The sequence below is a fragment of the Dendropsophus ebraccatus genome, chromosome 11 (assembly GCF_027789765.1).
Source record: "Dendropsophus ebraccatus isolate aDenEbr1 chromosome 11, aDenEbr1.pat, whole genome shotgun sequence".
NCBI lineage: Eukaryota > Metazoa > Chordata > Amphibia > Anura > Hylidae > Dendropsophus > Dendropsophus ebraccatus.
Genome location: NC_091464.1, coordinates 14,597,738 through 15,174,453, shown reverse-complemented (window position 1 = coordinate 15,174,453; position 576,716 = coordinate 14,597,738). Strand labels below are relative to the sequence as shown.

General features: G+C 44.1%; 6 protein-coding genes, 2 long non-coding RNA genes, 61 other non-coding genes and 61 pseudogenes across 69 annotated transcripts; 4 read left to right on the top strand and 126 right to left on the bottom strand.

Annotated features, from left to right (window-relative positions):
• Positions 1 to 11,633: 11,633 nt before the first annotated feature.
• On the top strand, positions 11,634 to 77,961 carry NDP (norrin cystine knot growth factor NDP). Its single transcript, XM_069945517.1, has 3 exons — positions 11,634 to 12,195; positions 56,656 to 57,006; positions 77,282 to 77,961. The coding sequence occupies exons 2-3, from the start codon at positions 56,833 to 56,835 to the stop codon at positions 77,507 to 77,509; spliced, it is 402 nt and encodes a 133-aa protein (XP_069801618.1). The 5' UTR covers positions 11,634 to 12,195; positions 56,656 to 56,832; the 3' UTR covers positions 77,510 to 77,961.
• LOC138767370 (uncharacterized) lies at positions 39,502 to 44,570 on the bottom strand. The gene is made up of 2 exons (XM_069944868.1): positions 43,757 to 44,570; positions 39,502 to 40,148 (listed from the first exon to the last, which is right to left on the bottom strand). Exons 1-2 carry the CDS (start codon positions 44,568 to 44,570, stop codon positions 39,502 to 39,504), a joined length of 1,461 nt encoding a protein of 486 aa, XP_069800969.1.
• Positions 77,962 to 114,645: 36,684 nt separating the features above from the next.
• Positions 114,646 to 177,135, top strand: LOC138768175 (amine oxidase [flavin-containing]-like). Its single transcript, XM_069946297.1, has 15 exons — positions 114,646 to 114,719; positions 140,005 to 140,099; positions 149,630 to 149,767; positions 153,594 to 153,698; positions 155,198 to 155,289; positions 159,391 to 159,532; positions 160,980 to 161,129; positions 162,177 to 162,336; positions 163,572 to 163,668; positions 164,773 to 164,826; positions 165,828 to 165,885; positions 167,970 to 168,067; positions 168,582 to 168,693; positions 175,479 to 175,541; positions 176,284 to 177,135. Exons 1-15 carry the CDS (start codon positions 114,674 to 114,676, stop codon positions 176,437 to 176,439), a joined length of 1,566 nt encoding a protein of 521 aa, XP_069802398.1. The 5' UTR covers positions 114,646 to 114,673; the 3' UTR covers positions 176,440 to 177,135.
• A 5,353-nt stretch (positions 177,136 to 182,488) lies between these two features.
• LOC138767472 (amine oxidase [flavin-containing] B-like) lies at positions 182,489 to 231,778 on the bottom strand. The gene is made up of 15 exons (XM_069944978.1): positions 231,500 to 231,778; positions 222,088 to 222,182; positions 216,879 to 217,016; positions 216,516 to 216,620; positions 213,705 to 213,796; positions 212,416 to 212,557; positions 207,113 to 207,262; positions 206,338 to 206,497; positions 194,575 to 194,671; positions 191,716 to 191,769; positions 190,594 to 190,651; positions 188,274 to 188,371; positions 186,634 to 186,745; positions 185,309 to 185,371; positions 182,489 to 182,959 (listed from the first exon to the last, which is right to left on the bottom strand). The coding sequence occupies exons 1-15, from the start codon at positions 231,543 to 231,545 to the stop codon at positions 182,780 to 182,782; spliced, it is 1,590 nt and encodes a 529-aa protein (XP_069801079.1). The 5' UTR covers positions 231,546 to 231,778; the 3' UTR covers positions 182,489 to 182,779.
• A 16,239-nt stretch (positions 231,779 to 248,017) lies between these two features.
• LOC138768211 (amine oxidase [flavin-containing] A-like) lies at positions 248,018 to 318,578 on the bottom strand. The gene is made up of 15 exons (XM_069946371.1): positions 318,439 to 318,578; positions 307,287 to 307,381; positions 295,353 to 295,490; positions 288,858 to 288,962; positions 287,601 to 287,692; positions 280,127 to 280,268; positions 279,065 to 279,214; positions 277,162 to 277,321; positions 274,935 to 275,031; positions 271,147 to 271,200; positions 260,250 to 260,307; positions 258,836 to 258,933; positions 258,541 to 258,652; positions 252,977 to 253,039; positions 248,018 to 248,423 (listed from the first exon to the last, which is right to left on the bottom strand). Exons 1-15 carry the CDS (start codon positions 318,482 to 318,484, stop codon positions 248,268 to 248,270), a joined length of 1,566 nt encoding a protein of 521 aa, XP_069802472.1. The 5' UTR covers positions 318,485 to 318,578; the 3' UTR covers positions 248,018 to 248,267.
• On the top strand, positions 316,760 to 356,765 carry LOC138768212 (uncharacterized). Its single transcript, XM_069946372.1, has 4 exons — positions 316,760 to 316,788; positions 349,706 to 349,847; positions 350,867 to 351,008; positions 355,934 to 356,765. The coding sequence occupies exons 2-4, from the start codon at positions 349,844 to 349,846 to the stop codon at positions 356,544 to 356,546; spliced, it is 759 nt and encodes a 252-aa protein (XP_069802473.1). The 5' UTR covers positions 316,760 to 316,788; positions 349,706 to 349,843; the 3' UTR covers positions 356,547 to 356,765.
• Positions 356,766 to 372,493: 15,728 nt separating this feature from the next.
• On the top strand, positions 372,494 to 373,233 carry LOC138767152 (uncharacterized). The gene is made up of 3 exons (XR_011358771.1): positions 372,494 to 372,613; positions 372,848 to 372,994; positions 373,136 to 373,233. It is a non-coding gene; the product is annotated as an uncharacterized lncRNA (long non-coding RNA).
• Positions 373,234 to 383,247: 10,014 nt separating this feature from the next.
• LOC138767510 (uncharacterized) lies at positions 383,248 to 385,414 on the bottom strand. Its single transcript, XR_011358807.1, has 3 exons — positions 385,332 to 385,414; positions 383,458 to 383,599; positions 383,248 to 383,327 (listed from the first exon to the last, which is right to left on the bottom strand). It is a non-coding gene; the product is annotated as an uncharacterized lncRNA (long non-coding RNA).
• A 6,962-nt stretch (positions 385,415 to 392,376) lies between these two features.
• LOC138768314 (small nucleolar RNA U3) lies at positions 392,377 to 392,589 on the bottom strand. Its single transcript, XR_011359029.1, has one exon. It is a non-coding gene; the product is annotated as a small nucleolar RNA U3 (small nucleolar RNA).
• A 429-nt stretch (positions 392,590 to 393,018) lies between these two features.
• Positions 393,019 to 393,224, bottom strand: LOC138768317 (small nucleolar RNA U3; annotated as a pseudogene).
• A 1,187-nt stretch (positions 393,225 to 394,411) lies between these two features.
• On the bottom strand, positions 394,412 to 394,624 carry LOC138768307 (small nucleolar RNA U3). The gene has a single exon (XR_011359022.1). It is a non-coding gene; the product is annotated as a small nucleolar RNA U3 (small nucleolar RNA).
• Positions 394,625 to 395,054: 430 nt separating this feature from the next.
• Positions 395,055 to 395,259, bottom strand: LOC138768315 (small nucleolar RNA U3; annotated as a pseudogene).
• Positions 395,260 to 395,433: 174 nt separating this feature from the next.
• Positions 395,434 to 395,646, bottom strand: LOC138768304 (small nucleolar RNA U3). The gene has a single exon (XR_011359019.1). It is a non-coding gene; the product is annotated as a small nucleolar RNA U3 (small nucleolar RNA).
• A 429-nt stretch (positions 395,647 to 396,075) lies between these two features.
• On the bottom strand, positions 396,076 to 396,272 carry LOC138768362 (small nucleolar RNA U3; annotated as a pseudogene).
• A 182-nt stretch (positions 396,273 to 396,454) lies between these two features.
• Positions 396,455 to 396,667, bottom strand: LOC138768280 (small nucleolar RNA U3). The gene has a single exon (XR_011358995.1). It is a non-coding gene; the product is annotated as a small nucleolar RNA U3 (small nucleolar RNA).
• A 429-nt stretch (positions 396,668 to 397,096) lies between these two features.
• Positions 397,097 to 397,293, bottom strand: LOC138768364 (small nucleolar RNA U3; annotated as a pseudogene).
• A 182-nt stretch (positions 397,294 to 397,475) lies between these two features.
• On the bottom strand, positions 397,476 to 397,688 carry LOC138768284 (small nucleolar RNA U3). Its single transcript, XR_011358999.1, has one exon. It is a non-coding gene; the product is annotated as a small nucleolar RNA U3 (small nucleolar RNA).
• A 429-nt stretch (positions 397,689 to 398,117) lies between these two features.
• On the bottom strand, positions 398,118 to 398,322 carry LOC138768319 (small nucleolar RNA U3; annotated as a pseudogene).
• Positions 398,323 to 398,495: 173 nt separating this feature from the next.
• Positions 398,496 to 398,707, bottom strand: LOC138768309 (small nucleolar RNA U3). Its single transcript, XR_011359024.1, has one exon. It is a non-coding gene; the product is annotated as a small nucleolar RNA U3 (small nucleolar RNA).
• Positions 398,708 to 399,136: 429 nt separating this feature from the next.
• Positions 399,137 to 399,341, bottom strand: LOC138768349 (small nucleolar RNA U3; annotated as a pseudogene).
• A 172-nt stretch (positions 399,342 to 399,513) lies between these two features.
• On the bottom strand, positions 399,514 to 399,726 carry LOC138768295 (small nucleolar RNA U3). The gene has a single exon (XR_011359010.1). It is a non-coding gene; the product is annotated as a small nucleolar RNA U3 (small nucleolar RNA).
• A 429-nt stretch (positions 399,727 to 400,155) lies between these two features.
• Positions 400,156 to 400,360, bottom strand: LOC138768372 (small nucleolar RNA U3; annotated as a pseudogene).
• A 173-nt stretch (positions 400,361 to 400,533) lies between these two features.
• On the bottom strand, positions 400,534 to 400,746 carry LOC138768306 (small nucleolar RNA U3). Its single transcript, XR_011359021.1, has one exon. It is a non-coding gene; the product is annotated as a small nucleolar RNA U3 (small nucleolar RNA).
• A 429-nt stretch (positions 400,747 to 401,175) lies between these two features.
• Positions 401,176 to 401,380, bottom strand: LOC138768348 (small nucleolar RNA U3; annotated as a pseudogene).
• Positions 401,381 to 401,553: 173 nt separating this feature from the next.
• Positions 401,554 to 401,766, bottom strand: LOC138768296 (small nucleolar RNA U3). The gene has a single exon (XR_011359011.1). It is a non-coding gene; the product is annotated as a small nucleolar RNA U3 (small nucleolar RNA).
• A 429-nt stretch (positions 401,767 to 402,195) lies between these two features.
• On the bottom strand, positions 402,196 to 402,400 carry LOC138768347 (small nucleolar RNA U3; annotated as a pseudogene).
• Positions 402,401 to 402,573: 173 nt separating this feature from the next.
• Positions 402,574 to 402,786, bottom strand: LOC138768285 (small nucleolar RNA U3). The gene has a single exon (XR_011359000.1). It is a non-coding gene; the product is annotated as a small nucleolar RNA U3 (small nucleolar RNA).
• A 429-nt stretch (positions 402,787 to 403,215) lies between these two features.
• On the bottom strand, positions 403,216 to 403,420 carry LOC138768357 (small nucleolar RNA U3; annotated as a pseudogene).
• Positions 403,421 to 403,593: 173 nt separating this feature from the next.
• LOC138768313 (small nucleolar RNA U3) lies at positions 403,594 to 403,806 on the bottom strand. Its single transcript, XR_011359028.1, has one exon. It is a non-coding gene; the product is annotated as a small nucleolar RNA U3 (small nucleolar RNA).
• Positions 403,807 to 404,235: 429 nt separating this feature from the next.
• LOC138768346 (small nucleolar RNA U3) lies at positions 404,236 to 404,440 on the bottom strand (annotated as a pseudogene).
• Positions 404,441 to 404,613: 173 nt separating this feature from the next.
• LOC138768305 (small nucleolar RNA U3) lies at positions 404,614 to 404,826 on the bottom strand. Its single transcript, XR_011359020.1, has one exon. It is a non-coding gene; the product is annotated as a small nucleolar RNA U3 (small nucleolar RNA).
• A 429-nt stretch (positions 404,827 to 405,255) lies between these two features.
• On the bottom strand, positions 405,256 to 405,459 carry LOC138768352 (small nucleolar RNA U3; annotated as a pseudogene).
• Positions 405,460 to 405,632: 173 nt separating this feature from the next.
• LOC138768286 (small nucleolar RNA U3) lies at positions 405,633 to 405,845 on the bottom strand. Its single transcript, XR_011359001.1, has one exon. It is a non-coding gene; the product is annotated as a small nucleolar RNA U3 (small nucleolar RNA).
• A 429-nt stretch (positions 405,846 to 406,274) lies between these two features.
• Positions 406,275 to 406,479, bottom strand: LOC138768345 (small nucleolar RNA U3; annotated as a pseudogene).
• A 173-nt stretch (positions 406,480 to 406,652) lies between these two features.
• On the bottom strand, positions 406,653 to 406,865 carry LOC138768294 (small nucleolar RNA U3). Its single transcript, XR_011359009.1, has one exon. It is a non-coding gene; the product is annotated as a small nucleolar RNA U3 (small nucleolar RNA).
• Positions 406,866 to 407,294: 429 nt separating this feature from the next.
• On the bottom strand, positions 407,295 to 407,490 carry LOC138768361 (small nucleolar RNA U3; annotated as a pseudogene).
• Positions 407,491 to 407,672: 182 nt separating this feature from the next.
• On the bottom strand, positions 407,673 to 407,885 carry LOC138768255 (small nucleolar RNA U3). Its single transcript, XR_011358971.1, has one exon. It is a non-coding gene; the product is annotated as a small nucleolar RNA U3 (small nucleolar RNA).
• Positions 407,886 to 408,314: 429 nt separating this feature from the next.
• Positions 408,315 to 408,519, bottom strand: LOC138768344 (small nucleolar RNA U3; annotated as a pseudogene).
• Positions 408,520 to 408,692: 173 nt separating this feature from the next.
• Positions 408,693 to 408,905, bottom strand: LOC138768298 (small nucleolar RNA U3). The gene has a single exon (XR_011359013.1). It is a non-coding gene; the product is annotated as a small nucleolar RNA U3 (small nucleolar RNA).
• Positions 408,906 to 409,334: 429 nt separating this feature from the next.
• Positions 409,335 to 409,539, bottom strand: LOC138768360 (small nucleolar RNA U3; annotated as a pseudogene).
• A 173-nt stretch (positions 409,540 to 409,712) lies between these two features.
• LOC138768258 (small nucleolar RNA U3) lies at positions 409,713 to 409,925 on the bottom strand. The gene has a single exon (XR_011358974.1). It is a non-coding gene; the product is annotated as a small nucleolar RNA U3 (small nucleolar RNA).
• A 429-nt stretch (positions 409,926 to 410,354) lies between these two features.
• LOC138768343 (small nucleolar RNA U3) lies at positions 410,355 to 410,559 on the bottom strand (annotated as a pseudogene).
• A 173-nt stretch (positions 410,560 to 410,732) lies between these two features.
• On the bottom strand, positions 410,733 to 410,945 carry LOC138768264 (small nucleolar RNA U3). The gene has a single exon (XR_011358979.1). It is a non-coding gene; the product is annotated as a small nucleolar RNA U3 (small nucleolar RNA).
• Positions 410,946 to 417,634: 6,689 nt separating this feature from the next.
• Positions 417,635 to 417,839, bottom strand: LOC138768342 (small nucleolar RNA U3; annotated as a pseudogene).
• Positions 417,840 to 418,012: 173 nt separating this feature from the next.
• On the bottom strand, positions 418,013 to 418,225 carry LOC138768254 (small nucleolar RNA U3). The gene has a single exon (XR_011358970.1). It is a non-coding gene; the product is annotated as a small nucleolar RNA U3 (small nucleolar RNA).
• Positions 418,226 to 418,654: 429 nt separating this feature from the next.
• Positions 418,655 to 418,859, bottom strand: LOC138768359 (small nucleolar RNA U3; annotated as a pseudogene).
• A 173-nt stretch (positions 418,860 to 419,032) lies between these two features.
• LOC138768276 (small nucleolar RNA U3) lies at positions 419,033 to 419,245 on the bottom strand. Its single transcript, XR_011358991.1, has one exon. It is a non-coding gene; the product is annotated as a small nucleolar RNA U3 (small nucleolar RNA).
• Positions 419,246 to 419,674: 429 nt separating this feature from the next.
• Positions 419,675 to 419,879, bottom strand: LOC138768318 (small nucleolar RNA U3; annotated as a pseudogene).
• A 172-nt stretch (positions 419,880 to 420,051) lies between these two features.
• On the bottom strand, positions 420,052 to 420,264 carry LOC138768271 (small nucleolar RNA U3). Its single transcript, XR_011358986.1, has one exon. It is a non-coding gene; the product is annotated as a small nucleolar RNA U3 (small nucleolar RNA).
• A 429-nt stretch (positions 420,265 to 420,693) lies between these two features.
• Positions 420,694 to 420,889, bottom strand: LOC138768375 (small nucleolar RNA U3; annotated as a pseudogene).
• A 182-nt stretch (positions 420,890 to 421,071) lies between these two features.
• On the bottom strand, positions 421,072 to 421,284 carry LOC138768269 (small nucleolar RNA U3). The gene has a single exon (XR_011358984.1). It is a non-coding gene; the product is annotated as a small nucleolar RNA U3 (small nucleolar RNA).
• A 429-nt stretch (positions 421,285 to 421,713) lies between these two features.
• On the bottom strand, positions 421,714 to 421,918 carry LOC138768341 (small nucleolar RNA U3; annotated as a pseudogene).
• A 173-nt stretch (positions 421,919 to 422,091) lies between these two features.
• LOC138768312 (small nucleolar RNA U3) lies at positions 422,092 to 422,304 on the bottom strand. The gene has a single exon (XR_011359027.1). It is a non-coding gene; the product is annotated as a small nucleolar RNA U3 (small nucleolar RNA).
• Positions 422,305 to 422,733: 429 nt separating this feature from the next.
• LOC138768340 (small nucleolar RNA U3) lies at positions 422,734 to 422,938 on the bottom strand (annotated as a pseudogene).
• A 173-nt stretch (positions 422,939 to 423,111) lies between these two features.
• On the bottom strand, positions 423,112 to 423,324 carry LOC138768308 (small nucleolar RNA U3). Its single transcript, XR_011359023.1, has one exon. It is a non-coding gene; the product is annotated as a small nucleolar RNA U3 (small nucleolar RNA).
• A 429-nt stretch (positions 423,325 to 423,753) lies between these two features.
• Positions 423,754 to 423,958, bottom strand: LOC138768338 (small nucleolar RNA U3; annotated as a pseudogene).
• Positions 423,959 to 424,131: 173 nt separating this feature from the next.
• On the bottom strand, positions 424,132 to 424,344 carry LOC138768281 (small nucleolar RNA U3). The gene has a single exon (XR_011358996.1). It is a non-coding gene; the product is annotated as a small nucleolar RNA U3 (small nucleolar RNA).
• A 429-nt stretch (positions 424,345 to 424,773) lies between these two features.
• Positions 424,774 to 424,978, bottom strand: LOC138768337 (small nucleolar RNA U3; annotated as a pseudogene).
• Positions 424,979 to 425,151: 173 nt separating this feature from the next.
• Positions 425,152 to 425,364, bottom strand: LOC138768279 (small nucleolar RNA U3). Its single transcript, XR_011358994.1, has one exon. It is a non-coding gene; the product is annotated as a small nucleolar RNA U3 (small nucleolar RNA).
• Positions 425,365 to 425,793: 429 nt separating this feature from the next.
• Positions 425,794 to 425,998, bottom strand: LOC138768336 (small nucleolar RNA U3; annotated as a pseudogene).
• Positions 425,999 to 426,170: 172 nt separating this feature from the next.
• Positions 426,171 to 426,383, bottom strand: LOC138768302 (small nucleolar RNA U3). Its single transcript, XR_011359017.1, has one exon. It is a non-coding gene; the product is annotated as a small nucleolar RNA U3 (small nucleolar RNA).
• Positions 426,384 to 426,812: 429 nt separating this feature from the next.
• On the bottom strand, positions 426,813 to 427,017 carry LOC138768335 (small nucleolar RNA U3; annotated as a pseudogene).
• A 173-nt stretch (positions 427,018 to 427,190) lies between these two features.
• LOC138768311 (small nucleolar RNA U3) lies at positions 427,191 to 427,403 on the bottom strand. The gene has a single exon (XR_011359026.1). It is a non-coding gene; the product is annotated as a small nucleolar RNA U3 (small nucleolar RNA).
• A 429-nt stretch (positions 427,404 to 427,832) lies between these two features.
• LOC138768334 (small nucleolar RNA U3) lies at positions 427,833 to 428,037 on the bottom strand (annotated as a pseudogene).
• A 173-nt stretch (positions 428,038 to 428,210) lies between these two features.
• LOC138768266 (small nucleolar RNA U3) lies at positions 428,211 to 428,422 on the bottom strand. The gene has a single exon (XR_011358981.1). It is a non-coding gene; the product is annotated as a small nucleolar RNA U3 (small nucleolar RNA).
• A 429-nt stretch (positions 428,423 to 428,851) lies between these two features.
• On the bottom strand, positions 428,852 to 429,047 carry LOC138768378 (small nucleolar RNA U3; annotated as a pseudogene).
• A 181-nt stretch (positions 429,048 to 429,228) lies between these two features.
• Positions 429,229 to 429,441, bottom strand: LOC138768292 (small nucleolar RNA U3). The gene has a single exon (XR_011359007.1). It is a non-coding gene; the product is annotated as a small nucleolar RNA U3 (small nucleolar RNA).
• Positions 429,442 to 429,870: 429 nt separating this feature from the next.
• Positions 429,871 to 430,066, bottom strand: LOC138768377 (small nucleolar RNA U3; annotated as a pseudogene).
• A 181-nt stretch (positions 430,067 to 430,247) lies between these two features.
• LOC138768265 (small nucleolar RNA U3) lies at positions 430,248 to 430,460 on the bottom strand. Its single transcript, XR_011358980.1, has one exon. It is a non-coding gene; the product is annotated as a small nucleolar RNA U3 (small nucleolar RNA).
• A 429-nt stretch (positions 430,461 to 430,889) lies between these two features.
• On the bottom strand, positions 430,890 to 431,094 carry LOC138768358 (small nucleolar RNA U3; annotated as a pseudogene).
• A 173-nt stretch (positions 431,095 to 431,267) lies between these two features.
• On the bottom strand, positions 431,268 to 431,480 carry LOC138768277 (small nucleolar RNA U3). Its single transcript, XR_011358992.1, has one exon. It is a non-coding gene; the product is annotated as a small nucleolar RNA U3 (small nucleolar RNA).
• Positions 431,481 to 431,909: 429 nt separating this feature from the next.
• LOC138768322 (small nucleolar RNA U3) lies at positions 431,910 to 432,114 on the bottom strand (annotated as a pseudogene).
• A 173-nt stretch (positions 432,115 to 432,287) lies between these two features.
• On the bottom strand, positions 432,288 to 432,500 carry LOC138768268 (small nucleolar RNA U3). The gene has a single exon (XR_011358983.1). It is a non-coding gene; the product is annotated as a small nucleolar RNA U3 (small nucleolar RNA).
• A 429-nt stretch (positions 432,501 to 432,929) lies between these two features.
• LOC138768333 (small nucleolar RNA U3) lies at positions 432,930 to 433,134 on the bottom strand (annotated as a pseudogene).
• Positions 433,135 to 433,307: 173 nt separating this feature from the next.
• LOC138768267 (small nucleolar RNA U3) lies at positions 433,308 to 433,520 on the bottom strand. The gene has a single exon (XR_011358982.1). It is a non-coding gene; the product is annotated as a small nucleolar RNA U3 (small nucleolar RNA).
• Positions 433,521 to 433,949: 429 nt separating this feature from the next.
• Positions 433,950 to 434,155, bottom strand: LOC138768323 (small nucleolar RNA U3; annotated as a pseudogene).
• Positions 434,156 to 434,328: 173 nt separating this feature from the next.
• Positions 434,329 to 434,541, bottom strand: LOC138768270 (small nucleolar RNA U3). Its single transcript, XR_011358985.1, has one exon. It is a non-coding gene; the product is annotated as a small nucleolar RNA U3 (small nucleolar RNA).
• A 429-nt stretch (positions 434,542 to 434,970) lies between these two features.
• Positions 434,971 to 435,175, bottom strand: LOC138768366 (small nucleolar RNA U3; annotated as a pseudogene).
• A 173-nt stretch (positions 435,176 to 435,348) lies between these two features.
• On the bottom strand, positions 435,349 to 435,561 carry LOC138768253 (small nucleolar RNA U3). Its single transcript, XR_011358969.1, has one exon. It is a non-coding gene; the product is annotated as a small nucleolar RNA U3 (small nucleolar RNA).
• Positions 435,562 to 435,990: 429 nt separating this feature from the next.
• Positions 435,991 to 436,195, bottom strand: LOC138768374 (small nucleolar RNA U3; annotated as a pseudogene).
• Positions 436,196 to 436,368: 173 nt separating this feature from the next.
• Positions 436,369 to 436,581, bottom strand: LOC138768282 (small nucleolar RNA U3). The gene has a single exon (XR_011358997.1). It is a non-coding gene; the product is annotated as a small nucleolar RNA U3 (small nucleolar RNA).
• A 429-nt stretch (positions 436,582 to 437,010) lies between these two features.
• Positions 437,011 to 437,215, bottom strand: LOC138768332 (small nucleolar RNA U3; annotated as a pseudogene).
• A 173-nt stretch (positions 437,216 to 437,388) lies between these two features.
• LOC138768256 (small nucleolar RNA U3) lies at positions 437,389 to 437,601 on the bottom strand. The gene has a single exon (XR_011358972.1). It is a non-coding gene; the product is annotated as a small nucleolar RNA U3 (small nucleolar RNA).
• Positions 437,602 to 438,031: 430 nt separating this feature from the next.
• On the bottom strand, positions 438,032 to 438,236 carry LOC138768331 (small nucleolar RNA U3; annotated as a pseudogene).
• Positions 438,237 to 438,409: 173 nt separating this feature from the next.
• On the bottom strand, positions 438,410 to 438,622 carry LOC138768278 (small nucleolar RNA U3). Its single transcript, XR_011358993.1, has one exon. It is a non-coding gene; the product is annotated as a small nucleolar RNA U3 (small nucleolar RNA).
• A 430-nt stretch (positions 438,623 to 439,052) lies between these two features.
• LOC138768330 (small nucleolar RNA U3) lies at positions 439,053 to 439,257 on the bottom strand (annotated as a pseudogene).
• A 173-nt stretch (positions 439,258 to 439,430) lies between these two features.
• On the bottom strand, positions 439,431 to 439,643 carry LOC138768288 (small nucleolar RNA U3). The gene has a single exon (XR_011359003.1). It is a non-coding gene; the product is annotated as a small nucleolar RNA U3 (small nucleolar RNA).
• Positions 439,644 to 440,071: 428 nt separating this feature from the next.
• LOC138768329 (small nucleolar RNA U3) lies at positions 440,072 to 440,276 on the bottom strand (annotated as a pseudogene).
• Positions 440,277 to 440,449: 173 nt separating this feature from the next.
• On the bottom strand, positions 440,450 to 440,662 carry LOC138768287 (small nucleolar RNA U3). The gene has a single exon (XR_011359002.1). It is a non-coding gene; the product is annotated as a small nucleolar RNA U3 (small nucleolar RNA).
• A 429-nt stretch (positions 440,663 to 441,091) lies between these two features.
• Positions 441,092 to 441,296, bottom strand: LOC138768328 (small nucleolar RNA U3; annotated as a pseudogene).
• A 173-nt stretch (positions 441,297 to 441,469) lies between these two features.
• On the bottom strand, positions 441,470 to 441,683 carry LOC138768260 (small nucleolar RNA U3). The gene has a single exon (XR_011358976.1). It is a non-coding gene; the product is annotated as a small nucleolar RNA U3 (small nucleolar RNA).
• A 429-nt stretch (positions 441,684 to 442,112) lies between these two features.
• LOC138768327 (small nucleolar RNA U3) lies at positions 442,113 to 442,317 on the bottom strand (annotated as a pseudogene).
• A 173-nt stretch (positions 442,318 to 442,490) lies between these two features.
• Positions 442,491 to 442,703, bottom strand: LOC138768273 (small nucleolar RNA U3). The gene has a single exon (XR_011358988.1). It is a non-coding gene; the product is annotated as a small nucleolar RNA U3 (small nucleolar RNA).
• A 429-nt stretch (positions 442,704 to 443,132) lies between these two features.
• LOC138768373 (small nucleolar RNA U3) lies at positions 443,133 to 443,333 on the bottom strand (annotated as a pseudogene).
• Positions 443,334 to 443,510: 177 nt separating this feature from the next.
• LOC138768274 (small nucleolar RNA U3) lies at positions 443,511 to 443,724 on the bottom strand. The gene has a single exon (XR_011358989.1). It is a non-coding gene; the product is annotated as a small nucleolar RNA U3 (small nucleolar RNA).
• A 429-nt stretch (positions 443,725 to 444,153) lies between these two features.
• Positions 444,154 to 444,358, bottom strand: LOC138768326 (small nucleolar RNA U3; annotated as a pseudogene).
• A 173-nt stretch (positions 444,359 to 444,531) lies between these two features.
• On the bottom strand, positions 444,532 to 444,744 carry LOC138768257 (small nucleolar RNA U3). Its single transcript, XR_011358973.1, has one exon. It is a non-coding gene; the product is annotated as a small nucleolar RNA U3 (small nucleolar RNA).
• A 429-nt stretch (positions 444,745 to 445,173) lies between these two features.
• On the bottom strand, positions 445,174 to 445,378 carry LOC138768325 (small nucleolar RNA U3; annotated as a pseudogene).
• A 173-nt stretch (positions 445,379 to 445,551) lies between these two features.
• Positions 445,552 to 445,764, bottom strand: LOC138768272 (small nucleolar RNA U3). Its single transcript, XR_011358987.1, has one exon. It is a non-coding gene; the product is annotated as a small nucleolar RNA U3 (small nucleolar RNA).
• Positions 445,765 to 446,193: 429 nt separating this feature from the next.
• LOC138768351 (small nucleolar RNA U3) lies at positions 446,194 to 446,399 on the bottom strand (annotated as a pseudogene).
• Positions 446,400 to 446,573: 174 nt separating this feature from the next.
• Positions 446,574 to 446,786, bottom strand: LOC138768259 (small nucleolar RNA U3). Its single transcript, XR_011358975.1, has one exon. It is a non-coding gene; the product is annotated as a small nucleolar RNA U3 (small nucleolar RNA).
• Positions 446,787 to 447,215: 429 nt separating this feature from the next.
• Positions 447,216 to 447,420, bottom strand: LOC138768321 (small nucleolar RNA U3; annotated as a pseudogene).
• A 173-nt stretch (positions 447,421 to 447,593) lies between these two features.
• On the bottom strand, positions 447,594 to 447,806 carry LOC138768293 (small nucleolar RNA U3). The gene has a single exon (XR_011359008.1). It is a non-coding gene; the product is annotated as a small nucleolar RNA U3 (small nucleolar RNA).
• A 429-nt stretch (positions 447,807 to 448,235) lies between these two features.
• LOC138768370 (small nucleolar RNA U3) lies at positions 448,236 to 448,440 on the bottom strand (annotated as a pseudogene).
• Positions 448,441 to 448,612: 172 nt separating this feature from the next.
• On the bottom strand, positions 448,613 to 448,825 carry LOC138768262 (small nucleolar RNA U3). Its single transcript, XR_011358978.1, has one exon. It is a non-coding gene; the product is annotated as a small nucleolar RNA U3 (small nucleolar RNA).
• A 429-nt stretch (positions 448,826 to 449,254) lies between these two features.
• On the bottom strand, positions 449,255 to 449,459 carry LOC138768356 (small nucleolar RNA U3; annotated as a pseudogene).
• Positions 449,460 to 449,632: 173 nt separating this feature from the next.
• LOC138768291 (small nucleolar RNA U3) lies at positions 449,633 to 449,845 on the bottom strand. Its single transcript, XR_011359006.1, has one exon. It is a non-coding gene; the product is annotated as a small nucleolar RNA U3 (small nucleolar RNA).
• Positions 449,846 to 450,274: 429 nt separating this feature from the next.
• Positions 450,275 to 450,479, bottom strand: LOC138768363 (small nucleolar RNA U3; annotated as a pseudogene).
• A 173-nt stretch (positions 450,480 to 450,652) lies between these two features.
• LOC138768261 (small nucleolar RNA U3) lies at positions 450,653 to 450,865 on the bottom strand. The gene has a single exon (XR_011358977.1). It is a non-coding gene; the product is annotated as a small nucleolar RNA U3 (small nucleolar RNA).
• A 429-nt stretch (positions 450,866 to 451,294) lies between these two features.
• LOC138768353 (small nucleolar RNA U3) lies at positions 451,295 to 451,500 on the bottom strand (annotated as a pseudogene).
• Positions 451,501 to 451,673: 173 nt separating this feature from the next.
• LOC138768283 (small nucleolar RNA U3) lies at positions 451,674 to 451,886 on the bottom strand. Its single transcript, XR_011358998.1, has one exon. It is a non-coding gene; the product is annotated as a small nucleolar RNA U3 (small nucleolar RNA).
• A 429-nt stretch (positions 451,887 to 452,315) lies between these two features.
• On the bottom strand, positions 452,316 to 452,520 carry LOC138768350 (small nucleolar RNA U3; annotated as a pseudogene).
• Positions 452,521 to 452,692: 172 nt separating this feature from the next.
• On the bottom strand, positions 452,693 to 452,905 carry LOC138768297 (small nucleolar RNA U3). Its single transcript, XR_011359012.1, has one exon. It is a non-coding gene; the product is annotated as a small nucleolar RNA U3 (small nucleolar RNA).
• A 429-nt stretch (positions 452,906 to 453,334) lies between these two features.
• LOC138768316 (small nucleolar RNA U3) lies at positions 453,335 to 453,539 on the bottom strand (annotated as a pseudogene).
• A 173-nt stretch (positions 453,540 to 453,712) lies between these two features.
• Positions 453,713 to 453,925, bottom strand: LOC138768301 (small nucleolar RNA U3). The gene has a single exon (XR_011359016.1). It is a non-coding gene; the product is annotated as a small nucleolar RNA U3 (small nucleolar RNA).
• A 429-nt stretch (positions 453,926 to 454,354) lies between these two features.
• Positions 454,355 to 454,550, bottom strand: LOC138768371 (small nucleolar RNA U3; annotated as a pseudogene).
• Positions 454,551 to 454,731: 181 nt separating this feature from the next.
• On the bottom strand, positions 454,732 to 454,944 carry LOC138768310 (small nucleolar RNA U3). Its single transcript, XR_011359025.1, has one exon. It is a non-coding gene; the product is annotated as a small nucleolar RNA U3 (small nucleolar RNA).
• Positions 454,945 to 455,373: 429 nt separating this feature from the next.
• Positions 455,374 to 455,569, bottom strand: LOC138768367 (small nucleolar RNA U3; annotated as a pseudogene).
• Positions 455,570 to 455,750: 181 nt separating this feature from the next.
• LOC138768300 (small nucleolar RNA U3) lies at positions 455,751 to 455,963 on the bottom strand. The gene has a single exon (XR_011359015.1). It is a non-coding gene; the product is annotated as a small nucleolar RNA U3 (small nucleolar RNA).
• A 429-nt stretch (positions 455,964 to 456,392) lies between these two features.
• On the bottom strand, positions 456,393 to 456,597 carry LOC138768324 (small nucleolar RNA U3; annotated as a pseudogene).
• A 172-nt stretch (positions 456,598 to 456,769) lies between these two features.
• LOC138768275 (small nucleolar RNA U3) lies at positions 456,770 to 456,982 on the bottom strand. The gene has a single exon (XR_011358990.1). It is a non-coding gene; the product is annotated as a small nucleolar RNA U3 (small nucleolar RNA).
• A 429-nt stretch (positions 456,983 to 457,411) lies between these two features.
• On the bottom strand, positions 457,412 to 457,616 carry LOC138768368 (small nucleolar RNA U3; annotated as a pseudogene).
• A 172-nt stretch (positions 457,617 to 457,788) lies between these two features.
• LOC138768303 (small nucleolar RNA U3) lies at positions 457,789 to 458,001 on the bottom strand. The gene has a single exon (XR_011359018.1). It is a non-coding gene; the product is annotated as a small nucleolar RNA U3 (small nucleolar RNA).
• Positions 458,002 to 458,430: 429 nt separating this feature from the next.
• On the bottom strand, positions 458,431 to 458,635 carry LOC138768355 (small nucleolar RNA U3; annotated as a pseudogene).
• A 173-nt stretch (positions 458,636 to 458,808) lies between these two features.
• LOC138768290 (small nucleolar RNA U3) lies at positions 458,809 to 459,021 on the bottom strand. The gene has a single exon (XR_011359005.1). It is a non-coding gene; the product is annotated as a small nucleolar RNA U3 (small nucleolar RNA).
• A 429-nt stretch (positions 459,022 to 459,450) lies between these two features.
• On the bottom strand, positions 459,451 to 459,655 carry LOC138768369 (small nucleolar RNA U3; annotated as a pseudogene).
• A 172-nt stretch (positions 459,656 to 459,827) lies between these two features.
• Positions 459,828 to 460,040, bottom strand: LOC138768299 (small nucleolar RNA U3). The gene has a single exon (XR_011359014.1). It is a non-coding gene; the product is annotated as a small nucleolar RNA U3 (small nucleolar RNA).
• Positions 460,041 to 460,469: 429 nt separating this feature from the next.
• On the bottom strand, positions 460,470 to 460,674 carry LOC138768354 (small nucleolar RNA U3; annotated as a pseudogene).
• A 173-nt stretch (positions 460,675 to 460,847) lies between these two features.
• LOC138768289 (small nucleolar RNA U3) lies at positions 460,848 to 461,059 on the bottom strand. Its single transcript, XR_011359004.1, has one exon. It is a non-coding gene; the product is annotated as a small nucleolar RNA U3 (small nucleolar RNA).
• Positions 461,060 to 461,512: 453 nt separating this feature from the next.
• On the bottom strand, positions 461,513 to 461,717 carry LOC138768320 (small nucleolar RNA U3; annotated as a pseudogene).
• Positions 461,718 to 576,716: the final 114,999 nt, after the last annotated feature.

Here is a 576,716-nt window from a genome sequence, read left to right as displayed (position 1 = left end):
ACTGTCCAGGTTTTCTATGGGGATTTGCTGCTGCTCTGGACAGTTCCTGACATGGACAGAGGTGGCAGCAGAGAGTGCTGTGTCAGACTGGAAAGAATACACCACTTCCTGTAGGACATACAGCAGCTGATAAGTACTACAAGACTTGAAATTTTTAAATAGAAGAAAATTACAAATTTAAGTTTCTGACACCAGTTGATTAAAAAGAAAAACGCTGGAGTACCCCTTTAACCAAACTCTGGTTGGAATCATGTAGCCCAGGTGTTGTATTTTTTAATACATTAAAAAATTCCTGGTGTATTATGTACTAAAGATTGTGATAGTAGTTTGGGATAGAATCAGTAAGTAATTAGAAGTATAGTTTCTTGTACATAATATATACTAGAAAGCGACAGAGGAATATGAAATAATGAAACCGCTTACTTATTTTCTTCATGTGATATTCTTTACATTTGTTGTAATTTCTTTTAAGTTGGTAGTTTTTTTGTATCCTTCATTGTAAAAAGGAAATAGTTAACTGGACTTGGCTTTCTGAATTCTTTTTTTTTTCTTTCAACTGGTGTTACTGGTGTAATTTACTTCTCTTAAAAAAAATTTTAAGTCTTCCAGTACTTATCAGCTGCTGTATGTCCTGCAGAAAGTGGTGTATTTTTTCCAGTCTGATATGGTGCTCTCTGCTGCCACCTGTGTCCATGACTGGAACTGGCCCCATAGACTACCCCCTCTGCTTTGGACAGTTCTTGTCACTAATGTTGCAACACAGTAACCATGGGGCTCTAATATTTTTGCACTACACGTGTTTTTGGGGTATGCTCACCCGTTTCTTTTGTAGTTTTAGATATCGGTATGTTGCTGTTCTTTGAAATACTATTTGTGCCTTTAAATTGTACTTCAAAGAGCAGCATCATACCGATATCTAAAACTACTGAAGAAATGGGTGAGCATACCCCAGAAACACGTCTGGTAAGAGGCAGCCACTGTTTGTATTGGTGCAGAGGCATAATTAGAAATGGCTGGGCCCCATAGCAAACTTTTCATTGGGGCCCCCCTCCTTCCCAACTGACCAGTAAGCTGTCAAGTGTAGTCATAAATGCAAGCGCTTGTCAGGATTGCTTGGGACAATTGCAGAACCCGGGAGGTGCGTTCGGCCACCTGGTGCTGCAAATCATGATAGCTCAGGGGGCCCAGTGTATTGCAGGAAGGTTGGATGCGGTGGGCCCTATAGCAGCCGCTTTGGCAGCTACAGTGGTAGTTATGTCCCTGTATTGGTGTGTTCAACATAAAAGTGGAGAATCAAGAGAAAAGACACAGGGTTACTAATATAACTGAAGCAGCAGCCGCTGGGCTCTATATACAGGACGGAACCATTAACAATATCAACAAGTCACTGGGTGCTGGGTGTGCTTTATAAGAAGTCACTGGGTGCTGGGTGTGCATTATAGGAAGTCACTGGGTGCTGGGTGTGCATTATAGGAAGTCACTGGGTGCTGGGTGTACATTATAGGAAGTCACTGGGTGCTGGGTGTGCATTATAGGAAGTCACTGGGTGCTGGGTGTGCATTATAGGAAGTCCCTGGGTGCTGGGTGTGCATTATAGGAAGTCACTGGGTGCTGGGTGTACATTATAGGAAGTCACTGGGTGCTGGGTGTGCATTATAGGAAGTCACTGGGTGCTGGGTGTGTATTATAGGAAGTCACTGGGTGCTGGGTGTGCATTATAGGAAGTCACTGGGTGCTGGGTGTATATTATAGGAAGTCACTGGGTGCTGGGTGCATTATAGGAAGTCACTGGGTGCTGGGTGTGCATTATAGGAAGTCACTGGGTGCTGGGTCTGTATTATAGGAAGTCACTGGGTGCTGGGTGTGCATTATACCAAGTCACTGGGTGCTGGGTCTGTATTATAGGAAGTCACTGGGTGCTGGGTGTACATTATAGGAAGTCACTGGATGCTGGGTGTGTATTATAGGAAGTCACTGGGAGCTGGGTGTGCATTATACCAAGTCACTGGGTGCTGGGTGTGCATTATAGGAAGTCACTGGGTGCTGGGTGTGCATTATAGGAAGTCACTGGGTGCTGGGTGTGCATTATAGGAAGTCACTGGGTGCTGGGTGTGTATTATAGGAAGTCACTGGGTGCTGGGTGCATTATAGGAAGTCACTGGGTGCTGGGTGCATTATAGGAAGTCACTGGGTGCTGGGTGTGCATTATAGGAAGTCACTGGGTGCTGGGTGTACATTATAGGAAGTCACTGGGTGCTGGGTGTGCATTATAGGAAGTCACTGGGTGCTGGGTGTGCATTATAGGAAGTCACTGGGTGCTGAGTGTGCATTATACCAAGTCACAGTGAACACTGTGCCCATCCTAATACCTCACTAAGTGCTCATTTACCAGTATCCACTATCTCTACCAATATCACAATTTTTTTATCCTATATTTTATTTTAATTAATTTCATGTTGTGTGTACTCGTATTGTATTTTATCCAAGTCATTTTATATGCTTTATATGCTTTAATTATTTACCCACAGCTGATACGAAGTACTATGTATATACAGTACCTGGTACCTAGCTTCTTGAGAGACTACATTTAGACACATTTAACAAAGCTTACAGGCAGCTCCAACCATAGACTTCCCTAGTGGATGGAGTGTAATCATTGCAGACAGAAGTGAAAGATGACTCAGTCCCAGTATACAGATAAGACACCATGTTATAGGAAGAGCTTAGTCTTCCCTTTCCCTGTGCAATGACTTCTGCAAAGAAAAGTCTCCCATACGAGTGAATGGGGTCAGCTCTAGTCTATTGTGCTTTTTACAATATATCTAATTCCAAGCTATTTCTATGAATCCAGATGCACAAAACTTGCTTTAAGCTACAATACATCCATATTGAAATTAACGCTGCCTTTCCTGCCATTGGCTTATGTTTGTTCCAATTCCTAGGCCCTACAGCATCTTGTTCTGTCAGGCTGAGTTACAATGTAATATTGGAGAAGTATTCAGTCAGTTTTGTCATTGAATATAGCAGTATGACATATCGTTTACTTTGGTTTCCGACATCCTGGTACGCCGAGTTATCTCCATTTAATTATATATTTAGCCGTTAAAGTTTAAAATCCAATTATAACAAAATATACAAAGTTAATGCTGTTCTCAAACTCGGATTTCTGAGAGCGGCATTTCTATAGCTGTGAGTGATGTCTCACGGACTCTCTGTAGGACAATGCATACATGCTACCGGTTGTGTACTGATATAATAATTTGCTTTTTGAAACTATGGAACACCTCATTGTTGAAATGTTAGAATATAGACAAAGCATTATAAAGCCCAAAGGGCATGACCAGATATTTAGAATGTCTGCCACAGGTGTTGAAGTGCATTTTCCACTTGTTCCCTATCTTAAAGGGGTTTTCCAGCATTTGGTATTTTTTTATATACTATTGCTGGTGCATACAAAACAATGAACATGTTATCCTTATGTGGTGTCCCACCAAGGGTGTTATTAGTTTATACACCCCTTGCAAAAGCCTTTACTAAAAGTTGACGTGGTAATGAAGTGATACTTAAGTTTTACCACTAGATGTCGCTATTATCAGTATATGCACTTGTATATTGCACAGCTGTAGTGAACAACGGGTTATTGTTTGTTATAATCTGCGCACCAATGAGAGCTCTCTTCCACACCTATCTCTATTCTCCTTTTCTCTTTACACTTTCTTCTCCACCGCTCACAGGGGACATTACAGCTCCTGTAGAAAGTTGTCACATGGAGGGAGGAAGTACACACCCACACTTAGTCATTAGTGTGGTCTAGTCAGGAGTGTGGTAGTGGACGGACGCACATGGGAGACGGAGAGACTTTTTTTTTAGATGCTATCTTTGGTCCAACTATGCAGTGCGAAACTACTCAGGAGAGGACAAGTCAGAGAAAACCCCAACCCCAGCTGTGAACACTTCTAAAAGTGCAGGACAGTATCCTGAAACAAGAGGAACTTATCCGGATAGAGCAAAGTTGCTAGAAGCCTTCGTACTCTATCTCGCAGCGCAGGTGTAACCAGGTAAACTTGGCCACCTTGCTCAACTCAGGTAACAAGGTCTGGGGCTTGTGTCACCCTAATAGGACGGGTCCCCCGACACTGTAGGGCACCAGGTGGTATTGCAACAACAAAGGTCAAAACACGGGCACAAGTATATTTCTACTTTCAAGTTTCCTTTAGTATTTTTCTTTTTCTTTTTCTTTTCTTTCTTCTTTTTTTCCGGCGCAGCACACTTCTACCCTGGGTTGAGACTCTCAGCACAGACTCCTCTCCACCACTGTGAACTTGCAGCACCAACTCCTCTCTGCTGTTCTCAGCTCACTCAAATTCTCAGCACGCAACCGAGTCAGCTCAGCTCTTCTACTCCAAAGGGTAGAATATTCTGTTCTGTCGCATATTCTGTTCTGTCACATATATTGTCGATGATCAGCTATTGTACAAAGTATTCTAACAGTAAAGAATATTTTATTTATGACAATAGGACTCGGTGATCATTGTTCTGGCACCTACAGAGTCACTACTCTATCCTTGTGTCATCTGCCCTTTCTGTGGATGGCGGTACCGATAGTCCGGGTGGGTCACAACTCCACTCTGGACCACCGTGATAAGTATCCAAGGGACCCCCTCACAGACCGGCAGGTCATCGACCACAGGGGAAAGGACATAGCTCGCCACTCTAAACTAAAAGCAGGTGTGCTTCCATACTTGTGTGCCCCACTGGCAATGGCGTCACGACATCTGGCTGAGCTATATTCTGACCAACCACTACATTAATGGCGTCACAAGTTACCATCTAGCAAGTGACCGGTGGTCCACAGCCAGGCACCACACTTACCCGTGCTCTTCCGGTGTCTTCCTCTGGTGTAGCTGGTGTCCCCTGCTGACTGCACAACCTTTATTTCCAAGACAAACTCATCTCAGGAGTGACAGCCCGCTCAGCCAATGACAGGCCACAAGACTGTCCCGTCTCAGTTCATGATTGGCTGAGCCGGCTGTCTCAGGTTAGTCTTGAAAGTGGTGACTCTCTAGTCAGCGGGGGACATCAGCAACACCAGAAGAGGACACTAAGGGAGCGCAGAGAGGTAAGCATAGGTAGGGCCGTATTTACCACTAGCCACCCGTTGTCCGGTGCCTAGGGCAGCACCTTTCAGGGGGGCAGCATCAGGGAGTTTATCTTTTAGTCTCCTACCTCCCGTTCAGACTTGACAGTAAATCTGGTGCCTTTTCGAAGAAGGGGGAGGGGTATAGTGGTATTGGTCAGGTCTGGTATGGTGGTGTTATCCAGTCACAGTATGGTGGTATTGGTCAGGTCTGGTATGGTGGTGTTATACAGTCACAGTATGGTGGTATTGGTCAGGTCTGGTGTTGTTATCCAGTCACAGTATGGTGGTATTGGTCAGGTCTGGTATGGTAGTGTTATCCAGTCTCATTATGGAGGTATTAGTCAGTTCTGGTGTGGCGGTGTTATCTGGTCACAGTATAGAGGGATTGGTCAAGTCTGATGTGGTGGTGTTATCCAGTCACAGTATGGTGGTATTGGTCAGGTCTGGTATGGCGGTGTTATCCAGTCACAGTATGGCGGTATTGGTCAGGTCTGGTATGGCGGTGTTATCCAGTCACAGTGTGGTGGTATTGGTCAGGTCTGGCGGTGGTAAATGTGACGCCTGGAGCTGTTACCTACCAATCTACCAATCCTGTGGTGAGAATTCCCTCAGACAATATGCAGACGGCTCTAATCATTGATTCAATGTGGAAATTTGTTTATGTTTTAAGCAGTTAAAAACCATGAAAAATACCAATGTCCCCCATGCTCCCCAATGGTCCCCAAGATGGGGCCGCAGCAGATGTAATTATAACCCTGAGCATAGGAGGTTTATTGTTTTATATACACCAGCAGCCACATGTTCCCCAGTATGTAGGTAGATGAATGGTGGTTTAATAACAAAATAATCAGCCAACAAGAGTTTGCTTTTTTGTCACATGACATCTGGAGACATGGAGATATTGGCCTATTTGGACAATAATCGCTCCATGTACTATGGTCCTACTCAGTGGATTTATGTGTACACTGACACGTAGCAAAAATATTTCCACATTTCTCTTTTTGTTTATGAACCCTTTAAAGGGGAACTCCAGCATATATATATATATATATATATATATATATATATATATATATATATATATTATTTTTCGAATCAACTGGTACTAGAAAACAATACAGATTTGTGAATTACTTCTGTTGAAAAATCTTCAGTCTTCCAGTACTTATCAGGTACTGTTTGTCCTGCATGAAGTGGTGTATTCTTTTCAGTCTGACACAGTGCTCTCTGCTGCCACCTCTGTCCATGTCAGGAACTGTTAAGAGCAGTAGAGCTTTTCTGTTTGGATGTTACTACTTTTGACAGTTCCTGACATGAACAAAGGTGTCAGCAGAGAGCACTGTGTCAGACTGGAAAGAATACACCACTTCCTGCAGGACATACAGCAGCTGATAAGTACTGGAAGGCTTGGGATTTTTAAATAGAAGTAAATTATAAATCTATATAACTTTCTGAAACCAGTTGATTTCAAAGATTTTTTTTGTCTTTACCTGCTGGAGTACCCCTTTAAGGCCAAGTTCAAAAAACTATTTCCTTTTTACAATTAAGAAAGATAAAAAAAAAAAAATGACAACAAATGTAAAGAAATTATATAAAAAGTAAAAAATTTTTTTTTACAATATAATTGTGGGAGCTGTAATTTTCTTTTATTTTGTAAAGAATATTACATGGCGGAAACAAGGGGGGGGGGGGGGGTCATTATTTAATATTCTTCTATCGCTTTCTAGTATATATTGTATACAGGAAGCCATACTTCTAATTACTTACTGCTTTTATCCCAAACTATCCCCATTGTCAGACATTAGCCGGGGTGATTTATTGGAGCACAGCACTTAGAGCCAGCATTCCTCTGTAGTTTATACCAGCGCACATTATGAGGCTCCTAAACATGTGAATCTAGTTTGTGGTTATTTCAGCAAATTGTGTTTAGTGATTCCCCAGATAAGGAGGCTTCATGTTTCCCTGGTCCTCCCATCTGATTGATATATGACTATAATAGCTCTTGTCCATCTGACATTCACTTTACCCCACTCTTGTCTCTTGTCTTCTGCTCCAACTCCAACTCCAATGTATGGTCTCCAATCCCTGCAAGCCAAGGGGAGGAAGAAGGAGAGAAGTGAGTGACCTGACCAGGGATAGAGATTACAGGGGGGGGGAGGCAAATAGGGAGATAAAGTGAGAAAAGGCAACAGAGGGAGATTAAAAGACAGGAAATTAAGAAGCCAGGGAGGAGGAAGAAGGGCAGAGGGAGGAAAAGGGAAGAGAGAGAAGTGAGAGGGAATTAACGGAAGAAGGATAAGGGGGAAAATATTAAGATAATTTTGGCATGAAGGGACAAGAGTGCTGACAGGAGAGGGGCAGGGGCAGAACAAGAGGGAGGGGGATATACACACTGTATGATATACATATGCAGGTTATGTTAACCCTTAGGTGTCAGGCACAGGGCAAAGCTGGGCTGTGGATTCTTTATAGAAGTGCACAGTGTCCCTGGAGCTCCAATGGAATCTGGCTATAGTAAATGTGTGTGTGTGTGTGTGTTTATCTGTGCATGTATGTGTGTGTGTATCTGTGTATGTATGTGTGTATGTATGTGTGTGTATCTGTGTATGTGTGTGTGTGTGTGTATGTATGTGTGTATGTATGTATGTGTGTGTTTACATCTGCATCACTGCACAAACAGGATATACTGGATGTAGAAACTGGCACAGAAAGTGGCAATAGGTCTACATTACAGACCTGTATCACACTTGATATGTGGCCACATGTGAATACATGTTGAATTTATTTTGTGTGTATACTCACCCGTCTATGTGTGCCTATGGATATATAGTGCTAATAAAATATCCATTGTGTTCATTGCTGACTGCTAACACTAGGCAAAATAAAAATGGGATATACTATAGATGTCTTTATCTATGAAGTTTAGAACAGGCTTGTAGAAGATGAGAAAAGATAGTATATACTGTAGATAGTGGAGAGGGGATAGATATAGATAGAGGAGAAGGAATGACAGTGAAAGCAAGAGGTAAAAGCAACAGTAAAAGACAAGAGGTGTAACACAGGAAAAAGTAGAGGAGTGGGAATTAGATTTTCAGGAGAAGAGTAAGGAACAGTGTGGAGAGAGGGAGCCAGTACAAGGATGGGGACTCACACAGCACATGGGGAGGCTGCCTACATATCAGACACCTGGGCAAGATTTAAAACATCTGTAAATGATGAAGTTGTGTGGGTGCAGTGCTCAGACCCCTCTCCCTCTCCCTGTGCAGAGAGTCCTGTGTGTGGGTGCAGTGCTCAGACCCCTCTCCTTCTCCCTGTGCAGAGAGTCCTGTGTGTGGGTGCAGTGCTCAGACCCCTCTCCCTGTGCAGAGAGTCCTGTGTGTGGGTGCAGTGCTCAGACCCCTCTCCCTGTGCAGAGAGTCCTGTGTGTGGGTGCAGTGCTCAGACCCCTCTCCCTGTGCAGAGAGTCCTGTGTGTGGGTGCAGTGCTCAGACCCCTCAGCCTGTGCAGAGAGTCCTGTGTGTGGGTGCAGTGACCAGAGACCCCTCTCCCTGTGCAGAGAGTCCTGTGTGTGGGTGCAGTGCTCAGACCCCTCAGCCTGTGCAGAGAGTCCTGTGTGTGGGTGCAGTGCTCAGACCCCTCAGCCTGTGCAGAGAGTCCTGTGTGTGGGTGCAGTGACCAGAGACCCCTCTCCTTCTCCCTGTGCAGAGAGTCCTGTGTGTGGGTGCAGTGACCAGAGACCCCTCTCCCTGTGCAGAGAGTCCTGTGTGTGGGTGCAGTGACCAGAGACCCCTCTCCTTCTCCCTGTGCAGAGAGTCCTGTGTGTGGGTGCAGTGACCAGAGACCCCTCTCCCTGTGCAGAGAGTCCTGTGTGTGGGTGCAGTGCTCAGACCCCTCTCCCTGTGCAGAGAGTCCTGTGTGTGGGTGCAGTGCTCAGACCCCTCTCCCTGTGCAGAGAGTCCTGTGTGTGGGTGCAGTGCTCAGACCCCTCTCCCTGTGCAGAGAGTCCTGTGTGTGGGTGCAGTGCTCAGACCCCTCAGCCTGTGCAGAGAGTCCTGTGTGTGGGTGCAGTGACCAGAGACCCCTCTCCCTGTGCAGAGAGTCCTGTGTGTGGGTGCAGTGCTCAGACCCCTCAGCCTGTGCAGAGAGTCCTGTGTGTGGGTGCAGTGCTCAGACCCCTCAGCCTGTGCAGAGAGTCCTGTGTGTGGGTGCAGTGACCAGAGACCCCTCTCCTTCTCCCTGTGCAGAGAGTCCTGTGTGTGGGTGCAGTGACCAGAGACCCCTCTCCCTGTGCAGAGAGTCCTGTGTGTGGGTGCAGTGACCAGAGACCCCTCTCCTTCTCCCTGTGCAGAGAGTCCTGTGTGTGGGTGCAGTGACCAGAGACCCCTCTCCCTGTGCAGAGAGTCCTGTGTGTGGGTGCAGTGCTCAGACCCCTCTCCTTGTGCAGAGAGTCCTGTGTGTGGGTGCAGTGACCAGAGACCCCTCTCCTTCTCCCTGTGCAGAGAGTCCTGTGTGTGGGTGCAGTGCTCAGACCCCTCTCCCTGTGCAGAGAGTCCTGTGTGTGGGTGCAGTGACCAGAGACCCCTCTCCTTCTCCCTGTGCAGAGAGTCCTGTGTGTGGGTGCAGTGACCAGAGACCCCTCTCCCTGTGCAGAGAGTCCTGTGTGTGGGTGCAGTGACCAGAGACCCCTCTCCCTGTGCAGAGTCCTGTGTGTGGGTGCAGTGCTCAGACCCCTCTCCCTGTGCAGAGAGTCCTGTGTGTGGGTGCAGTGACCAGAGACCCCTCTCCCTGTGCAGAGAGTCCTGTGTGTGGGTGCAGTGCTCAGACCCCTCTCCCTGTGCAGAGAGTCCTGTGTGTGGGTGCAGTGCTCAGACCCCTCTCCCTGTGCAGAGAGTCCTGTGTGTGGGTGCAGTGCTCAGACCCCTCTCCCTGTGCAGAGAGTCCTGTGTGTGGGTGCAGTGCTCAGACCCCTCTCCCTGTGCAGAGAGTCCTGTGTGTGGGTGCAGTGCTCAGACCCCTCTCCCTGTGCAGAGAGTCCTGTGTGTGGGTGCAGTGCTCAGACCCCTCTCCCTGTGCAGAGAGTCCTGTGTGTGGGTGCAGTGCTCAGACCCCTCTCCCTGTGCAGAGAGTCCTGTGTGTGGGTGCAGTGCTCAGACCCCTCTCCCTGTGCAGAGAGTCCTGTGTGTGGGTGCAGTGCTCAGACCCCTCTCCCTCTCCCTGTGCAGAGAGTCCTGTGTGTGGGTGCAGTGCTCAGACCCCTCTCCCTCTCCCTGTGCAGAGAGTCCTGTGTGTGGGTGCAGTGACCAGAGACCCCTCTCCCTGTGCAGAGAGTCCTGTGTGTGGGTGCAGTGACCAGAGACCCCTCTCCCTCTCCCTGTGCAGAGAGTCCTGTGTGTGGGTGCAGTGCTCAGACCCCTCTCCCTCTCTCTGTGCAGAGAGTCCTGTGTGTGGGTGCAGTGACCAGAGACCCCTCTCCCTGTGCAGAGAGTCCTGTGTGTGGGTGCAGTGACCAGAGACCCCTCTCCCTGTGCAGAGTCCTGTGTGTGGGTGCAGTGCTCAGACCCCTCTCCCTGTGCAGAGAGTCCTGTGTGTGGGTGCAGTGCTCAGACCCCTCTCCTTCTCCCTGTGCAGAGTCCTGTGTGTGGGTGCAGTGCTCAGACCCCTCTCCCTGTGCAGAGTCCTGTGTGTGGGTGCAGTGCTCAGACCCCTCTCCCTGTGCAGAGAGTCCTGTGTGTGGGTGCAGTGACCAGAGACCCCTCTCCCTGTGCAGAGAGTCCTGTGTGTGGGTGCAGTGCTCAGACCCCTCTCCCTGTGCAGAGAGTCCTGTGTGTGGGTGCAGTGCTCAGACCCCTCTCCCTGTGCAGAGAGTCCTGTGTGTGGGTGCAGTGCTCAGACCCCTCTCCCTGTGCAGAGAGTCCTGTGTGTGGGTGCAGTGCTCAGACCCCTCTCCCTGTGCAGAGAGTCCTGTGTGTGGGTGCAGTGCTCAGACCCCTCTCCCTGTGCAGAGAGTCCTGTGTGTGGGTGCAGTGCTCAGACCCCTCTCCCTGTGCAGAGAGTCCTGTGTGTGGGTGCAGTGCTCAGACCCCTCTCCCTGTGCAGAGAGTCCTGTGTGTGGGTGCAGTGCTCAGACCCCTCTCCCTGTGCAGAGAGTCCTGTGTGTGGGTGCAGTGCCCAGACCCCTCTCCCTCTCCCTGTGCAGAGAGTCCTGTGTGTGGGTGCAGTGCTCAGACCCCTCTCCCTGTGCAGAGAGTCCTGTGTGTGGGTGCAGTGCTCAGACCCCTCTCCCTGTGCAGAGTCCTGTGTGTGGGTGCAGTGACCAGAGACCCCTCTCCCTGTGCAGAGAGTCCTGTGTGTGGGTGCAGTGCTCAGACCCCTCTCCCTGTGCAGAGAGTCCTGTGTGTGGGTGCAGTGCTCAGACCCCTCTCCCTGTGCAGAGAGTCCTGTGTGTGGGAGCAGTGCTCAGACCCCTCTCCCTGTGCAGAGTCCTGTGGATGCCTGAGCTGTGTGCTTCTCCTGTGCTTCCCTATGGCCAGTCATCTCCAGCACAGCATCTGCCTGGGATAGCTGGGATGACAGCCACAATAGGCAATAGACTTATTTCGAGCTCGGTGTGTCACACTGCGCGGCTCCTCTCTTCATTGATACAATAATATTTATATTAATGTTAGAGAAGCTTTGTCATGGATTGAAGTGCACTGGTTATGGATTAGGAAGGATTTCATGGGGGTCTCGGATTGGCTCCTGCCTAGGAGGAAATCTACCGTGTTTGTGTTGGCAGGACCTCAGACAAGTATATTTAGTAGTGGACTTAGTTACTGAGGCACAGCAAATGTGAACAAGTGTGAACTGGGGAGCTAAGATGCTGAGCTGAGGCCCCATGGCAGACAATGAGTGCCCAGGATACTCCCTCATCACAGGCTCTTTTATGTCTCCTTACTATAGTGGACTAATACAAGACTTCTAGTTTTTTATATATCTGGGCTGCAATTGTTTTTAATCAAATACTTGGATTAAGGATGAAAGTTCTCATGGATTTTCGGGAAGGACTTTAAAAAAAGGTAAGAAGATCATTACCATAAAATATATTAACTTTTTATTTATTTGGATTTATGTGTGTGTGTATATATATATATATATATATATATATATATATATATATATAATTTAAATTTATTTATGTATTTATTTATTCACACATATATATTTATTTATGTATATATTTATCTATGTATATATTTATGTATATATTTATCTATGTATATATTTATATTTATTTATGTATACATTTATATATTTATTTATGTATTTATTTACATCTATTTATTTATTTATGTATATATTTATATCCTTTGAAAGCTATTGAGCTAAAGTTTAGGTGCTATAAAATACGACAGAGACAAAGGTACAAGTTGTGGAGAGGTAAAGGAGTGAAATGCATGCTGGGGTCACATTCAGTAGATCCATATACAGTGGTACCTCGGTTCTCAAACTTAATTGGTTCCGGAAGGCAGTTTGAGAACCGAGCAGTGTCTTCCCATAGGAAATAATGTAAATGTGATTAATTGGTTCCAGCAGCCACCAATAATTACCTACAATATCATTTATTACACTGATAAGTGCTCAGTATAATCCCTACAGTACAGTACAGAACAGCACTATATACTGTACAGGACATTAAACATAAGAAATGTTCATCAGAACCAGCAATTATAGTATAGTAGTCACCAACTCCTCACCCATCCTTTACTGTATAGCGTCCCCCCCATCCAAGCACTGTAATGTATGGGAGATGGTGGTGCACTGCCTGTACTACTACTGCACTGTATATGCACTCCAGCAGTCTTATACAGCACTGTACTGTATGTGAAGCCTCAACACTGCTTGACTCGCCAGGTACAACCCACCATCCACGCTCGCAAAAACGTTCTAAAAACGTTAGAAAACCGAGCAAAGTTCGAATTAGAGAACTATGATAGTTACTTTCGTGCTTTGTCTAAATAAGAGTTACAGTGATGATTTGGGTCATGGAATATAAATCTACATGTATAGCCTTCAGTGCTGATGACTTATGGACAGTATGTGCCAGCGGGACACATCATTTATGGGGTTCTACAATTTTTCACCTCTAAAGTAACTGAGAGTATCTATGAACATTTAGTAACTATATGGTCTCTGAGATCAGATGTCAGCAATCAGGATCACTGTATACAGAGAGGGCTATTCTCATACTGTGGGGAAAGTTTCTGTGAGGTGCAGGGGCCACCATTCAGTGAGGTCCAGGGGCCACCATTCAGTGAGGTCCAGGGGCCACCGTTCAGTGAGGTCCAGGGGCCACCATTCAGTGAGGTCCAGGGGCCACCATTCAGTGAGGTCCAGGGGCCACCATTCAGTGAGGTCCAGGGGCCACCATTCAGTGAGGTCCAGGGGCCACCATTCAGTGAGGTCCAGGAGCCACCATTCAGTGAGGTCCAGGGGCCACCTTTCAGTGAGGTCCAGGGGCCACCTTTCAGTGAGGTCCAGGGGCCACCGTTCAGTGAGGTCCAGGGGCCACCGTTCAGTGAGGTCCAGGGGCCACCGTTCAGTGAGGTCCAGGGGCCACCGTTCAGTGAGGTCCAGGGGCCACCATTCAGTGGACGGGGGCCAATATAGTGTTCTTTAGGACTCATTCTAGCCAGCCCATCAAAGTCAGGTTATCCTTTACTTTGTTCTATGGAATAAGGCAGCATACTGCATTGTTCTGTATAGAGGCATCTAGAAACAATGTATACTGATCAGTATTTATTTTTTTTATTTTTTTTTACATTGGCGCCTATGGGCATGGATAAAAGTGACGTCCATTCGTGAGGTTTCATACCAGATGGAAACCTTGGACTCCTACTATTTAGTAGAGGAGTTTTTCTTCCCCATGCTGTCTGTACTTTGCTCTTAGACTGATGTAAAAGCAGGGAATGTGTTTGATGCAGTTTATGCCACTATCTATTCTTCACACAGGCTACCTTATAGATGTGAGATCCGCCCCCAGAGACCCCTTTATTACACTGTATGCAGTACAAGACCAGAGCATTACATCTATCTAATAAGTACCGTATATATTGTATATGATAGGCCATAACTATTAGCTTGGTGGAGGTCCAACTCTCAGCACCTATACCTGTCAGCACCAATCAGAGTGTCGAATGCATCTAATTTTTACCAGACACAGCGCCATACTTTTAGTAGAGTCTGTTTCTCTTGTTGCAGTTTTCTACTGTTCAGTCCCTTTCAAGTGTAATACTGAGTTGTAATACCAGACATAGACACTACTAAACGTATGGAGCTGTGCCTGGTAAATAATGAAGAGGATGCAACATTCTAAAGGGGTAGTTCACCAAGAAAATGTTTCTTTTAAATCAACTGGTGTCAGAAAGCGACAGAAATTTGTATTTTACTTCTATTTTAAAAACAATCCAGTAAGTATTGGAAGAATTGAGATTTTTTTTTAATAGAAGTAAATTACAAATCTCTGCCACTTTATGGCACCAGTTGATTTGAAATTTTTTTTTGTGAACAATCCCTTTAAACACATGATTGCATAGGTACTAGTAGTCTTATCTCCATCTTACACTGGTGACCTATGCTAAGATAGGCCATAACAAAAAGGGATTTACCACTTTAATGGGGTTGTCCCATCTCTGCACTTCCTGGTGTGGGGGTGGGGGTGGGCGATATCTGATAGCAGTGGTCGGGATCCTAGGCAACTGCCGTTTAAAGGAGAAGTCTGGCAAAAATTTTATTGAAGTATTGTATTGCTCCCCAAAAGTTATACAAATCGCTAGTATAGACTTATTATGGGAAATGCTTATAAAGTGCTTTTTTTCCCTGCACTTACTACTGCATCAAGGCTTCACTTCCTGGATAACATGGTGATGTCACTTCCTGGATAACATGATGATGTCACTTCCTGGATAATATGGTGATGTCACTTCCTGGATAACATGGTGATGTCACGACTCAACTCCCAGAGCTGTGCGGGCTGTGGCTGCTGGAGAGGATGATGGCAGGGGGATGCTCAGTGTCCCTCCAGTGCCCTGTGTCCCTCAGTGTCCCCCTGCCATCATCCTCTCCAGCAGCCACAGCCCGCACAGCTCTGGGAGTTGAGTCGTGACATCACCATGTTATCCAGGAAGTGACATCACCATGTTATCCAGGAAGTGACATCACCATGTTATCCAGGAAGTGACATCATCATGTAATCCAGGAAGTGAAGCCTTGATGCAGTAGTAAGTGCAGGGAGAAAACACATTGGGGGACATTTATCAAACATGGTGTAAAGTGAAACTGGCTCAGTTGCCCCTAGCAACCAATTAGAGTCCACCTTTCATTCCTTACAGATTCTATGGAAAATGAAAGGTGGAATCTGATTGGTTGCTAGAGGCAACTGAGCCAGTTTCACTTTACACCAGGTTTGATAAATCTCCCCCATGGTTCGTCCACCTTTATATATATCCGGACTATACAACTGCACAGTCTGAGGTTTTATAATAGCAGAGACCTTATTTACTGACTGTCTATGCACTGCTGCCCCTGCACTCCCAATACAGATCAATGTACAGGATGAATAGCAATAGGTAAAAATGATTCATACTTGAATACAATAATAGTTTTTATTGCCCCAATGCATCTAAATAGAAAACATTTAACAATTTTGACAGAGATGTCTCATGTGTCTGATTTTCTCTCAGACAGATAACATCCCATCACAGCTCAGCTTTTGTTTCTCAAAATGAACTGTGACTGGTTGCTATTTGTCGCATTTTTGTCTCAGATTGAGCCTACATCAGACCTATGCAAAACAAGAGTCCGTGGAGCCTCAGTTACGAGTCTCAAAACACGGGATAGCCAGATATCTCTAGCCTGTTGCCAACGGGGTGCCTCCATGATGGGGAGAGCACCACACCACCCTGATAAATAACCCCTTAAGTCCCACTCGGTTGCGAGTATTGGAACATAGACAGGGAAACAACAGGGTGGCCCCTTTTGTCAATGTCTAACTCAAGGTGCGAGTATTGCGATCATGACAAGGGCTTGCAAAGGCAGGCTTCCACCCACAGACAGCCGTTTCGGGGTTTTTGCCCCTCGTCAGTGTGGGGTAGGATTCTGGCTAGTTGGGGCAATGAGACCTACATCAGACCTAGGCGTCTCCATGGTTACAGACTACAAATGAACCCAGTGTAGTCTGGTCATGATCACATTCTCCTATTTCTTACTGACCCATGATATTTATGTTCATTTTTATTTAAGGCTCCTCATAACACTTAGTGACAAATTATTTCAAAGATGGATTTGTCCTTTAAAGAGATTGTTCACCAAAAAAATGTTTTCCTTTCAAATCAACTGGTGTCAGAGATCTGTAATTTACTTCTATTTAAAAAAAACAAAAAAAAAACAAAACTCCAATCTTCCAGTACTTATCAGCTGCTGTATGTCCTGCAGGAAGTGGTGTATTCTCTCCAGTCTGACACAGTTCTCTCTGCTGCCACCTCTGTCCATGTCATTACCTATCCAGAGCAGTAGCAAATCCCCATGGAAAACCTCTCCTGCTCTCCAGACCAAAAATAATACCACTTCCTACAGGGCATTAAGCAGCTGATATGTACTGGAAGAGTTGAGATTTTTAATTACAAATTACAGATCTCTTACACTTTCCGCCACCAGTTGATTTGAAAGATTTTATTTTTGTGAACAACCCCTTTAAACACCTGATTGGCATAGGTACTAGTAGCCCGTACTACTTTTTTTATTATTATTATCAACTCCAGTGATTTTTTTTTCCTTTAAATTAATAGGTACCAGGAAGTTATTTAGATTTGTAAATTACTTCTGTTGAAAAATCTCCAGTCTTCCAGTAACTATCAGCTGCTGTATGTCATGTATTCTTTCCAGTCTGACACAGTGCTTTCTGCTGCCACCTCTGTCCATGTCAGGAACTGTCCGGAGCAGGAGAGGTTTTCTATGGGGATTTGCTGTTTCTCTGGGCAGTTCCTGACATGGACAGCGGTGGCAGCAGAGAGCACTGTGTCAGGCCCAGTTCAAAGTGAGCAAAAACATTCGGTGTCCTGCAGTGAGTGAATGGGAGGGCACGCGCGCGTCAGCTCCCACCACTCTCTGTTCAAAGAAATTACATGTCAGTTCTTTGAGTGGAGAATGGAGGAAGCGGACACGTGTGTGCCCTCCCATTCATTTACTGCAGGACACCGAGCACGGCGGGCCTCCCATTTTTGCTCAGTGTGAACGAGGCCTTATAGTGGAAAGACTACACCACTTTCTGCAGGACATACAGCAGCTGATGAGTCCTGAAAGACTCAATATTTTTTAATAGAAGTAAATTACAAATCTCTAGCACTTTCTGGCACCAGTTGATTTTTTTTTTTTTTGTGAACTACCCCTTTAAATCTGTCTGCAAATATTGAGAAAACATCCAGCAAAATACTAAATATCACAAAGCGAAAGATCAATGATGGAAAACGGTATTGAATGTCACCTGCCTGTAGAATGCTTTGTAAATAATAATGTTGAATCCAGAACGCCAGACAAAGGCATTAACATTAGGGCACTGGCAGGATTGGTGCTAAATACTTTTGCCTTTCCATTGGATGCTTAAATTGTGATGATCCCTAGATAAAAGGGCAGCTGTAGTGAGATTCTTCTGGCCTCCCTGTGGGTGATCAGCTCCCCTGGATTTTCCACAGTTCTCCAAATGAGTGTTGTCAGAGCTTGCTGTCTGGTTTGATTCTGATCAGCTGTTATTTCCTTTTTATGTATGTGAGAGTGTGGAACATATTAACATTTCTGTATAAACATGTGCTATGTTTGGAATCCCTCTCATGCCCCACCTCTAGCTGAGCACAACAATAAAGGAGAAGGTTAGGAGCCCTTAGAACAGCTGGCCGTCTGTGCATTGCCGACATTGAACTGTTCCTCTGATGGGCAGCACTTCAATCACTTCCACTTTAGCTGCATGCTTAATGCGCCTCCCGGCTTTGTTTATTTTCTTTGCTTCTCTTACAAGCCTTCGAGAGGTATTAACGGGGGAATTATTGACATGGCTTCCTTCAATTTAAATGACTTATACTAAACTTTATTGAAGTTATGGGGTCATAAAGATGCTAAATAGGTTTAGGTTAACTAGGCACATGTACGCATCTGTATTTTCTGGCTTATCAATCTATCTGGCTAGAGAAAGCAGCGCAACACTGGTTCTGTGCTTAAAAAACACAATCAACATGCAGGAGGCAGCAGAATAATTACTTTTCTTATGAACTGGATGAAATAAATCACATTTTTGTGCATGTTAAAGGGGAACTCCAGCAATGTCATATTAAAATATAATGCACAAAAAGCATATAGGTGCATTCACCAATCCCCTGCCGATTGTTTGACACCTTTCCGACTTGTTTACATCGTGACACCCAGCCAGAAAACTACATCTCCCAGCATGCATTGCATCTCAAAACCAACTGCCAGGTACCCGACCCTGTCTTGTAGTATCCGCCCACCACTGGCTCTATCTGCTTCGTCTTTGCACAGTATCTATCTATCTATCTATCTATCTATCTATCTATCTATCTATCTATCTATCTCCTATCTATCTATCTATCTATCTATCTATCTATCTATCTATCTCCTATCTATCTATCTATCTATCTATCTATCTATCTATCTATCTATTCCTCTACATAGATAGATTAGAGAAAAAGAGAGATTAAACAACCATGTCTCCTTTCCACTATATTACTCAGGAGAGGCTGCTGTTTCCCTGCCCCTGTCTTGTAGAATCTGCCCACAACTGGCTCTATCTTCTTCGTCTTTGCACAGTATCTATCTATCTACCTATCTATCTCTCTATCTATCTACCTATCTATCTCTCTATCTATCTCCTATCTATCTATCTATCTATCTATCTCCTATCTATCTCCTATCTATCTATCTATCTATCTATCTATCTATTCCTCTACATAGATACCGTAGATTAGAGAAAGAGAGAGATGAAACAACAGTGTCTCCTTTCCCCTATATTACTCAGGAGAGGCTGCTGTTTCCCTGCCCTTGGCCAGGTGATCACTGTGTGATGTCAGTGGTGGGCTGGGTTATAGATGAGGGATTACAACTTCTCTGGCAAAAGAAGGGGTAGAGATCATGTGACCTGTGTCTCAGAAGGGATGGGTAGGACAGAGGAGTGGAGACAGAGTGGAGCAGGCATATTTTTTGCCATGCTCCCTCTCCCTGCGCTTTTATAATTTTCACTGAAATAAAGAAGAACTTCACACGTTGATGGGTGAGTGCCTGATCTTTATCTCATTTGCCTTATACAAGTACTGTATTACTTTATCATTCTCAACACCAATCATTTCATCTCGTGAGAGAGGGAACAATATTCTATTACAATTATTCTATCTATCTATCTATCTATCTATCTATCTATCTATCTATCTATCTATCCATCTCCTATCTATCTATCTATCTATCTATCTATCTCCTATCTATCTATCTTTTATCTATCATCTATCTCTATCTATCTATCCACTTCTTGATAGGACAGGCTCTTGGCATGGCACGTTATTTTCCTGCTTATTCTGTAGGTGGCCGTTTATCGTTTTTTCTACTCTTCAGCTTGTTAGTACGGACTCCTTGGCATAGATGTGAATCTGGCGATGGTAACATCTGCTTGGAATTTATATGTTCTTCCCATATTCACATGCTTTCCCCTGAGACTCTAAAACTATACTTAGATTAATTGTTTCCTATGAATTTGACCCTAGCATATGTGCCTGAGACATGGAAATGAGATTTAGAGACACTCAGGACTGGGAATGATACAAGTGGAAATATTCTGCAGAACATGGTACCGAATAGGTTACAGCTCTATGCATTATGGTAATATATAATATATGGCCCTGGGTATTCCACACAGCTCGTCAGGTCAGGGCAACAAAGCAGGACAAGACCTCCACTTTTTTTTTAATTGGGCCACCTTTAGCATTGGGACCTTGGCGGATGACCCTATGTATTACAGCATTTCAAAAGGTGAAAGTAAAAACCCATATAATTAGGGTTAGGACTACAAGGGTGAACATGTGCTTTAAGATTCTAAAGTTTTGCCCATAAAGTTTATACTTGTCATTTTTTAATGCTCGAGTGTTTGACTCGAGCCCCATTGAAGACAATGGGAGACTTGAGCATTTAACCTCAGCAGAGCCTCAGAGGGTACCTGGTTAACACGAAATGTTACAAAGTAACAGTCTCTGTTGGGGGGGGGGGGGGGGAATTATACTTACTGCTCTGGTCTTCTATCGTCTACCTTCACTATCACTGCTCAGCCAATTAGCATCTGCAGCGGTGTCCCGCCTCAGCTGCTGATTGGCTGAACCGATTTTAGAGCGGAGAGTGTTATACAGGTATATGTCAAGCAGCATGTAAGCTTGTGGATGGCGCGGAGAACCACACATGGGGGGTGGTGACAATATCACTTTACACTAAAAATAAGTGTGGCCAGCTTCTAATAAACCTAATGGCTAGCATCCCTAGGCATGTGTCACTCATTTTCTATTTAGAATAGCATGCCTGCCTTTCTGTTAGCAGGGATTAAGACAGGGATTGGTGTGCTGCGATAGTATGAACTGCTTTACTGCTTGGTGCATATATTTCCTTCATACCATATTGTAAATGCATAGTTATCAATGGGATGGACATACTATGGCAGGGGTAGGAAGCCTTGGTTCTTCTGACTGTCCAGGAGTTGTAGTTTTGCAAAAGCTGGAGAGCCAAGCTTCCCTTCCCCCCTGTTCTATGGGATAGAGTTGCTTACCAGCATGCATCATTTTTGAGATGAGCACAGAAAAACCCAGTTGGCTCTAGCTAAGTATTACATTGTTATTGTTTCTGTTGGGTTTTATAGTGCTTAAAGATGAAAATGTGGAAAGGGTTTGCCGACTAAGGCCATGTTCACATCATATATAACACTGGCCATTCTGTGACCCGGCCAGATCACAGAATGCCCAGTGTTACTGAAGACCACCAATGATCTTCATTTGTGCTTGTCCGCATCCGAATTGCCCACTGCACACAATGGAGAGTGCGGCCGGAGCTGCACCCTCCATTGTGGGCACTTATATGGTCTGTGCGGCCACTATTCAATGAATAGCGGCCGCAGAAAACTGACTTGTAGGTTTTATGCGTGGCCAGATGGAATCCTCGCCGGAGCATATACTATGTGTATACGCTCCTGCCGGGAGTCCATTCATTCTAATGCAACGTCTGTTTTGCATAAATCACAGCAGTCGTTGCAAACTGCAACAACGGCCGTGATTTATGTAAAACATACGTTGTGTGAACATGGCCTAAGGGCTCGTTAACGCAATGCAATACTAACTATGGGCTTGTGTACAGAACACTTTTGAACATTAGAAAATGCACTAGTGCAGCAGAAAGCTCAATATATCTGCATTATATCTATAGCACACATATCTATATACAGTGGCTTGCAATAGTATTCACCTTGGTTGGTGTTTTTTAGTATTTTGCTACTTCAGAACCTGGAAAAAAAATTTTTTGTGGGTTTCCGTCATGTTATGTAAAGAACATGCCGACAACTTTATAAATTTTTTTTTTAAATACATATATTGGTTTTCACTTCACCAACTTAAACTATTTTATATAACTACATCACACACAATTCAGATAAAAACAAAACATTAAAACACAGGTTACATTTTTTTTATGTTTATATATATATAATATAAATTATGTATAAATATATATATATATTATTTATTATCCAATACAATTTATCCAATCCAATACAATTTATTATACAATCGTGAAGACAGCACTCAACAAACAAACAATATTGTGTCAATATATAGTCTAAAAACTCTATGTATTCTATCTCTGAGTAGACGTTACTGGTCAATAGCCGTGATTGCAGTGTGCTGCATGTAATTCATGTGTTACAGCAAGAACAGAACATCTATTGATTGAAAATATCATTAGCCACTGTGGACTGAAAGGTTAGAAGCGGACGCCAATGATTTGTGTTCTTAATTGAAGCATTTCCGAGCCATAGTTCTATTGTTGATGTTCCCTTGTTGTGTTAAAGTCTGCAGAATTTTTGTAAATATTGTCTTTTTGTGATTTCGTCCTGCATTGTGGTTTGTGAAATCAGGTTTTTGCTTATAGGCCTGAACCCTTACAAATTACTGGGCTAATAGGATGTGATATTTGGCGTGTATCCGTCTCATTGTTAGCTAGTAATGGTTTGTAGTAATGGTTTGTGGGCTGGGATGAGCCAATTTACAAAAAGAATGAAGCAAAGGGATTCGTTCGGCAGCTTGTCAGGTCTGCAATGCTCTGTGTGCCAGGAGGAAGCTGGAAGAAGTTTCCCAGGACTGGATCCAGCTTTTCCCGCCACCCCCAACGGACCTCAGAAGCAGCAGCCTGACAAGTTGCCGGACAATCCTAACAAATGGCTACGATTCATCCCTATTTGTGGGTAAGATTATTCATCTAGATATTGTTACAAAGAGTAAAGGAGATGTGTAAAGTAGATTCTCCCTTTTAGGAATTGTATGTTTTCTAAGTAGTTGTCTATCATTTTAAATAGACCCTGCACATCTGAAAGACTGCTTGAGAAGTGCAAGGCCAAAAAATGTAAAGTTACTGGCATAGGCCTCAGAAAGGGTTAGCTAGGGGCAGGGCAGGGTTTTTGTGAGCCCTTGGGTGACAGAGCCTAAGCGGGCCCTCATCCATCCATCCACACACTATGCACAATTACTTGAGACACCACTAACATACACAAACACACTACTGACACACACGCTTACTGATACACACACTCAATGACATACACATTAATGACTGACACACTGACTGACACACACACAGACTGACAAACATTACTGACTGACACACATTACTGACTGACACGTTACTGATTGACACACACACACACATTACTGACTGACACTGACACACACACACACACACACAGAACTTACAGCTCAGTCTTCTCTCTCGTCCTCTCTGCCCGTCCGATCTCTGCACTGTTTTATTAAGGATCTGTGGGTCATGTGATGAGGTCCTTCATCCCTTTCTCTCTGCAGGACGCTCACAGGTTTTGCTCTGTCTTCTGATGTTCATCGCTCACCCTGCACTACAGTGAGTAGGCTGAACATCAGAACACCGGGCCCCTCTCCCTCTCAGGGCCCCTGGAGGTGCTGGGGGCCCCGGTACTTGCCCAGGTAAGCTCTGTGCTGACGCCGGCCCTGTCTAGTGATTCTCTAGGATTAGTAAGACGTAAAGGGGGAAATTTATCAAACTGGGGTAAAGTAGAATTAGCTCAGTTGTCCCTAGCAACCAATCAGATTCCATCTTTCATTTTCCAAACAGTCTGTGAGGAAAGAAAAGTGAAATCTGATTGGTTGCTAGGGGCAACTGAGCCAGTTCTACCTTACCTCAGTTTGATAAATCTCCCCCACAGTTCCTGCTTTCACTCAAGAACAACACCAAACTTTTCCTCAGGTTGTGTGTGGTATTACAGCACGGCCCTAGTCACTTCAGTAGAGCTGAGCTGCAATACAACAACCAAACTGAGGACAACGCAACCAATATAACAAGTGGGTTATTCAAATTCAACACAACGGGGGAGATTTATCAAAGGGTGCAAAATTTAGACTGGCGCAAACTACCCACAGCAACCAATCACAGCTCAGCTTTAGGCAGTGCTGAAAGGAAAGCTGAGCTGTGATTGGTTGCTGTGGCAGTTTGCACCAGTCTAAAGTTTACACCCTTTGATAAATCTCCCCCAAAATGTTAATGAGAATCACCTTTAGCCTTTAGCAGCGCCCCCTTATTCTTTAATGACCTGACGCATTAGCCAATACCGCAATAGTCACTTTGACTTTTGGATTTTTGAGAGACCACATGTTATGCTGCGTTCTGCTGAGCTACTTCCCATTGTTCTTGGTTTTATTTGATATATTTTTGCTTTTGAAAAAAATCCTTTACACTTGGAGTTGAATAATTTTGATTCAATTGTAATTTATATTACGTTTCCTGAAATGTTCAGGTGTAACCATTAAGCAAATTGTATCCATCAGCATTTCTATTCCGCTGTATGTAAAGTGCTGAGTATATCCCATTGCAGGCGGCTGTCAGACTGTACTGACTCCTCCATCCATGTAAGCTTATTATTTTAGTATTGGATGATAAATGTCTAAATGTGATCCCGCTGTATAGAGCGCTAGTGACGTCACATCTGGAATACTGTGTCCAGTTCTGGAGACCTCACCTACAGAGAGATACCGATACAATAGAACGGGTCCAAAGGCGGCTACAAGAATGGTGGAGGGTGGATCTGAATCTGTATAGTCTGGAGGAAAGAAGGTAAAGGGGGACATGATGGAAACCTTTATATATGTTATAGGACTAAATAAGGTTGAGGAGGGGAGAAACTAAACACACGAACACGAGGACACAGTGAGAGGTTATTTGAGGGAAAGATCAGAAGCAACGTGAGAAAATATCACTTTACTGAAAGAGTAGTAGATGCTTGGAACAAACTTCCAGCAGATGTGGTTGGTAAATCTACAATAACAGAATGTAAACCGGCCTGGGATAAACATATACCATCTTTCCCCGAAAATAAGATGCCCTAAACTAACCTTCCCTCTAGCCTAAAAAAAGGGAACTCTAACCTAAACTAGGGCACCCCCCGAAAGTAAGGCACCCCCTGAAAGTAAGGGCGCCCCTTGCCACCAATCACCAGCCAGGACTCACCTAATCCCCTTATGGAGCTTCACTGCCGGCACTGTAGGCCGCTTAGTCCATGGTCCCCATGTCCCACAACACGACCCAACGCATGCTGCCGCACGCCCGATGCACAAAGCAGCCCGAGCTGCCATCACGTCCCGCTGCACACCACCACCTGTATTTAACAGGGATGTCTGTGCGTGTAATAGGGCCCTATTCCACAGGAGCGATAATCGGCCGAATTGGCCCCATTCGGCCGATTTTTGCTCTGTGGAATAGAGAGAACGATCAGACGATGATAATGTCATCGGCCGATCGTTTATTTAGGTTCAGACCTAAAACCGACGATTTCAGCAGAACCATACATTACCTGTCCGGGCCGCAGGTCTTCTTCTCCCGATCCCACGCGGCAGCATGGAGCTGTCTGAACTTAAGGCCGCTAAGCCAATCACTGTCCGGGACCGCCGCGGCCTTTGATTGGCTGAGCGGTCTGTCAGTTCAGACAGCTCCGCTCCGAAGCCGATGATGCCGCGCGGGACCGGGTGAAGACCTGCAGCCCGGACAGGTAATGTATGAAACAAGGGCTGCAAGGACATCTGTAACAATGTCCTTGCAGCCCTTGTTTCACGATCATCGGGGCCGTGGAATAGGCCCAGTAAATGAGCGCCGATCTAGCAGATCGGCGTGCTTTTACATCGTTGCTCAGCCCGTGGAATAGGGCCCTTCCACTAGACAGTCTACACATGTACCAAATTAATTACTGTGGCTCAGGCTGTTTGACTAGACAGTCTAAGGCTATGGTCACACACTGTCAAAAAGACCACCGTTTTTATTGCATGGCAAATAAAAACGCCCCTTATTTAACATTAAATGATGGCCGTCAAATAAAAAACGGCCTTCAATTGTACTAGATAATCAAAGTTTAGACACCAATATTTGGTTAATTTTATTGCTTATAGTGTTGTGCTGAAGGCTATGTTCACACACCGTAAAATAAAGGTAAAATACTGACGTAATTTTGAGCTAAAAATACGTCTGTATTTGCAATATGTTTTGTGCTTCCTTGAAGTCAATGGATAATTGGATGACAGTGCACACACCATATAGAATAATGGCTGTAATTTAAGTTTTATTTTATTTATTTATTTCCATTCAGCCTTCTCTTTAGGGAAAACAATGATTTTGTTAACCCTTTCCCACAACTTTCTCTATTTTAATTTAGCTGCATTTGTCGGCTTCTATAACATGATGGCCAAAACAAGATCCGGGGTCTAAAGTAGAATTATAAAACTTTCTTCACTTTAAGGGTACCGGTCACCTATTTTATGCTACCTTTACCAGTGTCCGCGTAAAACAGGCATAGGTACTTTGCTGGGCTTGACTTTTACTATACACATATAGGGAGGAACCTGTCAGTTAAAGGGGTACTCCGGCGAAAATTATATATATATATATATATATATATATATCATTTTTTTTTTTTTTTTTCAAATCAACTGGTTTTATAAATTTGTAATTTACTTCTATTTAAAAATCTCAAGTCTTCCCATACTTATCAGCTGCTGTATGTCCTACCGAAAATGTATTCTTTCCAGTCTGACACAGTGCTCTCTGCTGCCACCTCTGTCCATGTCAGGAACTGTCCAGAGCAGGAGAGGTTTTCTATAGGGATTTGCTACTGCCCTGGACAGTTCCTGACATGGACAGAGGTGGCAGCAGAGAGCGCTGTGTCAGGCTAGAAAGAATACACTACTTCCTGCAGGACATACAGCAGCTGAAAAGTATGGGAAAACTTGAGATTTTTAAATAAAAGTAACATACAAATCTATATACCTTTCTGAAACCAGTTGATTTGAAAGAAAAAGATATTCACTGGAGTGCCCCTTTAAGACCACTGAAAGAGGGAGAAGCGGTAATGAGCTGCCTCCTAGAATTCATGGTTCATCTTTTAAATTATGATTGTTCTAAAGTGCTGCCGTGTTTCCGAATAAATTATAGGTTCCCATCAAAACTATACCCCTTCTAATAAGTGGCAGAAATCTGATAGATACAGCTGATTGCTTACATACTAAAATGCTGATTTATAACTCAACCAGGATATGCAAAGAATTAAAGAGCTTTTCTAAGAAATCTCAATCCCCGGGCCCTGCCGATCAGCAGAATGAAGACGTCCCAGGGCATAGCAGCCACCCATACACACGGCTCTTGGACGGCAGCTCACTTCTATTTGCTTTGTCCTTTGGTTGGCCCAAATGGAAAGCCTTATATTACGGAACAAGATTTAAAATTGCAACTCACTCAGTAACCCTTAAATCAGCCTAATTCTTTATAGACAGGTTAACCAGACAGAACTCCCAAGGGTACACTGTTCATGGTATTCATAAAGACTTCTAGACAACTTTGTATCCAGTTACAAATTACTCTTTCCAGAATAGGGAAGCACATGAGAGTCGCTGTATTAAATGTCATGAAAAGTGTAATACTCCCACTACCAGCACAAAGTACTAAAACAAGTGAATTAACAAGCTCTCCTGTCCATAAAGCAATCACTGGTCCATAGTCGTAAAGTAGTGTCAGCCGTCACCTCCAATCCTCCTCTAAAATGAAGTCATCTGTATATAGGATAAAAGATGCTGATTCTACTCTTCTGCACTGTAAGCCTACAAACCAGGCATGGTAATGCATAGAGAGCACTACTGAGCTCAAGAATATCATTGAGAGTGTTATTTAATCTAGCTAATGATAACTTAACCCCTTAAAGGGGTAGTGCGGTCTAAGGCTGGGTTCACACACAGTATATTTCAGGCAGTATTTGGTCCTCATGTCAGGTCCTCATAGCAACCAAAACCAGGAGTGGATTGAAAGCACAGAAAGGCTCTGTTCACACAATGTTGTAATTGAGTGGGCGGCCGTCATTTAATGGCAAATATTTGCTGTTATTTTAAAACAACGGCTGTTATATTGAAATAATGGCCGTTATTTACTGTTATATGGCGGTCATCCACTCAATTTCAACTTTGTGTGAACAGATCCTTTCTGTGTTTTCAATCCACTCCTGGTTTTGGTTGCTATGAGGACCTGACATCAGGACCAAATACTGCCTGAAATATACTGTGTGTGAACCCAGCCTAAAGGATTTTTTCACTAAATAACACACATTACAAACCACTAAACGTACAGCTTCACTGTCGATCCCGGCCGCCATCTTGGGACAATGACGTCATCTTCAGGAAACTGGCCAGACGGCTCCAGCCCTCCCTCAAGCAAGCCCCCCTCCAGCGCGTCATCCGCTGCTCAGCCGTGATTGGCTTAGCATAAAAGAACTCAGCCAATCGTGGAGAGGGTCCTCACTGTTTATGACGGGCCACTTGTACAAAAAAAATAGAAAGAAAAAATTAAAAAGGTTTACTGCGGCGGGTAGGATATATAGCTGATATTCCTGGCATTGGGTTGAAATAAGTTATATTGCTAAGCGATTAAATAAAAACAAACTCCAGCAAACTCCACACAAACTCCAGCACTTCACATAGAATGCCACCCTCCCAAATCCTTGGAAAATAGGGGCTTGCTATAAACACTGCTTTGCTGTACTTGGTTACACTCCTCAACAATCCCTTAAAGTGTCACTGTCGTTATAACTTTCTAAATCAGCAGTAGATGTGATATAAAACAAGTTTGCAATATACATTCATTGTTTTTTTTTATCATGCTGTAAAACAAAGCTGTACTTACTAGAAATCCAGGTCCAGTCTCCTGAAAGCAGCTATATAACAGCTATACTTACTGTATCCAGGTCCAGTCTCCTGAGCTGCTATATAACAGCTATACTCACTGTATCCAGGTACAGTCTCCTGAAGGCAGCTATATAACAGCTATACTTACTGTATCCAGGACCAGTCTCCTGAAGGCAGCTATATAACAGCTATACTTACTGTATCCAGGTCCAGTCTCCTGAAGGCAGCTATATAACAGCTATACTTACTATATCCAGGTCCAGTCTCCTGAGCTGCTATATAACAGCTATACTCACTGTATCCAGGTACAGTCTCCTGAAGGCAGCTATATAACAGCTATACTTACTGTATCCAGGTCCAGTCTCCTGAAGGCAGCTATATAACAGCTATACTTACTGTATCCAGGACCAGTCTTCTGAAGGCTGCTATATACCAGCTATACTTACTGTATCCAGGACCAGTCTCCTGAATGCAGCTATATAACAGCTATACTTACTGTATCCAGGTCCAGTCTCCTGAAGGCTGCTATATAACAGCTATATTTACTGTATCCAGGTCCAGTCTCCTGAAGGCAGCTATATAACAGCTATACTTACTGTATCCAGGTCCAGTCTCCTTAAGGCTGCTATATACCAGCTATACTTACTGTATCCAGGTCCAGTCTCCTGAAGGCAGCTATATAACAGCTATACTTACTGTATCCAGGTCCAGTCTCCTTAAGGCAGATTTTCTGACTTGTGCTGGTTGAAAAAAACAGACTAAACCCAGGAATTCTGGCCAATACAGAGAGTCACAGCTCAATATGTCCACTAATCACATGACTGCCTTCTCTCTGTGAGCGCTCAGATGGCCTGGGTACACAGGACACAGGTTTTCTGTTGTTTGAGGAAAAAAATCTGTCAGAAAACAGGAAGTGCCGTGTTTTCCATGATAACAAAATAATAATAATAATAATAATAATAATAATTATGAATGTAATTTGCAAACTTTCTTTATATCACATCCACTGCTGATTTAGATTTTGAAAGTTATAACAACAGGGACACTTTAAGGCTATGTTCACACGGCGTATCAGACCGGCCGTTCCGTGACCCTGGCCGGGTCACGGAGCGGCCGGTCTGTGCCCGGATCATCGCGGCCGGTACTTAAGTGTGCGCCCGCATCAGAGCTTACCATAGCAGAAAGACCTGTCAGAGCGTACCATAGCAGAAAGACCTGTCAGAGCGTACCATAGCAGAAAGACCTGTCAGAGCGTACCATAGCAGAAAGACCTGTCAGTTCACACAGTGAAACGGGCGGCTCCGGAATTCACTGAATTCTGGCCGCAGAAAACTGACCTGTCAGTTTTTTCCGGTGCCTCATGGGATCCGGGTCGGAGCGTGTACGATGTTTGTACGCTCTGGCCGGGATCCCATTGCACATAAGGTTATGTCACACACCGCAAAACTACGGCCGTAGTTCTGCGGCGAGAACTACAGCCGTGAACATAGCCTAAATATGTAAACCATATTCACATAAGGAAAAAGAGAAGTGCATACAAAAGTGAATACAGAAAGACAAGTGTAGTCTACCACTATGGTATAGCAGTTTGTTGTGTTGAGAGAGGACCCATATGTGGTGAGCAGCAGGGACTGGGCACCATTGAAAAAGCAGCCAGCAGCATCGGGAAACCTCAGCAAGTATCATGCATTTAGTGCCCAGAAGCTCTAAATGGGTTATCTGAAGAGCAGAGTAGGTGTTACCTGTTCTACTGTGCATGCAAAATTACTGCAAGGACACAGTCATGTGTTTCTCAATGTCAAGTGAGCTAGCCAGACCTTCTACCGGGAAGGAACAATCAAGCCAAGTGGATCTCCAGTCAAGGAAACCACAGTCAAGAATGACGTGACTTGGGAAATACCCAAGCAATGTATCCATCCACATATAGCTGTTTTTGGGTATCAATGGGCAGCAGGATTCTGGCTAGTGGGAGCAAAGCCTTGCAGTGGCGGAATATAATATGGGCGGTTTGGGCGGCCGCCCGGGGCCCGAGGCAATCTGCCACTGCACTGCCACGGCTGATGCTCGGCTGCCGGGGGAGGGGTCCTGTCCCCAGCAGCGCGCGCATGAGAGAGCTCCCCGTGCGCCTGTGGCTGTGACTTCCGGCGCACAGGGAGCTCTCTGATGCGCGCGCTGTTGGGGATAGGACGGGACACCCCCGGCAGCCGCGCATCAGCTGGGGACAGACCAGGAGGCGAGAGGCTCGACGGGGGAACGGACGGCAGGTGAGTTGTGTTTTTTTTTTTTTTGTGAGTTATCTACTGTGCACAGGGGGGGGGAGGGAAGAGAGGGGCCATCTATAAGGGGGAAAGAGGGGGACCATCTATAAGGGGGGGAAGAGGGGGCCAGCTATAAGGGGGGGAAGAGGGGGCCAGCTATAAAGGGGGCCAGCTGACATCCTCTGTGCTGCTGTGACCTCCCCTATAGATCAGCACCCTCCTCTCCTGACATCCTCTGTGCTGCTGGGACCCTGTGACCTCCCCTATAAGATCAGCACCTCCAGTGCATTCAAGAGAGTGCTGGGTGACCAAAATACCATAGAGACACCATCACTTGTTTCTCAACTTCAGTGAATCTAGGAAGACAAATATGCAAAAATACTGCAGAAACACCATCATGTTTTTCTCAACATCAGTGACGTAGCCAGACCTTCTACTAGGAAGGAACAACCAAGCCAATGGGGGTCTCCAGTCAAGGAAACCACCTTCCAACAAGTCACAGTCAAAAATAACATGACCTGGGAAATACCCAAGCTAGGTATCCATCTACAGACAGTTGTTTTGGGGTATTTGCCCCTCATCAGCGTGGAGCAGGAGTCTGGCTGGTGGGAGCAAAGCCTATCAAAAGAATGATGGTTGATCAACCGAAACACCGCAGAGATACCATCATGTGTTTCTACCCCAAAACAGCTGTCTGTGGATGGCTAGCTCACTGATGTTGAGAAACGTCATGGTGTCTCCTTTGTATTCTTGCATGTATCTTCCCTATGTTTGTAGATTCCCTGACATTGAGAAACATGTGATTGTGTCTCTGTGGTGTTGTGGTTGATCTCCCTGAGGTCAACCATCATTCTTTTACCTGTTCTGTTGTCTGCTGCTGCACTTCTCTCTGGCCAAGAAAGAAGAGGTTGCTTGCTGCTGTTAGATCCCTGCCAAATGTTAATGATTTCAAGTTGACGTGGAGCCACTATTGGACATTGGGTGGGGACGTGGTTTTATCCCCTTATCATCCTAGATGGCCGGAGGGAGGAGCTGCAGCACCATAGAGCAGACAGGTAGAACCTTTTCTGCTCTCCAGATAACCCATTTAAGAGGTATTGTGAGTAGAGATGAGCGAACCAGCCGGATTTCTGGTTCTTATGAATGAGAAATCTCGGCGGCTAACTCCCGCTGCCTGCTCCCTCCGTGCAGCGGGTGAATACATCGTAAGGAACGCCTGGAAAACTGGGATACAGCCAATGCCAATAGCTGTATCCCAGTTTTCCAGGCTTTCCTTACGATGTATCCACCCGCTGCACGGAGGGAACAGAACCAGAAATCTGGGACTGGGATTGTCACTAGCTCTGATGCTGGTCATTTAGCCTTATAGCTGCTGATGTTACTGGTGACAAAGGTATCTAGACAAATAGGCACCAGATGTGCCAGGAACTTCCAGGTGTGATCAGCTATGGCAGGTTGTAATACAATTACAACTACATAGATTCTTACTAGCTCAGTGCAGGCCCTGTATCTGGCTCCAACATACACAAAATAGCACAGTCCGTATAACCTGATATATACTGTATGTAGAGCAGTGTTCTCATAGGCAGTTAGATCGGCTTCTGATTCCCGCTGTCTGCCCGCTCTGTGCTGGAAAGCCTCTACAATACTCAGGGAAAGCCTCAACAATACTGGAAAGCCTCTACAATACTCAGGGCTAAACTGAGACACCACGGACTAAGGTAGACAGAGAGACTCACATACAAATACTCAATAATATAGACAAAACCAAATAGAAACATGATCAATAACATATATAAATATTAGGGATGAGCGAACCGGCTGAGGTTCGGGTTCGTATGAACCAGAACTATCGGCTTCTGATTCCCGCTGTCTGCCCGCTCCGTGGAGAGGGTGGATACAACCTTGAGGACTGCCTGGAAAACTGGGATACAGCCTATGGCTATGGCTGTATCCCAGTTTTCCAGGTGGTCCTCAGGCTGTATCCACCCTCTCCACGGAGCGGGCAGACAGCGGCAATCAGAAGCCGATATCCATGGATACTTGAACTTCCGGCCGCAGAGAGGAATTCACAACTGATTGGGTCAGCCGACTTTTTAACAGGTACTCTTTACTATTTGCCAGGGAGAAGGTGCAGATTTGCCTCTTTCCTGCCTGTCGTATGTCCCCCTCACCTGATGGGCGGGCAGGAGGAACTGGAGGGGAGAGCGGCAAGGTTGGGAGGAGGTATGGCCTGCACACAGGCATAAATCATGATCCAAATCTACACCTGCTGGACTCAGGTGTAGATTTGTCAGGCCGGGCACAGGTTTGGGTATCTGGCTGGCCGGAATCATTAAGAGTCTTGCACCTCTTAGCGAATTCGCCTGTGGAAAGGGGGCGGGGCCTACGTGCATATTTTAAGTGCACATACAAACGCTTCAAAATGGAACTTTTTGCAAATTTCGTAGCGAATCTTGACTTATGAAGTTTGGTTCACTTATCGCTCTTTATAATGGATGGAGTCTGTGCAGACATCAAGTGAGAATACATATATAGGGAAACATTTACTAAGGCTCAGGCCGAGGCAAGATTCCCCTTTTCTCCCTGGCTTACGCCTGCCATATCCCTGCTTGCCCAATGGGCGGGCGGTAGCGAAAAGTAATTTATCATTATTAAATCATGATCCAAATCTACACCTGCTGAAAGCCGGTCTGGGAAAAGTGTGCAGGGCCTAATTTAAGACCGGTGTACTCATATGCCGGTCTTGATAAATCACCCCCCCCCCCCCCATTTTGTTTAAGGCAGCAAATACATGAATAAAATTCGGACTACATGTCAAAGAGTCAGTGCGAAATATCCTCAACAATACAATAAAGATCTCTTCACCTGTCTGAGTTGTGTGTGGTCTTACTGCTCAGCATTACTGAAGTGCATATAGCTGATCTGCAATATCACACACAGCCTGCCGACATATGTGACACTTCTTTTGAGCCATATTCTTCAAATCAACCTCTTCAAGAATCTCACGCATGTTTCCTTGATGTGCAAAAATTTATTTTCTCTAGGAGGTGGCCATGCATTTTCAATAGCCGTTGGCTATCTATGGACAGAGAAGAGGTAAAATCCAACATGCCTGACCCTTCTCTTTCCAAAACCATCTGTCAGGGGAGAGTTGGGAGGCCGCCACACACTTTAGACAGTGGGCCAGTCCCACCGAAGTCAGTGATTATTTTCCCATTGCATAACTTGACCTGTTTATATACTGCACTATATTGTACCAGTAGGCTGAAACCAATCTGTGTATTAGTGCTCCTTCGTTTTTCCATGTCACATTGAATTAAATCGATAGTATACTTCTCTTCAACCAAAAGGAAAACAGTTGGAGCGTGAAATCGAGAGCACAAAAGAGCCCGTAGCCATTATACGTATCCACAGGTATATGTTATATTAGTATTGAGTTGTCATTGAGGAACTGATTTCCATCCCATAGTAGTTGTCATTTAACTTGACACATGTGTAAGACTGGAATGCGCACATTCCTCGAATTCATCCTAGTTAGTTACAGATGTAGCCTCATTCACCTTTACTGGAACTGCGTGAAAACCAAAAGGCAGCTGCTTCCCCCCCGGCCGCCCACTTCTGCTGACTTCCATGTCCCTAAAGAGATCCTAAAGAGCAGGGGGAAAAGGGATAGGCTGCCATTTTAGGTGCCATACTAATGGATTTCACATGTGTCCGCTATATAAAAATAACACAGATATTACCCAGTCACATGCTGGGTGGTTTTCACGTGCAACAATGTTGTCGTAAGGAAACAAGCTCAAACACACACGTATGGCTTCTGGAGGCTCCGACCATCACATTGCTCTGGCAATAAACTATTTTAATGGATAAACATTGTTTTAACTTGTGAAATTATAATTTTGTTCAGAGGCAACATTTATGCTCTTCTACAATCACGTAAAGCAGATATGGCGGTCCCGGAGATCCCTTGAAATTTTCATTGGCATTAATATTTCGGGACAACAGTTTTTGGTTTTTTTTTTAGCAGTTACTTTGATTTTACAAAAACTAACAATATGTATTTATGAGTCTATTATGACATGATGATGTGTTCTTCCCAGCATGACTATCCGGCTTTAAAGGGCTTTCTAGTCATTTGTGTTGACTGCTATCCATGTGTGATCATGAGGGTTGGTTTTTATGTAAGTACATCCGTGTTTGCAGCTGTTCCTGGTCATCTTAAAGAAGCGTTACGGAAAAATTTTTAGGAATCCTTGCTGGCAGCACAGTGGTGTCCAACCTTTCCATTTTTACTGGTTGTATCATCTGCACAATTTTTTGAGATGGTGGCACTTTTTTATGGGCTTTGCAAAATATTACAGTTGTTGCCCAAAAATTATAACTAGACGCAAGTGCCTTGATGATTCGTGTGCAATTTATTTGTGCAATTTTTGCCTAAAAAAGCTTGTCCAAAAATGTACGCTAGGGTAGCGCATTCTTGCGCAAGAATGAAGAAATCTTGCATGGTAAATCAGCCAAAAAAGGTGGCTAATCTAAAATCATGCCCCCTCCTGGCGCCAAAACTGAGAAATGGCAAATGTGGCGTTAACTATAGAATTTGATCTAATTTGCCTTGGTAAATGTTTTGTGCAAAATAATACACTATACACAAAAGCTCATTATTAGCCAAATATAGAGCGCAAACATGGTGATATATTTGCCCCATAGTATTTCTAAATTTCTCATTGATTTATAATTGGGTAAATAATGTGCAAGTGACATGTAAATTGAACAAACTTTAGTCTAAATGGCTTGCGTATGGGCCTGATCGTCCATTAAAGGGGGGCTATCAGCAGATTAGACGAATCTAGCTTGCTATGTCCCTATTGCACAGGAGATGTAGATGAGGAAGCTATGTCTCTTACCTTCATCCTCTGTGCCGTTCCAGTGCAGTTAGTAGCTTGCTCCACGGTCTGGTAAGACCGTCAGGAGCACTGGAGCACTCATAAGGAACACTGCCCGTCCCCACAGCGCCAAACCGGGGGACCGGATCGTCGATATAGGGGTGGGCAGTGCTCTTAATGGTCTTACCAAACCGTGGAGCAAACTACTAACTGCTCTGGATCGGTGCCAAGGATGAAGGTAAGAGACATACCTTCATCCTCGGCGTCTTCTGTGCACATATCAGCAGGTCAGATTCGTCTAACCTGCTAATGGTCCCCCTTTAAGACTGAAATATTCTGCAGCGTGTACCCATGCGAATGATTAAAAAGTAATTTAATGTACTTTTTTCATTTTTTTTTTTTATGTAAAGACTTCTTATATGGATGGGCAGTACAACCTACACAAATGGGGTAAACAGTTCATATCTTATGATGTTTTTCATAGATACAAACCTAGGCCGGCGTGCCAAAGATTTTATGTGCATGTTATAGCACAAGACATCATAACAGACCCAAATCCATAAAGCATTCTGACTATAAGGTGGACAGCCTCTGCAACTCATCATTTCACACTCTACATATGTATGGGATAATTATGCTCTGAATTACATTGTACATGCTGTATATATGATGAGTAATCCAAACCATAACCCCGAAGAAATTGTATGTGGGATTTCAGCTATATTGTGTTTTGTTTCCTTGTTACTAAGGCATGATCTTGTTAAACAGCTCATTATACTGATGGATAGGGATATTTTGGTGCCTTAAATGAACCCCAGTAAATAAAGCTATTCCACTCTTTACACGTATCTATTCTTATGTATATGGGGCAACAATTTTTTGGTCTGCTGCCCTTCCCCCCATGTACTAAGATCGCTGATCTCTTCTATGGACCAGCCAGATGTCCTGGCAACGCCTCCTGCAGCTCCCCGCGGCATCCCTGTTCCTCCCGGCTCAATGTCTGTGCATGTAATAACACAGACAGCGAAGCGCTGATCTGATAGGACGGCAATGGCTTCCTCCTGTAGATCGAGCAGTGTAATATGGCCCTAACATAAATTGTTGCCGGTTTCAATTATTTTGAAAAAAATTGAGATTTTTGCAAACTCAATGTTTGTCAAACTATTCTTCTACCTGTACCGTTATTGGAATAGAGGTCTACCAGTTTGATGGTTTCCAGGCCACCTCTGAATCAAAGCTTCTGTTCACCTGCCGCACACATAGTAAATGTCCACTTGGCATAGACAGAATAGATCCCTCTGTGCTGTCTATGCTGATTGGGCATTTTCTACCCACATGGTATGGTAGCGAAAGCTTTATAGAAGAGGACGGACGCAGACATTGGATGGGCTGGAAACCGGCAGCAATAGGGGAGCAAGATAGGTAAGTATACATGTTTGCTATGTTCCTGGTAGCCCCTTAAATAATCAATAATGACTGGACAACCTCTATATTATTGTGATATTGTTTGAGCTTAAAAATCTAGATGCTGTAATATTCTTCCAGGCATAACTGCTCCAACTCCTTCAAATTAGATGGGATACCACATCATTTCCAATAAATTAAGGCCTGGACTTTGACTAATTAATCCCCAACTATTTAAAGGGGGGGGGGGGGCAGCTCTTGTCAGGTTTGCAGTTGCTTCATATTCTTTCCATTGTGTTAATATAGATACAACAATCCCCTTTGTATACCCAGAACTCTATAAATTAAATTTTGTACATCAAAACAAAAACGGGGGGGGGGGGGGGGCAACCGGATTTCAGATATTTTAAAATGATATATCAGAAATAAAATTATAAAAAGCGATCAAAATTTTTTTTTTACACCGATATGATGCCAATAAATACTAGAGATCATGGCACAAAAACTGACACCCCAACCAGCCCTTTAAGTGGAAGAGTAAAAGCGCTATGGCTCTTAGAAGGTGAGGAGGAACATTGCTTTAGTTTGACCTGGACATCTGAGCATCAATGGCATTTGGTCATGAAGGGGTAAAAAAAAAAAACAGAAATGAGAAAAAATACATATAAAAAAATGATTAAGTATTTTATATAACAGTAATATCGAGAAGTTTTCCAAATGTCCAACCATAGTTTTAATAACTGTAAAGTCTAATAACTGTTCACTTTAATATTTTAATGTTATAAATACAATGGAAATCTTTAGTCAAATATATAAATTTACACATTTAATAAAAAAACAATATGTATAATTTCATAAAACAGAGCTGGATAGCAGCCAATATGCTGTGTCTGGCTCACATGACCTGTGAATAAAAATACAAAGCAACTTATTCCACACTGTATTATTTAATGTTCAGTTATAGTAGTTCCTTAAAGGGGTAGTGCGGCGGTAAAAAATTATTCACAGAATAACACACATTACAAAGTTATACAACTTGACCCGGGTATTGCAGATTACGGGTAGGGAATAATATCTTAACCACACCTCCCCTCCTCCCCCTTCTAGCCCCTTTAAATAAAACATCAAACACCATGTAGAATTGGAATAATGGCCACAGCAGCCTATTTATTAAATAACAGGGATATCAAATATATATATACCAACTCTGTAATAAACATATTACCTATAAACTTCAATAACAACCCATTATCATAACCATAACACTGATATCCCGAGGAGGTCACGGATGGCCCATAAATGGCAGTACAGTTAGAATAATGATCCCCAGTCGCTACGCACCGACTCAGGGTTGACAAATCTGTCACGTACTGCCCATCACCATATCATCCCACCCAAGTAGTAACCACATTCCGTACTCCCACTAGCTGCCAGCTAGACACGTGGATTCCCCATTCCTCCACAGGGCCTCCTGATAACCCCCTCAGTCCGAGCCATCGATGACCCCCCCTCCGCCAGCTGCCGCGACGAGTGCTACATCGCGAACCCCAGGCCAACCACCCACCGGCCAAGTATCAATAAGGGCGGGCGGGCGTCTCAGGTCCTGTAGCTTCAGAAGACTGGTAAGTTTCTTTCTCCTCACTTCCAACTCCTACCTAGCCCCCTCCTTCCCCACGCTATTCCCACCACCCCCATTGTCTCTCACCTAGCAACCCCCTTATTTCACTATACCCTGAACTCCAGGTAACCTCTCTCCTGCTCTCCCCCCCACCCTTGGCACTGTTAACCCCTTACTGCCCACCCAGTCATGTACGGGCTGCCACTATGCTACGCTGTTTCGCCCTCCCTTGACCCGGGTATTGCAGATTACGGATAGGGAATAATATCTTAACCACACCTCCCCTCCTCCCCCTTCTAGCCCCTTTAAATAAAACACCAAACACCATGTAGAATTGGAATAATGGCCACAGCAGCCTATTTATTAAATAACAGGGATATCAAATATATATATACCAACTCTGTAATAAACATATTACCTATAAACTTCAATAACAACCCATTATCATAACCATAACACTGATATCCCGAGGAGGTCACGGATGGCCCATAAATGGCAGTACAGTTAGAATAATGATCCCCAGTCGCTACGCACCAACTCAGGGTTGACAAATCTGTCACGTACTGCCCATCACCATATCATCCCACCCAAGTAGTAACCACATTCCGTACTCCCACTAGCTGCCAGCTAGACACGTGGATTCCCCATTCCTCCACAGGGCCTCCTGATAACCCCCTCAGTCCGAGCCATCGATGACCCCCCCTCCGCCACAGCGAGCAGGGACGACACCTTGTGCCTGCGAGTCCCTCCACACCCTTATGGCCTTTTCAATCCCGTCTTGCAAATCTGAACACCAAAGGTCCGTCCCCACCTCATTCAAGTGAATCCCGTCAGCATCCATAAAACCCCAAGCTGGCACCTCCAACTCCCTGTGGCGAACAACTACGCCACCATTACGTGCCACAAAGCGGGAAACTTCCCTGTTAATGCGCCCCCGAGCCCTGTTAAGCTTGTCCACCGACCGGGCCTGGCGCCACACAAATCTAGCCACCACCTCTGACCACACTATTACCACCCCTGGGAACATGGACCACAGCCTCAATATGTCGAATTTAATGTCCCGTATCAATTCCCGGGAAGCACGCACCCCGATGTCATTGCCCCCGACGTGCAAGACTAATATGTCTGGGGGCCTATCCAGCCTAGCGTGGAAATGAAACTCTGGTAACACCCCGCTCCACAATAAGCCCCCGACACCGATCCACCGGATGCGGACTTCACTCCTCTGAAAACCCAGCTGTCTACCGCTGGGTCTTACGTCTGCCCGTGCCGCCCCCCGGCGAACGTACGAGTGCCCCAGGATCCATGTCAGGCACCCACCATCTAGGGAGAGAAAAACAACCAAAGAAAACAAAAGGAAAAAAAAAAACAAGAAAAAAAAACACAAAGGGAAAAAGAACACCAACAGAACAAACCGCCTCCTTCCCCTCAAATCATGTCCATCCGCACATACGACCGGAAGCGAGCAGATTCCCACCTCCCAATCTGACGAACCACACTCTCAGACAAACCACATCTAACCGCCTCCGTGGCCGCGCCAATGCGGAAGGAGTGAGAGGCAAACTCCATTGCCGGCAAACCCAAGCATACCAGACCCTTGCGGAAAACTGCCACAAATTGGAAACGAGAGAGGGCTCTACCATCCCTATGTAGCAGGAGGGGTCCCTCCCTACCTCCCGAGCGAACCTTCAAGTACTCTGATACGCATTTGACCGGCCATGCCGCGCAATCCCCTATCGCATAGAGCCTTATATGCTTCCCCCTCCCCGCCTGATCGGTCTTCGACTTACGAAGCCAGCAGGACACACTCCCCTCCCCTCTCCCACTTCTACATCCCTTACCTGCAATCCATCTCCCGACACACAGGAACGACTGACCAACTCGCCAATCCTAAAGGCCCCAAAGAATGCCAACGAGAAAGCAGCCCTAAACAACACCCATTCATACCCATCCGTACACAAGGTCTCCAACACTCTCACCAGATCCCCCAGGATACTAAAGGACACCGGCCGCCTGAAATCCCTTGCTACCCTCGCCTTCCTGTACCCCGCCATTGCCTGGCGGACCAAAAAATCTTTCGTCACATCCTGAACACCAATCATTCTAAACCAAAACGAAAGGCCGGAGAGCTTCTTGGCGATACCGGCCGCCGAAGCCCCCGCTCCAAACGCATCCCCGACAAACATCAGCAACAGTGGGATCAATTCACCACTCGCCCCATCCGACCCCACTCTCCTACAAAACTGCTGCCACTCACGCCACACCTCCTCACGCCCCCGCCATGTAGGCTGGCTAACCGCCCTTGCCATCAGACCGAATGCAGTCCGCAAACCAGGCTCCATAGATGATCGGGGCAGGAAAGCCCATGCTGCTCCGCCTCTGGCGCCAGTTCCCGAAAACGGTCCCACTGGAAACGAGAAAGCGAATCAGCAATGGAGTTCCTGCACCCCGGAAGATGACATGCAGACAACCATGCATTCAGTTCCAACCCCCTCAAAACAAGCCGGCGCAATAAAGTCACCACCGGCGGCGAGGATGCCGACAAGCTATTGATGGCCTGAACGACTGCCAGATTGTCACAGCAAAAACGCACCTTTTTGCCGCGGAATCGAGGCCCCCAGACTTCCACTGCCGCCACTATGGGAAACAACTCTAGCAACGCCAGGTTGCGTACCAAACCTTTCTTGCGCCACTCGTCAGGCCAGCCGCCTGCAAACCATTCTCCCCCAAAGTATGCACCAAAGCCAATTGAACCAGATGCGTCCGTAAACAACTCCATGTCCGCATTCTCAACCCAGTCATCCAGCCAAACCGAACGCCCATTGTATTGTGCCAAAAACTCATTCCACACACACAAATCTGCTCTATGATCCCCCTGTAAGCCGAATGAAATGCAGGGGGGAACGGATTCCCGCAGTGGCAGCGGCTAGGCGCCGGCAAAAAATCCTCCCCATGGGCATGATGCGACACGCAAAGTTAAGCTTGCCTAAAAGGGACTGAAGCTGGCGCAACCGCACTTTTCGCAAACCCAGGAACTCCCGTACCAACGCTCGTAGCTCGCACAACTTGTCAGGTGGCAGCCGGCATTCCATTGACACCGAATCAATCTCGATGCCCAAAAAACAAATGACAGTGGCGGGCCCCTCTGTCTTGTCCGGGGCCAAAGGAATGCCGAACCAGCGCGCCACCTGCTCCACCGTATGCAGCAGGACAGAACAAATGGGCGACCGTGCCGGGCCGACGCACAAGAAATCGTCAAGGTAATGCAAAACCGACTGCAACCCCGACTCCTTGCGCACCACCCATTCCACAAACGTGCTGAAAGCCTCGAAGTAAAAACAGGAAATGGAACACCCCATCGGCAAACAGCAGTCCACATAGTACTGTCCTTCCCACATACAACCCAACAAATGGAAGCTATCAGGGTGCACCGTCAGGAGCCGAAATGCGGCCTCAATGTCCGTTTTTGCCATGAGCGCCCCCGGCCCGCACCGCCGCACCCACTCCACCGCCCGATCAAATGAGACATATGATACCGAACATGCTTCCGGGTCTATTCCATCATTTACCGAAGCACCTTCCGGATAAGACAAATGATGGATTAGACGAAATTTGTTAGGCTCCCTTTTTGGCACCAGACCCAAAGGAGAAACCCGCAAGTACGGCCACGGCGGGTCTGCAAACGGACCCGCCATGCGTCCAAGAGTCACCTCCTTGCCCAACTTCTCGCTCACAATAGACGGATGCGCTCTGGCGGACTTCAAATTCTGCGGGCGAAAAATTGGTGCGTCTGGAGCAAAAGGAATACGAAAGCCCCACATAAACCCATCCCTCAACAATTGCGCCGCCCTCTGGTCAGGGTATTCATTTAGCAGTGGCAGCATCGCCTCTATGCTCACCGGCGTCTGTCCCTTTTTGGCCAGCATCGGCGGGACGACCCTTGGATTTCCGGAAGCATCTGGACTGAGGGTGGTTCCCCCCACAGGTTCCACACTCGTGCTTGAACCTGCAGCTGGACCCATACCGGCAGTTACCCTCATTGTATTGCCAGCAGCAACCCGGGCGCTGGGAGGCCGAGGCTCCGGCCGACCCAGCTGACCCAGACGAACCCCCGGCCCCCGCCCGAAACGACTGAGAAGGCGCGCGTGATGCCACCATCAGCCGCATCCACAATGCTATGTCCTTGTGATCCCAACGCAGCGCCGGCCTTACCGCTTTACGCTGGCGGAACTGCTCGTCATACCGCAGCCAAGCAGTTCCGCCATAAACACGATAAGCCTCCCCTATAGCATCCATATAGCCGAATAAAGCAGAGCAGTTCTGAGGAGCCTTCTCTCCAATTACACTCGCCAAAATGGCGAATGCTTGAAGCCAATTCGTAAAAGTGCGGGGTATCAGTCGATACCGCCGCTTCTCCTCCTCCTCCTTCTTACTCTCATCTGCTTTACCCTTCTCTATGTTAAATTTTTCCAGAGGAAGGAGGGAGAATATTTCCACGTATTCATCCTTCCAGATCCTCTCACGCACTTCCTGTTTCAAATGCGCCCCGAGCGGGCCATCAAAACATACATACACCTCCCCACGTGCCGAGTCATCCAAGCGGACAGAGGCATCGCTGACCGCGGGCCCCACAGTAGGTGCCGCTTGAACAGCTGCAGGCGCCTGCGCCACCAGAGTTCCCTGTCCCACCGCCCCAGCACCGCTACCCACCCATGCTGCCGCTGGCGGCGCCACTGTCGCATGCGAGCCCGCGCTTTGTACCATCAACCCCCGCATGCTAGTTAAAAACTGCGCCACTGCCTCTCCAATCCCTGCAAACTGTCCCCCGCCCCCCGACCACTGATCCCCTACACGCACATTCACACCTCCAGCCACACCAGAAGACACAGGGGACAAAACAGGGGACAGCACAGACATAGAAAAAGACTCACCAGGCTGACTCTCAGCGGACGCCGGAACAGCCGCTATCCGAGATCGCACCTCTGCTGTCGCTGCACCACGAACCTCTCCGTCCTCCAGGCTGTCAGATTCGTCGTCCAAGGAAGATGGCCCGGCTCCCAGATCCTCTCCAGCAACGTCCAGCGTGGGCAGAGCCACCTGAACTCGCTGTCCAGATGAGCCGCCGGCGACAGGAGGGCTGGCCGCCACGGATGACGTGCTGGGGACTACTACTCCGTCGGCCACCCTCCGCCCTGCACCTTGAGACGTGGAGGGGAACGCCTCCCCCCCCGGATCAGCTGCTGCCCGGGATCGCCTTCTCCTCACCTCTCTGGGCTGCAATTTCTCCCCCTGGGACCGGGTCCCGGCTCTGCTTCGTCGCTGGGCTGCCCCCTGCTTCCTGCTGTGAGAGGGGCCAGCCGCCGCAGGTCCTGTTACTGATGCCGTAACGGAGGGGGAGGAAGGAGCCACGTGACCCTCCCCCTGCCGCCCGGAACCCCGCCGCGCTGCAGGATTCCTCCCAGCCCGGCTCCTGTGCAGGGGAGAGCTGTGCCTGCCAGGAGGGGCCGGAGGGTCCTGTGAAGGGCTCCTTACGCGGCGGGAACGGCTGGGGACTCCAGGGCTGAGCCGCTCCGGCGGGCGCCGGCGGCGTGCGGACGGGCGGGCCCCCCGGGACTGCAACCCCCCGTCCGCTTCCCTAATCACCTGGGCAAGCTGAGCCTGGACCCAGGCGGCCCCATGCTGAGCCGTTACGCCCCTCAGGGACACCATGAATGCTGACAAGTCTGCTGCAGGCTGAGTATCCATGCTCCGTCTCAGGTCCTGTAGCTTCAGAAGACTGGTAAGTTTCTTTCTCCTCACTTCCAACTCCTACCTAGCCCCCTCCTTCCCCACGCTATTCCCACCACCCCCATTGTCTCTCACCTAGCAACCCCCTTATTTCACTATACCCTGAACTCCAGGTAACCTCTCTCCTGCTCTCCCCCCCACCCTTGGCACTGTTAACCCCTTACTGCCCACCCAGTCATGTACGGGCTGCCACTATGCTACGCTGTTTCGCCCTCCCTTTGTAATGTATGTTATGTCTGTGAATGGCCCCCTTCCCCGTGTCCCACCACAGTTATGCTCAGCCAATCGCGGCTGAGCAGCTGATGACGCGGCCGGCACTCGGGAAGATCGAAGGTGTTCGGGCCGGCCGAAGATGACGTTTGGCACAAGATGGCGGACGCGTGTCGGCACGGATCAGGTATGAATAATGCACTACACTTCCGGGTGCAAGGGTGGGGGTGGTGGGACACGGGGAAGGGGGCCATTCACAGACATAACATACATTACAAAGTTGTATAACTTTGTAATGTGTGTTATTCTGTGAATAATTTTTTACCGCCGCACTACCCCTTTAACCCTCCCCCCCCCCCCATATTTTAATATTTGGCTAAGGTTTCCTTCTTCCTTACCTTCTGAGATCCGTAACATTTTTATTTATACTCTGCCAACAGAGTTGAATGGGGGCTTGTTTTTTCAGGGATAAGTTGTACTTTTTTAAATTTCACCATATAATGGAATCTAACAGCATGTTAGAGGAATCCAACCTGCTATTATGTACCTATAGGGCAGATAATGGGGAGGAACATGGTGATTTGCTCCAAGATCATCACATGGGTAGAACGGCGCTGGCACGGGGAAGCCAATGCCGCAGTCCTTTTTTCCATCCATCCATCTATCCAGAGCCGAGTGTTTGCACATGTGTGTATGCCCATTCCATGTGTACTTATCCATATCCCTTCCCTTTATCCATCCTTGGTTGAACTTGACGGACATGTGTCTTTTTTCATGCGTACTATGTAACGATATGTAACTGTATGGCCAGCTGTATTTTTCAGGCACATTCTGCACTACATAATCAATCTTGTGTCTGTCAGAGAACCAGACTGTCTAGAAATTACCATGGAAAAGGGACAATTATATATAAACCTAATATATAATACTCATATTCAATGTAATAATATTCCGATTTATTATCGTACATACATCATCTATTATATATAATGTAACTTGTAACCTGAACTCCTCATCTAGGTATGCCACAGCATTTCAGGAAACTTGTTTTAGGCTTTGTTCCTACAGTGTCTTTTTTCAGGCGGAAAAAGGGGCTTTGATAATGACGGCCATTAATGTTGATCTCTAACAGCCTCCATTATTTAAAAAAAACGGATGTTATTTTGCCTAAAAAACGATGTGGGAACATAGCCTAAGGGTCCTATTACACGGAGCGATTTTTAACGATTAACGACTAACGATAAACGGTCGCAAACTAGATTGTTTATTGTTAACCTGAAATCGTTCACCATATAACACAGAACGATGGCCGTTAGTTACGGTTGTTACTGCGGTTGTTATTGTGATCGTTACTATGATCATTTGCTCCATCTGATCCCAGCTAAACAATAAACAATGAGCAATTACACTGAACGATTAGTGAAAATGCGGAATTTGAGCGAATGAACGTGGAATTACAGCGAACGATTAACGATAATTTTAAGTTCAGCTCTAAATCAACGATCAATGACATACGAATGATTTTTCGATTGTTGGCTGCAATTACACAGGGCGATTATCGTTTAAATTCGAACAATATAACTATTTTTCGCACGATAATCGTCCCGTGTTATAGGGCCCTAACTCTCAAAATACTGCTACGATTTCTATTTGTATTACGTGTTTTTTTTCTCCCCCTTTTTTACTGATATCTTTTTTACATCCTAGAAGAAAAGATAACACAAATAGTAACTTATGAAGTTACTAATATATTCGTGTCCAGATTCATATAAAATGTTTTATAGAGAAAAACATAGTAGAGTATATTTATAACTTTCTTTTTTATATTGGTCATTGGTTTATTAGAGTCAGATGCTAAAAGTTTTTTTTTATTCTAATCTGTTTCTATTTTCTGACTTTTTTAAATTAATTCTTTATTAGTACCAAATGTCAGTATAAATATTTAAAAAAAAAAAATAGAAAAAGAGGAGAAAAGACAAACACAAATATTACTAAATGTCAAGGGTGATGGCCTCAAATACAAATCCACTCAAATGGTCAACAAGGCAAATGAATTTTATCTTAACAAAGAAATGTACAAGTTTTTACCAAACTGAAGGCTGACAAGGCTGACTTTTTTTTTTTTTAATTTCACCTTTTGTACATTGTTATTGGGGCTGCCATCTTGCCTGGACCATTCTTAACAGCACTTAGCGACATGCTTTACAGCAAGACTCATGGACACAGACGACAATAGGATGAGTCTGTCGCCTGAGATGAGTGTAAAACATCATTGAGCATGCACTATGACCTTTGAAAAGGTAATTCCACAGGGAGCTGCTATTCTCTCCTCTACTGGAGACACATGACGCTGCAATGCTGTGCAGATCACTTTACAGCAGTCTCCACTTATCCCAACAGAAGCAACAGGAAGTCTCAGCTTTACCCCATTGGTGAAAATGAAAACTGCAAGATATCAGGATTATTTTATAAAATTCATAGAAAAATGGAAAATTAGAAAAAGTCACCAAAATTCTTAAGAAATATGTTAAACATAAAAACAGTCATTTTCTGATGACACATTCCCTTTAAGGCCCATTCAGAGAATTTGTGGGCAACTCAGTCACAGTTAACATAAGTATAGCGTAACATACAGCACAATTCTTGGTGAGCACAGAACTCCGAATGTTATAACACAGATGGGAACAAAGCTTTAACATACTGTAGTATTGTTTATAGTATTTTTTTTTTTTAGAGGTTTGTTGAGTTATTGTTAAGAGTATGTATCGTAGATTAATACTATTTGTTTTTCCACAACTGATTTTAAATTGTTTTTATGTTTAGTAATGGTAGGAAACTGCATAAAGTATTCCACTCTACCAATACAAGCACCAAAAAAATTGTCTTTTTGTGCTAGTGCAGGTTCTTCAAACTTTAATGTCAGGTTTGGGGTTTGTCAGAATCGAACTGAACCTCAAATGAACATCACCAAAACAGATAAACGATTGCAGGTGTTTAGCTGTTTTGGTGCAGCTCAAAAATTTGCTCATCTATACTTACCTGTCCGTACTCCCCTGGTGTCCTTTACACTGTGTTCTCTGCAGCTGCCCAAATCCTTGTCTTGGGAGTGACAGCCCGCTCAGCCAATCACTGGCTGACTGAGATGGGACAATACCATGGTCAGTGATTGGCTAAGTGGAGTGTCACACTCGAGACAAGAGCGGTGCTGAAGGAGGACATGGGGGAAGCATGGACAGGTGACAAAAAATTTTTGGTGCGTGGCCTCCATCTTGGCAGCCATCTTGTTCTGAACTTTTTGGTTCCGGAAATTCAGTTGGCTCATCTCTATTGGCAGTGTATACCGATCTAGTGCCAAGGACACCTTTTTGGCATTCATTGGATGAATGGAAGGCTATGGATGTGTTATTCATATACACCAGGAGTACCTTATAAATCTCTATATATTATGGGCCGCCACACATAAAAATTTTATATGGATCCATAAAAAATAATAGCCTCACAGGTGAGATTGCATTAAATTCTTTACTACTTCTGTTTAACATCAACTTTTACAGTTACATCCTTTTTTTTACTTTTCACCAGACCTATTAAAAACTGGAGGCTAAATTCACTTATTAATGTCCATGAATAATTTACCTTTCTTATAAAAAATTTTTAGAAAAACTTTTTAGAACTGTGTAAATCATATCTGAAGTATAAGCTCTGACAGTAAATGAATTTAGCAGAGACTATTGCATGCTGTGTTTGAAGCGTGGCCCGGTTAGGGTGTAAAGCCAAAATTCCAGCTGGTAGACAGCTATTGAATTTTTATTAAAGTTAATCAATACAAGTCCGTATTCTGGCAACGATAGATCTGATCTGTCCTCATAGAAAGCCGGAGATTATGGAGTGATTGATAGATGGCAGCTTCACCTTTCGCAGCAAAGCAAAACATCTGATGCTATTAAATTGTTCAAAAGCTGCATAAATGCAAAAGACCGGCTTGACAAACTTCTCATCTCAGAGAATTAAGTGAGTGAATACTTATTTACATGTTATGCACCAAAGTTAAAGGGGTATTCCGGTGCTTTCAAATCAACTGGTGTCAGAAACTTATACAGATTTGTAATTTACTTCTATTTAAAAATCTCCAGTCTTCCAGTACTTATCAGCTGCTGTATGTCCTGCAGGAAGTTGTGTATTCTTTCCACTCTGACATGGTGCGCTCTGCTGCCACCTGTGTCCATGTCAGGAACTGTCCAAAGCAGGACAGGTTTTCTATGGAGATTTGCTACTGCTCTGTAAAGTTCCTGACATGGACAGAGGTGGCAGCAGAGAGCTCTGTGTCTGACTGGAAAGAATACATTACTTCCTGCACGACATACAGCAGCTGATAAGTATGGGAAGACTTGAGATTTTTAATAGAAATAAACTAAAAATATATAACTTTCTGACACCAGTTGATTTAAAGGAAAAAAAGGAGAATATGTCTTTAGAAAATGTTTGGTTGTAATTGGTGAAAAAAAAGGCAGGAATGGATATGAAAAGAGGAGAAATCTTAGCGCGGGAAATCGTTATATCGTTTGAATTTAAACGATAATCGTTCCATGTAATTTCAGGCAACGATCGAAAAATCGTTTGTGTGTTATTGATTAACTAATTGTTGTGTAATTCCAAATTGTTCCTTCTTTTGCTGGGATCAGATGGAGTTAACAATTGTAGTGACGACCATCGTTCTTTGTAATATGGGGAACGATTTCAGGTTAACGATAAATGATCTTGTTTGCGGTAAAAAACGATTAGTCTAAAAGGACCCGATGTCTTTCCTTTATGACTTGTTCCCTGTCTATAGCCTGTTCCTGGCTTTGGCTTCAAAAATTGCAATGGAAAATCTGCCTGTTTAAACACACCTTGATGGTAATTTTACACAGAGCGATAATTCGCCCGATCGCACGATTAACGATTTAGAATGAACAATGTTTTTTCATAACGATCAGCGTTTACACGGAACGATACTTCGTACGAAAAAATCGTTTTGCAATCGCTGAAGCCTATCTAGGTGAAATTGTTGAAAGACTGTTTACATGGAACGATCTGTGAATTTTTTGCGAACGATCAACGACGATTTGAGAAGTTGTTGAAAGATCAAAATGAATGATTTCTCGCTCGTCGTTTACATGTACGATTATCGTTCGAATTCGACCCTTATCGATAAATCGTTCTGTGGAAAACCACCATAAGGGTGCCCTCACAAATCCTTTTTGTGTGGAGTTTTTCAGGCCTCCCAAAAAACACCAGAAAAACCTGCCAATTCACTTTCCCCCTGCATTTGCATTTTTTTTCCTGGTATTTTTTCAGGCAATTGTGACTTGATGTGTGAATGTGCGAATGATCTTTTTAGTGGTTTAGGCGTTTTTGTGTGCTGAACTTTTTCTTTTGTCAGAAAAAAAAGACATAGGGACAGTAATGGCATTTTTGAGACAACCAGAACAATCCGATAAAAATCTATGGGAGAAAAAAATGCCACAGCTTGCAACCCCCCCCCCCCCCCCCCCAAAAAAAAACAAAACAAAAAAACTGCCAAAAAAGCCTCAAAAACGCCAGAGAGGGGAGAAAACCCCACCCCCAAAGAACACCATGGGGGACATTTATTTAAAAGGCAAAAATGCCTTTTTTAGGCACAGATGGGTCCGGTCGGCGTAAAAGTATTTGCAAATTGTCTATTTGCGAATATTTTTTTCACATCAGGCCGATCTGCGCCACCTTCGCCAGTGGGGCGGTGAGGGGGCGTTACACAGCACAAGAGGGCGTGCGCCGCATTTATCACTTTTCCATGGGGAGAAATGATACTGAAACCTACGCCAGCTCTGAGCTCCATGGCGTTTTTATTGTCTTTTTTCCCCAAGATTTCAAGATTTCTGTGAAGCCATTCTAAAATTTTCAGGTGTAAGTTTCTAAAAAAAAAAACAGACAATCTTAGTAAATCAGGGTCAGTATTTCTGTTCTCACTTTAGACACAGTGGTCATGTGATCTTTTTTTATATTCGGCTGAGTGAATACAGGAGGAAAGAAGCAGCAAGCAGTAGTACAAACATATCTCCTCTCTGGAGTACCTCACCTCTACAATGTCCAATATATATGCTGGCTCAGTTGCCCCTAGCAACCAATCCGATTCCACTTTTCATTCCTCACAGACTCTTTGGAAAATGAAAGGTGGAATCTGATTGGTTGCTAGGGGCAACTGAGCCAGTTTCACTTTACACCATGTTTAAAGGGAATCTGTCAGCACCTGGGCTGTTCCCGTGGTGCTGACAGTGTAGTGCAGATGTTTGTCCTTGGTGCTACAGTTTGTCCCCAATCCATCCCGTTACCTTGGTATCAAGTGTCATAGAGGTGTATCGGTGAGGGGTTTGTGCCGCACATCGGCACACCTCACCACTACTGCCTCCTCCCTGTTTGGCGTGGCTGGTCATTGCGGCCCGCCCTCCTGCTTCCCAGGCTCGCACCTGCTCCCTGGATGTGTGCGGCCTGCGCGCTCCCGTTGGCGCTAATGTGCATGCGCCGTAGTGCAGGGGGGACTGGGCTTACCAAGGTATTGGCTTCAGCTAGTCAGCTAGTCATCTGCAAGGGTTTCACTGAACCTGTATACAACAATATATATACCTTTTATGCATTTTATATCTCAATGCTTTAACCCCTAGACGACCCATGTTATACATGTACGGCATGGCCGCCTGTCACTAGACGACCCTGGACGTACATGTATGTCATAGTGTTATGAGGCACGCTCCAGAGCGGAGCACACTTCATAGCAGGTGAGGGCCGGCTGCAATTATCAACGTTAATGACAATCATCACCAATCGCGCTGTGGCCTTTCATTAACCCTTTAAAAGCCACAATCGTGCCGCGATCACAGCGTTTGAGGGGTTAATGACAGACGCCGATTGCGGCGTTTAAGTGTAAGTGACAGCAACTCCTATCACTTACCGATCAGGACAGTGTGACTGCGGGGGTCCCAATCGCTGTGTCGGACCGCCGGAGGTCTCTCACCTTCCTTCGTGTGGTCCGATCGGCACTCTGCTGATTGAGTTTGCCACAGACAAGCTTAATAAGCAGAGCGCCTATAACACTGATCAATATTATGCCTATGGCACAGCAATGATCAGTGTATGCAATCTAATGATTGCATGAAAAAGTCCCCCAGGGGGACTTAAAATGTGTAAAAAAAAAGAAAAAAACAAGTGAAAATGTTTTTAAAAATACCCCAAAGGCCCCTCTTCCAATAAAGATTAAAATAACCCCCATCCCATATTATAAATAAAACACTACCTTTACCACTGACCTCTCAGACCACAACTTCCTCTCCTTAATGATAACAAATTCTCGTCCTCCTCTTGACACCCCGACCTCACTCACATATAGGAACTTACGTGCTATAGACATCCACCAATTCTCAGACACTGTACAGTCATCATTGCCCCCCATCTCTTCCCTCTGCTGTCCTAATCTGGCTGCCAAACAATACCACGACACCCTCAAAACCACCCTGGACAAACTTGCACCCCCTATACCCCAAACAGCCCGACACAGACGGCCACAACCCTGGCACACATCCAGAACTCGCTTTCTTAGACGGTGTTCTAGGTGTGCTGAACGTCTGTGGAGGAAATCTAAGACAACAGCCAATCTCCTACATTATAAGTTCGTGCTTAGAAGCTACTACTCTGCTCTTCACTATGCTAAGCAATCCTACTTCACCACTCTGATCTCTTCTCTTTCCCATAACCCAAAACGCCTCTTTGATACCCTCAACTCTCTCCTTAAACCCAAACTTCAGACACCCATAACCTCTGCGCCCCACCACCTGCCCTAGTGACCCTATTCCCTCACACCTTGTCCAGTCTCTCTCTTCTGTTGTCACTACTTATCTTTCTAAAATCTTCAACCTCTCCCTCTCCTCTGGCATCTTCCTCTCAACTTTCAAACACTCCGTTATCACTCCATTACTGAAAAAACCCTCTCTAGACCCATCCTGTGCTGCCAACTATCGACCTGTCTCTAATCTCCCTTTTATCTCTAAACTCTTGGAACGTTTGGTCTATTCCCGCCTAACCCGCTACCTCTCTGACAACTCTCTCCTTGACCCCCTTCAGTCCGGTTTCCGTCCTCACCACTCTACAGAAACTGCCCTTACTAAAGTCTCTAATGATCTCCTCACCACCAAATCTAAAGGTAACCATTCTCTGCTCATTCTCCTGGATCTATCTGTAGTATGTGACACTGTAGACCACCAGCTCCTCCTCTCCACGCTCCGCTCTATCAGCCTCAAGGACTCTGCTCTTTCCTGGTTTTCCTCCTATCTCTCTGACCTCTCCTTTAGCGTATCATTTGCTGGTTCCTCCTCATCTTCTCTTCCCCTTACAGTCGGGGTTCCTCAGGGATCAGTCCTGGGCCCTCTCCTTTCTCACTTTACACTTTACCCATCGGACAAATCATCAGCAGGTTTGGTTTTCAGTACCATCTCTATGCTGATGATACCCAGCTGTATACCTCCTCCCGTGATATCACCCAGCTGTATACCTCCTCCTGTGATATCACCCAGCTGTATACCTCCTCCCGTGATATCACCCAGCTGTATACCTCCTCCCGTGATATCACCCCCGCTCTTCTACAGAACACCAGTAACTGTCTGTCTACCGTCTCCAACGCTATGTCCTCCCTATTCCTAAAACTAAACCTTGCTAAGACTGAGCTTCTTGTCTTCCCTCCCTCTGCTAAACACCCCCCACCTGGCATCTCCATCTCTGTCTGTGGTGCGACCATAACCCCTACACAACAAGCCCGCTGCTTTGGGGTTATGTTTGACTCGGATCTGTCCTTCACTCCTCACATTAAATCTCTTTCACGTTCCTGTAATCTGCATCTAAAAAACATCTCTAAAATCCGTCCCTTCCTTCCTGTCGAATCTGCTAAAACTCTCATTGTCGCTCTGATTCATTCCCGTCTTAACTACTGCAATTCCTTACTAATCGGCCTTCCTTCCTCTAAACTCTCCTCTCTCCAGTCCATTCTCAATACAGCGGCCAGGCTCATCCCCATGTCCAGCCGCTATACTGATGCCTCCCCCTGTGCCAGTCACTACACTGGCTCCCTATTAAACACAGGATACAATACAAACTCCTCCTGCTCACCCATAAAGCTCTCCACAGTGCTGCACCTCCATACATCTCCTCCCTCATCTCTGTCTACCGCCCTACCCGTGCCTTACGCTCCTCTAACGACTTACGTCTAACATCCACCTTGATCCGCACCTCCAGGACCTTACCCGAGCTGCACCAGTTCTATGGAATGCATTACCCAAGACTGTCAGACTCACCTCCAATACCCAAAACTTCAAACGTGCCCTCAAAACACATCTGTTCAAGCAGACTTGCCGGGTTACCTAATTTGCCCGCTACTCTCAACCCCACCACCGCACACACACACACAAACACACACACACACAGACACATACATACACGCCAAGCATTTAAGCACTTAGACCTGTAGCAGGCAGGCATTGATTGGTGACACCCACCCTTACCTGCACCCTTATAAAGATGGCCGGACCATAAAAACAATGAAGCACTTTGCCCCTCTGCCATTTTGTCTCGCACCCCCTCCTAGTAGTATGTAAGCTGATGCATGCGAGCAGGGCCCTCACTCCTCATGTATGGATAATTATATGTAGATCTCGGTAATGTATGATTTTTGTCTACGTATCTACCCCCAGAGTTGTAAAGTGTTACGGAATCTATTAGCGCTATATAAATAAAAATTATTGTTAATATTATTATTACATAGACACAGGAACCCTCCAAACGTTACCTTATTGCATTCTTTTTTCCAATTTTACCAATTTATATTTTCATAAATAATATTTTTGGGGTTCCGTCATACATGTTATGGTAGAATGAAAGACGCCATTACAAAGTACAACTATTCCTGAAAATAACAAGCCTTACATGGCCTTGTAGATGGAAAACTGAAAGTGCTAGAGCTCGTAGAAGGGGAGGAGGGAAAAACGAAAACGCAGAAATGAAAATTGGCGCGGTCCACTGGGTCATTTTGGGCTTGGTCCTCAAAGGGTTAAAGTTTTGGCAAAGCTGATCCTTTCTATTCATGTGTTTCTAATCTTCGCATGGCTTCTTAACACATCAATAGTGAGGAAGTGCCAAGGGGCAGGGATCATGTACGATCTGGTTTTTATGCTGGATATGTTTTTGACCCTGTGTTTTGTGGTAGTGTTTGTTTCATTCATACGTACACCCATATTGTTCTCGCAGAGTCCAAGCTTGCATTTTTGCCAAGAGTTAATAAAAAACAGTTTACGGGATTTGAGAAGCATATGCGCCAAATAAAAAAAAAATAGAAATTAAAGGGATTTGGTGCTAAGCAGAGTGTTTTCCACAGTCCAGTCCTGTAAGGTCACATAAACTACGTTTTAAGCACCTTTGTTTGCTATTCAGTATTTCTCACTATGTGACATAGCCATAGTACAGAGCGTTGTTCCGTCATATCTAGTGATGGCGTATCTCTAGGATGTGTCGTCTTTTTATCATTGGTGAGGATTAGAGATGAGCGAACCTGGAGCATGCTCGAGTCGATCTGAACCCGAACTTTCGGCATTTGATTAGCGGTGGCTGCTGAAGTTGGATAAAGACCTAAGGCTATGTGGAAAACATGGATATAGTCATTGGCTGTATCCATGTTTTCCAGACAACCTTAGAGCTTTATCCAAGTTCAGCAGCACCAGCTAATCAAATACCGATCATTTGGGATCGACTCAAACCCGAACCCGGTTCGCTCATCTCTAGTGAGGATATGTCCTGGCCATGTGCAAGATACTCAAATGCTTGTAAGGGTACGTTTACACAGAGAGATTTATCTGACAGATTTTTGAAGCCAAAGCCAAAAACAGACTATAAACATGGAACAGGTCATAAAGGAAAGACCGAGATGTCTCCTCTTTGCAAATTCCTGGCTTTGGCTTCCAAAATCTGAAAATCAGATAAATCTCTCTGTGTAAATGCGCCATCAAGGTGTTAAGTTAAAGCAGACGTCCCATGAAATTCGAAAAGGGTGGAAGGCAGGGGGCTGTGGGAAAATAATAAAGAAAGTAGAATTACCTATCCTTGTGCCCTGTATTGCCACTTCCGTGGCCAGCTCTTCCTTCTGTGCCTCTTTTATTACGGTTTACACCTGAAAACAGATGTAAGCCAAGCAAGAATCTTCACCTGCTTCAGAGCAGGTGTATATTTTTGGGCAACGTCTGCGTCAGGTACAGGGACAGCCAGCTGTACTTACAGGCGCCCACCTCTTAGTAAATCCTGCTGGGGAAAAGGGGGCAGGGCTTTATTGAAGACTGGCGTACTCATACTCGTTCAAATCAACTGGTGTCAGAAAGTTATAGAGATTTGTCATTTACTCCTATTAAAAAAATCTCAAGTCTTCCAGTACTCATTGGCTGCTGTATATTATAGATAGGACATACAGCAGCTGATAAGTAGTGGAAGACATGTAATTTTTTTTTTTTTTTTTTTTAATAGAAGTAAATTACAAATCTCTGGCACTTTCTAGCACCAGTTAATCTAAAAGAATTATTTTCTCTTGGAGTACCCCTTTAACTCTTCTAAAATGCGTAAAACAGAAAATTTGCAGAATGTAGTATGGTAGATGTGTTTAACTTATGACTTGTGCTGTCGTAAATATATATGTGCATGTTGAAGAAATAGAAAAATACGATGATCAGAGAGAGGGACAATAGATAGATAATATTTGTTATAATGGATGTTTCTTCATTCATCCTTCCAGCCGATGCAACAATGGATTATCACTTCTTTATCCAACCAAAGCTACAAGTCCAATGGCTCCAAGGAAGATAATGAAAGGAGTTGACATCAGTCGTCCTGCAACACACAGCTTGTGTTTTTGGATCCTACATTTTTAAGGTCCTCATTTTGCTGTGTTCAAAAAAAACCTTAAAGAACAATGGGAAACTATGTCCTGATCTCATGGATTACCGCACTGTCGCTGATGGCGATATTCACTAAGGCGGACATTAAAAAGAGTAACAGCTATATCACAGAATCAGACCCAGCCCGGTGTATGCGGCACCATTACGTAGACTCTATCAGTCATCCTCAGCACAAATGCACTGCAAAGGTAATGGCATCTTCGTTTTCTTTTAACTAACTATAGAAATATAATACATTATAATTATTAATGGAAAGGGAAAAGTGTTTGTTTTTTTGGGGGTACATTTTATTTTATACACATTGGCTGCACTAGTAAACTAGTGCATAACATTGACAGACATTGTACCCAACTGTATTGTTGACACGGCAAGGTACTCAGACATCCATGGCCCTGTGAAGGCCCCCACCTGCCATGGAGACCCATTGGCACCTGGAAGCCAATGGGTAAGTACTGTGCAGCATACTCCTTACGTTTCGTGGTCCCGATCTCACCACGACAAGTAAAGGGTTTAATTTTTGTTGCTTCTAGATACAATGGGGCCTGCGATTCCCATACAGGAGACCCTCACTGCCCTATTCTAGGCCCGTTGCGAAAAGGCAACAGTCTAGAATAAGTACTCATAATGACCACCTTAAAAAGTGCATTCATGATCAATTTTTTAAAGCTTTCCGGGAAGGGGGTGGGTAAAAAAAAAATTACATGCACTTACCTCCTTGGAGCCAGCTATCCGCCAGTCCCTTGCTGCTCCCTGGTGTAGAGATGGAATTTGGGACGTGACGTATCAGGCCTGCTGAGCCAGTCAGAGGCTGTAGCGGTGTCCTGCCTCTGCTGCTGACTCATTGATCGAGCCGCATACGTCACGTCCCTAGTCCTGTCTCTACACCATAAAGCGGCTGGGGACCAGAGCGGTGGACTGCAGGCAAATGCAGGTAAGTGCACATTATTTTTTTCACCTACTTCCTCCCCAGCAAGTTTAAAAAATATGTACCTGCCCAGTCTTCTCATTTAATAGACACTTTGGGAACATGTAATCTGGGGCGGTCAAGTGCTCGAGAATAGACCAGCGGTTCAAAAAAGGACCGCGCCACTGGCATCCCCAGGCCAGCGCCGGTCTGTTAATGTAAAAACCAAAATGATGGACCTGGTGGTACATTCACTTTAACAAAATTACACAACCCCACCCAAACTGGAGACAAGCGTCAGGCTGTTTTTGGAAATCCTTGTTAACCCCTTTAACTGGTTATCAGGATTGGGATCATACGACATATGTATTAAAACAGCTAAGCTGGAAAGAAACAAAATACATTCCTAGAAAACTGATGGTGAGCATTATTATGTAGGAAAAAACGGGGTGCTTCTTTAAAGGGAACCTGTCTCAAGTTTTATGGTGCCCAAACCGTCGGGAGCATGAAAAAATGAGAGGCTCCCTGTGCACAGTGACGTAAAATTCACTCTGAATGACTGTGAGGTTTCAGCTGTATCATGGTAATAACGCTGGCTGGGTGCGATTGATCGATTGATCAATCTCCCTATTTGGATACAGTGAAAGATCTATCAGCCAAGATCAGTCAGTCGGGGAGAAGCCAATGGGGACAAACGTGATGATTTGTAACCCTGTTCCCAAACAGCTTTATAACTATGACTCTTCTGACATGCCATCACTTTAGAGGGGCAGCCGCTCAGTATTTGATACTGTCTCTCCCCCTTTCTCTACACAGCTGTAAAGCCTAAATTCTGCAGTCTTCATACCTTACTTTATGGAGGGGCAGGGCCTATAGCGCCTATAGCTCGGCCCAGGTGACACAAACCACCAATGATAAAAATTATTTCCACTGGACCAAGCACCAAGAAATTAACTTTAAAGTAAGCTATGAAAACTGCAGAATTTAAGCTTTACAGCTGTGTAGGGAAGTCCTCATACAGAAAGGGGGTGACAGTCAGTGTCAAACTGGGGTATCTGGGGCCCACCAGAGGAAATGATCCTGGGGGCCCACCAATGAAGAAACGACCACTGGTGACAGTATCACTTTAATGCTACCTGTTGCTTGGAGCATGAAACTGATGGTGTGTTCCCTTTACCCGTATCAGTTATTGTTCTCTCTGTTCCATTAGAGAAAGTTGGCTATGAGTTGGCATCACTACACATAAAACTCTTCTGGAAAGTTTTGTTATTGTTGAAAGTCCAGACACCTATGGAGACTGTTTATAATAAAGCCACATGAAGCAGGGAGGGGTCTTCTGTTTAGTTTTGCAGGTTCTTGTGAGGCCACTTAGTTACAGTGATTTATTTAGACTAACTTGTTTTTGTGATCTTATTTTTACTGATAATTTGTTTTTCCTTTGTCTTTTTTTTTGTTTTTCTTTTTTTTGAGTATTATTCTTCCTGAGAAATTTGACAATACAAGGGACACCCCATGGGGATGAGGAGACCAAGTGAAGTTTACGCTTATCTTGTTTTAAATTGTGCATTTATTTGGCTATTGCTATGTAGTTTGTCAGGGTGCTACCAGCATGCATTAGGGCTAGGGCGTTAGGTCATCCGTCTAGGAAGGGTTGGGGTTAGGATCAGGAAAGATTAGCACTTTTTCCTTGTGTTTACAATTTTAGTACATTTAAGGCCGATGTTTAGGAGCAAGCGAGCGCCGACCTGTCAGAAGAGCACTCAGTTACTCCTCGTTCCACGCTCGCTGCTGGTGCTATTAAACGCACCAACAGCGAGCGGGTAAGAGCGAGGGGGGGGGGGCAGGGAGCTGCAGGAGGTTTTTGTGACCTTTTGTGCATACCAGATAACAGCAGTCTGCTGCCGCTGCTCCTATTCCTCGTAGTCACGGCAGCAGATCGTTGCTATATTAGTCAATTGTTTTTTAATATGTTGAAAGACAAATGACTGCAACGATCAGCCGATATCGTTCATATTGGCTGATTGTTGCCTTCTATTACACAAGACGATTATTGGCCGATATTGGTCGAATACGGACGATAATCGTTTCGTGTAATAGGGACTTAAAGGACAGGGGAAAACTATCTGGCATTCCTGATGCAAATCAAATGGCTGTGAGTCAGTGGAGATCCAGCTAAGAAATATAATCACAATTAAAGGGGAACTCCAGTGGCAAGAAAAAATATGTTTTCAAATCAACTGGTGTCATCTCTGCCCATGTCAGGAACTGTCCAGAGCAGGAGAGGTTTTCTATGGGGATTTCCTGCTGCTCAGGACAGTTCCTGACATGGACAGAGGTGGCAGCAGAAAGCACTATGTCAGACTCTAAAGAATACATCACTTCCTGCAGGACATACAGCAGCTGATATATACTAGATTAGATTTTTAAATACAAGTCATTCACGAATCTATTTGAGAACTACTTTCCTAGAGTACCCCTTTAATATTCAGCCGTTTACTTCCAAAAGGTTGATCTGCAACCATCAAGCCTATTGAACCACCAAGAGTAACCAGGTGCCAACAAAATCTATTTGTGCCACTTAACTTGCAACTCTCATTCCTTTTGTGCCCTTCATTGTAAACTGTAACCATCTAGCTTATGGTGAATTTGTAACCATCAAGCTTTGATGCCTTTTTAAAGAAATATAAAGGCTATAGTCGTTCACCGTGGTCTGCAATCACTCTAAATGGAGAACCCTTGACCACATCTTGTAATCTGTATAAAAACCTTCAAAACAGATATGCTTGGCTTGGTTTAATAGTTACATCGATATTCACATTTAACATCTGTTCACCACATGCATGTGTGTGTATATATATATATATATATATATATATATTTACAATGTATGTGACACACCACAAATTGATAAAATTGAAGGTAATACATAACTGTAGACAGATGTTGTGGGTTCTCTTTCTTGGCATAAGAATTTAAAAGCAATTTTGACCACAGAACATGGAGTGCAATGTACACGAGAAGCCTTTGGTGCATTGATGAATAAATTGTGATGTGAAAAGTTTCAAGAACATAAAGTATCATGTAGGTTTGGCACAGAGTTGTGCGGCTGTGTGTTAGGCTGGGTGCACACTATGGTTTTCCCTATGCTTATCATGCACTGTGAGAAAACTCCTGATATCCATGCTATATATCTCCATGAGACAAATCCAGGCCAAGGCCATGTTCAGACATGGCAAGACAGTGGCCGTTCTGTGACAAGGTGATCACATGTGGAGTCATCAGGTGGGTGGGGCAGGTGTCCCTCCCATTGGCTGGAATTTCATATTGATGTTAGCCCTGCCCCTGCCTAATAGCTAATATTGTAGTAGCGGAAAGGGCAGCATAAAACAGAGCAGGGGCTGATAGCTACCTTGTAGGTGGCACAGTGGTTAGCCTTGTAATGTTGGACTCCTACAAGCCCCTGCTCTCCTCCATGTTAGGCTTCCCATTCTGCTACAGCTTCTACTAAGCTGCATTATTAGCTCCGCCTACAGGGGCAGGGCTAGCATCAATGTGAAATTCCAGCCAATGGGAGGGACACCTGCCCCGCCCACCTGATGAACAGGAAACTGATACAGAACGTGACATCACAGGAAGTAAACAAATCACAATGTGACTGAACCCGAGAACACAAGAGGAGTCAAATATAAGTAATGATAGTGTATATAGAACATATAACACCCACACAAGTCACTACAATGCTAGTATACTGAAACGTCCCTGACAACCACTCTAAGGGTATGTTCACACTGAGGAATCTGGGCGGATCTCCCGCCATGCGCATCTCCACCTGTGCCATAGACTACATTCTATGGTTTGGCAGATTCCGCCGTCCGTCTAAGGAACAGAAAAAAATGGAGTCTAAGGCACAGGCGGAGGTGCATGCGGACGTGAATCGGGGTGAGCGTCGGAATCCTCAACAGGTGATCCACCCAGTGTAAACACACTTAGATTATGTTCACACAGCGGAAAAGTTCGGCCGTTGTTGCCATCGGCAACAATGGCCATACTTTGTACGGTGTGGAACACTGCCTATTCTTCTATGGGATCCCGGCTGGAGCATATACACATAGAATACGCTCCAGCCGGGATCCCATGTGGTGCCGCAAAGAACTGACATTTAGTGAATTGCGGCTGCAGAAAGACCTGTCAGTTCAAACAATGAAGCAATGAAGCTTCATTTCGTGCTATGAGAGTTCTGATGCCGACGCGCTGATGCGCCCGCATCAGAACACTGCGGCTGGAAAGATAACCCGGCCGGAACTGCAGTACCGGCTGGGATGATCTTTGTAAAGACCGGCCCTTCCGTGACCTGGCCGGGTCAAGGAACAGCCGGTCTCTTAAGTAATGTGAACATAGCCTTACATTTGAAATAGTCCTTTATAGACCTTTGCGTTGTTCTTTACTTTCCATGAACTAACATAAATTTTATTTGGATCTCATGTAGCAAAACAGGAAAAACTTTGGAATCTCCTTACCTCCCCAAATCCCCTCTGTTACCCCACAGCCAGTGTCCGACACAATCCCCATCGAATGATGCATAATAACACGTCTTCCATAGTAAATAGCGGATGCCCATCACCATGCACCATTGTAAACAGCATAAAGAATATTAAAAAGTGTATTGTTTTTTGGTTATATTCCCAAAGAGACGTTATTAGATTTCCTGGAATATTCCTTTAAGACAAAACCCAATATAAAAGGAATAATCCCCTCGTTGTCTCCATCGCGTCTAGAGAAATAATTCAATTAACGAGGAAACAATGAAATAATTCAAGAAACAAAAAAAGACTCCATAAAGACGAGGTGCAAGTTTCTTCATTACATCCCCCGAGCTGGAGAATGAAAGCGTTCAGCCCCGCAGTGCATCGTCCATGCTCGGACTCCTAATGTAATCCAGCAGTTTCTTATAATGAAAACTCTAATCTAGTAACGAAGCCTCGTAATTAGTTTTGTCATAAACATCCGGAACGCTTCCAGGAAAACATGAAACATTGCAGAAATATACAAAACCTTCTTCCATATCCCACAAAATCCCCTTGTATGACTGCCGCTCATTGTAACACATCAAAGGCTTACATTTCCTAATTGTTTTATAATGCAATAGACAAAAAAGACACAAACCCTAATCCAATTAAAAACACTTAAAAAATTCTACCATCAAGAAGGGATCAATACAGTACTCAAGATCCCTATAGCTAACACTAAAGCCCCTATTACCTGGGGTGACTGAGAGGAGCAAATGAGTGCTGTCAGTGCTCGTCTGCTCCTCGTTCCCTGATCGCTGCTGATGCGTTTAATAGAGTCAGCAGCGAGCGGGAAACGTGGAAAAAACGAGCACTCGTTTTCTCCTCTCAGTCGCCCCGGGTAATAGGGTGAGTACAGGGGGGGCCGCAGGGAGCTGTGGGGGGGTGGGGCTGCCCGGAGGATCTAGCGATCACCCGGGAAGCCCCACCCCCACAGCTCCCTGTAGCAGATAGCAGTGGTCTGCCGCCACCGCTCCTGTTCCGCGGAGCGATGGCAGCAGATCATTGCTATATTAGTCATTTGTCTTTTTAAAAAGTCAAACAACAGCAACGATCAGCTGAGATCGTTCATGACGGCTGATGGTTGCCGATATCGGATGAATACTGGCCGATAATCGTTTCGTGTAATAGGGCCTTTAGCCACATGCATATATGGCTCAATACCTCACAAATAGAGTAAATGTATTACGAGAACAGAGCTCACCCATTGTAAATAGGGATGGTACGAACCTGCCGAGGTTAGGGTTCGTACAAACCCGAACTCTCGGCAATGATTCCCGCTGTCTGCCCGCTCCGTGCAGTGGGTGGATACAGCGGGAGGACTGCCTGGAAAACTGGGATACAGCCATAGCCATAGGCTGTATCCCAGTTTTCCAGGCGGTCCACCCGCTGCACGGGACGTCCAGACATTCGGACCATCCTTACTTGTAAACATACCCCAGCAATGTAAAGTGCAAGATGATACACATATCCTAATTTGGAAAAATTATATCCTAAATCCAAAATTATAAATGGTGCATAAATCACAGGTGAAAATAAAGTGGCCAGTGCTGGAGGGAGACAATAGGTAGATATCACCATGTAGAGCGAGGCTGGGTAATGTGGCATGGAGCACCCTATGCATTACGTTCCGGTCCTGGGACTTTGTCACCCCTGATAGGTGGGCAGGTCAATGCAAGAATGGGGCACTGTTTTTGCACTTTATCATGGTATTTTGATGCCAGTGTTCACATTTTGTGTTTTCAGTACAGTCTGTATCCACAAATTGTCAACTTCCTGGCTGTACCACTGTATACTTACTGAACCTAGATTGCCCCTGCTTTACGCTGTGCTTAGTGTGGCCAGCCCCCCCTCGTTGATGCAAGGTTTACCCACTCCCCTGGCAATGAGGTCTATCTTTGGGGGCGGACGGGCAGCCTTACAGAACGTCATGGACGTGGCTGCACTGGGCATGCTGAGGAGGTATCTCTATGCCTTGTGATCAAGCTAACGCAAAACATGTTTTGGGGAGGAGGAAGCCACCATCAGGTAGTAAGACTTACAATTTCATTTGCCATCAGCTTCAACTAGGAGTTTGGACCTTGGATTCATCATTCAGCTCTGTTGTACCTTTGGGACTTTCTTCACTTATTGCCAGAGTTTATCATGTACGCAAGTGGTTAAACTGCACGCTTGCCAAATAGCAATGGTTCGTGGAGCACCCAGTGGCGGATTACATGTACCCTAGGCCCTGGGCTGTCCACTTATCCTAGGCCCCCTTCCCTCCCTAGTACAGAGGCGCACAGGACCCTAGAACGAGGAGCTTGCTCAGTGTGCCCTCTGGGCATTCTCTCCATAGTAGATAGCGTTCTGTGTACAATCTTCTTTATAGTACATGACCCCCTGTCTAGTCCCCCTATAGCAGATGGCCCTCCTAAATAGGTCCCCCTATGGTAGATGCCCCCCCCTTTATATTGGTCCCCCTATGGTAGATGCCCCCACCCATAGTACTCTTCTTTAACCCCTTTATGATCGAGCCCATTGATGTCCGAATGTCCGAGTCAAATTAATGCAATGTTCCTCCCGCCTTCTAAGAGCCATAGCGCTTTTATTTTTCCACCTACAGGGCTGGTTGGGGTGTCATTTTTTTGCGCCATAATCTCTAGTTTTTATTAATATCATATTGGTGTAAAAGAAAAATTTTGATTACTTTTTATTTTTTCCTGGTATATAATTTTAAAAAATCAGCAAGACTGGTGTTTTTTTTGTTCGCGGCGTCCACCATGCAAGAACAATAATGTTATATTTTAATAGATCGGACAATTTCACACGCTAGGTACATATTTTTATTTTTATAATGGGCAAAGGGGTATTTTAAACTTTTATTGGGGGGGTTATGTAAGGTTTTTTTTTATACTTTTAAAAACTTGCAATCATTAGATTGCAAATACTAATCTATGCTATGCCATAACATAGCATAGATCAGTGTTATAGGTAATCTATGCATAAAGCCTTCCTGAGGGCAGACTTTATCTACAGATGGCTGATCTGACATGACCTTAATGAAATAATATGCCCCCAATAAACCTTGTCTGGTCCATTGATGTTCCTTGAATATCTAAAAAAAAATATAGAAAAACCTCACCTGTCACATGCTCCCCAGCTGGGCTGGAGGCTGCTACTGTTAACCCTCCTCTTTGTCCCGGCGCTCAGCTTGGCTCTCTTCGTATGGCTCAAGCAGTACATACTTCAGGATGCTGCCTGCCCTCGAAGTCCCGCCCACCTGGAGCGTTCCAGCGCTTAGCTGTATGAAGAGAGCCGAGCTGAGTGCTGGGAAGGAGAGGAGGAAGACAATAATTTAAAAGTGTGCCCACCTGGGAATCCAGGAAGGGGGTACCTGAATCCTTGGACAGTGCTGCAGCAGCATAGCCCCTGAGTGATGTGCTCAGTGGCATAGTATCATGGATGTGGGCAGCCACCCAAACAGCCCACATTATAATCCGCCACTAAGAGCACCTCTCCAATAGCTTTAGAACTATAGAATCGATGGAGCTGAGCTGGCTTCATAGCGAGTGTTGATCGGCTGCTGATCATTAATGGTGGCAGTCCACCATCAACCCTTTCAACATCGCGATCATATTGAACATTTAACTGACATTTAACAGCTGAACTCCTGTCACTGTCTGAATGAGGCCTCCGTAGTGTGACGGCGGGAGTCCCAGTAATTTTATCCTACTGTTGGAGGTCTAACACTTTCCTCTGTGCAGTCAGCTCAGCAATCTTCTCATAGAGTCTGCCACAGGCAAGCTCTATGTGAAGATCGCACATAACACTGATCAATACTATACAATGACAAAGAATTGAACAGTGTATGCAATCTAGGTATTGCAAGTAATAGTCCCCTGTAGGGACTTCAAAAAATGAAAGAAAAGAAAAAAAAACTTTTTAAAAATATGACAAAGCCCCCAACAAAAGTTAAAATTACCATCCTTAACCATTTTATATATAAAACACATAAAAATAAATTAACGTATTATGTATGAGAGCATGCATAATTGTCCGATCTATTAGGCTATAAAAATAATTTCCCGTATGGTAAATGGCGTAAATGAAAAGAGGAAAAGAGTGGCAGGATTGAGGATTTTTGTCACATTATTTATCAGAAAAAAATAAAGAAAAGAAAAATATTTTAAAAAATATTTAAAAATATGATACTAATAAAAACTAAGGATTGGGGGGCAAATGATTCCCCAACCAGCCCTGTAGGTGATAAAAGCAAGGAGGGAAGCGGAAATTTAAAAATTAAAACTGGCTCTGTCCTTAAAGTGTCACTGTCGTATTATTATTATTTTTATTTATTTATTTTTGCAGAAATCAATAGTACAGGCAATTTTAAGAAACTTTGTAAATGGGTTTAGTAAGCAAATATGTCATTATCTTCATTCAAAAAGACTTTCCCCAGGCCTTAAAGGGTTAATGTTAAGGCATGCTGCCTTTTCACGGCGGCCACTAATGGGCTTTATTCCGATGCGTACGCCTTTTAACGGCGGGCGCATCAGAATAAATTACCACCCGGCGGCGGCTGCAGGACGGGTGATCAGCGGTCAGTGTGACAGTAATGTACACTAGTGTAAAAGTAAAAAAAAGTGAAAAAAAAGTGTGCACCAAACACAACACAGCCCCCCCAATAATAAAGATGCATTACATTCCCTATACTCAATAAAACGTGACATAAAAGTGATCAAATACACAAATCCTATACATATTTGGTATTGCCACGTCCGTAACGACCCAATCTATAAAACTATATCAATAATTATATCGCACGACACACGCTGTAAAAATAAAAATAAAAAAACAGTACCAGAATAGCTGTATTTTATCAATCCACTTTAGAAAATACGTCATAAAAGAGATCAAAAAGTCATATACATATAAAACTTGGTATCAATAGAAACAACAGATCTTCCCGCAAAAAATAAGCCCAAAACCAGCTCTGTCGCGCAAAAGATGAGAACGCTATGGATCTTGCAATGCGGTGACAGTTTTTGTGGGTTTTTGCTAGGAAGATAGTTTCTATTGCACCAAAGTGATAATAGTTAAAAAAAACCTATACAAATGTGGTATCGCCGTAACCGTAGCGACCCAGAGAATACATATATTATGTTATTAGTGACCGCCGATACGGATTTTTACGGCGATCACTAATGGGCTCTATTCTGCTGCCATCAGCTCTTTATGGCGATGGTGCAGAATAGTGCAGCGGTGTCGGTAATGCCCGCAGCCCCCTCCTCTCAGCTACCAGAGGTAGCTGAGGGGTTGGGGCAGAGTGTGGGGTCAGTCCCGGCAAGTCCCCTCACCGGCGATCGCCGTTATTACCAGTATAACGGCGGCCACCGGTAACAGACATTGCCAGAATTAACCCTAGTGACCTGACCACTGACCCTCCCCTCCCAGGGCGGCCATCTGATCCAAGATGGCCGCCGCCATCACTGTGAACAGACTCTGTTCACAGTGATGGATTCCTAAAAATGATCAAAGCTTTATTCTCTCCACCATCGGAGGTGGCGGAGAGCATGGGGCAATGATCGTTGACCACCCGGTGTGGTCCCAGTACAAGTGATCAGCGGTATATACTATATACCACTGATCGCTTGTTCCAAATGGTGCCGGCACTTTTTTACGCCTGTCACCAAAGTCAAGTGCCCTGGATTACCCGTAACCACCCTGGATTACTTGTAACCACCCTGGATTACTTGTAACCACCCCAGATTACCTGTAACCACCCCAGATTACCTGTAACCACCCCAGATTGCCCGTAACCACCCCAGATTGCCTGTAACCACCCTAGATTGCCTGTAATCTCCCCAGATTGTCCGTATCCACCCCAGATTGCCCGTATCCACCCCAGATTGCCCATATCCACCCCAGATAGCCCATAACCACCCCAGATTGCCCGTCACCACCCCAGATTGCCTGTCGCTACCCCAGATTGCCTGTCGCTACCCCAGATTGCCCGTAATCTCCCCAGATTGCCCGTAATCTCCCCAGATTGCCCGTAATCTCCCCAGACTGCCCGTATCCCCCCCCAGATTGCCCGTATCCCCCCCAGATTGCCCGTATCCCCCCCAGATTGCCCGTATCCCCCCCAGATTGCCCGTATCCCCCCAGATTGCCCGTATCCCCCCCAGATAGCCCATAACCATTCCAGACAGCCTGTAACCACCAAAGATTGCCCGTAACCACCCCAGATTGCCACAGACTGCCTGTAAGTACCCCAAATTGCCTGTAACCACCCCAGATTGCTCGCAACCACCCAAGATTGCTCGCAACCAGCCCAGATTTCCCGTCACCACCCCAGATTGCCCTTTGCAACCCCAGATTGTCAGTGAACACCACCAGATTGCCCGTCACCACCCCAGATAGCCAGTGAACACCCCCAGATTGCCCATCACCACCCCAGATAGCCAGTAAACACCCCAAGATTGCCCATAACCACCCCATTTAGCCAGTAAACACCCCATAACCACCCCATACAGCCAGTAAACACCCCCAGATTGCCCGTAACCACCCCAGATTGCCTGTGACCACCCCAGATTGACCGTTACCACCCCAGATGGGCACAGACTGCTCGTAACCACCCCAGATGGCCCATAACCCCACCAGATTGCCTGTTGCCACCTCAGATAGCCAGTAAACACCCCAAGATTGTCCATTACCACCCCAGATAACCAGTAAACACCCACATATTGCCTGTAACTAAAATGACACTCCTTCTCTTCTGAGCCCTGCTGTGTTCCCATACAGTGGTTTATGCCCACATATGGGGTACCATTGTACTCAGGAGTACTCCGTTACAAATTTTGGGGTGCTTTTTCTCCCCTGTTCCTAGTGAAATTGAGAAATTTCAAACCACACAAACATGTTATTGGAAAAATTCAATTTTTTTCATTTTTACGGTCTAGTTTTGAATACTTTCCTCCAATACCTGTGGGGTTAAAATGCTTACCACACCCCAAGATGAATTCCTTGAGGGGTGTTCTTTCCTAAATGGGGTGACTTTGGGGGGGTTCTATTCTGTAGACATTACAGGGGCTCTGCAAACGCACCTGGCTTTTAGAAACTTCTTCAGAAAAATCATGCACTGAAAATGCTAATTGGTGCTCCCTTCCTTCTGAGCCCGGCTGTGTGCCCACACAGTGGTTTATGCCCACATATGGGGTACCGTTCTACTCAGGAGAACCTGCGTTACATATATTGGGGTGAGTTTTCTCCCCTGTTCCTAGTGAAATTGAGAAATTTCAAACTAAACAAACATATTATTGGAAAAATTAAATTTTTTCATTTTTACTGTCTTCTTTTGAATACTTTCCTCTAATACCTGTGGGGTCAAAATGGTCACCACACCCCAAGATGTATTCTTTTAGGGGTGTACTTTCCAAAATGGGGTGACTTTTGAGGGGGGTTCTATTCTGCTGATACTACAGGGGCTCTGCAAACGCACCTGGTGCTCAGAAACTTCTTCAGCAAAATCTGAACTGGAAATGCTAATAGGCGCTCATTTTCTTCTGAGCCCCGCTGTGTGCCCATACAGTGGTTTACGCCCACATATAGGGTACCATTGTATGTAGAAGAACCTGCGTTACAAAATTTGGGGTGCATTTTCTCTCATGTTCATTATGAAAATGAGATACTTTAATCTTAACAAATATATTATTGGAAAATTTCTATTTTCCATTTTTTCCGGCCTAATTGTGAATACTTTCCTCCAGCCCCTGTAGGGTTAAAATGCTCATTATACCCCTAGATTAATTCTTTAAGGTGTCTAGTTTCCAGTATACAAGCCTCCTAAATCAACTTAAAAAAGAACTGGTCCCTAAAAAAATCAGTTTTAGAAAATTTCATGAAAATTTTATAATTTGCTGATACATTTCTAAGCCCCGTAACACCCTAAAAAAGTGAAAAATGTTTGCGAAATGAAGCCAGAATAAAGAGGACATATTGGTAATGTGACTTACTAACGAATTTTTGTCATGTGCCTTTTTTTTTTTTTAGAAGCAAAGAATTTCAAAGTTCATAAATTTTTCATTATATTTTGATGTTTTTCACAAAAAACACACAAGACAGTGACCAAATTTTGCCACTAACACAAAGTACCATATGTTACGAAAAAACAATCTCAGAATCGCTAGCATACGTTAAAGCATCACTGAGCTATGAGCGCATAAAGTGAGACAGGTCAGATTTTGAAAAATGAGCCTGGTCATTAAGGCCCAAACAGGCTTGGTCCCTAAGGGGTTAAAATGATATAAACACCTTGTTATGAGCAGGCTTTGGTTGACATAAAATCCGGGAAAAGTATGTAGCATTTATTTGCTCTTTTATCTATATTTTCCACTGTTAATGAGATGGAGATAATAACGGGAATCTCTATTTTCCATTCAGTTAATTATTTTTATTAACATGCCGTATATATTTTCCTGGAACGTTTTCCATCGATAAGGCTTCCATGAAATGAAATTGGACAAATATGAAAAAAAATGCTTAACAGTTAATAGTAGTCAACACTAATATCCAGACGTAGTAAATGCAATGAGGCTTTCACAATAAAAGCCATTCAGCGATCCATTTGCTTTGTGAACTGTATTTGAACAGGGACATTGGAAATCCCTTCTAGACACCAGGTGGCTGGCTTCCTGCTCTTGTCATTTTTCTTAATATTGGGTTTGTATCCTGTGCTTTTCCATATTCTGATGCTTAAGCTTATTGATTTTCATGCATTGTTAGAAAGAATTAATTATAATTAATTGTCAGAAAAAAAATTGTCATTAATTGTCAGAAAAAAAAATTAATAAAAATAGGTAAAAATTTTTCTTTTACAATATCATACCAATAAAAACTAGAGATTATGGTGCAAAAAATGACGCCCCAACCAGCCCTGTAGGTGGAAAAATAAAAGTGTTATGGATTTTAAAAGGCGGGGAGGCGACACTGCTTTATTGTGGCCAAGACATCCGTGCATCAATGACCTTGGTCATGAAAGGGTTAAAAACACCTTTGTTTTGGCTGTGAATGGTGTCAAAGAGGCGGAGCCTACTATTCAATGGGCCCTAGCACTGTTCCGACTTACCATGCTGTATGGCAGGGCCGTCTTACCCATTGGGCAAGGTAGGCTGCTGCCCGGGGGCCCTTGGGTCCGAGGGGGCTCCGAAAGTCTTTTTGATCCCGCCAGCGCCGAAATAACAGCAGCCGGGGCCTGTGAGAGATCACTATCAGAGGTCCCATGCTGCTGTCACTTCGGCGCTGGTGGGCCGCGGGAGCGGGATTGACCGGCATCACTTAGTGCCGTCGTACGTCCGGACGCCATCGTGACGTCATCACCCCGCTCTTAATTGGACGGAGGGCCGCAGTGGACGGCCGCACGCTCCGGCCCCGCCTCTCTCCTGTCCACAAGTAGCTGTAGCGGCGTCAGGCTTCTCCCCTGCCGCTGTCCTTTACCTCAGGCTGCTGCACGGCCACGGGGGTGAGTATTGTAACCCCCGGAGGATTACTGTGTGTGTTTGGGGCGGGGGATGGCGGTCTGCAGGGATAGTGTGTGGGGAATAGTGTTGGCGGCCGGGGGAGTTGGCAGTGTGTGTGTGTAGGAGGAGGAGGATGGGGATAGTAGTGTGTGTGTAGGAGGAGGAGGAGGATGGGGGTAGTGTGTGTAGGAGGAGGAGGATGGGGGTAGTGTGTGTATGAGGAGGATGGGGGTATTGTGTGTAGGAGGAGAAGGATGGGGGTAGTGTGTGTAGGAGGAGGATAGGGGTAGTGTGTAGGAGGAGAAGGATGGGGGTAGTGTGTGTAGGAGGAGGATGGGGGTAGTGTGTGTAGGAGGAGGATGGGGGTAGTGTGTGTAGGAGGAGGATCTGGGTAGTGTGTATAGGAGGAGGATGGGGGTAGTGTGTGTAGAAGGAGGAGGATGGGGGTAGTGTGTGTAGGAGGAGGAGGATGGGGGTAGTGTGTGTAGAAGGAGGAGGATGGGGGTAGTGTGTGTAGGAGGAGGAGGATGGGGGTAGTGTGTGTAGGAAGAGGAGGATGGGGGTAGTGTGTTTAGGAGGAGGAGGATAAGGGTAGTGTGTGTAGGAGGAGGAGGATAAGGGTAGTGTGTGTAGGAGGAGGAGGATGGGGGTAGTGTGTGTAGGAGGAGGAGGATGGGGGTAGTGTGTGTAGGGGGAGGAGGATGGGGGTAGTGTGTGTGTAGGGGGAGGAGGATGGGGGTAGTGTGTGTGTGTAGGGGGAGGAGGATGGGGGTAGTGTGTGTGTAGGGGGAGGAGGATGGGGGTAGTGTGTGTGTAGGGGGAGGAGGATGGGGGTAGTGTGTGTAGGGGGAGGAGGATGGGGGTAGTGTGTGTGTAGGGGGAGGAGGATGGGGGTAGTGTGTGTGTGTAGGGGGAGGAGGATGGGGGTAGTGTGTGTAGGGGGAGGAGGATGGGGGTAGTGTGTGTAGGGGGAGGAGGATGGGGGTAGTGTGTGTGTAGGGGGAGGAGGATGGGGGTAGTGTGTGTGTAGGGGGAGGAGGATGGGGGGGCAGTGTGTGTGTAGGGGGAGGAGGATGGTGGTAGTGTGTGTGTGTGTAGGGGGAGGAGGATGGGGGTAGTGTGTGTGTGTGTGTATAGGGGGAGGAGGATGGGGGTAGTGTGTGTGTGTGTGGGGGGGGGGGGGAGGAGGATGGGGGTAGTGTGTGTGTGTGTGTGTGTGTGTAGGGGGAGGAGGATGGGGGTAGTGTGTGTGTGTGTATGGGTCAGGTGGGGGAGGAGGATGGGGGTAGTGTGTGTGTGTATGGGTCAGGTGGGGTGTGTGTGTGTGTGTGTGTGTGTAGGGGGAGGAGGGGGGTCAGATGGGGGTAGTGTGTTTTTAGGGAGGCAGATGGGGGTAGTGTGTGTGTAGGGGGGGTCAGATGGGGGTAGTGTGTGGGGGGGGTCAGATGGGGGCAGTGTGTGTGTAGGGGGGGCAGATGGGGGTAGTGTGTGTGTAGGGGGGGTCAGATGGGGGTAGTGTGTGGGGGGGTCAGATGGGGGCAGTGTGTGTGTAGGGGGGGGCAGATGGGGGTAGTGTGTGTAGGGGGGGGGTCAGAAGTAATTGTACTGGCTAGGGGCGGGGTTGCAAAGATGGGGGGGGGTGACGGCGGCGGCCATGGGGGGCCCAATTCGCACCTCTGCCCAGGGGCCCATAATGCTGTTAAGACGGCCCTGCTGTATGGCTGTCCCTTGCATAATCAGCCAGGTACACGCTGCATCGGGGGACCCAGAGGCCACTCCTGCAATACATTGGGCCCCAAGAGCCGTCATCATTTACACCTGATGGCCAAGCGAGCCTTCAGTTTGTTATTCAGGAGGATGTCTATGGATCATCTGTACAGAGCAATGTAAGTGATACATCATTCTGTTCAGCTCCTCTGTCACTAGTGTATGCTACCCTTAGAGGGGACAGTATATACCTACTGACCGAGTCTTTTTAAGCTCCCCACATTTAGGACATACACGAATAAGACTAGGAAGTTGCAGTGAGTGAGGTATAGATTGCATGCCGCAGTAACTTTAGTTGTATTTCTGTGAGTCTATGAGTTTAAATTTTGCAATACCTGAAGCCCTAAGGAATTGGGCTCCATTTTTAAAGGCTAAATCTAGAGAGGAAGAGACTAGATGGGACCATGAGAACAGTAGAGTTATATAGATATAGATATATTCTGTTTGTATACACCAGTCACCAAGGTATCAGATATCAGAGTTCTTAGGTGGGGGCCTAGAAGCACAAAGCTATTATCTGGAGGCATTGAAGTTGCTGGGCACCCTCATGGTTGTCTTTAGTTTGGAGGTCTTGTAAGGTTAACATCTCTTCCTCTGAGGGCACATTAAGTCTCCTAAAACTCATATACCTCTATTTTTCCACTGAAGCAACAGCCAGCTAGCATCTCCACCTCTAAATTCAGGATTCTGCCATAGAGGCACATGTTTGGAGCATTGCCACAACAGTTTATAATGAATGTGCAATTTCTTCCAAACAACTATATTGTCATGAAAGAAAACAGACAATTTAATTGCCTGCGGGAGGTAGGATTGTTTATTATGGAGCAGAGCTGCCAGACTCCATGAAGCTGCAAGCTGTTGTTCAATGGCAAAATTATATTGGTAGTGTCAGATCCTTACCTTCCAATGCGAAGTCCTTTGCTTTGGCTGGAGTGCGGCCTTGCACTTTCAGGAGCGAGCTCCATCAGCTTTATAATGGGCGCATTGCAGAACACGCTACAGGTCTTCCAGGCGGCACTCCTGATTGGATGCCATCATAGATACCCACTGGCGTCCCTAACTACCAAGCGCCACAGGTCCACATCCCCACGTCCCCTAAATTCTCCTGTCAGGTATCTGTGACTGGCAGGTCACAGCCTAGGTTATACAGGTGATTGTGGTGAGGATCAGGCGGCCGGTCCAATCATGCTCTGGACCTGGCCTCCAACCTCATTTTATAGCGTGCTTAGCGTCTCCATATCTCTTTCCTATATTGTTACCTGGCTTCTCCTGACTTTGGTTCACTTACCTGACTGTTCTCGTGGATCCTGTTTTTGTACCTTGTTGTCCGTTTTTTTGACCGCAGCCTGTTGAATATCTGTTATATATAAGCTTGTCTTGTTCATGTTTTGTGTATCAATGTATTTCAAGTAGGGACTGTCTCTGTGGTTGTCCGCAGTCAACAAGGACTGTTGAAGCAAGTAGGCAGGGTCAGCTGGTGGGAACAGATTAGGGTTCACTGTCTGTGTTCTTTCTCCACCTCTTCTCAGGCTGCCCTACCTATGGTTGTGTCAGGTAGGAGGCACCATTCAACCAACTGAGTATGTGTCTTACTAGACAGGCTGAATTATACCTCCTCACATTAGGAAAGTTAATTCAACTCTCAAATTTGGGAAAGGTGGATTTTATCATATCCACCTCACAATGTTTAAGGAGAAGACAGATGGTCTGGAGAGAGTACAACAGTTTTGACACACATCACATTTTTATCAGCTGGTACCTACCCTCCATGCCAAATTGTGCCAATGTTATAAACCGTCAGGATGGACAGGAACACAGACAAGCGAGCCCTGACTGGGACCCCACCCATGTCCCTGCTTACCTTAGACTGCCCTGGATAGTAGCGGGTAACTGGACAATGATCCCTATGCTGAATAGGTACACAAGACAATACAAGAGAGACAAGAACACAATAAATCAAGTCCAATGGTCCGGGTCATACACAGGTAGCGGAGGTATTGAATCACAAAACCTAAAGCAGAGTCGAAGTCAGGAAAGAAGATTAGGACAGGCAGCAAACCAGAAGTTCAACCAGAATATAATCAATGTGCAACTGCTTGTACCATGGTCCACGGGGAGCGGCAGCGACACGGGGAGCAGATGTTGAGTCGATTGGAAGCACCCCATGGGCACTTGTCATGGTGAGCCAAGAGTGGGACCAGCTGGCCACCCCTAAACGCCTTGGTCAGCAGCACTGCGTACAGTTGACATTTGTAGCTGCTGTAGTTGGGTAGTGTAATGAGTGTTGGGTAGGTTTAAAGACACACTTCAGTTTACTGAAGGACTTAGGGTGGTATTACACGGGTATTACACGATAATACCTGTAAACAAGCGCCAATCTGCTAGATCGGCGCTCGTTTACTGGGCCTATTACACGGCCCGACAATCATTTAACAAGTGCTGCAGGGACATCGTTACCGATGTCCTTGCAGCCCTTGTTTAAACTGTATACATACCTGTCCAGGCTGCTGGGTTCCTCTTCCTCTGTGCTTCTCCCTGAGCCCCGCGCGCTCCAGCTTCACAGCAGCTTTTCTCACCTGACAGGCCACTCAGCCAATCACTGGCCTTGGCGGTCCTGGCCTGTGATTGGCCAAGTGGCCTGTCAGCTGAGACAAGTCGCTGTTAAGCTGGAGCGCGCGGGACTCTGGGAGAAGCACAGAGGAAGAGGAGTCCTGCAGCCTGGATAGGTATGTATTTATCTTTTCATATCGTCAGCGTTGGCCGCGCACCGCTATTACACGTAGCGGTGCGAAGTCGGCACCCGACGATTATAGGTCTGAACCTATATCAACGATCAGCTGATGACAACGATCATCGGCTGATCGTTGTCTTTATTACACGGAACGATAATCAGCCGGATAGGGCCGATTTGGACGATTATCTTTCCATGTAATAGTACCCATACTGTGAACAGTACAGTTGTTAAGCAACCTGTTATCTAAGATCCCTTTGTACAAGATTGATCTGTAAGGTGGTTGAATAAGTAGTTTGGTTAAGGTGCAGCTAAACGCAGTTAGGTGTAGGTAGTAGAGGTAACTTGATTTGGTGTAGGGTGGTTACTCGAGGGAACCCGAAGGCTCTCAGCAAGAGGGACTGTGGCTACTTTGGGGGTGGTGATAGAACAGTACCTGCTTCCACAAGGATAAATGTCCACTTTGACTATCTTGCGGGCACAGAGTGACACAGGATCAGGGAATGCAGGTCCCAAACCTGGGTAAGCTAGTTGTCCGGGCGACCCTCTAGGAACACTAGCAACTTGCAGCAGAGTTTTGGCTTGAATAATGCACTTAGCTAACTGCTGGCTTGAGCGGACTTGAAACGTCACGTCTCAAGCCCCTGCAGAGACCAGGAAGCGTCCGGTGCGACGCGATCCTGGACACAGCGCTGGAACCGTGGAGGTAAGGGGACGTCATTGCCCTCATTCACCTTCTCCCTGGTCATAACTGAAAAAGCCCCCCCAGCCCGAAGTAACGCTTTAAGGGTAATCCAGGCTTAGCAAAACAAGATGAGCTCCAAACATTATAATGATACATGATGCCGGGAGGTCCATAAATCCGGTCCGCAACATGTGTTCCATGCATGGACCATTCTCTGCTGTCTCTCTGAATGTAACGTTATCTCCTAAAATAAGTTGATAAAAATTTAAAGGTACCATTTCAGTAAACATTTTTTTTTTTTTTATTCCTAGATGGTATTGCTGGCCCGGTGTGAAGGACGCTGCAGTCAAACATCCCGCTCGGACCCTCTCGTTTCTTTCAGCACAGTGTTGAAGCAGCCCTTTCGTTCCATGTGTCATTGCTGCCGGCCACAAACCTCGAAGCTGAAAGCAATAAGGCTCCGTTGCTCCGGAGGAATACGGCTCACCGCCACATACCGCTATATTCTTTCCTGTCACTGTGAAGAGTGCAATTCTTAGGGACATATTTTAAAGACAACTGGATTAGGAATTTTCCAACCCAACGGACAACATCAAATTATTTTTATTATATAAGTGTTATTTGTGAATGAAATATAAAGTGATCCAAGTAATATTGTCATACAGCGTTCAATGGAGACGAACCATTCTCTTATTGTAAAGGTTTTCTGAGGGTTCGTTTTTTTCAGGTCCAGATTGTATATGTTCCAGTGGATGGACCATGGGCTCACACTATCATTGTTTTCTGTACAAAGTATGTCTCTATGTATTTTTTAATCATGTCAATTCCATGTTTAATATTATTAGAAAGTATGGGTGAATGATGGTAAGTGAAGGTTGGGTTGAATAAAATGAGTTGACATATGACAATGAACAGACAAGGACAATAAAAGGATTATTTTAAGAATGGAATATGCCCATTTTTACATATAAAAATTACATTTTTATCTGTCAGGCTGGGTTCACATGATGTATTTCCTATTGGTTTTTTCATCCATTTTTGCAAACAAAAAAAAAAAAACAGATGAAAAAATAGATGGAAATACATATGCACTTGTGTGCACCAGTTTTGATCCATTCTTCCATTGACTTCCATTCTAAAATAAAAAACTGATTTTTATTTTTTAACAGGCACAAAAATGAGGTCGACTATGTTTTTGTGTACGTTAAAAAAAACAGATCCGTTTTGATCCTTTTTTTTGTATTGGATGTCAATGGAATCAAAACAGATGCACACAAATGCATACGTTTTTCCATCCGTTTTTTGCAAAAATGGATGAAAAAAAATGGATAGGAAAAATGTAGTGTGAACCCGGCCTTAGCCTTTCCAATCCATTTTTTTTTCCATCTGTTTAATGCAAAAAATGCATTTGTACACATTTTTGTGTACCCTAAAAAAAAAAAAGGAAGCGTTTTGATCCGTTTTTTTTAAAAGGAAGTCAACAGTAAAACAGATCAAAGTGGATGCACATATAAGCATCTGTTTTTTCATCCATTTTCATCAGTTTTTTTTTGCATTAAACGGATGAAAAAGCAGCAGAAACGCAGTGTGAACCCAGCGTAACATTTTTAACAGAATAGTTTTTTATATGTAACATTTATTTATTTATTTTTAACAGAATTGTATATGGGAAGCTTTTACATTGGCAGAATGTGTATATTACATTGGCAAAATATTAAGCCATCATAGGGCTTTAAAGGGGTACTCCGGGCTAGTGATATTTTTACTGTATGGCTGGGGAGGAGGTGTATATAAACGCCGCCGTCCATTTACCTTCCTGACTCCAGCGCCGGGTCCCGGATCGTGCCGGCACTTCTTGATCTGCGCTGCGTCTTGAGACGTGACTTTTCAAGGCCGCTCAGCCATTTAGCGGTTGTAGCGGGACCCACCTCGGCCGCTGAATGGCTGAGCTGCCTTGAGACGTCATGTCTAAAACTGCAGCTCAGACCAGGAAGCGGCAGGGGGACGGGAGAACGGGGCGGCGCTATCCGGGACCTGGTGCTGGAATCGGAGAGGTAAGAGAACGGCGGCGTCTATATCCACCCCCTCCCCGGCCATGCAGTAAAAATACTCCTAGCCCAGACTACCCATTTAAGTCCTGTTGCTAAATTTGTAAAAGGACCTCCCCCCACCTGCCATGGTTTATACACTAATGGTATCTTTTGTCACCGTGGCCTTAGACACCAGGGCCAGGAAATGACTTGGCTGCATCCATATTGCTACGCCAATGGATAACACCACATTAAGGCACAACCACTTCTTTTTTTTGGGGGGGGGGGGGGATTTAACAGCTATTAATGCCCATTATTTGTGGAATAACGGACGTTATTTGGGTTTAAATTGACGACCCTCCAAGGAAAAAAAAATACGTCCATCATCATGAACTTCCGGTGGCAGAATGGATTTCACCCCAATTGGATCAATGTACTTCATCTCTACTAAGCTTGCAAGGCTTTCCCTTTCTTCACGGATGTGCTGGGATATAATAGAAATATACAAGAACGTTACAGGTATATTAAAAGGATTTTCCATCTAAAAACTATTATTGGCTTATCCACAGGCGTCAACACATTAAGGGCCCTGTTACAACAACAGATTATCTGACAGATTTTTTTTTAAGCCAAAGCCAGGAATGGACTATAAACAGAGAGCAGGTAATAAAGGAAAGACTGAGATTTCTCCTTTTTTCAAATCCATTCCTGTCTTTGACTTACAAAAATCTGTCAGATAATCTGCTGGTGTAATAGGGCCCTAAGTGAAAAGTGAGTTTAATGAGAAGCTGTCAGGTCCCCGGGGCCTCCCACACCAGTCCTAAGAACAGACGGTTGAGAAGAATAACATGACAATGCTGTTCTTAGCTCTATGTGAAGCTGCATTGAACTAAAAGGGACTTTTGTATCCAGTTAAGGTGGAGGGGACATGGCAGCTTCCAGTCATACCCACTGCCTGACTGGTAGAAGAAGGTTGCTGAGGGACCACCGAGTCCTGGCCTGTGACTGGATACCAGTCACATCACTTGCTATTCATATATCCTCTTTATCTCTATTCAGCATCACATAGAGATGAGGAAAAAAGTGTGGGAATGCCGTTTTATGCACCTGTCAGGTTTAGGGGCCCATCAGTGAGTTGACAGGGGACCCGTGTTCTCTTTAAAGAGTCACTGTCGTATTTTTTTTTTTGCAGAAATCAATAGTCCAGGCGATTTTAAGAAATGTTGTAATTGGGTTTATTAGCCAAATATGCCATTATCTGCATCTGCATTATCTCTTTTCCATCCACTGCAGAAAATCAGGAAATTGTGACTTGTTGCATCAGACGTACCAAGTCTGTTCTAGGATGAGGGGAGGGGGGAGGAGGGAGTTAGCCGACAGCAGAAAGCAGATAACAGAGGATTACAGGCACTGAGTTGGGTGAACGCTGTAATCAGAACTAAGAGAGGTCAGTGGTGACTGTCAGAGGAGATAAAGGGTGAGGTATTTGTAGATTAACTCTTTGTTGTCCTGTTTTGGTCTTTTATTTAGCTCTCTCCATAGGAGAACAATGAAGACAGGGGGGAGAGCTTCAAACTGCTTTTTCATGATAAAAATGCATTTTTCGGCTAATAAATCCAATTACAAAGTTTCTTAAAATCGCCTGGACTGTTAATTTCTGCAAAAATAATTTTCACGACAGTGACACTTTAATGGGACAGACAAAATCAAACAACATAGGGAAGTCGTAAGGAAAGACTTTCTACTACTTTTTGACAATAGGAAGGGCCACAGGAGTTGCTATGAGGTGGAGAGAGTGTAGTGTCACTATAATGTCTCGACTCCCCAACAAATTAGCAGAAAAACAGCGGCGGAGGGTAGAGGGAAGTATCCAACACTTTCCCCATGCAGCAGTGGTTGGGGATCCAGGCACGACTCCTTCCTTGTTTAGCAATCTTAACAACCTGTTCATAGGAACCAAGGACAACTGGTTGGATTCTGACTTTGCAACTATGAAAATATTTACAAATCAAAACGTTCTTTTTTTATTTTTTTTTATTTTATTATGAGGCCAAAAGTATTTGACCTTATTCAGATTGAAGATTTAGTTAAAAAATACCATTACCCTCACTCTCAACTCACAATGCAGTGCAAAGGAAATAATAATAATTTGCAGAGATTAATGCAACTGGAGCATTCTTGCATTCGATTGCTCAACATTTGAATTCCGGTGGTTGAAAAAGTTATAGGCAGCCCTAAGGAGTTCGGGAAAACAAGGATACAGACTATGGCCCATGGCTGTATTCAAGTTTCTCCAGACTCCCTAGGTCTACATCCAACTTCTTCAACCACCGGTATTCATGCGGTGCGATCCGACTCCAGTGCTCCAGTTGGGTTAATTTCTAATGAGTGCTTGCCTTAAAAAAAAAATTTTCAAACTAGTTACCAAGGAAAAAAAATCAGTTATCAGTGCCGTGAAGCAGAGATCTCCTTGTCTTCTGCTTTTTAACCCTTTTTTGTGTTGCAGCATGTAAGTGAACAATAGATCACTTACACAATGCAATACATAAGGGGTTAAGCAGAACCACTCAGAACGGCTCTTACCTTCTCTCCCCAGGCCCCCCTCGCCCCCTGGGCCCCCCTGTTGCACGGGCCCCAAAACAGCTGCCTTCCCTGCCTCTATGGTAGCTACACCACTGCTTCTGATAGATATTAAAGATGGGCTAACAATGCCTAATCTGTTTCGAATATTTATATTACATGTCCCATTGAAAATAAAATTCGGTTTGGAAAGCCAAAGGGCCTAAACAATAACTAATACCTCCCTGTTCTTATGACCCATCGAAAACAAGACTTCACGGTTTTGCTGTGTCATGATTGGGTCTGAAGTTGCCAAAATAGTTCTTTTCTCCATTTATGTAACGCCAGTTTATTCTGCAGTGCTGAGCAGAGATTGTCATCACCCACTGTTCCCAATGTGGCTCCTAATCTAAATTCCAAATCACTCTATCAGTATGTTTTTGCAGTGTGAGAGGAAACCCACAAAAACATTGGAAGAACATACAAACTACAGGCAGATGTTGCCCTTGGTCAGCTATGAGTCCAAGATAACATTGCTAACCACTGAGCCACCATGCTCGCAAAGCTACAGAATGAAAAGCCAACTTTGAATTCTATCATAGTCTGGCATTGCTTAATTTACAACATTAGCATAGAAATCAAAGCAAAATATCATTTTAAAGAAAAACTAAGAGCAGGTTCATTTGCACAAACCAGCTGATATCGCCCTGCGGCCACCTATATCATCTTTCTGGGGCTGGTCTTCTTTTCTTTATCGGTGCGCCCATTTTAAAAAACTTAATTCAAAAATAAATAGTGAGCTCATTAGTAGCACTGGGAGTGTTGGTCAGCCCCCTAGTGCACTGTTTGGCCTGCTCACGCCTCCTTCATTCAAGCCTACCTATGCATATTCAATTATGCATAAATTAGCTGATCTTTACGTGGGTGTGACTGAAGAAGCTGATGGGCCGAGTGCTACTAATGAGCTCAATTACATATTTTTTTAAAGTATTTTTTTAAATACATATTTCAATAAAGTTCTTGAAAAAGGCAGGAAAGACAAAGAAAAAAAGACAGGTGCTGGAAAGATGAGATACGCAGCTGCAGGGAGTAGGTTTGTTTGCTGATAGTTTCCCTTTAAAGTGTCTCTTGTTAGAATTTTCAAGATCTAAAATCAGCAGGGGGTGTGATAAAAAGCAAGTTTGCAGTTTACATTGATTTTTTTTTTAATAACAAAGCTATACTTACTTCTTTCCAGGTCCAGTCACCTGAAGACAGCTATATTTCAGCTATTCTTATTTGTATCTAAGTCCAGTCTCCTGAAGGCTGCTATATTTCAGCTATTCTTACTTGTATCCAGGTCCAGTCTCCTGAAGGCAGCTATATAACATCTATACTTACTTGTATCTAGGTCCAGTCTCCTGAACGAAGCTATATAACAGCTATACTTACTATATCCAGGTCCTGTCTACTGAAGACAGGTATATAACAGCTATACTTACTGTATCCAAGTCCTGTCTCCTGAAGGCTGCTATATAACAGCTATACTTACTGTATCCAGGTCCAGTCTACTGAAGGCTGCTATATAACAGCTATACTTACTGTATCCAGGTCCAGTCTCCTGAAGGCTGCTATATAACAGCTATACTTACTGTATCCAAGTCCAGTCTCCTGAAGGCTGCTATATAACAGCTATACTTACTGTATCCAGGTCCAGTCTACTGAAGGCTGCTATATAACAGCTATACTTACTGTATCCAGGTCCAGTCTACTGAAGGCTGCTATATAACAGCTATACTTACTTGTATCCAGGTCCAGTCTCCTGAAGACAGCTATATAACAGCTATACTTACTGTATCAAGGTTCAGTCTCCTGAAGCCTTGAGGAGGCCGCACCTAGATACAGGCAAGTATAGCTTTGTTATAAAGCATGAGAACAAAAAAAAAAGTAATTAATATAAATTGCAAACTTGCTTTATATCACATTCTCTGCTGATTTAGATTTAAAATGACAGGGACATTTTAAGGTTTTTATGGAAAGTGTGAACAATATTTACAGTGAAGCACCTAAGCTTGAGTGTTCATTTTACATAAGTTGGTTGCATATTGGACATACAATAGGTATAAAGTAGCTTTTGGACAGTACAGGCTGTAAGGAACAGTAGCTGCTGGGCACAGACACTTTGCAGGTATTGTTATATGCTTCAAACATCACTACACTGCAAGTGATCACTATCCATTTATATGGAGCACAAGGTGTAATGGTAGTATGACCATGAATAAGATCACCATGAGCAGTCACAATGCATTGACTCTTGTATATGTCAGGGTTTTTTTTTTCTTGGAGAAACAATAAAGATGGTTACACACTGGTGGACTTGGAACCTTATAAACTTTTTCTGTTTTGTTTTGTGCTCACCAAGGATGGAAGGTAGTGCTTGACCAAGGTAATGTATTGTGGAGCTGGATTGTATATACACTGATTATATCCCTTACTTAGGATTTTCAATAGGCATAGGGATGTGGGTGATGGGGCGCAGTGGGCAAGGAGGGGCAACACTTCAGGTTTTGCCTCCGGCAACAGAAAACCTTGAGACACGTGATGGTGTCTCTGCGGTGTTTTGGTTGATCTCCCTGAGGTCTCCCAGCGTCCTTTTGCATGCACTTACTAGTCATTGCTCCCCCTAGCCAGAAACCTACTCCACACTGATGAGGGGCAAAAACTCCGAAACAGCTGTCTGTGGATGGATACCTTGCTTAGGTGGTTTCCTTAATTGGAGACATTCCTTGGCTTGGTTGTTCCTTCCCGGAGGAAGGTCTGGCTAGTTCACTGACAACATGTGATGGTGTCTCTGCAGTGTTCTTTTGCACAGAAAACCTAGAATCGTCCCTGTGCAATAGTGACTAATGGTACATAGCTCCTTATATGTGTTTATTGGTGTGATTGTTACAAAACACAATCATCCTTTGAAATTCCACCCGCTTTCGTGTTTATACAACAGTGTTTCCACTAGTCACAATGTACAGGGCCCCTGCTGCTTGTACTTTCTCTCTTTGTGTTGTAAACATCTGGTTTGATTTCAACACGTTGCAGCTGTCCAACTCCTTTAGTTACGATGCTGCCTTCCAGCTCTCAGCCTCATTACATTGACCTTCATTTTACACATTTAGACCAAATTCCACTTTTATGAAAATGTAAAACATGACCACATTTATTTGGAAAAAAAAAATCTCCTTTATTGGCTATAAAAAAATATTAACCTGGTGTTATTAAAATAAATAAGCCAATATATGAACCAGTAAAACACTGTACAAATTATTAATATTATGAAGTATTATTTATATTACAGACGTCCTGGGACATGGCTGAATTCTTAGGGACTATCATTTTTCAAGGAATAGTTGTGCTTATAGAACGAAAACAGTATATGTGAGTTTTACAATTGTTAAGGTAGACTGCATGAACCCCTCAATGACCAGCCAAAGATTTAGGCCTTTAACACTTGAAGGGGTACTCCATCAAAATTTACTTTTACTTAAAAATCTCCAGTCTTCCAGTTCTCATCAGCTGCTGTATGCCCTGCAGAAAGTGGTGTATTCTTTCCAGTCTGACACAGTGCTCTCTGCTGCCACCTCTGTCCAGTGTCAGACCGGGGTATCTGGGGCCCACCAGAGGAAATGAACCTTGGGGCCCACCAGTGAAGAATGAGTGAAAAGCGACATGCTGATGTGGTCGTATCCTGGACTCATCTGTAACAAGTCCCTTGAGAACAACATGTTTTCAGTCAAACTACAACTCTCAGAATGCCCTGCACTTATGCAGCTCTTAAAAGCTATGCTGGGGGTTGTAGTTTCTGAGGCAACAACCCTAATAAATGATTGTTGTGTAGAGGATTCTGGGAGCTGCAGTCTGATACAATCATCAGCCCAAACAGTCCAACAATAAATCTCTATTCAGCGACAGCAGGTATCAGAAGGGTTTCTGTTCATATGTACTACATCTCCCAGCATATCCTGAGACTGTCACTTAATGCTGGGAGTTGTAGTGTACACTGGACACTATAAAGGGGATCAGAATACATAGTTATGTGGGGGTGTATATATATATATATATATGTATATATATATATATATATATATATATATATATATATATTATAACATATCATTACCACACTGTACATACTGTATAACTAAGCCAGAAACAATATTACCAGTATGCATGACTATAAGAAACAAATATTATCGCCTCACCATGACCATAACCATGACCATATAGTAACTAATATCACAATACTATTACTGAAATCCAGTATACCGAGACCGATAATACCAGTATAAAAGAAACAAATATTATCACAACCCCTTCACCACCGCCATTACCACCACCTCCATACCATTACTTAATAACATCCACTGTATAAATTCCAGTATCCACCCCCTATACATTGATCCATACAGAGGTAGATGCCAGCTGTACACAGGTTCTGGGCACTGTGCAGTTACATCCAGTGACTCACAGGTGATGTCTTCTCTGATTACAGTTGTTTACTTTTATTTCATTTTCTTTTCCATCTGGCCCGACCACCATGAAGACTTTTCCCAGACACAACTTGACCCTGTGGTATCTGCCAGACAAACATTTTAGGCTTCTCACTCATACAGTATAGATGTCCTCTGTGTCCCCATATAATATTTAGTCCCATATGTGCCCCATACAATAGACAGACCCCCTCTGTGCATTCATATAGTAGTTAGCACCTCTCAGTACCCCCATATAGTCATAAGGCCCTCTAAGTGCCCCCTATATAGTAGTTAGGTGACCCGCTGTGCATCCACATAGTAGTTGGGCACCCCTCTGTTTATTCATATAGAAGTTTGACACCCCTCTCTGTATCCATGTAGTAGTCAGGCCTCTCTGTGCCCCCATTAAGTAATAAGTTGCCTCTGTGCCCCCATATAGTAGTCATGTCTGTCTGTGCATCCATTTAGTAGTTAGGCATCAATGCTCCCTCCCCTCCATCTTAGGCATCCTCAAGTAATTCTGCCTGGTAGTCCCCCGAATAAGTAGCATCCCCCATGTAGCAGGCCCATAGGTAACACCCCTGCTAACCCCCCAATAAGTAGTATCCCTCATGTAGTTGCCATGCCCCTTAATGTAATCCCCCATGTAGTAGTATTCCCCCAGTAGGTAATCCCATTGCCATAGTAGTATCCCCACATTAAAGGCAGCCTATCTCTGCAATTTCACGACTGGGTCTTCAGCAGCATCTTTAAGAAGAGCAAGGAGAATTCAGCTCTCCCATTCACTATTCTGACGCTGCAATCCACCTCTCCTCTCCTCAGTAGTGTAAGCCGGCGCCCCCAGGGTTGAGGCCCCTCCCCTAGGCCAGATCACAACGCCATACAGCCGGCAAGCAATGATCAGTGTGGATGGCATTGTCTTCTGGCCTGGGGAGGCGCCCAACCCTGCGGGCGCCGGCTTACACTACTGAGAAGAGAGGAGAGGTGGATTGCAGCGTCCCTGCAAGCAGCGATTGATCTGTGAGAAACCTGAGTAGATCACGCTGCTGCATTCACCTCTCAGAGTTGAGGCCTCTCCCCCAGGCCAGATCACAAAGCCATACTCACTGATTTTTTACTTGCCTGCTGTAAGGCGTTGGGGCCTTAACCCTGCGGACGCTGGATGAGAGGTGGATTGCAGCAACGTGATCCACTTCTTCTTCCTTTAGGTCAAGCGTGGCCTGCAGGGATGAGGCCCCTCCCACAAGACAGCTCAATGCCGTATACGTACGACAATAGGATGTAGGGTGCACCGGCGCAATGTCTGGAGGAGTGGGACCTTCTCAGATGACAGCATGCGGCCTCAGTTTTACCAGCAGCGCACACACAGAGTCAGTGTGCATGCGAGGTGCCAGGGCTCGGGGCCCACCGGAGCATCCTCTGGTGGCCCAGTCTGACACTGCTTCTGTCCCTGTCAAGGGCTTTCCAGAGCAGGAGAGGTTTTCTGTGAGGATTTGCTACTGCTCTGGACAGTTCCTGACATGGACAGAGGTGGCAGCAGAGAGAGCTGTGTCAAACTGGAAAGAATACACCACTGTCTGCAGGACATACAGCAGCTGATAAGTACAGGAAGACTGAATGTTTTTAATAGAAGTAATTTACAAGCCTTTATAACTTTTTGACCTGTCTTAATTTATGCGGTAAAAAGTTTGTGATGCCTTAACCTATTCAAATGATACTGATAGAGATGAGCGAATCACTCATCTAAACGAAGTAAAGCACTTTATTTGATCTGTGCTCTGCTCATCAAGCCACCGGCCTTTCAGCGCTGCTCCTTTCCCTGATGCTCCTCAAAGGATGGTGCTTAGTGTTAGCCTAACATGAACTCGCATATATTATTACCTCAGTGCCCACTCCCATACGGTTGCTGGGAAGAGCTGGTTACCAGTAGTCCCGAAGCATCAAAAATTGCTGCTCCCAGTCTGGGTGGTGGCAGGATGGTAAAATTAGGCTGGGAATGGCCCTTCAAACCCTGGTATTACTAGGCTGCTACTGTCTGTTTTTTCTACCTGGTTGTTTTTTGTTAGTAAATAAAAAATAAAAACATGTAGGATACCCCTTCCATAACCAACCAGGTAAAACACAAAACAAAAACAGCAGTAGCAGCCTGGTAATAAATGCCCCTTCCCAGTCTAATAATACCAGCCTGCTACTGCCCAGACCAGGAGCACTACTGGTACCCATGTGGCAGTGGGTACTGAGATAATACTGTGGGGGTTAGTGTTAGCCATTTGACTAACCCCCGTCTTAGTAATGGATGCCATCTATAAGAAAGCTTCCACTACTAAGCCTGTAAAATGCATTAAAAAAATACACATTTTTTTCATAAAAATACCCCACACCCCATTTTATTAACCCTTAGATGACCTTAGACATACCGATACGCCCTGGCCACCTGTCAGCAGATGATTCTGGGCGCACCGGTAAGGTGTACCTTAAAGCCCCATTCTCAATAAAAGTTAAATTCACCTCCCTTTCCCATTATGCAAATAATACATGTAAAACAAATAAATAGACATGTTATATACAAGAGCATGTGTAATTGTCCGATCTATTAAAATATAACAATAGTGATCCCGTATGGTGAATGACTTAAAGGGAACCAATCACACACAAATTGGCCATAAAGATAAGGAAACGTGCTGGTACATCAGCCAGCACGCTTCCTAACCATCCCCCTGTCCCCTCCGTCCCATGAACATTCAGCCCGCAAAGTTAGTTTAATAGTGTCCCGCGCTGTATGCAAATTACCATCTAAGTAGTCAAGGTGGGCGGGCGGCTGGTCAAGTAGTCCCGGTGGGCGGGGGCTTCGTCATGTAGTCACAGGCTCCTGGGCCGCCTCCGGTGCTGTAATCACGCCCCTCCGGGCGTGTTGTAAAGCGGCTCCTGGTGACGTCACTCGGGGGGGCCGGCATTGCACGTCGGCCATGCCGACGTCTTTACTAAGCTGCGCATGCGCAGTGCAGCCTGAGAAGACGCTGCTGTACTGCGCTTGCGCGGCGTAGTACAGCAGCGGCTTCACCCACTGTACTGCGCACGCGCAGCTTAGTAAAGACGTCGGCGCGGCCGACGTGCAATGCCGCCCCCCCCGAGTGACGTCACCAGGAGCCGCTTTACAACACGCCCGAAGGGGCGTGATTACAGCACCGGAGGCGGCCCAGGAGCCTGTGACTACATGACGAAGCCCCCGCCCACCGGGACTACTTGACCAGCCGCCCGCCCACCTTGACTACTTAGATGGTAATTTGCATACAGCGCGGGACACTATTAAACTAACTTTGCGGGCTGAATGTTCATGGGACGGAGGGGACAGGGGGATGGTTAGGAAGCGTGCTGGCTGATGTACCAGCACGTTTCCTTATCTTTATGGCCAATTTGTGTGTGATTGGTTCCCTTTAATCGAAAAGAGGGGAAAAATGCCAGTAATGCAGTAAAAAGTGATCAAAACATCTGATGTAACTATAGTACTAATAAAAACTAGAGATCATGTGTTAGCAACTTACCTGACTTTGCATCAGCAGCGGTCTCCTGTGCTCAGGGCGCGCGGACAAGACGCCGCTGATGGTAATCTGTACACTGACCTATTTCTCTGCTCAGGTTGCCTCTGTTGTGTTCTCTGGCAATTGCAGGGTTAACCTTGGTCTGGCTTGCATTCTGTGACAGGCAGGTTTGCTCCCAGTGTGTGTGTGTGTATGTGTTTCAGGTGTCTCTGGTTGGAGATTAGGGGCTGGGCCAATCCTGTCCTGAACCAGATTCCTGGTTCCTCATATAAGACAGTGTGTGTCTGTAGGAGTTGCTGGGTATTTTGGTGTGTATCCACTCAGTGTCTCAGCTCCCTGGTTTGTATTGTCTCCTGTTTCTGACCTTTTGGCTTGTTCCTGGACCTTCCTTGTTTGCTGCTTGCCCTGATCTTCTGCCTGTGTTCTGACCTTGCTTTTGCCTTGTGACTCTGTACCTCTGCTACCTGACAGTGTATGACCCGGATTGCTGACCTTTCTTTATTGTGTTTTGTTTGTCTTGTTTTGTCTTGTGTTTCACCTACTCAGTGTAGGGAACGTCTCCAAGTTACCCGCTGTCATCTAGGGCAGATTGTGGTAAGTAGGCAGGGGCACTGGATTGGGTCAGTTCAGGGCTCACTTGTCTGTGTCTCTGCTCTTGTACCTGACTAGTCATTACATCATGGTGCAAAAAAATGACATCCCATATAACCCCTTAGGTGAAAAAATAAAACCGTTACAAGAGTCACAATGGGGCCATTTTACCAATAATTATTTGCAAAAAAAATTGGTTTCTGTAACTGGATGAGCAGACGCTGAACAAAGGCATAAACCCCATCCCAATGGACAATGCATCTCCACTTAACCTAGTAGGGGCCAAGATGTTCTTCATTTTGCTGGTTCAACATGACGAAGAGGCAAAAGTAGTGATGAGGGGGCCTTTGGTTGGTCAGTTTAAACTTTTACAAAACAGTTTTTCTGAAACCATCGACTCTGAACATCCGAGGGTCCACTCATTACTAATTTCTTTTTTTTTTTTTTTTAATTTAAATTTTTATTGGATTTTCATAACATTTCAAAACAAGGCCTACAGTTGGCCTGAACAATAAAACATTACAACAAAAGGACGAAATGAGTAAAACATAAGATATATGTGGGTACTTTAGCCAATATTAAATATTTATAAACTTAATATTTTTAAAGTTAACATTACTAATTTCTAATCATTACAAAGTAAATTTTAAGTTACATTACTTTTTATTTGTATGGCCGTGTTCCACTGTGTTGGGTATGCATTGACTCACTGAACATGGGGAAACTATCCTTCAATGAGCCCCCCACCCCAGAATGTAGTCTGACAGTGGCATGTATGAAGAAGAATAGCCAGAAACCTAGATAATAGGACCGGAGGAGTGGAGCAATCCAAAGTGTACATGAAGAGGGTCAGGGAGGAACGTAGGAAAGTATTTAGCACTTTTTAAAAATATTTTTTTGGCTGGCTGAAATGCCCCTTTAGGGCCCTATTCCACTGGACGATTATCGTTCAGATTATCGTTAAATCGTTCGAATCTAAACGATAATCGTTCGGTTGAAATGCAGTTAACGATTAACGACCGAACGAGAAATCGTTGATCGCTTTAAAAGACCTGGACCTATTTTTATCGTTGCTCGTTCGCAAATCGTTCGCGTTGAATAAGACATCGTTCGGTCGTTCGCAATAGATACGAATGCAATAGCGAATAAATAGCGAAGAAAAAACGATCGCAATTACGATCATAAGTAACGATTATCGTTCAATGGAAATGAGTGAACGTTTTCAGGTCTTTCGCAATAGTGGTCGTTTGAGATCGTTAATCGTTAATGATATGCAAACGATAATCGTTTGGTGGAATAGGGCCCTAAGGCTATGTTCAAACTATGTATTTTTTATGGCAAGAATTGCCATTGTTAGGAAAATAAAATAATGGCCGCTCTTGTCATACAACAATTAGCAGCATACACAGGTACACCCATATGGTAGCCAGATTTCAACGATTTTGAAATAATGTTCATCAAGCCGATAATGCAGTATCGACCATATGAACATGTCAAACAACGGACTTTGTTTTACATAGTGTGAACATAGCCTCAGACTAAGTTCACACAATGTATGACGGCGCCATGTCACAGAACGGCTGCTGTCTGTGAAGTTCAACCCGGACGATACTGCAGTGAACTTCATTTCTTTTGAATTGGAACGCAGGCACATACGGGTGTGCTTGCATTCCAATTTACCATAGCAGACAATGTAAAGTGCCGCCGGAGCCGCACTTAACATTGTATGCTCTGTCAGTCTTATGCGGCTGCTATCTAATGAATAGCGGCCGCACAAAACTGATGTGTATACACTCCTGCGGGAATGCAATGTATTTTTTTTATGCAATATGCAACAACGGCCGTTAGTAATAGAAAAAATACGTTGTGTGAACCCGGCCTTTGGCCAGGTTCACACTATGTAAAAACAATTTCAAATTTCCGAATTTCATAACAACAGTCATAGTTGTGCAAGCATTATTTGCACAACTATGGCCGTTGTTATGAAATTTGGCCATTGTTTTTACATAGTGTGAACCTGGCCTTAAGGTGCAAAACTGCATATTGAAAATAAGCTGAAATGCTCCTATTAGTTCCACTTGGAAGAAACACATTTTAGATTATAAACAGATCAAGTGAGAATAGACATGTTACTTTCATGTGCAAATGTGTGTATTCACAGATGTTCATTAAGATGACATACACAGTCTTGTGCTTTGATGATTTTCTTTGTGTTTTCAACAGCTTTTTTTGTATAACTTTCTTGTATGCACAGTGGGAGTCATGTATAAAAATAATCAGACATCCAAAAAAAAAAAATCTGTAAAGGGCTCTTTGTTTTTTTTTCTTTTTGTATTTTTTGTCAATAGCTATAATGCAGATCTATATATCTCAAAGGTTACTGACTACAGACTTACCCACTGTATACCCTGTATAACATAGTAACATAGTAACATAGTAACATAGTAAATAAGGTTGAAAGAAGACAAGAGTCCATCAGGTTCAACCTAGGAAAATCCTACTGTGTTGATCCAGGAAGGCGAAAAAACCCCTATGGGGCAGAAGACAAACGCCCCACCACAGGGAGAAACTCCCCCCCCCCCCTCCCCCGACTGCAATGGCAACCAGAACAATCCCTGGATCAACGTATCACCAGAAATCTAATGCCCATAACTTGTAATATTATATTGTTCAAGAAAAGCATCCAGGCCTCCCTTGAACTTATTTACTGAATCAGCCATGACAACATCATGTGGCAGAGAGTTCCACAGTCTTACCGCTCGTACAGTAAAGAACCCGCGTCGATGCTGATGATGAAATCTTCTTTCCTCTAGACGTAGAGGATGCCCCCTTGTCATTGTTACAGACCTAGGAGTAAAAAGACCACTACAAAAATCTCTGTACTGTCCATTCATATATTTGTACATTGTGATCAGATCGCCCCTAAGACGTCTTTTTTCTAGCGTAAATAACCCCAAGCGTGATAACCTGTCCTGGTACTGTAACCCACCCATTCCCTTAATGACCTTTGTTGCCCTCCTCTGCACCCGCTCTAGGTCAGCTGTGTCCTTCTTATATACCGGTGCCCAAAACTGTACACAGTATTCCAAGTGTGGTCGGACCAGTGATTTATAAAGAGGCAAAACTATGTTCTCATCTTTAGCATCTATACCTCTTTTGATGCATCCCATTATTTTATTAGCCTTGGCAGCTGCTGCCTGGCACTGATCACTAAAGTTGAGTTTACTGTCCACCAATACCCCCAGGTCCTTTTCGGAAGTAGTTTTACCCAGTGTTTTATTATTTAATGGGTTAACTGTTTGTCACGTTGTTTTTTTTCCTATCGCAGGTGCAGGTGATTTCCCTTACTTTTTCCACCTATTAAACTTCTCTCTCCACAAGCCCACCAATCAGCACACAGTTCAGTTACCCCAATAATTGGGAGGTTAGTTCCTGGTGGGAGGTCTTCAGTCAGTCTTTTGTCAGTAGAGGTTAGATCTCAGTTTATTAATAACACCAACATATAACAACAATATGCATATATGAGGTGCCGACGTGTGGCGACCGACCAGATGGTGCCCTTGGGTACTTATCGCGGTGGTCCACAGTGGAGGTGTGACCCACCCAGACTATCGGTACTGCCATCCACAGAAAGGGAAGATGACTCAAGAATGGAGTAGTGAGTAGTGAGTCCTGTTACCATAAATAAAATCTTCTTTATTGTGAGAATACTTTGTACAATAGTTAATTGTTGACTGCAGACATGACGGAACAGAATCTGCGCTAAGAGCCTTTGAAGTAGAAAAGCTCAGCTGACTTGGTTGAATGCTGAGAAGTAGAGTGAGCTGAGAACAGTAAAAATTATGCTGTGCTGCAAGTACAGAGTAGTGGAGAGGAGTCTGTGGAGAGTCCCAGCCCAGGGTAGAAGTGTGCACTGCTGGAACTTTAGATGAAGTAGAATACTGAAGATTACTTAAAAATAGAAGTATACTTGTGCCCGTGTTTCGACCTTTGTTATCGCTGTACCATCTGTTGCCCTAAAGTGTCGGGTGACCTGTCCTATTATGTGGACACAAGCCCCAGAACTTGTTACCTGAGTTGAGCAAGGTGGCCAAATTACCTGGTTAAGTAACACAAAGTTCAGTTCGGCACACTAGATACCTTGCCGGTGAAATCAATTTCTCGGCACTCACCAATATGCTAGATATGTACTATTTATTGCATCTTCAAGAATGAAAACAAATAGATACAGGACGTCTTTCGGCGTATTGCCTTTTTCAACTGGACTCTGTTAGACAGTTGAAAAAGGCAATACGCCGAAACGCGTTGTCAGGGCCCCTGGGAACAAAGAGACACAGGACAAGTGGGCCCTATAGCTAACACCCCACACGCTGTCCCTACCTACTTGCCACAATCCGCCCTAAGATGGCAGCGAGCAACTGGGCGGCGTTCCCTACGCTGCAGTACGTGCAAACACAAAACAAGACGAAACTCACACAATAAAAGAATAGTCGTCAGGCAAGGTTGGCAACAAACGGGCAGCAGAAGTACAGAAGCAAAATCGACAAGAAAGGTCGAGGTCACGAAATCCAGGTCAGAATCACTAATACACACGGAAAGGAGATACTAGGACAAGGCACTATAACAGACAGTAGGTAAGGTAAAGAAGTGTCGGACTGGGGTACCTTGGGCCCACCAGGGAATTTAATTCCAGGGGCCCACCCTTCATATACCAGATATAACCAGCGCCAAACCTTCACTTTACCATAGCGAGTTTGCACGGTGTTGTGCATATGACCATTAATGCTAGTTCACTGCTATTAACTTGTCAGTCACTCTGTGAACAGGAGAAGTCCCATGAAAGTAACAAATCTCAGGCAGGCAGGGGTGTTTGGGAACATAAAAACGAAAGTATACTTACCCGACCCTGTGCCCTCATAGCGCTTCTGTAACCCCCTTAAGGACTGAGACAATTTTTCTGCTTTCGTTTTTTTTACTCCTCATGTTTAAAAGGCCATAGAGCTTGCAATTGTTTTTTATTAAATACATTTTCATGCTGCATATGTTTGTGTCCTAATCACATTCAACGGCATACGTGCGTTTTTATTTTACATTTTTGGCTGGTTCCGCTTTCATCTTCTGAAGAAGTCCTCTTTTATCTGCCTGGTTCGGGTCGATGTCCCTGCTTGATTTGTAAAACACCAAACACATATCCTGCTACGATTTCACAAAAAAAAACATAACAGAAAAATGTCCCATGGGTATTGCGTTTCGCCATTCTCCACTGACTATAAGCTAATATCTGGTCACAGCGTTTTTGACCCACAAAAATGCCATATTTCTGAGTCCGACCATATAGTACATAAGAACATACCCCTCTCCCAAAGTTATTCACAGGATAAGGGATAACAAGACTAATAGAGAATTATTGAAGCACCGTCCCCACTGTTTATTTGAGGGGAACATGTTCCCCACAATTTTGTGACCACTGGTACCCCTACCAATCAGCTTGATATACCCTATGCTGTGGATTTTAGGGAGGGAGGGCAGGTACCTAGGCCACACCTGGATGTATGTGTGTCCGGGGGTGCAATACTTTGCCTTGTCCCTGATAATGCCTACACACACAAGAGCCACCAGGTTGTGTATATATGATGTATATTTATGGTGGTGTCCATGTTGCTATGATATGCTATGATTGGTGTGACCGTGTCACTTGAAAAAAAACTTTTGACAAACCTTGCAGATGTAGGTATAAACCTTGCGATGCATGTTTTTTCTTCAAGAGTTCTACTATCCACTGCTCCATCCTACTTACGCTCATTGTGCAGGTGATAGATCTGTGTAGCAGGCAGATGTCCAGCTTTATAACTCTGCTATATGTGATGGATCCCCAACTCCCAAGCATAATAAATTACACCAAAGAACGCAAAATAAAGACACATCACAATGGAATCAGGTGTCAATGGGTCCCAATTTTATTTAAAATTACATGACACCGAAAAAGGCAGACCCCCGACTCACAAAGAGTCACTCTCTAGCACTCAGGCGAGGAAAAACCCCCTGTGGGGGAAACCTCGAGGGAGCCATGGCTGGAGAACTGTCCCTCCCCAGGGCTTAGAGGGTAATACCATACTATAAATGTAATCTGGATGTGAAAGAAATCTGGCTGCAATGTCACCTTATTGATGGCTAGGCGGCTGTAGCTCTTCTCCCTCACAGATCCAGGTTCATTTCTCAAGAAGATGGCGGCTCGATGAAGGGGTAGTCTAAAGCAGACCACCCATTTTCCCCTGTTAGAACCTCCAAATTACATCAAGAGTAGGGGGCAGTAATGTATACAAGCTCAAGGTCCTCTGGCGCATCCAAGATGGCACTGATCAGGGGGCGGTGCATTGCTTTATGGAACCTTCTTTATGACATAAGCGCTTGTCATCACGGTGCACGGTTACCATGGTTACTGCAGGTAAACACATCTGAAGCATTAACCCATTAACTGACCAATTGACTGGTGATGAGCTTTACTGCAGAGGTCACTAAACACACTTGTAACCAAGCAAACAGCTTATGGTTAGGCCACACTAAGAACACTAAATAATATGGTTTGATGTGGCCCATAGCAACCAATCACAGCTCAGCTTTCGTTTCTCAAATTACCTTGGTAAAATAAAAGCTGAACTGTGATTGGTTGCCATGCGCAACTTATACAGTCTATAGCAGCCCATAGCAACCAATTAGAGCTCAGCTTTCCTTTCTCAAATTACTTTGGTAAAATAAAAGCTGAACTGTGATTGGTTGCCATGCGCAACTTATACAGTCTATAGCAGCCCATAGCAACCAATCAGAGCTCTGCTTTAATTTAAAAAGAGCTTGTTAAGATATGACTACACTACACTACAATTCCCAGCATTTCCGGTCACTCAGTTTAGAATGCACCAGTATATGGTTATATACAGCAGATTTGTTAACATGAAGGAGACTGCTGACAATCTGATGTAATTGTATGTTTAAAGGGCTGCCGAAGAGTATAATTAATAAAGCTGTTGAGACAAGCAGTATGGCTGGCATGTAAAACTACATTTCCCAGGCTTCATAGAAAATCGGTGATCACCCGATTACTTGATCACTGGAGAAACTGCATTGACTGTACAAAAGGGGTAGTTAAAAAGTAAAATAGTTCACAGTATTAAAGTGGTACTCCAGCAAATAAAATGTTTCAATTATTTATAATTTATTTCTATAAAAAAAAAAAAAATCTGCAGTCTTTCAGTACTTATCAGCTGCTGTATGTCCGGCAGGCAGTGGTGTATTCTTTCCAGTCTGACACAGTAATCTCTGCTGCCACCTCTGTCCACGTCAGGAACTTTCCAGAGTGAGTTCCTGACATGGACAGAGGTGGCAGCATAAAAGCACTGTATCATACTGGAAAGAATACACCACTGCCTGCAGGACATACAGGAGCTGATAAGTACAGGACGGGTTTTAAATAGAAATAAATTACAAATCTATATAATTTTCTGGCACCAGTTGATTTGAAATAAATTTTTTAGGGGGAGCACCGGCCCAGCCAGTGTCAGACTGGGGTACCTTTGACCCACCTGGGAATTTAATTATTGGGGCCCACTCTACTTACAGATATAACAAGCACCAAACCTTTTACATTACTATAGTAACTCTGCACAGAGCTGTGTATGTGACCAGCAATGCTTGCTCACTGCTAGTAACTTGTCAGTCACTCTATGCAAAAATTGGCCCTTAAAGAGAACCTATCACCTAAAACTAACTATCCCTATTATCAATGTGCAGCTCTCCCTAAGTCTATCTATGAAGATACCGACTACCTTTACAGTCTGTATCTTATACTTTACCTGATCCTCTTGTCCGCTGCAGCAAGGCCGGCACTGCCATCTTGATTACATGACTTGCATTCCAACGATGGAACGCAAGTGACGTAATCAAGATGGCGGCGCCGGCCTTGCTGCAGCAGACAAGAGGATCAGGTAAAGTATAAGATACAGACTGTAAAGGTAGTCGGTATCTTCATTTTGTCTTTTTATGAGGATACAGACTGCCTTTGCAGTCTGTATCTTATACTTTACCTGATCCTCTTGTTCGAGCCGGGCGCCGCCATCTTGATTACTTTCCTTGCGTCCCACCGCTGGAACGCAAATGACGTAATCAAGATGGCGGCCCCCCGGCCTTGCTGCCGCTCTGCATGTCGGGAGCTTCCTGTCTCGTGACGGCTCTTTTGAAAAGAGTCGGCTGGAGACAGGAAATGACATTGTGTACAGTGAAAAAACGCAACAATAAAAATAATTAATTATATTTACAAATATTAAAAAATCACATTATACATCTAATTAGCTAAAACATTTTTTATTTTTCGCCCATGATTGGTTCTCTTTAAGGAGGTACTCTGGGTTATGTGTATTTTCCCTGTATGGCGGGGGGGGGGGGAGGACGGTGAATATAGAGGCTGCCGTTCACTTACCTACCTGGTTTCAGCGCTGGATCCCAGATTGAGCCGCCCTGTTGTTCCTTCCCACGGTCGCTTCCTGGTCCGAGCTGCGGCTTCAGACATGACATCTCAAGGCCGCTCTGTGATTCAGCGGCCGAGGAGCGACTCCGCTACGAGCGCTGAATGGCTGAGCTGCCTTGAGACGTCACGTCTCAAGTCGCAGCTCGGACCAGAAAGCGGCAGCCGGACGGGAGAACGGGGCGCCATGATCCAGGACCTAACGCTGAAACCGGGGAGGTAAGTGACAGGCGGCTTCTATATCCACCCCCTCCCCGGCCATACAGGGAAAATACACATAGCCCGGAGTACCTCTTTAAGTTTCTTGAGAGGAGAAGTCCAATGACACTAACAAATCTCAGGTAGCCACCGACCTCCTGCAGCTCCTCCAGCAGCTACATCACATACTCGGCTGATGGATCGCGCAATCAGCCAATCACTGACTGGGGATGGACACCGCTGCAGTGATTGACTAGCTAAGCAGGCAATCCATCAGCTGAGTATGTGACATTGCAGCTAAAGGAGCTAGGGCCTGACATACAGTCAGAAATGATTGAAAATGACTTCCAGCGGCTGTGTGAGAGAGAGGTGCAGGGGCACGGGGACTGGTGAGTATAGTTTCTTTATCATCTTCCAGCGCCCCCCTGCCTGCCTGTCATTTGTTAGTTTCAGGAGACTTTTCCTTTAAAGGAATCTGCTGACACTATTAGATGCTGTTAGGTCAAGAAGACACATTGTACCTAAAAAATATTTGTCTGTGCTTCTATAGTATAGAAAATGTTTTTATTCTCTGGAACAAAGAGGCAAAGAGGCTTTTCCAACCTAATATCTAAAAGCTAGAAAGTCTCCCCTCTCCTCCCTCCCTGCTTAATTGACACCTGCTGGGAGGGGGAGTTTTAGAGGTGTGCACAAAACGTGTACATACATATTACATACAAATATGCACAATACATACACACCTCATACAAAGATAAAAACATAGTACGTGCAATATACGCACATCTAAACAAATGCACATTACATATATGCATATATAATACACACATGCACCATACACACAGACCCACATAATGTACATACTTCATGTCCACACACAGATTTACCTCTGTTACAGGAAAGCACCAGGTACAGCTCACATGCTGTCAGATTTGCAGCTCCACTGTGCAGGCTGCAGCTCCTCTCCCTCCTCTCCTCCGGTGTCCCAACTGCCAGCAGCAGCAGCATATAGAGCAGATGGGGGCAGCCTGAGAGGAGGAGGTGGTGGAGGGTCCCAAGGGAGAGTAGAGGGGCTGCGCTAAATCTGCATGCTACATGCTGCTGCCTGTCACCCTAGTCACTCCCTGCCATTATATATTATGAAACCCCAGGTTACTCCACAGAGGCAATGAGTGACTGGGTGAAAGGTATGTGCTGGATATGTCAACCTGGAGCTGCTAGACAGGGAGGGCCACCTCCTTCTCAGGGGCCCACCAAGGTGTAGGTCCCATCGGGGGATTTCCCTGTTCCCCTGTGGGCCAGTCCAAGCCTGAGGTAAATGGTAAAACAGAAGCCAGAGACAAAAACAATATGAACTGAGAACAGAGCAAGGAACACTGAACCCAAAAACAAAGACTAGAGAGAAACAGGCAAAGGGATCAGGAAACAGGCAGTATAGCAAAGGCAGGATCTAGCAGCACAGACTAGCTGGACAACGCTATCAAGAGCCCAGACTAAAGGAAGGGAGAAGCTCATAAGGGAACAGAAGTCACGGACTCCAAGCAGATAGGCTGAGCAGGAGAAACACACAAGAGAATTACAGAAAGCCAGCGGTGAGGAGACCTGTCAATCACAACACAGCAGACACAATAAGTGAAAAGACCACAACAAGGAAAGTGCAGGGAGGAGTAAGAAAACATGGACCGGAACACAGAAGACACAAGCAGAGAACACGGTAAAACCAGGAACGGATCATGGCCAAAAGCACAGTCTTTGGTGCAGAGGTCGAATCTTTGGCGCAGAGGGTGGTACTGATGCCTTTTCAGGTGTGATCATGACACGTGTCCTGTATGTATTTGTTTTCATTCTTGAAGATGCAATAAATACTACAAATCCAGCATATTGGTGAGTGCCGAGAAATTTATTTAAAATATTACCTGGTTACCCCTGCACTGCGAGATAGCAACTTTTCTCTATCCGGATCAGTTCCTCTTGTTTCAGCATACTGTCCTGCACTTTTAGAAATGCTCACGACGTGGGTTGGGGTCATCTCTGATTTGTCCATGTGACCACTTCCTACAGAAGTTGTAATGTCCCCTGTGAGTGGTGGAGAAGAAAGTGTAAAGAGAAGAAAGAAAATAGAGATAGGTGAAGAAGAGAGCTCTTATTGGTGCACAGATCATAAACAAGCAATAACCCCTTGTTCACTACAGCTGTGCAAAATAAAAGTGCATATACAAACAATAGCCACATCTAGTGGTAAAACTTAGATATCACTTCATTACCAAGTTAACTTGTAGTACAGGCTTTTGCGAGGGGTTTATAAACTAGTAACACCTGTAGTGAGACACCACATACACAGGTAATTACATAGCATATACAAGAAGACCAACAGACTGGGTCAATCAATGTAATCTCACTTAACCAATATCGAACAGTATACGCTGAACTAACCAACCTCGACCCCCTTGAATAGGATTGATTTCACAAACTATTCATAAATTTGTTGGGGGGAAAAAATTGTTGCAAAAAAAGCAGCAAACAAATTCACCTGGTACCGACCAGACGCAGGCATGCACCACTTTTTGCCACTTTTTAAAAAGTCACAAATGATAAATTGGGCAATTTTTTTGGTTAATACTCAAAACAGGCAGATTAAAAAAAAAACATCTGAAAAATACTCGCCCATCGAATACTGGTTTATAAATAGAACATAGACCAAAAATGGGCAAAAAATCGTCTCTTACGCACCTATACCACGGAGTGGCGGCCGCAGATTGCTGTTACATAAGTCGCTTGTCTTTTAACACGTAACGGACGATAATCGTTCCGTCAAATAGGGCCTTTAGTGACACAGTCATAAAGCCTGTTTATATTGTTTTATATACAACATTACCTGTGAGAGTCATATCCCCTCCTGACCCTCTGTGAAAGATGATTCTGTACAGCGTTTACATTAATAAAATATGAGGTGTTTTACGAAAGCAATATTATTATGCTGTTAGAACTCATCATTTTATGTCTTTACAGCTTTCCTGCCTAATGTAAAAGATTTATGCTTTTTGCTCACAACTTTAAGCAATGGGCATGGTTGCATGGAAAGCAATTCAAAATAAATACACTATATATACATATATTTCAACATACAGCACAGGTAACAGGGTTAGGACCTCTTCATTGTGCCCCTTCCCCTGGCTCCTCTTATCTTTTAGCTCATGTACATTTCTAATGCTTTCTGCAATCTGCTGGGAAATTACAAGGGAGATATTCAGCTTTTTCACCAGCAGATGGCAATCGGTATTACAGATATACAACCATTAAGTCATAGAGGTAAGGACAGGACTGGATCACTGCAGACTCTGAGTGTGAAAAGTGTGTGTGTATGTGGTAAAAATGTATCACTCTAGACCAGGCTACACTAGTCCCCTTTCCTGGGTTCTAAGAATGTCCCAGCACCCAAATGCCCCCAGGACTTATGATAGGTCAGAATAGTAGAACCAATCAATGCAGAAATTTATATAAGCTTGCATCAAAAATCAAACCAACTCACCATTAGATGTCAGCGGCCGACGAGTGTTGGAGGAAACTGGAGGAAACCCACCAATATGTAAGAAAACATTAAACCTACACTGTACTTGGTTAGATTTAAACTCCTAGAATGGCTTTTTCCCAAAGCTCTGAAATAATGATCCTCTTTTTGGGAACAGTTTCTGGTTCATCAAAGACAATACAGTAATTATTATTATTATTTTTATTATTATGACTCTTTATATAGTGCTGACTAATTTTAAAGTTAACAAATTTGGCATTTTTATAGTGTTTTTCTTCATGCAAACATGTTGGCAGAACACAGACTCCACATAGATGTAGGCCTTGGTTGGATTTGAACCTAGTGGGGGACATTTATGACGACTGGTGTACAAATTAGGCTCCGCCCCCAATTATCCCACTGGATTCACTATGAGGGCCACACCTCTTAGGGAAACTGGCGTTACCCGTGCCTGCCGGACGTAAATCACAGGAAATCTGGCGTGGGAAGAGGCCTCGCCTTCCCTCCCCTCCATTAAGCGTAAGCCATGGAACAAAAAAGAAAACTGAACAAAAACGGCCTCTTGTGCCATATGGGTGGAGAGGGGGCAAGGAGGAGGCACAGAATTGTGCACTGGGAGATGTTCCTCCCCATGTGCAAAATTTATCAACAAATGTGCCACGATTATCCAGAAAACAGGCTAAAATCTACAGCAGCTCCAAACTGGCGCAGATATTTAGCCTGTTGCACAGCAGCCTCCACTATGCTGGACTTATCAAGAGGCATTCACCTCTTGTTAAATCAATCATTGGGAAACGGGGGAAATTTACAATTAGATATGTGCAAAAAAACAACAACAACGTAGAATGATAAATGTCCCCTAAATGTATCCCTTATCTTCTCCTCACTATGAAAACACTAACTGGCACTTCATCACTATTGCTATCCTGTGGGCTGATGTAAACTCAAGTGCAATTGATGGCTGCAAAGTATTGCAGGGAAAACTGCAGTTTTTTTTACCATTTCATACGCCCAATAACAATTAAAGTGATTTTTTTTTTCAATGTTTTTTTTTATATATATTTTTTTTGCATAAAAGATTGAAGCAACGGATACATTTCTGTACATCTGTTTTGATCCGCTTTCCATTAACTTCGATTTAAAAAAAAAAAAAAAACAGATCAAAACACTTTTTTTTATGTACACAAAAATAAGGTCAAGTACGTTTTTGAGTACAAAAAAAAAAGGATGTGTTTTTTGATCCTTTTTTGTAAAACAAGTCAATGGAAAAACAGATGCACACAATTGCATCCGTTTTTCCATCCATTGTTTGCAAAAACGGGTGAAAAAAATTGGCTGGGTTTACACAATGTTTTTTGCAATCCTTTTTTCATCCGTTTTATGCAAAACAAAACACATAAAAAACTGATGCATTTGTGTACATCCATTTTGAGCCGTTTTTTTCCATTGACTTCCATTATAGAAAAAAAAAACGGATCAACAGCATACACAAAAATGTGTATGGAAACTGATCCATATTTTGATCCATTTTTTTTTTATAATGGAAATCAATTGAAAAATGGATCAAAACGAATGAACACAATTGCATCCGTTTTTCATGTTTTGTGCATAAAATGGATGAAAAAACAGATTGCAAAAAAACGCAGTTTGAACCCAGCCTAACCTGCATCACGTCAGTGCTGCTGCAATACGTCCTTCCAGCCTAAGCAGTAAGATGTTCCTTGATCCCTGCTACAACAATGCGATCAGTTAACCGTTTCTGCATCCAGATCGTCACAGATGGGGGAATAAAGCACACAGAATCTAAAGATTTATTTGTATTGTGTTGTTGTTTTTTTTTTTTTTGTCTTTTCTGCCATATTCTGGATGTAGCATGTAAATCTACATATTCCGATATCAGAATGTCCCATAGTATATTACATTACTCAATGTCCGCAATTATATTTGTATTGGACAGAGAAAATGAAACAGATGAACTGACGGAAGCCTAATCTGACAGATATTAGAGTAAGCACAGGATAGTAAAATAATAAAGGGACAAGATACCGCCTATTGTAGTATAGATAGGAGAAAAACTTCTTAAAACATTGATAATGCAATTACAGTGTCATGCACTGAAAAACAAGGTTAGAGTTGCAGTCTTCCATCCTCTGTAATAGCAGCCATTGGCAAGCATATGGATGGCTCATGCAGGTGCACGTCTCCAGCAGCCTCCAGGCAGGTGAAGAGTTACATCTTATATGTACAGTCACATCCTCTTCACTGATCAGAACAGACATTGCTTTACATCTTAGCTAAAGGGCCAAGAAAACGCAGCTGTTTCTTGCTCTTGAGTTGCATAAGGCTGAAAAAAGGAACAAGTATCAACTAACACATCTTAAGCTCAAGTAATAAACACTTTACTGTATATTGATTTTTTTCTATCAATCAATATTTAGAGTCATGGTGAGTAGAGATGAGCAAAGCTGGCTGAGGTTCGGGTTCGTACCAACCTGAACCATTGGCATTTTAATCCTGCCGCCTTTCCGTTCCGCGGGGAAGATGGAGAGAGCACAAGTCCCGACTGGAAAACAGGAATACAACCAAGGACCTCACGGAACGGGAAGACAGCGGGATTCAAATGCCGATGGTTTAGGTTCATACAAACCCGAACCTCGGCCAGGTTCACTCATCTCTAATGGCGAGCTCTGGTAAGATGCCCAAGAAACGTACATGCCATAAGGTAAAACTAACACCCAACCAAAGTACATGCCGTAGAACCAAAGGTCTTGAAAGTGTCCCTGCAGATGGACGAAGCAGCCAGAAATTAATTTTGTGAGCTTCACAAATTTTCAGTTAAACTCGTAACGCTTCGCGAATGGAATCTTAACTAATTTTATTAAAACAGCATAACTATAGCAGCTACAATACTGGGACTATTACAGAAGGGCGAATTTGTTAAAGCTTCTTGTTGTAAAAGTGTCAAGAATCGGAAAGTCACTCATCCATTTTCCGCCATTCCTCTCCTCTCCGTCCCTATATCGCTCTGTTAGTCTCTCCCTGCTCTGCTGTAACTGCCTGCTGCCATCCTGCTCTCTCCTCCACACACAGCCGACTGGCCGCCTCTGTTACAGAACCTGCTTATATAGAGGGGGAGGTGCTGACATCACAAAGAGGCCTGCAGATGATTGGACAGGCACTAGGAATTATGGTTACGCTCCAGAAAACATATGCGGCCGCCATTTTGTTTTTTGTGTGTGAATTTCCTTAACGAATAGACTGGAATTAGCTTCGCAGAATGAATCGATTTAAAAGCATGATTTGCAAGATTTGGTTCACTCATCTCTAGTTATAACTTTCAAAATCTTAATCAGCAGGGAATATGATATAAAGAAAGTTTGCATTTTACATGCATTGGTTTTTTTTTTAGTTATAATGGAAAACATAGCACTCCCCCCAACCCCAAATAGACTGGGCCTGGATACAGTAAGTATAGCTGTTACATAGGAGCCCTCAGGAGACTGGATGCAGTAAGTATAGTTGTTATATAGCTGCCTTCAGGAGACTGGACCTGGATACAGTAAGTATAGCTGTTATATAGCTGCCTTTAGGAGACTGGGCCTGGATACAGTAAGTATAGCTGTTATATAGCTGCCTTCAGGAGACTGGACCTGGATACAGTAAGTATAGCTGTTATATAGCAGCCTTCAGGAGACTGGACCTGGATACAGTAAGTATAGCTGTTATATAGCAGCTGTCAGGAGACTGGACCTGGATACAGTAAGTATAGCTGTTATATAGCAGCCTTCAGCAGACTGGACCTGGATACAGTAAGTATAGCTGGTATATAGCTGCCTTCAGGAGACTGGACCTGTATACAGTAATAATAGCTAATCCAAAAACATATGTTCAGCAGCACTAGAAAAAATACAGTATGCGGGTGCACGTCTCACCAAACCGGACCCAGGTTCGTATCGGATATCGAAAGAGAAGATGGAGACCGCACTTCCAAAAGAGTTCACACTTTATTCACACCAGATGCAACGTTTCAGCTCAATGTGTAGCCTTTCTCAAGAAGTAATCATAGCTGTTATATAGCAGCCTTCAGGAGACTGGACCTGGATACAGTAAGTATAGCTGTTATATAGCAGCCTTCAGGAGACTGGACCTGGATACAGTAAGTATAGCTGTGATATAGCTGCCTACAGGAGACTGGACCTGCATACAGTAAGTATAGCTGTTATATAGCTGCATTCAGGAGACTGGTCCTGGATACAGTAAGTATAGCTGTTATATAGCAGCCTTCAGGAGACTGGACCTGGATACAGTAAGTATAGCTGTTTTATAGCAGCTTTCAGGAGACTGGACCTGGATACAGTAAGAAAAGCTGTTATATAGCAGCCTTCAGGAGACTGGACCTGGATACAGTAAGTATAGCTGTTATATAGCTGCCTTCAGGAGACTGGACCTGGATACAGTAAGTATAGCTGTTTTATAGCAGTCTTCAGGATACTGGTCCTGGATACAGTAAGTATAGCTGGTATATAACAGCCTTCAGAAGACTGGACCTGGATACAGTAATAATAGCTGTTATATAGCAGCCTTCAGGAGACTGGACCTGTATGCATTAAGTATAGCTGTTCAGGGCCGTCTTAACCATTGGGCATGGTAGGCGGCTGCCCGGGGGCCCATGCGTCCTAGGGGGCCCCTGCCCTGTGTCATATTCCCTGGCCCTTTAACTGGGAGTGCTCCTGATCAGCGCTGGTAGATAGGGGCTGTGCACAGCTGCTCTTGTAGCCGGAAGCTGCATTCTGCTTCCGGTCACTAGAGGTCTCTCTCACCCCCTGCATTCCCGTGCGGAGCAGGAGAGTGACGTCACCAGCAGAGCCCTGAGAGGAAGAAGCTGGAGGCCTGAAGCACAAAGCCTGAGTGAGTATGTGCTGATACCAGAGGGGGGAGGCTAGCTGGCAGGGAAGGTGTTAATCATGGGAGTGCTCTCTGCAGGGATGCAGACAGGGCCGTGGGTGAACTGGTAAACAGGGAGGGGGAGGGATCGGGGGTGTAACTCCTCGGAGTGTGTATATATCTCCATTCAGTGTATACAGCAGTGTATTATATACTTATCCTCCTCCTGAGTGTGTATATATATCTCCATTCAGTGTATACAGCAGTGTATTATATACTTATCCTCCTCCTGAGTGTGTATATATATCTCCATTCAGTGTATACAGCAGTGTATTATATACTTATCCTCCTCCTGAGTGTGTATATATCTCCATTCAGTGTATACAGCAGTGTATTATATACTTATCCTCCTCCTGAGTGTGTATATATATCTCCATTCAGTGTATACAGCAATGTATTATATACTTATCCTCCTCCTGAGTGTGTATATATATCTCCATTCAGTGTATACAGCAGTGTATTATATACTTATCCTCCTCCTGAGTGTGTATATATATCTCCATTCAGTGTATACAGCAGTGTATTATATACTTATCCTCCTCCTGAGTGTGTATATATATCTCCATTCAGTGTATACAGCAATGTATTATATACTTATCCTCCTCCTGAGTGTGTATATATATATCTCCATTCAGTGTATACAGCAGTGTATTATATACTTATCCTCCTCCTGAGTGTGTATATATATCTCCATTCAGTGTATACAGCAGTGTATTATATACTTATCCTTCACCTATCACTCCATTGTTGTCTCCATGTATGTATACTGTATAATACAATATACAGGGAAACAACACAGCTTATATATAGAGAAGGGCAAAACAACATGTCTCATATATACAGAGGGGCAACAACATGACTATTATATATGAACCATGTTGTTTTGCCCTTCTCTATATATGAACCATGTTGTTTCCCTGTATATTGTATTATACAGTATACATACAGGGAAACAACATGGTTCATATATAATATAATAGTCATGTTGTTGCCCCTCTGTATATATGAGACATGTTGTTTTGCCCTTCTCTATATATGAACCATGTTGTTTCCCTGTATATTGTATTATACAGTATATATACAGGGAAACAACATGGTTCTCATATATAATAGTCATGTTGTTGCCCCTCTGTATATATGAACCATGTTGTTTCCCTGTATATTGTATTATACAGTATACATACAGGGAGACAACATGGTTCTCATATATAATAGTCATGTTGTTGCCCCTCTGTATATATGAGACATGTTGTTTTGCCCTTCTCTATATATAAGCCGTGTTGTTTCCCTGTATACTGTATAATACAGTATACACAGACTCCCTGTATTATACAGTATACAGGGAGACAACATGGCGTATATGCAGAGGGACAGCAACATGTCTCATATATAGAGAGGGGCACCAACAGGGGCGCCGCAATCATGAGGCGACCTGAGTCGTCTGCCTCAGGCGGCGCCACCAGCTGTCGTCATGGGGGCGGCATTCAGTGGCAGATTATAATATGAGCGGTTCGGGCGGCCGCCCACATTATAATCCGCCACTGATTGTACCATGTACCGGAGTCCCCCCGCGCCCGGACAGCATCTGTAATGAGATGCTGTGAGCGGGGGAGACTGTATTCATAAGCGCCGCGCTGTAATAAATCAGCCGCGCGGTGCTGTTACTACAGTGCGGCGCTTATGAATACAGTCTCCCCCGCTCACAGCATCTCATTACAGATGCTGTCCGGGCGCGGGGGGACTCCGGTAAATGCATTCCACGTCCGTGATCCTGACGGATCACGGACGTGGAATGCATTTACCGGAGTCCCCCCGGCTGATGTGCGGCTGCCCGGGGTGTCCCATCCTGTCCCCGGCAGCGCGCGCATCAGAGAGCTCCCCGTGCGCCGGAAGTCACAGCCACAGGCGCATGGGGAGCTCTCTGATGCGCGCGCTGCCGGGGACAGGACGGGACACCCCGGGCAGCCGCACATCAGCCGGGACCAGACCAGAGAGGCTCGACGGGGGAACGGATGGCAGGTGAGTTGTGTGCTGTTTTTGTTTTTGTTTTATCTGCTGTGCAGGGGGGGGGGGAGGGGAGAGGGGGACCATCTATAAGGTAGGGGGGGAAGGGGACCATCTATAAGGGAGGGGGGAAAGAGGGGGACGATCTATAAGGTAGGGGGGGAAGAGGGGGACGATCTATAAGGGGGGACCATCTATAAGGGAGGGGGAGAGGGAAGAGGGGGACCATCTATAGGGGGGGGGGAAGGGGACCATCTATAAGGGAGGGGGGAAAGAGGGGGACCATCTATAAGGGGGGGACCATCTATAAGGGAGGGGGGAAAGAGGGGGACCATCTATAAGGAAGGGGCGGGAGGGGGACTGTCTATAAGGGGGGGGGAAGAGGGGGACCATCTATAAGGGGGGGGGGGAAGAGGGGGACCATCTATAAGGGGGGGGGAAAGAGGGGGACCATCTATAAGGGGGCATCTATAAGGGAGGGGGGAGAGGGGGACCATGTATAAGGGGGGGAGGGAGACCATCTATAAGGGAGAGGGGACCATCTATAAGGGAGGGGGGAGAGGGGGACCATCTATAAGGGAGAGGGGACCATCTATAAGGGGGGGAAGAGGGGGACCATCTATAAGGGGGGGGAGAGGGGGACCATCTATAAGGGGGGGAGAGAGGGAAGAGGGGGACCATCTATAAGGGGGGGGGAGAGAGGGAAGAGGGGGACCATCTATAAGGGGGGGGGAAAGAGGGGGACCATCTATAAGGGGGGGGGAAGAGGGGGACCATGTATAAGGGGGGGGAGGGGGACCATCTATAAGGGAGAGGGGACCATCTATAAGGGAGGGGGAGAGGGGGACCATCTATAAGGGAGAGGGGACCATCTATAAGGGGGGGGAAGAGGGGGACCATCTATAAGGGGGGGGAGAGGGGGACCATCTATAAGGGGGGGAGAGAGGGAAGAGGGGGACCATCTATAAGGGGGGGGGAGAGAGGGAAGAGGGGGACCATCTATAAGGGGGGGGGAAGAGGGGGACCATCTATAAGGGGGGGAGAGAGGGAAGAGGGGGACCATCTATAAGGGGGGGAGAGAGGGAAGAGGGGGACCATCTATAAGGGGGGGGAGAGGGGGACCATCTATAAGGGGGAGGAGAGAGGGAAGAGGGGGACCATCTATAAGGGGGGGGAAGAGGGGGACCATCTATAAGGGAGGGGAAAGAGGGGGACCATCTATAAGGGAGGGGGGAGAGGGGGACCATCTATAAGGGGGGGGGAGAGGGGGGCCATCTATAAGGGGGGGGACCATCTATAAGGGGGGGAAGAGGGGAACCATCTATAAGGGGGGACGAGGGGGACCATCTCCTAAAAGATCAGCACCCTCCTCTCCTGACATCCTCTGTGCTGCTGTGACCTCTCCTAAAAGATCAGCACCCTCCTCTCCTGACATCCTCTGTGCTGCTGGGACTTCTCCTATAGGATTAGCACCCTCCTCTCCTGACATCCTCTGTGCTGCTGGGACCTCTCCTATAGGATTAGCACCCTCATCTCCTGACATCCTCTGTGCTGCTGGGACCTCTCCTATAGGATTAGCCCCCTCCTCTCCTGACATCCTCTGTGCTGCTGGGACCTCTCCTATAGGATTAGCCCCCTCCTCTCCTGACATCCTCTGTGCTGCTGGGACCTCTCCTATAAAGTCAGCCCCCTCCTCTCCTGACATCCTCTGTGCAGAAAGGGACCAAACATTATGTTTATTGGGGACAGCAGTGGGGGGGCAGTAGTGGATTATAATACGGGGGGGGGGGGGGGGGGGCGTCATTCTATAGTTCGCCTCGGGCAGCAGAGAGGCTAGAATCACCCCTGGGCACCAATATATATTAATTAGGCTTTTACCCACCACCTGTATACCCCACATATACCTGTACCCCCCATATATATATTTGTACACATATATCACTATTATAGGCTATATAACCACCTACCTACTGCTCCACCCTTATACCTGTATCTATATGGTAGATAAATAGGTGGTAAGGTATATTGCCTGTAATAGTGATATACTGTATGTTTGCAACATATATGATAATCACTATTATAGGCAATATACAGTGGTGCCTTGGATTACGAGCATAATTCGTTCCAGGACCGTGCTTGTAATCCAAATCACTCTTAAACCAAAGCAAATTTTCCCATAAGAAATTATAGAAATGCAGACAATTGGTTCCACACCCAAAAAATAATGATTTATTATTCTGAATAACATGTAAAACAGATGAAACAAACATATTGTGATATTATAAGTTACTGTACAGTGATGGAGAGGATGGGAAACACAAGGGCTGATAGAGACTGCAGGGAGCATGAACGAATGAGCAGGACAGATGGGGGCACATACATGCAGCACTCTCTGTCCGGGGAGAGAGGGGTTACAGCTATGGAGAGATTACCTCCACAGTCCTGTCCCCTGATGTAGGCCCCAGCCTGAAGTGGATCTGCTATGATTTGGCAGGTGAGGGAGACTTCCTGGGTCAGAGTACAGAGCTGTAGACCCCACTATTCAGACCATGTCCCTCCTCCACCCGCCCTCCCACCCAATACAGGGAGCTCTTAAACCAAAACAATGCTCTTAAACCAAGTCACAGTTTTGAAAAACTGTGATCTCTTAAACCAAGTTACTCTTAAACCAAGGTACCACTGTACCTTACCAGATAAGAGGGGCGGCAGCAGCTAGGGAGGGGGGGGGGGGGGTAATTCGCACCTCTGCCCAGGGGCCCATAATGCTGTTAAGACGGCCCTGTAGCTGTTATATACCTGCCTTCAGGAGACTGGACCTGGATATAGTAAGTATAGCTGTTTTATAGCAGTCTTCAGGATATTGGACCTGGATACAAGTAAGTATAGCTGTTATATAGAAGTTTTCAAGATACTGGACCTGGATACAAGTAAGTATAGCTTTGTTATAAAGCATGATAAGAAAAATAATGAATGTAAATTGCAAACTTGCTTTATCTCACATACTATTTAATGTGCTGTCCTACTAGGGATTTGTGGAGAGGCAAAACTGTGTCTCTTTTGATGAATGCCCTGATTTTGTTTGCCTTGGCAGCAACTGCTTACTGTAGCTCTGATTGCTAAAGCTGAGTTTAGTGTCCACCAACATTTTCCAGCAACAGTTTTACCCAGTGTTCAACTATTTAGCACATAATTGAAAATTTTTATTATCAACTATTATTATTATATTATATTTAGCATATAATTATATGTTTCGTTGCACATACTGTATTTTCTAATGGAGCCGCTTCACAGAGGGGAGGGGGATTTATTGTAATCATATTGACTTGAGAAACATATATAACATGTCAGATTTACCATAGGGCAAACGGTGTAAAAAACTCTAAATAAAAAGAAATTGCGTATTATTTTTAATTTTACAGTGCAAATTATTTTTTTGCTGATTTCGCAGCATATTTTATGGAAAAATTAAAAGAAACTATTGCCCCCCCGGTAGGCGCTGGATTGTATACTAACGGCAGACGATCGGTGTCCCGCGGTGCGGCTTTGTTCCAGTCCCACGGCGCCGTTCAAATCCGGCGCGCTCACTTCTGCAGTGACTCCTCTTCTCTGCCTTGTAATTAAACGTATGGAAGTGTGTGAGATAGAAGTCACTGCAGAGGCAGATGTGAGCGCGCGCCGGATTTGAAAGGCGCCGCGGGACCGGAACTAAGCCGAGTCGGGGGACACCGATCAGCTGCCGTGAGCATACGTTCCAGCGGCTACTGGGGGGGCCAATAGTATTTTTTTGTGAACTGCTTCTTTAAGTCTGTCATTGCAAAGCACAATTAGTGGCGCAAAAAATAAGGTCTCATGTGGGTCTGTAGGTGAAAAAAAAGGAAGACCTTTTAAACATGAGGAGGAAATGAAAGTGCAAAAACAAAACTTGGTCGTGAAGGGGTTAAAAAAGTATATAAAAAAAATGGTAAAATAAAACAAAAGCTGTATAGATTGGTTATCATCTCAGCAGGTGCGATCTCAGCCAATCACTGACTAAAGTGGGACACTGCTGGGAGCAGGTTTTTGGTAGCAGGAACAGGCCAAACTGAGTAGGGGACTGTAAGGCACTTAAATGGGAGCTGGGGTCAACCAGGGTGGGTATCACTTGTTTTTTTTTGTTTGTTTTTTCATTTTTGCTGTGCCCCCTGCCATATATGAGAACATAAAGATCCCTGACAACCCTGATTAAATGCAGAATTTACACTCACTTCATCTGTTACTGCATTATTCTGTGTAAACATATTAGAGAAGAAGGTAATTAATAGATTGGCCTTTTCCTTATCCTCTCCACCAGTACACCCAGATTATTTATGACACAGGTGCCAAAGTCAGGCCCTCAGGCTGTTACAAAACTACAATTCCCATCATGCCTGGCCAGCCAAAGCTAAAGCTTTGGCTGGCCAGGCATGATGGGAATTGTAGTTTTGCAACAGCTGGAGGGCCTTGGTTTGACAACCCTAATTTATGAGATGAAGATTTTTTTATATATATATATTTCTTTGGCAATAAGAGTATCTATTTGCCAGTCTTTCACCAAAAACATGCTTCTCAAGAAATCCACCGCATCTGAGACTGAAGGCCACAGCCACAGCAATATATACCAGCTCAGACTGGTGTAGATTAATAGAAATGAGACTACCCTATGGTAGTGTATAATGTTTACCTCAATATTCTGTACTATAGCGGGAATAATCCGAAGAAAATCGACTTTTATTATAGCTGTCCATAATATTTGGCTCAATTCAAGATGGTTTAGGTATGTTCTTTTCCTATATTCTAAGGGCAGTGGCCAAATCTATTCATCTAGCCGTCGCAATAAGCAGAATTGCGCATCCTTCTGGGTTGCCATAGCATTTCACGGTTGTCAGGTAACATGCACACACTGATATTTATCTCCTGCCATTATTGCTGTCATTTTGTGATGTGATATATTTCTGTTTCGCCACTTGAGGGAGTTGGCGACTGAAGATTCGATTAGCCGAATAGATTTGTACATAAAGCAGGATGAGGTTTCTTGTGCACAAGAGGTTTGAGCTTCCAGTTTTTTTTTTTTTTTTTTTTTCCTTCTTATACTAAGAGGATCATTTCAGAGTCCCCATCATTGATGGAGAAGGAGGAGTCAAGAGGAGGAACACAATACAACCACCTCCTGGAAGACGGAGCTGCTGACAGCTGATAAGGGGAGATCCTTGCCAGCTTGACTCTCTCTAACATCAGTTTAGCTGCAGAAGGATAGAAGAACCGACAACAATTTGCACCATGAACAACAAATATGATGTGGTTGTCATAGGAGCTGGCATTTCAGGTGCGTGTATTATTATAATATAACCATTCCGACTATTCTATCACTTGTTCTATCAACTTTACCTTCTGTTGCTTTTTTGGCTAAATCCATGTTATAGAGATGCAGGGTATATGATTCCACTGTTGTCAATTCAGATCCAGCTCTTTTCTTTTCTTTTACACATTGCTTAATCCACTGTGATCCTGTAGAAACTATCTTTGTAATCCGTCTAGGCTGCAGGGCTCAACCTGACAAAGAACATCAGTGCGGTGAGATTATTGTTCATTTGCAATACATGGGATTTTAGAGCAGGTGTCACTATTCATTATGATGGATTTTGGGGACTGAAATAATCGTCGCATATGGCGAGAAATGGGAACGGCACAATTGGGCGAGATCGTTTTTGTAATCGGTACAGTTAAAATTTGGGTCGGTACATCGCCTTTAAGTGTTGGGCCTTTTAGATTGAGGCATATGGGATCAATAAGGTAATTTGCTATAGAATTGACTGAAAAAGATACGAAAAACACTGTAGGCAGCAACAAGTTGTAGGAATGAATGAGTGTGTGGCAGGGTGGTGACACGGATAACAGGCTTCTGCCCTTTGGATATTTAAAGGGGTTATCCAGCGCTACAAAAACATGGCCACTTCCCCCTACTGTTGTCTCCAGTTTCGGTGGGGTTTAGAAATTCAGTTCCATTGAAGTAAATAGAGCTTAATTGCAAACTGCACCTGAACTGGAGACAACAGTAGGGGGAAAAGTGGCCATGTTTTTAGCGCTGGATAACCCCTTTAAAGCTTGTCTTATAGGGTTACATTTAGGGTCTTTATGCTTTGGAGCACTATAAAAGGATCAATCAGTGCATTGAACAACGGCCATTGTTTACTACAGCCATCGAAATAATGATCATGTCAATGATAATTGTCTATAGACGTTAATGCAATTTTCATTTAAAACAATGGCCATTTTTTATACGCTGTGTGAACATAGCCTTAACCAACAAAGGGCAGAGGATGTCTTTAATCATATGGGACTAAAAGTTTAAGATTTATTATTTTTCATCACTTTGGGAGGCCCTTTAGTAATGTAGGCCCTTTTACTCAATGGATGATGTTAATGTATTTTATATCTATACACATAGAGATTAGAGATGAGCGAACCAGACGGATTTCTGGTTCAAATGAATCAGAAATCTCGGCGGCTGACTCCCGCTGTCTGTTCCCTCCGTGCAGTGGGTGGATACATCGTAAGGAACGCCTAGAAAACTGGGATATTGACATTGGCTGTATCCCAGTTTTCCAGTCGTGTCTTACGAAGTATCCACCCACTGCACGGAGAGAACAGACAGCGGGAGTCAGCCGCCGAGATTTCTGATTCATACGAACCAGAAATCCGTCTGGTTCGCTCCTCTCTAATAGAGATATCTCGGTAACACTTCTGGTTAGTCAACTCCCATGCCCCGACCCTGCTGTGCACTGGCATTCCACTAGGAATCAGATTCTTCCCTTCTTAGTGAATTACATCATAACTAATGGGTAGTAGCCAAAAAAATCTAGGTGAACCGCTACACTCCAATGTATACATGCACTCACGTGTCCTCCTAAACTATGGAGCTCGGAACTGCAAAGGATCCACACCCACAGACTGCTAGGCACAAATGAGTAAGATTAAGGAAACAAAATCCAGCAGGTTTATGATAAAAAGTACATAAAATTGTTATACAAATATCGCATTGTTTCCAATAAATAGACTATAGACTTGGAATTTTTTATCAGGAACCTGCTGGATTTTGTTTCCTTAATCCTATAACTAATGGTTGCAATATTGGAGCCTTTAAGGGCAGGGTCACATGTAACCTAACAAGTGTAGCTAAGTTGTCTCTTAGCTGATGGTTGTTTGCAAAGTTATACAATTGTATATTCCTTCATAGAGCCCATGCTAAGCTGCAGCATGCACATCTCCCCCCCCCCCCTCCCTGCCCTAGATGATTGATGTGCAAGGCTCAGTGCTGGAAGACAAACCCTGTAGATCAATGGTGACATCCGCATTCATTCAGGCCTCTGTTCCATCACCTGTCCATAAGGTATGGCAGAGGATGCATGTTCGGCCATGATTTTGTGCTTTTCTTTGGTCATACAGTTGTCTGAACACAGCTCTTTTCCTCTCTGCTGTGGTAATTGAATCTCCACCACACCCATCTCTTCTCCTGCTGAGTTTCCTGTGGCTGTTAGACAGTTACATTGGATTTTGCTTCTGCCATTGACATCTCTCCTTGCCACTCTTGTTTCCCCTGTTCCTTTCTGTGTGTGGCTGGGATGTCAGGGACAATTACTCCTGGAGGCAGGTTCCTGACATCCTATAAACAGTTCACTAGCCCAGACTCCGCTGCTTGCTATAAGTCTCTTTTAAGAGTGCTAGCGTTTTCTCCTGTCCTTCATATCTTGTGTATGCTGACCCTCTACTACTTTCCTGATTCTGATTTGGCACTTTGTTGGCTTGTTTACCACCCGCATTTGTTTGTTTTTATCTTGTCCACATTTTGTGCTTACACCTTTGGGGCACGGAGGACATGTCGGCCAGTTGTCCACTACTACTTAGTGTAGTTGTAGCATGTAGGTAGGAACAGCTGGGTGAGTCTAGGGTTAGGGCCTACTTTCCTTGTCTTTCTGTTCCCTTCTGGTTGTACAGCAGCAGCTGCTGGCACTATATAAATCCGCAAATAAATAAATATAAAACGCAAAAAAAAATCTATAATTGTTTTATTATTTTGTACGGGATGATGAGATCAGACAATATATAGTGGCATGAGATGAATAATAGTGTTTTTTAAGTGAATTTTTTTTTTTTACTATACCTGGAATGTTCACCTTAAGAATTCAGGTGACTACCCAATGCCTGATTTTTATGGGGGAAACTCTCATATTGGAATAGACAAGCCTTCCATCAGAGATATACATTAGGAGGATTTCCCAACATATACCCCCAAGAGAAAGCTCTCACATATGCCACTGTAAAGGCTACCAAGTTAAATGTGATCTGTCAGGCCTGTCATGCCGCCCATACTGACAGCAGCATAACATGGTGACAAAGATACTGTTTTCAGCAGTCTGTCACTTACCGATATGTAGAGTAGTTTACAAGCACATACATCTTGAATCATGCAGCATGCCCAGTGCTGGGAGAGAAGAGCCCTTGTATTCATTAGGTGCTCCCATCGACCACGTGCCAATGACTATCACTGTGCATAGGGAGAAGTCTATGATTCCTTAGCAGGTGGGTAGGGGGGACGGGCACCTAATGAATACCAGGGACTCTTCTATTGCCGCGTCAGGTGTACGTTGCATGCCTTAAGATTTATGTGCTTGTAAACCACTAAACATATCACTGTATAAAAGTCCGTCGGGGGAACAAAGTCCTACGAAGACATTTGGCGTATGCAATTCATGACTATAAGAGGCCAGCGCAAACAGCTGCAGCTTTTTACCAGTTTTTCCCTGTACAGTAGTGCACCTGTCCACCCGCTTTATTCAAACTCAAGCTTTAGCCCCATTATCCATGATGGGTCGGGTTCCAGCAGTCACATCTTCATTATTGGGAAGAGAGAGTCTTAGCAATATGCCATCATTCTTTATGATTGGTATATTTCTTTAGGCTATGTTCACACAACAATTTTCAATGGCCAGGCACAGATCAACCAAGGAAATGTGGACAGGGGCAGAGTATCCTTACCCAGTTAACAGTCTGCATCCATTTCCAAGGGGCCTGACCTCCAATGCAGGCTTCTCCCTCCGCTCCTAGATAGAGCAGAGGTCCAATGGAGAACAATGCTTATAGGTGGAAAGCAAGGTCTATCGGGGGGGGCAGAAGAAAAATACAAATGCCAAAAGTGAGGAAGAGGGGATGAAGTGAGAGTAGATGCACACAGAGAGGAAAGATGAGGAGAAATAAAGAGTCAACATCATACAGGGGCATTAAAAGGGTTTAAAGTGTTTTCCCATAAGGGGCACTCATCATCAGGAGAGGTGATATGTGTCTGATTGGGGAGGATTAGAGATGTGCGAAGCAAATTACCACAGATTTGTTAAGGAAATTCGTGAAAAAACAAAATGGTGGTCGCACATGCTGTCTGGAGTGTCACTAGGCAGGAGAAAGATATTAACCATAATCCCTAGCGCCCGCCCAATCAGCTGTAGGCCCCTCTGTGATGTTAGCACCTCCCCCTCTATATAAGGAGGTTCGGTAACTATACTAACGGTACAGTATATAGTAACGGTACTATAGTTTTAGCTGTTTTTATGAAATTTGTTAAGATTCGATTCCTGAATCTTATCGAGTTTGACCGAAAATTCACGAAGCTCACAAAACGAATTTCCGGCTGCTTCGCTCATCTCTAGTGAGGATCCAACTGGTGACTGACAGGCCCATAGAGGTGAATGGAGCAGCAGAGCACATGTCTATCAGCCACTGCATTTTACCGGGGGGGTTCTAGTGATCAGTGGGGGCCCCAGCGGTTGAAAATGACTCTAGTTTAATCAAACTGATGGCATCTGTTTTTAGAGAAATCCCATAGAAATCAATGAGATGTAACACTAATGTTTCTGTACATTTTACTGGAAGCATATGAAAAAAAGAACAATCTTAACCCAACATTCCGTTGTGTCATCAGTTCCATCCAATCCATTACTGTATATAAACGGATCCATCGAGATGGATGACAAACGGATGCAAACCAAAGTCAACTGACCACAAAGTCTGTTTGGTTGCCAGATTTATTAGTAATGATCCTCACAACAATCCTCCAGCCGCAGAAAACTGACGTCAGTTATTTGCGGGGCCACAAAGATCCTGGCTGGAGCGTATACGATGTGTGTACGCTCCGGCCGGGATGCCATTGCTTAATAGGCTGTGGTCCACTGCACAAAAACTACGGCCGTTGTTGCCATCGTTTTACGTAGTGTGAACATAGCCTAAAACATAACTTTGATATGTTGCTGCCCATGGTGAGACTAACAATTCCTTCAGTACTTGTTATTATCTCTTGAGTCTCCTTTCCCTAGTTCTGAGCTGCTGCTTTCTGCTGAAGACACAAAAATCTGTGTGTGGGTTTTTCTGTCTCCCTCCTCCCCCTCCCTTCTGAGACATCTGATGTAAACAAGTCCCTGACAGGCTTTATCTGCAACATTTTAACCTCTTTTTAATGCTGGGAGGGTTAATCACAGTGAGTTTATTAGCAACGTGACCTCAGATTACCCCCCCCCCCAGCATTACAAAGAAGCTACAATGTCGCAGATAAAGCCTGCCAGGGAGAAGCAGTATCTTTTGCAAGGGGCTAAATTTTAGCGGGTCCAGTGTAAGCATCATTAGATGACCAAGAAGCATTCTCGGGGATACCCCCTCTTGAAATTTGGTATAAATGTATTCTTCCTGGATACACCCCTCTGTTTGGAATAATTCAAAAGTACTGTTCTTGATCCTAATAAAAAAAAAAAAAAGAAAAAAAAAAGCCTGCCAGGGACTTAATAAGAACAGCTATCTCAGAAGGGAGAAGGGGGAGACACAAAGAAAGGCTCAGACACAGATTTTTTTGTCTTCAGCAGAAAGCAGCAGCTGAGAACTGGGGGAAGGAGACTGAATAGGTAATAACAAGTATGGAAGGAATCGTTAGTCTCACCATGGACAGCAACACATCAAAAGTTAAAAATTGAGTGGAGTACCCCTTTAAGCATATGATTATTTCTGTTTCTCTTATTGCAAACGGAGAAGCAGAGAAGCAGAAAACGGGCAGAGAAGTGATAGAAATGTGAACCCAGCCTAAGCCATGAAGAGCCTGGGTAGGAACAATAATAGAAGATACATTGAGCTATATGTTTATGTTGTCACTAGACCAAAAACCGGCAAAGATGATTTTCCAGGTCAGTTCCAAGTAGTGTAAAAATAATGAGACTAGGTCTTAGGAAACTCCTATAAGAAGATCAGCATGCTGCAGATCAGGGATTCACAAGCCCTTCTTTAATACCAAAGCCATGTTTAGGAATATTTCTGACTGTGCACGTGTTAGGATTACTGTGAGAGTCCATAATTAACCCATATCTGCTCCCATAGCCAAAGCTGTATATTATACTTAATACATGATGACCACGCTAATATAAAGGGGTTGTCTGGTATATTATAAAGATTTCTATAGGCCGGGACAGGGTATGATGTGTTTCCTGCACATAAAAGGATGGCTTACTAAAATCATATAGGGATTTCCTCCAATATAGACATGCAGCTTGTTGCGGGTATGGCGTTTCTACAGCTCGTTGTGGGTATGGCATTTCTGCAGCTTTTTGTGGGTATGGCGCTTCCGCAGCTTGTTGTGGGTATGACGTTTCTGCAGCTTGTTGTGGGTATGGCGTTTCTGCAGCTCGTTGTGGGTATGGCGCTTCTGCAGCTTGTTGTGGGTATGGTGTTTCTGCAGCTTGTTGTGGGTATGGCGTTTCTGCAGCTCGTTGTGGGTATGGCGTTTCTGCAGCTTGTTGTGGGTATGGCGTTTCTGCAGCTTGTTGTGGGTATGGCATTTCTGCAGCTTGTTGTGGGTATGGCGTTTCTGCAGCTCGTTGTGGGTATGACGTTTCTGCAGCTCGTTGTGGGTATGGCGTTTCTGCAGCTTGTTGTGGGTATGGCGTTTCTGCAGCTTGTTGTGGGTATGGCGCTTCTGCAGCTTGTTGTGGGTATGGCGTTTCTGCAGCTTGTTGTGGGTATGGCGTTTCTGCAGCTTGTTGTGGGTATGGCGCTTCTGCAGCTTGTTGTGGGTATGGCATTTCTGCAGCTTGTTGTGGGTATGGCGTTTCTGCAGCTTGTTGTGGGTATGGCATTTCTGCAGCTTGTTGTGGGTATGGCGTTTCTGCAGCTTGTTGTGGGTATGGCGTTTCTGCAGCTTGTTGTGGGTATGGCGCTTCTGCAGCTCGTTGTGGGTATGGCGTTTCTGCAGCTCGTTGTGGGTATGGCGTTTCTGCAGCTTGTTGTGGGTATGGCGTTTCTGCAGCTTGTTGTGGGTATGGCGTTTCTGCAGCTTGTTGTGGGTATGGCGTTTCTGCAGCTCGTTGTGGGTATGGCGTTTCTGCAGCTTGTTGTGGGTATGGCGTTTCTGCAGCTTGTTGTGGGTATGGCGCTTCTGCAGCTTGTTGTGGGTATGGCGTTTCTGCAGCTTGTTGTGGGTATGGCGTTTCTGCAGCTCATTGTGGGTATGGCGTTTCTGCAGCTCGTTGTGGGTATGGCGTTTCTGCAGCTCGTTGTGGGTATGGCGCTTCTGCAGCTTGTTGTGGGTATGGCGTTTCTGCAAACGTTAATTTACAAAACTTCACTAAAAATCCCAACTAGAATTCCCCTGATAATACATGTTAGGCCGGGTTCACTGCGTTTTTTTATAGTCTGTGTACTAACTTACCTCTCCCCAAGCCCTTGGTGAGCAACAGGCCTGGGCTCTGGGATCTCCGAGGTGTACACGTCATGATCTGATTGGCCGCTCAGTCACTGATTGGCTAAGTGGCCAGTCCATCGGCCATGAGAGACCTTTCCCCCCCTTGCTGTGACGTTATCATTTGTGAAATGGTAAAAGGGGGTGATTTAAACTTTTATTGGTGGAGGGGCCATATCATATTTTTTAAAACTTTTTTTTAAAAAACTTTTTAAATACTTTTTAGGTACCTCTCGGGGACTATTACCTGCAATCACTAGATTGCATACTTTGGTCAATGCTATGCTAGTGTTATCTGTGCTCTGCACATGAGGCAGACTCCATGACCAGACTGCAGACAGCAGGGAGGCAAGCATTGGGCATTCAGGGAGAAGCATTGGGATCCCTGCAGTTACATTGCAGAGGTCCCGATTGGACAGTGACAGGAGCCCAGAGAAATGTGTTATTTAATCAGAATAATTCCTGACTACTCCCCACTGCTCTGACTCTTAAGAAGTTACATTTCTTTCATGTCGTCTATTATTTGTTTAATGTGTGAAGTAACAGAACTTGCAAATGCTGAGTAGACATCTATGTGCAGATATTGGATGATTGAGTCGCTGCAATTTTAGTATACACTGACCTAAATACTGAAAACAGGCCGAGTACTCTGAGTGCAATAACTATAATAGAACTGAAGTTACAAGTTTTCCCCCAGAATTCCCCAGAAGTATTTGATGTTTGTTATACGTCACTGTGAGTGTTTGTTGGTAAAGAGCAGATAACCTTCGAGTCTATAATCTTTACATACTATATCAGGATATGTTCACACTATGGAAAAACAATGGCTGATGTTTCCGCGGCCATTATTGGCGACACAAAACAACCGCCGTTGTTTTACCAGTAATAGGGGTGATTGCAGAAACAACAGCCGAAAATAATTGGCAAGTTAAATTTTTTTCCGGGTGTATTAAACAACGGACGTTGTTTTATACATTGTGTGAATGAACAGCCGTTGTTTTTTATTCACTGCCATGTACTTAAGTAGTGCTTATAAACAGCAGCCGTTGTTTTACAACCAAAAACAGTGTGTAAACAGGACTTTAAGGCTATGTTCACACTACGTATCAGACCGGCCGTTCTGTGACCCCGGCCGGGTCACGGAACGGCTGGTCTGTGCCCGGATCATCACATTGTTCCACAGCGCCAAAAGTACGACCGTTGTTGTCATTGGCAACAACGGCCCTACTTTTACGTAGTGTGAACATAGCCTAAAGGGGTATTCCAGCTAGAGATGAGAGGACCATCGGACTTTTGGTCCGACGGCATCAGTGCTCTCTCGTCATGCCTGTGACCCCGGCCGCATAGTTGCCGGGATCACAGGCATGACGAGAGAGCGAACTGCTTTCGGACCAAAAGTCTGAACAGTTCGCTCATCTCTAATTCCAGCCTCATAAAATGAAGACATACTGCATTCCTACAGATCATGATATCTCATGTATAGGGTATCCTGTAATGCCACGTCCAGCTTAGCTATTCTTTTAATTTTGAAACCCCAATTAAATCTTTTACTAAACATCCAAAATAAATATTGCATTACAGAATCTCTCCACTGGTGGGCGCTAATTACTTGATTGTTGCACAACAGTCCAAACCATTCCACAGGCTCACCAGCCACAAGGGTAGCAGGACAGGCGAGTTGCTCCCCCCCCCACGATGGGTACCTAAGGATTAGATGGGCGCATGGGCCCCGTACACAGAACGCTATTGGTGTTATGTTCTGCGCCCAGGGTGGGGCTTTTACACTAGTATACAAGTCGGGCGCCGAGTTGGTGATGTCACTGTGTCGTGTGATGAACCCGGGAGACCCCAAAACTGGACAGAATTGACAATAGATACAATTGACAACAGATACAATAGATACCAGATTAAGCAGGGCTAGTTTATAAAAGGATTAAAAAAAAATATTGCCCAACCCCTTTAACTTTAAGGACCCCTTCACACGTCCGGAAAAACCATCCGGATTTCCTATCAGGAAATCCGGACGGGTTTCCGGACCCATAGACTTTAATTGGTCACGGACACCCTTCCGGATTTTTTTGGAAGGGTGTCTGTTCCGGAAAATATATCCGGAAAAAATAGGACATGTCCTATTTTTGTCCGGAATTCCGGCCCGGACGCCCCCATAGAAGTCTATGGGAGCGCCGGAATCACGGGCACTTTCCTGATGTACATCAGGAAAGTGCCCGTGACTCCGGATGATTGAGAGCCCACCGGCTTCACCCCTTCATCGCATCACCCCACCGCAGCCGCCCGATGACCTCGCCACGCCGCATTACATCACCCCGCCGCCACCCCCGACCTCTGTGGCCCCCGGTACCCTGTCCCCCTCCCACCAGCTGCCGCCGCTGTTCTTCCGCCACCAACAGGTGAGATACACAGCCTTCTCCCCCCCTCCCCCCCCTCCCCCCCAATACTAAAAGTCCCACCATGTCCTGCTAACAGGCCATGATGGGAGTTGTACTTCTGCAGCCTGTGGCCATCCAGGTTGTAGAAGTACAACTCTCATCATGCCCCTGTTGGCAAGCCATGATGGGAGTTGTAGTTCTGCTGCCTGTGGCCATCCAGGTTGCAGAACTACTATTCTCATCATGCCCCTGTTGGCAGGCAATGATGGGAGTTGTACTTCTGCAGCCTGTGGCCATCCAGGTTGCAGAAGTACAACTCTCATTATGCTCTGTTGGCAGGCCATGATGGGAGTTGTAGTTCTGCTGCCTGTGGCCATCCAGGTTGCAGAAGTACAACTCTCATCATGCCCCTGCTGACAGACCATGATGGGAGTTGTAGTTCTGCTGCCTGTGGCCATCCAGGTTGCAGAACTACTATTCTCATCATGCCCCTGTTGGCAGGCAATGTTGGGAGTTGTACTTCTGCAGCCTGTGGCCATCCAGGTTGCAGAAGTACAACTCTCATTATGCTCTGTTGGCAGGCCATGATGGGAGTTGTAGTTCTGCAGCCTGTGGCCATCCAGCTTGCAGAACTACTACTCTCATCATGCCCCTGTTGGCAGGCCATGATGGGAGTTGTAGTTCTGCTGCCTGTGGCCATCCAGGTTGCAGAACTACTACTCTCATCATGCCCCTGTTGGCAGGCCATGATGGGAGTTGTAGTTCTGCTGCCTGCGGCCATACAGGTTGCAGAACTACTACTCTCATCATGCCCCTGTTGGCAGGCCATGATGGGAGTTGTACTTCGGCAGCCTGTTCCCATACAGGTTGCAGAACTACTACTCTCATCATGCCCCTGTTGGCAGGCCATGATGGGAGTTGTACTTCGGCAATGTGGGTGCACCTATACACTCCTTGGGCAATTTTCCCCCTTCTCTGTGGGTGGCAGTACTGACATCCCGGGTGGGTCAGTTACCAGGTTGCCATGACAAGAGCCTTAGCGACCAACAACAAACCCGGAGATTACCGACCATTTGGGGACACAAACCGGCCAAATACTAAACAGGTACCAACATCACACCTGTGTGCTGACCTAGCACTGGAATAACAACAAATAGCATCACCAGTCGATCTCACAATAGCAATCACCACAACCCTATAAGTCAATGTAATGACAAGGGAAAAACCAAGGTCAGGGATCTATCCACTGACAGCTGTTTTGGGGTGTTGCCCCTCATCAGTGTGGAGCAGGATTCTAGCTAGGTGGGAGCAATGCCTAGTAAAGCCATAAGAGAAACAGATGACTGTTCTTAGGGAGACCAGATAACACTGTAATTCTAATGTAAGTGACATGAGGGGATAATGACCATGACACGCTGACAAGCTGAGGGCAGGTGGGATTACATCCAGGAGACAGTACTGAGTAAGGACTAGTTCACGTGCATGGTTTTTGATGTGGACAAAACATCTCCCATTGATTTTCATATAGTGGAAGAAGTGGTTCCACTTTGGGTGTCCAATGAAATCAATGGGAGCTTTAATAAAAGCCATGCTGGAAAATCACATAAAAATCAGGACTCGAATTTTCACAGCTGCTCCCCCCCCCCCCCCCCCCAGACAAAGGTGTTCTAGCTCTTTTGCTTTTATGTGGAAGTAACTGCCGTCATATTAACAGGAACCAGGGATTGTCCGAACCCTCCAAGGTTGGGGTTCGTATGAACCCGAACGCTTGGCATCAGATTCCCGCTGTCTGCCCGCTCCGTGGAGCGAGCGGATACAGCAGGGGGACCGCCTGGAAAACTGGGATACAGCCTATGGCTATGGCTGTATCCCAGTTTTCCAGGCGGTCCTCCCGCTGGATCCGCCCACTCCACGGAACGGGCAGACAGCGGGAATCATTACCGAGGGTTCGGGTTCGTACGAACCCGAACAGAACTCGGTTCGGACCATCCCTAACAGGAACCAGTGAGTTTCAGAGCTCAACAGTTATTATTAGTGCTTTAACTCTAAGGCATTTGTACTATATTAGTATGGAATCCATCACATGGGAATAACTTTCATGTTAATTGTAGGAAAAGTGGGATGTGTTCTCATTTTTCAAGGTGTTTCGCCATGTGTGCAAACCTGCTTTATTATATTGTATAAATTATGATTATTTTTATTAACCCCTTCCCCCAAAATGACGTCGAGGGACATCAAAAGGAGTGCCATTTTGCATCATGACGTCCCTGCTTTCCCTGCCTCCCCCCCACTGTCCCTAGCTGAGATCTGGTGCGACCTCAGTGTCTATGTGTAGATCTGCTGGGAGGAGGCTGCGGCAACCCTTCCCTTCCGGAGCCGACCCCGTGCTCCTCTCCTTCCCCGTGCTCCCTCTCCCTCTTTACTGCCCCCCCCCGGAGCAACGCAAGCAATTGCGTGACTCCAGGAAGCAAAGCATAGTAACCCAGACGATTCTCAGTGCCTGTGCGTCTAGGTTGCTGTGAATTCTATTGATCTATATATACTCTATATATACAGTATATGCTCTATATATAAATTATATATCTAGTATGTTTACCTTCTCCTGCACAGGCTGTGTTGTTTGCTTTGTATCCATACAATTGTGTCAGTCTGTGCAAGTGACGAGAGCGAAAAGCGACGAACAGTAAAGACCGGTTGTAATTTTTTGAAATTGCTATTTTTTTTAAACAGTTAATATTTTTATATTGTTATGTATTGTTAAAGGGGTTATCCAGTGCTACAAAAACACGGCCACTTTCTTTCAGAGACAACACGACTCTTGTCTCCAGTTCAGGTGCGGTTTGCAATTAAGCTCCGTTCACTTTAATGGAACTGAGCAGCAAAACCCCGGCCAAGCTGGAGACAAGAGAGGGGCTGTCTCTGGAGGAAAGTGGCCATGTTTTTGTAGTGCTGGATAACCCCTTTAATATTGTTAGATATTTTTTTCCCATTTTTCGTGTTCTTGAGGGATTACTCCTAGTAATAAGCAGCAAGTGTCTGTATTCTTCAGCTCCATAATTGTATCTGACTATTGGCACAAGCAGATTCATTATCCAGATCGCTCTATAACTACAGAAAAGGCAATTACAATTCCCCAATATCCTGTATACATTGCCCAATAACCAGTGATAGGTCCCATTAAAAGCTGGTTTCATAGAGCAGAGCAAAAGGAAGCTTTTGGCAAGGGAAGACTTTATTGTCATTGTAGATGCTGGGACCTTTTTCATCCATTGATGCTAATGACAACAAGTAGACGGCAACAGCCTCTCCGACAAGTCTCAATGCATATACTACACTGGGTTCCTAACACAATTTTTTTTTTCTCCATGAATTCCTTTTTATTCTGGCATTTTTTCTGGTGTTTTTGAAGTCATGGGTGAATGATCTTTTTTGTGGTTTAGGCGTTTTTGTGTGCTGAAATTTTTTTCCTCCCTGCCACCACATGACCTAGCTGTTGGACCACAAAAGGGGACAAAATCACCAGAAATAAAATGTTATAAACACAGCAACGGTGTTTTTGAGATGACCAGAAAAATCCCATTAAAGTCTATAGTAGAAAAAACGCTACCGTTTGCCAAAAAAGCCACCCCCTCCGCATGCTGCAAAAACTGCCAGAGAGCCTCAAAAACACCAGAGAGGGGAGAACCCCCCCTAAAAAAAAAACAAAAAAAAAACCACCATGTGGGAGATTTATCAAACATGGTGTAAAGTGAAACTGGCTTAGTTGCCCCTAGCAACCAATCAGATTCCACCTTTCATTTTCCAAAATGTCTGTGAGGAATTAAAAGGGGAATCTGATTGGTTGCTAGGGGCAACTGTGCCAGTTTCACTTTACACGTAGGGGGAGATTTATTACACATGGTGTAAAGTGAAACTGGCTCAGTTGCCCCTAGCAACCCATCAGATTCCACCTTTCATTCCTCACAGACTCTTTGGAAAATGAAAGGTGGAATCTGATTGGTTGTTCGGGGGAACTGAGCCAGTTTCACTTTACACCATGTTTGATAAATCTCCCCCCATGTTTGTAAGGCAAATCATAAATTTCCATCGACCTCCAGCTAACATCTGGCCGCTGGCGGTTTTCCAAGATTTTGAGTCAGTGTGAATCTGGCCTTAGGCAAATACACAGAGGGGGAGATTTATCAAACATGGTGTAAAGTGAGACAGGCTCAGTTGCCCCTAGCAACCAATCAGATTCCACCTTTCATTTTCCAAAGAGTCTGTGAGAAATGTAGAAGTGGAATCGGATTGGTTGCTAGGGGCAACTGATAACAAAATACTAGATAACAATTGAAAAACACAGCTTTGCATATAGCGATTCCCTGAATAGGACCCAATAACCCGAATAGCATACATAATACAATAGTCTATTGTAGTCACAGATGCCCTTTCATCTTAGTCTTTCCATAGAAGAAAATGTAATCAGTTCAGGCTTAACCCCTTAACTCAAAGGCCTATTTTATTTTTATTTTTAAATCTGACCTGGCTTGTTTTATGTGCTAATAACTTTGTGAATCACTTTGTGAACTTTGTAAGTAACTTTGCCTGAACATTAGGGAAGCAGTCAGGACGGTATTTTCATGATAGTGTGTCTTATAAATATGATGTGTGTGTGCGTTTGTGAGAAAGATTTAAGTGTAACTGTTACTTCATTCAAAAAACAAAAATTATAATAATAATAATCAATAGTACAAGTGATTTTAGGAAACTCTGTAATAGGTTTTATTAGCAAAAAAAAAACAACTCTGAATGTAGTTTACTACCTCCCTTTCCCCCTTCCTGCTTCCTGCTTCCTATCTGTGCATTATCAGGCAAAGCTATCTTCAATACAGAGGAGCAAATTGAAGACGGGTTTGCTGAGTCTATTATAACCTATGGAGGAGGAGGAGAGGTTAAGGGGGATGAGTGAGCAGGAAGAGGAGAGAAACAGCCCTGCCTTTTGAAGACTGCCTTGGCACATAAAACGCTGAATTCACAGGTCAGAATGGTCGCTGCTTATCTGGGAACTTAGTGAGAGAAGAATTCAGGATGTAGTGTGTTGCAGGGCTGCTTTTTCCTCTTCTCTGTACTCACTCCCCTTCTTGACCCCTCCCCTTTCCATAGATCTTAATGGACACAGAAATCCTGCTTCTTCTGAAATGAGGGGGGAGGTAGGAAAACAGCTTTTTGAGTATAGAAGGAAACTCTTTTGCTTAATTACAGAGTCTCTTAAAATCGCTTGCATGGCAGCACTGATTGGCTGATGGCGACTGACGGGAGCAGGGAGCCTAACATGCAGTCGCGAGGAGGTAATGTATACTCCGAGCCTGGGGCTGCGGGCAGCGGGGAGTTTAAGGGGCCGGGTTACATATCCACATATGTAACCACCATAGACCTTCACACTACATTGATTCGCAGCGGATTTAGCTGTAAACTCGCAGCGTGAAGTTCTCTGCGAATCCGGTATGCATAAAGGTAACCGTACTATTGATATTTACTGATTTCTAAAATGTGACATTTAAATGACTGGTACACTTTAAGTATAACTTGCATTTTATTTTATTATTTTATCTCTACTCATTTAGTCTGTGACCAGTGGATGGTTGTAGTCTGCAATTGACATCCAATTGAGTGCGCTTCATAGGAGGTGGGGGCCGGCTGCAGTGAGCAGCCGGCACCTCACTGTTAATGTCAGGCTGCAGCGATCGCGCTGCAGCATGTCATTAACTCCTTAAACACCATGGAGTTTAAGCGTAAGTGACAGGGAGAGTCCCCTGTCAGTTACCAATCAGGACCCCCGCAGTGTGACTGCGGGGTCCTGATCGTTCAAACGGACCGCCGGAGGTCTCTTACCTGCCTCCGCGCGGTCTGATCGGCGATCTGTTCACTAAGCCTGCACAGGCAGGCTCAATGAGCAGATCGCCGATAACACTGATCAATGCTATGCCTATGGCATGGCAATGATCAGTGTAGATTATCTAATAAATGAATGTAAAAGTCCCCCAAAGGGACTTCAAATGTGTAAAAAAAAAAAAAGTAAAAATCACTAACACACTAATCCAAAGCCCCTCCCCCAATAAAAGTGATCAAAACATCCAATCTTGACAAATATGGTATTAATAAAAACTAGAGATCATGGCGGAAAAAATGACATATTATACAACCCCGTAGGCGAAAAAATAAAACCGTTATAAGCGTCACAATAGGCCAATTTTACTAATAATTAATTGCCAAAAAAAAGGATTTCATTAAAAAAAATATATATAACATTAGAGAATCTGTGTAACCTGCATATGGTTGTGTTCGGACTGACCTATAGAATAGTGGTATCATGTCGCTGTTACCATATAGTGCATTACGTAGACACAGGAACCCCCCAAACGTTACCATATTGCATTCTTTTTTACGTTTTCACCTATTTATATCTTCATAAATAATATATTTGGGATTCCATCATACATGTTATGGTAAAATGAAAGACGCCATTACACAGTACAACTATTCCTGTAACAAACAAGCTATTACATGGCCCTGTAGATAGAAAACTGAAAGTGCTGGAGCTCTTAGAAGAGGAGGAGGGAAAAACGAAAACACTAAGATCAAAATTTGCGCGGTCCACTGGGTCATTTTGGGCCTGGTCCTTAAAGGGTTAAAGCTACTGTACTGTAGATTTGATGTTATTTTTTCTGCAGTGATGTCTAAGCCCTTCTTTACAATGACAAGACTGGGAATCTCAGAAGTCAAAAAAACATTGATTCCCTTTATTAAATGAGCTAAATGTAGCTTCCTAAATCCTGCCTTCTGTTCAATCCTGCTAAGAGACGGTTTTGTGCACTGACCGGTCGTTCCTTCTGTTACAAATGAAATACTTGAAGAAAATATTTGGAAAGCAAAGATTTCCATCAGTTTATGAAAAAGGCCAGCTTCACACTAGCATAATACCAGTATATTTCTGCACCCATTATACCCACAATCCCAGGGCCATTATACTGATTTCAGTGCAATTCACTAGATCCCTGTTTGGGCTGGGACTTGGGGCTTAAATAAGGATGCTAAAATGTATCCATAATATGACCAATGAAATTGGCGTGAAAATGACCAAAAAATTATCTGTAGGAAAGCTCACAGCTTAATTGTCCCATGTGCAAGTAGCCTTAAAGGGTTATTCCACAACCCAAAAATTAAAGGGAAACTCCAGCAATCCTATGAAAAACAAAATAAAATGCACAAAAAGAATATAGGAGCACTCAATCCCCCACTGATTGTTTGACACCTTTCCCTGTTGTCTAAGCTGTTTTAACCCCAGATTCAAACATTTACAAATAATTTCAGCCAACTACCAGGTACTCACCCCTGTCTTGTAGTGTCTGCCCAACACTGGCTTGATCTCCTTTGCACAGTAAACACAGTATCGATCTATCTTTATTTCCATCTATCGATTCATTTACATAGATAGAATAGAGAAAGAGAGAGAGGAAACAACAGTGTCTCCTTTCCCCTATACTGCTGTTGTTTCCCTGCCATTGGCCAAGTGATGACAGTGTGATGTCAGTGGTGGGCGGGGTCGCAGATGTTACAGCTTGCATGGCAGTAAAAGAGACAGAAATCATGTGACCTGGAGACAGGGTGGACCAGGAAGTGAGGATTTTCAGCAGCTTTAGGTTGTCAGTCAGGATATGATAAAGACAAATTATGTAATAGAAACTAAATAAAAACAAACTTAGATTATGGGTGAGGATTGAACAGGGTTAATCTCTCTTAACCAGAGTTCCTCGTTAACCTTTTAAAAACACAATAATTTTCTTTGTTTGCCCTTTTGCTCCACCAATAAGAGTAAAGAAATAGGCAAAAGGTTAAAGGGGTTGTCCAGTGAAAATCTTTTTTTTTAATTTTTTTTTTCAAATCAACTGGTTTCAGAAAGTTATATAGATTTGTAATTTACTTCTATTAAAAAATCTCCAGTCTTTTCATACACATTCAAACACGTATCTATCTATCTATCTATCTATCTATCTATCTATCTATCTATCTTTATTTCCATCTAGCGATTCATTTACATAGATAGAATAGAGAAAGAGAGAGATGAAACAACAGTGTGTCCATTCCCCTATACTGCTCAGGAGAGCCTGTTATTTCCCTGCTATTGGCCAAGTGATGACAGTGTGATGTCAGTGGTGGGTGGGGTCGCAGATGTTACATGGCAATAAAAGTTATATAGCTTTGCAATTTACTTCTATTAATAAATCTCTAGTCTTTTCATACTTATTTACTGCTGTATGTCCTGCAGGAAATGGTGTTTTATTTTCAGCCTGACACATTGCTCTGTGCTGCCATCTCTGGTCGAGACAGGAACTGTCCAGATCAGGGGAGGTTTTCTATGGGGATTCATAGAAAACCGAGACAGAGTTCCTGTCTCGGCCAGAGATGTCAGCAGAGAGCATTGTGTCAGACTGAATATAAAACACCATTTCCTGCTGGACATACAGCAGCTAATGAGTATGGGAAGACTTGAGATTTTTTAATAGAAGTAAATTACAAATCTATATAACTTTCGGATATCAGTTGTTTTGAAAGAAAAAGATTTTCGCTGGAGAACCCCTTTAAAAATGCAAACATAAGCTTGATTTATCATGTTACTAAACAATCAACAAACATATAAACCCTATTATTATAACAGAATAAGCCAATGCTACACAGATTGAATAAAAAAGGTGAATGTACCACTAGGTATATCGTTTTTTTTTTTTTTTTTTTTTTACAGACCGGTGCCGCTGTCCTTTTTTGAACCGCAGTCCTGTTAATTCCGAGCCTAGGCTGGGCATGAAGCGCTGGAGACGGGCCCGCCCTCAGTGTGACAAAATCCCCTCCCCTCTCTGACGCGGCTCCATTGCTTCATGCTCGGGAATAAGATCGGTGCCATGTACGGAAACTAAGTGGCGGTTAAAAAAAAAGGCGGCATGTAAAAATAATTAAAAAAAAGAGCGATGTACCTACTGGTACATTCACTTTAAGAAGTAAGAGTTTTTTTTATAAAGTGAACTGTACACTCCAAAAATAATGGGGCCTAAACCTTGATCCCTTAATGATGTGAGCCCGGTTCATGGTATACAAAATATTGGTCTCTAAATTTTTGCATGTGAAGCCTAGTGAAGGATACAGATGCAGACAGCCTCCGGTCACTGTATCTACATCCTGGTATAATGTTTCCATGGAAACTTATGAGAACCCGAAGCGACAATAGCATTGGTAAGATGATCTAAGCATATGCCAGCCATCAGCCTCGGGCTTCTAACAAAAGATATCTACTACTTTCCTCTGAAGATGACAGTCGTGTAATGCAGCCATCCATATACATTTACAATAATTTCACTTACATCACAGCATGCACTTATAACAAATTGCTGCTATGATCAAATAAATCTGCTGCTTTGCAAGTCTACAAAAGTCTAATCTAATGTATGAGGACAATAAAGAATAATGGGAACTCATAAGAATAAAAGGTCCCTGTTTCTCAGAAGTATTTTCAAAAAATATCATGTACGGCTTTGTCATAGGGAATGCATTATGTAGAGTGATTGTAGTGCCTGAGGCTGTGGAGGCCACAGTGGTGGGTGCTCTGGATGAGCTGGAGGCTCCTGACCCCAGTGTGGAGGCAAATAGGGGACCGTTCCCATCAAATACATATTGGGCGTGTGACTCCTGAGAAGAAACAATAACTTCATTTATATTGCATCTCTCGTATAGACATGTATATATGTACGTTACCAAAAAATAATTATTGGAGAACAACCTTAAGACCATTCCCATCATGATGTACAGTTGCATCATGGTTCTGGTATGAGTGTATAGAGGGGGGGTCCTCTTTCTGTACTAGGTGGCCCCAGCTGCTGTCAATAGCTGAGGGCCACTGCTAGTAGCCGGCATGGAGTGATCCTCTGTGCCGGCTACTTAACTATTTAAATGCCTTCATTGGTGGCCCAGTGGGTGAATAGGCTTGTCGCGATGGGATTGTAGCTAGACAATCTAATATATTTACTGCCGGGGTCTCTTCTGTGTCTCTGGGTGGGCCTTGGATTGGCAATTGCTTCAGGCTGCCTTCATCAGCACAAAGCAATCAAGTGGTATTTCATGAATCAATACAGTACATTGGTACTGCATTATTCCCTATGAGCAACCACAGTATTGCTCATAGACATCACCTAGTGGGGCTAAAAGTGTAAAAAAAAATCTAAAAAAAAGTTTTTTTTAAAATGAAAAAAAAAAAATCCATCCTATAATAAAAGTTTAAATCACCCCCTCTTCCTATTTAAAAAAAATAATGAATAAACATATTTAGTATCACCGCATAAAGAATCGCACAAGCTATTAAACTATTGCATCCCTGATCTTGTACAGTAATCAGCGTAAGTGTAAAAAAAAAATGCCAAACTGCAAAATTGCTGATTTTTTATCACAACACATTCCAGAAAAAGTTGAATAAAAATTAATCAAAAATGTATCACGTGCAAAAGTGTGATACCAATAAAAAAAACTACAGATCATGGCACAAAAAAAGATCCCTCAAATAGCCCCATAAAACAAGAAATAAAAGCATTTTAGGGATGTTGTAAAAAAAAAAAAATAACACTATGGCCTTTTAAACATGGAAAAACGAAACTGCAAAAACAAAAATTGACTGTGACATGAAAGGGTTAATAAGGAGTCCATTTCCATTATGTTTCACACCTGTACCTCCTGCCCATGGGTATCTTCCACCTTCAGAACTAATGTGTGCATACACTTTACTTTCAAGTTGGTTGAACCCGCTGACTTTGGCCCATTCAGCCGACTAAAGTTGTATTGTGATGGAGGTTGATAGAAAAGTCGTACATGTTGGATTTTTACTACCTGACCCTATTGTTCTGGGTGGGATAAGCTGGGGCTAGAGCTGTCTGGCTATTACTTATTCCTCTCCTCACCATAATGGAACGATAAACATATGACCGATAGTCTTTGGAAATGTATGCATTTAGTCTCCTTCCCTCAGTTCTCAGCTGTAGCTTTCTGCTGAAAACACAAACATCTGTTTGAGCTTTTATCTCTGTCTCCCCTCCCTTCTGAGACAGCTAATTTAAACTAGTCCCTGGCAGGCTTTATCTGCAACACTTTAGCTTCTTTGTAATGCTGGGAGGGATAATCAAAGTGAGTTCATTAGCAACTTGACCTCAGAATAACCCTCCCAGAAGCTAAAATGTTGCAGATAAAGCCTGCCAGGGACTTGTTTACATCAGCCGTCTCAGAAGGAGGGGGGGGGGGAGACAGAGAGAAAGGCTCACATACAGATTTTTGTGTCTTTAGCAGAAAGCAGCAGCTCAACACTGGGAGAAGGAGACTAAATAGATACTAAGAAGTATGGAAGGAATTATTAGTCTCATCATGGACAGCAACATATAAAAGGTTATGTTTGAGTGGGATAATAAAAGAATGAAACAGAATGAAATATGTATGTGATTATATGTCTGTTCTGTTTCTTCATACAAACCTTACAGAACGTTCTAAGTATTTATCATGTTACTGGTCCCTTTGTCTTTACTGGTAACCGGGCACTCAATGTCAGACTTTTAATTTTTTGGTTTCTGATTTCCTATTTAGCCCTGGTGGTTTTTCTTCATCAGTGTAATAGTATTTGATGATACCGAAGGCCAGATGTAATAAGGTTTTCTTAAAGCATTATTTCATTATCGGAAAGCCACAAGTCGCCCCCGGCACTGACTGCTGTGCGGCCATTAGACATGAAGAATAAAGCATCTCCCCAAGTGCTAATAAATGTAATGTAATAGATATCTAATCAAATAATCCAGCAGTTATCCAATTAATGATGGCGCTGTGGTCATATACTTAATGTTACATAACAATCCCTCACAATAAGTAACAGAGGGGGACATGAACAATGGGAGGGCTAGTGTTTAAACCCACTGCACTGGTGATACTGTATATAGGGAGTACACTGCTGTGTGTGTATAATAGGTCCAGGCTAATGGCAGGGAAGGAGGAGAAGACAGTTTGCATGTCATGTAGGTGCAAATTTAAAAAAAAATATATATTTTTTTTAAATACATTTTTCTTGATCCCTATCAACAGGATAGGGGAAAAGTATGAGATCATAGGGGCCCGACCTCCGTGCTTCCAGGGATGTTTACCCTGGCTCCTTAGTTATGAATGGATCTGTGGGTCAGCACATAACCAGCAGATCCATTCATTCTCTATGGAGCTGCTAGAAAACGCCTTTAAAGAAAACTCCTTTTAAATTTTTGTGCCAGAAAGTGACAGTGATTTGTAATTTGCTTCTATAAAATAAATGTCAAGTTCTTCCAGTACTTCTCAGCTGATATGTGTTCTGCAGGAAGTGATATATTCTTTCCAATCTTACACAGTGCTCTCTGCTGCCACCTCTGTCAATGTCAGGAACTGTCCAGAGCAGGACAGGTTTTCTATGGGAATTTGCTACTGCTCTGGACAGTTCCTGACATGGACAGAGGTGGCAGCAGAGAGCACTTTGTCAGACTGGAAAGAATACACCACTTCCTGCAGGAGATACAGCAGCTGATAAGTACTGAGACCTGCACGTTGGTACATGAGGCAATATGGTTTGAAATTATATACTAACTTCAAATTCAAATTATATACTAACTTCTGATGTTGGTTTTTAAATGTAGCTGAACAAGCTTTCGTGTCAACCATGGGTGCGATGTGCAGTCATTTCTGTCTTTTTGGCTTGTGCATATGATAAGTACTGAAAGACTGGAATTTTTTTTCTTTTTATAGAAGTAAATGAAAGAGCTTTTTGCACTTTCTGGCAATTTTTTTTTTGCGAACCACCCTTCAACATTTTCTCTTACTGTAAAAATACCATTTACCTTTGCAAATCAGAAAATGTAATCACTGCTATCATGTAACTAGAGAGAAGTTGCACCTTGTATTTTGTGTACACAGTCTTATTAGACGATGGTTGCAGTAAAGGTCAGTGGTAGAGAGAAGCAGGAAATTGATCTGGACGGCATTAAACCTCACTCCTTCAGATAAGGACAATATTTGATTTGGGTGAAGTCATATAACGCTGTATCCCTGGAGCAGACGCCTGATCTGCATTCATTCCACCTATTCGCTTTGTCCAAAGAATTGGCGCTAATTTATAGATAATGGTCCCAGTTATTCAGCGACATCACCCACAGAAGTCATGCACATGGATATGTTCTTATAGTTATTATACTATGAACACAATCAGGTTGTACATTTAGGCAGTGATTGGGATTAACCCTTCACAAAATATAGTAATTTCCTGCTGGGTAGATGACAATAAAAGATGACCGAGCAAGCTTGTATTTATAGGGTACTGTGTATCGGCTATGAAAGGGGTTGTCCAGCCAAAATCTTTTTCCTTCAAATCAACTGGTTTCAGAAAGGTATATACATATTTGTAATTTACTTCTATTTAAAAATCTCCAGTCTTCCAGTACTAATCAGCTGCTGTATGTCCTGCAGGAAGTGGTGTATTCTTTCCAGTCTGACACAGTGCTCTCTGCTGCCACCTCTGTCCATTACAGGAACTGTCCAGAGCAGTAGCAAATCCCTATAGAAAACCTCTTCTGCTCTGGACAGTTCCTGACATGGACAGAGGTGGCAGCAGAGGGCACTGTGTCAGACTGGGAAGAATACACCACTTTTTGCCGGACATACAGCAGCTGATAAGTATGGGAAGACTTGAGATTTTTGAATAGAAGTAAATTACAATTCCATCATACTTTCTGAAACCAGTTGATTTTCAGAAAGATTTTCACTGGATAACCCCATTATAAAAAAACTATCACCCTAAGACATATAACATGGGTCTCCAAACTGCGGCCCTCCAGCTGTTGCAAAACCACAACTCCCATCATGCCTGGACAGCTAAAGCTTTGGATTTGGCTGTCCAGGCATGATGGGAAATGTAATTTTGCAACAGCTGGAGGGCCACAGTTTGGAGACCCATGACGTATAACTTTCAAATATGGTGTCATAAAATGAGCCAGCACTAAAATAATCGAATGCTCGATTAAGTAACGGACCCCACTAAAGGGGTTGTCCATTGAAAATCATTTTCTTTCCAATCCACTGTTGTGAGAAAGTTATATAGATTTGTAATTTACTTCTAAGAAATCACAAGTCTTCCCATACTTATCAGCTGCTGTATGTCCTTCAGGAAATGTTGTTTTATTTTCAGTCTGACACACTGCTCTCTGCTGACATCTCTGGCCGAGACAGGAACTCTGGGGGAGATTTATCAAAGGGTGTAATATTTAGACTGGTGCAAACTGCCCACAGCAACCAATCACAGCTCAGCTTCCAGCTCTGGTGAAAGAAAAGAGGAGCTGTGATTGGTTGCTGTGGCAAGTTTGCACCAGTCTAAATTTTACACCCTTTGATAAATCTCCCCCAGAGTCTGTCTTTATGAATCCCCATAGAAAACCCCTCCTGCTCTGGACAGTTCCTGTCTCGGCCAGAGATGTCAGCAGAGAGCACTGTGTCACACTGGAAATAAAACAATATTTCCTGCAGGACATACAGCAGCTGATAAGTATGGGAAGACTTGAGATTTTTTAATAGAAGTAAATTACAAATCTATATAACTTTCTGACACCAGTTGATTTGAAAGGAAAAGAGTTTCGCTGGACAACCCCTTTGATATTATTAGTTCTAAAAAGCACTTTGGGGTAGTAGTGGATTACTGCTAGTTCTCCTACTGTGTACTTCAATAACACAGACTGTAGCACAGTATACAACTGCGCATTCTAGTTATATACCAGTACCAGTATACTGTACCACTATCTGTATCAGTATACCCTATAATACTGGTATATTGTATCTAATATCAGTTGTGATAAAGCAGGAAATGGTAAATAAAATAGGTTTCTCATAACGGTGGCATTCGGCAGGCGTTGTAGTGTTTATGCCAACGGTGTCGACAAACCTATCAATAAGTTGACTATCTGTTTATCAGTTTGGAGGGGAACATGAGCTTAGTTCAGCTCAGCCTCCTGCAATGGGAGCTACCCTTAAAGGGGTTATCCAGTGGTACAAAAACATGGCCACTTTCTTCCAGAGACAGCACCGCTCTTGTCTCCAGTTCAGGTGCGGTTTGCAATTAAGCTCCATTCACTTCAATGGAACTAAGTTGCAAAACCTGCACCCAAACTGGAGACAAGAGTGGTGCTGTCTCTGGAAGAAAGTAGCCATGTTTTTGTAGCCCTTGTTTTGGATAACCCCTTTAAGGTGGAAGAATTTCATTACATTACATGTCCCTCTGTGAATACCACTAAGGTTACATTACACTACAGAATATAGTAATAAGTGTGCACATATTTCATGAATCTATAGCGCACATGACTATGACCATGAATAATAGTGGGTTTTTTGTCTCCTAGGTCTCTCGGCAGCTAAATTGCTAGTAGACTCAGGACTGAGTGTAGTTGTGCTAGAAGCTCGAGATCGAGTTGGAGGACGAACTTTCACTGTAAAAGTAAGTTAACTGGCCTAGGTGACTATTTGGATAGCATTATTAAAGAGGAACTCTGACGATTTTCGTTTCTTTTAAATCAACTGGTATTAAAAAGTTACATAGATTTGCATTTTATTTCTATTTAAAAATCTCCAGTCGTCCAGTACTTATCAGCTGATGTATGTCCTGCAGGAAGTGGTGTATTCTTTCCAGTCTGAAACAGTGCTCTATACAGCCACCTCTGTCCATATCAGGAACTGCACAGAGCAGTAACAAATCCCCATAGAAAACTCTGGACAGTTCCTGACATGGACAGAGGTGGCAGCAGAGAGCACTGTGTCAGACTGGAATGAATTCTCCCTTTCCTGCACGACATCGGCTGATCGTTGTCTATATTCCTTGAAAAAATATTTTTTTTATACTTGTTCCCTTGTTTTTTGTTGCTTGTGTCTTTATAGTTATCCATATAAAAATATATTTTTAAAAGACAAAACCAGCTTTGTTGTGTAGATCCTGACAGAGTCAGCAGAGGATGGAGGATCTAATAGCAATTCTGTGGTACTGCTGGAGACCTTGATAAGACAAATAAGACTCTGTATGAATCCCCTGGAGGTCTCCGGAAGAAGAGGATGTACTTTATAATTTCCTGGTGTCTGTAACGGTTTATTGATATTTCTCTGACAATTAGACAAATAAGGAGGTTTTTGTATGAAGGGATTATCTCCCCATTAACCTTGTAATGGACATTGCTCCTACAAGTTTAAATGTTATAACCAAAAATAACCAAAGGATTTGTCCATGGGCTAAATCAGACAATATTGTTCAATTTTGGACACTTCACCTGTCGGAGCCAGTAGCTAAAAGAAAATCCAGAAAATCACATTACTTGGTTTTTAAATAATTATTAAGCATTTTATTGCTAGAAAAATTATTTGATATTGAATCATTTGGTCGAGAAACCTTTGCTGTTAAAGAGGTCAGACGGCTTCCTCCTCAGTTGTCCCGGCTGTGGGTTTCCTCCTTAGTTGTCCCGGCTGGGGGTTTCCTCCTTAGTTGTCCCAGCTGTTGGTTTCCTCCTTAGTTGTCCCAGCTGTTGGTTTCCTCCTTAGTTGTCCCAGCTGTTGGTTTCCTCCTTAGTTGTCCCGGCTGTGGGTTTCCTCCTTAGTTGTCCCAGCTGTGGGTTTCCTCCTTAGTTGTCCCGGCTGTGTGTTTCCTCCTTAGTTGTCCCGGATGTGTGTTTCCTCCTTAGTTGTCCCAGCTGTGGGTTTCCTCCTTAGTTGTCCTGGCTGTGGGTTTCCTTCAAAGTTTTCTCGGCTGTGTGTTTCCTCCTTAGTTGTCCCAGCTGTGTGTTTCCTCCTTAGTTGTCCCAGCTGTTGGTTTCCTCCTTAGTTGTCCCAGCTGTGTGTTTCCTCCTTAGTTGTCCCAGCTGTGTGTTTCCTCCTTAGTTGTCCCAGCTGTGTGTTTCCTCCTTAGTTGTCTCGGCTGTGTGTTTCCTCCTTAGTTGTCCCGGCTGTGGGTTTCCTCCTTAGTTGTCCCGGCTGTGGGTTTCCTCCTTAGTTGTCCCGGCTTTGGGTTTCCTCCTTAGTTGTCCCGGCTTTGGGTTTCCTCCTTAGTTGTCCCGGCTGTGTGTTTCCTCCTTAGTTGTCTCAGCTGTGGGTTTCCTCCTTAGTTGTCCCGGCTGTGTGTTTCCTCCTTAGTTGTCTCAGCTGTGGGTTTCCTCCTTAGTTGTCCCGGCTTTGGGTTTCCTCCTTAGTTGTCCCGGCTGTGTGTTTCCTCCTTAGTTGTCTCAGCTGTGGGTTTCCTCCTTAGTTGTCCCGGCTTTGGGTTTCCTCCTTAGTTGTCCCGGCTGTGGGTTTCCTCCTTAGTTGTCTCAGCTGTGGGTTTCCTCCTTAGTTGTCCCGGCTGTGTGTTTCCTCCTTAGTTGTCCCGGCTGTGGGTTTCCTCCTTAGTTGTCCCGGCTGTGGGTTTCCTCCTTAGTTGTCCCGGCTGTGTGTTTACTCCTTAGTTGTCCCAGCTGTGGGTTTCCTCCTTAGTTGTCCCGACTGTGTGTTTCCTCCTTAGTTGTCCCGGCTGTGTGTTTCCTCCTTAGATGTCCCGGCTGTGGGTTTCCTTCAAAGTTTTCTCGGCTGTGTGTTTCCTCCTTAGTTGTCCCAGCTGTGTGTTTCCTCCTTAGTTGTCCCGATTGTGGGTTTCCTCCTTAGTTGTCCCGGCTGTGTGTCTCTTCCTTAGTTGTCCTGGCTGTGTGTTTCCCCCTTAGTTGTCCCGGCTGTGTGTTTCCTCCTTAGTTGTCTCAGCTGTGGGTTTCCTCCTTAGTTGTGGGTTTTGGGTCATTGTCATGGTGGAAGCCCCAGCCACGACTCATCTTCAGTGCTCTTACAGAGAGAGGAGGTTGTTAGCAAAAATCTCGCACTAGGTGGCCCCATCCGTCATCCCTTCAATACCTGTGCAGTCTTTGTTTCCCATTTGCAGAAAAACACCCCCAAAGTGTGATTCCCCCCCCCGTGCTTCACAGTTGGGACTGTGTTCATGGAGTTGTACTCATCCTTCTTCTTCCTCCAAACACGGTGGGTGGGGTTGATACCAAAAAGTTCTATTTTGGACTCATCTGACCGCATGACTTTCTCCCATGCCTCTTCTAACAGGCTTGGACATGTGTTGGTGTGAACAGGGGGACCTTGTGTGCCCTGCAGAGTATTAATCCACGACATCATAGTGTGTTACTAATGTTAGTTTTTGAGGCTATGGTCCCAGCTCTTATTGACCAGGTCCTCCAGGGTAATTCTGGGATGATTCCTTTCAGAATCATCCTTACCCCATGAGGCAACATCTTGCAAGGAGCCCCAAACTGAGGAAGATTGACAATCATCTTGTGTTGCTTTCATTTTCTAATTGCGCCATCAGTTGTTTCCTTCTCACCAATCTGCTTGCCTACAGTCCTCTAGCCCATCCCAGCTTTATGCAGGTCTACATTTTTGTCCCTGGTGTCCTTAGACATGGTCTTTGGTCTTGGTGATGGTGGAGAGGTTGAAGTGCGATTGATTGTGTGGACAGGTGTTTTTTTTATACCGGTGACAAATGCAATTAATACAGGTAATGGGTGCAGGGTAAGAGGAACTTCTTTAAAAACAATTATCAGATCTGTTAGAGCCAGAATTTGTGCTGGTTGGTCAGTGATCATGCAATAAAATGCCAGTTATATTTTAAAAAATTATACATTGTTATTTTCTGAATTTTTTTTAAAGAATTGTGTCTCACAGTTATAAGTGTATCTGCGATACAAATTACAGACCTCCCCACGCTCCATTGTGTGCAGTGGGGATTTCTGATGCTCTCAATTTCTGATGAACTCAGCGGCGCTAAAGATCATGATGACCTTATCTGACACCGGCCGTTACGTGACCCGGCCGGGTCATGAAACGGCCGGTGTCATACAATGTGTGAACATAGCCTTAAAGGGGTACTGTCACGTCCGTAGGGGAACAGTGAGCCCTAACTGAACCCAGCCCACTGTCTCTACCTACTTGGACGTACTGCCCTAGGTAGCAGACCCCAACTGGACGGCAGTCCCTACGCTACTAAGTGCAGGGCCAGACAAGGAGAAAAGTCAGCAGTCCGAGTCAAACCAGCCAGGTACGTATAAACCACAAATCAGAACCAAAATCACAGTCAGAAAACAAGCCAGAGGTCAAATCCAAGATAGCAAAACAGTACAAAATCACAATACAAAGGGAATACCGTATAAACAGGCCAAGGTCAGAAACACTGTCAGGAGCGAGGTACAAAATCAGATAACAAGCCAAAGTCAGGTAACAAATGCAGAGGTCAGGAATACAGGGAGTCAGAACACAGAGTAATGCTGGTGTAGTAAGCAAGGCAAAACTATCACTGGCAGCTATTGAGCCTCAGCTGCTTGTTTAAATACACCGCCCCTGATTTGCATGAAGCGCCTGGCAGCTCGCGATTGGCTCTGTGCTCCTGCACAGCTTCGCTCCTGCCCCCTACCTCTGATAGGCTGCTTATCTGCAGCATCAGCCGGCTGGGCGTGTATGGGAATGTCAGCCGGCCTCTGCCTCTGCAGCACTGCAGAGCAACCAGGTAAATACATGACACTACCCCCCCTTTTATGAGGGGCCACTGGACCCTTACCTGGTCTCGGCTTGTCCGGATGGGAATCATGGAATTCCTTGACTAACAAGTCAGCATGGATGAAACGAGCAGGAACCCATGATCTCTCCTCCGGACCATAACCTTTCCAATGGACCAAATACTGAACAGATCTTTGGACTCTGCGACTATCAACAATCCGGGCCACTTCGTATTCCACTTCACCCTTGACAACTACAGGAGGAGGGGGTTTTACAGAAGATGTGAGGGCTGGTATGTACTTTTTCAGCAAGGACCTATGAAATACATTGTGGACCCGGAGACATCTGGGAAGTTTTAACCGGTAAGCCACAGGATTTATTATTTCAGACACAGCATAAGGACCAATGAACCGTGGTGCCAACTTCCCAGAGGGAACTTTTAGACGAAGGTTTCTGGTGGATAGCCACACCCTATCACCAATAGCAAATCCACCAACACAAAGACGTTTCTTGTCACTTTTACCTTTTTGAATGCTCTGGGCTTTAACCAAGTTCTTCTGAACTTGGGCCCAGACTGTGCACAGGTCTTTTATGACAGCATCCACATCAGGCAGCCCAGACTGCATACCAGAAAACGACGCATGACGCGGGTGAAAACCATAATTGCAAAAAAAAGGCGAAGTACCTGAAGAGCTACTATCATGGTTGTTGAGTGCAAATTCTATGAGGGACAGATAGTTCACCCAGTTGGTTTGTTGATCAGAAACATAACATCGTAACCTTTGAATTACGGCCTGGTTCATTCTCTCAGTCTGTCCATTAGTCTCTGGATGGAAGGCAGAAGAAAATGACAGAGTGATGTCCAAGGCCTTACAGAGAGCCCTCCAGAAACGTGACACAAACTGTACCCCTCTATCGGACACTATATTCTCTGGGATACCATGCAGTCTGACAATATGTCTGATAAACAACTCAGCTAGCAACTTTGACGAAGGCAGCTTTTTCAGAGGTATTAAATGGCACATTTTACTAAAACGATCCACCACCACCCAAAGGACTGTGTTGCCATGCGAGACAGGAAGATCAGTCATGAAGTCCATTGAAATGTGGGTCCAAGGATGTTTAGGTATTGGTAACGGACAAAGTTCTCCTACAGGACGAGTTCTGGGAGCTTTGGCACGTGCACAAGTCGCAGAGGCTGCAACATAGGAACCCACATCTCTGGACAGGGCTGGCCACCAATAGTTTCGAGCCACCAATCTCTTTGTGCCAGTGACTCCAGGATGCCCAGACAATACTGAATCATGCAGTTCTTTCAATAAAAGTAACCGTAACTGGGGAGGCACAAACAGCTTGGATACAGGGGTCTTTACTGGGGCCAGATCTTGATGTGCTTTAATTTGGGTAGCAAGATCAGGAGTAATTACTGAGACAACCGTCTCCTTGGGTAAGATGGGCTCTGGATTATCCTGTTGGGGGTGACTGGCACAAAAACTCCTGGACAAGGCATCAGCTTTAACATTTTTTGATCCTGGTCTATATGTGACAATGAAGTTAAACCGTGTAAAGAACAATGCCCAACGTGCCTGCCGTGGGTTTAACCTTTTAGCATTTTCAAGGAAGGTAAGGTTTTTATGATCCGTAAGGACCGTGACACAATCCCGTGCACCCTCGAGAAAGTGGCGCCATTCCTCGAAAGCCCACTTGATTGCCAATAGTTCACGGTTCCCCACGTCATAGTTCCTTTCAGCAGAGGAGAATTTTCTAGAAAAATAGGCACAAGGGCGAAGATTGGTCAAAGTGGCAGAACCTTGTGATAGTACAGCTCCTGCCCCGTATTCGGAAGCATCAACCTCCACTACAAAAGGCTTAGAATGGTCGGGTTGCACCAGCACAGGTGCGCTAACAAAACACTTCTTTAGTTTTTCAAAGGCCTCAAGTGCCTCCGGCTGCCAATTGTTGAGGTCCGCTCCTTTCTTAGTCATGTCAGTTAATGGCCGAACAATGACTGAGAAGTTCCTGATAAATTTGCGATAGTAGTTCGCAAATCCTAGAAAGCGTTGCAAGGCTTTCAAGGAGGTGGGGCGGACCCAATCAACAATGGCCTGGACTTTAGCTGGATCCATATGAAATGACTGTGGCGTCAAGATGTACCCCAAGAATGACACCTCTTGCCCCCCAAAAACACACTTCTCCAATTTTACAAACAGATGATTTTCCCGTAACACTTGTAAAATTTGACGGACATGCTGGACATGAACGGACCAATTTTCAGAATAAATCAAGATATCGTCAAGATAAACTACCATGAATCTACCTATATAGTTACGGAAAATATCATTTACCATGCTCTGGAAAACCGCAGGAGCATTACACAACCCGAAAGGCATAACTAGATATTCGAAATGTCCTTCCGGGGTGTTAAATGCAGTTTTCCACTCATCACCTTTACGAATCCGAATGAGATTATATGCCCCCCTGAGATCCAGTTTAGAAAACCATTTTGCTCCCTGAATTTGATTAAACAGATCTGGTATCAAAGGCAATGGATATTGGTTTTTTATAGTAATTTTGTTTAACTCTCTGTAATCAATACAGGGTCGGAGACCACCATCTTTTTTCCCTACAAAGAAAAAGCCTGCTCCCATAGGAGAAACAGAGGGTTGGATATGTCCTTTCTGAAGACTTTCTGCTATATACTCTTTCATAGCTGTCCTCTCAGGACCAGACAAATTATAAATCCTCCCCTTAGGGTATCTGACCCCAGGCAACAGGTCAATGGCACAGTCATATGACCTATGGGGGGGCAAGACCTCTGACTGAGATTTAGAAAAAACATCAGAGAAGTCACAAATGAAGGCAGGGATTTGTTCCACCTCCTGACAACCTAGAGTTACTGGAATACATTTACCAAAACATTTCTGACTCCATTTTGTTAATTCCCCTGAGTCCCAATCAAGCATAGGATTATGACATTGTAGCCATGGTAACCCCAACAACACATCAGAAGATAAGCCCTCCATAACCAACAGGGTACATCTTTCTGAATGCACACAGCCCACCAACATCTCAATCTCAGGGGTGCAGTACTGGATTGCTCCTTTAACCAATGGCGTGGAGTCTACAGCAACTACACGTAATGGATCAGGGAGAAGCAAACAAGGAAGACCCACACGCCTGGCAAAGGATGCATCCACAAAATTGCATGCTGACCCTGAATCAACAAATGCTGTCCCTGATACAGACTTAGATAAATAAGAAATCTTTACAGGGAGCAAAAACTTTTTTGACACAACAGAAAATACCTGACGGCCTAGGTGACCTTCCTGCAAGTCACCTAGACCCTGGAGTCCCTCTGGCTTGACCTTTTTCTTTGTGCATTCAGCAATGAGATGGTCAGCCCCTCCGCAGTAGTAACAGCGACCTTGGATACGACGGGAGGTTCTGCGTTCACGTGAAGGATCTGTAGCAGAAGCCCCCAGTTGCACGACCTGCTCAGCTGTAAAACCAGGAGTAACAGGAACTGGAGTAGCAGTGGTGCATGGGAGTGGAGTCTCAGACATCTCACAATGTCTCTCCCTAAAACGTCGGTCCAATCTAACAGCCAAAGTCATAGCTTCATCAAGGGTGTCAGGGGTAGGGTAAGCAACCAGCAAGTCTTTCAGGTGATCAGCTAAACCCAACCTAAACTGGCATCTAAGTGCCGGGTCATTCCACCCAGACGGAACACACCACCGGCGAAACTCAGAACAATACTCCTCAACCGGCCTTTTACCCTGTCTCAGAGTAGTCAAGTGTGTCTCCGCTACAGCTGCCCTGTCAGGGTCATCATACAAAAGGCCCAAAGCTGCAAAAAAGGCATCAACCGAGACCAACTCAGGAGCACCTGGAGACAACGAAAAGGCCCACTCTTGAGGTGGCCCGTGCAGGAGTGAAACAACAATACCGACTCTCTGGACCTCATCACCAGATGACTGGGGACGGAGACGGAAATACAATCTACAGCCCTCCTGAAAGGTCAAAAAACTTTTTCTATCCCCACTAAACCTACCAGGCAGCTGAACTGGGGGTTCTTCGGGGATAGCGTGAGTTACAGCAACATAATGTGTCTGGGAAACCTCTTGCTGCTGCACTCTTTGTGCAAGATCCTGCACTGTATAAGTGAGACGTTGCATTTGCTCAGCTACTGCAGTCATTGCATCCATTGGGAAGGTAGTGAGCAACTCAGTAAATGTTGGCCAGTGATAATGTCACGTCCGTAGGGGAACAGTGAGCCCTAACTGAACCCAGCCCACTGTCTCTACCTACTTGGACGTACTGCCCTAGGTAGCAGACCCCAACTGGACGGCAGTCCCTACGCTACTAAGTGCAGGGCCAGACAAGGAGAAAAGTCAGCAGTCCGAGTCAAACCAGCCAGGTACGTATAAACCACAAATCAGAACCAAAATCACAGTCAGAAAACAAGCCAGAGGTCAAATCCAAGATAGCAAAACAGTACAAAATCACAATACAAAGGGAATACCGTATAAACAGGCCAAGGTCAGAAACACTGTCAGGAGCGAGGTACAAAATCAGATAACAAGCCAAAGTCAGGTAACAAATGCAGAGGTCAGGAATACAGGGAGTCAGAACACAGAGTAATGCTGGTGTAGTAAGCAAGGCAAAACTATCACTGGCAGCTATTGAGCCTCAGCTGCTTGTTTAAATACACCGCCCCTGATTTGCATGAAGCGCCTGGCAGCTCGCGATTGGCTCTGTGCTCCTGCACAGCTTCGCTCCTGCCCCCTACCTCTGATAGGCTGCTTATCTGCAGCATCAGCCGGCTGGGCGTGTATGGGAATGTCAGCCGGCCTCTGCCTCTGCAGCACTGCAGAGCAACCAGGTAAATACATGACAGGTACTCTGGGTGAGAGGCCTTTTTTTTTACTATGACTGAGGAGGGCAAGAATGAAAGCAATAACCTCAACTTACCTCCCCGGTTCCAGCAATGGGGCACGCATCATGCTGCTCCAGTCCCCCTGTAACCGGCCACTTCACAGTCTGAGTTGGGGCTTAAACGTGATGTTTCAAGCCCGCTCAGGTATTCGGCGGCTGAATGAATGAGTGGGCTGAGTGAGCTGAATCACATCACGTCTCAAGCCCATTTCAGACCGGGAAGCGGCCAAGGGACTGGAGTAGTGTGATGTGAGCCCCAGTGCTGGAACTGGGGAGGTAAGTGAACATTGTTGCTTTCACACATCCCCTCCCTGGCCATAATGAAAAAAAGGCTTCCCACCCAGAGTACCCCTTTAATTCTGATTAATGACACTAAACCAGTAAGAGTCCCATTAATATAGTACTACATGAAAAGACCATGATACTAGAATACCACTTACCTGAGTATACCTTAACCCTTTACATCTAAGCAAGTTTTATAGATGTCCCAGATTAAAATTCTAGTAATTGGCTTTTTTTCTCTTTTATTAGAACAACAAAGCAAAATATGTCGATCTGGGTGGTGCCTACGTGGGACCGACTCAGAACCGAATCCTAAGAGTTGCTAAAGAACTGGGAGTAGAGACGTACAAAGTAAATGAAGAGCAACGTCTCATCCATTATGTTAAGGTAAGTTAAATGTTTACAGCGTGCAAGGCAATTGTACCCGCCACAAATCAATGTGACTATGACCGGAATGGATTTTTAATAATGGCATTACACGTTTATAGTTTTATTAAAGGGGAACACCAGCTAAAAAAAAAAAGAAAAGAAAGTTATATAGATTTGTAATTTACTTATATTTGAACAATATCAAGTCTTTGAGTACTTATCAGCTGCTGTATGTCCTGCAGGAAGTGGTGTATTCTTTCCAGTCTGACACAGTGCTCTCTGCTGACACCTCTGTCCATGTCAGGAACTGTCCAGAGCAGGAGAGGTGTTCTATAGGGATTTGCTGCTGCTCTGGACAGTTCCTGACATGGACAGAGGTGGCAGCAGAGAGCACTGTGTCAGACTGGAGAGAATACGCCACTTCCTGCAGGACATACAGCAGCTGATACATACTGGAAGACTTCAGATTTTTAAATAGAAGTAAATTACAAGTCTATATAACTTTCTTACACCACTTGATTGGAAAGAAAAAAACATTCGCCTAAGTATCCCTTTAATGGTCTGATTTTTTTTTTTTTTTTGTTTCTCTGGGGTGGATGATCCCATACCTACTACTTCATCATCTCTGTTCTCCACACACAGCAACCTACCTTTCAGTTTGCTCTTGATAATGAACAGCTTGATGACATAGCAAAGAAAAGATCTAAAATGAGTAAATATGACAAATAAGATACCAAGAATAGCAAAGCAGGTGAGGAGAAGATCAAAGCTGTAATAGAGAAGATAACTGATCAAGGGAAAGACAGCCATCAAAGTAAAATAAAAACTTGTGAACTTTTTTAGCTGACAAGGACAGAGTGTAAACGTTTACAAGAATTCACAGCGCCATCTAGTGGGCAAGATATATTTTTTTCCCAACAGTTCATTTGAATCACCAGCTATAATATATATATATATATATATATATATATATATATATATATTATTATTTATTTTTTTTTTTTAATTAAACTAAATTGATTGTTCAAGATTAAACTTGGCTTTTGCTTTTTTTTTTTATACCCGGGGCTAATCTGCAATTTAGGATACGAGCTGTGCACAGGTGCGGTGCTGTTTTGGATAGATAGCAGACACTTCTTCACTTTCTTTCATTAATTACTATTCATATCACTAGTTTAAATAATAGAATTAAAATATTTCTATAGAGACCGACACATTTAATACAACGTTCACACAGATCTTAAAGGGATTGCCGATGAGGAAACCTAATTTCTGCTGTCTAATAAATGAACATATATTGGTAAGCAAGAGTACAGTGAAACCTTGGATTACAAGTAACTTGGTCTAATAAGCAAGATTTGGCAATACGAGCCCCTCTATGTCCCCATCCTGATACTGTACTGGGTAGAAAGCCCCCTGATTTAACCCAGTGATCAACTCTACCAGTGATCGGACACCTTCTGTAACTCCTCCAGTGCCTTTCCGTGACCCTGTAGAACTGCAGAGACCCTCCTGTGGAAGCGGGCAGCTCCGCCTTATCTCCTCTCCCTGCTGCCGGAGACTCAGTGTGAGTAAGGCTGTGGTGCCCCCCTACTCCGGTGTTTAGGCAGCCTAGATACTGTGATACTAATGTAACCCAATTGGTTAGTGTTTTACTCCCCAGGGCCTTGTCCGGACATCTTGCGCCATTGTAGCACACACATTGCTGCCATCTTGTCTACATGTGGCGCTGGATGGTGTGTGACCATGGCTTCCCTCTGACCCCTGAATCAACCCCCTCACCAATAGCTCCAGGCAGCCAGCACTAATACCAGCACCGGCAAGTTTGCAGCCATCCGGGGAGATGTGTGTGGTGGGAGAGTTAATTGGTTAACCCCTTCTTTACTTATACAGAACACCTTACCTACCTTATTTTTGGGTTGTGGAACGAAGTTTCAATTGTTTCTATATTTGCTTTGATATTTAAGTGATTTGCATTACCAGGAATGAATTATAATCATAATCCAAGGTTTCACTGCCTTCCACTACCTATATGGGGTGTTTTATGCTTTCCTTCTGCTTTGTTTGCAGAGTGTTTGCTTTTTTGTCTTCAAACCTTTTACAGACTTCCTGTTCCTGTCTACACGACACTGTAGCCAACAGTCTAAAACTAGTTTAAGGTGTCACCCTAAAGGTGACAGCCATTTTTTTAAATTTTTGTTTCCTCTTTGTTACCTGTTATTTTTTTTTTACAGAACCAATTTTATCTTTTAATTACAAAATTGCCCTATCATGACACTTTTTTTTCAGCCTGTAGGGCTGTGTGAGGGCTCTTTTTTTAGCACCATGATCTCTTGTTTCTATTGGTACACACATTGGTGTATGACATTTTGATCACTTTTTATTCTTTTTTTTTTTTTTCTCTGGGATGTAATGTCACCATAAATAAGCAATTTTGGAACTTTTTTTTATATTTATATATTTTTTTTTCAAACATTTTTTTGTCAACCCATTTGTAGTTCTCCCAGAGGATTTGTATGGACATACTTGTCCTGTGTCATCAACCAGTTAAATACCCTTTATTATTTACTAGACAGTTGAAAATAGGTCTCATCATTGGACAACCCCTCTCTATATAATGGGTTAATGTGTGTGTACCTGGCTTAATACACACGTTTGGAGGTGATATGCTCACCTGACTCATCCTCCTTAGTGCTGTGTTACTGTCTGTGGATCGGTATGCATCCCATCCATCTCCTGTGCATGCTCCACAATATGGAAAGTCCACTTATTTCCCATTATAATATCAGATAGCCAACAGGGTCTATTCTTACTGGTCCAGTCAGAGACAATCTATGGGTAAGATATGATGGAGGAGATGGCCCATAACAACCAATCAGAAATCAATTTTAAAATATTAATGAGCTCCAGTCAAATGAAATCTTTGATTGGTTGTTATGGACCACAGAGAACATTCTTATTGTGTGACTGATTGATTATAGGGGAACTATCAATAGGTTAGACGAATCTAACCTGCTGATCGCTCCCTATAGCACACGGAGCGCCGAGGAGGAAGGTATGTCTCTTACCTTCCTCAGGGGAAGATACTTTAACATAGGCCTCGGGCTGTTCACCAAGCTTGAGCCCCACCCCACTCTCTGGCAGCACTAGCATGGTGCTCATCATGTCATGAAATATAGCCAGGAGACAATACACCAGTAAAAGTATAGGTCTATTTGGGTGGTCATGGGCCTTATAAACCACCACTGACCCTCCTCCTCTGCGCCACTCCCATGCTGTTAGCAGAGTAATCTGCAGTCCGGAGCACTGCCCCGTCCTCAGAGTGCCGATCGGGGAGGGCAGTGCTCATAACGGTGACCCTATCGGGTATAACCTATGATGTTCTGTATATTGACTTAATTGCTAGTACTTCTCTGAACTGTTCTCTGAACCAATCCCGTCATATTGTGTGTTCTTTCTATCGTATCATTCATATTGTGTCTTCTTTCTATGAACTATGATATCATTCATATTGTGTGCTCTGCTTTGAATTTCTTAGTTATAACACAATTGTACATACATAATAAGGCCAAGGTCAAAATAAGTCAGGTCCAAGTCAATATAAATCAAATGGCAAGAGAGATAATATATGATTGACAAATGTTAAGATCTATTGATTGCTGCCTCCTGAAAATAAGCAATGTATCACCGGCTACAGGGAATGAAAGATTGTGATGTCAGTATTCAAATGTATCACATATTAAACTGCATTGTCCTTTGTCATGATGTGCAATCTTAAACTAAACATGAACAAAGCCATTAAAATCTGATTTTATTTATTTATCTTTTTTTTTTTTTCTTTTAGGGCAAATCATATACCTTTAAAGGTCCCTTCCCTCCAATGTGGAACCCAATTGTATACTTAGATTATAATAATCTATGGAGAACTATGGATGAAATGGGAACAGAGGTAACTTTGAATAAACTTTGCCAATGATGTAAGATCTTGGTATCCAAGCATCCAATGCACACTCAGTAGATAGATGCGGATGTTGTACAGTTAGTTGTAAATATGTTGTAAATATATTTTTGATATTTAAAGTGTCCCTGTAGTTTGAAAAAACTTTTTACATGTCACAAAACATGTCAAAAAGTTTGATCAGTCGGGGCCTGTATGTTCAGCCTCCCACAGATAGAACAAAGTTGGTGCCTCAACTTTGCTACAGAACCCCATGGATACTTTTAAATTCTTGTTTAGTGGTACAGAAATTCTTACCTATGATTATTTAAATTCTGATTTTTTTTTTTATTAAAGAAGAAGTCTGGCAGGGGCAATAGGTAGGGGGAAATTAAAAAAAAACATGCTCACCTGTCTGCTCTGTGCCGCATCACCAGGCTCCCATACTCCTCCAGGTGACCTCCCGATTTCTGGGTACATCATGACCTGGGTTGAAAGTCACAAGTGGGTGGGATTTAGCCCACACAGCCAATAAGTGACTGCAGCAGTGTCCTGCCCCAGTCACTGACTGGCTGAGTGGGGCATCCGTCAACCAGGTCATGACATTGCTGGAGGGGAGCTAAGAAGACAGCTGGCTGGGGTCCAGAAGTGGGACATATCGCTGTACGGGTGCAAAAAATATAGGGAATATAACTTTTTTATGTATAATCACCGATCCTAAATACTGGGTGAAGAAAACAAATTCTCATAAATTATTTTTTGCCCCCTTCTCATATTTGTAGATCTGAGGCATACTGCCAGCATGTATCGAGGTGTACCTATTTCATGGCTATTCACCTTAAAGGGAACCAATCAGCCTATGTGGGAGCTCTGTATAAAGCTCCTGTGCAGCTTGCAGCATGTACCGGCTGCGGCTGCAGCAGAAACTTCACACCAGAGAAAATAAAGTTTAATCCCCCAGCACGTGGCAGGGAGAGGCGGGCAAGTAGTCATCTGGGCTGCTCCCCGCCCGTGTCTAGTCTCCGCTCTCTCCCTGTCAGCGCGCTCTGCGAGGATGATTGACAGGAAAAGAGGCCAGTAACGGGCTTCTCTGCCTGTCACTTATCCCCATTGCCGCGTGCCGGGGGATTAAACTTAATTTTCTCCGGATTAAAGTAGCCGCTGCAGCTGCCGCCAGTACATGCCGCAAGCTGCACAGGAGCTTTATACAGCGCTCCAAGGAACCAAATCAGCCCAATCTGATTGGGCTGATTGGTTCCCTTTAATAGCCCATATATAGTCCACCAGTGATACGAGTATATGTTACATATGTACTTTCATTTTGTGGGTCTTAAAGGAGTAGTCTACTGCATTTTTTGAGTTCTTCAAACTAAAGTACATGTAGACTGCTTTCAGTCCACCCATGTAGAAAAACCATACACAGGCAAACCTTATTGCCAGTATCCGTATGCCTCGGATAGCCCAGACATGATGTGAATAGGGATTTACGTCATGTAATATGTTTATTCCAGATCCCTAATGATGCTCCATGGAACGCACCACATGCTGAGGAATGGGACAAAATAACAATGAAAGAACTGATTGACAAGTTATGTTGGACCAAGTAAGTCTAAAAAAACTACATTTATTTTCTGACAGTATAAATAGAAGCCATGGGGGGGGGATACAAAATAACCAGGGTAATTATAGAATGTTTCATCGTCATTATGGATCGACAATTTGGACAGTCCGCGCTTCCCCATTCTCTTCCGTATCCCTGTGCCTCCAGTCTGCTCTAGAGAAGAGTGACAGCCTGCTGGGCCAATCACTGGTTGCAGAGCTGTCCTCTGGGGAGTGTGGACGGGTAAGCAGCATATCATTGACAAAGCGAATATTTGCAAACTTCACAGCTAATCTGGTTTCGCCAGATTCGTTTCTCTGATCCCTAATTAACACAGCAGATTTTTCATCTTTGTCTTGAGATTTCCATTAAGGCTGAGTTCACACACAGTATAATAAAAGGTACAGTATTTTCCTGCGTATAAGACTACTTTTTAACTCAGGAAAATCTTCTTACAAGTCAAGGGTCGTCTTATTCATCGGGTGTCGTCTTATAGGGAGGGTGCTGAAAAACTTCTAAACTGGACTGGAGAAGCTTTAGTCGGCGCATACGGTGGGGGAGCACAAAAACAGCTGGATGCCCGCCGTATGCCGCAACCGTATGAAAGGCGGGGCAAGCTGCAGGGTCCGGGGTATGGAAAAAAGAGATACGGTAGAGTGGCGCTGTGCCCAGAAAAACACACCTCTATCACCCATCTAGCCCGCCCTTGTATCCTACCGTATTACCGTACCTCCTTCTCTGCCTTCGTTGCTGTCAGATTTTTTTAATTAATTTTTATTTGGTGTGCGTTGGAAGAGGGGTAGTCTCACATGGCAAGTGTATCCCAAACTCTATATTTTAACAAGGAAAGTTGGGGGTCATCTTATATGCCCAGTCGTCTTATACGCCGGAAAATACGGTCAATACGGACTGTAATTTCGAGTGAAAATAAAAAAATGTGTGAACATATGAGAAAAAATGGTCGTATTTGGCAAACACAGGTGGTAAATAATAAGTGTGTGTTCATTATTTAGAAGGTCGTGATCAACTATGGCTGTTATTCTATATTGTGTGTACTGGGGTCCAGTTTACTATTGACTTCAATGAAAAGCATTATTATAATGAAAATACAGATGTATTTTGAAAACTTAAAATTATGGACGTATTTTACAGTGTGTTATAACCTAAACTGAAGGCTATGTATGCTGCTAAACACTGTCTAAGAAAGTCTAAACAAACCACATAATGTTACTTATTTTACATTGGTTTAGGCCTTAGGCTACATTCACACAGAACAAAAGGGGCGGATTACGCGAGAAAATATTTCCGCCTGAAATCAACTGACGCTGAATTCCGAGCAGAATATAAGCAGAATGTAAGCAGAATCCCTGCGTATTCCGCTAGGAAAGTGTTCAGCTCGTAATCAGCTCTTGACAAATTCAGCGCGGAATACTCGAGGAATCCGCTCTGAATCTGCATGCATTCAGCGCTGAAATTAGCAAGTATTTGGCGAGTAAACTAGACTATACCAGAATATATACTAGAATCCTCCTCCCCCCTTTTTTCCCCATTTACGCGCTGGTTCAGCACGTAATTTCCGCTTGTATTACGCTTGTATTCTGCGCTGAATACGCGCGTATTCCGCGCTGAAACAGAAAATCAGAGCCCCATTGGTTTGTATAGGCTTCCGCTAGCGGAAGAATGAACATGTTCTTTCTTCTGGCGGAAAGCGGATTAGTTCAGTGCGGAAATTCCACTGTGTGAACTGCAGAGCAGAATTTCCATTCAACACAATGGAAATTAGCTCTGCACCTATTTTAACGGCTGAAATTTCAGCGCTGATTCAGCGCAGAAATTCAGCTGCTTTTGCTCTGTGTGAACGAGCCCTTATTCCCATGCTCAGCAATTTTTTTTTCAGAACTGTATTTCTGAATGTCTGCAATCTGCAAAAAGGTTTGTCTGGAAGGCATCACTAGGCTACAGTATGTTTTTTTTGTCCGTTTCATGGCAGTTTTTTTATGTAAATTACAACCATAAAAATTACAGCCAAAAAAAGGACATTGTGGGAACATAGGGGCAGGGAGATTTATCAAACATGATGTAAAGTGAAACTGAATTTGTAACAAAGAGGTGGGCACCACCAACGTTTAAAAGATAGTCTATAGGGTGCCGTCTACTACCCTAGGGAAAAATACACATGTACAGGAAAAAGGAAAGAAACCTAGGGTATATAGATGAGGCACACACCTGGAATATGGTACAGAAATGACTTTATTAAACCGGCTGCAAACAGGTTAAAAACATCTAAAATCCAAACAACGGCATCCTCCTAAAATACAGGAGGATGCTCACTGTTACACCACTATGCAAAATGAGCTAGAGAGGGACTAAAGCAATGCATCCCACAAGATGCTCAGTGCATAAAATAGGCATAATACACAATGGCATACAATAGCTCCAAGACCACCTGAGTGTAAATAGTCCCAGTGTAACAGAGAACCAAATGCCCCACGCGTATCGCCGCTACCCGGCGGCTTCGTCAGGAGTGGGTATATAGTGTGAGTAAGCCAGTATATATACCTGATGTAGGAATGTCCTGTATCAGAAAAAAGATTGTATAGATAAATGAATAACAAGAGCCAAGCAATGGCCCTGGTAAGAACAAATGGCCCATAATTACTCTGAATTACAAGGAGCTTAATGCAATGGCTGAGGTGACTGAAACACAAGTGAGTTCTGAGTGAATAAATAAGTGCAAGTGAAAAGTTAATAAAAATAAAGTGCCAAATGCCACATGCATAGGACCATGCAGTATAGAAAAAACATGTCCCATGTGAGAAGTGACCCCATGTGAATACAAAACAGTGAAGTGAGACGTGTGAACAAACACTAATATCATATCTAAAATGTAAAGGTATGAAAAAATGACATATATGGACACAAGAATCCCGGCCAATTTGTATGCCAAAAAATAATGTACACTGTGCAGAAAAAACTGCAGCTGAAAAACAATAAATCAAACAATAAAATTCACCAATAACTACAGTTGCTAAATACCCCTACTTATCACAAAGCCGCTGCCAAAGAAATTCTCGGCGCCACCCAGATTGAAACATGACCATGTCATGAATAGGACCTCTGCCTAATAAATATAAAGTGCTATATCAATAAAAGCCTATATAAATATATTAGTCAAAAGTAATAAATACATAAATATAACCGCCCACTAGGTAAACACAGAAAAAATGGCCATATAACTGTAAGCCTGTAGGCATAATTCATAATTCATGTACCCGACATTCATAAATAGGAAGCACCATGATGGTGCATGCAACCAAGTCCCAAATATCTGTGTAATGAGTTCGATCCTTTATCTCAAGTGATCGGTACTAAGGAGTTATTCCAATGTTGTTCTAACGCCGATTGCTGGAATGTCACATCTGCTGAACTTGGGAGACATGATGGAGGAGAAAACCAGGGTTGTATTTGTAGAGACTGGGACTGGAGTCAGCGAAGGACAAAATCATGCTTGAGCCGTGATGAGGAAAGGAAACATCTACATCGACATGAGGGACTTCCATAGAGACTCTGTGCCAATCGCACTAGAACAGTTATCCCAAATTGATCGAAAGCAGACTGTGAGAGAAATGCAGGGCATAGATTAGAGTTATAACCTAGGAAAAAAATGGGTAAAAGTGGGAGAAAAATAAATAAATGAATAGATAAATAAATTTTTTTTTTGTGTGTATATGTGAAATGAATGGTGTGATGTCAAAAATAAAGTGAAACTGGCCCAGTTGCCCCTAGCAACCAATCAGATTCCACCTTTCATTCCTCACAGGCTCTTTGGAAAATGAAAGGTGGAATCTGATTGGTTGCTAGGGGCAACTGAGCCAGTTTCACTTTACACCATGTTTGATAAATCCCTCCCATAATCTGAATTTTTTGCAGATCGGCAAAAAAAATGGGAGCTTGATAATAACACTTTTATTAGTTCAACTCTTAATAATAATTTTTGTGTAGACACTGAACAAGCAGGGATGTGATGAGATTTCAGCTCTGAAGAAGCACAAGACAAACCAGCTTAGTTCCGGCTTAATTTCTGACATTTTTGTGATATTGCAGGACAGCCAAGAAGTTTGCAACGCTTTTTGTTAATGTCAATGTAACATCGGAACCTCATGAAGTTTCGGCGCTTTGGTTTTTGTGGTATGTAAAACAATGTGGAGGAACTACAAGAATTTTTTCGACATCTAATGGTGGACAGGTAATTATAATACTATTAAAAAATATTAGTATTTAGATGATAGAAGTGCTTTCACAATAATTTCATTATATTTTATTTGCTTTAAACTGAATAAAATCATCATAAAATGACCTATTGTAAGTAGTGATTTTATGTTAAGCATTTTTTAATAATTTTTTAGTAACTTTTTTTTTCTTTCTAATTTTCCATCTTTCCATCTATATTATAAAATAATATAGATGGTGATTCTCACCACTGGGGCTAAAATGAAGCTGAGACTTCCTGTTGTGTCTGTGGTAAGAGGAGGCTGCTGTAAAGTGATCTGTACAGTATTGCAGCGTCATATGACCCTAGTAGATAGAGAAGACACTAGCAGCTCCCTGTGGAATGACCTCTTCACAGGTCACAGAGCACGCTCAGTGATGTTTCCATTCATCTCAAGGGGACAGAGTATGTCTATTGTCATCTATGTCCATGAGGCTTGCTGTAAAGCATGTCACCAAATGCTGTAAAAACAGGCCAGGCAAGATGGCTACCCCCATAACAATGTAAAAACCAAACCAGCTGTAGCAGAAAACTGTGTGCAGCCGCAATGCCCCATTTCACCCCTCTGGTTCAAGCGGCAGCAAAGGGCCAGATGCCAATGAAATATTCGCAAAACAGGTGTTTTGCACCCCTATATGTATAAATATTCCAGCCAGACCACTTCTTTTAGAGCAGAGTGGTGGTCGGTACACTAGACAATGAGCTGTCAACAAGGGTAGGAAAAGATCAGCACATCAGGAGAAGGAGGCAAGTTTGCTAAAAGATTGTATCTGCATAATTATTTAACTCATCAAGCTCTACAAGTATAACTGTATCAGCTGAGATGAAAATACTCCTTAAGGCCATATTCACACAACGTAAAAATAGGGGCAAAATACAGCTGTATTTTTATAAATACGGCTTGAAATAAAGAGCATGATCATTATTTTAGGTCGCATTTATCCAAATACAGCCGTATTTTCCCATATTTTTACATTATGTGAACATGGCCTAAGGGTGCGTTCTCACGTACAGGATCTGCAGCAGATTTAATGGCGCAGATTTGAAGTTGCAGATTCAAAGGAAATCCAATCTGGGTCATAAAGTCTGCTGCAGATCTGCTGTAGGGTGTAAAATATACACTGGTGTAAACTGCCCCCAGCAACCAATCACAGCGCAGCTTTCAGCTCCTGTAAAATGATAGAGGAGCTGTGATTGGTTGCTGTGAGCAGTTTACACCAATCTATATTCTACATCCTTTGATAAGTCTGCTCCTATGTTCCCACAAGTGAAAAAAGACAGATGTCTATTGGGAATGGCGGCCATAAAGAATGAACATTTTGAGATGACCATCATTTTTATTTATCTATTTTTAATTTTATTGACTCTTTCGTCATCATTTTAGCCATTATATAAAGTATCTTTCTAAATTTTATTTCCACAGGAGAGAAAATTTGTTGGCGGAGCAGGACAAATCAGCGAGAAGATGGCTGAACGCTTACACGGTCGAGTAAAACTGCAGAGGCCGGTGGTACGCGTCGATCAATCTGCAGAGAACATTACAGTAGAGACCCTCAATCATGAGATATATGAGGTAGGAGAGGGTCCGTTCAGTTTTTAAAGGTTTAACGTGGAGGTGTCAGCAATTTTGAGATTTCTAAACTACTGGCAAATCTATAGAAAGGTTGGGGTGATGAGTCCATGTATAACTGCCCAGAACTCTCCTGTCCCCTGACTACCTCTCCTCCCAGCTATGACAGATGGCAACCCATGGAGGTTGGGAGGCTAGTAGCAGGAACAACTAACTAACTAACTAACTAACTAACTAACTAAAGGAAGTAGTTACTAGAGAGAAAAGAAGTGTGTGTGTATATAGACCTAGTGTTAGCTGCAGCTGTGCTATGTGAGGGTGACATCTAGTGGTTGGAGTAAGGAACAACGGCCTCCTGACCTGTGACACTAGAGTAATACGGTATTACCGAAGTGTAAGAGAAGAAAAGAAAATACGTAATGGAACACTACACGTTCTCCACTGATGGGAGCATAATAAAGAAGATACTTACCTGTCTCCATGCCTCCTCAGTGCAGCACCAGTGCCCACAGTCCCCCGTCAGTCTCCTGTAGTTCTGTGATGTCACAACCCAGCTGCCCACTCAGTCAGTGATTGAGGCGGGACACATCTGGAGTCGCTGAGTTCATGAGTGGGTAGTTCTTGATGGGTCATGATATAGGAACTGGAAAAAAACTGGAGACCGGAGTCTGTCAGTGAGCTGGTGGCATGGCGGCAGGACAGGAACAGGTAAGTATAACTTCTTTATTATGCTACTATGCTACCACCACCTCCTGCTTGCCCTGGATTTTTACATTTTCCCGGAGTTCTCCTTTAAGCTCAATAATAAGGAGGGGCTGTAATTTGACTCTATAGAGTGATATTATTAGAGTGGCTAGAGGAGGTAACATCTTGAGGGATTTATTTTTTAGAGATTTAGTTTCAGTCATGCCGGTAAACAGTTACTGTAGCTTTTAATAAATTGGTCATCCCCCAAATTTCCTGGCTAATATACCAAGATTTACAGATTTTTAGAGGGCACTCAAATAATGTTCTTCTTCTTGTGTCTAAACCAGGTTTATTCTGTTACAGGCAAAATACGTCGTCAGTGCCATTCCACCCACTCTATGTCTTAAAATTCACTTCAATCCTGGTTTGCCTCCACTAAGGAATCAGCTTATTAATCGTGTTCCTATGGGCTCAGTAATAAAGTGTATGGTTTATTATAGAGAAGCCTTCTGGAGGAAGAAAGGTACGCTACTCCCAGTCATCAGTCATCATGTTACGCCTTATGTTTTATATGTTGTGCGCATATTTTATTTTATATATTGTAGTATGTTTCATATATGTTATTGCATTATTCTTATTTAAAGTTCAGTTTTATTAACCAATAAGGATTTAAATACCCAAATGGCTAGAGCACATGGCCATACGTAGTTAAATCATAATCTTAGCTCATAGTTCTGGTACGTAGGTGTTGCTGTATGACATATTGCACTGGTGTATTTTATATGGTTTTAGAATATATGTAATTTCAGCTCCTACTCCATCTAGCTAAAAGCTGCAGATAGTTACATTTTATTGTAATTTTAAGGCCAGAACATCGATTATCACCATAGATTTTATATCGGAAGACTCTGGGTCAGGGCTGCTTCTGCCATAAGGCATAATGAGTATTCCGCCTCAGCAGTGCCGGACTGGGGTATCTGGGGCCCACCAGAGGAAATGATCCTGGGGGTCCACCCATGAAGAACCAGTGACAAATGACATGTCAGTCAGTGTTAGTGCTGGTTCTAAAGCTGGGGGCCCACCAGAGGATTCTCCGATCCTCTGGTGGGCTAGTCCGACACTGCGCTTCAGGTGGCATGTTCTGTGGTCCCGTAGGGGGTGGCGTAATCTTCCTCGCCATTGTCAATTTAGGTAAGTTTAACAACAAAAATGGCAACAGCTATGGTCCCTCTCGGACCCCGGGCAGCCGCTCACCTCTATGTCCACATCCCGCCGCCCACACTTACCGCCATCCCCATGTACTGCCAAGCTCAGCTCGCGCTCAATGCAGTGAAATCCTAGGTGCACTGTTCCCAGGGAAACATGAATATGCAAAAAAGAGCCCGTGGAGCCTCATTTAAGAGTCTCAAAACACAGGACTAAGCCGATATCCCTTGACTGGGTCCTTCCCGGAGGGATATCTGGCTAGTCCTATGTTTCGAGACTCTTAAATGAGGCTCCACGGGTTCTCTTTTTTGAATATTCAGCATTACTGATCAGTAAAACTACGGACAGTGTGAGCAGCCCGATTGAAATCAATGGGCAGTAAATTTGTCCGTAACTGCAGGCCCGCAATTACATACAAAAGTATGGAACGTATGAATGTATCCTTAGGCTATGTTCACCCAACTTCTTTTTTATGCAAAATAACGTGCATCAATAATGATCATGAACGGCCGTCATAAATATTCTATTCTGTTTTTTTTTTGTGCTCACTAGATTATTGTGGGAGCATGATTATTGAAGACGAAGAAGCACCAATCGGTCTAACACTTGATGATACAAAACCCGATGGCACTGTGCCTGCTATCATGGGGTAAAATGTCTTCTGTGTTATGAGAAATGTGTCCATTTCATCCTTTAGTACAGAGAACTTTGACCAGAATTTAGTTGTCATGTAATTCATATCACAAATGTCTATGTATTAGTGAAGTTTGAAATAAAATAAAGTTGCAAAATCCCATTGTTAAAGGGGTACTCCGGAGGCAAAATGTGTTTTTAAATAAAGTGATTTCAAAAAGTTATGCAGATTTGTATATTACTTCTATTAAAAAAATCTCAAGCCTTCCAGTACTTATCAGCTGCTGTATGTCCCGCAGGAAGTGGTGTATTCTTTCCAGTCTGCTGCCACCTCTGTCCATGTCAGGAACTGTCCAGAGCAGGAAAGGTTTTCTATGGGTAGCTGCTACTGCTCTGCACAGTTCCTGACATGGACAGAGGTGGCAGCAGAGAGCACTTCCTACAGGACATACAGCAGCTGATAAAGACTGGAAAACTTGAGATTTTTGAATAGAAGTGATTAATGCTTCGTTTACACGGAGCAATAATTTGCCCAAATTGATCGATTTTGAAGCAACAATTTGGTTTTTATAACAATTAGCGTTTAGACGAAAAAATCGTTAGAAAAATCTTTTGAAAATTCGTAAGAAAAATCGTTATTGCGATCGTTTTTAAGATCGCTTAATCCCATCTTTTACATAGGGTAAATCGGTGAAAGACTGTTTACACGTAGCGATCTGCGAATTTTCAGCGAACAACGAACAACGATTTAAGAACATGTTGAAAGATCAAAATGAACGATTTCTCGCTTGTTGTTTGATCGTTCGCTGTGTTTACACAGTACGATTATCGCTCAAATGCGATTGTTTATGCGAAAATTCGAACGATAATCGTTCCGTGTAAATGCAGTATTACATATCTGAATAACATACTGACGCCAATTGACTTAAAAACATATATACATAATATCCCATACCCTGATAATTATCTGTACAGTTATAATCCTCCAAAGCGATAATAAATAGAGTGAAGTCACAACGCAAATATAATACACGCAGTAATATAGGTAAAATAGCCAAGAATAATTTGAGAAGAGTAATAAATTCAATTTATATTTTTACAATGTTTCATGTAATTGTAGATTCATACTGGCCCGGAAGTCAAGGAAGTTGGCCAATCTTACAAAAGATGAACGGTAAGGGAAGTTGTATTTTTCTCTTAGGATTGAGTATAGGTTTCAAGTTAAATAGTTAACTCTTTTAGATATATTTATTATGGCCATTGTGCCCCATATCCCCACCTACATCGGCTTAGTAGGCTCCGCCCCCTCCATGCCATCACTGGTGCTTAGGTACCGCCCCTGCATCGTGACATAGAGTCATAGGCCCCACCTCCTCTGTATTGGCTGGACCAGAGGGGCGGAGCTAGGCATGTAGGTTGGCCCATTCTGATGATGCTGCTGAGGGGGTGGGGCGTTTACGGCACTGATGTAGGTGGGGATATGGGGCACAGCGCACCTGAAGCCCAGCCCATATGGCACTGTCCACCAACAATAAGATTTTTGAGGAGAGAGAACACCAAGAAATCCTTTATAAGGTAAGATATGAAATGTCTACAATATAAACTTAAAAATGGTGCTGATAACTATTTATATGGAAAGGCGGTGACAGTATCACTTTAAAGAGATTACTAGCTCGATCATTTAATAATAAGGCCTATGTTGTTTCTTTTTGTTTTACAACTATATAAAAAAGAGAAGAAGTCAGAAACATAATTCTGTTCTTAAATATTTAATCAGTTTAAAGGGGAGATGCGGAGAGCAGGAAAGGTCCTACCTCTTCTGCTCTCGGCGCTCCTCCTTCTGCCCATCTGTGCTAAAATATCCACAGACAACAGGGGGCAGGACATTTTTTGGGCCATGATAAATAGCTGCCTAATATTAACAATGTGCAGCTACATCTGGCGGCTATCGGATATTGTGTGGGCAACATGCTCTCGGCCCTCTCTTTTATGTGGAGGAGGAGCGCCGTAGAGCAGAAAAGGTAGGACCCTTCATGCTTTCTGGATATCCCTGGTAGTGCCCAGGTTTATAGTGTTTTACCTCTGTTAGATAACATAGGCCGTTGTACATGTTTGCATTGTATTTTGTTAAGGCAATTGTCAGAATTGTTTCAATCTTCTGTCTTCTATACTTAGAAAAAGGAAGATCTGTGAACTTTATGCAAGAGTGTTGGAGTCAGAGGAAGCCCTCCATGTAAGATCCCTTTAATACTTCATGTACATGTTTTTTTATATTGGTGTGTAACAAGTGTAGAGACATTGCAGCAAGAACGTCCTGATAAGTATTCTATTACACATGTGCCCAGAGGAATTCTTCTGTGATCCACAAAGGAGAGTATAACCCAGCAAAATAAACCAAAAATATTGGGTCTTCACAATCTATGAACACTCCAAATTATTTCAAGAAAGTTATTGTATGAAAAATGTCTCCTTCAAGGAACTACTGGAACAGTTTGACATATATAATATGCACCCAAATAGAGATGAGCAAACTTTTCAAAAGTTTGATTCGGCAGGTTCACCGAATTTTGAGGCAAAGTTTGAGTTTGTCCAAACTAAACCTCGAACAAACCGCATTAAAACATTGGAAGCGTTTAGGTATTTTAGTACGGTTCATCAAGTTCGCTCATCTCTACTTACCTGTCTGCTCTCTCTCTATATCCTTCTTCTCCTTCGGTGTCCCTCGCAGCTGCCTCCAGCCCGCTCAGCCAATCACTGACTGAGATGGGACAGCGCTGTGTCCAGTGATTGGCTGTTACTCCTGTAGACGAGAGTGACAGCCCAATTAGCCAATCACTGGACAGTGCTGTCCCATCTCAGTCAGTGATTGGCGGATTTTGGTTTGTAGGATTCAGTTTGCTCATCTGTACACTTAATGTCTATGGAGGACGAATGCCTTCTTGTATGACATTAAATCTGTCCTATGCAGACTACTGTCTTCCCTTAGGGTCCTTTTCCATTACCGTAACTCCAGCCATCATCAAGATCAGCACTCGTTATAAGGCTCAATAAATTGTGGTTGGGGCCCATGAATGATTACATGGGAACTATCAGCAGGTTAGACAAGTCTAGTGCCTGTAGTGCCGCGGACGCTGAGTAGGAAGGTATGTGTCTTACCTTCCTCCTCTGTGCCGGTCTTGTGCTGTTAGTCAGGGTAAACTCTGCTCTGGAGCACCCTTAGGAGCACTGCTGCATCATCCGGCCCTCCCCTTCTAATATTAGTGAATAAAGGGGGCAAGCCAGATGATGCTGTAGTGCTCCTAAGGGTGCTCCGGAGCGGAGTTTATTCCAACTAACAGCACGGGACCGGCGGCGAGGAGGAAGTTAAGACACTCCTCAGCGTCCTGGGGCACTACAGGGGGCTATCAGCAGGTTAGATTCATCTAACCTGCCAATAGTTCCCCTTTAAGGTGTTGTTCGTGCAGCCATTAACATTCATTGTTATTGGCTGCACTTCTATTAACACAGAGAGACGTGAGCCAAATAGCGGTAAATTTTAGCACTGCATAAAAGATCCAATGTAATCCTATCCCATTGGCTTATCGCTGGCACTTTTACACAGGGTGATTTAGCCTTTCCAGTAACACTTGCTGCTGAAAATTGGCCTTGTAAAAAGAGTCCTCACGCGCTTAGCAGAATACAGGACATCAGTTCTTGCTAAGGCAGGGACTATAGCAGGGACTAAGGCAGAGAATATAGCAGGGAATATAGCAGGGAATAAGGCAGGGACTATAGCAGGGACTATAGCAGGGAATATAGCAGGGACTATAGCAGGGACTATAGCAGGGACTATAGCAGGGAAAATAGCAGGGAATATAGCAGGGACTATAGCAGGGACTATAGCAGGGAATAAGGCAGGGAGTATAGCAGGGACTATAGCAGGGAATATAGCAGGGAATATAGCAGGGACTATAGCAGGGAATATAGCAGGGACTATAGCAGGGAATATAGCAGGGACTATAGCAGGGAAAATAGCAGGGAATATAGCAGGGACTATAGCAGGGACTATAGCAGGGAAAATAGCAGGGAAAATAGCAGGGAATATAGCAGGGACTATAGCAGGGACTATAGCAGGGACTATAGCAGGGACTATAGCAGGGAATAAGGCAGGGAGTATAGCAGGGACTATAGCAGGGAATATAGCAGGGAATATAGCAGGGACTAGAGCAGGGAATATAGCAGGGGATATAGCAGGGACTATAGCAGGGGATATAGCAGGGACTAAGGCAGGGAATATAGTCGGCATCATCAGGTCGGTAACTGTGAATGTCCCAACAGCCTGTGCATTATGAAGAGAAGAACTGGTGTGAGGAGCAGTACTCTGGGGGCTGCTATACCGCTTACTTTCCACCAGGAGTCCTGACTCAGTTTGGAAGGTATGCTTTAAAGAAACTTAAAAAATATATATTTTTATATATATATAATATATATATATATATATATATATATATATATATATATAGTTTTCAGGAACTGGTATTTTGCTGTCTATATGTAAAATTATCAAATATCACTGTTTTCACATTTAAATCTAGTTGATAAGTGTGTTATTTAATTTTTAAAAAGTCAGGTTACCTACAACTGTGTTTGGTACAACAAGGGTAAAATTAAAGGGGTTATTCAGCATTAGAAAAACATGGTCACTTTCTTCCAGAGACAGCACCACTCTTGTCTGCAGTTTGGGTGCAGGTTTCGCAACTCAGTTCCATTAAAGTGAATGGAGCTTAATTGCAAATCACACCTGACCTGGAGACAAGAGCGGTGCTGTCTCTGGGAGAAAGTGGCCATGTTTTACGAACGCTGGATAACCCCTTTATGGATGCAGATAGAAGTGTCCACATTACTAGATATTCTTCAGAAATATTATTTTTCTTCCTACCAAATGTTAAGGGTTATTCGGCAACCGTTCGGTCGCATCTTCTTCGCTGGCACAGAGACAGCCACTGAGTGGAGTGGATATCTTGAAGGAGCAATCCAAGCTGGAGAAAGGGCCGCCAGAGAGGTACATTTTCTTTTTCCTATGGGATTATGATATGTAGTAATAGATCATTTTTTATTGTAATAAATGAAAACAAAGCCTAGAATGTTTTTGCAAATAGGAGAAATCTCAGTCTTTTCTTTATGACTCATCCTACATTTAAAATCTGTTCCTGGCTTTTACTTTAATAACTGCAATTTACAACCTGAGGCTATGTTCACACTAAGTATAACACACAGAACGGCAGGTGTTACTAAAGATCATCCCGGCCGGATGATTTTAATCCGCATCCCAATTCCCCATTGCACACAATGGAGAGTGCGGCTGGAGCCGCGCGCTCCATTGTGTGAACTGACATGTCTTCTACAGCTGCTATTCAATGAATAGCGGTCACACAAAACTGACATGTCAGTTTTTCGTGTGGCCGGATGGAAGCCTGACTGGAGCGCATACTATGTGTATACAGGCCTGTATTTAGAGTTCATGCTGCCCTAGGCACTTTGCACGCAGAGGCGCCCCCCCCCCCCACGTTGCTGTACATGCATGGTATATACCCTGGCACTTGGGTGCCGCTCTGCTTGATGCCCGCTGTTCTCATCAAACAGACGTGATGGAGGAAGGAAGGAGGCCGGGGACGTCTTAGTTTGGGGACTGGTTCTGTCCAGTGTTGGACTGGGGTACCTGGGGCTCACCAATATACAACCAGTGAGACACGACATGCTGACCCGCTTCTTTCCTGAATTCATCTGTATCTGTGACAAATCTCAGAACACCCTCCATTTATACAGCTCTCAGGGTATGCTGGGAGTTGTAGTCTCTGAGAGGACAACCCTTTAATAAATCACTGTGTGCAGAGTCTCCTGGTGGCTGCAATCTGTGGGTGACAACCATCAGCCCTGAAGGTCCAGCAATACATCTGTCTACAGCCGCAGTTATCATAGGATTGTACTACTTTACTACAACTCCCAGCATATCCTGAGGGCTGCAGACTGTCAGTACATGCTGGGAGTTGTAGTGCCTGCAGCTGTTGTAGTTGGATCCTAGGTGCATCATACACTGGATGCTTTGTGGCACATAAGAAAACATAGATCTGTTGGGGCTCAGTGCAGGGAAGTGACCCCAGAACATCACTAATAGGGGATAGAACAAAAACATCTCCCCCTATATCTTATTAGTGATGTTCTGGGGTCACTTCCCTGCACTGAGCCCCCACAGATCTATGTATTCTGATATGCCACAAAGCATCCAGTGTATGATGCACGTAGGACCCAACTACAGCAGCTGCAGGCACTACAACTCCCAGAATATCCTGAAGGCTGCAGACTGTTCTGGGAGTTGTAGTGCCTGCAGCTGTTGTAGTTGGGTCCTGGAGGCGTTGTGGGAAATCAGAATACATAGATCTGTGGGGGCTCAGTGCAGGGACGTGACCCCAGAACAGCACTAATAGGGATAGGGGGAGATGTTTTTGTTCTATCCCCTATTAGTGATGTTCTGGGGTCACTTCCACACACTGAGCCCCCACAGATCTCTGTATTCTGATCTCCCACAAAGCCTCCAGTGTATAATGCACCTAGGACCCAACTACAACAGCTGCAGGCACTACAACTCCCAGCATTTACTGACAGTCTACAGCCCTCAGGATATGCTGGGAGTTGTAGTGCCTGCAGCTCTTGTAGTTGGGTCCTAGTTTAAAAGTTTGGGTTAGTGTACTGTAGTGACCGCAGGGCTGTGTCAGTACACTACCGCAAACAATACACTGACCCATTGAGACCCCAATGGTACACAGGCTCTGCACACTATAGAAGTGATTACAGTGCAGTTACTAATGACTCACAGGTGACGTCTTCTCGAATTGCTGTCGCTAACTTTTTGCTTTCTTCTCCATCTGGCGCAGCATCATGAAGACTTCTCTGACCATAACTCGTCTGCAGGCGGGCAGCTGGGGGTGACTGGGGCAGGAGGGCAGCTGGGGGTGACTGGGGAAGGGAGGCAGCTGGGGGTGACTGGGAAAGGGAGGCAGCTGGGGGTGACTGGGGAAGGGAGGCAGCTGGGGGTGACTGGGTAAGGGAGGCAGCTGGGGGGAGACTGGGAAAGGGAGGCAGCTGGGGGTGACTGGGAAAGGGAGGCAGCTGGGGGTGACTGGGGAAGGGAGGCAGCTGGGGGTGACTGGGGAAGGGAGGCAGCTGGGGGGAGACTGAGGAAGGGAGGCAGCTGGGGGTGACTGGGGAGGGGAGGCAGCTGGGGGTGACTGGGGAAGGGAGGCAGCTGGGGGTGACTGGGGAAGGGAGGCAGCTGGGGGTGACTGGGGAAGGGAGGCAGCTGGGGGGGGGACTGAGGAAGGGAGGCAGCTGGGGGGGGGGACTGAGGAAGGGAGGCAGCTGGGGGGGGGACTGAGGAAGGGAGGCAGCTGGGGGGGGGACTGAGGAAGGGAGGCAGCTGGGGGTGACTGGGGAAGGGAGGCAGCTGGGGGTGACAGGGGGAGCAGCTGGGGGAGCCAGGGAGAGCAGCTGGGGGGCAGGGGAGCAGCAGGGAGGGGCAGCTAGGGTGGCAGGGGAGAAGCTGGGGTTCAGGGGGAGAGGTTGGGGTTCAGGGGGAGCGGTAGGGAGGCAGTGGAGAAGCTGGGATTCAGGGGGAGAGGCTGGGGGCAGGGGGAGAGGCTGGGGGTCAGAGGGAGGGGCTGGGAGGCAGGGGAGCAGCTGAGAATGCAGGGGGGAGAGGCTGGGGGCAGGGGAGAGGCTGGGGGGACAGGGGAGAGGCTGGGGGGGAAGGGGAAGAGGCTGGGGGGGGAAGGGGAAGAGGCTGGGGGGGAAGGGGAAGAGGCTGGGGGGGCAGGGGAGAGGCTGGGGGGGCAGGGGAGAGGCTGGGGGGTCAGGGGAGAGGCTGAGAATGCAGGGGGAGAGGCTGGGGTCAGGGGAGACGCTGGGGGCAGGGGAGAGGCTGAGGGTTAGGTGGAGAAGTTGGGGGGGCAGGGGAGACGCTGGGGTCAGGGGAGTTGCGGGGGGGCAGGGGGAGAGTCTGGGGGGCAGGGGGAGAGTCTGGGGTCAGGGGAGATGCTGGGGGGCAGGGGAGAGGCTGAGGGTTAGGTGGAGAGGCTGTGGGGCAGGGGAGAGGCTGAAGGTTAGGGGGAGAGGCTGAGGGTTAGGGGGAGAGGCTGGGGGGCAGGGGAGAGGCTGGGGGGGCAGGGGAGAGGCTGGGGGCAGGGGAAAGGCTGGGGGGCAAGGGAGAGGCTGGGGGGGCAAGGGAGAGGCTGGGGGGGGCAAGGGAGAGGCTGGGGGGGCAGGGGAGAGGCTGAGAATGCAGGGGGGAGAGGCTGGGGGGGGCAGGGGAGAGGCTGAGGGTTAGGGGGAGAGGCTGGGGGGGCAGGGGAGAGGCTGAGAATGCAGGGGGTCTGGGGGTCAGGGGAGAGGCTGGGGGGTCAGGGGAGAGGCTGAGAATGCAGGGGGAGAGGCTGGGGTCAGGGGAGACGCTGGGGGCAGGGGAGAGGCTGAGGGTTAGGTGGAGAAGTTGGGGGGGGCAGGGGAGACGCTGGGGTCAGGGGAGTTGCGGGGGGGCAGGGGGAGAGTCTGGGGGGCAGGGGGAGAGTCTGGGGTCAGGGGAGATGCTGGGGGGCAGGGGAGAGGCTGAGGGTTAGGTGGAGAGGCTGTGGGGCAGGGGAGAGGCTGAAGGTTAGGGGGAGAGGCTGAGGGTTAGGGGGAGAGGCTGGGGGGCAGGGGAGAGGCTGGGGGGGCAGGGGAGAGGCTGGGGGCAGGGGAAAGGCTTGGGGGCAAGGGAGAGGCTGGGGGGGCAAGGGAGAGGCTGGGGGGGGGCAAGGGAGAGGCTGGGGGGGCAGGGGAGAGGCTGAGAATGCAGGGGGGAGAGGCTGGGGGGGCAGGGGAGAGGCTGAGGGTTAGGGGGAGAGGCTGGGGGGGCAGGGGAGAGGCTGAGAATGCAGGGAGGAGAGGCTGGGGGGCAGGGAGAGAGGCTGAGGGTTAGGTGGAGAGGCTGAGGGATCAGGGGAGACGCTGGGGGGCAGGGGAGAGGCTGGGGGGGCAGGGGGAGAGTCTGGGGGGCAGGGGGAGAGTCTGGGGGACAGGGGGAGAGTCTGGGATCAGTGGAGATGCTGGGGGGCAGGGGAGAGGCTGAGGGTTAGGGGGAGAGGCTTAGGGTTAGGGGAGAGGCTGGGGGTTAGGGGGAGAGGCTGGGGGTTAGGGGGAGAGCCTGGGGGGGGGGCAGGGGAGAGGCTGGGGGGGGCAGGGGAGAGGCTGAGGGTTAGGGGAGAGGCTGGGGGGTTAGGGGAGAGGCTGGGGGGTCAGGGGAGAGGCTGGGGGGTCAGGGGAGAGGCTGAGAATGCAGGGGGGAGAGGCTGGGGACCGGGGGAGAGGCTGAGGGGTCAGGGGAGACGCTGGGGTCAGGTGAGACGCTGGGGGGCAGGGGAGAGGCTGGGGGGGCAGGGGAGAGGCTGGGGGTTAGGGGGAGAGGCTGGGGGTTAGGGGGAGAGGCTGAGAATGCAGGGGGGAGAGGCTGGGGACCGGGGGAGACGCTGGGGGTCAGGGGGAGAGGCTGAGGGTTAGGTGGAGAGGCTGAGGGGTCAGGGGAGACGCTGGGGGGGCGGGGGGGAGGCTGGGGGGCAGGGGAGAGGCTGGGGGGGGCAGGGGAGAGGCTGGGGGGGGGCAGGGGAGAGGCTGGGGGGGGGCAGGGGAGAGGCTGGGTGGGGGGCAGGGGAGAGGCTGGGGGCAGGGGGAGAGGCTGAGGGGCAGGGGAGACGCTGGGGGGCAGGGGAGAGGCTGAGGGTTAGGGGGAGAGGCAGGGGAGAGGCTGGGGGGCAGGGGAGAGGCTGGGGGGGGCAGGGGAGAGGCTGGGGGGGGCAGGGGAGAGGCTGGGGGGGGGCAGGGGAGAGGCTGGGGGGGGGCAGGGGAGAGGCTGGGGGGGGCAGGGGAGAGGCGGGGGGGGGCAGCCCCGCGGTCCCGGATCTTCTCTCCTGCTCGGCGATGACGTCACATCACGTGAGCGCCGCCGAGCAGGAGACAAGATCCGGGACCGCGGGGCTGCAGCTGGGAGCTTCCGGCCTCTGTCACACTGTGTGTGCCGGAAGCTCAACACCTGCCCCGGACCCCGGCGCTGCATGGGGGGAGGGAACCAGCCTGCCTGCCCATCCTTCTCCCGGCCGCTCCGTCACCCCCCCTCCCCTCCTCCCCCCCCCCCCCCCCCCGGCGCGGACTAGGCACCCGTGGGCCGGTGCCTACGGAGTTTTTTTTTTTTTTTTAAAGTAATAAAAAAAGGTGTTCCCTGCGGGTGCCGCCCCCCGCAGGGCGCCGCCCTAGGCACCGGACCACGGGTGCCTAGTGGCAAATACGGCCCTGTGTGTATACACTCCGGCCGGGATTCCATTCACATGCAACATATGTGTTGTATAAATTACGGCTGTCAGTGCAAATTGTACCAACGGTTGTGATTTATACAACACATACGTTGTGTGAACATGGCCTGACTATGTGAACACACTCCTTAGGCTGGGTTCACACTATGTAAAAATGACGTTCGCCTATCATAAAAACGGATGCATTTTGTGCATCCGTTTGGATCCATTTTTCCATTGACTTCCATTATAAATAAATTGCATCAAAATGCCTCCATTTTTTTTTAACTTACACAAAAAATGTAGCTGACCTTATTTTTGTGTACGTTAAAAAAAAAAAAGGATGCGCTATGATCCTCTTATTCATAGTGGAAGTGCAAAACGCATTAAAAAACGTAGTGTTGTCCATTTTTACATAGGTTCACCCCATGTAAAAATGCACAGGCGTCTTTCATAACAACGGCTGTCATTGCGCAAATAACGTTATTGTGCAAATGTTGGCCGTTGTTATGAAAGACGGCCGTCATTTTTATATAGTTTGAACCTACCTTTAGGCTGTGTTCACATATGCAGAAACAGAATGAAAATGCAACGTGGATGCAATAATGAATAATTTCATTGCCGACTAGCTGTCCTTAAAAAAAAATAATTTTTTTTCTTACACAATTGTTATTAAATTATTGTTATTACACATATATGTATGTCAGTATATATTATATATACTGTTATATCAGTATACTGTATATTATAACAGGCTGAATAGGGATGAGAGAATTTCAGTAGACTTATCAGCCTGCTGCCTTTGAAGTCAATGCCACTCAGCTTCAGGTGCCTGGAAAAGCTGCATCCAGTCCTAGGAAACTTCTCCTAGTTTTCCCGGATTGGATCTAGTTTTTCCAGGCATCCGGGGTGGAGCAGCATGGAGCGGCACTGACTTCAAAGGCAGCAGGCTGATAAGTTAACTGCCGAGCTATTGAAATGATTCACTTAGTTTTTCCTGTACATTCATCCAGCCTTAGGGCCCTATTCCACTGGACGATTATCGTTTGCATAATCGTTAACGATTAACGATCTCAAACGACCGCTATTGCGAAAGACCTGAAAACGTTAACTCATTTCCATGAAACGATAATCGTTACTTATGATCGTAATTGCGATCGTTTTTCTTCGCAAACGACCGAACAACGTCTTATTCAATGCGAACGATTTGCGAACGTTTTGCGAACGAGCAATGATAAAAATAGGTCCAGGTCTTATAAAGCGATCAACGATTTCTCGTTCAGTCGTTAATCGTTAACTGCATTTTAACCGAACGATTATCGTTTAGATTTGAACGATTTAACGATAATCTGAACGATAATCGTCCGGTGGAATAGGGCCCTTAGAGATGAGAGAATTCACTGCATGTATGTAATTATTTTCTAGAGAGACTTCATTGTAAACTATGTAACCTCTCCAATTAACTGTGTTTCAGATCTTATTTGATTTGGGAAAAATTTCAGAAAGTGATATTTGGATAACAGAACCTCAGTCAATGGTAAGAGAGTCCTCAGCTTTGGAATTGTGTTTTTTTTTTTTTTTTTTTTCTTCCTGCACTATATTTAGCTATGTGCATACACAGAATATGTGTTGCCTAGTGTGTATTTGGCAGCAGGAATCTTAAGCAGGAATAACATGTAAATCATGATAATGAGGCCACGCCTCCTCCCCGCCTTGACACGCCTATGAGCCCAGTAATCCTCAGTATTCTATGTATTCTACCCAAATGAAGCAAAAAACTCCGCCCACCAGCTGCTGATTGGCAGTTATCTATCCATGCTGTGTCAATCAGTCAACTGTCAATAAGCAGCTGGAGGGCGAGGGGAGGGGCGTGGCAAGAATCCTATTCTCCTGCATATTAGGAGAACGGCTGGACAGAATGATGGAAGTAATACACCGATCTGTTCAGTATTTCTGTTACTATTTTATGGTGCCTTCCTTTAAGGTTGAATAAACCTAGTGACAGATTCCTTTTAAATTCTGTTTAGTAAATACTTTAAAATAAAGAAAGTATATCCTGAGAGAATTGAGTTTTGTCCAGTTTTAGACAGTTGGTCTAAATATTTTCTCTATAAAATTATTTAATAGGGTTTTCCAAGCAAAATAGGCTGAACTATGCACATGATTGGTCAGCAGTCACTGATCTTCAGGGTGGATGTAATATGACTTCAATGTTGATATATTGGCTCTAATTGTACATAGAATCTGTGAATAAGTTTTATTTTTTTTCTGTATTCTAGGATATTCCAGCCATTCCAATTACAACTACCTTCTGGGAAAGAAACTTGCCATCTGTGGGTGGTTTACTGACTCTTGTTGGGTTTTCAGCGGTTGTAACATCAACAGTGGCTTTAGGTCTAACCGTTTACAAGAAAGGACTGCTCATTCACAATTAGAAGCTGCTTCATTCCAAATATTTCATTCTAGTCTAAGATTCCAAAGTGTGAAAGATCTCAGCAGAACATCTCATCTCATAAAGGAAGGGTTACACTTAAGGTTTAATCCTTTTCATTTCAGTAGTTGCAGATGGCAGAACCTCACTTGTGCATTTCCTCCGTAAAAGATTAAAATGACTCAGATTGTTTCTTTTTTCTTAATTTAAAAAAAAAAGTTATAATGTAACAATTTTAGGAAAAATTGGTATATTTGGTGAGGTTGAACAACGAACCACATCAAAGGAGTTTTCCAATCTGGGACATTTTGCCATAAGTGTCTGATAGATGTATGCCCCCAGTCTCTAATGGTCTGCGTGAAGCGGGGGCACTGTTTTTGAAGCCATAAAAAGTTTTTTTATGCAGTTTTCAGTCAACTCTTATTCACTTTAAAGGGGAACTATTAGCAGGTTAGACAAATCTAAAACGCCTGGGATTCTGAGGAGGAAGGTACATGTACATGTTTCCTTCGTCCTTGGTGCAGGTCCTGCTCTGTTAGTTGGGGTAAACACGGCTCCGGAGCACCCTTTGTAGCACTGCCACATGGCCCGCCCTTTCTAATGATAATCAATGGAGATGGAGGGTCGGATGATGAAGGGAGTGCTCCTAAGGGTGCTCTGGATTGGAGTTTACCCCGACTAACAGTTCGGGAATGGTGCAGAGGAGGAAGGTAAGACGCATACCTTCCTCCTCAGCTTCCCAGGCACTATAGGGGCCTATCATACCAGCGGGTTGGATTCATCTAACCTGCTGATATTTCCCCTGTAATGATGTTATGTATAACAGCCTGCTGGGCTGCTTTCAGCTTTCAGCTTTCCGATCACCTACAGGCCACAAAGGGCCAGGGGAGCGCTTAATCATAAAACAGACAAAAAGTCCCAAGCAATATGGAAACCATTACTTTATAGCCTACATAAATGGACATTTTTGTGGTAGTTGTTTGCAACTTTTTTTCTACATGGAAACATTGTAGATCATAATCCCATGTCTCTAGCCTAACTTTCAGGTGGCTCAGGTAGCGCTAGCCTAAAAGGATATAATTACCTCAGAACATTTCATTTGTCATAAGGTGCCTACATGTCTCCTGAATTATATGTAATAGTCTGTGTATAATGAACAATAGTTTCTATTTGTCCGTTCTACCCATGGCTGATTTTTTCAGATTCAGCTACGTTGAATTGAATTGGTTTAAATGTCAATATTCACAGTCAACTTCATCTATGGAAGTCTGAGCTGTTTTGGTAATTCTGCTCATCACAAGGCTATGTTCACACATCGTTGAAATGATGGAAGTTTTTCTTAAACGGCCATCATTTCACAGCAAGTAACGGCCATTATTTTGTAACAACGGCCGGTATTACAAAATCCCACATGTTATTTGCTTTGAAATGATGGTCGTCTAAGAAAAACATCCGTCATTTCAACGGTGTGTGAACATAGTGTATACTTATTTCAGTTTAACTAATCCCTAAACAGCCTCGAGGAGGTTTTCTCAACACATCAACCTTGAAACTAAACAGGACCTCACTGTGTTTTTTTTAATTTTAGATTTGACTGTTAATAATGATGACTATTAAATATAATGGTGTGTAGTACTTTTATAATTCATTGCCCTATACAAAGTAGAAATCTCTAAGAGCGGTACACTTGAATTTTTCTTCAAGAAGAAGTGGAAATAAAACAGTCCTATTGATGGGCTGCTTTAGGCTATGTTCACACACCATCAAAATAAGGAATGTTTTTATTGGATGTCGTCATTTAACAACAAATAATGGCCTTTATGTCATGGTAAATGACGGCCGTCCAATACAAACAGCTGGGATTTTGACAGTGTGTGAACATAGCCTTAAGCAACAAAACAGGTTTATGTAACATTAGTCATGTTTACCTATAGGAAAAAAGTTACAAGCAACATTCCAACAATCATATTCAATTCTCCCCCCCCCCCTTTCTATCTCTCTGAATTTAAAGGAGAAGTCCGGCATCTGGGTCTGGCTTTTTTTTTCAAAAAAGTTGGTGGCTGAAAATAACAACATGCACCTACCTCCCTGGCTCCGCTGTCCCCCGATTCAGTTCCCATGATAACCACTTCTAGGTATGGGTGGGGACTCGGGTTGTAACGTGTCAGTCCCGCTAAACTAGTCAGTAGCTGTTGACTGGCAGAGCGGGGCTGACACATCACAATCAGAAAGGGACCGGGGGACCAGGAGCCAGAGGGGCCGACCGCGGACCCCTGTGCTGGAGCCGGAGAGGTAAGTACATGTTGTTCTGTTCAGCCACCTCCTTCCCAGCTCTTCAAAAAAAAGTTGCTTGCAACTTATTTTGTCGACAGAGAAACATTGAACTTGCAGCATGGTTGCAGTGATCCCACATCTTCAGCAAGACTTGCCGGGGACCCCATATCACCATTAACCCCTAGTCTCCAATTATTTACCATGAAGTCTGTCTTTACATGTATACCAAATGCTATGCTATTCTGTACATAAACCGTATGTTGGATTTATTCATTTTACATACAACTCTTTTTGTTAGTCATTCCATCATTGCCTATTGTAAAGTCTGAGCTGATCGTTACATCTGCAATTTGTCAACAACTTATAATGGCTCTTATATATTTCTATGACCTCAACTAATGACCTTAAAGGGAATCTGTCAGCTGCAATTCATTTTCCAAACTGCTGACACTGTTAGATAGGTGTAAGGACAAGGAGACACATTGTACCTTTTATATATATATATCTGTCTGTCATTCCAGGAGATAGAAAATGCTATTATTCTATAGTACAGAGTAAAAGGGTCTCCTATAACAATTCTTTACCCCCCCCCCCCCTTCCATATCTGAACCTGATTTTCCAGGAGTCAATCAAGCAGGGAGGGGAGAGAAGAAGCATTACAGATTTTCACAGCCTCTTTGATCCTCTTTGATGTCTCTACATTGTGGAAGCACAGCTGGCTATATGAAAGGTACCACGTGTCTCCTCAGCTATCTTACAGTGCCAGCAGTTTGGATCCTGGATTACAGCTGACAGATTCCCTTTACCAGACTTCTTAGTTTACAGTTAAACCAACCTATCAGCCTTGGTACTGCTGATGACATCACTGTGTGTTTAAATTGTAAGTCTTGGTGGTGCGTAGTACTTTTGTAACTTAACTGTCCAGAACATTCTTAATGCGAATGTATCAGCCCCAAGGCCAAAATTAAGATTTACATACAACCCTATCAGCACCGCAATGGTGAATCAGCTGGTGTGGCTCTTTTTGTTGATTGGTCGCCTGGTTTGTGGTATAGTTGCCTATACAGTGGTACCTCGGTTCTCAAACTGCTCAGAATTCAAACTATTTTAAAAAAAAAGTTTGCTTTGGTTCCCAAACTCTTGCTCATTAGAAGGGATGGTCCGAACAGAGTTCGGATCGGGTTCGTACGAACCCGAACCCTCGGTAATGATTCCCACTGTCTGCCCGCTCCGTGCAGCGGGCGGATCCAGCGGGAGGACCGCCTGGAAAAATGGGATACAGCCATAGCCATAGGCTATGCACAGAGCGGGCAGTCATCGGGAGTCCGATGCCGAGCGTTCGAGTTCATCCGAACCTCGGTGGGTTCGGACCATCCCTACTCATTAGCATTTTGAAGTACAGGCAAATATAACCCGAACCAAGCGACCAATTCAAAAAGATCAACACCAGCTGATTCACTATAGTGGTGCCAATAAAGTGGTAGGTAAATCTTATTTTTTACCTTAAATTGTCGCTGTCGTTATAACTTTCAAAATTTAAATCCACAGTAGATGTGATATACATCAAGTTTGCAATATACCAATATGCAATGTTATCATGCTGTAATACAAAGCTGTACTTACCAGAAATCCAGGTCCAGTCTCCAGAAGGCAGATTGTTTGACTTGTGCTTGTTGAACAAAGCAGACTAAACACAGGAATTCGACTCAATGTGGCCATTAATCACATGACTGCCTTCTCTCTGTAAGCACTCACATGACCTGGAAAACACTGGACTTCCTGTTTTCTGACTCTGAGAACAAAAAAAAAAATCAGAAAACAGGAAGTGCCATGTTTGCCATGATAAAAAAAAGGAATGTAAATTGCAAACTTGCTTTATATCACATCTACAGTTGATTAAAATTTTGAAAGTTATACCAGCAGCAACACTTTAAGGTGGTACATCTGCATTAAAGAGGCGAGCTTGAATTTCTCATCAGAAAAAATAAAATGAGTGAAATAAACTAATTAGTGCACATATCTAGGGCGTTACATTTATTGTTTGTATTGCCCGGTGTTGTTCATGAATATATATAAACTATATCATTTCAATAGTGGATATCTATACAAGAACATTTGTAATTGTGGCTTATACAAGTTGTTGGAAGTCAAAGATGCTGATAGTCAAAGTTAGTATTAATTTATATGAGATGACCTCGACAAAGTCCTGACTACTAATGTGCTTTAAAAATAAAAAATAAATTCTACAATAAAATAAAGCGATAGAACTTGTGTGAATCTATTCATGTTTGGCTATTGATTATTCTTATATATATTCTAGGGAATCCAGAAATGTAGGGTCATGTGTTAAAATGTTTAAGGACTGTATTAGGGTCAGTTCACACAGAGTAAATTCATGTCAATTCTTTAAGCTGCGGAGAGCAGGAGCGCGCAAGCCTTTTCATAGAGAAACAGGAAGCAGGTGAGATTCCGCGGCGGAGAATTCTGAACTGGCCCTTAGTGAGAGAGTTGTTTTGTGAAGATACTGTAAGCTTTCAGCATTTCTCTTTACTCCCGCTTATACATTTAAAACCACAAACTTTTAGGCTATGTTCACACAATCGGCAACAATGACCGTACTTTTTACAAAAAGATACGTTTCCTTGTCTTCTATGGAATCCTGGATAGAGCGTATACACATAGTATACGCTCTGTCCGGGATCTCTCGGGGCGCCATAGAAAACTGACATGTGAATTGCGCCCGCAGGATTCGCCTGCATCAGAACTCTGCGGCTGCAATGAGATAGTCTTTTCAGAGACTGGCCGTTTCATGACCCGGACGGGTCACGGAACGGCCGGTCTCTTACACAGTCTGAACATGGCCTTACATTGTATTATGGCACTGGGTATCAGTATCTATTATCTCCTTTTTATATATAACGATACCGTCTAAACGCTGATTGTTATAAAAAAAAAATTGTTACTTCAAAATTGTTAATCGTACGATCAGGCGAGTTATCGTTCCGTGTAAACGCAGCATAAAGGGAACCAATTAGCCCAATTGGCCTGATTTGTTTTCCTGCAGCACTGTATAAAGCTCCTATGCAGCTTGCGGCACGTACTGGCGGTGGCTGCAGCAGAATCCTTATACCAGAGAAAATGAGGTTTTAGGCCAGGTTCACACAGCGTTCAGGTATCACACAGTGTTCTGTGATACGGCCGTGTCAAAGAATGACCAGTGTCAGTGAAGTTCATCCCGGCCGGTACTGCAGTGAATTTCTTTTAGAGTACCCATAGATTACCCATAGCATACAATGGAAAGTGTGACCGGAGCCACACTACATTGTGTGAACTGTCAGTGTTGTGTGGCTGCTATTCGATGAATAGCAGCCGCACAAAACTGACTTGCCAGGCTTTGCTGCGGCTGCTTGAAATCCCCACCGGAGTGTATACAGTGTTTAAACACACTGGCTGGGATTTCATTGACTTCAGTGCAATGTAAATTTTCAATTAATCACAGCCGGTGTTGCAATTTGCAACAATGGCCGTGATTAATTGAAAATTTATGTTGTGTGAACCTTAATTTGCTGGTGCATGGCAGTGAGGCGGGCAGGCAGTCATCTGGGTGGCTCCCCGCCTGTGTGTAGTCACCGTCATCTGCCTGTTACTGGCCTTTCCCTCTGTCAATCATCCCCGCTGAGCCTGCTGATTGCAAAAACATAGTGTGAACCCAGCCTTATCCTTTTGAGTTGAAATTTCCAAATGCCATAATAATATCACACGTTGCAGTATCCATTTTTTTCTATAAAGAGTTTACACTTTATTTCCAGCACTTTTTAAAAACCTATTCATACAATCTAGCAGAAAATTGTGCAGTTTTTGATTGCATTAAACACTTTGTGAGCAGGAGTGGTGTTATTTTTCTATAGAAACAATTAAAATCTAAAAAAATAAAATAAAATTATCATAGTGAAGACTTGTTAATTACAATATTTAATCGTGAGATCATTACAATATTCGGAGCTACAATCACTAATACCACGTGCTCCTTTTCTGCTAGCTTTAGACCAGATTCACATTCACTGTAGGAGTCAAGATTTTTGATGAAAATTAAAATTGCATTTAAGACTCAGGTGACCCTTCTTGATGGCTATAATTCCAGCCGCTGCTGTCGCAAAGAAAGCCGAGAAGCCAATGAATCTCAGGAGGCCTTGCGTAGAGGGCAAATGTCTTTCCAAAAATGTTGTTGTGATTGGCAGAGCCGGCACATCCTAAGAGGAACACAATTAGATGGTTGTCAATTGCAAAGGATTCCATGGGCCTTGTAAGATATGTTTGAAAAATTCTGATTTATCAAATAACATTTATTGCTAAAATAAAATGTGGTATGAAATAGGGTTTAGATAAAAAAGATGACAAAAATATATTATTATTATTAACCATCATGATCTGTATTTTATCAATCTATTGTTACTGTTGTATAGAATGCTTAAGAACAAATAATGTGAATACCACAATGGCCCAACGTTGAAATGTACCCGTCATGATTGGCCGCTTCCAGATCTGCCGTAAAATCCACTGCTCGGGTCTCCATTGATACGGTACTGTAATGTGCATGGCCCCCATTGGATCCCCCCCATTACATTACTGTCTCATTGTGCCTCCATATCCATGGAGACCTGAACTTTCAGATTAACAGTGAATCTTGCCGCTGATTCCGGATAGGCCCGCCGGGATGGATACACTTCAAGGTTGCGTTTACACGTACAGGATCCGCAGCAGATTTGATGCTGTGTTCGGGTATTTAGTGAAATTGATATCTGCGCCACCAAATCTGCTGCAGATCCAGTATGTGCAAAGACACCCTCAAGGGGTTATATGGAGAGCATAAAATGTCCTGTGTCTTTTTCTAAACAGGGCTGTGGAGTCGGAGTCTCGGAGTCGGAGTCAGAGCTAGTTTTGGCTGGAGTCGGAGTTGGAAAAAATGTACCGACTCCAGCTTTAAAATAATCTTTAAAAAATTTAGAATTGAGTTTTGACATAAATGTTATAAGTTTTGCTCATCAGTATATTTTATGAGCAATATTCTAATAGGTCACTGGCCCTATTAGATAAGGGGGTCGGGGAAATGTTGTCGGTCACTATTTGGCAGTTTGTTTCTGAGCTGGAAGAGTCCATTGTGTGGGGGGAGATCTGTGCTGTTGTCTTCCTGGATGCTGGATGATTGTATATGAGCAGCAGTGTAATATGGAGATATCCTGTGTAATATAGAGGAGGAGGAGAAGATATAAGTAGTGCGGCAGTAACCTATGTCCTCAGTGTGGTGTTTTCTCGCTGGGAGAGGATTGTGGGCCACATGTATCATCCGGCGAACGGATGATTTTCGGCGGAAAGTGCCGATTTGCGTATTTTTTTATTCGCAAATGGCCGATTTGCAAATAAAATATTCGCAAATTGGCACTTTCCGCCGAGTACACCAGGGGGGCGGAAAGGGGGCGTGTAGTGGGCGGAACGGAGGGCGCGGACTCTGAGTCCGCGCGATTTACCATCCGTTCCGCCCAAATGTACGCCGAAAACCTACTCCAGTCCTCAGCTGGCATAGGTTTTCGGCGGTGCGCACCGGCGCGCACGGGATTTATGTAGAAGCAGTCCGCCTCTACATAAATCTCCGTAGCGCCGGAGCTGCGGGGGCATTTATAAGTCCGGCGTAAAAAACGCCGGACTTAATAAATGCCACCCTGTGTGTTTTTCTTCAGTGTTCTATGGCTGCAGCTGTGTGTGTGCACTATGGCTGCTGCAGGCTGTGTGTGTGTGCTATGGCTGCAGCAGGCTGTGTGTGTGTGTATGAGTGTGTGTGTGTGTGTGTGCTATGGCTGCAGCAGGCTGTGTGTGTGTGTGTGTGTGTATATGAGTGTGTGTGTGTGTGTGTATGTACTATGGCTGTAGCAGGCTGTGTGTGTGTGCTGTTGTGTGCCCCCACAGTGACCCTCATCACTATGTGTGACCCCCTGTATATCACTATGGCTGACCCATCTGTATCACAGGTATCTGGAATTGTTAGCAGTGTTTCTTTAAGTATGGTGAATATTTAGTTAGAAACATAGAAGACTGTCAGCAGGAAAAGATCACCTGCTCCATCTAGTCTAGTTCGGAGTTGGAGTCGGAGCTGCGGCTTACCGACTCCACAGCCCTGTTGCTAACTAGCACTGCATTTCCTCCCATTGGCTGCCTTGGAAGATAACCTCCTAGACAGGGGGGGGGGGGGCATGTTGTGGGCGATGATAAATAGCTGCCTAGTCAGAGTGACATCAGCAATCTATTGGGCATGGTGTTCGGGTGTGGTTTCTCCTGTACACAACGCCTGCAACCCTAACCTGATTTCACCTACTATTTTTTATTAATTAACATAAAGCAAAGTTCAAACTTGGTAAATTGATTTCATAATACATGGTATTGGTAAATTAGTGAATTGGTCTCTGCACAATAGCAGAGCAGATTTATGCCATATCTAGTGACGGTAAATATTCATAGGAGCTCTTTGTGGGCCGGAAAATTGCATATTATGAGAAGAATTGACTGCACCTATCTATGGAGCTATCCATTTTTTTTAACTAACTTACCACAGATTCTGGCTCTGGCACCCATATCTGGTCCTCGCCAATAAGTCCCATCTCACACATGACCTGCAGGGAAGTGATATATAAAACTAGTCAAATTTCATGCAATTTCGAGGACTTTTCACAGGATACAGATGAAACGTCTTAAAATGTCATCTATGCTGCTGCTACTACAAAACCTGCTGGTTTTCCACATATAAAATTGCATATTCTTGGCATGTAGGTGTTGTAAGTTTAATAAAAATTGTGTAAAGTGAAATGCCAGGTTGCAAGAAAGAAAACACTGGCTGTCAAAAATCTAAAAAAAAAAGAGGCTTATAGCAATTACTTTATTTTTTTTTACCATAGCAGCTATTAGTGCATTAAAGGGGATGTTGTGCTCCTGCAAATAAGGCCGGGTTTACATCAGTTTTTTTTTTTTTATCAGAAACTGACCACAAATGAAAAAAAAAAAAAAAAAGTTGTCATAGGTTTATTCCATCAGGTTTTTCCTCTTTTCTGTATTAATTTGAATCATCTTCTATACATAAAGCAAAAAGGGGCAAAGGGACATTACTATTAGGACTACACACAGGGGGCCATCTATTATAGGGGTACAACACACAGGGGGGCGGCTACTATAGGGGAACAACACACAGGGGGCAGCTACTATAGGGGTACAACACACAGGGAGCAGTTACTATAGGGGTACAACACACAGGGGGCAGCTATTACAGGGGTACAACACAGGGGGGCAGCTATTACAGGGGTTCAACACACAGGGGGCAGCTACTATAGGGGTACAACACACAGGGAGCAGTTACTATAGGGGTACAACACACAGGGGGCAGCTATTACAGGGGTACAACACACAGGGGGGCAGCTAGTATAGGGGTATAACACAGAGGGGGCCAGCTACTATAAGGGTACACCACACAGGGGCAGCTACTATAGGGGTACAACACACAGGGGGCAGCTAGTATAGGGGTACAACACACAGGGGGGCAGCTAGTATAGGGGTACAACACACAGGGGGGCAGCTAGTATAGGAGTACAACTCACAGCTCTCCATAAACTTTAATGCAACACCAGATCACTGGACCCACCATACATAAGAACGCTGCAAGATACATTCTGATGTACGCCCTGTCCGGTGATCCGGCGGTACTATTAACATGCCAGATGCTTCAAACTGTCCCATTGAGACACATGGGGTCAGTTCAAAGATGCTCCGGCACTTTTCTACTTCAGAGTGAAACACAGCAGGATTGCCGGATGGATGTAAACCGGGGCTAAAATATCCTTCTTACTGTTCACACATACAATACACTTTATCATTTTTACTTCACCTCTCTGGCCGCCCTCTCTCCAGCTTCTATGGCTCCTTCCATGTATCCACTCCATACAGTCGCTGTCTCTGTACCAGCAAAGTAAAGCTTTCCAACTGGTTTACGAATCACACTGTGGGAACATATAGCACGTGTCTAAGGTTCCTTTTCCCATACAAAGGACGCTGTTATATCTAGGTGGTGCGGACTGTCTTTTTATCACTTTATCTTCCGTTCCTCTTGCTTTGTCATGTTCCACCAGCCATTGTTGAACAATGTATAGCACTTCATCCTACTCAAAGAGGCCACTTCTATTAAAGAACACTGTTGCAAAACTACAGCTGTTGCAAAACTACATTTTCCATCATGCCTGGGCAGCTGGAGGGCCAAAGGTTCCCCATCCCTGCCATGATAGAAGGATATTTAAACGGCCCCCTATTGCGCACAGGGCACAAAGGAGGACAGTAAGTCTGTTACCTTCCTCCTTAGAGCCATTCCCGTGCTGTTAGCTGTGTAATCCTTTGTCTGGAGCACTGCTAGGAGCACTGCCCCGCCTCCAGAGCTCCTTCCTGGCTTGGGGGCGGGGCAGTGCTCCTAACTGTGCTCTGGACTGAGGATTACACAGCTAACAACAAGGGAATGGTTCAGAGGAGAAAGGTAAGAGACATACTGTCCTCCTTGGTGGCCCACACACAGTAGGGGTCTGTCAGCAAGTTAGATTTGTCTAACCTGCTGATAGTTTCCCTATCATATCAAAATCATATCCACTTAAATGCCAGAATGCTGAAATGAAAAAAAAAACATTGCCCAAAACATTACAATACTTTACCTAATAATAACGTAAAGGTTAGGTAAAATACACGTTTAATGTTCCCCCCTCCCAGAGATTAACAATGATTCTATTCATGTCTTTACCTTTTCTGCCACCTTCCCTTAGTTTTAAGCTGCTGCTTTTTGCTAAAGAAACAAAAAATTGTGTGTGAGCTGTTCTCCTCGTCTCCCCCTCCTCCCTCCTTCATTCTGAGATGGCTGATGTAAACAAGTCCCTATCTGCAACTTTATAATGGCAGGAAGATTCATCACAATGAGTTCATCAGCAACTTAACCCTCCCAGCTTTACAAAGAAGCTACAAAGTTGCAGATACAGCCTGCCAGGGACTTGTCTACATTAGCTTTTTCGGTAGGGAGGAGGGGGACTGAGAGAAAAGCTCACATACATTTTATTGTGTCTGGGAGAAGGAGACAGAAAAGGTAATGACATGTATGGAATCCATTGTTGGTCTCTAGGTGGGGGGATGATTTAGCATATATTTTACCTATATTTTATCTAATGGGATTGTATTAATTTCACCTGTTAGTGGTTTAAATGATATAGCTGATGTATACATATCCCTGTAATTACATCCAGCGTGTATAAGTAGGACATGTAAGATAACAGGGGGTGTATTAATGTCTGGCGGAAACTTTGAAATGGTAAGTCCATCCATTGGAACAGATGGCGTAAACTCTCATACATTCAAATAGATTAGCAGAGCTTAAGTGGTTAGCATAACATTCATTATATAGAAAAGATATATGTAGGCTGCGAATGAGGATAGAAGACAGCATGAGTAATCATTGTACATACAGGATATATTATAGCTGCTTCTATACATCCATACCTGCCAAACTGAGTCATAATCCCTGGAGGGAAATACGCCGTGTAACATCCACCGGAGTATTGCTCCTTACACCAGTCCTTCTCTTCATAGTGCACTGGCTGTTAAAGAATAATCAAAGATACAATTGGTCCAAACAACAAAACTCACAGTACATTACAGCTAAAGCTACGTTTTGGCAAACCGTTTTTGCAAAAAAAAAATGGATGAAAAAAAACGAATGCATTTGTGTGCATCTGTTTTGATCCGTTTTTCCATTGACTTTGTAAAAAAAAAAAAAAAAAAGATCAGTTTTTTTTTTACGAACACAAAAGTAGGGACAGCTATGTTTTTGTGCACGTTAAAAAAAAACGGATCCGTTTTGATCCATTTTTTTTTACAATGCAAGTGAATGGGAAAACGGATGCACACAAATGCATTCGTTTAAAAAAAAAAAAACGGATGAAAAAAACAGATTGCAAAAACGTAGTGTGAACCCAGCCTAACTGTATCCTAGGTTTAAAGAGAACCTGTCACCCCCCATGCCGGGGTGAAGGCCGCCTGACCCCCCACTAAAGACCCTTATACTTACTCCTTCTCTCCAAGTCCCGGAGCCGGTCCCGGGACAGAGATATCCCCTTTGGAAGCCCGGCGCCCACACTGCAGAGATGAGTCCGACACTCAGAGAATGAATGACTCCATTCATTCTCTATGAGTGTCTGACTCATCTCTGGAGCACATGCGCCGGGCCTCCGACAGGGATATCTCTGTCCCGGGACCGGCTCCGGGACTTGGAGAGAAGGAGTAAGTATAAGGGTCTCTAGTGGGGGGTCAGGCGGCCTTCACCCCGGCATGGGGGGGTGACAGGTTCTCTTTAAGAATTTGAACTTCCCTGTATGGCATAGGGGCTTTCTTTTTATGTTTCATGTTACCCACGGGGGGGAAAATCACCTGATGGCCCTTTGTGAGCCCAATCACAACCTTAAAATAAGTTACTTCAGTGTTGTTAAATGCAGAATTAAAGGGGTACTCCAGCAAAAACATTTTTTGTTTCATATAAACTGGTGTGAGAAAGTTAGATAGATTTATAATTTACTTCTATTCAAAAAATCTCCAGTCTTCCAGTACTTATCAGCTGCTGCATGTCCTGCAAGAAGTGGTGTATTCTTTCCAGTCTAAAACTATGCTCTCTGCTACCACCTCTTTCCATGTCAGGAACTGTCCAGAGCAAAAGAACACTGCAGAGACACCATCACATGTCTCGACGTCAGTGAACTAGCCAGACCTTCCCTCTGGAAAGGAACAACCAAGCCAAAGATGTTCTCCAGTCAAGGAAACCACATCAGCAAGGTATCCATCCACAGACAGCTGTTTCGGGGTTTTTGTCCCTCATTAGTGTGGAGTAGGTTTCTGGCTAGTGGGAGCAATGACTAGTAAGTGCATGCAAAAGGACGCTGGTTGACCTCAGGGAGATCAACCAAAACACTGCAGAGACATCATCACGTGTCTCAACGTGTCAGTGTATTCTAGAACATTGCCCCAGTGTATTCTAGAACATTGTTGTCTCTGCAGTGTTTTGGTTGATCTCCCTGAGGTCTTCCAGCATCCTTTTGCATGCACTTAATAGTCATTGCTCACACTAGCCAGAAACCTCCTCCACACTGATGAGGGGCAAAAACCCCGAAACAGCTGTCTGTGGATGGATACCTTGCTGAGGTGGTTTCCTTGACTGGAGAACGCTTTGGCTTGGTAGTTCCTTCCCGGAGGGAAGGTCTGGCTAGTTCACTGACCTCGAGACATGTGATGGTGTCTCTGCAGTGATCTTTTGCATATTTGATTTCCCAGAGGGCAATGTTCTAGAATACACTGACGTTGAGACACGTGATGGTGTCTCTGCGGTGTTTTGGTTGATTTCCCTGAGGTCAGCCAGCATCCTTTTGCACGAACTGTCCAGAGCAGTAGCAGATCCCCATAGAAAACCTCTCCTGCTCTGGACAGTTCCTGACATGAACAGAGGTGGCAGCAGAGAGCACTGTGTCAGACACTCCTTCCTGCAGGACATACAGCAGCTGGAAGAATTTTTTAATGGAAGTAAAAAAAAAAAAAGAAAAAAAAATCCCTGGAGTACCCCTTTAAAAGTTTCAGAACTGTAGGTATTTTTTTATTACTAAACACAAAAAGAATAAAAACCCTTACATGGCTTTGTATATATTACGGCTTTTAGAGTTACAAATTTTCCAAAAATCTCTGATGGGGAAGGAGTTAAACTTAATTTTTTGTGATAAACACAGAGATTTGTTATTTTCACCAGAACTTCAGTTTCAAAATGGCATCAATTACTTACATGCAAAGCCTCCTGGGTTCCCATGACTTTGGCATAGTATTCACATATTTTCCTTTTCCTATTAAGTAAAAAGTTGACAGGTTAGAAATAACAGTGATTCCTGAGTCTCTTAAAGCGACTCTGTACCCACAATCCCCCCCCCCAAATCGCTTGTACTGTTGGATAGCTGCTTTTAATCCAAGATCTGTCCTGCGGTCCGTTCGGCAGGTGATGCAGTGTTTGTCCTCGGCCGGGGCTTAGAATGTGTATGCATTAGGCTGGCACACCCTCTCTGTCCCTCCTTCCCGCCCTCCTCATCATTAGGAATGCTCCAGGCAGATTGCTTCCTATTCATCACCTGTGTGAATGCTTAACAAGGGCTGAATCGTTAAGGCACCTGTGCAATGTTCAAAGAGAAAATGTTCCAGTGGCATTCCTAATGATGGAGAGGGTGGGGAGAAGGGACGGAGGGGGTGGTGCAAAGTTAGGGCACAGATACTCCTGTTGGGCACGGGGCTGCAAGTTTAAAAGTTGTTTTTTAGGACAATAACTGCATCACCTGCCGAGCGGACCCCAGGACAGATATAAGATTAAAAGCTGCTATCCGAAGGTACAAGCGGTTTGGGGGGGGGGGTCAGATTTTGGGTACAGAGTCACTTTAAGATGCTGTTGTAGTATTTAGAATCCTACCAGGATTATAGCTAGAAAACACATCTAGGGGTTACCTGTAATCTCAGTCCTTAAACATTTAGGGTATGTTCACAATGAGGAATAGACGAGTATTCAGTGAGGAATTCGAGACGAAAGTTTTCTGCTTGAAATTCCTCACCTATTCATCTCTGGCAGAATAGGAGCAGAATTCGAGCGGAATTCAAGCAGAAATTCAAGCAGAATTCAAGCCCTATTGACTTCTATAGGATTCCTCTAGCGGAATCCGCCCAAAGAATTGAGATATCAATTCTTCGGATGGGTTCACACTGAGGAATTCTCGCGGATAAATTCCGCGGAATTCCGTCGCCTGTACGCGCACACGGCCGCGCGCCTTTCCGCCGGCTCCATAGACACCGTTCTATGGGACGGCTGATTCCGCCAAAAGAATTGTTACGTCAAATCTATTGTTCTACTAATATAAACTCACAATACCTCTCTTCCTTGCTCAGGTTTGCAAATAATGACGCTTTCCTTGACAAAATAAACCTGTAAGAAAAAAAATAAACTAAATAAAAAATGAATGTACAAAGGAATTTTTGGATCCCCCACCCCTTTTCTTTCTACAGACACAAAACTTTTGTTTTGAGCTATTTGACGGCCGTCATTTCGTGCCCAAATAACGGTTGTTATTACACAAATAACGGACATTGTTTTGAAAAAATGCCTGTTATTTGGGCACTAAATGATGGCTGTCAAAAAAAGTCAGTCAAACAGGCAAAAAACACATATCACCTCTTAAACCTTGTTGCAGACCTAGCACAGGTTTTCATGGCAATGTTATTTACTGACAGCAGTACTTTCTTCTGGCTGGATAATGCTCCATTCCACTATGAGAATATTATTCAGGGACGGCTTAAAGAATATGACAAGTTTAAGGGTTTACTTGGCCTCCAAATTTTTCATATATGAATCTAATTAAACAGCCAGTCAAAAGTTAAATTACATTGTGCCCCTAAAAACTCACGACTATAAGGAACTGCTGCTAGGTGCTAGCTATTATAGGACTTCAAGGGTATTATTGAGCCAACTCTTTGACTGTTCAGAGCCGGACAACCTATGCAATATTAGTATTAAGAAAGTGTAACTGTCATATTAAATATGTTTGCAGAAACAAGCGATTTTAACCCCTTAATGACGGATGGCGTACATTTACGCCATCTGAACACCAGGCGAGTCAGAGGGGGGCCACGCCGCGACCCCGCTCTGAACTGCCGCGATCCTGACTGCTATCTGCAGCCCGGGACTCACGCTAATTAAGACCATTAAATGCAGCTGTCAAACATGACAGCTGCATTTAAAAGTCTTTTGTGGGCCTTGCCATGGTGTCTAGTGGATATTTCCCCCCCCCCCTCCCGCCAGCAATGCGATCGCGGAGGAGGGATCCCTTCATCTTACCGGCCCGGTACTCAGGGTCACAATGATGCTGATCCCGGCTCTGTTTTCTATTGATCTGGTCTGCAGCAGACCAGACTAATAGAGCACCGATCTAATGGATCGGTGCTGTATTAAGTATACTACACTGATCTCTATGTGTCAGGGCCCCAGGGAATAAAGACACAGGACAAGTGGGCCCTATGGCTAACAGCCCCCTACACTGTCCCTACCTACTTGCAGTGCAGGTCCTAAATGACCATCCACAACTGGGCGGCGTTCCCTACGCTGCAGTAAGTGCAAACACAAAACAAGACGAGACAAACTAACAATAAAGAATAGCCAGCGGGCAAGGTTGGCAACAAACGGGCAGCAGAAGTACAGAGTCAGAATCCACAAGCAAAGTCAAGGTCATGAAATCCAGGTCAGAAACACTAATAAACACAGAATGGAGATACAAGGAAAAGGTACAAGGAACTATACGCAATAACAGAGAGTAAACAAGGTACACGGTGAAACAGAAGCTAGAGACAATAACCAGGTAACTAGAGGACAAGGCAAGGAACACTGAACCAAAAGACAAAGGCAAGAAACAAGCAAAGGGATCAGGAAAATAGACAATAGGGCAAAAGGCAAGATCTAGCAGCACAGACTAGCTGAACAAAGCTGTCAAGAGCCCAGACTGAAGGAAGGGAGAAGCTTATAAGGGAGCAGAAGTCCCAGACTCCAAGCAGATAGGCTGAGCAGGAGAAACACACAAGAGAAACACCAAAAGCCAGAGGAGAAGAGACCTGTCAATCACAACACAGCAGACACAATCAGTAAACAGACCACAGCAAGGAAAGTGCAGGGGGAACTAAGAAAAACATGGACCGGAACACAGATGACATAAGCAGAAAACACAGTAAAACCAGGAACGGATCATGGCCAAAAGCGCAGTCTTTGGTGCAGAGGTCGAATCTTCGCAGCAGAGGGTGGTACTGATGCCTTTTCAGGCGCGATCATGACTATGAGAGATCAGTGTAGTCATATTAGAAGTCCCCCAGGGGGACTTTTAATTCCTGTATAAGTTTTTTTTTAAAAGTGTCTTTATTAATTAAAAAAAAAACAACCCTCCCCTAATAAAAGTCTGAATTAACCCCCTTCCATTTACAAACAAGTTTTGTATTGCTGCGTGCGTAATCACCCGAACTATTCAATTATCCCATTCCTGATTTCACAGGGTAAACGGTGTTAGTGCAAAAACCCGCCAAAGTGCAAAATTGTGCATTTTTGGTTGCATCAAATCCAGAAAAATTGTAATAAAAAGCCATCTGCAAGCGAGGTGCAAAACAGCTTTTTGGGTACAGAAGGGAACTCTTTTGCCTAATAAAAACTAGTGATGAGCGAATACTATTCGATGGAATATCTATTCGATCGAATAGTAAGGTATTTGATCTATCGAATATTATCGAATAGTTCGCAGAATATTCGATAAATATTCGATAAGCGTTCAAATCCCCCAGCTTCCGGTTTTTACCTCCAAGTGGTCGAATAGATGTTTTTCAATAATCGAATACTTGTTCCCATAGACTGTAATGGGATCGAATATTCGAATATTCGGGAGATGTTCGAATATTTCACTATTCGCTCATCACTAATAAAACCTATTACAGAGTTTCCTAAAATTGCTTGTACTATTGATATTTATTGATTTCTTAAAGATGACATTTATATGACAGTGACGCTTTAATGTTATGAGTGATCAGTGTATACAACCTGTAAACTGCTCTGTTATGATAATAATAATAATAATAATAATAATAATAATAATAATAATAATAATAATAATAATAATGCAATAGTCTTGGCGTATGTGGGTTCTGTCACTTTAACCTATACTTCTGTGTCCTATCATAATGACTACTCATTTATCCATACCCTATTATAGCCGGTACAGAACCATCGGGTTTAGTGTCATCCAGCGTGAATCCTATTGGTGTATCTTCATCTTCAATCATCATACATCCACAGTAGCCTTAGTAGATGGAGAAAGAGGTTAGTGTATTATGAATGTCTGTATTTAAGTGATACATAAAGTATACATCTAAAGTAACTCTAACAAAGATCTCCTGGCTAAAAATATGGTGTCGTATGGATAAAAGTTTCCGATACAGTATATCAAAACTTTACTCATTCAGTCTACTCATTGTTAGTCTTATGCTGTGTTTACACGTAGCGATAATTCGCCCGATCGTACGATGAACGATTTCGAAGTAACAATTCTTTTTTATAATGATCAGCGTTTAGACGGAACAATATATCGTACGGAAAAATCGTTTTGCGATCATTTTGCGATCGCTTAAGCCTATCTCGCACATAGGTTTAATCGGTAAACTAATTTTTTGTGAACGAAGATTTAAGAACATGTTGTAAGATCAAAATGAACGATTCCTCGCTCGTCGTTTGATCGTTCGCTGCGTTTACACGTACGATTATCGTTTCAATTCGAGCGTTATCGTGCAAATTCGAACGATAATCGTTCCGCATTATATGAATAAATAGAGTGAGTCCCAGTGCACACACAACAGACACTGCCAGATTCCAAGAGTCTGGTATATTTGGATCACTAAAGAATAAAATGTTGCGCATACTTCCCACTAGTAAAGATGACGGACGTTTTTCTTGTACGGATGTTCTTTCACGGCAAATAGCGGCTGTTTTTTTAATGAACTTTTTGAAATGACAGCCATCATTTTTACCTAGTGAGAACATTGCATGAGACTATGTACAAACAGTGTATACAAAGTTCTATGGGCCTAGGGTTACATTGAGACGTTCAGTAAGTTGCGGATCCACAATTACGGACAAATTTAGACCCCGTTGACTTCTATTGGGCTGTTCACACTGTCGGTATATTTATGGATCCATAATCCGTGCTTTACGAATCCGCAAAAATTACTGAGAAGCCCTAGTTTGGACCATAATTGCGGCACAGATTGTCCCATAAAGGTCTATAGGAACATTGGCAATTTTTTGCGCATCTATCATTTTTCCGGATAAAACTTCCACAAATCTGTAAAAAAAATACGGATGAATTATCATTTTAATCCGTTCCCACCTTTCCCTCTTTGCTGATTTGCAAAGAATTACTGATAAAATACAGAATATTTTTTTGAAGTTTGTGGATGAAGGCTATGTTCACACTACGTCAAGTTCAGCAGAAATCACGTCCGTTGTAACAACGGCCGTGATTTCTGTGGTACTTACGTAGTGCTGCAGGCTGACATGTCAGTTCACAAAATGGAGCGAGCAGCTCGCAATTATTAACTACTGATTAACGCTATAAATATAACCACAACTATAACTATACACTAACACCACAACTATATTACTAAATATAGAAAAATACAGACACATGAAGTTATGGCATACAAGTATAGCAAGTAACCATTAGACAGGCCACAACTATTGCAGCGGCTATTCAATTGCAGACATATTATTTCCCACATGATCCAATCAATACAGGATTTAGCCTTTACTTGAACTGTGGATATAACTTCAATTTATTATTGATTATAATTAATTTACCATCGTTTTATGATTTTTAATATTATTTATATTTATTTTTTTTTTATTATCTATTTACGATATGAATTATTGTTATTAAGATACGAATCATTGATATTTCTGTCTCGCTGGAATGCATTTTAGAACACATTGGCATTGGAATAGGAGACTGTATTTGTCCACATAATACACATAATACACAGACTGGACTGCTGCTATCAGTTCTGGACTCTAAACCACATTTTTTCCCTGATTTGGTGAACTATATTTAGCAGTAACGACCCAACCGTACCATCTATACTCAGATTTATGCAAAAGCCACTGAAGAGGGAACCCATGCGAGGTTCGGAAACGCGTTTGTAAGCTTAGGATTTTATAGACACACTGTACAATGAACAATTCATTTCCAGCTATACCTCCATTAGGACCAGCCTCGGACTGGGCCACCGGGGAGCCGGGGAAACCCCCGGTGGGCCCCTCCCCCTTCCTCCCTATTGGTGGGCCCCTTAACAGGAGGCTTCCCGTTTATTTGCTCAAGGCCCCATATGCCATACATTTCTCCCTGCAGCTGCAGAGTCCTGTCACCTGGTCACTGCCTCTGTATAGTGAGGTGTATGGGCCGGGCAGTGACCATGGTGACAGGCAGCAGTGTAATGTGGAGCGCGGTGTCTCTCTCCTCTCCCGGCCCCTCCCCCACCTCCTCCTCTCTGGCTGCTCAGTGGGGACACAGCTGGAGGGGAGAGGGCCCCCTGCAGCAGCTATGACAGGTGGCCTGTAACAGAAGGCCTCCTGCTGGGTGATGTCTCTGCATGTGGAGCTCCCCCAGAGCAGACAGGCCTCCAGTATCCAGCTCTCCGGTCGGGACAGAAGGGGAGGGCAGTAGGGATTGTCTGCACACACCATGCAGCTCTCTGATCCCTCCACATACATCTCCTGCACACCTGTCCTGCTCTTCATGAAGGGTGAGTGTGCTTATGTGTGTGCAAATATGTGTGTTATGTCAACATTATGTAGGATGGTGTGTAAATGTGTAAGGGCTGAACTGGGAGGTGAAGGTTCTCTCCACTACAGCTAATACTTTTCCCAATATACTATACTAGTGCTATGTGTCAGCAATACAACTACTACCCTCAATATACTATACTAGTGCTATGTGTCAGCAATACAACTACTACCCTCAATATACTATACTAGTGCTATGTGTCAGCAATACAACTACTACCCTCAATATACTATACTAGTGCTATGTGTCAGCAATACAACTACTACCCTCAATATACTATACTAGTGCTATGTGTCAGCAATACAACTACTACCCTCAATATACTATACTAGTGCTATGTGTCAGCAATACAACTACTACCTTCAATATACTATACTAGTGCTATGTGTCAGCATGTAGTTGTATAGCTGTGTCAGCACTAGTATAGTATATTGGGGATAGTAGTTGTATGGCTGACATAGCACTAGTATAGTATATTGGGAATAGTAGTTGTATGGCTGACATAGGACTAGTATAGCATATTGTGCATAGTAGTTGTATGGCTGACATTGCACTAGTATAGTATATTGGGGATAGTAGTTGTATGGCTGACATTGCACTAGTATAGTATATTGGGGATAGTAGTTGTATGGCTGACATTGCACTAGTATAGCATATTGGGGATAGTAGTTGTATAGCTATGTGTCAGCAATACAACTACTATCCTCAATATACAATGCTAGTGCTATGTGTCAGCCATACAACTACAAGTACTACCCCCATAATACTATACTGTGTGTGTGTCAGCTATACTACAGCTACCCCCAACATACTATACTGTGTGTGTCAGCCATACTACTGCTACCCCCAACATACTATACTGTGTGTGTCAGCCATACTACTGCTACCCCCAACATACTATACCGTGTGTGTCAGCCATACTACTGCTACCCCCAACATACTATACTGTGTGTCAGCCATACTACTGCTACCCCCAACATACTATACTGTGTGTCAGCCATACTACTGCTACCCCCAACATACTATACTGTGTGTCCGCCATACTACTGCTACCCCCAACATACTATACTGTGTGTCAGCCATACTACTGCTACCCCCAACATACTATACTGTGTGTGTCAGCCATACTACTGCTACCCCCAACATACTATACTGTGTGTGTCAGCCATACTACTGATACCCCCAACATACTATACTGTGTGTCAGCCATACTACTGCTACCCCCAACATACTATACTGTGTGTCAGCTATACTACTGCTACCCCCAACATACTATACTGTGTGTGTCAGCCATACTACTGCTACCCCCAACATACTATACTGTGTGTCCACCATACTACTGCTACCCCCAACATACTATACTGTGTGTGTCAGCCATACTACTGCTACCCCCAACATACTATACTGTGTGTGTCAGCCATACTACTGCTAACTCTAACTACTTTAATAAAAACAAAAAAAGGGGAAAAATTGGCATCATCGCATGTGTAATTGCACTATTAAATTATCACCTTCCTAAACTCGCATGGTATACAGTGTTTGCAAAAAAAAACAAAAAAAAACAAGTAATGCAGTGGTACCTTGGGTTAAGAGTAACTTGGTTTAGGAGCGTTTTGGTTTAAGAGCTCACAGTTTTTCAAAATTGTGACTTGGTGTAAGAGCTCCCTGTACTGGGTGGGAGGGGGAGTGGGGGAGGGACATGGTCTGCATAGCGGGGTCTACAGCACTGTACTCTGACCCAGGAAGTCTCCCTCACCTTCCAATCATAGCAGATCCACCTCAGGCTGGGGCTTACATCAGGGGACAGGACTGTGGAGGTAATCTCTTCATAGCTGTAAGCCCTCTCTCCCCGGACAGAGCGCTGCATGTATATGCCCACATCTGCCCTGCTCATTCCTTCATGCTCCCTGCAGTCTCTGTCAGCCCTTGTGTTTCCCATCCTCTCCATTACTGTACAGTAATTTATAATATCACATATTCTGCTGTTTCTGAATGTTTGTTTCATTTGTTTTACATGTTATTCAGAATAATAAATCATTATTTTGGGGGTGTGGAACCAATTGTCTGCATTTCTATGATTTCTTATGGGAAAATTTGCTTTGGTATAAAAGAGTGGATTTGGAATACAAGCGCGGTCCTGGAACGAATTATGCTCGTAATCCAAGGCACCACTGTACATGCAAACACGGTACCGAAAAGCTGCAGACCATGGTGCACAAAAATAACTCTCAGACAGCCCTACAGGTTGAAAGATTAAAAAAGTTATGGCAATCAGAATACACCAATTTTGAACAGTCTTAAAATTGGGGAGCATTATATCTGCAGTCAGGGGGGGGGGGCAGCATTATATTGAATTATTATGGGGGTTATATGCTAAGTACCGAAATGGTATCAAGTATCAAAATAAAAAAGTTGTTATTGGTATTAAACTCAAAAATCTGGTTTCGTGACATCACTAATGTATATAATGGCATGCACTGTATGTTATACACATGTGTGATGTGTGTGCGTATATATATATGTGTGTGTGTGTGTGGGGGGGGTGGGTGTATATATGATGTCATGCTTTTTGTGCATTAGGTCCTCCTGTTCACATGACAAAAATGTTCTAAGGGTGCCTTAACACACACTGGATCTGCAGCGGATGATTTGATTTGGAGCCTCTTCATAGAGGGCAGGGAATTCCCACCCACTGGGGGCGGGCCGGTTGACCTCCAGTGCTTCAGCACGGCCTGGTACCGCTGGATAGAATGGCGCCATACACAGGAACCGGGCCGCGGTTCAGGACGGCGCCGTTCTATCGGTGTGTTAAATTCAAGAGGATGTACCTGGTGGTACATCCTCTTTAAAGGGGTGTTCTCACCTGCTAACATGCAGCACACAGCAGTGAACTGAATTTCTGCAGACGAGAAATTCCCTTTAAAAAAAAAAAAAAACATTCTATGCTGTTTGCATATGGTGCCACTAAACAATTGCATATGTGACTGGCAATGTGCATGCATCGTTGGTAACATACACGGGTTTATGCAAAGTCGCTGTACTAATGTTAAAGGTTTGGCGCTGGTTGTGTCTTTGTATGTAGGGTGGGCCCCTAGAATCAGTTTCCCTGGTGGGCCCAAGGTACCCAGTCCGACACTGATTAGGACTATTACAGAATACTAGCATTAGTGATAAACGAATGCTGCTCGATCGAATAGATATTCAATCGAATAGTAAGATATTCGAATATTCGATATTCGTACGAATATCCCGCAAATATTCAATAAATATTCGATAAGCGCTCAAATCCCCCAGCTTCCAGTTTCACCCTCCAAATTGTCAAATAGATGTTTTTCACTAATCGAATACTTGTTCCCATAGACTTTAATGGGATGGAATATTCGAATATCTCACTATTCGCTCATCACTAACTAGCATTACCACCACGGGGCCCCGGCAACAGACGTCCATACATCGGCACTAAGGCCCAGCACTACCATCTCTGTCTATTTAGGTGACAACGAGGCTGCGCGGATGCGCGAAGCAGGAGAGGACCACGAGGACGCGCAGCCAGATGGAGGTAACTGCGACACTGAAGAACATCCGACCGGGAGAGGACGACGGGAGCAGTAAGAAGGCACAAACCACAGTGTGTCTTCTGTACATCTTCCCCAGCAATATGAGCAGCCACTACTTTAACAACTCTCACGTTTACAGACTGGCTGAGACTTACAGTCCGCCAGTAGGATAAGTGAGAACTTCTCCGTTACACTGCATTTTACATTACCAACTGTACAACAGACATACCTTATACAGTATATCAACTATGAACTTTTGACACACTCGGAATTTGTGAATTACAAAAAACCTGTGATCTACACGACTCAGCGCTACATGACCAACTGTTTACAAAAGATTTATTTTTATTATTTTTAACTATGAACTTTTGACACACTCGCAATTCATGAATTATACAGAACTTGTGACCTATATGTTTGAGCGCTATTTTGCACAAACTACTGACATATTTTAGCATATAATTTATTATCAATTTTTTTTTTTTTTTTTTTTTTACAAGGGCCCTTGTCTAGCACAATAAGGGCCCTATTCCACCGGACGATTATCGTTCAGATTATCGTTAAATCGTTCGAATCTAAACGATAATCGTTCGTTTGAAATGCAGTTAACAGTTAACGACCGAACGAGAAATCGTTGATCGCTTTATAAGACCTGGACCTATTTTATCGTTGCTCGTTCGCAAAACGTTCGCATTGAATAAGACGTCTTTCGGTCCTTCGCAATAGATACGAACGCAATAGCGAATAAAAAACGATCGCAAATACGATCATAAGTAATGATTATCGTTCCATGGAAATGAGTGAACGTTTTCAGGTCTTTCACAATAGCGGTCGTTTGAGATCGTTAATCGTTAACAATTATCCGGTGGAATAGGGCCCTAAGACTCTTATAATTCATTTCAACAAGTGATTATTTTATTATATATACTGCATTAGTATTGTCTTACAGCACATTTTACTGTTTATTGTTTACCCACTTTTTATGTCACAATAAATGTTATATACAAGTGTACCTATTCATGCCAACACACTCTTAATCACAGCTTAGGGGTCTAGGCACTTTTCTTTTATTCGTTTATTCTTTCAGCACATGAAATGGCCTAAAATCCTGTGTGGCAACATAGTAGAGCGAGTAGTGAAATATTCAAAAGTTCAAAATTCGATTAGAGTATATTCAATCGAATATCGAATCCCATTAGAGTCTATGGGAAAAAATGGTTGTGACTTGGTGACCTCCAAGTGGTCGGATTTAGGTTTTCAAGTCCACCATGACACCTCAGGAAATGATGCAAACACCTCTGGAATGCTACTGGGAGAACAGGGGAAGCATGCCTAAGCGTATCTTACACGCCAAAACCGCAGTATTACACCACTATCACAGCCTCTCAACAATACACTCCAAACACTCTCAGTATACAGCCATATACCCAATATATATGATTTAAAAAAAAAAAAAAGCCTTCAGGCACCAGAGGTTCCAATGGTTAAAGGGGTTATCCAGTGCTACAAAAACATGGCCACTTTCCCCCTACTGTTGTCTCCAGTTTGGGTGGGGTTTTGAGACTCCGTTTCATTGAAGTAAATGGAGCTTAATTGCAAACTGCACCTAAACTGGAGACAACAGTAGGGGGAAAAGTGGCCATGTTTTTGTAGCGCTGGATAACCCCTTTAATATTATGCACAACGCAAAGCAGTAGTACCAAATTATTTTATTTTTTTTCTTTTGCAGTACCCAGCTGTATACCCCATATCTGAAATTTTCAGCAAGTAGGTACACTACAGCCTATTCCTCACTGTGCACTGCAGCTGCCTGCCTGAACACACTGATGTGCTGCTAGCCAGTTTAATAGCTCTATATATATATATATATATATATATATATATGACACCAATCTCTGCTATCTATAATTTTGACCCTAACAAGGGCTTTTGGGGGTCCCTCCTGCCTAAAATCACCTAACACCTGACTGTCCCTGCTACACACTCCCTCCCTGTCTAGATCCAAGTAGCATCTGAGACGAATCTGAAAACCACTATTATTATACTATGGAAGTCACATGGTTTAGCCAGCCAATGAATGTAGATGCTTTTTTTTTCATTTCCTGTGTGCTCTTGTTTCGAATAGTGTACTATTCAATCAAATACCTATTTGATCAAGCAGTACTCACTCAGCTCTACTAACTAGTATGGTTATAGTTTAGCATTTAAATTATCAGTTAAAGAGAGCGAAGAGAAAAATCAAAGCGACTTGAAATGAGCTCCATCAATTCTAACCAATTAGCTGTGATTAGATGATGGTGTTCAATACTGATGCATTGTTCTCATACAAGTTTTCACGTTATTGACAGGTTCATTGAGTTTTCACGAAATTTAATCTATTAGATTGTGACCCCCCCCCCTCCCCCCGGGTTCCAGAACTAATGAGAGGGATCACAAATTGTTTCCAGCCCCGAGGGATATGTTGGATCTACAGAGGATGAAAAAAATATATATATACATATATATATATATATATATATATATATACTAGAAAATGTACCCGGCGCTGCCCGGGTATAAAGTGTCAGTGTGTTAATTAGATTTGTTCTAAGGTGCCCAGGAGGCCAAGCTAAAGGTATTGTTTCATCTGAGTTAATCAGTGGAATTAGTGTATACCTGTAGTGCATAGTTGGAGGGGTTCTGTATACCCACAATGTATAGTTTTTAGGGGTCTCGCATATCTGTAGTGCATAGTTGGGGGGGCTGTATACCTATAGTGTATAGTTGAGGGAGGTCCTGTATACCTGCAGTGTACAGTTGGTAAAGGTCCTGTATACCTATACTGTATAGTTCGGGGGTCCTGTATACCTGTAGTATATAGTTGGTGCTGTATACCTGTAATGTATAGTTGGTGGAGGTCTTGTATACCTGTAGTTTATAGTTTGAGGGTCCTGGATACCTGTAGTGTATAATTGGTGGAGGTCTTGTATACCTGTAGTATATAGTTCGGGGGTCCTGTATACCTGTAGTAAATAGTTTGAGGGTCCTGTATAACTATAGTATAGAGTTGGTGGAGGTCCTGTATACCTGTAGTGTATAGTTTGGGGTCCGATATACCTGTAGTATATAGCTGGTGGAGTTCCTGTATACCTATAGTATATTTGGGGTCCTGTATACTTGTAGTATAGAGTTGGTGAAGGTGCTGTATACCTGTATTATAGAGTTGGTGTAGGTCCTGTATACCTGTAGTGTATAGTTTTGGGGTCCTGTATACCTGTAGTGTATAGTTGGTGGAGGTCCTGTATACCTGAAGTATATAGTTGGTGGAGGTCCTGTATACCTGTAGTATATAGTTTTGGGATCCTGTATACCTGTAGTGTAAAGTTTGGGGTCCTGTATACCTGTAGTATATAGTTTTGTGGAGGTCCCGTGCACTTGTAGTGTATAGTTTTGGGGTCCTGTATACCTGTAGTGTCCTGTATACCTGCAGGGTTGTATTTACCCGTATGGCAGTGTTATTCAGTCACAGAGTCTCGGTATTGGTCATGTCTGGTATGGGGGTGTTATCCAGTCACACTATGGCGGTATTGGTCAGGTCTGGTGTGGCGGTGTTATCCAGTCACGGTATGGTGGTATTGGTCAGGTCTGATATGATGGTGTTATCCAGTCACAGTATGGTGGTATTGGTCAGAACTGGTGTGGCGGTGTTGCCCAGTCACAGTTTGCCGGTATTGGTCAGGTCTGGTATGGCAGTGTTATCCAGTCACAGTATGGCGGTATTGGTCAGGTCTGGTATGACAGTGTTATCCAGCACAGTATGGCGGTATTGGTCAGGTCTGGTATGGCAGTGTTATCCAGTCACAGTATGGCGGTATTGGTCAGGTCTTATATGACAGTGTTATCCAGTCACAGTATGGCGGTATTGGTCAGGTCTGGTATAGCGGTGTTATCCATTCACAGTATGGCAGTATTGGTCAGGTCTGGTATGACAGTGTTATCCAGCACAGTATGGCGGTATTGGTCAGGTCTGGTATGGCAGTGTTATCCAGTCACAGTATGGCGGTATTGGTCAGGTCTTATATGACAGTGTTATCCAGTCACAGTATGGCGGTATTGGTCAGGTCTGGTATGACAGTGTTATCCAGTCACAGTATGGCGGTATTGGTCAGGTCTGGTGTGGCAGTGTTATCCAGTCACAGTATGGCGGTATTGGTCAGTTCTGGTGTGGCGGTGTTATCCAGTCACAGTATGGCGGTATTGGTCAGGTCTGGTATGACAGTGTTATCCAGCACATATGGCGGTATTGGTCAGGTCTGGTGTAGCAGTGTTACCCAGTCACAGTTTGGTATATCTGTTGTGCCCTGTATATACATGTACTGTATGGATGGAGTAGGGGGTCCTGTATATACATGTCCTGTATAGATGGAATAGGGGGTCCTGTATATACATGTACTGTATAGATGGAGTAGGGGGTCCTGTATATACATGTACTGTATAGATGGAGTAGGGGGTCCTGTATACATGTACTGTATAGATGGAGTAGGGGGTCCTGTATATACATGTCCTGTATAGTTGGAGTAGGGGGTCCTGTATATTCATGTACTGTATAGATGGAGTAGGGGGTCCTGTATATACATGTCCTGTATAGATGGAGTAGGGGGTCCTGTATATACATGTACTGTATAGATGGAGTAGGGGGCCCTGTATATACATGTACTGTATAGATGGAGTAGGGGGTCCTGTATATACATGTACTGTATAGATGGAGTAGGGGGCCCTGTATATACATGTACTGTATAGATGGAGTAGGGGGTCCTGTATATACATGTACTGTATAGATGGAGTAAGGGGCCCTGTATATACATGTACTGTATAGATGGAGTAGGGGGTCCTGTATATACATGTACTGTATAGATGGAGTAGGGGGTCCTGTATATATATGTCCTGTATAGATGGAGTAGGAGGTCCTGTATATACATGTACTGTATAGATGGAGTAGGGGGTCCTGTATATACATGTACTGTATAGATGGAGTAGGGGGTCCTGTATATACATGTACTGTATAGATGGAGTAGGGGGCCCTGTATACATGTACTGTATAGATGGAGTAGGGGGTCCTGTATACATGTACTGTATAGATGGAGTAGGGGGTCCTGTATATACATGTACTGTATAGATGGAGTAGGGGGTCTACCAGTTATTACTGTGGATGTTGTGAGGCAGCTTCCCTAGCAACCATTGCTCCCTGTGAAAATGAAAGCAGTAATCCTATTGGTTGCTACGGCTCCAACTGCCGTGTCTGCTGCAGCTAATTATATCACCTGTGTTTGCAGTGAGGAGATTTTCCCAATCATCTCTATGCGGCGCCTCTCTTTCCCCTACCCCTCCCCTCCTGTACATCTGGCGGGGACGGGAACTTCGCAATAACCTTCCCGGGCACCCAATGTATCTGTGTGCCAAATTTGGGGTCAAACGGTTCAGGCGTTTGGAAGTCTATAGAGGACAGACAGACAGACAGACAGAAGGACAGACAGACAGACAGACAGACTGATTTTTATGATATATATATATATAGTGCTTTGAAGAAGTGCTTACCCATTTTCCTCCAAAAGGCTTCCTTGTAATAAACCATACACTTGATAACAGATCCCATTGGAAGACGATGTATTAGCTGGTTTCTAATTGGTGGCAGCTCTGGATTAAAGTGAATCTTTGTTGTCAGTACTGGTGGTATGGCACTGATGACAAATTTGCTCTAGAAAAAAAAAAATTATTTGAAATGTTTTTGTTTAGTTTTTTTTGTGTCTGCATTAGCTCACCCCTTCCTCCTTTTTAGTGATTGGCACATGTTTTTGCTCTAGCACATTTATACCCTGCTATGTGGTTTACTGATTCTATGCTTGATAAAGACCAACTGATGGTCGTCTTGGAAATGCAATAAAAAAAAAAATCTTCTTTCATATCAACTGGTCCCAGCAAGTGCCATAGATTTGTAATTTACTTCTATTTACAAATCTAAAGTCTTGCAGTACTTATCAGCTGCTGCATGCCCTGCAGGAAGTGGTGTATTCTTTCCAGTCTGACACAGTGCTCTCTACTGCCACCTCTGTCCATGTCAGGAACTGTCCAGAGCAGTAGCAAATCCCCATAGAAACCCGCTTCTTCTCTGGACAGTTCCTGACATGGACAGAGGTGGCAGCAGAGAGCACTGAGTCAGACTGCAAAGAATACACCATTTCCTGCATGACATACAGCAGCTAAAAAGTACTGGAAGACTTGAAATTTAATTAACCGAAGTAAATTACAAATCTCTGGCACTTTCTACCACCAGTTGATTTGAAAGAAAACATGAACAACCCCTTTAACTCACCTCAAAGACTTCATGATTTAATGTCTCCACAATAACAACTTCTCCAGACTGATCCAGCCTGATCACTGGTCTCTCTAACTTTACTCTGTCTTGAAGACGCGCCATTATTCTTTCACTTATCTGCCCAGATCCTCCTACAAATTTTCTTTCCTAAAAGCATGGAGAAGGATTGGGGATAAAACACACCAGATTATAATTACCAGTATATACATAGGGGCAGGGGCTGGCTGGCAAATTTTAGCCTGGGGGGCAAGCACACAGCACTGGCCCATGAGTAGCCGCCTCGTGGCCCATCCTTCAAGGACCACTCTAGGCCCTCACTTATTACGCTCCCCACATCAGTGCAGGGAAGGTAGATGCCACCCACTCCAATACTTTCTCCAGTAGCACTGTTCTCACACTTCGGATAACACATTCAGCCCTTCCAGTCATTTGTAAACAGGGAATTCCTACTGCTCGCTGTGACGGGGTCGGGGATCTCTTTACTGTATAAGTATATGGGACTGCTCAGCGCTGACACGGAACCATCCCATAGACTTATATTGACAAGGTGACTTCTGGCCCCTTCACACAGAGCAGTAGGAATTCCCTGTCACAAATGACCAGAAGGGAAGGAGACGTTACCCCAATGGTTGGAACATCGCCGCTGGCAGAAGTACAGGCCCGGGGTGCCATCTACCGTCCCTGCACTGATGTGGGGTGGGTAATAATAGGTAAGGGCTGGAGTGCTCCTTAAAGGGAACCAATTAGCACAATTGTGGTGATATGGTTTTCAGCTGCACAGTATAGATATACTATGCAGCTCCCCGAGGCTACCAGCCACTGAGTATAAGATGGTGGGAAAGCTGGGTGACCTCCATCTTACTGAGTATAAGATTGTTGGAAAGCTGGGTGACCATAATATACTGAGTATAAAATGGTGGGAAAGCTGGGTGACCATATTATACTGAGTGAAAGATATTGGGGAAGCTGGATGACCTCCATTTTACTGACTACAAGATGCTGGGAAAGCTGGGTGACCTCCAACATACTGACTACTATATAATATGCTCCAAAATACCCTACAAAATGTGTATATTGTTCTGTATGGGTGTATATTGTTCTGTATGAGTGCGTATTGTTCTGTATGGGTGTATATTGTTCTGTATGAGTGCGTATTGTTCTGTATGGGTGTATATTGCACTGTATGGTTCTGTATGGGTGTATATTGTTCTGTATGGTTCTGTATGGGTGTGTATTGTTCTGTATGGGTGTATATTGCACTGTATGGTTCTGTATGGGTGTATATTGTACTGTATGGTTCTGTATGGGTGTATATTGTACTGTATGGTTCTGTATGGGTGTATATTGTACTGTATGGTTCTGTATGGGTGTATATTGTTCTGTATGGTTCTGTATGGGTGTGTATTGTTCTGTATGGTTCTGTATGGGTGTGTATTGTTCTGTATGGGTGTATATTGTTCTGTATGGTTCTGTATTGTTCTGTATGGGTGTATATTGCACTGTATGGTTCTGTATGGGTGTATATTGTTCTGTATGGTTCTGTATGGGTGTGTATTGTTCTGTATGGGTGTATATTGTACTGTATGGTTCTGTATGGGTGTGTATTGTACTGTATGGTTCTGTATGGGTGTATATTGTACTGTATGGTTCTGTATGGGTGTGTATTGTACTGTATGGTTCTGTATGGGTGTGTATTGTACTGTATGGTTCTGTATGGGTGTATATTGTACTGTATGGTTCTGTATGGGTGTATATTGTTCCGTATGGTTCTGTATTGTTCTGTATGGGTGTATATTGCACTGTATGGTTCTGCATGGGTGTATATTGTTCTGTATGGTTCTGTATGGGTGTGTATTGTTCTGTATGGGTGTATATTGTACTGTATGGTTCTGTATGGGTGTATATTGTTCTGTATGGGTATATATTGTTCTGTATGGGTGCATATTGTTCTGTATGGGTGCATATTGTTCTGTATGAGTGCGTATTGTTCTGTATGGGTGTATATTGTTCTGTATGGGTGCATATTGTTCTGTATAAGTGCGTATTGTTCTGTATGGGTGTATACTGTACTGTATGGTTCTGTACAGGTGTACTGTATATTGTTCTGTATGGTTTTGTATAGGTGTATATTGTTCTGTATTGGTGTATATTGTTCTGTATGGGTGTATATTGTTCTGTATGGTTCTGTATGGGTGCGTATTGTTCTGTATGGGTGTATATTGTTCTGTATGGGTGTATATTGTACTGTATGGTTCTGTATGAGTGTAAATTGTTCTGTATGGGTGTATATTGTTCTGTATTGGTGTATATTGTTCTGTATGAGTGTATATTGTTCTGTATGGTTCTGTATGGGTGTATATTGTTCTGTATGGTTCTGTATGGGTGAGTATTGTTCTGTATGTGTGTATATTGTACTGTATGGGTGTATATTGCACTGTATGGTTCTGTATGGGTGTATATTGTTCTGTATTGGTGTATATTGTTCTGTATGGTTCTGTTTGAGTGTAAATTGTTCTGTATGGGTGTATATTGTTCTGTATGAGTGTATATTGTACTGTATGGTTCTGTATGGGTGTATATGGTACTGTATGGTTCTGTATTGGTGTATATTGTTCTGTATGGGTGTATATTGTTCTGTATGGTTCTGTACAGGTGTATATTGTTCTGTATGGGTGTATATTGTACTGTATGTTCTGTATGGGTGTATATGGTTCTGTATGAGTGTAAATTGTTCTGTATGGGTGTATATTGTTCTGTATGGGTGTATATTGTTCTGTATAGGTGTATATTGTTCTGTATGGTTCTGTATGAGTGCGTATTGTTCTGTATGAGTGCGTATTGTTCTGTATGGGTGTGTATTGTTCTGTATGGGTGCGTATTGTTCTGTATGGGTGCGTATTGTTCTGTATGGGTGCATATTGTTCTGTATGGGTGCGTACTGTTCTGTATGGGTGCGTATTGTTCTGTATGGGTGTATATTGTTCTGTATAGGTGTATATTGTTCTGCATAGGTGTATATTGTTCTGTATGGTTCTGTATGAGTGCGTATTGTTCTGTATGGGTGTATATTGTTCTGTATGAGTGCGTATTGTTCTGTATGGGTGTATATTGTTCTGTATGAGTGCGTATTGTTCTGTATGGGTGTATATTGTTCTGTATGGGTGCGTATTGTTCTGTATGGGTGCGTATTGTTCTGTATGGTTCTGTATGACCGTATATTGTTCTCTATGAGTGTGTATCATTCTGTGTGTGGGGGCACAGCAGTCTGAAATGTGTGTGTGTGTGTGGGGGGGGGCAAAGCAGCCTGAAAAGGGGGGGGGACCGCAGCCTGAAGGGGGGGACCGCAGCCTGAAGGGGGGGGAGGGGCACAGCAGCCTGAAAGGGGGGGGAGGGGCACAGCAGCCTGAAGGGGGGACACAGCAGCCTGAAAGGGGGGGGGGGGGGGAGAGGCAAAGCAGCCTAAAAAGGAGAACACAGCAGTCTGGGGGGAAGGCTCACACAGCAGCCTTAGGAGGTACATATCAACTACAGGTGCAGAGGGGCAATGCAGCCTGTGGAAGAGGGTGCAGTTATAGGGGGTAAAGGGCAGCAGGTACAGGGGTTGGGGGAACAGATGCTAGTGTGTGTTTGCCTCTGTCAGCCCAGCTCAGCAGACAGCCCTCTCCTCTCTGTCCCGACCTCCCTCCTATCTACAACCCGAAGTACCTGCATTTATAGCTGCTGAGCAGAGAGCAGGACAGGAGGGGGATGGTCAGGAAGCAGGAGCCTGGAGCTGGAGGTTAGCAGCAACCAGCCTCCTCCTCTCCACACTGTGTAATACAGGAAGTCCCGGGCCAGGAGGAACATGGGACGGTACACAGGGGGCGGGGCTTAACGGGGGGCGGGGAGCAGCTTCAGCTGCCACTAGCATCACAGACCGGCCCTGCAGGACAGGCAGAGAGGAGAGCGCTGGGGCGGTAAGCAGCCTCAGTGCGGCCCTGTAATGTACTGGGGAAGGCCGGCCCGGGGGGCAGATGCCACCCTACCCCCCGGCCCAGCCCGCCCCTGCATAGGGGGAGATTTATCAAACTGGTGTGAAGTAGAATTGCCTTGGTTGCCCCTAGCAACCAATCAGATTTCATCTTTCCTTTTTCAAAGAATCTGTGAGCAACCACAACGGCATCTGGGTCCAACAGGCTCAGGTCCAGATAAAAAAGCAAAAATAATGTACTAAAAATTTATTTAAAAACGACACAACGTGTTTCAGGATTGTACCGATCCCTTCCTCAAGGGAAAGACCCTTGAGAAAGGGATCAGTGCGATCCTGAAACGTGTCATGTCGTTTTTTAATAAATTTTTAGTACTTTATTTTTGCTTTTTTTATTTGGACCTGAGCCTTTTGAACCCAGATGTGGAGTGGAGGATTTTGTATTGTTGTTACCAATCCCCCGGGAATCAGACTCAGAATAAAGGCCCTATTCCACTGGACGATTATCGTTAAATCGTTTGAATCTAAGCGCTAATCGTTCGGTTGAAATGCAGTTAACGATTAACGACCGAACGAAAAATCGTTCATCGCTTTATAAGACCTGGACCTATTTTTATCGTTGCTCGTTCGCAAAACGTTCGCAAATCGTTCGCATTGAATAAGACGTTGTTCGGTCGTTCGCAGTAGATATGAACGCAATAGCGAAGAAATAGCAAAGAAAAAACGATCGCAAATACGATCATAAGTAACAATTATCGTTCCATGGAAATGACTGAACGTTTTCAGGTCTTTCACAATAGCGGTCGTTTGAGATCGTTAATCGTTAATATAGTGATGTATATAGTGATGAGCGAATAGTGAAATATTTGAATATTCGATCCCATTAAAGTCTATGGGAACAAGTATTCGATTATTGAAAAACATCTATTCGACCACTTGGAGGTAAAAACCGGAGGCTGGAGGATCTTAACGCTTATCAAATATTCTGCAAACTATTCGATAACATTCAATAGATCGAATACCTTACTATTCGATCGAATATCTATTCGATCGAACAGTATTGACTCATCACTACATATATATCTTTTACATCACTGAGACTCGGGGCATAAGCAAAGTCTGCAAAAATTTTCATTTTACAAAATTATTATTATTGTTATTGTTTTTGTGTTTTTTTTTACAAATCTTTTTAAGGGTGTGTTCACACCTACAGGATCTGCAGCAGATTTGATGCTGTGTTCAGTTATTTAAATGAAATCTGCTGCAGAAAATCAGCTGCAGATCCTGTAGGTGTGAACGCACCATCAAGGTATATGTAGTAGTAATCCATTACCTGTCCACCATTGTCAGTAGAGAAAATCCTTGTCGTTCCGCCACAGATCTTTACATACCACAGGAACCATAATGTAGAAACCTGTTGCGTCTCGGCAGTAACAACCAAATTCACAAATAACTCTGCAAACCGCCTTGCTGCACTGTTTAAATAAATATATAAAAATTGTATGTAAATCACTGTATATAAATGGAATCATAACACAATTTCTTTACTAAATAACACACATTACAAAGTTATACAACTTTGTAATGGGTGTTATTTAAGTGAATGGCCCCCTTCCCCGTGTTCCCCCCACCCCGGAAGTGTGGTGCATTATACTTACTCAATTGCTGTCGACTCCGGCCGTCATCTTGGGTCGACAACGATTGGCTGAACACAGTTATGCTCAGCCAATCGCGGCTGAGCAGCTGATGACATGGCAAAGGGGAGGCCGGCATGAGGGACTGCTGGAGCGGTCCGTCCGGCCTCCCAAAGATGACGTCATTGTCACAAGATGGTGGCCAGGGTCGGTGAGTATAATGCACCACACTTCCGGGGTGGGGGGAACACGGGGAAGGGGGCCATTCACTTAAATAACACAGATTACAAAGTTGTATAACTTTGTAATGTGTGGTATTTAGTGAATAAATGTTAAACACCGCACTACCCCTTTAAGTACAATATGATGTAACATGTAATGTCTAGTTAAATGTACTTAGAATATATAATATAGTAAATTAGCTACTGCTACACCCAAGACTTACCGTTAGCCACTTATAATACATCAATTACCAAGGAAGGGAAAGGTGGAGTAGGGAGAAGGCGCGCATGCTGCGGCTCAGCATCAATTATATGGCACTTCAGCTTCCAAGATAAAATGTAATTTTTTAACTTTGCAAAAGGCCATCAGCAAAGACAAAGGCCTTATTTGTTTTCTCTCCCTATCACCTATCTGCTCGTGTCTGCAGCTCTGTACTTGGTACAGACCTGATATATAATGAGAGGGTAAGCAAATTAGCTTTGAGATACAGAAATACAGGACTCTGTTCAAATACAGTTAAGGCCAATGGCCTAATGTCCTTGACCGGCAGCATTCATAAAAAACAATGAATATTACATAATGTTCTGATAGATGGAGTGATACAGAAGTGCAGCTGCTGTCATTCTTCTTTCAGTATCTCTGCCCTTTGTCCTGGTCAGTAAATACAGATGGAGTAGAGCAGGTGATCCATACAGCTACAGTGTGCACTATACTGACTGACACACAGCTCTCCTGTCCCCGTCCTATTATACATTATTATATTTACCTTGTCCAGCAAACTTTGTGTATGAATTCTTTCATTGACATTGTGTCCCAGTCTTTAGCATGAGGGGCTTTCCATGGAGAATCTGCAGGAATCTGACGAGAATGTCTCAATTAACCCAACATAGAAGGGTACAATGCTGAGAAAGTACAGACAATGTTAAAGGGGTTGTTCACCAAAAATATTTTCAGAGATTTGTAATTTACTTCTATTAAAAAATCTCCAGTCTTCCAGTACTTATCAGCTGCTGTATGTCCTGCAGGAAGTGGTGTATTCTTTCCAGTCTGACACAGCGCTCTCTGCTGCCACCTCTGTCCATGGCAGGAACTGTCCAGAGCAGCAGCAAATCCCTATAGAAAACCTCTCCTGCTCTGGACAGTTCCTGACATGGACAGAGGTGGCAGCAGAGAGCACTGTGTCAGACTGGAAAGAAAATAACACTTCCTACAGCAGCTGATAAGTACTGAAAGACTGGAGATTTGTTAATAGAAGTAAACTACAAATCTCTGACACTTTCTGGTACCAGTTCATTTAAAAGAAAAAAAAATGGGGGTGAACTACCCCTTTAAAAATGGACTGCCATTTTCTGCACTCTTTCAACCACCTTAGAATCATACACGTTCCGCTAGCACAGCTGCCACTTATTGTTACTCTAACAAATTCAATTTAAATGTTTGAAATGATTATGAAATCCATCTGCCAGACATCAGACGGCAGCTGTTATATATAACCTGACATGTTTTACAAGGTATACATATATACAATATCAGAATCCTGGAAGCCATCACTAGGGTTCCCACACGTGAGGCTTTCTCAGAATCAAGTTAATATTATGTCTTATTATATATATCTATATTAACTAATTGGCACGTACATAAGTGCATACACATCAGACAAATAAAAGAATTATTAACCATACTTATAAATATCAGATTTCTGAGCAATAAACATTATTGATTAGTAAAAGGGTACAGGTGGAAAAAAATCTTTCAAATCAACCGGTGTCAGAAAATTATATGGAATTGCCTTTTATTTAAAAAAAATTCAAGTCTACCAGTACTTATCAGCTGCTGTATGTCCTGCAGGAAGTGGTGTTTTCTCTCCAGTCTGACACAGTGCTCTCTGCTGCCACATCTGTCCATGTCAGGAACTGTCCAGAGCAGGAGAGGTTTTCTATGGGGATTTGCTACTGCTCTGGACAGTTTCTGACATGGACAGCAGAGAGCACTGTGTCAGACTGGAGAGAAAACACCACTTCCTGCAGGACATACAGCAGCTGATAAGTACTGGTAGACTTGAATTTTTTAAATAAAAGTGAATTACAAATCTATATAACTTTCTGACACCAATTGATCTGAAAGAACTTTTTTTTTTTTGCTGGAGTACCCTTTTAATCCCTACAGTCTGTGTGTTTTAAGTTTTTCTTTTTTGCTGTCTAATCTATGCAATCACAACTAATATGCCAATATAAGACAGAGGCCCCTCCATTAATAACCCTTTTTTTTATCCAGTATTTGCACTGTAGCCTTGTTCCAGGGTAATTGATGCACTAGCTGTTATATGGTAACAATTTCATTTGAAAAAATCAGAGTTAGGCCTTATGTCCATGTTCAGTATTTTTTTCATGTCCGTAGATTCCTGCCCTCTATGAGACAATCTGCAAAAAAATCTGGGTCCTCACTATTACATGTCCTTTTTTTTCAGGAGTGGTTTGCGCCCTTGTAATCTACTGATCGTGTGAATAGCCCAATAGACATCAATGTGCACTAACTTGAGTACAAAAATTCGGATCTGAAGATTACGGGATGTGTGAATAAGGCTTTAGGCTATGTTTGCAAATTTTAGTATTTTGATAATAACAGCCGTTAATAATAAGCAAAAACAGGAAAACGCCCATCCTTTTTATATTGTGTGAACATAGCCTTAAGGCTATGATCACACTACGCAAGCTCCGTAATAATCACGCCCGTTCTTATGTGATTACGTAGTGCTGTCTTCTAAGGAGTCCTGGCCGGATTGTATACACATAGGGGGATATTGTATCAAGGGGCGAATTTAATTTTTTTGGCTTAAAGTGCCCATTTGCGAATGAGTTTATTCGCAAATGGCCGTTTTGCAAATAAAATATTCGCAAATTGGTGTTTACGCCGGGTACACCGGGGGGGTTAGAGGGTGTGAAGGGGACGGAACGGAGGGTGCGGACTCAGATTCATTATTATTTTCTCTTAAAGATACGCAGAAAACCTACTCCAGCTCTGAGCACGGGATATATGTAGAGGCAGTCCACCTCTACATAAATCTCCGTAGTGCCGGAGCTGCGGGGACATTTTTAAGTCCGGCGCAGAAAAACGCCGGACTTCAATGTCCCCCATAGTATACACTCTGGCCAAGATCCCTGGCGGTGCTGCAAGAAACTGACATGTCAGTTTTCTGCAGCTGCTATTCAATGAATAGTGTCAGCAGAAAACCCTGTCAGTGCACACAATGGAGCGTGCGGCTCCGGCCACACGCTCCATTGTGTGCAGCAGGGAATTCAGCGGCCGTGAAGATCATCTGGCCACTACTGCGGTACATCCGGAGGGGATGATCTTCTCTGACACTGGTTGTTCCGTGGCCCCGCTGGGTCACGGAACGGCCGTTGTCTTACTGCGTAGTTACATGGCCTAACACTGCGAGTACTGCAGGGAGTATTAGCACCCTGTGCGGAGCTTTCTCAGCTTAATGGGGGTTAGAAAAGCCAGATTCCCAGCGATCTCATTCATAAAAGGTATAAACAACAAAGCTAGAAACCTCGGCCTAGAAATACTACCATACCTCACTACCCCACTCATCCATAGTTCTCATAAAGTTGTTGTAATCCAAGTAAACCAAAGGATTATATGCTGGTGGAAACGCTCCATGAAATCTGTGCGATCTTCCCTGAAAGCAAAGTGGAAATATAAAAAAAATATATATATATATATATATATTCACATTAATGGGGGAGATTCATCAAACATGGTGTAAAGTGAAACTGGCTCAGTTGCCCCTAGCAACCAATCAGATTCCACCTTTCATTTTCCAAAGAGTCTGTGAGGAATGAAAGGTGGAATCTGATTGGTTGCTAGGGGCAACTGAGACAGTTTCAATAAAAATAAAATTTGCGGAGCGCTTCTGGGATGCGGATGCTTGTCTTACCTGTGTACGCTGAATAAGATGGCCACTTAGAAATACTTTATAAGTCTCTATGCCAAGTTCTTTTGCCATGCGTAATAACCGATTCTGTGTTGGTCCCACGTAGGCCCCTCCGACATCCACATATTTTACTTCTTTGTTCTTTTAAGAAAAAAAATGTAGAAAAAAAAGCACAAAATTAAAATTTAGTTTGCTAAATCTGTTGGGAATAAAATAAAGGCTAACTATTTTATAGCAATGTCTATGCAGATGTTTTATCACGCATTGAAGAAGAGTAAGGGTATGTTCACACATAGCAGACATTTCTGCCTCTTAGCACTTAGAGGTCGTCCCCTCTTAGTTTCTTATACCAGATACCAGAGTCTCCCATCAGGATAGAGCAGCAGATCATGCATGTCACCACTCTATTCATTCTCTATGAGAACAGCTCTATTTTGAACTAGGTTCTTGTTCTCAAGATTGGTGATAGTCCCAGCAGCCAGACCTTCACCGATCAGTTTATTATTCTATGGATAGCGGATAAACAGATGGCACAGCCTTAAATTAGCTAAATGAGGATAATTTTTGGTGTATTCTTTCCAGTGTGACACGTTGCTCTCTGCTGCCACCTCTGTCCATGTCAGGAACTGTCCAGAGCAGGAGAGGTTTTCTATGGGGATTTGCTGCTGCTCTGGACAGTTCCTGACATGGACAGAGGTGGCAACAGAGAGCACTGTGCCAGACTGGAAAGAATACACCACTTCCTGCAGGACATGCAGCAGCTGATAAGTACTGGTTTACTGGAGAGTTTTTGAATAGAAGTAAACTACAAATCTGTGTCACTTTCTGGCACCAGTTGATTTAACAGAAATTTTTTGTCTTGCTGAAGTACCCCTTTAACACGTTATTGACTATTTTCATTTTTGCATTTACGATTTTTCCTCCTTGCCCTCTAACAGCTATAGCGCTTTTATTTCTCCATCTACAGGGCCATGTAAGGGTTTGGGTTTAGTTTTTTTCACAAACAAGTGTACTTTGTAATGGCCCCTTTCAATCTACCATAAAATGTATGATGCAACTACTTATCAGCTGCTGTATGTCCTGCAGGAAGTGGTGTATTCTTTCCAGTCTGACACACTGCTCTCAGCTGCCACCTCTGTCCATGTCAGACACTGCCCAGAGCTGCAGCAAATACCCATAGACAACCTCTCCTGCTCTCTAGACTGGAGAATGCACCACTTCCTGCATAACATACAGCAGCTGATAGGTACTGATTTTTAAATAGAAGTTAATTACAAATCTATATGTAGAATAGCAAATGCGGTGCCAATATTTCTTTAGGCCTCTAAGCTTATCTTGTATTCCAGGTGGATTTTTGAAGGTTTTCTTAGAGATGCTATACTGGAGTAAATCAATGAAAATCAATGAGTAACTCTGTGTTATGAGTCCAGTAATATAAGGGATCGATCCTGTAATCTTATCTATTTAATGAGGCGGTATGTTCAAGACTGGACTTGATATTTTTGCCACATGAAATGGGAATGATTGGGCAGGAGGGGGGATGAGTGGATAGGTAACTGACTCAGTGATAAGAGGGGGTTAATTACCTAATATAGTTCTATGGCATTACAAATCACTATATCAGCCCTTACAGGGTGTATTATGTATAGTTCTGAGAACCATAGTACAGTGGTACCTTGGTTTAAGAGCATTGCTTTGGTGTAAGAGCTCCCTGTACTGGGTGGGAGGGGAAGTGGGGGAGGGGTATGGTCCGCATAGCGGGGCTTCAGCACTGTACTCTGACCTAGGAAGTCTCCCTCACCTTCCAAATCATAGCAGATCCACTTCAGGCTGGGGCTTACATCAGGGGACAGGACTGTGGAGGTAATCTCTCCATAGCTTTTAACCCCTCTCTCCCCGGACAGAAAGTGCTGCTCCCTGCAGTCTCTGTCAGCCCTTGTGTTTCCCATCCTCTCCATTACTGCACAGTAACTTATAATATCACATATTCTGCTGTTTCTGGATCTTTGTTTCATCTGTTTTACATGTTATTCAGAATAATAAATCATTATTTTTGGGTGTGGAACCAATTGTCTGCATTTCTATGATTTCTTATGAGAAAATTTGCTTTGGTATAAGAGTGATTTGGATTACAAGCGCAGTCCCGGAAGGAATTATGCTCCTAATCCAAGGCACCACTGTATTATAATTTATAAGGCCAAAAAATACAAAAGTCCAACCAGTTCAGCCTATTACCCAGCAGTGTTCTAGTGTTCTATCTAGATCAGGGTTGGGGAACCTTCAACAAGCAGAGAAGGACGTGCAAAGGATCCCTAAGAGTAACATGTATCAGAGTAAGTCATATAAGTCATGTCACTATGTATTTCCATCTGTGTACTGTCCGTAATGGCAGAGCCGTAATTACGGACAGTATAGAACAGGGGTTTCAAACTCAAGCCCTTGACTTCTATGGACGAGTCAGATCTACAAATACGGACCGGAAGGCTATAATCCTGCAAAGTCTTTCTTTGGCCGTTTTACAGTCGCTTTTTTGGATGGTCGTCATTTTGGAGCCACAATACTGGCATATTATGCAAATCATGCAAATGACGACCATTCAAAAAAGCGGCTGTAAAACGTCCAAAAAAAGACATTGCAGGAATATAGCCTTATGGTCTGTATTTGTAGATCTGACTCGTCCATAGAAGTCAACAGGTCTATGAAAAATGCAGAAAGCATACAGAGTCCATCCGTATACTTTCTGTATTAAAATTGGTCGGCCACTTTATAGTATAACTGTTTTGTGTGTATTCACATTACTTACTGACAGCAGCTCCCTGTGTACTCACTGTATATACTGACAGCAGCTCCCTGTGTACTCACTGTATATGCTGACAGCAGCTCCCTGTGTACTCACTGTATATACTGACAGCAGCTCCCTGTGTACTCACTGTATATACTGACAGCAGCTCCCTGTGTACTCACTGTATATACTGACAGCAGCTCCTTGTGTACTCACTGTATATACTGACAGCAGCTCCCTGTGTACTCATTGTATATACTGACAGCAGCTCCCTGTGTACTCACTGTATATACTGACAGCAGCTCCCTGTGTACTCATTGTATATACTGACAGCAGCTCCCTGTGTACTCACTGTACATACTGACAGCAGCTCCCTGTGTACTCACTGTATATACTGACAGCAGCTCCCTGTGTACTCACTGTATATACTGACAACAGCTCCCTGTGTACCTCATAGAGCTAAAATCAGACTCCCCTCCTACAGGCTGGGCTGCCCTGCTCTGTGGTGAGTCTGTCCATAAGATGGCTGACATGGAGGAGCATGTGACCACGCCCCTAAGTGTCCTCCATAGGCATAAGCAGGCGCACTGATGAACACTGAGTGATGGGGCATGTGACTGCTCCTCCATGTTGGCCATCTTATGGACAGACTCACCACAGAGCAGGACAGCAAAGCCTGGAGGAGGGGAGTCTGATATTAGCTCTATGAGGTACACAGGGAGCTGCTGTCAGTATGTACAGTGAGTACACAGGGAGCTGCTGTCAGTATGTACAGTGAGGACACAGGGAGCTGCTGTCAGTATATACAGTGAGTACACAGGGAGCTGCTGTCAGCATATACAGTGAGTACACAGGGAGCTGCTGTCAGTATATACAGTGAGTACACAGGAAGCTGCAGTCAGTATATACAGTGAGTACACAGGGAGCTGCTGTCAGTATATACAGTGAGTACACAGGGAGCTGCTGTCAGTATGTACAGTGAGTACACAGGGAGCTGCTGTCAGTATGTACAGTGAGTACACAGGGAGCTGCTGTCAGTATATACAGTGAGTACACAGGGAGCTGCTGTCAGTATATACAGTGAGTACACAGGGAGCTGCTGTCAGTATGTACAGTGAGGACACAGGGAGCTGCTGTCAGTATATACAGTGAGTACACAGGGAGCTGCTGTCAGCATATACAGTGAGTACACAGGGAGCTGCTGTCAGTATATACAGTGAGTACACAGGAAGCTGCAGTCAGTATATACAGTGAGTACACAGGAAGCTGCTGTCAGTATATACAGTGAGTACACAGGGAGCTGCTGTCAGTATATACAGTGAGTACACAGGGAGCTGCTGTCAGTATATACAGTGAGTACACTGGAAGCTGCTGTCAGTATATACAGTGAGTACACAGGGAGCTGCTGTCAGTATATACAGTGAGTATACAGGGAGCTGCTGTCAGTATATACAGTGAGTACACAGGGAGCTTCTGTCAGTATATACAGTGAGTACACAGGGAGCTGCTGTCAGTATATACAGTGAGTACACAGGGAGCTGCTGTCAGTATATACAGTGAGTACACAGGGAGCTGCTGTCAGTATATACAGTGAGTACACAGGGAGCTGCTGTCAGTATATACAGTGAGTACACAGGGAGCTTCTGTCAGTATATACAGTGAGTACACAGGGAGCTGCTGTCAGTATATACAGTAAGTACACAGGGAGCTGCTGTCAGTATATACAGTGAGTACACAGGGAGCTGCTGTCAGTATATACAGTGAGTACACAGGGAGCTGCTGTCAGTATATACAGTGAGTACACAGGGAGCTGCTGTCAGTATATACAGTAAGTACACAGGGAGCTGCTGTCAGTATATACAGTGAGTACACAGGGAGCCGCTGTCAGTTTATACAGTGAGAACCACTGAACTATTGTAGTATTAAGTGGCCAACCCCTTTATGGATTTTTTCCCTGGATTGTGATATTATTGCAAGTATTTCATTTTTTTAAGGCGCACTTACCTTTTTTCATAATTTGCAAATGCAGATGGAATAAAGTTTTTTTGCAGATCACAAAAGAAAAAATGCAGACTACGGATCCATTGCAACTAGAGATGAGCGAACCTGGAGCATGCTGGAGTCCATCCGAACCCGAACTTTCGCATTTGATTAGCGGTGGCTGCTGAACTTGGATAAAGCCCTAAGGCTATGTGGAAATCATGGATATAGTCATTGGCTGTATCCATGTTTTCCAGACAACCTTAGAGCTTTATCCAAGTTCAGCAGCCCCAGCTAATCAAATACCGAACGTTCGGGTTCAGATTGACTAGAACCCGAACCCGGTTCACTCATCTCTAATTGCAACACAACTGCTTGGATAGTATTGGCAAATATTTTAGTGATAAAGGGATATTAGGGATATTAATAGCTGTAACAAGTTTATCTCACTCTTATAGTATGTGTGCGTCCGCCAACTCTGTTCTGCGCCTCCAACACAATGACATTCAGCCCGGCTTCTGTTAGCAGTTTAGCGGCTGAAAGGCCTAAAAACAAAATAAAACATAGTTTAACAATTCACAAATGTATAGTAGATATATATATTTATATATAATATATACACACACACAGGTTGGTCCAAAAGTAAGTGAAACTGGCGCCGTTGCCCCTAGCAACCAATCAGATTCCACCTTTCTTTTTCTCTGAGCAATCCTCTCCCCAGTACTGGGCTATGGCTGTGTTCACATGACTTTTTTTTTTACGCCTGTTTCTTTTTCTCAAAATGACCGTCATTTGCCTTTTTGGGCGTCCATCATTACAATAACCGCTGTTGGTACAATACTCTAGTTCCCGGGCCTTTTGGGTGGGATTCTTTTTTTAAAGGTCTATTAAATTTTGTAATAAAGATGGTGAAAGGACGGTAAAAAAAAAAAAAAAATGGGTGTGAACTAAAAATAACGTCCACAAATGATTGTCATAATTAATTTGAGGTCCGCACAAGCAACATCCGTTATTTGACAAACTATTTGCGTTGAGCGGTCGTCATTCCATTGACTTCAATTACAATTCAGTAATAACGGACGTTATTTAAAAAAAGAGAGAGAGAGAGTGAATTTCTTTTTTTTTTTTTTTTACCGATAACCACTTATTGAGCACAGGGTGTCGAGGAAGAAAGTGTGTCTCTTACCTTCCTCCTTGGCGCCATTCCCATCGTCTTGGCAGTGTAATCCTTGGTCTGGAGCACCATTACGAGAACTGCCCTGTCCTCATCACGTTTTTGGGGGTGGAGCAGTGCTCCTAACGGTGCTCCGGACCGAGGATTATACTGCTGACAGACAAATCTAATCTGCTGAAAGTTCCCCTTTAATTTAGCATAATGCATCAGTATAAACCTAGTCTTCTGTGACACAACTGGCATGCCCTGGCGGCACCATTACTGAGCTGGGTAGCAGGCCAATCTACAGGGTCAGCGCTTGTTTGCTAAGGGTCCATTTACACAGAAAGATTATCTGACAGATTATCTGCCAAAGATTTGAAGCCAAAGCCAGAAACAGACTATAAACAGAGATTAGGTAATAATGGAAAGCCTGAGATTTCTCCTCTTTTGAAATCCATTTCTGGCTTTGGCTTCAAATCTTTGGCAGATAATCTGTCAGATAATCTTTCTGTGTGAATGGACCCTTAGAGACTTGGGTTATCTAATACAGCCTGAAAGATGTTTTTGAGGCACAATAGACTGATGAGCTACCAAAGGATAGGTCATCAGTCACTGATAAGCTGTTCCGCCTGCACTACATAGTGAATGGGCTGGAATAATGACTGTGTGTTGTCTGGGCCTGGTTACTGCAGCACAGCTGCTATTCACTTAAATGGGAACTGAGCTGCAGTTACAGGTTGCCGCCACTACACAGTGAATGGAGCCAGCTGCTTCATATCCATTGACTGAGTAGTGCAAGCACTGAACAGATGTACGGCAGGGTTTCAGGTGTCGGTATGCAATCGATCAGTGACGTAAGATCTATCCTGTGCATAGCTGATTAGTCTATTTTGCCCGGAAAGTTACAGATCATTGTGCTAACAGTGTTCTTCAGCCTAAAAGTAGTAAAGAAGAAATAATCTAAATAGCACATAAGCTTCACCTATAGGTGACTATTTTATACCTCTCTAGGAGGAGCTTTAGGTTTATTTGACTATTTTTTCGCATTTCCTGTTGTGGTTCATCTTGGACGTTCTTTATACAGTCGTTGGAATCCATCATCTCCAAACATGGAAGAACGGCTCCTGACATTTACACTATATCATCATGCCGCAGTAAAATTGTGCCAAGAACTTGGTTTATGTTTAACTTGTAAAAGCTTGTTACAGCTCTGGAATTCAGCGACTCTGGGAAATGTTTCTCCTCCGCCCCTGAAGTTCTGTATAACTGATGTATTACTGCTTAGGCTTAAAACTATAAACTGGATGAAGATTGTGATTAGAAAACGTGCTTTTTGGTCTGGCCTGTATCTATGAAATAAATAAAATGGAGGTAATGTATTGCTTAAAGGAGAAGTCCAGCCAAAACAATAAATCGGGGCCGTACGAACCCGAACCGAACTCGGTTCGGACCATCCCTACCGGCAGGGGAATCAATACTTATCCCTCCCCGCTCCCCCTCAGCGCCATGTTACAAGCTCTACAACTGCTACGGGTCTTCATTATCTTCCAGCTTCCTGTTATGCCCCGACTCAGCAGGAAGGGCTCGCTCAACCAGTCAGTGACTGAAGCGGTGTCCCACCCTTGCTGAGTGACTGAGGGGGCATTCCTGAGCCCAGGGTTGGGTTGGGTTGGGGTTTCTCTGACTTGTCCTCTCCCTGGAGTAGTTTAACACTGCATAGTGTGTATGCTGCTTTCAAGAAACTTGTGTCTGAGTCTCCCTTGAGCGTCTGCTCTACACAGGAATCTGACTAAGACCAAGACTGACTAAAACTGACTAGTTCTGGAATCGGGACCTGGCAAAGCCAGGGCCCAACTGGACCAAGGCAGGGCCCAACTTGTCTTACATCCTCTTTGTACTAGGTGTATGCTTCCTCCTCCCATGTGACAACTTCCTACAGGAGGTGTTATGTCCTCTGTGAGTGGTGGAGAAAAAAGCACAGAAAGAAAGGAGCTTAGAGATAGGTAGAGAAGAGAAGGTCCTTATTGGTGTACAGATCACAACAAACAATAATAACCCTTTGGTTACCTGCAGCTGTGCAAACCATAAGTACAGTTATATACAACAGCGACATCTTGTGGCAAAACTTAGGTACTACTTCACTGCCACAGTTACTTGGAGTGCAGACTTTTGAGAAGGGTGTAACTTACTAGTAACACCCGTGGTGGGACACCACAACAGTTTCTACAAAAAAAATTAGGTTTGGAGCAAACTAATTTGAAACAAACCTTCATTTTACCAATATTCTTACAACTAATGTATACACTATTTAAGACTTGCAAATCACTGTTAGGTCACTGCTAGGCTAATTACTTTTGACTAGTTTCAAAGGCAAAGTTAAATGGAGTCTATAGGTATGTTAAGGTATCCAAACCTGCTTATCAATCCTTACTGGGAACTCTATACAACAGCACATGGTGCCTTTAATATGGCAGCCTGGTGAGCCATCAACATGTAAAATGGTGAACTGAAGGTTAAAGTACCCTCCCGGGGCAACAATATGGCCACTCACTTATTCCTCTTAGCATGCTCCTAATATATATTAAAGGGATTTTCGAATTTAAAGAGTACAATGTGTAGCAGTATTATATTCAGATGGTGCAGTGTGTGGCAGTGTTATATTCAGAGGGTGCAGTGTGTGGCAGTGTTATATTCAGAGGGTGCAGTGTGTGGCAGTGTTATATTCAGTGGGTACAGTGTGTATCAGTATTATATTCAGAGGGTGCAGTGTGTGGCAGGGTTATATTCAGAGAGCACAGTGTGTGGCGGGGTTATATTCACAGGGTACAATGTGTATCAGTATTATAGTCAGAGGGTTCAGTGTGTGGCAGTATAATATTATAGTGTACAGTATGTGACACTATTATATTCAGAGGGTACAATGTGTAGCAGTATTATATTCAGAGGGTGCAGTGTGTGGCACTGTTACATTCAGAGGGTACAGTGTGTGGCAGTGTTATATTCAGAGGGCACAGTATGTGGCGGGGTTATATTCAGAGGGTACAATGTGTATCAGTATTATATTCAGTGGGTACAGTGTGTATCAGTATTATATTCAGAGGGTACAATGTGTATCAGTATTATATTCAGAGGGTGCAGTGTGTGGCAGTATTATATTATAGTGTACAGTGTGTGACAGTATTATATTCAGAGGGTACAATGTGTTGCAGTATTATATTCAGAGGGTGCAGTGTGTAGCAGTATTATATTCAGAGGGTGCAGTGTGTAGCAGTGTTATATTCAGAGGGTGCAGTGTGTGGCAGTGTTATATTCAGAGGGTGCAGTGTGTGGCAGTATTATATTCAGAGGGTGCAGTGTGTGGCAGCGTTATATTCAGAAGATACAGTGTGTGGCAGTGTTATATTCAGAGGGTGCAGTGTGTGGCAGTGTTATATTCAGAAGATAGTGTGTGGCAGGGTTATATTCAGTGGGTACAGTGTGTATCAGTGTTATATTCAGAAGATAGTGTGTGGCAGGGTTATATTCAGTGGGTACAGTGTGTATCAGTATTATATTCAGAGGGTGCAGTGTATGGCAGTGTTACATTCAGAGGGTACAGTGTGTGGCAGTGTTATATTCAGTGGGTACAGTGTGTATCAGTACTATATTCAGAGGGTACAGTGTGTATCAGTATTATATTCAGAGGGTACAGTGTATATTAGTATCATATTCAGAGGGTGCAGTGTGTGTTGGTATTTAGTATTGTATTTAGTGTTGCAGAGTGTGGAGCTGTCATTCTTAGGAACAACAGTCAGCGGTATAGAAGGTGCATTGTCCTTCGATTTGAAATATCCATATACAGTTCAGCGGTCATGAGAGTGATCTGTTGAGTGATTAAATATTGGTTTTATTAGATGACTGATTGCTCAGTGATCTATTAATATTCCAGCATAATATAAGACCCCGTCATTGCTTTGATTGCTGTCTTATCAGTTTTATGGTTTATTGACCTTTGTAACAGCTCGTGAGATATCATTGTAATTTACTATTGGCAATAGGGTTGCCAACCTCATCAGTTTTCTCTAGACAACTGAGCTAAAAATAATAGCCAGCCCTAAATTTTAACAGAAAAAAAGCCTTGCTCCTTCAAATAGTCAACACCCTAAATTTAAAGGGGTGCATAAACATCAGGTAAATAAACATGCTGAAGAAACTTACAGCATACCTTATCAGTCTGCCTCAGTGTGTTTGAGTGTCTTGGGTCCTGTACTCGTACTTTCTGGTTCAGCAGCTGCATAGTACTACATTTCCCAGAATGCATTGTTTTCTCTCAGCTCTCCATCACAGTCCTCCCACTCTGCCTTCTCCCCTCCCATAGTACTCCTGCCAGTTTTCCACCTAAAGCTGTTGCAGAACATCCTTTGTCTTTTTTTTTTTTACTGCAGACTGTTGCAAAAATTGTTGCAGTTGCAGCACCTGCTGCATTCACTCCTTGTCTGCTGTCTCTGTAGCATCGCTCTTCACACTACAGTATACTGTAAACACAACTCACTCTTCCTAAATGTCCTAAATATATATGCATCTATGTATACAGGGATAGATAGATGGGCTGGTGCCCTCCATGGGCGGTCTTGGGTTATATATAATGGGAAAGCTGCCATTCACCCACTTTGTGATGTGTTGCTTCCTGTACACTGCAGAGTCCTACTCCTCTGAAGCTGAAGATACGTACATAGCATATATAACAGGGGTGGGGAACCTTTTCCATGTCGAGGGCCGGTCGGGCCTTAATAAAATCATTTGAGGGCCGCACTCAATGTTATACCGTGCGCGGCAGTTAGTAGCGGGGGTTTGCAGCACCCGAACAAGGCAAAGTATTGTTCCCCTAATGCCCCTGCTATTGTAGTTAACCCTCTGTGATGCCCCTTGTACCTGATTTGAATCCTTAGTGATGCCCCTGGTAGCCTAGTTAACCCCCCAGTCATGTCCCTGGTGGCCTAGTTAACCCCTCAGTCATGTCCCTGGTAGCCTAGTTAACCCCTCAGTCATGTCCCTGGTAGCCTAGTTAACTCCTCAGTCATGTCCCTGGTGGCCTAGTTAACCCCTCAGTCACGTCCCTGGTAGCCTAGTTAACCCCTCAGTCACGTCCCTGGTAGCCTAGTTAACTCCTCAGTCATGTCCCTGGTGGCCTAGTTAACTCCTCAGTCATGTCCCTGGTAGCCTAGTTAACTCCTCAGTCATGTCCCTGGTGGCCTAGTTAACCCCTCAGTCATGTCCCTGGTGGCCTAGTTAACCCCCCCAGTCATGTCCCTGGTAGCCTAGTTAACCCCCCAGTCATGTCCCTGGTGGCCTAGTTAACCCCCCAGTCATGTCCCTGGTAGCCTAGTTAACCCCCCAGTCATGTCCCTGGTGGCCTAGTTAACCCCCCCAGTCATGTCCCTGGTGGCCTAGTTAACTCCTCAGTCATGTCCCTGGTGGCCTAGTTAACTCCTCAGTCATGTCCCTGGTGGCCTAGTTAACCCCTCAGTCATGTCCCTGGTAGCCTAGTTAACCCCCCAGTCATGTCCCTGGTGGCCTAGTTAACCCCCCCAGTCATGTCCCTGGTAGCCTAGTTAACCCCCCAGTCATGTCCCTGGTGGCCTAGTTAACCCCCCAGTCATGTCCCTTGTGGCCTAGTTAACCCCCCAGTCATGTCCCTGGTGGCCTAGTTAACCCCTCAGTCTTGTCCCTGGTAGCCTAGTTAACCCCCCAGTCATGTCCCTGGTGGCCTAGTTAACCCCCCCCAGTCATGTCCCTGGTAGCCTAGTTAACTCCTCAGTCATGTCCCTGGTGGCCTAGTTAACTCCTCAGTCATGTCCCTGGTAGCCTAGTTAACCCCTCAGTCACGTCCCTGGTAGCCTAGTTAACTCCTCAGTCATGTCCCTGGTGGCCTAGTTAACTCCTCAGTCATGTCCCTGGTAGCCTAGTTAACTCCTCAGTCATGTCCCTGGTGGCCTAGTTAACCCCTCAGTCATGTCCCTGGTGGCCTAGTTAACCCCCCCAGTCATGTCCCTGGTAGCCTAGTTAACCCCCCAGTCATGTCCCTGGTGGCCTAGTTAACCCCCCAGTCATGTCCCTGGTAGCCTAGTTAACCCCCCAGTCATGTCCCTGGTGGCCTAGTTAACCCCCCAGTCATGTCCCTGGTGGCCTAGTTAACCCCCCAGTCATGTCCCTGGTGGCCTAGTTAACCCCCCCAGTCATGTCCCTGGTGGCCTAGTTAACTCCTCAGTCATGTCCCTGGTGGCCTAGTTAACTCCTCAGTCATGTCCCTGGTGGCCTAGTTAACCCCTCAGTCATGTCCCTGGTAGCCTAGTTAACCCCCCAGTCATGTCCCTGGTGGCCTAGTTACCCCCCCCAGTCATGTCCCTGGTAGCCTAGTTAACCCCCCAGTCATGTCCCTGGTGGCCTAGTTAACCCCCCAGTCATGTCCCTGGTGGCCAAGTTAACCCCCCAGTCATGTCCCTTGTGGCCTAGTTAACCCCCCAGTCATGTCCCTGGTAGCCTAGTTAACCCCCAGTGTCTGCCCCAAATGAAAAAATTAAACATCCCACTCACCTTTCCTCCGCTCCCACGCTGTCCAGGTCCTCTTCTCCCTCCTCTCTTCTGTGCCGGTCTTCTCCTGCAGGCGGCGCGCGATGAAATGACGTCATCGCGCGCGGCCCGCAGAAGTCAGAAGACGTGCGCCGCTCTGCGCCGCGCTGGTGAGGCAGGAGCCGGCATACAACACAACTTCCTGTGTCTGTGCCAGCTCCTGCCTCACCAGCGCGGCGCACGTCACAGGAGGGCAGGAGACAGAAGATGTGCACCGCTCTGAGGGGAAGGAGCCGGCACTCACAGCATCCTCCTGGCAGCTGTCACAGACACAGGAGGATGCCGTGTGTGTCGGCTCCTTCCTCCTCCAGAGCGGCGCATGTCACAGGGGAGCCGCGGGCCACATCCGGAGGTGTCAGGGGCCGGATGCGGCCCGCGGGCCGGAGGTTCCCCACCCCTGATATATAACATCAATTTTTTAAATGTTTACAAAATTATATGACAAATAAAGAAATATAAACACCAGCCATAGAAACACTTAATAGTTATCCTAGGTAATACCTTAGTTAAGGATTTAGATCCTCTTAAGGACATATTGTCCATTATTTCTATGTTTTAAAGGGGTACTCCAAGCAGGGGCCTGGGAATAGGTTGTTTGAAAATAATAAAATGTACTTACCTCCCTGGCTCCTGCTGTGCCATGAGTATTTTATTGATCCATCACACTGCCAGGCCCTGGTGTCGTGACGTTGCAGGCCCGCCCAGCCAATGAAGCTCCAGAACCATGATCATGACGGATCAGTAAGATACAAGCATGCTGTGGGAGCCAGGGAGGTAAGTGCACTTTATTATTTTCAACCTGACCTTTCCCCGGGCATATATTAGAAAAGTCTAGAACCCGGAGTAACCTTTTAAAGAAGTTATCTGTCAAAAAATCTGTGGGACTTTGCCCATTTGTCATTAATTATATCTGTTATGATGGCCTAACAATTACAACTTGTCTGTTTTTTATATACCGTTATGTAAACGGACAAATTATCAAGTATCTTTAGGCATATCTGATATGAGAGGGTTAAAAACAAATACGTTCATAGATTTCAAGTTAGAGTTTATATCATATGTACTAGATAGCTTTACTATATTATCATAGAGATGCTAGCCAGGATAAGAAAAAGATAGCTGCTTTCTTCCAGAAACAGCACCACACTTGTCCTCAGTTTGTGTATGGTACTGCAGCTCAGTTCCATGGATGTGAATGAAACTCAGTTATAACATTGTTTGAGGAAGGAAGGGATTATGGGGGAAAAATTTCAAGGGCTTTGCACCTATTTTTTGGTGAATAATTGGATAATTTGTATAATCTAGGATTAGCGCCCAATTAATCATTTGCGACTTTTTAAAAAGTTGCACAAACAGGTGCAGGCCTCCGTCTGGTCAGTACCAGGTGAAAATGCTTGCACAATTTTTGCAATTTTGCGACTTTTTACTTAGATACATTCACTATGGCAGTGCTACATTTTATTAAATCAGTCACAAGATATTGGAACAAAATACACACCAATCCCCATTATAATACCTGCACACATTAGACTCCTTAGTAAATGTCCCCCTATGTTTTTCTAATCCTGGATAATCCCCTTCCCGAGGCATCAGAATTCCCAAATTGTCACATATACTGACATACAAGTCAACACCAATAATCCTTACAATAATCCCATCACCTGTAATAGTCACATTAACCCTTCTGCTGCCACAGCAGCCATCGCCAAGAATAGAGACCATGAGACATATAATCTTGTGCTTTGACCATGTAGATCATTTGGATTTACTGTACGTTTTACTCTCTTTTGCCTCTAATGGTGAAAAGTTAGTAAAATAGTTAAATATCATATCCAGCTTTGTATTATCCATAAGTGTGAGTGTGCCCTACACAGTCAGATATATATGAACAATATCATATTCACCGCAGCCATCCCCAACAAGCACACCCACCATCCTCCAAATTTCATTCTTTCACTAAAATTTTACATATTAGTAAAAGATTGTTTTTTCAGATTTAGCACATATATATAAATATATATATATATATATATATATATATTCAACAAGTATTTATCAACTCTATATGATTAACTGTAAATGTATACTGCAACAGACCTGAGATGCCTCCACCAATGACTATGACGTCGTATGTGTCCCTCATTGTTTTTCTCTTCTCCTGGCGTAGAATGCACTGGTGACTTCTCCAGACTGGGAGCCGTATCCCTGTTATTGTTCTTCTCCAGGCTGTTTCTTACAGCTTCGGAGCACTAGGAGCTTAGTGCTCTGGGATTGGTTGCCAGCAGAGTGGGTGTTAGTAGGAAGCTCGGTCCTGGCAGCTTTCCTATATAAACAATGTATAGAGGGCTATCTGCTCTGATGCAATATGTGAGGTGTCATGTCAATGCTTATTCTGCTTAAAGTCAGAATATTATGTAAGACTATGCTCAATGAGCCCTATTGTGATGTGATAGTTAATAACTAACATTTACAGCAGCTTCCCACATTGCTTGTGTTACTTGCTCTTGAACTCATTGTGTAGGCTAAAGGTTTATTCTGCTTTATATAACCCTATCTGAAATAAAAGTGGTTATCCAGCACAAAGAAACATAATAAAACATCATGGCTGAGGCTGTGGTTATGCGGTGGAGCAGCATGGGGTGCTGCTGTTGGCCAAGGTAGCTCTGGTGGTGTTGTGGCTGTTAGGTGGGCCTGGAGTGGTGTGGGTACCCACCCCCGGTCTGACAGGCACTGCTACCGCAGGTTTGGGTGTAACTTGATGTGTAGGTGCAGAATGATTGACAGAGTCAAATAACTTAACCAAAATAACGTCCGTTTACTGAGGTACTTTTAAGTTCAATACAAAATAAGGCTTTTCGTAAACTGCAGGTGCAGGCAAGAGGTAGAAGAAGCTGTAACAATGGAAGTGAGAGTAAAGGAGCATCTTGAGGCCCCTGTCCAATGTAGCTGTGTACTCTGCCGGGATAATGTAGTTGAGAGAAGAAGAAAGAAAACTCGTACTCACGTATCTGACCGCCTAATGGCCTACAGTGTCAGGATATCCGTCCTATAAGGGTAGTACGAGGCCCAAAGTCCCTGCACTGGATGAAGCAAACTTCGTGAAACCTTTCAGAGCCGTGTGTTACAGCAGGATACGTAGGCTTGTGTCACAGCCGCGGCGGCGTCCCGCGTTCCGGGCCGCCGCCGCGACCGCTTCCTGCCCCATGCAGCAGCCGGTGTCCATAGTCGGGGACCCGGCGCTGCTATCACCTCGGCCCCGGGGGGCGCCTCACCTCTCCACGCTCCTGTCTCCCGCTGTGCCGGCCGGCGCGCGCGTCCCCGCCTCCTAGGGCGCGCGCGCGCCGGCTGTCTCAGATTTAAAGGGGCAGTGCGCTCCTAATTGGTAGTTGCACCTAATCACTCCCCTATAAATCCCAGCATGCCCTGTCCCCTGGGTTGGAGCCTCTACATGCTTCCCATAGCGTTTGGCCCAGCTCCCTGTTGTTCCTGTGTCCTGTCCGTTACCTGGTCCCAAGTCCCTGTTCCTGAGTCCTGTCCGTTACTTGGTCCCTAGTCCCTGTTCCTGGTTCCTGTTCCCCTGTCACTCCACCTGTTCCCGTGTCCAGCCTGTCACGTGCTCTCTCATCTGCAGACTATTGCCTGTGCCATCTCCTGCCACGCCTCGCCTGCCGACACCAGCAACCAAGCCAGGGGTAGCGACCTGGGGGTCGCCTGCCGCAGCAAGTCCATCCCGCCTTGCGGCGGGCTCTGGTGAAAACCAGCGGCCCCTTAGACTCCGCTCCCTGGTGAGGTTTGTGCCATCGCTGGTGCCGGTCCAGTGGATCCACTACTCCGGGCGCTACAGCTTGTAGGTTTGTCCTGCTGGGGTCAGTACCATACTCAGGATACTGCCCTGTATCTTGTGGAATGTATCCCTGGTGTGGACAAGGGGATCCTTAGAGGGCGTCCTTTCCTCCTGAGGGGTCTAGCACTGCATGCTAGCTGGCGTTACTTACACAGAAAAAATAAAGTTAAGTCTCTTAGTCCCCACAAGGGTCCTGGCCGGAGCCAGGCCCTGGCTTCACTGCAGCAGGAACTGTTTCTGTGTTGCTCTATCTAGTGAACTAGAAGACCCCTCCCACCAGGAACTACCCTCCTTTTTATAGGGGGCAAACTAAGTCTATTAGTGATTGGTGGGGCTGTGTGTGCAAAAAGAAGAAAGATGGAGATAGGATAGAAAATGGAGGGAAAACAGGCCTGCACCTGTGATAGGAGAAGAGAACGACATGTGCCTAGGAATAGAACAGCGCCGTACGGGGGAACCAGGCCGCGGTTCAAAAAAAGGACGATGGCACCGGCGCCTTTCTATACATGTGCAATACTTGAACCAAATATACTGATGGAACATTCACTTTAAGCCCTTAGTGACCGCTCATATGGCTTTCTACAGCGGTTACTACTGGGCTTTATTCTGACCCCGTCTGTTTTTTACGTGTTTTAAGTGTTAGTGGCATTCCTGTGACTGTCAATCAAGCAACTGAATAGTCAACTGGGCCAGTTCACATGGAGTAAAACTGCAGATATCCTATACTGTCTATGCTCACCGGCCATTTATGGAGGTAGTGGGACATCACAGGATGTTTACAAAACACTGTTAGCGGCGGAGAATGGGTAGCCCAAGATCTGATAGCTGGGGGGGGGGGAGGGACGATAGGACATGTAAGTATACATTACTCACATGTCCTCCGTGGCCCTGGCAGGATGCGCTTTAGTGAAAAATTCCCAGACAACCCTTTTAGTAGCCTGTTGGTATATAATTTGATCAAACCATATTGCCCCATGTACCACGTGCAGGTCCCCTGGTTCACATGAGTACATACACTAACTCACCACCGTGTCAGTCAGTGACCGCCAACCCCGCAAAGCCAGCAGAAACAGGGAAGGGAGGCCATAGAACAGCCCTGCAACCCCACTGTCACAGGACCAATCCCCAAGGGCCCCCCCCCAAAACCCAGCAGGCACCGCCGGCGGAGAAAGCTGCCATCAAGCAACACAAGTGTAAACATGGTCTAATCACTCACAATTACTCCTGCAGGTTAGTGTAGGGATGTGAACCAGGGGACCTGCATGTGGTACATGGGGCAATATGGATTGATCAAATTATATACCAACATCCTGGCGTTGGTTTTTAAATGTAGCCGAGAGGCATTGGTGTCAGCCATAGGTGTGAGGTGCAGCGCTCTTTTCTCTCCTTGTCCGTATTTTCTTGAATATGTTTAGCAGGAGTAAATATATACAGTAGCTCAATGTAGAATTACAAGAGCTTAATTACACAATAAAAATCAAAGTCATAAAAGTGGACTCTTTTTAGCACTTATTGATCACAGTATTTGTGCTATGTCTACTAATGCATCCAGGCACCGTTTATAGTATCTTTTTGTAATGCAGTAGCCTGTGCTTTAAGTGGATTGGGATTTCTTCAAGTGCCTCTCTGGAGGTGATAAAATAACTTTTGAAACTATATTGTTGGACTTGGATTTATGGTTTAAAAAAAAAAAAAGATCAAATCAAAACTAGATTTGCATTTCCAGGGAAATACACAGTACTTGAAAAGAGCGCCCCTTTACCAGTGACTTCCCTTTAAGAGAAACTTGGCGACCTGGGTCGCTTTAAGAGCAACGTGGGTCCCTTCGCTCTTAAAGGGACCCAGGTCGCTCTTAAAGGGACCCAGGGATATTTCGCTATTAAATAGCCCCAGGTCGCTCTTAAAGGGCCCCAGGTCGCTTTTAAAGGGACCCATTTCGCTCTTAAAGGGACCTATTTAGCTCTTAAAGGGACCCAGGTCGCTCTTAAAGGGACCCAGGTCGCTCTTAAAGGGACCCAGCTTGCTCCTAAAGGGACCCATTTTGCTCTTAAAGGGACCCAGGTCGCTATTAAAGAGACCAATTTTTACTCTTAAAGGGACCTATTTCGCTCTTAAAGGGACCCAGGTTGCTCTTAAAGGGACCCAGGTCGCTCTTAAAAGGACCCATTTTGCTCTTAAAAGGACCAATTTCACGCTTAAAGGGACCCAGGTCGCTGTTAAAGGGACCAATTTCACGCTTAAAGGGAAAAATAACTTCCTTTAAGAGCAACTTGGCGCATGGGTCGCTTTAAGAGCGACGTGGGTCCCTTCGCTCTTAAAGCGACCCAGGTCGCTCTTAAAGGGACCCAGGGATATTTCGCTATTAAAGAGCCCCAGGTCGTTCTTAAAGGGCCCCAGCTCGCTCTTAAAGGGACCCATTTAGCTCTTAAAGGGACCCAGGTCGCTTTTAAAGGGACCCATTTCGCTCTTAAAGGGACCTATTTAGCTCTTAAAGGGACCCAGGTCGCTCTTAAAGGGACCCAGGTCGCTCTTAAAGGGACCCAGGTTGCTCCTAAAGGGACCCATTTTGCTCTTAAAGGGACCCAGGTCGCTATTAAAGAGATCAATTTCACTCTTAAAGGGACCCAGGTTGCTCTTAAAGGGACCCAGGTCGCTCTTAAAAGGACCCATTTTGCTCTTAAAGGGACCAATTTCATGCTAAAAGGGACCCAGGTCGCACTTAAAGGGACCAATTTCACGCTGCCGTCCCTTTAAGAGTGACTTGGGTCCCTTTAAGAGCGACTTGCGTTTCTTTAAGGGCGACCTGGGTCCCTTTAAGAGCGATCTGGGTACTTATAATGGTAAAGATCATTGCTCGGTTACCATGACAATCTTACTCATGTCAGGGAGATAAAATCGTTAAGGACCTTCCATATATTACATCTTCTATTGGCCAATAGTGGACATGTGACTGTGGATGGTGTGATACATTGCCTGACGACACCTTAGAGTTCCTATTGGCTCCTATTTTTCAGCTATTTGCATATGTGCTGTGATTGGCTGTCAGCGGTTAGAGTGTGGCCATTATTTGCAATGGGCCATTATTTTCTATGGGAAATTTGGGGTCTTTAACGTAAATTTCTTAAAAACGACAAATCCGATTGAAACGAAAAATAGATAGCACACCACACACCGCCGAGGGCTTCGAAACGCAGTTTGAACGGAGTGTGTGCGCAAAGCGGTTCGGGCTGTATTACGCGCAGAAAAATGGCTGGAAGAAGAAGAACTAACGGAAGAAGAAGAAGAAGAAGAATACGGATTACAATATAGGGATTTTCAAGCACTATAACAAAATAAAATGACAGCTTAAAGTGTTTTCAGCAGTAGATGCGAAGCAAGTTTGCAATTTACATTCATTATTTTTTTTTTTTTTAGTTAGCATGGAGAACAGGGCACGTCCTTTTTTTTCTAACTCAGATGACCTGTAACTCTCTGTACTGTCCGGAATTCCTAGGCACAAGTCAGAAAATCTGCCTTTAGGAGACTGGGCCTGGAAGTTCAGCTTGGTTTTATAGCATGATAACAACCAAACAATAATGAATGTACTGTATTTTCCTGCATATAAGACTAAAACTTAAACTAAAACTGTGTTAAAACTTTTTTACCCAGGAAAATCTTCTCAAAAGTCAGGGATCGTCTTATACCCCCTTGTTTCTTATCGGTATTATTGTATCTTCTTCTCTGTCTCTGTCTCTGACACTTCTTTCTGATGTTTTTTTTTTTTAAATCATTTTTATTTATTGTGCGTTAGAAGATCCATAGTTTTATACAGCCAGTATAATCCAAACTCTATATTTTAACTGGAAAAGCTGGGGGGGAGGGGGGGGGGGTAATCTTATACGCCCAGTCGTCTTATACACTGGTAAATATGGTATATTGAAAACTTACTTTATATCACATCTACTGTTAATTTAGATTTTGAAAGGAGGAGGAGGAAGAGGAGGAGGAGGAAGAGGAGGAGGAGGAAGAAGAGGAGGAAGAAGAAGAGGAGGAGGAGGAAGAGGAGGAGGAGGAGGAAGAGGAGGAGGAGGAAGAGGAGGAGGAGGAAGAAGAGGAGGAGGAAGAAGAGGAGGAGGAAGAAGAGGAGGAGGAAGAAGAGGAGGAGGAGGAAGAAGAGGAGGAGGAAGAAGAGGAGGAGGAAGAAGAGGAGGAGGAAGAAGAGGAGGAGGAAGAAGAGGAAGAGGAGGAAGAGGAGGAGGAGTTATTTTACTATAGAAACAAATAGAGTATTTAATCATGAGATCCTTAGAATATTCAGCGCTAGAATCACTAGTACCACGTGCTCCTTTTCTGCTAGCTTTAGACCAGATTCACTGTAAGAGTCAAGATCTTTGATGAAAATTTAAATTGCATTTAAGACTCAGGTGACCCTTCTTGATGGCTATAATTCCAGCCGCTGCTGTCGCAAAGAAAGCCGAGAAGCCAATGAATCTCGGGAGGCCTTGCGTAGAGGGCAAATGTCTTTCCAAAAATGTTGTTGTGATTGGCAGAGCCGGCACATCCTAAGAGGAGGAACACAATTAGATGGTTGTCAATTCCAAAGGATTCCATGGGCCTTGTAAGATATTTTCGGCCAATTAATTTATCGTATAACATCTATTACCAGAAGATAAAATGTGGTATGAAATATTATTTAGATAAAGCATCATGAAGTTATTGTTACTGTGGTATAGAAGTCCCACGGAAGTACAGTCAGTGACTGTGGCGATATCCCGCCCTGGTTACTGATTGGCTGGGCGGGCAATCACTCAGCCAAGGTCATGATGTTGCATCTAGCAGAGCTGCAAGTCAACAGCTGATGTGAACGGGACCCAGGAGCGGCGTCGGACTTTTCCTTTAATAACAAATTATGTAATTATCTCAATGGCCCAACTTTAAAGTATAGCTGTCATTATTGTCCGCTTCCAAATTTGCAACAAGATCCACTGCTAATCCGGAAGTTCAGGTCTCCATTCATACAGAGATGCAATGAGACTTGAATGTGCTTAACCCTAATGGATCCAATAACATAACCGTCACATTGCGTCTCCATATTCACGGAGACCCGAACTTCTAGATTAGCCGTGGATCTCGCTGCTGATCCGGGATAGCCCCGTTGGGACACGTAACACTTTGAAGGGATTATCTGAAGAGCATAAAATGTTGTGAGTCCGCTGCTATCTAGCACTGCATTTCCTCCCATTGGCTGCCTTGGAAGATATCCTCCGAGATGGGATTGCAGCAGCTGCATGTGGTAAATAATAGTGACCATTGTTAGTGGCAGTCATTATAAAAATAACATTGTGGGAACATAGCCTTAAAATGCAAAAGTCCTACTATGTGATTTATTGGCCTGATTCTCTTCTTTCCAGATAACCCAATTAAAATGCAATGGGTCCTGCTACCTGATTTATTGGCACGGTCATACATATTGTGAAAATACCGACAATCTAAAAAACAATATTCTCCACTTTTTGTTCTTCAGACATACAATGTACATAAGAAAATTTGATAAAACTTGATTTAACTTCAAGAGAGCAAAAATGCATAATAGTTGCTAACTGAGTCATGCATCTCTTCGGGTGACGAAAAGGGGGCCGGGCCTAGTTTAAGACTGGCAGCGTAGTCTTAGGGTGGTATCAGACGGGCCGATGGGGGCCCGATAATACCTGTAAACGAGCAGCGATCTGCTAGATCTGGACCTATTACACCCCCCGATAATCGTTAAACAAGGGCTGCAGGGACATTGTTACCGATGTCCTTGCAGCCCTTGCCTAAATATATACATCACCTATCCACGTTCCAGGGCTGCTGCTGCGGTCTTCTCCACGGGTCCCACGCGCTCTAACTTCAGAGTGGCCTGTCAGCTGACAGGCCGCTCAGCCAATCACAGGCTGCGACTGTCAGCTGACAGTCCACTCTGAAGCTAGAGCGCGCAGGACCCGGGGAGAAGAAGACCGCAGGAGCAGCCCTGGAACGTGGATGGGTAATGTATATCGTCAGTCGCTGGCCGCGCACCGCTATTACACGTAGCGGTGCGCGGTCGGCGCCAGACGAAAATAGGTCCAAACCTATATCAACGATTAGCGGATGATCGTTGTCATCGGCTGATCGTTGTATTTACTACATGGAGTGATAATCGGCCAAATCGGGCCGATTCGGCTGATTATCGTTCCGTGTAATAGTACCCTTAATCTTCCCAAGCAGTTACCACAGCTACTGTGGGTCTGTTTCTCATGCATCTTTGAGGATGAAGTGATGGTGTCCAAGAGACTTACGATTAGATGGGGGAGCTGAGGATTATTTTACATGTATACTAGAGATGAGTGAACCTGGAGCATGCTGGAGTCCATCCGAACCCGAACTTTCGGCATGTGATTAGCGGTGGCTGCTGAAGTTGGATAAAGCCCTAAGGCTATGTGGAAAACATGGATATAGTCATTGGTTGTATCCATGTTTTCCAGACAACCTTAGAGCTTTATCCAAGTTCAGCAGCCCCAGCTAATCAAATGCCAAACGATCGAGTTCAGATGGACTTGAACCCGAACCCAGTTCGCTCATCTCTAGTGTATACCTTTTCTTTTGAAACATGCATCTTTACCATAGTTTTCCTCTAGTACCCCAGGAGTAACATTACGTTACACAAGGAGAACACATATATTTAATAAATATAAAAAAAGGTGTTTAAGGGGTTATCCAGCCCTACTTTCTTCCAGAACCAAAGCCCATTTTTTAAATCCCACCAGTCTCCCTTTATGGGGTTATACCTCTGTGATATTATAACTTATCCTAGCAATTCTCAGATTGTTTCTCGTGACATATTGTACTTGGCCAATATCAGTTCTTGAAAAAATGATAAAATTTGTGATTTTCTTTTTTATCCCCTGTGGTCACAGTGCGGGTTTAGCTGTTTGATAATTTTATTGCCAGCGGCAATGCAAAATATGTGTACTTTATTATTATTATTATTTTTTTACATTTATTATTGCATTGGGGGCTATGGGGATTTTATGTGTTGTGTACCTTATTTATTTATTTATTTCTGTGTGTGTTTCATTTACTGTTGTACTTAATTTTACTTTCCCACCATGGGGACATCACTATTTGATTGCCTGATTACAGGCACATTACAGTGCAATGCAGATCCTCTGCAGGATGGCATCCCAGGAAGTAACTGTACATCCTTGAGCGGCAATGCACTGCAAGAAAGGACGTACAGTTATGTCCCTGATCCTAAAGGCGCTTAAAGGGCCCCTCATATTGCATTGGGCGCCGAAGATGGTGGTATGTCTCTTACCTTCCTCCTTGGCACTGTTCCCAGGCTGTTAGTGTATTCGTCAGTCTAGAGCAGGGGTCCTCAACTGGCGGACCGCGGAGGCCAGCTGTCCGGACCCCAGCTGCAGCTGCGCTCTGCACAGTAATTTTGAGCACTCATAAAGAGCGCTCATAGTAACCGTGCAGCAGCACTGACCGAGAGGGAGCCATCAGCTCCCTCCCTATCAGTCACCCCTCACTGGCCGCAGCAGTCACAAGAGGACGCTCTATGCCTCTGGTGACGACGCTCGAGTGACGTCACTGCGCCGGCGCCGGGCCAAGGGGAAAGCAGCCTCTTGTGACCACTGCAGTGCGGCCACAAGAGGGAACAGAAGAGGAGACGCCGGACCCAGGTGAGTATAAGTGTTTTTTTTTTTTATGCTATATTGGAGGGGAAGAGCGCACAGGGGGGATATATGGGAGAGGGAGAGCGCACAGGGGGGCTATATGAGAGGGGGAGAGCACACAGGGGGGCTATATACTACAGGGGAAGAGCGCACAGGGGGGCTATATACTACAGGGGGAGAGCACACAGGGGGGGCTATATAATACAGGGGGAGAGTGCACAGGGGTGCTATATACTACAGGGGGAGAGCGCACAGGGGGGGCTATATACTACAGGGGGAGAGCGCACAGGGGGGCTATTTACTACAGGGGAAGAGCGCACAGGGGGGCTATATACTACAGGGGGAGAGCACACAGGGGGGCTATATAATACAGGGGGAGAGTGCACAGGAGGGCTATATACTACAGGGGGAGAGTGCACAGGGGGGGCTATATACTACAGGGGGAGAGCACACAGGGGGGCTATTTACTACTGGGGGAGAGCGCACAGGGGGGCTATATACTACTGGGGGAGGGCACACAGGGGTGCAATATGGGAGGAGAAGAGCGCACAGGGGGATATATACTATTGGGGAGAGCGCACAGGGGAGCTATATACTACTGGGGGAGTGCACAGGGGGCTATATACTACTGGGGAGAGCGCACAGGGGGGCTATATTCTACAGGGGGAGAGCGCACAGGGGACTATATACTACTGGGGGAGTGCACAGGGGACTATATACTACTGGGGGAGCGCACAGGGGGCTATATACTACTGGGGGAGTGCACAGGGGGCTATATACTACTGGGGAGAGCGCATAGGGCTATATACTACTGGGGGAGAGCGCACAGGGGACTATATACTACTGGGGGAGCACACAGGGGGCTATATACTACTGGGGGAGCGCACAGGGGGGCTATATACTACTGGGGAGAGTGCACAGGGCTATATACTACTGAGGAGAGCACACAGGGGTCTATATACTACTGGGGGAGAGCGCACAGGGGGGCTATATACTACTGGGGGAGTCACCCCCATTGTACCTAATTTTAAAGGGCCGGTGAGAGAGAAAAAATGTAATTTTTCCCACTAATAAGCATTCAGCTAGTGGGGGTAGACAAGGGTCTGCATCCAGCCTCTGCCCTCCCTACTGTCAGGCACTGTGATTGACAGCTTTGATCTCAGAGCTGCCGATCACAGTATAGAGAAGCATGGAGCAACATCATTGGACAGACGCTGGTCACATGCCTACCAGGAGGGGATCCCGGAGCTCGGAGTGAGTCCCGGGACCGGGGGTGGGGTGTGGATGCCGATCACAGGGACATCAGATGCTGCCAGGAGGAGAGAGAGGTTTCCCCCGGATCCCAGAACTCAGCAGAGGCCGAGGCTGGGGGTTTACTGATATCTGCATTGACATCAGTGGATCATTACCGACTCAGCTATCAGCTGACGGTTTAGCTGCGACTCCCGATCGCTGTTTATGTAAACAGTGAGCACCAGGAGCCGGTAAGTTGTTGTACATCCTGGTGCGGAAAGTAACCTCCTGCCAGGACATACAATAACTGACTGGTGCGGCTAGGGGTTAAACCCCTGTTACTGACTGATCGGTAGCTGATTCACATCCAGTTGGAGTAGGAATTTTTTTCATTACCTGGTCAGAGCCGTCACAGAGATCCATTAGAATCACGTCTAGCTGTGTTACCGAGGGTAAAGGTTACCCTTATACTGGGGGCACTGGGCCCACCTCCACTACATAGAGCACTGGTGCTGACCAGGTAGTGAAAAAAAAAATTTGACTCCATCTGGTACATTTGCTTTAATGTTGTTGCTGGTAAGTGTGTGTACTAGTCTGTCACCAATAATGATGCCTTATAATAAATAATAGTTATAATAATATATTTAGGTATAATGTGTATTTCAGACAGAGAAGCTGTGATCAACACCTATTCACCTGCCTCTTCTTCTATGAGGCGTTGCCATAGTAACACTCATCATTCCCACCGTTGTCCATTTTGCGCTTGATGCCAAAGTGAAAATAAGAACTATGTCAAATGTCTTTTGGCGTATAGGTCGTCATGGAAACAAGACAAGTTGTAACGCTGTAAATCATTCCATGCTGTGTGTTTCGGTGCAATCATTAAGCCACAATTAACTCACACTAAAGCCATTCTCTTTCCTGTATAAAACATGGCACTATGCCCAGAAGGCTCTAAGGATCATTTGTTTCCTTCTAGAATACACGTAGATTGCATATATAGAAAGGGCAATTGTGTAAATCTAGGGAAGCATTATTATGGCCATCAATGGAGCATCCGTGGAATGTACGTTGGGGCATAAATTATCACCATCTCAGCTTATTTATACATCCTCAGGCCCTAAACTGCTGTCACCGAATGCAAAACCGGGCACAAAAAGGGGTAGAAAAACAATGTAAGGTAAGACCTATGTAACTATATGCAGTATCTATCCACCTATCTACACTATCTATCAATAATATATTCGGAAAGTCTTTAGATCAGAGTATTTATTCAGTACTTGGTTGAAGCACCTTTGGCAACCATTACGGACTCCAGTCTTTTTGGGTATGATGCCACTGGATCTGGGCATTTTCTGCCATTCTTCTCTGAAGATCCTCTCAAGCTGTCAGGTTGAATGGTGGACAGGTTGGTTTAAAGTCAGGGCTCTGTCTGGGCCACTCAAGGACATTCAGAGAGTCCCCAAGCTTCTCCTGTGTTGTCTTGGCTATATGCTTAGGGTGATTGTTTTGTTGGAAGGTGAACCCTTCTCCCATTCTGAGGTCCAGTGCACTATGGATCAGGGTTTTATTTATTGTACTCTGTGCTTTGCCCCATCCAATTGTTACTCCACCATGACTATTCTCCCTTTCTCAGCTGCTGAAAAACACCCCCAAAGCCTGATGAAGCCACCATGCTTGACTGTAGGGATGGTATTGGGCAGGTGATCAGCAATGCCTGACACAATGCTTAGAATTAAGGGCCTAAAAGTTCAATCTTGTTTCCCACAGTGTAAGAGTCCTTTAGGTGTTTTTTTTTTTTTTTAACACTCTGCTATAAAGCCCAGTGTGCTTCAGGGATGTTGACCTTGAAGTTTCCCATCTGCACACAAAATATATGGAGTTTGGACCTTACTCTCCCGATTTCTTAGTTTGTTTGGGCGGTCAGCTCTAGCAAGACTACTGGTTGTTACAAACTTTTTTCATTTAAATTTTTGTTTACTATAAAGGAAGCTGGGACTCCTTTCAAAATGACAGGAGTGCCTGCTCTCTAAGTAGCTTCTTACATTAAGAAAGGTAAGTATATTTGTTTTTTTGTACATGTTTAGGAATATCTTTTCAGAAATATACAACATTCCATTACTAAACAGAGGTTTACAGTTACCCCGTAAAGTTGCTAACACTAATCCCCTTGGTATTACCTAGTACCTACCACCATGCGCCTTTCCACCCTGGTAATATGGGGCTACTTTCTTTAAAGTACTTTCTTAACAGTGCAACCATGGGCAACTTGGCATATAACATATCCCCAAACTAAAATGGTTTAGTTTAGTGATTCCTAACCAGGAATTTGTTACTCCTAGAATGTATTGTAAATGAATTAATAAATGCCTAAGGGCCCTATTCCACCGGACAAGTGTCGTTCAGATTATCGTTAAATCGTTCGAATCTAAATGATAATTGTTGAAATGCAGTTAACGATTAACAACCGAACGAGAAATCGTTGATTGCTTTATACGACCTGGACCTATTTTTATCGTTGCTCGTTCGCAAATCGTTCGCATTGAATAAGACGTCGTTCGGTCGTTCACAGTAGATACAAACGCAATAGCGAATAAATAGCGAAGAAAAAACTATCGCAAATACGATCATAAGTAACGATTATCGTTCCATGGAAATGAGTGAACGTTTTCATGTCTTTCACAATAGCGGTCGTTTGAGATCGTTAATCGTTAACAATTATGCGAACTATAATTGTGCGGTGGAATAGGGCCCTTAGTGTTCCTACAATTTCCTGGATTATTCATGTGGCTCTTTGCTGCAATCGTCCATCGGCTACACTTAGAAAGGCTATTTTTTTTAAGGATTGCAGTGACCCCATCAGCAGTAATATAAGCTTTTTTTTGGCTTTCTTCTTTCAAACAGTATGAAGGCACGACGGGGGGGACAAAGGGGTCGGCCAGTGATTTTCCATCACGCCCTACCACTGTGGCCACTAACATCACCTGTCAGTGGTTGTTTGGGAGAGCCCATACACCTTATACTGACAGCTGAACCCGCTGGTACAACCAATGTAAAGCCTTATAACATGGCCGATGAATACTGTAAATGAGCGCCGATCTGCCCTTGTTTACTGGGCCTATTACACGGTACGATAATGGTTTAGCTAGGGCTGCAAGGACATCATTACCGATGCCCATGCAGCTGTGCTTAAACAGTATACATTACCTATCCATGCTCAAGGGCTCCCCCTGCAGTCTGCTTCTTTCTGGGTCCCGTGCGCTGCAGCTTCAGAGCGGCCTGTCTTAGCTGACAGGCCATTCAACCAATCACTGGCCGGGACCACTACGATCAGTGATCGGCTGAGTGGCCTGTCAGCTGAGACAGGCCTCTCTGAAGCTGCAGCGCACGGGACCCAAGAAGAAGCAGACTTCTTCTTTTAGGTTTGGGCCTAAAGCAATGATCAGCCGATGATCGTTTCATCAGCTGATTGTTGTCTCTATGCTCCGTGTAATAGGGCCCTTAGTCTAAGGTGTATGGGGACCTTATGCAAGCTGGTGGTCTTCACAAAAACAAACAGTACCCCCTTAGAGATGAGATAGGCATTCTGCAGCCATTCAAGCTGGTTTCCATTCATTCAAGAAACCACTATTGACACAGACTGTACTGTACTTTTATTGTAGGATCTGCCACATCTTACATGGCCTTCCATCAATGACACATTTCATCATATAATACTTTGTTTTAGTATTTTGCAGGTTTTTTAATAGAAAACAGGTTATACCTTATTTTTTATAACACAATTGCTTTTATAGAAATGAATTTGTTCTGTAATAGATCATCGTAACACTGACGGAACACAATCTATTTCATATAGTAAAAAATTATTTCTGTTATGTAAAAATTCTATGAAAACACAAACACGAACAATGATTAGTAGCAAAAAAGAAAGCATGAGACATTATCTTCAAGTAAACTTTTCGGACCTCCTGAAGGAAGCATGGATTGTCTGCTTTATATATCCTACATAAAAACATCACCTAGAAGAAGCCATGGGGGTTGGTTAAAAAAAAACAAAGCTTTAAAAACTCATGAGCACACATTGTCAATGCTGAAATGATAATTTAGTCACCACATTTATATTCACACACGGTAAAATAAAAAGTAAAATTGACCGTAACTGAGTTAAAAATATGACTGTATTTGTCAGTATACGGCTATGTTCACACACCATCAAAATGCTGGCCGTTTTTATTGGACTGCCGTCATTTTAACAACAAATAACTGATGCTTATTTTTAAAACTATAGTTTTTAAACAATGGCCGATTTTTGCCGATACTTTACATTATAATGCATTCCAATGAAGTAAATGGGAAATTGGCTGGTTTGGTACCAAAAACTAGGTATTGTTCTTTTCCTGAAAGCAGGGGTACGAAACCTTGGCTCTCCAGCTGTTGCAAAACTACAACTCCCATCATGCGAGGACAGCCAAAGCTTTAGCTGTCCAGGCATGATGGAAGTTCCCAATCCCTGCCTTAAAGGGAAACTATCAGCAGGTTAGAAGAATCTCTTGTCAGCTTCCCCATGGGGAGCTGACAATGAAGGTAAGTTTCTTACCTTCATCCTCTGGGCCATTTCCTTGCTATTAGGAGTTAAATCTTTATGCTAATTAGACATTTTGCCCCTCCCCCCCTTTAAAATGCCGTCCATCATTTTGAGTACCAAATTACATTTTGTGTTGTGGGCGTCCGTCAATGACGGATTTTGGTACAATATTCTAGTTCTGTCTCTTTTGGGTGTGATTCTTTTTGGAAGGTCCATTAAATTTGGTAGTAAAGACGGTGACAGGCCAGTGAACAAAAAAAATATGCAGCAAGAACATTAATTTGACGTCCGTGCAAACAACATCCATTATTTAATACACTGTGTATATTGGGCGTCCGGCATTTTTTTTTTTTTAAAGGGGTTATCCAGCGCTACAAAAACATGGCCACTTTCCCCCTACTGTTGTCTCCAGTTTGGGTGGGGTTTTGAAACTCAATTCCATTGAAGTAAATGGAACTTAATTGCAAACTGCACCTGAACTGGAGACAACAGTAGGGGAAAAGTGGCCATGTTTTTGTAGCACTAAATAACCCCTTTAACACATTGTGAACATAATCAGAGGGTGAAACACCTTGACTGACAAACGTTTTCCACCTGATTAGTGTTAACAGTTAGCACGATAACTGTAGCGGTAATTGGTATAGCCGGAGAAGTGTTCAAACTAAAGATTGAAGGGGCGATTACATAAGCAAGAACACATCAATATTTCTCTTATTGTGAAGCTGGGGCCTGTTCGTTTAACACATCCCTTTTTATAGGGACAAAAAGACGCAGTTGTATGCCATCCATCAGGATCCGTTTTCCATTGATTAACGTTATTTAAAAAAATGGACTAAAACGACAATTATTCAGTGTAGACATAAACGTGATCGGCCACGTTTTTCTGTACGTTAAAATTAAACGTTCGAAAATGGATACAATGAAACGAATGCTAAAACGCAGTGTGAACAGAGTCTAACCAAGCAGTCCCTGTTACCAAGCCAGACCTATTGCAATGATTTCTTGAACTAGTTTCTGGTTGGGAATTGGACATATATGTGCAGAACACAATTCCCTTATTAGTCCTGAGCTTATTCATAAATCTGCATAGTTTACAGCATTCCTGATATTAGAATATAATCCTGAGGCAATGATGGAAGTAGTATGGGTATAGAACAGGGGTAGGGAACATTCGACTCTCCAGCTGTTGCAAAACTACAATTACCATCATGCCTGAACAGCCAAAGCTTTAGCTTTGGCTGTCCAGGCATGATGGGAATTGTAGTTTTGCAACAGCTTGAGGGCCGAAGGTTCCCCATCCCTGGTATACAATATATTAATATAGTGAAAATATTATGATTATTATCTATTATATTCCCTGTTTACAAAATATCACTTTCACAATTAGCGATATATGAGATACGGCTGAAGCAGCTTTGGGTTAGTTTAACATAAAGACAATAATGATAATCAGTATATAAAATGACAGAACAGAATCGGCTGATTGTCGTCATTCAGGAAAACGAGAATGATGTCGTGAACGGATTACACACGAGGGATGAAGCCTTTCTTATATGCAACGTGCACAAGGGCAGCTGCTGTAGCGAGAACCGTGGAGAAGCCAATGAACCTAACAAATCCTCCAGCTGATGGCAGATTCCTTTCCAAGAATGATCTATTAAATGGGAGAGCAGGAACGTCCTGGAAGGGAAAGATCACAGCGTTAGATGACAAGGAACCCGCAGATCTTTATCAAAGGAGAAGTCCGTCGATTTCTAAAATCCGGCAGCCAGCAGAGGGGAAATTGATTACAAGGACTAGGACTTTTTCTTTTTGTACTCACATTGTCTGGGGGTAAAATTGTACCGTTACATGTACAGTAAACCAGGCAGAGATGAGTGCATCTGGTCCTAAATCTGTGGACTCGAGAAGCAGGTGAAGCGATTTTGCCCCGTTGTGGCGGAAGGTTGCGGGTCACTTGTCCAGGCCGGTTGCGAGCTACGGTATACCTATTTTCCATGTCTGTGACATCACTGAAGTCATGTGACATAACCTGGGGGTCCTGACTGCAACTAGGACTTATTTTTGAGGTAGAGCTTATATTTAAAGCCTATTTCAGTAACCCCACAAAATCAACCTGGGCCTTATTTTCGAGGTAGGACTTATTTTTGAAGTATGTAGTGGCCAAGATCGGTTACTGTAGTTTAGCTACTTCAATAACCAATCTTGGTGACTACACAGTGGAGGGAGCGCTCTGCCTCCTGCTTTACTATGTATTCCAGGAGTGCAGCTCTATCAAACAGTTGATCAGTGGGGAAGCCGGGTGTAACACCCTCACTGATCTGATACTTTTCTTGAGGATGGGACAAAAATATTTTTGGATTATAAATTATTTGGATTATAACAGTGTTATTAAAGGGGAACTCCAGTGATTTTTTTTTCTTTCAAATCAACAGATGTCAGAAAAAGTTATATAAATTTGTAAATTGCTTCTATTTAAAAATCTCCAGTCTTCCAGTACTTATCAGCTGCTGTATGTCCTGCAGGAAGTGGTGTATTCTCTCCAGTCTAACAGAGTGCTCTCTGCTGCCACCTCTGTCCATGTCAGGAACTGTCCATGTGGTGTCCCACCACAGGTGTTGCTATTAGTTACATCCTTCGTAAAAGCCTGTACTTTTTCCAGTGTGGTGATGTAGTAGTGCCAACGTTTCGCCACAAGATGTCGCTTTTGCAAGTATTTGTGTTCCCTTATTGCACAGCTGTAGTATTGAAAGGGTTATTGTTTGTTTATATGTCACATGGATCTGTGGACCAATGAGAGTACACTCTTCTTCTATCCTATCAATTCTCTCTTTACTTCTCACTTGTGCACTCCTCACCCATTCACAGCACACCTTACAGGGGCTGAAGATAGAAATTCAAATGGGCAGAGGAAGTGTAGTGTCTTTTGCCGCTAGATTCTGTAGAGGAAAGACACAAGCCGGAAAACATTCTACAGGGTCCACTTGGGCCCTGGCCCCCTGCCAGGTCCCCAGTCTTGAAGCAGTCCATAATTGGGGACCTGAAGCAGACCTAGGCACATGCAACCTACAGTTTCTTCTCAAGTAACGCCACTCAACACTATGCAGTGTTAGACCTTGACTAGAAAGGAGAAGTCAGAGATCATCTCAACCCACGCCGTGAACAAGGAGAGACACAAAGCAGGACAGTATCCATAAAGAAAGTAAAGGAACTGATCCAGATACAGCAAAGTTGCTAGAAGTCTACGAACTCTATCTCACAGCGTGGGTGTAAGCAGGGAAACCTTAGCATTTCGCTCATCACAGGTAACAAGGTCTGGGGCTTGTGCCACCCTTTAGGACGGGTCCCTTGACACTGGTAGGGCAATAGGTGGTGCAAAGACCAAAGAGTCAAAACACAGGCACAAGTATTCTCTCTCTTCTCAAGTATTCTATTTCTAACTCCGACATCCCGGCAGAGCACAGTATTACTTGGGTTGGGACTCTAACAACATCATCCTCTCTACTCTTCTGATCCTATTCCATACCTCTCAGCATGCAACCCAGTCAGCACGACTGTACCACTCTCTATACTCTCACCTCACATCTGGATCCTAAACTATCAAGTGTCTTATCAAGTGTAAAGTGTTCTATCAATGCAAAGCTGTATGATCTGCTGCATGCAAGTATCTTCGGAGTAAACTAGATTATATTTATGATAAAGAGACTCTGTGATTCCTCGCCAAGCACCAACACAGCACACACACTCCTTGGGTTTTCTCCCCTTTCTGTGGGTGGCAGTACCAATAGTCCGGGTGGGTCACTATTCCACTCCTTACCATCGTGTTAAGTACCGAAGGGACCCCACAACAACCCGACAGGACACTGTCCACAGGAGGACAAGGTATAACCGGCCCTTTAAACTAAAAACAGGTGTGCCACCATACCTGTGTGCCAACCGGCACTGGCGTCACGACATAACATCTCTGGGCCCGGCTATATCTTGGCCAACCACCATAGAACTGGCGCCACACTTTACCACCTAGCAAGTGACTGGCCGTACCTCCTCCATACCACTGCGGAAGGTCACCACATCCAGAGCGGAAAAGGTTTTCTACGGGGATCTGCAGCTGCTCTGGACAGTTCCTGACATGGACAGAGGTGGCAGCAGAGAGCACTGTGTCAGACTGGAAAGAACTGATAAGTACTGGAAGACTGGATATTTTTTAATATAAGTAGATTACAAATCTCTGGCACTTTCTGACACCAGTTGATTTGAAAGAATTTTAAATTTTTTTTTCACTGGAGTTGCCCTTTAACCCCTTAACGACGCATGACGGGTATACCCGTCATGCGGCCGTTAAGGGGGATCAGAGAGGGCTCGCAGCGTGTGCCCTCTCTGTAGCCCGTGGTCCCCGGTTGCTATGTGCAGCCAGGGACCGTGGGTATTAGCCGCCACGGCCGGCTAATTAACTATTCAAATGCAGCTGTCAAAGCTGACAGCTGCATTTGTATAGTGGTGGTGGCTCCTGTCCCTGGTGTCTAGTGGGGGATCCCCCCCCCCTGGGGGATCTCTGCCCCCCCCCCCTTCCCCCGGGATCCGTTGTAATGAGTCGGCCGGGGCTCAGCGTCAGAATGACGCTGATCCTGGCTCGGCAATCTATGTAGATGGTCTGCAGAAGACCATTATAATAGAGCACCGATCTGATGGAGCATTGCTCTATTATATACACAGCATTGATCTCAATTGGAGATCAGTGCTGTGTATATAGAAGTCCCCCAGGGGGCATCAGTGCTGTGTATATAGAAGTCCCCCAGGGGGATCAGTACTGTGTATATAGAAGTCCCCCAGGGGGATCAGTGCTGTGTATATAGAAGTCCCCCAGGGGGCATCAGTGCTGTGTATATAGAAGTCCCCCAGGGGGATCAGTGCTGTGTATATAGAAGTCCCCCAGGGGGATCAGTGCTGTGTATATAGAAGTCCCCCAGGGGGATCAGTGCTGTGTATATAGAAGTCCCCCAGGGGGATCAGTGCTGTGTATATAGAAGTCCCCCAGGGGGCTTCTAATTACTGTATGTAAAAAAAGAATTAAGTGTTTTTATTAATAAAAAATCCCCTCCCCTAATAAATCCAACTCACCCCCCTTTTCCCATTTTATAAATAAAAATAAATAAATAAACAAACATGTTTGGTATCGCCACGTGCGTAATCGCCCAAAATATTAATTTATTTAATTCATGATCCCTCACGGTAAACGACGTAAGTGCAAAACAGTTCCAAAAGTGCAAAATTGTGCATTTTTGGTTGCATCAAATCCAGAAAAATTGTAATAAAAAGCGATCAAAAAGTCGCATATGCGCAATGAAGGTACTGATAGAAAGAACACTTCATGGCGCAAAAAATGACACCTCACACAGCCCCATAGACCAAAGAATAAAAGCGCTATGAGCCTGGGTATAGAGTGATTTTAAGGAACGTTTATTTTCTGTAAAAGGTTTTATTTTTTTGCGAGCCATCAATTAATATAAAAGTTATACATGTTACATATCGTTTCAATCGTACCGACTTGAGAAACATATAAAACATGTCAGTTTTTCCATAGGACACACGGCGTAAAACGAAGCCCCCCCCCCCCCAAAGAAAAAAGAATTTCGTTTTTTTTCTTCAGTTTCACCACGCATATAATTTTTTTCTGGTTTCGCAGCATATTTTATGCAAAAATTCAGCCTTTCATTGCAAAGTACAATTAGTGACGCAAAAAATAAGGGCTCATGTGGGTGTAAAAATGCAACTGCTATGGCCTTATATATAAGGAGCGAAAAACGAAAACGCAAAAACAAAGATTAGCCCGGTCTTTAAGGGGTTAAAGTCTAGCACCCTCACTTATGATGGTACAAATAACGCACCGCTCTTACCTTCCAAACTACCATCACCCCATTATAAGTTAAACAAATGAAAAAAAAAAAGAATTTACAAAACTGAACTGAGATCAGCCGCTAAGTGCTTGTAATAGTGCTGCGCCCGCTCACAATGAAGTCATGTCTTATTTACAAACCATAATCATTAGCCCAATTTCCCTACAGCTGTATCCCACCAGCTTCAATTTCCATCAGCCGTCCCTGCAGAGCGCCGCTTATATTGTTCAGCTAGAGGGAAGCTAAACATAATGAACGGCATAGAACGGCGGGACGGAATTTTTTCTCGAGTTAAGCACGGCTATTAATTATAGGAACTGAAGGCGATACAAAACTTACCAGCGATTCTGGTTCAGGCAGCCATATTTCATTCTCCGCAATGAGTCCCATTTGGCACATTATCTGTAAGTATTAGGAATGCATGTTACACTTTTATTATTTCACAGTATGATAACACATGATGTTGGGAATAGGACGGGTTCTGCTAAATGTTGATTAGGGTTGAACATTTAAATTATAAATAAGAAGAATAAAATAAAACTACTTTTATGGGAATATTTAAAAAAAGGGTTTTCGAGCTTAGCCTATAAAACTAATCACCTTTCATCTCCCAATGAAAATGAAGCTCTATGCTGATATTAACATTAAGAGTATAATAGGGAATTACATCTACTGAAATGACTCAAGTCTTCCCATACTTATCTGCTGCTGTATGTCCTGCAGGAAATGTTTTCTTTTCATTCTGACACAGTGCTCTCTGCTGCCACCTCTGTCCATGTCAGGAACTGTTCAGAGCAGGAAAGGATTTGTTACTGCTCTGGAGAGTTCCTGACATGGACAGAGGTGGCAGCAGAGAGCACTGTGTCAGGCTGGAGAGAATGCACCACTTTCTGCAGGGCATACAGCAGCTGATAAGTCCTGGAACACTGGAGATTTTTAAATAGAAGTAAATTACAAATCTATATAACTTTCTGAAATCAGTTTATTTGAAAGAAAAATATTTTATTATATATATATATATATATATATATATATATATATATATATATATATACACATACACATAGTTTTTTTCTTTTTTAAAGGGATTATCCGGGTAACAAAAACAATATTCTAAACAATCCGCCTTCCCAATACCACCCTATGTCTAATATGCATGTATAACCTATCTTGCACTTTCCCTTTCCCTTTTTTGTTCTCATTTTCATGCATTCCGGATGTGTAAAATCTAGAGATGAGTGAACCTGGAGCATGCTCAAGTCCATCCGAACCCCATCGTTCAGCATTTGATTAGCAGTGGCTGCAGAAGTTGGATAAAGCCCTAAGGCTATGTAGAAAACATGGATATAGTCATTGGCTGTATCCATGTTTTCCACACAACCTTAGGGCTTTATCCAAGTTCAGCAGCCGCAGCTAATCAAATACCGAACGTTCGGGTTCGGATCGACTCAAACCCGGTTCGCTCATCTCTAGTAAAATCCTCTACTCTGGGTCCACTCTGACCACGCACCCCCCATCCCTCTGTAGTCACAACACATGTGATCTCCTTGCTGGGGACAGAGTTAGCTGTCTATTTACTTGGTAACCTGAGTCCCAGGAGAAATCATTTGCCTCATCTCCATGCACTTGTGCTGTTTCCATAGACTTACATGTGTTCCTGAGCCTAGGTTTCTGTAATATGAAAAATTATAGTTCTATCTCTGCATGCTGTCAGCGAATGCAGCCATATGTACCTGTCTTTGTGTCTCAGCTCTGTATATTGTAAGTTCTTAGAGGCTGGATGGAACTAGAATGTTTTCATTCACAGTCAGCAAGTAGAGATTTAAAGCTGCACTACACCCCCCACCCCAATAAGCAGATGCCGGTTATGCAGCACATACCTACACCATGTGCGCATCAGCACTGCTACATCATCAGCTAGTATGCAATACATACTGGGGTGATGTCATACAAAATCAGTGTAAAAATAGCCCAGTGCATGCATCCGGAATGGCGACGGATAACCCTTTGCGCATTCCACAGCTCACACCTGCCGGCAGACTGATGGGGGCGCGCGTGTCTCCGCCCGTATCATAGACTCTGTTCTATGCACAGGAGAATTCCGTCTGGATGAAGGAATCCGCCCATGCATAGAATAGTCTATGATACGGGCGGAGACGCGCGCGCCCGCATCAGTCCACCGGCGGGTGCAAGTTGCAGAATGTACAACGGGTTATCCGTCGCCATTCTGCAGTGTGCACGCACCCTTACCCTGCAATAGTAATGGGGCGGATACACAAATGGACCAATCAGGGAAAATGCATGATGGGAAATGTAGTTTCCTGGCAGGCACCATCTTGGACATAAATTGGCTTTTAGAAAAACTTGGAACTCAGGAATGGCAGCAGCTAGAAAGACAGCAGATGGCTCAAAATACTCAGGGGGACTTAGTGAGTAAGACCAGGTAGCTTTTTTGCTCCTAGCTGGATTACCCCTTTAAGCCCAATGACTTCTGCAGGCCTGTGGCCTAGTAAGCACATGGCCTCAATTGAAACAATGAGATAGAAGCTAAACTGTTTAATGTTGTAACAGGAAAATCCCTCATATGTTGTTGTAGCAGTCAGAGGTTTGTACGTCTCACTGAAGCTGAGTGAATGTTATCCTCAGTCTGCCCCCTCTAGGTGGAGACAGGGAATGCAGCAACAGATGAGAGAAACCAGCTGTTCAATAGGAAAACATTTATTCATATTTATTTTTGTCCAGTAATATTATGCAAATAAAGTTAAATACAAACTCTAAGGGCCCTATTACCTGGGACGATTATTGTGCAAATTATCGGTATATCGTTTGAATTTAAAATATAATCGTTTGGTGCAAACAAAATTGTTCATCGCTAGTTTGGTGCTGACACCAAAATCATCGCTAATCATTCAGTGTAATTTCACATTCATTCACTAATCAGTCAGTGTTATGCTGGGTGTACACAGAACGATAATTCGCCCAATCGAACGATTAACGATTTTGAAGCAACGATTTGGTTTTTATAACGATCAGCGTTTAGACGGAGGAAAATCGTTAGAAGATTCATAAGAAAAATCGTTATTGCGATCGTTTTTAAGATCGCTTAAGCCCATCTTTTACATAGGGTAAATCGTTGAAAGACTGTTTACACGAAGCGATTTGTGAATTTTTAGCAAACGATAAACGATGATTTAAGAACATGTTGAAAGATCAAAATGAACGATTTTTCGCTCGTCGCTTGATCGTTTGCTGTGTTTACACGGAATAATTATCGCTAAATGCGATCGTTATCGCGAAAATTCGCACCATAATCGTTCCGTGTAAACCCAGCATTAGGCTATGTTCACACTACGTATATGTCCGGCCGCACATTTTTCATGGCAGGACATATACGTGTTAACTCCAGCCGGGGATTTACGTAAGTTGCGGCCGGCTACGTACGGTCCGCGAACTTACGCCCGTAGTCTACTTACGCTTCCCGAGCGCCCTACGTAGCGATCTGACAGCGGTCTTTTACTTGGAAATCTTCGCCTAGCCCCGGACACCCCACAGAACCTTTTGGATCGACGAATCAAAGTGCAAAAATGAAGAAATCACCACTCCGTACGGGACCGCATGTAACGCTACGGGCGTAAGTTACATTATTTCCGTCCTGAAACAATGGTCTGGTTCATTTTTTACGGCGCCGCATACGATCCTGGTGTAAGTTCTTACGTGGTGTGAACTGTGCAGCCGTACATCGTATACTTTCTATTGTACGCAAACTACGTAAATCTCTGGCCGCTTATTCACGGAACGCGCTACGGCCGGAAACTTACGTAGTGTGAACATAGCCTTATGCTGGGTTTACACGGAACGATTATCAGGCGAATTTGCACGATAACGATCGAATTCGAACGATAATCATACATGTAAACGCAGCGAACGATCGAACGACGAGCGAGAAATTGTCCATTTTGACTTGTTCCTAAATAGTCGTTTGCCGATCGTTCCGTGTAAACAGTCGTTAACTGATTTTTCCTACGTGTGAGATAGGCTTAAGCGATCGCAAGACAATCGGAAAACGAATTTTCTGTACGATATATCGTTCCATCTAAACGCTGCTCGTTATAAAAGAAAAATCGTTACTTAGAAATCATTAATCGTACGATTGGGCGAATTATCGCTCCATGTAAACCCAGCATTAGGGTGCGTTTACACAGAAAGATTTATCTGACAGATTTTGGAAGCCAAAGCCCGGAATGGATTTGAAAAAGGGAGAAATCTCAGTCTTTCCTTTATGACCCGTTCCCTGTTTATGGTCTATTCTTGGCTTTGGCTTAAAAAATCTGACAGATAAATCTGCCTGTGTAAACGCACCATGAGGGTCCATTTACACAGAATTATTTGACAGATTATTTGCCAAAGATTTGAAGCCAAAGCCAGAAACAGACTATAAACAGAGATCAGGTCATATAGGAAAGCCTGAGATTTCTCCTCTTTTCAAATCCTGGTTTTGGCTTCAAATCTTTGGCAGATAATCTGTCAGATAATCTTTCTGTGTAAATGGACCCTAATTCCACATTGTTTCTTCAATTGCCGGGATCAGCTGGAGTAAACGATTGTAGTAACTAACGACTATCATTCCGTGTAATATGGTGAACGATTTCATGTTAATAATAAAAAACTTGTTTGCGATAGTTTATCAGTAATTGTTAAAATTCGCTCCGTGTATTAGGACCCTAAAGGCCCAATTACACAAAGCGATTATTGGCTGTATTTGACCGATATCGGCTAAAAATTGCTTTGTGTAATAGAAGACAATCTCTCCCCGCGGAATTCCACCACTTTTGCTCTGTGTGCACATAGCCTAAGGCTATATTCACACCCTGTCAGAATGATGGCCGTTTTTATTGGATGGTCGTCATTATACAAACAGCAGCCGTTATTATGAAATTTGTAAAAAAATGAATACCATTGAATGACGGCCGTCCAAGAAAAAACATCCACCGTTTTGACAGTGCATGAACGTAGCCTAAAACTGAATGCAATGGCAAAGCAAATATGTAACTGCCTGAAATGTCCACTAGAGGGCTCTAAAGCATTAACTAGCCCTGAATACCGCATTTAGAGGAATGTAACTTAGTTTACCTCAAATAACACATCGTCACAAGGGAACCATAGTTTTATTAAAGGGTTTAATTTACAATCGTGCGTTTCATTTATTATTTTTTAAGCAAAGTCCTCAATGTTCTATAAAACATTCAAGGGTCAGAGGGGCGGGGCAGTAATGTGGATGACAATGCCTGCCAATGCTTGACCGTCTCTTAATGATAATTACAGAGACACACAATCCCTCACCTTTAAGGACATCGACTAGAACTTTATGCTACTGGAGTTATTTCCCATTACTTCCCTAGTATTTCATACAGCATGTGGATATAGTGGTAACTGTACCTCTCTGGCCGCTCTCTCCATGTATGATATATTGTAATTATAACTAATGATTCCATGTTATTTCCTATTACTTCTCTAGTATTTCATACAGCATGTGGATATAGTGGTAACTGTACCTCTCTGGCGGCTCTCTCCATGTATGATATATTGTATATTATAACTAATGATTCCATGTTATTTCCCATTACTTCCCTAGTACTTCATACAGCATGTGGATATAGTGGTAAATGTACCTCTCTGGCCGCTCTCTCCATGTATGATATATTCTATATTATAACTAATGATTCCATGTTATTTCCTATTACTTCCCTAGTATTTCATACAGCATGTGGATATAGTGGTAACCGTACCTCTCTGGCGGCTCTCTCCATGTATGATATATTGTATATTATAACTAATGATTCCATGTTATTTCCTATTACTTCTCTAGTACTTCATACAGCATGTGGATATAGTGGTAACCGTACCTCTCTGGCGGCTCTCTCCCCGGCCTGCACCGCTCCCTCCATGTATCCACTCCACTGAGTAGCCGTTTCTGTTCCAGCAAAGTACAGTTTCCCAATGGACTTACGAATAACACTTTAGAAAAAAAAGAGACTTTAAGGGTCTTGTAATGTTGCAGTTTGACTTGGGGGGGGGGGGGGGGGGGGTAGGCTATTACCTAAAGGTCTACAGTTTCCAAAGCTACACAGTCAGTCTCTTTTGAATTTTCTCTGCATATTTATATTAATCTTTATATTAGAGTGTGTTACTCCACATTACCTTCCATACTGTGTCATGACTCCTGGGGGGAAGTAGGAAGTGTAACATCCACCAGAATACTGTTCTTCACACCAGTTCTTCTCCTCATAATGTACAGGCTATGCAATAACAAACAGTATTTAGTAGATAATAAACATAACAAACATAAAGAACTATTTAAATAACAATTGTAATAAAAAAAAAAGTATTTTAATTTAAAGTGTAACTGTCAATAGGTAAAAACATCATGCTGCCACTATCCACATTAAATTGAGTGCCCACTCTAATGCCATGTAATATTTTGATGCATTTCTCACCTTACAAGAGCCCTTTGTTTGTTCTTAGAGCAGCATTAATAGGGGGGACCGAAATCCCATGATGTCTGCCTGGCCTGAGAACAGAACACTCCTTGCCCTCACCTACCACAAGGGGGTGCTGTATTCTTGGAGGAATAAAAGGGGAGGACACAGAGAATCATGTATTGCCAAATAATAAACATGCATGCAAGTTTGTGGACATGCAAAGAAGAAGTTGTCTAGAAGTGTATATGGATTTGACCTCGCAATAGTCTTTTATGAGCAGGGGGAAGGGCGATTTGAGGAAGTGAATTGTGAAAAGATATTTAGGATAAAGTTAAAAGAGAAGTCACATGACATAAAAAAGCTGAAAGGCAGGGGGTGCGGGAATATAATGAACAATGTATACTTACCTATCCTCATACCCCACAGTGCGGCTCCTGGGTTCAGCAAACAGCCGCTGGCCTCCTGCAGCTCTTCCAGCTGACACATCACGTACCCGGTTGACTGACTGCCCGCTCAGCGGGAACACCGCCCCAGTCACTGACTGACTGACTGCACTTAGCCACGCCACGAGCGTGCAGCAGGAAGTGCAAGGTAAGTACGTCACGTACCTGGATTCAAGTAGAGAGTGACAACCGGTGGCCATCAGCTGAACCCAGGAGTGATGTTGTAGAGGGACGGGGGCTGGTTAGTATACATTGTTTATTAAGTTCCTGCACCCCCTACCGGTGGTGCAGCACCAAGAACCGATGCTCAAAGGTTAGAGACCAGACAGCCCTGGATGTGCCCTTGCCAAAGGACTCCGTTCCAGAGAACAGTAAGAGGGAGACAAGGATCTGTGCAAGTTAGATACTGGCACCACAGCTGCATGACAAAGTTTCAAACAGTGCCTGTCGCTAGTGCCCCTTCTCTAGACTTGTGGGGTATCACAGATTATCTATGTCTAATGTCCTTCTTCGAAGTTCCCTTCACGCTAGTACTGAGCTGTAATGTTTGTCAGTATTAAAAACATTTTAATAAAATATAAGGAATTATTATAAATGACACTACACACATTATTATATAGTTAATCGTGGAAGTTAATGATGGATCTATAACACTATAAACATGTATCATAGTAATGAAAGACAACTTACATGCAATGCTTTCTCACTGCCCATTACTTTGGCATAGTAGTCACATATTCTTTTCTTTCTATGTGTTGGTGAAACAAACAAACCATAATACATTTAGACTTATGTTTATTTATAAACATACACCTAATCATTTAAGGGAGAACTCTGGGCTGGGAACGCTGGGAACTCTTTGTTTTAATATGTTATTAGATAAGCAAAGTTAGACAAATTCCTAATGTACACTGATTATAGGAAATGCACATATACTGCTATTACCCTCCATTTAGTAGATCAGGCAGGTTTCAATTTCTCTAAAAAAAAAAAAGTCATGTCCCAGGTGTACATACCTGAAGGGTCCAGCAGGGGGCGCAGTATACTGTATATAGAAGTATAGAAGTAGAAGTCTCTGCTGAAGTATATGTAGTGCAATCATCCCTGTACCCAGTCCCCTCCCATGCAGCGGGTGAACTCCTTAGTTACCATCTATCCCGTTCCCATCTGCCTCCTTTCCTCCCCGTGTTGTCTGCTCATGTGCCTCCCTCCCTCCCTGTGCTGCCCGCTCATGTGCCAGCCTCCCTCCCTCCCCGGTCTCCGCTCATGTGCCTCCCTCCCCGTGCTACCGGGTGCCCAATCATGTGCCTCCCTCCATCCCTGTGCTGCCTGCTCATGTGCCAGCCTACCTCCCTGTGCTGCCGGGTCCCCGCTCATGTGCTTCCCTCCATACCTGTGCTGCCCGCTTATGTGCCAGTCTACCTCCCCATGCTGCCTGTTGCGTGCTCATGTGCCTCCCTCCATCCCTGTGCTGCCTGCTCATGTGCCAGCCTCCCTCTCCGTGCTGCCCGATGCCCGCTCATGTGCCTCCCTCGCCGTGCTGCCCGATGCCCGCTCATGTGCCTGCCTCCCGGCCGATGCTGCCTGGTGCCGTGCAGCAGTACGCGCACTCCTTACCTGCCTTCCTCGATCAGTCCCTGCAGCCTCTTTCCCGCTGACTGCAGTAACTAGATGGTAACTAAAGAGTTCACCCGCTGCATGGGAGGGGACTGGGGACAGGGATGATTGCACTACATACACTTCTGCATAGACTTCTACATCTATACTTCTACATATACTGCGCCCCCTGCTGGACCCTTCAGGTACATACACCCGGGACGTGATGTCATATTTTTTTTTTTTTTTTTTTTTTTTTTAGAGAAACTGAAGCCTGTCTGATCTACTAAACTGAGGGAAATAGCAGTATATGTGCATTTCCCATAATCAGTGTACTGTACATTAGGAATTTGTCTAACTTTGCAACATAGATTTTGCCCAGAGTTCTCCTTCAAAGGTTTTCCAACTTAAACCATTCAAAGGGGTTGTCCAACTTACAAAACTTATTTTTATATACCCTTTAAGTTAAAGTGATAGAAGATAGAATTTTCGGGGGGGCGTGGCGAACTGCCGATGGAAGCGGCCGCATAAACCAGGAGCTCCCGACCACGCAGCTGTATTAGCCGGCCTAACACCCGCTCTACCCCGCAAAAATCCCCTCAGCCTATGGGGGGGAGGTCCAGGAGGAACCCCAGAACCTCCGGTCCCGGTGGCAAGTCGGGCCAGCGTGTGGGCTCCCTTACCCCATACCTCACAAGGAGAACGTCCGCAGCACGGGGGCTGCGGCCTACGTCCCCGGTCCGTGTGCGGAGGTCTCCCGGCGTGGATCCCCGGGTCCCGTTCCGTCTCCGGAGCCTTCCGCCGGTCGGCCCGTCGTCTTCCCTCTGCACCGAGGGGTGCGGAAGCCAGCAGAGGACGGGACAGAAGCAGAGGCCTTCCTCACCACGTGGCGCGCCGCCATCTTGCCTGCCGGACCGCTGCGACATAGGAGGTGGTGAGTCAGCTCCTGAGCTGCTGAGTGCTCCCTCTCCTGCCCGGGGACTTACTACTCAGAGCCCGACCCCAGAGCCCTGTAGTCCGGCTATATCTACGCACCTGGGGGACCGTTGTTCACCGGACTCCGACACCTTAAAGGGCCAGCGGTCTATTTTGCCATATATGATGGCGGCGGTGCCTAAGCCCCCACGTGGGGATAAATACAAACCGGATGGTCCTCAGTCCTCCCCCACAGTTCAAAAAACTCTCCCAGACCCCACACTGGCCGATCAGTCACAAGACTCTTCCTGGCCTCATGCCGATTATGACTCAGATACTTCTGGTAGGGGGCACTCTTCCCAGCAGGATGTCCATGATCTAATATCACAGCTGCCTACTAAAAGGGACTTCAAGTCACTACTTTCTGAAGTTAAGGAGACCCTCAGGGTGGAACTCACGGCTGTTAGAAGAGACATCCGCCATATTAACTCCAGAGTAGAGGCATTGGAGGAAGAACATGACTCCACGCGGGTTTATATTGGTCACTTGCAATCCACTGTTAGCACACAGGCGGCCGCTTTGGATGATATGCAGCGCCATATTGAAGATTTAGACAACAGGGGGCGCCGCAACAATATTAGAATACGGGGACTCCCTGAGGCAACACAGGACAGAGACTTGGTGGACACACTGGAGGGTTTCTTCAACACCATCTTAGGAGAGCCCTCCACTAATAAGATCAAATTTGATAGGGCACATAGAGCCCTCAAGCCCAAGCCCTCCAATGGCACCCCAAGAGATGTTATTTGCTGCCTACATGATTATACGGTCAAAGAGGCTATTATGACAAAATCACGCTCCCTGAGGGACTTGGATTTTGATGGCGCAGCTCTTCAAATATTCCCTGACCTATCATGGATAACCCTACAAAAACGCCGCCTGTTACGCCCCCTCCTGATGACCTTAAGGGACTGTGATGCTACCTACAGATGGAACTTTCCTTTTGCCTTATCGGCCAGACGGGATGGTCGTGCTGCAGTACTCCGTAATCTTACTGACCTCCCCAAGTTTTGTGACGCCCTGGATATTCCTATGCCAAAGATCTCCGACTGGACTACAGCCCCCCCTCCGCCACCCCCGCCACCTGTGTGGCAATCTGCTGGCCGGAAGAGGAGCCACCAGAAGTCAGTCGGCTCAGGCTCCCCCTCTACCCGGGCCCCTGACCTCCCGTCTTGAATACTAGTGGACTGGGGGATTCACCTCCTGCCCCTCATTGCTTAGTTATTCTATGCTACTTCTGAATGACATCTCGCTGAGTTAGGCCTATATATGTTTTGATCATATGCTTAGTTAGCTGCGTGGTTGGGTTCCGTGTACGCAACTGTGTATGTACATTTCTCGGTTCTGTTGGTGCTTCCTATGTACCCCCTGGGGCTTCGGTTCCTTACAGTTGGGGTGGCTAGTTCTTGAGCGTATTCTCTGTTTGCTCTTGCTGGCCACCTATTGCCCCTGTCCTGGCTTCCTAGGCCAGAAGGTTGAGCCGTATCCAATGCCGATTCAAGTTTATTGTATTTGTAGTATTTATGTCTGTTCTGTGTATGTGTTCCCCCCCCTTCTTTCCCTATATTTGTTCTCCCTAGGTTTATCAATCGCACACTACTCTGGGTACCTGTTGGCCTCGCAGTAAGGACTCACCTACGAGTTTTCTTGGTGGGGGTAAGATGCTGCATTCGTATTGACCTTTTGATTAAATACCCCAATGGTTAGATGTGTTACTCTGAATGTCAAGGGGCTTAACTCCAATGTAAAACGTAAACTGGTCTTGAGGGAACTCCGCACCTTGAAAGCAGATGTGGCCTTCCTTCAGGAAACTCATTTCGACCATGAGGCCACCTTTGCCTTTGCTCGCCATTCCTTCCCCACTGTTGTTTCTGCCTCCAGCGGGACCAAAACTGCTGGGGTAGCTATCCTTTTCTCTCGCTCCTGTCCTTTTCAGCTTTCTTCCTCTTTCTCAGACCCGAAGGGTAGATTTGTGATAGTAGAGGGAACCATGGAAGGCAAACAAATTGTACTCTGCAATATTTATGCTCCCAATAGACGGCAGATACCCTTCCTCCGCAGGGTGTTGATCAAGTTGTCCGCTTATCCACACCTGCCTAAGCTCCTGGGGGGAGATTTTAACCTCTCCTTCTCGGATGTCTTGGATAGACATTCGGTGTCAAACCACCCTACTCCGGTGGAACAATCTAGACTTTCCACGGAGTTTCGCAAACTAATTCGTAGACATAATCTATACGATTTGTGGCGAATTGACCACCCTGCGGAGAGGGAATACACTTTCTATTCTCATCCTCACAAGCTTCATTCCAGGATCGATTACTTTTTTGGAAATGTCCCTATGGTACGCCTTTTACATAGCTCCTCTATTTACCCCATTTCATGGTCCGACCATGGTCCAGTGGGAGTTTGCCTTAAAAGTCTACAGACGCCAACTCGCCACTGTCACTGGCGCTTAAATGAAAATTTACTAAAGTCTCAGATTACTAGGGATTCCATCAAAACATGTATAGTGAATTACTTTCAGGAGAATGAGAACTCGGTACAGTCGGAGTCCATCTTATGGGAGGCTCATAAAGCCGTTATCAGGGGCCAGTGTATCGCTTTAAGTTCACGCCAAAAGAAAGACTCACAGGCGCAGATTACTGCCGCTACTCAGGAGGTCCTTGCACTGGAACGTTCTTTAGCTAATTGCTCATCCCTACGTACCCTGCGGAGACTGGTGGCAGCCAGAGCGCGTCTTAAGGACCTGTCTTTATTGAAGGTAGAGAAGCTTCTTCTCTTCTCCAAACAGAGATTCTATGAGAATGGCAACAAAGCACATACGTTGCTGGCCAACATGCTTAATAATCGTTCCGCTGCCCAGTCCCCGCAGGCACTTAAAGATACTGATGGGACATTGAAATTTCACCCTACTGATATTTCTTCTATCTTTCTTCGCTACTACAAAAAACTGTACTCTTTGCCTTCTACCTTGCCGTCTGATCCCGAGGCCCGTACTAAACGAATCACAGATTTTCTCAAAGATTGCCATTTACCATCCCTGTCTCCTGAGGCAGTGGAAGCACTGAACTCACCCATCACTGAGGAAGAGTTCGCCGAAGTACTTAAGCTGATCCCTACAGGTAGGGCCCCGGGGCCAGATGGCTTTACCTACTTGTATTACAAGACCTTCTCCTCTGAACTATCTCCTAAACTGATCTCTCTGTTCAACTCTTTTCTCCAAGGGGAACCTCTTATGTCCTCTCTATCCCACTCATACGTCACTCTTATTCCTAAACTGGGTAAGGATCCTGTGGACTGTGCTAATTACCGGCCCATTTCCCTACTGAACTCCGATTTTAAATTATTTACGAAAATTTTGGCTACTAGACTGGGATATTGGTTACCATCTATAATTAATGCTGACCAGGTGGGATTTGTTCTGGGTCGACAGGGGGGGGACAATACCAGGAGAGCAGTTGATTTGATTGATGCCGTGAACCAGCAGAAAGAGAGTGCCCTGTTGCTTAGCTTAGACGCCGAAAAGGCATTTGATCGCCTGGGATGGCCATTTATGTTTGAGACACTGAAATGTTTTGGCATTGGGGGGCCCTTTCTGGCTGCGGTTCAGGCATTGTATTCCCGACCCACGGGGGCGATTAAACTCCCACATATGATATCTGCCACTTTCCCGATAATGAATGGCACCCGCCAGGGTTGCCCCCTATCACCTTTATTGTTTGTTATGTGTATTGAACCCCTGGCGGCTGCCATTCGGAACGCCCCGGACATTAAGGGGGTATTGGTCAGGGGAAAAGAATTTAAAGTTATGTTATTTGCAGATGATATCCTCCTCACCCTGTCGAACCCCGTAACTACCCTTCCTAATTTACATAGCCTTCTCCACACCTTTGGGGTGCTGTCGGGATATAAGATTAACACCTCAAAATCGGAAGCTATGCCACTGAATCTCCCTCCCCCCCTGGTCATGCAGCTCCAGTCGGTTTATAAATTTAAGTGGAACTTGAAAGCTATTAAATACTTAGGAATCCATCTTACGTCCACATACCGAGACTTATATTCAGCGAACTTTCCCACCCTCTTCCAGGAACTACGGAATCTCCTCTCTAAATGGGCGTCCCACTTCATTTCCTTACTGGGGCGAATAGCCGCGGTAAAAATGTCCATACTGCCTAAAATATTGTATTTTTTTGAGACCCTCCCGGTGCGTGTGCCTCTTAGGGAGCTCAAGTCCCTTCAGAAACTTATCTTCCGTTTTATATGGGGTGCCAAGAGACATCGCATTCCTAAGTCAGTGATGTTGAGCAGTAAATCTATGGGGGGCTTGGCAGTTCCAAATTTGCTTTATTATTACTGGGCGGCCCATTTGAGACAGATCCCAGCCTGGTCTCGTTACCTTGCATACAAAAAATGGACAGAGATCGAAAAAATTTGGTTAGCACCTTTCCACCCGAACTCCTTTCTCTGGCATATCTCTCCTCCTCCCTCCTCTCACATGAACCTGCTAGGCCCTATCCGTTTTACACTACACATATGGTCTTCTTGTGCTAGCAAATTTGGTTTGTCCTCTAAATCCTCTCCTCTGCATTCCTTTCTACTCTTCCCTGACTTCCCTCCTGGCTTGCAATCGCAGATAGTGCGTACATGGGGTTCTAAGACATTATTTCAGTTTGCGGACATTGTAGACCCCATAACACGGACTCTTCTCCCATGGGACCGGCTCATGGACCGTTCGGAACTTCCCCGATCGGAGTACTTCACCTATGTCCAGCTGAGACACTTTATGATCTCACGTTTGGGCACCGACACAGTCTCTAAGCCTTCGGCCTTTGAGCAGCTAGCTAGAAGGGGTACATCTACGGCAGGACTTATTTCTGATATATATCGTATTCTTCTGAGTCCAGTGGACGGCTCTCTAGTCAAACACTCATACATGGCTAAGTGGGAGGCTTACATAGGTAGGGAACTACCGCCTGAGTGTTGGGGTGTCATATGGGAAAGAGCGGCTAAATCCTCTATCTGTGCAACGTATAGGGAGGCACACTACAAGGTGTTGATGTTGTGGTACCACACCCCGGAATTGTTGCATAAGCTTAATAACTCTATCTCCGTGCTGTGCTGGAGGTGTATGGCAACAGTGGGATCATTGTATCACATCTTCTGGGAGTGCTCTCTCATCCGTCAGTTTTGGGTAGATGTATGTGGTTTGGCATCAGCTGTCTTACAGGTTACCATCTCCAGAGATCCGGCTATATGCCTCCTTAACCTGTTTCCCAAAACTCTTAGGAAAAAACAAGCTAAATTCTTACTGGTGGTGTTTACAGCAGCCAAATCCCTGATTGCCAGAGCGTGGAAGAAAACCTCTCCCCCGACCCTTAACTGTCTCAGGCTGAAGATAAGAGAGTTACGTGGGCTAGAAAAAATGACTGCGTCGCTTAATAACACTATGGAGAGTTTTGAGTCTACCTGGGCCCCATGGGACTCGTATGACACTCATGATGTATCTACGCATACCTAAACCTAGGATCCCCCTCCCCTTCCTGTCTTTCCCTATTGGGTCCATTGTCTTCGTCTGGTCTGGTCCTGTGTGTCTTTATTTTAGTTTATTTTTTCTTTTTTGTTTTTCCTGGTTCTGTTTGGCTGGTTTACATGAAAGTTTGCCACTCTGACTACTCTGGTTAATACTGTTTATATGCCACTGGTATAACTGATATTCTCTTTTTGTCCATATATGGGTGATGTCTTGGACTTTAAAGGACATTATATAGTACGACTTCTTTCTTAAAGTGGCTTTGTTCATTTGGTGGATTTTCATTTCATGTATGCTATATATGCAAATATGTATTGTCTGTCTTTTGTTGTGGAAAAAACAAACAAATTGAAAAACCAATAAAAATCACAGTTTAAAAAAAAAGAAGATAGAATTTTCAGGGTCCAAGTAAGGGGAGGACTTTGTGCTCGGCTAATTGTCAAGGGACTCTTAACAGGTAGGAACATGTAGGTCCAAAGCAAAAAATCTCCTTTACAGGGGTATTCCACTCAGATAAAATACACGTTACCCCCCCCTCCCTCAAAGACTAACAGTCCATACTTGTTATTACCTTTTCAGTTTTCTTCCCCCAGTTCTGAGCCTGCAGCATTCTGCTGAAGACACAAAAAACTGTATGTGAGCGGCTCTCTCCATCTTGCTCTGATTCCCCTCCTTCCCCCTCCCTTCCGAGACAGCTCATGTAAACAGTGTCCCTGGCTGGCTGTCCCTGCACTCTGTAATGCCGGGAGGGATAACCACAGTCAGGTCATCAGCAACTTAAACAGTCACTGTTTTTTTTTTTTTTTAGCAGAAATCAATAGTCCAGGCGATTTTAAGAAACTTTGTAATTGGGTTTATTAGCCAAATATGCCATTATCTGCATTTAAAAAGCCTTTTCCCAGGCTCCCCCCTCCTCTTTTCCATCCACTGCAAAAAATCTGGAAATTGTGACTTGTCGCATCAGACACAACCCTGTCTGCTCTAGGGAGAGGGGAGGGGGGAGGAGGAAGGAGGGAGTTAGCCGACAGCAGAAAGCAGATAACAGAGGATTACAGGCACGGAGCTGGGTGACAGCTGTAATCAGATGTCAGAGAGGTCAGTGGTGACTGTTAGAGGAGATAGAGGGTGAGGTATTTGTAGAATAACTCTTTGTTGTCCTGTTTTGGTCTTTTATTTAGCTCTCTCTATAGGAGAACAATGAAGACAGGGGGGGGGGGGAGCTTCAAACATCTTTTTCATGATAAAAATGCATTTTTCGGCTAATAAACCCAATTACAAAGTTTCTTAAAATCGCCTGGACTATTGATTTCTGCAAAAAAAAATTCACGACAGTGACACTTTAAACTCAGATTAACAGCATTACAAAGTGAAGAAACAGCCGGCCAAGGAAACTGAGGGGGAGGAGGGAGATCCGAGCGAAGACAGAGATAACAGCTCAGCAGTAAGCAGCAGCACAGAACTGGGGGTGGGAGACTGAAAGGGTAATATGTAAATATTGAACAAATTGTTAGTCTCCAGGAGGGGGGGATCATTCAGTATGTATTTTACCTGAGTGAAATACCCCTTTAAGTAAAGAATAGACTATGATGTTTAAAGAAATCCATCTTTCTTACTTTTAATTTTTTTTTATAATGGAAATAAATGGAGAAACAGATCCAGGCGGATTCACATAATCGTATCCATTTTTAGGGTAGCTTCACACTTACCGACCCGCAGCGTTAATAACGCTCCGAGTCGGTTATATCCTGGCAGATCACTTTCACTACATACACGCAGCGCTCTGAACGACCGCTGCGCGTTTGTAATTCTGCAAAATTCACTCTAGGGAGGGTTCACACTGCGTTTTTATTGCGCGTTTAAGGTATCTGTTTTATGGGGAAACAAAAAACAATGTTAGGGTAGCTTCACACGTACCGACTCACAACGTTAATAACGCTCCGAGTCGGCTAGGTCCTGGCAGATCACTTTCTGAACGACCGATGCGTGTAATTCTGCCAGCCGCTTAACCCCTTCAGCTGCTGCCCGGCTCCCGCTCCGCTGTATACATTACCTCTCCTCGCTGCATGGGGTCCCGGAGTACTGCTCTCCCGCCCAGCCAATCAGTGTGTTGCCCTGCCGCAGCCACTGATTGGCCGGGCGGGAGAGCTGTACGCCGGGACCCCGTGCAGCGAGGACAGGTAATGTATACAGAGCGGGAGCCGGGCGGCAGCTGAAGGGGTTAAGCGGCTGGCCGAATTACAAACACGCAGCGGTCGTTCAGACCGCTGCGTGTATGTACTGAAAGTGATCTGCCAGGACCTAGCCGACTCGGAGCGTTATTAACGTTGCGAGTCGGTACGTGTGAAGCTACCCTAACATCGTTTTTTGTTTCCCCATAAAACAGATACCTTAAACGCGCAATAAAAACGCAGTGTGAACCCTCCCTAGAGTGAATTTTGCCGAAAAAATTACTACTAGAACCTATAACAATGGACACTTGTAAAATAAAGTAAAAAGTCAGATCAATCTAGTAATGCAGTCAAGAGGAACACCATAGAGTTATGCTGGAAATCTCTGCAAGCGTTCCACATACACAAATAAGAGTATGTAATAATACATGCACATGCCGAGCAATCCAACCCAGGCAGATATATGACACACACTTTTTCCAGAAATGTCTGCAATAAATGCAGGATTATCCCCTAGAGGGGTTGTGGGAGGTTAGAAACATAAAAGTAATTAAGATGTTGAACTTGAACTTTAACTGGTGACGATCATTTAGCCCTTAGTTCACAGATCCGAATATTTAGCTAGCATGGTGATGTCTCTCTTGGCTGCTGTTCCCTGCAGAGTGCCGACTGAATGTTTATCAGTAAGCGTTCTGCAGGAGGGGTACTCATCTTCCAGTACTTATCAGCTGCTGTATGTCCTGCAGGGAGTGGTGTATTCTTTACAGTCTGACACAGTGCTCTCTGCTGCCACCTCTGTTCATGTCAGGAACTGTCCAGAGCGGGAGAGGTTTTCTATGGGGATTTGCTACTGCTCTGGACAGTTCCTGACACGGACAGCAGTGGCAGCAGATAGCACCATTTCCTGCAGGACATACAGCAGCTGATAAGTACTGGAAGGCTGGAGATTTTTTTCAATAGTCACTGAAGGCCGGGGCCAATGGTGGTGCTAAGTGGCGCTGTTGCCCTGAAGCCCCGCCCACTTAGCACAATCTGCAGTTGATAAAAGATCACTTTTTACTTGAACAAGCACCATGACGTATGATATAAAATAAGGTATGAAAACTGCTAAATTTACCCTTTAGACCTGTGTAGAGAAGTCAGAATGCACAAGGGGGGACAGTGTCACTTTAAGCAACAATTGGCAGCAGTATGTGCATGTCACACCTCATCCAGTGCGGTCAGCTGAAGGGCTGTGTAATAGTCACACAATATAGCAACAACCCTCAACTCCTAAATGTGTTTGGGACATATCAATATCCACATACTACTACCTTACCTCTCCTCCTTGGTAAGACTTGTAAGCTCCGACGCTCTTCTGGATAAAATAAAGCTGAAACAAGAATAAATGATGTCAGACAAGACAGCTGTAAAGACTCATATCATAGGAGTAATGCTAAAATTTAGCTGTTTTCTCCCATTGCATCTCCTATCTATAGTTCATGTTACAGGTGCCAGTAAATGAGGCAGAGCTTCTAAAGAATACAGGTTCCAAACACTTTGGAGCTTTTTAGGGGATGTTTTACTTATACTTATGCAAATGTCCAGTTTGGGGCACTGGAGATGGGATTCCCCCCCCCCCCCCCCAATATCTCCTCCCCTCAGTAACATGTAAGGCCAGTAGCGGATTACAATAGGTCCATTTATAACGGTAGCCCGGGGCCCTGAGCTCCTGAGGGGCCTATGGCCCCCCAAACAGACTTATGTTCAGTCATGATTTGCATAGAAATCGCTGCTTTTTACTGCAATATTGCACAAATCAGGGCAAAACTGCAGCCAGGAGACAATGCAGTAAAGAATATATTGAAGGACCTCATCATGTGACAATGATGTCTCCACAGGTCCTTTACAGGCCGAATTATGGAGGAAAAAGACTTAAAGCGTAACTGTCATATTTTTTTTTTTTATTGCAGAAATCAGTAGTATAAGCGATTTTAAGAAACTCTGTAATAGGTTTCATCAGCCAAAAAAGCCTCCTTCTGTACTCAAGAAGCAATCTCCCAGTCTCCCCCCCTGACTTCTTATCTGTGCATTATCAGGCAAACACGTCTTCATTACAGAGAAGCCAGTGAAGACTGGCTCTGCTCTCTCCATTGTAAGCCTATGAAGGGGGGAGGGGCTGAGGGAGATGAGGGAGCAGGAAGAGGTGACATGAAGGTCAGCTGTTTGTAGACTCTCTGGGCACCTAAAACGCTGGATTCTGGGGTCAGAAAGGTCAGTGCTTATCTAAGAACTTACTGAGAGAAGATTGCAGGATGTTGCGCTGTGCAGGACTGCTCCGTGCTCAGTCACTCCTAACAGCCCCTCCCCTCTCCATAGCCACATAATGGAGACAGAAATCCTGCTGCTTCTGAAGCGAGGGGGGAGGCTGGGAGATTGCTTTCTCAGTCCAGAAGGAAACTCTTTTGGTTTATAAAACCTATTACAAAGTTTTTTAAAATCACTTGTACTGTTGATATTTAATGTTTTCCAAAAAATGGCACTGAAATGACAGTTACGCTTTAAGTTAGTGCTGCCATAGTTACAGTGGGTTGGGGGGGGGGGGGGCAAGCTTGGTGAACAGCCCAGGGCCCATAGTAAAGTTAATCCGCCCCTGTGTAAGGTGGGTGAGAGAATTGATCCTGAAGGTGGTGCGTCACTGAGGGGAGGAGATATCGGTGGACTGGGGGTGCTGGGCCGCCTCCAGTGCACCAAACCAGACATTTGCATAAGTACAAAATGGAGCCGATCTCAGAAGCCAGGCGGCGATAGGAGGAACAGACTTAATTATAGAGGTACATTCACTTGAAAGGGTTGTTAACCAAATTTTTTTTTCTTTCAAATCAACTGGTGCCAGAAAATGCTGGAGATCTGTAATTTACTTCTCCAGTCTCCCAGAACTTATCAGCTGCTGTATGTCCTGCAGTAAGTGGTGTGTTCTTTCCAGTCTGACACAGTGCTCTCTGCTGCCACCTCTGTCCATGTCAGGAACTGTCCAGAGCAGCAGCAAATCCCCATAGAAAACCTCTCATACTCTCCAGACTTGAAAGAATACACCACTTCCTGCAGGACATATAGCAGCTGATAAGTACTAGAAGACTTAAGATTTTTTGATAGAAGTAAATTACAAATCTCTGGTACTTGCTGCCACCAGATGATATTAAAGATTTTTTGGGGGGGACTGGCCCTTTAAGGATGCTTAGGTTTTGATCACAATAAACTGTTTTGGTGCTTACTGATTACTGATTCTAGTTTTGTTCAAAAAATCTAATCAAATGAAGCAAATCTGCGCAGTGTGGAACATGCCGTAATCTCTGCTCCTGGTTGTTTCTGTGTAACATGCGGTATCCTGGGCTTACCTATCACTTTGCTATCTCTACCAATACAGTAAAACCTTGGTGGTTACCATTGTTTCTTCTCTTCTTTCTGACTTTCAACATAAATGGAACATTATATTTTAAAGGAATTGTCCTAGCAAAAAATATTTATGGCAAACTAATATAGCACAGCAGCATATGCTGTCAGTGTGTGACCATATGGTGCTCGGCCGGTGGGCAATGAAGTTCTCAGTTATTCTCTGACACAGATCCACGTCCAACCAGCTGATGTACTGATACTGCTAAGCACGCTCATTTACTGAAAAAGGGGGATGTGCGACAATTCTCCATACACGTCTGCTTAGGAGCTGTACATAGTCAAGAGGAACTAAAGGGTGCACTTTCACACATCAGACCCCCACCGGTCATAGACTGCGGACTCCTCCGATCAGAATACTATTCATGCCTCATAAACACAATAAAAACCTGTTGTAAACTTTTTGTTTTTTAATAAAAAAAAAAAAATTTGAGTCTTTTAGCAAACCATTTGATCAAATAGAATGTAGCAACTGACCACATTAAGGTGACCTCAGAGAGTTGGACCCTATACTTAGCTAACTGCTGCCCGCCAATCCTGCAATCTATACTAATACTATCTATATCTTCTATATAATACTCCTACGGGGCAGCAGGTGAGGGAGTCTCCCTCCACTGCACATTTATCTATACTTCCTGAGACTTTTGGTCCTTTTAGACGGAGCGATAATTCGCCCGATCGTACGATTAACGATTTTGAATGAACGATGTGGTTTTTATAACGATCAGCGTTTAGACGGAACGATACATCGTACGGAAAAATGGTTTTGCGATCGCTTAAGCCTATCTCATACATAGGTGAAATCGTTGAAAGACTGTTTACACGGAACGATCTGTGAATTTTTTGCGAACGATCAACGACGATTTGAGAACATGTTGAAAGGTCAAAATGAACGATTTCTCGCTCGTCGTTTGATCGTTCGATGTGTTTACACGGAACGATTATCGTTCGAATCCGATCGTTATCGTGCAAATTCGGACGATAATCTTTCCGTGTAAAAGGACCATTTGTCAACACACAAAAAAGGGGCTATTAAGCCACTTATTTAAAGGGGTAATCAGGCAAAAATCTTCTTCTTTCAAATCAACTGCTTTGTGAAAATTATTTATATTTGTAATTTACTTCTATTTAAAAATATCCAGTTTTCCCATACTTGTCAACTGCTGTATGTCCTGCAGGAAGTGGTGTATTTTTTTCCAGTCTGACACGTTGCTCTCTGCTGCCATCTCTGTCCATGTCAGGAACTGTCCAGAGCAGGAGAGGTTTTCTATGGGAAATGCTGCTGCTCTTGACAGTTCCTGACATGGACAGAGGTGGCAGCAAAGAGCACTATGTCAGACTGGAAAGAATACACCACTTCCTGCAGGACATACAGCAGCTAATAAGTACTGGAAGACTGGAGATTTTTAAATAGAAGTGAATTACAAATCTATATAAATTTATTGATTTTAAAAGAAAATAAATTCTTTCATGTCATCAGGATGGTTATTTTATGGCTATTTTGGATATGCTCATGTTCTAATAACAAATACTTGCCACCTGATCACCGATTATGTCTTGGTTCAGTGAATGTTACAAAAAGGCTCCATCCTATTCAGGTCATCTTCTATTCTCTTTCTCCTATACCTTATTGCTTGATAAGAACATTTACCACAAACTGTTTTCTATTCTTACCCCATGATAGCTGGGCAGGAACCATCAGGCTTTGTGTCATCTAATGCAATCTCCACTGGAGTGTTCTCATCATCAATAAACATAGCCCCGCAATAATCTTTGGAGGGAAACAAGAAGTGAGAGTTGTAGTGACCCATCTAAAAAAAATACTTTTGAATCTATTTCTATATCGTCTTGCCCAATACTAACAACTGCTAACATTTTTTGTCATACAGAGCAGTTTAGAAATGCATGATTATCTGGAAGCACAAAGGTTCAACGGGAATGTGTCATCAGAAAATGACTTATTGGTTAAATAATGTTTTTATGTTAACATATTTTTTTTAAGAATTTTTGTAGATTTTTTTCTTAATTTTAATTTTTCCATCTCTATTATAAAATAATAGTTCCTGTAGTTCTTATTGTCACCACTGAGGTTAACACTAGGCTGATACATCCTGTTCTGTCGGTAGTGATAAGAGGAGGCTGCCAAAAAAGTGATCTGTACAGCGTTGCAGCGACATGTGATAGAGAAGACAATAGCAGCTCCCTGTGGAATGACCTGTTCAAAAGGTCAGAGTACGATCAGTGTTGTTTCAGATTAATCTCAAGGGGACAGAGTCTATCTATTGACGTCTATGTCCATGAGTCTTTCTGTAAAGCATACCACTAAGTGCTGTTAAAAAGAGCTCAGGCAAGATGGCAGCCCCCATAACAATGTACAAAAAGTGACATAAAAATTTACATTGGAATAAAGGAACAATTTTTGACTTTAAATCGGTAAGATTTAGGCAATACTGTTGCATTGTCAAGTATAACTTTTCATATGTTGCTGCCCATGGTGAGACTAACAATTACTTCTATACTTATGTTAGTTATTATCTATATATATTTGGCCGTGGACTTTGGTCTTATTTCCATTTTAACGCTGTGGTCTGTTCAGAGCATCAGCAGTGCCAGAATAGATTGCCAATTAAAGTATGCTATATATTTTTTTTTTCTTTTTACACCACTAGCAGGTTGTAGCGTTTTTTTTTTTTTTTTTTTTTTCCGAAAATGCTTGCAATAAGGCAGTGTACAATGTATTGGCTATTACCCAAATCTCACCTTCTCTCAACACCCCGATGAATGACATGAAACATGTGTCGGGGTGGTGACGTTCCGGAGAGCACGGACTTATCTATCTCATGGTAAACATATGGACAGCATACTGCTATACATGTATTATAAGGCGTAACGAGTTGTATATATATATATATATATTTTGGTTAGTAAAGAAACACCGTACACTTATTAGCACAGACACTTTAGTATTTGTTATCTATGCCGATCTTCTATAGTAGATGGAGATGAGCACGACTATAGAGCATGCTGGAGTCAGACTGTTCAGCATTTGATAACTGGCGGCTGAAGTAGTTGGATGCAGCCCTAGGGAGTCCGGGAAAGCATGGATACAGCTATAGGCCATAGGTTGTGTCCATGTTTTCCAGGACTCCCTAGGGCTGCATCCAACTTCTTCAGCCACCGGTAATCAAACTCCGAACAGTCATCTCTAGTAATTGATTGCATTTCTGGGTAATCAGATATAATCTCTCTCTTCTTTTTAAATGTGTGATTCTTACTTGTTTTTATCATATATTATGAAAAATTATGAATTACTTTTCATTAAATGTATTTTAAGTAGTTTTGGCCATGTAATGTTCAACTTTTTTTTGAAGAAGGATAAACACAATTCCCATAAAGTAGATATTCATATTTAGGCTATGTTCACACTACGTATATCTTCGTAAAACTACGGCCGTTGGTGCCGATTGCAACAACAGCTGTGATTAATACAAAAATATATGTTACGTTGCCGTCTATGGAATCCCGACCGGAGCGTATAAACACAGTATACGCTCCAGCCGGGACCTCTAGCGGCGCCGCAAAAAACTGACATTCATTGAATAGCGGCCGCAGAGACTCTGTCAGTTCACAATGGAGCGTGCTGCAGTTATTTGCAGCGCTGCTAGAGGTCCCGGCCGGAGCGTATACTGTGTGTATCACACACATCAGAACTTAGCGGCGCTAAAGATCATCCGGCCAGTACTGCAGTACCAGCCGGGATGATCTTATCCAACTTCTGTACCCCCCACCGATCTCCATATCGGGTTCTTGATTTCTGTATTATGAATAGAGCTGTGGATACGGCATGTGACCCGCGGCTCTATTCATTCCTATGGAGCGATGGAAAGAGCAGAGCACTTACCCAGTTTTCTCCAAAATGCTTCCTTGTAATACATCATGGTCTTTATAACAGATCCCATTGGAAGTCGCTGAATTAACTGATTTCTAATAGGCGGCAGCTCAGGATTAAAGTGAATCTTCGCCGTTAAAACTGGTGGTATAGCGCTTATAACATACTTGGCCTGAAAAACATCACATAGACTATTATTACTCCTGGAGCTACTAGCAGTGCTATTACTAAGATGTGTGCTCGCAGAGCATTGCTCCATACACTGCAGCAAGGCCATATGGGCTACTAGCAGTGCTATTACTGAGATGTGTGCTCGCAGAGCATTGCGCCATACACTGCAGCAAGGCCATATGGGCTTCTAGCAGTGCTATTACTGAGATGTGTGCTCGCAGAGCATTGCTCCATACACTGTAGTAAGGCCATATGGGCTACTAGCAGTGCTATTACTGAGATGTGTGCTCGCAGAGCATTGCTCCATACACTGCAGCAAGGCCATATGGGTTACTAGCAGTGCTATTCCTGAGATGTGTGCTCACAGAGCATTGCACCATACACTGTAGTAAGGCCATATGGGCTACTAGCAGTGCTATTACTGAGATGTGTGCTCGCAGAGCATTGCTCCATACACTGCAGCAAGGCCATATGGGTTACTAGCAGTGCTATTCCTGAGATGTGTGCTCACAGAGCATTGCACCATACACTGTAGTAAGGCCATATGGGCTACTAGCAGTGCTATTACTGAGATGTGTGCTCGCAGAGCATTGCGCCATACACTGCAGCAAGGCCATATGGGCTATGTCTATGTTATTATCATTGCCAGTTCACAGACCACAACAGATAAGAACAGACATGATATCATACCAGAAAGAAGAGGTAAATACAGAGGTTTATACAATAAATTGTAGGTAAAGTACAAGGAATAAATCTTTTTCATTAACTCCTACACAGTATTCACTGCTGACTGACACTTCACATAGGCCAGTTATGGGTTTCTAGGATTGCTCTTTTTGGATAATGGTCCTTATAAAAAGGCTGGCGATCATAGAAACAGACGATTGTCGGCAGAAAAAGACCACCGGGTCCATCTAGTCTGCCCTTTTAGGCCTCATTCACATGTCCAGTTATTTTTAAGGGGCGTGATTTGCCAGATCCGTGAAAAACCATCTGCTACTGAATCCGTGTCCGTGTGAGGCATAAAACATATTAGGAAAGACTTAAAGGGGTTATCCAGCGTAAATCTTTTTACTTCAAATCAACTAGATTCAGAAAGTTTACTTCTATTTAAAAATCTCCAGTCTTGCAGTACTTATCAGCTACCGTATATCCTGCAGGAAGTGGTCTATTCTCTCCAGCGAGGGCTGCAGGGACATCATTACCGTTGTCCTTGCAGCCCTTGCAGCATACATTACCTGCAGGGCTTCTCCTCCGCTCTGTCTTCCTCCCCGGGTCCCGCGCGCTCTATATTCAGAATGGCCTGTGAGCTGGCTGTGATTGGCTGAGCGCTCCGTCAGCTGACCGGCCATTCTGAAGATAGAGCGCGCGGGACCCGGGGAGGAAGACAGAGCGGAGGAGAAGCCCTGCAGGTAATGTATTGTGCTTCTCAAATCGCCAGTCGCCCGCGGCGCACCGCTATTCCACCGTAGCTATGCGCGGTGGGGGAACGATGATTTTAGGTCTGGCCCTAAATGAACGATCAACTGATGACACGATCATCGGCTGATTGTTCTCTATATTCCACCGAGCGATAATTGGCCGAATCGGGCCGAATCGGGCCAATCCGTCCGATTATCGTTACTGTGGAATAGGGCCCTAAGGGTCTTATGTTAGTGACAAATTTAACAAGCGATTATACTATATACAGTAATGCACTAGTAGTCCCCAATCTAAAAAAAAACAAACAAACACCTTTACTTACATGATAGACTTCGTGATTTAGGGTCTCCACAATGACATTTTCACCAGTCTGATCAAGCCTGACCACTGGTCTCTGCAATTTAACTCGACCATTAAGGCGTTCCATTAACTTCTCACTAACCTGGCCAGCGCCTCCGATAAACTTTCTTTCCTAAAAAAAAGTTACATAACATACAGTTACATAACAAACAAAACATTCAGTTTAAGGGTAGCTTCACATGTACCGGATCTGCTGTGGATTTCGCTGCAAACGCTGCATCCTGTACTGTAAAGCTGAATGGGTCCCATACACGCAGCGCATCCGCTGCGTGTATGGGACCCTGCCCCTTTAACCCCCCAGCCGCTGGCCGCCCGCAGCCTCAGCCCCTTTAACCCCCCAGCCGCCCGCAGCCCCGGCCCCTTTAACCCCCCCGCCCGTAGCCCCTAGCATACATTACCTGCTTGGCGCCGCGGCTGTGTGCGACGCTCCCGGCTCCCCTTGCTCTTCATCAGCCAATCAGTGCTGCCTGATTGGCTGATGAGGAGCAAGGGGAGCTGAGAGCGGGCGGCCGGGGGGGGGTTAAAGGGGCTGGGGCTGTGGATCCCCTGTGTGTATGGGACCCATTCAGCTTCAAAGTACAGGATCCGCAGCGGATTTCACTGCAAACTCGCAGCGTGAAATCCGCTGTGGATCCGGTACGTGTGAAGCTACCCTTAGACACATTTTTACTAGATGGCCGTCATTTAAAGGCAAATACCGTCGATTATTTTACAACAGGCATTGTTTGTATAATTATGGCCACTATCTAACGTTAAATGATGTTCGCCCAACAAAGACGGTCGTCATTTTTACCTAGTGGTAACATAGCCTCATACTGCAATGCTGCAAGACTTCCCAGTGAATATGTAAGCTGTAATTACTGTAAGTACGGTAGAGCGAAGACATAAACTTTTTCATTGTATTTCGCTGTATGCCCAGACATTTCTTCCATTCCAGCTTAGAAAGCATTTACAATAGTGATTACCATTCTTGTACTTTTTGTTTTTACCTATTGAATCTTGTATTTGCACTGTAATACATTACCTGTCCTCCATTTTCCACTGAAAACATTCGTTGCGTTCCACCGCAAAGTTTCGTGTACCACAAGAACCACAGGAGAGAAACATGTTGGGTTTCTGACGTGACATTTACATTCACAAAAAGCTGAGCGAATCGTTTGGCTGCCCTGGCAAAATAAAGGCAGAAACAGTAATTGTACACATAGGCCGAGGTGTACTGAAACTTTCTATGTGCAAACTTAGAGCAGACAGGACCAGACTGAGCACTTGAAGATGGCATGCATCTCCTTGGAGCATTTACCGCATAGTTTGTAGTTATATCCTTAATTTGGCGGTTTGGAGCACTGGGGACCAGACTTTCAGTTTCCTTCCCCCAGTTCTGAGCTGCTGCTTTCTGCTAAAGACACAAAAATCTGTGTGTGAGCTTTTCTCTCTGTCTTCCCCTCCTCCTACCCCCTCCCTTCTGAGACTGCTGATGTAGTCAAGTCCCTGGCAGGCTTTATCTGCAACTTTGTAGCTTCTTTGTAATGCTAGGGGGATTAATCTGAGGTCAAATTGCTGTGACTAACCCTCCCAGCATTACAAAGTTACTACAAAGTTAAAGATAGGGACTTGTTTACAATCAGAGTCAGAGATAAAAGCTCACACACAGATTTTTGTGTCTTCAGCAGAAAGCAGCAGCTGAGTACTGGGGGAAGGAGAATAAATAGATAATACAAAGTATGGGATGAATTGTTAGTCTTCCCATGAGCAGCAACATATGAAAAGTTTGAGCAGAATACCCCTTTAAGCCTGCATCAGCTGAGCAAACTAGAGACACTTATGGCCCATATTGGCCATTACAGTTGTTCAAACCGGTCATACATGATCAATGGCGCTGGGTGAAGAATAAATTAAGTTATCTCTGCACATTGCTTAGACTCTTGGATTCTCAATGAAGGCTGGTAGCCGGATGGGACGGTTATTTGACTGCTGTGGCATAGCTACCATAGAGGCAGGGTAGGCAGTTGCTATGGGGCCCATGCTGGAGGGGGGCCCAGGGAAGAAGGTAAGAGTGTGTGTCCTTCTGCTTAACCCCTTATGTACTGCAGTAAGTGACCCAATGTTTACTTACATGCTGCAACACAAAAAAGGGTTAACAAGCAGAAGACAAAGAGATCTCCTCTGATAACCCTTGACCTCTGTTCTCCAGCTGCCACAATCAAGTAGGAAAATGTGCAAAGATCACTTACACACTGCAGTGCTTTGTGTTGTGTGTAGGGGAGGGAGGCCCTTAAATTTTTTTGCTATGGGGTCCCGTGAAGCCTAGCTACGCCCCTGTTTGACTGTGAATACTCATTGAGACTTCTGTGCGGACATTGCAGGAGGGGTTTCCTCTACCCTCATCCCTTGGTTTATGCATCAGTTTATTAAAAAAAAAAAAAAAAAAAAGCCCTTATTGGTTTTATGATGTCATCACTAATGGATTATGAGAAATAACTGATAGTGGAATATCCCTGCATTCATTTGAAGCCCATAGAATTTGAATATACAGTAGATTCATGTGGAAGAACATATATGTTTAAAGGGGTTGGCCACTTTTCAGTTCGGTGTACAGTATTAGTAACTGTACTCACTGTATATACTGACAGCAGCTCCCTGTGTACTCACTGTATATACTGACAGCAGCTCCCTGTGTCCTCACTGTACATACTGACAGCAGCTCCCTGTGTACTCACTGTATATACTGACAGCAGCTCCCTGTACTCACTGAATATACTGACAGCAGCTCCCTGTGTACTCACTGTATATACTGACAGCAGCTCCCTAGTGTACTCACTGTATATACTGACAGCAGCTCCCTGTGTACTCACTGTATATACTGACAGCAGCTCCCTGTGTACTCACTGTATATACTTACAGCAGCTCCCTGTGTACTCACTGTATATACTGACAGCAGCTCCCTGTGTACTCGCTGTATATACTGACAGCAGCTCCCATGTGTACTCGCTGTATATACTGACAGCAGCTCCCTGTGTACTCAGCTGTATATACTGACAGCAGCTCCCTGTGTACTCGCTGTATATACTGACAGCAGCTCCCTGTGTACTCGCTGTATATACTGACAGCAGCTCCCTGTGTACTCACTGTATATACTGACAGCAGCTCCCTGTGTACTCACTGTATATACTGACAGCAGCTCCCTGTGTACTAACTGTATGTACTGACAGCATCTCCCTGTGTACTCACTGTATATACTGACAGCAGCTCCCTGTGTACTGACTGTATGTACTGACAGCAGTTCCCTGTGTACTCACTGTATATACTGACACCAGCTTCCTGTGTACTCACTGTATATACTGACAGCAGCTCCCTGTGTACTCACTGTATATACTGACAGCAGCTCCCTGTGTACTCACTGTATATACTGACAGCAGCTCCCTGTGTACTCACTGTATATACTGACAGCAGCTCCCTGTGTACTCACTGTATATACTGACAGCAGCTCCCTGTGTACTGACTGTATATACTGACAGTAGCTCCCTGTGTACTCACTGTATATACTGACAGCAGCTCCCTGTTTACTCACTGTATATACTGACAGCAGCTCCCTGTGTACTCACTGTATATACTGACAGCAGCTCCCTGTGTACTCACTGTATATACTGACAGCAGCTCCCAGTGTGCTCACTGTATATACTGACAGCAGCTCCCTGTGTACTCGCTGTATATACTGACAGCAGCTCCTTGTGTACTCACTGTATATACTGACAGCAGCTCCCTGTGTGCTCACTGTATATACTGACAGCAGCTCCCTGTGTACTGACTGTATGTACTGACAGCATCTCCCTGTGTACTCACTGTATATACTGACAGCAGCTCCCAGTGTGCTCACTGTATATACTGACAGCAGCTCCCTGTGTACTCGCTGTATATACTGACAGCAGCTCCTTGTGTACTCACTGTATATACTGACAGCAGCTCCCTGTGTACTCACTGTATATACTGACAGCAGCTCCCTGTGTGCTCACTGTATATACTGACAGAAGCTCCCTGTGTACTCACTGTATATACTGACAGCAGCTCCCTGTGTACTGACTGTATGTACTGACAGCATCTCCCTGTGTACCTCATAGAGCTAAACTCAGACTCCCCCGCTCCAGGCTGAGCTGCCCTGCTCTGTGGTGAGGCTGTCCATGAGATGGCCGACATGGAGGAGCATGTGACCATGCCCCGCCTCCCAGTGTCCACCAATGAGCCTGTATATACCTTTGAAGGACACTGGGGGGTGGGGCATGGTCACATGCTCCTCCATGTCGGCCATCTTATGGGCAGCCTTACCACAGGACAGCCCAGCCTGAAGTAGGGGAGTCTGATGTCAGTATATACAGTGCTGTCAATATATACAGTGAGTACACAGGGAGCCGCTGTCAGTATATACAGTGAGTACACAGGGAGCTGCTGTCAGTATATACAGTGAGTACACAGGGAGCTGCTGTCAGTATATACAGTGAGTACACAGGGAGCTGCTGTCAGTATATACAGTGAGTACACAGGGAGCTGCTGTAAGTATATACAGTGAGTACACAGGGAGCTGCTGTCAGTATATGCAGTGAGTACACAGGGAGCTGCTGTAAGTATATACAGTGAGTACACAGGGAGCCGCTGTCAGTATATACAGTGAGTACTAATTGAGACTTCTGTGCGGACATTGCAGGAGGGGTTTCCTCTACCCTCATCCCTTGGTTTATGCATCAGTTTATTAAAAAAAAAAAAAAAAAAAGCCCTTATTGGTTTTATGATGTCATCACTAATGGATTATGAGAAATAACTGATAGTGGAATATCCCTGCATTCATTTGAAGCCCATAGAATTTGAATATACAGTAGATTCATGTGGAAGAACATATATGTTTAAAGGGGTTGGCCACTTTTCAGTTCGGTGTACAGTATTAGTAACTGTACTCACTGTATATACTGACAGCAGCTCCCTGTGTACTCACTGTATATACTGACAGCAGCTCCCTGTGTACTCACTGAATATACTGACAGCAGCTCCCTGTGTACTCACTGTATATACTGACAGCAGCTCCCTGTACTCACTGTATATACTGACAGCAGCTCCCTGTGTACTCACTGTATATACTGACAGCAGCTCCCTGTGTGCTCACTGTATATACTGACAGCAGCTCCCTGTGTACTCACTGTATATACTGACAGCAGCTCCCTGTGTACTCACTGTATATACTTACAGCAGCTCCCTGTGTACTCACTGTATATACTGACAGCAGCTCCCTGTGTACTCGCTGTATATACTGACAGCAGCTCCCTGTGTACTCGCTGTATATACTGACAGCAGCTCCCTGTGTACTCGCTGTATATACTGACAGCAGCTCCCTGTGTACTCGCTGTATATACTGACAGCAGCTCCCTGTGTACTCGCTGTATATACTGACAGCAGCTCCCTGTGTACTCACTGTATATACTGACAGCAGCTCCCTGTGTACTAACTGTATGTACTGACAGCATCTCCCTGTGTACTCACTGTATATACTGACAGCAGCTCCCTGTGTACTGACTGTATGTACTGACAGCAGTTCCCTGTGTACTCACTGTATATACTGACACCAGCTTCCTGTGTACTCACTGTATATACTGACAGCAGCTCCCTGTGTACTCACTGTATATACTGACAGCAGCTCCCTGTGTACTCACTGTATATACTGACAGCAGCTCCCTGTGTACTCACTGTATATACTGACAGCAGCTCCCTGTGTACTGACTGTATATACTGACAGTAGCTCCCTGTGTACTCACTGTATATACTGACAGCAGCTCCCTGTTTACTCACTGTATATACTGACAGCAGCTCCCTGTGTACTCACTGTATATACTGACAGCAGCTCCCTGTGTACTCACTGTATATACTGACAGCAGCTCCCAGTGTGCTCACTGTATATACTGACAGCAGCTCCCTGTGTACTCGCTGTATATACTGACAGCAGCTCCTTGTGTACTCACTGTATATACTGACAGCAGCTCCCTGTGTGCTCACTGTATATACTGACAGCAGCTCCCTGTGTACTGACTGTATGTACTGACAGCATCTCCCTGTGTACTCACTGTATATACTGACAGCAGCTCCCAGTGTGCTCACTGTATATACTGACAGCAGCTCCCTGTGTACTCACTGTATATACTGACAGCAGCTCCCTGTGTACTCACTGTATATACTGACAGCAGCTCCCTGTGTACTGACTGTATATACTGACAGTAGCTCCCTGTGTACTCACTGTATATACTGACAGCAGCTCCCTGTTTACTCACTGTATATACTGACAGCAGCTCCCTGTGTACTCACTGTATATACTGACAGCAGCTCCCTGTGTACTCACTGTATATACTGACAGCAGCTCCCAGTGTGCTCACTGTATATACTGACAGCAGCTCCCTGTGTACTCGCTGTATATACTGACAGCGGCTCCTTGTGTACTCACTGTATATACTGACAGCAGCTCCCTGTGTGCTCACTGTATATACTGACAGCAGCCTTCTGTGTACTGACTGTATGTACTGACAGCATCTCCCTGTGTACTCACTGTATATACTGACAGCAGCTCCCAGTGTGCTCACTGTATATACTGACAGCAGCTCCCTGTGTACTCACTGTATATACTGACAGCAGCTCCCTGTGTGCTCACTGTATATACTGACAGAAGCTCCCTGTGTACTCACTGTATATACTGACAGCAGCTCCCTGTGTACTGACTGTATGTACTGACAGCATCTCCCTGTGTACCTCATAGAGCTAAACTCAGACTCCCCCGCTCCAGGCTGAGCTGCCCTGCTCTGTGGTGAGGCTGTCCATGAGATGGCCGACATGGAGGAGCATGTGACCATGCCCCGCCTCCCAGTGTCCACCAATGAGCCTGTATATACCTTTGAAGGACACTGGGGGGTGGGGCATGGTCACATGCTCCTCCATGTCGGCCATCTTATGGGCAGCCTTACCACAGGACAGCCCAGCCTGAAGTAGGGGAGTCTGATGTCAGTATATACAGTGCTGTCAATATATACAGTGAGTACACAGGGAGCCGCTGTCAGTATATACAGTGAGTACACAGGGAGCTGCTGTCAGTATATACAGTGAGTACACAGGGAGCTGCTGTCAGTATATACAGTGAGTACACAGGGAGCTGCTGTCAGTATATACAGTGAGTACACAGGGAGCTGCTGTAAGTATATACAGTGAGTACACAGGGAGCTGCTGTCAGTATATACAGTGAGTACACAGGGAGCTGCTGTAAGTATATACAGTGAGTACACAGGGAGCCGCTGTCAGTATATACAGTGAGTACACTTACTAATACTGTACACTGAGCAATTTTACTATAAAGTGGCCAACCCCTTCAAATAAACTAAAAATGTAAAAAAAAAAAAAAAAAACTTTTTTGTGTGCTGTTGCTTTCAGGATACCGACACTGGGTGAAGGACACACAGTTTTTTTCCCCGAGAATATTCTAGAAATGTTTAAGAACAGTCATGTCAAACTCTGGCCGTCATCGCATTAGATCATAATATGGGTGGTCCGGACAGCCAGCGGCGGGGGGGTTAAAGGGGCCGGGTCACATACTGGCAGCGGAATGAAAATTCTGTGACCCATTCAACTTCACACTACCAGGATCCGCAGCAGATTTCGCTGCAAACTCGCAGTGGGCAATCCGCTGTGGATCCAGTACGTGTGAAGCTACCCTAAGGCTATGTTCACACAGTGTATTTTTTAAGACAAGAACGTCCATTGGTGGCAATTCTTGTCTTAACATAATGCACTGCATTAAACTCTAAGGTGAACAACGGCCCTTGTTCACACATTGTATTGAACAACGTTAATTGTTCCCCTACGGCCGTTCAAATAATTAACTAGTCAATTATTTGTAGGCGCTAATGCAGGAACAACGGCCGTTGTTCCTGCTATGCCCACACAATGTATATTGCATGGACTTCAATGGTTAATTGCACTGCAGGCACACCCAAATGTTCCGGCAATCCAAATAAAATAAAATGTGGTAATATCAGCCACAGGAACATGTCAAACAGTGGCCATTTGAGACATGGCCGCTATCTTCCAGAGACAGCACCACTCGTCTCCAGTTTGGGTGCAGGTTTTGTAACTCGGTTCCATTGAAGTGAATGGAACTTAATTGCAAACCACACCTAACCTGGAGACAAGAGTGGTGCTGTCTCAGGAAGAAAGTGGCCATGTTTTTCTAAGCTTGGAGATCCCCTTTAAATACACAGTCTAGACTAGACTACTATGCAAACAGAATGTACAAGTTTATGGTACACTATGGGGTACCTTCTGATATATATATACTGGCAAGAGAAACTCAAACGCTGAAGTGAGTGGGCCTAATACAGCTACTGAACCTTTACGTAGATAGAAAACTGGTAAATCCTAGACATCATGCATTTCTCAAAAATAATCATTGTCTTACAATATAATAAAGACGGAAATATTACTTTGTCCAACAAACTTTGTCTATAAACTCCTTCATTGTCATTTTGTCCCATTCTTCTGCATGTGGAGCTTTCCAAGGAGCATCAACTGGAATCTGAAAAAAAATAATCAGGATAGAAAAACTTAAAGGGGTACTCCAGCTAAATGTTTTTTCTTTCAAATCAGCTGGTTATAGAAAAGTCTATAAGGCTATGTTCACACTACGTAAAAGTACGGCCGTTGTTGCCGATGGCAACAACGGCCGTACTTTTGGCGCGGTGGAACAATGCCTTACTTTTTTAATGGGATCCCGGCCGGAGCGTACACACATCGTATGCGCTCCGGCCGGGATCCCGTACAGGGCCGGAAATAACTGACATGTCAGTTTTCTGCGGCCGCAATTCAATGAATTGCGGCCGTAGGAAACCCTGTCAGTTCACACTATGAAGGGAGCGGCTGATGCGCCCGCATCAGAGCTCTGTTGCCGGACAGATTATCCGGCCGGGACTTAATTACCGACCGCGATGATCTGGACAGAGACCGGCCGTTCCGTGATCCGGCTGGGGTCACGTAACGGCCGGTCTCTCACGCCGTGTGAACAAAGCCTAAATCTGTAATTAATTTTTATTCAAAAATGTCAAGCCTTCTAGTACTCATTAGCTGCTGTATGTCCTGCAGGAAGTGGAGTATTCTTTCCAGTCTGACAGAGTGCTCTCTGCTGCCACCTCTGTCTATGTCAGGAACTGTCATCATACATCTATTATATATTAAAGGGGTACTCCAGCGAAATTTATTTTCTTTTATTTCAAATCAGCTGGTTATAGAAGATTATATATATTTGTAATTTACTTCTATTTAAAAATCTCCAGTCTTCCAGTACTTATCAGCTGCTGTATATCCTGCAGGAAGTTGTGTTTTCTTTCCAGTCTGACACAGTGCTCTCTGCTGCCACCTCTGTCCATAGTAGGAGAGGTTTTCTAAGGGGATTTGCTATTGATCTGGACACTTCCTGACATGGACAGAGGTGGCAGCAGAGAGCACTGTGCCAGATTGGAAATAATACACCACTTCCTGCAGGACATACAGCAGCTTTTAAGTCCTGGAAAACTTGAGATGTTTAAATAGAAGTAATTTACAAATCTATATAACTTTCCAGTTGCTTGGAAAAAAACTGTAAATGTGAATATATATGTCACTTTCCAATTAAACTCTGACTCGCTCTCTATGGCTGCACCGTATATATTATAAATTCAACAAACATGAATTTGTTGGGCCCTTACCTCCTTTCCCCATTCATCGATTGTCCTCCATAAATGGTTGTAATCCAAAATTACCAAAGGGTTCCACGCTGGAGGAAAAGCTCCTTGAAATGCATTGGTTTTTCCCTTAGGAATAAAAGTTATAAGAATTATTAGGCCCACTGTAACTTCTTCAAATAAAAGCAAATAAAAAGACGTTACTATAATTATACAAGCAAGAAAGCAAGACAAATCTATTCTGAAAATGAGGGGGGAAAAGGAAAAGAAAATTGAAATTTTTTCTTTATGTGGCTTCACTAAAAACTTTAATTTTTTCTGTGTTCATTCATTACACACAGCCACTATAGGTAAGAACTATGAAGAGCTCCTCTCACACTACTTAGGCAAAGTGGTGTCCCTTCAAGTCAGTGTTTCACTTAAAGGGGTTATCCAGCGCTACAAAAACATGGCCACTTTTTCCCCTCTCGTCTCCAGATTGGTAGAGGTTTGGAACTCAGTTCAATTGAAGTAAATGGAGCTTTATTGCAAACCACACCAGAACTGGAGACGGGGGGAAAGTGGCCATGTTTTGGATAACCCCTTTAAGTGAAACACTGACTTGAAGAGACACCACTTTGCCTAAGTAGTGTGAGAGGAGCTATTTTGCATATCCTTTCTTTCCAGAATTTCCAGTAGAGAAGGAATGGCCTTTAAGTCTCCACATGTCTTTATGACGAACTCTCCTTAAAGAGGTACTCCACGTAAGAAAGATTTTACCCTGTTCAATTCCCACTCATAAACTAAGCTTGTGTGTAATAGGTTTCCATTAAGGGGACTGGTCGGTTTGTCTACAACACATCCTGACTCACATCCTGACGCTGCAGAAAATTCTCCCTTCCAGGTCCACTCTGTCTCCACCTCTCTGTCCTCCCCCTCCCTTCTGAGACACAGGTCACATGATCTGTCTCTTCTGTTGCCAGGCAAGCTGTAACGCCTGTAACCCCATCCACCACTGACATCACACCAATCAGTGACCACCTGACCAAAGGCAGGAAACAACAAAACAGTGACAACCTCCTGAGCAATATAGGAAAAATGAGACACTGTTGTTTCACCTCTCTCTCTTTCTAATCTATGTAGATGAATAGATAGATATTTTGTTTAGAGTATGAAGGAAAAGCAGATTGAGCCAGTGATGGGCAGATATTACAAGATGACGTCGATACTTGGCAGTTGGCTCTGAGGTGCAATGCATGCTGGGAGATGTATAGCTATGTCTAAAGTCTAGATCTAAAGTGTTTGTATGGTACTATGCCTCCCATCATTTGTGGTGCCATATCAATCCATCCTGCCGATCAGTGTTGGGCTCCTCAACCTTTTTTTTACTTGGGAATACTCCAGAGTAGAGTAAGTGCCATCATTTTTGGCCCACCGAGGAAGTCAGTTCCTACAGCTGGCCACCAATGACTTTGGCCTGCCGAGGAAGTCAGTTCCTACAGCTGGCCGCCAATGACTTTGGCCCGCCGAGGAAGTCAGTTACTACAGTTGGCCGCCAATGACTTTGGCCCGCCGAGGAAGTCAGTTCCTACAGCTGGCCGCCAATGACTATGGCCCGGCGAGGAAGTGAGGTCCTGTCAGGCATAAAGCATACACATCACCCTATGTACCCACAGGATGGCAGTACTCGGTACCGGCTCCTCCTCCAGAGTGGAGAATGTAGCAGTGACGATTGACTGCTCAACCTCAGACATCGGAGGAGGTGGATAATACCAGACATGGAAAGGATTGAGGAGTTTAATTGCAGACATGAGGGGGCGAAGAGGGTTAATAGCAGATGTGGAGGGGGCAGAGGGGGCTAATTGCAGACATTGGGGGGTACGAAGTGTCAGTTTATCATTATGCTTAGTGGACAGCGTGGGGTGTCTGGTCTTCTGCTTCATTGGGACATTATATTGTGGGGTAGTATTCTTTTCTACCATATTTTTGCATCATGTTTTTTATATAGTATTGTTTTTTTCCCATTTTGTAATCGTTTTTTGTTTAGTCCCACATTAGCCCATCTAGCTTGGTTGTAGCAGTGAGCAACCTCCTGCATTTTAGGAGGCTGCCGTATAGTGATTTTAAATGTTTTTAACCTTTGTAGCCGGTGATAATAACGCTATTTTATCATTCATACAGGTGTGCGCCTTACTCATATACCCTATGGTTCTTCTTTTTCTTTGTTCGTTCATAACCAATAAAAACTAGAGATCATGGCGCAACAAATGACTTCTCAACCAGCCCTGTAGGTGGGAAAATAAAAGCGCTATGGCTCTTAGAAGGCGGGGAGGAACATTGCATTAATTTGACCCGGACATCCGGACATCAATGGTCACAGTCTTGAAGGGGTTAAAGATGAAACTTTGTTCCCCAATATGGAGACTATACCGTAATATGTGTCACTGTGCCAAAAAGTGTAATGTCTAGTTCCAATTCAACTTCAGTGATTATAGTGCAAATGTCAATGGAGCTCTACAGGAAAGAAGATCTAGTGACGGCCAGAGACGGATCTTATGAAAGTGTTAATTATTCCTGAATGCTGAAATCTAACCGCACTGGGGAGGAAGAAAAGATGGATGACAGACTGGCTGAGTCCACAGTGTACGTGACAGCGCATGGATAATAAACTGTCTGTGGCTGCTGTTTCCATAAGAAGTGCTGGCTATATATTGGAGCCATTAATCATTATAGCTCAGAAAACTTGCTGCGAACTCTAATGCTTCACACAGTAATCTTTTTTTTTTTCTTATCTTTTCACAAAGAGCTCTAGAGGAAAGGTTATGAAAGAGAGAGAAGATGAAAAATGAACTTTTTCAACCTCCTTATAAAACAGATTGCACTTCTATAAAAATCACGAGACAATGGAAACGCACAAGAAACCACGTAGAAGGAACAAAAAAAGAGAATTTATGCAGACTAAGTTCTCTCTCTCTAACATTTAGCTTAGGAAGAGGTTATCTGGAGAGGTCATCTGGAGTAACCTTTGTCATTAGATATGTCACAAGTTACTGATTACATCAGGTCTCACTTCAGAGACTTCAGTGTGCGGCATTGTGCTCCACCCCCTAGCCAGCAGATTATTTAACCCTTTCACGACCTGGGGTCATTGATGCCTCGTGGTCGTGTTTGGACATCAGCTTATGGGATCATAATGATCCCATAAACTGATGTCCGTATGTCTGCCCCCTCTCATCTGTCCCCTGCCGCTGTTACAATCTTGTGACAGCGGCAGGGAAGAGAGGGGAGGGGGCAGAGCTCACGGGCACGCTCCCCGCGCACCCATCCTTCACTCCCTCCCCCTGCTGGCCTCTGTTTTCCATGGCTATCTTCAATGGACACTGGCAGAGAATTCTCCCTCTGTAGAGGGAGAATTCTCTGTCAAGAGCCCTATAGATGCTGTGGTCAAGCTGACCGCAGTATCTATAGGGTTACCTCTCAGCACTCGAGCGCAGCTCCGGTGCTGAGAGTTGCAGTGGGACCCGCCGCAGTTGACACAGGCGCAGCACCTCCATATCCAGCTTTTCCAGGCACCTGGAGCAGAACAGCACAAAACAGCATGGAGTTCAAAAGCAGCAGGCAAACAAGCCGACCACTGAGCCTAGCAAAGTGCTTCGCTTAGCTAGTACTGTAAATTCATTCATCCCTAGAAAAGTCCATTAGATGCACTCTAAAGGTTATTTACAGCAATATAGACGCAGTCTGCACAATGCCACTAGAGATGAGCAAATTTACAGTAATACCGAAGCAAAGCGCCCCGCCTCATTATCTCTGCAATCTGCTCATCGGCCTGCTGCCTCCATTTAACTGACTGCCCCTCAGTGCTGCGAAAAGCTGGATCCAGTCCTGGGACACTTCTCTCAGACTCCCAGGACTGGATCCATCTTTTCCCAGCACCCAGGAAGGAGCAGCACTCAGTTAACTGGAAGCAGGCTGATGAGAAGATTGCAGAGACAATGAAGCACTTTGCTATTATGGTAAAATCGCTCATCTCTACCAACCATATTTCAAAAAGAAAACAAAAAAAACCAGCCACCTACGAGCACTATGTGCACCTTATAGACTTTGAGAACTTTCATAGTAGCAGAAGCACGGTTGTGAACCCAATCCATATCTGTCGGCCAAAAGAAAATGTAATAGGCCCTTTTGGATAAACACGCTGGAAGATTATGGGCTGTAACACAGCAGAGGAAATGAACACTTCCACCATTTGTGTTTAAACACTGGATAAACACTTTAACTGCAAACATTTCACAGACGACCAGATAAGAGCAGCGGCTAGCGGCATAATTCCCTGTCCCATGCTGTATTTAGGGTTCGCACTACTCTCTCATGAAAGGCAAAAAAAACCATGATTTATATAACTAATATGGCGGGACCCCACTACAGCCACTGACTGGCTGAGCGGGCCGCACACATTACGACCTGGGTACCCCCCCCCCCCCATGTGCATATTGGGGGGGATTTATCAAACATGGTGTAAAGTGAAACTGGCTCAGTTGCCCCTAGCAACCAATCAGATTCCACCTTTCCTTCCTCACAGACTCTTTTGAAAATGAAAGGTGGAATCTGCCAAAGATCTGAAGCCAAAGCCAGGAACAGACTATAAACAGAGATCTGGTCATAAAGGAAAGCCTTAGATTTCTCCTTTTCAAATCCATTCCTGGCTTTGGCTTTAAATCTTTGACAGATAATCTGTTTACACGGAACGATTATCGTTCGAATTTTTTCGCTATAACGATCGCATTTGAGCGATAATTGTACCGTGTAAACACAGCAAACAATCAAGCGACGAGCAAAAAAATTGTTAATTTTGAACTTCCAACATGTTCTCAAATTGTCGTTCGCTAAAAAATTTCGTGTAAACAGTCTTTCAAAGATTCACCTTATGTAAAAGATGGGCTTAAGCGATCTTAAAAAACTATCGCAATAACGATTTTTCTTACGAATTTTCTAACGATTTTTCTAACAATTTATTTGTCTAAACGCTGATCGTTATGAAAACCAAATCGTTGCTTCAAAATCGTTAAACGAACGATTGGCTGAATTATCGCTCAGTGTAAACGCGGAATAAATGGACCCTATTTGTATCTTTTGTGAGGCCATTTAATTTATCAGCTGTACATAATTATGAGCCGCACCTCTGATCGACCCCTTTGAGGGCTCAGCAATGAGCACTGATGACAAGGGATTGGATTTCAGTATCGGCATCCTGCCAGAGGGCCCTTTTACACAGAAAGATTATCTGACAGATTATCTGCCAAAGATTTGAAGCCAAAACCAGGAACAGACTATAAACAGAGATCAGGTTATATAGGAAAACCTGAGATTTCTCCTCTTTTCAAATCCATTCCTGGCTTTGGCTTCAAATCTTTGGCAGATAATCTGTCAGATAATCTTTCTGTGTAAAAGGGCCCTAAGGGTCTTATGATAGGCTCCATTTACACAGAAAGATTATCTGACAGATTATCTGCCAAAGATCTGAAGCCAAAGCCAGGAAAAGACTTTAAACAGAGATCAGGTCATAAAGGAAAGACTGAAATTTCTCCTCTTTTCAAATCCATTCCTGGTTTTGGCTTCAAATCTTTGGCAGATAATCTGTCAGATAATCTTTCTGTGTAAATGGACCCTAATGGTGCGTTTACACAGACAGATTTATCTGACAGATTTTGGAAGCCAAAGCCAGGAATGGATTTGAAAAGAGGAGAAATCTCAGTCTTTCCTTTATGACCCGTTCCCTGTTTATGGTCTACTCCTGGCTTTGGCTTAAAAAATCTGTCAGATAAATCTGCCTGTGTAAACGCACCATTAGTGAGAAATTTAACAAGCCCCTAGCAACCAATCTGATTCCATCTTTCATTTTCCAAAGAGTCTGTGAGGAATGAAAGGTGGAATCTGATTGGTTGCTAGGGGCAACTGAGCCAGTTTCACTTTACACCATGTCTGATAAATCTCCCCCATAGGGTAAAAATAAAATGTCTTTCTATTATGCACTAACAGCTTTTATTCAGAATAGTGAAAGTGTATCTGTCACCACCGCCCACTTCCAGTTCAACGGTAATTCCCTATGTTAATCCAGAAGTTTGGGTCTCCATGGATACGAATAAGCAATAAGACCATAACGCGCATGACCCCCATTGCATGCAACAGGAGTCGCATGTATATGGTCTCACTGCGTGTTCACATCCATGGAGACCCAATCTTCGGGATTAACACAGGAACTCATGGCTGAACTGGAAGCGGGCGGTCGTGACAGGTATACTTTGAACACCATGGTTTATAGACTGTATAAAAGAAACTGGTGTAAAGTGCCCATAGCAACCAATCACAGGCCAGCGTTCATTTTACCAGCGCTGAGAACTGAGCTGTGATTGGTTGCTGTGAACAGTTTACACCAGCTTTTACACACACACACACACTGTGATAAAACAATTTGATCCGGAAAATATCAGTATAATAAAATAAAGGAACAAATCCATCATACTTGTACTGACTACATACCCTGACATGATGGATGAGCCGTTGTGACACGTTCACTTTGTAAGTCTCTATACCCAGCTCCTTTGCCACCCGTAGAATACGATTTTGTGTTGGCCCCACATACGCTCCGCCGACATCCACATACTGGACGTTTTTGTTCTGTATAGAAACAAGTACAACAAAATTATTAAATGATACAGTGTCAGAGAAAGCGCCATAGATTTGTAATTTACTTCTGTTAAAAAAAAAAAAATCTTATTTTCCAGTACTTATCAGCTGCTGCATGTCCTGCTGGAAGTGATATATTCTTTCCAGTCTGACACAGTGCTCTCTGCTGCCACCTCTGTCCGTGTCAGGAACTGTCTAGAGCAGTAGCAAATCCCCATAGAAAAACCTCTCCTGCTCTCCAGACTGGAAAGAATACCACTTCCTGCAGGACATACAGCAGCTGATAAGTAGTGGAAGACTTGAGGGAATGTGATACATTTCTCCCAGAGAATCGCGATTTCACCACATGTGCCTCATGAAACAAGAGATGTCATAGTATGCGTGAAGAATTTTTCCATAGTTAAGAACTCCTTGACCTGACCTAAGAAGAGACCAGACGGGGTCAGATCTCACCACTTACACATTCTGAGGAGGATTTTAGGATTCTGATCTGACGTGTGAATTTCTCTTTGATCCTGAAAAAATATCCAAACTTATTAGAGCTGTATAGGCCGATTCCAAGCATTCTGATCACTTCTTCATCTAGAGGCCCAGAGCCTCAAAAAATAAAATGAAAAACCCCTGTAAAGGCACCGGACCTTAGTAAGAATTTCACGTCCCTTTTTCCTATAAATGAGGAACAGTCCAGGTCGTGGATCATTCTCCCCATGGTAGACATGGCGACCACCAAGCTCTCCAAATGGAGCAGAGTTCAAGCTAAGGATGGGTCAAGTTACAGGATCCTACGGACCAGACCAACCAGCTTCTTCGTCTACTTCCAGGAACTTCTTTAATCCCTTAAAGACTGAAAAGTGTCTCAAAACTCAGAAAAGCCTCAGGGTCCTATTAGATGAAGCAAATTTTAACAATTAACCCTTAGGGCACACAGCCAGTTTTCATTTTTGCACTTTAGTTTCTTCCTCCTGGTGTATATAAGGCCATGGCGCATGCATTTTTCCACCTAAAGACCCAGAGTAGCCCTTATTTTTTGAACCACTAATTGTACTTTGCAATAGTAGATGTAATTTTTTTGCGTAAAATATGCCGTGAAGCCAGAAAAAAAAATTACTTGAAAAAAAAAAAAAAAAAAAATTTTTTTTTTTTTTAATTCGGGGGGATTTTGTTTTTTCGCCGTTCGCCTTAGGGTAAAAATGACATGTTATCTAGGTTTAAGTCAGTACGATTACGACGATATGTAACTTTTATTTTATTTGATGACTTTAAAAAAATAAAAACCTTTTAAAATATATATATGTTCCTTAAAATCGCTCCATTCCCAGGCTTACAGCACTTTTATCCTTTGGTCTATGGGGCTGTGTGAGGTGTCATTTTTTGCGCCATGATAGGTTCTTTCTAACAGTTCCTTCTTTGACTATATGTGACTTTTTGATCGCTTTTTATTACAATTTTTCTAGATTTGATGCGACCAAAAATGCACAATTTTGCACTTTGGAATTTTTTTGCGCTTACGTTGTTTACCGTGCAAGATCAGGAATGTTATAATTTAATAATTCAGGCGATTACGCACGCGGCAATACCAAATATATTTATTTATTTTTATTTATAAAATGGGAAAGGGGGGGGGGTGATTCTAACTTTTATTAGGGGAGGTTTTTTTTTTATTAATAAAATACAGTGGTACCTTGGTTTAAGAGTAACTTGGTTTAAGAGCGTTTTGGTTTTAGAGCTCACAGTTTTTCAAAATTGTGACTTGGTTTAAGAGCATTGATTTGGTTTAAGAGCTCCCTGTCCTGGGTGGGAGCGCAAGTGGGGGAGGGGCATGGTGTGCATAGTGTGGTCTACAGCCCTGTACTCTGACCCAGGACGTCTCCCTCACCTTCCAAATCATAGCAGATCCACTTCAGGCTGGGGCTTACATCAGGGGACAGGACTGTGGAGGTAATCTCTCCATAGCTGTAACCCCTCTCTCCCCGGACAGAGAGTGCTGCATGTATGTGCCCACATCTGCCCTGCTCATTTCTTCATGCTCCCTGCAGTCTCTGTCCGCCCTTGTGTTTCCCATCCTCTCCATTACTGTACAGTAACTTATAATATCACATATTCTGCTGTTTCTGAATGTTTGTTTCATCTGTTTTACATGTTATTCAGAATAATAAATCATTATTTTGGGGGTGTGGAACCAATTGTCTGCATTTCAATGATTTCTTATGGGAAAATTTGCTTTGGTTTAAGAGTGGATTTGGATTACAAGCACAGTCCTGGAACCAATTATGCTCGTAATCCAAGGCACCACTGTAACTTTTTTTTTCACTCACATACTAGAAGTCCCCCTGGGGTTAAGGTTATTCCCCCTGGAATTAGGGTTATTCCCCCTGGGGTTAGGGTTATTCCCCCTGGGGTTAGGGTTATCCCCCCTGGGGTTAGGGTTATCCCCCCTGGGGTTAGGGTTATCCCCCCTGGGGTTAAGGTTATTCCCCCTGGGGTTAAGGTTATTCCCCCTGGGGTTAAGGTTATTCCCCCTGGAGTTAGGGTTATTCCCCGTGGGGTTAGAGTTATTCCCCCCTGGGGTTAGGGTTATTCCCCCTGGGGTTAGGGTTATTCCCCCTGGGGTTAGGGTTATTCCCCCTGGGGTTAGGGTTATTCCCCCTGGGGTTAGGGTTATTCCCCATGGGGTTAGGGTTATTCCCCCTGGGGTTAGGGTTATTCCCCATGGGGTTAGGGTTATTCCCCCTGGGGGACTTCTAGTATAAGTACACTGATCTCTCATTGAGATCGTATAGATATACTGCATAGATCAATGAGATCTATAAATGCGAAATTACACTGAACGATTAGCGATTGATTGACAATGATCTTAGGGTCAGATCTAAATCAACGATCAAGTACACACAAACAATTTGTCGATTGTTGCCTGCAATCACAAAAGGATGATTATCGTTTAAATTGTTGCCTGCAATCACAAAGGATGATTATCGTTTAAATTCGAACGATATAATGACAATGGCGATCTAGGAAGCCCATAGGAGCAGGGGCGTAACTAGAAATGGCTGGGCCCCATAGCAAACTTTTGATTTGGGCCCCCCCCCCCCCCGCCCCTCTCGATCGACCACTATGCCATCAACACACTCAGCTCTACACAGGTCCTGTACACCATATAAATTACAGTACAGTTACATCAGGTGACTTACAGGAGACGTCTTCTCTGATCGGAGTTCTTCCCTTTTCATTTTCTTTTCCATCTGTCCTGGGCCGTTATGAGAACTTCTCCGGGCCACGAATCCACAGAATCTGCCAGACAGACATATTAGTCTCCTCACTCTGGCACCATCCTCATCTATATACACACTGCACATCTGTATTGTCCCCTTTACACCCACATTTAGTGGGAAGGCTGACTCTATGTGATCCCATTTTAGTATATGGCTCTCCTCTCTGTCACCCCTCCTTATAGATAGCTTCCTTATGTTGCCCCCCCCCCGCTGTCCCCCTTATAGATGCCCCCCCATGTTGTCTCCTTATAGATGGTCCCCTATGTTGCCCCCCCTATAGATGGCCCCCTCTTCCCCTATATTGTCCCCTTATAGATGGCCCCCTTTCCCCCTTTATTGTCCTCTTATAGATGTTCCCCTCTCCCCCAATGTTGTACGTTTATATCCCCCTCTCCCCCTATGTTGTCCCCCTCTCCCCCTATGTTCTCCCCTTATAGATGGCCTGCTCTCCCCCTATGGTTTCCCCCCCTTATAGATGGCCCTCTCCCCCCCCTTCCTTATAGATGCCCCCCTCCCCCCCCCCTTCCTTACAGATGTCCCCCTCCCCCCCTTCCTTATAGATGGTCTCTCTCTCCCCCCTCCCTTATAGATGCCCCCCTCTCCCCCCCTTCCTTATAGATGCCCCCCTCTCCCCCCCTTCCTTATAGATGCCCCCCTCTCCCCCCTTCCTTATAGATGCCCCCCTCTCCCCCCTTCCTTATAGATGCCCCCTTCTCTTCTCCCCCCTTCCTTATAGATTCCCCCTCCTCTTCTCCCCCCCCTTCCTTATAGATTCCCCCTCCTCTTCTCCCCCCCTTCCTTATAGATTCCCCCTTCTCTTCTCCCCCCTTCCTTATAGATGCCCCCTCCTCTTCTCCCCCCCTTCCTTATAGATGCCCCCTTCTCTTCTCCCCCCTTCCTTATAGATGCCCCCTCCTCTTCTCCCCCCTTCCTTATAGATGCCCCCTCCTCTTCTCCCCCCCTTCCTTATAGATGCCCCCTCCTCTTCTCCCCCCCCCTTCCTTATAGATGCCCCCTTCTCTCCTCCCCCCTTCCTTATAGATGCCCATGCCCCCTTCTCTTCTCCCCTCCCCCCTTCCTTATAGATGCCCCCTTCTCTCCCCCCCCCTTCCTTATAGATGCCCCCTTCTCTCCCCCCCCCCTTCCTTATAGATGCCCCCTCCTCTTCTCCCCCCCTTCCTTATAGATGCCCCCTCCTCTTCTCCCCCCCCCCTTCCTTATAGATGCCCCCTTCTCTCCTCCCCCCTTCCTTATAGATGCCCATGCCCCCTTCTCTTCTCCCCTCCCCCCTTCCTTATAGATGCCCTCTCCTCTTCTCCCCCCTTCCTTATAGATGCCCCCTTCTCTCCTCCCCCCTTCCTTATAGATGCCCCCTTCTCCCCCTTCCTTATAGATGCCCCCTTCTCCCCCCCCTTATAGATGCCCCCTTCTCCCCCCCCTTATAGATGCCCCCTCCCCCTTATAGATGCCCCCTTCTCTTCTCCCCTCCCCCCTTCCTTATAGATGCCCCCTCCTCTTCTCCCCCCCCCTTCCTTATAGATGCCCCCTTCTCTTCTCCCCTCCCCCCTTCCTTATAGATGCCCCCTCCTCTTCTCCCCCCCTTCCTTATAGATGCCCCCTTCTCTCCTCCCCCCTTCCTTATAGATGCCCATGCCCCCTTCTCTTCTCCCCTCCCCCCTTCCTTATAGATGCCCCCTCCTCTTCTCCCCCCTTCCTTATAGATGCCCCCTTCTCTCCCCCCCCCTTCCTTATAGATGCCCCCTCCTCTTCTCCCCCCCTTCCTTATAGATGCCCCCTCCTCTTCTCCCCCCCCCTTCCTTATAGATGCCCCCTTCTCTCCTCCCCCCTTCCTTATAGATGCCCATGCCCCCTTCTCTTCTCCCCTCCCCCCTTCCTTATAGATGCCCTCTCCTCTTCTCCCCCCTTCCTTATAGATGCCCCCTTCTCTCCTCCCCCCTTCCTTATAGATGCCCCCTTCTCCCCCTTCCTTATAGATGCCCCCTTCTCCCCCCCCTTATAGATGCCCCCTTCTCTTCTCCCCTCCCCCCTTCCTTATAGATGCCCCCTCCTCTTCTCCCCCCCCCTTCCTTATAGATGCCCCCTTCTCTTCTCCCCTCCCCCCTTCCTTATAGATGCCCCCTCCTCTTCTCCCCCCCTTCCTTATAGATGCCCCCTTCTCTCCTCCCCCCTTCCTTATAGATGCCCCCATCTCTTCTCCCCCCTTCCTTATAGATGCCCCCTTCTCTCCTCCCCCCTTCCTTATAGATGCCCCCTTCTCCCCCCCCTTATAGATGCCCCCTTCTCCCCCCCCCTTATAGATGCCCCCTTCTCCCCCCCCCCCCCCCCCCGAGAAAAGCAAGTTTAAAAAAAAGAAAAAAACTCACCTAACAACACGCTCCCCCGTCGAGCCTTCTTCCTGTCACCCCCTGTCTGATACGCGGCTGCCGTCTGATGACGCGTCCTAGCCCCGGCAGCGCGCGTATCATAGAGTTCTGTGTGGGCCTGTAGCCGCGACTTCCGGCACACGTATCTGTGCCGGAAGTCGGGGCCGCAGCACAAGCCCACACAGAACTCTATGATACGCGCGCTGCCGGGGCTAGGACGCGGCATCAGACGGCAGCCGCGCATCAGACAGGGGGTGACAGGAGCGCTGTGGACCGGTCCCGTGCTCCTCCTGGCCCAGTGACTCCTTTTCCCTATGGTTGGGGAAAGGAGTCTCCGGGTCGGGAGGAGCACGGGATCGGCCCCCGGCTACAGCACCCGGGAGGCATGCTCAGCCGCCGGGTGCTGCAGGATATGTCAGCTCCAGGGGCCCGCGTCACGGGCCCCTGATGCGGCGGGGCCCCGTAGCAGCCGCTACGGCTGCTACGGCGGTAGTTCCGCCAGTGCATAGGAGATAGCGGCGGTCTGCAGCCGCCACTCCTATTACACAGCAGGATGTTGCTTTCGTTGTCTTTCGTCTTTTAACATGTTGAAATACGTTAAAAGACAATGATCAGCCGACATTGTGCATGTCAGCTGATCATTGCCTTTCATTACACAAAGCGATTATTGTCCGTAATGGCTGATACTTCGGCCGATAATTGCTTTGTGTAATAGGTTCAATAGCCTCCATAGATTACATTACACCCCACTGTTCCTATATTAAATCGGAGGTAAAAACTGTTCCAATTGTGGGAGATGTAATTATTAGGGATTCTGGTCTTGTTCACACAGCAATAAATATTGGGAAGAAATAATAAAAATACTCTATTACACGGTGCGGAAAATCGTTAAACCATTTGAATCGAAACGATAATCGCCCTGTGTAACTGCACGCAACGATCTAAAAATCGCTCCTGTGTCATTGATCGTTGATTTAGATCTGATCCTAAAATCATCGTTAATCGTTCCCTATAATTCCGCCTTCATGCACTAATTGTAGAGTGTAATTCTACATCGTTCCTTCTTTTGCTGGCATCAGATGGAGTAAACGATCGCTGTAGCGATCGTAACCAACGACCATCGTTCTGTGTACTGTGGTGAACGATTTCAGGTTAACAATCAACAATCTAGTTTGTGATCGTTTATCGTTAATCGTTAAAAATCGCTTCCTCTAATAGGACCCTCAGAAATGATTAAATACCAAGTTAACTTTTAAAATTGCAGTTCTGGGGGAGGGGCCTGACCAGAAAAAAGGGAGTTAACTTTTGATAAAATTGTTGTTTTACGCCCAACTAATCATATTAAGAAACTGGTTGTACTTGCTATATCCCTATTATTCTGCCACCGGGGACAAAAGGGAAGACTACATTTAGAATGTTAAGGTGTTTTTCCCTTAGGCCCATCAGAGACATAAGCTTCCTCGCCTTAATTTAGTTGTTACTTTACAATTTACCCACTGGCCTATTGGGCCATTACTGATGGAGCATACTCCGACTGACTTTTTTTCATACCATTCCAAGAAAAATAACAGCAGAAGAGTTTTTAGAAAAAATAGCTCTAGAATTATCAGTTAAAATATTCAAGTGTTTACTAGAACAGACTGGACAAGAGATATGAAGGATTCCTTTAAAGCACATGGTTATCATTACAATGGAATGATTCATCAGTGGCTTCAGTCCATGGGGCCTCCTGGAGAAGATCTATCACATGTATTTATACTGTGAAATAGCTGTATACATAGACCATCCATCCTATGTGTACATGGAAAGATTCTCTACATACTTTAAACACTTTCAATACAGTTTACACAAATATATGAAAAAACGAACGATAAGAATATGAAAGAAAGGCTGAAGAGGCCCACTTTAAAAAAAAAAAGCTAAAACTCCTGCAAAACTCAATGTCGGCGTCATGATCTACACCATCATGTCATCACATCTGGAAGGTTTATGCAAGGTTTTTCTGTCTCGTTTCCCTCACACCTTGTGCTTGAGTAAGGCAACTGTAAGGCTACATTCACACATTCAGTAGTTTATGACCGTATCAGTACCTAATCCACAAAAAAAAATGTCCTTACATTTCTTCTATTAAAATTACAGGCATTCCTAACATAGCCTAAGGCTGAGTTCACACTGTGTTTTTGCAGTCCGTTTAACGGATTCATTTTTAAGGGTGCGTTCACACATACAGGATCTGCAGCAGATTTGATGGCGCAGATTTGAATCTGCAGCAGATATGCAGCAGATTTGATGGCCCAGAATTACTTTGCATTCGAACTGCAACATCAAATCTGCGCCATCAGATCGTCTGCAGATTTGAAGTTGCGGATTCACGGCACATCCAATCTGGACCATGAAATCAGCCTCAGATCTGCTGCGGATCTGCTGCAGATTCAAATCTGCGCCATCAAATCTGCTGCAGATCCTGTACGTGTGAACGCACCCTAGATGGTTATTTTTAACATACAGAAAACCGCCAACCACATTTTTGTGTATGCTAAAAAAAACAAATTTGTTTCGATCCTTTTTTTCTTTTAATCGTGGAAGTCAATGAAAAAACAAATCTAAATGGATGCACACAATTGCACCAATTTTTTTTCTCCATAAAACAGATATGTTAAACGGACTAGTGTGAACCCAGCCGTAACCTTTCTGTTTTCTCCTATCTTTATCCAGCTGTCTCATATACCTTATCAGGTCCTGCTATTAGGTCCAGCCCAGTGGTCTCTGACATAGCTTGAGTGTCTGTTCAGTGTACAGTAGCTTATGTTCTGGTTCCATCTCTGCCTTGCCCTCTGGATTTTACATATACTGTATTTGTCTGCTTTTAGGCTATGTTCCTACACAGCATTTTTGTTTAGTATTTTGCAACCAAAACCAGGAGTGGATAGAAAACACAGAAAGGCTATGTTCACACACACACTCCTGAAATGTAGTGGGTGTCCACAATGGCAAATAGCACCCGCTGTTTTAAAATAAAGGCAATTATTTGCCATTAAATGGCGGCCATCCCCTCAATTTCAACAGTTTTTGAACATAGCCTTTTTGTGTTTTCAATCCACTCGTGGTTTTGGCTGCAAAATACTGAGCATAAATACTGTGTGTGAACATAGCCTAATCCTGTTCCTAGTTCTGTGTCTGCATCTGGTGCTGAGTTCTGCTATCCTACGACATCACCTGCAGCGGCCATGTCCCCCTTATCTGTTTTATGTCCATTCCTGCACGTACTCTGCCCCTGTCGGCTATCTTTGGCACTCCCATAGACAATCAATAAAGCGAAGGGCAAGTATGAGCATTGCAGCTCTGGGAGTCCTGGTGTCAAGACAGTGAAGAGTCCCAGCGGTCAGACCCCTCATGATGAGACACATATCAGGTCCATGGTAGCAAAAACTCCTTAACGCACAATATACACTGCAATAACATACAGAAACAACCCCTCCTGAGAGGTGCTCCCTCGCTTCTATGGCTTCAGTAAAACAATGCGACAGACTACACTGCGTGACAGATTGTCTCCGATAATACATAACTATTTCTTATACTGTTTATCCTAGCGAAGCTGGTGGTGGGTTTACACATATTTCTTCCATACAGAATGAAAAGGGAATCAGCCAAGAGATAGCAGAGCTGTTATCTATATGCTGCATGAATAACTGAATGTGAGAATACATCCTAATCTTACAAGTGAAATCCAGGTGACACCAGCTAAATCTGCACCGCTATCTGCAGTTCCAGGATATAGAGCAATCTCTCTTTATATATTCCCATTTGCATTCCAAGGGTTGCTGAATGGTATACAGGTATTGGCCTGTATCCTGATCTGTGTCATTAAGGGTAGCTTCAAATGTAACGGATCCACAGTGGATTTCACGTTGTCATCCCGTTGCGGGTATGTAAAAGTCAGCTCCCTTAAAGCAGAAGTCCGGCGAAAATTTTTATTAATGTATTTGTGTTGCCCCCCAAAAGTTATACAAATCACCAATATACACTTATTACAGGAAATGCTTATAAAGTGCTTTTTTCCCTGCACTTACTACTGCATCAAGGCTTCACTTCCTGGATAACATGGTGATGTCACTTCCTGGATAACATGGGGATGTCACTTCCTGGATAACATGGTAAGGTCACTTCCTGGATAACATGGTGATGTCCCTTCCCGGATAACATGGTGATGTCACTTCCCGGATAACATGGTGATGTCCCTTCCCAGATAACATGGTGATGTCACTTCCTGGATAACACGGTGATGTCACTTCCTGGATAACATGATGATGTCACTTCCTGGATAACATGGTGATGTCCCTTCCCGGATAACATGGTAATGTCAGTTCCTGGATAACATGGTGATGTCACTTCCTGGATAACATGGTGATGTCACTTCCTGGATAACATGGTGATGTCCCTTCCCGGATAACATGGTGATGTCACTTCCTGGATAAAATGGTGATGTCATGACCAGACTCCCAGAGCTGTGTGGGCTGTGGCTGCTGAAGAGGATGATGACAGAGGGATGCTCAGTGTCCCTCCAGTGCCCTATGTCCCTCAGTGTCCCTCTGCCATCATCCTCTCCAGCAGCCACAGCCCGCACAGCTCTGGGAGTCAGGTCGTGACATCACCATTTCATCTAGGAAGTGACATCACCATGTTATTCAGGAAGTGAAGCCTTGATGCAGTAGTAAGTGCAGGGAAAAAAGCTCTTTATGTGCATTTCCCGTAATAAGTGTATATTGGGGATTTGTATAACTTTTGGGGGGCAATACAATATGTTAATAAAAAATTTTCACCGGACTTTTCCTTTAACCGCTCACTTCCCGGTACATACATTACCGGTCTGCGCTCCGGCTAGCTTCGGGGGATCCTGGCGAAGAGAGGCTGGAGCGGGGACCCGATAATTTATGTGTAGCAGACTGTAGGTAGATGTCCCGGGCGGTGGCAGGAGGGGACTGCCTTTTACATAGGAGTATGTAATCTCATTGAAAGTGACAGGGAAGGATCCGCAACGGATTTCGCTGCGAAATTGCAGCGTGAAATCCACTGTGGATCCGTTACATGTGAACCCTCCCTAAAGGAGAATTCTCATCAGGGAATGCAAAAGTAAGCAACTTAGCAAATATATTAGCAAAATTGCTTAGTTTTGCTTTTTGTCCCTCTTCTCTCCATCTATTGTTGGCAGCTTGTTGCCTAGGTTTCCAACCATGGTCTCCGCTCTGTGATTGGTGACCAGGATCCTCAGGAGCGGTAAGTATGCAGTTTTACTCTTTTCTAAGGCCTTATTCCCACGTCCCGTGAAACTGGCCCAGATTGCAGATCTGCAATCACAGATCAACGTCGTTCCACAATCTGTTCTGTGAAAAATAGGACGTGTCCTAGTGAGGATAGTGATTGCAGTACAAATTATACAATAGAAGTCTATGTTTTTTTAATATATAACATATCACAGACGTGGACGGCAAGGTAGTTACATTTTGACAAGTTTAACTCTATTAATTAGAATTGTAAAATTTTTTGTGGATACGGATACAGATGTGGATGCACTACGGATGCAATTACAGACCGTTTTCCACAGATCAAGGAGTAAAAATAGCGGACCCATATGCAGACCTGAAAAAAATCACTGAACGTGTGAATGAGCCCTATGTCTCCCTCTTAGGTCACTGACGTTTCCATTGTCTCTGGTGTAAGGCTTGGTTCACACTGCGTTGATATTGTATATCACAGTTATGCATTAGCATCCCACCAAGGAATGGATGCCAATGCAACGTACTGCACCAGGCCCATTCCAGTGGTCAAATTGTATTTAGCTAGTCATTATGTTCAGGCCATTTCCCACTGGTATACACTAATCTACTGGGACACAAGAGGGCAGCTGACTATGCTATTATGTTCTGGTAAAATACTCTACGGGTGGGAAGCAGCCCGAACATATTCACAACCTGACTATATTTGTGTCATGGAAATGAATAGGGCCCGCTGCAGTACGCCACAGGCCCTTTCTTGGCGAGATACTGAAGCGTAACTGTGACATACTGCATAAACACTATGTGAACCTAGCCTAACTCCAACAAGTTCACCCAAAAATTGCTGAATGACATACTTACCCTTATAGTATGAGTTCTGCCTCCAACTCGGTCTCTGGCCTCAAGCACCACAACTTTCAGTCCTGACTCCACAAGTAGCTTAGCAGCTGTAAGACCTAAAATGATAGTCACAGTGTTAATAAAATATAAATCACTGAGAATAAAAGTTTATTGGCAGAGTATAAGACAAGTTCCTCATTACATTACATTATGTGGGAATCTGCAGTATGGGTAACAACTGCTTGATCAGACTTAATAATATAACAAAAGTAGAGATGAGCAAAGTTCGATTCAGCAGGTTCGCAAATTTTGGGCATAATATTCAAGAACTTGAGAGCCAAACTTTAATGAACATCAATACTTACCTGTCCGTACTCCCCAATGTCCTTGGTCTATGGTCTCCAGTGTGCCCCAAGCCATTGACTGAGGGAGAGCTCACTCTTGTCTGAAATCTGGACTCTCAGTCAGTGATCAATCAGTAAATGGCTGAACGGGCTGGAGGTGACTGGACCAGAGACACAGAGGGAGCGCGGACAGGTAAGTATATATATTTTGTTTCGCTTTTCACTTTTACATTTCAGCGTATATATTTTATAAATTAACGCCCTGTCAAAAAAGTTTCTGTTCTGAGATATAATTCTATTTTATAGTACCCCTTGTGTTGAGACTTTACAGTTCATCTACCTTCTCCACTTTGTATTGGTTTACAAGTCTATTCACTGAAGCCTCCATCTGTAGAAGTCTGTACGCAACTGCGGACAGAATATAGGACCAATGCATTTCAATAGCCCTCTTCATACGTCTATAGGTGTGTATGGGTCCATGCATGGTGAGGTGGTGAGGAGGCATGGCCTCTTCCAATGCCAGATTTATCATGATTTACGCCCAATCGCAGGGTGCAGCAATGGGCCAGATGGCTTTAATAATTCCCGCTGGGATAAAGGGAATGGGGCTTTACGACCAGTGTACAAGTACACTAGTCTTGATAAATGTCCACCTCTATCCCTACACATCTACATAACAGATGTATACACACCAGCCAGACCAATGTTTTTACAGCAGAGCGGTGGTCGGTAACCTATATAATGAGCTGTCAACAATGGGAGGGAAAGAGCAGCATATCAGGCGAAGGAGACAAGGAGACAATATTTGAAAAATATTTACCATCATATTGATTGAGGATGGTCTAAACCTGCCGAGGTTCGGGTTCGTATGAACCTGAACGCTCGGCATCAGATTCCCGCTGTCTGGTCGCTCCGTGCAGTGGGTGGATACAGCGGGAGGACCACCTGGAAAACTGGGATACAGCCTATGGCTATGGCTGTATACCAGTTTTCCAGGCAGTCCTCCCGCTGTATCCACCCTCTCCACAGAGGAGGAAGACAGCGGGAATCATCGCCGAGAGTTCGGGTTCGTACAAACCCGAACCTCGGCCAGTTCGGACCATCCCTAATATTGATGAGAACATCCCTTTAAATTGGGATATTTTAGTGACAACCCCTTTAGGTTTGTACGCACGTCTGATACAAAAGTTTGTGATTTTTGACTATAAGGGCCCTTGCACACTACAGAAATCACGCGGATAACTTGCCGTGGATTACACCTCTCACCGTCACTCTAAAGTTCCGCCGGCTCCAGTCTATGGTCAGGCAGATTCTGTCATCCGCCCAAAGAAGTGACGGCTGAATACGCCCGAGCATAGAATACAGTGTATGGGACGGGTGAAGAGTCAAGCGGGAGCGCGCACAGAATCTGCGGCAAGTTATCCGCATGACTTCCATATCGTGCAAACCACAGCCGCAACGTTTTGTAAATGCTCCAAATACAAAGTAAGTTGTTTTCTTTTCCCACAAAAAACTGAGCCACAACCAATGCCAAAGAAAATAAGGGGAAGTTTACAATAGAAAATAATATAAACAAAACTGGTCAATGAAGTTAAATATTTAAATGCTGAGACAAACAAACTGTATATCTAACCACTGGGAAGCAAGATATTCACTTTAAATAAAAAGTAGCTGACAAATTGCTTTGCATTATACTAGAAAAGTCTAACAAAAGATAAATGGATAATCTGAGCTGGGGTTTGGGATTCAGTGCTCATCCATCAATCATTGTGTCCAAAAACAATAAATATGTGCACTATGTTTAGGCCCCAATCTGTTTTCTGTTTCTCTGTCAGAAATGTACTTTCAATAGGAAAGTGAAAATATCTGTGACTGTACTATTTGTAAGTTTATGCAGCCAATCCTGATTCGTCATTAACAGGCTTTTGTCTTCCTATATTAACTCAATGTCGTTTTCATTTATTTATTTATTTTTTTTTGCAGAAATCAATAGTACAGGCGATTTTAACAAACTTTGAAATTGGCCTAAATATGCATTTTTATCATGAAAAAGCAGTTTAAAGCTCTCCCCCCGTCTTCATGGTTCTCTTATGGAGAGGGGAGGGGTGGAGGGAGATGAGGCACCAAAACAGGACAACAAAGAGTTAATTTACAGCTAGATCACCGAGCTATCTCAGCACTGACCTCTCTGACCTCTGAATTCCGACTTTTACACAAGTCACACTGTGTAATCCTTTGTTCTCTGCTCTCTGCTGCCAACTTATCTCCCTCCTACCTCCTACCCCCTCCCCTCTCCATAGAACAGACAGGGCATGTCTAAAGTAAAAGAGTTGAGATTTCCTAATAATGAGCAGTGAATGAGAGAGAGGGGAGGGGGGGACCTGGGGAAACTCTTTTTGAATGCAGACAATGGCATATTTGGCTAATAAACCCAATTACAAAGTTTTTTAAAATCGCCTGTACTATTGATTTCTGCAAAAAAACAAAAAAACAAACAAACAGTGACACTTTAAATATATTTTGACTGGCATACAATTATAAAAGGTATACAAGGTATAACTACAGTCAGCAGTGCAGTAAACATAGGATACAATTATACACTTGTTGCACAGAAAATACTGCATTATTCAATAATTACAGTTTCTTTCTATCGCCTATCTATCTATTGATTAGAGAAACAAATATTAAACAACAGTGTCTCCTTTACCCTATACTACTCAGGAGAGGCTGTTTCCCACTCATGGCCAGGAGTTACAGATGAGGTGTAAAGGGCCTTTAAATGGACTGATTATCAGAAGAAGAATGAAGTAAGAAAAAAGAAAAAAGTCCGTTTACTGCCGCCAGTTAGGCTAGGTTCACACTGCGTTTTTTTTTCATCCTTTTTTTCATCCGTTTGGATGAAAAAAGCGGATGCATTAGTGTGCATCCGTTTTGATCAGTTTTTCCATTGACTTCAATTGTAAAAAAAAACTGATTAAAACTGATCCCTTTTTTTTAACGGACACAAAAGTAGTGTCAGTATCCATTTTTTTTACAATGGAAGTCAATGGAAAAACGGATCAAAAAGGATGCACACAAATGCATCTGGGTTTTTTATCAGTTTTTTTTGCAAAAAACGGATTGCAAAAATGCAGCCTAACCTAGCCTAACAGTAGACTCTGACACGCCTGTACACTGAGTATGTGACTCTGTAGCCAATCACTGACCCAGTGGTCACTTGCTGAGGCTAGTACTTGACTGCAGTGTCATATGCTCAGTGTATATGCCTCCAGTGCACCGATATCTCCTCCCCTGGGTGACGCGCCTCCTTTAGAATCAAGTCTGGCCGCATCAACAAGAGGAAGGGATATCGGAGCACAGGACGACAGGAAGCCTCCAGTGCACCAAGCAGCCCTATTTGCACATGGAGAAACCGGCGCAGATGGCTGGAATCGGGCAATGGCTTGAAAAATGGATGGTGCCACCATGATCTATGCACTGGCCAGGTCATATAAAAAAAAAATTAAAAAATTACATGAAGTGGTACATTCAATTTAAAATTTAAAGGGAAACAATCACTTAAAAAACGACTGTAACGCTATGGCTGTAGCAGCACCCAGCACACTTCCCAAACATACTTCTACCCCCCCCCCCCCCCCCTGGAATGTACAGCCCGAAAACTTACTTTACAAACTTGGCGCCCTGTATGTAAATTGCCCCCAAGTAGTCACGGTGGGCGGTGAGCTGCGGCAAGTAGTCACAGTCCCCTGGGCGTTCCGGAGCGGTAATCACGCCCCTCTGGGCATCATTAGCCTGCATAATTATGGCGACGTCACCAAGAGGCGCGCTGTCCCTAACGTCAGCTAGCTACGTTACTGCTGTGCCGCTCATGCGCAGTACAGGGGGTCCGGTCCATGCCGTACTGCGCAGGTGCAAAATAGCCTCGAACTCATTGCCGGATCTCCAGTAATGAGTTTGAGGTTTTCTGCACCTGCGCAGTACGGCGTGGACCGGACCCACGGTGTAGAAGCATGTTTGGGAAGTCTGCTGGGTGCTGCTACAGCACATTATTCCCATAACGTTACAGTCGTTTTTTAAGTGATTGGTTCCCTTTAAAGACTTTAAAAGTAGATTTGCAGTAGTAAATAGGGAGTAGTCACTGGGAACAGATTATACTGAGTGAGTTCCAAAGCTCTTGTTGTTGTTGTCCTACTTATTCATCGGACTCTCCTAGACAGTGCTGAAGGGCTGGAATGCATTGTTCATCAGCTTCAGCTAGTTACAGGGATCAGAGCATAGTCAGAGGATGTAAAGCAGGTTTAAGTAGCTTTCCAGAGAACAAAAATTATTCTCTGAGCCCAAAATCATAAAAAAAAGTTCTATGTTGTCTGTAAAAGCCATGTGCATAGACAGCAGCAGAAAATGGAGGAGAATATGGGCAAAAGCATGGGGACAAATCTCTTAACCATTTTATTTAATTCGTTTTTGTTTTTTCATTTTTTTCCTCCTTTTGCTAAAAGCCATAAGTTTTTTTCCCCATCTACATATATAGGGGTTTGTTTCTTGCGGGACCAAATGTACTTTGTAACAACACCCTTTACTGTTCCATAAATATACTCAGCCAATCACTAAGACTAAACAGCGCTACGGCCATTGATTGGCTGAGCGGGCTGTGACTGCCGAGACAAGTCAGTCTTGTGAGCGGAGGCAGAATCAATTAGGGGGGACCCAAAGATGCTGTAGGAGGACACCAGGGGAGCACCGTGAGGTTAGAATAGCTGGTTTATTATGTTCTCCACAAGGGCAGCAACATATTAAATGTTTTAAAAGGCCAAAATAGCCCTTTAATTACAAGATCCACAACTCTTGCGAGCACATGGAGGTCTGTGCAGCCCTCCAAAGAAATGCCACCCCACACTATTACTGACCCACTACCAAACGAAGGATGTTGCAGGCAGCAGATCGCTCTCCACAGTGGATGGACACATGGATATTGGGTCATTTTGCAAAGCTCTGTCACTGCTCCTTCCCTTCCTCGTTGCCCAAACGAGGAGGTAGCAGTCCTGCTGCTGGGTTGTTGCCCTCCTATGGCCTCCTCCACATCTCCTGGTGTACTGGCCTCTCTCCTGGAATATGCTCCATGCTCTTGACACTACGCTGACAGACACAGCAAACCTTCTTCCCACAGCTCACATTGATGTGCTATCCTGGATGAGGTGCACTACCTGAGCCACTTGTGTGCAATGACAGAATGTAAAACAGACACAAAAAAAAAACAGAGAAATGGTCTGTGGTCACCACCTGCAGAACGGCTCCTTTATAGGGGTTGTCTTGCTAATGATTTCTACCTGTTATCTGTTCTATTTGCACAACAGCAGGAGAAATTGACTCAGTGTAGCTTCATAACTGGACAGACTTCACAGGATTGTGATAGAATTGCAGTTACATTGTGTTGTTTGAAGAGACTCTGTCAGCAGGTTTATACCGTCCTATCTCAGTGTGGCATAAACTAGTGGCAGAGAAGCTGAACAGAATGATGTATTACATACACTGTTCTGTGCAGCTGAACCAGAGATCTTCTCCTGAATAAGGGTGGGTTCATACTGAGGAATTCTCGCGGATAATGTCCGCGGAATTCTGCTGTCTGTCCGCGCGCACGGCCGCGCACCTTTCCACCGGCTCCATAGACACCATTCCATGGGCCAGCAAATTCCACTATCCGCCGAAAGACGTGACATGTCACTTCTTTCAGCGGGTATCGGAATACGCCGGCCCATAGAATGGTGTCTATGGAGCCGGCAGAAAGGCGCGCGGACAGACAGCGGAATTCCGCTGACATTATCCGCGAGAATTCCTCAGTATTAACCCACCCAGGGCCGATTCTGGGGTCTCTGCCGCCTGAAGCAAACTTCAGGTGGCCGCCCCGAGTGATGGCCGGCATCGCCCATCCCCCCCCCCCCCCAGCCAGCCAGCCGCTCACCTGTCCCACGCCGCAGCCGGCCCGCGCTCTCCGCTGTCTCCACATCCCGGCAGCTGTCACGGACCTCCAGGCTGTGGTTAGTGAGTGGGGTGATCGTCCCGATCACCCCAGCGCGTCCCCCACCGACCCCGGGCATTCACCACAGCCTGGAGGTCCGTGACAGCAGCAGGGTGACGTCACGGGACCTGACGGGATGTGGAGAGCGCGGGCGATGGGACAGGTGAGCGGCCGCTGTCAGGGGAGACATAATGCCGCCCCCCTGCCGGACCGCAAAATCTGCCGCCTGAGGCGGAGGGCTCATTCCGCCTCATGGCAGAAGCGGGCCTGAACCCCCCCTAACATGGACAATAAGTAGTCTTCTCCATTATGTGCATGAGCCCAGTAGTCTTCAATATTCATGAGAAACAGAAAACTCCACCCACCAGCTGGCAGTTATCTATCCATGCTGTGTATAGGCAGTCACCTGTCAACTAGCAGCTGGAGGAAGGGGTGTGGCAAGAATCCTATTCTCCTGCATATCAGCAGAACACAATGTAAGTAATACACCGGTCTTTTCAGTGTTTCTGTTACTAGTTTATGATGCCAAAGCAAAAGATGCAAACTGGAGGCACAGTATTGCAGAGGTCCAGGACTTTTTAGGCGCTGTACGGCATCAGTGAATATACACTACTTGGACCGATGAGAGTCGTAGTGAGAATCTATATTTTTATTGCAGTGATTACGCGTTTCGAGGCTCCGCCTCTTCATCAGATCAATATATCATCAGATCATCAGATATATTGATCTGATGAAGAGGCGGAGCCTCGAAACGCGTAATCACTGCAATAAAAATATAGATTCTCACTACGACTCTCATCGGTCCAAGTAGTGTATATTCACTGATGCCGTACAGTGCCTAAAAAGTCCTGGACCTCTGCAACACTGTGCCTCCAGTTTGCATCTTCTGCTTTGGATACTACACCGGGTTCCACCGGCTACGTGGACTGGCTGCAAATGGCGTTATTGATCAAGCGATTTGCGGTGTTGCACTCGTAGCACGACCACCCGAGGTGAGCGGCTTCTTAGCCACAACTTTTAAGTTTATGTCCAGCTTGTGGTAATGCACAATGTGCACCCTTGGTGTTTTCTCTTCACTCTAGTTTATGATTCCCTTATTTATGGCAGAATCAACCTAGTGACAGATTCCCTTTAAGTGTTCCCTTTATTTTTTGAGCTATATATACATAAACAGAACATGCACAGTTTATACATCTTTACCTTAGATTTATACAGTAGATGACCTATTTGTCACCTGGTCTAGCAATGGTGGCCTGCCTTTATGGTATATTTGAATGACTGCAACAAAAATATGCACTACTAGTAATTTTGGAGATCAGAAGGTACAGTCCTTAAAGGTAACCTGTCACCCCCCGTGCCGGTGTAAAGGCAATCTGGAAGGTCCGGCAGGAAGAAGCGCCGAGTGGGCGTGAAACGTCGTTCCGGGGTATAGGTGCCCGCTACTTCATCTGTCCTCCCTCCACCATGGACTTGTAAATATCGGTATTAAAGTTACGAGCTTGGAAGCATCGGTGAGTGCCCCAGTTTCTATTTCCTCTCGCCATTGCATAGCTGTTATATAGCTGCCTTCAGGAGACTGGACCTGGATACAGTAAGTATAGCTGTTATGTAACTGCCTCCAGGAGACTGGACCTGGATACAGTAAGTATAGCTGTTATATAGCTGCCTTCAGGAGACTGGACCTGGATACAGTAAGTATAGCTGTTATATAGCAGCCTTCAGGAGACTGGACCTGGATACAGTAAGTATAGCTGTTATATAGCAGCCTTCAGGAGACTGGACCTGGATACAGTAAGTATAGCTGTTATATAGCTGCCTTCAGGAGACTGGACCTGGATACAGTAAGTATAGCTGGTATAAAGCTGCCTTCAGGAGACTAGACCTGGATACAGTAAGTATAGCTGTTATATAGCTGCCTTCAGGAGACTGGACCTGGATACAGTAAGTATAGCTGGTATAAAGCTGCCTTCAGGAGACTGGACCTGGATACAGTAAGTATAGCTGTTATATAGCTGCCTTCAGGAGACTGGACCTGGATTTCTGGTAATGTCTGTATTTTGTAAACTTGCTTTATAACATCTACTTTTATTTAGATTTTAAAAGTTATAACGACAGTGACACTTTAATGTAAAGGACTACAATACATTACAAGTCGTTACAACTTTGGACTTTGCCCTTAGACTGCTAAGGAGTTTTACTATCTACTACTGGTTGCAAGCTGTGACGTACTATGCCCCACTTTCTTGAGCTTCACACCCGGTATACCGCAATAAAAATGTTACAAGAACTTCGCTGATAAGCTTTGTTAAATAACAAAAATCCAAAGATCACTGTCCAAGGTTTGGAGGTGATAAAATCTTGAAGGGGTACTCCAACAAATATTTTACTTTCAGAGCAACTGGTTTCAGAAAGTTATATAGATTTGTTATTTACTTCTATTTTAAAAAATCTCCAGTACTTATCAGCTGCTGTATGTCCTGCAGGAAGTGGTGTATTCTTTCCAGTCTGACGTAGTGCTCTCTGCTGCCACCTCTGTCCATGTCAGGAAGTGTCCAGAGCAGGAGAGGGTTTCTATGGAGATTTTCTACTACTCTGGACAGTTCCTGACATGAACAGAGGTGGCAGCAAAGAGCACTGTGTCAGACTGGAAAGAATACACCACTTCCTGCAAGACATACAGCAGCTGATAAGTACTGGAATACTTGTGATTTTAAATAGAAGTAAATTACAAATCTGTATATCTTTCTGATACTGGTTAATGTGAACGAAAGAAGATTTAATCACATCCCGCCCAGCAGCACCAATGCAAATCTATTTTTATTATTTTCGCTTTTTTATTTGTCTTACCATTCCCTACCTCTGGGTCATGTATACTGCATTGTGAACGCGGTAGAATCCAAAAGCAAATGTACCAATTCGCTTACTGAAGTTTTTTTTTTTTACACTAGAGCCTCCAGTGTAAGGATATCCCCTCCTCTCGGTGACGCATCTCCATCAGAATCAAGTCTGGCTGCGTCACAGAGGGGGGAGATATTGTCACACTGGGGGAGCTCCACTGCATAGAACGGGCAGGTACACGTGAAGAAATCGCCACCAATCACAGGAAACAGTTGGGAGTTTTTTTTTAATTGGACCGTGTCACCGGGATCGCTGTGCCAGCAAGGTAGTGTAAGAAAAATTCAGTAGGCTGGACAATAACCTCTATTAATAACTCAGCAGGTTATAGAGCACTGGGCGCTGAGGATGAAGAAAAGTTTCTTACTGTCATAGTTAAATCACTATGCTAATAATAAGGTGGTTTTATGCACTGTGGGTGGGACTACTACCCCCAGTGCACCAATCTGCCCCATATTCCCACCCCCAGTGCACCAATCTGCCCCATATTCCCACCCCTAGTGGACCAATCTGCCCCATAGTCTTAACCACAGTGCACCAATCTGCCCCCAGTGCACCAATTCCTCCCCCCCATAGTCCGGCCCCCAGTGCACTAATCTGCCCCATAGTCTGGCCCCCAGTGCACCAATGTGCCCCATAGTCTGGCCCCCTGTGCACCAATTTGCCCCATAGTCTGGCCCCCAGTGCACCAATTTGCCCCATAGTCCGGCCCCCAGTGCACCAATTTGTCCCATAGTCCGGCCCCCAGTGCACCAATTTGCCCCATAGTCCGGCCCCCAGTGCACCAATTTGCCCCATAGTCCGGCCCCCAGTGCACCAATTTGCCCCATAGTCCGGCCCTTAGTTCTCCACAATACTGTCTTAGCATAGTGATTTAACTCTGAAGGTTAGAGGTTTCCCTTCATCCTCAGCACCCCGAGTGCTATAGGGACATATCAGCAGGTTAGATTTCATACAAGTCCTTCTAACATATGTAGTACCTTTCAGCACCAGCCCCTGTCCCCTCCCACCTGTCAGCAGTCCCTGCCCCCTCCCACCTGTCAGCAGTCCCTGCCCCCTCCCACCTGTCAGCAGCCCCCGTCCCCTCCCACCTGTCAGCAGCCCCCGTCCCCTCCTACCTGTCAGCAGCCCCGTCCCCTCCCACCTGTCAGCAGCCCCCGCCCCCTCCCACCTGTCAGCAGCCCCCGTCCCCTCCCACCTGTCAGCAGCCCCCGTCCCCTCCCACCTGTCAGCAGCCCCCGTCCCCTCCCACCTGTCAGCAGCCCCCGTCCCCTCCCACCTGTCAGCAGCCCCCGTCCCCTCCCACCTGTCAGCAGCCCCCGTCCCTTCCCACCTGTCAGCAGCCCCCGCCCCCTCCCACCTGTCAGCAGCCCCCACCCCCTCCCACCTGTCAGCAGCCCCCGCCCCCTCCCACCTGTCAGCAGCCCCCGCCCCCTCCCACCTGTCAGCAGCCCCCGCCCCCTCCCACCTGTCAGCAGCCCCCGTCCCCTCCCACCTGTCAGCAGCCCCCCGTCCCCTCCCACCTGTCAGCAGCCCCCCGTCCCCTCCCACCTGTCAGCAGCCCCCGTCCCCTCCCACCTGTCAGCAGCCCCCGTCCCCTCCCACCTGTCAGCAGCCCCTGCCCCCTCCCACCTGTCAGCAGCCCTCGTCCCCTCCCACCTGTCAGCAGCCCCCGCCCCCTCCGTACAGTAACAGACTCCTCACTATACAATGCACGATGCACAATCCCTATCGCAGCGATCAGATCGCACGGATCCGCTCCTGCCCGGCTGGGACCGGCTACAGACTCTGTGGGCGGGCTGGCACCGGGATCCCGGGCTCGGTTACATGGCGGCAGCTACAATGCTCAGAGAACCGGTCACTGATGGCGAAGCTGCCGCTGACAGACAGGAATAAACAGCGGGAAGAAGGATCTGACCTGAGATGCCGCCACCGATCACAACGACATCATAGACGGTGCTCATGGCTGCTGTGCTGCCGGTGACCCCGCCGCGGAGAGCCCTGCCAGCCCCGGCACATCAGCACGGCCGCCCCTCCCCCTCCCGGGCATTGGTCCGGGCTCCGGGCTCAGCCGCCTCCCTCTCTGCCGGTGGGAAGGTCGGGCTGACGGCCAGGCCGGGGAGGGATTGGCTGATCCGGACATTGTAGGGAGCGGAGGGGGGAGAGAGGGGGGCAGGAGCCGGGGGAGAGAGGGGGGCAGGAGCCGGGGGGAGAGAGGAGGGGGGCAGGAGCCCGGGGGAGAGAGGGGGGCAGGAGCCCGGGGGAGAGAGGGGGGCAGGAGCCCGGGGGAGAGAGGGGGGCAGGAGACCGTGAGAAAGAAGGGGGGCAGGAGACCGGGGGAGAGAGAGGGGGGCAGGAGCCCGGGGGAGAGAGGGGGGCAGGAGACCGGGAGAGAGAGGGGGGCAGGAGAGAGGGGGGCAGGAGCCCGGGGGAGAGAGGGGGGCAGGAGCCCGGGGGAGAGAGGGGGGCAGGAGACCGGGAGGGAGAGAGAGGGGGGCAGGAGACCGGGAGGGAGAGAGAGGGGGGGGGGCAGGAGCCCGGGGGAGAGAGAGGGGGGGGGCAGGAGCCCGGGGGAGAGAGAGGGGGGCAGGAGCCCGGGGGAGAGAGGGGGGCAGGAGACCGTGAGAAAGAAGGGGGGCAGGAGACCGGGGGAGAGAGAGGGGGGCAGGAGCCCGGGGGAGAGAGGGGGGCAGGAGACCGGGAGAGAGAGGGGGGCAGGAGACCGGGGGAGAGAGGGGGGCAGGAGACCGGGGGAGAGAGGGGGGCAGGAGCCCGGGGGAAAGAGGGGGGGGGGCAGGAGCCCGGGGGAAAGAGGGGGGGGGCAGGAGAGAGGGGGGGGCAGGAGACCGGGGGGGGGCAGGAGAGAGGGGGGGGCAGGAGACCGGGGGAGAGAGAGGGGGGGGCAGGAGACCGGGAGAGAGAGAGGGGGGGGGCAGGAGACCGGGAGAGAGAGAGGGGGGGGCAGGAGACCGGGAGAGAGAGAGGGGGGGGCAGGAGACCGGGAGAGAGAGGGGGGGGGGGGGGCAGGAGACCGGGAGAGAGAGGGGGGGGCAGGAGACCGGGAGAGAGAGGGGGGCAGGAGCCGGGAGAGAGGGGGGGCAGGAGCCCGGGAGAGAGAGGGGTGCAGGAGCCAGGAGAAAGAGGGGGAGCCTGGGAGAGAGGGGGGCAGGAGCCCGGGGGAGAGGGGGGCAGGAGTCGGGAGGGAGAGAGAGGGGGGCAGGAGCCGGGAGAGAGGGGGGGGCAGGAGACCGGGAGAGAGAGGGGGGCAGGAGACCGGGAGAGAGGGGGGGGGCAGGAGACCGGGAGAGGGGGGGGCAGGAGCCGGGAGAGAGGGGGGGGGCAGGAGACCGGGGGAGAGAGGGGGGCAGGAGCCGGGAGAGAGGTGGGGCAGGAGCCCGGGAGAGAGGTGGGGCAGGAGTCGGGAGGGAGAGAGAGGGGGGCAGGAGCCGGGAGAGAGGGGGGGCAGGAGACCGGGAGAGAGAGGGGGGCAGGAGACCGGGAGAGAGGGGGGCAGGAGCCTGGGAGAGAGGGGGGCAGGAGCCGGGAGGGAGAGAGAGGGGGGCAGAAGCCCGGGGGAGAGAGGGGGGCAGGAGCCGGGAGGGAGAGAGAGGGGGGCAGAAGCCCGGGGGAGAGAGGGGGGCAGGAGCCGGGAGGGAGAGAGAGGGGGGCAGAAGCCCGGGGGAGAGAGGGGGGCAGGAGCCGGGAGAGAGGGGGGGGGCAGGAGACCGGGAGAGAGAGGGGGGCAGGAGATCGGGAGAGAGAGGGGGGCAGGAGATCGGGAGAGAGAGGGGGGCAGGAGATCGGGAGAGAGAGGGGGGCAGGAGCCGGGACAGAGGGGGGCAGGAGCCGGGAGAGAGAGGGGTGGCAGGAGCCCGGGAGGGAGAGAGAGGGGGGCAGGAGCCGGGAGAAAGAGGGGGAGCCCGGGGGAGAGAGGGGGCAGGAGCCCGGGGGAGAGGGGGGGGCAGGAGCCCGGGGGAGAGAGAGGGGCAGGAGCCGGGAAAGAGAGGGGGGGCAGGAGCCCGGGAGAGAGGGGGGGCAGGAGCCCGGGGGAGAGAGGGGGGCAGGAGACCGGGAGGGAGAGAGGGGGCATGAGACCGGGAGAGAGGGGGGCAGGAGACCGGGAGGGAGAGAGGGGGGCAGGAGCCGGGAGAGAGAGGGGGGGCAGGAGACCGGGGGAGAGGGGGGGCAGGAGACCGGGGGAGAGGGGGGGGGGCAGGAGACCGGGAAAGGGGGAGGCAGGAGCCGGGAGAGGGGGGGGCAGGAGACCGGGAGAGGGGGGGGCAGGAGCCGGGAGAGAGGGGGGGGCAGGAGACCGGGGGAGAGAGGGGGGCAGGAGCCGGGAGAGAGGTGGGGCAGGAGCCCGGGAGAGAGGTGGGGCAGGAGTCGGGAGAGAGAGGGGGGCAGGAGCCGGGAGAGAGGGGGGGGCAGGAGACCGGGAGAGAGGGGGGGGCAGGAGACCGGGGGGGGGGGGGGGCAGGAGACCGGGAGAGAGAGGGGGGGGCAGGAGCCAGGAGAGAGGGGGGCAGGAGCCGGGAGAGAGAGGGGGGGCAGGAGACCGGGAGAGAGGGGGGCAGGAGCCCGGGAGAGAGAGGGGGAGCCTGGGAGAGAGGGGGGCAGGAGCCGGGAGGGAGAGAGAGGGGGGCAGAAGCCCGGGGGAGAGAGGGGGGCAGGAGCCGGGAGAGAGGGGGGGGCAGGAGACCGGGAGAGAGAAGGGGGCAGGAGATCGGGAGAGAGAGGGGGGGCAGGAGCCGGGACAGAGGGGGGCAGGAGCCGGGAGAGAGAGGGGTGGCAGGAGACCGGGAGAGGCGGGGGGGGGCAGGAGACCGGGAGAGGCGGGGGGGGGCAGGAGACCGGGAGAGGCGGGGGGGCAGGAGACCGGGAGAGGGGGGGGCAGGAGCCGGGAGAGAGAGGGGGGCAGGAGCCGGGAGAGAGAGGGGGGCAAGAGACCGGGGGAGAGAGGGGGGCAGGAGCCCGGGGGAGAGAGGGGGGCAGGAGCCCGGGAGAGAGGAGGAGGCAGTGTATACATACATATATACACACACACACACACACAACTCTGCACTGTACTCTTTATACACACATACAAATCTGCACTGCACACATTACACACACAATACTGCAATGTACCCTTTACACACATACACACCACTCTGCACTGTACTATTTACACACACAACTCTGCACTGTACTCATCAATAAGACAAAAAGCATGGACCTATATATAGAGGCTGCACTCACACAAAATATATTATAAACAATCAATGTTATTCGTAATACACAGTAAAACAAAAAGCGAGGACAAGGCACTACTCCAAAAATTTAAAGAAAAGAAAATTATTGCAATAACATATGGGTGCTCTAACCGAATTGGCATGAAAAAATGCTAATCAGAAACCACAGAGAAGAGCATGCCAAAAATATCGGTGGCACATCCAAAGAAAAATAAACCAAAGAGAATATTGTACATCAAAATAAACTTTATTGATACCGAACAAACAGTGGGACAAAACTGATTAAAAGCATCTAAAATACACAAAAAGAACCACCATAGTACCGTGTATAATAAGCACGGTACCAGGACAAGCCGAACATATAGTAAAAAGGATCCTAACCGGTGTGAATATGAGGTAATGAAATAGACACAAGTACAAAGATGAAGCTACAAGGTAAAATGAAAAAGGCCAACGGCCCAAGAAAACAATGTATATCACCAGGAAAGGAGATCCATGTCGGCGTCCACTGAACCCCACGCGTTCCGTCCCCACTCGGGACTTTCTCAAGAGATCGGGAGAGAGAGGGGGGCAGGAGCCGGGAGAGAGAGGGGGGCAAGAGACCGGGGGAGAGAGGGGGGCAGGAGCCCGGGGGAGAGAGGGGGGCAGGAGCCCGGGAGAGAGGAGGAGGCAGTGTATACATACATATATACACACACACACACAACTCTGCACTGTACTCTTTATACACACATACAAATCTGCACTGCACACATTACACACACAATACTGCAATGTACCCTTTACACACATACACACCACTCTGCACTGTACTATTTACACACACAACTCTGCACTGTACTCATCAATAAGACAAAAAGCATGGACCTATATATAGAGGCTGCACTCACACAAAATATATTATAAACAATCAATGTTATTCGTAATACACAGAAAACAACAATTAAAAGCATTTAAAAGATGACAAAATCCACACAAAGAGGATAACTCCAAACTCCAACTATATAGATCGTATCAGCAATACATTGCAGAAGAATATACATTGCAGAAAAAAAAAAAAAAAAAAAAAAAAAATATATATATATATATATATATATATATATATATATATATATATATATATACATATATACATTATTAATGAAGGGTAAAACCCTGACAAAAGTGCAGCCTCAGGCAATGTACAAGAATCAATAAAGTGCTTTACGAGTGCGAGTATCACCAAGGAAAGACAAGTGGGCGGGATAGTATGCTTGCACTGTACCCTATGCAGATACACAACTCTGCACTGTACCCTATGCACATACACAACTCTGCACTGTACCCTATGCACATACACAACTCTGCACTGTACTCTTTATGCATACACACACCACTGTACACACAGACTTACATAGCTCTGCACTGTACACTTTACACACACAACTTTGCACTGTACAGACATACACAGCTATGCACTGTACTGTATGTTTTACACAAACTCTGCACTGTACATTTTATGCACACACAACTCTGCACTGTACTCACAGACATACACAGCTCTGCACTGTACACACAGCTTTTCACTGTACGGTATGTTTTACATACACACACACACGCAAACTCTGCACTGTACCCTTTACACACACACACACACACACACACACACAAACACAATCTCTGCACTGTACCCTTTACACACACACAACCTCTGCACTTGTACCCTTTACACACACACACACACAAACTCTGCACTGTACAAACAGACATACACATCTCTAAACTTTACACACACATTCATAACTTTGCACAATACACTCTATGAACAAACACACACAGCTGTGCAGTATACAGAAAGGGGGCAGGGGATCTTGTATGATGCAGCCCCCCCCTTCCACCATGTACTGTTCAGGGCCCTCCTCCCTGTATCTATGAGCACCAGGCCCTGAGCAGTATGCAGTACATGATGGAGGTGGGTGCTGAATCACACAGGATCCCCTCCCCCATTCAGGGCCTAGTAAACAGTATATGGGGAGGGGATTCTGTATGATACAGTACCCCCACATCTCTCCCCTGCTCTACTACTACCCCCAATACTACTCCTAAAATTTCTCTACTACTACCCCCAATACTACTCCTAATACTGCTCTACTACCACCAATAGTGCCCTACTATTACCACCACCCCCAATACTACTCCTAATACTGCTCTACTACTACCCTCAATAGTGCCCTACTACTACCCCCAATACTACTCCTAATATTGCCCTACTACTACCCCCAATGCTATCCCCAATACTGCCCTACTGCTATCCCCAATACTACTCCTAATACTGCTCTACTACTACCCCCAATACTACTCCTAATACTGCTCTACTACTACCCCCAATACTACTCCTAATACTGCTCTACTACTACCCCCAATACTACTCCTAATACTGCTCTACTACTACCCCCAATACTACTCCTAATACTGCTCTACTACTACCCCCAATACTGCCCTACTGCTATCCCCAATACTACTCCTAATACTGCTCTACTACTACCCTCAATACTACTAATACTGCTCTACTACTACCCCCAATACTGCCCTACTGCTATCCCCAATACTACTCCTAATACTGCTCTACTACTACCCTCAATAGTGCCCTACTACTACCCCCAATGCTACTCCTAATACTGCTCTACTACTACCCTCAATAGTGCCCTACTACTACCCCCAATGCTACTCCTAATACTGCCCTACTACTACCCCCAATACTACTAATACTGCTCTACTACTACCCCCAATACTGCCCTACTACTACCACCCCCAATACTACTCCTAATACTGCTCTACTACTACCCCCATTACTACTAATACTGCTCTACTACTACTCCTAATACTGCTCTACTACTATCCCCAATACTACTCCTAATACTACTCTACTACTACCCCCAATACTGCCGTACTACTACCACCCCCCAATACTACTCCTAATACTGCTCTACTACTAACACCCCCAATACTGCCCTACTACTACCCCCAATACTACTCCTAATACTGCCCTACTACTACCCCCAATACTACTCCTAATACTGCTCTACTACTACCCCCAATACTGCCCTACTACTAGCCCCAATACTACTCCTAATACTGCTCTACTACTACCCCCAATACTGCCCTACTACTACCCCCAATACTGCTCCTAATACTGCTCTACTACTATCCCCAATACTGCCGTACTACTACCACCCCCAATACTACTCCTAATACTGCTCTACTACTACCCCCATTACTACTAATACTGCTCTACTACTACTCCTAATACTGCTCTACTACTATCCCCAATACTACTCCTAATACTACTCTACTACTACCCCCAATACTGCCGTACTACTACCACCCCCAATACTACTCCTAATACTGCTCTACTACTAACACCCCCAATACTGCCCTACTACTACCCCCAATACTACTCCTAATACTGCTCTACTACTACCCCCAATACTGCCCTACTACTATCCCCAATACTACTCCTAATACTGCTCTACTACTACCCCCAATACTACTAATACTGCTCTGCTACTACCCCCAAAACTGCCCTACCACTACCCCCAATACTACTCCTAATACTGCTCTACCACTACCCCCAATACTACTCCTAATACTGCTCTACTACTACCCCCAATACTGCCCTACTACTACCACCCCCAATACTACTCCTAATACTGCTCTACTACTACCACCCCCAATACTGCCCTACTACTGCCCCCAATACTACTCCTTATACTGCTCTTCTACTACCCCCGATACTGCCCTACTACTACCCCCAATACTACTCCTAATACTGCTCTACTACTACCCCCAATACTGCCCTACTACAACCCCCAATACTACTCCTAATACTGCTCTACTACTACTCCCAATACTACTCCTAATACTGCTCTACTACTACTCCCAATAGTACTAATACTGCTCTACTACTACCCCCAATACTACTCCTAATACTGCTCTACTTCTACTCCCAATACTACTAATACTGCCCTACTACTACCCCCAATACTACTCTACTACTACTCCTAATACTGCTCTACTACTACCCCCAATACTGCCCTACTACTACCCCAATACTACTCCTAATACTGCTCTACTACTACCCCCAATATTACTTCCAATACTGCTCTACTACTACTCCCAATACTACTAATACTGCCCTACTACTACCCCCAATACTACTCCTAATATTGCTCTACTACTACCTCCAATACTGCTCTACTACTCCCCCAATACTACTCCTAATACTGCTCTACTACTACTGCTAATACTACTCTACTACTCCCCCAATACTACTCCTAATACTGCTCTACTACTACTCCTAATACTGCTCTACTACTCCCCCAATACTACTAATACTACTCTACTACTACCCCCAATACTGCTATACTACTCCCCCAATACTACTCCTAATACTGCTCTACTACCCCCAATACTGCCCTACTACTACCACCACCCCCAATACTACTCCTAATACTGCCCTACTACTACCCCCAATACTACTCCTAATACTGCTCTACTACTACCCTCAATACTACTCCTAATACTGCTCTACTACTACTCCTAATCTTGCTCTACTACTACCCCCAATACTGCCCTACTACTACCCCCAATACTACTCCTAATACTGCTCTACTACTACCCCCAATACTGCTCTACTACTCCCCCAATACTACTCCTAATACTGCTCTACTACCCCCAATAATGCCCTACTACTACCACCACCCCCAATACTACTCCTAATACTGCCCTACTACTACTCCTAATACTGCTCTACCACTACCCTCAATACTACTCCTAATACTGCTCTACTACTACCCCCAATACTACTAATACTGCTCTACTACTATCCCCAATACTGCCGTACTACTACCACCCCCAATACTACTCCTAATACTGCTCTACTACTACCCCCATTACTACTAATACTGCTCTACTACTACCCCCAATACTGCTCCTAATACTGCTCTACTACTACCCCCAATACTACTCCTAATACTGCTCTACTACTACCCCGAATACTGCCCTACTACTACCCCCAATACTACTCCTAATACTGCTCTACTACTACCCCCATTATTACTAATACTGCTGTACTACTACTCCTAATACTGCTCTACTACTATCCCCAATACTACTCCTAATACTGCTCTACTACTACCCCCAATACTGCCGTACTACTACCACCCCCAATACTACTCCTAATACTGCTCTACTACTACCCCCAATACTACTAATACTGCTCTACTACTACCCCCAATACTGCTCTACCACTACCCCCAATACTACTCCTAATACTGCTCTACCACTACCCCCAATACTACTCCTAATACTGCTCTACCACTACCCCCAATACTACTCCTAATACTGCTCTAGTACTACCACCCCCAATACTGCCCTACTACTACCCCCAATACTACTCCTTATACTGCTCTTCTGCTACCCCCGATACTGCCCTACTACTACCCCCAATACTACTCCTAATACTGCTCTCCTACTACCCCCAATACTGCCCTACTGCTATCCCCAATACTATTTCTAATACTGCCCTACTACTACCCCCAATACTACTCCTAATACTGCTCTACTTCTACCCCCAATACTGCCCTACTACAACCCCCAATACTACTCCTAATACTGCTCTACTACTACCCCCAATACTGCCCTACTGCTATCCCCAATACTGCCCTACTACTACCCCCAATACTACTCCTAATACTGCTCTACTACTACCCCCAATACTGCTTTACTACTACTCCCAATACTACTCCTAATACTGCTCTACTACTACTCCCAATACTACTCCTAATACTGCTCTACTACTACTCCCAATACTACTAATACTGCTCTACTACTACCCCCAATACTACTCCTAATACTGCTCTACTACTACTCCCAATACTACTAATACTGCCCTACTACTACCCCCAATACTACTCTACTACTTCTCCTAATACTGCTCTACTACTACCCCCAATACTGCCCTACTACTACCCCCAATACTACTCCTAATACTGCTCTACTACCCCCAATACTGCCCTTCTACTACCACCACCCCCAATACTACTCCTAATACTGCCCTACTACTACCCCCAATACTACTAATACTGCTCTACTACTACCCTCAATTCTACTCCTAATACTGCTCTACTACTACTCCTAATCTTGCTCTACTACTACCCCCAATACTGCCCTACTACTATCCCCAATACTACTCCTAATACTGCTCTACTACTACCCCCAATACTACTAATACTGCTCTGCTACTACCCCCAAAACTGCCCTACCACTACCCCCAATACTACTCCTAATACTGCTCTACTACTACCCCCAATACTGCCCTACTACTACCACCCCCAATACTACTCCTAATACTGCTCTACTACTACCACCCCCAATACTGCCCTACTACTGCCCCCAATACTACTCCTTATACTGCTCTTCTACTACCCCCGATACTGCCCTACTACTACCCCCAATACTACTCCTAATACTGCTCTACTTCTACCCCCAATACTGCCCTACTACAACCCCCAATACTACTCCTAATACTGCTCTACTACTACTCCCAATACTACTCCTAATACTGCTCTACTACTACTCCCAATAGTACTAATACTGCTCTACTACTACCCCCAATACTACTCCTAATACTGCTCTACTTCTACTCCCAATACTACTAATACTGCCCTACTACTACCCCCAATACTACTCTACTACTACTCCTAATACTGCTCTACTACTACCCCCAATACTGCCCTACTACTACCCCCAATACTACTCCTAATACTGCTCTACTACTACCCCCAATATTACTTCCAATACTGCTCTACTACTACTCCCAATACTACTAATACTGCCCTACTACTACCCCCAATACTACTCCTAATATTGCTCTACTACTACCTCCAATACTGCTCTACTACTCCCCCAATACTACTCCTAATACTGCTCTACTACTACTGCTAATACTACTCTACTACTCCCCCAATACTACTCCTAATACTGCTCTACTACTACTCCTAATACTGCTCTACTACTCCCCCAATACTACTAATACTACTCTACTACTACCCCCAATACTGCTATACTACTCCCCCAATACTACTCCTAATACTGCTCTACTACCCCCAATACTGCCCTACTACTACCACCACCCCCAATACTACTCCTAATACTGCCCTACTACTACCCCCAATACTACTCCTAATACTGCTCTACTACTACCCTCAATACTACTCCTAATACTGCTCTACTACTACTCCTAATCTTGCTCTACTACTACCCCCAATACTGCCCTACTACTACCCCCAATACTACTCCTAATACTGCTCTACTACTACCCCCAATACTGCTCTACTACTCCCCCAATACTACTCCTAATACTGCTCTACTACCCCCAATAATGCCCTACTACTACCACCACCCCCAATACTACTCCTAATACTGCCCTACTACTACTCCTAATACTGCTCTACCACTACCCTCAATACTACTCCTAATACTGCTCTACTACTACCCCCAATACTACTAATACTGCTCTACTACTATCCCCAATACTGCCGTACTACTACCACCCCCAATACTACTCCTAATACTGCTCTACTACTACCCCCATTACTACTAATACTGCTCTACTACTACCCCCAATACTGCTCCTAATACTGCTCTACTACTACCCCCAATACTGCCCTACTACTACCCCCAATACTACTCCTAATACTGCTCTACTACTACCCCGAATACTGCCCTACTACTACCCCCAATACTACTCCTAATACTGCTCTACTACTACCCCCATTATTACTAATACTGCTGTACTACTACTCCTAATACTGCTCTACTACTATCCCCAATACTACTCCTAATACTGCTCTACTACTACCCCCAATACTGCCGTACTACTACCACCCCCAATACTACTCCTAATACTGCTCTACTACTACCCCCAATACTACTAATACTGCTCTACTACTACCCCCAATACTGCTCTACCACTACCCCCAATACTACTCCTAATACTGCTCTACCACTACCCCCAATACTACTCCTAATACTGCTCTACCACTACCCCCAATACTACTCCTAATACTGCTCTAGTACTACCACCCCCAATACTGCCCTACTACTACCCCCAATACTACTCCTTATACTGCTCTTCTGCTACCCCCGATACTGCCCTACTACTACCCCCAATACTACTCCTAATACTGCTCTACTACTACCCCCAATACTGCCCTACTGCTATCCCCAATACTATTTCTAATACTGCCCTACTACTACCCCCAATACTACTCCTAATACTGCTCTACTTCTACCCCCAATACTGCCCTACTACAACCCCCAATACTACTCCTAATACTGCTCTACTACTACCCCCAATACTGCCCTACTGCTATCCCCAATACTGCCCTACTACTACCCCCAATACTACTCCTAATACTGCTCTACTACTACCCCCAATACTGCTTTACTACTACTCCCAATACTACTCCTAATACTGCTCTACTACTACTCCCAATACTACTAATACTGCTCTACTACTACCCCCAATACTACTCCTAATACTGCTCTACTACTACTCCCAATACTACTAATACTGCCCTACTACTACCCCCAATACTACTCTACTACTTCTCCTAATACTGCTCTACTACTACCCCCAATACTGCCCTACTACTACCCCCAATACTACTCCTAATACTGCTCTACTACCCCCAATACTGCCCTACTACTACCACCACCCCCAATACTACTCCTAATACTGCCCTACTACTACCCCCAATACTACTAATACTGCTCTACTACTACCCTCAATTCTACTCCTAATACTGCTCTACTACTACTCCTAATCTTGCTCTACTACTACCCCCAATACTGCCCTACTACTACCCCCAATACTACTCCTAATACTGCTCTACTACTACCCCCAATACTGCTCTACTACTTCCCCAATACTACTCCTAATACTGCCCTACTACTACCCCCAATACTACTCCTAATACTGCTCTACTACTACCCCCAATACTGCTCTACTACTCCCCCAATACTACTCCTAATACTGCTCTACTACTCCCCCAATACTACTCCTAATACTGCTCTACTAGCACCAATAGTGCCCTACTATTACCACCACCCCCAATACTACTCCTAATACTGCTCTACTACTACCCTCAATAGTGCCCTACTACTACCCCCAATACTACTCCTAATACTGCTCTACTACTACCCCCAATACTGCTCTACTACTCCCCCAATACTACTCCCAATACTGCTCTACTACTCCCCCAATACTACTCCTAATACTGCTCTACTACTCCCCCAATACTACTCCTAATACTGCTCTACTACTACTCCCAATACTACTAATACTGCCCTACTACTACTCCCAATACTACTAATACTGCCCTACTACTACTCCCAATACTCCTTATACTGCTCTACACACACACACACACACACACACACACACACAAACTCAGCACTGTACCCTTTACACACAGACATACACAGCTCTGCACTGTACCCTTTACACACACACAAACTCTGCACTGTACAGACATACACATATCTTAACTTTACAAACACATTAGCAACTTTGCACAATACACTCTATGCACACACACGCACAGCTCTGCAGTGGTGTAGCTACCATGAGTTGGACTCCATATTCTCTCCCTGCAAATGTAGGCATCATTAGAAAATTATTTCAGTATGGAAGACACATCCACAATTAACCTTCTGATCCCACTAGCCACCTCCCAGCCACCTGACTCAAGTGGGTCCCTAACCTACAGTGTTAAGCAGTGACCACCATCACAATGACCTTACTGCTGCTAGGATGACCTAGTAGTCCTGCACCGCGCTGCTACCAGACCAAGCCTGTTAGTTCCTGGTCTCATCACCCCACAGACACAGCACCACGTGGTTGTGAACAGATCACTAAGGCCTTATTTACACATCCTGTGCACGGTCCTTATATATGGAACGGAATTCAGAGTTCCCAGCATCATTTAGCATTATGATGCTGGGGGCCATGCGGCTTCAGCTTCATCCACACATCAGTATTTTTGTGGACACTACTGGTAATGTGCATAACATCTGCAAAAAAAATCCAGATCCTAAAGACTTCTATTGGTGTTTTGTGCCACAATAACTGCCGCAAATACCGTCAACACTAGGACTTTTTTTACCCAGACGCCCTATGACAGCACCCCTGGAGAGGACCTCCCAACGCAGGACAGGAAACCTGAGAAGATAGTCTGACACTCCTCTCCACACCTCAGTTCAGGTTTCCTGTCCGACGGATGGGAGGCCTCTGAAGAGTCCCATAGGGGATGAAGTTACCTTCTCCACGCCGGCTGCAGGTCCCCCCTTTAGCCTCATCCGCTGGGGGTTTCCCTGAGGGCAGAAGTCTGTCCCGGGACAGCAGCCCTAAGTCTGGTCTGAAGCGCCCCGGGTCGGGATGCCTCCCCTCCAGTCCTCGGTCCCTGTTGTTTCGGGGGGATTCGGGGGCTGGGGCAGAGCGGGCCGTGCCTGTCTCCCCGGTCTGAGCGCGTGGTGGGCCGCGGCGTGCGATCCATCTTGCGTTCCAGGGCCTGGGGGTGCGCGCGCGCGGCCGCGTCAGAGCGCAGTGCGTCATGACGCAGGCTCCGCCGGAAGTGACGGAGCCTGTGACGTCAGACGCCGGGGCGCCGCATCCGGAAGGGGAGCTCGGCGGTCCCGGCTTCCTCAAAAGGCCAGGGGAGGCGTCCTTCCCTGTCCATGCCTCCTATAGCGTCCAGGAGCGGAGGACTCAACCAGCCAGCCCCACCTGTCTGGTGCATATTCCGGCCTTCAGCATGGCTGAATCTTCGGGCAGGAAAGAAAAAGGACGCCATGATCGCTCCTCCAAGTCTGACAAATCAGAGAGATCGGATAGATCAGCCAAGGAGAAGCACGAAAAACCCAGCAGACCAGAAAGACCGGAAAAACAGCATGAAAGCCCGGTACCTGGGGTGATGGGATACATCTTGGTGAGCGTATGCATTTCCGTTTTTGTGCTAATATAGCATTTTTTATGTGGTTTTGTTTTAGGTTTCTGATAAAAGTTCAAAAAAAGCCACTTCTAAACGCCACCATAAGGAGTGTGGAGAGTGTAGGGTTCCCCTACCTGATGACCACCCTAGATCCTTATGCCAGCCATGTATTGACAGATTGCTAGCTCAGGAAACATCATCTCTAGCTGACACCTTGAAACAGATTGTGAGCGATGAAGTCCAAGCATCCCTTAGAGGGTTTGGAGTGTTGGGGCCTACTACTTCAACCCCTGATATGTCTGTCGCCTCTATTAATATTGAAGAGGATTGTCCATCAGAGGCTCCTATATGTGAAAAAATTGTTGAAGAAGGGGAAATTGAGTATATCCCATCAGACAATGAGGAGGGGGGTCCATCTTCTAGAGTTCTTTTCCCCACGGAAGATATTGATCAGCTAATTAAAGCCATAAGAGCCTCTATGAATATTGAAGAGAAAAAGACCCCTTTATCTGCAGAAGATGCCTTGTATGAGGGGTTAACTCCTAAGAAGTCTCGTACCTTCTCACTCCATAAGAGTATTAAAGCTTTAATCGATAAGGAATGGCAAAATCCCGACAGGAAGTTTTTTATTCCCAGATACTTCAAAATGAAATATCCCTTTGAGGACTGTGACTCCAACACCTGGGATAAACCCCCGGCCATTGATGCACCAGTGGCAAAATTAGCAAAGAAAAATAGTCTACCCTTTGAGGATATCGGATGGGAAGCAGCTACGGGAATCCTGAGAACTAGCATAGCTTCCACCTGTGTAGCAAGATCTCTAAGGGTATGGCTCGCTAAATTAAAGTCTCAAATAGCTGATGAGCCTGCATGTGAAAAGGTCCTAGCAGATATCCCTGTTTTAGCCAAAGCTGCTGATTTTCTTTCAGATGCCTCTGCGGACAGTATTAAGTTAGCAGCAAAAACGGCCGCACTTTCCAACTCCGCCAGAAGAGCATTATGGCTCAAGACATGGAAAGGGGATATCACGGCAAGGGGAAGACTTTGCGGTATTCCGTGTGATGGCAGTCTCCTATTCGGTCCCGTCTTGGATTCACTGTTAGAGAAAGCCTCTGATAGAAAAAAAGGGTTCCCTGCACAGCCTAGAGCACAGGAGACATTCAGGCAGAAAAAACAATATAAAAAGCCCTTTCGTAATACTCAGGACAATAAAAGATTTAGAGTGCCAGCTAAGGGTAAGGGATACATCTTTAACTCTAAAGATGACAAACCAAAATCTTCCCAACAATGACGTTCTCCCGGTGGGGGGCCGTCTGTCTCAGATCACCCGGGCTTGGGAGAATATTTCCCCCAGCCCTTGGGTTCTAAGTTCTATTTCAGTGGGACTTCTCCTGGAGTTCAGGAGTTTTCCCAGAGACAGATTTCTCCCCACCAGGAGATTAACAGACACAGTAAAACAAAGGATTATAGAAACAGAAATTCTCTCTTTAATACAAAAACAAGTATTAGTCCCAGTCCCCTTAGATCAGCAGAAGAGAGGATTCTACTCACCTCTATTCCTAGTCAAAAAAACAAACGGTTCATTCAGGGTGATCATAAATCTCAAGGGTCTGAACAAGTTTCTCCAATACAAGAGGTTTCGTATGGAAACCTTAGGATCTACAATAAACCTTCTGTTCCAGAACTGTGTGATGGCTTCCATAGATCTAGAGGACGCCTACTACCTATTCACGCGTCTCATCAAAAATTTCTGAGGGTAGCGGTCTGGATAATAGACAAATGGATTCACTTGCAGTACAGAGCCCTTCCCTTTGGGGTCTCTCAAGCCCCGAGGGCATTTACAAAAATAATGGCGGATATGGCTTCCTTCATCAGAAAGCAGGACATAATATTTGTACCATATCTAGACGACTTCCTCCTAGTGGCGAACTTGGAAGCACAGCTACATCACAACATCACACTAGTTTCCGAAATAATCCAAAGATTAGGATGGAACATAAATTTGAAAAAATCAAATTTGGTGCCCTCAAGGCAATGTGTTTTTCTTGGAACTCTGTTAGACTCTTCTCAACAAATGTCTATTCTTCCCCTCACAAAGCAGGAACTGGTCAGAAAGAGAGTCATGGACTTATTCCTTTCTCACACACCAACGCTACGGGAAGCTATGTCGGTGCTAGGTCTCCTCACGTCATGCATACAATCAGTAAGGTGGGCTCAGTACAGGACAAGACTGCTGCAGATCGACATTCTAGACAATTGGGACGGTTGTCAACAGTCACTCAACAAGAAGTTTCTCCTGAGTTCCACAGCAAGGGTAAGTCTGCAGTGGTGGCTAGTTCCTCAGAACCTAAGGAAGGGAGTACGTTGGAACCCCTCACAAATGATAAGAATCACAACAGATGCCAGCCCTTGGGGATGGGGGGCTCACACAGATCAAGCTTTTGTCCAAGGCAGGTGGCCTCAACATATCAGGCATCAGACCTCAAACTACAAAGAGCTATATGCGGTGTTCCAGGCCTTACAGGATCTCTCTCCTCTATTATCATTCAAAGATGTACAGATTTACTCAGACAACACCACAGCAGTGGCCTATATCAACAAACAGGGGGGCACTCGCAGCAAATCCCTCCTCCATCTCTCCCAGCAGATCTTTCATTTCGCAGAGAACAACCTACTATCCTTATCGGCAATCCACCTGAAGGGAAATCTAAACCGTCAGGCAGACTTCCTCAGCAGGACCACAATCAGCCAGACAGAATGGTCCCTCAACCTGGAAATATTCTACAAAGTAGTAAAAAGGTTTGGTTCTCCAACGATAGATTGGTTCGCCTCGAGGAAGAACAAGAAACTGAAGAGGTTCTGTTCTCTAGACCCAACAGAAAATCCAACAGCAATAGACGCATTTGCTCAAGATTGGAGCATGGAGATGGGGTACGCCTTTCCCCCAATCAGCCTTATTCCCAGGGTGCTGAAGAAGATTGTCCAGGACAAAGCCAGAATGATCTTGATAGCCCCCTTCTGGCCAAAACGTCCCTGGTTCACGCTTCTGAGAACTCTGTCAATACACCAGCCGTGGATTCTGCCAGAAATCCAAGACCTCTTGACGCAGGGGCCAATATTTCATCCGATTTCACCACACTTGCACTTGACTGCATGGATGCTGAGAGGTTAATACTGAAAGGTAGGGGACTGTCAGATTCAGTAATCAACACCATGCTGGCCTCCCGAAAGGAAGTAACCTCCTCAATATACCTAAGAACATGGAGGGCATTTTTAAGATTTACACAGGGCAGACAGAATCCTTTGGGGGAACCAAATATCCCTCTTATCTTGGGGTTCCTTCAGGCAGGTCAAGTGCAGATCTCTGCTCTTAGTACCTTTTTAAATGCAAAATTAGCTGACAACTTGCTAATAAAGAGATTCATCACAGGTTAAATCCTCCTTCCAGATTAACGGTCCCACCATGGGACTTAAATCTAGTCTTAGAAGCTCTCACGAAACCTCCTTTTGAGCCTCTAGACTCATTGCCTCTAAATATTCTCTCTTTCAAACTCTCCTTTCTTCTCGCCATCACCACAGCTAGAAGGGTTAGTGAGATCCAGGCCCTCTCAGCCTTTCCTCCTCACACTCAGGTCCTAGACGATAGAGTGATTATGAAAACACTCCCCTCTTTCCTTCCTAAGGTAGTGTCAGAGTTTCACAAAAACCAGTCAATTGTCCTCCCTACCTTTTGTGACAACCCATCCAATGATAGGGAGAAGATCTTTTACAATCTAGATATTAAAAGATGCCTCACAAAATACCTGCAGATCACAGAAAATTTTAGAAAATCAGAAAACCTGTTAGTACAGTTTTCAGGTGTTAACAAGGGTAAGACAGCCTCCAGACCTACAATTAGCCGCTGGATAAAACAAGCAATTACTCTAGCATACACTTCTCAGAGTAAAGAACCACCTTCTTACTTCTCAGCTCATTCCACTAGGGCTATGGCAGCTTCTTGGGCAGAAAAGGCTGATGCCTCCTTAGACCAGATTTGCAGGGCGGCTACTTGGTCTTCACCACATACCTTCCTACGCCATTATAATCTTCAACTAAATCCTCTGTCTGATCTGTCCTTTGGTAGGAAAGTTCTTTCGGCAGTAGTCCCGCCCTAATAAAATTTCTAGTTTTTCCTCCAGGGGTGCTGTCATAGGGCGTCTGGGTAAAACCAGAATTACTTACGGTAATGATGTTTCCATAAGCCCATGACAGCACCCCTCTGGTATACCTCCCCATATTGTTGTTATTATTATTATTATTTCTATGGTTATTTATTGTTTCATTTTTTATGTAAATCTACTCACTAAGTGAGAATTGTTGTTCCGCTGGAATACTCTTTTAGAACTGAGGTGTGGAGAGGAGTGTCAGACTTTTATCTTCTCAGGTTTCCTGTCCTGCGGTGGGAGGTCCTCTCCAGGGGTGCTGTCATGGGCTTATGGAAACATCATTACCGTAAGTAATTCTGTTTTTTTTTTTTTGCACATCCGTGAAAAAATGGACGTGTAAATACAAAAAACACACAAAAAAACTATGGGATGTGAATTTGTTCGCTTTTGTGAATCCACAATTATGGACATATTTTGCAGACTTGTGAATCAGCTCACCTTTCCATGTGTTCCTACCTAATGGACCGAGAAAAGCTGACTTAAGGGGGAACTATCAGCAGGTTGTGTGAATCTAACATGTTGATAGCCCCCTATTGCACATGGGGCACTGAGGATGAAAGTATGTCTCTTACCTTCATCCTCTGCAACATCCCTGTGCAGTTCAGTTCTAATATAATCCTGTCTCCACTAAGGCTCCGCCCCCAAAAAGCCAACCCAGGGGTGGATTAGCGAGCTGGGGGCGGGGCAGTGCTCCAAACGGCCTTACTGGACAGAGCACTACATTAAAACTGCATGGGAGGATGAACTGCGCCGAGGATGAACCAGTCCCAGTCACAGAGTCCTTTTAAAGTGAATGTTTCATCAGCTTCATCCCTTTGATTTTTTTTTTTACATGAATTGATTGTCCTTTCTTTGAATTGCTGCCCAGTTCCCATGCACGACGCCGGTCTATTCCTGTACACTGGTCCGGCATAGAGCACTGGGGGCAGGCCCGCCGGCCCCAGTATGATGAAACCCCCTCTGTTGACGCAACTGCATTAGAATCAATGGAGCCGCATCATAGAGGGGAGGTGGTTTCATCACACTGTGGACCGGTTGGGCCCGCCCCCATTGCTTCATGCCGGACCGGTGCTCGGTAATAGACCGGCGTTATGTGTGGGAACTGGGCAGTGGTTAAAAGAAAGGACCACGCCACGCCATGTTTTTAATGCATATGTTTATATGCTCAAAATGTATATGTTTACCGTACAGCAGAAATGACATGTGGACCTAGACCTGAGAGAAAGACACTGTGCTTTAAATTAGCAGAGGACAAGGGTTAATATGTAACGTCTCTCCGCCTCATGGCTGGGAGCACATTGAAAGGTGAGCTTAGTGATCTGTTTACACTGGTGTGGTGGCCATTGTTGCTGTGTCTGTGTGGTTGTGTGGCCTTGAGCCAGGAGGCTTAGTCTAGTAGCATTGGGGTTGTTTTACTACTGGGTCTTATCCCCCTGGATACTGTTGTTGTGGCAATAAGGGGGTCGTTGCTTAGTACTACACTATGTAGGTTAGGAATACACATACGCTGTGTATATCAGCCAGATTGGCGCTCATTTGCAGTACCTTCAAAAGGCATGATAAATTGTGCGTCCGGGCTGCACGAATGATCACAGTATCGTTTGTGCGGCCATTAACATTCACTGTTATCAGCAGATCTCCTGTTTGACAGACAGATATGAAGCCTATAAGGATTTTTTCCAGCTGCACAAAAGATCAAATCAGCCGACAAACAGGCATTTACACACTTGGGGGCTGGGTTCACACTATGTATATTTCAGGCAGTATTTGGTCCTCATGTCAGGTCCTCATAGCAACCAAAACCAGGAGTGGATTGAAAACACAGAAAGGATCTGTTCACACAATGTTGAAATTGAGTGGATGGCCGCCATATAACAGTAAATAACGGCCATTATTTCAATACCACAGCCGTTGTTTTAAAATAACAGCAAATATTTGCCATTAAATGATGGCCATCCACTCAATTACAACATTATGTGAACAGAGCCTTTCTGTGTTTTCAATCCACTCCTGGTTTTGGTTGCTATACAGCCTCACAAATACAGCCTCAAATATACATAGTGTGAACCCAGCTTAAAGGGGTACTCCAGCGTGGGGGCACTTTTGCGCTGGGACCGGGGACGAGGTGGCCGAGGGAAAAGATGTCCACTCACCTCCCCGATTCCAGCGGCGGGTCTCGCCTCCTTCTCTGAGTGGCTGAGCGGACCTGAGACGTCATGTGTCGGGCCCGCGTCAGACACCCAGAAGCGGCCGGGAACCGGAGCCCCGTAATGCGGGACCCGCCGCTGGAACCGGGGAGGTGAGTGGACGTCTTTTCCCTCGGCCACCCGGTCCCAGCGCAAAAGTGTCCACACGCTGGAGCACCCCTTGAAGCTGACCTTTATCCCTTTTATTCTGGAATCACACATGGGCAGTTTTTGCGCCAAAGTCAGAAGTGGATTTAAATGGGATGGAAAATAGACCGCGAGGACTTGTACTACTCTTTTCTGTTGGATGCTCTTGTGGTTTTGGCCAATTATCGGCTGAATGAGCACCCCTATGGGAAGGTGTAATTAGAAAATACCTATGTATGTATTTTCAGTGATTTTATTTTATTTTTTTACAATTTTCCATTTTACCATCTATAACCTGAAATGTTGCAGTTTTCATTCTGACCTAAAACCAAGGGGGCATTCGTAGATTCCGTGCACAGACCACAAGTACAGATGACGGAACAGAACAGACTTTGAAACTCCCAATATACAAAGTTATACAACTTTGTAATGTATGTTATGTATGTGAATCGCCCCCTTCGCCATGTTCCCCCACCCCTGCACGTGGACCCGGAAGTGTAGTGTACAATACATACCTGATACGCGTCGTCCCCGTCCCGGCGCCATCGGTGTGATTGGCACGGCAGAGGGCGGCCGGCATCAGGGACGGCTGCAGCGATTCGGCCGGCCTCCCAAAGATTACGTTGTTGACAGAAGATCGAGGACGGCGCACGTCAGGTATGTATGGTACACTACACTACACTTCCGGGTCCACGTGCAGGAGTGGGGGAACACGGGGAAGGGGGTGATTCACATACATTACAAATTTGTATAACTTTGTAATGTGTGTTATTAAGTGAATAATTTCTTAGCGCCTCACTACCCCTTTAATGGGCATGTGACTTTTTTTTAACTGTACTACAGTATGTAACTATATTTCCCCCCCATACTCCAAAACATATAGATAACTGCTTGGACTTTACATTGTGCCCTATTTGGACCAGTTTAAGCAGTTGGCACTTTATAAGGCTCTGTTCACACTCTAACATGTGACTGTACTTTTGAAGTATAAATACAACTATTCTGTATTTTCAATATAATATTGTGCTCCATTGAGGTCAATCTGGGCAGTGCACACTCCATGTAAAATAACGGCCATAATTACCGTGATTTTAACTGTCCTCATTATTTACCACTTGTGTTTGCTAAGCTTTGTTTTGGTTAGGCTTGACTTGTGTGAAGGCTAAGGCTCTTCCAAGGGGCCTTGTCTAATTAGTAGCAGTACCCTCTCAGTATGACTTGGCTTCATAGAAATCCTGATAGAAGATACTCGTACTCACGGTTTAGGAGATATTGCCTTCTGCAGGAAGAGATCACAGAGTGCCAGGTGTGGTATCATGAGCCCTGGGGTTGCACAACCGGGCAAAGCTAGCCACTCAAGGTTCCCCGAGATGACAAAATAAGGTAGTTACCCCACTGCATAACTCTTGTAACACACGCTAGCTAGAACTTCTCCACCTCTCTAGACTAGCCGTCTGCCCCACCCAAGAACTAACAGGGAGTTTTAGAGTAGAGGACGGGACTTGTCTTCTATTGGTGGGGAAGCTTCTGGAAGGAACAGGACTAGAGATGAGCGAACCGGGTTTGGGTTTGAGTCCATCCGAACCCGAACGTTCAGCATTTGATTAGCGGGGGCTGCTGAACTTGAATAAAGCTCTAAGGTTGTCTGGAAAACATGGATACAGCCAATGACTATATCCATGTTTTCCACATAGCCTTAGGGCTTTATCCAACTTCAGCAGCCACCGATAGTCAAATGCCGAAAGTTCGGGTACGGATGGACTTGAGCATGCTCCAGGTTCACTCATCTCTAAACAGGACCTGAGTGTATGATAGGCCAGTGTGGTGTGTGGTAGCCAGTGTAAGGATTGGACAATATGAGAACAAGTGTACAGTTAAAGGGGTAGTGCGGCGGTAAAGAATTATTCACAGAATAACACAATACAAAGTTATACAACTTTGTAATGTATGTTATGTCTGTGAATGGCCCCCTTCCCCGTGTCCCACCACCCACGCTAGACCCGGAAGTGTGGTGCGCTATACATACCTGTCACGTGCCGACCCCCGTCTCAGTCAGTGACATCTTCTTCGGACGGCGATTCACAGACATAACATACATTACAAAGTTGTATAACTTTGTAATGTGTTATTCTGTGAATAATTCTTTACTGTCGCACTACCCCTTTAACCCCTTGTTAAACTGTGGTGTACAATAAGGTTAGGTACTGGTGTTTGTCAGCTCAGCCGGAGGTGTTAGTTGTCGTGATGCCAGTGCTAGTCCAGCACATAGGTGTGATGTTGGTACCTGCTTGTTTGTATGGCTGGCTGTGTTCCCCTAATAGTCGGCAACCTGCCGGGTTGTAGTGGGTCCCTTGGGCTCTTGTAATGGCAGTCCGGAGTGCAACTGACCTACCCGCTCTGTTAGTACTGCCACCCATAGAAAGGGGAAAAATAACCCAAGGTGTGTGGTGGTGTATGCATAGGTGCAGACAGAAGATAAGACAGTCCCATGCGTTTATATAAAAATATAACAGCTTTACTGTAGAACTTTGCAGGTTACAGTGTATGGTTTCAGAGAAAATAATCTTTACACATACTGGAGTACCTTATTGCTGGAGGTAGGTGCTTGAGAAGAGTTGCAGCAGTCCTTGTAGAGTAGAGTGTAGAGAGGAGTTTGCCAGAGGAGCCTTAACCCAATGTAGCCTTGTACGCTGCCGGAACCTGGAGAGATATCTTAAGTGAAGTGATACTCGTACTTAGGTTTAGATACTGTCTTATCACCTTCTGCCCTCTGGTAGCATAGAATCCGTCCCAGTAGGGTAGTATGAGCCCCAGCCATGGTTATCTGGATGTAGCTAGGTGTCCAAATCTTTCCAGTTACCTGCACTGCACAATAGGATATGTAGACCTTTGTATACTGGTGCTTTGTCCTACTGAGACAAGTTCCTATCTTTTCCAGGATACTGCCCTGCACTTTTACAACTTGTTCCTGGCTTGGGTCAGGGTATTCCTTGGTGACTACTCTCCCTTGTGTGTGCTTAGCACTGCAAAGTATGAGTGGCTATTTGCATAGAACTGTTGGTCTCTAGTTGCATCTGTTCACACTGGTGGCTAGACTCAAGTGACTTGTGTCCCTGACAGGGGTCCTGGCATTAGCCAGGCCCTGTCTCAACCCCTGCAGGAACCCGGTTCTGTGTGTCTCCTCTCAATAAGAATCTAAGTAGGACTGCCCTGCACTTCCTCCACCAGTGAAACTCCTCCCACAGGGGCCTGTTGTGTGCCTGCCTGTGAGTGGTGGGGGTGAGTGTGTGCAGGAGAAAGAAGAGAGAGGATAGGTAGAGAAGAAAAAGGGCACCCCTTAGTGGTCAGCACAGAACACATGGTACACACATAAGCATTAACTCATGACCTTCCTCAGCTGTGCAATAGAATTCATACAAGAAACACTGACACCCAGTGGGGAAACTTAATACTTCATCCACCACTTAACCTGAGAGAAAAGCTTTTTTGACAGGTGCACAGAAGAAGAGAAAAACACCAGTGGTGGGACACCATAATACCCTCAGCTGTGCAACACATACAAGAGAGTGATACACCAAATGGTGAAAGGGTAGAAAACAACATTCAGTCCAGAGCATAGTAATACATAGGAACACCCGAGTACAGGTTGTGCTAAAACAAAGTGGCAAATCTGCTCTGGGAAACTACATATGTAAATATAGTCATAAGCGGTATAAGATGAGAGTGTAAGAGCGCTCAGTGTAACAACTGAAGTCATGGATTCACTGAACCGCCACTAGCAATGGTGTATGCCGCACCGGGGAGCGGAGTCTAAGGGGCCGCTGGTCTTCACCAGAGCCCACCACAAGGTGGGTTGGATTTGCTGAAGGAGGTGACCCCCAGGTCGCTACCCCTGGCTTGGCTTGCTAGTAGTGGCAGACAAGGTGCTGCTGGAGATACGATGGCAGGTCAGCAGGCAGGAACACGGCAGGAATCTCAGCCAGGACTCACGGACAGGACCACAATGCTTAGGGTAGCAGAGGCTCCAACAGGGAAGTCAGGGCAGGAACAGGTTTATGTAGGGAAGTGCTTGTGCGCAATAAACAAGGGTGTACTGCCCCTTTAAATCACACGCGCTGGAAAGAGGAGGAGGAAGCAGGAGCGTGGAAGGAGATGTCCGCATAGCATGGGGGAGCGGGTGCTCTAGTGGCCTGGAGCACGGGTCGTCGCCACAGCCGTGACACTCGGCATGTGATTACCAGTGGCTGATGAAGTTGGATGCAGCCCTAGGGAGTCCTGGGAAACATGGATACAGCCTATTGCCTATGTCTGTATCCATGCTTTTCAGGACACCCTGGGACGGAATCCAACTTCTTCAGCCACCGGTATTCAAATCCAGTGATCCAACTTGAGTCGTGCTCATCTCTACTCTGCACATCTTGAAGTTTTATATTTAGGAGGTGCACCGTGCAGTTTTTTTTTTTTCCCTTTGGTCACACTTTTAGTCACAAATATAAAATAAATTCTCATTCGGAGTAGTAATTTGACACTTTGCTATACTTTCTGAAAACAAATGGACTTGATACTATGATTTTTGGTATTTTATAACTTAGGCTTTATTTATATACATGAGAATTGTCCTGACTTTTTTTTTACATGCAAAACGTCCAAAATCCTGGCAGCAATATTGTTTTTTTTTAGAACTCATTTAAAATGACAGCTTTCCTTGACTACAAATTTATTAGAAGTGAGGCAGTAACATTTAGCTACAGCATTCCCCAATGCTTCACATAATGTGGTGCCACCTGGTGGCCACATCTCAGATAGCTAAATATTCTAAACACGTTTGTGTTTGAATTCATTTTTACTATTGCTTTTTCTGTATAATGGTACCCTCTGATGAAGGGATGTTGGTGCGTGGATATTTGGTCCCTCTCGTCTGTACCTAGCCTGGAGCCTTTGTTACACACACCCTCCAGTCCTTCCCACACCACAGGAATAATGTCCGTGCAGTCCTGCCCGCATGATTATTGAGCCATGTAATAAGCTCGATAAGCAAGTGCCGATCTAGCAGATCGCTGCTCACTTATTGATAATCGTGTACGCGGCCACCATTAGTGATGTCTGTGCAGTCCTTGCTTTAATCAGCCGTCATCATCACCATCTGTTACATGTAGAGATGTGTAAATGTGTTGTGTTACCCTCTATGTGATCAGCATTAGAGATGAGCGAATTTACATTACAAAGTGAAGCGCTTGGTTTGCCCAGCAGTCAGCTTATACGCCAGCTGCCTTTGAGCTGCTCCACCACGGGTGCCTTGAAAAGCTGGATCCAGTCCTGGGAAACTGGGAGAAGTTTCCCAGGACTGGATCCAGTTTTCCGGAAAGGAATGTAGCACCATTTGACACACAATATTGTTTTTATTAAAGCTAGATGAACACATACCAGGTTTGCGGAGGATTTTACCTTGCGAGCTTCACAGCGCAGTCTGCTTGGTTGCTCAGTACTAGAGATGAGCAAATCACTCGAAGCAAAGCTCTCCGCTCATCAAGTCAGCTGGCTTTCAGCGTTGCTCCTCCCAGGATCCTGGGAAAGCTGAATCCAATCCTGGGAAACTTCTCCCAGTTTCCCAGGATTGTATCCAGCTTTTCCCCAGCACCCAGGGTGGAGCGCCAAGGATGCGGACCAGCGCTGACAGCCAGCCAACTTGATGAGCTGAGCGCTGATCAAACAAAGCGCTTTGATTCATTTAGATGAGCGATTCGCTCATCTCTACTCCGTACTAGTATAGCCTTAATTAACTATTTAGCTGCTGTGTCAGAAAAAATAACAAACAGCCCATGATTCTGCCCGTGCTTCCTCGTCACGCTCCTGCTTGCGTCTCTGGTTACCTGCTCATTGATGGCCTGCTCAGCCAATCACTAAGCTGTCTTACTGCAGCCAGTGATTGGCTGGAGCAGGAATAAAATACTGCTGTGAGAATGCTATAGACTATAAGGGTCCGTGCACACTGCGGAATTGCCGCGTATAACCCACGGCGCATTCCGTCGCTCGTCCCCGCACGCGGCGGCGCACATTTCATTGACATGTCAATTCTTTTGGCGGAATGCGTAATCCGCCCGTGCATAGAATAGTGTCTATGGCATGGGCAGAAATGCTCGCCGCCGCGTGCGGGGACGAGCGACGGCATACGCTGCAATTCCGTAGTGTGCACGGACCCTAATGGTATAATTTTGCGTAAAATCCGCTGCAAACTACAAACTACAAATACGTGTCACTGTTATTGTAACAAGCCTTTTGACATATCATAGAGATGACCCAGCAAATAACAACCGTTATTTGCTGTTAAAGGATGGGCGTCCAATAAAAACAGCCGCCATTTCAACGGTGTGATCAAAGCCTAATGGAGCAAAAAGAATGATAAATATGCCCCACAGTGTATACAACAACGTCCGTTGTCACAGCTGTCAAAATAATGTTCATTTAATCGTGGCCGTTATTTTGAAAACAATGGCCGTTATTTTTAGGCTCAGTTCACACTGTGTTTTTGCTGTTCATTTTATATGGAAAAAAGGACGCAAAAATGGATGCAGTTGTATGCCATCTGTCATAAAAAAACAAGTAGAGAAATGCATCTCTTTTTTTACAAAAAAATTTTTAGCATACACATAAACATGGTTGGCTATTTGGCTATAACGATTGGTTGGCTATAACGATTTAAAAACAGATCCGCTATACGGACAGCAAAACTGCAGTGTGAACCCAGGCCCTATTCACATGACCACAATTACGGTTAGAAAATAGGGTCAGTGTATTTCAATGGCCCAATTCACGTATTCCATAGGTATGTACAACGCTGTCATCCGTGCCATAAAGAAAAAGGGCAGGGCCTAGTGCAGACTGAAATTCCTCCATGGGCACACCGATAGAACCCTATGGGATCCGCATTTTTGCGGCTGCGATCCGCAAAAAAATGCAAATAGTGACTCGTTTATTATTAATTATTAAGTTTATTATTATTATTATCAAGTACACATTTTCATTAAAAAAATACGGACGCAATACGGATGGGATTTTGCAGATTGGGGATGAAAAATACCGAACTTAAATTGAGGAGTGAAAAATATACTGACGTGTGAATAGACCCTTAAGTGCTTACACTTATGCTGGGTTTACACGGAACGATTATTGTGCGAATTTTCACGATAACGATCTAATTTGAATAATCGTACGTGTAAACGCAGCAAACGACGAGGGAGAAATCGTTCATTTTGATCTTTTAACTTGTTCCCAAAAAATTTGCCGATCGTTCTGTGTAAACAGTCGTTCACTGATTTTACCTATGTGCGAGATAGGCTAAAGTGATCGCAAAACGATCGGAAAACGAATTTTCTGTACGATATATCGTTCCATCTAAACGCTGATCGTTATAAAAGAAAAATTGTTACTTAGAAAACGTTAATCGTGCGATTGGGCAAATAATCGCTCTGTGTAAACCCAGCATTAGGGTCCATTTACACAGAAAGATTTATCCGACAGATTATCTGCCAAAGATTTGAAGCCAAAGCCAGGAATGGATTTAAAAAGAGGAGAAATCTCAGGCTTTCCTTTATTACCTGATCTCTGTTTATAGTCCATTCCTGGCTTTGGCTTCAAATCTTTGGCAGATAATCTTTCTGTGTGAATGGACCCTTAGTTTCATCCTATGGTGCGTTTACACAGAGATTTATCTGACAGATTTTTAAAGCCAAAGGCAGGAATTGCTTTGAAAAGAGGAGAAATCTCAGTCTTTCCTTTATGACCTGTTCCCTGTTCATAGTCTGTTCCTGGCTTTGGCGTCAAAAATCTGTCAGATAGATCTCTCTGTGCACCAGTATGGCTGTCAATCAACTGTTTTCCCCCTAAATTCAATTTAAATAATTACTAGCCGCACCCAAAAAAGTGTTAAAAGGCCCATCGTATCCCAAACCAAGGCCCAAGTATTTATATCTAAAACAAAGAGCCAAAGACGCAGCAGGATGCTGGGAGGTAGACGAGGCAGAGGTGTGTTACCGCGAATGTCTATCAATGTTGGAGCTCTTATAGCCGAGGTAAGAAGAGCTTCTGTATTTTTTATTAGTGAAATTAACTTAAACATTTAATTTGATTGTTTTGTCTATAGTTATTTTTTATTTACCATACTTTTTGCTTTATAAGACGCACCTGATGATAAGGGCTCGTTCCCACTGAGGAAAGGTAGCGGATTTCCGCGACGGAATTGTCCGCCGCGGAATGCCGTTAGCCTCCCGCTCATAATGGGAGTCTATGGGAGGCGCGCGCTCCTGCCCTGTCCGCGCTGAAGAATGAACATGTTCATTCTTCAGCGCGGACAGGGCAGGAGCGCGCGCCTCCCATAGACTCCCATTATGAGCGGGAGGCTAACGGCATTCCGCGGCGGACAATTCCGTCGCGGAAATCCGCTACCTTTCCTCAGTGGGAACGAGCCCTAAGACGCACCTAGGTTTTAGAGGAGGAAAATAGGAAAAGGCTGTTTAATGTCACACTACTCAGTGAAGGAAGTTTTGTCTCCGTTCATTGTATAGGGGTGGTGATAGTTAACTGCAGTTCAGCTCTTATTCAAGTGAATAGGAGCTAAACTGCAGTTACAGCTGTGTAGTATACCCAATGTATCAGGTTGTTCTGGGAGCAGTGGTGCCAGAGTTAACCCCTTAATGAGCTGTAAAAGGCTGCAGAGAGTTAACTCCCTGGCACCACTGCTCCCAGAACAACCTGATAGGGGGGGTCACTTATGCTGGGTTAGTGCTGCACCTCATGTCAGCAAGAGGAAAGAGGCGGCAGCGCACAGATATGGGACATGACAAGTGTCAGCTGAAGCAGCGGCTGCAGGACATTCACTCACCCTCTCCTGTAGCAGCTGATTCAGCTGACGCTACTTTAGCTTCACCTTGTGGAAGGCTCCCCTGGGCTCAGGCCAGCATTGCTGTCCCTTGTGGCGGAGGGAGAGCCGCAGGAGAGGCGGCTTTTTGAATTTGGCACCACAGGATCAGCGGGTGAGGGCGGCATACAGTCCAGGCTGTAGGGCGCCCCCCCAGAGCTCAGGCCAACGGGCGCAAAGGGCCTTGTGGTGCAGAGAGGCAGCAGCGGTGCATGTCTTGTCTGCCGGCAGCTGGAGGACGCGGCAAGGAGGAGCACCATCAGTAGGTGCGGCTGCTGGATTAGTGGGCGGTTGAGGGCGGGGCTGAAGGACGCTTGTGACCTGGAGAGCGGTTCTGGGGGTCAGACAGCACAGCAGCGCTGTGTTCTGTGGGGGGAGAGGCAAGAGCTGCATCTATTTAAACTTGGCGACGACACATTCGTTTTATAAGACTCACTGCGTTTTCCCCCTTACTTTGGGGGGAAAAAAGTGCGTCTTATAAAACGAAAAATACAGTAGTTTGTAAATGCCTCCAAAACCGTGACATGGGAGGATGTTTTGTTTTATTTTCCAATTATTTTAGACACACACTAACTGGGGCTCTAGAATTTTTTTTTTTGGGAGGGGGGGGGGATTTACTGGGATCTAATGTGTTCATTCTTAACATCCCCTACATAGTTGTTTTTTACAATGTCTCCAAAATTTCTTTGGTAGAGGTTAAACAGGTTGTCTTTCCTTAGCCTTTGTTCACACTACATATTTTGGGTTAAATTTATGTCAGTATTTTTGCTGGAGGGGGTTTAAACATAAACTGGGCAAATCTTTGCTATTGCAATTTTCTCAGTCAATTACATTCCCAATTTTAGTGTGTGAACATAGCCTTAGTCTGCCATGCTAAAAATTTATTTTTCTAATATTATTCTTGTAGATTTTTTGCGTTTGGTCATGTTATAAGTCACACTTTTGTGTTGCAATTAGTGGCAACAAAATCAAAATTTAAGAGAAAAAAAAAAGCTGAGGGGTCAAATCTCACTGAATGTGAACTGGATTATTGTGTTTTTCTTAAATACATTGCAATAATAAAAAGCCACTGCAAATGTGTGTTTAAAGGGTCTGAACCCATTTAGCATGCACTCTTGGCATTGTTATGTTAAGAAGACAAAAAAAAACCACAACCAATGGACAATTGTGTTTTTTTTTTTTAACAATAAATACAGTGCACATTGGATGTGTAAAGAAAGGCAATGAGGCCCTTCAGATTTGGCATGTTGTCTTAGGTGTAAGGCTCTGTTCCTTGCATTGCTGATCTCTTGGGTTCAATTCCCACCAATACCAATCCAGCATAAAATCTTTGATATTCTGTTTTCACATTTTTTTTGGAGGCCAAAAAAAGTTACACAAAAGCTATATGTGATGCCACCCTTATTAGATTTATTTGAATTTTTTTATAATATAATTTTTTTTACATGCTTATTTCTTATGTTTTTTAGGTGCAGGCTCGCCCCTGCCTATGGGACCCTACAGAGACTGGATACAGGGACTGCCGCCAGAAAAGGGAGGCATGGTATGCCATTGCGGCAGTTGTGGTACCAGACTGGGGTCGGTTTACCAATGCTGGCCAGGTGCACATGGGTAGGTGTTACGTGATATCTCACAACTTTTATGTCCTTGTGAACGACCTACAGCAGGTGTCAAAATCATATAGACAGTGGCCCAAAATTGTAAAAAATTCTACAAAGTCATGGGCCAACCTTAACATGTGTGCAGTGTTCCTGACACTGTCAGGGAAGCGTCCACATCATTTTCACGTGCAACACCCCTGATGCATGTACCGGTGTCCTATGGGGATAGCTGGGTTGCAGCCTAATATGCTGGCTCCTCTAAGATAGGCAGTCATGGGTGGCATGTACGACAGTGATGTGGATGAAATGTACCATGGATCCCAGGCTGTCCACAGAACTTGCCCCCCAATGTCATATCTAGAGTTTATAACACCTCCTACCCACCTATATACAAGCTGCCCAAGATGGTAAAAAATGCTTTCGTCTTTAGCCCCGATTGTTAATACAATACTGCCCCATCACGTAGTTGCCCCCACACAGTAGTTACCCCATTATTTCCCTCATGCATTAGGTAATTCCATATTGGTGTCCCATACGATAATCGGATCCCCTCAATAGTGCCCCATATAGTAGTCAGTGCCCCAGAAAGTAATTAACTATATCAATAGCCCCCCGACATAGTAACTACACCCCCAAATAGTGCCCCACATAGTGGTTTGGGCTGGAGTTGCCTTTCCTGGTTCCTCCACCTGCAGGATGCACCTGGCCGTGCCCTGGCAGCGTGGTGACATCACACATACTGCCTGCGCTGGGTGCATCCTACAGAAGATTATAGTATAGGCGGCCTTCCAGGCTACCCATATTATAACTTGCTGTTTTATGTCCTATCAGCTGGCCAGCTCTAGGAAAACAATTTATTTCCTATAATAGCACTCGAGGTCAGAGTTTGACATGCCTGTCCTACAGGGTGTTCAAGCTATATCCGTGTCTACTGTCTCTTCGCTATCAGGCAAAGTAATGGCCACTTTATCTTGACGCCCCTTTTTAATTAATTTTGTAGTAGTGTTTTTTGCTGTGTTTCATTTTCAGCTAAAAAAGTTCAGACGAGGTGGAAGAGTATCCGGAACTGGTTCACCAGGGTGCAAAGCCAACAGGAGCAGAGTGGTGCCTCTCCTCATATGGGTTATGCTGAGCAGTTGAGCTTCCTTTTGCCTGCCAGGAGGCGCCAGGAGTAAGTCTGCTTAAAATTTTTTGCTTTTGTGACTTTTATTTCTAAAACGAACTTTCAAACGTGATGGGACAGCCCTAAGCAACCAAGAGATGTCGGTGTTGATAGGGATTGGCCATGATGGAAAAATCTTAGTCAACCCCTTTGTTCAGAGAGAGAAAAGACACGGCAAGAGCACTCGCGCTACTGCTTAGCTCTTCCTCTCCACAGACAACACAAGAACGCTTGGCCATGCCAAATGTTCCTGCCTATGGGGAAAATGGCTGAACGTTTGGTCGTCAGTTATTGAAGGTGTATGGACAGCTTTTAGTCCATAGCGAACATGACCTCTAGTTGTTTTCTTGGTCTGTGCCATATGTTGGTGTTAATATTGCCATACCTGTTAAACATTATTGCTTTTGTAATATGATGGATCATAGTTGTCATCCTTAACCCCTTTAAGACTGGTCCAGAAAGGTCAGATTTAAAAAAGGTCTGTCTCACTTAACGTGGTTATAGCTCCCTGATGCTATAACTCATCCATGGGATTCTGAGGCTGTTTTTTAATGACATGATGTACTTTAGGTTAGTGATTTTTGGTGCAGTTATTTTTTTTGTGAAAATTTCATGAAAAACTGATCATTTTTATCTTTCTAAATTGGAATTTTCTGCAGTCACTGTGCTGGTTTATTCATGTGGTGATTTTTTTTGCCAGCTTGATGCCAGTAGCAATACTAAATATACAGTATACACTCCTGCCCTATAGATACTGCGATCAGTGTGATTGCAGCATCTATAGGGTTAACTGCTGCAATCCATGTTCAGCTCGGGTCTTGGCAGTTGCGATGAGTGCCCGGCTATCACTGACAGCCGGGACCTGCCATGGATGGAACGAGTGCAGCTTCTGCACTTGATTTAACCCCTTAGGGACCAAGCCTATTTGGGTCTTAATGACCAGGCTCATTTTTCAAAATCTGATCTGTCTCACTTTATGCGATTATAGCTCAGTGATGGTTTAACGTATGCTAGCGATTCTGAGATTTGTTTTTTCGTAATATGGTACTTTATGTTAGTGGCAAAATTTGGTCACTGTCTTGTGTGTTTTTTGTGAAAAACATCAAAATATAATGAAAAATTTGAAAATTTTGCACTTTACGAACTTTGAAATTATTTGCTTCTAAAAAAAGAAAGTCACATGACAAAAATTAGTTAGTAAGTCACATTACCAATATGTCCTCTTTATTCTGGCTTCATTTCGTAAACATATTTCACTTTTTAGGGTGTTACGGGGCTTAGAAATGCCCCGTATCAGCAAATTATCAAATTTTCATGAAATTTCCAAAACTGATTTTTTTAGGGACCAGTTCTTTTTTTTTTAAGTTGATTTAGGAGGCTTGTATACTGGAAACCCCCATAAGTGATCCCATTTTGGAAACTAGACACCTTTAAAGAATTAATCTAGGGGTATAATGAGCATTTTAACCCTACAGGGGCTGGAGGAAAGTATTCACAATTAGGCCGGAAAAAAATGGAAAATAGAAATTTTCCAATAATATATTTAAGATTAAAGTATCTCATTTTCATAATAAACATGAGAGAAATGCAACCCAAACTTTGTTACGCAGGTTCTCCTGAGTAGAACGGTACCCCATATGTGGGCATAAATCACTGTATGGGCACACAGCAGGGCTCAGAAGGAAGGGAGCGCCTATTAGCATTTCCAGTTCAGATTTTGCTGAAGAAGTTTCTGAGCACCAGGTGCGTTTGCAGAGCCCCTGTAGTGTCAGCAGAATAGAACCCCCCAAAAGTCAACCCATTTTGGAAAGCACACCCCTCAAAGAATACATCTTGGGGTGTGGTGACCATTTTGACCCCACAGGTATTAGAGGAAAGTATTCAAAAGAAGACAGTAAAAATGAAAAAATAGAATTTTTCCAATAACATGTTTGTTTAGTTTGAAATTTCTCAATTTCTCGAGGAACAGGGGAGAAAACTCACCCCGATATATGTAACGCAGGTTCTCCTGAGTAGAACTGTACCCTATATGTGGGCATAAACCACTGTGTGGGCACACAGCAGGCCTCAGAAGGAAGGGAGCACCAATTAGCATTTTCAGTGCATGATTTTTCTGAAGTTTCTGAGCGCCAGGTGCATTTGCAGAGCCCCTGTAATGTCTACAGAATAGAACCCCCCAAAAGTCACCCCATTTTGGAAAGTGCACCCCTCAAGGAATTCATCTTGGGGTGTGGTGAGCATTTTGACCCCACAGGTATTGGAGGAAAGTATTCAAAACTAGACCGTAAAAATGAAAAAAAATTCAATTTCACTAGGAAGAGGGGAGAAAAAGCACCCCAAAATTTTTAACTAAGGTTCTCCTGAGTACAATGGTACCCCATATGTGGGACTAAACCACTGTATGGGCACACAGCAGGGCTCAGAAGAGAAGGAGTGTCATTTTAGTTACAGGCAATGTGGGTGTGGGTGGCTATCTGGGGGTGGTCACGGGCTATCTGGGGGTGGTCACGGGCAATCTGGGGGTGGTTATGGGCAAGCTTGGGGTGTTTACTGGCTATCTGGGGTGGTGATGGGCAATCTGGGAGTGGTGATGGGCTGTATGGGGTGGTTATGGGCACGCTTGGGGTGTTTACTGGCTATCTGGGGTGGTGATGGGCAATCTGGGGGTGTTCACTGACAGGCGTAAAAAAGTGCCGGCACCATTTAGAACAAGCGATCAGTGGTATATAGTATATACCGCTGATCACTTGTACTGGGACCACACCCAGTGGTCACCGATCATTGCCCCATGTTCTCCGCCACCTTTGGTGGTGGAGAGAATGAAGCTTTGATCATTTTTGGGAATCCATCACTGTGAACAGAGTCTGTTCACAGTGATGGTGGCGGCCATCTTGGATCAGATGGCCGCCCTGGGAGGGGAGGGTCAGTGACCAGGTCAGTAGGGTTAATTCTGGGGACAGGGGGGGACATGTTCTCATCTCCTCTCACTGTGGATTCACAGTGAGAAGAGATGAAAGCGTTCAGCTGCGCTGGCAATGTCCGTTACCAGTGGCCGCTGTTATACTGGTAATAACGGCGATCGCCGGTGAGGGGACTTGCCGGGACTGAGCCCACACTCTGCCCCAACCCCTCAGCTACCTCTGCTAGCTGAGAGGAGGGGGCTGCGGGCATTACCAGCGCTGCTGCACTATTCTGCGCCAGCGTCATAAAGAGCTGATGGCAGCAGAATAGAGCCCATTAGTGATCGCCGTAAAAATCCGTATCGGCGGTCACTAATAACATAATACATGTATTCTCTGGGTCGCTACGGTTACAGAAATACCACATTTGTGTAGGTTTTTTTAACTATACCGCTTTGGTGCAATAGAAACTATTTTCGTAGCAAAAACCCACAAAAACTGTCACCGCATTGCAAGATTCATAGCGTTCTCATCTTTTTTGCGACAGAGCTGGTTTTGGGCTTATTTTTTGTGGGAAGATCTGTAGTTTCTAATGATACCAAGTTTTATATGTATATGACTTTTTGATCTTTTATATGACGTATTTTCTAAAGTGGATTGATAAAATACAGCTATTCTGGTACTGTTTTTTTTAATTTACAGTGTGTGTCGTGCGGTATAATTATTGATATAGTTTTATAGATTGGGTCGTTACGGACGTGGCGATACCAAATATGTATAGGATTTGTGTTTTTGATCACTTTTATGTAACGTTTTATAGTGTATGGGGAATGTAATGCATTTTTATTATTGGGGGGGCTGGGGGGTGTTTTGTGTGTTTGGTGCACTTTTTTTTTTCACTTTTACACTAGTGTACATTACTGTACACTAGTGTAATACTGATCAGTGATCATTGATCACTGATACCCAACACACTGCATTACTATTGTAATGCAGTGTATTGAGTATGTGTTAGCTACTTGCTGACAGGCATCTGCTCGGCCATACCTCTGTATGGCTGAGCAGAGGCATCTCCATGGTGTCCCCGGGGGCCTTCATTAGGACCCCGGGATCACCATGGAGACCGTCGGGGGGACCGGACTTTGCCGCGGGGCTTCTGACCAGGTCAGTATACCCGCGGCGCCGACCAGAACCCGTTAGATGCCGCTGTCATGCTTTGACAGCAGCATTTAACGGGTTAAACAGCCTGGAGCGGAGAATCCTCCGCTCCGGACAGTTACAGGAGGGGGTCAGCGGTCACATTGACCGCTGATCCCCCGTCCTGCAGCCGCCGCCGGGAGGCGATTCATTCGCAATAAAGCCCATTAATGACCGCCGTGAAAAGGCAGCATGGCGGTCACTAAGGGGTTAACCAAGAACATAACTGTACGTCCGTGAGCGATAATGTATTGCAAAAATGGACAAACTATTACAAACAATTATCTTTGGTTGGGAATGGGTCAATCCTGCTTGACATATCAAAAATAAAGTCCCACCACCAAAAAAGGTTCTATGAATCATTGTATATGGCTATTTTATACCCACATGTGGAGAACACACTAACCCTATACTGATGTTTGGATTGGAACCCAGTACTCCCAACAGTTTTAACCACTAGCCTAGCAGGCTGCTCAAGCTAGGTCATGCATTGTTCACAAGCGGGAGATTTATCAAACATGGTGTAAAGTGAAACTGGCTCAGTTGCCCCTAGCAACCAATCAGATTCCACCTTTCATCCCTCACAGATTCTTTGGAAAATAAAAGGTGGAATCTGATTGGTTGATAGGGGCAACTGAGCCAGTTTCACTTTACACCATGTTTGATTAATCTCACCCAAGAAGTTCAAACTCAATAGGTGATAACATCTTAATGAAAACATCTTATGATGAAAATATATTAATAAAGGCAAAGAAACTACTTCTAATGGATCCAAAGATGTCAAGCTAATAATGTTTTTTCCATTGTAATATGACAAAAATATAATTTTGTCCACAGAACCAGTGGCAATTATGAAGATTTTGTTGGTTCTGTGTCTTCTGAACAACCACAACCAGTGGTTCAGCTGCAGGAATGGCCAACCACTATGGAACTGGGAACCTCAGCCAGCCCTGGTGAATTGGAGGGAGAACACAAGCTGGTGGGACCTCCTGGTCTGTCTGCAGTGGATCCAAAGGAAGGAGAAGGAGCACCATCAATATCGGGGACTGCAGTCCCTCAAAGATCATCGGCTGCTGCTCGCCCTGCAGACAGATCCCGGCCATGTCCCGTCCCCCCTTCCCGGAGTCGTTCCACCTCTCGGCAGGCTCGTAGAGATCTCTGGACATTGGGTCTTGGTGCTGCAGAGGCCGATGCAGCAGTGATGCGTTTTGTCCAGAAATTCGACACTGTCGATGACGTGTTTGATTTCTTTGGTCATTACATCGCAGCTCGCTGCCGTCTGTTGCCTGCCAGAGTGAGTGCACAACTTAGATGTGTCATCGATTGTGTGGTGTCAGCCTTCGAACTGGCTGAGCCGCAAAACCTGCCATCACCCGGGTATATTGGGGAGGTAGTGGCACACCTCTGTGGCCTAAACTTTCCACGTCCTGTTGTGTCTTTGGCTCCTTAACTCATGGGCAGGTCCATTGCCACCCAAACTCTCTCAGTATCTGTCCCTGTCCCTGCCCCTGCCTCCAATCATAATCCTGGCCCTTATTACCAGCCTGGCCCTCCTGCTTCTTAATGGTTACCACCAGCCTGCCCCTGGTCCCCATCACACTATTTCCACTGTCCTGCAGCCAACTGCTGGCTCTGCCACACACTATCCCCCGTATGCCAGCAGTTGATCACATTTTTTTTTTTTTTTTTCATATCAAACTCTTGTATAAAGTTAAACAATGTGAATGTAAACATTGCAAAGGCATGTAAGATTTTTTTTCTTTCTCTTTTTTTTTTTTTTTTTTTTTTTTTTTTTTTTCCTTTGCTCTTCATTAATTTACTTTTGTTAATTTAAAATGGGTCATAGTTTTCAATCATCCTGGAATCAATTTATGGCAATATTCAGTCATAAGTGTACCCAAAAAGGGTTGTGGTTTTTTTTTGTTTGTTTGTTTGTTTTAGTTGTGTGTAATAAACATGCCAATGTACTCTTATCAAGTGCTCATGGTGTTTACAACTCTGAATGTTTATAGAATATCTTTTGGGGTACAACTTTTGATGCTTGGGTGATGCTATGGCTATTCAGTTTAGTTGTTAAAGTGACTGTACCACCAGGCCCAGGCTGAAGCACTGGAGGCGGGCCGACCCACCCTTAGTGGGAGGAAACCCCAGCCCCTCTATGATAGGGTTCCATTGATTCTAATGTCAGATTGTGGGTACAGAGTCTCTTGTCTCTTTAACACCTTAGCAACTCATGACGTATCAGGTACCGCGGGGGGAGTTCAGAGAGGGACCCTGCTCTGAACGGCGCTTCCCCCGGCTGTGATCAGCAGCTGGGAGCGCCTCTATAAGCCTTAATCACTGGTCCTGTCGTTGCGCTGGCTAATTAAGCACTTCAATGCAGCTGTCACACCTGACAGCTGCACTGAAGTGCTTTACGCTTCATATCCCTGGTGTCTAGTGGGACAGATCTCCCCCCCCCCCCCCGCATCACGTTCTTCTGCCCGTGCTGGGCCTTAGCGTCTCAATGACTCTGATCCTGGCTCGGCAATAGATTGCTGTGGCCTGCAGCAGGCCAAAGCAATCTATCACCAATCAAATGGATCTTTGCTGTGTATATACACAGCATTGATCTCTGAGAGATCAGTGCTGTGTGTATAAAAGTCCCCCAGGGGGACTTCTAGTTCATGTAAAAAAGTGTTTTTATTAATAAAAAATCCCCTCCCCTAATAAAAGTCCAAATCACCCCCCTTTTCCCATTTTATAAATTAATAAATAAACATATTTGGTATCGACGCGTGCATAATCCCCTAAACTATTAAATTATCACATTCCTGATCTTGCACAGTAAACGTCGTCTGCATCAAATCCAGAAAAAAATGTAATAAAAAGCGATCAAAAAGTCGTATATGCGCAATCAAGGTACCAATAGAAAGTTCATATCATGGTGCAAAAAATGACACCTCACACAGCCCCATAGACCAAAGGATAAGAGCGCTATAAGCCTGGGAATGGAGCGATTTTAAGGAACATATATTTGTTAACAATGGTTTGAGTTTTTTAAAAGCCATCACATAAAATAAGTTATACATGTTACATATAGTTGTAATCGTAACTAATTGAGGAATGTGCATAACAAGATAGTTTTACCATAGGGCGAACGGAGTAAATGCAAAACTCCCTGAAATCAAAACCAATCTTTTTTTTTTTTTTTTTATTTGACAGTGCAAATGATTTTTTTCCGGTTTCGCAGCCTATTTTATGGAAAAATAATGCCTGTCACTGCAAAGTACAATTGGTTTTGCAAAAAAATAAGTGCTCATTTAAGTCTCTAGGTGAAAAAATGCAAGCGCTATGGACTTTAAACATAAAGTGGAAAAAGCAAAAGCGCAAAAAACTAAAATTGGCTTTGACCTTAAGGGGTTAAAAGTACTTCAGAAAAAAGTTTGGAAATCCAAAAACTACTATAGATTGTATAATTCTATTTTAATACAAGAAATGAAGCCTTATATTACTTATCAGATGCCATATGTGCTAAAAAAAAATAATGTATTCTTTTCAGTCTGACATGGTGCTCTTCTCTGGTGCCTCTGTCCATATCGGGAGATTTTTTTCTATGGGATTTACTACTGCACTGGACAGTTCCTGACCTGGACAGAGGTGGCAGCAGAGAGTGCCTTGGCCTAGTTCGCTGGATGCTAGTGTTGCACCAGCCAGTGGGCTCTGGTGTTTTGGTATGGCTGGTGAAGTGGAGGTGCAAGATGCAGTGACGGAGATGACAAGTCCCGACTTGAACAGTAGTTTAACTTCACTTGAAAAATATCTCCATTGCATTTACAAGTACAGGGTACAAAAGCACTGGTTATCAGTGCTAGTGCTAAATAATTGAAAATACTTGTAGAGGAACTCTAGAGTGATACTGTCATCCCCTTTCTGGACTTCTCTACAAATCTGTATATCATAATTCTGCAGCTTTCATACCTTACTAGACTGCTTGGTCCAGTGAAAAATGCTTTTTATCATTGGTGGATTGTGGACTTCACTGCCACTTCGCCTCTCCCACATCGGTGCAATAGGCCCCAACCCTCTGTGACATCATGTGGTGTCTAGGCCCTGGTGGTCATTGGAATGGGCTAACCTAAAAGAGATGGGGCCCAGACCTCTAGGCTGGCCCTTTTTCAATGGCCACCAAGAGGGTGGGGCCTAGACATTGACGTCACTGTGGGTGAAAGTAATGTATAAAAACAGCAGAATTTAGGCTTTACAGCTGTGTAGAGGAGTTCTCAGACAGAGGGTGACAGTATCACTTTAAGGTAGGCTTAAGCAGAATAGAAGTGAAGACTTGTGTGAGAGGTTAGCGAAGGGGCTGGGTAATAAGCTCCTGTCTAATTGGTACCAGTACTCTGCCAGGATGTATGAAGAAAACACTGAATCTTGAGGAAAACTTCTTGTACTGACTCACTTGTGAGGTAGAACGAGTCCTGGGCCTTTGTCTCTAGGTTGAGCTTCCACTGAAGTCTATCCCTGAGTGAACAAGCATGTGTCAGTAAGGTGCATTGTCTCTTGGCATCTTTGCCTTGCTGGGGATCAGTCCCTCTGCCTTTCCTTAGGCGGTGACTGTCCTGACTGAAGAAATCCACAGCGTAAACAAGGGTGTTTGTATTGTCCAGTTACCCCACCTCTAGGATTCAGCATACAGAAAGAAGTCTGGTCCCTGTCAAGGGCTCTAGCCTAAGCCAGGCCGGCCTACTTGTTGCAGCAGGAACTAGTAACTGGTGTCTGTCTCTCATACACATTAACTAAAAGACTGACTCCTAACAGGAAAGGCCTATTTTATATAGGGTTGTGTGACAGGAAGTGTAGGTGAGAGAGAGTCTAGTTGTGTACAGAGTGTAAACACAACTAAGTTAAAACACAAGAACATCACTTAAAGGGGTTATCCAGCATTAGAAAAACATGGCCACTTTCTTCCAGCACCAATCTTGTGTCCAGTTCAGGTGTGGTTTGTACAAAGCTCCATTCACATCAATAGAATTGAGTTAAAAAACAAACAAACACCCAAACTGGAGACAAGAGTGGAACTATCTAACGTTTAACGTGTTTAATGTTTTACATAGACTGTGGAGTTACTTTACCTGAGTGGTAGACAACTTGGGGAATCACCTGTAGTGGGACACTACAAGAGCACTGTTTCAGATTGGACAAAATACACCATTTCCTGCAGGGCATATAGCAGCTAAGTACTGGATCATTTGAGATTTTACCTACCTGTCATGATTTAAAAAAAAACAAAAAAAAAAACTTTTGGTCAAGGTTTGAGTGTTGATCCCCTGACCAATGAGTAGAATAAGCCTGGAGAGGACCGTGCTGATGCGTGATCCTCTCCCAGTTGTGAGATAGGCCCCACAGACTTCCATTAAGCGTCCGTCTCCTCATGTGACACAGAGCTGGAAGAAGACTTCAGTCAGCTACTTCTCTTGACCATTTGGTGATCTGAACACCCAGACCAACCTCAACTTTTGACATGTCCAAAATTGTATTTTTCCTGACCTTGCCTCTTTTAAATAAAGTTATCAATCTGTGTAAAAGTGCCTATTTAAGCTCGTAACATTATCTTGTTTCCTACGAACTGGAGAGAATGGAACGGCTGCACATCCCATCTATGGCTGATACTAATGCCGCTAGGCCTATATTAAAAATCAACACCAGAGTGTCTGTATATGAATTGATCAAGCCATATTGCCCCGTGTACCACCGCGCAGGTCCTCTGGTCCACACGGGTCCCTACGCTAACTCCACACCGTGTCGGTCAGCGACCGCCAACCCCGCAAAGCATGCACATGAAGGGAAGGGAGGCTATGGAACGGCCCTGCAACCCCAATGTCACAGGACCAGACCCAAAAAGCCCTATCAAAACCCAGCCAGCACTCCCTTGCCTTCATGTGCACGCTTTGCGGGGTTGGCGGTCGCTGACCGACATGGTGTGGAGTTAGCGAAGGGACCCGTGTGGACCAGAGGACCTGCGCGGTGGTACACGGGGCAATATGGCTTGATCAATTCATATACAGACACTCTGGTGTTGATTTTTAATATAGGCCTAGCGGCCTTAGTATCAGCCATAGATGTGATAGATGTGAGGATGGCACCTCGTCTAATCCTGTTATGTGCAAATGTGTGAAATAAAAGTATAGGGGGACTCTCACCTTTGAGCATATGCGTATCACCCTGCATTGGGGTAGCTAGTAGCGTCAGATGATAGTTGTCAGCTGAAGGATCTAGGAAACAGGACTCTCCCAGTGTCAGGGCCCATGGTTTCATGCAGTAGAGAGAAGAAAAAAGTACCTGGGTAGGTATCCTGGCGCTGTTAAAACTTCCTTCCGATGAGTGGAGTATAAAAAATTAAATTGCTGATTTATTAGATAAAATTAATAAAATTGTACATAAAATAAGCAATTACGTGTTTCGGGAGTTCCATCTCCCTGCATCAGATTGCAACCTAATGAAGGGAGATGGAACTCCCGAAATATGTAATTGCTTATCTTATGTACATTTTTACGAATTTTATCCAATGAATCAGCCATTTTATTTTTTATACTCCTAGTTGTGAAGGAATTTTTGGCAGCTCCAGGATATCTTCCCAGGTACTTTTTTCTTTTCTCTACTGCAAGAGAAGACTAGGACTGTGTATGGTTCACACCGGGGTGTCAACCCAAGTGTTCATCGTTCACCATATCCAATCAAAACATGATATCTCCCGAAGGTGAACCAGAGGTAAAGGGAGGCAAGGAATAAAGATGGTCACACATGCCTCCCCTAGACCTCCAAGCGGTCCCCAAAAGGCTGCCGCAACCTGAAGAATCCTCATGGACATAAAAATCTGGAAAGTAAACACACAGTGACAGAAAGAAAGAAAGAAATCATATGTTTGCCATGTAATACAGCCTGGATCTATAAAAAAAATTCTCATAACTCAACAGCCAGAAGATGGAAAGTTAGGTGTGTGACCCAAGCATTCTGGGATCACCACTCCAAGGGCACTTTTGCACTTCAATCCCCAACCCCAGAGAGTCATGGCATCTTGAGGAAGCTAGAGGTCCTACTACCCAGCCATCCTCTCAACCCTTATTTTCTCTGTGTGGTTCTCTGCTCACTTAAAGGGAGAGAACTGCAGAACCTATATTAAAGGTAAGCCGCACCGCTACAATGTAACAGGCTAAATAGGTCCAAAAAGATGGGACTCAGAGAGGGATGAAAAAATAACAGATAATGTAAATGAACATCCAATCCTATATATCATGTGTATCATACCCACAAATAGTGACACGTCCCCATGTAGCAGAAGAAGTACCCGGGTACACCCACACCCTATAGTACAGATTTCAGAAATGTCAAGCGTATTTTTTATAAAAACTTATATTGTGGTAAATACTTATAATTATAAAAACTTACAAATTCTTCATCATGATGAAATATTGCATGACATCCTGATCTCTGGTACGTCTATTGTACCTAGCAGGGGTAAGACCCTGGGACAGCGTCCATCACCCAATATGTTTTTAAGCCAGAAGCAAAATAATAAAACCTGGCTACAGACTACTGGCAATTTTAGATGCGGACATAATATTTGCAAAACTTGTCACCACATGCAGATCGAAAGAGCATTTAAATCTTTGGTATCAGGAGTCATTTTCCCAATCCCATTGATTGTAACACCACCTTCGTAGTGTATTTGATTACTTGTAAAACCTGCCAGCTACAATATGTGGGTTGTACCACAGGTGCATTAAAAATACATATGCGCAGACATATGTCTGACAGTAGTAATGTGAATATGGTCAACATCTCCGCGGTTTCTAAGCATTTTTCCTCTGTCCGCCAGGGTGATTTACATAGCTTCTCCTGCACTGGCATTGAACATGTTTTTCAACCCCCTCGTGGTGGAGACAGACAGAAGATGCTTTTAAGCCGCGAGGCCTTTTGGATTTTCACTTTAAAAATGAGACATCCTGCGGGTCTGAATCATCGCTATGATTTAATGTATCAATATTGATTTGTATGTTCTTCTATATTTATTTCCTTTGTACGTCCTTAATGATGCCTTTTTTCCATGTTTTTTCTTTCTTTCTTTTCTTTCTTTCCTTTTTTGAATTTGTATATGCTTTTTAGGACATGCTTTGTATGCATTTGTATTCACTTGAATTTACCTGTATTCGTAGCATATACTGCAAGGGTTACCTATATGAGTTGGAACATATTGTATACACTCATGCTACGATTAAGATCTGTATAGATCGAAACGCGTCAGCCACTACCTAGCTACCGTCAGGTTTTTATTGTTTTATACGGTTGTTACAATAAAGAATTCGTTATGGACTTCCTTGGTGCTGGAACTTTTCTTCCTGAAACATCATGGTACGTGCACACTACGGAATCACGATGGAAAACCCTCTGCGAATTTCACAGCTTGCACCCGCTCGCGGACTCTGTCAGCCACGCGCATTTCTGCTAGTGCCATAGACTCCATTCTATGCACGGGCGGATGCCACCATCCATCCAAAGAATGAACCTCTGTTTAAACGCCAAATCGCCAAATCGATTGTTTAACAATTTAGCAGCAACAATTTGGTTTTTATACCGATCAGGGTTTAGACGAAGCGATAGATTGCTCGAAAAAGTCGTTTTTTTCATTGTTTTAAGATTGCATAAGGCCATCTCACACACTATTGTAAATCTGTGAAAGACTGTTTAGACGAAGCAATCTGTTCAGGGCGGGCTCCAGGTTTTTGCAGGCCCTTGGGCGACACAGCCTCAGTGGGCCCCTCATCTACACACTATGCACAATACTAACATGTACACTAACATGTACAAAGTGTCTTATTGACATAGACACTGACTGACTGACACTGACACACAGCAGTTACAGCTCAGTCTTCTCCCTCTTCCTCTCTGTCAGGTGCTCACCACACTGTAAGGTTGAGGACCTTTGGTCATGTGATCAGGTCCTAATCCCTTTTCTCTCTCTGTGTGGGTACTGCTCTATCTCCTGGGCCCCTAGAGATGCTGTGGGCCCGGCACTTGCCCAGGTTAGCCTTGTGCTGATGCCGGCCCTGGATCTGTTATCAGTGAGCGACCAGCGATGATTTGAGAACATGTTGAAAAACATGTTGAACATTTTTTTGCTGGCCGCTTGAGCGTTAGCTGTGTTTACACAAGCCAATTATCACTCAAATGCCATCATTATTGCGAAAATTTGAACGATAATTGCTTAGTGTAAACAGACCATAAGATTGCATATTTTCTGGTACATGGATGGTTAATCTACAGGTACTATTTTGAATAGGATGCTGTGACCTATATAACTCTGTCAGCAACTCAGGTCGGATCTTAGTAATATAAAATAGACCTAAGTACTTTATGAAAAAAGTGGCTGCAGAGTTAATGGGTTAATGTATTGGCATTAATAATGTAGAGATGAACGAATTTACAGTATAAATGAAGCAAATGGCTTCTTTATCTCGCCAATCTACTTATCAGTCGGCTGCTTTTGAAGTCTGTGCCGCTCCTCTGGGTGGCTGGAAAAGCTGGAACCAGTCCATCTGCCAGGACTGGACCAAGCTTTTCCAGCCGCCCTGGGGCAGAGTGGTACGCACCTCAAAGACAGAAGGCTGTTAAGCAGATTGCCGAGCTAATGAAGCCAATCGCTTCATTTATACTGTAAACTCGCTCATCATTGTTTGTTATTTTACAAATATGTCATATTACATATTTCTTGTGGTTTTATGCACATGCCATATGTTATGATTTAATCATTAAAGGGCAATCTTGAAAATCTGGCAGCTGGTAGTGGAGAATTTAATAACAAGTACTAACTTACCTTTCCCCTTGCCCATGGTGAGCGGCGGGAGCCACCTCGCGCCCTCTGGGATCTCCAGGGTGTATATGCCACAACCTAGCTGATGGACTTGCCGCTGAGCCAGTCAGTGACTGGAGTGGGAAGCCACTCCAGTCACTAATTGGCTGAGCGGCCAGCCTATGAGCCGGGACAGGCATTTCCGCCCCGAGTCATGACTTCATCACAACTCGGGGGGAAGTGACTTCCGGCGGGGATCCTGAGGCCGGTCCCGCCTCTCACTGCGGGCACTGGGAGAGGTTATCAAATTCCACCCTGACCCTGCCAGCTGCCTGATTTTGTAAATTGGCAGACTTCTCCTTTAGGGGTACAAACTCACTGGGCGGATCCGCAGCGACACCCGCTGCGGATCTCTGCCCTGTACACATATGGGCAGACAAACATCCCGTTGCGAGTTTGTCCGCAGCCCGCCCCGTTAACCCCCAGCCAGCTGGAGCGTATACATCACTTGGTCCCCGCTCCGGCTTGCTTCGGGGGCTCCCAGCACATCCCGCTCAGCACACTGATTGGCTGAGTGGGACGTGAAGACACTGGGAGTCCTGAAGCAAGCTGGAGTGGGGACCCGGTGATGTATACGCTCCAGCCAGAGGGGGTTTAATGCCTGCTGAGAGTTTGTCTGCCCATATGTGTACAGGGCAGGGATCCTTAATACTCACATCATTGTCGGACAGGTGCAGAGGTGGGTCGATGTGGCGGCAGGTCCTGGCGGCGGTAGCGTTGTGTGTTGGTATGTGTGTGCGGCGTTGTGTGTTGGGATGTGCATGCACTGTTGTGTGTCGGGACGCCTGGCAGACGTTGGGGGCATGGAGTAAGCTGCTTGTGGTGCCGGCAGTGAAGCTCCACGAGGAGATTAGGTGAGTCGTGGGTGGCGGACGGGGGTCACCTTACTTTACACTATAGGGTAAATTAGTAGGTGTAATTCCTATGGAGTGTCCAGCAGGGGGCGCTCTCTATATAGAAGTCTATGGGACTTTATTGTTTCTATGGATTTCTATGTAATGTAATGTAGTGTAGTGTACAGTGCTTTATTGAATGAATACATCTATGGAATACTTTGGGGAGCAATCCCGATACCTTCCCCCCTATACCACTGCTGACTCCCCGCCTGGCCGCCGCTCTCTGCTCTCATATACCGGCTCCCGATGCATCCTGGTGTCCGCACTGATGCATCGGGAGCCGGTATATGAGATCGGAGAGCGGCGGCCAGGCGGGGAGTCAGCAGTGCTATAGGGGGAAGGTTCCCGGAAGGAGGAGGAGGAGGGGGGAGCGCTCCTGTGTACTGAGCGGCTCCCCCCTGCGCCCGGCGGCATAAGCAGTGGCATCGCAGGCAAGTGATATCCATTACCCAGCTACAGCTCCCATCACCTGTTCATACTATAAGCAGATGATGGGAGCTGTAGTTCAGTGTATATAGTCTGGATCAGCGGGTGTGCGGCGGGAATGCGGCGGATCGGCATGCGGCGGGAATGCGGCGGATTGGCGGGTTTACTGTGATATCCTAATGTATTGAATGAATACATTTATGCAATACTTTGGGGAGCAGGGACACTTGCTCCCCAAAGTATTCCATAGATGTATTCATTAAATAAAGCACTGTACACTACTCTACATTACATTACATTACATTACATAGAAATCCATAGAAACAATGAAGTCCCATAGACTTCTATATAGAGAGCGCCCCCTGCTGGACACTTCATAGGAATTACACCTTTCGTCGTGACGTCACTGGATGTGAGAGAATTCTAACACTTGCTGATCTACTAAATTAAGGGAAATAGCCATAAATGTGCATTTCCCATAATTAATGTACATTAGAAATTTGTATAACTTTTCATAAGTAACAACATATCAAAAATTTATTTTGGCCGGACTTCTCCTTTAATTTGAACAATGATTTCAACAATAGAGATGTCACTATACATTTGTGCATGCTTAGCACAGAAATGGAACTAAGGTTGCAAGTATTTCAAATTATAAATACGTGGAGGGAATAATTATTACTGCTCTAAAGAGCTGTTTGCAGCTGTGGAAAGTAGAAAGAATATACTGTCTAATTGAGTTTTTCTCATTGTGGGGAAAAAAAGATTGCTTTTTTTTTTTTTTCTATACAAATCTCTCATTAGGAATCGGCAGCTGCCATCTTTATGAAGCAGTACTCTCACTTCTGTGTCTTATTTGCTGCTTATTCATGCTTTTAACCCCTTAACGACATCGGGCGTACCTATACGCCCCCGCAGGGTGGGGTTTAACGCAAACGGGCGTATAGGTACGCCCGATGTTTCCCCGATCGCTGTGTGTTCACACACAGCGGTCGGGGAAGATGGCCTGCTATAAATCATAGCAGGCCATCTTAGCTTCACGGCACGGGGGGTGGTTATCACCCCCCGTGCTTACGATCGCCGCTATAGGCTGATCAATTCAGATCAGCCAATAGCGGCGATCGGAACCTTTCCGGGTCATCGGCGACCCGATGACCCGGAAAAAAAATGGCGGTCGGTGCTGTCCGAGGACGGCACCGACCGCCATTACTGTAAAAAGTAATGGTGATAGCCGTGCCACCGGCCCGATCGCCGTGAACGGCCGGCCGTTCACGGCGATCGGGCCGGTGGCACGGCGATCAGAGTCCCACAAAATAAAAAATACCTGCCCTGGACCCCTCAGCTAGGTAGCCGAGGGGTCCAGAGCAGGTATTTGTACATTACTCACCTGTCCCGGGCTCTTGATCGGCGTCTTCCGGGTTCGCGGCGTCCTCGTCTTCGTTCGGGTCTTCGGCTTCCTCCGTGACGTCACGTTCGGCTTCTCTCGGCTATTTTCGGCTCCAGCGTCGGCTTTTTCCGTATTTTGCGCTCTGCTGCCCTCTAGCGGCTGATATGTGTAATACACTTATCAGCAGCTACAGGGATGTTCAGAATGTAGAAAAAGTTTTTTTTTTTTCAAATTTTTTTTTTTCTATTTTCCGCACCCTATCGCCGCGCACGAAAGTGCGCTGCTAATCAGCAACTCCTCCTTTTTGGCGTAGGGTGTTTTTTTTTCTATATTCTACTGCCACGGCCTGCTTATAAGTGCCGCACATAAGTGCGGCATTTATCAGCAACTCCTTTGTTGGCGTAGGTTTTTTTTTATACTTACTGTAAAAAAACACATAAAAAACACTACATTACACCACACTACATTGAATAAAGTTTGACACTACACCACTACATACCCCATATACTAGTCCCCGTATAAAGATGGCCCCCAGGTGTTTTCGGCGTCAGAGGAATAAGTTATTGCCTCCGACACCGAAACAGCCAGTGAGGATGAATGGGAGGGATCCTTCTTTCCTCCATTCATCCTCATCATCCTCATCATCCAGTGATGTGTCTGGGGGGTAGCGTAGTGTGCGCTGCCCCCCAGACACGTCTTTTCCGCCAGTACCGTCCCAATAAGAGATGACGGTATGGAGTGAAATTCTACAAACTGTGTGAGCGTACCTCAGGGTACACTTACAGATTTAGGGTACGTGCACACTCCAGAATGGCAAAGGATAACTATTCGTGCATTCCGCAGCTGGCACCCGCCGGCGGACTGTTGGGCCGCATGTCTCCACCCGTGTCATAGACTCCATTCTATGCACGGGCGGAATCCGTCGTCCATCCAAAGAATGAACACGTTGGACGGAGAGCGGAATCCGCCCGTGCATAGAATTGAGTCTATGACACGTGTGGAGACGTGTGCCTGCATCACTCCGCCGGTGGGTGCCAACTGCGGAATGCACGAAGGGTTATCTGTCGCGATTTCGCAGTGTGCACGTACCCTTAGAGTGTATGTAGGAAGGGACACCCGAATGCAGCCACCAGATGCCCCCTCCCCCCCATCCTCGGAGTTAGTGGGAAGATCGTCCGGGAACTGATCTTCCCACTGCTGGATAAAGGTTACCACCTGTACGGGGATAACTTTTATACCAGCACCCCCTCTTCTGGTCCCTCGCTGCCCGAGCTACTGTAGCTTGCAGCACGATCCGAACATATCAGAAGCAGTAATAAAGCCCTAATATTTAGCAGCCATGGAGCGGACCCAGCGCTTCTGGATATGTGGGACCCCGTATCGCACCAGGACAACATTTTCCAGGTGACGTCCCGCACACAGGAGAACGGGAGACCCCAGAAGAAGTGCAGAGTGTGGGGTAACAGGGGGATCAGGAAGGACACCATTTTCCAGTGTGACGCCTGTCCTGATCACCCCGGCCTCTGCATACTGGATCGCTCCAAGGCGCACCACACGTCACTGGAGTTCTACATTATCTAAGTTCTGTCCCTTATTCCTATTTCAGGGGTCACGTTGATCCAGGGATTATTCTGATCGCCAATATGGAGTCGGGAAGGAATTTTTCCCAGTGATGAGGCTACTGTCGTCTGCCTCATGAGGGGTTTTTGCCTTCCTCTGGATCAACACAGGTTGAGTTTGATGGACACCTGTCATTTCCAACCTTATAAACTAATAATTGGCCTAATACCCCCAAATAAATTAGAATTGTCCCTTTTTCCCAGCTAAGTAGGTATGGCCGCCATTCCCATTAGAGGATGCCATGATGCAATTACAAAGCCTCTGTGCGGCCAGGACAGTAGAAACCCCCCACAAGTGACCCCATTCTGGAAACTACACCCCATAAGGAATCTAACAAGTGGGGCAGCGGGGATATGGCCCCCTGGTGACGGCCACATTTGGGACGTGAAAATGAAAAAAAATTGTATTTTTTATTTTCTCGGCACATGTTCTACGTAAGTGCCAGTCACCAGTGGGGTCCATATGCTCACTGCACCCCTTGTTAGATTCCTTATGGGGTGTAATTTCCAGAATGGGGTCACTTGTCGGGGGTTTCTACTGTCCTGGCAGCACAGGAGCTTTGTAATTGCGACACGGCCTCCATCCTCCATTCCAGCCTCTAAATGGCGCTCTGTCCCTTTGGTGACTTGCCCTGTGCCCATATGGCACATTATGCCCACATGTGGGGTATTTTCGTACTCAGGGGACATTACCCTACACGTTTTGTGTTCATTTTCTTTTTTAACCCCTTGTGGAAATGGAAAAAAATCAAGGCTAGACCAACATTTAGTGTAATTTTTGTAAAATTTTTACTCTAAATCATTAATTTTGTCATGATTTTTTCATTTTCACAAGGGGTTAAAAGATTAAAAAAAACATTTAATGTGTAGCGCAATTTCCCCTGAGTACGGAAATACCCCACATGTGGACATAAAGCGCCATGCGGGTGCAGGGTAAGCCTCCGAAGGGAAGGAGCGCCATTTGGTTTTTGAAGGCTGGATTTGGATGGAATGGATTTTGAGGGGCCATGTTGCATTCAAAAGGCCCCTGTGTTGCCAAGACAGTTGAAACCCCCCACAGTTGACCCCATTATGGAAACTGCACCCCTCAAGGAATGTAGCAAGGGGTGTAGTGAGCATATGGACCCCACTGGTGACGGACACAAATGTGGAACAATGTGGCGTGAAAATGAAATATTACATTTTTTACACTATAATGTTGGTTTAGCCTTGAATTTATCATTTTCACAAGGGGTTAAAAGAGGGAGAAAAAACAAAATGTGTAGAGCAATTTCCCCCGAGTCCATAAATACCCCACATGTGGACATAAAGCGCCATGTGGGTGCAGGGCAAGCCTCCGAAGGGAAGGAGCGCCATTTGGATTTTGGAGGTTGGATTTGGCTAGAATGGATGATGAACGCCATGTCGCATTTACAAAGCCCTGGTGCTGCCAAAACACTGGAAACCCCCCACAAGTGACCCCATTCTGGAAACTGCACCCCTCAAGGAATCTAACAAGGGGGGCAGTGAGGATATGGACCCCTTGATGACGGGCACATTTGTGCCATGAAAGTGAAAAAATGAACTTTTTCCCTTTCACGTCACATTGTTCCACATTTGTGCCCGTCACCAGTGGGGTCCATATGCTCACTGAACCCCTTGTTAGATTCCTTGAGGGGTGTAGTTTCCAGAATGGAGTCACTTGTGGGGGGTTTCCAGTGTCTTGGCAGCACGAGGGCTCTGTAAATGCGACATGGCCCTTGAAATCCTTTTCAGTGAAATTCAGCTTCCAAAAGCCAATTGGCGCTCCTTCCCTTTGGAGGCTCGTCCTGCGCCCCCTTGGCACTTTATGTCCACATGTGGGGTATTTCCGTACTCGGGAGAAACTGCGCTACACATTTTTTGTCTTTTTTTGCCTCTTATCCCTTTAAGAAAATGAAAAATTGAAGGCTAGAACAACATTTTAGTGTAAAAATTTTTTTTTTTCTTTTTTCACGCCATATTGTTCGGAAAATCTGTGAAGCACCTGTGGGGTCCAGATGCTCACCGCACCCCTTGTTACATTCCTTGAGGGGTGTAGTTTTCTAAATGCTGTCCCTTTAGGGGTGTTTTTTAGGTTTTGGCACCCCAGAGCCTCTGCCAACCTGAAGTGGTACAGTCAAAAATGACCAAATATAACGGAGGCGTTGAAATTCACTAGGCACTCCTTTATATCTGAGGCTTGTGGTTGCGTCAAATAGCGCAATAGGGTCACATATGGGGTATTTCTATAAACTGCAGAAACGGGACAATAATTATTGGGGTTCATTTCTCTGGTAATAGGTTTATAATTATGAAAAATATTGGATTACAATAAAATCTCTGCACAGAAAATTAAAATTTTCAAATTCCTTACACACTTAGCTTTTATTTCTGTGACTCCCCTAAAGGGTTAAAACACTTTCTGGATATGCTTTTGCAGAGATTGGGGGGTGCAGTTTCTGAAATGGGGTGCTTTGTGGGGCTTTCTAACATACAGGCCCCTCAAATACACTTTAAGGCCGGTTTCACACGTAGTAACAGTGCGTCCGTAAAAATTTTTGGGCCGTACATCTCCGGGTGGTCTGGCGGCTGTATTTGCAAAGCACTTACGGTCTTATCGTAAGAGTCCGGCCGTAGTGTCATGATGTTTTTTTGCTTGTTTGGCCCCGGTCGAAAGCATGTCATTCATTCATGAATCTGCCCCCGGGCCAAATAAGCACACCCACATCCCTATTAAATCTCCGCCCACTCGCGAAGTCCGCCCATATGCTTGTAGTCTTGTGAATCAAGCCACATGTCTAATAATAATGAGGCTAATAATGCGCCCTATGGGCCAGCCCGGCGTATGAGGCTGCGCCGCAAGCACCAGCTCGTGGTTCTTTCTATCCTATGGAAGATGCGTAATTATTACCAGCGTTTGTGTGTAATTATTATTTGTTGTTTATTTTATTTTTTTTTTGTTTTTTTTTTTTAAAAGCTTTATGGACCTTTTTTTAGAACTAGCCTTACAAACTGTTTAGGCTTATAATCCGTAAAACATTGATTTAAAAGTATTGTTTATGCAAGCTCCCTTAAGTACTGTTGACCAAAGGTCCTTAAATGCAACAGTGTAATAATTTTGTGACTAATTGAGATGTCTTCAAAATAATAAATGTAATTTTTAAAAAATTCTTCTCAGAGGCAAAAAGACGCAGAGCAGCGCCGTCTGCAGGAGGTGGGACGGCGATATTGGGTCCACCCCATCAATGTGCGGAGGGAGACCCGGGGCCACATTGGTTGCCTGTATGATGATTTGCGACGGTATGTCGATTTGAAGAGATCAAAGTTGGCAAATCTTTGAATGTAATATGCAAATGTAAAGGTTACTGTCCCCAAATGTTTACCCCAAAGTCCCTTTTTTTTTAATTTTTTTTTTTTGGTTTATCCTTACAACGTTTGATGTTAATTTCAACATTTGTAAACCGTATGACATCTTCCTATGATGTTTGTTTATGTGTAATATTTGTGATCAATATTTTTCTTCATTTGTTGCAGACATCCTGACAAGTTCCAGGACTTCGTCAGGCTGCCTATGGAGGCCTTTGATAATTTACTTTCCATTTTGAGCCCACATCTCCAGAGACAGGACACCTACATGCGGAAATCCATCCCTCCTGTGGCCCGTCTGCTCATAACGTTAAGGTGAAGCGGCTTTATTTTAATGAGAACTATTTGTTCATGTAATTGTAGTTAAATCTAATATAGTGTTAAAATATGTAATAATTTAATATTTAGCTGAATGTGAAATATAATACTAAAAAATGTATAATTTTTTTGTCACAGATTCTTGGCGACAGGGGAGAGTTATGTATCGTTGCACCTCCAATTCCGGGTTGGTACGTCCACCATCTCTGGAATTGTGAGGTGCACGTGCGCCGTGATCTGGGACCATTTGCAGCCCATCGTGATGCCCAGTCCGACCCTGGAGATTTGGTTGCAGTCAGCAGCAGGCTTTCAGTCTGTGGCCAATTTCCCCAACTGTATAGGGGCGGTTGATGGTAAGCACATACGTGTGCGTCAACCACCGCGATCAGGATCACAGTATTTCAATTATAAGAAATTTTTTTCAGTGGTCCTGATCGCGGTTGTTGATTCCACGTATCGTTTCCTTGCCATCGACGTCGGCTCCTATGGCAGTACTGGGGACTCCCGGGCGCTACTGAGATCAGAGTTTGGGAGGCGAATTCTGTTAGATCACGTGACTCTACCTCCTCCCACTCCTCTTCCGGGTACCACGCATCCCGCTCCATTCGTCATGGTAGGGGATCAAGCCTTCCCTTTACTGAACAACCTGCTGCGCCCTTACCCACGGAGAGGGCTGGATGAACGGGGGAGAGTATTTAACCGGAGGCTGAGCCGGGCACGTAACTTCGTGGAGTGCGCCTTCGGAATCATGACTAGTCAGTGGAGGGTCTTTACCACTGCCCTGCAGTTGAACTTGGGCACAGTTGACATGGTCATTAAAGCTGCCTGTGTTCTCCACAACTACCTTCGGGACTATGCTCCCACCCCGGAGGTGAACGTGGAGACACTGCCAGCTTTTAGTGCCCCTATCAACTATGGCCAAGGGAGACAACTCAACCGCGGGATAGTGGTCAGGAACCTCTTTGCTGACTACTTCATGACTCCTGAAGGCGCCGTGCCCGTGCCCCTTTCACAGCCTCCCTTATGAGCCACGACCACAGGACTGATGTTTTTCCGCATGTATGTCACCTGTCTCTGGGATGTGTGTTTATTTATTTTCTTTTGTTGTTTGAACCCGATGTATTGGTTGATATTTAATTTTCCTTATCTTTTTAATAAAACAAAAAATATCTTGTCTTATTCGACTAAACAATGTGTCTGCCTTTTCAATGTATGTAAACCATGTTGTGTGTTCCCACATAGTAGTGTTCTAAAATCCACATAACCTCACTCGATATACTACTGCCCAGTAATTACCGAGCATGGTCACATCCTGCTAATGTTAATAATTGGATAGTCCTTAGAACCTAGTGTGCAGAAACATTGATGTGATCAAAACATGTGCATTTCCTATGGAGTGACCAGCAGGGTGCGCACTATATGTCTAACTTTCTAGTGTGGGATATGTAACAGGATCTGATATCTTCTAGTGCCACAGTCCATCTCACTTCTTAACAATCACCATTAACACACCACATATATCCCTCCACACATCACCCAGGTGCGCCAGCTTGATGTGGTCTACTTAGTTTGCGGGCAAATAAAAAATTTTTATCCTCACATTTTTTTTACTAAAACACACAAGAGTGTATTAAAAGATGAGAAATCTCGCTCTTTACTTTATCACCTGTTCCTTCTCTACAGTCATCTCCTGCATTTCTTAGCAAAAATCCATCACATCAATCTGCCTGTGTAAACGCTACATTATGTAGTTTATAGTGTGTACGTTGATATATCCGCCACTTTGTACATAATGACCACATGCTAAATGTCCTGCAGGAGGCGATTTCTACTCCCATCGGACATCGAGATCTATGTGGAAATGATAGTGTCATGATAATAAACATTAATGTTAGTGATCATCACAAGCCTCTCCTGCTCTGCCCACTTCCTGCCTTGACCACAGATGTCAGCATAGAGCAGGCTCAGACCTGAAAAACAAGGAATCGCACCATTCACTACATCTTCGCTAGTGCCTTCACAATACGTGTATTACACTCAGTATAGCTAACAAAAACAGGAGTGGATTCAAAACACCCAAAGGATCTCTTGACACAATGTTGTAATGTTGTGGATGTGCGACATTAAAACACCAAATAACGACAATTCAAAATAACATCCCTTCTTAAAAAAATAAATGGAATATTTCACTTTAAATGCCGCACATGCACTCTATTTCTACATTGTGTGAACAGAGCCTTTGTGTTTTTCATCCACTACTGGTTTTGTTAACAATACTGACCAAAATATACTGACTCAAATACACGTATTGTGAACCGACTACGAACATGTAGTGAATGTTGCGATTCATTGTTTGTCATGTATGACAGTGCTCTCTGCTGCCATCTGTGGCCAAGGCAGGAAGTGCCCAGAGCAGGAGAGTGTTGGCGTGATAAATGAAATAGTTAACGACATTCATATTTCCTATCATGACACATTCATTTTTACACATACAGCAATGTGTCAGATATGATTAGAAATATCCTCCTGAAGGACATCCAGCATGTGTTCATTTTCTCCTAACGTAAAGCATACAAGTAAATTTACTAACACACAATAGCAACATTCAATACATCTTTCTATGCAAACAAAGTCCACTAAGTGTTTTGAAGCGTATTTCGTAGTTCCTTAGTGGCAGTCAATAATCATTTGTTTTTTTAACCCTTAACCACTCAAACATAAACAAGTCAAATCGAATCATTCTGGAAACAACAAGATATGTGGATTTATTACATGTAGAAAAAAAATCACATTCACATGATAGTGTGTGTGGGTGGATGTGGCAGAGGGTGTGTGGAGACTACTTTGGACCATGTTGACAGAAGTTAGAATAGTGTGCAGAGGCAATAGTGTGGCCAATATGTGAAGGCCACAGCCAGCCTGACTGTATTCTGGCAACACAAAACTAAAAGGGACATCCCAATCCCCACAAGCTGTTATTGTCATCCCTAGCTAATGTGATGCCAGACCTTGTAAACAGTGTGTTATTGATGTGGTCCTGGTGCGCACAAATGTTATGAAATTATTAATGCTAGTAAGCCGCGGTTGGCACAAAGGCCCTACAGTGTAGCAGACAAGGGGTGGTGTTGGTGTAGCTGAGGAGAGGGAGTGCGGAACAAACACAAATGTTGTTGGACGGTCAAGGCACATGTCACTCTCTCTCGCCAGGCTCCACAGGACCCCCTTGCCATCTTGGTGGTGGAGTCCTGGCCAACCCCTCTGCCAGATTAGGTTCTTCATTCTCTTCATCCGATGAGGCCTCTGCTGGTTGCTGAACTAGTTGTGGTCTGAGGAGAAAACAACACTGGTCACTATCTAAGATGCCACTTTTGTTTAAGGACAGATTTAGCCAGATAACTAAAATGGATGCATCCAATGCAGGATTTGACTCTGCCTGCTTTCACACTATTTTCTATGTACGAGGTGGCAGACTAGAAATTTTTTCACTATATTCACACACTGTTGACCCAAAATGTGGGTCTTCACAAGGCCACCCAAGTGGAACTTTATTTTACTATATGGACACATTGCGTCCATTGTTTAAACATTATGAAGACAGTCCACGCTATTGGCATAACTGCCATTTCATGTTCTGGATTAGATCCTGGAGGGATCAAAAGCTGTTCCCAAAGCGTTTAGGCCAGGCTACATTTGTTAGTTATCTTGTGTCCAGCAGGGGGCGCCTCATCTTACCGAAATAGAGATTACTCTAAAGTGTTCACTAAATATACTGCTCCCCCTGCTGGAGCCTCAATGTATATAATCTATATAAATATAACACATGTCTATGTCTGCACACATAAGACACTGAGCTACTTCCGTCATCATCTGCTCCTACCATGGACACATGCAATTAACACACACACTTACCTGCGGCGTCTGGTGGAATTCAAAATGAAACGCAGCATTGGGGCAAAAGGCAAAGCGGCCAGTTCTTCTTGGGAGGCCCCACGCCTCATCAGCTGCCGTCGCTGCCTGATGAATCGGTCCCTCACACTGGACCACCTGGTCTCCACATAGTTAGCTTAAACCAAAAGCATCAACACATTAGGAATATATCAGCGTCAGGTGACCATAACACTCGAGTTAATGGTTTGCCACAGTGGCTAAACAACTTACCAATTATCCATTGCTCTAATCTAGTGTGCTGGGCCCAATCTGGGTATACAATCCGGGCAACCTCCCTCCATGCGGCACTCCGCGTTACCCGGCTTCTGTACCCAGCCGCAGGGCCGTCCCATAGCAGTGGCCGAGCATGGACCTGAAAATCAAACAAAATTACAGTAACGTCTTTGAAATTATTAGTCAATAAGGTCATAGCTCCTACACCCATTTCACATGCTACACGCCATGTTTGATTGTAACTAGTACGTCACTTATGTGGGTGGGGTCTCCAGCTTCACCTGCAGCCAACTCCCTCCCTCCATGATGTTTCCTGCCGGACATATCATATACACAGTACACTACTACTCACATCATGTCCTCATAGTATTTAGCGAAAATATATGTGCTTACTACTAGGGAATGGAAGGCCACAATCCGGCGCGGGGGTCTGGGATCGGATAGCGACACGGGGGGACACGCCTCCTCTCTGTAGTATCGCCACCTCAGCACTGGGCGTAGCGGGGGTGGGGGGGGGTTAACTATTGTGTGTCGTGTGCTCGGCGAATTGCTATGTGACACCATGTAACGATGCTCAGCTTACCCATTTGTGTCGGGCATTGTCACGTCGTAAGCCGCTGCACTACAAGTGCCATAATGGTCGCCCACGCCTCTTTGAACGTGGCTGCTGCGTATTGTGTGTGCTTCCGACGTTACAACGCCTGACAAAGTACACAGCAGAGCAGCGCTAAAAGCCAAACTACTCATTAGCCGAGCAGTCAACTTAATTAGCACAGCACACCAAACACTCCGGCTAAACAACCACCCCGCTACGCACACTGATGACGTGCATGTACTACAGAGAGGGGGCGTGTCCACGCTGTGTCGCTAGCCTATAGCATCATCAGCCTGCGCCGGATCTTGTGCGTGATTTGCGTACTATTAAAGCGACCTCCTTATGATGACACTATCAGCACATTATATGGGAGGATTTCTCCTATGTATGTGCCGCCAACACCCATCATGGAGGGAGGAGGGAGGAGGGAGGAGGGAGGAGGGAGGAGGGAGAAGGGAGAGAGTTCGCTGCACGGCCATCTCGCTAAGAGCAATCCTAAGTCACGCCCTGTTTGCCCAACAACATGTGCTATTACAAGGACTATTCCTCGACTAGCCATTACTTACAAATGTCGCCTAAAATATGATGTGCGGTACATGGTCCGAAAGAGCTAACACATTCACAGATTTGGAGGAGACACACACATCTGAAAAGACTCATGCAGTCATTGCTCGATTTCAAGCGCCCCCTGATGCCAAACACATCGGAATTACACACAATCGTACTTACATCAACTACTCCGAGCGATGTATCGTGCCACTAAATGACTATGGACAATCGTACACATAAAATAAATATTATATAGCATCTATTGATCATTACCTAATCGATTTGTTTTCAATAAATTATTTCTCACTTAAACAGGATGCAATAACAGATGTGACTTTTGGACATCCAAAAAACCGCTCTACAAGGCAGGAATTAGATTTTACATGTATGTCAATGTGACTCACACAACAAATGACAGTCATACATTAAGTCACGGCCACACAACTATCTTCTCCGAGTCCAAAGGAGGATCTAAATGTGTCTATCGACGATCTTATCGATGTATAAAGCACTCCCAACACCTCCATAAAATACTTACTTCACTGATGAGCTGGCCGACGTCTATAACAGACCGATCAAGATCCATCTCTGGCTGCATCGATCACTCCGGCTTTGTTGTCCAAATAACTTCTTCTTCCAGCGACGGTTTTAAAAGTGCAGATCTTACAATGCAGACACATCCTAAATAACCTTGGCTTCTACCCATAGGAACTCAAAATGATACATTTGTTATCTCCATCCAGTCACGGACACGGCCTAGGTGAAGCCTGGGCACAAGCAGTTGTTACATTCATCCCTGTATTTTGTGTTATATTTAAAAATATACAAGGACAATTACAAAATAAGACCGTGAGAAATGTGTGGAAAACAATATTTCTCTCATGGCTAAGCTTCAAATAAATAATTATTTTCTTCTATCATCCTATGTCAAGGCCAACTGCCAATCCTCCTCTCATCACACAGGTGCAACTAGCCACAGTGCAGGGTGGCACTCAGATACATGCACTAACAATGCTATATAACATTTGCCCACTTCTCAAAGAAATGGACCACAAACATAGCATTCCTTTCCCTTCCGGGCCAAAAGGCACCTGCAAAGGTCCAGGACACATGTCCACTCTCTGACAAGGCCGAGAGCACACCTGTACCAACGATACCTCATACCCAGCCCTCAGGCCAGGCACTCACTGGTCATCAGTTACCTGCAAACTAAGGTGTAATCTCCAGAAGGAGAAAACTGGTGCGCAGCCATGAAATGACCACAGAACAACATGTTTATTATTCCTAGATTCATTCCTTACACCCCTTGGTTTGCACCATGTCGTAGCTGCTTGCCGCTTGGGCCCCACGATTTCTGTGATCCGTTCTATATTGAAGCTACCGAACCGGTGGATCAGCCCAGCCACTATGTCCATATGTGAGCGAACACACTCATTTACATATGCAAATAACCAGCCCTTGTCGGCAAAGCCCACTGTTGACTCGAAATCTACGTTCGTTTTCAGTTTGGTTACTGACAGGGTTAATAAATTGTGATTTCCCATATGAAATAGAGGCTTTGTATTCAGACTGATAAAGTGTTGCCATCTGTATACATGGCTAAAATAGGCATGTCGCATTAATGAAAATGATTAGGCTAAACAAAGTGCACAACCAGCTAAGCTTTTTCAGGGAGAGGTGAAAAAATGAGAGATTATATCAATACACAAGGAATTGGATTCAAAAACATTGTGAGACTTGGCAAGCAATATGATGTCACAACAGTAAAGTAAAAGTTAGATTATGACAGAGGGGGAAGGGCGCATGAAGCTGCAGCTTACTGCATACAGATCATTGCATTCTGCTGCAGGCTCCCAAAGGCCGATCTCGTGGGCCAGTCTAGGAGCAGACTATCAGATATTCATCCAGCACACACTGAGTCAATGATTAGCGTAGTGACACAACATGCTAATAAAAGCCTGAGACTTGGGGGAAATGTTACATATATATCGTGAACACATCCATCAACTGCACTATGCGCAAAGCCCAAACCAACACAACCATAAGAATCGACCATTTTTTTTTAATAAAAGTGAAAACATGTGAATATATCCTTGATGTGTCATTGTAAATGCTTTAGGCCTCTCCATGTGTGAAAATGGGGAGTTTATTATAGGATACACTACATTGTGTAAGCGCGAGGTACTTTAGTAACCTTGAGCCAAATCACTACATTACACCTCCCAATCGAGAGAGAACAACGCAGATGTGTGTGTGGAAGAATGTCAACTATTCGAGTTACACACACACACAATGTAGCATTGTTTGCTCCAGTCCAAATCTAGTTTTGATGTTATTGTTGATCATTAAAATACTTATATAATGTGTAATTAAATATTCCATAGAAAGGAATTTTACAGCAAACTCAGCATGTTCTGTATGAAATATCACATTAAACCGATGATTGTGTATAAAGGTTACCAAAAAAGGATACATTTGACACATCAACCTTCTGTGCAAGATGCAGAGTCAAACATAGGCAACAAAAGTCAGTAATGGATGTAAAAACAGGACACATCAGACACTTGCATTTAGGAACTCATCTATTTGTATGACAGTCCATTTTTGTCCTTCTTGACGTTTAAATGTAGTGACATATTGGTTCTGCTAACAAGGGCCCCTACACACAAGAACCATTCGCCCTGGAGATAGGTAAAGGAAAGACATTATGATTTTACTTATTTCGATAGATTATTTTAAATGAGGATCTTAGCAAACTGTTTTTTTAAACAGAGTGTACCATGTCACCACGGTAAGGTGTCCTCAGGGACATGGACCCTACTCTACCCTAACACAAAATGACCTCTCTGGGCCTGAAAAAGGAGACCACTTGCCCTAAACCAAAGCAAATAAAAAAAATAAAAAAATAAAAAAATATAAATAGAAAGAAATGAAATAAAAAAAAAAAAAAAATTATGATGTATTGCCTCATACATCACATAGTAGAAATCATAAACGTCGTGGGTTACGAGATGCCCGAGAGCGCCGTCCACGCCGTGGCTGGCGCCTAGGAACGGCCCTAGTACCCTCAGATGGAGGGGGCATGGCACCAGGTGGCTCTGGGGACAATGCTGGGGGGACAAGGGGGGAGAGAGGTGGGGGCACAGGTGGGGGCGCAGTGGTCTCGGGGAAAAGAAAGCCCTCCGGCGGGATATGTGGCCTCCGTGAGTGTAACCCATACACCGATTGTAGGAGGACGCCCACATAGCAAGGGTCGGGGAAAGTATCGGGGTCAACCTGCTCGTGACACGACAGCAGCACTTCTGTAACCATCCGCGCACTACGTGCCAGATTAGTAGGGAGATTCCGTAAACGGACTCCCAGATAGTAGCAGAAGAAATCATTCTGATCATCTCCTCCATCAAACCGCCTGACAAAGTTGACGACAGATTGATCCAACTCACTCAGTGCTGAATGAGCTTCTTCTTGATCCCGACGCCTCCTGGTGGTGGTAGTAGTGGGCCTCGTGAGTGGCTGACGTGGCCGAGCTGCCAGGGGCACACCACTAGGACCTGCACCAGATGTTGATGGTGCTGCAGCCTCCTCCTCTTCGTGCATGGAAGTCGAGCCAGAAGGTCCTGGCATCGGCTCCGTGCCCTCAGAAAGAGTAGGACTGCCAGGCTCCTGTGATGGCGGTGGCGTGGCACTATCCCCCTCCTGCTGGGATGCTGCAACATCAGAACCACCAGCATCCTGTCCTCCCGGTGGGTCTGAGAAATTGCCACTGGTTCTGTGGAGAGACAGAAAGGTTAGCTAATATGGACACATTCATAAAGGTACTTCATATATCGAAGGTTTTAGTTTTTATAACATACACTATGTAGAAATGTGTGCTTTGGTAACACGAATACATTATGTAGTACTATGAGCATCCTATGTTAGGACATACAACTATTTATATTAACTCATTCACATTAGTGTTTTCCCAAAAAAAATAAAAAATATAGGCGAAAAATGTTCCCCTTTCTGAGTGTGGAAACAATGCTCTCATCTTCATGGCATGTTGTGGCCATGGAAGCATTATGGTGACAACACAACAACAAGTGTTTTTTAATGTGGCACACCAGGGAGAGGGGCCTGAGTTAGTCATGTGACCAGATACACAAGCGTCCAGTAAGAGGCCTGTGTACCTGTCATTGATCCCCGCAGGCCACACTGAGACAGTGACAGAGCAGCAGGCCGGCCAGCATTGAGTATAAAGGAAGTGAATAGTGTGGGCCGGAGAACAGCTCTCGGACTGCTTAGTACTGTAGGACACAAAATATAAAACATTAGCCGCTGCATGGAAACGGCCATTTCATTCACCATGCTTACTGGCTCTGCCACCTACAGCACACGCTAAACAACTGAGGGAGTGACCGGGATCTGCTAAAATCCTGAGATGTTGGTGTAGCGCCATGACAGAAACTATCATATTTTATAGAAATGACAGGATGTTGAAGCACGAGTCAGAGTGGTGTGTAAGCATTTGGTTGAGTGTGAGCAAAGGGGACTATTGTGATTGGTCAGGATACATTAACCCTCTATGGACAGTCACATACACCAGCATGAAGGCTAACAAACATGACACAACTAGGGCCTTATAAAGAATGACAATAGTGTATGTTGTCAAATTATGTGGATACATTTAAGATAATTGTCTGGCCATTCATATAAAACATATACATAAACAGGAAGATTGTTGAAATCGGATGATATTATCTGCTAGTGAGTATGGACCAGGTTCATCTGAAAAACCAAAGGCAGAATAGAAAGTCATTACTCCCATATAACATTTTATCGCAGGTCTTCCATATTGTACACTATATGATACTATATACATTATGGAATAAGAAAAAGATGCTTACTGCCGTTGACTGCGGCTCGGGATAAAATCCAACAGGGGTGCATAGCGCATGGAGATCGGCTCCCCACCCCTCTCCTCCGTGCGTATCGCCCGTTGGTACTGGTCCCTGACACTAGACCAGCGTGTCTCCACTGCTCGGACTGACAAAAGCAAAGATTTATTATAAATAGATAGATAATAATAATTTATATATATTTCGAGGTGTTGGTAGAAATATCGGACATTGTTCTCACGATTTTATGTCATACATTATTTGACAACACGACATACCCATCCGCAGCTGCTCGCTGTCCGTCACATCGCCCCACTGTGGGACTACCAGAGCCGCTATACTCTCCCACGTCTCGCGACGCAGGACGCGGTCGTGGTAGCCACGCACAGTCAAGTCCCACAAATGGGGACGGGACCGCACCTGAAAAATTATATATAAACACAGAAATCACTAGACATCTCCATCTGACTTCACCTCTCTGTGTGTCTACATCGATTAGAAGAATAACATGTTTTACTTTATGACATTACATAGAGTGGTGTTGGGATTCCAACACACCACCTGTGTAATCTAATGAACACAGCCTAATAACCACTGAGCCAAGACTCACTAAACCAAGGAATGCCAGAACTCTTTGAACACACTTAGGAAAACAGACCAAGATTGGTGTCTAATTATTTAATTTATGAAAGGCTTTGTATCTTAACTAGCACTAATTAGTAGGCCACAAGACCAGCTCAATGACAGCTTTGCATTCACACCTGATGAAAATGAAAATCAACATTGTTTAGAAAATACATGAACACATGTGCAAACGAGTGAAGCTAACTATTTCACTACTGCGGTGTTTGTTCTGGTGTGTGTGTGGTGTTTTGTTATCTTAGTGTGTGGATAAAACATGGCACAACGACTATGGTTAGAGATCTCGAAATTTGGTTATAACTATGGTCACCAGTTATGTCTTAAACAGTCGCTGATATATAGTTAAAAATATATTTTGATAATTAAATACATGTAAGGTTACGTATTGCATTATGTCCAACATTCTAGGAGGAGCACACAATAACATGAAACTACGTGCCAAATCCAGCTACATGAAAAACGCATCAAAAACGCAACCTGGCTCGACTCGATTTGGGAAACATTCCCCAAACATTACTTGACTATACTGTGTAGTGCGCACGCTTACTCAGATTCACATGCACTATATCCCACAAAAAACGCATCAAAAACGCAACCTTGCTCGACTCGATTTGGGAAACATTCCCCAAACATTACTTGACTATACTGTGTAGTGCGCACGCTTACTCAGATTCACATGCACTATATCCCACAAAAAACGCATCAAAAACGCAACCTGGCTCGACTCGATTTGGGAAACATTCCCCAAACATTACTTGACTATACTGTGTAGTGCGCACGCTTACTCAGATTCACATGCACTATATCCCACAAAAAACGCATCAAAAACGCAACCTTGCTCGACTCGATTTGGGAAACATTCCCCAAACATTACTTGACTATACTGTGTAGTGCGCACGCTTACTCAGATTCACATGCACTATATCCCACAAAAAACGCATCAAAAACGCACTATACAGATTTGTGCAGAACAATTTGTACACATGTCACTGTTATGAAATAAAATATATACATGGAAGAAATACAACAACCCTACACTCAATAGGGATAATAAATTCGACATATGTAAGTAGTTATTTAATATGGGAACTGCACTAGAAATTAATACTATAGCATATAAGGAAACACATGACGATACTTTGTGGTTTTTTTCACGCCACATTCACAGGCCCGTGTCGCATGACTAAAACGCTGATATTTAATACCACTAACAGTCTTGACATTCATATGTGTGTTACATGTGGCTTAGGTGCGTTTTTGTTGGCCGAGACGACCATGTGCATTTCTAAGTCCAAGTAAAACATTTTCACACATCACATAAATATATAAACATAGATATGTATTTTGGTTCACATACATTACATCTTATTTGACATATATTTATATATATATATATATATATAGATAGAGAGAGAGAGGGATAAATAGATACACAGAAAGAGACTACACATCCTATTTTCGAAGTCAAATCATTCTAGAAATATTAGTCTAATTCTTCGATCAAACTTACCTCTGCGATCAGGCGTGGAACATCAATGTCCCGCTGCCAGGAACCACGTCGCCCACGACCAGCACCACCATGCTCCGCTCGCCGTGCCATCGCTCCAGATCGGGACACCTAAAAGGATGGTCACCTATTGAAGCCCATTCACTTGGGCCTTTTAAACTGAAGGGGCGTTACGCATTGATGAATTATTCTAATGAGAATCCAGATTGATCCGGCAGTAATCAGAGGTTCCGGCAGGCCCGAATGTTACTTCCTACGGTCGACTTGGACCATTTCGGCCCGGAAATAATGGTCTTGCTCATTTTTTACGGACCCGGATACAATCAGGCCCGAAACTCATACGGAGTGTGCACTGTGCAGCCGCATATCCTATACTTCCCAGCATACACACGAACCATCAAATATACGGCCGCACTATTACATCCGTACATACGGCCGCACTATTACTACGTGTGAATCGAGCCTAAACCTGAACAGGTCCCTAAAAATATCTGATTTTGAAATTTTACTGAAAATTTGGAAATTTGCTGCTAATGTTTTAAGCTTCCTATCGTCTAAAAAAAATGAAAGATAGTTTAATAAATGCCGCCAACATAAAGTAGACATGTTTCTAATGCTATTTAAAATATAATATATGTGGTATAACCACTTTCTGTATACGCAAAAAAGTTTCAAAGTTGAAAAAATGCATTTTTTCACATTTTTTCACATTATTTGGGTTTTTTTCATAAAGATTTGTTATGAGTATCGACTTCAATTTACCAGAAATGTAAAGTACAATATGTCACGAGAAAACAATCTCAGAATCAGACGAATAGGTAAAAGCATCCCGAAGTTATTAATGAATAAAGTGACACTGGTCATATTCATAAAATTTGTCTCTGTCATTAAGGCCATTTCAGGCTCTGTCCTTAAGGGGTTAAAGAACAGATCAAGAGGTTGATTTATCTTTTTAATTTTGGCTGTATATACATCTTCCAGTACTGATTTTTGTCTTCAAGTGTATGTCTTGCTAAATTTTGTGTGTGTGTGTGTGTGTATACAGTCATGGCCAAAAGTTTTAAGAATGATACAAATATAAATTTTTACAAAGTCTACTGCTTCATTTTTTAAAATGGCAATTTGCATATACTCCAGAATGTTATAAAGAGTGATCAGCTTAACAGCAATTACTTGCAAAGTCAATATTTGCCTAGAAAATTATTTTTATCCCCCAAAACACATTTGAACATCATTGGAGCCCTGCCTTAAAAGGACCAGCTAACATGGTTTCAGTGATTGCTCCATTAACACAGGTGTGGGTGTTGATAAGAGATCAATCTGTCATGATTAAGTAAGAATGACACCACAGGACACTTTAAAAGGAGGCTGGTGCTTGGCATCATTGTTTCTCTTCTGTTAACCATGGTTATCTCTAAAGAAACACGTGCAGTCATCATTGCACTGCACAAAAATGGCCTAACAGGGAAGAGTATCGCAGCTAGAAAGATTGCACCTCAGTCAACAATCTATCGCATCATCAAGAACTTTAAGGAGAGAGGTACAATTGTTGCCAAAAAGGCTCCAGGGCGCCCAAGAAAGACCAGCAAGCGCCAGGACCGTCTCTTAAAAGTGTTTCAGCTGCTGGATCGGGCTACCAGCAGTGCAGAGCTTGCTCAGGAATGGCAGCAGGCAGGTGTGAGGGCATCTGCACTGTGCACTGTGAGGCGGAGACTCTTGGAGCAAGGCCTGGTCTCAAGGAGGGCAGTAAAGAAGTCACTTCTCTCCAGAAAAAACATCAGGGACAGACTGATATTCTGCAAAAGGTACAGGGAGTGGACTGCTGAGGACTGGGGGAAAGTCATTTTCTCTGATGAATCCCCTCTCCGATTCTTTGAGACATCTGGAAAACAGCTTATTCGGAGAAGACGAGGTGAGTGCTACCACCAGTCTTGTCTCTTGCCAACTGTAAAGCATCCTGAAGCCATTGATGTGTGGGGTTGCTTCTCAGCCAAGGGAATTGGCTCTCTCACAGTCTTGCCTAAAAACGCAGCCATGAATAAAGAATGGTACCAGAATGTCATATCAGAATGAGCAACTTCTCTCAACCGTCCAAGAGCAGTATGGCGATCAACAATGCCTTTTCCAGCATGATGGAGCACCTTGCCATAAAGCAAAAGTGAAAACTAAATGGCTCAGGGAACAAAACATAGAGATTTTAGGTCCATGGCCTGGAAACTCCCCAGATCTTAATCCCATTAAGAACTTGTGGTCAACCATCAAGAGACGGGTGGACTAACAAAAAAAAATTGTAGAGGTCCTGAAGAAGAAGGGTCAACACTGCAAATACTGACTTGCTGCATTAACTCATTATAACTGTCAATATAAGCTTTTGTTACTCATAATATGATTGCAATCATATTTCTGTATGTGCTAAAAATTATGTGATAAAAACATATGACAAACACACATAAAAACCAGAGGGCAGCAGATCATGTGAAAATACAATATTTGTGTCATTCTCAAAACTTTTGGCCATGACTGTATATACATTATATATATATATATGTCTGTGATTATGTTTGATAAACTGGTTGGGGTGCTGACTCCTAAAGGCAGGATACACACTGATGGGGAAATTTATCATGCCTAAAATGCTTACTTTTCGGCGGAAAGTGGGCAGATGCGAATAAATTTATTCGCAAATGCCCGTTTTGCGAATAAAATATTTGCATCGGGTCACTTTCCGCCCGGTACGTCAGAGGGGCGGGGAGAGGGTGTGGAGGAGTCGGGGAGGGGGCGCAGAATAAAGGTCCACTTAATTCATCATTTTGATGAGCTGGCGTAGGTTTCCTGCCACGCACACTGGTGCGCATGGGATTTATGTAGAGGCAGTCCGCCTCTACATAAATCTCCGTACCATTGGAGCTGCGGGGACATTTTTAAGTTCAGTGCAGAAACCGTCGGACTTAATGTCCCCCTGAGGGTATGTGCACATTAAGGAATTCTCGCCGATAATTTGCTGCATATTCCGTCACTCATCCCCACGCCCTCCCACTTCACTCTTCACCCATCCTATAGGCTCCATTCCATGGTCAGGAAGATTCCACTTTCCGACCAAAAAACTAAGTCTATGGAGCCTATAGGACAAGCCAAACTTCAAGCAGGGGAGGGGAGGAGCAACGGAATTTGCGGCAAGTTATCCGTGTGATTTCTGTAGTGTGCAAATACCCTTATAGAGAGTCACCACTCCAGTTCAATCACTGCTTATAAGGAAATGTGCACACTGAGGAATTCAGGTGGATAAACCGCTGCGGATTCCACAACTTGCCACCGATCACAACTGTGCGCATATCCGCCTGTGCCATAGACTCCATTCTGTGGTCGGGCAGATTCTGCCATCCAACTGAAGAATGAACGGGCGGACGGCAGAATCTGTCTATGCATAGAATGGAATCTATGGCACAGGCGGCGATGCATGTGGCGGAGCTGGGGAATGTGCGGCGGGTCATCCACCTGGGTTCTGTAGTGTGCATATACCCTTAGATTGAGTTTTTGTCTCTGCTAGTATGTGAACCATTATCCAAGACAGGGACAAGAAACCTTTGGCCCTCCAGCTGTGGCAAACAGGCATCATGGGAATTGTAGTTTTGCAAGAGCTTGAGGCCCAAAAGGTTCCCCCAATTCTGCATCAGGCTATGTTCACACTGTGTATGAATCCGTCCGTAGTGCGAACCGCGAATATACGCACGTAGTTTTGAGGTGGAGGCGTTCGCTTGAAAGTATACGATATACGCCCGCACAGTACAGACTACATATGAGCTTACAGCCGGATCGTATACGGCGCCGTGAAAAATGAACAAGACCATTGTTTGAGGACGGAAATGTTGAAACTCACGGCCGTGGATTTCCATGCGGTCCCGTACGAAGTACTTATTTCAGCCAAATTGAACTTGATTTTTCGATCCAAAAGGTTCTGTGTGGTTTACGGGGCTGGGCCAAGATTTCCAAGTAAATGACCTGCCTCAGATCGCTTCGAAACAAGCTAGGGAAGCATAACTGTACTATGGGCGTATGTTTTCGCGGTTCGTACGCATCCGGCCGCATGTCTATTTTTCCCACGCCCGTAGTTTCAGCCGCACATGTATGGCGGCGTACGATCTACGGACGGATTCATACGCAGTGTGAACATAGCCTCAAAGCGTAACTATCATTTAAATGTCATTTTTCAGAAATCAATAAATATCAAAAAGGGCTCTCAAACTTCCCCAGGTAACTATAGACCCGTAAGCTTAACGTCCATTGTGGGGAAACTGTTTGAGGGGCTTATAAGGGACTACATCCAGGAATATGTAGTGGCTAATAGTATTATAAGTGATAACCAGCATGGTTTTACTAAGGACAGAAGCTGTCAAACCAACCTAATATGTTTCTATGAAGAGGTAAGTAGAAGCCTGGATGGCGGCGCGGCTGTGGATATCGTGTACCTGGATTTTGCAAAAGCGTTTGACACAGTTCCTCATGGACGTCTGATGGGTAAGTTAAAGTCTATCGGTTTGGAAAATTTAATGTTTAACTGGATTGAAAACTGGCTTAATAATCGTACCCAGAGAGTGGTGGTCAATGATTCCTACTCTGAATGGTCCCCGGTAATAAGTGGTGTACCCCAAGGGTCAGTACTGGGCCCTCTTCTGTTTAACTTGTTTATTAATGATATTGAGAATGGAATTAACAGCAATGTTTCTATCTTTGCAGATGACACCAAGCTTTGTAGTACAGTACAGTCTATGGAGGATGTGCAGATGTTACAGGATGACTTAGACACACTGAGTGTTTGGGCGTCCACTTGGCAAATGAGGTTCAATGTGGATAAATGTAAAGTTATGCACCTGGGTACTAATAACCCACATGCATCATATGTCCTGGGGGGAGTTACTCTGGGAGAGTCACTGATGGAGAAGGATCTGGGTGTACTTGTAGATAATAGACTACAGAACAGCACACAATGTCAGTCAGCTGCTTCTAAGGCCAGCAGGATATTGTCATGCATTAAAACAGGCATGGACTCACGGGACAGGGATATAATATTACCGCTTTATAAAGCTTTGGTGCGGCCCCGTCTGGAGTATGCTGTCCAGTTTTGGAACCCGATTCATAAAAAGGATGTTCTAGAGCTGGAGAGGGTACAAAGACGGGCAACTAAACTAATAAGGGGAATGGAGCATCTTAGTTATGAGGAGAGATTAAAAGAATTACATTTGTTTAGTCTGGAGAAGAGACGTTTAAGGGGAGATATGATTAACTTATTTAAATATATAAATGGCCCCTACAAGAGATATGGGGAAAAGATGTTCCAGGTAAAACCCCCTCAAAGGACAAGAGGGCACTGCCTCCGCCTAGAGAAAAAAAGGTTCAATCTCCGGAGGCGACAAGCCTTCTTTACCATGAGAACTGTGAATCTGTGGAACAGTCTACCCCAGGATCTGGTCACAGCAAAAACAGTAGAGGGCTTCAAAACCGGCCTAGACAAGTTCTTAGAGCAAAATAATATAAATGCATATGTATAGAACCTATCGCCCCTCCCCCTTCCCTGTATCCATCCCCTCCTTGGTTGAACTTGATGGACATGTGTCTTTTTTCAACCGTATTAACTATGTAACTATGTAACTATATCAATAGTACAAGCCATAGGTTTTATTAAGCAAAAGAGTTTCCTTCTGTATTCAAAAAGCTGTTTTCCTTCCTCCCCTCACTTCAGAAGGAGCAGGACTTCTGTGTCCATTTACAAAACCAAAAACACATTTTATGAATAAGATAAATATTTAAAATTAATTAATTGGGCAATGGGAAGCCAGTGAAGGGTTTGGCATAGTGGGGAAGCAGAGCCAAAGCTAGTAAAAGAGATTTAGTGTAATAAATTCTGTTGGGAAAAGTGAAAGAAAAAACTTGAAGGAAATGTTCTTTCAGATTAAAAAAAATTACACTGAAATAAAAAAGACGTATTCATAACACACAAAAGGTAAGTAGAAAAAAAGTAGTCATAATTAAGTATTCAAGCTAAAAAAAATTACAAATCATAATTACAATCCCATACAATGTGGTATTTGAAACCAAACGTCACCACTTTCAAAAATAACTTTATTTACTTTTTTGGAAGAGAAGAGCAGAGTCAAGAGTAGAGATGCGAAGACCGTCTGACTTTTGGTCCAAAAGTCCGAAAGGTTCGCTCATCTCTAGTCAAGAGTAGACAACAAACAAGCAAAACTGATTTTCCAACTGACCTTATACTCAGAAGTCTAAGCTTTGACACATTCAAATAGATTTCTCCCTTCAAAACCTATAAAAATGATGTCTGAAAGCACAGTCCTAAAAACAACAGATTACCGGAATAAAAGAAAGAAGAAACCATGGTACACAGAAAGCAAAGAGAAAAACAGAAGAAAAGCAGTCACGACCCACCATTTAGGAAAAAGACATTTCTGTCTCTTAAAAGAAGCCGGCTTTTACAAAGTAACTATAATCTGCATAGTCCTTTTGTTATTTGCAAAAATCACCATTTTTGCAATAATAATAATAATAATTTATTTTGTACTTAATTTATTAGCATCAAGAGCTTGGGAGAATGGTGAAAGGTAGCCTTAGCATTATTTTCAGCTTTTAACTAGAATTTCACCACAGATAGTGAGACCCAGGAACCCTCTTGGTCAGTCTAGTGAGAACCAGGCATTGCCTTGGTCTGTTGGGTGAGGCTCCAGTAGAAAAAGATAGAGAAGTACTGGTTTAGAGTGAGCTTGGACACTATATTGGAGATGATCAAACAGCGGAAAATCTTAGGTTCTATAGGAAAGGAAGAAAAGGAAGGAATTTACCCTTTTCATTAAGATGGTCCATGTGTCCAATTCAATCTTCTGGATTGTAATTAGACCTCCTCCTGACTAGTATAGGTATAAAAATTAACCCAAACATCTCCTACTGACTTTAATGGGATTCAAGTCAAATCTCAAAACACACACCACTACAGTTTGGGATTCGACTTGAACATTTTATTGTTCACTCATCACTAAACCTCACCACTCTGAAAGAGCTTACTTCCTCTACTTCTTTTCAAAAGAAGAGTGCAGTCATCAAATGCAGGCAACCACTGCGCAAAACAGAGTCACCAACTGACTTCATACTCAGAAGAAAGCTCCACATCTCATCATAGTGGGGAGTGAGCTTGAACACTTACAAATACATCTCTCCCTTCAAAGACTATAGATATAATCCCTAAAAGCACAGTCCTAAACCCTGAGAGTTTTGGGTTTTTTCCAGCCTTGATGGAGAATCCTTTCCACTAAAGGAGAACTCATTTTGGAACATTACAAGTTTGACTTTTGAAACAAGACGTTGGCGTGAAATGCCAATGAGAAGACTATTTTATGAATTTGTAGAGGGTTTACTTGGATAGTGACTGAAACCTCTAAACATTAGTTTGATAAGAAGGCATTTTTAAACATATTTCTTTAAGTCTAAACAAAAATGCATCAATGTGTGGCTATTTTAAGAGCCTACTTCCCGAAAAACAAAGATAAGAAAAAGGGATAAGCGAAAAAGAGTAAAGCGTAAAAAAGGAAACGGGAAAAGAAAAACACCTGTTAAAAAGCTTCAGCAAAAGGCTTTAACATCTATTAAGGCTTTCACCCAACAAAACTGGGACTTTTGACCAAACCTCACCACTCTGAACAACCTTTCTTCATCTACATTTTTTTGAAAAGAAGGGCACAGTCATCAAAAGCAGACAACCACTGCTGAAGAAAGAGTTGCCGACGCACTTTATGCTCAGAAGGGAGCTCTAAAACGCATCGTAGTTGAGAGTGAGCTTGGACTCTTTATCAAAGGCACTTCTCCCTTCAAAACCATCCCTGAAAGCACAGTCCTAAAACACCACCAATTACCAACTGTTTTTGGCTTAAAGGAATGAAGAAACCATTGCACGCAGGAAGAAAAGAGCTAAAGAGAAGAAAAGCAGTCATGACCCAGCATTTAAGCAAAAGATTCATATCTTTCTTTTTTTTTTATATAACTGTTTATTTTCCAGGAAATTTTACCATTTACAAGCATATAACAGACAGGCCTGGAGAGATCACAGAAAATCAACTCAAACATGAGTCACATATCACCTATCGCCAACAATGTATTATAAACCACATACTCACCGAAAAGAGGGGTTCTAGCTTGTTAATATTTGTAGCTGACATATAACTTGAACATGAGAAAACATAAGAACCGGGATTTATAACTCAAGCCTAAAGCTCAATCCGAACCACACATACCAACAACATATAAACCATACAAGACAAGGGGGGGGACACATAAGGAGGGGGGGGGGGAGGGGGTAGGAAGAGCTCACACCTCTCCATATCATACAGGTAGAGGAAAGGCCCTATCCCAGGGGTCCCATAGCTTCTCAAACTTCTCCATTCTAGACTCGTTAAGAGCAGTCAGGTACTCCATGCGGCGAACATCTGCAATTTTAGCCAACAATCGCTCTCGGGACGGGGGGACCGTTGATTTCCAGCAATTTGCTATTAAACATTTGGCAGCCGTGAGGATATGCAGCAGCAACTTAGCTGCAGATTTGCTTAAGTGCTTAGGAGGAACATTAAGAATATAATGAAGAGGGTCGAGCGGCAAATCTATAGATAAGACTGATTGAACAACCTCCTTAACTGATCTCCAGTAAGTCTGTAAGATAGCACAGTCCCAAAATATATGGGGCAGGGTCCCCCGGCCCCGAGAGCAACGCCAGCACATCATGGACACCTGAGGGAAAATGCGGTGTAACAAGTCTGGGGTATGGTACCAGTACATTAAAATTTTGTATTGATTTTCCTTATAGGACACACAAGAGGACGATTTAGCCGCTCGAGACCAAACAATACTCCAGATCTCAGGGGACAGCTCCCTATCCAGATAGGATTCCCAATTGGTCATATATGCATGTTTAGAAGCGGGATCGTCTGCAGAGGGAGTCAAAAGATCATATATGTCTGAAATCAAACCCCTAGTAGCATATCTTTCTTTTAAACTGGTTCAAGGGCAATTTGGTATTTTAACCAAATCTCACCACTCTGAAAAAGCTTTCTTCCTCTACTTCTTTACAAAAGAAGAGTGCAGTCATCAAATGCAGGCAAACACTGCGCCAAACAGAATAGCCAACTGACTTCATGCTCAGAAGAAAGCTCCACATATCATCATAGTGGGGAGTGAGCTTGAACACTTTCAAGTACATTTCTCCCTTCAAAAACTATAGAAATGATCCCTGAAAGCACAGTCCTAAACCCTGAGAGTTTCGGGTTTTTACCAGCCTTGATGGAGTATCCTTTCCACTAAAGGAGAACTCATTTTGGAACATTACAAGTTTGACTTTTGAAACAAGACGTTGGCGTGAAATGCCAATGAGAAGACTATTTTATGAATTTGTTGAGGGTTTACTTGGATAGTGACTGAAACCTCTAAACATTAGTTTGATAAGAAGGCATTTTTAAACATATTTCTTTAAGTCTAAACAAAAATGCATCAATGTGTGGCTATTTTATGAGCCTACTTCCCGAAAAACAACGATAAGAAAAAGGGATAAGCGAAAAAGAGTAAAGCGTAAAAAAAGGAACTGGGAAAAGAAAAACACCTGTTAAAAAGCTTCAGCAAAAGGCTTTAACATCTATTAAGGCTTTCACCCAACAAAACTGTGACTTTTGACCAAACCTCACCACTCTGAACAACCTTTCTTCATCTACATTTTTTGAAAAGAAGGGCACAGTCATCAAAAGCAGACAACCACTGCTGAAGAAAGAGTTGCCGACGCACTTTATGCTCAGAAGGGAGCTTTAAAACGCATCGTAGTTGAGAGTGAGCTTGGACTCTTTGTCAAAGGCACTTCTCCTTCCAAAACCATCCCTGAAAGCAGAGTCCTAAAACGCCAATGATTACCAACAGTTTTTGGCTTAAAGGAATGAAGAAACCATTGCACGCAGGAAGAAAAGAGTTAAAAAGAAGAAAAGCAGTCATGACCCACCGTTTAGGCAGAAGACTCATATCTTTCTTTTAAACTGGTTCAAGGTCAAATTGGGTATTTTAACCAAATCTCACCACTCTGAAAGAGCTTTCTTCCTCTACTTCTTTTCAAAAGAAGAGTGCAATCATCAAATGCAGGCAACCACTGCGCTAAAAAGAGTCGCCAACTGACTTCATGCTCAGAAGAAAGCTCCACATCTCATCATAGTGGGGAGTGAGCTTGGACACTTTCAAGTACATTTCTCCCTTCAAAGACTGTAGAAATGATCCCTGAAAGCACAGTCTTAAACCGACAGAGTTTCGGGTTTTTACCAGCCTTGATGGAGTATCCTTTCCACTAAAGGAGAACTCATTTTGGAACATTACAAGTTTGACTTTTGAAACAAGACGTTGGCGTGAAATGCCAATGAGAAGACTATTTTATGAATTTGTAGAGGGTTTACTTGGATAGTGACTGAAACCTCTAAACATTAGTTTGATAAGAAGGCATTTTTAAACATATTTCTTTAAGTCTAAACACAAATGCATCAATGTGTGGCTTTTTTATGAGCCTACTTCCCGAAAAACAAAGTTAAGAAAAAGGGATAAGCGAAAAAGAGTAAAGCGTAAAAAAGGAAACGGGAAAAGAAAAACACCTGTTAAAAAGCTTCAGCAAAAGGCTTTAACATCTATTAAGGCTTTCACCCAACAAAACTGGAACTTTTGACCAAACCTCACCACTCTGAACAACCTTTCTTCACCTACATTTTTTGAAAAGAAGGGCACAGTCATCAAAAGCAGACAACCACTGCTGAAGAAAGAGTGGCCGACGCACTTTATGCTCAGAAGGGAGCTCTAAAACGCATCGTAGTTGAGAGTGAGCTTGGACTCTTTATCAAAGGCACTTCTCCTTTTTAAAACCATCCCTGAAAGCACAGTTCTAAAACACCACCGATTAACAACTGTTTTTGGCTTAAAGGAATGAAGAAACCATTGCACGCAGGAAGAAAAGAGTTAAAGAGAAGAAAAGCAGTCATGACCCACCATTTAGGCAAAAGACTCATATCTTTCTTTTAAACTGGTTCAAGAGCAATTTGGTATTTTGACCAAATCTCACCACTCTGAAAGAGCTTTCTTCCTCTACTTCTTTTCAAAAGAAGAGTGCAATCATCAAATGCAGGCAACCACTGCGCAAAACAGAGTCGCCAACTGACTTCATGCTCAAAAGAAAGCTCCACATCTCATCATAGTGGGGAGTGAGCTTGGACACTTTCAAGTACATTTCTCCCTTCAAAGACTATAGAAATGATCCCTAAAAGCACAGTCCTAAGCCCTGAGAGTTTCGGGTTTTTACCAGCCTTGACGGAGTATCCTTTCCACTAAAGGAGAACTCATTTTGGAACATTACAAGTTTGACTTTTGAAACAAGACGTTGGCGTGAAATGCCAATGAGAAGACTATTTTATGAATTTGTAGAGGGTTTACTTGGATAGTGACTGAAACCTCTAAACATTAGTTTGATAAGAAGGCATTTTTAAACATATTTCTTTAAGTCTAAACACAAATGCATCAATGTGTGGCTTTTTTATGAGCCTACTTCCCGAAAAACAAAGTTAAGAAAAAGGGATAAGCGAAAAAGAGTAAAGCGTAAAAAAGGAAACGGGAAAAGAAAAACACCTGTTAAAAAGCTTCAGCAAAAGGCTTTAACATCTATTAAGCCTTTCACCCAACAAAACTGGGACTTTTGACCAAACCTCACCACTCTGAACAACCTTTCTTCATCTACATTTTTTGAAAAGAAGGGCACAGTCATCAAAAGCAGACAACCACTGCTGAAGAAAGAGTGGCCGACGCACTTTATGCTCAGAAGGGAGCTCTAAAACGCATCGTAGTTGAGAGTGAGCTTGGACTCTTTATCAAAGGCACTTCTCCTTTTTAAAACCATCCCTGAAAGCACAGTTCTAAAACACCACCGATTAACAACTGTTTTTGGCTTAAAGGAATGAAGAAACCATTGCACGCAGGAAGAAAAGAGTTAAAGAGAAGAAAAGCAGTCATGACCCACCATTTAGGCAAAAGACTCATATCTTTCTTTTAAACTGGTTCAAGAGCAATTTGGTATTTTGACCAAATCTCACCACTCTGAAAGAGCTTTCTTCCTCTACTTCTTTTCAAAAGAAGAGTGCAATCATCAAATGCAGGCAACCACTGCGCAAAACAGAGTCGCCAACTGACTTCATGCTCAGAAGAAAGCTCCACATCTCATTATAGTGGGGAGTGAGCTTGGACACTTTCAAGTACATTTCTCCCTTCAAAGACTATAGAAATGATCCCTAAAAGCACAGTCCTAAGCCCTGAGAGTTTCGGGTTTTTACCAGCCTTGACGGAGTATCCTTTCCACTAAAGGAGAACTCATTTTGGAACATTACAAGTTTGACTTTTAAAACAAGACGTTGGCGTGAAATGCCAATGAGAAGACTATTTTATGAATTTGTAGAGGGTTTACTTGGATAGTGACTGAAACCTCTAAACATTAGTTTGATAAGAAGGCATTTTTAAACATATTTCTTTAAGTCTAAACAAAAATGCATCAATGTGTGGCAATTTTATGAGCCTACTTCCCGAAAAACAAAGATAAGAAAAAGGGATAAGCGAAAAAGAGTAAAGCGTAAAAAAGGAAACGGGAAAAGAAAAACACCTGTTAAAAAGCTTTAGCAAAAGGCTTTAACATCTATTAAGCCTTTCACCCAACAAAACTGGGACTTTTGACCAAACCTCACCACTCTGAACAACCTTTCTTCATCTACATTTTTTGAAAAGAAGGGCACAGTCATCAAAAGCAGACAACCACTGCTGAAGAAAGAGTTGCCGACTCACTTTATGCTCAGAAGGGAGCTCTAAAAGGCATCGTAGTTGAGAGTGAGCTTGGACTCTTTATCAAAGGCACTTCTCCTTCCAAAACCATCCCTGAAAGCACAGTCCTAAAACACCACCGATTAACAACTGTTTTTGGCTTAAAGGAATGAAGAAACCATTGCACGCAGAAAGAAAAGAGTTAAAGAGAAGAAAAGCAGTCATGACCCACCATTTAGGCAAAAGACTCATATCTTTCTTTTAAACTGGTTCAAGGGCAATTTGGTATTTTAACCAAATATCACCACTCTGATAGAGCTTTCTTTCTCTACTTCTTTTCAAAGAAGAGTGCAATCATCAAATGCAGGCAACCACTGCGCAAAACAGAGTCGCCAACTGACTTCATGCTCAGAAGAAAGCTCCACATCTCATCATAGTGGGGAGTGAGCTTGGACACTTTCAAGTACATTTCTCCCTTCAAAGACTATAGAAATGATCCCTGAAAGCACAGTCCTAAACCCTGAGAGTTTCGGGTTTTTACCAGCCTTGACGGAGTATCCTTTCCACTAAAGGAGAACTCATTTTGGAACATTACAAGTTTGACTTTTGAAACAAGACGTTGGCGTGAAATGCCAATGAGAAGACTATTTTATGAATTTGTAGAGGGTTTACTTGGATATTGACTGAAACCTCTAAACATTAGTTTGATAAGAAGGCATTTTTAAACATATTTCTTTAAGTCTAAACAAAAATGCATCAATGTGTGGCTTTTTTATGAGCCTACTTCCCGAAAAACAAAGATAAGAAAAAGGGATAAGCGAAAAAGAGTAAAGCGTAAAAAAGGAAACGGGAAAAGAAAAACACCTGTTAAAAAGCTTCAGCAAAAGGCTTTAACATCTATTAAGGCTTTGACCCAACAAAACTGGGACTTTTGACCAAACCTCACCACTCTGAACAACCTTTCTTCATCTACATTTTTTTAAAAGAAGGGCACAGTCATCAAAAGCAGACAACCACTGCTGAAGAAAGAGTTGCCGACGCACTTTATGCTCAGAAGGGAGCTCTAAAACGCATCGTAGTTGAGAGTGAGCTTGGACTCTTTATCAAAGGCACTTCTCCTTCCAAAACCATCCCTGAAAGCACAGTCCTAAAACACCACGATTAACAACTGTTTTTGGCTTAAAGGAATGAAGAAACCATTGCACGCAGGAAGAAAAGAGTCAAAGAGAAGAAAAGCAGTCATGACCCACCGTTTAGGCAGAAGACTCATATCTTTCTTTTAAAATGGTTCAAGGACAATTTGGAATTTTAACCAAATCTCACCACTCTGAAAGAGCTTTCTTCCTCTACCTCTTTTCAAAAGAAGAGTGCAATCATCAAATGCAGGCAACCACTGCGCAAAACAGAGTCGCCAACTGACTTCATGCTCAGAAGAAAGCTCCACATCTTATCATAGTGGGAAGTGAGCTTGGACACTTTCAAGTACATTTCTCCCTTCAAAGACTATAGAAATGATCCCAGAAAGCACAGTCCTAAATCCTGAGAATTTCGGGTTTTTACCAGCCTTGACGGAGTATCCTTTCCACTAAAGGAGAACTCATTTTGGAACATTACAAGTTTGACTTTTTGAACAAGACGTTGGCGTGAAATGCCAATGAGAAGACTATTTTATGAATTTGTAGAGGGTTTACTTGGATAGTGACTGAAACCTCTAAACATTAGTTTGATAAGAAGGCATTTTTAAACATATTTCTTTAAGTCTAAACAAAAATGCATCAATGTGTGGCTATTTTATGAGCCTACTTCCCGAAAAACAAAGATAAGAAAAAGGGATCAGCGAAAAAGAGTAAAGCGTAAAAAAGGAAACGGGAAAAGAAAAACACCTGTTAAAAAGCTTCAGCAAAAGGCTTTAACATCTATTAAGCCTTTCACCCAACAAAACTGGGACTTTTGACCAAACCTCACCACTCTGAACAACCTTTCTTCATCTACATTATTTGAAAAGAAGGGCACAGTCATCAAAAGCAGACAACCACTGCTGAAGAAAGAGTTGCCGACGCACTTTATGCTCAGAAGGGAGCTCTAAAACGCATAGTAGTTGAGAGTGAGCTTGGACTCTTTATCAAAGGCACTTCTCCTTCCAAAACCATCCCTGAAAGCACAGTCCTAAAACACCACCGATTAACAACTGTTTTTGGCTTAAAGGAATGAAGAAACCATTGCACGCAGAAAGAAAAGAGTTAAAGAGAAGAAAAGCAGTCATGACCCACCATTTAGGCAAAAGACTCATATCTTTCTTTTAAACTGGTTCAAGGGCAATTTGGTATTTTAACCAAATATCACCACTCTGAATGAGCTTTCTTCCTCTACTTCTTTTCAAAAGAAGAGTGCAATCATCAAATGCAGGCAACCACTGCGCAAAACAGAGTTGCCAACTGACTTCATGCTCAGAAGAAAGCTCCACATCTCATCATAGTTGGGAGTGAGCTTGGACACTTTCAAGTACATTTCTCCCTTCAAAGACTGTAGAAATGATCCCTGAAAGCACAGTCCCAAACCCTGAAAGTTTCGGGTTTTTACCAGCCTTGACGGAGTATCCTTTCCACTAAAGGAGAACTCATTTTGGAACATTACAAGTTTGACTTTTGAAACAAGACGTTGGCGTGAAATGCCAATGAGAAGACTATTTTATGAATTTGTAGAGGGTTTACTTGGATAGTGACTGAAACCTCTAAACATTAGTTTGATAAGAAGGCATTTTTAAACATATTTCTTTAAGTCTAAACAAAAATGCATCAATGTGTGGCTATTTTATGAGCCTACTTCCCGAAAAACAAAGATAAGAAAAAGGGATAAGCGAAAAAGATTAAAGCGTAAAAAAGGAAACGGGAAAAGAAAAAGACCTGTTAAAAAGCTTCAGCAAAAGGCTTTAACATCTATTAAGCCTTTCACCCAACAAAACTGGGACTTTTGACCAAACCTCACCACTCTGAACAACCTTTCTTCATCTACATTTTTTGAAAAGAAGGGCACAGTCATCAAAAGCAGACAACCACTGCTGAAGAAAGAGTTGCCGACGCACTTTATGCTCAGAAGGGAGCTCTAAAACGCATCGTAGTTGAGAGTGAGCTTGGACTCTTTATCAAAGGCACTTCTCCTTCCAAAACCATCCCTGAAAGCACAGTCCTAAAACACCACCGATTAACAACTGTTTTTGGCTTAAAGGAATGAAGAAACCATTGCACGCAGAAAGAAAAGAGTTAAAGAGAAGAAGAGCAGTCATGACCCACCATTTAGGCAAAAGACTCATATCTTTCTTTTAAACTGGTTCAAGGGCAATTTGGTATTTTAACCAAATATCACCACTCTGAAAGAGCTTTCTTCCTCTACTTCTTTTCAAAAGAAGAGTGCAATCATCAAATGCAGGCAACCACTGCGCAAAACAGAGTCGCCAACTGACTTCATGCTCAGAAGAAAGTTCCACATCTCATCATAGTGGGGAGTGAGCTTGGACACTTTCAAATACATTTCTCCCTTCAAAGACTATAGAAATGATCCCTGAAAGCACAGTCCTAAACCCTGAGAGTTTCGGGTTTTTACCAGCCTTGACGGAGTATCCTTTCCACTAAAGGAGAACTCAATTTGGAACATTACAAGTTTGACTTTTGAAACAAGACGTTGGCGTGAAATGCCAATGAGAAGACTATTTTATGAATTTGTAGAGGGTTTACTTGGATAGTGACTGAAACCTCTAAACATTAGTTTGATAAGAAGGCATTTTTAAACATATTTCTTTAAGTCTAAACAAAAATGCATCAATGTGTGGCTTTTTTATGAGCCTACTTCCCGAAAAACAAAGATAAGAAAAAGGGATAAGCGAAAAAGAGTAAAGCGTAAAAAAGGAAACGGGAAAAGAAAAACACCTGTTAAAAAGCTTCAGCAAAAGGCTTTAACATCTATTAAGCCTTTCACCCAACAAAACTGGGACTTTTGACCGAACCTCACCACTCTGAACAACCTTTCTTCATCTACATTTTTTGAAAAGAAGGGCACAGTCATCAAAAGCAGACAACCACTGCTGAAGAAAGAGTTGCCGACGCACTTTATGCTCAGAAGGGAGCTCTAAAACGCATCGTAGTTGAGAGTGAGCTTGGACTCTTTATCAAAGGCACTTCTCCTTCCAAAACCATCCCTGAAAGCACAGTCCTAAAACACCACCGATTAACAACTGTTTTTAGCTTAAAGGAATGAAGAAACCATTGCACACAGGAAGAAAAGATTTAAAGAGAAGAAAAGCAGTCATTACCCACCATTTAGGCAAAAGACTCATATCTTTCTTTTAAACTGGTTCAAGGGCAATTTGGTATTTTAACCAAATATCACCACTCTGAAAGAGCTTTCTTCCTCTACTTCCTTTCAAAAGAAGAGTACAATCATCAAATGCAGGCAACCACTGCGCAAAACAGAGTCGCCAACTGACTTCATGCTCAGAAGAAAGCTCCACATCTCATCATAGTGGGGAGTGAGCTTGGACACTTTCAAGTACATTTCTCCCTTCAAAGACTGTAGAAATGATCCCTGAAAGCACAGTCCTAAACCCTGAGAGTTTCGGGTTTTTACCAGCCTTGACGGAGTATCCTTTCCACTAAAGGAGAACTCATTTTGGAACATTACAAGTTTGACTTTTGAAACAAGACGTTGGCGTGAAATGCCAATGAGAAGACTATTTTATGAATTTGTAGAGGGTTTACTTGGATAGTGACTGAAACCTCTAAACATTAGTTTGATAAGAAGGCATTTTTAAACATATTTCTTTAAGTCTAAACAAAAATGCATCAATGTGTGGCTTTTTTATGAGCCTACTTCCCGAAAAACAAAGATAAGAAAAAGGGATAAGCGAAAAAGAGTAAAGCGTAAAAAAGGAAACGGGAAAAGAAAAACACCTGTTAAAAAGCTTCAGCAAAAGGCTTTAACATCTATTAAGCCTTTCACCCAACAAAACTGGGACTTTTGACCAAACCTCACCACTCTGAACAACCTTTCTTCATCTACATTTTTTGAAAAGAAGGGCACAGTCATCAAAAGCAGACAACCACTGCTGAAGAAAGAGTTGCCGACGCACTTTATGCTCAGAAGGGAGCTCTAAAACGCATCGTAGTTGAGAGTGAGCTTGGACTCTTTATCAAAGGCGCTTCTCCTTCCAAAACCATCCCTGAAAGCACAGTCCTAAAACACCACCGATTAACAACTGTTTTTGGCTTAAATGAATGAAGAAACCATTGCACGCAGGAAGAAAAGAGTTAAAGAGAAGAAAAGCAGTCATGACCCACCATTTAGGCAAAAGACTCATATCTTTCTTTTAAACTGGTTCAAGGGCAATTTGGTATTTTAACCAAATATCACCACTCTGAATGAGCTTTCTTCCTCTACTTCTTTTCAAAAGAAGAGTGCAATCATCAAATGCAGGCAACCACTGCGCGAAACAGAGTTGCCAACTGACTTCATGCTCAGAAGAAAGCTCCACATCTCATCATAGTTGGGAGTGAGCTTGGACACTTTCAAGTACATTTCTCCCTTCAACGACTGTAGAAATAATCCCTGAAAGCACAGTCCCAAACCCTGAAAGTTTCGGGTTTTTACCAGCCTTGACGGAGTATCCTTTCCACTAAAGGAGAACTCATTTTGGAACATTACAAGTTTGACTTTTGAAACAAGACGTTGGCGTGAAATGCCAATGAGAAGACTATTTTATGAATTTGTAGAGGGTTTACTTGGATAGTGACTGAAACCTCTAAACATTAGTTTGATAAGAAGGCATTTTTAAACATATTTCTTTAAGTCTAAACAAAAATGCATCAATGTGTGGCTTTTTTATGAGCCTACTTCCCGAAAAACAAAGATAAGAAAAAGGGATAAGCGAAAAAGAGTAAAGCGTAAAAAAGGAAACGGGAAAAGAAAAACACCTGTTAAAAAGCTTCAGCAAAAGGCTTTAACATCTATTAAGCCTTTCACCCAACAAAACTGTGACTTTTGACCAAACCTCACCACTCTGAACAACCTTTCTTCATCTACATTTTTTGAAAAGAAGGGCACAGTCATCAAAAGCAGACAACCACTGCTGAAGAAAGAGTTGCCGACGCACTTTATGCTCAGAAGGGAGCTCTAAAACGCATCGTAGTTGAGAGTGAGCTTGGACTCTTTATCAAAGGCACTTCTCCTTCCAAAACCATCCCTGAAAGCACAGTCCTAAAACACCACCGATTAACAACTGTTTTTGGCTTAAAGGAATGAAGAAACCATTGCACACAGGAAGAAAAGAGTTAAAGAGAAGAAAAGCAGTCATGACCCACCATTTAGGCAAAAGACTCATATCTTTCTTTTAAACTGGTTCAAGGGCAATTTGGTATTTTAACCAAATATCACCACTCTGAAAGAGCTCTCTTCCTCTACTTCTTTTCAAAAGAAGAGTGCAATCATCAAATGCAGGCAATCACTGCGCTAAACAAAGTCACCAACGGACTTCATGCTCAGAAGAAAGCTCCACATCTCATCATAGTGGGGAGCGAGCTTGGACACTTTCAAGTACATTTCTCCCTTCAAAGACTATAGAAATGATCCCTGAAAGCACAGTCCTAAACCCTGAGAGTTTCGGGTTTTTACCAGCCTTGATGGAGTATCCTTTCCACTAAAGGAGAACTCATTTTGGAACATTACAAGTTTGACTTTTGAAACAAGACGTTGGCGTGAAATGCCAATGAGAAGACTATTTTATGAATTTGTAGAGGGTTTACTTGGATAGTGACTGAAACCTCTTAACATTAGTTTGATAAGAAGGCATTTTTAAACATATTTCTTTAAGTTTAAACAAAAATGCATCAATGTGTGGCTTTTTTATGAGCCTACTTCCCGAAAAACAAAGATAAGAAAAAGGGATAAGCGAAAAAGAGTAAAGCGTAAAAAAGGAAACGGGAAAAGAAAAACACCTGTTAAAAAGCTTCAGCAAAAGGCTTTATCATCTATTAAGCCTTTCACCCAACAAAACTGGGACTTTTGACCAAACCTCACCACTCTGAACAACCTTTCTTCATCTACATTTTTGAAAAGAAGGGCACAGTCATCAAAAGCAGACAACCACTGCTGAAGAAAGAGTTGCCGACGCACTTTATGCTCAGAAGGGAGCTCTAAAACGCATCGTAGTTGAGAGTGAGCTTGGACTCTTTATCAAAGGCACTTCTCCTTCCAAAACCATCCCTGAAAGCACAGTCCTAAAACACCACCGATTAACAACTGTTTTTGGCTTAAAGGAATGAAGAAACCATTGCACGCAGAAAGAAAAGAGTTAAAGAGAAGAAGAGCAGTCATGACCCACCATTTAGGCAAAAGACTCATATCTTTCTTTTAAACTGGTTCAAGGGCAATTTGGTATTTTAACCAAATATCACCACTCTGAAAGAGCTTTCTTCCTCTACTTCTTTTCAAAAGAAGAGTGCAATCATCAAATGCAGGCAACCACTGCGCTAAACAAAGTCACCAACGGACTTCATGCTCAGAAGAAAGCTCCACATCTCATCATAGTGGGGAGTGAGCTTGGACACTTTCAAGTACATTTCTCCCTTCAAAGACTATAGAAATGATCCCTGAAAGCACAGTCCTAAACCCTGAGAGTTTCGGGTTTTTACCAGCCTTGATGGAGTATCCTTTCCACTAAAGGAGAACTCATTTTGGAACATTACAAGTTTGACTTTTGAAACAAGACGTTGGCGTGAAATGCCAATGAGAAGACTATTTTATGAATTTGTAGAGGGTTTACTTGGATAGTGACTGAAACCTCTAAACATTAGTTTGATAAGAAGGCATTTTTAAACATATTTCTTTAAGTTTAAACAAAAATGCATCAATGTGTGGCTTTTTTATGAGCCTACTTCCCGAAAAACAAAGATAAGAAAAAGGGATAAGCGAAAAAGAGTAAAGCGTAAAAAAGGAAACGGGAAAAGAAAAACACCTGTTAAAAAGCTTCAGCAAAAGGCTTTAACATCTATTAAGCCTTTCACCCAACAAAACTGGGACTTTTGACCAAACCTCACCACTCTGAACAACCTTTCTTCATCTACATTTTTTGAAAAGAAGGGCACAGTCATCAAAAGCAGACAACCACTGCTGAAGAAAGAGTTGCCGACGCACTTTATGCTCAGAAGGGAGCTCTAAAACGCATCGTAGTTGAGAGTGAGCTTGGACTCTTTATCAAAGGCACTTCTCCTTCCAAAACCATCCCTGAAAGCACAGTCCTAAAACACCACCGATTAACAACTGTTTTTGGCTTAAAGGAATGAAGAAACCATTGCACGCAGGAAGAAAAGAGTTAAAGAAAAGAAAAGCAGTCATGACCCACCATTTAGGCAAAAGACTTATATCTTTCTTTTAAACTGGTTCAAGGGCAATTTGGTATTTTAACCAAATCTCACCACTCTGAAAGAGCTTTCTTCCTCTACTTCTTTGCAAAAGAAGAGTGCAATCATCAAATGCAGGCAACCACTGTGCAAAACAAAGTCGCCAACTGACTTCATGCTCAGAAGAAAGCTCCACATCTCATCATAGTGGGGAGTGAGCTTGGACACTTTCAAGCACATTTCTCCCTTCAAAGACTATAAAAATGATCCCTGAAAGCACAGTCCTAAACCCTGAGAGTTTCGGGTTTTTACCAGCCTTGATGGAGTATCCTTTCCACTAAAGGAGAACTCATTTTGGAACATTACAAGTTTGACTTTTGAAACAAGACGTTGGCGTGAAATGCCAATGAGAAGACTATTTTATGAATTTGTAGAGGGTTTACTTGGATAGTGACTGAAACCTCTAAACATTAGTTTGATAAGAAGGCATTTTTAAACATATTTCTTTAAGTCTAAACAAAAATGCATCAATGTGTGGCTTTTTTATGAGCCTACTTCCCGAAAAACAAAGATAAGAAAAAGGAATAAGCGAAAAAGAGTAAAGCGTAAAAAAGGAAACGGGAAAAGAAAAACACCTGTTAAAAAGCTTCAGCAAAAGGCTTTAACATCTATTAAGGCTTTGACCCAACAAAACTGGGACTTTTGACCAAACCTCACCACTCTGAACAACCTTTCTTCATCTACATTTTTTGAAAAGAAGGGCACAGTCATCAAAAGCAGACAACCACTGCTGAAGAAAGAGTTGCCGACGCACTTTATGCTCAGAAGGGAGCTCTAAAACGCATCATAGTTGAGAGTGAGCTTGGACTCTTTATCAAAGGCACTTCTCCTTCCAAAACCATCCCTGAAAGCACAGTCCTAAAACACCACCGATTAACAACTGTTTTTGGCTTAAAGGAATGAAGAAACCATTGCACGCAGGAAGAAAAGAGTTAAAGAGAGGAAAAGCAGTCATGACCCACCATTTAGGCAACAGACTCATATCTTTCTTTTAAACTGGTTCAAGGGCAATTTGGTATTTTAACCAAATCTCACCACTCTGAAAGAGCTTTCTTCCTCTACTTCTTTTCAAAAGAAGAGTGCAATCATTAATAGCAGGCAACCACTGCGCAAAACAGAGTCGCCAACTGACTTCATGCTCAGAAGAAAGCTCCACATCTCATCATAGTGGGGAGTGAGCTTGGACACTTTCAAGTACATTTCTCCCTTCAAAGACTATAGAAATGATCCCTGAAAGCACAGTCCTAAACCCTGAGAGTTTCGGGTTTTTACCAGCCTTGATGGAGTATCCTTTCCACTAAAGGAGAACTCATTTTGGAACATTACAAGTTTGACTTTTGAAACAAGACGTTGGCGTGAAATGCCAATGAGAAGACTATTTTATGAATTTGTAGAGGGTTTACTTGGATAGTGACTGAAACCTCTAAACATTAGTTTGATAAGAAGGCATTTTTAAACATATTTCTTTAAGTCTAAACAAAAATGCATCAATGTGTGGCTTTTTTATGAGCCTACTTCCCGGAAAACAAAGATAAGAAAAAGGGATAAGCGAAAAAGAGTAAAGCGTAAAAAAGGAAACGGGAAAAGAAAAACACCTGTTAAAAAGCTTCAGCAAAAGGCTTTAACATCTATTAAGGCTTTGACCCAACAAAACTGGGACTTTTGACCAAACCTCACCACTCTGAACAACCTTTCTTCATCTACATTTTTTGAAAAGAAGGGCACAGTCATCAAAAGCAGACAACCACTGCTGAAGAAAGAGTTGCCGACGCACTTTATGCTCAGAAGGGAGCTCTAAAACGCATCGTAGTTGAGAGTGAGCTTGGACTCTTTATCAAAGGCACTTCTCCTTCCAAAACCATCCCTGAAAGCACAGTCCTAAAACACCACCGATTAACAACTGTTTTTGGCTTAAAGGAATGAAGAAACCATTGCACGCAGGAAGAAAAGAGTTAAAGAGAAGAAAAGCAGTCATGACCCACCATTTAGGCAAAAGACTCATATAATTCTTTTAAACTGGTTCAAGGGCAATTTGGTATTTTAACCAAATCTCACCACTCTGAATGAGCTTTCTTCCTCTACTTCTTTTCAAAAGAAGAGTGCAATCATAAAATGCAGTCAACCACTGCGCTAAACAGAGTCGCCAACGGACTTCATGCTCAGAAGAAAGCTCCACATCTCATCATAGTGGGGAGTGAGCTTGGACACTTTCAAGTACATTTCTCCCTTCAAAGACTATAGAAATGATCCCTGAAAGCACAGTCCTAAACCCTGAGAGTTTCGGGTTTTTACCAGCCTTGATGGAGTATCCTTTCCACTAAAGGAGAACTCATTTTGGAACATTACAAGTTTGACTTTTGAAACAAGACGTTGGCGTGAAATGCCAATGAGAAGACTATTTTATGAATTTGTAGAGGGTTTACTTGGATAGTGACTGAAACCTCTAAACATTAGTTTGATAAGAAGGCATTTTTAAACATATTTCTTTAAGTCTAAACAAAAATGCATCAATGTGTGGCTTTTTTATGAGCCTACTTCCCGAAAAACAAAGATAAGAAAAAGGGATAAGCGAAAAAGAGTAAAGCGTAAAAAAGGAAACGGGAAAAGAAAAACACCTGTTAAAAAGCTTCAGCAAAAGGCTTTAACATCTATTAAGCCTTTCACCCAACAAAACTGGGACTTTTGACCAAACCTCACCACTCTGAACAACCTTTCTTCATCTACATTTTTTGAAAAGAAGGGCACAGTCATCAAAAGAAGACAACCACTGCTGAAGAAAGAGTTGCCGACGCACTTTATGCTCAGAAGGGAGCTCTAAAACGCATCGTAGTTGAGAGTGAGCTTGGACTCTTTATCAAAGGCACTTCTCCTTCCAAAACCATCCCTGAAAGCACAGTCCTAAAACACCACAGATTAACAACTGTTTTTGGCTTAAAGGAATGAAGAAACCATTGCACGCAGGAAGAAAAGAGTTAAAGAGAAGAAAAGCAGTCATGACCCACCATTTAGGCAAAAGACTCATATATTTCTTTTAAACTGGTTCAAGGGCAATTTGGTATTTTAACCAAATCTCACCACTCTGAAAGAGCTTTCTTCCTCTACTTCTTTGCAAAAGAAGAGTGCAATCATCAAATGCAGTCAACCACTGCGCTAAACAGAGTCGCCAACAGACTTCATGCTCAGAAGAAAGCTCCACATCTCATCATAGTGGGGAGTGAGCTTGGACACTTTCAAGTACATTTCTCCCTTCAAAGACTATAGAAATGATCCCTGAAAGCACAGTCCTAAACCCTGAGAGTTTCGGGTTTTTACCAGCCTTGATGGAGTATCCTTTCCACTAAAGGAGAACTCATTTTGGAACATTACAAGTTTGACTTTTGAAACAAGACGTTGGCGTGAAATGCCAATGAGAAGACTATTTTATGAATTTGTAGAGGGTTTACTTGGATAGTGACTGAAACCTCTAAACATTAGTTTGATAAGAAGGCATTTTTAAACATATTTCTTTAAGTCTAAACAAAAATGCATCAATGTGTGGCTTTTTTATGAGCCTACTTCCCGAAAAACAAAGATAAGAAAAAGGGATAAGCGAAAAAGAGTAAAGCGTAAAAAAGGAAACGGGAAAAGAAAAACACCTGTTAAAAAGCTTCAGCAAAAGGCTTTAACATCTATTAAGCCTTTCACCCAACAAAACTGGGACTTTTGACCAAACCTCACCACTCTGAACAACCTTTCTTCATCTACATTTTTTGAAAAGAAGGGCACAGTCATCAAAAGCAGACAACCACTGCTGAAGAAAGAGTTGCCGACGCACTTTATGCTCAGAAGGGAGCTCTAAAACGCATCGTAGTTGAGAGTGAGCTTGGACTCTTTATCAAAGGCACTTCTCCTTCCAAAACCATCCCTGAAAGCACAGTCCTAAAACACCACCGATTAACAACTGTTTTTGGCTTAAAGGAATGAATAAACCATTGCACGCAGGAAGAAAAGAGTTAAAGAGAAGAAAAGCAGTCATGACCCACCATTTAGGCAAAAGACTCATATCTTTTTTTTAAACTGGTTCAAGGGCAATTTGGTATTTTAACCAAATCTCACCACTCTGAAAGAGCTTTCTTCCTCTACTTCTTTTCAAAAGAAGAGTGCAATCATCAAATGCAGGCAACCACTGCGCAAAACAGAGTCGCCAACTGACTTCATGCTCAGAAGAAAGCTCCACATCTCATCATAGTGGGGAGTGAGCTTGGACACTTTCAAGTACATTTCTCCCTTCAAAGACTATAGAAATGATCCCTGAAAGCACAGTCCTAAACCCTGAGAGTTTCAGGTTTTTACCAGCCTTGATGGAGTATCCTTTCCACTAAAGGAGAACTCATTTTGGAACATTACAAGTTTGACTTTTGAAACAAGACGTTGGCGTGAAATGCCAATGAGAAGACTATTTTATGAATTTGTAGAGGGTTTACTTGGATAGTGACTGAAACCTCTAAACATTAGTTTGATAAGAAGGCATTTTTATGGTTCAAAATATTTTTATTTTCATGAATTTTCATACAAGAAACATACAGTCATATTGGCAATGAACAAGGTATGAAGCCAAACAGCGATGCGTGCACACCAACAAATGCAAGAAGAACGCGATCCATAGTATTAACAGTGTTAACAATGAAAACACGATGAGAACGGAACGCAGCACACTCTAGTGCATGCCATACCCAATGCATTCCCCCAACTTAAGGAGTTCACTATGTGTGAAGAGTAGAGCTGAAAAGGAGGGATTAAAAGAAGAAAGAACAGAAAACGGGAGGCCATGCTTACATTCTGCAACGCATCATTATACCTAAATGTTATGAATACCGTTCCTTTACCCTAACCTAAGGGCAAGAGAAATGGAAAGAAAAAACCAAGAACTCCATCAACAACAAAAAAAAAGGGGGCATGGGGGGGGGGAACCCCCCATCCACCACGGATAACAAGACAAACATATATACGAAAGGGAAGGGGGGAAAGGGAGACACACAGGGGACAAACAGGGGGGAAGGAAAGGAGGGGGAAGGGAAAGAATCCACCGCGCCAAATCCATCAGGTCTCCGATATCCTTAAGAAGTCACAGCCTACCCCCTTAAAGCGTAGGCCCCGCCAACCATGTGGCAAGCTCCGGAGACTCTTTAAAGAGAATCCATGATCTCCATCTACGATTAAATTTGGACCCTATATTATGTTCCTCAGACCTCAACTCCTCCATACGCATGATTAGGTTAAAGGCCTCTACCCAGTTGCTTCGGGAGGGGGGAGCCTGTGACTTCCACAATCTCGGTATAATCTGCCGGGTTGCCACCAGGAAATACCCCAGGAGATCCTTCTTGATTTTGGAAAGAGGGCCAGGCAACACAGAGAGAAGAGCCATTTCTGGAGTAAAGGTTATGGATGACCCTGTAACCTTGTTGTATAGGTCCTGAACCCCTCTCCACAACAAGGCCACCGGTGCGCAGGACCACCATATATGCGTCATGGAACCCACCGCCGAGGAACATCTCCAACATTGGTTGGACACTGAGGGATACATTTTATGTAACTTTTCTGGTGTCCTATACCATTGGGTTAGAATTTTGTAGTTGAGTTCCTGAAGTCTACTGGACACTGATAATTTATGTGTCAGAATAAAAGACTTAGACCACTCTTCATCGGTAAGCTCTCTACCCAGTTCTCCATGCCAGGCGGCCTGGAACCCCAAGGGCAGGTCCCCTGTCCCTTCAGAAATAAGAATGCCATATATCAGTGAGATGGTGTGTGTAGGGGCCTCAGTGGCCACACAGAGGTGTTCAAATGATGTCAAGGAGGCTGTCAACACCGCCAAGGGAGCCAAGGACCTAATTTTCCCTTTCAATTGCAGATAATGAAGCCACACGCCCCCCCGCATGGGTCCCTCGCCCCTGATGTCATTCAGGGATCGGACCCCTGTCGGGCATAACACATCTCGCACCCTCGGCGTGATAGAGTCCCCTCCAGGAAATAGAGGAGAGCCATGTAAAAACTGAGGGAAGTGCGGGTTCCCTAACAGTGGGGTGAGTGGGCCAGGGATAGTGGCAAAGCCATTTTTAACTGCGAAGCGTCTCCAGGCCCTGAAAAGGGTGGACAGCATAGGCGATAGCCCCAGATCCCCCACCGCCACTGCACCAGGAATCCAAAAGACTCCCCTAGCCTTATGCGCATTAATCGAGTGTTCAATCTCCACCCATAGTTTAGAACGACCATGATGGTGGAGATCCAACACACAGGTGGCTATAGCCGCTCTATGATAGAGAGTGAAATCCGGTATGGCAGCTCCACCCCTATGTTTTGCCCTGACCAGTAAGGCATGTCCAAGTCTAGCCCTGGAGTTCCCCCATATAAATTTAGAAGCGAGTCGTCGGAGCTTCCTCAGGAAAGAGCCTGGAACACTCAGAGGAACCGTCTGAAAGACATATAAAAACTTGGGTAGGGAGTCCATTTTCAGTGCGCTCATTTTACCAAACCACGATAATGGTAGGGAGCTCCAGTGTTGAAGATCCTTCTCCATTTGGGCCAATATAGGTTTGTAATTTAGCTCAAAGAGAAGGGTTGGATCGGCCGGTATCGTCACCCCCAAGTATTTAATGTGATCAGACCTCCACCTGAATGGGAAGCTATCCCGCAGAGCCTCAACCTCCCCGGCTGGAACTGTGATGTTCAGGATATCTGACTTTTGAAGATTCACTCTAAAATTACTTAGCACCCCGAAAGTCTCAAACTCTTTTAATACACTAGGGAGACTGAGTCGCGGAGAGGACAGGTAGAGTAGTAAGTCATCAGCGAACAGGGAGAGCTTATGTTCTCGCTGTCCCACCTGCACCCCACGCACCGAGCCATTCCCCCTAAGAGCATTGGCCAATGATTCCATTACCAGTATGTACAGGGAGGGGGATAAAGGACATCCCTGTCTGGTGCCATTCGAAACCCCAAATGGACCAGACAGGGAGCCGTTAACTCTGACCTGAGCAGAGGGCCCCTTGTATAAGGCCATGATACGATCTATAAATTTAGGGCCCAACCCAATAGCTCGCAGCGTCGCCTCCAGGAAGCCCCAATGGACTCTGTCAAATGCCTTCTCGGCGTCAATGGATAAGAGGCACAGGGGGCTTCCCGAGAGGCGGGCTCTGGAGATCAGGGAGATTGTTTTGATAGTATTATCTCGTGCCTCCCGGCACGGAACAAATCCCACTTGTTCCAAGTGAATCATGCCTGGTATATGTGGTTGTAAGCGTAGAGCCAGCATTTTAGAGTAAATCTTCAAATCAATATTGATCAAGGATATGGGCCGGAAGTTCCCGCATAGCGTGAGATCTTTGCCAGATTTTGGCAACACCGTTATGTGTGCCCTAAGGGCCTGCGTAGGGAAGGGACAGTCCCCCGAAATAGCGTTGAAGGCAGACAACATTAAAGGAGCCAAGGACTCCCCAAGAACTTTATAAAATCTAGGAGTAAGCCCGTCAGGGCCCGGGCTTTTGCCTGCCTTCAACGCCTTCAAAACAACTGCCATCTCCTCCGACGTGAAGTCCCCCTCCATGGCAGCGGCCTCAGGAGCGGGAATCTGTGCCGGCGCATGTTCCGCCAAGTAAGCATCTCTGTCCGCTATCATATCTGGAGACTCGCCACTCCCCGTCTGCAGGTTATATAGGGAAGAATAATACCTCCGGAATTCCTCCAGGATCTCAGAGGTGGAGTGCACTACACCCTTAGAGGGGGAGTGAATAGAGAACAGGTATGACTGGGATGCTCTAGGATGTAATGTTCTTGCTAAAAGCCTGCCACTCTTATCCCCATATTCGAAATAATTGCATCTCATTTTATCACGAAAGCACAGGGATCTTTTATCTAAAATGGATAAGATGGCTTGTCTAAGAGAAAGGATCTCAGCAGTTAGGGCAGATGTAGGTGTGGACTTGTTTGACGTCTCTCTGTGGTCAAGATCCGCCAGCAGCTTCTTTAACCTGGCAGCGTTCTCCCTCTTGAGACGTGCGCCATGGGAGACAAAAATGCCCCTGAGAACACATTTAAGCGCTTCCCACTTAATTGGTGGACTTGTGGGATCCTCTGCATGGACTCTCTCAAATTCGGCTATGGCCTTTTTGATGTCAGAGAGGCAAGGAATGTCATTTAGGAGATTATCATTCAGGCGCCAATTATAACCTCCCGAGCGGGGGAACGCCTGTCCAAAAGATCCCAAAACTGGGGCGTGATCAGACCACAGAAAGACGTCAATGGAGGCTCTAGGACCACAGTCCAGAAGGGCATGGGAGATAAAAAGGTGATCTAGCCTACAGTAGCTGTTATGGGCCTGGGAGTGATGACTATAATCCTTGACTCCCGGGTGCAACAACCTCCAAAGGTCGACCAGGTGCAGTCGGGACAGCTCCTTTTTAAGTCTACGGATGGCATTCTTAGGGACAGAGGACCTACCTGTCGAGGAATCCAGGACTGGGTCGAAACATAGGTTGAAGTCCCCACCCAAGGCAATATTGGAACCATCTGCAAAGTTCGCTAGCTCCTGCAGCACTTTGAGGCCAAAGGCCACTTGTCCCTGGTTTGGGAAGTAAACATTGGCAAGCGTTAACACGGTAGAAGATAACTTAATTTTCACAAATAAAAATCTGCCCTCAGTATCCCGTTTCGTATCTATGATCTCGTGCTGTAGCGCCTTATGCAATGCGATAGAGACACCACAAACCTTCCTATCGGGGTGAGTTCCATGAAGCCAAGTGGTGTAGTATTTGGAGGAGCATTTCGGAGTATTTTGGGCTGCAAAATGCGTCTCCTGAAACATGGCCACCATTACTCTTTTCTTGTGCATGCGGTACAAGATTTGTCCCCGTTTTGAGGGATTATTGAGGCCCCTGACATTATATGTACAGATTGTTACACTAGCCATAAGGATGGACTAAGGAGCGGCATAGCATAAGACCTCTTTTCTGGCCGGCAATAGGGGAGAAGGAAAAAAGGAAGTAAAAGGAATGGAGGGAAAAAGAGGGGGGGGAGGAAAGGGAGAGGGGGGGGGAGAAGACGAACCAGACACGGACAGACCAACACAAGACAGGCATAACAAACACAGAAACATCACAATACGCCTAATACGAAGGAACTAACAAACAAAATTGAGACAGAGCGTCTCTAAGGCACCCTAATAGACTAATGTCTCTGACAGCCTTTGCTGTCTACCCTATGTGGGGAAGAGGAAGGTCAGGCGGGAAGCAACGTATCCCCCTCCACCATAATAAAATAACCTTATATATAACAATAAATTCAGCAAACTATATAATCAAAGCTAATTCATCAACACCCTGCAATACATGAAAAGAAATGCAAACAAATATGCAGCAGAAAGTGTTCATGGTGTCTTCTCCCTTTGACGGCGCGCCTTCCGCTGGGATCTAGGTTCCACCCGCTGCCAACTCTCTCCTGGTGGTGGAATGGGCAAACTGCAGACCGATGGCCAATCAGGGAGTGACAGCATAGGGATTTCAAACGTTCCTAGAAATTGAGGAAGGTCCCCCAAGGACCGAAACACAGCCGATTTCCCATCCTTCCTGGCATGCAATTGGAATGGGTAACCCCATCTATAGGAGATATCTTTCTCGCGGAGGGCTGTCAGGATGGGACGCACCGCCTTGCGCAATAGCAAAGTACGTCTCGCCAGGTCCGGTAGCAGAATCACCGAGCAACCCTTAAAAGTCAGTTCCTTGATCTCTCGCGCCCTGTGAAGGATAGCTTCCTTTTCTTTATAGAAATGGATCCTGCAGATTATGTCACGTGGGCGCTGTGGATCTGTGGGTTTAGGGCCCAGGGTGCGATGTAAGCGATCAATCTCTATCTTGTGTTCTGGGGGACTCTGCAGCAGATCAGAAAAGAACTCCATAGCCCATTCCTCTAGTAGCGCTGGGCCTATCTCCTCAGTCAGGCCTCTTATACGCAAATTGTTGCGACGGTGGCGATTCTCCAAATCGTCAAGATGGAGCTGCATCTCCGCAATCTGAGTGGCATTATGGAGAATCGCTTGCCTGTGCTGATCAAGAACAGTATATGTCCGTTCCTGGGCCTCTTCGGCCTCCACAAGCCTGTGGCCCAGTGAATGTAAATCTTTATGAATGGCGGCCAAGTCCTGTTTATGGGACGCTTCCAAATTGGCAAAAAGAGAGTTCATCTCAGATCTGGTGGGCATAGCCTTAAGATGTGCCTTCCAGTCCCAAGCATCGTCCTCTGTATCTCCCCTCTGCCTCCCCGGACTGACCTGTGCTGGTATAGTCTCCTGTGAGGCCGCAACATGTGCCCAAGATGGCGCCCGTGGCGCAGCTGAATATGACGGGCCGCGTGGCGAGACGACCGTGCCTGAGGGTCCAGCCGCTGGAGGGGAGCGGGTCCTCTCTGCTCTCCCGGGATAATCATCTGCCAGGCTGGATGCGTCTGTCCCCGCCGGGGACGATGCCGAGCAGGAAGGAGAAGATGGCGCCCTCCCGGCCTGCGAGCCCGCCATCTCGTCCGGCTCAGGGTTCGTGCGGGTGCTGCGGAGATAACGCTCCATAGAGCCCAAGCTGTCAGCTGGATTGAGGCCGCGGGTGTTCCTACGTCTCCTCCGATGCATTCGGGTGTTGCTGTGGGAGATAAGTATTGCTGAGAGCAGATGTTTTAGTGGAGAGGGACCGGAGCTCAAGCTCTGTGCTGCTCACTCCGCCATGTCCAGGCCACGCCCCAAGAAGGCATTTTTAAACATATTTCTTTAAGTCTAAACAAAAATGCATCAATGTGTGGCTTTTTTATGAGCCTACTTCCCGAAAAACAAAGATAAGAAAAAGGGATAAGCGAAAAAGAGTAAAGCGTAAAAAAGGAAACGGGAAAAGAAAAACACCTGTTAAAAAGCTTCAGCAAAAGGCTTTAACATCTATTAAGCCTTTCACCCAACAAAACTGGGACTTTTGACCAAACCTCACCACTCTGAACAACCTTTCTTCATCTACATTTTTTGAAAAGAAGGGCACAGTCATCAAAAGCAGACAACCACTGCTGAAGAAAGAGTTGCCGACGCACTTTATGCTCAGAAGGGAGCTCTAAAACGCATCGTAGTTGAGAGTGAGCTTGGACTCTTTATCAAAGGCACTTCTCCTTCCAAAACCATCCCTGAAAGCACAGTCCTAAAACACCACCGATTAACAACTGTTTTTGGCTTAAAGGAATGAAGAAACCATTGCACGCAGGAAGAAAAGAGTTAAAGAGAAGAAAAGCAGTCATGACCCACCATTTAGGCAAAAGACTCATATCTATCTTTTAAACTGGTTCAAGGGCAATTTGGTATTTTAACCAAATCTCACCACTCTGAAAGAGCTTTCTTCCTCTACTTCTTTGCAAAAGAAGAGTGCAATCATCAAATGCAGGCAACCACTGTGCAAAACAAAGTCGCCAACTGACTTCATGCTCAGAAGAAAGCTCCACATCTCATCATAGTGGGGAGTGAGCTTGTACACTTTCAAGTACATTTCTCCCTTCAAAGACTATAGAAATGATCCCTGAAAGCACAGTCCTAAACCCTGAGAGTTTCGGGTTTTTACCAGCCTTGATGGAGTATCCTTTCCACTAAAGGAGAACTCATTTTGGAACATTACAAGATTGACTTTTGAAACAAGACGTTGGCGTGAAATGCCAATGAGAAGACTATTTTATGAATTTGTAGAGGGTTTACTTGGATAGTGACTGAAACCTCTAAACATTAGTTTGATAAGAAGGCATTTTTAAACATATTTCTTTAAGTCTAAACAAAAATGCATCAATGTGTGGCTTTTTTATGAGCCTACTTCCCGAAAAACAAAGATAAGAAAAAGGGATAAGCGAAAAAGAGTAAAGCGTAAAAAAGGAAACGGGAAAAGAAAAACACATGTTAAAAAGCTTCAGCAAAAGGCTTTAACATCTATTAAGGCTTTGACCCAACAAAACTGGGACTTTTGACCAAACCTCACCACTCTGAACAACCTTTCTTCATCTACATTTTTTGAAAAGAAGGGCACAGTCATCAAAAGAAGACAACCACTGCTGAAGAAAGAGTTGCCGACGCACTTTATGCTCAGAAGGGAGCTCTAAAACGCATCGTAGTTGAGAGTGAGCTTGGACTCTTTATCAAAGGCACTTCTCCTTCCAAAACCATCCCTGAAAGCACAGTCCTAAAACACCACCGATTAACAACTGTTTTTGGCTTAAAGGAATGAAGAAACCATTGCACGCAGGAAGAAAAGAGTTAAAGAGAAGAAAAGCAGTCATGACCCACCATTTAGGCAAAAGACTCATATATTTCTTTTAAACTGGTTCAAGGGCAATTTGGTATTTTAACCAAATCTCACCACTCTGAAAGAGCTTTCTTCCTCTACTTCTTTTCAAAAGAAGAGTGCAATCATCAAATGCAGTCAACCACTGCGCTAAACAGAGTCGCCAACTGACTTCATGCTCAGAAGAAAGCTCCACATCTCATCATAGTGGGGAGTGAGCTTGGACACTTTCAAGTACATTTCTCCCTTCAAAGACTATAGAAATGATCCCTGAAAGCACAGTCCTAAACCCTGAGAGTTTCGGGTTTTTACCAGCCTTGATGGAGTATCCTTTCCACTAAAGGAGAACTCATTTTGGAACATTACAAGTTTGACTTTTGAAACAAGACGTTGGCGTGAAATGCCAATGAGAAGACTATTTTATGAATTTGTAGAGGGTTTACTTGGATAGTGACTGAAACCTCTAAACATTAGTTTGATAAGAAGGCATTTTTAAACATATTTCTTTAAGTCTAAACAAAAATGCATCAATGTGTGGCTTTTTTATGAGCCTACTTCCCGAAAAACAAAGATAAGAAAAAGGGATAAGCGAAAAAGAGTAAAGCGTAAAAAAGGAAACGGGAAAAGAAAAACACCTGTTAAAAAGCTTCAGCAAAAGGCTTTAACATCTATTAAGCCTTTCACCCAACAAAACTGGGACTTTTGACCAAACCTCACCACTCTGAACAACCTTTCTTCATCTACATTTTTTGAAAAGAAGGGCACAGTCATCAAAAGCAGACAACCACTGCTGAAGAAAGAGTTGACAACGCACTTTATGCTCAGAAGGGAGCTCTAAAACGCATCGTAGTTGAGAGTGAGCTTGGACTCTTTATCAAAGGCACTTCTCCTTCCAAAACCATCCCTGAAAGCACAGTCCTAAAACACCACCGATAAACAACTGTTTTTGGCTTAAAGGATGAAGAAACCATTGCACGCAGGAAGAAAAGAGTTAAAGAGAAGAAAAGCAGTCATGACCCACCATTTAGGCAAAAGACTCATATCTTTTTTTTAAACTGGTTCAAGGGCAATTTGGTATTTTAACCAAATCTCACCACTCTGAAAGAGCTTTCTTCCTCTACTTCTTTTCTAAAGAAGAGTGCAATCATCAAATGCAGGCAACCACTGCGCAAAACAGAGTCGCCAACTGACTTCATGCTCAGAAGAAAGCTCCACATCTCATCATAGTGGGGAGTGAGCTTGGACACTTTCAAGTACATTTCTCCCTTCAAAGACTATAGAAATGATCCCTGAAAGCACAGTCCTAAACCCTGAGAGTTTCGGGTTTTTACCAGCCTTGATGGAGTATCCTTTCCACTAAAGGAGAACTCATTTTGGAACATTACAAGTTTGACTTTTGAAACAAGACGTTGGCGTGAAATGCCAATGAGAAGACTATTTTATGAATTTGTAGAGGGTTTACTTGGATAGTGACTGAAACCTCTAAACATTAGTTTGATAAGAAGGCATTTTTAAACATATTTCTTTAAGTCTAAACAAAAATGCATCAATGTGTGGCTTTTTTATGAGCCTACTTCCCGAAAAACAAAGATAAGAAAAAGGGATAAGCGAAAAAGAGAAAAGCGTAAAAAAGGAAACGGGAAAAGAAAAACACCTGTTAAAAAGCTTCAGCAAAAGGCTTTAACATCTATTAAGCCTTTCACCCAACAAAACTGGGACTTTTGACCAAACCTCACCACTCTGAACAACCTTTCTTCATCTACATTTTTTGAAAAGAAGGGCACAGTCATCAAAAGCAGACAACCACTGCTGAAGAAAGAGTTGCCGACGCACTTTATGCTCAGAAGGGAGCTCTAAAACGCATCGTACTTGAGAGTGAGCTTGGACTCTTTATCAAAGGCACTTCTCCTTCCAAAACCATCCCTGAAAGCACAGTCCTAAAACACCACCGATTAACAACTGTTTTTGGCTTAAAGGAATGAAGAAACCATTGCACGCAGGAAGAAAAGAATTAAAGAGAAGAACAGCAGTCATGACCCACCATTTAGGCAAAAGACTCAAATATTTCTTTTAAACTGGTTCAAGGGCAATTTGGTATTTTAACCAAATCTCACCACTCTGAAAGAGCTTTCTTCCTCTACTTCTTTTCAAAAGAAGAGTGCAATCATCAAATGCAGGCAACCACTGCGCAAAACAGAGTCGCCAACTGACTTCATGCTCAGAAGAAAGCTCCACATCTCATCATAGTGGGGAGTGAGCTTGGACACTTTCAAATACATTTCTCCCTTCAAAGACTATAGAAATGATCCCTGAAAGCACAGTCCTAAACCCTGAGAGTTTCGGGTTTTTACCAGCCTTGATGGAGTATCCTTTCCACTAAAGGAGAACTCATTTTGGAACATTACAAGTTTGACTTTTGAAACAAGACGTTGGCGTGAAATGCCAATGAGAAGACTATTTTATGAATTTGTAGAGGGTTTACTTGGATAGTGACTGAAACCTCTAAACATTAGTTTGATAAGAAGGCATTTTTAAACATATTTCTTTAAGTCTAAACAAAAATGCATCAATGTGTGGCTTTTTTATGAGCCTACTTCCCGAAAAACAAAGATAAGAAAAAGGGATAAGCGAAAAAGAGAAAAGCGTAAAAAAGGAAACGGGAAAAGAAAAACACCTGTTAAAAAGCTTCAGCAAAAGGCTTTAACATCTATTAAGCCTTTCACCCAACAAAACTGGGACTTTTGACCAAACCTCACCACTCTGAACAACCTTTCTTCATCTACATTTTTTGAAAAGAAGGGCACAGTCATCAAAAGCAGACAACCACTGCTGAAGAAAGAGTTGCCGACGCACTTTATGCTCAGAAGGGAGCTCTAAAACGCATCGTAGTTGAGAGTGAGCTTGGACTCTTTATCAAAGGCACTTCTCCTTCCAAAACCATCCCTGAAAGCACAGTCCTAAAACACCACCGATTAACAACTGTTTTTGGCTTAAAGGAATGAAGAAACCATTGCACGCAGGAAGAAAAGAATTAAAGAGAAGAACAGCAGTCATGACCCACCATTTAGGCAAAAGACTCATATATTTCTTTTAAACTGGTTCAAGGGCAATTTGGTATTTTAACCAAATCTCACCACTCTGAAAGAGCTTTCTTCCTCTACTTCTTTTCAAAAGAAGAGTGCAATCATCAAATGCAGGCAACCACTGCGCAAAAAAGAGTCGCCAACGGACTTCATGCTCAGAAGAAAGCTCCACATCTCATCATAGTGGGGAGCTAGCTTGGACACTTTCAAGTACATTTCTCCCTTCAAAGACTATAAAAATGATCCCTGAAAGCACAGTCCTAAACCCTGAGAGTTTCGGGTTTTTACCAGCCTTGATGGAGTATCCTTTCCACTAAAGGAGAACTCATTTTGGAACATTACAAGTTTGACTTTTGAAACAAGACGTTGGCGTGAAATGCCAATGAGAAGACTATTTTATGAATTTGTAGAGGGTTTACTTGGATAGTGACTGAAACCTCTAAACATTAGTTTGATAAGAAGGCATTTTTAAACATATTTCTTTAAGTCTAAACAAAAATGCATCAATGTGTGGCTTTTTTATGAGCCTACTTCCCGAAAAACAAAGATAAGAAAAAGGGATAAGCGAAAAAGAGTAAAGCGTAAAAAAGGAAACGGGAAAAGAAAAACACCTGTTAAAAAGCTTCAGCAAAAGGCTTTAACATCTATTAAGCCTTTCACCCAACAAAACTGGGACTTTTGACCAAACCTCACCACTCTGAACAACCTTTCTTCATCTACATTTTTTGAAAAGAAGGGCACAGTCATCAAAAGCAGACAACCACTGCTGAAGAAAGAGTTGCCGACGCACTTTATGCTCAGAAGGGAGCTCTAAAACGCATCGTAGTTGAGAGTGAGCTTGGACTCTTTATCAAAGGCACTTCTCCTTCCAAAACCATCCCTGAAAGCACAGTCCTAAAACACCACCGATTAACAACTGTTTTTGGCTTAAAGGAATGAAGAAACCATTGCACGCAGGAAGAAAAGAGTTAAAGAGAAGAAAAGCAGTCATGACCCACCATTTAGGCAAAAGACTCATATATTTCTTTTAAACTGGTTCAAGGGCAATTTGGTATTTTAACCAAATCTCACCACTCTGAAAGAGCTTTCTTCCTCTACTTCTTTTCAAAAGAAGAGTGCAATCATCACATGCAGTCAACCACTGCGTAAAACAGAGTCGCCAACTGACTTCATGCTCAGAAGAAAGCTCCACATCTCATCATAGTGGGGAGTGAGCTTGGACACTTTCAAGTACATTTCTCCCTTCAAAGACTATGGAAATGATCCCTGAAAGCACAGTCCTAAACCCTGAGAGTTTCGGGTTTTTACCAGCCTTGATGGAGTATCCTTTCCACTAAAGGAGAACTCATTTTGGAACATTAAAAGTTTGACTTTTGAAACAAGACGTTGGCGTGAAATGCCAATGAGAAGACTATTTTATGAATTTGTAGAGGGTTTACTTGGATAGTGACTGAAATCTCTAAACATTAGTTTGATAAGAAGGCATTTTTAAACATATTTCTTTAAGTCTAAACAAAAATGCATCAATGTGTGGCTTTTTTATGAGCCTACTTCCCGAAAAACAAAGATAAGAAAAAGGGATAAGCGAAAAAGAGTAAAGCGTAAAAAAGGAAACGGGAAAAGAAAAACACCTGTTAAAAAGCTTCAGCAAAAGGCTTTAACATCTATTAAGCCTTTCACCCAACAAAACTGGGACTTTTGACCAAACCTCACCACTCTGAACAACCTTTCTTCATCTACATTTTTTGAAAAGAAGGGCACAGTCATCAAAAGCAGACAACCACTGCTGAAGAAAGAGTTGCCGACGCACTTTATGCTCAGAAGGGAGCTCTAAAACGCATCGTAGTTGAGAGTGAGCTTGGACTCTTTATCAAAGGCACTTCTCCTTCCAAAACCATCCCTGAAAGCACAGTCCTAAAACACCACCGATTAACAACTGTTTTTGGCTTAAAGGAATGAAGAAACCATTGCACGCAGGAAGAAAAGAGTTAAAGAGAAGAAAAGCAGTCATGACCCACCATTTAGGCAAAAGACTCATATCTATCTTTTAAACTGGTTCAAGGGCAATTTGGTATTTTAACCAAATCTCACCACTCTGAAAGAGCTTTCTTCCTCTACTTCTTTGCAAAAGAAGAGTGCAATCATCAAATGCAGGCAACCACTGTGCAAAACAAAGTCGCCAACTGACTTCATGCTCAGAAAAAAGCTCCACATCTCATCATAGTGGGGAGTGAGCTTGGACACTTTCAAGTACATTTCTCCCTTCAAAGACTATAGAAATGATCCCTGAAAGCACAGTCCTAAACCCTGAGAGTTTCGGGTTTTTACCAGCCTTGATGGAGTATCCTTTCCACTAAAGGAGAACTCATTTTGGAACATTACAAGATTGACTTTTGAAACAAGACGTTGGCGTGAAATGCCAATGAGAAGACTATTTTATGAATTTGTAGAGGGTTTACTTGGATAGTGACTGAAACCTCTAAACATTAGTTTGATAAGAAGGCATTTTTAAACATATTTCTTTAAGTCTAAACAAAAATGCATCAATGTGTGGCTTTTTTATGAGCCTACTTCCCGAAAAACAAAGATAAGAAAAAGGGATAAGCGAAAAAGAGTAAAGCGTAAAAAAGGAAACGGGAAAAGAAAAACTCCTGTTAAAAAGCTTCAGCAAAAGGCTTTAACATCTATTAAGGCTTTGACCCAACAAAACTGGGACTTTTGACCAAACCTCACCACTCTGAACAACCTTTCTTCATCTACATTTTTTGAAAAGAAGGGCACAGTCATCAAAAGCAGACAACCACTGCTGAAGAAAGAGTTGCCGACGCACTTTATGCTCAGAAGGGAGCTCTAAAACGCATCGTAGTTGAGAGTGAGCTTGGACTCTTTATCAAAGGCACTTCTCCTTCCAAAACCATCCCTGAAAGCACAGTCCTAAAACACCACCGATTAACAACTGTTTTTGGCTTAAAGGAATGAAGAAACCATTGCACGCAGGAAGAAAAGAGTTAAAGAGAAGAAAAGCAGTCATGACCCACCATTTAGGCAAAAGACTCATATATTTCTTTTAAACTGGTTCAAGGGCAATTTGGTATTTTAACCAAATCTCACCACTCTGAAAGAGCTTTCTTCCTCTACTTCTTTTCAAAAGAAGAGTGCAATCATCAAATGCAGTCAACCACTGCGCTAAACAGAGTCGCCAACGGACTTCATGCTCAGAAGAAAGCTCCACATCTCATCATAGTGGGGAGTGAGCTTGGACACTTTCAAGTACATTTCTCCCTTCAAAGACTATAGAAATGATCCCTGAAAGCACAGTCCTAAACCCTGAGAGTTTCGGGTTTTTACCAGCCTTGATGGAGTATCCTTTCCACTAAAGGAGAACTCATTTTGGAACATTACAAGTTTGACTTTTGAAACAAGACGTTGGCGTGAAATGCCAATGAGAAGACTATTTTATGAATTTGTAGAGGGTTTACTTGGATAGTGACTGAAACCTCTAAACATTAGTTTGATAAGAAGGCATTTTTAAACATATTTCTTTAAGTCTAAACAAAAATGCATCAATGTGTGGCTTTTTTATGAGCCTACTTCCCGAAAAACAAAGATAAGAAAAAGGGATAAGCGAAAAAGAGAAAAGCGTAAAAAAGGAAACGGGAAAAGAAAAACACCTGTTAAAAAGCTTCAGCAAAAGGCTTTAACATCTATTAAGCCTTTCACCCAACAAAACTGGGACTTTTGACCAAACCTCACCACTCTGAACAACCTTTCTTCATCTACATTTTTTGAAAAGAAGGGCACAGTCATCAAAAGCAGACAACCACTGCTGAAGAAAGAGTTGCCGACGCACTTTATGCTCAGAAGGGAGCTCTAAAACGCATCGTAGTTGAGAGTGAGCTTGGACTCTTTATCAAAGGCACTTCTCCTTCCAAAACCATCCCTGAAAGCACAGTCCTAAAACACCACCGATTAACAACTGTTTTTGGCTTAAAGGATGAAGAAACCATTGCACGCAGGAAGAAAAGAGTTAAAGAGAAGAAAAGCAGTCATGACCCACCATTTAGGCAAAAGACTCATATCTTTTTTTTAAACTGGTTCAAGGGCAATTTGGTATTTTAACCAAATCCTACCACTCTGAAAAAGCTTTCTTCCTCTACTTCTTTTCAAAAGAAGAGTGCAATCATCAAATGCAGGCAACCACTGCGCAAAACAGAGTCGCCAACTGACTTCATGCTCAGAAGAAAGCTCCACATCTCATCATAGTGGGGAGTGAGCTTGGACACTTAAAAGTACATTTCTCCCTTCAAAGACTATAGAAAAGATCCCTGAAAGCACAGTCCTAAACCCTGAGAGTTTCGGGTTTTTACCAGCCTTGATGGAGTATCCTTTCCACTAAAGGAGAACTCATTTTGGAACATTACAAGTTTGACTTTTGAAACAAGACGTTGGCGTGAAATGCCAATGAGAAGACTATTTTATGAATTTGTAGAGGGTTTACTTGGATAGTGACTGAAACCTCTAAACATTAGTTTGATAAGAAGGCATTTTTAAACATATTTCTTTAAGTCTAAACAAAAATGCATCAATGTGTGGCTTTTTTATGAGCCTACTTCCCGAAAAACAAAGATAAGAAAAAGGGATAAGCGAAAAAGAGAAAAGCGTAAAAAAGGAAACGGGAAAAGAAAAACACCTGTTAAAAAGCTTCAGCAAAAGGCTTTAACATCTATTAAGCCTTTCACCCAACAAAACTGGGACTTTTGACCAAACCTCACCACTCTGAACAACCTTTCTTCATCTACATTTTTTGAAAAGAAGGGCACAGTCATCAAAAGCAGACAACCACTGCTGAAGAAAGAGTTGCCGACGCACTTTATGCTCAGAAGGGAGCTCTAAAACGCATCGTAGTTGAGAGTGAGCTTGGACTCTTTATCAAAGGCACTTCTCCTTCCAAAACCATCCCTGAAAGCACAGTCCTAAAACACCACCGATTAACAACTGTTTTTGGCTTAAAGGAATGAAGAAACCATTGCACGCAGGAAGAAAAGAATTAAAGAGAAGAACAGCAGTCATGACCCACCATTTAGGCAAAAGACTAATATATTTCTTTTAAACTGGTTCAAGTGCAATTTGGTATTTTAACCAAATCTCACCACTCTGAAAGAGCTTTCTTCCTCTACTTCTTTTCAAAAGAAGAGTGCAATCATCAAATGCAGGCAACCACTGCGCAAAAAAGAGTCGCCAACTGACTTCATGCTCAGAAGAAAGCTCCACATCTCATCATAGTGGGGAGCTAGCTTGGACACTTTCAAGTACATTTCTCCCTTCAAAGACTATAAAAATGATCCCTGAAAGCACAGTCCTAAACCCTGAGAGTTTCGGGTTTTTACCAGCCTTGATGGAGTATCCTTTCCACTAAAGGAGAACTCATTTTGGAACATTACAAGTTTGACTTTTGAAACAAGACGTTGGCGTGAAATGCCAATGAGAAGACTATTTTATGAATTTGTAGAGGGTTTACTTGGATAGTGACTGAAACCTCTAAACATTAGTTTGATAAGAAGGCATTTTTAAACATATTTCTTTAAGTCTAAACAAAAATGCATCAATGTGTGGCTTTTTTATGAGCCTACTTCCCGAAAAACAAAGATAAGAAAAAGGGATAAGCGAAAAAGAGAAAAGCGTAAAAAAGGAAACGGGAAAAGAAAAACACCTGTTAAAAAGCTTCAGCAAAAGGCTTTAACATCTATTAAGCCTTTCACCCAACAAAACTGGGACTTTTGACCAAACCTCACCACTCTGAACAACCTTTCTTCATCTACATTTTTTGAAAAGAAGGGCACAGTCATCAAAAGCAGACAACCACTGCTGAAGAAAGAGTTGCCGACGCACTTTATGCTCAGAAGGGAGCTCTAAAACGCATCGTAGTTGAGAGTGAGCTTGGACTCTTTATCAAAGGCACTTCTCCTTCCAAAACCATCCCTGAAAGCACAGTCCTAAAACACCACCGATTAACAACTGTTTTTGGCTTAAAGGAATGAAGAAACCATTGCACGCAGGAAGAAAAGAGTTAAAGAGAAGAAAAGCAGTCATGACCCACCATTTAGGCAAAAGACTCATATCTTTCTTTTAAACTGGTTCAAGGGCAATTTGGTATTTTAACCAAATCTCACCACTCTGAAAGAGCTTTCTTCCTCTACTTCTTTTAAAAGAAGAGTGCAATCATCAAATGCAGGCAACCACTGCGCAAAACAGAGTTGCCAACTGACTTCATGCTCAGAAGAAAGCTCCACATCTCATCATAGTGGGGAGTGAGCTTGGACACTTTCAAGTACATTTCTCCCTTCAAAGACTATAGAAATGATCCCTGAAAGCACAGTCCTAAACCCTGAGAGTTTCGGGTTTTTACCAGCCTTGATGGAGTATCCTTTCCACTAAAGGAGAACTCATTTTGGAACATTACAAGTTTGACTTTTGAAACAAGACGTTGGCGTGAAATGCCAATGAGAAGACTATTTTATGAATTTGTAGAGGGTTTACTTGGATAGTGACTGAAACCTCTAAACATTAGTTTGATAAGAAGGCATTTTTAAACATATTTCTTTAAGTCTAAACAAAAATGCATCAATGTGTGGCTTTTTTATGAGCCTACTTCCCGAAAAACAAAGATAAGAAAAAGGGATAAGCGAAAAAGAGTAAAGCGTAAAAAAGGAAACGGGAAAAGAAAAACACCTGTTAAAAAGCTTCAGCAAAAGGCTTTAACATCTATTAAGCCTTTCACCCAACAAAACTGGGACTTTTGACCAAACCTCACCACTCTGAACAACCTTTCTTCATCTACATTTTTTGAAAAGAAGGGCACAGTCATCAAAAGCAGACAACCACTGCTGAAGAAAGAGTTGCCGACGCACTTTATGCTCAGAAGGGAGCTCTAAGACGCATCGTAATTGAGAGTGAGCTTGGACTCTTTATCAAAGGCGCTTCTCCTTCCAAAACCATCCCTGAAAGCACAGTCCTAAAACACCACCGATTAACAACTGTTTTTGGCTTAAAGGAATGAAGAAACCATTGCACGCAGGAAGAAAAGAGTTAAGAGAAGAAAAGCAGTCATGACCCACCATTTAGGCAAAAGACTCATATCTTCCTTTTAAACTGGTTCAAGGGCAATTTGGTAATTTAACCAAATCTCACCACTCTGAAAGAGCTTTCTTCCTCTACTTCTTTTCAAAAGAAGAGTGCAATCATCAAATGCAGGCAACCACTGCGCAAAACAGAGTCGCCAACTGACTTCATGCTCAGAAGAAAGCTCCACATCTCATCATAGTTGGGAGTGAGCTTGGTCACTTTCAAGTACATTTCTCCCTTCAAAGACTATAGAAATGATCCCTGAAAGCACAGTCCTAAGCCCTGAGAGTTTCGGGTTTTTACCAGCCTTGATGGAGAATCCTTTCCACTAAAGGAGAACTCATTTTGGAACATTACAAGTTTGACTTTTGAAACAAGACGTTGGCGTGAAATGCCAATGAGAAGACTATTTTATGAATTTGTAGAGGGTTTACTTGGATAGTGACTGAAACCTCTAAACATTAGTTTGATAAGAAGGCATTTTTAAACATATTTCTTTAAGTCTAAACAAAAATGCATCAATGTGTGGCTTTTTTATGAGCCTACTTCCCGAAAAACAAAGATAAGAAAAAGGGATAAGCGAAAAAGAGTAAAGCGTAAAAAAGGAAACGGGAAAAGAAAAACACCTGTTAAAAAGCTTCAGCAAAAGGCTTTAACATCTATTAAGCCTTTCACCCAACAAAACTGGGACTTTTGACCAAACCTCACCACTCTGAACAACCTTTCTTCATCTACATTTTTTGAAAAGAAGGGCACAGTCATCAAAAGCAGACAACCACTGCTGAAGAAAGAGTTGCCGACGCACTTTATGCTCAGAAGGGAGCTCTAAGACGCATCGTAATTGAGAGTGAGCTTGGACTCTTTATCAAAGGCGCTTCTCCTTCCAAAACCATCCCTGAAAGCACAGTCCTAAAACACCACCGATTAACAACTGTTTTTGGCTTAAAGGAATGAAGAAACCATTGCACGCAGGAAGAAAAGAGTTAAGAGAAGAAAAGCAGTCATGACCCACCATTTAGGCAAAAGACTCATATCTTCCTTTTAAACTGGTTCAAGGGCAATTTGGTAATTTAACCAAATCTCACCACTCTGAAAGAGCTTTCTTCCTCTACTTCTTTTCAAAAGAAGAGTGCAATCATCAAATGCAGGCAACCACTGCGCAAAACAGAGTCGCCAACTGACTTCATGCTCAGAAGAAAGCTCCACATCTCATCATAGTGGGGAGTGAGCTTGGTCACTTTCAAGTACATTTCTCCCTTCAAAGACTATAGAAATGATCCCTGAAAGCACAGTCCTAAGCCCTGAGAGTTTCGGGTTTTTACCAGCCTTGATGGAGAATCCTTTCCACTAAAGGAGAACTCATTTTGGAACATTACAAGTTTGACTTTTGAAACAAGACGTTGGCGTGAAATGCCAATGAGAAGACTATTTTATGAATTTGTAGAGGGTTTACTTGGATAGTGACTGAAACCTCTAAACATTAGTTTGATAAGAAGGCATTTTTAAACATATTTCTTTAAGTCTAAACAAAAATGCATCAATGTGTGGCTTTTTTATGAGCCTACTTCCCGAAAAACAAAGATAAGAAAAAGGGATAAGCGAAAAAGAGTAAAGCGTAAAAAAGGAAACGGGAAAAGAAAAACACCTGTTAAAAAGCTTCAGCAAAAGGCTTTAACATCTATTAAGCCTTTCACCCAACAAAACTGGGACTTTTGACCAAACCTCACCACTCTGAACAACCTTTCTTCATCTACATTTTTTGAAAAGAAGGGCACAGTCATCAAAAGAAGACAACCACTGCTGAAGAAAGAGTTGCCGACGCACTTTATGCTCAGAAGGGAGCTCTAAAACGCATCGTAGTTGAGAGTGAGCTTGGACTCTTTATCAAAGGCACTTCTCCTTCCAAAACCATCCCTGAAAGCACAGTCCTAAAACACCACCGATTAACAACTGTTTTTGGCTTAAAGGAATGAAGAAACCATTGCACGCAGGAAGAAAAGAGTTAAAGAGAGGAAAAGCAGTCATGACCCACCATTTAGGCAACAGACTCATATCTTTCTTTTAAACTGGTTCAAGGGCAATTTGGTATTTTAACCAAATCTCACCACTCTGAAAGAGCTTTCTTCCTCTACTTCTTTTCACAAGAAGAGTGCAATCATCAAATGCAGGCAACCACTGCGCAAAACAGAGTTGCCAACTGACTTCATGCTCAGAAGAAAGCTCCACATCTCATCATAGTGGGGAGTGAGCTTGGACACTTTCAAGTACATTTCTCCCTTCAAAGACTATAGAAATGATCCCTGAAAGCACAGTCCTAAACCCTGAGAGTTTCGGGTTTTTACCAGCCTTGATGGAGTATCCTTTCCACTAAAGGAGAACTCATTTTGGAACATTACAAGTTTGACTTTTGAAACAAGACGTTGGCGTGAAATGCCAATGAGAAGACTATTTTATGAATTTGTAGAGGGTTTACTTGGATAGTGACTGAAACCTCTAAACATTAGTTTGATAAGAAGGCATTTTTAAACATATTTCTTTAAGTCTAAACAAAAATGCATCAATGTGTGGCTTTTTTATAAGCCTACTTCCCGAAAAACAAAGATAAGAAAAAGGGATAAGCGAAAAAGAGTAAAGCGTAAAAAAGGAAACGGGAAAAGAAAAACACCTGTTAAAAAGCTTCAGCAAAAGGCTTTAACATCTATTAAGCCTTTCACCCAACAAAACTGGGACTTTTGACCAAACCTCACCACTCTGAACAACCTTTCTTCATCTACATTTTTTGAAAAGAAGGGCACAGTCATCAAAAGCAGACAACCACTGCTGAAGAAAGAGTTGCCGACGCACTTTATGCTCAGAAGGGAGCTCTAAAACGCATCGTAGTTGAGAGTGAGCTTGGACTCTTTATCAAAGGCACTTCTCCTTCCAAAACCATTCCTGAAAGCACAGTCCTAAAACACCACCGATTAACAACTGTTTTTGGTTTAAAGGAATGAAGAAACCATTGTACGCAGGAAGAAAAGAGTTAAAGAAAAGAAAAGCAGTCATGACCCACCATTTAGGCAAAAGACTCATATCTTTCTTTTAAACTGGTTCAAGGGCAATTTGGTATTTTAACCAAATCTCACCACTCTGAAAGAGCTTTCTTCCTCTACTTCTTTGCAAAAGAAGAGTGCAATCATCAAATGCAGGCAACCACTGTGCAAAACAAAGTCGCCAACTGACTTCATGCTCAGAAGAAAGCTCCACATCTCATCATAGTGGGGAGTGAGCTTGGACACTTTCAAGCACATTTCTCCCTTCAAAGACTATAGAAATGATCCCTGAAAGCACAGTCCTAAACCCTGAGAGTTTCGGGTTTTTACCAGCCTTGATGGAGTATCCTTTCCACTAAAGGAGAACTCATTTTGGAACATTACAAGTTTGACTTTTGAAACAAGACGTTGGCGTGAAATGCCAATGAGAAGACTATTTTATGAATTTGTAGAGGGTTTACTTGGATAGTGACTGAAACCTCTAAACATTAGTTTGATAAGAAGGCATTTTTAAACATATTTCTTTAAGTCTAAACAAAAATGCATCAATGTGTGGCTTTTTTATGAGCCTACTTCCCGAAAAACAAAGATAAGAAAAAGGGATAACCGAAAAAGAGTAAAGCGTAAAAAAGGAAACGGGAAAAGAAAAACACCTGTTAAAAAGCTTCAGCAAAAGGCTTTAACATCTATTAAGCCTTTCACCCAACAAAACTGGGACTTTTGACCAAACCTCACCACTCTGAACAACCTTTCTTCATCTACATTTTTTGAAAAGAAGGGCACAGTCATCAAAAGCAGACAACCACTGCTGAAGAAAGAGTTGCCGACGCACTTTATGCTCAGAAGGGAGCTCTAAAACGCATCGTAGTTGAGAGTGAGCTTGGACTCTTTATCAAAGGCACTTCTCCTTCCAAAACCATCCCTGAAAGCACAGTCCTAAAACACCACCGATTAACAACTGTTTTTGGCTTAAAGGAATGAAGAAACCATTGCACGCAGGAAGAAAAGAGTTAAAGAAAAGAAAAGCAGTCATGACCCACCATTTAGGCAAAAGACTTATATCTTTCTTTTAAACTGGTTCAAGGGCAATTTGGTATTTTAACCAAATCTCACCACTCTGAAAGAGCTTTCTTCCTCTACTTCTTTGCAAAAGAAGAGTGCAATCATCAAATGCAGGCAACCACTGTGCAAAACAAAGTCGCCAACTGACTTCATGCTCAGAAGAAAGCTCCACATCTCATCATAGTGGGGAGTGAGCTTGGACACTTTCAAGCACATTTCTCCCTTCAAAGACTATAGAAATGATCCCTGAAAGCACAGTCCTAAACCCTGAGAGTTTCGGGTTTTTACCAGCCTTGATGGAGTATCCTTTCCACTAAAGGAGAACTCATTTTGGAACATTACAAGTTTGACTTTTGAAACAAGACGTTGGCGTGAAATGCCAATGAGAAGACTATTTTATGAATTTGTAGAGGGTTTACTTGGATAGTGACTGAAACCTCTAAACATTAGTTTGATAAGAAGGCATTTTTAAACATATTTCTTTAAGTCTAAACAAAAATGCATCAATGTGTGGCTTTTTTATGAGCCTACTTCCCGAAAAACAAAGATAAGAAAAAGGGATAAGCGAAAAAGAGTAAAGCGTAAAAAAGGAAACGGGAAAAGAAAAACACCTGTTAAAAAGCTTCAGCAAAAGGCTTTAACATCTATTAAGCCTTTCACCCAACAAAACTGGGACTTTTGACCAAACCTCACCACTCTGAACAACCTTTCTTCATCTACATTTTTTGAAAAGAAGGGCACAGTCATCAAAAGCAGACAACCACTGCTGAAGAAAGAGTTGCCGACGCACTTTATGCTCAGAAGGGAGCTTTTAAAACGCATCGTAGTTGAGAGTGAGCTTGGACTCTTTATCAAAGGCACTTCTCCTTCCAAAACCATCCCTGAAAGCACAGTCCTAAAACACCACCGATTAACAACTGTTTTTGGCTTAAAGGAATGAAGAAACCATTGCACGCAGGAAGAAAAGAGTTAAAGAGAAGAAAAGCAGTCATGACCCACCATTTAGGCAAAAGACTCATATCTTTCTTTTAAACTGGTTCAAGGGCAATTTGGTATGTTAACCAAATCTCACCACTCTGAAAGAGCTTTCTTCTTCTACTTCTTTGCAAAAGAAGAGTGCAATCATCAAATGCAGGCAACCACTGTGCAAAACAAAGTCGCCAACTGACTTCATGCTCAGAAGAAAGCTCCACATCTCATCATAGTGGGGAGTGAGCTTGGACACTTTCAAGTACATTTCTCCCTTCAAAGACTATAGAAATGATCCCTGAAAGCACAGTCCTAAACCCTGAGAGTTTCGGGTTTTTACCAGCCTTGATGGAGTATCCTTTCCACTAAAGGAGAACTCATTTTGGAACATTACAAGTTTGACTTTTGAAACAAGACGTTGGCGTGAAATGCCAATGAGAAGACTATTTTATGAATTTGTAGAGGGTTTACTTGGATAGTGACTGAAACCTCTAAACATTAGTTTGATAAGAAGGCATTTTTAAACATATTTCTTTAAGTCTAAACAAAAATGCATCAATGTGTGGCTTTTTTATGAGCCTACTTCCCGAAAAACAAAGATAAGAAAAAGGGATAAGCGAAAAAGAGTAAAGCGTAAAAAAGGAAACGGGAAAAGAAAAACACCTGTTAAAAAGCTTCAGCAAAAGGCTTTAACATCTATTAAGCCTTTCACCCAACAAAACTGGGACTTTTGACCAAACCTCACCACTCTGAACAACCTTTCTTCATCTACATTTTTTGAAAAGAAGGGCACAGTCATCAAAAGCAGACAACCACTGCTGAAGAAAGAGTTGCCGACGCACTTTATGCTCAGAAGGGAGCTCTAAAACGCATTGTAGTTGAGAGTGAGCTTGGACTCTTTATCAAAGGCACTTCTCCTTCCAAAACCATCCCTGAAAGCACAGTCCTAAAACACCACCGATTAACAACTGTTTTTGGCTTAAAGGAATGAAGAAACCATTGCACGCAGAAAGAAAAGAGTTAAAGAGAAGAAAAGCAGTCATGACCCACCATTTAGGCAAAAGACTCATATCTTTCTTTTAAACTGGTTCAAGGGCAATTTGGTATTTTAACCAAATCTCACCACTCTGAAAGAGCTTTCTTCCTCTACTTCTTTTCAAAAGAAGAGTGCAATCATCAAATGCAGGCAACCACTGTGCAAAACAAAGTCGCCAACTGACTTCATGCTCAGAAGAAAGCTCCACATCTCATCATAGTGGGGAGTGAGCTTGTACACTTTCAAGTACATTTCTCCCTTCAAAGACTATAGAAATGATCCCTGAAAGCACAGTCCTAAACCCTGAGAGTTTCGGGTTTTTACCAGCCTTGATGGAGTATCCTTTCCACTAAAGGAGAACTCATTTTGGAACATTACAAGTTTGACTTTTGAAACAAGACGTTGGCGTGAAATGCCAATGAGAAGACTATTTTATGAATTTGTAGAGGGTTTACTTGGATAGTGACTGAAACCTCTAAACATTAGTTTGATAAGAAGGCATTTTTAAACATATTTCTTTAAGTCTAAACAAAAATGCATCAATGTGTGGCTTTTTTATGAGCCTACTTCCCGAAAAACAAAGATAAGAAAAAGGGATAAGCGAAAAAGAGTAAAGCGTAAAAAAGGAAACAGGAAAAGAAAAACACCTGTTAAAAAGCTTCAGCAAAAGGCTTTAACATCTATTAAGGCTTTGACCCAACAAAACTGGGACTTTTGACCAAACCTCACCACTCTGAACAACCTTTCTTCATCTACATTTTTTGAAAAGAAGGGCAAAGTCATCAAAAGCAGACAACCACTGCTGAAGAAAGAGTTGCCGACGCACTTTATGCTCAGAAGGGAGCTCTAAAACGCATCGTAGTTGAGAGTGAGCTTGGACTCTTTATCAAAGGCACTTCTCCTTCCAAAACCATCCCTGAAAGCACAGTCCTAAAACACCACCGATTAACAACTGTTTTTGGCTTAAAGGAATGAAGAAACCATTGCACGCAGGAAGAAAAGAGTTAAAGAGAAGAAAAGCAGTCATGATCCACCATTTAGGCAAAAGACTCATATATTTCTTTTAAACTGGTTCAAGGGCAATTTGGTATTTTAACCAAATCTCACCACTCTGAAAGAGCTTTCTTCATCTACTTCTTTTCAAAAGAAGAGTGCAATCATCAAATGCAGGCAACCACTGCGCAAAACAGAGTCACCAACTGACTTCATGCTCAGAAGAAAGCTCCACATCTCATCATAGTGGGGAGTGAGCTTGGACACTTTCAAGTACATTTCTCCCTTCAAAGACTATAGAAATGATCCCTGAAAGCACAGTCCTAAACCCTGAGAGTTTCGGGTTTTTACCAGCCTTGATGGAGTATCCTTTCCACTAAAGGAGAACTCATTTTGGAACATTACAAGTTTGACTTTTGAAACAAGACGTTGGCGTGAAATGCCAATGAGAAGACTATTTTATGAATTTGTAGAGGGTTTACTTGGATAGTGACTGAAACCTCTAAACATTAGTTTGATAAGAAGGCATTTTTAAACATATTTCTTTAAGTCTAAACAAAAATGCATCAATGTGTGGCTTTTTTATGAGCCTACTTCCCGAAAAACAAAGATAAGAAAAAGGGATAAGCGAAAAAGAGTAAAGCGTAAAAAAGGAAACGGGAAAAGAAAAACACCTGTTAAAAAGCTTCAGCAAAAGGCTTTAACATCTATTAAGCCTTTCACCCAACAAAACTGGGACTTTTGACCAAACCTCACCACTCTGAACAACCTTTCTTCATCTACATTTTTTGAAAAGAAGGGCACAGTCATCAAAAGCAGACAACCACTGCTGAAGAAAGAGTTGCCGACGCACTTTATGCTCAGAAGGGAGCTCTAAAACGCATCGTAGTTGAGAGTGAGCTTGGACTCTTTATCAAAGGCACTTCTCCTTCCAAAACCATCCCTGAAAGCACAGTCCTAAAACACCACCGATTAACAACTGTTTTTGGCTTAAAGGAATGAAGAAACCATTGCACGCAGGAAGAAAAGAGTTAAAGAGAAGAAAAGCAGTCATGACCCACCATTTAGGCAAAAGACTCATATATTTCTTTTAAACTGGTTCAAGGGCAATTTGGTATTTTAACCAAATCTCACCACTCTGAATGAGCTTTCTTCCTCTACTTCTTTGCAAAAGAAGAGTGCAATCATCAAATGCAGTCAACCACTGCGCTAAACAGAGTCGCCAACAGACTTCATGCTCAGAAGAAAGCTCCACATCTCATCATAGTGGGGAGTGAGCTTGGACACTTTCAAGTACATTTCTCCCTTCAAAGACTATAGAAATGATCCCTGAAAGCACAGTCCTAAACCCTGAGAGTTTCGGGTTTTTACCAGCCTTGATGGAGTATCCTTTCCACTAAAGGAGAACTCATTTTGGAACATTACAAGTTTGACTTTTGAAACAAGACGTTGGCGTGAAATGCCAATGAGAAGACTATTTTATGAATTTGTAGAGGGTTTACTTGGATAGTGACTGAAACCTCTAAACATTAGTTTGATAAGAAGGCATTTTTAAACATATTTCTTTAAGTCTAAACAAAAATGCATCAATGTGTGGCTTTTTTATGAGCCTACTTCCCGAAAAACAAAGATAAGAAAAAGGGATAAGCGAAAAAGAGTAAAAGCGTAAAAAAGGAAACGGGAAAAGAAAAACACCTGTTAAAAAGCTTCAGCAAAAGGCTTTAACATCTATTAAGCCTTTCACCCAACAAAACTGGGACTTTTGACCAAACCTCACCACTCTGAACAACCTTTCTTCATCTACATTTTTTGAAAAGAAGGGCACAGTCATCAAAAGCAGACAACCACTGCTGAAGAAAGAGTTGCCGACGCACTTTATGCTCAGAAGGGAGCTCTAAAACGCATCGTAGTTGAGAGTGAGCTTGGACTCTTTATCAAAGGCACTTCTCCTTCCAAAACCATCCCTGAAAGCACAGTCCTAAAACACCACCGATTAACAACTGTTTTTGGCTTAAAGGAATGAAGAAACCATTGCACGCAGGAAGAAAAGAGTTAAAGAGAAGAAAAGCAGTCATGACCCACCATTTAGGCAAAAGACTCATATATTTCTTTTAAGCTGGTTCAAGGGCAATTTGGTATTTTAACCAAATCTCACCACTCTGAAAGAGCTTTCTTCCTCTACTTCTTTTCAAAAGAAGAGTGCAATCATCAAATGCAGTCAACCACTGCGCTAAACAGAGTCGCCAACGGACTTCATGCTCAGAAGAAAGCTCCACATCTCATCATAGTGGGGAGTGAGCTTGGACACTTTCAAGTACATTTCTCCCTTCAAAGACTATAGAAATGATCCCTGAAAGCACAGTCCTAAACCCTGAGAGTTTCGGGTTTTTACCAGCCTTGACGGAGTATCCTTTCCACTAAAGGAGAACTCATTTTGGAACATTACAAGTTTGACTTTTGAAACAAGACATTGGCCTGAAATGCCAATGAGAAGACTATTTTATGAATTTGTAGAGGGTTTACTTGGATAGTGACTGAAACCTCTAAACATTAGTTTGATAAGAAGGCATTTTTAAACATATTTCTTTAAGTCTAAACAAAAATGCATCAATGTGTGGCTATTTTATGAGCCTACTTCCCGAAAAACAAAGATAAGAAAAAGGGATAAGCGAAAAAGAGTAAAAGCGTAAAAAAGGAAACGGGAAAAGAAAAACACCTGTTAAAAAGCTTCAGCAAAAGGCTTTAACATCTATTAAGCCTTTCACCCAACAAAACTGGGACTTTTGACCAAACCTCACCACTCTGAACAACCTTTCTTCATCTACATTTTTTGAAAAGAAGGGCACAGTCATCAAAAGCAGACAACCACTGCTGAAGAAAGAGTTGCCGACGCACTTTATGCTCAGAAGGGAGCTCTAAAACGCATCGTAGTTGAGAGTGAGCTTGGACTCTTTATCAAAGGCACTTCTCCTTCCAAAACCATCCCTGAAAGCACAGTCCTAAAACACCACCGATTAACAACTGTTTTTGGCTTAAAGGAATGAAGAAACCATTGCACGCAGGAAGAAAAGAGTTAAAGAGAAGAAAAGCAGTCATGACCCACCATTTAGGCAAAAGACTCATATATTTCTTTTAAGCTGGTTCAAGGGCAATTTGGTATTTTAACCAAATCTCACCACTCTGAAAGAGCTTTCTTCCTCTACTTCTTTTCAAAAGAAGAGTGCAATCATCAAATGCAGGCAACCACTGCGTAAAACAGAGTCGCCAACTGACTTCATGCTCAGAAGAAAGCTCCACATCTCATCATAGTGGGGAGTGAGCTTGGACACTTTCAAGTACATTTCTCCCTTCAAAGACTGTAGAAATGATCCCTGAAAGCACAGTTCTAAACCCTGAGAGTTTCGGGTTTTTACCAGCCTTGATGGAGTATCCTTTCCACTAAAGGAGAACTCATTTTGGAACATTACAAGTTTGACTTTTGAAACAAGACGTTGGCGTGAAATGCCAATGAGAAGACTATTTTATGAATTTGTAGAGGGTTTACTTGGATAGTGACTGAAACCTCTAAACATTAGTTTGATAAGAAGGCATTTTTAAACATATTTCTTTAAGTCTAAACAAAAATGCATCAATGTGTGGCTTTTTATGAGCCTACTTCCCGAAAAACAAAGATAAGAAAAAGGGATAAGCGAAAAAGAGTAAAGCGTAAAAAAGGAAACGGGAAAAGAAAAACACCTGTTAAAAAGCTTCAGCAAAAGGCTTTAACATCTATTAAGCCTTTCACCCAACAAAACTGGGACTTTTGACCAAACCTCACCACTCTGAACAACCTTTCTTCATCTACATTTTTTGAAAAGAAGGGCACAGTCATCAAAAGCAGACAACCACTGCTGAAGAAAGAGTTGCCGACGCACTTTATGCTCAGAAGGGAGCTCTAAAACGCATCGTAGTTGAGAGTGAGCTTGGACTCTTTATCAAAGGCACTTCTCCTTCCAAAACCATCCCTGAAAGCACAGTCCTAAAACACCACCGATTAACAACTGTTTTTGGCTTAAAGGAATGAAGAAACCATTGCACGCAGGAAGAAAAGAGTTAAAGAGAAGAAAAGCAGTCATGACCCACCATTTAGGCAAAAGACTCATATCTTTCTTTTAAACTGGTTCAAGGGCAATTTGGTATTTTAACCAAATCTCACCACTCTGAAAGAGCTTTCTTCCTCTACTTCTTTTCAAAAGAAGAGTGCAATCATCAAATGCAGGCAACCACTGTGCAAAACAGAATCGCTAACTGACTTCATGCTCAGAAGAAAGCTCCACATCTCATCATAGTGGGGAGTGAGCTTGGACACTTTCAAGTACATTTCTCCCTTCAAAGACTATAAAAATGATCCCTGAAAGCACAGTCCTAAACCCTGAGAGTTTCCGGTTTTTACCAGCCTTGATGGAGTATCCTTTCCACTAAAGGAGAACTCATTTTGGAACATTACAAGTTTGACTTTTGAAACAAGACGTTGGCGTGAAATGCCAATGAGAAGACTATTTTATGAATTTGTAGAGGGTTTACTTGGATAGTGACTGAAACCTCTAAACATTAGTTTGATAAGAAGGCATTTTTAAACATATTTCTTTAAGTCTAAACAAAAATGCATCAATGTGTGGCTTTTTTATGAGCCTACTTCCCGAAAAACAAAGATAAGAAAAAGGGATAAGCGAAAAAGAGTAAAGCGTAAAAAAGGAAACGGGAAAAGAAAAACACCTGTTAAAAAGCTTCAGCAAAAGGCTTTAACATCTATTAAGCCTTTCACCCAACAAAACTGGGACTTTTGACCAAACCTCACCACTCTGAACAACCTTTCTTCATCTACATTTTTTGAAAAGAAGGGCACAGTCATCAAAAGCAGACAACCACTGCTGAAGAAAGAGTTGCCGACGCACTTTATGCTCAGAAGGGAGCTCTAAAACGCATCGTAGTTGAGAGTGAGCTTGGACTCTTTATCAAAGGCACTTCTCCTTCCAAAACCATCCCTGAAAGCACAGTCCTAAAACACCACCGATTAACAACTGTTTTTGGCTTAAAGGAATGAAGAAACCATTGCACGCAGGAAGAAAAGAGTTAAAGAGAAGAAAAGCAGTCATGACCCACCATTTAGGCAAAAGACTCATATCTTTCTTTTAAACTGGTTCAAGGGCAATTTGGTATTTTAACCAAATCTCACCACTCTGAAAGAGCTTTCTTCCTCTACTTCTTTTCAAAAGAAGAGTGCAATCATCAAATGCAGGCAACCACTGCGCTAAAACAGAGTCGCCAACTGACTTCATGCTCAGAAGAAAGCTCCACATCTCATCATAGTGGGGAGTGAGCTTGGACACTTTCAAGTACATTTCTCCCTTCAAAGACTATAGAAATGATCCCTGAAAGCACAGTCCTAAACCCTGAGAGTTTCGGGTTTTTACCAGCCTTGATGGAGTATCCTTTCCACTAAAGGAGAACTCATTTTGGAACATTACAAGTTTGACTTTTGAAACAAGACGTTGGCGTGAAATGCCAATGAGAAGACTATTTTATGAATTTGTAGAGGGTTTACTTGGATAGTGACTGAAACCTCTAAACATTAGTTTGATAAGAAGGCATTTTTAAACATATTTCTTTAAGTCTAAACAAAAATGCATCAATGTGTGGCTTTTTTATGAGCCTACTTCCCGAAAAACAAAGATAAGAAAAAGGGATAAGCGAAAAAGAGTAAAGCGTAAAAAAGGAAACGGGAAAAGAAAAACACCTGTTAAAAAGCTTCAGCAAAAGGCTTTAACATCTATTAAGCCTTTCACCCAACAAAACTGGGACTTTTGACCAAACCTCACCACTCTGAACAACCTTTCTTCATCTACATTTTTTGAAAAGAAGGGCACAGTCATCAAAAGCAGACAACCACTGCTGAAGAAAGAGTTGCCGACGCACTTTATGCTCAGAAGGGAGCTCTAAAACGCATCGTAGTTGAGAGTGAGCTTGGACTCTTTATCAAAGGCACTTCTCCTTCCAAAACCATCCCTGAAAGCACAGTCCTAAAACACCACTGATTAACAACTGTTTTTGGCTTAAAGGAATGAAGAAACCATTGCACGCAGGAAGAAAAGAGTTAAAGAGAAGAAAAGCAGTCATGACCCACCATTTAGGCAAAAGACTCATATCTTTCTTTTAAACTGGTTCAAGCGCAATTTGGTATTTTAACCAAATCTCACCACTCTGAAAGAGCTTTCTTCCTCTACTTCTTTTCAAAAGAAGAGTGCAATCATCAAATGCAGGAAACCACTGTACAAAACAGAGTCGCCAACTGACTTCATGCTCAGAAGAAAGCTCCACATCTCATCATAGTGGGGAGTGAGCTTGGACACTTTCAAGTACATTTCTCCCTTCAAAGACTATAGAAATGATCCCTGAAAGCACAGTCCTAAACCCTGAGAGTTTCGGGTTTTTACCAGCCTTGATGGAGTATCCTTTCCACTAAAGGAGAACTCATTTTGGAACATTACAAGTTTGACTTTTGAAACAAGACGTTGGCGTGAAATGCCAATGAGAAGACTATTTTATGAATTTGTAGAGGGTTTACTTGGATAGTGACTGAAACCTCTAAACATTAGTTTGATAAGAAGGCATTTTTAAACATATTTCTTTAAGTCTAAACAAAAATGCATCAATGTGTGGCTTTTTTATGAGCCTACTTCCCGAAAAACAAAGATAAGAAAAAGGGATAAGCGAAAAAGAGTAAAGCGTAAAAAAGGAAACGGGAAAAGAAAAACACCTGTTAAAAAGCTTCAGCAAAAGGCTTTAACATCTATTAAGCCTTTCACCCAACAAAACTGGGACTTTTGACCAAACCTCACCACTCTGAACAACCTTTCTTCATCTACATTTTTTGAAAAGAAGGGCACAGTCATCAAAAGAAGACAACCACTGCTGAAGAAAGAGTTGCCGACGCACTTTATGCTCCGAAAGGAGCTCTAAAACGCATCGTAGTTGAGAGTGAGCTTGGACTCTTTATCAAAGGCACTTCTCCTTCCAAAACCATCCCTGATGGCACAGTCCTAAAACACCACAGATTAACAACTGTTTTTGGCTTAAAGGAATGAAGAAACCATTGCACGCAGGAAGAAAAGAGTAAAAGAGAAGAAAAGCAGTCATGACCCACCATTTAGGCAAAAGACTCATATCTTTCTTTTAAACTGGTTCAAGGGCAATTTGGTATTTTAACCAAATCTCACCACTCTGAAAGAGCTTTCTTCCTCTACTTCTTTTCAAAAGAAGAGTGCAATCATCAAATGCAGGCAACCCACTGCGCAAAACAAAGTCGCCAACTGACTTCATGCTCAGAAGAAAGCTCCACATCTCATCATAGTGGGGAATGAGCTTGGACACTTTCAAGTACATTTCTCCCTTCAAAGACTATAGAAATGATCCCTGAAAGCACAGTCCTAAACCCTGAGAGTTTCGGGTTTTTACCAGCCTTGATGGAGTATCCTTTCCACTAAAGGAGAACTCATTTTGGAACATTACAAGTTTGACTTTTGAAACAAGACGTTGGCGTGAAATGCCAATGAGAAGACTATTTTATGAATTTGTAGAGGGTTTACTTGGATAGTGACTGAAACCTCTAAACATTAGTTTGATAAGAAGGCATTTTTAAACATATTTCTTTAAGTCTAAACAAAAATGCATCAATGTGTGGCTTTTTTATGAGCCTACTTCCCGAAAAACAAAGATAAGAAAAAGGGATAAGCGAAAAAGAGTAAAGCGTAAAAAAGGAAACGGGAAAAGAAAAACACCTGTTAAAAAGCTTCAGCAAAAGGCTTTAACATCTATTAAGCCTTTCACCCAACAAAACTGGGACTTTTGACCAAACCTCACCACTCTGAACAACCTTTCTTCATCTACATTTTTTGAAAAGAAGGGCACAGTCATCAAAAGCAGACAACCACTGCTGAAGAAAGAGTTGCCGACGCACTTTATGCTCAGAAGGGAGCTCTAAAACGCATCGTAGTTGAGAGTGAGCTTGGACTCTTTATCAAAGGCACTTCTCCTTCCAAAACCATCCCTGAAAGCACAGTCCTAAAACACCACCGATTAACAACTGTTTTTGGCTTAAAGGAATGAAGAAACCATTGCACGCAGGAAGAAAAGAGTTAAAGAGAAGAAAAGCAGTCATGACCCACCATTTAGGCAAAAGACTCATATCTTTCTTTTAAACTGGTTCAAGGGCAATTTGGTATTTTAACCAAATCTCACCACTCTGAAAGAGCTTTCTTCCTCTACTTCTTTTCAAAAGAAGAGTGCAATCATCAAATGCAGGCAACCACTGTGCAAAACAGAGTCGCCAACTGACTTCATGCTCAGAAGAAAGCTCCACATCTCATCATAGTGGGGAGTGAGCTTGGACACTTTCAAGTACATTTCTCCCTTCAAAGACTATAGAAATGATCCCTGAAAGCACAGTCCTAAACCCTGAGAGTTTCGGGTTTTTACCAGCCTTGACGGAGTATCCTTTCCACTAAAGGAGAACTCATTTTGGAACATTACAAGTTTGACTTTTGAAACAAGACGTTGGCGTGAAATGCCAATGAGAAGACTATTTTATGAATTTGTAGAGGGTTTACTTGGATAGTGACTGAAACCTCTAAACATTAGTTTGATAAGAAGGCATTTTTAAACATATTTCTTTAAGTCTAAACAAAAATGCATCAATGTGTGGCTTTTTTATGAGCCTACTTCCCGAAAAACAAAGATAAGAAAAAGGGATAAGCGAAAAAGAGTAAAGCGTAAAAAAGGAAACGGGAAAAGAAAAACACCTGTTAAAAAGCTTCAGCAAAAGGCTTTAACATCTATTAAGCCTTTCACCCAACAAAACTGGGACTTTTGACCAAACCTCACCACTCTGAACAACCTTTCTTCATCTACATTTTTTGAAAAGAAGGGCACAGTCATCAAAAGCAGACAACCACTGCTGAAGAAAGAGTTGCCGACGCACTTTATGCTCAGAAGGGAGCTCTAAAACGCATCGTAGTTGAGAGTGAGCTTGGACTCTTTATCAAAGGCACTTCTCCTTCCAAAACCATCCCTGAAAGCACAGTCCTAAAACACCACCGATTAACAACTGTTTTTGGCTTAAAGGAATGAAGAAACCATTGCACGCAGGAAGAAAAGAGTTAAAGAGAAGAAAAGCAGTCATGACCCACCATTTAGGCAAAAGACTCATATCTTTCTTTTAAACTGGTTCAAGGGCAATTTGGTATTTTAACCAAATATCACCACTCTGAAAGAGCTTTCTTCCTCTACTTCTTTTCAAAAGAAGAGTGCAATCATCAAATGCAGGCAACCACTGAGCAAAACAGAGTCGCCAACTGACTTCATGCTCAGAAGAAAGCTCCACATCTCATCATAGTGGGGAGTGAGCTTGGACACTTTCAAGTACATTTCTCCCTTCAAAGACTATAGAAATGATCCCTGAAAGCACAGTCCTAAACCCTGAGAGTTTCGGGTTTTTACCAGCCTTGATGGAGTATCCTTTCCACTAAAGGAGAACTCATTTTGGAACATTACAAGTTTGACTTTTGAAACAAGACGTTGGCGTGAAATGCCAATGAGAAGACTATTTTATGAATTTGTAGAGGGTTTACTTGGATAGTGACTGAAACCTCTAAACATTAGTTTGATAAGAAGGCATTTTTAAACATATTTCTTTAAGTCTAAACAAAAATGCATCAATGTGTGGCTTTTTTATGAGCCTACTTCCCGAAAAACAAAGATAAGAAAAAGGGATAAGCGAAAAAGAGTAAAGCGTAAAAAAGGAAACGGGAAAAGAAAAACACCTGTTAAAAAGCTTCAGCAAAAGGCTTTAACATCTATTAAGCCTTTCACCCAACAAAACTGGGACTTTTGACCAAACCTCACCACTCTGAACAACCTTTCTTCATCTACATTTTTTGAAAAGAAGGGCACAGTCATCAAAAGCAGACAACCACTGCTGAAGAAAGAGTTGCCGACGCACTTTATGCTCAGAAAGGGAGCTCTAAAACGCATCGTAGTTGAGAGTGAGCTTGGACTCTTTATCAAAGGCACTTCTCCTTCCAAAACCATCCCTGAAAGCACAGTCCTAAAACACCACCGATTAACAACTGTTTTTGGCTTAAAGGAATGAAGAAACCATTGCACGCAGGAAGAAAAGAGTTAAAGAGAAGAAAAGCAGTCATGACCCACCATTTAGGCAAAAGACTCATATCTTTACTTTTAAACTGGTTCAAGGGCAATTTGGTATTTTAACCAAATATCACCACTCTGAAAGAGCTTTCTTCCTCTACTTCTTTTCAAAAGAAGAGTGCAATCATCAAATGCAGGCAACCACTGTGCAAAACAGAGTCGCCAACTGACTTCATGCTCAGAAGAAAGCTCCACATCTCATCATAGTGGGGAGTGAGCTTGGACACTATCAAGTACATTTCTCCCTTCAAAGACTATAGAAATGATCCCTGAAAGCACAGTCCTAAACCCTGAGAGTTTCGGGTTTTTACCAGCCTTGACGGAGTATCCTTTCCACTAAAGGAGAACTCATTTTGGAACATTACAAGTTTGACTTTTGAAACAAGACGTTGGCGTGAAATGCCAATGAGAAGACTATTTTATGAATTTGTAGAGGGTTTACTTGGATAGTGACTGAAACCTCTAAACATTAGTTTGATAAGAAGGCATTTTTAAACATATTTCTTTAAGTCTAAACAAAAATGCATCAATGTGTGGCTATTTTATGAGCCTACTTCCCGAAAAACAAAGATAAGAAAAAGGGATAAGCGAAAAAGATTAAAACGTAAAAAAGGAAACGGGAAAAGAAAAACACCTGTTAAAAAGCTTCAGCAAAAGGCTTTAACATCTATTAAGCCTTTCACCCAACAAAACTGGGACTTTTAACCAAACCTCACCACTCTGAACAACCTTTCTTCATCTACATTTTTTTAAAAGAAGGGCACAGTCATCAAAAGCAGACAACCACTGCTGAAGAAAGAGTTGCCGACACACTTTATGCTCCGAAAGGAGCTCTAAACCGCATCGTAGTTGACAGTGAGCTTGGACTCTTTATCAAAGGCACTTTTCCTTCCAAAACCATCCCTGAAAGCACAGTCCTAAAACACCACCGATTAACAACTGTTTTTGGCTTAAAGGAATGAAGAAACCATTGCACGCAGGAAGAAAAGAGTAAAAGAGAAGAAAAGCAGTCATGACCCACCATTTAGGCAAAAGACTCATATCTTTCTTTTAAACTGGTTCAAGGGCAATTTGGTATTTAAACCAAATATCACCACTCTGAAAAAGCTTTCTTCCTCTACTTCTTTTCAAAAGAAGAGTACAATCATCAAATGCAGGCAACTACTGTGCAAAACAGAGTTGCCAACTGACTTTATGCTCAGAAGAAAGCTCCACATCTCATCATAGTGGGGAGTGAGCTTGGACACTTTCAAGTACATTTCTCCCTTCAAAGACTATAGAAATGATCCCTGAAAGCACAGTCCTAAACCCTGAGAGTTTCGGGTTTTTACCAGCCTTGACGGAGTATCCTTTCCACTAAAGGAGAACTCATTTTGGAACATTACAAGTTTAATTTTTGAAACAAGACGTTGGCGTGAAATGCCAATGAGAAGACTATTTTATGAATTTGTAGAGGGTTTACTTGGATAGTGACTGAAACCTCTAAACATTAGTTTGATAAGAAGGCATTTTTAAACATATTTCTTTAAGTCTAAACAAAAATGCATCAATGTGTGGCTATTTTATGAGCCTACTTCCCGAAAAACAAAGATAAGAAAAAGGGATAAGCGAAAAAGATTAAAGCGTAAAAAAGTAAACGGGAAAAGAAAAACACCTGTTAAAAAGCTTCAGCAAAAGGCTTTAACATCTATTAAGCCTTTCACCCAACAAAACTGGGACTTTTGACCAAACCTCACCACTCTGAACAACCTTTCTTTATCTACATTTTTTGAAAAGAAGGGCACAGTCATCAAAAGCAGACAACCACTGCTGAAGAAAGAGTTGCCGACGCACTTTATGCTCAGAAGGGAGCTCTAAAACGCATCGTAGTTGAGAGTGAGCTTGGACTCTTTATCAAAGGCACTTCTCCTTCCAAAACCATCCCTGAAAGCACAGTCCTAAAACACCATGATTAACAACTGTTTTTGGCTTAAAGGAATGAAAAAACCATTGCACGCAGGAAGAAAAGAGTTAAAGAGAAGAAAAGCAGTCATGACCCACCATTTAGGCAAAAGACTCATATCTTTCTTTTAAACTGGTTCAAGGGCAATTTGGTATTTTAACCAAATCTCACCACTCTGAAAGAGCTTTCTTCCTCTACTTCTTTTCAAAAGAAGAGTGCAATCATCAAATGCAGGCAACCACTGCGCAAAACAGAGTCGCCAACTGACTTCATGCTCAGAAGAAAGCTCCACATCTCATCATAGTGGGGAGTGAGCTTGGACACTTTCAAGTACATTTCTCCCTTCAAAGACTATAGAAATGATCCCTGAAAGCACAGTCCTAAACCCTGAGAGTTTCGAGTTTTTACCAGCCTTGATGGAGTATCCTTTCCACTAAAGAAGAACTCATTTTGGAACAATACAAGTTTGACTTTTGAAACAAGACGTTGGCGTGAAATGCCAATGAGAAGACTATTTTATGAATTTGTAGAGGGTTTACTTGGATAGTGACTGAAACCTCTAAACATTAGTTTGATAAGAAGGCATTTTTAAACATATTTCTTTAAGTCTAAACAAAAATGCATCAATGTGTGGCTTTTTTATGAGCCTACTTCCCGAAAAACAAAGATAAGAAAAAGGGATAAGCGAAAAAGAGTAAAGCGTAAAAAAGGAAACGGGAAAAGAAAAACACCTGTTAAAAAGCTTCAGCAAAAGGCTTTAACATCTATTAAGCCTTTTACCCAACAAAACTGGGACTTTTGACCAAACCTCACCACTCTGAACAACCTTTCTTCATCTACATTTTTTGAAAAGAAGGGCACAGTCATCAAAAGCAGACAACCACTGCTGAAGAAAGAGTTGCCGACGCACTTTATGCTCAGAAGGGAGCTCTAAAACGCATCGTAGTTGAGAGTGAGCTTGGACTCTTTATCAAAGGCGCTTCTCCTTCCAAAACCATCCCTGAAAGCACAGTCCTAAAACACCACCGATTAACAACTGTTTTTGGCTTAAAGGAATGAAGAAACCATTGCACGCAGGAAGAAAAGAGTTAAAGAGAAGAAAAGTAGTCATGACCCACCATTTAGGCAAAAGACTCATATCTTTCTTTTAAACTGGTTCAAGGGCAATTTGTTATTTTAACCAAATATCACCACTCTGAAAGAGCTTTCTTCCTCTACTTCTTCTCAAAAGAAGAGTGCAGTCATCAAATGCAGGCAACCACTGCGCAAAACAGAGTCTCCAACTGACTTCATGCTCAGAAGAAAGCTCCACATCTCATCATAGTGGGGAGTGAGCTTGAACCCTTTCAAGTACATTTCTCCCTTCAAAGACTATAGAAATGATCCCTGAAAGCACAGTTCTAAAGCCTGAAAATTTCGGGTTTTTACCAGCCTTGATGGAGTATCCTTTCCACTAAAGGAGAACTCATTTTGGAACATTACAAGTTTGACTTTTGAAACAAGACGTTGGCGTGAAATGCCAATGAGAAGACTATTTTATGAATTTGTAGAGGGTTTACTTGGATAGTGACTGAAACCTCTAAACATTAGTTTGATAAGAAGGCATTTTTAAACATATTTCTTTAAGTCTAAACAAAAATGCATCAATGTGTGGCTAATTTATGAGCCTACTTCCCGAAAAACAAAGATAAGAAAAAGTGATAAGCGAAAAAGATTAAAGCGTAAAAAAGGAAACGGGAAAAGAAAAACACCTGTTAAAAAGCTTCAGCAAAAGGCTTTAACATCTATTAAGCCTTTCACCCAACAAAACTGGGACTTTTGACCAAACCTCACCACTCTGAACAACCTTTCTTCATCTACATTTTTTGAAAAGAAGGGCACAGTCATCAAAAGCAGACAAGCACTGCTGAAGAAAGAGTTTCCGACGCACTTTATGCTCAGAAGGGAGCTCTAAAACGCATCGTAGTTGAGAGTGAGCTTGGACTCTTTATCAAAGGCACTTCTCCTTCCAAAACCATCCCTGAAAGCACAGTCCTAAAACACCACCGATTAACAACTGTTTTTGGCTTAAAGGAATGAAGAAACCATTGCACGCAGGAAGAAAAGAGTTAAAGAGAAGAAAAGCAGTCATGACCCACCATTTAGGCAAAAGACTCATATCTTTCTTTTAAATTGGTTCAAGAGCAATTTGGTATTTTAACCAAATCTCACCACTCTGAAAGAGCTTTCTTCCTCTACTTCTTTTCAAAAGAAGAGTGCAATCATCAAATGCAGGCAACCACTGTGCAAAACAGAGTCGCTAACTGACTTCATGCTCAGAAGAAAACTCCACATCTCATCATAGTGGGGAGTGAGCTTGGACACTTTCAAGTACATTTCTCCCTTCAAAGACTATAGAAATGATCCCTGAAAGCACAGTCCTAAACCCTGAAAATTTCGGGTTTTTACCAGCCTTGATGGAGTATCCTTTCCACTAAAGGAGAACTCATTTTGGAACATTACAAGTATGACTTTTGAAACAAGACGTTGGCGTGAAATGCCAATGAGAAGACTATTTTATGAATTTGTAGAGGGTTTACTTGGATAGTGACTGAAACCTCTAAACATTAGTTTGATAAGAAGGCATTTTTAAACATATTTCTTTAAGTCTAAACAAAAATGCATCAATGTGTGGCTTTTTTATGAGCCTACTTCCCGAAAAACAAAGATAAGAAAAAGGGATAAGCGAAAAAGAGTAAAGCGTAAAAAAGGAAACGGGAAAAGAAAAACACCTGTTAAAAAGCTTCAGCAAAAGGCTTTAAAATCTATTAAGCCTTTCACCCAACAAAACTGGGACTTTTGACCAAACCTCACCACTCTGAACAACCTTTCTTCATCTACATTTTTTTGAAAAGAAGGGCACAGTCATCAAAAGCAGACAACCACTGCTGAAGAAAGAGTTGCCGACGCACTTTATGCTCAGAAGGGAGCTCTAAAACGCATCGTAGTTGAGAGTGAGCTTGGACTCTTTATCAAAGGCGCTTCTCCTTCCAAAACCATCCCTGAAAGCACAGTCCTAAAACACCACCGATTAACAACTGTTTTTGGCTTAAAGGAATGAAGAAACCATTGCACGCAGGAAGAAAAGAGTTAAAGAGAAGAAAAGCAGTCATGACCCACCATTTAGGCAAAAGACTCATATCTTTCTTTTAAACTGGTTCAAGGGCAATTTCGTATTTTAACCAAATCTCACCACTCTGCAAGAGCTTTCTTCCTCTACTTCTTTTCAAAAGAAGAGTGCAATCATCAAATGCAGGCAACCACTGTGCAAAACAGAGTCGCCAACTGACTTCATGCTTAGAAGAAAGCTCCACATCTCATCATAGTGGGGAGTGAGCTTGGACACTTTCAAGTACATTTCTCCCTTCAAAGACTATAGAAATGATCCCTGAAAGCACAGTCCTAAACCCTGACAGTTTCGGGTTTTTACCAGCCTTGACGGAGTATCCTTTCCACTAAAGGAGAACTCATTTTGGAACATTACAAGTTTAATTTTTGAAACAAGACGTTGGCGTGAAATGCCAATGAGAAGACTATTTTATGAATTTGTAGACTGTTTACTTGGATAGTGACTGAAACCTCTAAACATTAGTTTGATAAGAAGGCATTTTTAAACATATTTCTTTAAGTCTAAACAAAAATGCATCAATGTGTGGCTATTTTATGAGCCTACTTCCCGAAAAACAAAGATAAGAAAAAGGGATAAGCGAAAAAGAGTAAAGCGTAAAAAAGGAAACGGGAAAAGAAAAACACCTGTTAAAAAGCTTCAGCAAAAGGCTTTAACATCTATTAAGCCTTTCACCCAACAAAACTGGGACTTTTGACCAAACCTCACCACTCTGAACAACCTTTCTTCATCTACATTTTTTTAAAAGAAGGGCACAGTCATCAAAAGCAGACAACCACTGCTGAAGAAAGAGTTGCCGACGCACTTTATGCTCAGAAGGGAGCTCTAAAACGCATCGTAGTTGAGAGTGAGCTTGGACTCTTTATCACAGGCACTTCTCCTTCCAAAACCATCCCTGAAAGCACAGTCCTAAAACACCATGATTAACAACTGTTTTTGGCTTAAAGGAATGAAAAAACCATTGCACGCAGGAAGAAAAGAGTTAAAGAGAAGAAAAGCAGTCATGACCCACCATTTAGGCAAAAGACTCATATCTTTCTTTTAAACTGGTTTAAGCGCAATTTGGTATTTTAACCAAATATCACCACTCTGAAAGAGCTTTCTTCCTCTACTTCTTTTCAAAAGAAGAGTGCAATCACCAAATGCAGGCAACCACTGGGCAAAACAGAGTCGCCAACTGACTTCATGCTCAGAAGAAAGCTCTACATCTCATCATAGTGGGGAGTGAGCTTGAACACTTTCAAGTACATTTCTCCCTTCAAAGACTATAGAAATGATCCCTGAAAGCACAGTTCTAAAGCCTGAAAATTTCGGGTTTTTACCAGCCTTGATGGAGTATCCTTTCCACTAAAGGAGAACTCATTTTGGAACATTACAAGTTTGACTTTTGAAACAAGACGTTGGCGTGAAATGCCAATGAGAAGACTATTTTATGAATTTGTAGAGGGTTTACTTGGATAGTGACTGAAACCTCTAAACATTAGTTTGATAAGAAGGCATTTTTAAACATATTTCTTTAAGTCTAAACAAAAATGCATCAATGTGTGGCTTTTTTATGAGCCTACTTCCCGAAAAACAAAGATAAGAAAAAGGGATAAGCGAAAAAGAGTAAAGCGTAAAAAAGGAAACGGGAAAAGAAAAACACCTGTTAAAAAGCTTCAGCAAAAGGCTTTAACATCTATTAAGCCTTTCACCCAACAAAACTGGGACTTTTGACCAAACCTCACCACTCTGAACAACCTTTCTTCATCTACATTTTTTGAAAAGAAGGGCACAGTCATCAAAAGCAGACAACCACTGCTGAAGAAAGAGTTGCCGACACACTTTATGCTCCGAAAGAAGCTCTAAACCGCATCGTAGTTGACAGTGAGCTTGGACTCTTTATCAAAGGCACTTTTCCTTCCAAAACCATCCCTGAAAGCACAGTCCTAAAACACCACAGATTAACAACTGTTTTTGGCTTAAAGGAATGAAGAAACCATTGCACGCAGGAAGAAAAGAGTAAAAGAGAAGAAAAGCAGTCATGACCCACCATTTAGGCAAAAGACTCATATCTTTCTTTTAAACTGGTTCAAGGGCAATTTGGTATTTAAACCAAATATCACCACTCTGAAAAAGCTTTCTTCCTCTACTTCTTTTCAAAAGAAGAGTGCAATCATCAAATGCAGGCAACTACTGTGCAAAACAGAGTCGCCAACTGACTTCATGCTCAGAAGAAAGCTCCACATCTCATCATAGTGGGGAGTGAGCTTGGACACTTTCAAGTACATTTCTCCCTTCAAAGACTATAGAAATAATCCCTGAAAGCACAGTCCTAAACCCTGAGAGTTTCGGGTTTTTACCAGCCTTGACGGAGTATCCTTTCCACTAAAGGAGAACTCATTTTGGAACATTACAAGTTTAATTTTTGAAACAAGACGTTGGCGTGAAATGCCAATGAGAAGACTATTTTATGAATTTGTAGAGGGTTTACTTGGATAGTGACTGAAACCTCTAAACATTAGTTTGATAAGAAGGCATTTTTAAACATATTTCTTTAAGTCTAAACAAAAATGCATCAATGTGTGGCTTTTTTATGAGCCTACTTCCCGAAAAACAAAGATAAGAAAAAGGGATAAGCGAAAAAGAGTAAAGCGTAAAAAAGGAAACGGGAAAAGAAAAACACCTGTTAAAAAGCTTCAGCAAAAGGCTTTAACATCTATTAAGCCTTTCACCCAACAAAACTGGGACTTTTGACCAAACCTCACCACTCTGAACAACCTTTCTTCATCTACATTTTTTTAAAAGAAGGGCACAGTCATCAAAAGCAGACAACCACTGCTGAAGAAAGAGTTGCCGACGCACTTTATGCTCAGAAGGGAGCTCTAAAACGCATCAAAGTTGAGAGTGAGCTTGGACTCTTAATCAAAGGCACTTCTCCTTCCAAAACCATTCCTGAAAGCACAGTCCTAAAACACCATGATTAACAACTGTTTTTGGCTTAAAGGAATGAAAAAACCATTGCACGCAGGAAGGAAAGAGTTAAAGAGAAGAAAAGCAGTCATGACCCACCATTTAGGCAAAAGACTCATAACTTTCTTTTAAACTGGTTCAAGGGCAATTTGGTATTTTAACCAAATATCACCACTCTGAAAGAGCTTTCTTCCTCTACTTCTTTTCAAAAGAAGAGTGCAATCATCAAATGCAGGCAACCACTGCGCAAAACAGAGTCACCAATTGACTTCTTGCTCAGAAGAAAGCTCCACATCTCATCATAGTGGGAAGTGAGCTTGGACACTTTCAAGTACATTTCTCCCTTCAAAGACTATAGAAATGATCCCTGAAAGCAGAGTCCTAAACCCTGAGAGTTTCGGGTTTTTACCAGCCTTGATGGAGTATCCTTTCCACTAAAGGAGAACTCATTTTGGAACATTACAAGTTTGACTTTTGAAACAAGACGTTGGCGTGAAATGCCAATGAGAAGACTATTTTATGAATTTGTAGAGGGTTTACTTGGATAGTGACTGAAACCTCTAAACATTAGTTTGATAAGAAGGCATTTTTAAACATATTTCTTTAAGTCTAAACAAAAATGCATCAATGTGTGGCTTTTTTATGAGCCTACTTCTCGAAAAACAAAGATAAGAAAAAGGGATAAGCGAAAAAGAGTAAAGCGTAAAAAAGGAAACGGGAAAAGAAAAACACCTGTTAAAAAGCTTCAGCAAAAGGCTTTAACATCTATTAAGGCTTTGACCCAACAAAACTGGGACTTTTGACCAAACCTCACCACTCTGAACAACCTTTCTTCATCTACATTTTTTAAAAAGAAGGGCACAGTCAACAAAAGCAGACAACCACTGCTGAAGAAAGAGTTGCCGACGCACTTTATGCTCAGAAGGGAGCTCTAAAACGCATCGTAGTTGAGAGTGAGCTTGGACTCTTTATCAAAGGCACTTCTCCTTCCAAACCCATCCCTGAAAGCACAGTCCTAAAACACCACGATTAACAACTGTTTTTGGCTTAAAGGAATGAAGAAACCATTGCACGCAGGAAGAAAAGAGTTAAAGAGAAGAAAAGCAGTCATGACCCACCATTTTGGCAAAAGACTCATAACTTTCTTTTAAACTGGTTCAAGGACAACTTGGTATTTTAACCAAATATCACCACTCTGAAAGAGCTTTCTTCCTCTACTTCTTTTCAAAAGAAGAGTGCAATTATCAAATGCAGGCAACCACTGCGCAAAACAGAGTTGCCAACTGACTTCATGCTCAGAAGAAAGCTCCACATCTCATCATAATGGGGAGTGAACTTGGACACTTTCAAGTACATTTCTCCCTTCAAAGACTATAGAAATGATCCCTGAAAGCACAGTCCTAAACCCTGAGAGTTTCGGGTTTTTACCAGCCTTGATGGAGTATCCTTTCCACTAAAGGAGAACTCATTTTGGAACATTACAAGTTTAATTTTTGAAACAAGACGTTGGCGTGAAATGCCAATGAGAAGACTATTTTATGAATTTGTAGACTGTTTACTTGGATAGTGACTGAAACCTCTAAACATTAGTTTGATAAGAAGGCATTTTTAAACATATTTCTTTAAGTCTAAACAAAAATGCATCAATGTGTGGCTTTTTTATGAGCCTACTTCCCGAAAAACAAAGATAAGAAAAAGGGATAAGCGAAAAAGAGTAAAGCGTAAAAAAGGAAACAGGAAAAGAAAAACACCTGTTAAAAAGCTTCAGCAAAAGGCTTTAACATCTAATAAGCCTTTCACCCAACAAAACTGGGACTTTTGACCAAACCTCACCACTCTGAACAACCTTTCTTCATCTACATTTTTTTAAAAGAAGGGCACAGTCATCAAAAGCAGACAACCACTGCTGAAGAAAGAGTTGCCGACGCACTTTATGCTCAGAAGGGAGCTCTAAAACGCATCGTAGTTGAGAGTGAGCTTGGACTCTTAATCAAAGGCACTTCTCCTTCCAAAACCATTCCTGAAAGCACAGTCCTAAAACACCATGATTAACAACTGTTTTTGGCTTAAAGGAATGAAAAAACCATTGCACGCAGGAAGAAAAGAGTTAAAGAGAAGAAAAGCAGTCATGACCCACCATTTAGACAAAAGACTCATATCTTTCTTTTAAACTGGTTCAAGGGCAATTTGGTATTTTAACCAAATATCACCACTCTGAAAGAGCTTTCTTCCTCTACTTCTTTTCAAAAGAAGAGTGCAATCATCAAATGCAGGCAACCACTGCGCAAAACAGAGTCGCCAACTGACTTCATGCTCAGAAGAAAGCTCCACATCTCATCATAGTGGGGAGTGAGCTTGGACACTTTCAAGTACATTTCTCCCTTCAAAGACTATAGAAATGATCCCTGAAAGCAGAGTCCTAAACCCTGAGAGTTTCGGGTTTTTACCAGCCTTGATGGAGTATCCTTTCCACTAAAGGAGAACTCATTTTGGAACATTACAAGTTTGACTTTTGAAACAAGACGTTGGCGTGAAATGCCAATGAGAAGACTATTTTATGAATTTGTAGAGGGTTTACTTGGATAGTGACTGAAACCTCTAAACATTAGTTTGATAAGAAGGCATTTTTAAACATATTTCTTTAAGTCTAAACAAAAATGCATCAATGTGTGGCTTTTTTATGAGCCTACTTCCCGAAAAACAAAGATAAGAAAAAGGGATAAGCGAAAAAGAGTAAAGCGTAAAAAAGGAAACGGGAAAAGAAAAACACCTGTTAAAAAGCTTCAGCAAAAGGCTTTAACATCTATTAAGCCTTTCACCCAACAAAACTGGGACTTTTGACCAAACCTCACCACTCTGAACAACCTTTCTTCATCTACTTTTTTTTAAAAGAAGGGCACAGTCATCAAAAGCAGACAACCACTGCTGAAGAAAGAGTTGCCGACGCACTTTATGCTCAGAAGGGAGCTCTAAAACGCATCAAAGTTGAGAGTGAGCTTGGACTCTTAATCAAACGCACTTCTCCTTCCAAAACCATTCCTGAAAGCACAGTCCTAAAACACCATGATTAACAACTGTTTTTGGCTTAAAGGAATGAAAAAACCATTGCACGCAGGAAGGAAAGAGTTAAAGAGAAGAAAAGCAGTCATGACCCACCATTTAGGCAAAAGACTCATAACTTTCTTTTAAACTGGTTCAAGGGCAATTTGGTATTTTAACCAAATATCACCACTCTGAAAGAGCTTTCTTCCTCTACTTCTTTTCGAAAGAAGAGTGCAATCATCAAATGCAGGCAACCACTGCGCAAAACAGAGTCGCCTACTGACTTCATGCACAGAAGAAAGCTCCACATCTCATCATAGTGGGGAGTGAGCTTGGACACTTTCAAGTACATTTCTCCCTTCGACCACTATAGAAATGATCCCTGAAAGCACAGTCCTAAACCCTGAGAGTTTCGGGTTTTTACCAGCCTTGACGGAGTATCCTTTCCACTAAAGGAGAACTCATTTTGGAACATTACAAGTTTAATTTTTGAAACAAGACGTTGGCGTGAAATGCCAATGAGAAGACTATTTTATGAATTTGTAGAGGGTTTACTTGGATAGTGACTGAAACCTCTAAACATTAGTTTGATAAGAAGGCATTTTTAAACATATTTCTTTAAGTCTAAACAAAAATGCATCAATGTGTGGCTATTTTATGAGCCTACTTCCCGAAAAACAAAGATAAGAAAAAGGGATAAGCGAAAAAGAGTAAAGCGTAAAAAAGGAAACGGGAAAAGAAAAACACCTGTTAAAAAGCTTCAGCAAAAGGCTTTAACATCTATTAAGCCTTTCACCCAACAAAACTGGGACTTTTGACCAAACCTCACCACTCTGAACAACCTTTCTTCATCTACATTTTTTGAAAAGAAGGGCACAGTCATCAAAAGCAGACAACCACTGCTGAAGAAAGAGTTGCCGACGCACTTTATGCTCAGAAGGGAGCTCTAAAACGCATCGTAGTTGAGAGTGAGCTTGGACTCTTTATCAAAGGCGCTTCTCCTTCCAAAACCATCCCTGAAAGCACAGTCCTAAAACACCACCGATTAACAACTGTTTTTGGCTTAAAGGAATGAAGAAACCATTGCACGCAGGAAGAAAAGAGTTAAAGAGAAGAAAAGCAGTCATGACCCACCATTTAGGCAAAAGACTCATATCTTTCTTTTAAACTGGTTCAAGGGCAATTTGGTATTTTAACCAAATCTCACCACTCTGAAAGAGCTTTCTTCCTCTACTTCTTTTCAAAAGAAGAGTGCAATCATCAAATGCAGGCAACCACTGTGCAAAACAGAGTCGCCAACTGACTTCATGCTCAGAAGAAAGCTCCACATCTCATCATAGTGGGGAGTGAGCTTGGACACTTTCAAGCACATTTCTCCCTTCAAAGACTATAGAAATCATCCCTGAAAGCACAGTCCTAAACCCTGAGAGTTTCGGGTTTTTACCAGCCTTGACGGAGTATCCTTTCCACTAAAGGAGAACTCATTTTGGAACATTACAAGTTTGACTTTTGAAACAAGACGTTGGCGTGAAATGCCAATGAGAAGACTATTTTATGAATTTGTAGAGGGTTTACTTGGATAGTGACTGAAACCTCTAAACATTAGTTTGATAAGAAGGCATTTTTAAACATATTTCTTTAAGTCTAAACAAAAAGGCATCAATGTGTGGCTATTTTATGAGCCTACTTCCCAAAAAACAAAGATAAGAAAAAGGGATAAGCGAAAAAGAGTAAAGCGTAAAAAAGGAAACGGGAAAAGAAAAACACCTGTTAAAAAGCTTCAGCAAAAGGCTTTAACATCTATTAAGGCTTTCACCCAACAAAACTGGGACTTTTGACCAAACCTCACCACTCTGAACAACCTTTCTTCATCTACATTTTTTTAAAAGAAGGGCACAGTCAACAAAAGCAGACAACCACTGCTGAAGAAAGAGTTGCCGACGCACTTTATGCTCAGAAGGGAGCTCTAAAACGCATCGTAGTTGAGAGTGAGCTTGGACTCTTTATCAAAGGCACTTCTCCTTCCAAAACCATCCCTGAAAGCACAGTCCTAAAACACCATGATTAACAACTGTTTTTGGCTTAAAGGAATGAAAAAACCATTGCACGCAGGAAGAAAAGAGTTAAAGAGAAGAAAAGCAGTCATGACCCACCATTTAGGCAAAAGACTCATATCTTTCTTTTAAACTGGTTCAAGCACAATTTGGTATTTTAACCAAATATCACCACTCTGAAAGAGCTTTCTTCCTCTACTTCTTTTCAAAAGACAAGTGCAATCATCAAATGCAGGCAACCACTGCGCAAAACAGAGTCGCCAACTGACTTCATGCTCAGAAGAAAGCTCCACATCTCATCATAGTGGGGAGTGAGCTTAGACACTTTCAAGTACATTTCTCCCTTCAAAGACTATAGAAATGATCCCTGAAAGCACAGTCCTAAACCCTGAGAGTTTCGGGTTTTTACCAGCCTTGATGGAGTATCCTTTCCACTAAAGGAGAACTCATTTTGGAACATTACAAGTTTGACTTTTGAAACAAGACGTTGGCGTGAAATGCCAATGAGAAGACTATTTTATGAATTTGTAGAGGGTTTACTTGGATAGTGACTGAAACCTCTAAACATTAGTTTGATAAGAAGGCATTTTTAAACATATTTCTTTAAATCTAAACAAAAATGCATCAATGTGTGGCTTTTTTATGAGCCTACTTCCCGAAAAACAAAGATAAGATAAAGGGATAAGCGAAAAAGAGTAAAGCGTAAAAAAGGAAACGGGAAAAGAAAAACACCTGTTAAAAAGCTTTAGCAAAAGGCTTTAACATCTATTAAGGCTTTCACCCAACAAAACTGGGACTTTTGACCAAACCTCACCACTCTGAACAACCTTTCTTCATCTACATTTTTTGAAAAGAAGGGCACAGTCATCAAAAGAAGACAACCACTGCTGAAGAAAGAGTTGCCGACGCACTTTATGCTCAGAAGGGAGCTCTAAAACGCATCGTAGTTGAGAGTGAGCTTGGACTCTTTATCAAAGGCACTTCTCCTTCCAAAACCATTCCTGAAAGCACAGTTTTAAAACACCACCGATTAACAACTGTTTTTGACTTAAAGGAATGAAGAAACCATTGCACGCAGGAAGAAAAGAGTTAAAGAGAAGAAAAGCAGTCATGACCCACCATTTAGGCAAAAGACTCATATCTTTCTTTTAAACTGGTTCAAGGGCAATTTGGTATTTTAACCAAATCTCACCACTCTGAAAGAGCTTTCTTCCTCTACTTCTTTTCAAAAGAAGAGTGCAATCATCAAATGCAGGCAACCACTGCGCAAAACAGAGTCGCCAACTGACTTCATGCTCAGAAGAAAGCTCCACATCTCATCATAGTGGGGAGTGAGCTTGGACACTTTCAAGTACATTTCTCCCTTCAAAGACTATAGAAATGGTCCCTGAAAGACTATAGAAATGATCCCTGAAAGCAAAGTCCTGAACCCTGAGAGTTTCGGGTTTTTACCAGCCTTGATGGAGTATCCTTTTTACTAAAGGAGAACTCATTTTGGAACATTACAAGTTTGACTTTTGAAACAAGACGTTGGCGTGAAATGCCAATGAGAAGACTATTTTATGAATTTGTAGAGGGTTTACTTGGATAGTGACTGAAACCTCTAAACATTAGTTTGATAAGAAGGCATTTTTAAACATATTTCTTTAAGTCTAAACAAAAATGCATCAATGTGTGGCTTTTTTATGAGCCTACTTCCCGAAAAACAAAGATAAGAAAAAGGGATAAGCGAAAAAGAGTAAAGCGTAAAAAAGGAAACGGGAAAAGAAAAACACCTGTTAAAAAGCTTCAGCAAAAGGCTTTAACATCTATTAAGCCTTTCACCCAACAAAACTGGGACTTTTGACCAAACCTCACCACTCTGAACAACCTTTCTTCATCTACATTTTTTGAAAAGAAGGGCACAGTCATCAAAAGCAGACAACCACTGCTGAAGAAAGAGTTGCCGACGCACTTTATGCTCAGAAGGGAGCTCTAAAAGGCATCGTAGTTGAGAGTGAGCTTGGACTCTTTATCAAAGGCTCTTCACCCTTCAAAACAATCCTTGAAAGCACAGTCCTAAAACACTACCGATTACAGACTGTTTTTGGCTTAAAGGAAAGAAGATACCATTGCACGCAGAAAGAAAAGAGTTAAAGAGAAGAAAAGCAGTCATGACCTGCCATTCAAATGCAGGCAACCACTGCGCAAAATAGAGTCGCCAACTGACTTCATGCTCAGAATAAAACTCCACATCTCATCATAGTGGGGAGTGAGGAGAGCGCATGCGCGCGGGACTCATGCCGGACACGCGCCGCTGAGCTCCGCTCCACGCCAGCTGCCTGCAGCTGATATAGGCGATTAAACACCCAACAATCGTTCAGGCCAGGTGGCGGAAGATACAGGGGAGCCTCAGGAAGAAACGGGGGTCGCAGATGGCGACTAGAACGGGGAGAAAAGGCGGCACTCAGACCCGGGCCCATACTGCCTCAGTGACGTCACAGAGGGGGATGGAGCAGAAGCGAGGACAGCCGGCCGCCGCCATTAAGAACCGCATGGCGCAGCTCAGCTCCCCACGATTGCAGCAGACGGCCAGGTCGGTAGAGATGAACACCCCTCACCCCAGAAAACCCAGTCCGGCCTCAGATCTCTTTGGGGACCATTCACAGGCCTCATCTATGGATAGAGTTATTGCTGAACTTCCGTTCAGCCAATCCAGCCCAGAAACACAGGAGGCTGATGATAACATAGCGGATGAGTGTCCCTACTACAGCTACTTTATACTCTGGGGATAAAATCCTTATTGCACGTTTCACTGTACTTTTACAACAAGAACTGGAGAAAACATGTGCTAAAATCACATCCGAACTGAAAGCTGATTTTCATGCACTAGGGGGCCGCATAGAAGCTATTGAGAAAAAAGTAGACTCCACTATTGCAACCATAAACCAGCACTCACAGGAAATAGAGGTCTTATCAGATCAGCTGGAGGAGGCCAACTCTAAAATAGAGGATCTAGAAAATAGGTCCAACAGAGATAACTTCCGCATCAGAGGCCTACCCGAATCTGTGACTGATGTGGAGGAGGCCACTAAAGAATTACTACACCAACTTTTACCCGACATGTCTGATCACTATTATGACTTAGACAGGGCTCACCGAGCTCTTACGGCCCCCAGAGCTGATGGCCTTCCCAGGGATATAGTGGTGAAACTACATCATTACGCCACTAAAGAGAAATTGTTGCGAGGAGCGCGAGATGCACCTATACAAATATACGCTGATCTTGCTCCACGGACCATTCAGCGGAGACGCAACCTTAAGCCTCTTTTACAGATTCTTCAACAACGGGACATTCGTTATCGCTGGGCCTTCCCACTCCGCCTGGTGTTTCTATATAAGAATCGCACACACAGTTTCACCTCCCTCATGGAAGGAGAAGGGGTGCTGGAATCGCTGGGTTTGCTGTCTAGAGATTCCCCACATTCTTCTGAAGACACAGCTCCAAACACGGATCCTGAGAGGAGACGCCTTCCCATCTCGCCGCTGTGGAAGAGAGTGGCCAGAGCTTCCCCTCCATGATTTTAGTTCTGGACATAGTGTAAATGGGTTCCAGTTTACCTAGCAATGATGGTTACGGTTGCATATACTTGTTTTCCTCTAATTCGCTTTATTGTTTTCTTCCCCTTCTCCCCTTCCTCCTCCACGTTTCTGTATATATAGGTTGTTATTTGACGGGTGGGGGTGCTTCATATCGGGCTGTGGTGAGCTGGAGTGGAACAGTTCTTGCGCTCTCGACGACTTCTAGAGGGGTTGCCTGGACTGGTACTGGGGGAACTCTATCTCGGGGTCCTTGAAAGGGGCCTAGGCCCTCGGTCTTCAGAGACCTGTATGACTAAGGATGTGTGGTGGTTGTTTTGTCTTGTGTGGTCCCAATGTCTTGTCTTGTCCCCTATGTTTGTCCCGGCTCGAAATTACTCTTACCCTCGCCCCTCCCCCTTGTATGACAGCTCAATCGTGGGTTTAGCCAAACATGATGGCGGATAATTCGGTATTTCGGGTGGTAACACATAATGTACAGGGGCTCAATAGCCCAGTTAAGAGGAAAAAAGCCTTTAATATTTTTAACTCTATGCGAGCTGATGTAATATTTTTACAAGAATTGCATTTTTCAAAAGACTCTAATCCTAAATTTATGCATAAACAATTTCCCTTGTTTTTCCTCTCTCTAGCAGATGAGAAGAAGAGAGGAGTGGGCATATTTTTCTGCAAGAAGGTGGATTTTGTATCAGCGGGCACGCATTGTGACTCAGACGGTCGGTATTTGCTGGTTACGGGCACTCTTCAAGGCTCCCCGGTTTCCTTCCTATCCTATTACGCTCCTAATACGGGCCAAGTAAAAAATTTTCAGGACATGTTTCGGACGCTTTCCCCTCACTTTGTGGGACGGCTTATATTTGCTGGGGACTCTAATTTGGCATTAGACTTCACTTTGGATAAAAAAGCAGGGGAAGTCCCCAAACGTAGAGCCCCGACCAAATATGGCCTGACTCTAGCCAAACTATTTAACTCTTATGACCTGATTGATGCCTGGCGGTCAGCTAATCCCTCTACTAGGGATTATACTTACTTTTCAGTAGCCCATTCTTCATATTCCCGAATAGACCACGTCCTTCTCTCCTCTCAACTTTCCTTTCATTTAGCTTCCTCCAAAATAATCCCCACCCCCTGGTCTGACCATGACCCAGTATTGGTAACTTTAGAATCCTTCTTGTCTTCTCCAACTAGGCTACCATGGCGACTTAATGAATCTCTTCTATCTAATCCCATCTTATGTGAAGAAATATTGACTGAGCTGGGAGCCTTCTTCCAGATTAATTTAGCTTCAGACACATCTCCTTTTATAAATTGGGAGGCACATAAAGCTTGCTTGCGGAGCAAACTTATTAGCAAAGCCTCTAAAATGAAGAGGGAAAGGGAGGCCATCCTGAAAAAGAAACAAATGGAATACGCGTCCTTACTCGCCCAACATAAACGTGATCCTCAGGCCAACGTTCTTCCGGCCTTAGAGGCTACTCTGACAGAGTTGAATTTGAGGTTGACTACAGTGGCGGAACGCAGCCTTAGATGGACGCAATACCGTTTCTTCAGCCAGAGTGACAAACCTGGTACGCTTTTAGCTCGAAGGTTAACACCTAGGCCTAAGTTGTCTTCCATTCCAACTCTGAGATTAGCAGATGGCACCACCTCCCAACACCCTGACCGAGTCTTAGACACATTTCACGCGTTTTATGATTCACTATATGCTAATAGTCAGACCTTTAATAAACAGAAGGCAGACGAACTATTCAGAGATATCCATTTGCCTTCTTTATCTACTACACATAGGGACCTTATGGCCGCTCTCTGGAGGAAGTGCTCTCAGCCATTAAGGCCCTTAAAGGGGGTTCCCCCCCCAGGTCCTGACGGATTTTTAAGTCTGCATTATAAGAAATTTGCTGATATACTGGCCCCCCATTTATTGGAGTTCTTTAACTGAAAGCGTTTATTTCTGTGATTCCAAAGCCGGACAAGGGCCATGCTTATTGTGAGAATTTTCGTCCTATTTCGCTTATTAATGTCGACTTGAAAATCCTGACTAAAATTCTGGCTCTCCGTATGAATTCCTTTTTGGAATCTTACATCCATGCCGACCAGGTTGGTTTCATCCCCAATAGGCAGGCCTCAGACCAAACAAGGCGGGTAATGGACCTAATTGCTCTAGTTCAGTCCCAATGGGCCCCCACTTCCTCTAAGCAAGATATTTGTTTATCTCTGGACCTACACAAAGCTTTTGATTCACTAAACTGGGAATTTCTTTTCTATGTTCTTGAGCGTTGGGGTTTTGGCCCTGGGTTTTTAACGATTCTGCAGGGATTATATTCCGCTCCTTTTGCTCAGGTCAATATAAAGGGTCACTTGTCCCCACTGATATCGGTTAGACGGGGTACACGCCAAGGGTGCCCACTGTCGCCCGCCTTGTTTGTTCTAGCTATTGAGCCCCTGGCCCACCTAATTAGGTCTAACATTAACATTAAAGGGATAGAAGTAAGGGGAATACAACACAAATGCGCATTATATGCGGATGATATTTTACTCATGCTCACCTCCCCTTTGACCTCCCTCCCTCCCTTTTTGCGGTTAACTTTGTAGCGATGAGACGCAAGCTTAAATCTGACCTAACCTCTTGGTCAGCTATAAATCTTTCTTGGTTTGGTCGCATCGCTGCTATTAAGATGACTCTATTGCCCAAGATCCTATATCTGTTTAGAACGGTGCAGATAGATGTCCCCTCTTCATTCTTATGTTCTTTCCAAAAAGAGATCCTAGCTTTTGTTTGGGGCCCTCGCCACTGTCGAGTTGCCAGTAGAACTTTATATACAAGCAAGACGAATGGGGGTCTGGGGTTACCCAATCTTACTAAATATTATTATGCGGCCCGCCTTGCATCAATCGTGGTCTTACATAGAAAATCGTCTCGCCCTCTGTGGGTTGACGTTGAGCAACAGGCTTGTCCGAAAGTGCTAATTGATCTCCTACCATGGATGCCACTTATTTTATGCCCACTCCTCTCCTCGACGCTGGCTCTCTGGGATCGGCTTCATAAGCCCTTCAAATTTTTATCATCGCATACTCCTGCCGCCCCGTTATTTAATAACCCGGAGTTTCCCCCAGGGATGCAGCCTAGGCAATTTCAGTGGTGGATGGATAGAGGCCTTTATAGAATGGGCAATTTTCTCTACCATAAAGGGATCCGCCCTAAAGATCATTTTGTCTCAATTTACAAGTTGCCTCTGGGGGAATACTTCCACTTTAATCAAATATCTAATTTCTTATCCTCAGTGAAGGAAAGAGCAACTGATGTAACGTCCACCACAGCCTTTGAGAATCTGCGTATTAACTTTGCTAATAGGGGCCATGTGTTGTCTATCCTGTACGCCATCCTCATATCATCACCGGATAAACTAAGCTATATGGTGCAGTGGGAACGTGATCTGTCGGTGTCTTATTCCACCCGTGAATGGCAGGATATGGTTCAACAGACAGCCAAGATCTCCATTAATGTAGCACTAGTAGAAGCGAACTATAAAGTACTCTTAAGATGGTACCTGGTACCTGTACGTATAGCAAAGATGGTGCTGGATTATCCCTCTAACTGTTTCAGACATTGTGGTGCGGAGGGAACAATGTACCACACATGGTGGACCTGCTCGAAAGTTAGAAGATTTTGGCGTAGGATTTTTAACATGTTATACTCCCTGACCCAATGTAATGTATGGATGTCACCCGGCTATGCTTTACTAAAGTTTGCTGCCTTTCTATTCCTAGCCGCCAAAATTGCCATAGCTCTTTCTTGGAAAAAAGCAACAGTGCCAATGGATTTGGTTAAATCTAAGCTCAACTGGATAATGGTCAATGACCGACTCCATGCCATTCTTAATGATAAGGAAGAATTATACCATAAGGTCTGGCAGCCCTGGATGTCATATTTAGACCCCACATCTACTGGATGCTGGCCTCCTTAGGTGGAGGTAGTTGCGAGGACTATCTGCTTCCCCTTTCCCTACCCTCCCTCTCCCTTCCTCGTGTCTTTGTCTTATTTTTGTTGGTGTGAGTGTGCTTGATATATATTCTGTGTTGATTCTAAATGTTTTATTCAATTAAGGGCGGGGAAAACCGTCCTCCTGTTCTTCTTGGTCTTGAGATCCCATGTAGACTTTGCCGAGACCATTGGGTACTAATTCTATCATGGGACGTGATGTGATGTTACTTATTGATGATGATAATATTTCTCGCCCATTATTCTTTGTCGGCCTACTGTTAGGCCTTGTTGTTACGCCTCTGTTAGGCTAATTGTATGCGCACATATAAAAGAAAAATCTAATAAAACTCTTTGAAAACCATAGTGGGGAGTGAGCTTGGACACTTTCAAGTACATTTCTCCCTTCAAAGACTATAGAAATGATCCCTGAAAGCACAGTCCTAAACCCTGAGAGTTTCGGGTTTTTACCAGCCTTGATGGAGTATCCTTTCCACTATACGAGAACTCATTTTGGAACATTACAAGTTTGACTTTTGAAACAAGACGTTGGCGTGAAATGCCAATGAGAAGACTATTTTATGAATTTGTTGAGGGTTTACTTGGATAGTGACTGAAACCTCTAAACATTAGTTTGATAAGGAGGCATTTTTAAACATATTTCCTTAAGTCTAAACAAAAATGCATCAATGTGTGGCTATTTTATGAGCCTACTTCCCGAAAAACAAAGATAAGAAAAAGTGATAAGCGAAAAAGATTAAAGCGTAAAAAAGGAAATGGGAAAAGAAAAACACCGGTTAAAAAGCTTCAGCAAAAGGCTTTAACATCTCTTAAGGCTTTCTCCCTTCAAAGACTATAGAAATGATCCCTGAAAGAACAGTCCTAAACACAGAGGGGGAGATTTATCAAAGGGTGTAAAATTTAGACTGGTGCAAACTGCCCACAGCAACCAATCACAGTTCCTCTTTCCTTTCAGCACTGCCTAAAGCTGAGCTGTGATTGGTTGCTGTGGGCAGTTAGCACCAGTCTAAATGTTACACCCTTTGATAAATCTCCCCCAGAGAGTTTAGAGTTTTTGCCTTTTTTTACGGCCATCTGCATTGTTGTCCATAGTATTTTGTGCCAATGCAGTAAATGGGTTGAAATGGGATGTAAAATACAAAGGAAGGTCTTGCACTTCTCTTTCTTGTTGGATCCTTTTCTGGTTTTGACACAATAACTACAGTGGTAGTATTTCCAAAAATTTCCTTCTGTTATTGAAGCAAAATTGGTGCTCTGCTAGAGTCTGTGTGAGGCAGCAGATTGCCAATCGGACTGCATGTTTATATGTAAGAGACCTTTGTCTGTCGGAGAAACTGATCAAGACCCCTGAAGTTATTGTACAGCTCTTTTGATCTTTCAGTGACAGGTACTTCTCTCTGCCACAACCAGACCTGACCAATACCACCATACCCCTTCCCAACCTACTCAAAAAGACACCAGACTTCCTGGCAAGTCTGAATGGGAGGTGGGAGACTAAAAAAAATAAAAACAAAAAAAGTTGTTTCTGTTCCCCTGCTCCCTGGTTTTATTCCCCTGCAAGGTGCTGCCCTAGGCAGTGTCAGACCGGCCCACCAGAGGACCACAGGATCCTCCAGTTGTCCTCCAGCTTTAGAACCTGCTCTAACACTGCCTGTCTTGTTGTTTCTCACTGGTTCTTCATTGGTGGGCCCCAGATACCCCTGTCCAATATTGGCCCTTGGCACCAGACTACTGGTGCCTAGTGGTTAATACAGCCCTGTATATACGGCCATTGGTTGATGAAAAATTTACTGTGTGAAGGAGGCCTTAGGCTGTGAATATTTATTATAAGGAAAAAATACAATAAACTAAAACTACAGAGGGATCTTTTGGATGCTTCATATTCTATATTATGGACAAACCTCAATACTATCAGTGTTAGTGAGCAGAAGAATAACATTTCTCTACAAATGGTCCTACAAATTGAATCTATATAAAATCAATACAATCTTTTAAATATTAATCGTTCTGTTTTATCACTGTTATTATATAATGGCTTCATTTCTCTTTCAGTTTCATTTCAACAACCAATCCCATTACAATTTATTTATTGTTCAGGTTCTCATTCTAATCATGGTCACAGCACTCTCAGAAAAATTATTGGCTCAGCATTTCTGGGCAGCAGTGCGGAGCACTTTCAATTTCACTTCCTACACTTTCACTGCCATCTGTTGGCCAAAACCTGCATTGCAGGCACATTGTTCATTTTTTTAAGTTTGTGTAACGTTAGAACGGTATACACTACCAGCCCTATCCTAATGAACACTACATCTGTAAAAGTTCAGGGCTAGGAAAACCCAGATATGTAAGTTGAGGCTCATGCTGCCTTAACAGTAGAGATGATCGAACATCGGAAAATCTTAGGTTTTATCGATCTCGAACCTTGTTGAACCTTCCGTATTTGATTCCTGATGCCTTCCCGGTCTGTGGGGAAAGAGGAGACAGCCCGGGTACCGCCTGGAAAACAGGGATACAGCCTAGGTAATAGGCTGTATCCCGGAATTCCAGGTGGTACCCGGGCTGTCTACTCCTTCCCCACAGACCGGAAAGGCATCAGAAATCAAATGCGGAAGGTTCAACAAGGTTCGAGATCGATAGAACCTAAGATTTTCCGATGATCGATCATCTCTACTTAACAGTAAGAGTAATGTATAGAATGATATACAGTCTATGAGACATCCAAACTCTTAAAGAAAAGCTAACAGTACCAAATGGAAATGAACAGACACAGCAGTACTTCTGTCCATTCATTTTCGTGATTGGCAGGGGTCTCATCCCCAAGACCCCACTGATCAGAACCTCTCATATGTCAGTAAAAATGCCAGAAGATTAGGAAGTGACAGTTAGGGTCCTATTACACTGAGCGATTTTTCACGATAAACGATCGCAAACGAGATTGTTTATCGTTAACCTGAAATCGTTCACCATATTACGCAGAATGATAATCGTTAATTATGATCGTTACTATGATCGTTATTGCGATCGTTACTATGATTGTTTATTCCTTCTGATCCCAGAAAAACAATGAACAATGTGCTATTACACTGAACAATTAGTGAAAAAACGCGGAACATGACCGAACGAACGTAGAATTAAAGCAAATGTTTAACGATAATTTTAGGTTCACCTCTAAATAAACGATCAATGAAATACGAATGATTTTTCGATCGTTGCCTGCAATTACACAGGACGATTATCGTTTAAATTTGAATGATTTAACGATTTTTCGCACGACAATCGTGCCGTGTAATAGGGTCCTTAGGCTGGGTTTACACTACGTTTTTGCAACCAGTTTTTTTTTTTCATACGTTTTTGCAAAAAATGGATGGAAAAACGGATGCATTCGTGTGCATCCATTTTGATCCGATTTTTCCATTGACTTCCATTATAAAAGAACGGATCAAAAGTGATCCATTTTGTTTTGCTTTTTTCAACATACACAAAAACGTAGTTGGCGTCATTTTTGCTTCCTTTAAAAAAAAAAAGGAAAACACAATTGCATCTATTTTTCCATCCATTTTTCCATCGTTTTTTTGCAATAAATAAAGTTTGTGTGGATATATTTTGAGGGTCAGAACACAGCTTGCTTGAGTGAGTGAGGTGGTCCAGACACAGCTTATTCCCGGTGTCCTTATGTGGAGTACTCATGTCTGGAAGTGATGTCATTCTGGGTGTATGCAGGGTGGCCATTCGCGGTCCTGCATGATTCCAGGGATCTATCATTTCATGACTACAATGATATCTGTTTGTACAATATTTTAGTTCAAACCCTTTTGGGTGCTGCAAATATTCAAATACTTTCCCCACTCTCGGCATCGTGTTGATACATAATGCCAAGTGAGGGTATGTCCACACTAAAGAATCCTGGCAGACCACCCGCTGCGGATTCTGCAGCTCGTCCCCGGGCATCTCTGCTGGTCCCATAGGCTTTCTTCTATGGTTTGGCAAATTCTGCTGTCCACCAGAAGAATGAACCCGCTCATTCCTCGGGCGGACGGCGTAATCTGCTAAACCATAGAATGAAGCCTATGGGACAAGCGGAGTTTTCATTGTTTCATTGTTTATAATGCGTAAACAATGAAAAAAACAGTGTAATTTAAAATACACAGCCCACGTGAGCATAGACAATGGGGGACTTACGAAGACCGGCGTATAAGTGCGCCGGTCTTATATTAGGCCCTGCCCCCTTCCCACAGCAGGATTCAAGAGGCAGACGCTTCTTAGTGAATCCAGCCGGGCGCCCGAACCTGCACCCGGCGTACGAAATCTACACCTGCTTCCAGCAGGTGTAGATTTTGATCATGATTTACACCAGTGAGCAGGCGTAAATCATGATAAATGAGGCGCGCGAGGAGGCCACACCTCCTCCCCATCTTGTCACGTCCCCCAAGCTCCCCCATCGGGCAATCGGGAGGCTTACACCAGGGAGAAGGGGCGAATCTGCACCTTCTCCCTGGTGTACGCTTCATAAATCTCCCCCAATGTGTTTTGTCGCTCCTCCCAGTGTCTTTCTCAAGTCCTAACTGGATGGAACAGTGCAAGGTTTAAATGTTGACTGAAAGAATATTCATCTCACAGAGCATCTGTCGCTGCCATTAAACACATTATTGTCACCACACAGGAATTGGACGCCATCAGTTAGAGTTTGAGATGCCTAAATCTTTCATTCTAATGGCCAAAGAAGATAGAGCATCTTTAAGTTTATCTAGGGTATGGAGAACATCAAGCTAGGCTTTAAAGTCATTGGTTAGACTGGGGAGGTTGATTTGGGATAGGCATTGGGATATGTCCGCTGAGGGGGTAGTGAGATGTAAAAATTCCTATAAAACCAAGCAATTGTGTTGAGAATATCAGTGCTCTGTCCACGCTGATCGATAGGCTGATAGCTAGAGGGTGCCTGTAGCACACACCCCCATTCGGGGGCACAACAGGGGGACATTATTATTATACATAGGGCACAGCCGGAGACATTATTACTATGTGGGAGCACAGCAGGAGGCATTATTACTATATGGGGACACAGCAGGGGACATTATTACTATATGGATGGCACAGCAGGGGGCATTATTACTATGGGGGCAGGGGACATTATTACTATATAGAGGGCACAGCAGGAGGCATTATTACTATATGGGGACACAGCAAGGAACATTATTAATATATGGGGGCACAGCAGGGGGCATTATTACTATATGGGGTCACAGCTGGGTACATTATTACTATATGGGGCACAGCAGGGGGACATTATTACTATATGGGGCACAGCAGGGGGCATTATTACTATATGGGGCACAGCAGGGGGACATTATTACTATATAGAGGGCACATCAGGGGACATTATTACTATATGGATGGCACAGCAGTGGAGCATTAATACTATATGGAGGCACAGCAGGTGATATTATTAGTATATGGAGGGCCCAATAGGGGGCATTAATACTATATGGAGGGCTCACAAGTGAAGATATGAGGAGGGCACTCACTGTCTTGGTTCACGTAAACTTTATTTTCTTTGCATCAAAACAGATAAAAGTCCAATATTCGTGTGTAGTTACATCTGACAGCTTCCCACGCCAACACCCTCTAGCTGATTGCTATTGGCAATCAGCTAGAGGGTGTTGGCGTGGGAAGCTGTCCGATGTAACCACACACAAATATTGGACTTTTATCTGTTTTGATGCAAAGAAAATAAAGTTTACTTGAACCAAGACGGTGAGTGCCCTCTTCATATCTTCACTTGTTAACTATTTGCATATGTACTTGGTTTCTAAGAGTGAGGTGCACCCCTAGTTCACAATTTTTCCTTGTAGTGGTTACTATATGGAGGGCACAGCAGGGGGGGACTGCCCCTGTCACTCACACTGAAACGCGGTGGTTGCGGCATTTAAGGGGTCAATGACACACTGCAGCGTGATCACTGCAGCCTGTCATTAACGGTGAGGGTCAGGCTGCTCACTGCAGCCGGTCCCCACCTCCTATGAAGCGTGCGCCGCTCCAGAGCGCGCTTCATAGCACAGGACGTACCGGTACACCCAGGGTCGTCTGGGGACAGTGACCCATGGCATACCGGTACGTCCTGGGTCGTTTAGGGGTTAAGGAGCTACGTATCAGGGTGGTTTGGTGATCTCCCCACTGGGAGGCGCATCTTGTCAACAGGTTTCCATCCTTGGAAGGCTATCTGGCTATTCCTGTGTTTTGAGACACAACTGAGGCTCCACAGACCCCTTTTTTGCATCTTCATATTTTATAGGGGGCAATGTATCAATGGAGACTCTTGAAAGAGTGCTCCATTGGATTTTTTCCGCTGAGCTCAGTGATTGTTGTGTTTTTTGGTCAACTAGTCATTGCTCCTGTTAGCCAGCCTTCTCTTTGTGGCCCACAACTGAATGTGAAATGAGGGGCTACATATCAGGATGATTTGGTCCTCTCCCCACTGGGAAGCCCTCTATGGTAACAGGTTTCCTTCCCTGGAGGGATATTCCTGTGTTTGAGGCTCAAATTTTTTAGGGGGCAATGTATTGCTCCTAAATGAGTACTCCACGGAATTTTTTTTCCTGAGCTCAGTGATTGTTGTGCACAATATTTTAAATAGAAAAAGACCGGCACAGCAGGCTTATTAAAACGCTTATGGGGAGCACTATGTGCTTAGCTGGACTTTATATACAGACCAATTGTCTATTCACGAGTGGGGTGCTCAGCTCTATGGTAGCTTTAGAAAAGTAGTCACAGTTCATTCATAGAAAAGTAGAAATGAATTGGCACTCACCACTGTATACGTGCAAAAAAATCGGTGCTTGTTTATTCGTCCATAAATGGCAGACAAATTTTCTCAGCAGGTAAGAGAACCTGTAATCATCATGAAGTGTTGGCGTCTTACCTGCTGAGAAAATTTGTCTGCCATTTATGGACGAATAAACAAGCACCGATTTTTTTTCACGTATACAGTGGTGAGTGCCGCTTCATTTCTACTTTTCTATGAATGATCAGTGATTGTTGTGTTTTGAATGTTAATAGTAAGTACAAACCCGAGACCTCGTACACAGGTGTCAGAGCGGAACATGTGGATACTAGTGATGAGCGAACATGCTCATCTGAGCTTGGTACTCATTCGAGTATTAGGGTACTCGCTACTTGACGAGCATCTTGTAATACTTGAGAAAATCTCATCATCCATTTCCTGTAAATTTCTGTGCTTTTTCTCAGCCAATAAACATGCAGGAGACTCTTTGGTACATTCTGTGATCACGTGGGACCCATACATCTCGATAGCATCGATTGGTTGGCCAGATCAGATGACCCTGCCATATAAAAATCTCGGCCGCCGAGGCTCGGCTCACATGCATGCTGGAAGAGATTAGGGACAGAGCTACTGCTGGTCAGGGAGAGCTTAAGGAAGGGAATTAGTGTTCCAGTAGGCAGGGAATACTAGCGAAACAACCAAACAGCCCTTGTAAGGGATTCAAATCATTTTTAAACTATATTACTACAGACTGCTGGCTGGGACTTGCAGTGCAGCTACCACGATTTCACCAGCACACTGTGGTGACCGGCAGCTGGCAGAAAGGGGACATTAGGTGTTACATACAGACCGCTAAGAAGTGCTCAGTACTATTTTATTGGGCCCTCTACTATATTTTCTGATTTCTGTATATCTTACACAAGGCATGTCTAAGTTCACTACTGCTTGCACAGTGTAAAGGGGGTGTCACAGAGTGTGTATAGGTGCAGCCACCAACAGATTGTATCCCCCACAGCTTATGCCTAGAATTTGGCATAATGGTGCGATTAGGCAGCCTCAGAGGCATCCATACATGCTGCCCCTGCTGTTTCCTGTCCATTTCAGTTGTGTTTCCATCATTTTCTGAGGTTGACAGGTTTTCACACGACCTTCCCTCTACCGAACTTGGGTCCCCTGCAAAAATTGACTTCAATGGGGTTTGTTACTCAAATATCGGGAAATACTCGTCTCGAGTAACGAGCAATCGAGCATTTTAGTACTCGCTCCTCACTAGTGGATACTAATTAACACCTATATTACTTCATCTAAATCAAAATGTGATATTTGCTGTAGAAGTTTATGAGTCAAAATTTATTTTTTTTTTTTTGGGGGGGGCAACACTCATAATTTGCAATTTCCAGTTTCCAGACTTTTAAATTCCATATTTCTTTATTACTTTTATTTGAATTGCGCATCTTGTTAGTCAGCAATGCACACGCAATCTCCAGTGACTTAAAACTAAAATGTGAACATTTCTAACATGCTGGAGTCTGAAAGAAAATGCTGCATATTTAAAATTTGCATTAAAATGATACAATTAAGTTTTCTGATTTGTAATCAAGAATGATTCTCTAAACACTGGAAGGCAAGCTAGCTCAGACTATGTAATCCGCATACAATCCCAGTCTGGTAATATGAGCAATATGAAATGCAAGTACCTGCTCAGCAGTGAAAAAACTATTCATAGGTACCACTTTAAAAAAAATTTAAATGGTGATGTCACGCCCCAACTCCCAGAGGGCTGTGTCTGCTGGAGAGGATGATGGCAGGGGGACACTGAGGGACACAGGGCACTGGAGGGACACTGAGCATCCCCCTGCCATCATCCTCTCCAGCAGCCACAGCCCGCACAGCTCTGGGAGTCGGGTCGTGACATCACCATTTTATCCAGGAAGTGACATCACCATATTATCCAGGAAGTGACATCACCATGTTATCCAGGAAATGACATCACCATGTTATCCAGGAAGTGACATCACCATGTTATCCAGGAAGTGACATCACCATGTTATCCAGAAAGGGACATCACCATGTTATCCAGGAAGTGACATCACCATGTTATCCAGGAAGTGACATCACCATGTTATCCAAGAAGTGAAGCCTTGATGCAGTAGTAAGTGCAGGGGGGAAAAAAAAACACTTTATAAGCATTTCCTGTAATAAGAGTATATTGGGGATTTGTATAACTTTTGGGGGGCAATACAATACTTTAAAGGGGGAGTGCAGTGCTAAACATTTATTCACAAAATAACACACATTACTAAGTTATACAACTTTGTAATGTGTGTTATGTAAGTGAATGGCCCCCTTCCGCGTGTACCCCACACCCTGGAAGTGTGGTGCAGTATACTTACTCAATTGCTGTCGTTCCCAGCTGCCATCTTGGGTCGATAACTATGCTCAGCCAATCGCGGCTGAGCAGCTGATGACGCAGCAGAGGGGGGCCGGCATGAGGGACGTATGGAGCGGTACGGCCGGCCTCCCGAAGATGTCGTCATTGTCCCAAGATGGTGGCCGAGGGTCCACAGTAATGCGGTGAGTATAATGCACCACACTTCCAGGGTGGGGGGGAACTCGGAGAAGGGGGCCATTCACTTACATAACACACATTACAAAGTTGTATAACTTTGTAATGTGTGTTATTTTGTGAATAAATGTTTAGCACAGCACTACTCCTTTAATAAAATTTTTTGCCAGACTTCTCCTTTAAAGAGTCACTGTCATTAAAAATTACTTTTTACATATTATGAGACATTTCAAAAGTTTCTTTCTTTCTTTCGACTGGTGTCTTAAAGTTATACAGATTTGTAAATTACTTCTATTTAAAAATCTCAAGCCCTCCAGTACTTATCAGCTGCTGTATGTCCTGCAGGAAGTGGTGTATTGTTTTCAGTCTGACACAGTGCTCTCTGCTGCCACCTTTGTCCATGTCCGGAACTGTCCAGAGCAGCAGCAAATACCCCATTGAAAACCTCTCCTGCTCTGGATAGTTCCTGACATAGACAGATGTGGCAGCAGAGAGCACTATGTCTGACTGGAAAGAATACACCACTTCCTGCAGGACATACAGCAGCTGATCAGTACTGGAAGATTGGAGATTTTAATTAGAAATTACAAACCTATACCTAGACTTGCAATGTCTGGCAATGGTGGCATGCTATTACAGTTTACACTTAAAGGGGTATTCTGAGTTCAACTGATATAGTTATACTTAAAGGGCTTGTCAAGTTAAATATGTTTGCAAATGGATTACTTTGATAATCTTGCCTCCTTCTCCTAATATAGTTTCTTTCTCAGCTCATTGTCTAGGTTACCGACCACCTCTCTGCTCTAAGAGCAATGGTCTTGCTGGTATATCTACAACAATAGTTTGTGTGTGTAATATATATATACTATATATCAATAAGCCAAATCAGCGCTTCTAAGACTTTTTCTACTGGAGCTTCACCCAACAGACAAAATGATGCCGGACCACACCAGATTGACTAAGGGAATGCTGGGTCCTCACCATCTATGATACAAGTCAATGCAAAAATAAAAACTATTGCTCAGTCTCCCTCCATCTGTCTCCTAATCTCTGTATAAATTTGATGCCCTACAAGTGTAACTATGTTAGCTAAGGTGGGAGTACCCCTTTAAGTTCATTGTTATGCACGGCAGAAATTCACTTTTTCTGCTTTAACGTTTGTTCAGTTCCTGGCATCAGTTTTAGTTGCTGCCAGTGAATAGGCCCCTTGCTGCGTCTAGTTTGAAGTGATTCTGCAACCTATATAATGGTTCCATTTATTCATTTTCGGTGTTGAAGATGTTTCTTGATTTGTTTGTTAGTAGGAACTTCCTGAGCTTTCCGTCATGTCCAGTGTCTCATTCTCTAGTTATACTGTTTTATATGGATTTATATGGTTTGGTTTGCATGGAGGACATGTGTTATCTATGTTTTCTCCCATCTGTCTCATGCTGGTTTCATGTATATAGTTAGTGCTCTGCTGCTATGTGATGCTGTGTCTTGTTATAGCTGTCTTGTGTGAGTTTTTGCCTTTTGTATTGGAAAGTTCTGCCTGTAGAGCTTTCTAGGCCTGCTGTCATAGGGTGTTTAGTGTGTTTTTTAAAAAAATTTTTGTACACTGTCTTTGTTTGATGATCGGAATGATTCGGAACATTTTCGAACATGCGAATGTATGCAACTCCCACCAATTTGAAAGAGCTGTCACGGCCGCAGCGGCGTCCCGCGTTCCGGGCCGCCGCCGCGACCGCCTCCTGCCCCATGCAGCAGCCGGTGTCCATAGTCAGGGACCCGGCGCTGCTATTACTTCGGCCCCGGGGGGCGCCTCACCTCTCCACGCTCCTGTCTCTCGCTGTGCCGGCCGGCGCGCGCGTCCCCGCCTCCTAGGGCGCGCGTGCTCCGGCTGTCTCAGATTTAAAGGGGCAGTGCGCTCCTAATTGGTAGTTGCACCCAATCACTCCCCTATAAATCCCAGCATGCCCTGTCCCTTGTGTTGGAGCCTCTACATGCTTCCCATAGCGTTTGGCCCAGCTCCCTGTTGTTCCTGATTCCTGTCCGCTACCTGGTCCCTAGTCCCTGTTCCTGATTCCTGTCCGCTACCTGGTCCCCACTCCTTGTTCCTGGTTCCTGCCTCCCCGTTACACTTTGGTTCCTGTGTTCAGCCTGTCACGTGCGGTCTCACCTACAGACCATTGCCAGTACCATCTCCTGCCTACTGCTCCTGCCACGCCTCGCCTGCCGTCACTAGCAACCAAGCCAGGGGTAGCGACCTGGGGGTCGCCTGCCGCAGCAAGTCCATCCCGCCTTGCGGCGGGCTCTGGTGAAAACCAGCGGCCCCTTAGACTCCGCTCCCTGGTGAGGTTAGTGCCATCCCTAGTGACGGTCCAGTGGATCCACTACTCCAGGCGTTACAGTAGGCTCCAACCATGGATCCCGGCGAGGTGCCTGATCTCCGTGACGTCGCCAGAGTGGTCGCTCAACAGGCGCAACAAATCTAGAAACAGTCGCAGCAGATCCAGCAACTCACTGCCGCCTTACAGCGCACACCATCTCCTGACGCTGTTTCTACACTCCGACTTGCTCTCCCAAGCAAATACTCTGGTGACTCCAAGTTGTGCAGAGGATTCCTGACTCAGTGCACCATGCATATTGAACTTTTAAGTAGTCAGTTTTCCACCGAGCGCTCTAAAGTGGCTTTCATCATCAGCCTATTGGAGGGTAGAGCCCTGGCCTGGGCCACGCCACTGTGGGACCGTGATGATCCTGTTGCTGCCATTCTCCGGGCCTTCCTATTCGAGTTTCGCTCTGTCTTTGAGGAACCTGCCCGTGCTTCTTCAGCCGAGACTGCTCTCCTCAACCTCTCTCAAGGGAGCTCCTCTGTTGGTGACTACGCCATCCAGTTCCGTACCCTGGCGGCTGAATTGGACTGGAATGAAGCCGCTCTAATAGCCACCTTCAAGAAGGGCCTATCCAGTCAAGTGAAAGACGTGCTTTCCGCCCGAGACCTACCTACCTCCCTGAACGAACTCATCCTACTGGCCGCCAGAGTTGATACTCGTTTTTCGGAGAGGGAGGAGGAGGTTCGGCATGAACATCTACTAAGCCGTTCCCGTCGCCATCCCCAGCTGGCGCCGGTTTTCCAGAATCCTGACTTTCCGATGTCCCAGCCCTCTCCTGATATTCCTATGGAGGTGGAACGGGCTCACCTGACGCCTGATGAAAGAATCCGTCGTCTGGAGTTGAATCTCTGTCTCTATTGCGGTGGTTCAGATCACTTTCGGCTGAGATGTCCCCTACGTCCTCAAACGTCCGGAAAATGCTCGCACCTAGGTCCGGTGGGACAGGTGTCCCTAGGTGTGAATGCCACCCTTCCAAGTCTGTCTATGCCAGTTTCCATCCAGACTCCCTCAGGACAAAATCACCAGACTACTGCCTTTCTCGATTCTGGGTCAGCAGGCAGTTTTATTGCGGCTACATTGGTCCAAAGATGGCAGCTACCCGTGACCCGCCTAGCCAGGCCCCTGACTATCTCCTCGGTCACGGGCGAAATTCTTACCGACCGTGTGTACTACCAGACCGCACGTTTAGTCCTCCAGGTGGGTCCTTTACATCAGGAAAAGATATCCTTCTACGTCCTGCCCCATTCTTCCCCCACCGTTCTCCTGGGACTCCCTTGGCTGCAATTACATGCCCCTAAGCTGGACTGGAGAACCGGGGAGATTCTCAGTTGGGGTCAGGACTGTTCCAGCCAGTGTCTCAAGTCACCTCAGCACCTCACCAAGCACTCTATGTCCTCTTACCACCGGGAGAACTTACAGAAGGATCTCTTCCACAAACCCACATCCCCTTGCCACGTTATATCTCCTGATCGTCTAGTACCAGTCGTCACCTCTACTCTTCGGAAAGTACCCCCCGGAAAGACCCATGTTCACCCTGCGCTTCAAAGAGGTATTTTGAAGTGGGGACATTCCTCATTGGAGGCCAGGCACTCTGGAGTCCGTAAGACCGGCCAACGGATCTCCCGCCACTACTGGTGGTCCAGTCTGTTCCAAGATGTCAAAGACTTTGTGGCTTCCTGTGCCATCTGCAGGCAAGAAAGAGGGGGAGGCCAAAGGGGGGGGGTACTGTCACGGCCGCAGCGGCGTCCCGCGTTCCGGGCCGCCGCCGCGACCGCCTCCTGCCCCATGCAGCAGCCGGTGTCCATAGTCAGGGACCCGGCGCTGCTATTACTTCGGCCCCGGGGGGCGCCTCACCTCTCCACGCTCCTGTCTCTCGCTGTGCCGGCCGCCGCGGGTCCCCGCCTCCTAGGGCGCGCGCGCGCCGGCTGTCTCAGATTTAAAGGGGCAGTGCGCTCCTAATTGGTAGTTGCACCCAATCACTCCCCTATAAATCCCAGCATGCCCTGTCCCTTGTGTTGGAGCCTCTACATGCTTCCCATAGCGTTTGGCCCAGCTCCCTGTTGTTCCTGATTCCTGTCCGCTACCTGGTCCCTAGTCCCTGTTCCTGATTCCTGTCCGCTACCTGGTCCCCACTCCTTGTTCCTGGTTCCTGCCTCCCCGTTACACTTTGGTTCCTGTGTTCAGCCTGTCACGTGCGGTCTCACCTACAGACCATTGCCAGTACCATCTCTTGCCTACTGCTCCTGCCACGCCTCGCCTGCCGTCACTAGCAACCAAGCCAGGGGTAGCGACCTGGGGGTCGCCTGCCGCAGCAAGTCCATCCCGCCTTGCGGCGGGCTCTGGTGAAAACCAGCGGCCCCTTAGACTCCGCTCCCTGGTGAGGTTAGTGCCATCGCTAGTGACGGTCCAGTGGATCCACTACTCCAGGCGTTACAAGAGCCAATGAACGTTTGGGGAAGGAAAGGCACATCAGGTAATGTAGTAGCCATGTTCACTACTGGCATTACTGTGGTTGGCTGTAAGATTAGCGTCATTATGTACGTTACGTACATGCTATAAAAATGCGACTCTGAGGCGAATTTTCTCACAGTCTTTCCTGATTCTTGTGCCGTTCAGTAGGGAGAGTGAAACGAGCAGGGACAGCAGCTGAATTTAGTTAGGCAGAAATTTTCACAGTGGTAGTGTTAGGGCCACCCTCTCTCCTACAGCTGCAGCAGCCGGTGTCCATAGGCAGGGACCCGGCGCTGCTGTTGCTTCGGCCCCGGGGGGCGCCTCACCTCACCGCGCTCCTGTCCGTCGCTGTGCCGGCCGTCGCTGTGCTGGCTGTCTCAGATTTAAAGGGGCAGTGCGCTCCTAATTGGTCCATATGTCAATCACTCCCCTATAAGTTCCAGCTCTGCCCCCTTCCAGGTGTTGGAGCCTCTACATGCTTCCCATAGCGTTTGGCCCAGCTCCCTGTTGTTCCTGACCTTAGTCCTTGCCCGCTGCCTTCCCATTGTTCCTGAGTCCTGTCCGCCACCTGCGAGCATGTCTACAGTCCTCTGCCTGCACTATCTACTGCCTACTGCTCCTGACACACCTCGCCTGCCATCACTAGCAACCAAGCCAGGGGTAGCGACCTGCGGCGGGCTCTGGTGAAAACCAGCGGCCCCTTAGACTCCGCTCCCTGGTGAGGTTAGTGCTATCGCTAGTGACGGTCCAGTGGATCCACTACTCCAGGCGTTACAGTAGGCTCCAACCATGGATCCCGGCGAGGTGCCTGATATTCGTGAAGTAGCCCAAGTAGTCGCCCTACAGATCCAGCAACAGTCACAGCTGATCCAACAACTGACTGCAGCCGTACAGCAGCATACCACAGCTCAGCAGTCATCACCTCCTGCAGCCCCTTCAAAACTCCGACTGGCTCTCCTAAGTAAAGATGGAGGTGACCCCAAGTTGTGCAGAGGATTCCTGACCCAATGCACTATGCATATTGAACTTATAAGCAGTCAGTTTGCCACCGAGCGCTCTAAAGTGGCTTTCATCATCAGCCTATTGGAGGGTAGAGCTCTGGCCTGGGCCACACCTCTGTGGGACCGTGATGACCCTGTTGCTGCTAATCTCCGAACCTTCCTGGCCGAGTTCCGCTCTGTCTTTGAGGAACCTGCCCGTGCGTCTTCGGCTGAGACTGCTCTCCTCAATCTATCTCAAGGAACTTCCTCCGTGGGTGATTACGCCATCCAGTTCCGCACCCTGGCCGCGGAACTAGACTGGAATGAGGCCGCCCTAATTGCCACCTTTAAAAAGGGTCTGTCCAGCCGAGTGAAAGATGTGCTCGCTGCCCGAGACCTTCCTACCTCCTTGAACGAACTTAATCTACTGGCTACCAGAGTCTACACCAGGTTTTCCGAGAGAGAGGAGGAGGTCCGGCAAGAACAGCGTCTGAGTCTGCCCCGTCGCCATCCCCGGCTGGCACCGGTGTTCCAGAATCCCGTTGCTCCTATGCCCCAGTCGTCTCCAGAAGTTCCTATGCAGGTGGAACGAGCTCACCTGACGACTGACGAGAGGACCCGTCGACTGAAGCTGAATCTCTGCCTCTATTTCGGTGGCGCTGGTCACTATCGGCAGAGATGTCCCCAATGTCCTCTGCGCCCGGGAAACGCTCGCACCTAGTTCCGGTGGGAGAGGCCTCCCTAGGTGTGAATGTCACCTCTTCAAGGTTGACTATGCCAGTCTCCATCCAGACACCTTCAGGGCAAGTTCTTCAGACTACTGCCCTCATCGACTCTGGCGCTGCTGGCAGTTTCATTTCTGCTTCGTTGGTCCAAAGATGGCGGCTACCCGTGATACAGCTAGCCCAACCCCGGTCTATCTCTTCGGTCACGGGCGAGATTCTTGCCAAAGCTGTGCACTGCCAGACTGCACCCCTAGTCCTCCAGGTGGGCGCCTTACATCAGGAGAGGATCTCCTTCTACGTCTTGCGCCATTCCTCTTCCAACATCCTGCTGGGTCTTCCTTGGCTGCAATCACATACCTCTAAGCTGGACTGGAGAACTGGGGAGGTTCTCAGCTGGGGCCAGGACTATCATAATCGGTGTCTGAGGTCTCCTCAACCCAAGTGCTCTACGAGGTCACCTGCTTACGCCAAGCCTCTATCCGGATTACCGGAGGACTACCAAGACTTTGTTGATGTCTTCTCGGCCAAGGTGGCGGACACTCTAACACCTCATCGGGCCTATGATTGCCCTATAGACCTTCTTCCAGGGACTTCTCCTCCATGTGGTTGAGTATACCCTCTCTCTGTGCCCGAGACTGAAGCCATGTCCTTCTACATCCGGGAGAACTTACAGAAGGGCTTCATCCGTAAATCCACGTCTCCCGCTGGTGCTGGATTTTTCTTTGTACAGAAGAAGGACGGTTCCCTCCGTCCATGCATTGACTACCGGGGCTTAAATAAGGTTACTGTCAAGAACCTTTATCCTCTTCCGCTAATCCCCGAACTGTTCGACCGTCTCCGTGGAGCTAGGATCTTCTCCAAGCTGGATCTCAGGGGAGCCTATAACTTGATCCGTATTCGTTAAGGAGACGAATGGAAGACCGCTTTCAACACCAGAGATGGGCACTACGAATATCTGGTTATGCCATTCGGCCTATGCAACGCCCCAGCGGTCTTCCAGGAATTCGTGAACGATATATTCCGCGATCTCCTCTATGTCTGCGTCATTGTCTATCTTGACGACATCCTGGTCTTCTCCCACGACCAGCAGACCCACGTGTCCCATGTACGGCAGGTTCTACGAAGACTACGGGCCAACCATTTGTATGCCAAGCTGGAGAAGTGCGTTTTCCATCAGCGCAGCCTGCCGTTTCTTGGATACATTGTCTCCGACCAGGGCCTACAGATGGATCCAGCCAAGCTCTCAGCTGTTCTCCAGTGGCCACGTCCTGTGGGACTTAGAGCTATCCAACGTTTCCTTGGATTTGCCAACTACTATCGGCAGTTCATCCCTCACTTCTCTACCCTGGTCGCACCCATAGTGGCTCTCACCAAGAAGAAGGCGGATCCCAGACGTTGGCCTCCAGAGGCCGAACAAGCCTTCAATAGCCTAAAGTCTGCCTTTGCTCCTGCTCTAGTTCGTCCGGATGTCTCCAAGCCGTTTTCTCTTGAAGTCGATGCATCTTCTGTGGGCGCAGGAGCCATTCTCTCGCAAAGGGACACATCAGGCAAGACCAGAACCTGCGGGTTCTTTTCTAAGACTTTCTCCCCTGCCGAGAAGAACTATACGATTGGAGACCGTGAACTCCTGGCTATTAAGTTGGCACTGGAGGAGTGGCGTCATCTCCTAGAGGGGGCTAGACATCCCGTTAACATCTACACGGACCACAAGAACCTCCTCTACCTCCAATCGGCTCAACGCCTCAATCCCCGGCAGGCCAGGCGGTACCTCTTCTTCTCTCGGTTTAACTTTACCATTCATTTCCGTCCAGCCGAGAGGAATATAAAGGCCGATGCATTATCCCGAGCATCCGATGTCATGGGGCAAGAGGAATTTCCTCGTCACATAATACCCCCCGATCGCCTAGTACCAGTTGCCACTTCTACTCTGCAGAGACTGCCTCCCGGCAAGACTTATGTGCGCCCTGCACTCCGTAAACGCATCTTGAAGTGGGGTCATTCCTCTTTGGTGGCCGGGCATCCAGGAGCTCAAAAGACCGGGCAATTGATCTCCCGTCACTACTGGTGGCCCAATCTCCTTCAGGATGTCAATGACTTTGTGGCTTCCTGCGCAGTCTCTGCCAGGAATAAGTCACCCCGTCAAAGACCTGCCGGCCTACTTTTGCCCTTGCCAGTCCCGGACCGTCCCTGGCACCACATTGGGATGGATTTCATCACGGATCTACCTCCATCCGCGAGCAATACAGTCATTTGGGTGGTGACTGACCGCTTCTCTAAAATGGCTCACTTCATGGCCCTCCCTGGACTACCCTCTGCTCCTCGTCTGGCTCAGCTGTTCTTCCGACACATCTTCCGCCTGCATGGACTTCCTCTTCACATTGTGTCCGACCGAGGCTCTCAATTTGTCTCCAAGTTTTGGCGTGCCCTCTGCTCGCAGCTCCAAGTGAAGCTGGACTTCTCATCGGCCTATCATCCCCAGACCAACGGGCAAGTGATGAGAGTCAATCAGATCCTGGGTAACTACCTACGTCATTTTGTGTCCAGCAGCCAAGACAACTGGTCCGATCTACTTCCATGGGCAGAGTTTTCTTATAACCATCTGGACTACAGTTCCACAGGCAAGTCTCCTTTCTATGTGGTCTACGGGCATCACCCTCGTCCTCCTCTGCCTCTCTCTCCATCATCTGAGGTTCCTGCCGTGGAGGAATTGATCTCTGACCTTCAATCGATCTGGGAACAGACTCGACAGTCCTTACTCAAAGCCTCTGAACGCATGAAGAACCAGGCTGATAAGAAGAGAAGACCTGCCACAAATTTTCTCCCAGGTGACAAAGTCTGGCTCTCGGCCAAGTATGTCCGTCTCAAGATTCCCAGCTACAAGTTGGGTCCTCGATTTCTTGGTCCTTTCTCAGTGCTACAAGGCATTAACCCAGTCACCTACAAACTCCGTCTACCCCCTACTATGTGAATCCCGAACTCCTTCCATGTCTCCCTCTTGAAGCCAGTGGTCCTCAACCGATTCTCCAGTAAAGCTTCGTCCTCCACTCCACAAGCCGTCTCTGAGGACGTATACATTGTTAAAGACATCCTAGCGATGAAAACTGTCAGAGGGAGACGTTTCTTCCTAGTGGACTGGAGAGGTTTTGGTCCTGAGGAGAGATCCTGGGAACCCGAATCTAATATCCTGGATCGGGATCTCATCAAGGAATTCCTGCAGACCAGAAAGAGGGGGAGGCCAAAAGGGGGGGGTACTGTTAGGGCCACGGCGGCGTCCCGTTCTCCGGACCGCCGCCGCACCCTCTCTCCTACAGCTGCAGCAGCCGGTGTCCATAGGCAGGGACCCGGCGCTGCTGTTGCTTCGGCCCCGGGGGTGCCTCACCGCGCTCCTGTCCGTCGCTGTGCCAGCCGGTGCGCGCGCCCCCGCCTCCTAGGTCGCGCGCGCGCCGGCTGTCTCAGATTTAAAGGGGCAGTGCGCTCTTAATTGGTCCATATGTCAATCACTCCCCTATAAGTTCCAGCTCTGCCCCCTTCCAGGTGTTGGAGCCTCTAAATGCTTCCCATAGCGTTTGGCCCAGCTCCCTGTTGTTCCTGACCTTAGTCCTTGTCCCTAGTCCTTGCCCGCTGCCTTCCCATTGTTTCTGAGTCCTGTCCACCACCTGCAAGCACGTCTACAGTCCTCTGCCTGCACTATCTCCTGCCTACTGCTCCTGCCACGCCTCGCCTGCCGTCACTAGCAACCAAGCCAGGGGTAGCGACCTGGGGGTCGCCTGCTGCAGCAAGTCCATCCCGCCTTGCGGCGGGCTCTGGTGAAAACCAGCGGCCCCTTAGACTCCGCTCCCTGGTGAGGTTAGTGCTATCGCTAGTGACGGTCCAGTGGATCCACTACTCCAGGCGTTACAGGTAGTCAGTCAGTGTAGGGAGGGAGAACTGACTGAGTAGGGCTTAGAACGTTGTGCAATTATCAGTGTAGGGAGGGAGAGCTGACCGAGTAGGGCTTAGAACGTTGCGCAATTATCAGTGTAAGGCTGGGTTCACACTGAGGAATAGGTGAGGAATTTGAGAGGAATCCTCTCTTATTTCAGCTTGAAATTACTCCTGTAAAATATGTACAGAGCAATGTCCCATTGTGTTCAATGACATTTCTTCTCACACTGCAGAATGTTCTGCCGCTGATCTGCTTTCTGCCCAAATATAAAATCCGGCGAATTCCATTGCCTTTACGCGCTTACGGCCACGCGCCTATCCGCCCGTGCCATAGACACCATTCTATGCACGGATGGATTCCGCATTTCAGCGGATAGCAAAATTGGCCGGCCCATAGAATGGTGTCCATGGAGCTGGCAGAAAGGCGCACGGCCGTGAGCGTGTACGAGCAACGGAATCCGTCAAATTTTATCTGCGCGAATTCCGTAGTCTGAACCCGCCCTTAGGAAGGGTGACAGAATCCAGTGTTTTAGCACTGGAAGTATTCATTTTTTAACCTTATAGTGACCAGGCGTCCATCATAGTTCATCCTGTCCTTTATCTTCCCAATGTATTTGAGTTCTCCGAGTCCAAAACGGGAGGCTCGCTGGGACATCTTGACTTGCTGAGCTGACTGTAAGCTGCAGCCTACCATTCCTCGCGTATATTGCAGGATACATGTATTTTACACTTTTCCAGATTACCAGATTATCTGTACTCATCGAAACGTACACTTCTACTGTACATTCGTTATTTGTTCCTGAATGTTCAGCCAACACAAACTGAGCTGATCACAATCCTCTTTTTTTATGTTCGTGTTCGTGATCCGAACCAAGCATCAGGATGTTCGCTCATCACTACCCTTAAACGTTACACTTATTTTGGCCAAACACATCAATCATTTGTATGGAGGTCTCCCAAGACAGATGACATAGGGGTCGGGCATGATGGAATTTTACTGCCTGACCCCTCTGTTCTTGGAGAGATTAGCTGCCGCCAGAGCTGTCTGGCTGCGGCTCATTCCTCCCCTCAGTAAATTCATTGAATAATTTTCACCATGATTTACTGTATGTGTGCTATCAGGTATAAATCATGATGAATCAAGGTTACAATAAGAGAAGGCCCCTCAGCACCTTGCTGCGCCCCCTTCCCATCTATCAGGCGGCTGGGTGAAAGCCTGAAAGAAGTGGAACTTTTTTTTTTTTTTTTTGCAGATATACATTTACTTACATTTTAATGCATTTATACAAATCTACAAAACAAAAGCAAAATGAACTGTTTATCATTATAGGAAGTCAAAAACACAGACCTTCATTTTGTTATCCAAGGCTGCTAAATAAGAATCACTGGGGTTTTCTTGCACAATAAGAAACCGCTAGCTCTTTTGCCTGCAGTCTTTGGCTATTTTTAGTATATAAAACGTTAAAAGCCTCTATATGCTAATATACCATACTAGCGTAAGCCTGAGTCTATAAATGCTGCCAGTTGACACATTATTTGGTTGTTTAGTGAAAGACATAAGATATTGAAACAGACATTGTCAAGCTATTATGTCACCTTTTATTATAATAGCACAATGTAATCACTTGACATACCATGTATTCTTACACTATAGTAAATAAAAAATAATAATAAATAAAGGAATTCGGCCATAAAAATCCTAAAACTTTTACCAGTGCACTTTTAGTTTGACTACCAAAGAATCATTATGACCCTTGAAGAACCTGAGCCTGCAGCGAAACATTGGGTATGGGGCTTTCAGTTCATGTATTTCTGCTTTTTGCCACTATGGCTTCATTTGCTTCTTTTCAACCTGGAAACATTGTTCAGTTTATGCTTTTGTAGACGGTGCATTTTTGCACAAGTGGTACCTTGGTTTAAGAGTAACTTGGTTTAAGAGCTCACAGTTTTTTAAAATTGTAACTTGGTTTAAGAGCATTGCTTTGGTATAAGAGCTCCCTGTACTAGGTGGCAGGGGGAGTGGAGGAGAACATGGTCTGCATAGCGGGGTCTACAGCCCTGTACTCTGACCATGAAAGTCTCCCTCAATCTCCAAATCATAGCAAATCCACTTCAGGCTGGGACTTACATCAGGGGACCGGACGGTGGAGGTAATCTCTTCATAGGTGTAACCCCTCTCTCTCTGGACAGAAAGTGCTGCATTTATGTGCCCACATCTGCCCCGCTCATTCCTTCATGCTCCTCGCAGTCTCTGTCAGCCCTTGTGTTTCCCATCCTCTTCATTCTTGCTATAATCTGCCTGCACTTACACTGAGCTATACACACTGCTGCTATAATGTGCCTGCGCTCACACTCAGCTATACACACTGCTGCTATAATGTGCCTGCACTAACACTCAGCTATAATGTGCCTGCACTCACACTCAGCTATACAGGTTGCTGCTATAAAGTGCCTGCACTTACACTCAGCCATTCTCACTGCTGTATAGAAAAGTTTCTGTCTCTGTCTTCCTGCACAGCTCTTTGATTCTCACTTCCTGATTGGTCTATGCTGAACACACTCCCTTCTCCATTGCTGCCACAAAGACCTCTGACAGTAGCCCTGCTTCTCTATTCTAGCCTGTTGTACTACGCTACTACATTATGGGGATCTGCAGCTCCATCCTGTATCTACAAACTGCTGCTGTTTTCCAGGTTTATGCACTTACTGTTAGGAATGTGACTTTGCGCTCCTCAGTCCGTGTCGGGCGGCCAAGGAAGCGCTGATTTTATGTCTGCTGTTGCACTGAATATTGTGTCTGAATTGTGTTTCACTTCTCAGCCACACCTGCCTTGCCTGTCAGACTTCTGGCAGTGCAGGGGTTACTGCACTGCTAGGTCTGTTCAGCTGAGCTTGGTGCTGGGATCAGGGCTGGTCCAATCAGCTGCTGGACCTAGTCTCTGATCCTGGATAAAAAGCAGTCAGATCCTCACTTCCCTGCTGGCTAATAGTTCACACTAGTCCCAGCTCCCCTGCTCCTTTCTCAGCGTTCCCTGTCCCAATACCTTGCTATTGCTCTGCCCGTGTTCTGACCTCTTGCTTGACATTTGACTATCCGCTCTCCTTCTGATTTTGTACTGCGTTGTCTGTTTGGTTTTTTACCCTGCTAGTTGACTATCCTCCATTGTGTTTTGTTTGTCTGTCTACGTTTTGTGTATTCACCTACGCAGTGTAGGGACCGTTTAGGGTCGACTGAGGCAAGTAGGCAGGTGACAGTGGGTGGGTTCAGATCTAAGGCCCACTGTATCTTGTCTTGTCTACACCTGCCAGTCCTGACACTTACTATACATTATACCCCACATGCTGATTGCTATACTGTACAGTAACTTATAACATCAAATATTCAGCTGTTTATAGATGTTTGTTTCATCTGTTCTTCATGTTATTCAGAATAAAAAAAATCATTATTTTTGGGGTGTGGAACCAATTGTCTGCATTTCAGTGATTTCTTATTGGAAAATGTGCTTTGGTATAAGAGTGGATTTGGATTACAAGCATAGTCCCGGAACGAATTGTGCTCGTAATCCAAGGCACCACTGTACTTTCTATTACTACTGGCTATCAGCCTTTATTTGTATATTATTCCTAGTGTGCTATAAACTTTTTGCTGTACTTTAACCCATTGTGTGTTTCCCATGTGGCTCGTCACTTCACCTCTACAGGTATCCATATGTTCTTTCTTTTTTATAATCCATATGTGAACTGGTTTACCCCTCTTTCGTGAACCAAAGGTCTTAGTTTCATTGTATAAAGGGGAATTATCAGCAGGTTAGAGAAAGTATGAGTCTTACCTTCCTCCTCTGCGCAATTCCAGTGCAGTTTGTCTTTTGTTCCATGGTCCGGTGAGACCAGTAGGAGCACTGGGGCACCTGTTAGGAGCACACTCACACCCATAGTGTTGGTCCGGCCCACTCCATTCACTATCATTAGAAAGGGTTGTGCTCCTAATGGTGACATAGTGCTCCTAACAGGCTCACTGGACGGTGGAGCAAAAGACTAACCACACCGGAACAGCACGGAGGAGGAAAGCAAGACACAGACCTTCCTCCTCAACATCTCCCTTGCAGTAGGGACATATCAGCAGTTAGATTCCTCTAACCTGCTGATAGTTCCCCTTTAAAGGGCGCAAATACATCAGCTGGTTGTATGACCCTTTCCAGTCCACATGCTCTCTCTAAAGAAGATGTCCTCTGCAGAAATTGACTCTTGTCTTTGGGTTATGCAGTGTCCCGTTCTTGGTTGTGGCCCAAGAGGAGTCATGTCTACAGTCATTCAGTGTCTGTCAGCATCACTTCAGTCTTGGCATGAACACAATCCAGTCCATGTATTTTTGTCCACTACAGGTCTTCCCAATGTAAACCCAGAATCACATCAACCACTGGCATGGCATTCGCAGGCAAAACTTCTATGTGACCATGTTGCCCAGCCACATTGTGCTAATCTCCAACACTTACAAGTGAAAACATAGCCGAGCATATATGGCAAAAATGGCATACTAAATAATACATTGTAGAACAGAATCCAGCGGGAACGGGATCCAGCGCCATCCTCTCGCGCGGCAGTCTTGCGCACGCCGAGCCGAGGGACATCACGGATATCCGGTGTCATCGGCGCGAATGCAGATTGTAGCGCAGCTGTTTCCTATGTGCTTGCCTGACTGGCAGCTTGCCTGCCAATCAGAGGTTCTGGAACACAGGTGATTCGTCTTGGAGCCAGGCAGTGTCGGACTGGAGTGCCTTGGGCCCACCAGGGGAAATCATTCTTGGGGCCCACCCTTCAGCCACCACACTTATCTATGGTAACATTAAAGGGGTAGTGCGGTGTAAAGCATTACATGTGTGTTATTTAGTGAATAAATGCTTTACACCGCACTACCCCTTTAAAAAGGGTACAGTTACACGGCGTGATATGGGGCAGTGTAGGGCTGCAAACGATTGCTAATCAGCAGGGCAGGAATACACAGAGATGTGCGGCCGACAGCAATGATTTTTACAGATACACAAAAGATCAAATCAGCCGACTATGGGGCGTTTGCTTGTCAGCTGATCTCTGACACTTTTACATGGGGCTTCCTAGGAGCTTTTGTTACCAATAATTGCCCTGTATAATCGGGTTATAAGACAATTTTCTTTGCATGATAATGCTGTATACTAAGATACAAGTCATACAGCTACCAATAACACCAGTATATAAAGAGCAAATATCCCCACACATATTACCACCATACTGTCACTGACCAGATCCTGTATACCAAGACTGATATTACCAATAATACCAGTATACAAGGGGAAAATATTATCACCATACATATTACCGCCATATGGTTACTAACCAGATCCTGTGTACTATGACCAATATTACCAGTACACAAGGGGAAATATTACCGCCACACCACAACCATCACCATCATATTGTTACTGACCAAATTAAGTCTACTAAATCCAATAAAACACTGTACCAGATAACAAGTAACAAATAATACCACCACACCATACTGACTAACACCACCGCTGCTACTGAATAACACCACACCATACTGACTAACACAACCGCTGCTACTGACTAACACCACCACTGCTACTGACTAATAGCACCACATACTGACTAACACCACTGCTGCTACTGAAAAACACCACCACATACTGACTAACACCACCACATACTAACTAACACCACCGCTGATACTGAATAACATTCACTGTGCACAGATCACTATCACCTCATCCAGTCATATAGAGGTACCCAGCTCTTCACAGGTTCTGTACACCATATACAGTACATTACACTGCAGTTACATCAGGTGACTCACAGGGGACGTCTTCTCGGAGTTCTTCCCTTTTCATTTTCTTCTCCATCCGCCCTGGGCCATTATGAGAACTTCTCTGAGCCACAAATCCACAGAATCTGCCAGAGAAACATATTAGGCTCCTCACTCTGTCACAATCCTCATCTCTTTACAAACTGCACATGTATACCACCCTATTTCAGTGGGTAGCCTTGACTTTTTGTTGTGTGTGTGTGTGTGTGTGTGTGTGTGTGTGTGTGTGTGTGTGTGTGTATAGATAGATAGATGGATAGATATCCCTTATAGTATATGCCTGCTCTATGTAGACACCTTATAGATTGCACCTCTCTGCCTCCCTTATAGATGTCCCTCGGTGTAGTGCTCTATATAGATGACCCCCCTGTGTTGTCCCCCTTATAAATTGCCCCCTTATGTTGTACATCCCCCATACAGATAGCCCCCTTGTGTTATCCATGTCCTATACAGATAGCCCTACTGTTGTCCTTCCCTTATATAGCCCCAGTGATGTCCATCCCCCATATAGCCCCCTTATGTTGTCCAGATCCCCCCTCCCCATATAGGCCCCTTATGTTGTCCAGCTCCCCCTCCCCATATAGCCCCCTTATGTTGTCCAGATCCCCCCTCCCCATATAGCCCCCTTATGTTGTCCAGCTCCCCCTCCCATATAGCCCCCTTATGTTGTCCAGCCTCCCCCTCCTCATATAGCCCCCTTATGTTGTCCAGCCTCCCCCTCCTCATAAACCCCCCTTATGTTGTCCAGCCTCCCCCTCCTCATAAACCCCCCTTATGTTGTCCAGCCTCCCCCTCCTCATATAGCCCCCTTATGTTTTCCAGCTCCCCCCCTCCAGACTCCCCGCCCTTATATAGCCCTTATGTTGTCCAGCCTCCCCCCTCATATAGCCCCCTTATGTTTTCCAGCTCCCCCCTCCCCATATAGCCCCCTTATGTTGTCCAGCTCCCCCCTCCTCATATAGCCCCCTTATGTTGTCCAGCCTCCCCCTCCTCATAAACCCCCCTTATGTTGTCCAGCCTCCCCCTCCTCATAAACCCCCCTTATGTTGTCCAGCCTCCCCCTCCTCATATAGCCCCCTTATGTTGTCCAGCTCCCCCCCTCCAGACTCCCCGCCCTTATATAGCCCTTATGTTGTCCAGCCTCCCCCCTCATATAGCCCCCTTATGTTTTCCAGCTCCCCCCTCCCCATATAGCCCCCTTATGTTGTCCAGCCTCTCCACCCTCATATAGCCCCCTTATGTTTTCCAGCTTCCCCCTCCCCATATAGCCTCCTTATGTTGTCCAGCTCCCCCCTCCTCATATAGCCCCCTTATGTTGCCCAGCTCCCCCCCCCTCCTCCTCCTCATATAGCCCCCTTATGTTGCCCGTCTCCCCCCTCTGATAAAAAAACAACACATAACTCACCTAACCACACGCTCCCCCATCGCTGGTCTCTTCTTCTCTCTTCTCAGTGAGTGTGACGCGGCAGCTGGGACTTCCAGTATGCGGGCCCTGTACCGGAAGTCCCAGCCGCCGCCGCGCACGCTGAGGTCAGTGGTGCGCGCTGTCCGGGACTCCACAACAGAGCTGCTCATCGCGCGGAGAAGTGCAACACTCTTGTGATCACAAGCAAAATGCTGCTTGTGGTCACAAGAGTGATTGACAGGGCGAAAAGCCTATGGCTTCTCACGCTGTCAATCAGAGCACTACATTTAACTGGAAGCGATTGTTGCAATCGCTTCCAGTTAAAAAGGAACCAGGCCCCGAGTGGGCCCCTAGGAGCACGGGCCCCGACTGGGCTTGAGTGGAGACCATATTGCTGCAGTCTCCAGCCCTGTGTCCTCTAACTGGGGGGCTGGGCCCAGCGGGGATTTTCCCGTTCCCTGGTGGCCCAGTCCGAGCCTGGAGCCCGGAGCAATAGGGGCTGGGCCGGTCTCCTGGTTCACTATAAGTTGTTATCAGGGCCTCATTTAGTTGCTGGCTATTTGGGTTTATACCCCTCACAGCGTTACTGATTGTCCGTTTGTACTTTTGATTTTTGATCCTTGCTACTTCTCCTGTTTACCCTTTGTTTGCTGCCTGTCCTGATCTTCTTACCTGACTTCTACTCTGCCTATGTTTTTGCATTTCAGCATCTCCGCTACTTGTCAGTGTATGACCCAGGACGTTGGACTTGGTTTATTGTGTTTTGTCCGTCTTGTGTTGTCTTGTGTATCACTTAACAAGTGTTGGGACCGTCTTCAAGTTACCCGCTGCTATTTAGGGCAGTTTTCGGTAAGCAGGCCAGGACACGGTGGGGTGCCAGTCAGGGCTCACTTGTCTGCGTTCCTGTTCATTCAGATGGTTCATAACACATCTTGTTTAAAAAGAAGTTGTCCAAGGTTTAGCTCTATCAGCTTTAGAGATTCATCCACCCCAGTTGGAAACACAAACTATGCATAAGAACATACAATATATTACAATAATATAAAGGCATCTGCTTAAAAATACAGTTGAATATCATAGAAAAATAAATTTATCTCAGTAAGTAAATTTGAAGTGTTTACTTTTACTAGTGTAACCTGCCCACGGAAACCAATCACAGCTCAGCTTTTAGCTCAGGTATCATAAAAGAGGAGCTGTGATTGGCTGCTGTGGACAGCATACACCAGGGTATATTTTACGCCCTTTGATAAATCTGGGCCAAGGAGTCCAGTGATGGATAGGGAGAGAACTAGTGACGTCAGAAGCCTAGTTTACGGTGGTTTGGGGAGATCACAGATGCGTTTCTGTGCGGGGACCCGCTGTCAGTCGGGCAAGACTGGATGTATAAGCTAAAAGGTATTTTCAAGCCACTTAAAGGGGTATTCCGGTGAAAATCTTTTTCTTTTAAATCAACTGATTTCAGAAAGTTATATAGATTCGTAATTTACTTCTATTTAAAAATCCTGTCTTTTCATACTTATTAGCTGCTGTATGTCCTGCAGGAAGTGGTGTATTTTTTTCATTCTCACACAGTTCTCTCTGCAGCCACCTCTGTCTATGTCAGGAACTGTAAAGAACAGGAGAGGTTTTCTATGGGGATTTGCTGCTGCTCTGGAGAGTTCCTGACATGGACAGAGGCGGCAGCAGAGAGCACTGTGTCAGAGTGGAAAGACTACACCACTTCCTGCAGGACATACAACAGCTGATAAGTACTGGAAGACTTTAAAGTTTTAAATAGCAGTAAATTATAAATCTATATAACTTTCTGAAACCAGTTGATTTGAAAGAAAAAGATTTTTGCTGGATAACCCCTTTAAATTGTTATATCAGTGAAATGGTCAGATGCATTTCGGGGGACCAGCTCTCCTTCCTCAGGGGGTTGTGTGTAAGGTTAAGTGAGTGCCATCTTTCATGTCTTATATAGCCCACGATAGGAGAGTGAAGATACATGAACTGGATTTGAGGCTCCAGACGAGCTTCAGGATACTCTGGGCCTGGTTTGGGATCAGCACAATCGTGCATCCATAAGATATCATGGTTTAAATCATAATGGAGACTATGAAGACTTCTTATAGTCTCCATTATAATTTTACCTAATTGGATTTATCCTTCATTCTACTTACAAATATGAAGGACATTGGTCCCATCCGGCATTGCATCTGTATCGCTAGGGTATATAATGATATACATGCTATGAGTAAAAGTCATTGAAACATGTTGGTGCCATTTTATGATTCACACCTGGACTGTATGCCTCAATTTACAAACACAACACATTGGAATTTTATGTTGGTTACATAATCATGGTTTCTGCTTTATAGACAATGCTTATGGAGCTTTAAGTTAAATAAATTACACAAAAAAAATGCAATTCTGCATTTATAGGGAGCAAAAACTTAGGATAAGGTAAATAACTGTGTCACTATACTGATACTTACAGGTGGAATCCAGATGGAGTGAGCCAAACACAAGGATGAACTAAGGAAAAAGTCCGGAGGGTTGATGGAAAATCTGGAGAGCATAGTTCTAAGGAGTAGGAGACTTGAACAAGTCACAATGCTCAAGCAATGTATACATTGCCACATGGTCAGAAACAGGCCCAAACAGGAAGCAAGATGGCCTCCACACTGTACACAGTTACCATCTTGTAAAAGGGCAAAACAGCAGCATCCAGTGGTAAAGTGTGGAACTGCAGCACAATTATTTAAAACTTAAAATGGCGGCCTCTAGTGGTCAAATAATAAAATATCAGGAACCTAACAAACTGAGTATATTTGGTTCTTGATTGGGCCCCTATGTCCACTGGGCGCCATAGAAACTGTAGTCTACTTTTAAACACAACGTTAGCTGAGTGCTCCTGGGTGATTTAGTGGGTGTAGATGAAGGCTCCACTCTCCAACAGTGCAGTCCAACAATAAACCACCACGCTGAACAACGATTTCGTTATGCAAACTTTTTTTTACTTTTTCCTTTTTGCAGTTTTTCACAAAAAGTATTTCATAGATATAAAATCCATACGAAAATACAAAAAATATCACCCAAGGTGCTCAATCAGCGGACTTCTTGTAGCTGGGGATCTCACTTTACTTCTTCAGGAGATCACAATCTTCCATTTGCACAGCCAAAGGAATGGTAATGTGTGCAGTCACGCAGCGGGATGATTGCGCGCCTCACCAGTCCTTAGGCTATGCAAATGGAAGATCTTCATGTCCTGGAGGAGTAAAGTGAGATCCCCAGCTACAAGGAGTCCGCCGATTGAGCACCTTGGGTGATATTTTTTGTATTTCTGTATGATTTGTGAAAAACTGCAAAAAGGAAAAAGTAAAAAAAAAAAGTTTGCATAAGGAAATTGGTTGTTTAGTGTGGTGGTTTATCGTTAAGCCATAGAAACTGTGTCCCTACCACTACAGCAAGTACGCCACTGTTCAAACTCCCCTCATTTGTACAGCTTCCTGGCATTAGTGGCACTTTAACCCCATCAAGTCCAAGCTCATTGATGCCCGGATGTCCAGGTCAAATAATGCAATGTTCCTTCCCGCTTTGTAAGAGCCATATCACTTTTATTTTTCCACCTACAGGGCTGGCTGAGGTGTCATTTTTTGCGCCATGATCTCTAGTTTTTATTAATATCATATTGGTGTGACAGAAAAATTTTGATCGCTTTTTATTTTTTTCTGACATATAATTTTTTTAAAATCAGCAATCTTGGTGTGTGTGTGTTTTTTTTTTTTTTTATTTACACGGTGCGGGAACAATAATTTATATTTTAATAGATCGGACAATTCCGCACGCTACAATATATAATATATCTATTTATTTATTTATTTATTTAAAATATTTTTATTTTTAGAATGAACAAGGGGGTATTTTAAACTTTTATGGGCGGTTATAAGGGGTTTTCTAATACTTTTAATAACTTTTTTTTTTGTACACTTTTTTTCACTGTTCATTAGAGCAGACTCTATACATAGAACACCGATCCGACAGGACGGAGGTAAGTAAGGACAAGCATGGCTGCAGGGCTCCCGATCACTCAGTGACAGAAGCTCATTCTGTCACTGAGTACCTTAAATGCTGCGATCTCTATAGATCGTGGTGTTTAAGGGGTTAATGGAAAGCAGCTGCGGGATCGCAGCTGCCTGTCATTACCCTCAGCTCCCTGGACTCTGATGTGTGCGGTGCCACCTCACTGCAGCGGTCCTGCACACATCAAACCCCTTGAAGTCAGGAACATATATGTACATTCCTACTGCACGGGGTATGTGCAGTAGGAACATATATATAAGTATTGCTGACATAAAGGGATTAAAATAAATAATAACTTCCTGTCCAAATAAAAAAAAAATGAGACTGTAGATATAGGAGTCTAGTCTCTACTCTTCAAAATAAAAATGAACAGAGAGTCAAAGTACCATAACCTTCAGGGGGTTAATTATGCAATATCCATCTTCATTATTATTGATATTATTACTACCATCTTCTTATTATTACCATTTTTGTTATTTTTATCAACATCAACCTAATGCTCAGTCTGTTCCCTACATCTCCAGCACTTTGTGCCTGCGGGGCTTTGGGATACATGCTCCAGATGCTAATCTCATATTTAACTCTATGGAAGCTGAATATTAGATGTTACATCATTTGTCAGTCCAGATTACATATTCAACATAATCTGCTTTACAACTATTTTAGACTATGGCTTGCTTTCTGATTTCCACAGAAGAAGCCAAATATTTACATAACCAGTATGTATCTGAAGAATGGGGGTTATACCCGGAAACGCAACAAATTGTTGCGTTTAATGAATACAGATGATTTAGAGCCTGCTTACCAATAGCGCCATCTCCAGGTGTCATTTTAGTTCATACTCCACATTGTCTATGCTGGTCCCATTTTTGGGATTCGGTGAATTGCTTGTTGAGAGTGCAGCACCATATGACATCATACTATTCTAGCTCTGGTTTCCACATTCCAAAAGGTGAGCACTGACATTTTATTCTTAAAGGAAACCTGTCACCCCAGGCAGCCCCCCCACACACACACTCCCCGAACCCACCTTATCCTTGGACAGGGAGCCGCATACATACCCACTCCCACTCCCGGTGCCGGTCCCGCCGAAAAGATTAGGCCGCAGCTCATCTGCGCATGGGTCAATATGCAAATGAGTCGAGATGAGTCTGATGGCCATAAGAAATTACTGGAGCAGCTCTTCAACACAAAAGACTGCAATAGTCCCCAATTCTGGTTTAGTAGATTACACAATCATGGGGAAGAAACTTGTCCAGAAGACGTCACTGACATCTTCCAAAAGGGTAAGCCACAAAAGCTAACTGCTCTGGTATTTGCCACATTCAAGCCGACCCTTAGAATAAATTTAGCATGCCACATTTACCGGCAAATAGCGGCCGCATGCATGACATGTCAGTTGTTTGCGGCGCCGCTAGAGGTCCTGGCCGGCGCATATACTGTGGGGGACATTTATCAAGTTTAAAAAGCGTATTTTTCAGCGGAAAATGGGCAGATGCGAATAAATTTATTCGCAAATGGCCATTTGCGAATAAAATATTCACATCTGGCCATTTTCTGCCCAGTGCCCGGTGCGCCAGGGAGGCGGGGAGGGGGTGTGGAGGGGGCAGAACGGGGGGCGCGGACTCAGAGTTCGCTCAATTCAGCATTTATTTTGCTGAAAAATAGTCAGGAAACCTACTCCAGCTCTGAGCTGGCGTAGGTTTCCTGGCGCGCACGGGATTTATGTAGAGGCATTCCGCCTCTACATAAATCTCCATAGTCTCGGAGAAGCAGGCACATTTTTAAGTCGGCACAGAAAACGCCGGACTTAATTAATGTCCCCCATGTGTCTACGCTCCGGCCGGGATTCCATAGACGGCAAAGTAACATATATTTTCATATTAATCACGGCCATTGTTGCAATCGGCAACAACGGTCGTAGTTTTAGGAAAATATACGTTGTGTGAACATGGCCTAAAACTTTTGCACAGTACTGTATTTCTAAAATGACTCTCAAAAGTGTTGGATTTGCTAAATTTCCACATTTTTAGGAAGTTCACATCTTATTGGATTTGACTTAAATTAATTTGCTCATCTATAGTCTTTTCTTAGGCAAATAATATTTATTCATGACACACAGCGAAGCAGCACTATGAAAGTAGTCTGAAAGAATTCTCTAACAAAAAAAAATGGCAGCAGAAACTAGCCCCTATTTTTTGTTATACCGGGGTTTTATATATATGTTTGAATTGAGAGATGGTCCGGCATGCACATTGCCACTTAATTCAATCTCTATGGAGCTACTGAACATAACTCAGTTCTGTCCTCCGCTATATTTTGCAAGCCTGTAGAGGTTGAACGGAGCAATAGTGGACATACTCAATTGTTGCTCCATTCAGACAGAGGCACTCACAATGCTTCATTCTGATTTTGATATTTGGTCTTGAAATAGTTTATAATCTGCTTATAAAAATAATTCAATATTCAATGTTTAAGGGGAAAAAATAATTTCTGGGATAACGGCATACTTTCCTATGTAGCTGTCATGCAGACACAATTATAGAAAAACCCATAGAAGATATACTACCCAAGCTTCAAATAAATAACCTTGAGTTTCCTGTGTAAGCAAGTAAATCTTTACCTTGACAGTGGGAGTTTGTGTAAGCATTGGTCGACATGTAATTTCAAAGATTTAGTGCAAGGCGCTATGTACTGTACTGTACATCCAACATCAACTGAAAGAATACTGTACACTACAAGGATATGAAATGTTACCTGGTATACATTTCTACCTTTTACATCCATCTTTGTTTTTCAAATTAAACTTTTAAATTAAAAAAAAATTGTCATTATATTTTTCCAATATTTTCTATAATTTCAGAATAATTTTCTACATACAGAAACACACAGAGACACCCATGCACTTACCAGTCAGTGTCTTTGTGCTGTTTGGCGACAGGAATACAAATACATTTTTGAATCTAGTTTTTAATCTTTCTTTGAGTTTTGAATATTAAATACTATATTAAATAAAGTATCAAACACAGGGTGAGTGCCGCAAATTATTTTTTTTATTTTTTTTCCTATAAATCATGAGCTGATAAACTGCTGAGCACCACATGTTCTTTATTGGACGATCTTTAGTTGTATCAGTCACCTCTGTTAGACCCTGCAGTAGTAGCGGCTTGATTACCTCTGTCCTTTTGATATACTGTATACCACTGCCATACTGTGACTATATAAAAAGAAGATCCTGTGGCAGATAAAGTAGCACTGAAGTGACCTATAGAATCAATTTATTCTTAAAGGGTGCAGCTCAGAATTTACAAGAGCGGGGAGTTCGGCCATTGACAGAAGTATCTACTCTATATTTACAACCCAAGACTATGGAGCCACCAAGTATAGTGGTAGCCACTACATCTGTATGTCCCTGTATTATAATAATAATAATGTGTCGGTCTTGAGAGTGTATGAAGATGTTCAAAGTGTCACTGTTTTTTTTTGCAGAAATCAATAGTACAGCCAATTTTAAGAAACTTTGTAATTGGGTTTATTAGCCATTTATTTGCCATTATCTGCAGTCAAATAGACTTTCCCCAGGTCCCCCCCCCCCTCCTTCTTTCTCATCCACTGCTCATTATCAGGAAATCTCGACTCTTTTACATCAGTTGTGCCCTGTCTGTTCAATGAAGAGGGGAGGGGGGAGGAGGGAGGAGGGAGATTAGTCACCAGCAGAGAGCAAAGAACAAAGGATTACCCAGCGGGACCTGTGTGAAAGCTGCTATTCAGAGATCAGAGAGGTCAGTGCTTACTTCAGAGAAGATATCCCGGTGATGTAGCTGTAAATTAATTCTTTGTTGTCCTGTTTTGGTGCCTCATCTCCCTCCACCCTCCCCTCTCCATAGGAGAACCATGAAGTCAGGGGGGAGAGCTTCAGATTGCTTTTTCATGATAAAAATGCATTTTTCGGCTAATAAACCCAATTACAACGTTTCTTAATTCGCCTGTACTATTGATTTCTGAAAAAAAATTAAACGACAGTGACACTTTAAGCTGTGCAAACACAGGGGCATAAAATTGTGAAAGGGAAATACAAAATAATTGACCCCCAACCCCACCCTAGAATGTCCCTCCTTCCTGGGAATTTGTGGGATTTAAGATATGTGCCAAACCAATTTTACCTTGATATTTTTTAAACCAGTGTAGGTTTAGGTTTAGTGTAGTACTTAGAGCTCATTTTGGTCCTGATTGTAAATTGAAACTTTACAAGGGGTACTCCAGAGAATTTTTCTTTCTTTCAAGTCAATAGGTGACAAAAAGATAGATAGATTTGTAATTTACTTCTATTTAATATTAAGTCTTTTAGTATTTCCAGCCGCTGTATGCTCTGCAGGAAGTGGTGTATTCTTTTCAATCTGGCACAGTTTCATTATATAACCTATGGAGTTGTGTAAGATTTGTTTTTTGTAAGATGGGCTGTAATTTTTATTGGTCCAACTTTTGGGTTATTTGTTTTGTCCTCAAGATAACCATATTTTTTAAGGCATTCACCATATGGTGAACATTATAGTTTGTTAGGGTCACGGCGGCGTCCCGTGCTCCGGATCGCCACCTATAACGCCTGGAGTAGCGGATCCACTGGACCGTCACCAGCGATGGCACTAACCTCACCAGGGAGCGGAGTCTAAGGGGCCGCTGGTTATCACCAGAGCCCGCCGCAAGGCGGGATGGACTTGCTGCGGCAGGCGACCCCCAGGTCGCTACCCCTGGCTTGGTTGCTAGTGACGGCAGGCGAGGCGTGGCAGGAGCAGTAGGCAGGAGATGCAGGCAGAGGATAGTAGACGTGCTCGCAGGTGGCGGACAGGACTCAGGAATAATGGGAAGGCAGCGGACAAGGACTAGGGACAAGGACTGAAGACAGGAACAAGGGACAAGGACTAAGGTCAGGAACAACAGGGAGCTGGGCCAAACGCTATGGGAAGCATATAGAGGCTCCAACACGAGGGACAGGGCATGGTGGGATTTATAGGGAGTGATTGGGTGCAACTACCAATTAGGGACGGACTGGCCCTTTAAATCCGAGACAGCCGGCGCGCGCGCGCCCTAGGAGGCGGGGACGCCCGCGGCGGCCGGCACAGACGGAGACCGGAGCGGGACGAGGTGAGGCGCCCCCCGGGGCCGAACAGACCGCAGCGCCGGGTCCCGGGCCGGGTCCCCGCAGCCATGACACCGCCGCACCCTCTCTCCTACATCTGCAGCAGCCGGTGTCCGTAGGCAGGGACCCGGCGCTGCTGTTGCTTCGGCCCCGGGGGGCGCCTCACCTCACCACTCTCCTGTCCGTCGCTTTGACGGCCGGCGCGCGCGTCCCCGCCTTCTAGAGCGCGCGCGCGCCGGCTGTCTCAGATTTAAAGGGGCAGTGCGCTCCTAATTGGTCTGTTTGTCAATCACTCCCCTATAAGTTCCAGCACTGCCCCCTTCCAGGTGTTGGAGCCTCTACATGCTTCCCATAGTGTTTGGCCCAGCTCCCTGTTGTTCCTGACCTTAGTCCTTGTCCCTTGTTCCTGTCTTCAGTCCTTGTCCCTAGTCCTTGCCCGCTGCCTTCCCATTGTTCCTGAGTCCTGTCCGCCACCTGCGAGCACGTCTACAGTCCTCTGCCTGCACTATCTCCTGCCTACTGCTCCTGCCACGCCTCGCCTGCCGTCACTAGCAACCAAGCCAGGGGTAGCGACCTGGGGGTCGCCTGCCGCAGCAAGTCCATCCCGCCTTGCGGTGGGCTCTGGTGAAAACCAGCGGCCCCTTAGACTCCGCTCCCTGGTGAGGTTAGTGCCATCCCTGGTGACGGTCCAGTGGATCCACTACTCCAGGCGTTACATAGTTTTATAGTAGAGTTGTACCTGAAAATTGCGATACCAATTATGTATGGTTTTTATATTTATTGCAGGTATACTATATGTAAATGATAGTGTAAGAAATGGACCTTAGGAAATATATATCTTATAGTCGGCCATCTTGGATATATTTTATAAGGTATCTATTTATTGGAATCAAGATGGAGGACTACAGACGTAGCCAGGGTTAACCTGATCTCTGACACAACAATTGTATCAGAGAGCTTTGTTAAGTTTAGTTAAATGCGTTATTGTGATCAGGTTGACACAGGCTACATCTGTATATATATATATGTGTATTGTTTCATATCTGGAGTCCATGCAGGCTAAATAACCATTGTAGGCCGAGATTCTCGCATCAGATAGTGACTTGGTGTCACAGGTAGAGTGTTTACAGATGCAAGATAACACTGTGATATCAATTGGCAAATTGTCTCTGTAGTGATCGAAGGGTTTTGGGTCAACGAAGTGGAGACAACACGTCTGTGAGAATAGGGACAAAACAATGGAGTATGATGACATAAAAACATGGCTCAGGAGGGAGGGAGAGGTAGGAGGACAGCAAGGAAAGAGAGGACAGGGAGTGGAGACCAGACCTGAAGGAGATGGAGAGCTGTGTGGTTGAGAGCCGATGATGTGGTAACTATGGTTCTATTTCATATTGTTGGAAATGTAATATGTTAGGTTTGGTCTAGTGTAATGTTTATTGTTTACATTGTATTGTATTTTTGTAATTCTTATTTTCTGCTCTTTTACATGCGTGTACAACTCTTATAACATCAGTATTCCACTCTGACAATATGTGATTTATTTTACACTCGCTCTTGTATTTCATTTACTGGCCCAACCTCGAATCTAGACCCAGTAAGAGGGTGGTGTGTATATATACGTATTATCTATACTCTAGATATATATTTATATATACATAATATTTCTTACAATAGGTCCTTCTGTACAGCACTGTAGCATACAGTGCCTCTTGGTTACACAATGACAAGAAAAGTGTAAGACCCTGACTGTGGCTGGATCTCACAGGTCTCTGGCCTCCAGCTGCTGGACCGACCATTGCAACCCTGCAATCACATAATGTGGTTGCTGATAAGCTGCAGGGCGCGTCTTCTCCATCGATGTAGCAGTCACTATTGACAGGGACATCAATACAGTTAAACTGCTAAGACTGAAGCTCCTTTTGCTTTCTTAGTATTATCAGCTTTCATTTATTAAAAATGTTATTACCAAACTCTGTAATTACTAAATATTATTATTATTGTTATTATTATTATTATTATTATTATTATTATTATTATTATTACTAAATAATATTATTATGACTAAATATTATAATTATTTAATAAATATTATTACTAAATATTATTAATCTATTATCATTATTAACAAATATTACTAAATGTTATTATAAACTCTGTTATTACAAAATATCATTATTGATAAATATTATTGTTGATTTATTATTATTAATATTTAATACATATTATTACTAAATGCTATTACTAAACTCTGTTATTACTAATTATTATTAATATAATAATAATATTATTATTTAATAAATACTATTACTAAATGTTATTATAAACTCTGTTATTACAAAATATCATTATTGATAAATATTATTGTTGATTTATTATTATTAATATTTAATACATATTATTACTAAATGCTATTACTAAACTCTGTTATTACTAATTATTATTAATATAATAATAATATTATTATTTAATAAATACTATTACTAAATGTTATTATAAACTCTGTTATTACAAAATATCATTATTGATCATTATTATTATTGATTTATTATTATTATTTAATACATATTATTACTATTGCTATTACTAAACTCTGTTATAACTTTTTTATTATTATTATTATTAGTAGTAGTAGTAGTAGTAGTAGTAGTAGTAATATATTATTATTTCATAAATATTACTAAATGTTATACTTAACTCTTTGACCTTTTATAGCTGAGTATCTAGCACATTAGAACATTTACAAAACCTTTCTTTCTGTATAAGTCAATGTTCTATGTAATTAGACCCTACATCAACAAAGTTTCAGAAACCACCAGGGAAAACTGCAGATAACTATCCAATAGGGCGGCAGTGAAGGTCAAGATCTATAGCAGATGACAGGGGACAATCCGTTCTGTAACATCTCTGATCATTTATTTGTAATGAAGAGGTGATTTGCCAAATCGCTAACAGTTTTTCCGAATTGTCCTTTGAGAGTCTGATTAACATTAATTCTGGCCTCCTTTATTGACACCCTGCCATAGCTTATTCAGTATTAATCTGTCAGACAACCAGATTTGTTAAATTGCAATCCTAGCACATATGCATATAAGGTTTCCTAATTTATCAGTAGACATGCAGGCAGCTGTCACCTTGCCATTCATGAGCCAAACCAGGGTAGGTGATGCCAACTGTCTTCATTTTGCAGGACTTCGGCTTTATATAACTAAAATATCACTTAGGACTTTTAAAGCGGAACTGTCAACATATGTCTGGGGGGGTGCAGCTTTACTTGGACAGTGTCTGTGATCCCCTCTATATTTTTAATTTTTTTACTTTTTTCTTTGTCAGACCCCTTCCTCTGATCACCTCATCTGCAGTTTTCCAATACTCGGTGGGAGTTTCATGGATGTGATGATGTCGGCCCTGACAGCCTGCGGACTCTCTTTCCCTTAGATGTGTGACTGACAATGTGCTACTCAGAGAAGAGAGCAGTGCTTTTAGTGAACAAGTGATGATTTTTTTCTTTTAAATGATAGGAGTTTAGATAAATCGCTAAGAAAAGTCGTTAATCGTATGTACTATCATAAATGAGATCGTAATAGCGTTCATATTATACAGTTTTCTGCGAATGACGAGTGTTTACACAGAAAGGCTATGTTCACACGTTTTTTTAGCTCCATTTAAAATGACGTCCGTCATTTTGGGTCTAAAATAACAGACGTTATTTAGCTGTCTGGCCTCCCCTTAGTGCAATGACTGGTGTTTGTACATTATTCTAGTATGGAGTTACTAATTGGACTTTGGCTGCAGCTTAAAAGTCCATTGAATTCAATAGTAAAAACGGAGAAGGAACGGTGGAAAAAGAAAAACTGTGTGTGAACAACTTAGGCCCTATTCACACATCCTGTTCCTGTCCGCAATTGCGGATCCGCAGAAAAATAGGACCAATGTATTTCAATGGACCCATACACACATCCGTATTGTGTACTGGGCTGCAATCCGTTCCGCAAAAAAAAAAGGACAGACCCTAGTACGGACAGTAACTGACACATCCAATACAACTCTATGGGGTCCGTATTTTACGGATGCAATACGGATGCAATACGGATGCAATACGGATGAAAATTTGCGGATTGCTTACGGATTCAAAATTGCGGATTGGAAAATATACTGACGTGTGAATAGACCCTAATAAAAAACGTCTGTTTGCAAAAGACGTCCGAAAATAACTGTCATGTTCATTACGGTAAACTGTCATGTTGTCACGGTAAAAGCGTCCGTTATTCAATACATTGTGTGCATTGGATGTCCGTCTTCCCATTCACTTCAATCCATTGCCATTGCGGTCAGTTGAATCGTGGCAAAAACAGACTTTGTTTAAATATCAAAATCGGACGCGCTTTCTCTATTTTTGACATTGTGTGAGCATAGCCCAAGACTTGCAAACAATTAACAATGATTTTGAGGTCAGCTCAAAAGATGCGATTAACAATGTACAAGCAAATTTTCATTCGTAGTTTGAGTGTTGCCGCATTTACACCAAAAGATTATCACTTTAAGGACAACTCTGGCGATTTGCTTTTTCGCTTATTTAACACACATTACAGAGTTATATAACTTTGTAATGTGTGTTAATAAGCTATGCGGCCCCATTCCCCCTCTCTCACCCCGACCCCGAAGTGAAATCATACATTCCCAATAACTGTTGACCACATCCTCTTCTCCTGGGCGCCATCTTGTACTGATGTCATCAGAGCTGGAGGTGGGCCTGGTCTTCTTCTTCCTCTTCCAGAAAATTGAACGGGAGAGGAAAAGGCTGCTGCTGCACTTGCGCACCAGCAGCCTTCTCATTGGCTGGAGCGCATCACATGGCTTCCAGCTTGCTCAGCCCTGATTGGCTGAGCTTGCTTAAAGCCATGTGATGCGCTCCAGCCAATGAAAAGGCTGCCGATGCACATGCGCACCAGCAGCCTTTCCTCTTCTGTTCAATTCCCTGAAACCCGGATGTGAGGGAGATCCGAAGACGTGGACCGGTGGTGACCGTGACCTGGCCTGCAGGAGATTCAAGTAGCCATGGTCACCAGAGGGATGGTGAGCATGAAGTGTGTGTGTCTGTGGGTTATTTTTTTCTTCATCCCGCTGGAGTTGTCCTTTAAGTTGGAATGATTTATTGCACAATAAAGACATATTGCACTATAGAGACACACCACTGCCATCTATTAATACAGAGACGCACAGACAAAGGAAGGTAAAGAAAGCTCTGGCAACTCACCAGTCTGTAATTAATACTTCTTTATTGTCGGTACAAACTTGTACACATAGAAAACATCAGGGAGGTGAAGGGGAGGACAGGCGCACGGACACACAGGGACTTTGCTAAAGTGACTCTGTACCCACAATCTGATCCCCCAAACCACTTGTACCTTCGGATAGGTGATTTTAATCCAAGATCTGTCCTGGGGTCCGTTCGGCAGGGGATGCAGTTATTGTCCTAAAAACAACTTTTAATCCTACAGCACTGTCTCTAACGGCCGGGGCTCACATTTGTATATGCATTAGGCTGGCATAACCTCTCTCTCCTTCCTCCCCACCTTCTTCATCATTAGGAATGATCCAGGAACATTTACTGCTGTCTTTGTTCAGGTGTATTAACCCTTAGGCGACCATGGACGTACCCGTACGTCCAGGGCCGCCTCCCCGCATTCAGAGCGGGGCCGCGCTCTGAACCACCGCGATCCTGGGTGCCGCATGTAGCCCGGGATCGTGGCTATTAGCGGGCACAGTGTGATCACCGTGCCCGCTAATCAGGTATTTGGAGGCAGCTGTCAAAGATGACAGCTGCCTCCGATTACCGGCTGCAGATGATCGGTGGTGGTATAGTGGGGAGATCGCTCCTCGGGGACGTTGTCCTGGAGGAGCGATCTCTGTACCTGATGCCGACCGGTGACCGCTCCATGATGGCGCCGTCCCCGACTCGGCACTCATTTGTTTTCGGCTGCAGCAGCCGAAAGCAAACGAGTGCCGATCTCATTGATCTTTGCTGTATAACTATACAGCAAAGATCTCAATAAGAGATCTGAGTGCATATACTAAAAGTCCCCCAGGGGGAATAACCCTAACCCCAGGGGGGAATAACCCTAACCCCAGGGGGGCTTCTAGTATATGTGTAAAAGTAAAAATAAAAGTGATGTTATAAGTGAAAAGCCCCCTCCCCTAATAAAAGTCAGAATCACCCCCCTTTTCCCATGTTATAAATAAAAATAAACAAATAAATAAATAAACATGTTTGCTATCGCCGTGTGCGTAATCGCCCGAAATATTAATTTCTCACATTCCTGATCTCGCACAGTAAATGGCGTAAGCGCAAAAAAATGCCAAAGTGCAAAATTGCGCATTTTTGGTCGCATCAAATCCAGAAAAGAACACATCATGGCGCAAAAAATGACACCTCACACAGCCCCATAGACCAAAGGATAAAAGTGCTATAAGCCTGGGAATAGAGCGATTGTAAGTGACATATATTTGTTAACAATGGTTTGAATTTTTTACAGGCCATCAGATACAATAAAAGTTATTTATGTTGTATATCGTTTTAATCGTAACGACTTGAGGAACATATATAACAAGTCAGTTTTACCCCAGGGCAAACGCCGTAAAAACACAAACCCCCCAAATAAAAGAAATGCGTTTTGTTTTGTTTTTTCAATTTCACCAAACTTTGAATTTTTTTCTGGTTTCGCAGTGTACTTTATGCAAAAATTCAGCCTGTCATTGCAAAGTACAATTAGTGGTGCAAAACATAAGGGCTCATGTGGGTTTCTAGGTGAAAAAATGCAAGTGCTATGGCCTTTTAAACACAGGGAGGAAAAAACGAAAATACAAAAATTTAAATTGGCCGGGTCCTCTAAGGGTTAACAATCCAGCCCATGTTCATTATACACACAGGTGGGGAATAGGAAGCAATCTGCCTGGAGCATTCCTAATGATGAGGAGGGTGGGGAGGAAGGACAGAGAGGGTGTGCCAGCCTAATGCATATACAAATATAAGCCCCGGCCATTAGACACAGCTCTGCAGGATTAAAAGTTGTTTTTGTGACAATAACTGCATCACCTGCCGAACGTACCCCAGGACAGATCTTGGATTAAAAGCAGCTATCTGAAGGTACAAGTGTTTTGGGGGGGACAGATTGTGGGTACAGAGTCGCTTAAGTGTGTCTGTGCGCCTGTCCTCCCCTGCACCTTCAAATGTACAGACAGCAATAACGGACAGCAAAACCGCAGGGTGAACCTAGCCTTAGAGGTAGCCACTAAATAAGTTATAATGAATACTTCCCCAAATTATTAAAAATCAGATACAGTCTGACCCCTCATGATCATTATTACAAATCTCATGCAGTGCTGTAGATTATGACCAGATCTACATGTGGATTTCACACCGGAATATAGACAGCATCCTCAATATGTGCATATATATATATATATATATATATATATATATATATATATATATATATATACAGTGGTGCCTTGGATTACGAGCATAATTCGTTCCGGGACCGTGCTTGTAATCCAAATCCACTCTTAAACCAAAGCAAATTTTCCCATAAGAAATCACAGAAATGCAGACAATTGGTTCCACACTCCAAAAATAATGATTTATTATTCTGAATAACATGTAAAATTAATGAAACAAACATTCAGAAACAGCAGAATCTGTGATATTATAGGTTACTGTACAGTAATGGAGAGGATGGGAAACACAAGGGCGGACAGAGACTGCAGGGAGCATGAAGGAATGAACAGGGCAGATGTGGGCTCAGTATAGCTGCACTTTCTATCCGGGGATAGAGGGGTTACAGCTATGGAGAGATTACCTCCACAGTCCTGTCCCCTGATGCAAGCCCCAGCCTGAAGTGGATCTAGTATGATTTGGAAGGTGAGGAAGACTTCCTGGGTCTGAGTACAGGGCTGTAGACCCCGATATGCAGACCATGCCCCTCCTCCATGCGCGCTCCCACAGTACAGGGTGCTCTTAAACCAAAGCAATGCTCTTAAACCAAGTCATAATTTTGAAAAACTGTGAGCTCTTATATCAAAACGCTCTTAAACCAAGTTACTCTTAAACCAAGGTACCACTGTATATATATATTGAAAGATAAAAGCAGATATTGGAACATAAAATATACAATGTGACCAAATGGGATTTTGCTTCTATGTTATTACTATTAATAACTTTTACGCGTTCACTTTGGAAAAGAATATGTGCATGAAATCTCTGAACAATATGGAGATATCCATAACAGTTAATTATAGATGAATAACCTGCAGTACTTCAAGGTGGCAGTAGAAAGAGTGAAATAAATGTTTCAGCAGCATCACACATGGTGAGTACATATGCAGTGGTTTAAAGTAACTCTGTACCCACAATCTGACCGCTTGTACCTTCAGATAGCTGCTTTTAATCCAAGATCTGTCCTGGGGTCCGTTCGGCAGGTGATGCAGTTATTGTCCTAAAAAACAACTTTTAAACTTGCAGCCCGTCGTGGCCTAGAGTGTCTGTGCATTAGGCTGGCACAACCTCTCTGTCCCTCCAGACAGATTGTCTCCTAATCATCAGCTTTGTGAGCATGGCACATGGGCTGAATCGTTAAGGCACCTGTGCAGTCTTCAGACAAGTGAGGAATAGGAGAATACCTGCCATGGGCATTCCTAATGATGAAGAGGGTGGCGGGAAGGAGGGACAGAGCGGTTGTGCCAGCCTAACCCACATTCACTCTAGTACACGGCCCTTAGGCACAGGGCTGCAAGTTTAAAAGTTGTATTTTTAGGACAATAACTGCATCACCTGCCAAACGGACCCCAGGACAGATCATGGATTAAAAGCCACTATCCAAAGGTACAAGTGGTTTGGGGGGGGACAGATTGTGGTTACAGAGTCGCTTTAAAGGGGTAGTGCGGCGTTTAACATTTATTCACTAAATAACACACATAAAGTTATACAACTTTGTAATTTGTGTTATTTAAGTGAATGTCCCCCTTCCCCGTGTTCCCCCCACCCCAGAAGTGTGGTGCATTATACTTACTCCATTGCTGTCGACCCCGGCCGCCATCTTGGGTCGACGACGTCATCTTCGGGAGGCCTGCCGTACCGCTCCAGCCATCCCTCATGCCGACCCCCCTCTGCCGCTTCATCAGCTGCTCATTCGCGATTGGCTGAGCATAACTGTGCTCAGCCAATTGCGGCAGAGGGGGGGGCGGCATGAGGGACGGCTGGAGAGGTCCGTCCGGCCTCCCGAAGATGACGTTGTCGACCCAAGATGGCGGACGGGGTCTGTGAGTATAATGCACCACACTTCCGGGGTGGGGGAAACACAGGAAAGTGGGCCATTCACTTAAATAACAGACATTACAAAGTTGTATAACTTTGTAATATGTGTTATTTAGCTAATAAATGTTAAACGCCGCACTACCCTTTTATAGAGAAGGTACCACTTTAGTGGAAAAAAAATTCATACTACCTTGTCGGCGCCGGCACTTACTGTACATCTCGGTGGCACAGTCAAATTCTTAAACTGCCCACTTGTTCCAGCTATCTGTGCTGGTTTCAGATATGCAAATCAGGCCGCCCTCTGCCCTGAAAGCAGTTTCACGTTAACCATGTCATTTCAAAAATTTTTATATGAAATAAAGATTTTTGCACTTTAATATAATTTTGTAGTGCTGGGACTGTCACCCATCATTTTTTCCTATAGACATCAAAAGTTGGAACATTAATCCTAGTAAGAATACAAAGTATTTTACACTGTCTGTAATTGGTAACTTAAAGGAGTACACCGAGCAACAATGAAAAATCGGGGGGCACATAATAAAAAAGTTCTACTTTCCAATCCCCATGCTTCCGCAGTGCAGTGTCACTGCTACCGCTCCTCCTCCAGGCCTCCGAAGCTTCTGGTCCTGTGATGTCATGCCCCCAGGCTCAGAAATGCTTGCTCAGCCAATCAAAGACTGAGGCGGAATACCTGTTAGTAAATCTGGGGTAAAATTGTAAAATAGTAAAATTGGGGTCAGCTGTAATTCCTATTCCAAACTGCTGACACTGTTAGATGCTGTTAGGTGAAGGAGACACATGATACTTTTATTCTACAGAATGAAGAATCAAAGATTCACTGAGAATTGGAAGCTGAGTCCAAAGCAGGGTCAGGTATGAGAGAAGTAAGGAGGTTACAGCTTGCTGTACTTTAGGAGCTCAGGACCGCCTCTTTGACTCTTTATTCTATAGAATAAAGGGATTTTTATACATTTTGGAATCACAGACAGGTAGGGCATGCTTGGTTCTGAAGTGGATGTTAATGGAAATGGCTCCTTCTCCCTCTGTTCATCATTCTCATAGTCTATCCTTTCATTATAGCTGCCTTGAGATCTATTAGGAAAATAGAAAGTTGGTATGCACTATACCACACCATAAGAACTAGAGATGAGTGGGTACTGCTCAGGTGCTCGACAAATATTTCCTAATGCTCGGGTGCTCGTTTCGAGTAACAAAGGGAGAGGAGTGCACCCCGTCAGCACGCATGAGTAAGAGGGACACGCCCTTGAAACGTCGCGCGGCAGGCGGGACCCACGCCACTCCGTGGATGCATGCCTCCTAAGCCTCCTCAGCCTGAATACACTGAGAAAACAAATAAAAATACGTGAAAACTACAAAAAGTGAGTTTATCTCTTCTCTTGCCTTATGAACGTGATACTGTGGTAAAACATGAAACTTACTGGCTCCAATTCATATTGAACATGTGTAACTGATGACCGGTGGTGGTTGGAATTGTGTTAGCCGGATTTTGGTAAAGGTTCACTTTACATGGACTTTGCTTAATGCGTTTCGAGTAACAAACCCTATTGAAGTAAATGGGAAACTCAAGCATTTTTGCAGGGGACCCAAGCCCGGCAGAGGGAAGGTTGAGTGAAAACCTAGAAACCTCAGAAAATGATGGAAACAACACAGAAATGGACAGGAAACAGCAGAGGCAGCATGTATGGACGCCTCTGGGGCTGGCTAATTTCAACATTACGCCAAATTGTGGGCCGGGTGGTGGCCCTCAATACAATTTTGCTGACCCAGACCAAGATGGGCAAGGCACATGTAGTAGTCGTATAGAGTATGGGGGACATTTATTAAGTCCGGAGTTTTCTGCGCCGGACTTAAAAATGCCCCCGCATCTCCGGCGCTACGGCCGAGTAGAGGCGGACTGCCCGTGCGAGCCAGTGCGCACGGCCGAAAACCTACACCAGTTGAGGACTGGAGTAGGTTTTCTGCGTATCTTTTGGCGGAACGAATGGTGAATCGCGCGGACTCTGAGTCCACCCCCTCCGTTCCGCCCCCTCCACACCCCGTTCCCGCCCCCCGGCGTACCCGGCGGAAAGTGCCGAGTTGCGAATATTTTATTCGCAAAACGGCCATTTGCGAATAAAATATTCGCAAATCGTCACTTTCCGCAAAAAAATACACATTTTCTTCTTGATACATGTCCCCCTATGTGTGTAACTGGTGCTTTTTTTAAGCCACCATGTGTACAGGACACTGCACAGTCAGGATAGGTATAGCTGAACTACAGATCCTAGCCAGCCAAGAAAATGTCAACAACAGAACAAATTGACTACTGACAGCAGTTTTGGGGGTAGACATATAGAGTGTGTGTAACTGGTGCTTTTTTTCAAGGTACCATGTGCACAGGACACGGCACAGTGAGGATAGGTATAGCTGAACTAGAAATCCCAGCCAGCCAAGAGAATGTCAGCAACAGGACAAATTGACTACTGACAGCTGCACTACAAGCCCAAGCCAGCAGCCAAGAGTAGCAAAAAAAAAATATATATGTTTTAAAAATTTTAAGCCCTTAGAGGGACTGTTGGGTTCCAACTGCACACTAATTCCCTCTCTCTCTCTCCCTTATCTCTTCCAGCCTGCGTCTGACGTAAACATCGCCGGACCTGATTCTTATATGCCCAGGTCATCTGATCTGGCCAGCCAATCGCTGCTATCGACATGTAGGGTTCCCACTTGATGCTACGAGCTCCCAAAGACTCTCCTGCATGATGATTGGCTGAAAAAAAGCCGCCAAACATGCAGGAAGAGGAAGATGCCATTACCTCGAGTATCTCGAGATGCTCGTCCGAGTAACGAGTACCATCAAGTACCCTAACACTCGAACAAGTACCAAGCTCGGACAAGCATGCTGGCTCATCTCTAGTGAGAACCATTCAATAATAAGTGCAGAAGGTGCTAGTGCTCAAGATGAAACACAGCTCAGGAAGTGGACGCTGATGACCCAATTCTTCCATTAAGCTGATATTCCTTCTGGAAGTAGTCCAGTGCTGACCTCCACCTTGTCTTATTGTCATCCTCTGGAATGGAAATGGTAATGACAAATTACTATATCTCATTTTATCTATTAGGTCATTTGTCAGAGTGCGAGTTAGTTGTTAGAATTAGAGGAATACAATCATCCCATACAGACACACAGTGCGGTAACATTTGCATTGGTCATTGTCTTCTTGTATTGCTAATTGATTTATGTTGGAAAAAAACACAATAAAAAACAATTTATTGTACAATCAATAACTTCCCATTAGGATTGTGGAACCTGCCTCAGTCTAGGTATAGCACTTGTCAGACCAGCCACACAAAATCTCACTGACAATTGACAATTACTCTACCCAGATGTGCCATATGTTCTTGGCCCTCACCTGCAAAATGTAATAAAGAGGAAGAATGTACAACAAAGCCTCATTTTACTAAAAATGTGTTAAACCTTATGTCTATAACATCACTTACAAGACTATTTTTGCCATTCCTTCACTGGTCAGCTCTTCTTTTTTTCCACTACATGGTGTGAGCAGCAACATGGATGCCAAACTAAAATTAAAGGGGGTTTTCAGAATTAGAAAAATATTTTTGCTTTCTTCCAAAAACAGCTCCAAATCTGTCCTCAGGTTGTATGTGGTATTATAACTTGGTTCCTTTACTTTAACCCCTTAAGGACAGAGCCAATTTCGATTTTTGTGTTTTCGTTTTTTCCTCCTTGTGCATCAAAGGCCATAGCACTTGCATTTATCAACCTAGAAACCCACATGAGCCCTTATTTTTTGCGTCACTAATTGTACTTTGCAATGACAGGCTGAATTTGTGCATAAAGTATACTGCGAAACCAGAAAAAAATTCAAAGTGTGGTGAAATTTAAAAAAAAACCCGCATTTTGTTTATTTGGGGGAAATGTGTTTTTACACCATACGCCCTGGGGTAAAATTGACTTGTTATGCACGTTCCTCAAGTCGTTACGATTAAAACGATATTTAACATGTATAACTTATATTGTATCTGATGGCCTGTAAAAAATTCAAACCATTGTCAACAAATATACGTCACTTAAAACCGCTCCATTCCCAGGCTTATAGCGCTTTTATCCTTTGGTCTATGGGGCTGTGTCAGGTTTCATTTTTTGCGCCATGATGTGTTCTTTCTATCGGTACCTTGATTGCGCATATACAACTTTTTGATCGCTTTTTATTACAATTTTTCTGGATTTGATGCGACCAAAAATGCACAATTTTGCACTTTGGGATTTTTTTGCGCTGACGCCGTTTACCGTGCGATATCAGGAATGTGATAAATTAATAGTTCGGGCGATTGCAAACATGTTTGTTTATTTATTTATTTGTTTACTTTTATTTATGCTATACTGCAGAGATCCATGAGATCCATGAGATAGGCACTCGTTTACTTCCGGCTGCTGCAGCCGGAAGTAAACGAGTGCCGAGCCAGGGACGGCGCCATCTTGGAGTGGTCCCCGGCCGGCTTCAGAAACGGAGATCGCTCCTCCGGGATAACATCCCGGGGGAGCGAACTCCGCCACTAGACACCAGGGAGACGCTGGATCCGGTAATCGGATGCAGCTGTCATGTTTGACAGCTGCATCTGATTACTGTATTAGCAGGCACGGTGATCGGACCGTGCCCGCTTATACCTACGGTCCCGGGCTACAAGCGGCACCCGGGACCGCCGCGGTTCAGAGCGGAGTCGCCGTGCGGCCCCGCTCTGAACGCCCTTACCAGCAATAGGGCGTACCTATACGCCCTTTGTCATTAAGGGGTTAAAGGAAATGAGCTATAATGCCTTACACCAGCTTAGGGCAGCCCTTGGAAAAATAAATTCCTCAAGGCACCCCTACCAAATATTGTTCTACAAAATACAAAAAATGGCTGAAGGCTATATGCACACACAGTACTTTGGTCAGTATCAGGGGCGTAACTAGAAATGGCTGGGCCCCATAGCAAACTTTCCAATGGGGCCCCCCCTGTACAGAGCTGTACGGATGAAGTTTTTCTGCACTGGGTCCCTAAGAATATATGGCCCCTGAAGATGTGTGGTACAAGAAACGCGTTGGGATGAAAAAAACGTGTCTGAAGAGTGTCCAAGTGAAGTAAGGGAAGTAACCTCTTCAGTTATTCTAAATAAAACGCACTAATGTAAATACTCACAAAATAAATAGAAATGGACAATGAATAATATACTGGGACAAATTACTTGGAATTTGATTATGCACACCGGGAAAAATTAAATGAAGGTGCTGGAAGCATAATAGGACGATATACAGTGCTTTTTTGGAGATTTGAGATTTTTTATAACTTTTTGTACAAGCTAAGAAAAAGGTGATGGCTGTGTATATTTAATAGACGTGTGGCTTTTGATACATATTTTAGAGGTGAATTCAAAAAAATTTTTTAAATATTTTTCCTGATACTTCAGTGCAATATAAATTAATTTAAGGAAAAAATACTAGTGTTTACAACAATCAGTTTACATATATACACTATGTACAGACCAATATTACCGCAACATAATGACCCAGAACCACACTATAAACAGAACAATATTACGTGACTGACCAAGTGGCAGTCAGTCTATGGTGGAAATGACTCTATATATAAACTATATACAGACCAATATTACCACTAGAGATAAGCGAACCTGGAGCAGCTGGAGTCCATCCGAACCCGAGCGTTCGGTATTTGATTAGCGGGGGCTGCTGAAGTTGGATAAAGCTCTAAGGTTGTCTGGAAAACATGGATACAGCCAATGACTATATCCATGTTTTCCACATAGCCTTAGGGCTTTATCCAACTTCAGCAGCCACCGCTAATCACATGCCGAAAGTTCGGGTTCGGATGGACTCCAGCTGCTCCAGGTTCGCTCATCTCTAATTACCACCTAGGGCTGGGCGATATGGCCAAAAAATAAAATTTAATGTAATATTTTTTTTATTTATTTTTTTTCTAATTATGATAGGTGTAGAGTAGAGGCATAGTGGATAAGGGGTGTAGTAACAGTAGAAGCATAGAAGATGAGGGGTGCAGTAGTAGTTAAAGTGAATGTACCACCAGGCTCAGGCTGAAGCACTGGAGGCGGAAAGACCCACCCAAAATGGGAGGAATCCCCCGCCCCTCTATGACACTGCTCCATTAGAATCAATGGAGCTGCGTCAAAAAAGGGGTGGGGGTTTCCTCCCACTGGGGGTGGGTCCGCCGCCTCCAGTGCTTCAGCCTGAGCCTGGTGGTACAGTCACTTTAAGGGGAGTAGCACTTTTGGGAGGAGTAGTAGTATCAGGAGTGGGGGTAATAGTAGGAATGGTATTGGGGGTAGTATTGGGGGTAGTAGTGGAGCAGTATTGGGGGTAGTAGTGGAGCAGTATTGGGGGTAGTAGTGGAGCAGTATTAGGAGCAGTATTGGGGTTAGTAGTGGAGCAGTACTGGGGGTAGTAGTGGAGCAGTATTGGGAGTAGTAGTAGATCAGTATTGGGGGTAGTATTAGAGCAGTATTGGGGGTAGTATTAGAGCAGCATTAGGGGTAGTAGTGGAGCAGCATTGGGGGTAGTAGCGGAGCAGTATTGGGGGTAGTAGTGGAGCAGTATTGGGGGTAGTAGTAGAGCAGTATTGGGGGTAGTAGTGGAGCAGCATTGGGGGTAGTAGTAGAGCAGTATTGGGGGTAGTAGTGGAGCAGTATTGGGGGTAGTAGTAGAGCAGTACTGGGGGTAGTAGTGGAGCAGTATTGGGGGTAGTAGTGGAGCAGTATTGGGGGTAGTAGTAGAGTAGTATTGGGGGTAGTAGTAGAGCAGTATTGGGGGTAGTAGTAGAGCAGTATTGGGGGTAGTAGTAGAGCAGTATTGGGGGTAGTAGTAGAGTAGTATTGGGGGTAGTAGTAGAGTAGTATTGGGGGTAGTAGTAGAGCAGCATTAGGAGCAGTATTGGGGGTAGTAGTGGAGCAGTATTGGGGGTAGTAGTAGAGCAGTATTGGGGGTAGTAGTGGAGCAGTATTGGGGGTAGTATTAGAGCAGCATTAGGAGCAGTATTGGGGGTAGTAGTAGAGCAGTATTGGGGGTAGTAGTAGAGCAGTACTGGGGGTAGTAGTGGAGCAGTATTGGGGGTAGTAGTAGAGCAGTACTGGGGGTAGTAGTGGAGCAGTACTGGGGGTAGTAGTGGAGCAGTATTGGGGGTAGTAGTGGAGCAGTATTGGGGGTAGTAGTAGAGTAGTATTGGGGGTAGTAGTAGAGCAGTATTGGGGGTAGTAGTAGAGCAGTATTGGGGGTAGTAGTAGAGTAGTATTGGGGGTAGTAGTAGAGTAGTATTGGGGGTAGTATTAGAGCAGCATTAGGAGCAGTATTGGGGGTAGTAGTAGAGCAGTATTTGGGGTAGTAGTAGAGCAGTACTGGGGGTAGTAGTAGAGCAGTATTGGGGGTAGTAGTAGAGTAGTATTGGGGGTAGTAGTAGAGTAGTATTGGGGGTAGTATTAGAGCAGCATTAGGAGCAGTATTGGGGGTAGTAGTGGAGCAGTATTGGGGGTAGTAGTAGAGCAGTACTGGGGGTAGTAGTGGAGCAGTATTGGGGGGTAGTAGTAGAGCAGTATTAGGAGTAGTATTGGGGGTAGTAGTAGAGCAGCATTAGGAGCAGTATTGGGGGTAGTAGTGGAGCTGTATTGGGGGTAGTAGTGGAGCAGTATTGGGGGTAGTAGTGGAGCAGTATTGGGGGTAGTAGTGGAGCAGTATTGGGGGTAGTAGTAGAGCAGTATTAGGAGCAGTATTGGGGGTAGTAGTAGACATGTAACACACACTACATTCATCCATTATACACATATATTCATACACACACTACAAGTACAGTTAATATACCTACTACCTCCAGCATGCTGGGAGTAGTGGTGCATCCCCCTTCTGTCCTTGGCAGCAGCAGGCTAGGATTCTCACACAGCAGCCTCTCCCTCATGTCCCGACTGCTGTAACATAACACCAGTGGCAGCAGGAGGGGGAAGCAGAGGACGGGGGTCAGATCCTGCATGAAGGAGGGAGGGGGCTCATACACAGGGAGCAGAGCCTCCTGCAGCCTCTGTGTGACCCCTGATGGCAGCCATTAGCTGTAGGCAGGGATCACTGCCAGACGCTGCAGGAAACTGCCAGTGCTCATAACACACACACACACCTTAGCCTGCCTGGCATCCCTGCCTCCCCAGCTCCCCTGCTAACCTGCTGCACTGTGATCCCTGTGGCCCAGCTCCGGTGCAGATGGTGAAGTGCTCCCCTCAGTCCTGGCTCTCTGACTCCGCCCCCGTGTACAGCTGAGAAGACACTGCTGGAATTAGCAATTATCCCCTGCTGTGCCCGCCCAGCAGTGCAGCAATAGCCGGCCGAGACGCAGGGCCCGGCTTCAGTACAGTCTCTCCCCTGGTTAGCTAGTGGCAGGACAAAAGTCCCGAACAGCTAACCAGGGAGAGTGGAAACATCACAGGTGGCAAACTGACTAGGCGGGCCCTTTGATGTGAAGGGCCCCGTAGCAGCCGCTACGGCTGCTATGGCGGTAGTTCCGCCACTGGTCAGTATTTCTGGCAGTATTATAGTCAGTATGTGTAGTGGAAATCAGGTGTGGAACCAACAGACCCAAATTATAATTGAAAGATTTGCACAGTTAGGCTATGTTCACACACACAGTATTCTTGCTCAGTATTTTGCAACCAAAACCAGGAGTGGATTGAAAACACAGAAGGGCTATGTTCACACACTGTTGAAACTGAATGGATGGCGGCCTCTTAATGGAAAATAATTACCGTTATTTTTGGTAAACTAGTAATGTCACCCGCTGTGTCTCCTTATAGAAATAATGTCCCCTGCTGTGCCTCCATATAGAAATAATGCCCCTTTCTCTTTCTGTGCACCCCCCATATAGTAACAATGCTGTGCTCCAAAATAAAACAAAAAACAAAAAACATAATATTCCCCCAATCCAGACATGTAGCGATGTGGGGATCAATTCCGATGTGGGCATCTCTTAGGCTGCGGGCCTCCAGTGCTTGCTGTCTATGAGTATGAATGAAGGAGGAGGATGCTGACAACTCTCGGTCCTCCATTCTGTTCCTTGTTATGTTCAGCAGAAAGGGTATACTACCATGTGTCTGGGCAGCTCTTCCCATTAAAGGAGACCTGTCACCCTCCGTTTCGGGGCAGAGCCCGGCCAACCCCCGGTGCAGACCCATATACTCAGAGATTAGTCCGACGTCCATAGAGAATGACTGGAGCCGTCATTCTCGATGAGCGTCGGACTCATCTCTGGTGAGCGTGTGCGCGGCTACGGATGGGGATCTCTGTGACGGGACCGGGTCCAGGAGCGGGACTTCGTGGAAGCGGTAAGTACATGGGTCTGCATCGGGGGGTCGTCCGGGCTGTGCCCCAGCAAGGGGGTGACAGGTTCCCTTTAAAGCTTCCATGAGGACAAGGACTACATTCTGGAGTCCATAAAATGTTTTATCAATACAAAAAAAAACTATGAATATTTTTCTTACTTTTGCAGAATGTTTTACAGCACAGTCGGCTTGCCCACCTCTTGCAGAGCTCTAACTTCTAACAAATTATTACAGTCAAAGAAGTCTATATAGAGCATGGCCAATAATATACATGCATTATATATTATTTCTGTGTATGCCATCCTCTTGCTTCTTAACTAACTTATATTTTATGTATAGTATTATGAAAGTTTCATCAAAAAGTATCAATATTTGCCTTTGCCAGCAACAGGTAAAAGGAAAATACCATGTTGAGATGACTATTCTGTTCAGGGCTTGTTAAGGTCACAGTCTGCCATAGCTCGTGTTTGATGAGGAAAGTCAATAGCTATTGTTCATCTCTCCATTCATTGTACTTAGTTCTGTATAACACTATAATGTTCATATTTTTGCATTCCAGTCATTTACTCCAGATGATTTTCTCTTCATTCCTTTGGGTTAGATTGTCAGCGTGCGCAAATGCAGAGTAATCGTTTTTTTTTTTCACCAAAGATCCATCTTAACATCTCCAAACCCGCTCATTAAATTCACAGAATATATCTGCAGGGAAGAAAAGTTAACAAACCTATGTACAGTATATGAACAACAAAGAAGCTCAGCCTAATTTTGTACAAGGTATACAGGTGTAGCAGAGTCAGATTCTGCATTGAGTTTTTATGAAGTCATTCTACAGAAGCATGCTGTTAGTCTTAAAGTGATACTGTCACCCCCCTTTCTGTATGAGGACGTCTCTATACAGCAGTAAAGCCTAAATTCTGCAGTTTTCATACCTTACCTTAGGGTAAATTCAAACAGATGGATCCGCAGCGTAAAATCTGCAACATGTTATTGATTTTACGCTGCGAAATTTGCAACATGTATGTATGTGAAAACGCCACTAACCCCCCCGCTGGCCGAAGCATCCATTACCTCCTCCCCACTCCAGCTTGCTTCATGGTCTCCCGGCGTCTTCACCTCCCGCTGCGGCGGGGCAGTGCACTGATTGGCTGAGCGGGATGTCAAGCCGAGAACCCCCGAAGCAAGCCGAAGTTAATGGTGCTTTCACGTACATACTTCCAGCGGGATATAAATCCTGCTGCGAGTATGTATCCTCATTGAATGTAATCAGCATAGGATCCACAGCGGATTTTGCAGCAAATTCGCAGCGTTAAATCCGCTGCGGATCCGTCCGTGTGAATTTACCCTTATAATAGATTTCTTGGTCAAGTGAAAAACTCTTTTTATTGCTGGTGGATTGTGTCACCTGGGCGGGGCTTCACAACCGATGCACAACTTCATCCCACCCACATTGGCACCGTAGGCTCCGCCCCTCCATGGCATCATCAGTGTCTAGGTCTCACCCCTCGTAGGCCATTGTAATTGGCCGACCTAGAGGGGGTGGGGATAGATAGATAAGAGATAGATAGATAGATAGATAGATAGATAGATAGATAGATGATAGATAGATAGATAGATAGATAGATAGGTAGATAGGTAGATAGATGATAAATAGACAAATAAATAGGTCATATAATACGGACAAAGAGAGAAAGAAGCGCTGCACCTCACACCTATGGCTGACACTAATACCTCTCGGCTACATTTAAAAACCAATGCCAGAAAGTTAGTATATAATTTGATCAAACCATATTGCCCCGTCTACCATGTGCAGGTCCCATTGTTCACATGAGTCCCTACTCTAACTCACCACTGTGTCAGTCAGCGCCCGTCAACCCCGCAAAGCGAGCACAGACAGGGAAGGGAATGGCCCTGCAAACCCAATCAGGGCCGCTTTAACCAGAGGGCACATGGTGCACATGCACCGGGCCCACTGGTTAAAGGGGCCCCCCCGAGCAGGCCGGCCGTTGCTATGTGCGACCAGTGCGGTCGCACAGGGTTCCGGCCACCCGCCTGTCAGGGGGGAGCGCCATGGATGGGTAATCTACTTACCCCTCCATGGCGCCCCCTGAAGGGCCCCCCGTCCTCCGCTGCCCCCGTCCGCCGCTGCTGCGCTTCAGCAGCAGCGATACTGACAGAGAGAGAGCCATTGGCCCCCTCCCTGTCAGTCTTTCTTGTGGCCGCACTTCCTGCGGTCACAAGAGGCCGCACTCTCCCTCTAGCGCCCAATGTCACTGAAGCGTCGGCGCGAGGGTAAGGGGAGTGCAGCCTCCTGTGACCGCAGGAAGTGCGGCCACAAGAAGGAAGAGAAGAGGAACGCGTGGACCTAGGTGAGTAACAGTGTTTGTTTTTTTCAATGTTATATGGGAGGGGGAGCATATACTATAAGGGAGCACAGGGGGCTATATACTATGGGGGAGCACAGGGGGCTATATACTATGGGGGAGCACAGGAGACTATATACTATTGGGGAGCACAGGGGAGCTATATACTATGGGTGAGCACAGGGGGCTATATACTATGGGGAGCACAGGGCGCTATATACTATGGGGGAGCACAGGGGAGCTATATACTACGGGGGAGCACAGGGGGCTGTATACTATGGGGGAGCACAGGGGGCAATAACTATGGGGGAGCACAGGGGAGCTATATACTATGGGGGGGCACAGGGGAGCTATATACTATGGGGGAACACAGGGGGCTATATACTATGGGGGAGCACAGGGGGCTATATACTACTGGGGGCACAGGGGGCTATATACTACTGGGGAGCACAGGGGGCTATATACTACTGGAGAGCACAGGGGAGCTATATACTATTGGGGAGCACAGGGGAGCTATATACTATTGGGGAGCACAGGGGTCTATATACTATTGGGGAGCACAGGGGAGCTATATACTATTGGGGAACACAGGGGTCTATATACTATTGGGGAGCACAGGGGGCTATATACTATTGGGGAGCACATGGGTCTATATACTATGGTGGAGAGCACAGGGGGGCTATATATTGGGGAGAGCACAGGGGGCTATATACTATTGGGGAGAGCACAGGGGGGCTATATACTATTGGGGGAGAGCACAGGGGGGCTATAAACTATTGGGGGGAGAGCACAGGGGGGCTATATACTATTGTGGGAGAGCACAGGGGGGCTATATACTATTGTGGGAGAGCATAGGGGGGCTATATACTATTGTGGGAGAGCATAGGTGGGCTATATACTATTGGAGAGCACAGGGGGGTATATACTATTGGGGGAGAGCACAGGGGGGCTATATACTATTGTGGGAGAGCACAGGGGGGCTATATACTACTGGGGAGAGTGCACAGAGGGGCTATATACTAATGGGGGAGCGCACAGGAGGGCTGTATATAACTGGAGGAGCACATGAAGTCCTGTATACCTGTAGTGTAAAGCTTGGGGTCCTGTATACCTGTAGTATATAGTTTTGTGGAGGTCCCGTGCACCTGTAGTGTATAGTTTTGGGGTCCTGTATACCTGTAGTGTCCTGTATACCTGCAGGGTTGTATTTACCCGTATGGCAGTGTTATTCAGTCACAGTGTGTCGGTATTGGTCATGTCTGGTATGGGGGTGTTATCCAGTCACAGTATGGCGGTATTGGTCAGGTCTGGTGTGGCGGTGTTATCCAGTCACGGTATGGCAGTATTGGTCAGGTCTGATATGATGGTGTTATCCAGTCAGAGTATGGTGGTATTGGTCAGGACTGGTGTGGCGGTGTTACCCAGTCACAGTTTGCCGGTATTGGTCAGGTCTGGTATGGCAGTGTTATTCAGTCACAGTATGGCAGTATTGGTCAGGTCCGGTATGACAGTGTTATCCAGCACAGTATGGCGGTATTGGTCCGGTCTGGTATGGCAGTGTTATCCAGTCACAGTATGGCGGTATTGGTCAGGTCTGGTGTGGCGGTGTTATCCATTCACAGTATGGCGGTATTGGTCAGGTCTTATATGACAGTGTTATCCAGTCACAGTATGGCGGTATTGGTAAGGTCTGGTATGACAGTGTTATCCAGTCACAGTATGGCGGTATTGGTCAGGTCTGGTGTGGCAGTGTTATCCAGTCACAGTATGGCGGTATTGGTCAGGTCTGGTGTGGCAGTGTTATCCAGTCACAGTATGGCGGTATTGGTCAGGTCTGGTATGGAGGTGTTATCCAGTCACAGTATGGCGGTATTGGTCAGGTCTGGTATGGAGGTGTTATCCAGTCACAGTATGGCGGTATTGGTCAGGTCTGGCAGTGTTATCCAGTCACAGTATGGCGGTATTGGTCAGGTCTGGTATGACAGTGTTATCCAGCACAGTATGGCAGTATTGGTCAGGTCTGGTGTAGCAGTGTTACCCAGTCACAGTTTGGTATACCTGTAGTGCCCTGTATATACATGTACTGTATAGATGGAGTAGGGGGTCCTGTATATACATGTACTGTATAGATGCAGTAAGGGGCCCTGTATATACATGTACTGTATAGATGGAGTAGGGGGTCCTGTATATACATGTACTGTATAGATGGAGTAGGGGGCCCTGTATATACATGTACTGTATAGATGCAGTAGGAAGTCCTGTATATACATGTACTGTATAGATGCAGTAGGGGGCCCTGTATATACATGTACTGTATAGATGCAATAGGGGGCCCTGTATATACATGTACTGTATAGATGGAGTAGGGGGTCCTGTATACATGTACTGTATAGATGGAGTAGGGGGCCCTGTATACATGTACTGTATAGATGGAGTAGGGGGCCCTTTATATACATGTACTGTATAGATGGAGTAGGGGGCCCTGTATATACATGTACTGTATGGATGGAGTAGGGGGTACTGTATATACATGTACTGTATAGATGGAGTAGGGGGTCCTGTATACATGTACTGTATAGATGGAGTAGGGGGTCCTGTATATACATATACTGTATAGATGGAGTAGGGGGCCCTGTATACATGTACTGTATAGATGGAGTAGGGGGTCCTGTATATACATATACTGTATAGATGAAGTAGGGGGTCCTGTATACATGTACTGTATGGATGGAGTAGGGGGCCCTGTATATACATGTACTGTATAGATGGAGTAGGGGGCCCTGTATATACATGTACTGTATAGATGGAGTAGGGGGCCCTGTATATACATGTACTGTATAGATGGAGTAGGGGGTCCTGTATATACATGTACTGTATAGATGGAGTAGGGGCTCCTGTATACATGTACTGTATAGATGGAGTAGGGGGTCCTGTATATACATGTACTGTATAGATGGAGTAGGGGGTCCTGTATATACATGTACTGTATAGATGGAGTAGGGGGCCCTGTATATACATGTACTGTATAGATGGAGTAGGGGGTCCTGTATATACATGTACTGTATGGATGGAGTAGGGGGTCCTGTATATACATGTACTGTATAGATGGAGTAGGGGGCCCTGTATATACATGTACTGTATAGATAGAGTAGGGGGTCCTGTATATACATGTACTGTATAGATGGAGTAGGGGGTCCTGTATATACATGTACTGTATAGATGGAGTAGGGGGCCCTGTATATACATGTACTGTATAGATGGAGTAGGGGGCCCTGTATACATGTACTGTATAGATGGAGTAGGGGGTCCTGTATATACATGTACTGTATAGATGGAGTAGGGGGTCCTGTATACATGTACTGTATAGATGGAGTAGGGGGTCCTGTATATACATGTCCTGTATAGATGGAGTAGGGGGTCCTGTATATACATGTACTGTATAGATGGAGTAGGGGGTCCTGTATATACATGTACTGTATAGATGGAGTAGGGGGCCCTGTATATACATGTACTGTATAGATGCAGTAGGGGGCCCTGTATATACATGTTCTGTATAGATGGAGTAGGGGGTCCTGTATATACATGTCCTGTATAGATGGAGTAGGGGGCCCTGTATATACATGTACTGTATAGATGGAGTAGGGGGTCCTGTATATACATGTACTGTATAGATGGAGTAGGGGGCCCTGTATACATGTACTGTATAGATGGAGTAGGGGGTCTACCAGTTATTACTGTGGATGTTGTGAGGCAGCTTCCCTAGCAACCATTGCTCCCTGTGAAAATGAAAGCAGTAATCCTATTGGTTGCTAAGGCTCCAACTGCCGTGTCTGCTGCAGCTAATTATATCACCTGTGTTTGCAGTGAGGAGATTTTCCAATTCATCTCTATGGGGCACCTCTCTTTCCCCTCCCCCTCCCCTCCTGTACATCTGGCGGGGACGGGACCTTCGCAATAACCTTCCCGGGCACCCAATGTATCTGTGTGCCAAATTTGGGGTCAAACGGTTCAGGCGTTTGGAAGTCTATAGAGGACAGACAGACAGACAGAAGGACAGACAGACAGAAGGACAGACAGACAGACTTTGATTTTTATGATATAGATGTAATCACTGTATGGTGGAAATAGTGTTATAAGGTAACTACTGTATGTATTGGGGCTCTTGATACAGTGTGGGGGCAAATTCAGTACATTATACAATCTGCCGAAAGGGAAGGGGGGGGGGGCACTCTTGAGGGCTGTGCACTGGGCCCACCAATGTATTAAAACGGCCCTGAACCCAATGTCACAGGACCAATCCCCAAGGGCCCCCCCAAACCCAGCAGGCACTGGGGTTGGCGGCCGCTGACTGACACAGTGGTGAGTTAGTGTAGGGACTCATGTGAACAAGGAGACCAGCACATGGTACACTGGGCAATATGGTTTAATCAAATTATATACCAACATCCTGGCGTTGTTTCTTAAATGCAGCCGAGAGGCATTAGTGTGAGCCTTAGGTTTGAGGTGCAGCGGCTCCTTTCTCTCCTTGTCTGTATAAATAGGCAATAGAAAGATAGATAGATAGATAGATAGATAGATAGATAGATAGATAGATAGATAGATAGATAGATATATAGATAGATAGGAGATAGATAGATAGATAGATAGATAGATAGATAGATAGATAGATAGATAGGAGATAGATAGATAGATAGATAGATAGATAGATAGATAGATAATAGATAGATAGATAGATAGATAGGAGATAGATAGATAGATAGATAGATAGGCAGATAGGAGATAGATAGATAGATAGATAGATAGATAGATAGATAGATAGATAGATTATAGATAGATAGATATATGCAGAGAATCCACAGCACTCCAGCGCAGTGAAAAAGCTCTATAAGCTGTGTTTATTCAGTCAATTCATAGTGCAACACTCCAAACGCAACGTTTCAGTGACTCTCTGTCACCATTTTCACGCTTGAACATAGATAGATAGGTGACATAGATAGATAGATAGATGATAGATAGATAGGAGATAGATAGATAGATAGATAGATAGATAGATAGATAGATAGATAGGAGATAGATAGATAGGAGATAGATAGATAGATAGATAGATAGATAGATAGATAGATAGATAGATAGATAGATAGGAGATAGATAGGAGATAGATAGGAGATAGATAGATAGATAGATAGATAGATAGATAGATAGATAGATAGATAGATAGGAGATAGATAGATAGGAGATAGATAGATAGATAGATAGGAGATAGATAGGAGATAGATAGATAGATAGATAGATAGATAGATAGATAGATAGATAGATAGATAGATAGATAGGAGATAGATAGATAGATAGATAGATAGATAGGAGATAGATAGATAGATAGATAGATAGATAGATAGATAGATAGATAGATAGGAGATAGATAGATAGATAGATGATAGATAGGAGATAGGAGATAGGAGATAGATAGATAGATAGATAGATAGATAGATAGATAGATAGATAGATGATAGACTTAAAGTAAAAAGTAAAACACTTCAAGCTAATTACTGCTGACGGGACTGGTATTAGTGCAGCTTATTACAAGACTAATACAATGAGGATGAACACTGTTAATATATTCAGGAAATTGAAGAAATCAGTGGGCGATTAGCTCTGCATAGATCATTACACTGTCCCCACAGGTCATCAAAGACACTTACAGTCTTATAATATTTTACATCACAAAATCTTCTCTATATTTTGGGTTCCTAAAATTCATCAGTAATAAAATAGTCACTAAAATAGATTGGTTTAAAGTGATATAATAGCCGCTTAGTGATTGTCTAAAAAAAACATGTGCAAACCATGAAGAAAAATCATTGTGGCGAACTTAAAAAATATTTATTACTAGAATGGATTATCAGATCAACTTCTTATTAGAGGCACGGCTTACTATTAAAGGACAACTCCCACGAAAAAATGTTTTGGCTTATTTAACACACATTACAAAGTTATATAACTTTGTAATGTGGTTAAATACCCGGTCTGGCCCCCTTCCCCCACCCGGAAGTTAAAGAATGTATACATTACTGATTACGGTCGTCACAGTCCTCTTCTCCCGGGCGCCATCTGGTGACGCTGACGTCAGAGCCGGGGGGCGGTCCGGGTCTTCTTCCTCCTCAGCGTCTTGATTGGCTGAGCTTGCTGTAAGCCATGTGATGCACTCCAGCCAATGAAAAGGCTGCCGGTGCACAAGCGCACTGGCAGCCTTTTCTCTCCCATGGACCCGGAAGTGAGAGACATCGCTGGACAGCGGACGGAGGTGACGGTGAGGCGGGCGGCGGGTGAATCGAGTGGCAATCGTCATCGGAGGGATGGTGAGTATGGTGTCTGTGTGTGTCTGTGGTTTTTTTTTGGGGGGGGCACGGGAGTTGTCCTTTAAAGTCTAATAAAATTACTAATTAGAGCTCAATTGTACAAAGACTGTAATTCACATCATGCCCAGGTTATACAGTTAAAGGGAATGTCTTATCAGAAAATGACTTATTGTATCAATGTTTTTATGTGAAACTAATTTTTAAGAATTTTCGGTGACAATTTTCTTAATTTCCATTTTTCTATCTATATTATAAAATGATCCTAAAATCTAGTAGTTTTCATTCTCACCACTGAGGCTAAAACTAAGCTGAGACTTCCTGTTGTGTATGTGGTGATAAGAGGAGGCTGCTGTAAAGTGATCTGTACAGCGTTGCAGCGTCATGTGACACTAGTAGAGGAGAAAATAGCATCTCCCTGTGGAATGACCTCTTCAAAGGTCACAGAGCGCATTCAGTGATGTTTTACATTCATCTCAAGGGGACAGACTGTCTATTGTCATCTATGTCCATGAATCTTGCTGTAAAGCATGTCATTAAATGCTGTTAAGAACAGCTCAGGTAAGATGGCAGCCCCCATAGAAATTCACAAAATATGAAATTTATAAAAATTAAAGTCAGAAAATAGAAACAGATTGGAATAAAGGAACAATTTTTAGTATCTCACACTTATTAGTAAAAGAAAATATAGGTGACACATTCCATTTAAAGGGGTATTCCCATCTCAACTAATATAATTGAACTTGCTAAAACAAATTAAATATTTTTGCAAATATATTTATTTACTAAGCTTAACTTCTCCTAATATGCATTAATGATGGCTTGTTATCTAGGTTACCAACAGAGATGAGCGAACTGGGTTCGAGTCGATCCGAATCCAAACGTTTGGCATTTGATTAGCGGGGGCTGCTGAACTTGGATAAAGCTCTAAGGTTGTCTGGAAAACATGGATACAGCCAATGACTATATCCATGTTTTCCACATAGCCTTAGGGCTTTATCCAAGTTCAGCAGCCACTGCTAATCAAATGCCGAACGTTCGGGTTCGGATCAACTCGAGCATGCTCCAGGTTCGCTCATCTCTAGTTACCAACCAAGTGGCGTAGCGTAGGGGGGCCATGGGGGCAGTTGCCCCCAGTGCTAAATTCTTAGGTGCACAAAATCTTGCCCAGTAACAATGTAAAGTGAGTGGTGATGCATACAATGTATGCATTACTACTCACTTCCGTGCAGGAGCAGGGATTCTGGAAGTAAAGCCCTGCTCCTGTATGTACATTTTGGAATGTGCTGCATAATGTATGTATGGGGTGAGGGTATATCTATATTGTACAGCTCAGCCAGAGATGGTATTGTTGTGACGCCAGTGCTAGTCCAGCACACAGGTTTGATGGTGGTACCTTCTTTGTGTTGTGGCTTGCTGTAATCCCCAAATGGTTGGTCCCCTGCCGGGTTGTAATGGGTCCCTTGGGCGCTTATCATGGTAGTCTTGAGTGGCAACTGACCCACCCAGACTATCAGTACTGCCACCAACAGAAAGAGGAAAAATAACCCAAGGTGGTGGTTTGTGTGAGTATGGGTGCTGGTGCGGATAAAGTATGATGGAGTCCCAGTGATATAAAAATAGAACATTTTTTACTGTGCAGTCTTTCAGTAGTACAACACACTTTGGTAAAATAGATAAATCTTCACACAGACTTTAGTGCTTAACTCGGTTGTGCTTGAGGAGGTGCTTAAAGAAATAGAAGAGAAGAGAGGTAGTTGTAGCGGTGCTTGGAAAATTGAGAGTAGAGGAGAAGATTTTTTTGAGGGAGACTCAACCCAATGTAGCAATGTACTCTGCTGGAACTTTGGAGAATACTTTAGAGTGAATAATGTACTTGTACCCGTGTGTAGACTGTGTCTGACCACCGTGTGCCCTACAGCGTCGAGTGACCCATCCTAATAGGGTAATAAAAGCCCCAGCCGTGGTTATCTGGGTGAAGCTAAGTTTCCGGGGGTGTCCCAGTTACCTGCACTGCAAGATAGGATATGTAGACTTTCCTTTGGTTGCTTTGTCCTATCCAGGCTAGTTCCTCTATTTCTTAGGATACTGCCCTGCACTTTTTAGACTGGTTCATGGCATGGGTTAGGGTTTTCCTGGACTCTTCTCCCTTTAGGTGCTTAGTACTGCATGATAGATATAATAAGAGTAGTAGAAGAACTGGTTGGGCTTTTAAACACAAGAAGGGGGAAAAAGTGCAAAAAACGAAAATTGCCTGTGTCCTTAAAGTGATACTGTCACCCCCTTTTTGCATTCTGACTTCTCTACACAGGTGTAAAGGGTAAATTTTGCAGTTTTCATACCTTATTTTTTATCATACGTCATGGTGCATGTGGTCCAGTAAAAAGTGATCTTTTATCATCTGCGGATTGGCCCACACCAATGGCCTATGTGCTGATGATGTCACAGAGAGGGGTGGGGCACTGGGGGCGGGCTAAGTGGTGCTTCGCCCGTGATGCCCCGTCCAGGTATCCCAATCCCCAGATGATAAAAGATCACTTTTATATGAAACAAGCACCATGACGCATAATATAATATAAGGTATGAAAACTGCAAAATTTACCCTTTACACCTCTGTAGAGAAGTCAGAATGCAAAAAGGGGGGGCAGTGTCACTTTAAGGGGTTAAAAAGTGGCATTTAAAGCAAATTAGAAATGCCAGAATAATAGAACCTTTTTTATGTCTAAATATCTTAAAGATATTCATATATTTCACATTTCTGTTATATTTAGAATTCAGTCCAAAGCTAACATTATGTGAATTTCAAGTCTGTCATTTTGCATCAAACATATAGAATACTTTCTGATGACAACTTCCACTATGTAAATGGAGGAGGTCACAGAAGTTCATTTGCCTGGCTTATAAGGCCTAATTAAGAAACGTATAGAAAACGAATGCTTGAAGGTCCATGGGAAGAATTTGCTGACTATAAAATATGCCAGAAGTTTGTTTATTTGTTATGAGACAAGGAAAACATTGAGAATTACCTTCTGGCTTATTCCAGTGGAATTGCTTCTAAAATCCCAATAAATGAAATTAAACACATGCGCCTGTGGAAAGAGAAACGGAAGAAATTATTGAGCATCTTAGATTATTTGTTTTATACTTCATTTATTTAAAGGAAGCATTGTGAACCTGAGTGTGATCTGCCCTTAAGTAGATTCCGGTAACTAATCAGAGTGAAACGCATCATAAAATCAGGAAAACGGTAAAACAAATGCAAAATAAGACGGTAAAATAGGTGTAATGCACGGCCATATTTTTAAATCTTATATGCTACATTAAAGGGAAACTATCAGCAGGTTAGAAGCACCTAATCTATAGGAGACGGGGTGCTGAGGATGAAGGTAGGTTTCTTACTTCATCCTTGGTGCTATTGTTGGGATATTAGCAGATTATCTCATATACGTTAGTGCACTGGAGGCGGGGCTACCACCCCGCACTGATCCGCCACAGTCGGCCTGTCCCCCCCCCCAATGAATACCGGGGAGGTGCTCTGTGCCACTCTGCTAATATTAGTTAGGAGGGACGGGCCAGCGGGAGGAGATCAGTGCACTAAGAGTGGTAGCTCCACCTCCAGGGCACCAAAACACCTTAATAGCATATAAATAAACTGCTGAGGCTGGGTTTACACTACATTTTCGCAATCCGTTTTTGCAATCCGTTTTTTTGGGGTAAAAAAACTGATGAAAACTGATTTAAAAAAACGGATGCAGTTGTGTGCATAAGTTTTGATCCGTTTTTTCATTGACTTTCTTTATAAAAAAAAAAAACGGATCCTTTTTTTTTAACGGACACATAACCACGACCACGTTTTTGATTTAAATGGAAGTCAACAGAAAAACGGATCAAAACGGATGCACACAGTTGCATCACTTTTATTCATCAGTTTTTCATCCATTTTTTGAAAAAAACGATAAAAAAACGGATTGCAAAAACATAGTGTGAACTCAGCCTAACATACCAAAAATAGTGCAGAGGATGAAGGTATCAAAAACAGACTGTCCATACACTGTCAAAATTGTAACAGCCATCATTTATTGGCAAACAACGGCCTTTGTTGTATAATAAGTCCATTCTTATGAAATAACAGTCGTTAATTGCCATTAAACGTGTAATAGCAGGAGTCGTGAATCCGGTAAACCACCTCTAGCGATGACATAAGCTGCAGCAGGAGGTTAAATCTAAGGGGCCGCTGGTCTTTATCATTGCCCACTACAAGGTGGGCTGGGCTTGCTGCGGCAGGCGACCCCCCCAGGGCGCTACCCCTGGCTTGCTAGAGCAGGCAGGCGAGATGCAGCTGGTGACACATAGGCATCAGACAGGACCACAGCAGGACTTACGGTTGGAAGAAGGGCAGGTACCATGTGCAGCAATCACAGTGCAGGAACCACAGGCAGGAACTACGGGAGTGCTGGGACCACAAACTAGGAAGCCTGCTGATGCTCCTATGGTGGGGTCAGGGCAGGGTCAGAATTTATAGGGAAGTCCAATGTGGTATGAACCAATCAAGGGCGTACTGCCCCTTTAAAGATAAGTAGACTTGGCGCGCACACACGCCCTGGGGGGCAGGGACGCATGCGCCGGCTTGCAGAGCAGGCAAGGGAGCAGGCTGAGCAGAAGCTGGACACCAGGACCCTGCGCACACACGCCCTGGGACCCAGAGACACCAGGTGGAAGACAGAGGGAGCACAACCAGGAGCACGAGTGCGGCCGTGGTAGGAGCCGCGACGGTGACAAAATGACAGCTGTCTAATAAAAACATTTGATGGTGTGTGAAAATAGCCTAAAAGTCTATGCTAAAATCCCTTAGTGGGTCTATAGCCCAAAGCTGAGATCAGATCTAACAGGAAAAAGAGCTAGGAAGAAAACTGATACAGTTCTCTCCATTAAAGGGGTACTCCGGAGACTAAAAATATATTTCTAATAAATTGCTTTAATAAAGTGATACTACTTTGTAATATATGTAGTATAGTTTATGCAACAAAGGCCCCTCTGCTACCACCGTTTGTGTTGGGAGCTGCAGGGCTGCCTAAGCCCTGCAGTTCCAGACCACCTGCTCTGCTCAAGTGCTGCTGCACCATACTATACAGAGCTTATATACTGTACCTGAGGGGGAGGCTGCCCAACACAATCTGTATGCACAGCAGAGTCTCCATAGTGAGCTGTGATTGCTATCACGACTTGGCCTGCTAGTGGTTTTAGCACAGCGATCATGTCGGTCAGCCTCCCCCCAGTTACTGTATATAAGAATACATGGGACCCCGCGCTGTATAGCACTGTGCAGCAGCACTCAGAGCAGGGGATCCGGAATGGCAGGGCTGAGACTCGCAACCAAGGCTCCACGGACTCTTGTTTTGCATATTTAAATCTGGGGGGGCATCAGTGGAGACTCTTCATTGAGTACTTCATTGGAATTTTTTCACTGATCTCCTTGAGTTCAGTGATTACTGTGTTTTGCAGGGCTTAGACAGCCCTGCAGTTTCTGACCTAAATGTTGATGACAGCAAAGGGGGCAGTGTCAACAGAAGTAAATATGTAAATAAAAAATGATATACTTATTTTATAAAGACTATTTTTGAGGCAAAGAATTAGTAAAACAAGTTTCTGGAGTATCTCTTTAATTTCTAAGGTAGTTACAGAAACACCTCTGCTCCGTCTGGATTTATCATTAATATTTGTGAAAGGAATAATCCATTAACACTTTAAGGCTATGTAAAAGTACGGCCGTTGTTGCCATCGTCAGGTGTGTAACATAGCCTATCTTCTATTGGATCCTGGCCACAGCATATACGCTCCAGCCGGGATCCTGTACGGGGCCGCAAATAACTGACGTGTCAGTTTTCTGTGGCCGCAGTTCAGTGATGCTTGCTTCATTGTGGGCTGTGGGAGGTTCTGATGCGGGTGCATGCTGATGCGCCCGCATCAGAACCCTGCGACCAAAAGATCATCCGTGCAGAGACTGGTCGTTCCGTGACCCAGACGGGTCACAGAACAGCCAGTCTCTTATGTTGTGTGAACATAGCCTAATACCTGGTCCCTTTAGGTCAGGGGTAGGGAACCTTTGGCCTTCCAGCTGTTGCAAGACCACAATTACCATCAAGCCTGGATAGCTGAAGCTTTAGCTTTGGCTGTCCAGGCATGATGGGAGTTGTAGTTTTGCAACAGCTGGAGAGCCGAAGGTTCCCCATCCCTGCTTTAGGTCATGGAAACAATTCAGAAACTATTCTCTAGTCGTTTTCTATCAAAGACAAGTTACAGGTACCCGGTATTGGTAAACTATTTTGGCAGCTTTTCACCCAACATATTATATGAGCATTTTTGCATCCTGACAGCTGTCAGTTCCAGTCATCAGAAATGTGGTCAGACGGAGACCTGCGTCCATAATACAAATGCAAAACTGTGCATGTAATATGCTGGTGATAAGCTGGCCTAGATCTCTATTCTTTGCTGTACGTGTAGACTATGTAGTATAAAACCAACAAACCAGGGCGGGAGGCAAGATTGACAAAGGGCAATCACTAGTCCTAATGGTCGAAGAAAAACCACACTGGAATGCAGCAGCAGAAATATTAGGACACTTGAAATATAACAAAATGATTCAAATATGTGCTTTACATGCTTGAATTGTCACTGTTGTTTACTTTTTTTTTTTTTTTGCAGAAATCAATAGAACAGATTTTAAGAAACTTTGTAATTGGGTTTATTAGTCAAAAAAAATGCATTTTTTTTCATGAAAAAGCTGTTTCATGTCTTCATGGTTCTCTTATGGAGAGGGGAGAGATGAGGCACCACAACAGGACAACGAAGAGTTAATTTACAGCTACATCACCAGGCTATCTCCTCTGACATCAGCACTGACCTCTCTGACCTCTGAATACCGGCTTTCACACAGGTACCGCCATGTAGAGGGAGGAGGGGGAGGAGGGAGATGGGGGGGGGAACCTGGGGAAAGTCTTTTTGAATGCAGATAATGGCATATTTGCCTAATAAACCCAATTACAAAGTTTCTTAAAATCGTCTGTACTAATGATTTCTCAAAAAAAAAAAATACAACAGTAACACTGTATTGTAAGTGAAGAATCTCTGTTATACAACTCCCAAAGGAAAGCGGTAAATAATGGAGGGCATTACCAAAGGGTACTCCGATTAAATAAAATTATTTTCAAACTAACTGGTCTCAGAAAGTTATATAGATTTGTAATTTACTTCTATGTAAAAATCTCCAGTCCTCCAGTACTTATCAGCTGCTGTATGTTCTGCAGGAAGTGGTGTATTCTTTTCAGTCTGACACAGTGCTCTTTGCTACTGCCAAACCTTTCAATGCCCCTTCACATTTTTGCTACACAATCTCAACGTTGTTAAGACTTTTAGACTCTTTAATAGGTTTGTTTAAGCATAGTAGTGCTCGGGGTGCTGTATAAATAATGGCACTACTGTAGTTTTGAGGTCTCCCAGCAACATCATTCAATATAATGCCAAGAGCTCCAAAACCGTTTAAATACTAATTCGAATTTTTGTTTATTTTATTTACACATCTCTTCATGGGACTAAATATACAACAATTAAAATGAAAAAATGCAATAGGTTATTGTTCTAGTAAGACACATTAGAATTCTGACAGTATGCTGTCAATTGACATATACTCTCCTCCTATTCAGGCTACACACAGTGACTGCTACCCTTTCAGGTGATGATGAACTATCACATGCAGGTATAATTTTTTATGCAAATATATCATGCACTTAAAGGGAACCCATCACCATGAAAATCCTACATAAGCTATCTCCATCATGTTATAGAGCAGAAGGAACTGAGAGGATTAATATAAGTCTTCATTGCAATAAAAAGTTCAGCATAACTTGTAATTTATTGATTGAAATCGCTGATGTTTCCCTGCTAAAGGAGAAGTCTGGGAATTTTTTTTTTTATTAAAGTATTGTATTGTCCCCCAAAAGTTATACAAATGACCAATATACACTTATTACAGGAAATGCTTATAAAGTGCTTTTTCCCTGCACTTACTACTGCATCAAGGCTTCACTTCCTGGATAACATGGTGATGTCACTTCCTGGATAACATGGTGATGTCACTTCCTGGATAACATGGTGATGTCACTCCCTGGATAACATGGTGATATCACGACACCACTCCCAGAGCTGTGCGGGCTGTGGCTGCTGGAGAGGATGATAGCAGGGGGACACTGAGGGACACAGGGCACTGGAGGGACACTGAGCATCCCCCTGCCATCATCCTCTCTAGCAGCCACAGCCCGCACAGCTCTGGGAGTCGGGTCGTGACATCACCATTTTATCCAGGAAGTGACATCACCATGTTATCCAGGAAATGACATCTCCATGTTATCCAGGAAGTGACATCACCATGTTATCCAGGAAGTGACATCACCATTTTGTCCAGGAAGTGAAAACTTTATGCAGTAGTAAGTACAGGGGAAAAGCATTTTATGTACATTTCCTGTAATAAGTCTATATTGGTAATTTGTGTAACTTTGGGGGGGGGGGGGCAATACAATACTTTAACAAAAATTTTCAGCGGACTTCTCCTTAAGGAGTCCAGTCCATTGAGTGACACCACCCACTGGACTCAACAAAGAATGTGCAGGGCCTTCAATAGCAATCTGCTCAGATGATGATGTACTGAGTGGGAGATGAAATAGGGGCAACAGCCCTGTACTCTGACCCAGGAAGTCTCCCTCACCTTCCAAATCATAGCAGATCCACTTCAGGCTGGGGCTTACATCAGGAGACAGGACTGTGGAGATAATCTCTCTATAGCTGTAACCCCTCTCTCCCCGGATAGAGAGAGCTGCATGTATGTGCCCACATCTGCCCTGCTCATTCCTTCATGCTTCCTGCAGTCTCTGTCAGTCCTTGTGTTTCCCATCCTCTCCATTACTGTACAGTAACTTATAATATCACAGATTCTGCTGTTTCTGAACGTTTGTTTCATCTGTTTTACATGTTATTCAGAATAAATCATTATTTTTGGGGTGTGGAACCAATTGTCTGCATTTCTATGATTTCTTATGGGAAGTTTTGCTTTGGATTTGGATTACAAGCGCGGTCACGGAACGAATTATGCTCGTAATCCAAGGCACCACTATATATATATATATATATATATAAATATATATATATATATATATATATATATATATATATATATAAATTCCTGTGTCATTGTATATAATGTACACTGTATGTAAGCAGATAGGATTCCCCTAGTGACAGATAGCCAGAATTCATAATAAGTAAATAACATGCTGAGTAAATGTTCTCTAAAAATACATTTTCTCTACATGATTTAACATTTTATTAAAGTGCCCTCCTAAAATATTGTCTTCTTCTGTCTTTAAGATGCTCATTTATATTTAATGAATGTGAAAATGTCCCTGGCAGAGCGGGATTCCTTTCTTTCCCATTATGTAGCGTAGATATTTTTTTTCCTTGCTTAAACTGACCCATTTGTCACTATCCCTCCTTGTCATTTATTCCAGTGCATCTCAATTGGAGCAGTTAATGAGGTCATATCACAAGAAGCGCGTTCAGATATTCCATTGCTCGTAGCATTCGGATTCTTTTCTTTCCAATGTATTTCATACTGCACAGTGTTGGATAACTACCAAGAATTGCCTTAAGAAATACTACGTGGGCAAGAAAATCTCAGGGAGATAAAACCTTTTATGGGTTTTAGCCAAATCCTTCTTTTGATTCTCTGTGAAATAGAAGAAATATTTCTGGATTTAAAATTAACATTTCTGAGCTTTGACAATCAGGTCAGCGCCAATAAACCTCGCACATACTGAGCACACGTCTGAAATATTTTCAGTAATTTACTTGCCCTCACATTTCTATGGGGAAAAAGCCCAAGAAATTATCTGTGTATCATTCCGATGGCAATAAGCATCAATATAATTATAATAGTAATAGTTTATGTCAACCTAGGAACAAAATTCACAATGTTCTTTCAAATCAAATGGTTTTAGAAAGTAATATAGAATTGTAATTTACTTCTATTTAAAAATCTCAAGTTTTACTATACTTATCAGCTGATGTATGTACTGCAGGAAGTGTTGTATTCTTTTCAGTCTGACACACTGCTCTCTGCTGCCACCTCTGTCCATGTTAGAAACTGTCCAGAGCAGTAGGAAATCTCCATAGAAAACCTCTCCTGCTCTGGACAGTTCCTGACATGGACAGAGGTGGCAGCAGAGAGCACCGTGTCAGACTGAAAAGAAAACAACATTTCCTGCAGGACATACAGCAGCTGATGGGAAGACTTAAGATTTTTAAATAGAAGTAAATTACAATACAACTTTCTGAAACCAGTTGATTTTAAAGAAAAAACTTTTCACTGGATAACCCCTTTAAATAAGGTTGTGATGGATGCTTAACAATGGCATCCATCACTCATAGACTTATATGGAAACCATTTAAGGAATACCGTCGGAGCTTTTTCATGAATTATTCTTCACATGCCATAGTAGCCCATGAGCAATGGAGGACACTGTTAAACTCCATTCACATCTCACTTCAGGGGTCCATCACTGGTATCCAATGGGGTACCTTCGAAATTTTTATGCATAGTAGGGTATACCATAGTTGCCAACAGTCCCAGTTTTGCCAAGACTGTTATGATTTTCAAGGGACTGTCCCGGCAAAAAAATGTCTGGTTACCTTCAGGGGGGTGACAACCTACTATGGTAAGTACCTACAGGGGGAGAGGTGGACAGAGGGGCCTAAATACTATATGGGAGATACAGAGGGGTGCTGTCTTCTATATGGTGGCACAGAGGGTGCTTATCCACTATAGGGTTGGCTTATTACTATGTGAGGACACAGTACTATTTGAGGGTTCAAATTGGGCCTAACTACTTCATGGGGGCACAAAATACATTGGACCTGATACATGAAAGCAAGTGGAGCAATACAGATGAGTAGTTTGTATAGAAGTGAGAATGGTGGTGATACTGGGGTGTGTAATATGCTGGGAACCTAATACAGGGGTCTGTAATATGCTGGGGGCTTAAACTGGGATGTGTAATATGCTGGGGGTCTGATACTGGGGTCTTTAATGTGCTGGATACTGCAGTGCGTAATAAGCTAGAGACCTGACACTGGGGTCTGGTATATGCTGGGTGCCTGTTACTGAGGTAATATACTGAGGACCCAATACTGGGGTGTGTAATTATGTTAGGGACCTGTAACATGCTGGAGGCTTGATACTAGGGTCTGTAATATGCTGGGGGCCTGACACTGGGGGGGGAGGGGGTCTTTTAATAGTGTTTAAATTGATTCAAGTCTTGAAACACAGGAACTAGCCAGATATCCCTGCAGGAGGGACCCAGCCACTGGAGTCTGTAATATGCTCCCTCTGTATTGTCCGAAATGTTAGGTCCATACAATGAGGACAATATAGGGAGATTCTAAAAAAAATAACACCAGTGACCAGTCACACCTCTGCAAACCACACCCACAATAGATCACCCCTCCCAAAATGCCCCCCTTGCTATCAAAGCCAGTGTCCCTGGAAAACATTTTCAAATGTTGAAAACTATGGGTATACCCGAGGTATGGTCATAGGCCAAATGTAGTGACTAGTGAGTAGATTTGCCCAGTTCCAAGAACATGTACTGTTTGTTTTGTTTGCAGGACACAGACACACGGTCCAATAACGAATGTATATTCTAAAGATATACCTGTGAAGGAGCCCGAAACCTATAATATGGGCTATAATGGCATCCATTTAATGGATATGTCATGGAAAGCTACTGAAATGTTCATGATTTATTGGTTAAAAAGATGCTAGTGATGGGTCTCATACAGGTACACCTGTCACCTATAAGTTAATATGGTATCCATTAAATGCATACTTTCTTTTACAGAATCCCATTGGATAGAATAGTGTAGTCTACATCACTTTTCCATCCTCTCTTGCAGAATACAAAGCTATTACATCCAGTGACTCAAAAGTGACACATTCTCTCAATGTACTGTAGACATTCTCGCTCCTTTCTTCTACATGGCCAAAACCGATATGAAAAACTTCTTCCATAGACTGCAGACTATAAACTATGGTATTATTGGCCCTAACTTTTGTGGCCATATCCACCTTCTCCAGCAGTACTTCACAAATGGCGAGGCACACCCTAGTTATTGGCGAGGCACAGCTGGCAAGGAAGTATTGTTTTTTTACAAACATGAGTCTAAACTGCACAGTCCTTTCCCTGGCTTCAGTAATCTTATATTTAACCTTATGGACTAATTTTGTACTTACTTTAATGCTTTGCAGAGTTGCAAAGGAGACAAATGAAAGGTAGACTATGCAATGTTTTTATGTTTTACATGGACTTTCACCACAAAAGGTATCCCTTCGGTCTGCCTGCCATCATTTTTTTTCTGTTGGGTGAGGTTCCAGTAGAAAAAGTTTGATCAGATCAAAGAAACTCCCTCTAAAAACTCTGCTTCCCATGTTTCCTCTTACTTAGACTCCCCCCTCTCTCGCAAAGATTTCTGCTTTTACAAAGACTGCCTCTTAGGGCACCCCCTCTCACAAAAGAATTGAATCGAACAGTGTAACCAATCATAGTATATGTATAATATATCTTATATAATATACATAATATATGTGTATGATTAAACAAGCTCTGACGTTTTTTAAAAACTTCAACAAATCCATCCAGCTATCAATCTCGCTCAACTATTCAAAATCCCAGGTAAATTTGCTGGAAAGGACAATCGATGTATATGGAGTCACTTTTCCCAACTATTTACAAAAAGGGCCATAAGCCCAAAACTCATCAGAGCTAATTCCCACTAGTAAAATATAATTTTTATTGGCTCATATTAAAAGTAAAACCTTGGTGCGATTTAAAATGTACGCACTCCTAATGCCCAAATCACATCTCATCCCAGTAGGGAGCTAGTACCCCAATGGCTGAGTAGCTGCAGACTACCCTCCAATAAATACAATGTTTATCTTTTTAGTAACTGATGGACAAAGAAGTGCTATTTAAAATACACAGCGCGTAGCCCCTCAACTAGTTTCACCCGCTCTCGGGCGTCATCAGGAGGTGGGCTTATGACAATGCGCGGCCCCTTCTTGCTCATATTTATACGCTTCAACCATGACCTCATTAGTCATATTAACCTATCATGTTCTGTATAGACGGGAGTAGTAGGCGTTCCTAACTATCTGGCCAATAGCCAATATACACGTCAGACGCCAAGTCTATCATAGTACTCTCACAACAATCGCCATCTTATTGGCTCCGCCCGTCATCACATTATGCATTACTGTCATCAGTCACTCACCAATTTCATCATCGGCATGTGTTCTATGTACGTCATTCAGGATCACATGATCATCAGCTGACTCTTACACCGGCCAGCGTCATTCCCCCGTCACCTGACAAAGTCATATGACCAAATGGGGAATTCTTCTCGTTCTAGCCTGCTTGCGCATGCGCACTGGTAACCTGCCGTGTCTACAGTACCAGGTCCCATTATTACTCTAACATCATATCTTATATGTAAAAATAAAAATAAATAACCTAAACAGACCTATATTTGGGGGTATGTCTTAATTGCATCTTAAGTCTAATTACTAATTAAAATTTTATTTCAGGATTTCACAAAGTAGGTGTTACCACCCCACTTGTTCCACACCATGGGGCGGACAGAGCTGCAGCGGACCAACACAAATCGGTAAGTATATCATCAGTGGGAAATTATTACATATGTAGCCCATAAACTCTAGCAGCATATATTCATATTGATGACTGCACAACAATCATCCACTACTGATACCTCCAGCCCGTTTTAAGATTCTCATATCATTCCTCATTCCTAAAGCAAACCCATATTCATATTATCTTACTCTTTATATACATAGGTCTGTGGTATATAGTATACTTATTAGTAATTATACACGACCATACATGCATTGATGACTATTCTTTATATTTATGAAAATAGTGAGTGAGAATGAAGGTCATTTTATATATTATTAATGAGCATTAAAAAACCAGGGGCACAAGAATGCACAACTTATATAGTTTATAGCTATAGTCAAGACACCTCCTCTAGTGAGACCTGTTCAAACGCCTACAATATGCTCGAGACAGAGCAGAGATGCCGGATCCTTCGTAGGACCATCCTCTACTGTACCCTCATCTTATACCATGCCAGGTCAAACAGTTCAGACCTCAAGTACACAACTATTAGGTCCAACGGTTCAAACTTTGGGGACACAAGTATCAACCTCAGCAACACATATGAGCCCATCTATGACATCAATGCCTCCAGCAGTGGTCTTTCCGTTCCCAGGTACACCTTTTTTAGGTCCAGCAGCCCATACCAGTGTGGGGAGACAAGGATAGTGGAACCTAGTCTTCTGGCTAGAGGATTAAATACAGATGATCATCTGTCTTTAACAACATCTGACAGCAGGAATGATACCCTGCGTATCTTCAACCTGTCCTCTAGTGTCTTGACTCCTAGTCAGGAGTCTGTACTGAAAAGAGGTTTATCATTCACACCAGTACCAAGATGTGATAATTTTAGTTGGATTAAAGATATTAATTTATTTGCGAGGAAGCTGGCTCTCCATAAGTGGCATCTGATTAGAGAAAGAAATCCTGATCTGCTGAATCAGAGAGAGGATCAAGCTATTAGGACACTTGAAGAATTGTTGGATGAGAATAATGTGGGAGCGGGCGTATTGGACACTGGTTTATGCCCTAGATCCACATTTGCTCCAAGTATCACCCAATATTCACATATAGATACATTTGTGTCTCTGGTAACAAGTGAGATAAATTCACTCAAGACTAAGCGAGAGAAAATTCATTCAAATTTGACACATGAGGAACAGATAGCTTTGGAGGAACTACGAGGGAATCAAGAATTAATAGTGAAACCATCAGATAAAGGTGGCAACATAGTTTTACTAGACAGAAAAGACATCACGGTCACGTCCACTACACATCTAGCAAGTCTAGATGTTGAGTCTTTGTACACCAATATCAAACACCATTTAGGTTTGCAAGCAGTATCATATTTTTTGAACACCAGAAGCCGTCACCTTCAGGAACACAATGCGTTCACTCTCACTTTATTGGAATATGTTCTCACACACAATTTTTTTCTATTTGATCACCGGTATTATCACCAAATAAAAGGGACGGCAATGGGGAGCACTTGTGCACCCACTTATGCTAATTTATTTTTAGGGTGGTGGGAGGCGGAGCACGTTTTTAATGAGGATTTACTTTTTTCACCAGTCACATATTATTTTGGGGGAGGTTTATTGATGATATTCTTATTTTTTGGGATGGGGACAAGGACACTTTTGAGAGCTTTGTACAGATTTTGAACAATAATGACATCGGTATGTTCTTTACCCATGAATTTCACGATCATGAGATTAATTTTCTGGACCTGACCATTAAGATTGATTCAGATTTGAACATACAAACGGACATTTTCAGGAAGAGTACGTCAACAAATAACTTTTTACACTGGCAGAGCTGGCATCCAGAACCACTGAGGAGGGGGATCCCCGTAGGGCAATTTCTACGAGCAAAAAGAAATTGCTCTGAACCATCCTCTTTTTTGAAAGAATGTGAGAACCTCTAACAGCGATTTAGGGAGAGAGGTTATCCTCGGAAGCCTATCAGGAGAGCTTTTCAGAGAGCCCTGAATGAGGATAGAGTCACTCTTCTTGAAGACAAACCTCAGATGAGAAAGATAAAGGAAGAAAGAAAAATTAGATGTATCGGTACTTTCGATGCGAATGCATCCTCTATTATGGCAATATTGCGTAAACATTGGAAAATCTTATTGGGTGATCAAGATCTAAAACAGGTTGTAGGACTGAGACTGAGCGTGACTTATAGGAGGGGACGTAATTTACGGGATATATTAGTCCATAGCCATTATGCAGAGGAGAAGACGACATCCTGGCTGAGATCAAGTACAGTAGGCTCCCATCCCTGTGGGAGATGTCAATTTTGTAGATTTATACCAACTACTAAGAATTTTCAGAACCCTCATGATCCAAAGATCTATGAAACAGACAGTTTATAAACTGCAGATCGAGAGGGATTATCTACATTGCCAAATGTGAGTGTCCAAAAATCTATGTGGGCAAGACCTCACATGAGTTTCGGAGACAGGTATCTAGAAACATATTAGTACGATCAGAAATGAGGAAGATACACCTATCTCTAGACATGTGAGAACATATCATGGAGGCAAATGTGAAGCGATACAATTTATAGGCATCTCACAACCCAAGCTGGGACCAAGAAAAGGCTGCCTTGACAAGCTGTTATTACGTGAAGAGGCGAAGTGGATACACAGACTCTCAAGTATGAGCCCACAGGGACTCAATGAGGGGTTTTCTTTTTTTGCTTTTTTGTAAACTATATAAGTTGTGCATTCTTGTGCCCCTGGGTTTTTAATGCTCATTAATAATATAGAAAATGACCTTCATTCTCACTCACTATTTTCATAAATATAAAGAATAGTCATCAATTTATTATTTATTTATTTATTTTTATTTTTACATATAAGATATGATGTTAGAGTAATAATGGGACCTGGTACTGTAGACACGGCATGTTACCAGTGCGCATGCGCAAGCAGGCTAGAACGAGAAAAATTCCCCATTTGGTCATATGACTTTGTCAGGTGACGGGGGAATGACGCTGGCCGGTGTAAGAGTCAGCTGATGATCATGTGATCCTGAATGACGTACATAGGACGCATGCCGATGATGAAATTGGTGAGTGACTGATGACAGTAATGCATAATGTGATGACGGGCGGAGCCAATAAGATGGCGATTGTTGTGAGAGTACTATGATAGACTTGGCGTCTGACGTGTATATTGGCTATTGGCCAGATAGTTAGGAACGCCTACTACTCCTGTCTATACAGAACATGATAGGTTAATATGACTAATGAGGTCATGAGGTCATAGTTGAAGCGTATAAATATGAGCAAGAAGGGGCCGCGCATTGTCATAAGCCCACCTCCTGATGACGCCCGAGAGCGGGTGAAACTAGTTGAGGGGCTACGCGCTGTGTATTTTAAATAGCACTTCTTTGTCCATCAGTTGCTAAAAAGATAAACATTGTATTTATTGGAGGGTAGTCTGCAGCTACTCAGCCATTGGGGTACTAGCTCCCTACTGGGATGAGATGTGATTTGGGCATTAGGAGTGCGTACATTTTAAATCGCACCAAGGTTTTACTTTTAATATGAGCCAATAAAAGTTATATTTTACTAGTGGGAATTAGCTCTGATGAGTTTTGGGCTTATGGCCCTTTTTGTAAATAGTTGACATATATCCATCAGAGTATATTCCTTTCAGGCACATTTGGGTTTGTTTTTGGACTCCTCCCAATTGACCCGTTTCCTGCCTAGCCCCTCCCCTTCCTCTCATAGTCCTCACCTTCCTGCACATAGCCCTCCAGCCTAGTGAGGTCCGGCCTATTCGTCACCTATGGGCCTAAACTGCTACTCCTGCCATGTGCCCCTCTATTAAGCCTCTGGCTATGTTCTGAGCTTTTGAATTGTTCTCCTCTACTGTCTCGCTGCTATGACAGACTAATCCTAGTTAATCCTAGGCTAATTCAGGAATACAATCCAAGTGTAGGAAAATAACACAATAAATGGTTCAATTACCAGCTAACATCAACAGCTAAGTAAAAAATACAGGGTGCAGCAAAAGTTGCTGGTTTTACGAATAGATCTTGATTTAGATAATTAAAATAACTAAAACCTAAACAACTAAAATTTTTAGGCCGCTTAGAGTGGGCCCGTACCAGTTGGAGTCTCCCTACCTAATATATGTAAGTCAGCTCATTCCCATTTCACTCTTATGGTTTTGTCTTTATGACATTTACTTTGTAGGTAAAAATAGCAAGATACAGTGATACTAAATGCATATAGTTTTTGTTAAATTTAAATGAAAATTTTTTAAATTTTATTTGCTTTTCATCTCCATACCAAGTTGATGGAGCTGTATGAAGGGCTCGTTTCTTGTGGGAGAGAAATTCTGTTTTTAATGGTATAATTCTCAGGCACATTTTTATTTTAATCCAGGTTTTTTTTTTTAGTGATATCAATTTATCAATGATCAATTAAATCAATGATAACAGGTAGAGGTGAGTATAACTCCAGCATGCTTAAGTCCGACCGTTCAGCATTTTTTGGATGCAGCCCTAGGGATTCTTGGAAAACAAGGATACAGCCTATGGCCTATGTCATCGCAGGAGATCAGCTGTCAGTATGTTTCATAGTGAACGGCCATTGTTTAACGCTACCTATGGCAGGAATTAATGATCATGAACGGCCATTGCTTGTACAGCGTTTGAACATAGCCTAAAGCATCACAGAGCTATAACCACATAAAGTGAGACAGGAGAGATTTTGAAAAATTTGACTCCTTAGAGCATGTGCACACTATGGAATTTGGTGGAAATTTCAAGTGGAGATCTCAATTCTTTGGGCGGACAGCGGATTGAGCTTCAGAATATCATTAAGTTTATGGGACAGGAGGAACTTCAAGCAGAGAAATTGCAGCTTAAAATTTCCTCCCAAATTCCCTAACTCCACAAAAATGTTTAGCCTCTCCATCTGTCCGGGACCAACAAGGGACAAAGGCAGAGAAGGAAGGGCATAGATAGTCAAGGCACTGTTTAAATAAAGGTTACCCTTCTATCCCTTCTATTATGCTCCTACCACACAAAAAATTCTGGGCAACTGTCTCTTGTGAAAATATTAGTGCTCTGTCTATTTACACCATGCTGCCTCCTGACTCCTGATGAAGTCACATCTGAGGCGAAACCTGCCGAGATACTAGTAGACCTGGCTATGTAAAGCCTCCCAACATAAATTGATTGATGGTACTTATGCTACTCATATTTACTATATAGTATATTGTGTAACATTTTAATTATTGGTAGCACACTATACACTACCTAAGCTATCGGCATCATGTTTAGGGATGAGGACTGCCTGGAAAACTGGGATACAGCCATAGCCATAGGCTGTAGCCTAGTTTTATAGGCGGGCCTCAGGCTGTATCCACCCAATCCACAGAGCGAGCAGACAGCTGGAATCAGAAGCCGATAGTTCAGATTCATACGGACCCGAACTTCAGCCGGTTCGCTCATCCCTGACCATGTTATAGAGCACAAAGATCTGAGCAGATTGAGATATATATATATATATATATATATATATATATATATATATATATTTATGTAAAAAGATTCAGTATAACTCGTATTTTACTGATTGGAATCTCTTATTTCCATGCTAAAGAGTCCAGTCCATTGAGTGACCCCGCCCACTGGACTCCTTAATCCAGAACATGTTACACGTTATACTGAATCAATTACCACAAATATATATATATATATATCAATCTGCTCAGCTCTTCCTGCTCTATAACATGATAGCGATAGATAAGATAACATTGTCTTGGTGACAAGTTCCCTTTAATATCTCTCACTCTAGACTTAGCACGTTATACATATTTTTTTTACAGCTAGGATATTTGTATTAACATATATGCCAGCTCCAGTGTCCACCATATATTTTAACTTTGTCCTTATTACATTGTATTATCACTTATGCTTTTTTAAAGATGTTTTTTTCCATCTTGGTTTTTACCACATATACTTTAGTGTGCATCCTTATGTGCTGCCTCCTGAATGTAATGTCCCTCAGAAATTGCTGGAAGTTCCTTGGATTTGTATTGCAAATGTTTTTTGTTTTTGTTTTTTTTTATTTAAAAATATTCCTGCTAACTATGTTATGTCATGGAGAGCTTCACTTGGAGAACATCACTTTTAAATATTATTTTTTCGGATTTGGTTGCCATGACTTTAGAGTATTTGCATCCACTTTACACGTAGACAATAGGAAACTGACAATTAATATACTACATCTGTTACCTGTTTTATTCGGCCTCATATAAAAACTGAACATATAAGGTCTTCACTGGAAATTTCCCCCCTAAACATTTATGTTTATGTTGTGTACAAATGATGCTTTGTTAGAGGAAGACATTAGTGATATGGTAGCATTAACAAGCTGGCAAGTACAGTGAATGGCTGGAAGTTTGCAGACAGATATAGTGAAACACAGACTGGCACTGTAGTGTATTCTGGCATAAGGACACTGGCTGGCACAATGTCTCTAGCTGACATGCACACAATGATCATAGGGCTCCCTGAGTAATAGATTGGCACACACAGTACAATACTGAAGCCTAAGCAGAAAGTTTCAGGGACACAGAGGCACAGGCAATGGAATATAGACTGGCAACTAAGTGGTGTATAGAATGGCTCATAGGTTGGTGATTCAGATACACAGTGGGCATTTTTGATACTGACTCTAGTGTTTATTGAAAGCTAGGGTCCCACCTGTTAGGCTCCTATTAGACTAAGGGTAGTATTACACGGGCCAATGGGGGCCAGATAATAACTGGAAACGAGCGCCGATCTGCTAGATCGGCGCTCGTTTACTTTGCCTATTAAGGTGCGTTTACACGTAACGATTATCGTGCGAATTTGCGCGATAACGATCGAATTTGAACGATAATCGTACGTGTAAACGCAGCGAACGATCAAACGACGAACGAGAAATCGTTCATTTTGATCTTTCAACATGTTATCAAATCGTTATTTGTCGTTCGCAAAAAATTCGCCGATCGTTCCATGTAAACAGTTGACACGCGAAAGTCCGGCCGCCTCCCCGCCCGCCGCCCGGCCTTCCGCGGCCGCTGCTCTGATCTCCACCCCCACTGCCCCAATCGCCACCCCCGCCGCCGCTGCTCTGATCGCCACCCCCCCGCCGCCGCCGCTCCGGACGCCCCTGCCGCCCCGGCCGCCAGCATACATTACCTGCTCCGAGTAGCAGGTCTTTGAAATCCCCGACTCCCCTCTTCAGTGCCTTGATTGGCTGAAGAGGTGAGCCGGGAATTTCAAACGGCTCCTCTTCAGCCAATCAGTGCTCCTCTTCACCACTGATTGGCTGAAGAGGAGCCGTTTGAAATTCCCGGCTCCCCTCTTCAGCCAATCAATGCAAGGCAGCACTGATTGGTTGAAGAGGGGAGCCGGGAATTTCAAACGGGGGTGGAGATCGGGGCGGCGGGGGTGGCGATCAGAGCAACGGTGGGGGTGACGATGGGGGTGGCGCAGGGGGCTGCGGTTGACCATGGGGCCGGGCTGCGGATGAGCGGGGGACCAGGCTGCGAGAGGAGGGCCAGGCTGCGAACGGGGGGCGGGCTGCGGGCGCGCGATCGCAAAACGATCGCATAACGATTTTTCAGTACGATATATCGTACCGTCTAAACGCTGATCGTTATGAAAAAAAATCGTTACTACGACATCGTTAATTGTACGATCGGGCCAATTATGGTTTCGTGTAAACGCACCATTACATGGCCTGATAATTGTTTAACAAGGGCTGCAAGGACATCGTTACTGGGACCGGGTGAGAAGCAGAGCACAAGAGGAGTCCTGCAGCCTGGATAGGTAATGTATTCTTCTCTGCATATAGTCAGCCGCCGGCCGCACACCGCTATTACACGTATCGATGCGCGGTCGGCGCCCGACAATTATAGGTCCAAACCTATATCAATGATCAGCCGATGACAACGATCATCGGCTGATCGTTGTGTTTATTACATGGAACGATAATTATCTGGATAGGGCCGATTCAGCCGATTATCATTCTGTGTAATAGTACCCTAAAAACGCATCAGTTTTTTTTTAATGTACACAAAAATAAGGTCAGCTATGTTTTTGAGTGCATGGCACCGCTCCCGACTGCAATCTGCAGTCGGGCAGTGCCTCTATTAGCCGGTGCGGGTCCCGTTGCCGCGCCGGCTAATTAAGCACTTCAATGCAGCTGTCAAACCTGACAGCTGCATTGAAGTGCTTTGTACTGCACGTCCCTGGTGTCTAGTGGGTCGGATCGCATGGCGGGGGGGAGATCCGTTCTTCTGGCCAGGCCGGCACTCAGCTCCGCAATGACGCTGATCCCGATTTGGCAATAGATTGCTGTGGCCTGTGGTAGGCCACAGCAATCTATCACCGAGTACAATGATCTTTGCTGTGTATATACACAGCATTAATCTCTATGAGAGATCAGTGCTATGTATATACAAGCCCCCCAGGGGGACTTCAAGTTACAGTAAAAATAAAAGTAAAAAAGTGTTTTTATTAATAAAAAATCCTCTCCCATAATAAAAGTCCAAATCACCCCCCTTTTCCCATTTTATAAATATAAATAAATAAACAAATAAACAAACATGTTTGCTATCGCCGCGCACGTAATTGCCCAAACTATTAATTAATCACATTACTGATCTCGCACGGTAAACGGCGCCAGCGCAAAAAAATTCCAAAGTGCAAAATTGCGCATTTTTGGTCACATCAAATCCAGAAAAATTAAATAAAAAGTGATCAAAAAGTCACATAAGTGCAATCAAGGTACCGATAGAAAGTAAAGAACATGGTGCAAAAAATGACACCTGACACAGCCCCATAGGCCAAAGGATAAAAGCGCTATAAGCCTGGGAATAGAGCAATTTTAAGGAACATATATTTGTTAACAATGGTTTGAATTTGAATCAGATGAAAGAAAAGTTATACATGTTATATATCGTTGTAATCGTAACAACTTGAGGAACATGCATAACAAGTCAGTTTTACCCCAGGGTTTACGGCATAGAAACAAATACCCCCCAAATAAAAGAAATGCGTTTCTTTTTTTTTTTCAATTTCACCACACATTAAATTTTTTCCTGGTTTCGCAGTGTACTTTATGCAAAAATTCAGCCTGTCATTGCAAAGTACAATTAGTGGCGCAAAAAATAAGGGCTCATGTGGGTTTCTAGGTGGAAAAATGCAAGTGCTATGGCCTTTTAAACATAAAGTGGAAAAAGCTAAAGAGCAAAAACGAAAATTGGCATTAACCTTAAGGGGTTAAAGAGGTATTCCACTCATACATAACTTTTCATATGTTGCTGCCCATGATGAGACTAACAATTCTCATACTTGTTATTATCTATTCAGCCTACTTCCCCAAGTTCTGAGCTGCTGCTTTCTGCTGCAAACACAAGAATCTATGTGTGAGCTTTTCTCTCTGTCTCTCCCCCCTCCCTTCTGAGATGGCTGATGTAAACAAGTCCCTGGCAGGCTTTATCTGCAACATTGTAGCTCCTTTTAATGCCAGGAGGATTAATCACAGTGAGTTCATCAGCAACTTGAGCTCAGAATAACCCTCCCAGCTTTACACAGAAGCTACAATGTTGCAAATAAAGCCAGTCAGCGACTTATTTACATCAGCCGTCTCAGAAGGGAGAGGGAGGGGGAGGAAGAGGAGACAGAGAGAAAGGCTCACACACAGTTTTTTGTGTCTTCAGCAAAAAGCAGTAGCTCAGAACTGGGGGAAGGAGACTGAATAGATAATAACAAGTATGGAAGGAATTGTTAGTTTCACCATGAGCAGCAACATTTTTGCCACTGCAACATATTTGATTAATTTTTCTTTGTCCAATACAATTAAAATGCATAATGAATAAAAGAATAATAAATTCCTTTGCAAACAACATCACGAAGCTAAAGACTGTACTTTGCTTTATTAAAAATAAAGAAAATGTGGAAGATCATTAATCACAAAGGAAATAACAAACAGACAGAGGGATGTGGTTGGATGCAAGTACACAGATGTTTGCATGGAAAAATTATAAAAAAAAGAACAAAAGGTTTCTGCTTAATCCCATGTGTTCTGCAGGAACATATTGTGGCTACAGATGCAGCGCATCCTTTCTGCTCACCGTCTATTTGAACAAGGAATGTTCAATGTAAATAGATTCAATGCTGTTTCTGCAATGAGTATCAGAGGGTGTATAAAGCATTGGTAGCAGGCATCAGTATATGGGAACAAATAAGCCTTGGCAAGGTTATTGTAGGAACATTAAATGCTACTAAAGAGCCACTTAGGGACAGAAAAAAAAAATACAATGTAATAAAAATCTTATGAGCAGAAGAATTCTAAACTGATTCCTATTATTCAGCAATGATTATATTTACAGCAGTAAAACACTAGGACCAGGCATAAAATTAAATGGTATGAATGGGCTGTATAGGGAGACACCAAAGCCTAAATGTTATTGACGTTCGTTACAACTATATATATATATATATATATATATATATATATATATATATATATAAATAGCATACAGCGTAATTCATATGCTTTGTTTGTGTGCTTTGTGGTTTGGCCAAGTCATATAGTACATCCATGAGAGTCGTCAAACTCCTTCACACTGACCGTAGTCCAAACCAACTGCAGTTTTCCTAGGCTAATAGTAAATTTTAAAGGGAATATATTTGCCAATGAGTGTATCTGTTAGGGCAGAAGACAAGGCAGCTGCTATGAGGCCATAACTGATATATGGGAGGGCTACCCTACATACCTTGCTATGACTGATGTAGCTACCATAAAGGCAGACCACGCAGCTGCTAAGGGGCCTGTGCGGCAGGGGGGGAAAGTGGGGTCTGCCTCTATAGGACTGCTCACACCAGCAACCCAGACCCCTGCCCTATTCCCAGACAGCCGCCGGCCTGCCCTACCCAACAAGAGTATACCTACCCTACTGCAAGAAGAGTATACGTGTTAATCGAGGGGAGGCGGGGGCGCTGGTGTAGTGTAGGGGGCCCATGAATCCTAGCTACACCCCTGCTTGCTAATATGGTCTGTACAACTTCAATTGTATAGGGGCATAAATAGGGAAAATTACCCTATGACACTAGGTGGACACTTTTACTGTGTGGGACAAAGAGGGCATTGTTACAGTTTTAAAGCGACTTTGTACCCACAATCTGACCCCCCATCCCACTTGTACCATCAGATAGCTGCTTTTAATCCAAGATCTGTCCTGGGGTCCGTTCGGCAGGTGATGCAGTTTCTGGCATAAAAACAACTTTTAATCCGGCAGTGCTGTGTCTAACGTCCAGGGCTTACATTTGTATATGCATTAGGCTGGCACAACCTCTCTGTCCTTCCTCCCCATCCTCCTCATCATTAGAAATGCTCCAGGCAGATTGCTTCCTATTCCCCACCTGTGTGTATAATGAACATGGGCTGGATTGTTAATACACCTGTGCAAAGCTCAAACAGCAGTAAATGTTCCTGGATCATTCCTAATGATGAGGAGGGTGGGGAGGAAGCACGGAGAGGTGGTGCCAGCCTAATGCATATACAAATGTAAAAGTTGTTTTTAGGACAATAACTGCATCACCTGCCGAACGGACCCCAGGACAGATCTTGGATCAAAAGCAGCTATCCGAAGGTACAAGTGGTTTGGGGGGGACAGATTGTGGGTACAGAGTCACTTTAAGCAATAATGCGATGAGTTTCGCCTCCAATATGCTGGCTGCACTTCATGCAAATTAAAGACAGTTAGTGGGATATATTCCTGGATCAATATTGAGTTCAGGTTCGGCCTTACAGAACTCCTTATCTAGTCTCTCCCAACATTTCTTAGACAAAAAAAGCCCACAGGTACTCAGTTACAAGTCCAGGGAAGGGCCTAGCTAAGGGCCCTTTCAGTCAATATAAAACTCAATTACAAGTCTGATGATATGGGAAGGAAAGTTGAAGTGCGTGCCCTGTCACGCACTGTAACACGAGTGTAGCGTGCCACACAAAAAACTGCATAAGGATGCAGTCTATCGCAACCTCACTCTGAAAAGAGATGGGCCCCCAAAACACCAATTTCCCTTCCGGGCCAGAAGGCACCTGCAAAGGTCCAGGACAGATGTCCTCTCCAAGAGAAGACCAGAAACGTCTACGGATCCCACCCAGGCACTCACCGTCGTTCCAATCGAAAACTAAGTATCTCCAGAAGGAAAACCGGGGGTGTAGGGAGGCAAGGAACACAGATGGCCACACATGCCTCCGCAAGACCTCTGGGGAATCCCCAAAAAGGGTGACCACAACCCGAAGAATCCTTGTGACAAACAACGTGAAAAAGTGAACACACAGTGACAACAATGAATAAATAAATCAGATGTGCACTGTGAAGTACAGCCCCGACATCTGGCCGGATCTATAAAAATTCCTTGCAGTTCTCACATAGCCAGAAGCCGGAAAACTGGAGGTGTGTGCTCAAGGTATGAATTTGAAGTGCATGCACAGGGCCATCTCTTAGTTGGATGCCACCCCCAGTAAGTTCAGGCACCCTGGGGTCACCACTCCTAGGACACTTCTGCACCTTAACTCTCAACCCCTTAAAACCTCATGGCTAGATCCAGATGAGCATCATATTTTGGGAAGGCCGTCCTGTCCTACAACCGAACCCTCAACCCCTATTCCATCTCTGCTCCATAAGCGTGCTCTCATCACCCAAGTGCCACACAAAAAAGTGTGCTAGGATGCAGTCTATCGCAAGCCCACTCTAAAAAGAGATGGGCCCCCAACACACCTAATTTCCGTTCCGGGCCAAAAGACACCTGCAAAGGTCCAGGACAGATATCCACTCTCAGCCAAAGCCAAGAGCAGACCAGAAAACTGCCACAGCTCATACCCAGGCTCTGACCGTTCGCCATCTTCAATCAAAAAAGGTGGTCACTCCCGAAGGAGAACCGGAGGTGCAGGCAGGCAAGGAACACAGATGGTCACACATGCCTCCCCTAGACCTCTGAGGGGTCCCCAAAAGGCAACTGCAACCCAAAGAATCCTAGTGACTAACAAACATGGAAAAGTGAACACACAGTGACAAAAAAAAGCAAATAAATCAGATGTGCACCATGCAAGACAGCCCAAACATCTGGCCAAATCTATAAAAATTCCTCATAATTCTCACAGAGCCAGAAAATTAGAGGTGAGTGCTCAAAAGGGTGTGAATATGAAGTGCATGCACAGTGCTATTCCTCAGTGGGGTCCCACACCTAGTGGGTTAAGGGACCCTGGGGTCATCACTCCCAGGGCACTTCTGCACCTCAATTCTCAATCCCCTCAACATTCCATGGCCAGATCCAGACAGTCATGGTCTACTGGGAAGGCTGCACAACCATCCATTCTTCCCAGACCCATCTGTGTGGTTCTCTGCTCACTTAAGAACAGATGCTACACTGCAAAAGCAATTACCAATGCTAAGTACCCATCCACAGACTGCTTTTTGGGGTGTTTTCCCCTCATCAATGGGGAGCAGGATTCTGGCTTGGTGGGAGCAATGCCTAGTACAGCCATAAGAGAAACAGATCACTGATCTCAGGGAGACCAGCCAAAGAAGACATTGTATTGCAATCAATACAGTGAAATCCTAGGTGCATTGGCCCCTGGGAAACATCAATATGCAAAAAAAGTCACGACACTCCCAATTTCCCTGTAATAATATATTAACAAAGTTCATAAACCTGTAAAATGCGCACGGTTTTAGTTATGTACAACATGTATTATCTCATTAGCTATATGTATACACATGCACTCTTACATTGGGAAGTAGCTATATACCTGCTCTAAAGCTGCACTGTTCCTTCATGACCTTAGGTTCTAAACCTAGCAAACAAAGCCCTTCTCTAGGCTCGAACACTGGATTGTCAGCCAGCTGCCTTTGAACTCGGTGCCACTCTGTTCCGGCTGGCTGGAAAAGCTAGGCCCAGTCTTGGGAAACTAAGAGAAGTTTCCCAGGACTGGATCCAGCTTTTTCAGGCACCCAGAGAAGAGCGGCACAGAGTTCAAAGGCAGCCGTGCCCCATTTGTTTAAAGTGCCGTGCAACGCTTATTTCCCCATGTTTGTTCTGAGTTTCTACTATTTCTGCTTTAAAGTGAAGGTACCAGCAGGTACATCGTTTTAAGATCTTTACATCAATAGACAGCCCCGGTGCGGGGATGCCTATGCTGCTGTCCTTTTTTTGAACTGTGGCCTGATTCCTGCGCACAGAGCCAGTCTATTCTGGCCCAAAGCACCGGAGATGGGACCACCTGCCCCCAGTGTGACACAGCTCCATTAGTCCCTTGGGTAAAGGAGGAGTCTTAGGCAAGATTCTGTGGAGGAAGAACACAGACCAGATAGCTCTCCACAGTGGTCTTACCTGGGCCCTGGCCCTCTGCCAGGTCCCCCCATAAAGAAGAGGAGTAGTCTTAGTCAGTACCCCGCATGGGTAGGACGCAGGACAGTGCTCTTATACAAACTTCTCCCTTAGTGCCTATACCCTGCATGATGCAGGGTAAAGCCCTCAGGAGAGGACTAGCCAACAGATCACTTCAACCCAACAGTGGAGGACAGTATCCTTTAAAGAGCCAAAGAGCTAGTAACTGATCCGGGTGGAGCAAAGTTACTATAAAAGTCTTTCAACTCTATCTCGCAGCACGAGTGTCAGCCAGGTGACCCTCAGCACTTTGCTCATCCCAGATAACAAGGTCTGGAGCCTGTGTCACCCATTAGTACGGTTCAGCCAACGCTAGTGGGCATAATGTGGTGTGAAGACTATAGAAATGTCAGTACACAGGCACAGGTTTCTTATTCTTCTAAAAGTATTCTTCTATACACTCCAACATCCTGGCAGAGCACATTACTACTTGGGTTGAGACTCTCACGGCACCCTCCTCTCTCCTACGCTACCTCAGTACAACTCTAGCAACTCTTCTATATCCTACTCAGCACTTATCACACAGATCTGGTGGTTCTACATTCAAGTATTTACTGGAACTTTATCAAGTGTATATCTAAGCCCATCTGTATTACCTGTTGCACATTTGCCAATAATAAAGCATGTCATTGTTATCCACGGAGTCTGTGATTATTCACTACCACCTACACAGCATATACACCAATACCTTTGGACATTTCCCCTTTCTGTGGGTGGCAGGCCCTATTATCCAGGAGGGTCATTACACTGCTCTGGCCACCTGTGACTACTTCATCCATGACTACATTATCCCAAGGGACCCGGCAGCAACCCGACAGTACACCAACCACAGGGAAAAAGGGTGCCACCCCTGCATGCCCACCTGGCACTGGCGTCACGTGACAAAACCTTAAGGTCCAGCTGTATCTCGGCCATCCACCACAGTAGTGGCGTCACACTTCCATCTAGCAAGTGACCGGCCATCCAACCGCTACAACATCATGCGGGGGCTCACCACAGGTAGCCTGGAGGAAAGGGGGCACTTGATTGAAACCTTTGAATATGGCAATAAGGTTTAGGAAGGAAATGACTTTAATTAGAAACTAAAAAAGAACAAACAGGATCAACCTCAGACTAGTTGAAGAGAAAATCCAAAGCATTATTAGAAAGTATTTTACTGCTTGGAACAAATTGGTTAGTAAATCGACAGTAAGTACAGTACATTGAAGCATGGCCAGGATACACAAAAATCTGTACTCAAAATAAAATAAAATATCATTCAAAATAATCTAAAAAATGTAAAAAAAAAATAAGGGCAGATGGACCATGGGGATTCACTGCAAACTTTTATTCTTGCTTCACAGCAGGTATAGCTGTCAATATAAAGAGCTAGTTTCCATCAGTACAATAGAGCTGTCAGAAAAGCTGAGAAAAGGGCTGCAAGAAAAGAGGGAGCAACATATTTTTACCGCTCTATTGTTAAAAAGTTATTATTTCTCGATTTTTTTTATATGGATAGTAAAACGGAATAAGTCCATGTTCACACACTGTCCTTTTTTTTAAATTAAAATAACAGCCATTATTTGACACTCAAAATGACGTCCATTGTTTTCAGTCTTCAATGATTTCCATTGAAGTCTATGGAAACAATGGCCATTAGTTCATATAATGCCTAAATTAACAGCTATTGTTCACAGCGGCCGTCAAATCGGCAGTCGTTATTTAGTGAACAATGTCCGTTATTTTATAAGTTGTTCACACACAGATATTTTTTTGGGCCGTCCTTATCAACTAAATTCGGTGAACCTTTATTGGCCATCATTCAACCTAAACTTCAAATGTACCTGTCGTTTAAAAAAAAAAAAACTTTTAACATGTCATAGAGACTGTTAAAGGTTTTGATCAGTCCGGGTCTGAGTGCTCAGCCCTGTACCGATCAGGTGATAGAGCCAGGAAAAGAGGTGCTGCAGTATCTACTCTCCATACTCTGTGTTAGAAAAAAGTCCGGTTTATAATGCAGCATTATGGAGCCCGACTTTTTTTTACTTACACAGAGCAGGACTCGTTCTCAACACTCAACACCCGAACCCATCAAAACTTTTAACATGTCTCTATGACATGTCAAAAGTTTTTTGAAACAACAGGTACACTTTAAATAATAAACCAACGGCCATCATTGCAATGACACCAAAGTATGTTAAGCAATGGACGTTATTTGGTACTGAAAACAATGGGCGTTATTTTTAGAATCAAATAACAGCCATTGAAAATCGTTGTGTGAACATAGCTGTAGGAAAAAAAAAAATCAAAATATGTTTGTAATAAAAACTTGACTTAAACTTTTTAAATGGGTTGTCCAGTTTAGAAATTATATTTTTATATACCTTACCAGAGAAATAAAAGGTGTGTGTGGGGGGGGGAGTTATGTTCAAGCTCATATTTTACCTGCACATTCATGTTGAGTTTTGAAACTGTGTCCTCAGAATATCTTATTGCTGCACTTTTCCCACACAGAGACAAGGCCATTTTGGGATAAGATTGTTAAATTGACCAGAGGTTGTAAACTGCGTTTTTCTCACTGGAGAACCTGTCTGGTCATGTACTGTGCACATATTTCTGAGACCAGTTGATTTAAAAAAAAAAAAAAAAAGATTTTCGTAGCATAACTGCTTTAAAGTGACTCTGTACTCAATTTGCAAACAAGAAAATCAAACTTTAGTTGAGGTGTAGCGTGTCAAAGAGGCGTGGCCTAGAGAAATCGTGCCCTAGGCCAGCACTGCCTGCCTCTTCTGTTCCACCCTCTGTCTGCCCGCACAGTCTCAGCTGTAAGTGCGCATCCGCCGTTATCTGACTCCCCGGCGCCACTGCAGTGACGTTGCAGGGTCCGCGGCGCCTCTGTGGTGTGTCCTCTCTACGCCGACCCCGCTATGTGGTAGTGACGCCCCCACCCCGCATACCATGGTGCTGCCCGCTGCCGGAATCCGCTTCTCCTCTTCTTTGCACATGCGCCATTGCACGCTGATCCCACGCAGACGCAGTAAAGCGACCAGCCTTCTCCGACTAGCCTAGTACATCATTGCGCCAAGATTGGCGTGCAATGCCACAAGTGTAAAGAAGAGGAGAAGCTGATTGCGGCAGCGGGCAGCATCATGGTATGCGGGGGTCGATGACAGGCAGGAGAGGCGGTGCAGGGCCTGGCGCGTCACTACTACACAGAGGGGAAAACGCAGAGAGGACACACCACAGAGGTGGCGCCAGGGGGTCAGACAACGGTGCATGCGCACTTACAGCTAACACTGTGCGGGCGGACAGAGGGTGGAACAGAAGAGGCAGGCAGCGCTGGCCCAGGGCACGATTGCTCTAGGCCACGTCTCTTTGACACGGCTACACCTCAACAAAAGTTTGATTTTCTGCCTCTGAAAAGCTTGGGGGGGTGCAAAGTGGGTACAGACAGTGGCGGATTAAATGTACCCTGGGCCCCCCCCCCCAGTCTATCCGCCCAAACCGCCCACATTATAATCCGCTACTGCCCCCCCCCCACGCTATCCCCAATAAACACTAGATGGTCCCCCTCTTCCCTATTCCCCCTTATAGATGGCCCCCCTCTTCCCCTCTTATAGATGGTCCCCTCTTCCCTATTCCCCCCTTATAGATGGTCCCCCTCTTACCCCCTTATAGATGGTCCCCCTCTTCCCTATTCCCCCCCTATAGATGGTCCCCCTCTTCCCTATGTCCCCCTTATAGATGGTCCCCCTCTTCCCTATTCCCCCCTTATAGATGGTCCCCCTCTTTCCTATTCCCCCCTTATAGATGGTCCCCCTCTTCCCCCCTTATAGATGGTCCCCCTCTTCCCCCCTTATAGATGGTCCCCCTCTTCCCTATTCCCCCCCTATAGATGGTCCCCCTCTTCCCTATGTCCCCCTTATAGATGGTCCCCCTCTTCCCTATTCCCCCCTTATAGATGGTCCCCCTCTTCCCTATTCCCCCCTTATAGATGGTCCCCCTCTTCCCCCCTTATAGATGGTCCCCCTCTTCCCTATTCCCCCCTTATAGATGGTCCCCCTCTTCCCTATTACCCCTTATAGATGGTCCCCCTCTTCCCTATTCCCCCCTATAGATGGTCCTCCTCTTCCTTATGTCCCCCTTATAGATGGTCCCCCTCTTCCCTATTCCGCCCTTATAGATGGTCCCCCTCTTCCCTATTCCCCCCTTATAGATGGCCCCCCTCTTCCCCCCTTATAGATGGTCCCCCTCTTCCCTATTCCCCTCTTATAGATGGTCCTCCTCTTCCCTATTACCCCCTTATAGATGGTCCCCCTCTTCCCTATTCCCCCCTTATAGATGGCCTCCCTCTTCCCTATTCCCCCCTTATAGATGGTCCCCCTCTTCCCTATTCCCCCCTTATAGATGGTCCCCCTCTTCCCTATTCCCCCCTTATAGATGGTCCCCCTCTTCCCCCCTTATAGATGGTCCCCCTCTTCCCTACTCCCCCTTATAGATGGTCCCCCTCTGCCCCCCCCCTTATAGATGGTCCCCCACTGCCCCACCTTATAGATGGTCCCCCTCTCCCCCCCTTATAGATGGTCCCCCTCTGCCCCCCCTTATAGATGGTCCCCCACTGCCCCACCTTATAGATGGTCCCCCTCTGCCCCCCCCTTATAGATGGTCCCCCTCTGCCCCCCCTTATAGATGGTCCCCCTCTGCCCCCCCCTTATAGATGGTCCCCCACTGCCCCCCCTTATAGATGGTCCCCTTCTTCCCTCTGTCCCCCCCCCCCCCCCCCGTGCAGATAATAACACACAAAAAAACAAAAAACACAACACAACTCACCTGCCGTCTGTTTCCCCGTCGAGCCTCTCTCCTTCTGCAGCCTCCGGCTGATGTGCGGCTGCCGGGGGTGTCCCGTCCTATCCCCAGCAGCGGGTGCATCAGAGAGCTCCCCGTGCGCGGGCAGCCACAGGCGCACAGGGAGCTCTCTGATGCACGCGCTGACGGGGATAGGACGGGACACCCCCGGCAGCCGTGCATCAGACGGACGCTTGCGACCTGGCAGATTATAACGTGGGCAGCGTGGCATGGGAGAACCTGCTGATAGTGCCACTTTAAATAGCTGCAATGCTGTATATTTTTAATTTTCAAAAAATTCTACTTATTCACAAATCTTTACAAAATCTTAAAATCGTCTCTAAGTTTTATAAACAAATTTGTACATAAACTTCAAGCATTTGTCTTGACTATTACATTAACTTAGAAACAACTGTAAGGACAAGAGGTGGCAAAGGACTATCTTAATAAATCAACATTAAGCCAGCAAAAAAAAACCCAATATACATAAATGCTGAACCCACGTCAGCTACAATACCCAGATGCCTATGCAGGTGGCCTCCCTTTAACAGATCCTTTTCATATTGAGGCAATAGAAAAGTAAATGCGTCTCAGCTTCATTACAGCTATGCATGAATCTGCAGGCCTATTTACATATGCAAAGCAGGTGTCATCCAGGAGCAGCAGCACTTGTTATTTGCTGCCACCCATTGTATTGGACATTAATCCTAAAGGGTTCACATTTTTGGCACAACTCAGTAAACCTATGTAGCTTGCTTTATACACGATTCCTGGGAAAAAATTAGACAATGGCAATTTTGCTGTCGCCTTAAGGAGAAAGGTTAGGCTACAAAGGCTGGTAATTTGGCTTAACCATGTTTAACACTGTTTGTAAACAAAAGTAAGATTTTAACCCTTTGAGGACCAGGCCCAAAATGACCCAGTGGACCGTGCAAATTTTGATCTTAGTGCTTTTGTTTTTCCCTCCTCCCTTTCTAAGAGCTCCAGCACTCTCAGTTTTCTATCTACAAGCCATGTAAGTGCTTGTTTTTTACAGGAATAGTTGTACTGTGTAATGACGCCATTCATTTTACCATAACATGTATGATGGAATTCCAAATATATTATTTATGAAGATATAAATAGGTGAAATCGTAAGAAAGAATGCAATATGGTAACGTTTGGGGGGTTCCTGTGTCTATGTAATGCACTATATGGTAAAAGCGACATGATACCATTATTCTATAGGTCAGTCCGAACACAGCCATATGCAGGTTACACAGATTCTCTAATGTTATATATATTTTTTTTTATGAAATCCTTTTTTTTGGCAATTAAATATTAATAAAATGGGCCTATTGTGACGCTTATAACGGTTTTATTTTTTCACCTATGGGGCTGTATGGGGTGTCATTTTTTCCGCCATGATCTCTAGTTTTTATTAATACCATATTTGTGAAGATCGGACGTTTTGATCACTTTTTATTGATTTTTTTTAATATATAATGTAACATAAAATCGGTAATCTGCGCACTTTTTCCCCTCTTTTCGTGTACGCCGTTTACCGTTCGCAATGACACTTGTTATATTTTAATAGATCGGACAATTACGCACGCTACGGTATATTATATGTTTATCTATTTATTTATTTTTATATGTTTTATTTATATAATGGGAAAGGGGGGTGATTTAGACTTTTATTGGGGGAGGGGTTTTGGGTTAGTGTAATAGTGTTTTGAACTTTTTTTTTTTACACTTTTGAAGTCCCTTTGGGGGACTTGTACATACATTAGTTTGATTTATACACTGATGAATGCTATGCCATAGGCATAGCATTGATCAGTGTTATCGGCGCTCTGCTCATTGAGCCTGCCTGTGCAGGCTCAGTGTAGCAGATCGCCGATCGGACCGCATGGAGGCAGGTAAGAGACCTCCAGCAGTCCGTTTCAACGATCGGGACCCCCGCAGTCACACTGCGGGGGTCCCGATCGGTAAGTGACAGGGGACTCCCCCTGTCACTTACACTTAAACGCTGCGGTCGCGCCGCGATCGCGGCGTTTAAGGGGTTAATGACACGCGGCAGCGCGATCGCTGCAGCGTGTCATTACCGGTGAGGTCCCGGCTGCTCACTGCAGCCGGCCCCCACCTCCTATGAAGCGCGCTCCGCTCCGGAGCGCGCTTCATAGCGGGAATACCACCCATGACGTAAGGTTACGTCATGGGTCGTCTGGGGACAGACTTCCATGACGTAACCCTACGTCCAGGGTCGTCTAGGGGTTAAAGCATAGTTGTTTTGATTCTCCTTCGGGAGATAGCCAAACCGTTGGTATGGCTGCTTAACGGCGAACGCCTTAGCTAACGCTAGGGTGGTTGCTGTGAGCGGCATTGGTCCTCTCTCTGCTTCGGCAGTGAGAGGATATTTGTCCTGAACCTTTGCAGGTGCCTTCTGGCCCGGAAGGGGAGGGAATGTGGTTGGTTGGGGGCCCATCTCTTTTTAGAGTGGGCTTGCGATAGACCGCATCCTTGTTGCACTTTTTTGTGTGGCACGTCTGCACCTTTTTGTGCACTTGGGTGAGAGCACGCTCCTCGGACTCTCGGAAAAAAAAAAAAAAAAGTTGTTTTGATTGTGACTGAACTCGGGACTCTGCAATAGAAGAATGGCTCTGTGGGCAGGTCCATGTCTTGCCTGTTCCTCCTCGTTCTCTGGAGGGGTCTGAGCTGGGACAAGTGGGACACTCCCTGGTTCTACGGAGGTGTCGTCAGGTTCGTGAGGGAACACCAGTTGGAGGGACTCAAGCCCGACTTGTAGAAGCAAAAAACTGTCCACAAGCTCATCAGTGCACAGGACACTATGGAGCTCGTTCCAGGGCTCACTGCGGTCACCGCAGAGACTGGACTAATGTGGCTTCGGCAAAGTTGACCAACGAGCACAAGGACTTGTCTTGGATGGCCATTCAGGGGGGACTGCCTTTGAGGTCATTCATGCATGCCCGCAATCTGTGCAACACGCAGTACTGCCCCTGGTGCCCCTTCGTGGAGGAAACATCTTTGCACCTCTTTTGGCAGTGTCCGTTTTCTCAGGGCCTGTTGGACGCCCTGGAACTTAAACTCAGTGATAGTGTGCCCAGGAATAGGCTAACGCACTGTGCGGTGCTGTACGGCCTGTTCCCTGGGAATTTCAGCGATGAGGCAACCCTGGAGGCCTAGCGCCTTATAAACTGTTTTAAGGGCGCTATAGGGCTTGCCAGGAACCACCTCATTTTGAAGAAGGAGAGGATGTCCTTTCTGGACTGCCGCAGCTGGTCCACAGCCTGCTCAGAGACTATTCCATCATGGACAGATCGGACCAGGAAGAAGAGGATTGATACCCCTCTCCTTCCCCCTCTCCCCTTGTGTTGTGTTGTCCTTCAATAAAGCTTTGGGCCTAGGAGTGCAGTGGCTGGACGACGCGTTTCGCGCATGCGTGCTTAATCATGTCAATGATTAAGCGCGCATGCGCGAAACGCGTCGTCCAGCCACTGCACTCCTAGTAGTGCAATACAGCTTTTTAATCAGGATGAAATAAAGTATGAAGTTTTAACAGCATTTAATTTTCTTTTGAAAGTGCTGGATCCATTCACTTTTTTTCTTTGGAAGCCCACTGAGGAATGGCACTTGCATGGAACTTTACATTCACACCCCTTTGAGCACTCACCTCTAATTTTCTGGCCTCTGGCTCTGTGAAAATTATAAGGAATTTTTATAGATCCGGGCTGTTTTGCACATTAGATTTATTTATTCTTTTTGTCACTGTGTGTTCACTTTTTCACGTTTGTTTGTCCACTAGGATTCTTCGGGTTGCAGTTGCCTTTTGGGGACCCCTCGGATGTCTAGGGGAGGCATGTGTGGCCATCTATTCTCCTTGCTTCCCTACACCCCCAGTTCTCCTTCGGGAGTAACCACTTTTTGATTGAATGACGAATGGTAAGTACCTGGGTTGAATCCTGGGTACGAGCTGTAGTTGTTTACCGGTCTGCTCTTGTCATCGTATGAGAGTGGACATCTGCAGGTGCCTTTTGGCCCGGAAGGGAATTAGGTGTGTTGGGGGCCCATCTCTTTTCAGAATGGGCTTGCGATAGACCGCATCCTAGTACACTTTTTTGTGTGGCATGCTACACTTTTTTTGTAGCACTTGGGTGATGAGAGCACATTGCCTCGACTCCCAATAAAAAAAAAAAAGGTTTTTATGAAGCAGAGAACCACACAGATGGAATAAGGGTTGAGGGGTTGGTTGTAGTGCTGGAAAGCCACCCCAAAATACCATGACATCTGTATCTGGCCATGAAGTTTCAAGGGGGTTGAGAGTTGAGGTGCAGATGTGCCCTGGGAGTTGTGACCCCAGGGTGCCTGAACTCACTGGGGGTGAGATCCCACTAAGAAATGGCACTATGCACGCACTTCACATTCACACCACTTTGAGCACGCACCTCTAATTTTTCAGCTTCTGGCTCTGTGAGAATTATGAGGAATTTTTATAGATCCAAGCTGTCTTGCACAGCGCACATCTAATTTATTTATTCTTTTTTGTCACTGTGTGTTTACTTTCCACATTTGTTTTGTCACAACAAGTATTCTTCGGGTTGCTGATGCCTTTTGGGGACCCCTTGGAGGTCTAGGGAAGGCATGTGTGGTCATCTGTGTTCCTGCACCCCTGGTTCCCCTTCGGAAGATACCACCTTTTTTTATTGAAGATGGTGAACGGTGAGTGCCTGGGTGTGAGCTGTAGGCGTTTCCTGGTCTGCTCTTGGCTTCGGCTGAGAGTGGGCATCTGTCCTGGACCTTTGCAGGTGCCTTTTGGCTGGGAAGGGAAAATAGGTGTGTTGAGGGCCCATCTTTTTTCAGAGTGGGCTTGCGATAGACTGCATCCTTGTGCACTTTTTTGTGTGCAACACTACACTTTTTTAGCGCACTTGGGTGTTGAGAGCACGCTTCTCGGTTTAGAGTCGAGGCCCTGGCGGTGGGAGCCCACTGAGTGAAAGTACTTTGCACGGCACTTCACTGTCACCTCTAGCTTTCCGGTCTCTGGCTGTTGAGAGCTGTGGGTAATTTTTATACATTCAGGCGGATGTCCGGGCTGTTTTACACGGCATACATCTTATTTATTTAATTCATTTTTTTGTCACTTTGTGTTCACTTTGCACATGTGTTTGTCACAAGGATTTTCAGGTTGCGTTAGCCCTTTTGGGTGTCCCCCTGAAGGTCTAGCAATACCCTAAACCAGTTGTCTGTGGCAAGCTGCCTGGCTTTGGTTTATCTCTTGTCACGTTACTATATTTGCAATGGAGCTAGACTTCAATGTAAAAAGAGCTACCTTGGTATTTCCTTATTTGCGTCCCAATACTTGCAACTGAGTGGGATTTAAGGGGCCATGTATCAGGGTGACCTTCTTACTAGCAGACACCCCTTAGTAACAGGTTTTCTTCCAAGGAGGGGATGTGGATATTTTTGTGTTTCGAGATGTGTAACTGAGCTTCCATGGACTCTTTTTTTTTTTTTTTTGCATATTCCAAAATTTTGTATCAATGGAGACTCTTGAATGGGTACCACATTGATTTTGTTTTGCTGATCTCCCTGAGCTTAGTGATTGTTGTGTTTTTTTTGTCCTTTATTATACGTATTACTTTGAATGAATTTCTGGTTTTGGCCCAAAAACTGCAATGTGTGAAACCAGATTTATTGAAAATTGCTGACACATTACACTCTCACACACACACATACTGGGGTGAATTTTCTATTTTGCCTGAACCCCCGTTTTCTCCCCTTGTGCATCAAAGTTTAACCCTTTGAGGACCAGGCCCAAAATGACCCAGTGGACCGCGCAAATTTTGATCTTAGTGTTTTCGTTTTTCCCTCCTCCCCTTCTAAGAGCTCTAGCACTCTCAGTTTTCTATCTACAAGCCATGTAAGTGCTTGTTTGTTACAGGAATAGTTGTACTGTGTAATGGCGTCATTCATTCTACCATAACATGTATGACGGAATCCCAAATATATTATTTATAAAGATATAAATAGGTGAAATCAGAAAAAAGAGCAATATGGTAACGTTTGGGGGGTTCCTGTGTCTACGTAATGCACTATATGGTAACAGCGACATGACACTATTATTCTGTAGGTCAGTCCGAACACAACCATATGCAGGTTACACAGATTCTCTAATGTTATATATTTTTTTTTTATGAAATCCTTTTTTTGGCAATTAATTATTAATAAAATGGGCCTATTGTGACGCTTATAACTGTTTTATTTTTTCACCTAAGGGGCTGTATGGGGTGTCATTTTTTCCGCCATGATCTCTAGTTTTTATTAATACCATATTTGTGAAGATCGGACGTTTTGATCACTTTTTATTGATTTTTTTTAATATATAATGTAACATAAAATCGGTAATCCGCACACTTTTTTCCCTCTTTTCAAGTACGCCGTTCGCAATGACGCTTGTTATATTTTAATAGATCGGACAATTACGCACGCTAGGGTATATTATATGTTTATCTATTTATTTTTATATGTTTTATTTATATAATGGGATAGGGGGGTTATTTCAACTTTTATTGGGGGAGGGGCTTTGGGTTAGTGTAATAGTGTTTTGAACTTTTTTTTTTTTTACACATTTGAAGTCCCTTTGGGGGACTTTTACATACACTAGTTTGATTGCTCACACTGTACAATGCTATGCCATAGGCATAGCATTGATCAGTGTTATCGGCGATCTGCTCATTGAGCCTGCCTGTGCAGGCTTAGTGCAGCAGATCGCCGATCGGACCGCACGGAGGCAGGTGAGAGACCTCCGGCGGTCTGTATCAACGATCGGGACTCCCGCAGTCACACTGCGGGGGTCCCGATCGGTAAGTGACACGCGGCCGCGGCGTTTAAGGAGTTAATGACATGCTGCAGCGCGTCATTACCGGTGAGGTCCCGGCTGCTCACTGCAGCCGGCCCCCACCTCCTATGAATCGCGCTCCGCTCCGGAGCGCGCTTCATAGCGGGAGAACCACCCAGGACGTACAGTTACGTCCAGGGTCATCTGGTGACAGACTTCCATGACGTAACTCTACGTCCAGGGTCGTCTAGGGGTTAAAATGTCACTGTCATTTTTATTTTTGCAGAAATCAATAGTACAGGCGATTTTAAGAAACTTTGTAATTGGGTTTATAATGCAAATATGCCATTATCTTCATTCAAAAAGACTTTCCCCAGGTCCCCCCCTGCCTCCTCTTTTCCATTCACTGCTAATTATCAGGAAATTATTTCTTGTTGCATCAGACATGCCCCTGTCTGTTCTATGGACAGGGGAGGGGGGAGGAGGGAGATTAGTCGGCAGCAGAGAGAAGAGAACAAAGTATTACACAGCCGGAGCTATGTGAAAGCCGGTATTCAGGGGTCAGAGAGGAAAGTGCTGACATCAGAGGAGATAGCCCGGTGATGTAGCTGTAAATTAACTCTTTGTTGTCCTGTTTTGGTGCCTAATCTCCCTCCACCCCTTCCCCTCTCCATAGAGAACAATGAAGACAGGGGGGAGAGCTTCAAACTGCTTTCTCATGATAAAAATGCATATTTAGGCTAATAAACGCGATTACAAAGTTTCTAAAAATCACCTGTACTATTGATTTCTGCAAAAAAAAAATTAAACATTCAGAAACACACATGCTCGGAGCTTCCGCTCCCAAAAAGTTGCATTTCAGACTTGATTTTGGCTCAGACTATACAAAAATCTCAGGTGTGTAAATACCATGCATGTGCATTTTGCATCTGGACAGGGTAATATTTTACAGAAGTGTGCACCACAATAGTGAATCCCACACACAATGCAGTTTGCATGTCAGGCACTCCTCAAACCATAGTAAATTTCCCCACTCTATACTGAATTATTCATTTACAGATCTGAAAGCCACTGAAAACAAACACGATAGTCAGTAAATTTGCTATTGTAACGAGAGACTTTGTAGTATGATGCTGTTTTATCATATTAAATGTGTTGTTTGTTTTACTGCGGTAGAGATGGGGATTCATACAAGTCACTTGTTCTTCAATCTCAGCTCCTAAAGGAAAAAGATTGACAATCTTATTTAAGAATCTCACGAGTCCCAAGTCTCTCCATAAAATGTGCAATCCTGCTGAATACTTAATTTCTAATATTCCTAGAGCTATGACAGCCTTGTGATGCACATTGTTCTCATTCAGTCACTATGGCTGCATAGTAAGTATGACCCAAATATTACAACTGTACCGGAGGATGGCTGTACACTATATAGCAAGAAAAAAAAGAGACCATAGCTCAGCTGTACAACAGCCCATCTGAGGAGGGTCATCCTATGGGTAGTTCTCAATTTTTCTTGGTGTGCTCCATTGCAGCAAGGACCCAATTTCTTTTACTCCAGTTCTACCCTAAAGAAGACAACCCAGTGCTTGTAGAAGACAAGGGCATCCTCACTTCTGTATTGTCTTGTTCCAGTACCTGCGACCACTGTGGTGCTGGTGGAGAAGGCACACAATATGGAGGTACAAACAATCTATTGGTAATACAGGCTGCTTTAATGATACAGTAAATAGGACCATGGTTGAAGATGCGTCAAAGGGGAACTGCACTGAGGATGAAGGTAAGAGACATACCTTTATCCTCTGCACCTCCTGCCCAGTAGGGAGCTATCAGCAGGTTAGATAAGGCTAACCTGCTGATATGTCCCTATTGCCCAGGAGGGGCAGAGGATGAAGATATGTCTCTTACCTTCATCCTCGGTGCAGTCCCGTGCACTTAGTCGTTTACTGTTCTGTCCAGTAGTACTGTTAGGATCCTAGCTTCGCCACCCTTAGTGCTTATCCATTGATTATCATTAGAAGGGGCATGCCGGCTGGCCGGTGGAGAATCAGCACTATGGGGGTGCCCCAGTGCTCCTAACAGCCTTACTGGACTGTTGAGTAAATGACTACCTGCACGGGAACCACGCTGAGGATAAAGGTAAGAGACATATCTTTCTCCTTGGTGTCTCCTGTGCAATAAGGACATATCAGTAGGTTAGATTTATATGACCTGCTGATAGTTCCCCTTTAAGGGATCAATTGCATACTCAACCATCGGCCTTCTCCGCCAATGTGGGTGAGGATATGGGGCACTACGGCTGTGAAGCCCCACCCATATGGCACTGTCCACAACCAATAACATGCATTTTTGAGGGGAGAGACCACCAAGAAATCCTTTATATGGTAAGATATGAAATGGCCCGAATAAAAGCTTAGGAATGGTGCTGAGAACTTCTTATTTGGAAAGGGGGTTAAAATATCACTTTAATTCTAGGGGGGTCATGTCTGGAGGAAGCCAGTCACTCCTTATCACTTGCCAAATACCATCCCTACAATGAAGCATGGTGGTGGCAGCATCATGCTAAAGTGGTGATTGGTCAGGAATAAGTGGAAAGCTGAATGGTGCAAAGTACAGAGATATCCTTAAAGAGGACCTGTCACCCCCCGCCCGGCTCCCGACCCCCAGATAGATCCCCTTATACTTACCTCATGTCGCCGAGTCCTGCTGCCGGAGCCGGTACCGGGACGGAGATATCCCGGTGAGAAGCCGGGAGATTGGAGATGAGTCCAGCGTCCATAGAGAATGAATGGAGCCGGACTCATCTCTGCTGCGCGCGCACGGCTCCATTCATTCTCTATGGACGCTGGACTCATCTCCACAGTGCGCGCCGACTCTGGCAGCAGGACTCGGCGACATGAGGTAAGTATAAGGGGATCTATCTGGGGGTCGGGAGCCTGTCACCCCGGCACGGGGGGTGACAGGTCTCCTTTAATGAAAACCTTGAACCTAAACAAACAAACTAAAGATGACTATCCACCAACTGTGCCCATCCAAGCCAACAAGTCAACAGAGCTTAAGAGGATGTGCAGAAATAAATGGCAGAAAATCCCAAAAATCCAAATGTGCAACCTTGTGGCATCATATCCAAGAAGACCGGAGGCTGGAATAAAAGCGACTCTGTACCCACAATCTGAACCCCCCCCCCCCCCCCCCAAACCACATGTACCTTCGGATAGCTGCTTTTAATCCAAGATCTGTCCTGGGGTCCGTTCGGCAGGTGATGCAGTTATTGTCCTAAAAAACTATTTTTAAACCTGCAGCCCCGTGCACAACGGCTGGGGCTTAGATTGTGTATGCATTAGGCTGGCACACCCTCTCTGTCCCCACCCTCCTCACCCTCTTCATCATTAGGAATGCTCCAGGCAGATTGTCTCCTATTCCTCACCTGTGTCAGCACGGCACATGGGCTGGATAGTTAAGGCACCTGTGCAATGTTCAGCCAGGAGAAAATGTTCCAGTTGCATTCCTAATGATGAGGAGGGCGGGGAGGAGGGACGGAGGGGTGGTGCCAGCCTAATGCATACACAATCAAAGCCCCAGCCGTTGGGCAAAGGGCTGCCAGTTTAAAAGTTGTTTTTAGGACAATAACTGCATCACCTGCCGAATGGACCCCAGGACAGATCTTGGATTAAAAGCAGCTATCCGAAGGTACAAGTGGTGGTGGTGGGGGGGTTAGATTGTGGGTACAGAGTCGCTTTCAACTAAGTACTGACTAAAGGGTCTGAATAGTGATGTTGGTGCAATCGTTTTTCAAGAAATTTGCAATGGTTTCTAACATTATGTTTTCACTATGTACTGAGTGAGGAAAACAACATACAAAAAAAAAGTGAAAGGATGTGAAGCTTCTCTAAAGGTATCGTAAGTACAAACGTCCTGCACTTCTACCGAATATGTGAAAGGATGCGAGATCTGTAGAAGAACAGGAAGGTCCGGCAATATCATCGATGAGGCATATCTTCTATCACTAACTAGCAGCCCAAACATATTCAGGTCGCTGGTTAGCAGACAGCGAAGCCGAAACATTATTCTACAGAGAGTCTGAAGAGATTTTCATAGCTTCTATTATCATTGTAGAATTCATCTTGTAGAACAACCCTTCCAAATTCAATAGAAACGTGTCTTTTTTAAAATAAGAACGCAGTAATCATCACTTTGCATCATTTTTTTTTCACGTTTATGCAGGTCTTTGAACTTGTTCGGAAATAAAGGTATTTTGGTATTTTATAAATCGTACAGTATATCCATGAGATAAGCTGCTGTGTACAATAGTCAGAATGAATGTATCCAATTTACCCAGAACAGCTGGAGATGATACACTCTCAACATATCTAGAGCTATCAGTAATTATTAAAGATTGGAGAGAAAACATGCTGGCCCGAAGATATGTTTTTATATACTGTATAAAGTGTCACTGTTGTTTTTTTGTTTTGTTTTTTTTTGCAGAAATCAATAGTCCAGGCGATTTTAAGAAACTTTGTAATTGGGTTTATTAGGCAAATATGCCATTATCTGAATTCAAAAAGACTTTTCCCAGCCCTTCCCCAGACAGTCAGGCCCTGTCTGTTCTATGGAGAGGGGAGGGGGGAGGAGGGAGATTAGTCGGCAGCAGAGAGCAGAGAACAAAGAATAACACAGTGGGAGCTGTGTGAAAGCCGGTATTCAGAGGTCAGAGAGGTCAGTGCTGACTTCAGAGGAGATAGCCTGGTAATGTAGCTGTAAATTAACTCTTTGTTGTTCTGTTTTGGTGCTTCATCTCCCTCCACCCCTCCCCTCTCCATAGAAAACTGGGAAGACAAAGGGGAGAGCTTCAAACTGCTTTTGCAAGATAAAAATGCATGTTTCGGCTAATAAACCCAATTACACAATTTCTTAAAATCGCCTGTATTAAAAAAAATCTTAAATGACAGTGACACTTTAAATGGAATTAGTTCTTTATCTGATGTCTTTGTTTTAGCTGACACTTCTGTCTGTTTAATTTATAATTTCCAGTATAATTTATATAGTGATTACATTTGTTTTGATCAAAACAAGAAAATGTAACCAAAATATTTATCTCTGGTATTTTATTACACAACGATAGAGAAAGAGACAGAGAAAAAAGGGCGAGGGAGAGATAGAAGAGCACAGATGCAACAGACACTAGAGGCCCTATTACACTAAACAATATCGGCTGATTGTGGTCTTTCAGAAAGATTTCTCTTCAATGGGCCGACCAAATGATCTAAGGATTGTAAGATAGGTAATAAAGACAAAGACATGCTTTATGAGGAAAAAATTATTTGAGTTAGTTGTGCAAATGTTCAGGTTCATAGATCCCTCTAAATAATTTATTCTGTACCTAATTATATACCCCATCAAGGAGAGAATATTGTGAGCCGTTAACAACCATAGAAGCCCTCATGAATGCCTAATCAATAATATATAATGAAACTAATGAGAGAAATGAGTTTGATGTCAGCCCTACCTTTCAGAACAATAATGTTCTATGGATTATTTGTAGTGTACACATTCATGTCTGTGTATAGTGAATAGCGCTATTCATATTCACCTATCATAGTCTGTAATCATGTGCCCATATTATCATATTCCTGACGCTACATAGACCTGGCTTAGGGGCTGGATTAGGTTTGTAATAGTTTGAATTGTAAAACATTAGTTTCATATTTAATGCCAGAAAGTTAATTTCCTCTGCATTTTATTCCGAATCATAGAAATATAGAAGATTGTCGGCAGAAAAATCCCCCCTGGTCCATCTAGTCAGCTTTTTTAGTGATTCCCTTCCTATTCTCTTAGGATAGATTTATGTAAAAATCCAAGGCAGGGTTACATTCAGTTATCTTAGATTTACCAA

Coding starts and splice junctions, on each gene's coding strand:
- NDP (XM_069945517.1), top strand. CDS start 56,833: ATGGGAAACTATGTCCTGATCTCATGGATTACCGCACTGTCGCTGATG. Junction 57,007..77,281: donor AGCACAAATGCACTGCAAAG/GTAATGGCATCT, acceptor TTTTATTCCTAG/ATGGTATTGCTGGCCCGGTG.
- LOC138767370 (XM_069944868.1), bottom strand. CDS start 44,570: ATGGATACTCAGCCTGCAGCAGACTTGTCAGCATTCATGGTGTCCCTG. Junction 40,149..43,756: donor GTCCGCTGAGAGTCAGCCTG/GTGAGTCTTTTT, acceptor TTCTCTCCCTAG/ATGGTGGGTGCCTGACATGG.
- LOC138768211 (XM_069946371.1), bottom strand. CDS start 318,484: ATGAGCACCGTCTATGATGTCGTTGTGATCGGTGGCGGCATCTCAG. Junction 295,491..307,286: donor GCAGAACTCATACTATAAGG/GTAAGTATGTCA, acceptor GTTTCTATACAG/AACAAAAACGTCCAGTATGT. Junction 253,040..258,540: donor GGGAGAGAGCCGCCAGAGAG/GTACGGTTACCA, acceptor TAATACTTACAG/ATAATGTGCCAAATGGGACT.
- LOC138768212 (XM_069946372.1), top strand. Junction 351,009..355,933: donor CCTGCCAGGAGGCGCCAGGA/GTAAGTCTGCTT, acceptor TTTTGTCCACAG/AACCAGTGGCAATTATGAAG.
- LOC138767472 (XM_069944978.1), bottom strand. CDS start 231,545: ATGAGGGACACATACGACGTCATAGTCATTGGTGGAGGCATCTCAG. Junction 190,652..191,715: donor AACCTGAGCAAGGAAGAGAG/GTATTGTGAGTT, acceptor TTTACTTAATAG/GAAAAGGAAAATATGTGAAT. Junction 185,372..186,633: donor GAGAGAGGGCGGCCAGAGAG/GTGAAGTAAAAA, acceptor ACTTCCCTGCAG/GTCATGTGTGAGATGGGACT.
- LOC138768175 (XM_069946297.1), top strand. CDS start 114,674: ATGAACAACAAATATGATGTGGTTGTCATAGGAGCTGGCATTTCAG. Junction 162,337..163,571: donor AGCCTTCTGGAGGAAGAAAG/GTACGCTACTCC, acceptor TGTGCTCACTAG/ATTATTGTGGGAGCATGATT. Junction 175,542..176,283: donor TAACAGAACCTCAGTCAATG/GTAAGAGAGTCC, acceptor TCTGTATTCTAG/GATATTCCAGCCATTCCAAT.